The sequence below is a fragment of the Odocoileus virginianus genome, chromosome 26 (genome assembly GCF_023699985.2).
Source record: "Odocoileus virginianus isolate 20LAN1187 ecotype Illinois chromosome 26, Ovbor_1.2, whole genome shotgun sequence".
Lineage (NCBI taxonomy): Eukaryota > Metazoa > Chordata > Mammalia > Artiodactyla > Cervidae > Odocoileus > Odocoileus virginianus.
In genome coordinates this window covers 15,008,329-15,573,503 of record NC_069699.1, presented here as the reverse complement: position 1 = coordinate 15,573,503, position 565,175 = coordinate 15,008,329, and the positions used below count along the sequence as shown (strand labels likewise).

At 42.6% G+C, this 565,175-nt stretch overlaps 4 protein-coding genes and 2 long non-coding RNA genes across 28 annotated transcripts; 2 read left to right on the top strand and 4 right to left on the bottom strand.

Annotated features, from left to right (window-relative positions):
• Positions 1-7,933: 7,933 nt before the first annotated feature.
• On the bottom strand, positions 7,934-112,620 carry RAD18 (RAD18 E3 ubiquitin protein ligase). Of its 3 annotated transcripts, XM_070455606.1 has the most exons (13): positions 112,460-112,619; positions 108,655-108,736; positions 102,464-102,525; positions 101,179-101,249; positions 92,921-93,258; positions 87,537-87,636; positions 81,936-82,120; positions 73,193-73,269; positions 71,860-71,920; positions 52,532-52,669; positions 39,885-40,062; positions 16,361-16,423; positions 7,934-8,806 (listed from the first exon to the last, which is right to left on the bottom strand). In XM_070455606.1, the coding sequence occupies exons 1-13, from the start codon at positions 112,508-112,510 to the stop codon at positions 8,704-8,706; spliced, it is 1,509 nt and encodes a 502-aa protein (XP_070311707.1). In that variant the 5' UTR covers positions 112,511-112,619; the 3' UTR covers positions 7,934-8,703. The 3 variants fall into 3 exon arrangements, with proteins under 3 accessions (XP_070311707.1, XP_070311708.1, XP_070311709.1); XM_070455607.1 differs by lacking the exon at positions 52,532-52,669 and having other exon boundaries at positions 112,460-112,620; XM_070455608.1 differs by lacking the exons at positions 101,179-101,249; positions 102,464-102,525; positions 108,655-108,736; positions 112,460-112,619 and adding an exon at positions 99,520-99,611.
• Positions 112,621-121,361: 8,741 nt separating this feature from the next.
• Positions 121,362-371,700, bottom strand: SRGAP3 (SLIT-ROBO Rho GTPase activating protein 3). 6 transcript variants are annotated; one of them, XM_070455600.1, is made up of 23 exons: positions 370,878-371,700; positions 250,959-251,151; positions 229,569-229,731; positions 207,861-207,923; positions 191,431-191,616; positions 187,011-187,139; positions 185,308-185,529; positions 183,719-183,820; positions 180,983-181,180; positions 176,883-176,967; positions 168,115-168,142; positions 165,297-165,383; positions 158,928-158,973; positions 157,736-157,796; positions 155,956-156,033; positions 147,296-147,430; positions 144,098-144,203; positions 143,686-143,913; positions 140,524-140,603; positions 133,956-134,136; positions 132,574-132,723; positions 130,203-130,530; positions 121,362-126,320 (listed from the first exon to the last, which is right to left on the bottom strand). In XM_070455600.1, exons 1-23 carry the CDS (start codon positions 370,942-370,944, stop codon positions 125,907-125,909), a joined length of 3,330 nt encoding a protein of 1,109 aa, XP_070311701.1. In that variant the 5' UTR covers positions 370,945-371,700; the 3' UTR covers positions 121,362-125,906. The 6 variants fall into 6 exon arrangements, with proteins under 6 accessions (XP_070311701.1, XP_070311702.1, XP_070311703.1 ...); XM_070455601.1 differs by having other exon boundaries at positions 158,943-158,973; XM_070455602.1 differs by lacking the exons at positions 158,928-158,973; positions 165,297-165,383 and adding an exon at positions 162,842-162,944.
• A 45,781-nt stretch (positions 371,701-417,481) lies between these two features.
• On the bottom strand, positions 417,482-456,426 carry LOC139031226 (uncharacterized). Its single transcript, XR_011483645.1, has 3 exons — positions 456,342-456,426; positions 446,520-446,653; positions 417,482-419,173 (listed from the first exon to the last, which is right to left on the bottom strand). It is a non-coding gene; the product is annotated as an uncharacterized lncRNA (long non-coding RNA).
• A 12-nt stretch (positions 456,427-456,438) lies between these two features.
• Positions 456,439-479,890, top strand: THUMPD3 (THUMP domain containing 3). Of its 2 annotated transcripts, none has more exons than XM_020906179.2 (10): positions 456,439-456,546; positions 457,999-458,287; positions 459,502-459,579; positions 465,547-466,020; positions 468,277-468,407; positions 471,187-471,256; positions 473,682-473,797; positions 474,851-474,961; positions 475,708-475,831; positions 476,002-479,890. In XM_020906179.2, the coding sequence occupies exons 2-10, from the start codon at positions 458,033-458,035 to the stop codon at positions 476,149-476,151; spliced, it is 1,509 nt and encodes a 502-aa protein (XP_020761838.2). In that variant the 5' UTR covers positions 456,439-456,546; positions 457,999-458,032; the 3' UTR covers positions 476,152-479,890. The 2 variants fall into 2 exon arrangements, with proteins under 2 accessions (XP_020761838.2, XP_020761839.2); XM_020906180.2 differs by lacking the exon at positions 456,439-456,546 and adding an exon at positions 456,565-456,705.
• Positions 468,790-471,191, bottom strand: LOC139031227 (uncharacterized). Its single transcript, XR_011483646.1, has 2 exons — positions 469,051-471,191; positions 468,790-468,961 (listed from the first exon to the last, which is right to left on the bottom strand). It is a non-coding gene; the product is annotated as an uncharacterized lncRNA (long non-coding RNA).
• Positions 479,891-487,461: 7,571 nt separating the features above from the next.
• SETD5 (SET domain containing 5) lies at positions 487,462-564,948 on the top strand. 15 transcript variants are annotated; one of them, XM_070455587.1, is made up of 28 exons: positions 487,463-487,786; positions 520,532-520,591; positions 523,072-523,258; positions 523,821-523,918; positions 524,076-524,300; positions 527,647-527,839; positions 528,122-528,227; positions 528,554-528,762; positions 529,101-529,159; positions 529,668-529,846; positions 530,787-530,825; positions 534,199-534,441; positions 535,515-535,663; positions 536,032-536,149; positions 536,850-536,959; positions 537,897-538,149; positions 538,551-538,634; positions 539,265-539,522; positions 540,196-540,516; positions 540,897-541,139; positions 546,421-546,547; positions 553,280-553,524; positions 556,602-556,658; positions 558,594-559,064; positions 561,724-562,022; positions 562,921-563,054; positions 563,526-563,614; positions 563,962-564,948. In XM_070455587.1, exons 6-28 carry the CDS (start codon positions 527,748-527,750, stop codon positions 564,568-564,570), a joined length of 4,494 nt encoding a protein of 1,497 aa, XP_070311688.1. In that variant the 5' UTR covers positions 487,463-487,786; positions 520,532-520,591; positions 523,072-523,258; positions 523,821-523,918; positions 524,076-524,300; positions 527,647-527,747; the 3' UTR covers positions 564,571-564,948. The 15 variants fall into 15 exon arrangements, with proteins under 15 accessions (XP_070311691.1, XP_070311688.1, XP_070311687.1 ...); XM_070455586.1 differs by lacking the exon at positions 523,821-523,918 and adding an exon at positions 520,048-520,113; XM_070455593.1 differs by lacking the exon at positions 523,821-523,918 and having other exon boundaries at positions 528,611-528,762.
• The last annotated feature ends 227 nt before the right edge of the window (positions 564,949-565,175 follow it).

Sequence of the window (565,175 nt, the reverse complement as noted above, 5' to 3'; positions counted from 1 at the left end):
CAGAACCTGTGAAATTTTTAAAAAGAAAGTATGTTTAATATAGCACAGTACCTGGCATACAGAGTACTCAGTAAATGCTAGCTTTTATTATTCAAAGACACCGATGTTTTGAAGGATATTCTTTTCTAGGTTAAACATCCCTGATTCCTGCCATGGTTCTCAGTCCCCTCACTGTCCTGGACTGCAGATGCAGAACATGGTCGGGTGGCCATTGCCTCTCTAATGGGGCATCCCTTGCCAATTCCCGCTGTCATCCTTTACTTCTCAGGGCTAACACCCTGACTACTTAGAGACAGAAGCTGTAAGAACTGTGCAGCAGGAGCAAGCTGTGCTTTCACATCTGGCAGGGACAGGGAGGTGCCCCAGGGAAGCTGAGACCAGCTGTCCTGGAAGTGAGCAGTGAGGGCACCAGCTGGTGAGGGGCGGTGAGGGGTACGGGGTGGGCATGGCAGGCAGGATCGTACTTCCCCCCAGTTCCTACCACGGGTAATGCCTTGGCTGCTGACCAACCCAGGGCTCGCTGATCACTTCAGACTAGCAGGAAAGAGCCAAGAGAGATGCTTCTTCAAAAGTGTAAATTCCTTGCAGTTCCCTACTCCAGGCGTCCTTGGCCTAGAAAAACAGAACAGAGAGGACGGTGCCCCCATCTGGACTCACAGAGAGCACTTTATCTAGCTCTTCAGAATGCCATGAGAGAAGAAACGAAAAGGGCAGAACTAGCAAGGCCACATGCATTTTCACTCAGTCACTGGCTGCCAGAATGTTCTAATGCGAGGGGGGTAGGTCTGAAGATCATTTTACCACTGAGAAGACTGGAGGTCCAGTGAAGGAAAATGATTTGCCCTGAATCACGAGCTGTGGCAGAGCTTGGATTCTGGCCAAAGTGTCCTCTGCTTCCTGTAATCAAGCCTCTGCATTTCCTCCTTAACCCCCTGCCTGTGTGTGTGTACACATTCAAACATATATAGGTACATATAGACACATATATACATGTTAGGATTCTCAATGAATGAATTAGAGACAATTTAGAAAATGAAGAAACCAAAGAAGAAAATGAAAATTCATCCCAAATTGAGAAATTTTATGCTGGGGTATTTTACTTTCTCTGTGCATACACATAATACATGAAAAATACATATTTATACATGTTGAGGCATTGAAATTTACTATAGGTACGGATGTGTAATCTCTTTTATTTATACACTATAGAATTAAGTTATATTTACTAATATTCTTCCTAAACATTTAAGCTTTAAAATATGACATTGTATGCATGTGCCACATTTATTTAACTATTCCCCTATGGATGATCTTGAGATTACTTTTTTAAATTACTTTACAATTTAAATAACAAGGCAATTTAGACAATTTTCACTTCCAGCCAAAGTGGAGTAATAGGAATCAGAGAATTCTCTTATCCCCCCCCCCAAAAAGTTTTAAAAACATGCAAAACATTTTGAAAACATGCAGCACATACAAAAAAAAAGTTTTATAAAACAGCAATTTTCAAAAGCTGCCATCGGGCAATGAAGGGCGGCAATCCCTGAGAGATGGGAAAGCACCAGTAAGTGAGCCCTTTAGCTGCCCCAGGTAATTGCCTTGGGAGAGTTTCCAGGGCATGCAGGGAAGGGAGACCCCAGCAGAACTCAACAAGCTCCCTGAGTTGAGTAAGATGGAGCCAGAAGTCCAGAGAGACAACTAGACAGAGACACAGAGAGGAGATTTCTGCAGAGAACAAACCCTGCAGATCTACAGAGGGTCTATCTAATCAGGAGAATACTGATTAGCACTTGTAGGGAAACCACTAGAGGCTGGCACAGAACCATTTGGAAGGATCTGCCCTATCAGTGCCCGACATTCAGATACAGCTGGACACAGCCTATTCTCATCAGCCAGACTAGAAAACTCAAACTTCACAGGGCATTCAGCTGAGTAGTCAGGAAGGTCTTGCCTCATTGGTATGAAAAAATTAGCCTTGGACTGAGCTTTGTTCTGTGCTCACCAGAGATGTCTTAAAAGCAAGAGCCAAGGTGCACTGGGATGACCCAGAAGGATGGGATGGGAAGGGAGGTGGGAGGGGGGCTCAGGATGGGGAACACATGTAAATCCATGGCTGATTCATGTCAATGTATGGCAAAAACCACTACAATATTGTAAAGTAATTAGCAATAAAAATAATTGGGAAAAAAAACCACTTACAATGTAATTAAAAAAAAAAAAGCAAGAGCCAAAAGAATCAAATTGTTTCCACATAACTGTTCCCAGAACAATGATCAATATTATTTATAAGAAAAGAGAAATATACAGAACCCAACAAGGAAAAATTCACGTTTGGCATTCAATAAAAAATTACCAAGCAGGCAAAGAATCAGGAAAACACAACTCATAATATGGGAGTAAATTAATCTACTAAAATTGACCCAGATCTAGCACAGATGCTAGAATTATCAGACAAGGACATTAAAACAGTTATTCTACCTGCATTCTCTGTGTTCAGATAATTAAGTAGAGACACTGAAGATACAAAAGATCCAAACCAAACTTTGAGAGATGAAAACTACAATGTTTGATATAAAAAGCACAGTGGATGTGATTAAATGCAGAGTAGACATTTCAGAAAAAAAGATGAAATAACTTGAGGTATAGCAATAGAAGGTATACAAAATGAAAGACAGAAGGACAACATTTTAAAAAAATGAAAAGAGCATCAGTGAACTCTGTGATAACTTAATGGCCTAACATACATGCAAACAGAATAAACCCTCAAAGGAGAGGAGTTAAGAGGAGAGGACAGAAGAAAACAGTGGTCAAAATTTTCCAAATTTGCTGAAAATGATAAAGCCACAAATCCAAAGAGCTCAAGAAACCCCAAGCACAAGAAACATGAAGAAAATGACACCAATAATATTATTACTATTAAACTGTTCAACTCTAATAAAAAAAGATAAAACCATAAAAACAGCCAGAGAAAAAAGACATGTTATCAATAGAAGAATAAAGACAAGGATGACAGAAACCTTCTCACAAGCAAATCACAAAGAAAAAAAAAGGATCAAACATCAATTCTATATTTAAACACATTTCTTTCAAAATTGGAGGTTAAATGAAGACATACAAGAGCTGAACAAAATCATCACCAGCAGAAGAAATGTTAAAAAGCCTTCAAGTGGAAAGAAAATGATACCACATAGAAACGTGGATACAGTAAGTACAAAAAATGGTTAACTATGTAGACATGATTTTTTTTCTTATTATATAAATCCCTTTAAAAGATAATTTACTGTCTAAACCATAACAACATAGTATGATGTCTATAACATACATAAAAATAAAATGGATAAAAGCAATAATACAAAGATGGGGGGTGGCTAAATAGAAGCACCAGAAGATTCTTGAATTATGCATGATGCAGTATAGCAACATTTGAAAGTAGACTGTGATAACTTAAAAATGAGTACCATAATCCTAATTCAACCACTAAAATAGACAAAATAAGGAGCTATAGCTAATAAATCATCAAATAAATAAAAATGGAATAAAAATAACTAATCCAAATAAAGAAGAAAAGGGGAATAATAAAGAAGATGGGACAAGATAGAAAACAAACTGCACAACGATAGATTTAAATATAACCACACCAACATAAAATGTAAAACTTCTAAATATACCAGTTAAAAGGCAGAAAATATGATTGTCAGACTGGCTAATAAAACAAGACTCAACTATATATGCCGCCTACAAGAAACATACTCTAAATATAAAGTCACAAGCAGAAACTGACTCACAGATATACAGAATAAACTAGTGGTTACCACTAACGAGAGGGCGCAGAGGAGGGGCAAGATAAGGTCAGGGGATTAAGAGGTATAAACTACCATGTACAAAATAAATAAGCTACAAGGATATATTGTATAGTAAGGGGAATACAGCCAATATTTTATAATAACTTTAAATGGAATACAAAAAATATTGAATCACTATGTTGTATACCTGAAACTAATGTTGTAAATCAATTTACTTCAATTAAAAAAATGAAAATTAAAAAAATAGTAATTTTAAAAAGATGGAAAAATGCACTAGCCAAAAACAAGCTGGAAGGAGTATTCTAATGCCAAACTAGGTAGATTTAAGAGCAAAGAATATTAATATAGAAACAGAAGGTCTACTTTGTGGAAAAAAAGTGATGAATTCATCAAGAGGATATAACAATCCTAAATGTTTATGCCCCTAATAACAAAGCTTCAAAAGACATGAAGCAAAACTGAAGAACTATAAGGAGACACTGACAAATCCACAATTATATTCAAACATTTCAGTAACTCTCAAAAACTGATAGAATAAGCAGACAAAATTAGCAAGGCCAGAGTAGCCTTGAGTAACACTGTCAAGCAACCTGATGCAGCAGAGCATATATTCAAGTGCACACTGAACATTTACCAAAAAAGACCATTTTTAGGGCATTAAAAAAAAAAAGTCTCAATACATGCAAGAGGGTTCAAGTCATAAAAGTTATGGAATTAAATTAGAAATCAATAAAAAAAAACCCTCTGGAAAATTATCAAACATTTAGAAACTAACACAGCTATATAAAACTCAGTGTCATAGAAGAAATCAAAAGGGAAACTGGAAAGTATTTTGAACTGAACGAAATTAAAACGCAGCATACAAAAATTTGTGGAATGCTGCTAAAGCAGTACTTAGGGGAAATCTTATAGCATTAAATGACTATCTTAAAAAAGAAGGGCTCAAATCAATGACCTAAGCCTTAAGAAACTACAAAAAAAAACCAAAATGAAACAAATTAAATCCAAAGTAGGCAGCAGAAAGGAAATAATAAAGATCAGAGTGACAATCAATCAAATAGAAAAGAGCAAAATATTACAGAAATTCAACAAAACCAAGAGTGGTCCCCTGAGACCAATGAAAATAATAAACTTCTAAACTGTCTGATGAGGAAAAAGAAAGAAAACATTGACTATCAATAACAGAAATGAGAAAAGTGAGAGAGGTTCTCACAAAACGTACACAAAAGGGAAATTTATGAGCAACTTTTGCTTGTAAATCTGTCAATTTAAATGAAATGGATAGATTCCTCAAAAGACACAAACTACTATAGTTTACTTAAGAAACAGGTAACATGAATAGTTCTATATCTGTTAGTTAAGAAATCAAATGTATTGTTAAAAATCTATCCACAAAGAAAATGCATATGGCTTCACTGATGAATTCTACTGAACACTTTAGGAATAAATAATACTAGTTCTACACAAACTTCTCCAGAAAACTGAAAAGGAGAAATACTTCCCAGCTCCTTCCATGAGGCCAGCATTATCCTAATACCAAAACCAGATAAAGACATCACAAGAAAACTACAGATCAATATTCTTCTGAACATAAGTACAAAAAATTCTAAATGAAATCCAACAGAAATAAACAGATAACCAGGTAGGGTCTCTCCTACTACTGTTTTAACATTTATAATCAATCTGTATAATTCATAATATTAACAACCAAAAGAGAGAAAAACTATATGATCACCTCAATATACACAGAAAAAGCATCTGACAAAATTCAATAACCATTTCTGATTTTTTAAAAATTCTCAGCAAACTAGGGATAGAAGCAAATACTCCAACCTCATTCAAAGCATGCATCTGATAAGAGAATTTACACCCACAATAAAAGGAATCCAGATTGGAAAGAAAGAAATACAACTCTTTACACGATAACATGTTTAGATGATTCTCTATGTAGAAAATCTTATGGAATCTACCAAAAAGTTACCAAACTTCTACAAAGTTAGTTTAGCAAGGTTGGAGGATACATGATTAATATGCAAAACTCAATTTAATCTTTCTAACCTATCAATGCACAGAAACTGAAATTTTAAACACTATCTCTTACAATGCAATAATTTTCTAAAAACCCAATTTTAAAATGGGCAAAATAGCACATTATTCACAATAGTCAGAATGAATCAAGACAATCCAGATACCCATCAGCTGATGAGTGATAAACAAAACATGGTATATCCCACACAGTGAAATATTATTCAGCAATTAAAAGAAATGAGGGAATGATACATGCTACAACATGGATGAACCTTAAATACATTATGCTAAGTGAAAGAAACCACAGGGTATACGATTCCACTGATTTGAAATGTACAGAATAAGGAAATATAGGGGGAAAGTAGATATTGCCTAGGGCTGGGAAGGATGAGAGAGCTGGGGATAATGAATAAGGGACTAAAACCAACAAAAATGTTCTAAAATTAATTAACGGCAATGGTTGCAGGACTCAAAATATACCAGAAGCCATTGAATTGAAAGTTGTAAATGGGTGAATTGTATGTAAAGTGAGCTATATCTCAATGAAGCTGTTAAAGAAACAAGCAAATGAAGTCGCTGTGGTCTGCAAGGGGCAGGACTCCCAGGAACTGGTCCTGAGCTGGGAATCACCATGGAAGCCATGGATGAGCCCCAGGTGATGTCTCCTCCCCTTTCAACCTCCCCATCCCTCCTTCTCCCTCCATGACAAGCCTCAGAAGCCTAGGTGTTAATAACTCACCACCTGAGTCCTCAGGAAGGTGGGTGGCAGCTTCAGATCCTCCTCAGCACAGTGCGTCAAAGGAACTTGCTGGCAGATGCTCGCAGGGCAGGAACCAACCACTTCAGTCCAGTGATGTAGCGAGACTCTCTCAGGATAGGCAAGGAAATCGCATGCCTCTCCTTCCCCATGAGCCAGTCGTCTGGCTCGTAGTGCTGGCTGCCAAACCAAGATTACAGGGAAGGCCCCCTGCCCCCATTACATACAGTGGAGCACATCTGCCAGCCTGACCGTGGCTGCCTGGGAGAGGGTGGGGTGGAGAAACCTGAGAGGGAGGCAGGGATGGTGTGTTGCCCCCAACATGCCAAGAGCAGAGCAGGGAGCCCATGGTACCTCCAGGTACCTTATCTGGAATCCTTTCCAGACAAGAGCCCTGCCTCGTGGGTAAGCAGAGAAGAAATCGTGCAACACCAGGCCATCTGGGAGCTGATGGGAGAGCATTTTCCCCCGTAGTCCTTCCTGATATTAGGTGCTGCTGTTTTTTTTTTTTTTCATTTATTTTTATTAGTTGGAGGCTAATTACTTTACAATATTGTAGTGGTTTTTGCCATACATTGACATGAATTAGCCATGGATTTACATGTATTCCCCATCCCGATCCCCCCTCCCACCTCCCTCTCCACCCGATCCCTCTGGGTCTTCCCAGTGCACCAGGTCTGAGCACTTGTCTCATGCATCCAACCTAGGCTGGTGATCTGTTTCACCCTAGATAATATACATGTTTCGATGCTGTTCTCTTGAAACATCCCACCCTCGCCTTCTCCCACAGAGTCCAAAAGTCTGTTCTGTACATCTCTGTCTCTTTTTCTGTTTTGCATATAGGGCATCATTAGCATCTTTCGAAACTCCATATATATGTGTTAGTATGCTGTAATGTTCTTTATCTTTCTGGCTTACTTCACTCTGTATAATGGGCTCCAGTTTCATCCATCTCATTAGAACTGATTCAAATGAATTCTTTTTAACGGCTGAGTAATAATCCATGGTGTATATGTACCACAGCTTCCTTATCCATTTTAGGTGCTGTTTTATACAGCAGGGCTCTGGCACCTCCTCCGCCCTGAGATGATGGAGCACTGGCCTAGAGCAGGCCCTTCCCCCTGAACCAACACCAGGGTCTTCCTGGACTCTGGTGAAGTGACACTGCTGTCACCAGGACAGTGACAGCCCCAGAGCTGCTGGCACCCATGACAGGGGACTGGCTTGGAAATGCCAAAACAGGCGTTAGGAGTTCTGGAAGCAACTGGGAACTGTGGGACATTTTGCACAGAGAAAAAAATTTCTGATCAACCCATTCCAGTGATGTGTAGCTTATACTCAACTATTTACAGCAGACTGTTTCAAGGACTTTATTTTAAATTGATATAGAGTCTGTTCAGTTACAAAAGCCATTTATTGCATTCTCTCCATTTCATAGCTGGAATTCAAAGTGTTAAAGATTCAATTCACTCAAGTGAAAAGAAAGATCAAGAAATCATCCGTAAGAGCTATTTTACTGAAGAATATACCCAGTATTTTATTGTCCTGTGCCTTTAGATTACAGTACCAACGTCCTACTTCCAGTAAAGTGTGAGACATGGGTCTAACTAAGAACCACATGAAACTTGGGCAACAAACAATCCTGTAACAGCTGTGACATAGGTGCTGGCCTCCAGGCCTCATGAGTTAGGACACCCTGCTTGCCTTTCCAGAAACACAGTGGCTCTGGACACCTCAACTGGTCCCTGCGGTAGAGGGACTGAAGGATCCTTTTCTGAACTTGGCTTCTCCATGAAAGAGACAGGAGAATGGCTTAAATGTTAATACACCCTGAAACTTAGAAACAAAAACAAGTCTGTGTCTTCTGCAAAGCTGGTGAACATGTGGATGCCAGTGTTTTTAAAGTGAGATGTTTTAGGGGCAGTGGGGAACTGACTAAGTAAGGAAGCTGTGTAAGATTTTTGTTTTCCTGGAAAGGCAGAAAAGACTGAAAATCAGTTAAACATAACATTTAGAATGTAACATCTTCACTTGGGAAATTTTTGAATATGAAATCTACACAGCAACAAAACACCATCTTCTGATGATTGCACTGGCAAAGTCGGCAAACCCACACTAATTTCTGTTCCGCTTATTTCTTGGCTCAAGCTCAACACTTTCAGCTGACCTTGTGCGACGATTCTGTCTGGGACTTATTTCTGTGTCTTGAAGATCATTTCTGAAAATGGAAAAAAGAAAATGCCTGCTTAGAAAATGATGATCGTTATTATTCTACAGCAGTTTCTGGTTTATAAATGCTTTCCCATGTGTTTTTACTGTAATGGATTTGGATACTCCAAATATCCTTCTCCACTGACAAGTCTACTATGATAATTATTACTATTTTTATTATTATTCCCACTTTACAACTGAGAAAACAGCGACTTAGCAAAGATCACAGATCCTAAATGACAGAGTTAAGAACTGAATCTCCTTCTTCTCAATCAGAATCTAGCAGTTTTTTGCTTCTGCTTCACATGCAGAAAGCTGCAAAAAAAAAAAAAAAAGTTTCCATCACAACAAGACAAAGCCAGAGTCTAACAAAACCAAAATTTATCTCAATCCTGTCAGAGAGCTGAGGTTGTAAGGAGACCAAGAAAACAAAGCCCCCTCCCAAAAGAGATGGGCCATGCACATCCCCTCACTTTGGGCAGAGCGCTGGGGGAAAGAGATGGCTGCCATTCAAGTAAGTGGGAAGACAAAAGCAAACTTTCTCTGGATTCTGGAGCACATGCAGAGACCAAACTACATGGAGAAGAACAGGCTCCCAGACTACATGGGAAGAGAAGTCCAGACATCTCAGCAGAACACGGCTTCTATCTGCCCTGCGAGTGGGCTATATGCCACAAAAATGACTGAAGAATCAGAAGCAAATAAAATTGCTGTGGTTTAAGCTTCTAAGTTTCAGAGTGATTTGTTATATGGCAATTAAAAAACTAAACAGAAACTTTTTGTTCAATTCATTCTGCTTATCTACCATTACATAACAAACCATTCTCAGGAAACAGCACAATTGTTTATTTGGTCATGATTCCAGATCTGGGCAGGGCTCAGAACCGACAGCTGAACTGAGTTTGGAGGATTCACTTCAAGGAAGGCTCACTCATCCGGTGGCAAGGTGGTGCTGGCTGCTGACTAGAAGATTGGCTGGTGAGAGGGCTGACCCATTCTCCTCCAATTGTCTTCTCCCCATGCCCAGGGCGGGCTTCTCACAGCGGAAGGGCTGGGTCCAAGGGGAAGAATCCAAAAAGTGAGCATTCTGAAAGGACAAGCCCCACTGTGCAAACACTAACCAAGCTTCTTCTCATATCACATGACCAAGTGCAGAATCAACGTGGGCCTTGAGAGTGTGAGTACTGAGGGGGCATGATTCACTGCACCCACCAAACTAACCCTAACCCTGGGTGTATTCAGTTGGAAAAATCCATCACGCTGTACACTTAAGATGTGTTCACTTTAATAATATTTCTTAATAAATAACAATTAATAAAGTCCCCTCCTCCAAAAAGAGACAGCCAAATTATCAAGTCTCAACTAGAAAATATGTTGGGATCATTAGTGTACTGCAAATGAATTCTCATGGGGTTAGGATGAAATGCAGATTACCAATAGGGAAAATGATTCTTCCCTTTCTGATTTTATAACATTAGAAAAAGCTATTTCCTAAAAAATGATTTTTAAGGCACTAAAAGGTAAAGCACAAGAGATAAAGAGTTAAAAAAAGATTTGTAAGTGGCAATCCTTATCCACCCAGGAGTGTGTTCCGATCCAAAGAATGCTGACTGGCATATTCAATCTCATATGCCTACTGAGTGCCCACCCTGGGACTCCCCTCCCCCAGGCACCGTGCAAGGTGCAGGGTTTAAGTGCAGACAGAGTGTTGCAAGATCAAGGGAGCAGTCAGGAGATTCCGAGCAGAGCTGTCCAGGAAGGAACCACAACTCCTGTGTGGATGAAGAAAGGAGAAAAGGCAACTAAGGTGGAAGCAACAGCAGTATAAGGCAGTATGACTCTGAAGCAAAGATAAGAAGTTCAGCTTGGCTGTAACAAGGAAAGAGGGGTGGGGAAGGATGGTCCAGGAGCCAGCGGGCAGGCTGGGGCCGTAGCTCACGAGTCCCCACAGGACTTTACAGGGAACATGGTATCTTTCAGGTCTCACTGGCAAAATGAAGCATACTGACTAGAGGCAGAGAGACAGCCAGCCAGACGGACGGCTGTGGCAGGAAGCCAGAGAGAAAACAAGGTCTTATGCAGACTGTGGCACAGAGGGGCTGACAGAGATAGTTCAGGGGTCATCCACAGTCCCGCTCCTCAATGAGGGGGCCCCAGAAGCAGCATCAGCAACCCCAGGGAGTGTGTCAAAATGCAAACTCCTGTACCCCAGCCCAAATCTCCAAAATCTCAATCTCGGGGTTCAGTGGAGCCCAATAATCTATTTTAACAAGTCCTCCAAGTGATCTTGATGTACATTTAAATCTGAGGACAATTTATCCTTAGGGTTTTGCAATCAACTGCATCTGAGATGTAAGAGAGGGTGAGAAGTTGACAATGATTCTTAGGTTTCTGGCTGGAGCAGTGGGGAAGACTGTTGACACCACTGCCCACTGAGGGAGGAGAGAGTGGAGGGGGAGCAGGTCTGCAGAAGGGACTCAGACTCCTGGAGGCAGAAACATCTCCTCCACAATTTCATGTGGAAACTCAAAGCTGGAAACGTGAAATGATTTACCTGGACCATTTTTCTTCCTATTTTCATCCTATTCAATGTAAATATATCCTGTAGCTCAAATTGGTAAGATGAACCAATAATCATAGATATAAGAACCTGAGACCAACCTACAGAAAGTAGGGTTTTGTTTTAAGTGGGTTTTTTTTCTTTTTTGCTGCTTATGAAAATACTGCTTTATATGGGGCACTGTGTTACTAAAAGAACCTCTCAATCATTTATGGAATTAGGAGATGTAGTGGGACTGAAACAGCATGTTCTAGGACTAATATCTCAAACATGTCACTTGCGGTACCACAACATACCTTAAGCTTTGTTGTTATTGTTCAGTCACTGTCGTGTCCAACTCTTTGTGACCCCATGAACTGTAGCACGCCAGGCTTCCCTGTCCGTCATCATCTCCTGGAGCTTGCCCAAACTCATCTCCATTGAGTCAGTGAGGCCATCCAACCATCTCATATTCTGTTGCTGCCTTCTCCTCTTGCCCTCAGTCTTTCCCAGCATCAGGGTATTTTCCAATGACTTGGCTCTTTGCATCAGGTGGCCAAAGTACTGGAGTTTCAGCATCAGCCCTTCCAATGAGTTTCAGGGCTGATTTCCTTTAGGATTGACTGGTTTGATCTCCTTGCTGTCCAAGGGACTATTAAGAATCTTCTCCACCACCAGTTTCAAAGTGTCAGTTCTCCAGCACTAAGCCTTCTTTATGGTCCAACTCTCACATCCGTACATGACTACCAGAAAAACCATAACTTTGACTATATGGACCTTTCTCAGCAAAGTGATGTCTCTGCTTTGTGTTGATATTTCAACACTGTCTAGGTTGGTTATAGCTTTTCTTCCAAGGAGTAAGCGTCTTTTAATTTCATAGCTGCAGTCACCATCCGCAGTGATTTTGGATCCCGAGAAAATAAAATCTGTCACTGTTTCCACTTCTTCCCCATCTATTTCCCAGGAAGTGATGGAACCAGATGCCATGATCTTTGTTTTTTGACTGCTAAGTTTTAAGCCAGCTTTTTCACTCCTCTTTCACCCTCATCAAGAGGCTCTTTAGATCCTCTGCACTTTTTGCCATTAAAGTGGTATCATCTGTGTATCTGAGGATGTTGCTATTTCTCCCAGCAATCTTGACTCCAGCTTGTGAGTCATCCAGCCTGGCATTTCGCATGATGTACTCTGCATGTAAGTTAAATAAATAATATACAGCCTTGATGTACTTCTTTCCCAATTTGGAACCAGTCCATTGTTCCATGTCTGGTTCTAACTGTTGCTTCTTGTCCTGGATACGGCTTTCTCAGGAAGCAGGTCAGGTGGTCTGGTATTCCCATCTCTTGAAGAACTTTCCACAGTTTGTTGTGATCCACACAGTCAAAGGCTTTGGCATAGTCAATGAAGCAGAAGTAGATTTTTTTTTTTAATTCCCTTGCTTTCTCTAAGATCCAGCAGATGTTGGCAATTTGATCTCTGGTTTCCCTGCCTTTTCTAAATCCAGCTTGAACATCTGGAAGTTCTCGGTTTACATGCTGCAGAAGTCTAGCTTGAAGAATTTTGAGCATAATCTTGACAGCATGTGAAATGAACTCAACTGTACAGTAATTTGAACATTCTTTGTCACTGCCTTTGGGATTAGAATGAAAACTGAACTTCTCCAGTCCTGTGGCCACTGCTAAATTTTCCAAATTTGCTGGCATATGGAGTACAGCACTTTAACAGCATCCTCTTTTAGGATTTGAAATAGCTCAGCTGGAATTCCATCACCTCCACTAGCTTTGTTCATAGTGATGCTTCCTAAGGCCCCCTTGACTTCACACTCCAGGATGTCTGGCTCTAGGTGGGTGACCACACCACCATGGTTATCTGGGTCATTAAGATCTGTTTTGTACAGTTCATTGTATTCTTGCCACCTCTTCTTAATCTCTTCTGAATCTCATGAACAGTATGAAAAGGCCTATAAGCTTAAGATGCATATTTGCAGAGCTATTATTTTGTTGAGAAGTAAAGCTGTGTGGTCCTTTCCTGATTTTGTTTCTAAAGCTGTACTGTGGCATAAGCTGGTTCAAACTGCTCCACGTTCAGCTGAAACCAAGAAGCCTGGATTCTTACCCCAGCAGCGCCACTACCTAGCTGTGAACCTTAACCTTGTCAACTTACCTCTCTGGAGCTCAGTCTCTTTCCCTATAAAATGAAGGAACTGGACTAGACGAGCTCTCACATCCTTCCAGGTTTAACAGTGCCTATCTGTGAGGATCAGCGATGGGATTTGTTTTCTAAGTGATTTCTCATAGTAATGACTTTAAGAGGTTGGTCACCATTGCCAAAAATGGGCTTGGACTCAGGAATTCTGGGTTTAAGCTTGTCACAGCCACTGATGTGAGGGTTTAGTTTAGCATGAAAAGGGTAATTCATGGCACAAGAGGAAGTAGTTAGCTAATGAGTGGTCTCTTCTCCCAGAATTCAAAGTTCAGAAATGCTCAGGTGAAAATAAGGCAGCCACAATCTCAAACATTCATAAAACACTACTGTTTGAGCCATCAAATACCTTTTCCATTCTCCCAGTGATTCAGCGATAATACTACAAAATGTCAGCACAGTGAGCCTCATTCTTGGGATAGACAATTTAGCTTAATGGTCAAAAAAGCTGAATTTTGACATATTAGATTAAAATCTCTATTCTATCACTTATCACTTATTATTAACTGACTTTAGGGTAGAGATTTACCTCAGGGTAGAGATTTACCTCTTTCAGCCCCAGAGAGGCTTTCAGAAACATGAAGACATCAAGAGCATCAGATTCCACTCAAGGAATCTCAAAGGAGATACGGCCTAACACGTTGTTCTTTGGACTTGGCCACCTGGGTTTGATCCCTGGGTTGGGAAGATCCCCTGGAGGGGGGCATGGCAACCCACTCTAGTATTCTTGCTGGAGAATCCCAGGGACAGGAGAGCCTGGCGGGCTACAGTCCATGGGGTCACAAACAGCGGGACACAACTGAGTGACTAGGCACAGCACAGCACAACATGGTCTTCAGTGACTTCAGTAAAGGCTATTTCAGAAGAACTGAGAGGCCTGGCTGAGGATGTTGACAAGTAAGCCAGATGAGGAATGCAAAGGGCAAGTAGAGGCTGCCTACTGAGAAGGGCAGGAGAGATACAAGAGCAGCTGCAGGAGGAATCTGAGTGAGAGGGGAAGCTAAGTGTTTAGTTGGCTGGGTTCAGCTGGGAAAGATTCAGGCTCGCTGAAAACCCAATGAGAGGGCTTCCCTGGTGGAGCAGTGCGTAAGAACCCACCTGCCGTGCTGGTGGCCTGAGGGCTGAGTTTTCTCTCCTCTGATTTTGGCTGTGGCTACTCTGCAGCCACGGGATTTGTGGGCTGGACCAGTGGTGACAGGGTTAGAAAAGGAAATGTAGGAATCTGGCTCTCAGAGACAAGGTTTGCAAACCTGCGACAATGCCAAGATTTCTTAGAATAAAATAATCCCCAACTGATGTTGAAATTGGATTTTTGTTTAGGATCAAGATTAGGACAAGAAAAGGTGTGCCTCTTCGGATACATTTGTGTAACTTAAAGAGTGTCATCAAGCTTTTGGGCTCTCAGTAACATGTAATTACCTATAGGAGCAGTGTCCTTTCTGAAATAAATACATTTAAGATCTTTTAAATGTGTAAATAGTACAGAAGCATTGCTCTTACGTATCTTAAATACAAATTGTACTTTTTTTGCACATTGGATTAAAGTCATTTCCATCAGCAAAAAACAGTCTGTTTTTAACCAATATTAAAAGATTGTTAGAACAAATGTTTATATTCTTGAAGTGTATTTCATCATTGGTTACAGTTTTAAGTGGAAGATGACTGCCTTTTCATAGCCATAAAGTGAATTATAAGTGCTGTTCCAATTCCAACATTTCTTTAGGAATATATTGAAATACCAACAATAGTTTGAATTATGTTCTGTAATAAAGTATCAGTTCTTTTACAATGTAAAAAAAAAGAAAAGAAGAAAAAGAATTTGCCTGCCAGTGCAGGGGATGCAGGTCCAACCCCTGGTCTGGGAAGACTCCCATGTGCTGTGGAGGAATGAAGCCCGTGTGCCTAGAGACTGTGCCCTGCAACAAGAGAAGCCGTTACAATGAGAAGCCTGTGCGCCGCAGTGAAGAGGAGCCCCTGCTTGCTGCAACTAGAGAAAGCTCGCGCACAGCAACGAAGACCCAGTGCAGCCAAAACCAAATTAAAAAAAACAGTGAGAGAGAGAAAGAGGAGTGGAGGAGAGAAGCAGAAGTATCTCAACAAGGGCAGAGAGAAGAGGTAATGTTCCTGACAAGAGGGGAGGAATGAGGTAGGAAAAAGTGGACTCTATAATATAGGGACAACCCTTTGTCATAAAAGGAGGAATAAAATATGTACAAAAACAGGCAGATTTATACATTCGATGTTGGAAGGGTAAGGATTCCCACACAACAGCTTCTATTTCCTCTACCAAAGAAGAGACAAGGTCTTCAGTGAGGCTTGAGCCACTGAGACCTGAGAAGGGTGCGAATAATCTCTGTGAAGAGCAAGACAAAGAAATAATCACAGGAACAGTAAAAGCGCTAGGCATCTGTGAAGGCCCACTTGGGGCATGTGATCTTCCTGAAACTGCAGTGGAACAAATCTGCCTGGATGAACTACAATCTTATGACTAGTAACATTTACGGAAGGATTAGAAGTTTTCTAAAGACTCTAAGCCAGTGCTTAAGGACTGACTGTTAAGTCCAGACTATAAGTTGCCCACTGGAACAATTTACCTTTAGAACAACAACTTCTGACAAGTAACCAGAGTTATTAAGCTAGGATTCCATTTCTACGCAGAAATATACAGAAACAAGTAGTGAACCGGAAATCTTTATCTTGAGATGCATGAATTACTTTCTTAAGTCAGTAAGCACAAATATTCTTTGGTTTGCAAATCAATTGTATAGAACCATAATTTATCAGGTTAAAGTACATGAGTATTTAGTGATGACAAGAACTCACTTATGTGATGCTTCCCAGGCTTCTTCTTCTTCTAGAAGATCTCTTATGATGTCTGAACTGGAACTAAAAGGATATGTAAGTCAATATTTCCTGATAGAGAAATGCAAATCAAAACCACAATGAGGTACCATTACACACCAGTCAGGATGGCTGCTATCCAAAAGTCTACAAGCAAGAAACGCTGGAGAGGGTGTGGAGAAAAGGGAACCCTCTTACACTGTTGGTGGGAATGCAAATTAGTACAGCCGCTATGGAAAACAGTGTGGAGATTTCTTAAAAAACTGGAAATAGAACTGCCATATGACCCAGCAATCCCACTTCTGGGCATACACACTGAGGAAACCAGATCTGAAAGAGACACGTGCACCCCAATGTTCATCGCAGCACTGTTTATAATAGCCAGGACATGGAAGCAACCTAGATGCCCATCAGCAGATGAATGGATGAGGAAGCTGTGGTACATATACACAATGGAATATTACTCAGCCATTAAAAAGAATTCATTTGAATCAGTTCTAATGAGATGGATGAAACTGGAGCCGATTATACAGAGTGAAGTAAGCCAGAAAGATAAAGACCATTACAGTATACTAACACATATATATGGAATTTAGAAAGATGGTAATGATAACCCTATATGCAAAACAGAAAAAGAGACACAGATGTACAGAACAGACTTTTGGACTCTGTGGGAGAAGGCGAGGGTGGGATGTTTCAAGAGAACAGCATCGAAACATGTATATTATCTAGGGTGAAACAGATCACCAGCCCAGGTTGGATGCATGAGACAAGTGCTCGGGCCTGGTACACTGGGAAGACCCGGAGGGATCGGGTGGAGAGGGAGGTGGGAGGGGGGATCGGGATGGGGAATTCATGTAAATCCATGGCTAATTCATGTCAGTGTATGGCAAAAACCACTACAATATTGTAAAGTAATTAGCCTCCAACTAATAAAAAATAAAAAAAAATATATTGCCTGATAATAAAAAGACTGTGCTTCCATTTATATAAAATTATAAAAAAAGCAACCTAATCAAAGGCGACAGAAAGCAAATGAGCAGACCAGTGGTTACCTGCGGGGGGAGGGCAAGGAGGGACTACAAAATGGCACAAGAAAACTTTGAAAGTGATGGATAGTCATCATCATATTTCTTGAGTAGATGACATCACAGTACACATGTGACAAACTCATTAAATTGTGTGCTTTAAATATTTGCAGTTTAAAATGTCTATTGACAGAAGAATGTATAAAGAAGATGGGGTACATATATACAACCGAATATTACTCAGCTACTAAAAAGAATAAAACCATGCAATTTTTAGCAACATGGATAGACCTAGAGAGTGTCATACTGAGAAAAATAAGTCAGACAGAGAAGAAGAAATACCGTATGATGTCCCTTATATATGGAATCTAAAAAGAAATGATACAAATAAACTTACTTACAAAACAGAAACAGATTGAGAGACTTCAAGAAGGAGCTTATGGTTGCTGGGGGGAAGGATGGGAAAGGGATAATTATGGAGTTTGGGATGGGCATGTACACACTGCTATATTTAAAATGGATAACCAACAAGGACCTACTGTACAGCACATGGAACTCTGTTCAATGTTATAAGGCAGCCTGGATGAAAGGGGAGTTTGGGGTACATGTATTTGTATGGTTGAGCCCCTTGCCATTTACCTGAAACTATCACAACATTGCTCGTTAATAGGCTATATCCCAATACAAAATAAAAAGTTAACAAACAGATAAAATAAATATTTGCAGTTTATTATACATCAATTCAATGAAGCTGTGTTAAAAAAAAACTTAATTAGTAATAATAATGAAAAAAAATCACTAAAGCTTAAATCCCTTAATAAAAAACCTGAATTCAAATGGAATATAATCATGAGCCTTTTCAATTTCAATTTATGGTAACCAAAGATCAAAGTATGTCTTAAAAATTGCATTTTAATGATGAAATTCACAAGAGATATTAAGTTCCTTAGTGGATGTTAGTCCCTTTGTAACCAAATAAAGTAAAATGTAATTAATCTGAACTGTACTTATAATCAAATGTATAATGCAATTAATTTGAACTGTACTTATACTGTAATTTGTTATAATGCAACCTAAAGTGCTGTGTAATCTTTGGCCGATCTGTGCAAAGGGGCCGAATCAATAGAGTAGAGAGGGCATGTATTATTTCTTTAAAAGAAAAATGCTTTGAGGCTTTAGGCCTACCAAATATATATAAAATGTACATGAATATAAAAAAAGCATTTCTTTAGACATCCAAGACACAGAATGTCATGAGCATTGTATGAGACAAATTATAGTCATCACAATCCCCAGGGTAGAGAAGGTTCAAACAAAGGAATAACTCTCTCTCAGGCAAGACACAACAGGTGTGGAACTGTTAGTGCCAGTCTTATTTCTAGTGATATTCTCACAGACAACAAAAGTTTAAAAATTATGAAGATTTAAAGTACCAATTAATCATTCTCACCCACTTCTGACAAACTGCTTTGAAGCAGTGTTTGCCTACAACTCCTGAACAAAAAAATAAAAAGGGCAACAGTTAATAAACATAGCTCTGTACCAAATATTTTACTCAAGGGGTTTCCCCAATTCAGGACACTCAAGGAGCTACACACAGGGTGCCCCTGACTGTCATCTGTCATCCAGCACTATCCCCCAACCAATTCCCTCCCACTAGGTGGCAAAATTGCTCCTACTGAGAACTCACGAGCCTGGGGAAATGGGGGAAAGGGGTGGTCATCCGGCTGTGGGTCCTTGTAGGTATCACATCACTAGAAAAACAGTCAAGTCGGCTTCTTGCTGACATCCTCTCCCCAGTAGACACATACAATTTTTTTTAAACAGGAAGGTTACAGAGCATCCCCACTACTCCAGCTAAGCAAGCAGGATGGCCAAGCCTGTCAAATAACATACTAGTCTGTGATCAATTTACTTCTGCGCTTTCAAATCACTAGCACAAATAACTGATTTATTGAAGGAAAATATCTGCAGTGTATTAATGACACAAACCTAACAGGTTTCTGCTACACTACCTCAATGAGAACAGATGGTGGAGGAGGCATACAAAACACACATCTGAGAAGTGGTCTACAGTCTCTTCTTCCTCTGCTACTTCATGACCACCGACCAACATCATGCATGGCTCCTTGAATTCCTCAATTCTCATACCTTTCCTTCTATTCCAGCTTGTCACTAACCTGATGATAATCAAATCACTAAACTGAATGATACAAAGTTTGGGAGGTCTGACATTTACCTAAAACAAAGTTTCAGCATATTTTGCTGTATCTGCTGTTCCAATTCAAGTCACCATTACTAAGAAACTGCGAGCTGGTGCTGACTAATACACCTAAAATAGCAGACAGCAATGTCCATCCCTTTTGAGGATCATGTGCATGGACGCTCATTCATTCACTCCTGTCCAACTCTTTGCAACCCCATATACTACAGCCGGCCAGGCTCCTCTGTCCATGGAATTTTTCAGGCAAGAATACTGGAATGGGTTGCCATTTCCTACTCCAGGGGATGTTCCTGACCCAGGGATTGAACCCACATCTCCTGGCATTGGCAGGTGGATTCTTTACCATTGTGCCACCTGGGAAGCCTCTTAAGGTAATGTACTGACTATATTCTACTTAAAAGCCACATTCCTGAAATTAAACACCAAGTTTCACAAACAGGATTTTACAAAGAGACTACTGGGTAAAACAGGCAGTGTTACTAAAATGACCACTCTCAGATCTCCTCCTTGTGGACAGCAGTAATTAGTATCTTTAAAATCTTAGTCATTTTAATATGGCTTGGAGATCAAAAATTCCTTTCACACACTTTCAAGATATCTAAACAATCCTCCATAAGAGAAAATAACTACTCACTCTGGTACACCCAGAGTCAGGGCATGCACAAGCCTACATAGGCTATAGTTCCTAATTCTCAGACAAGAACTTTTTTCAGAGTAAATTTCAGATTCCCTACAATTTGAATTTTAAACAGTCCAACAGATCATGATTTAAGAGTGGAGTCTGGAATCTGAAAGTTACAGCTTGCTGTGGAAGGATATTCAAATCACGTTCTCTGATGTCACCATCCAGACAAGACTAGAGTGGATATGATTATACAAACTAATACACAAGACAAAGATTCACAGGCAAAAAATATGAATCCTGAATTTTATGGAATCCCACCCCCTATTCGGGAAGAGCCTAATAGATCTATTTGAAACACCCACACTTAATTTTTCATACCATTTAGACTTCATTTTCAGCTCAAACTTTACAAAGTGTAAGCTTAGCTATTTTTTGTTTGCTGGCTGGTGGTTGGTCTTTGTCCTAGTTGGTCTTCCTATAATTTATTCTTGTCATTTTCTGATCAAAAGAAGTGGCATAACATCTTACCAGGTGAAGGAAATAATTTCTTTGCTTATTTTTCTTGAAGCATCTTAAATTTCATTCTACTAATGAAGATTTTACACTAAAGCTGAAAAGTGACATACCAAATACCTCTGGCAATATTACGACTGGTCATACTACAAAGAAGAAGAAAATCACAGATTTAAGTATTAGACAAAGTTAAGGTTTCAGTCCTATTTCTATCACTTAGCATGTAATCCTGGGCAAGCTACTTAATCTTTCCTCAACATCCTCGTCTCTAAAGTCAGGATCAAAAACACATATAGTTTCAAGTCTTTGCGATCCCTTGAACTACAGCCCACCAGGCTCCTCTGTCCAAGGAACTCTCCAGGCAAGACTACTGGAGTGGATTGCCATTCCCTTCTTCAGGGGATCTTCCCAACCCAGGGACTGAACTCGAGTCTCCTTCGTTACAGGTAGATTCTTTACCAACTGAGCCACCAAGGAAGCCCATACACAGTTCACAGGAATACTGTAAAGATTAATCCATATAATACACAGAATGTTCAGTATACAGCTTGACACATAGTAAGTGTTCAATAAATACTGCGTCCATTTTCATAAACCAGATGTGGGTCTGAATTACCTAAATAACTGCCTCAGCACCATGCTTCAATTTGCCCCAGGAGACCAGATAACCGTGTGCTGTTTTAATCTTTGATTTCTACTGTTTCTATGACATCAGGGTGCAAATTCATCAAAACTTGATGTTTATCCACCATGGCAGGTACACAAGGGTATTGTGAGGTAGATAAAATGTAAACATCTGCTATAAAAGTCTTGTGGATTAAAAATTAATTACAAGTGGAATTTTTCTATTATCTAATAGCCACTCTCTCTCAATTCCCACCTCCCCCTCCAAGTCTCTGCTTATAATTGTGGCATTAATTTGAGCATGGTTGAGTACATCCAACAAAAACAAAAACAAAAACCTCTTTAAAGGCCAATCACTGGAGGACCATAAAAGCCTACCAGACAACAGAACTTAAATAAATGCTACCAGCTCCACGAATCCTTTCTCAAACTCCCTTTTCAAATAATCTGTTATGTAGGGTAAGCAACAGCTTATGTGCTGTATAATATTTGAGTAGTTGGCTGACAATATTAGAATAGTAAACATTCTAGGTAAAAAAAAAAAAATCACTGAGTGACAAAACCAAAAATTACTATTTTGTTAGCAACTATTCGGAGAAGGCAATGGCACCCCACTCCAGGACTCTTGCCTGGAAAATACCACGGACGCAGGAGCCTGATAGGCTGCAGTCCATGGGAGTCGGCCACAACTGAGCGACTTCACTTTCACTTTTCACTTTCATGCATTGGAGAAGGAAATGTAAACCCACTCCAGTGTTCTTGCCTGGAGAATCCCAGGGACGGGGGAGCCTGGAGGGCTGCCGTCTATGGGGTCACACAGAGTCAGACACGACTGAAGAGACTTAGCAACAGTAGCAGCAGCAGCATTATTACTTCTACAAATCACTGTGATGACTAGATTATATAATTAGCTTTAATTCATATTAGAACCATAGGTTTCATGTCCAGTTGACAGGTGGACAAAGCCTCAGAAAAATTAAAGAGAACAGAGGGATGTTTTCATGCTCTCCACTAGATCTAGACAAAATGAAGAAAGCTTCAAATTCAGATACAAGAAAAAGAGAATACCAGAAAGAATTTATTTATCACGAAATACATGGAAAATCCTCAATAAGAGATGAAACCAAACCATAACTAAATTTATGTTCAATTTACAAAGACTTTACAACCTTTAATCACCTCATTTGCTTTTCAGAATCACCTAGGGAGAATGGCAGGCACCAATACTATCATTCCATTTTATCAACAAAGAAACTGAACCCCAGGGACAATGATTCAATAATCTACTATGTGCCAGGCATCCTGCTAAAGGAACAAAGCCATGACTGAGCTGATGAACAAAGAAGATGCACACATGTAAATTTCAAGGACTTGATGTCATAGTATCTGAGGAGAAGATAGCACTGCCCCCAGAACAATGCCTGAAGGACTGTAGGTCTCATGTACCATTCAGTTTAAGTCCTTTTGAAAAAGCAAAAGGTACGGGAAAATGATTCCAGGTTCCCACATTTTCCCTAGAAATTTTCAACAATCAAAATTCACCACCTGGAACAAGATGAACCATTTAACTTTCTGGGGTATTCTGAAGTTCAGAAATGTGCCCAGGGTGGGGGCGGAGGGAGCCCCAGGGGGAACGCTGTAATAAAATATAAAACAGTAATGCATATTAGTGGAAAAAGTATATTTTGTAGCAATAAAAATGCATATTTTGTGGCAACATTAAATTCATTCTACAACACATTATTACAGTTAAAAACCAAATGTGTTAACCTTCCAAAGCAATTAAAAAGATCTTTTTTAATAGCAAAGCTATCACTGAGTTATAGTAAGATACTACTTAGGATCAGTTACTTTGACAATGTTTTCCTTAGATACTGTTTTCTCTTAATTTGAACAGAATCTATTCAACAGTTTTCCTAATAATCCCAATGCCTTCTAAATTACAAAATTCCATTACTATATTTGTCTTACCTTACTGCCTGCACAGTTTATAATAATGACACTAATAAAGACAATGATTTCCAAAACTTTAAAGTACTTACTCTTTCTTTTTTTTATTTACTAAAGTAGATTAATAATCTTTGCATGTTTCAAAATCAAAATGACATAAGAATATGTACACTGAGAGGTCTCACAGAGAGGTCTCTGTCCCTGCCAATCTGTTCCCCTCTATTTCCAACAAATAATCACTTAATAGTTTGTTTGTTTTTTCTTCGGATGTTTCTTTATGCAAAACCTAACAAACATAAGTATATCCAGTTTCTCTCCTTTTAGAAAAGAAACAGAATGCTATCTATGCCATTCTGAATTCTGGTCTTTTCACTTACAAACATACCCTGGAAATCTCTCCACGTCAGCATGCAGAGATTTTCCTTTTAGAACTATCACATAGGATCTTATTGTGTGGACGTACTGGAGTTAAATCAATCAGCCCCAATGATGAATACTCAAAGGGATTTCCAGCCTTCTGTTATGATAAACAATGACTAGTCATTTGTACGCTGCAAGTATACCCACAGGGCAAATTCATGAGAATGCTGTGCAGCAGGCCAAACAACAGGACCTCTGGTTGATCTCCCCCGCTTCCCCTCCTTAGGGACTGTATTGTGCAGCATTTCAGCCAGTAATAAGTGAGAATGTGCGTTTCCCCATAGCCTTACTGCAGTCTGTTATCAGCAAATGTTAACTTGTCTGCCAACCTTACAACACAATCCCAGAAAAACAAACAACCCAATCAAAAAGTGGGCAAAAGATACAAGCAGACATTTCTTGAAAGAAGACATACAGATGGCTATTAAACACAAGAAAAGATGTTCAACATCATTCATTATCAGAGAAGTGCAAATCAACCTACAATGAGATACCACCTCACACTGGTCAGAATGGCCATCATCAAAGAATCCATAATAACAACAAATGCTGGAAAGGGTGTGGAGAAAAGGGAAACCTAATGGCAACCCACTCCAGTATTCTTGCCTGGAGAATCCCATGGACGGAGGAGCCTGGTAGGCTTCAGTCCACGGGGTGGCAAAGAGTCGGACACGACTGAGCGACTTCACTTTCACTTTCACTATGGAAGACAGTATGGAGATTCCTTAAAAAACTAGGAATGAAACTACTATATGACCCAACAATCCCACTACTAGGCATATACTTTGAGGAAACCAAAATTGAAAAAGATACATGTACCCCAATGTTCAGTGCAGCACTATTTACAATAGCTAGGACATGGAAACAACTTAGATGCCCATCAACAGATGAATGGATAAAGAAGCTGTGGTATATATACATAGAATCTAGAAAGATGGTTCTGATGAACCTGTCTGCAGGGCAGCAATGGAGACGCAGACATGGAGAACAGACATACGGACACAAGCAGTGCGAGGAAGGAGCGTGGGACAAATGGAGAAAGCAGCATGGAGACACACACACCACCATATGTGAAACAGACAGCCAACGGGAATTTGCTGCATGACTCATGGAACTCTAACCAGGGCTCTGCAACAACCTAGAGGCGTGGGAAGGAGGGGGAGGTGGGAGGGAGGAGCCAGACGGAGGGGACATGTGTATACCTATGGCTGATTCATGTCAATGTATGGCAGAAACACGATTCTGTCAACTAATTATCCTTCAATTAAAAATAAATTTAAAAAAAGATGTTTGCCAACGTAACAGGTAAGAAATGAATATAATTTGCATTATTCTTTGGGGAAACTGTCTGTTCAAGACTGTTGCCCATTCTTCTTTTTTGAGTTTGTGGTCCTTTCCTTCTCAGTCTCTAGGTGCTCAAAAAGAATATAAAAATCTTGTATGTTTTTTAAAAGCTTCTACTAAACTTCTACACGAGAAGAAAATATATTAGCATGACTTCTTTCATTGTCAAAAACATTTCTAAGTTAATCTTTGAAAGTTACACATGTTTGACGTTTTTCTTAGTTAATGAATAAGAATTCCAGAGCAAGCATCTACTCTATGAGCAATCCTCACTATCAGGTGATGCCACAAAACTTAGGATCGAAATGTCCTGTTTCCCACTCTCAAAGACTCACACCTCAAACTGCCCACCTGCCAGCCCACCCGCACTCTCAGCTGGTGGAGGTGCCTCAACCATATTAAGACGATGAAAGCAGGGGAGTTCCCCGGCGGCCTAGTGGTTAGGACTCTGGGCTTTCACTGCCAAAGCTGGGGTTCAACACTTTGCTGAGGAACTGAGATAGAAGCCATGCAGTGCAGCCAAAAATGTAAAAAAGGGAAGGGGGACAGATAAAAGCAATCTGGCAGGAACTTGCTGCACCTGCATCTGAACCTATCCTGTCTTCCTTGCTGTTTCTATGGGTGAATCAACCCTGCTCCTAACAAAGGCCAACCCTTCCACTTGCTCACACCTCATGCACCCTCAGGACTTTACTCAGGCAACTGGCTCCCACTCCTCATCACTGTCCCCTTCTCAGCCACACATTCCCATTGACTCCTCTGTGGTTCCTCCACATCCAAGCTTAATCTCCACCAAGCTGCACAGCAGAAGTTCCTGAGAGCTGGCAGTAGTCATCCCCAAGATTCCCCTCAATGTACATGAGTCAGGCTTCCAGGGTACCTTTCACTCAAGGCCACTGCCAAGACCTTCATGCTGCCCAAGCCCACAGTCCCTGCTCCAGTTTTGTCTTATTTGACTTCTCATCTGTTTTCTTCAGTCAGCTTCCATGGCATCACCATGTCCTAGTTCTTTTCATCCCCCACTAGTCTTTTCTCCCTGAATCTCCTTTGCTCAGTCTTTTCTAAACATTTCTACTTTCTAAGTCAGAGTGAGAGAGGGTTCAGTCTGAAGTTCCTTTTTCTTTTTTTGCACACCCGCACTACTGGCTCTCAGCCAATACTACGCCTTTATGTGTATCTCGAACCCTGATTTTTCCCCTTACCTCCACCTCCTTGTTTATCTCTACTTGGTTATCTCACAGGCCCAAAACAAAACCCCTGATTACCAACACTCCCTCCACCCCAACCTCTGGACAAACTTTCTCCTACCCTTTCTCAAATTTCCCATCTTACTTAGTAAGTACCACCATCCACCCAGCTGCCAAAGCCAAAATATAGCATTCATTCTCAAGGCTGAGCTTTTCCTGTCTTAAACCACCTACACATTCTGTCCATCCAATCTCCAAAATATAGGCCCAATCCCATCTATTTCTAATTTGACTATGATTGTACCAACCCACTCTACCATGAACCTTGGAAAGGACTGGACAAAAGCCTAACTGGTCTCCCTGCTGCCACTTGTTTCACCTCTAATACCCGTCCGCTCTTCACAGCATCTAGAGTCATTCTTTTAAACCACAGAAACCAGACCACATTGTATCAGATCAATACTAATAAACCAAGTTGGTCCCCACAATAATTTTAGATTGAATTTAACCTCAATCAAAATTCCAGCAGAATTTTTCTTTCTTTTCTAGCAACTGCTAAGTTGATTTTAAAGTTTATAGAGAGATGCAAAAGGACCTGGAATAGCCAAAACAACTTTTAAGCCCATGGCAGCGCCTCTGGCCTCCAGCATCAATCATCTTGCTGATAAAAGTGTGTGACAACAGATAGCATCTTCTCTTATGTGGCAAGAAAAGGGTTAGGAAATGTAGTATTAAAGAGAGAATCATACCTTTTTAGGTCAATCACTTTAAATTCTCATAGAAAGTAAAGAAAAGTACCACATATTTTTTTTTCAAGGAACAGAAATTAGGTTAATTCTAAACATTGGAGTCCTCTTGGCCCTATGGAAAAAAATTCAATTTCAAAATATAATCAAACATGTGTGCCTGTGTTTAACTTAAGGGAAAAAAAGAAAAAGAAAAATGAAGACATCAACCGTGAGTCTAATGTAAGGAAAAACATTTTTTAATTAGCAAAATATCCACAGCTACAACTAGATACAGAGTCAAAATCTGAAGTTAAGGAGCACAGGGCCAAAATCATGATGCTTCATTTTGTTCTGACTCAACTATTAGCAGCATAAAGCACCAACATAAACAAAACCCCAGTACTAGAAGACAAAGAGATCATATAGTAACAGGTTACAATACTCAGTCTTGTAAGGAGAAACAAATTACAAGACAATATCTCAAAGACGAAAATTTCCTCTGCACTTAAGAAGCATTCATTTGATTACAAGTTTCTTTGCTAGTAAGAGGCGGAGTGTGAAGCTCATGATGGAAGCAGCATATCCTCCGCACGGCCAGGCCAACCTCTACATCATCTACCTGGCTGCCCATCCTGAAGACCCATGTTCAACTGTGCAAACATGGGGTGTCTGGTCAATACCAACCACCAAATCATAGAAATGCAGTACCAAGTCAAAGTTCAGGCCGTAAAACTCTAGTCTTACAATCTGCTCAGGGGGGAGGAGAACTTTATACCACAGGGTTTCAGGCAGTGGACACTGAATTGCCCTGTGTCTCAGTTCCCACAAAAATGAGATATCAGACCAAATGATATAGTGTATGAGAATTATCCCCGCAACTATATTTACTCCAAACTTTAATGTTGATACATACTTTTAATTTTTTTATTGTATTATTATCCATACTCCAATAACAAGATGTAAATAGCTCTAACAAAACGTGCTTACCAGGGCAAGGGAAGCATACTAAGAAGCACATATTAATGAAATCTTAAGGCTTCTACAACTGAATTCTGCAGAATTATCTAAAACAAATAACAAGCCTCTGTATTTGAGGCCCATCATATTTTAAGGCCTGACTCTTTCTGAGATACAAGAACAATGTGTACTACTTATGTGGTAAAATCAATAGGAGTAAGCAAAAGCAGCAATTTAATATGTACCCATGTTCTAGAATGTGACTATTTGTGTGGGAGTAAAGAGAACAGGGGAAGAAGTGCAAATTAACATTGCATGTCCTTCTAACGGGGCCACTATATAACCCACCATAACCCAGTCACCTGGGAGAGTGGTAGAGAATACTTCTAATAGATAGCAAGACAAGAAGTGGAAATCAGCTGCTCTCAGAGAAACCAGAACATATGGCCATTCTGTGTCTAACTCACATTTTAAATAATTCCCTTAAAGTGCTATTTTACTAACGAAGGAACCAACGGTGCCCAAGATAAAAATTCTGATGCAACTCATGCTGTAATGGGCAAAAACCTGGACTGAGAATTACTGACTTCACCTCTATTCAGTGAATGACTTGAGATAAGTCACATCACCTCTCCAGGCCTCCATTTCCTTACCTGTGATATGAAGCTACTATATTGAGTGATTTCTCAATGTACCTTTGAAATTGAAAATGTTTGTATTTTATCCTAACGTGCCTTTTTCCCAGGTTCCAAAGGTCTCCAGAGAGATCCCAAAACATCTGTTCTGCTGATTTAAAGGCATAGATGGTATAAAATAAGAAAGCAGGAAAAACACTCTGACTTTAACTTTCGACTATAACAAATTGTAAACTTGATCAATTCACTGAAAAACAAAATTCCAATAACTTGATGTGAACATTACACATCATTTCTAGTCCATCCAATTTCATTCACCACAACAAGGCCAAAGGACTCTGATTATGACATTTTGTTTTAAACTAGAGAAAGCTCCTAACTGGCTGCCTACATTTGGTGGGTCTTGGAATGCTGATCCAAAGTAATTACTGATTGCACATCTAACATTTAGAAGGAAATGGTAGTTCCTTGAAGGCCTCATACTAACTCTGCACCAAGCATTCTGAAAAATACATTCTTATCTACTCCTTTTTTTTTTTAAATGAAGAACTAAATTCTGAACAGGTCAAGATTATACTGGAGTTTTATGAATCAAGTCACACACAGAAGCATATGAGACAAGAATTCCTCTATACTTTAGAAAATGTCTAAAAAACTAAAAAGGGAAACATACTTTAAAAAACATCAACCTTAAGCAAACTGCAAGTATTACTGCATCATGCCAACTCAAACTCAGCATTACAGTCATCATACCAAACCCTGGGTGATAATCAGATACTGTATAAGCTATGACAATGGATGCATCATGTGGTAAGTGTGGAACCTGGAAGGAACTACCGATTCCTACAAGCAGTTTAGATACACAAGTTATCATCCATTGGGGAATTGCAGAACTCTCTCCTCAGACAGAAAACTGAAGGCACAAAGTCGTTTTACAGAGACCTTTATATCATGGCAGCTCATGAATCTGGTGAAAACAGAGAAGAATATTTGCCACCTAGGACTGACTCAGAATGCTGAAAACACATGAAATGTATTATAAAACAAAAATGTGAAAGGCTACTACAAAGAAGTCCATCAGATCATCCAATGAATATGCATGATTAAAAAAAAAAAAAACCCAAAGGTGTCAACATGAAGTGTCTGAGAGTAGAAGAAATCCTCATTATGTAACAGCAAATATCCTTTGCCAGTGAGAACTGGAGAAAAGATAAAAACTACCTGTACTTTCACATTGTTCTGGGAGGATCACTATTCAAATCACTTGTACAAGTATATATTCACTAATAAAAAATGGTAACTGAAGAAGATGAGGCCTATTGCAAATCATCCATGTTTTCTCTTCTGATGAAATGTAAAGGCTGGGTAGGCTACATCATCTGAGGTGAAATCACTCTATAAAGTAAAAATATTAGTACAAGAAAGCAAAGCTGGTAAAACAAGTAAGACAACAGGAAGGAAAACAGAAATCTTTCATGCTTCATTTTACTTCTTTAACCTCTCCTGTGCCAGGATTCCAATCAGGACACCGCGTTACATTTAGTGGTCATGTCTCCTTAGGCGCCTCCAGATGGTGACAATCTCTCAGACTTTCCTTGTTTGTGGTGACCTTGACAGTTTTGAGTTGTGCTGGTGGTCAGATTATTTTGCACAATGACTCTCAACTGGAGTTTATCTGATTTTTTTTCCTCACAATTTGACTGAGGTCATTGAATTTTGGGAGAAAAGAGCACCGAGGTAATGTGTCATTCCCAGGGCATTCCACTAAGAGAACACATGCCCTCATCATAACACTGCTGTAGATGTTGACGTTGATCTCCTGCTGAGGGATGTGTGTTAGATTCTTGTTTTCTCTTCTCCTCCCCTCCTTTTTCCTTTCATTCCTCTCCCCGCCCCACCCCACTTTTCTTCCTGCTTTCTGTCTCTCTCCTTCTAGCACTTCCTAGCTCCCTGCCCCAGCCCTGGTTCAACCATTTCTCCAAGAAGCATTGGTTCCTTCTACTGGAGAATGTTACTAGAAACCAAGATCAGGGCATGTGAAACTGTGCCACCTTGCTTCTGGGCTCTGGCAGCTCACAGAGAAAGGAAACATATATGTAAACTAGCTCCCTTAGCCACAGGGATCTGTAAGTATTTCTGTAAGTATCCATCTGAATCTATGTTAAGCCGAACAGGAATTTTAAGGCCTCTAATTTTAATCCAGTATCACATGAATAGTTTTAGCTTTGCCTGAAATCTCCCCTCCAATAGTGAGAAACCTGAATTCCATTTGTCACCCATTTTAAAACAAGGGCACATTATATATATATATATATATATATTTTTTTTTTTTTTTTTTTTACACTAAGCTACAGATGGTTAGGATTAGACAAAAGTCTTCTGAAATAAGTCAGGGAGAAATTTCCACAAAGATATATTAGAGAAACATCCGTGCAAATTAAGGTTAAGTTAAGGTTCACACATCCATGCAAATTAAGCAGTTCAGAGACATATACATGAAAATATTTTCTAATTCTTAAGTATGAAGAAGCAATTCTGTGTAAAAAACACTTAAAAATAATTACCATTAAGTGTGCCAAATAGAAGGCTGGCTTTTTCTCCCCTTCATGTCCACAAAGGGTTCAAAGGCACACAAGACTGTCACCTACTAACGAGGGTCTTCTAAAGACCTTCCCCAAAAAGACCAGTAGGCTCAGGCCACCACACCGGGGAGAGGACGCCCACATGTACCTCACAGCCCATTCACAGCATGCTCTAGTTGCTGCCAAGGAGAGACAAACCAGGACCATTAGGAAATATTCCTGACAAAGAATTCCAGGTTCTGGGCTTGTGATTTTTCTGCCTGAGACCCAGAGATTTTTATTTAACATGTTGGTGAATTTCAGTTTGATGAAAGATTACTTCATATTTCAGTTCATTATCTATTAACACAAGATGGAAAAGCAAACTGTTTCTCATCAATAAACACATTTTCTCCCATCAGTTTGAGGATCAATCCATTTGTCTCAGCGCTTTCTAGATAATCTGTCCCACCCTCCCCCGGCATCTGCTTGTCTACCACTTGTTCAGACATCCTTCCCACATCCCTTCTGGGAAGCAACAGGCAAGTGAGCTTGGCAAAATGGGCACAGAGAGGCAATGAGCTCTGGGTCTCCCCCACCAACTAACGCATCTCTCAGGCTAGAGATACAGGCAGACATCCACAGCATAACCTTTATTAGCAAAGCCAAAGGAACACCAGACCATCTCCAACTTCAGCTGGAGTCACTGTCTTGGCAGATCCCACTGGTACTCCGTCCCTTTCTGCTTGCCTTTGGCCCCTGATGTGCTTGACCTGACCCCCAACTGTCAGCTGTCAGCACCTCTGCCTGCCGTGCTAAAGCCTGCTCTGTCACCAGCATGAAAGGCTGGAAGCAGGAGTGAGCAGCCCCCCAATCAAATAACTAATATCCATGGCCCTTGCCTTGGGTGGGACAACTCAGGAGAGTGTTTTAAAGCAGTTCCCAGTTGCTCACAGCGACATGTGGTTTGATAACACGTCACTTAAATGCTGTCCTCCCTTTCCTGTCTCACTTTCCCACTTCTTACAGTTGTTCTTTCGCCTTCCAAATTAACCACTTCCACTCAGATCCTTGTCTGCTTTTCAGCCCAACCATTTCAAGAACTCCAAGTTTATACTCTTTCAAGAATGTGAAGATCTAGCTGGCTTGGCCATAATTATTGTCAATCAAGAGACTTTGGGCTCTGAGCTCATCTGGACCTAGGTTCAAATCCTGGTACTGCCATCCACCATGTATATAACCCTAAGCCACCTATGTGACTCCTTCAACCTTTCATTTCCACTTCTCCACAATGGGTTTCCCTGTGGACTGAGTGATGTGATGCTGAACTCTCCAAGCACTCACATAACATCTGTAGAAACCACAGTGCCCACAGGAACAAGATTTTACCATCTACTATTTCATTAACATAACCTGACTGTCCCAAGAGACTCTTGGATACGAAGATAAAAGTTATGAATAACTTTTTTGTTGAGTCCAAAAACTTCCTACCAAACCCACCAGCTTTTCAATAGAAAGTATCAAAGGACATACCCCCAAGAACTCTTTGAGCCTCTCTCCTCAAAACCCTCACCTGGCTCTCCTCACCAGTCCTGAACTGTGAGGTTTACCCAATCCTAACCGAGACCTGTGGGCCTCCCTGGTGCCCCAGTGGTACAGACTCCACCAGCCAACATGTGGGTCCTATCCCTGGTCTAGAAGATCTCCTGGAGAAGGAAACAGCAACCCACTGCAGTATTCTTGCCTGGGAAATCCCTTGAACAGAGAAGCCTGGCGGGCTACAGTGCATGGGGATGCAAAAGAGTCAGACACAAATTAGTGACTAAACAACAACAAGCAAGACCTGCCTTGAAAGAAAGGACTCAAACCAAAACGGTAATCTTAACACACAAATCAGCCAAGTCCCTCTGGCTGAGACTACTTTGCTGCTACAGGTCATGTTTCCGGTTCCTTTCAATAAGCAAAATAAGTTCGGCATGGTCTTCTCAACAGGCAGATGGTGCCAGCGTTCTACATTCCTTGGATGAGTGTCAACAGTGGCATTTTTCTCTTAGGACTTCCCCATCATTCTCCAATTTACATACAATTTAAGAAAGGATGAAACTGAACTACTCCTTAAAATTTCCAACAAATGGTAGTCAAGATTTCTTCACATATTTGTGGGTTTTGCTTTGGCTTTCTTCCTCTTAAGAAGTTTGGACAGATAGCTCTCCAGAAAATGTCTGAAAAGTGAGGAGAAGTTGTACCAAAATATATCAAATGCATGGTTGAAAATTAATAAGCCTTTTTGCCAAAGTTTTCACTGTTCTGTGCCTGTATGTGTGTTGGGCTTCTACATAAAGATGCTGCTTTGACTTAGCACTAGAGAAGTGATGGTTTTGGCCAGGAACTGTGAAAAGTTAAAACACATTCATCCACACCTTATCTGACCCAGGTTCTTTTATGACCAACACTTGGCATCTGCAAGAAGCTTCATGTAAGTTACCGATTGTGGCTGTTGTTAAACTGCTAAGTCGCGTCTGACTCTTTGTAACCCTGCAGCATGCCAGACCTCCCTGTCCCTGACTCTCTCCTGAAGTTTGCCCAAGGTCATGTCCATTGAATCAGTGAGGCCATCCAACCATCTCATCCTCTGTCGCCTTCTTCTCTGCTACTGTTATCAAGCAGTAAAATTAGCTGGTCTCTGTGATACTCTTTTATACTGAAATCACAATGCCTGTTTCATTAGTCCACACTCTCCTACACACCAAAGCTGAGATAACCATGTTGTGTGGGTCCTGAACAGACTGATTGAAATAAATATGGCCTCAGCAATGGAAAAACCATACTCGGCATCCCATGTAGACTCCTGGCTACCACTATCTTTAGTCAATAAATCATAACTATAAATCAAATTTCCTTTAGAAAATCTTCTGGTATAAATAAACTTTTTTGACTATGGGCAGCGAGCCTTTTCAATAATTTTTTTAATTTTAAAATCTCACACTTAACAAAAAAAAAAAAATGACTCAGACCAATCATCCAGATTTTCCAATTGCTAACATTTTGCCACACTTGCTTTCTCACTCTGTGTGTATGTGTGTCTGTGAGTGTGCGTGTGTACCCACATACATGTAAGTTATTTTTTTAAGCACTGAGAGTAAGTTTCAGCGATCATGTCCCTTTAACCCTTTAGTGTGCATCTCCTAAGAACAAATATATGCACTTACATGATCTTAATAAAATTATTAAAATCAGGAAACTGAATACTGATATAACAAATGACATTATTTATGACCTTATTCAAGTTTTTCCAGTTAAATAAAAGTCTCTTTTTAATTTACACTGCCTAGAATTCAAGTGCACAAATTTCTTTTTTTAATTTAAATAATGATCTAAAGGTTCTTCCAAAGAATAGCATGAACTATTCATCTCTATATGAAGATAAAGCTTCATCTCTAGGGTCACAATCAAAAGCATCTTTTAAGCTAGCACTCAATAAAAATGTAGTTTTCTCTGCTTGCTTGCCAAAACTCAGGGAATAAGGGCCCACTCTCTTTAAGAAGAACAACAAATTAATTTACAGAAATTTGGACAAGTCTCTTAAGCTCCTGGAAACTGTCTAAGAGGAGTACAAAAATCTAAAATTCTTATCAACTTATTTATCCTCTGTCTTCATATTGGCAAGAAAGAATCAATATAATATTAATTATTCAAACTCTAGGAGAAGTATTTATTTAAGAGCTAAGAGTCAAATTAGCAACAAACTACATCCTAATAGTTATGTGGAATGGATACATCTATTGGAACTTAAAATAAGATTATTCTCATCTGTCAGCCCAGCGTATTATATTAAGTTTAAATACTGCTCCAACAGAAAGAAAAGCGATAGTTTATTCAACAGTATAATAGTAAGATCTATAATCTGTATAACAGCTTTACTGTATGAATTAAAAAACAAATCACAATATATTTACACTCACATTAAACCTAACACAGTATTACTTGTCTCTTAAAAAGAGAAAAAAAGAAGCATAAAAAATTATAAAATACTAAGGTCCTCTGTTTTAAAAATGCTCCTCTATCTATATATGCATCTATACCACTATCTTAAGAAGGAAGTACATACAAAGGTGGTAATATGAAAAGTCATTTCTGGCTGAAAAATTATGGAATTTTACTTTTTATTTGCCTAAATTTTCTATTTTTCATGATAAATATGCGTAACATCTAAATGAAAAGTACTTTGGAAAACCTAGTACTTTACAACAAAAGCAATAAAACTTTCATAAAAAGAAAAAAATGAGAAAATTTTTGCAAAAAATCACAGAAATAAAGATAGGAACACTTCAATATACAAGGAATAAGTCTGATTCTAGAAGGTTGATTCATGGTCTGAAATGGACACGTGGTAAAAAAAAAAATACAGATATGTACCAATGATTATTATGCTTGTCAAAAATAACAGTATTACATAATTTCACAGTTGGAAAAGATCCAAACAAAGTCACTGAGTGTTGTGCCCCATCTTCCTTCCAACTGATGTCTGAATATTAAGGAAAGTAAAAATTGGACCAGACAAAGACCACTAATCTCTGAAATGCTTTGATTCCACTAAAGGCATCTGGGCGTAATGGAGGAAGTCGAAATTACTTTCTTCATTGTGGGAAGAATAAGAGAAGACAGAAATAAGAAGGGCTCAGAAAAAGGGAGACAGCTGAGAGCAAACTTAGGGAACAAGTGATGGAGGAATGTCTTAGAGGAAGTGGATGAATTTGTCTTAAGAAAGAATATGCCTTTAGAAATGTCTTAAGAACTATACCTTTCTCTTTAATTAACAGGAAAGAAGAGGTCAGAAAGAAAACCTAAAATGGAAAGGAAGATCTGGAGACAGGTCAGATGACCTCCTTGGTGAGCTGAGAGACAAGGTATTCACTCAAAGTGTGGAAACAGACATGGACAAATGGGTTGGAAATGCAACAAGGAGTAAAAAGAAGACTGTGGCTTGGTGGTGAGTGCCCAGTTGAGGCCAATTAAATGAATTTTCAAATGAACTAATTAGCCCAAGCTTATAGCTTTATATAAAGTTCAGAACAGAAGTAGGGGAAAAAACGATAAACTGTGGAATTTACTCTTACGATACAGCTTAAGAATTAGAATGAAGGAATTGGGGACTATGAAAGCATTTCTGAAATATTCAGTCCTAGAAGCTCAAGTTTTCCAGTATTACTGAAGGAAATTCAATTGATTTGATCTTTATAAAACTAGAAATAATAACCATGTATTTATCAAAGGCTCTTATTACGTCTACTATCTTATTTCATCTTCCCAGAAGATCTGAGATAGACGATATCTATATATGCTTTTTATAGCTATGGAAACAGACTTCAAAGATGGACTCCCAAATCAGCCAGCAGATCCTGACTTGAAGCCGGTCCTTTGCGGCTGCACCACCGGGGCTTCCCTTGCTCACTTCCTCCTTAACAATCTCCTCTGGACCCAGCTGCCCAGTGGCCTGCCCTGGTATCAAACCAAATACCACTTCACTCACACTTTTCCCCTTAACTTTAGTTTGTAGGTTATACATAAGGAACAGACTCAATCTTTCAAACTTAAAAATCTTAGACTGACAAACTAACAGGGCAAATGAAAAGAAAGACTTATTCATACTTGAGACAGGAGTAACAGACACTGACTGCTTTTTCAAGGTCAGCCAAGCAAATCCTTATATTCAGTCTCTAGAACTAAGCTTCCAACATTTGCAAGCAAAAGTCAGTAATTTTTTTCCTTGTTAGAGCTGCAATTAGAAACAACCCAAATGTCCATCAACTAATAAAAGAAATTAAATGCAAATCCATAAAATGGAATATTATGGAAATAAAAAGGAATACAGTACTGAAACACAATACAAAATGGGTGAACCTTGCAGCCAGTATGCTAAGTAAAAGAAGCCAAGTTACAGAAGACCACATATTATATGATCCCATATATATGAAACGTCCAGACAAGGCAAATCCACAAAGACAGAGAGTAGATCAGTGACTGCCAGGAGAGTTGGGAGGAAATGGAGAGTGATGGCTTAATGGGGATGAGGTTCCTCTTGGAGGGTGATGAAACTGCTCTAAAATTGTGGTGATGGTGGTATAATTCTGGAAACATACTAAAAACCACTGATTGTCACTTAAATGAGTGAATTGTATGGTACGTATATTTTATCTCAATAAAGTTGGTAAAAATTTGCAATTAGCAGGCAGTTTCACTGGTCATGGTGTATGGGTGAATGTGTAGACATACATACATGCATTAAAATATGGAAGAATATAAGAGCTTACTTAAAAAAAAATTAAATGGTTTAATAATCCTCTCACAGCTCAGACAAACATGAATAAGTTTGTCTGAGACCAAGACCGCCAACCAACTCATCCTGTTTCCCACACTCTCACCAATAGATAAAAATCCACCTGGCTGCCATGTCTCCCCTTTCACTCTCCTCCATTCGCCCCACTACAAATTTATAAAAATGTCCCATTTCATTCTGGCATTCCAGAACTTTCAGGGATCTCATGCTGCTGCTGCTAAGTCGCTTCAGTCGTGTCCAACTCTGTTCAACCCCATAGACACCAGCCCACCAGGCTCCCCCGTCCCTGGGATTCTCTAGGCAAGAACACTGGAGTGGGTTGCCATTTCCTTTTCCAATGCATGAAAGTGAAAATTGAAAGTGAAGTCGCTCAGTCATGTCCGACTCTCAGCGACCCCATGGACTGCAGCCTGCAGCTCCTCTGTCCATGGGATTTTCCAGGCAAGAATACTGGAGTGGGTTGCCATTGCCTTCTCCGAGTGATCTCATGACTATGCTCAAAAACTTACTCTTCTTTCCCTGGACTCCGTTACTCTTCCATTTTTACTTATATTCTGGTAAGTTTTGTGTTTAAAAACAAATAATACCCACTGAACTTACAGGAATGCCCTGACCCAGTGCCTGGTCAGTGCCTAACCTGGCACTGTCCATCAATGCCAGGTCTTGGAGAAACTCAGGCATTTTGCCCTTACCCAAATCAGGATACAATGTTTCTGACCTTGAAAATCCTCGGGGCAAAATGAGAAGATTCTCCATTCCTGATACTTGATTCTAAACAACCTGAAGCTGTTTCCCAAGAGCCCTAAGAAAATAGAGGATCTTAGGGTATAATCTTCTTATAAAAATTTTCTTCTTAATTTGGTATTTTAGATGAGACAGAATCTACCGTTCTAGAGTATTGTTAACAATTTTTAAATGAACAAACAGCAAAAATCGAATAATTTCCAAGATATGTTCACAGTGTCACATTGCTATTAGCATTTCAGATTGGTAGGATTCATTCAAAAGGCAACAACACCTATCACTGTCAAAACGATGCTGGAGATATTAGAAACAAAAGTTTTCTATAGGAAGAGCTCTACCACAGCTTCAGGTGTATAACAAACACTGAGGAAAATGTAGAAATCCAATAGAAACTGAAAAGTTTGATCAATCATGGCACAGAAACCCAAGAGAATGCTGCACGCACTTGAACACAAAATGGTAACAATACACAGATTAACACTATGTCATCTTTCAAAATCACATCATCATCTTAAATTGTCTTTTAAAAAACCACTTGGAAAAATGACTCACCTTCAAATCTCTCATTTTTAAAGGTTTCCCATCCATTTTATTTGCTCAATTAAATTCTTCTCTTTGTGTCTTTCTTGTTATCTCTACTTTCTAGTATAGTTGTCTTTATCGCCTTCACTCACTCTCTTGATAAAAATTTTACTGTCAATCATGCCTTCTTTTCCAACCCTAAGGAAAATATCTATATAAAGGCTACATTTACAGCAACATAGATGGACCTAGAGATTGTCATACTGGGTGAAGTAAGTCAAAGACAAATACCACATGATATCACTTATATGTGTAATCTAAAAAAGCATAAAAATGAACTTCTCTACAAAAGTGAGAGAAGGACTTCCCTGGTGGCTCAGACGGTAAAGCGTCTGCCTGCGATGTGGGAGACCTGGGTTCAATCACTGGGTTGGGAAGATCTCTTGGAGAAGGAAATGGTAACCCACTCCAGTATTCTTGCCTGGAAAATCCCATGGCTGGAGAAGCCTAGTAGACTACAGTCCACGGGATCGCAAAGAGTCGGACACGACTGAGTGACTTCATTTTCACAAGAGAGAAAGAGTTACAGATTTAGAAAATAAACATATGGTTACCAAGGGGTAAGGGAGGAGGGATAAATTAGGAAGACAGGGACTGACATATACATATCATAATATACAAAATAGATAACTAATAAAGACCTACTGTAAAGCACAGAGAAGTTTACTCAATACTCTGTAATGGCCTATGTGGAAAAAGAATCTAAAAAAGAGTGGATATATGTATATGTGTAACCAATTCACTTTGTTGTACAGCAGAAAATAACACAACATTGTAAATCAACTATATTCAATAAAAATTTTTAAAAAATTTTTTAATTAAAAAAGAAAAGGCTATAGAGCAGAAAACAAAGTCCCCTGTGACCACAATACATACCCTCCACATCCTGCCCTGCTCCCTTTGTGAACCTTACAAAGTGGCAGGAGACATGGGAGGAGAGTGGGAACGGCGTCAGGCCTCAGAGCTATTTTCTGGTTAATTCTGCCTGTCTCTCAGCATGCACAGGAAACAGAAATCTAAAATAATCAACTATAGCAAGTTTCTTACCTTTTGAATGAATCTGTTTCTGAGGAAAAAAGAACTTCCTCTTCAATATCAGTACACCTGGAAGAATGATCTTGTCTGTCAGACTCTAATTTCCCTGGGGAGTCCAGCTTTGATTGAGGGAGGTGATTTGTTACTACCGAGGGTGTATCTGAGAATTTCATTTTATTATCTTCCTTTCCTACAAAAGAAAAAAGAATGAAAGGAAAAAATGAAACATTTAAGAGCACCTTAAAATTTATAACCTGTATATTTATTATTTCCACCACATTTATTATTGCTATTTGTACTTGGTAAAATAGAATTTTATGTAACATTGACTCCAAAACTCTAGTTTTGGAGCCAGAGAATAAAGAACAAGCACTACAATTGTGCCATTTGCTTATATTGTCCACCCATGTATTTCCATATTCATTAATTCAAAAGTAAAATTTTCTCTGAAATCAGGAGTGGGGAGAAATTTATAATTCTAATGAGGTTTTTATTTACAGTATTACTAAAGAATTCCTGCTTATTTCATAGATAGAGAATAGTGATAAACATTTAAAAAATTACAAAAAAGGATAAAAGTTCAATTAATAAGAGAACCACAATCTCTGTCACTGATTGCTGTACGGTAGTGAATCTTTCCAGTCATTTTCCTAAATCTGTTACACAGAATCTACTATTCACTGGCGAAAAGAAAAACTAATCAGACATAACCAAGATATCTGTCTGATCCAACACACATCACACTTCTACTCATCCCTTGTCATATTCTCACTTCCTGAGGTCTCTTAAGCAGATCAAGGCCCAGGACAGCTGAGGGGATGCAGACAGTGTTTGCCAGAATGTGACCTGCAGGTGTGACGAAGGTCTGCAAACACGAGGGCAGAAAGTCATCTCCGCGCAGGAGATGTGTGCAGACCCTCCCTCGCCACGCAGGGCAGGGCTGTGCTGGGACTTCAGCTGTGCTGGCTTTAAGATCAGGGACTGAGTCAGCACCTGACCCCCTTGGCATGGGCCCGAGGACAGACTCTCCTTTCACGTGTTTGCTCACAGAGAAGCAGAGCTTTTACACACCACTCCTGCATTTGTGGAGACAAGTGACCTTTCACAAAGGACACCAACAAGAACTGTCAAGGTTTTGTTAATAAAGACAAAAATTACGGAAAAGCAGTAAGACAATTCTTCAGACAAACAAACCTTCCCAACTCCATATGATCAAGATTTTTCCAGAAATAATTGTAAGTTTTTGTCACACTGGAGAACAGCATACATCACACAAGAGTATAATTTCTAAAACTAAGCTCCTGAGGAGGAGCCAAGATGGCGGAGGAATAGGACGGGGAGACCACTTTCTCTCCTACAAATTCATCGAAAGAACATTTGAATGCTGAGCAAATTTCACAAAACAACTTCTGATCGCTAGCAGAGGACATCAGGCGCCCAGAAAAGCAGCCCATTGTCTTCGAAGGGAGGTAGGACAAAATATAAACGATAATAAGGGAGTCAAAAGAGCTACGGACGGAGACCCGTCCCGGGAAGGGAGTCTTAATAGAGGAAGTTTCCAATCACCAGGAAACCCTCTCACTGGCGGGACTGGGGGAAGTTTTTGGCAATCTAACTGGGAGGAAAAATTAAACAAGGCCCACAGATTACGTGCCTAAAAGCAACTCCCAGCAGAAAAGTACCCCAGACGCCCGTACCCGCCAGCAACAAGCGGGGTGGAACGGAGAGGAGCGGGCGGCATTGCTTAGGGTGAGGACCGGCCCGAAGACTCTGAGAGCAATCGGAGGGAGCTTTTTTAAACTGTGGGATAGCAAGGGACAAAATTAACTGGCCCGAACACACTGCTGGTGGTTCGCAAAACAAAGGGACTGAGAATCTCCAGAGAAGAGCTGGCCCATCCCCGCTGGAGGTAGGAGGCAGGGGGGAGGGGAAAAGGGCAAACTCAGCCCCTGAGAAGCCATCCCCTCCCACACTGCAAACAGGCCCCCGGTTCCTATCTAAAGACTTCCTGAGACCCGACTGGCGGCGCGCGCTGGGGCCGCGGCGGGGGGGTGGGGGTGGGGGAAGTGCGCCGTACCCGGGGAGAGTGCGCCCAAGCCTCTGGCTGCCTGAACCGCTCAGGCCGGGGAAGGCACAAAACGCAGGAGCAACCGAATCTGCGCTTTTGTGGAGTACCCGAAAACTGGAACCGCACTCAACGCAGGGCCCGCTCCATATAGAGCAGCCGGGAGCCTGAGCAGTGTAGACGGCGAAAGCACAGACACCCGTGAGCGGGGCAAACCCAGTGTGGCCGGAACACGGTGAGTGCTATCCACACAGAGCGGTATCTGTCTGCAGCGCCCCGCCCTCCCCGCAGCAGGACTGAACTGAACTAGAGAACCTAAATAAGAGATCACCTCCGCCCGCCTGTGTCAGGGCGGAAATTAGACACCAAAGAGACGGCAAACAGAAGCCAAATAAACGAAGGGAACCGCTTCAGAAAGGACCGGTGCAACAGATTAAAATCCCTGAAGGTAACACCGACTACACGGGAAGGGGCCTACAGATATCGAGAAGTGTAAGCTGGAAAGAGGAGCTATCTGAAATTGAACTGAACCTACGCTGACCGCAACAACCCCAGAGAAATTCCTAGATATATATGTACATTTTTTTTTTAATTTAAAAAAAAAAATTTTTTTTCTTTCCTTTTTTTAAATTTTTTATTTTTTCTCTTTTATTTTCTTTTATAATTCCCTATTACTCCCCCATTACTCCTCAACTTTCATTTTCATATATTTTTACGATTTTTTTTAATTAGGGAAAAAAATTTTTTTTTCTTTTTTTTTTTTTCTTTTTCTTGTTTTTCTCCTATTTCCTTTTAGAGTCCTCTAAAACTCCTCTATTATTCCTTAACTTTCATTTTCATTTCACTATAACCTTGCCAAAAAAAAAAAAAAAGAGAGAGAAAGCCTATTTTTAAACCGAACTTCATATACAGTTCTAAATTTTCTTTGTGTTTTTGTTTTTAAATACTGTATTTCAAAGAGTCTAACCTCTACACTAGATTTTCAATCTTTGTTTTTCAGTAGTATGTGATATAAATTTTGGTCATTTAAGAATCCAATATTCAGTTCCCATTTCTATTCAGGAGTGTGGTGATACTCTCCCACTTTTGACTCTCTGTTTTCTACCTCAGAACACCTCTATTTCCTCCATTCCCCTTCTCTTCCCAATCCAACTCTGTGAATCTTTGTGGGTGTCTGGGCTACGGAGAACACTTTGGGAACAGATAACTGCATAGACCTGTCTCTCTCCTCTTGAGTCCCCTTTTTCTCCTCCTGCTCACCTCTATCTCCTTCCTCCCTCTCCTATTCTTCATGTAACTCTGTGAACCTCTCTGGTTGTCTCTCACGGTGGAGAATCTTTTCACCATTAATCTAGAAGTTTTATTATCAGTGCTGTATAGTTGGAGAAGCCTTGAGACTATTGGAAGAATAAAACTGAAATCCAGAGGCAGGAGACTTGAGCCCAAATCCTGAGAAAACCAGAAAACTCCTGACTACACGGAACATTAAGGAATAAGAGACCATCCAAAAGCTTCCATACCTACACCAAAACCAACCACCACCCAAGAGCCAATAAGCTCCAGTACAAGACATACCACGCAAATTCTTTAGCAACGCAGGAACACAGACCTGAGTGTCAACATACAGGCTGTCCAAAGTCACACCTAACACAGAGACCCAGCGCAAAACTCATTACTGGACACTCCATTGCACTCCAGAGAGAAGAAATCCAATTCCACGCACCAGAACGCTGACACAAGCTTCCCTAACCAGGAAACTTGACAAACCAATCGTCCAACCCCACCCGCTGGGTGAAACCTCCACAATAAAAAGGAACCTCAGACCACAAGAATACAGAAAGCCCACTCCAGACACAGCAATCTAAACAAGATGAAAAGGCAGAGAAATACCCAACAGCTAAAGGAACATGAAAAAAGCCCACCAAGTCAAACAAAAGAGGAGGAAATAGGGAATCTACCTGAAAAAGAATTTAGAATAATGATAATAAAAATGATCCAAAATCTTGAAAACAAAATGGAGTTATAAATAAATAGCCTGGAGACAAACATTGAGAAGATGCAAGAAATGTTTAACAAGGACCTAGAAGAAATTTTAAAAAATCAATTAAAAATTAATAATGAAATAAATGAGATCAAAAACACTCTGGAGGGAACCATGAGTAGAATAACAGAGACAGAAGATAGGATAAGTGAGTTAGAAGATAAAATGGTGGAAATAAATGAAGCAGAGAGGAAAAAAGAAAAAAGAATAAAAAAAAATGAGGACAACCTCAGGGACCTCTGGGACAATGTGAAAAGCCCCAACATTCGAATCATAGGAGTCCCAGAAGAAGAAGACAAAAAGAAAGGCCATGAGAAGATACTCGAGGAGATAATAGCTGAAAACTTCCTTAAAATGGGGAAGGAAATAGCCAACCAAGTCCAAGAAACCCAGAGAGTCCCAAACAGGATAAACCCAAGGCGAAACACCCCAAGACACATATTAATCAAATTAACAAAGATCAAACACAAAGAACAAATATTAAAAGCAGCAAGGGAGAAACAACAAATAACACACAAAAGGATTCCCATAAGGATAACAGCTGATCTATCAATAGAAACCCTTCAGGCCAGAAGGGAATGGCAGGACATACTTAAAGTAATGAAAGAGAATAACCTACAACCTAGATTACTCTACCCAGCAAGGATCTCATTCAGATATGAAGGAGAACTCAAAAGCTTTACAGACAAGCAAAAGCTGAGAGAATTCACCACCACTAAACCAGCTCTTCAACAAATACTAAAGGATCTTCTCTAGACAGGAAACACAGAAAGGTGGTATAAACGTGAACCCCAAACAACAAAATAAATGGCAACGGGACCATACCTATCAATAATTACCTTAAATGTAAATGGGTTGAATGCCCCAACCAAAAGACAAAGGCTGGCTGAATGGATACAAAAGCAAGACCCCTATATATGCTGTCTACAAGAGACCCACCTCAGAGCAAGGGACACATACAGACTAAAAGTGAAGGGCTGGAAAAAAATATTCCACGCAAACGGAGACCAAAAGAAAGCAGGAGTCGCAATACTCATATCAGATAAAATAGACTTTCAAATTAAGTCTGTGAAAAGAGACAAAGATGGACACTACATAATGATCAAAGGATCAATCCAAGAAGAAGATATAACAATTATAAATATATATGCACCCAACATAGGAGCACCACAATATGTAAGGCAAACGCTAACGAGTATGAAAGAGGAAATTAATAGTAACACACTAATAGTAGGAGACTTTAATACCCCACTCACAACTATGGATAGATCAACTAAACAAAAAATGAACAAGGAAACACAAACTTTAACGGACACAATGGACCAGCTAGACCTAATTGACATCTATAGGACGTTTCACCCCAAAACAATCAACTTCACCTTTTTCTCAAGTGCACACGGAACCTTCTCCAGAATAGATCACATCCTGGGCCATAAATCTAGTCTTGGTAAATTCAAAAAGATTGAAATCATTCCAGTCATCTTTTCTGACCACAGTGCAGTAAGATTAGATCTCAATTACAGGAAAAAAATTATTAAAAATTCAAACATATGGAGGCTAAACAACAGGCTTCTGAATAACCAACAAATCATAGAAGAAATCAAAAAAGAAATCAAAATATGCATAGAAATGAATGAAAATGAAAACACAACAACCCAAAACCTATGGGACACTGTAAAAGCAGTGCTAAGGGGAAGATTCATAGCATTACAGGCCTACCTCAAGAAACAAGAAAAAAGTCAAATAAATAACCTAACTCTACACCTAAAGCAACTAGAGGAGGAAGAAATGAAGAACCCCAGGGTTAGTAGAAGGAAAGAAATCTTAAAAATTAGGGCAGAAATAAATGCAAAAGAAACTAAAGAGATCATAGCAAAAATTAACAAAGCTAAAAGCTGGTTTTTTGAAAAAATAAACAAAATTGACAAACCATTAGCAAGACTCATTAAGAAACAAAGGGAGAAGAACCAAATTAACAAAATTAGAAATGAAAATGGAGAGATCACAACAGACAACACTGAAATACAAAGGATCATAAGAGACTACTACCAGCAGCTCTATGCCAATAAAATGGACAAATTGGAAGAAATGGACAAGTTCTTAGAGAAGTGTAACTTTCCAAAACTGAACCAGGAAGAAATAGAAGATCTTAACAAAATGATCACAAGCAAGGAAATCGAAACTGTAATCAGAAATCTTCCAGCAAACAAAAGCCCAGGACCAGATGGCTTCACAGCTGAATTCTACCAAAAATTTAGAGAAGAGCTAACACCTATCTTACTCAAACTCTTCCAGAAAATTGCAGAAGAAGGTAAACTTCCAAACTCATTCTATGAGGCCACCATCACCCTAATTCCAAAACCAGACAAAGATGCCACAAAAAAAGAAAACTACAGGCCAATATCACTGATGAACATAGATGCAAAAATCCTTAAAATTCTAGCAAACAGAATACAACAACATATTAAAAAAATCATTCATCATGACCAAGTGGGCTTTATCCCAGGAATGCAAGGATTCTTTAAAATCCGCAAGTCAATCAATGTAATACACCACATTAACAAATTGAAAGATAAAAACCATATGATTATCTCAATAGATGCAGAAAAAGCCTTTGACAAAATTCAACATTCATTTATGATTAAAACTCTCCAGAAAGCAGGAATAGAAGGAACATACCTCAACATAATAAAAGCTATATATGACAAACCCACAGCAAGCATCACCCTCAATGGTGAAAAATTGAAAGCATTTCCCCTGAAATCAGGAACAAGACAAGGGTGCCCACTCTCACCACTACTATTCAACATAGTTTTGGAAGTTTTGGCCACAGCAATCAGGGCAGAAAAAGAAGTTAAAGGAATCCAGATAGGAAAAGAAGAAGTGAAACTCTCTCTGTTTGCAGATGACATGATCCTCTACATAGAAAACCCTAAAGACTCTACCAGAAAATTACTAGAGCTAATCAACAAATACAGTGAAGTTGCAGGATATAAAATTAACACACAGAAATCTCTTGCATTCCTATACACTAACAATGAGAAAACAGAAAGAGAAATTAAGGAAACAATACCATTCACCATTGCAACAAAAAGAATAAAATACTTAGGAGTATATCTACCTAAAGAAACAAAAGACCTATACATAGAAAACTATAAAACACTGATGAAAGAAATCAAAGAGGACACAAACAGATGGAGAAATATACCGTGTTCATGGATTGGAAGAATCAATATTGTCAAAATGGCTATACTACCCAAAGCAATCTATAGATTCAATGCAATCCCTATCGAACTACCAACGGTATTTTTCACAGAACTAGAACAAATAATTTCACAATTTGTATGGAAATACAAAAAACCTCAAATAGCCAAAGTAATCCTGAGAAAGAAGAATGGAACTGGAGGAATCAATCTGCCTGACTTCAGACTCTACTACAAAGCCACAGTCATCAAGACAGTATGGTACTGGCACAAAGACAGAAATATAGATCAATGGAACAGAATAGAAAGCCCAGAGATAAATCCACGAACCTATGGTCACCTTATCTTTGACAAAGGAGGCAAGGATGTACAATGGAAAAAAGATAACCTCTTTAACAAGTGGTGCTGGGAAAACTGGTCAACCACCTGTAAAAGAATGAAACTAGAACACTTTCTAACACCATACACAAAAATAAACTCAAAATGGATTAAAGATCTAAATGTAAGACCAGAAACTATCAAACTCCTAGAGGAGAACATAGGCAAAACACTCTCTGACATAAATCACAGCAGGATCCTCTATGACCCACATCCCAGAATTTTAGAAATAAAAGCAAAAATAAACAAATGGGACCTAATGAAACTTAAAAGCTTTTGCACAACAAAGGAAACTATAAGCAAGGTGAAAAGACAGCCCTCAGATTGGGAGAAAATAATAGCAAACGAAGCAACAAAGGATTAATCTCAAAAATATACAAGCAACTCCTCCAGCTCAACTCCAGAAAAATAAATGACCCAGTCAAAAAATGGGCCAAAGAACTCAACAGACATTTCTCCAAAGAAGACATACAGATGGCTAACAAACACATGAAAAGATGCTCAACATCACTCATTATCAGAGAAATGCAAATCAAAACCACAATGAGGTACCATTATACGCCAGTCAGGATGGCTGCTATCCAAAAGTCTACAAGCAATAAATGCTGGAGAGGGTGTGGAGAAAAGGGAACCCTCTTACACTGTTGGTGGGACTGCAAATTAGTACAGCCACTATGGAAAACAGTGTGGAGATTTCTTAAAAAGCTGGAAATAGAACTGCCATATGACCCAGCAATCCCACTTCTGGGCATACACACCAAGGAAACCAGATCTGAAAGAGACACGTGCACCCCAATGTTCATCGCAGCACTGTTTATAATAGCCAGGACATGGAAGCAACCCAGATGCCCATCAGCAGACGAATGGATGAGGAAGCTGTGGTACATATACACCATGGAATATTACTCAGCCATTAAAAAGAATTCATTTGAATCAGTTCTAATGAGATGGATGAAACTGGAGCCCATTATACAGAGCGAAGTAAGCCAGAAACATAAAGACCATTACAGTATACTAACACATATATATGGACTTTAGAAAGATGGTAACGATAACCCTATATGCAAAACAGAAAAAGAGACTCAGATGTATAGAACAGACTTGTGGACTCTGGGAGAAGGCGAGGGTGGGATGTTTCAAGAGAACAGCATTGAAACATGTATATTATCTAGGGTGAAACAGATCACCAGCCCAGGTTGGGTGCATGAGACAAGTGCTTGGGCCTGGTGGACTGGGAAGACCCAGAGGGATCGGGTGGAGAGGGAGGTGGGAGGGGGGACTGGGATGGGGAATACATGTAAATCCATGGCTAATTCATTTCAATGTATGACAAAAACTACTGTAATGATGTAAAGTAATTAGCCTCCAACTAATAAAAATAAATGGAAAAAAAAATAAAAATAAAAATAAAACTAAGCTCCTGATGTTGTCTGGCTTTCACTAAGCCTGCTCATTACCAGTACAAGCCATATCCTCTAACGTTTATCTTAGAAATGGAAATGAGCAGCTAACCAAGACAGGATCTCTAGGATCTTCTCTTGGAAACAGACACCTATGACCAGGTTAAGAGAACACAATGACCCACTGAACCCAGGTGACTATCACTCAACTTTCTGGGTGAATACAATCAAGTTGGTAATCCAGGGAGAAGGAATTTAACATAAGACTATCTTTTATTTTTACACCTGATTTATACTCTTCTCTTACTTCTTTCATTTAAAGAAAATCTTAATTAATTTATGTATTTTTGGCTATGCTGGGTCTTTGTTGCTCTGCGGGCTTTTCTCTAGTTGTAGCGCACACAGGCCTCTCTTTGCAGTGGGTTCTCTTGTTGCAGAGCATGGGCTCTAGAGAATGCAGGTTTCACTACTTGTGGCTCCTGGGCTCTAGGGCACAGGCTCAATAGTTATGGCACATGGTCTTCACTGCTCCTCAGCATGTGGGATCTTCCTGGACCAGGAATGGAATCCATATCTCTTGCACTGGCAGGCAGATTCTTTACCACTGAGCTACCAGGGAAGCCCCTTCCACTCTATGTAAGCTTCTATAGGATAAATTTCCTCTTGCAGGCAAGTATCATTCAACAAGCATGGGCAGTGAAAGTCAGTTATCCTACTTATCTGTCCATGGATCTCAGGAGAGAACTCCAAATAAAGCCAAATGCATGAGGCCCCCAACATCAAACTTCTCCAGAGACATGCATCAAAAACAGATGAAGGTTCTACTTAAGAGGACACATATCTCATGCACTTATGCTAGCACTCTGATAAGCCAGTTATTGTAAAGAGCAAATGTTACACTGGCTGTATGACACTGTACAAAGCCCAACCTTTCAGCCTGTTCCATTCTCTCTCTCTCTCTCTCACACTCCCCACCACTCCCAGACACATGCATTCACACACAGCAATCTACCAGCAGTGCTCATCTCTGAACCCTAGAGAGAGTAAAAGTCATGCGCACATACACAAAGAACACACAACTCCTGAGTGTAAGCAATCAATCATCTTCAAAAGAGAGTCAACCAATAAACAAAAATATTCTCTTTATCTGAGATAATAAGCTGGATTTTCTCAGGGATTAAACTGCTTCCTGGCAACATATTTTAACAACAGCATGAACTAAGTTGCTGACAAAGACCACAGAGAATATACCCAAAAAACCTTGTACTCAGTCAGCAACCTTCTACATAACACCAGGAGAACAGAGGACAAAAATAAAGAATGCAACAGCACCAAAAGGATAAAATATTTAGATGTCAACGAACCAAAGCAATCCAGCAATACAATGCAATCCCAACGGATTATTTTTTTGACAAATAGAAAAATCCATCTCAACATTCACATGGAATCGTAAAGGAATCAAATGGCCAAAACAACCCCGAAAAGGAAGAATAAAGCTGGAGAACTCATATCCTCTGACTTTGAAATTTATTACAGAGTTATGGCAATTAAAACAGGATAGCTGTTTTAATGGTGTAAGAACAGATATACAGACCAATTAAACAGAACATACAGTACAGAAATATACCCTCACATATACAGTCAACTGATTTTCAGAAAGGATGCCAAAAGCATTCAATGGAGAAAGTATAATCTTTAGACAAATGGTATTCAGAAAACTGGATTACTGACATGTGAAAGGATGAAGCCGGACCCTTACTTATACCATATACAAAAATTAACTCAAAGTGGACCACAGACCTAAACATGACCTAAAAGTATGAAACCCTTAGGAGAAAAAAAGAGGAAAACTTCATGACACTGATTTTGCAACAACTTCATGAATATAACAGCAAAAGCATAGGCAACAAGAGAAAAAACTGATAAACTGAACTTCATCAAAACAAAGCACTCTTGCATCAAAAGATACTATCATGGAAACAGAAAGACAACAGAGAAAAACTTTATATAAGGAATTAATATTCAGAGTATTTAAAGAATTCCTAAAACTCAACCACAACAACAACAAAAAAGCCAATTAAAAATTGAGCAAAGAGCTTAAACAGACATTTTTCCAAAGAAGAAAAACAAATGGCAAATAACCATATAAAACATTCTTAATCTAACTAGTCATTAGAAAAATATAAATCAATACCACAATGAGATACAAATTCATATCTACCAATACGGTTTCAGTAAGAAAGATGAAAATAACAAGTGATGAGCATACAGAGAAACTGAACTCCTCAAGCACTGCTGGTGGGAATGTAAACTGGCACAGCCACTACAGAAAATAGTCTGGTGGTTTCTAAAAATGGAAACAAAGAATTATTGTGACAACCAGAAATGCCACTGCTAGGTATTTACCCAAGAGAACGGAAAGCAGAGGCTTGAACAGATGCATGAACGCCAATGCACACAGCAGCATTGTTCACAATAGCCACAAGGTGGAAAAAGCCCATTACAAATGAATGGATAAACAAAATATGGTCTATAGAGGCAATGGAATATTATTCAGCCATAAGAAGTAACAGATTTTGATATATGCTATAAAATGAGGACCTTGGAAGACATTATGCTTAATGAAATAAGCTGATACAGAAGAAAAAATAATATGATTCCACTTTTATGAGGTACCCGAAGAAGCAGATTCATAGACACAGAAAGTAGACCAGGGAATACTAAGGTCCAGTGGGGAAAGAGGAAGAGCTATTATTTCACAGGTTCGTTTTGAATGGAATAGTGATGATGGTGACACAACATTGTGAACGTACTCATAGCCACTGACTTGTATATTTATGAATGGCTAAAATGATAAATGTTATGCATATTTTTACCACAGTAAAAAAAAAAAAAATAAAGAATTTTCTTGTGCACTTTCCTGTATTATGATTGTTTTGTTCACTGGCCTGGGCTTCCCTTGTGGCTCAACTGATAAAGAACCCGCCTGCAATGTGGGAGACCTGGGTTCGATCCCTGGGTTGGGAAGATCCCCTGGAGAAGGGAAAGGCTACCCACTCCAGTCTTCTGGCCTGGAGAATCCCATGGACTGTACAGTCCATGGATTTGCAAAGAGTCGGACACGAATGAGCGATTTTCACTTCACTTAAAGTCCTGGCAATATAAATATTAATCTCAAATTTTTAAATGGGCTAAAATTAAGGAATGTGCGATGTATTAGCTTTAGATATTTTAGCAAAACATTCCATCCAAAGTAAATACCAGTGAACTATAGTAAAAATAATTTATTCTCTTTGTAGGCTATCTGAGGATGGGCAGCAATAAATCCTATATCTCAAGCTTAAACAACTAAGAAACTTCTGATTTATCACTGAAAGGAAGAGAGATTTTTAGAAACTGTATCTTCAGGACACCTCCCCACTCATTTATTTCTGGAGTAATAAAGCTAGTTTACACCCAACAACTGCTACAGGTCTAAATATACTAGTAAGTCCAAAGTCCTTTGATTTTATTTTTCTATATTAAAAATAGTAAAATTCAATATACTTCTGTTTTTAATTAAAGTCTCTTACCCACAAATACAGAGGATAGTTTTTCTGTAGATTCATCTTCTCCTTTTGTTACTTTTCTTTTGGACATTCCAACAGTCTTTCTGTATCCTTTTTTGGCTTGATCCACCAGAAGCTGAAATTCATCCTTATGTTTTTTACCTGAAATTCAAGCCGTCAGTAAATCAGGACTATAAAAGCTACACATCTACAATGGACAAATCGTAAGAATAATCAAAGAATAATCAAGAAGAAAACTGGACAAAGTGAACACAAAGAATAATCAAGAAGAACACAAACGTGCTCAAGAACAGCACCCTGTGAACTCATTTACAATGAATTTAAAAGGCCCGGGGGTGAGGGGGGTATGCTGTGGCAACCTTCTTTTATATTAGTATCTTCTCCCTTTCTCAGATACAGACTTGAAACATAACGTTCCTAGTTTAAATCTGTAGGTTTCTCCCCATGTCCCATACTCTTTTAAAAAGGTTTTTTGTTAGAGCATAAAAGAGGATATTTTCTTAAATATTTCCGAAAGACACCAATCTAACTTCTAAGATATAACAGTACTAGGAGGAAGAATATTAACTCAGTTTAAAATAAAAGCTTCTAGGAAAGATGGATAAAAACAAAGAATACCCACTTTAATTCCCCCTTTCCTTCACATTTCTTACCTGTTTTCTAACAGGACCCCTTTGATAATCTAAGACCCTCACCACCATCAATCTATTTTGGTATATTCTAATTAATCAATCTTACTTTACTACTACTTCAAACACTTCTGAAGATAATTTAAGCCTGACCTCCAGGTCACCACTATTAATGTACATTAATTTACTCAATAGAGTAGCCACTCATTGTTAGAGCATGGATTTGAGGACATCTATTTTTGATTCTGAACCAAGGTTCAAACAGCTGAGGCTGCACTTAAACACTGCTGCTGCTGCTAAATCACTTCAGTCGTGCCAGACTCCGTGCAACCCCACAGATGGCAGCCTACCAGGCTCCCCTGTCCCTGGGATTCTCCAAGCAAGAATATTGGAGTGGGTTGCCATTTCCTTCTCCACGGCATGAGTGCATGCCAAGTCGCTTCAGTCACGTCTGACTCTGTGTGACCCCATGGACAGCAGCCCACCAGAATCCTCTGTCCAGAGGATTCTCCAGGCAAGAATACTGGAGTGGGTTGCTATTTCCTTCTCCACTTAAACAGAAGCAACCTTAAACACTTAAGTCATGGTCTAAAATGATGTTGTAAATTCTATACAATTTTAGAGTCATACTGCAAATGGTTAAAAGTTTTTAAACTGTTTTCATCCAATAACCACCATTTTCTCTATAGTGAAGTATCATGAATAACTGCATTTAGGGGTAAATTTGGGCTTCAGTTGAAAAATGATGCATTTTCTAAACCTACCCTTCTAGATTTCCAGTCATCCCCTGCCTATGAGCTATGTTACAGCTCTGTAAATTGTAAATAACTAATGGCAATGAAAAATAATTCTTGTCTATAGACAAGTAGAATCCTGTCTGGTGAAGGTTTGACTGACTTCCCTCCCCTACTGTGGAAGAAGCTAGTTTTGCCTCTATTTGCACACTCATTTCAGTATTCCCCAATCTATACATGTGACTGTTCCTTGGACATTAGGGAGAGACTGTTCCTAATTCCAACATATTTACGTGTATGGTATGTGTATGCAAACTCCCAGTAAAACTAATGTGTTGGGCTGTAAAGTGTCTGGTAGGTTTTAAATAAGAGACTGGCTAAAATTTCAGGAACATATAAGTTGCCCATAAAGATTATTAGGAAAACTGAGCTCTTTAGAAAGAGGTGAGATCCTGTGATTAGGCAAGGGTAACAGCACTATGGGGTCCACATAATCTATTCAGCTCTGTTAACAAGTCTCCCCCACTGTTTACTTACAGATTATGGATTTAAGAATTTCTCAAGAAACTTCCTAATGTAATCTCGTAACAGTTAAGAAGGCTTAACAACTTTGTCTTCTGAAGGAATAAAATCCCAGGTTTAAAAAAGAGATTTTCTTTTTAAATCTAATTACCCCTACAGCTAGACTAGAAACAAAAGTAAATGGCAACCACCACTCCAGCTTTGGCCCAAGAACTCCAACAACTCCTGCTCAAAAAATGAACAATGCCAAGAGATTATGACTGATAAAATTGTTCCTACTCATTTCTCCACCTCATTTTAGGAGTACTGCCATTTGGCAAGGAAAACTTCAGAGTTTAAATTCAATGCCCTGAATTTACCTCTTAGAAGTTTTAAGTGGATCAGATAGTGGTAGGAGTAGATGAATAAGCTCACATGCAACCAAGTCATATTCTTCAAGATTTTTAGTCCTTGAATCATACCTTTCTGCCATGCCAAGTGGAAATATAATATTCTCCAGTGCCAAGTCAAGTCCTTCATGCCCTGACCACCTTCACTGCTCTTTTTAGAGCATATTTTACAACCAGAATATCTCTGGGTCTGCCCATGAAGCCAGGCGTATACCAAAATCAGGATCCAAGAGTGGGACAGTCAAGCCAGTACAGTGACACCACTGAGATACATACTCATCTACTTTATATCACAGAGAGTTTGAAGTCAGGGTCTCCCAAAATAAAATCTCATGTCTTTTTTTCACCAACTAGCTATGACAGTCATGCAATGAAACATGGATTAAGAACAGAATAGTAAAAGCTAACACTCACTATGGGATTATTCATTCAACTGTGAACTGACTAGCCTCGCTTTAAATTTATGATCATAAGTCTCAAAATGAGCACTCAGCACTATCATACAACTTTTCTACCTTTCTCCAGTAAACTTTTACAATTCTCCAAAATGTCAACTTCACACTTTCGCCAAAACTGCAGCACTTCCTTCTCAGCTGGGCTCACATCACTCTGAAAATACAGATGAGTTCTAACAGGAACTCTGACATCTTACAACTACTACTGCTTCATCTGTGCACACGTGATCTATCTTCCCTCGCAGTGAGCATGCAAAGGCTGTCCTTGCTGCATTTAAGGACCAAGCTCTAATTTATGCTCTGAATTCCATTAAGGACTTCTCGAGGATATAATACATGCAATTATCCTTTCCTATATCACCAACTTCTCCTCTCTTTTGAATCTTTCCCAGTGCACACAAATAAGCTTGGGATGGGACTGTGCTTTTGAAAGTGAGAGTGTGGGTTGTGAATAAACTTAGTAGGTCCAGATCAGCAATTTTAAAGGAATAGGATGAAAAGTGCCAGAGTGCATTAAAATGGAAAGAAAAAACAACCATGATGTCCTTCAGTAGGTTAAAGGATAATCAAACTGTGGTCTATCCAGAAAGTGGAGTGCCAACCAGTTCTAAAAAGAAATGCGCTATCACAGCATGAAAAGACAGAAGAGCCTTAAACGAATAGAACTAAGTGACACAAGGGGCGTCCCAGGCGGCACCAGTGGTGAAGCATCTGCCAGCCAAAGCAGGAGATGTAAGAGACGTGGGTTGTACCCCTGGGTGTGAAAGGTCCCCTGGAGGAGGGCACAGCAGCCCACTCCAGTGTTCCTGCCTGGAGAGCCCCATGGTTAGAGACTGGCAGGCAACAGTCCTCGCAGCTGCAAAGAGCTGGACATGACTGAAAAGACTGACCAGGCATGCACATTAGCGAAAGACGGCAATCTGAAAAGGCTACACACTATATGATTCCAGCTGCATACAGGACATGCACAAAAAGGCAAAACTATGGAGACAGTGAAAAGATCAGTGCCTGGGGCTGGGGGTGGGGAAGCGAGATGAGCAGATGGAGCACAGAGGACTTCTGGGGCAGTGAAAACACTCTGCATGATATTGTATTGGTAGATACATAACACAAATTTGTCAAAACCCATAGGATGTACAACACCAAGAGAGAACCTGGAAGTAAACTAGACTGCGTGTGATTATGAGTGTCAATGTAGGTTCAACAGCTGTAACAAATGCACTACTCAAGTGTGGGAATGTTGGTATTTGCAGAGGTTATGCATGTGTGGAGGCAGGGAACACACAGGAATTCTGTAATTTGTCCCCATTTTAAAAAAAAAGTAAGATCAGTCATAGTTTGGATAAGCATAACCAATTGTCTTTGGAAGTCAATTATCTCACTACTTTTATTTTTTCAAAGTCACTAAAGAAATTCTGAGAAAAAATGACGGAAAACAATTTTTTCTAATGTTGGAGACAGTCAAGCTCAAGGAGGGTACACACGAACATCATTTAAAAATATCTGAATATAACTTTTAAAAAACATGGAAAGATTAAAAACTGTTTTGCAAAATTTATTTCAGTAATATGTGTGCATACAGTTAATAGTAATATAAAATAAATTTTTCACTGTGAGTTGCAGTAAAAACACATCAGATAACCATTGGGTTAAGTATCTTTCAACTTTAAAGTGAAAGTGAAAGTCGCTCAGCTGTGTCTGACTCTTTGAGACCCCATGGACTCTATAGTCCATGGAATTCTCCAGGCCAGAACACTGGAGTGGGTAGCCTATCCCTTCTCCAGGGGATCCTCCCAACCCAGGGATCGAACCAGGGTCTCCTGCATTGCAGGCGGATTCTTTACCAACTGAACCATCAACAAACAAAACCGTCCCTGGACCCAGCACCCACCTCCAGCTTTGACTTCATTTCCCTCTCTTACTGACACAGTGAAACTTGCCCTAAGAGTTGTCTGCCTTCATAGCTCCACTTCCTCACCTCAAATTTGGTCTCAATTAACTCTTAAGTGCTTCTGATGTCTCCTCTCCTATGAAACCACTCTTGCCACAGTGTGTTGTGAAACATGAGTCATGAAATCAATTACCTGTCTCACAAACTGGATACTTTTCATATATTTTAACTAAAACAACACATGACAACACTTTAAATGCAGAAATTAATGTAAGAGTCAAGATGTCTCTACTAAGCAAGACATTAAAGAAATTTGCAAAAATAGAAAGGAGTATTATTCTTCTCACTAAGTTTTTAAGATCAGCCTTACTAAGAAATATTTTATAAAAAAAAATTTTTAAGTGGACAATCTGATGCATTTTAAAAGAATGTATAGTTGTGTTATCTATCAACACAACCATGAAACCGAAGATTTAAATTATCCACAGACTTCCTTTGTAGTCAGTCCCCGCCTTTCTCCACCTGTAGCCCCGGGCAATACCAATCTGCTTTCTGTTACTATACTTTTGTCCTTTCTAGAAGGGTACACAAGTGGAATTATACAGGGTGCTACCTTTTCAGTTTGGCTTTTCTGTTAGTATAATGTTTCTGAGATTCATCCTGTTGTTTCAAATGTCAGGGGTTAATTCTTTTTTGAATGTATTGCAATGTGTTTATGGATATTGAGACTGTTTTCAGTTTATGATAATATGAATAACCTGCTGTAACATTTATTTGTAACACTCATCAATTATTTACTTATAACTAATGAACTTTATTTTTTGTAAACTACATCTTGATAAATCTGATTCTAAAAATCTAGGTGTGGCTATATGCTTTCACTTCTGTTGGGTAAATAGCTAGGAGTAAGTAGGTGCATGTGTCAATTTATAATAAACTACTAAACTGCTTACTTAAGCGACTGTATCTTTCTGCATTCTCACCAGAAATGTATAAGAGGTCCATGTGCTCTACATCCTGGTCAACACTTGGTATTGTTCTTTCTTTCATGTCATTAAAATAAGCATGTAGTATTATTTTACTGTTATTTTAATTTCTATTTTTCCAAAGATTCGTGACTAATGACTAACAAGACAAATGATATATTTCTACGTAGTTATTTGGTATATGAGTATTTTCTTCTCTGAGGAATCTGTTGAAATATTTGCCCTTTAAAAAAATACTGGGGATTCCCTGGCAATCCAGTGGCTAGGACTCTGTTCTCACTGCTGAAGATTTAGGTTTGACCCCTGGTCGGTGAACTAAGATACCAAAAGCCGTACAGTATGGCCAAATAAAAAGTAAAAAATACCACCTAGGACATATTATTGAATTGTAAGAGTTCTTGATAAAGTATAGATTCTAGCACTTTGTCAAATACAAATTTTACAATAGTTCCTCATAATCTGTTACTTGCTTTTTCATTTTCATATCTGTCTTCTGAAGAGTAAAAGTTTTTATTTTAATGAGAAAGAATTTATTACTTTTTTTATTTTCTTTTATAATTCATACCATTTGTGAAAGGTGATCATGTTTACTGTGAATAAAGTCTTATTTCTTCCTTTTAATCTGAGTATTCTGTTTCTTGCCTTATCACACTGGCAAGAATCCACAGTAACTATGCTGAATCCACAGTACAACGGTAAGAACAGACATCTCTACCTTGTTTCCAGTCAGAAAAGAAGCAGTCACTATTTCACCATTAAATATGACATTAGTTGTAGGTTTTTCAGATCTCCTAACCTGAATTGGTGCTTTCGAATTCTGGACTCTTCAGAGTCCCCTGGACTGCAAGGAGAGCAAACCAGTCAATCCTAAAGAAAATCAACCCTGAGTATTCACTGGAAGAACCGATGCTGAAGCTGAAGTTCCAATACTTTGGCCACCTGATGCCAAGAGCAGACTCACAAGAAAAGATCCTGATGCTGGGAAAGACTGAAGGGGCAGCAGAGGATGAGATGGTTAGATAACATCACTGACTCAAAGGACATGAATTCGTGCAAACTCCAGGAGTTAACCGAGGACAGAGGAACCTGGCGGGCTACAGTCCAGGGAGTCGCAGAGTCAGACACGACTTAGTGACTGAACAACGCACAGAGGATTAAAGAAATTCTTGTTTATTAAGAGTTCTTTTAATTACTGAGTGTTCAATTTTGCTAATGCTTATCTGCATCTACTTAACATTATACAGTGTTTTCTTGTTCAGTCTATTAATGCACTGAATTATGTTGATTAATTTCGTAACATTAAACTAGTCTTGCATTCTTAGAATAAATCCCTTGGTTTTATAACTTGGTTATGATGCATTATCTTTTTATGTAATGCTGGAATTGATTTACCAAACACTGTTAAGAATTTTTGCATCTATGTTCATGAAGAATACTGGTCAGAACTTTAAGGTAGGAAGTATTCCTTCCTTTTCAATTTTTTAGAAGAATTTTTGTAAAATTAGTATTATTTCCTTCCTTAAAATTCATAAAATTCACCACTGAAGCCATTTGGACCTGGAATTTTCTTCTTGGGGATGCAAATCCAATTTAGTTCCCAGATGAAGGAATATTCATGCTTATCTACTTTTCCTTGACTAAGGTTTAGTAATTTGTGTCATTCATGAAACTTGTCCATTTCATGTATATGTTCCCAAATGCACTGCCATAAAGTTACTTGTACTTCAGTAAGGGAACTGGTCATTGAACTTTGGTACATCCAGAAAATAGATTATTCAGCTCCCAAAAAACAATGAGCTATAAATCCATGAAAAAACTTAGAGGAAGCTTAAATGCATTACTAAGGAAAAGAATGAAAAGAAGATATACTATTTGAATCCAACTGTATGACATTCGGGAAAAGACAGAACTATGAAGACAGGAATAAGATAAGTGGTTGCCAGGGGTTAGGAATAAAGATGTGGAGCACACAGGATTTCTAGGGCAATGAAACTATTCCTGTGTACCACAACAGTAGAAATACAGCACTGGATGCTTGTCAAAACCCACAGAATATATAATACCAAGAGTGAACTCTGGGTAAACTGTGGATTCTGAGTGGGTGTCAATGTAGGTGCACCAGTTATAACAAATGTACCACTCTGGCCTGGAGTGGTCAGAGTAGGAGAGCCTGTGCATGTGTCAGATCAAGAGAAACACAGAACTATCAATATTTTCCACTCAATTTTGCTGTGAACCTAAAACTGGGCTAAAAAACAATCTATGAAAAAAAATCTTTTCACTAAGGAAAATCAAAGCAGCAAGTAGCCTGGAGCAGGGATCGGCAAATAAGAGTCCGAGGGTCAAATGCAACCCAAGGACAATTTTTGTATGGTCCTCAAGCTAAGACTGGTATTCATATTTTAGAAAGAATTATAAACAAACAAGAACATTTGACAGAGACCATATGTAGCCTGCAAAGCCTAAACTATGTATTGTCTGGCCTTAAGGTAGTTAAGCTTTACTAATAAAGCAGTAATACCTTTCTGAGGCTTCTGCCTAATGCCTTACATACTAAGAAGTTTTTTCAACTGTACCTGGTGGTGAATTCAAGCTGTTTCCTGTCCTGCATGAACTCCAGAAATTATTCTGGAGCTAACCTTTCCAAGTTTTTCTCTGGTCTTTGGGCAGTTTCCTCTCATTCAAGGCTAGAAGGCTAGGTAGCCAAAGACTTGCCTGGATTTTTCTATAGATCTTTAGAGCTCTGTTCTCTCTGTGGGTCCCTCCTTTCTGGGACTCTGTCCTGTCACCCTGGCCCCCACAACTTTGATTTCTGTTGCACGTATTCAGTGATACCACAAGATTATTTTGGGTTCCCTCTACCCGAGGCCATAAAACTGCCTGCCAGTTGCTGGAGCTGTAGAGCTCATCATTTTATTTGTTCTCTTTCTCTCGGGGATAACAGTCCTGTGCTACCTTTTTTTCCCATATCTGAAAATTCATTAGTTTATAGATTTCATCTGGTTTTCTAGCTTCTAAGGGGGGAAAGTAAGTACAGTCTGTTATTCCATCTGGGCTAGGAGTAGAAATCTCCATTTACTTTGATTTTTGTGTATTGGGAAAGTTGTTTTTTTTTTTTCTTACCAAAATATGTTATGACTTTTAAAAAAAATTTTTATTTGACTATAGTTGCTTTGCAATGTGTTAGGTTCTGCTGTACAGAAAAGTGAATCAGCTTTCGTTGCTAAGTTGTGTCTGACTCTTTGTGACCCCATGAACTGCAGCATGCCAGGCTTCTCTATCCATCACTATCCCCCTGAGTTTGTTCAAACTCAAATCCATTCAGTCAGTGATGCCATCCAACTATCTCATCCTCTGTCTTCCCCTTCTCCTCCTGCCTTCACTCTTTCCCAACATCAAGGTCTTTTCCAGTGAGTCAGCTGTTTGCACCAGGTGGCCAAAGTATTGGAGCTTCGGCTTCAGTCCTTACAAAGAATATTCAGGGTTGATTTCCTTTAGGATTTCCTGGTTTGATCTCCTTGCAGTCCAGGGGACTCTCAAGAGTCTTCTCCAAAACCACAGTTCAAAAGCGTCAATTCTTTGGTGCTCAGCCTTCTTCAGAGAGAGGAAGAGCTTCAGAGAGCCTTCCAGCTCTCACAACCATACAAGACTACTGGAAAAACCATAGTTTTGACTATAAGGACCTTTGTCTGCAAAGTGATGGTTCTGCTTTTTAATATGCTGTCTATGTTTGTTATCATGAGAAATGTTGGGCTGGATGAAGCACAAGCTGGAATCAAGACTGCTGGAAGAAATATCAATAACCTCAGATATGCAGATGATACCACTCTAATGGTAGGAAGTGAAGAACTAAAGAGCCTCTTGACGAAAGTGAAAGAGGAGAGTGAAAAAGTTGGCCTAAAGCTCAACATTCAGAAAACTAAGATCATGGCATCCAGTCCCATCACTTCCTGGCAAATAGATGGGGAAACAATGGAAACAGTGGCTGAAACTTTATTTTGGGGGGCTCCAAAATCACTGCAGATGGTGACTACAGCCATGAAATTAAAAGCCACTTGCTCCTCAGAAGGAAAGTTATGACTAACCTAGACAGCATATTAAAAAGCAGAGACATTACTTTGCTGACAAAGGTCCATCTAGTCAATGCTATGGTTTTTCCAGGAGTCATGTATGGATGTGAGAGTTGGACTATAAAGAAAGCTGAGCACCAAAGAATTGATGCTTTTGAACTGTGGTGTTGGAGAAGACTCTTGAGAGTCCCTTGGACAGCAAGGAGATCCAACCAATCCATCTTAAAGGAAATCAGTCCTGAATGTTCATTGGAAGGACTGATGCTGCAGCTGAAACTCCAATACTTTGGCCACCTGATGAGAAGAGCTGACTCATTTGAAAAGACCTTGATGCTGGAAAAGACTGAAGGCAGGAGGAGAGGGGGACGACAGAGAACAAGATGGTTAGATGGCATCACCGACTCAATAGACGTGAGTTTGAATAAGCTCCGGGAGTTGGCAATGGACAGGGAAGCCTGGCGTGCTGCAATTCATGGGGTCACAGTCGAACACGACTGAGTGACTGAACTGGTGTTTGTTATAGCTTTTCTCCAAGGAGCAAGCATCTTTTAATTTTATGGCTGTAGTCAGTGTCCGCATTGATTTTGGAGCCCAAGAAAATGAAATCTGACACTGTTTCCACATTTTCCCCATCTATTTGCCATGAAGTAATGGGACCAGATGCCATGATCTTAGTTTTCTGAATGTTGAGTTTTAAGCCAGCTTTTTCACTCTCAAGCTCTTTCCCTTTCATCAAGAGGCTCTTCAGTTCTTCTTCACTTTCTGCCATTAGAGTGGTATCATCTGCATATCTGAGGTTGTTGATATTTCTCCCAGCAATCTTGATTCTAGCTTGTGCTTCATCCAGCCTGGCATTTCACATGATGTATTCTGCATATAAGTTAAATAAACAAGGTGACGGTATACAGCCTGGATGTACTCCTTTCCCAGTTTTGAATCAGTCCATTGTTTCATGTCCAGTTCTAACTGTTGCTTCTTGACCTGTATACAGGTTTCTCAGGAGGCAGGTAAGGTGGTCTGGTATTCCCATCTCTTTAAGAATCTTCCAGTTTGTTGTGATCCACACAGTCAATCCACACATTGTCAGTTTGTCTATCCATACACTAAATCAGCTGTAAATACATATATATTCTCTCTTTTTCGGACTTGCTTCCCATTTAGGTCACCACAGGTCATTAAGTAGACTTCCCTGTGCTAAACAGCAGGTTCTCAATAGTTGCCTACTTAATACATAGTGTCAATAGCGATCCCAATCTCCCAATTCATCCCACCTCCCATCCCTCTTGGTATCCACATATTCAGTCTTTACAGTGGTGTCTCTTATTTCTGCTTTGCAAATAGATCATCTATTATCATTTTTCTAGATTCAACACAAATGCGTTAATATAGGATTAAAATACATTACTTATGATTGATGTTAACATATAGTGAATTTACTGTTGTTTATAAGTGAGTTAAATATTTTTGAAATTTCCTGGTTTTAATTTTTCTTAGACCCATGTGTTATTTGGAAGTATATTATTTAGCTTCCAATTTATCTGGTGACTTTACAGAGGGCTTTGTTACTGATTTCTAATTTGATTTCATCTTTGGTGGAGAACAGATTCTGTGCTGAACGCATTCACAAGGCTTCCGCACATCCCCAGGGCTCGCTCTCTGTGCTACTTTCCCCTCCCCACGCTCTATCTTGCAAACTTCAGCTCCTTCAGTTTTCCTGGTCTTTCTTTCCCCGTAACTCAAGAGCCCAGCAGGCTCTGCCTGGGAACCCCTGCTCTCAGCCTAGAAACTTACAGTGCTTGTTTCACTTTTTCATCTCTCAGAGATTCCGATCCTTTGTTATCATTGTTCCTAACATCTTGAAAACTATTTCATGTGTTTTGCCCATTTACCGGTGGTTGTTTTTTTGGGGAGGGTAGAGAGGGGTGTACACCAATTATTCTGTCCTGGCCAGTAGCAGAACTCCCCTAAACTCTCATCTGTAATATGATACACATTGACAACTATAACCCACATAAACAAGAGTTCTTTGGTGCGCTAGACAAATTTTAAAAGTGTACAAAGGCTTAGAGAACTGAGAGAACTGTTGCTCTAAACTGTGCGGTGTCCCAGGGCTTAGTTTTAGGCTTTATTCCCCACAGCACCCTCCTCCCAGGGAATTTTAGTATACAGTTTTAAATCACTCATCTTTTTAGTTAGGTAGATTCATCCATTCATACCTAATTTTCTTTCCCACTTGAATATCCACTAGAAAACCAAATTTAACATAGCAAAATAGGAATTCTCAATCTCTTTCCCTATCCACAATCCTTGCCCTGGTCTCCATCTCAGTAAATGGCATCATCATTTCTCCAGCTGCTTGAACCAAAAATGTAGGGGTCATTCTTGATTCCCTCTTTTAGTCATAGGGGTATGTTAAATTCATCAGCAAGTACTACTAGCTCTACTTCAAAAGTTTACCTTGAATTGTTGACTTTAGTTCTACAACCACTCTAGAAATGCCACATCTCTGGCCTGAACTAGGCCAGAAACAGGCCTACGCCTAAAACAGCCTCACTTCCTACAGGTCACTCACCTACTTAAAGGAGTCTTCCTGGACCAGCAGCTCCATCACTTTCTATCCCTACCTGAAGTCACTACATAGCACATATCACGAATCTGACACATCTTACTCAGTTGTTTACTGTCTGACTATTCCCAATATAATGTAAGATCCACTTGAGCTGAGACATTATCTGCTTTTTGAATGTTATATTCCCAATATCTAGATTATTGTCTGGGATACAGTAACTGGTAATCAATAAATATTACTTGAGTGAAGAGCCATCAGATTGGTTTTCTTACTATTTCTTGCCACCTTACAATTTATTCTCTATTCAGCAGACAACATCTTTTTAAATGTAGATAAAATCATATTACTTGTCTTTCTAAACTCTCCAATGACTTCCCATGGCAGTAAGAATAAAACCCAAAATACACTCCTAAAAGATCTTCTGGGGTCTGCCCCACCTCCCTATACACCACTCTTCCCTCCCCTTCACTCCTTACACTCTGCTCACACTCACCCTCCCTGTGTCTGCTTCAGGGCCTCCGCCTCTGATGGCCTCTCTGCCTCGAATACTATTCTGCCAGCTCCGTGAAGCATTACTTTTATTTTAAAGTAATGATTCGCCTTTTAATTCTAATTGTTACCTCATTTCAAAGGTCAACCCCTTAAGAAAAGCCTTTTCCTGATGACATTATCTAATGTCACCATAATTTCTATCAAATTATTCCATTTTATTTTTTTATAGCTTGCCAATGCAGGAGACGTGGGTTGGATCCCAGGGCTGGGAAGATCTCCTAAAGGAGGAAAAGGCAATCCACTCCAGTAGTCTTGCCTGGAAACTCCGTGGACAGAGGAGCTCGGTGGGTTACAGTCCAAGGGGTTGCAGAGTCAGACATGACCGAGTGACTAAGCATGCACACATACACACATCAAATGTCAACTCTTTAAGGAAAGCCTTTTCCTGATGAAATGGCCTCATAATTCCTATCAAATTAGTGTTTTATTTTCTTTATAGCATCTGCCATCTAAAATTGTGTTATTCGCTGATTTATTGTTTTTAATCTGTCTGCTATAAGAATATGACAAGACGTCTTATCTCTATGACAAGAGGTCTTGTCGCTGCTCTGTACTCAGTATATAGAACAGCAGCTGGCACATGGCAGATGCTCAATAAACATTTAGTGAATTAATGAACAACCTAATAAAAAAAATAAAGGAACAAATCAAGCTAACATGTCTTGCCTACTTAACAATATTAAGCTGGTACTCTCAGGAAGTTTCAGGAGATAATTCCAGAGTGTTCATTAGAGGTTAGTTTCTCTTTTCTTGGCAAAATATAAAACTATCTCTTATCAAGGTAAAGACCATGAAGATTCCCAAAATATGTCTGTCATGGCAGTTAGGCAGTTAGAGTAATTTTCTGTCGGGCTAAAATTCCACCTCTTACTGAAGCAATTCAATCTTAACTAAGAAGACTTATCTAAAGTATTTGCAATCTGAAATCCATAAGTAACTCAATAAACTCATTTCATTCAACCCCATGTCAAATATATTTTCTACAGATCTGCAACTAAGGCTCAAAATGATTTCAATTTCTCTCCTCTTCTAAAAGAGGAAGGCATGAATACAGATCTATTCCAAAGAGGGCTAAAGAAAATAAGACATACCATCACAAAACCACCAAAGTAACTCATTCATAAAATTAAGCTTTGTAAAAGCACTATAACCTGAAACTAAAGCTTAGTCCTTCAAAAAGAAGTCCCCAACACACAAATTATTTACTCAGATACAAAGCACAGCACAGGTAAAGGGCTTCAAGTGGAGTATCAGGAGAGTGTGGGTTTAATTTCCAGTCCTGCTTTTTACTAATAGTGATGTGGGCAATTTATCTAAGCCAAACAATAAATCAAGAGTAAAAGTAATATTTCCAATTATGTACAGATACAATACCCACTTTCCCGGGGAGTTTCCTGGAAAATGTATCCCACGGAAAGAAGAAAAAAGAAGCGGTGGATTTGGATCCCAAGATAAGTCAGCTGCCATAGGAGGGAGGCTAGGATACCCAGGAGACTGGTGACAGGCAGCTCCAGGGCAGCCATGTAGGAGGCCCAGAGACAGCAGCCACAGTGGACTGGAAAAGAACTCAGGTTGCTTCAGGCAAGAGGCTCCTGAGATAAAAGTGAGCTGATAAACTATCTATGAGGTTCACTGTAAAGTGATTCACATTTCTGATGGAAAGTTTAGAGATAAATTAATACCAGATAAATAGAAAACTAGGCACATGAAATGGTGAACTATAGGTAAAGCAGAACATTTTCCTGAAAAGAATTTCAAGTGTAAGGACGGAAAAAATAATTTTCCCTTTAATGTTCTCAGTAGTTAGCAGGGACGTTATAACAAAAGACAAACTTGTATAAGAAAAACAAAACAGATACCTATTAACATGCATACCTCATGTATTTATGGAAGACACCCAGAGAAAAACTCTTAAGCCACTCAGAGGTGATTTACAACACTGGCTTAAATATCATCTTCAGCTAGATTTGAAAAAAAAAGAAAAGAAAGGTATGGGGGAGGCCAGATATGGGGCGATGGCAAGGAAAAACACAGTAACCAAGAGTGAAATCTGTTATGCTGATTTAAGTCCAAGCCTTCTCCATCAACAGGAAACTAACTTACTTCTAGGGACAGAGAGGGGAGGAGGGACAGACACCTTTGTGCTGTGCTGTGCTAAGTCACTTCAGTTGTGTCTGACTCTGTGCAACCCCATGGACTGTAGTCCCCCCAGGCTCCTCCATCCATGGGGATTCTCCAGGCAAGAATACTGGAGTGGGTTGCCATGCTCTCCTCTAGGCGATCTTCCCAACCCTGGGATGGAACTCAGGTCTCCTGCACCGCAGGTGGATTTTTTACCATCTGAGCCAAACGGAGGGGAGGCAGAGAGGTTTTCTTTCTGCTGCTTCACAAATGCCTTCTCCTCAAAGAAAGATGCCACAGTGACACATTCTTGGGAAGTGGCATATTCTGCTACCCTTCATAACCACAGTATGTATGCTGCCTGATTCAAAATTAGGACAATATTCAGAGATTGAGAGGAAGGCGAAGAATCACAATGTAAAATGGAGCTAAACTTTCATTTTTCAAATTAGGACTTCAATCAATTGTTAACATGGAAAACTGAAAAGTTCTCCAAGAAATAGTAGAAAGAATAATCTTTTATAAAAATGAAGGTAATTATTAAAACAAAAGCCCAAAGGTTTGACAGTTGTTAATTCAAGGAAATGGAAATAGAGACAGGTTGGTGGTGGAGGAGGCATTTTTTTTTTATATAAGCCTTATAGAAATGTGATCTATCAAGAAGAGCTATCAATGGCATATTTAGATTCTGATACTAAATGAAACTGACTAAAACTATAATGATAATAAGCACTTTAGCTTTAGGAAGTGCCCCAAAGGTTTTTTAAATTTTTTTTTTAAGTATATACTGAGGTTTACTTTAGAGCTAAGTGAATTAATTTAACATGACCTATTTAGTAATATTAAACTTTTTAAAGATACTGAAATGGTGGGCAATAGATATTTGTATATTTTCTTGTTCGTATTTGACCCACATTTTCTTTAGTGTAGCATAAATTGCTAGATGCCATTCTTTAGTGACTTATTTTTGTACTGTACAAATTTTCTGATGCCCTTATTGTTACAGGCTTTAGTTTTGCTGCTTCAGTGATCATCTGATATTGTCTAGCTCCAGTATCAAGAAAAATTACTTTGCTTCCCAAAGGCTGATCAAAGAAGATTGATCACACCTGTTTATCATTAGAGCAACAGACCTGTGCCTCTTGGGGTTCACCCTCTGGCCTGTGACTCCTCCAGACAACTTTCCCCACTCTGGGAAGGCTCGAACCACCCAACTATTGTACCCGTGTACACAGGTACAGCTACCTAATTGACAAAACAGTAATGTGCTCATATCTGGTACCTGGGCACTTAATCCTCCCTTCCCACAGATGACAGTTGGATCTGTCCCTTCAAAGCTTAAAAAGTGAAAAAATAGAACAAAGTTCTCTCAGCACAACTAAGACATTCCATTTGTGGGACACTCAATCAGCAAATACTAACTCTCTACCATTGGCCGGGCACTTTAAATTAAATTTAAATTGGAAACCAACCCAACAACCAAAGAATAAACAGCTACCTAACTGACAAAACAGTAATGTGCTCGCACTGGGAAAGATACATAGAAACATCTTTAAGGAAAATGAAGTGATAAAGTTGGGAAGCTGGTAATAATGAATAAAATGAAAACTATTTTTGGCACAAATTTGCAAGCTACAAAGTACTGTAATTCTTTACAGAAACATTGTCACTGAGTGGCCTGAGGACAGGATGGCGAGTCAGGAATGTTTCCATTTGAATCCCATTTTTCTTCTCACAGAGATGCTTTGAGAGCAACTAATTAATATTTGCAAGATGCTTAGTGATGAGCTCAAAGTATAATGTGAGTCACAGATCAAAGAGCAGGCACATTTGACAAAATTTAGCACCCATTTATGACTAAAACTCTTCAAAAAATGGGCATAGAAGGAACCTACCTCAACATAGTAAAGGCCATATATGATAAGCCTACAGCAAAGTTATTCTCAATGGTGAGAAACTGAAAGCATTTCCTCTAATATCAGGAACAAGACAAGGGTGTCCACTTTCACCACTATTATTCAACATGGAAGTCCTAGCTACAGCAGTCAGAGAAGAAAGAGAAAGAAAAGGAATCCAGATAGGAAAAGAAGAAGTAAAGCTCTCATGTTTTGCAGATGACATGATACTCAACATAGAACACCCTAAAGATAGTATCAGAAAATTACTAGAGCTAATCAGTGAATTTAGCAAAGTTGCAGAATACAAAATCAATACACAGAAATAACTTGCATTTCTATGAACTAACAATGAAAAATCAGAAAGAGAAATTAAGGAATCAATCCCATTCACCATTGGAACAAAAAGAATTAAATATCTAAGAATAAACTCACCTAAGGAGACAAAAGAACTGCACAGAAAATTATAAGACACTAATTAAAAAAGAAATCAAAGAGGACATAAACAGATGGGGAGATATTCCATGTTCCTGAGTAGGAAGAATCAATATTATGAAAATGACTATACTACCAAACCCAATCTACAGATTCAATGTGATATCCCTATCAAATTACCAATGGCATTTTTCACAGAACTAGAACAAAAAATTCACAATTCATATGGAAACACAAAAGACCCAGAATAGCCAAAGCAGTCTTGAGAAAGAAGAGTGGAGCTGGAGGAATCAGCCTTCCTGACTCCAGACTACACTACAAAGCTACAGTCATCAGGACAGTATGGCACTGGCACAAAAACAGAAACACAGACCAATGGAACAAGACAGAAAGCCCAGAAATAAACCCATGCACCTATGGGGACCTTATCTTTGACAAAGGAGGCAAGAATATACAGTGGGGCAAAGACAGCCTCTTCAATAAATGGTGCTAGGAAAACTGGACAGCTGCATGTAAAAGAATGAAATTAGAACACTTCCTAACACCACACACAAAGATAAATTCAAAATGAATTAAAGACCTAAATGTAAGACCAGGAACTATAAAACTCTTAGAGGAAAACATAGGTAGAACACTCGATGACATAAATCAAAGCAAGGTCCTCTATGACCCACCTCCTAGATTAATGGAAATAAAAACAAAAGTAAACAAGTGGGACCTGATTAAACTTAAAAACATTTGCACAGCAAAGGAAACTATAAGCAAGGTGAAAAGATAAACCTCAGAATGGGAGAAAATAATGGCAAATGAAACAACTGACAAAGGATTAATTTCCAAAATATACAAGCAGCTCATACAACTCAATACCAGGAAAACAAACAATCCAATCAAAAAGTGGGAAAAAGGCCTAAACAGACACCTCTCCAAAGACATACAGATGGCTAACAAACACCTGAAAAGATGCTCAACACTGATCATTATTACAGAAATGCAAATCAAAACCACAATGAGATATCACCTCACACCGGTCAGAATGGCCATCATCAAAAAGTCTGCAAGCAACAAATGCTGCAGAGGGTGGAGAAAAGGGACTGCTCTTGCACTGTTGGTGGGAATGTAAATTGATACAGCCACTATGGAAGACGGTATGGAAATTCCTTTAAAAACTAGGAATAAAATCACCATACGATCCAGCAATCCCACTTGTAGGCATATACCCTGCGGAAACCAGGATTGCAAAAGACACATGTATCCCATTGTTCATTGCAGCACTATTTACAACAGCTAGAACATGGAAGCAACCTAGATGCCCACTGACAGATGAATGGATAAAGAAGTTGTGGTACATATACACACTGGAATATTACTCAGCCATAAAAAGGAATGCATTTGAGTCAGTTCTGATGAGGTGGATGAACCTAAAACCTATAATACAGAGTGAAGTGAGTCAGAAAGAGAAAGATAAATATCATATTCTAACACACATATATGGAATCAAGAAAAATGGTTCAGAAGAATTTATTTACAGGGCAGCAGTGGAGAAACAGACATAGAGAATAGATTTATGGACACAGGGAGAGGGGAGGAGAGGGTGAGATGTATGGAAAGAGTAACATGGAAACTTACATTACCACATGTAAAATAGATAGCCAATGGGAATTTGCTGTCTGGCTCAGGAAACTCACACAGGGGCTCTGTATCAACCTAGAGGGGTGGGGTGGGAGGGAGATGGGAGGGAGGTTCAGAAGGGAGGGGGTATATGTATACCTATGGCTGATTCATGTTCAGGTTTGACAGAAAACAGCAAAATTCTGCAAAGGAATTATCCTTCAATAAAAATATAAACTAAAAAAACAAAACAAAATTTGTAACTCATCAAAAAAAGAAAAGAGCAGGCACATACTTGCAAAAAAAAAAGTCACTGTCTGAGTAAACACTCAACCAAAAGTCAGTCTCTTACATAATATTAACAAGAAAGTTTGCACTGAACATTAATACGCAAAACATATTTTTAAAAAATTACTTAAGATGGAAAACTGCAAGTCAAGTCTTTTGCAAATAAAGAAAGTATCATATAACTTACGATATTTACTGTGAATTTCATCTATTTCCTTTTCTGTTTGGTCCTTTGTAAAAACCATTATCTAAAATAATAAAATATTCTTAATTAAAAATTTTTAAAAATGACAAAAAAAGAAATTAGTACAATAAACTTAAGTCTCTAATATGGATGTTTAAACTTGAGGAAAATAATCTCTCATCCCTGTTTTATATAGACCAAGAAGATTAACTCCTATTTACTTCTTTTAATACTGTAATTAAATATGTTTTACTTACATCAGTAGAAAATGCAACACTGATTCTATTAGAATATATAAAGTATTAACACAAAAATCAATTAAGCTTCCTATGTTCAATATTTAATTTTTCACATTCATTAGTACAACAGGTTACACAAGACTGAATAGACATTTAGCAGGTCATTAATAAGGCACATCTCTCTGTTTGTCTTCTATCTTTTCCCAATCTAACTCCCAAGTCTATCACAAAGGTAATATATAGAGAAAATGCAATACAAGACTTCATATGTTAAATTTCTAGTTCACTTTTTAAAATATTAAACTTCAAAGATCAGAAACGTACTGACACAATTCATTATAGTCTCCATCTTATAGTCAGCACATGGGTAATAACGAAATCAACAACAATCTCATTTTTTTCCTATCTGATTATAAACTTACCTGCCTCAAGTTGTTGCTTTCCTTACAAACATGCAACCAATGGCCTAGAAAATGTCTACATGGGAGAGCCCAAAACACTTCCCCCACAGTGACTATTTTCTTCTTTGGTACCCTTTCCTCAAGTTTTGGACCATCAAGCTAGAGGAAGGCAATAGCGAAGGAATTTAGGTCTCTGATTCCCTCAACAAGCTCAACAGATGCTCAATCCTCGTCAACTCTTGCAATTACTTAACTTCTCAACCAGTATAATCAAAGAATTGCAGAATGCCAGAGCTAAAAGGGGATCTCAGAAACCATACAGTTCAACCCCTGAGTCTTACAGATGAAGATACCAAGGGCCACACAGGCTAAATGGTAAACAGCTTATTAAATGCAACTGCCAGAGAAAGGGTCAATACCAAGGTTACCTGATGTACAGGCACATGACTTTCCCAAAAAACTATAATTCACTAATAAACTCTACTTTGGATTGATTTTGTGCCAGAAGACTGCTAGATACAATAGAATTTTGTACTAAAAATGAGCTGCAAGTAAATCATAATACATTAAATGGAAAAGTTTTCTAGTACATTTCCCACTGAACAGATTCAATACCAGTTTGCTTTAATTGTAGGGTATTCAACTTTTTTCTTTCCTTCATTTCTACCAAGACGCTTAAAAAGACCATCAACATACACTTTCATTGAGTTTACTAGCTTCAAAACGCATCCGAGTCTTCTCCATATTTTCAATTTCTTGAACTATTTCAGCAGCTGTTAAAACAAGGACATATAGCCAACATTAATTACATGACATTGCTCAATGTACTCTGGTTATACGAACTATTAACACTGAAGCTAGATGATGGGTATACGTGAATTCCCAGTTTGGTCTTTCTAAATATTTTTTTGTAAGTCTAAAGTTATTTCAAAATAAAAGGGGGAAAAAAAAAAGAACATAGTTAAAACATTTAACTCTTACACATGCAATTACAGTTTAAAAAATAACCAGAAGAGACAGCAAAGTCATTTTGCTCTTTCCTTTAAGTTACCAATGGAATATGAAAATTAATCTGTTAGTGTGAATTCTATTCTTAGGGGATATCCACTCTAATGCCAATGTACAAAACGTTAAAAGAAGCTACTTTTCAAAGAAAGTCAAAGGTCTATAAATAGCAGGAAGGGAAATGAACCAGACTCCAGAATTTTTATCAGTAGGTATAGTTACCAATCATATACATCAAAGAGATCTGGAATATGCTCCATCTCATATGTAAATACCTTTGACTGCAAATACCATGAAATTTACCAGTGATACTTTCTGCCTACTAGGCCAACATATTAAGGCTAACATACATATAGTGTAGGAGAAAAAACCACAAGCCCTGACACACACACATTTATACATAAAAGGATACTATGCCTAGAAAGGAGTGTAAATGACGGACAACACACCATTAGGCATGGTTGACACTGTTTAAGCTGGATAACTGGTAAACAGGGGAAATCATCACAGTCTTCACTGTAAGAATTTAAATTCTATATAAATTTATACAAAATCCCTATTTAAAAAGTTTCTTACAAAACTCACAGTCCTTGAGAGGATCATTTAAGAATGCAATTACCTCAATTCAAAGTTTATTTTTCAAGGACTGAGAGGTACCCCTTGCCTCCCTAATATCATTAAAACCAGTAGAAACAATGTAAACAATCTCTATGAGCTGAACAGCTAACATAAATTTACTGAATCATGGTATAACAGAAAAGCAAAGCTACCACTTGCATTCCGCCCAATCCACTCACCCAAGTATCACTCAAGATAGAGAACATCTGGCATATATTCTCTTCTAAGATATTAAGGAGACTGTATTAGGACTAGATGCAACTCAAGAGCTTAAATCTTTCAGGGGGACTTCTGATTCTGTTTATGATATAAAACCTGGATATAGTGTCACTCACACCCTAGTAACAAGAAAAGCCTGAATAACTTATAAAACTGTAACTCGTCTTGAATCCATCAGAGCTAAGTTCACAGAGAAACCAACTAGCCTGAAGTCTAAGGAAAGTCAGATGCCTTTGAGGGGAGGGTCATGAGTATTGGCTGACAGAATAAAAACAAAGATCATCCAACTGCTGGGTAAGCAGATTTCAGATAACCTCCCTGACGGATTGTAAAAGGCCAAGGGTGAACCATCGTAACTGTGTAAAATCCTGGGAAGCTGAGATGCAGGGCTCACACCAAATTCAAGGTTATTTTCTATAGACTTTACTGGGTATTCTCAAGAACTACTGAAGGAAGGGTGAGAATCAGAAAAAGTATCCCTCCATGTCCAGGCCTGGGAAAGGAGAACAGCCTCCACTGCAGGAAGGACATGAAGCCCCATTCCTCTAACCTTAGGAAACAAAACCGTTAAGCCACTGAGGGAAGGTCAACAAAACTGAAGACCCCAGAGCACAGGTAGATGGAGACAGGAAACAAAACCCTCTACTCGGGCGGAGAGGTCAGGAAACCGCGGCCCAGATCACTAGAGGGCCCTGGCCACCTGGGGAGGCACAGGGTCACTGAGCCCCACAGAGACCCAGGATCAAGGGCCTTAAGACACAGGCTAAGCTAGAACAACCTCATGCTCCCTACTATGAAGCCAGGGCACTCCATGCGACAAGCAGCTGTGATCAGCCACTGGGGGAGAAGTGAGCATGCAGAGACTTTTTCAGGTATGGGTACACAGGGAAAACCTAAGTGCAAGTGAGACAGGAGCATTTTAAAAACAAACTTCTAGTAACTCAGGCACCAACCTAAGCACAGGAGATATGAAACTGGTGGTCAACTATAGATAGCTACAGCAACAAAAAACCCAAACCAATCAACCACACACAGTAAAGTCCTAGCAGAAGAGGGGACAAGACCATTTTTCAGTCATTCACATTATTTACTTCAGTATTTAGCATCTCAAATACTGTCTGCTTTTAAGCAAAGTTTACAAGATCTATGAACAAGCAAGCAAATAACAATAACAAAATAAAACTCAGGTATCATCCAGATTTTAGAACTACCAGCCATGAAATTTAAAATAACTATGATAATATGCTAAAATATCTAGTGGAAAAGATGAACAACATGCATTAACAGATGGGTCATTTCAGGAGAGAGATGACACCATCAAGAAGAATAAAATAGAAATGTTAGAAATAAAAAAAAATTAACAGACATAACTTGACCCAGCTAAGGAAAGAATTGGTGAACTTGAAAATGAGATTGATGGTATTACCCAAACTGAAACAGAAAAAAGGGAGAGAGGGAAACACACACAAAAAAAACAGAATAGAGTATCTAAAAGCTGAGGGACAATATCAAATGGTCTAATAAACATGTAATAGAAATCCCATAATAAAAAAGGGAGAAGAAATATTTGAAGACCTAATGGCCAGAATCTGCTAAGTATAATGAAGACATCAAAACACAAATGCAACAAGCTCAAAGCATATAAAGCAAAATAAACAACAACAAAAAATAACAAAACAAAACACAACAATATAGACAGAGAAAATCCTGCAGCCAGTCAGAAAAAGGGATTTACTATACAAAAAAAAAAAAAAAAAGGGGGCCAAGTATTACATCATGTTTCTCATCAAAAACTATTCAAGCCAGAAGAAAATGGAATGAAAAATTTGAAGTGCTGGGAATGGATAAGAACCCAGCGACCCAGAATTCTATGTCAATGGAAATAATTTAGAAGTAAAAGAGAAATAAAAACTGAGACAAACAAAAACTAAGAGAATATATTATTAGCAGACCTGTACCACATTAAGAGTTAAAAGACGTTTTTCAAGCAGAAGAAATATAAAACCAGAAATTCATCTCTATAAGAAGAAACAAAGTGCTAGAAATGGTAAAAATGAAGGTAAATATGAAATATATTTTTCTTATTTTCAACTCCAATACTCTGGCCACTTGATGAGAAGAACTGACTCACTGGAAAAGACCCTAATGCTGGGAAAGACTGAAGGCAAGAGAAGAGGAGGACAAGAGAGGATGAGATGGTTGGACGGCATCACCAACTCGATGGACATGAGTTTGAGCAATCTCTAGGAGTTGGTGATAAGACAGGGAAGCCTGGCATGCTACATGTAGTCCAAGGGGTCACAAAGAGTTGGACACGACTGAATGACTGAACTGAAATGAACTGACTCTTAACTACTATAAAAGATAATGGTCTGTTTAGAGGAAAGTGTTCAGATTTCTTACTAGGAGTAAAGGAGGAAACTACACAATGAAGACACTGACAAGGTGATCAAAACTGCCATCACAAATGAAGGGCACAAAGATGTCAAATACCTCTAGATGAGATGTTCTGAGAAGGACAAAACATCACTTATATAGTATTCTGGCCACAAATGCCAACCTGAATGTAATTATAACAAAACACAGGGCAAAGCCAAAATGAGAAACATTCTATTTGGGAAAAAATCCAACAATAACAAAGACTGTATTCTTTTAAAATGCCAATGTCATAAAAGAACAAGCAAGGCTTAGGAATTGTTCCAGAACGAAAGAGATTGAAAGGACATTACAACTAAATTTAATATTGTGATTCAAAACTGGATCTTGTACTGGAGGGGGAAAACAATCTATAAAGGCCATCATTGGGTCGACTGCTGAAACTAGAATAGAGATGAAAAGTTGATACTTGTACTGCAGCAATAAAAGAGAACATCTCTTTTTCAAGGAAATACACAATGAAGCATTTAGCAGACAAGAGTATACGCCCTATTCTCAGATGGTTTAAGAGAAAAATATGTGTATATAAAGAAGCACACACACAAACACATGTGCATTAATACATAAAGTAAATGGGACAAAATAATACTAATAGGTGAATCTGTGTGCAGGGTATCTATGTGTTCTTCATGATAATGTTTCAAATTTCCCATAAATTCAAAATTATTTCAAAATAAAGTTTTTTTTTAAATGCTAAATTAAGACTTTCAGACAAATAACAGCTGAAGGAACTTGTCTCAACAACACGTGTGCATTACAAGAAAGATTAAATGAAGATTTTCAGCCAAAAGAAAATGACATAAGATAGAAATCTGGTTCTAAGCAAAGAAATGAAGAATAACACAAACAGTGAAAGTGTAGGCATATAGACTTTCCTTCTCAATTTTTAAAAATCTCTTTAAAGGAAAATTGACAGTTTAAAGCAAAAATGGTAAAGTATAATGAGACTTATAACATAGAAGAAATATCTATGACAATAAAACCAGGATGGATCAAGGTCAAGACGGTGGAACAGGAGGATCTGGAGTCCATTCTACCCGAGAAGTACAGGAAGAACACATCTACAAGTGGATCAGTTTGCGCAGAGCACCTGCTGAACACTAGTAGAGGACCTCAGACACCTAAAACCGAGGATGGAAGGAGTAAGGTCCTTCTGTAACACACGTAGCATAATGTTATTTGAATGTGGACTGTGATAAGTTGAAGATGTAAATGGTAAACTCTAGAATAATCACTAAAAGAACAGAGATACAGCTAATAAATCAATAGTGAAGATAAAATATAGAACTAAAAAATAATCTAGAAGCAAGAAAATAAAGGGAAAAAACCAAAGAATGGACAAAACAAATAGAAAAGAGCAAGTTGGTAGACTTAAACTCCACCAAACAGATTAAATGAAATGAAAAAGTTTTAAACTCCAGAATTTAATGGCATATCTTGTCAAATTAAATTTAAAAAGCAGATCCAAACCATATGCTGCTTACCAAAAACCATAGTTTAAACACAATATTAAAGAAAAAAGTGAAATAAGGTTATTACTCATGGAATATTACCAGAGATTAAAGCAGCTATTTCATTATAATAGATTAATTCATCAAAAACACATACCAATACTATGCACATGCATCTAATTGGTGACATTCAAAAATGTAAAGAAAACAGAATATACTAAAAGGAAAAATTAAAAATCTATAAATATCCTTTGAGAATTCAATAATGTTCTCAGTAACTGACAGAATCACTAAACACAGCATCAGTAATGATGTAGATGACTTGAGTATAATACCTTAGCAACTTTACGTAATTAACATTAGAGATCATTGAACAAATAAAGCAAAACTTTCAAGTGCCTAAGGAACACTCACCAAGGAAGACCTAATGCTGAGTTATAAAACAAGTCTCAATAAATGTAAAGGGCCCCAAATCATACAGAACTGCTTCAATGGAATCAAATTAGAACTGAATAAAAAAAGATACCTGAGAAATACTCAAGATATTTGGAAACTGAAAACACTTCCAAATAATCCATGGGTTAAAGAAGAGATCACAACAAAAATCATAAAATATTTTAACTGAATGAAAAGGAAAACGCAAGAGAAATAAAGCACATGGCTACATACAAATCTATTAGCCCATGTTCATAGCCGCTTTACCCAGAAGAGCCAAAAACTGGAGACAAGTTCAGTTGCCTATTAGTAGTCATTTATTCATCATTGCAAAGTCCAGAGCATTTCCTTTACCCTCAAAAGTTCTTTTGCCCAGTAAGTTCCCTCCTCCTTACCCTTAAGCCCTGGGACATACAGATCTCTTCTATGCCCCCAAAGTTTTGTCTTTTCTAAAATGCCAGATAAATGTTTTTAAAGTATACAGCATGTAGTCTTTTGTATGTCAATGCTTTTGAGATTTATCCACATTGCTGCATTTATCAGTAGTTCATTCATTTTTATTGCTAAGCAGTGTTTCATGGTATGGTTCCACCACAATTTGCATACAACCACTCATCTATTAATAGACAATCTCAATAAACAACAAAGCTGGAGGAACTACATTACCAGACACTCATTAAATAATTAAGACACTGCACTAGTGGCACAAGGATTAATAAATGACCCAATGGAACAACACAATGTTCAGATCCACATATAACACAGTTAGCTGATTTTGAAACAAGAGGTACTGACAATTCAACGTGTAAAGGATGCTTTTTCAATAAATGCTGCTACATCAATTAGTTGATCATATGGAAACAACAAAAGAATCTCACCTCTTACCATGCAACATATGCTTAAACCAATTTCAGATAAATTGTAGGCTGAAAGGTAGATGCAAAAAGAATAGTGCTTTTAGGGGGGAAAAAAATGATCATGTGGTAGGCAAAAGTAGTATCTGATGGAAAAATGCAACAAATTGGATACAAAATTTAAAATTTCTACCTCTCAAATGAAGCCATTAAGAGAGTGAAAAGATGAAAGGAGATTAAGCAAATATACACCCAGGAAGATCTGTTTCCAGAAAAATTCATGTAATCCCAGAAATAAATTAAGAAGCAATAGATCCACAATGTAGAAAAATTGGGTATAAGACTTAAATGGATATTTCACCCAGGAGAATATCCAGATGGCCAATAATTATATAAAAATATGGTGAACACTATAAGCCATTAGAGAAGCAAAAATTAAAACCATAATGAGATACTACCATGGACGCATTAGAATGGCCAAAAACGAAAACTTACAATACTGATGATGGTAATGATGTGGAAAAATTGGAATTCTCATACCTTCCTGATGAGAGCATACGCTGGCACCTGGGTTTCTGTCTATACCCAGGAAAGCTAAATGTATGCAAAAACAACAATTTCACACGTAGGTATACGTAATGCCTAACTATGTGTGCCTATGATTACCAAGAGACCTGCAAAAGATTACTCATAACAGCATTATTCTTTAAGAGCCAAAGAGTGGAAAAACCCAAGCATCCGTCAACCATGGACATTTGTGTAACATGTCCTATTTGTATAATGGAATACGCTATAGCAACAAAATTTTTTTAAAAATCACAACTGTACACAAAAACATGAACAAATCTTATAAACATAATGTCGTAGAAAAGCCAGACTCAAAAGAATGTATAAGCTACTTATTATTCCATATTTAAGATAAAATACAGGCAAAACGAATATATGGTTTTAGATGTCAGGAAGATTGTCAACTGTGAGGATAAAGGCAGCAACTATTGGGAGGGGTGGGCTGGCCTTCTAGGATTCTGGCAGGGCTCTGAGGAGTTGTTACAAAGGCACCTTCCCTGAACTTTGTGATGATTCACCAAACAATACATTTATAACTTGTGTAATTTTCTGTTTATATATTATAACTTAATTTTTTTTACATCAGGCAATTCTATCCATATGTTAATAACTGAAAGAACTCCAAAATTTGTGTGAGGTTAAGTGGAAAGAACAAACTATTAAGTAGTATGTCTGTAAAACAAAATTTTGACGAAATAATAATAATCACATATATTTCTGGGTATAACAATCTTAATAATCTAATGGTAACATCTATTCCATGCTAACTACCTGCTAAGGTACAATGCTAGCACTTTACATGCATTTTATCATTTAGTCTGGACAAAAACACTATGCACTAGGCAATATTACAACTCTTACTTAAGTAGGAGAGAAAGCTGAGGTCAGATATAAGTAACTTGCCCACAGTCACCCAGTCATAAAGCTGCAAAACTAGGATTATATTACAGGCCATGCTCTCTCAAGCAACCCTCATATATATGAGAAGCTGGTAGCAGTGGCTGCCTCTGAGAAGAGAAGGGGGACAGAGAGACGAGCTGAGAGAAAGGTTGGCTTATCACAGGACACTCTAGATATCTTCCGAAGGAGTGTATTTGAACGTCTTAGCTATTATCAAAAATGCATTATCTTGTTTAGATTGCTCTGTCTGGAGTGGGCTTTCTGTATTCTTGTGGTTTGAGGTTCCTTTTTATTGTGGAGGTTTCACCCAGTGGGTGGGGTTGGACGATTGGTTTGTCAAGGTTTCCTGGTTAGGGAAGCTTGTGTCAGCGTTCTGGTGCGTGGAATTGGATTTCTTCTCTCTGGAGTGCAATGGAGTGTCCAGTAATGAGCTTTGCGATGGGTCTCTGTGTTAGGTGTGACTTTGGAGAGCCTGTATGTTGACACTCAGGTCTATGTTCCTGCGTTGCTAAAGAATTTGCGTGGTATGTCTTGTACTGGAGCTTATTGGCTCTTGGGTGGTGGTTGGTTTTGGTGTAGGTATGGAAGCTTTTGGATGGTCTCTTATTCCTTAATGTTCCGTGTGGTCAGGAGTTTTCTGGTTTTCTCAGGATTTGGGCTCAATTCTCCTGCCTCTGGATTTCAGTTTTATTCTTCTAATAGTCTCAAGGCTCCTCCAACTATACAGTACTGATAATATGTAAATCCATGGCTAATTCATATCAATGTATAACAAAAATCTACTGTAATGATGTAAAGTAATTAGCCTCCAACTAATAAAAATTAAAAAAAAATAAATAAATAAATTAAAAAAAAAAAAAAGCATTAAAATTTTCTCTGTGGTTTATAACCCCTGAGTCATACAAAACTGCTTTATCCAGAGGGTAAATAAAATTCATTGTTTTATTACTTTACCTGATTTAGGATGCAAAGCATCACACTGGGCATTGTACATGTGTACAAATTCTTGGTGCCTTTTAATGAGCTGCTGTTTATTTCCTTGAACAGATAATCCATGCTGTTTTAGCTTTTTCTTTAAATCTCGATCTGAGAGCAAGTTATATACAGTTTTAGGCAGCGGCTTCCTTTTGTGAACAGAACTGAAAAGGAGAAAAAGAGAGATCACTGAGGGTTACTGTGAATTATCAAATGCTTTTCATGTAAAACAGTAATTTACCTTCTGCTCAATACCAAGGTGACTGGGAGAATTGTAGAAACATTAGGATAAAAATGGAAAAGAGAAGAAGGATCAAATTTGTGAATCAAGCTGACAGTATTCACATGACAGTGATGCATCTGAGGTGGTGGTGGGACATTCAGACAGAATGGTCTAGGTGGCAGCCAATACGTGAAGAGTCAGGTCTCAGACAGAGATCAGGCCTAAAGATGCAGACTTGGGACTCATGCAGAAGGCTATGGGCTAAATGCTATGAGAACGTAGGATCACACTTATATGAAATCATTCAATTCTTCACCTCTTTAAAACATGTTTTCCCTAAAATCTGCCCACGGTTTCCAGGGAAAATCTCCATAAAAAGCTAGCTATCTCAGGTAATTAAGAGTACAAATGCTATCAAGGGTCAGGCTATAGATTTTAGAATATTATCATACACAGCTTTCTTAGAAAAAATTTTGATGCATAGGCAAAACTGCCTTCTTAAGCCCAAGGCAATCAATCATTTTACAAAAGCACTAGATGAAATAAAAGAAGACCTGTTGGGATAGTTAGGTTTACTAAACTTATTATGCCGATGAAAGAAAGAATTCAGAGAGTTGATGTATGCATAGTATTCTTGTGGGATCATCTTCAAAAGAAGACAACTGAAAACAACAGCAAGAAACACAGCAGTGTTTTCTTTTTTTTCAACTTCAATTAGTTATATTAACAAACACACAGGCATTATAAAAAGTGTATTAGCAGAGGTAACACAGGGAGCCCAGGCTGATGCTCTGTGACAACCCAGAGCGGGGATGGGGGACAGGAGCGAGGCTCAAAAGGGAGGGGATGAATGTATAATTATGGCTGATTTGAGTTATATGGCAGAAACCACCACAACATTGTAAAGCAATTTTTCCTTCAATTAAAAAATAAAAAGAGAAAAGAATAAGTGTATTAGCAAAATCACCACCTGGGGACTTCCCTGGCAGTCCAGTGGCTAAGACTCTGCTCTCTCAATGCAGGGGGCCCAGGTTTGATTCCTGGTCAGGGAACTAGATCCTGCATGCTGCAACTAAGATCCAGCACAGCCAAATAAAAAATCCGTAAATATATATTTTTTTAAATTGCCACCTGGCTCTTCATTGTATTTTCATGATGAACACAATGATAAGCACTAAGCTGCAATTATAAATATAACAAAGCCCGATCAAATGACTTTCTTCTATGCCCTCCAAAAAACCAATTAATAAACATTACTTCTTTCAATGGAATATGCAGAAGTCAAACATATTAACAACTTGAGAAAATCTGATAGACAGGAACTCCCTGATGAATTTTAATCGATCTAATCTGATTATAACCTAGGTGAGTACGTCACCTGACTCAATGCTACGGGTGCTTAATAAATATATATTCAATATAGACACTACAACTGCAATCATTTTTAAATGAAATATCAAAATTTCAGGTAACAATTAAAAGAAACTTGAAAATAATATGCTTATCCAAAAAAACCACAAGATTTTACAAAGGACTTGCATATACGCAGTGGGCACAAGGCCATGCTGCTCAAACTTTCAAGCATCTCAGAACCATCTGGAGAGTTTATTAAAAATGCAATTTTCAATCACTTTGCCACAGCAACTACCAATTCTGACTCAGCTCAGCTCTTAAGTGGAGATCTAAAATCTCTATTAACAAGGTTCCACATGGAAATCTAATACAAATGGTCCAGTGACCATACAAGAGAAAACAGCTGAATACAGACTGAAGACAACCAAACATTTCTCCCTTAACCAATACCACCATTTCCTGGCAAGATTAGTTCTTTTATGCTCCATCAATGAAGACTAAAAGTCAGAAATAACTGTTTAACTGCAGAAAACCCTGAAAACCCTCAAGAGATTACATTTTTCTGAAGAGTGTTCTTCTTATAATGACAGCCTGCCTACTGGACTCTATAACACTGACTATAGTGATAGCGTAAGTCACACAGTCGTGTCCAACTCTTTGGGACCCCATGGACTATAGCGCCACCAGGCTCCTCTGGCAGGCAAAAATACTGGAGTTGGGTGTCATGCCCTTCTTCAGGAGATGTTCCCAACCCAGAGATCAAAGCCAGGTCTCCTGCACTGCAGGCATATTCTTTACCGTATTATAGCTGAATAAAAAAAATCACACGAGGTAGCAAGTCCTGAAAAACATTTTGAAGGAGTTTATACAAGAATATTGTAAAGGACAATTCATTAAGTCTGTACCTAAAACATGTATTTTATTAAGGATACATGATTAAACTTATGACTGTGAAATTCTAATGGAGAACAATTTGTTCACTGGCACTTACATTGAAAAGCACCAGCAGAGATCAACAATTTCTGTCAAGAATTTTAAAATATGATGTACACACTGCTATATTTAAAATGGATAACCAACCAGGACCTACTGTGCAGCACAGGGAACTCTGCTCAGTTGTTACGTAACAACCTAAATGGGAAAAGAACTTGAGAAAGAACAGATACATGTATATGCATAACTGAATCACTTTGCTATACACCAGAAACTATTACAACACTGTTAATCAACTATATGCCAATATAAAATAAAAAGTTTAAAAAATTGTTTTAAATATGAAGTCTGAAAAATGTTTCCTAAAACATGAAAATGCCACTGATCTTTCTTCTATGATTTGGTGAAATAGTAATGCATCTAAGGGTCCTCAAAATCTGAGGACAGCAAAAGGAAAAGTATTCCTTGATTACCTCTGATATGAATCTACAAAGGATGGGTTAAGGGCTGTCATCCACATTAAGAAACAGCCTGTTGGGATGTGGTGGAGAAATATTTTTAAATATCATATACTCTTTCATGTGACCACAGTCCAAGATCAGGATGTCACTAAAGAGAAAGGTGGTTCAATGTCTCCCTAAGTGTACCTTCACAAATGTGAACTTTGCGAAATGAGTTATGAGAACAAAAAGGTTTTCGGGTTAAAAAAATTTAGGAATTACTGGATTAAACAAAACCCAACACTTATGTTTGATGTAGGAATTCTCAAAGACTTCAACACACTAATTCATACAGTGAAGCTTCCTCTGAGAGAGAGAGAGAGAGAGAGAAAACAGTGCTCCTAAATTGCGCTAGTGTAACCGGCAGGATTATAGTAATTCCACAGAGCTCCTCAGAATCACAACTGGAACTTGAACTTAATTATACATGGATGGGTATACCTTTGGATAAACTGACGAGCTAAGTGCGTGAGAAGAAATATGATGGATGCATCTAGAAAAAGGGCAGTCCAAGCAAAATTATCAGTGCTGATTCCCTACTCTTCAAAGAGAAAATGCCCAGCTTCTATATTCCCATCTCATTCTTTAGGGGAAAAAAATTTTCTAAAGAAATTAGAAATTAAAAGGTTAATTAAATTAAATGAATTAGAATGGAAGATTCTTCATTAGACCATTAGATTCTCACTGCTTATGGGAAATAATCCTTGTAATAATCCAGTTTCTTTATCCCAAATCTCAACTAGGCAGCCTAAAAATCTATTCTCATCAACAAACTTACCCACTAGGGGTGAGTACTGTGCATGCAAGACCTCACATACATCTGTCGCAGGGAGCTGAGGACTACAGTGGCTATCAGACAGGGACGCAGGGAGAGATGGGGGATGGGGACAGCACAATCCTTCATCTCCACTTTAATGGACAGGGCCAATTTTATCTGTTTTATCTGTTACAGTTCACTGTGCATTTTCACTTGAAAAAAAGGTTCTACTCAGAGGAAAAAGGTTAACTATCATGCTAAAAACACTACAGTAAGAACTGTCAACTGACGCCCCTCACTGTAAATCAATAAAGCACTGCTGTGCGTTATATGTCAGCTTTTGTAAATCACAACAGCAAGAGTTTGTCCCGCAGAACCTGCATTCACTGCTGATTTACTCATAAAATCTAAGTGACACCATTTTATCTTTAATCACACACACACACACACACACACACACACACACACACACACAGACACACGCAAAACCCAACAAAACAGTCCTGCCTTATCAGCATGGTTTCTTGCAAATACTCTTCCAAGTTCTTCCAAACAAACTAGACGTGAGAACCAATCATTCTGTTCATTCCCACCTCCCATTAATTTCTTCCATTTCCTCCCTCTCCTTCCTAGATCTCTGAATTATCACCTATTCCCTCCTCTTTCCATCCTGTTTCAGAAGAAAAGCTCTTTCTGCATGTTAAAGACACTTTATTACTGGACTTTTGCCCTCTTGCTCCTTGTATCATCTGCCCTCTCCCCGGAGATAGTATAAAGAAGGAGGCTAAAGGCTTGTATAATTTCCATTCTAAAAAATAAAATCTTCCCTGATCTTGCTCCTTATTCCTTCCCCAAACTTCCATCTCATCTCATGTCTCCCTTCATCATCAGACTCATCTAATTTGTGGCTTCAGCTTCCTTATTATCTTCATTACCACAAATTCTATAACACCTTGCAATGTAACTGTGACTAAAATTTGATTCTTAACTTACATGTGTCAACAATATTGATCAAGTTTAATAACCTATTTTGATATATATATATTTGATATATATTTTGATATATAAGGGAGGCAAAGTAGCATGAAATTATCTCACTTGGGTAGTTGGCAGGGGACATACACATAGACATGGGCGCGCACACACACATACACACACAAACTATATTTCACACATTCCCTTTTGAATCTGCCCCAGAGACAAAGTATACAACTTCAAGTTTATACATATGCAATCACCAGAGAAAATCACTGCCTTCAAAATGCAAGCCTACCAGTTACATCGTTCCAAGAAAAAATGGATATTAAGGAAAGAGCATCTGATTTTCATTCACCAATCTTAACAGAGCCTGGTACATGTTTATGTGCTTAATAAGTATTTGTTGAATGAATAAATGATTCTGTATTTTCTAAAAAAAAAACCAAAAACCCTTCTGTACTATTTAATGTCATGTGTATACAGTATATCATGTGTATATAGTAATTATTCAGAATTTTTGAAAAAGCTAGATTTTACTAATTTAAACTTCTAAGATTCCTAAGAACCAAAAAAAGATTTGATGCTTTCTATATTCAGAGTCTAGCCTTGCTTTCTTGGGCCAAGGGCTTTATGGTAGTTCTAAAATTCTAAAAGAAGAAAATAAGCCTAAAAAGAACTGAATTCTAAAAAGAATTTCTTATTAAGTCAAATTTGATTAGCATATAGTAAAGTTAATTATATTTGGCAAGGAAAGAGAATGGACAGTCGGCTAACATTTTTAAAAGCACAAGCTAAAGTGGCTAAAGTGGCTCAACAATTATGCTTCACTTTCTTACCTTCTGAGGCTTTCTTTCTTCTCCTCACGTGATAAACAGCTGTCTAAGTGCTTATTAATGTGATTTTCTGGAATATTAACCCCACAAACAGGACAATCCACTGTATTTTTCAAAAAGAGAAAAAGATTTTATTATTTGTAGAAAGAGTAAAAATAATACAACCAGGTATCTTTCAACAACTAACATTAAAGAATGAAATCCAACCTTAACATGCACTTAGAAAAGCAGAAGAGAAAAAGGACATCTCAGGGCAGCAGGAGTGGAACAGACTGCTTACTGGGCAAGGGCCACACTGCGGAAAATCACATAATTAGAATCCTGGCCTCGAAGAAGAGATTTCAAAGTCGTCTGGAATTAGTTTTATTAGAAAGTGCTTTAGTTAAATCTTTTCTACCAAGGCATGACCAAGCTATAAAACTTATCTTGAGTTTATACCAAGTCTTAGGAACCACTCATGTGTAGCACTGAAGCAGTCATAACAACCTGAGTAAGATAAAAATATTTGCCAGGGGAACAGCGTGGGGGAGGGGTATGTAGAAACATGAATCGGTTGAACCAACTACGTTCAAATTATTAAAGACTACAAATTCATTCATTTAGCCCTCATTTGTAATGAAAGGCATACCTCATTTTATTGTACTTCACTTTATTGCCTTTGCAGATACTGCATTTTTAAAATTTTTTAACAAATTAAAGATCTGTGGCAACCCTGCATTGCCAGATGATGGTCAGCATTTTTTTTCAATTGAAGCACAGTTGGTTTGCAGTGTTGTCAGTTTCTGGTATACAGCACAGTGACTGAGGTGTATCAGTTGTGTTCAATATACACACACACATACTCTTTTTAATGTTACTTTCCATTATGGTTTGTTACAGGATATTGAATATAGTTCCCTGTGCAATATAGTAGGACTTCGCTGTTTATCTTTTTTATATTTAATAGTTTGTATCTACTAATCCAAAACTCCTAATTTATCCCTACCTCACTCCCTTCACCCTTTGGTAACCATGTTTGCTTTCTATATCTGTGAGACTTGGAAATAAGTTCACTTGTGTCATATTTTAGATTCTACATATAAACTATATTATAGGGCATTTGTCTTTCTCATTCTGATGTACTTCACTTAGTATGATAATCTCTAGGTCCAATCATGTTACTGCAAATGACATTATTTCATTCTTTTTTATGGCTGTGTAATATTCCATTGCATACATGTACTATATCTTCCTTATCCATTTATCTGTCAATGGACATTTAAGTTGCTTCCATGTCTTCCATGTTCATGGTTATTATGAATAGTGCTGATATGAACATAGGGGTGCATGTACATTTTTGAGTAAGAGTTTTCTCTAGATATATGTTCAGGAGTAGGATTCCTGGATCATATGACAACTCTTTATTTTTTAAGGAAACTCCAGACTGTTTTCCATAGCAGTTGTACCAAGTTACTTCCCACCAACGGTGTAGGAGGGTTCACTTTTCTACACATGCTTTCCACCATTTGTTATTTGTAGACTTTTTAATGATGCCCATTCTGAATGGTGTGAGGTGGTACCTCATCCTAGTTTTGATTTCTATTTCTCTAATAATCAGCCTAGAATCCTAAGTCCTAAAAGATGATGCTGTTAAAGTGCTGCACTCAATATGCCAGAAAATTTGGAAAACTCAGCAGTGGCCACAGGACTGGAAAAGGTTTGTTTTCATTCCAATCCCAAAGAAAGGCAATGCCAAAGAATGCTCAAACTACTGCACAATTGCACTCATCTTACACACTAGCAAAGTAATGCTGAAAATTCTCCAAGCCAGGCTTCATCAGTATGTGAACCGTGAACTTCCAGATGTTCAAGCTGGATTTAGAAAAGGCAGAGGAGCCAGAGATCACATTGCCAACAACCGCTGGATCATTGAAAAAGCAAGACAAGACCAGAAAAATGTCTACTTCTGCTTTATTAACTACACCAAAGCCTTTGACTGCATGGATCACAACAAACTGTGAAAAATTCTGAAAGAGATGGGAATACCAGACCAACTGATCTGCCTCCTGAAAGATCTGTATGCAGGTCAAGAAGCAACAGTTAGAACTGGACATGGAACAACAGACTGGTTCCAAATCAGGAAAGGAGCACATCAAGGCTGTATATTACCACCTTGCTTATTTAACTTATATGCAGAGTACATCATAAGAAACGCTGGACAGGATGAAGCACAAGCTGGAATCAAGACTGCCAGGAGAAATATCAATAACCTCAGATAAACAAATGACACCACACTTATAGCAGAAAGCAAAGAAAAGCTAAAGAGCCTTTTGATGAAACTGAAAAAGGAGAGTGAAAAAGTTGCCTTAAAATTCAACATTAAGAATACTAAGATCATGGCATCCCATCCCATCACTTCATGGCAAATAGATGGGGAAACAATGGAAACAGTGACAGACTTTATTTTCTTGAGCTCCAAAATCACTGCAGATGGTGACTGCAGGGATGAAATTAAAAGATGCTTGCTCCTTGGAAGAAAAATTATGACCAACTTGGACAGCATATTAAAAAGCAGAGACATTACTTTGTCAACAAAGGTCTGTAGAGTCAAAGCTATCGTTTTTCCAGTAGTCATATATGGATATAAGAGTTGGACCATAAAGAAAGCTGAGTGCCAAAGAATTGATGCTTTTGAACTATGGTGTTGGAGAAGACTCTTGAGAGCCCCTTGGACTCCAAGGAGATCCAACCAGTCCATCCTAAAGGAAATCAGTCTTAAATATGCATTGGAAGGACTGATGCTGCAGCTGAAACTCCAATACTCTGGCCACCTGATGTGAAGAACTGACTCATCTGAAAAGACCCTGATGCTGGGAAAGATTGAAGGCAGGAGGAGAAGGGGACGACAGAGGATGAGATGGTTGGATGGCATCACTAACTCAATGGACATGAATCTGAGCAAGCTCTGGGAGTTGGTGATAGAGAGGGAAGCCTGGCATGCTGCAGTCCATGGGGTCCCAAAGAGTTGGACATGACTGAGCGACTGAACTGAACTGAGTAATCAGCCATTTTGAACATCTTTTCATGTGCCTATTGGCCATCTGTATGTCTTCAGGGAAATGTCTATTTAGCTCTTCTGCCCATTTATTGCAGAGAAGGCAATGGCACCCCACTCCAGTACTCTTGCCTAGAAAATCCCATGGACAGAGGAGCCTGGTAGGCTGCAGTCCACGAGCTCGCTAAGAGTCGGACACGACTGAGCGGCTTCACTTTCACTTTTCACTTTCATGCGCTGGAGAAGGAAATAGCAGCCCACTCCAGTATTCTTGCCTGGAGAATCCCAGGGATGGGGGAGCCTGGTGGGCTGCCGCCTATGGGGTCACACAGAGTCGGACGCGACAGGAGTGAATTAGCAGCAGCAGCGGCCTATTTATTGATCCAGTTGTTTGTTTTTTGTTATTGAGTTTTATGAGCAGTTTGCAGATGTTGGAAATTAAGCTCTTATTGGTTGCATCACCCGGAAATATTTTCTCCTAGTCTGTAGGCTGTCTGTCTGCTTTGTTTATGGTTTCCCTTGCTGTGCAAAAGCTCATAAGTTTGATTAGTCCCATTTGTTTATCTTTGCTTTTATTTCTACTGCCTTGGGAGACTGACTTAAGAAAACTAGTACATTTTACCTACATTCTCTTCTAGGAGTTTTATGGTGTTGTGTTTCATATTTAAGCCTTCAAAACATTTTGAAATTACTCTTGTGTACAGTATGAGGGTGTGTTCTAATTTCACTGATTTACATGTGGCTGTCCAGCTGTCCCAACACTACTTGCTGAAGAGACTGTCTTTTCTCCTACTCTTGCCTTCTTTGGTGAAGAGTGAGACGGTCAGCATTTTTAAGCAATAAAGCATTTTTTAATTAGGGTGTGTACATTTTTTTTTTAGACATAATGCTACTGCATACATAACAAACTATAGTATAGCATAAAAATAACATTTATACACACTGGGAAACAAGAAAGTTCAAATGACTCACTTTATTATAGTATCTGTCCTACTGCAGAACCGAACCCACAATTTCTTCAAGGTGTGCTTATATAAGTGTAGCATTAAAAAGCAGAAACACAATCATTCTGAAACTGATAGAGTTCCAGGGACCTTTGGAGGTGACTCAGGGCCTAGAGACCACCATGGACGGGGGAGGTGAGGCCCTCCATCTCCACTTTAATGGAGCAACTTTTATCTACGTTACATGCTATGGGTTCACTGCAAAATTTCAGGTTCTGCTCAGGGAAAAACGTTATCCGCTTAAAAACAGTACAATAAAAACTGTCAATTGATCAAAAACTGACCAAAGATAAGATATGCTAGGAAATATAAGAGAAAAATTCACATATCTATATGAAATGCAAACATGCAAGTAATAACGAACTAATTCCAACCTAAGTTTAGTAACCACTAATGGCCCTGCACTACATGTGGTGTGGGGCATACCAAAGATGTCTAAGATAGAGTTTCTGCCTAAAAGGTGTTCTGAAATTCACTGGCAATAAGATATGGAAACAAGAGGTTGAACAAGTTGACCTAGTCATCAAAAAGCTAAGCAAACTGTCCAGAAAACAAGTCCTGCCACGCTTTAGTGATGTGAGAGACCGATACTATATAACATAACTGAAGACTGGTTCGACCTAGATAAGAGTCTGGAAAGGTGGAATGGGGTTAGCAGACATGTTCAGTTAAGGCTCAGGTAACAAAGATTTCAGGCCTTTGGGGGCCAGATGGCCTCTATCACAATCAACAAACTAAGTTATTAGCATGAAAGCAGCCGTAGATGACAGATAAACAAATGGGCATGGTTGTGTTCCAGTTAGGCCTTGTTTATAAAAACAGGTGACAGGCTATAGGTTTTTAATCCCTGAGTGTTTTCAAGGAATAAAGGGGAGATCAGCTTGGCTAGAGCAGAAGGATTTTTGAGAGGAAGAGATGAGAAACAAGGATGGACAGGTAGGGTAGCAGTCAAACTGTCCAAGGCTGTAAATGCCAGTCAAAACAGCTTGGAAGTATTCAAATGATGATATAATAAGACAGAAAGAGCTCTTCAATATGAAACTGGAGCTGATATGAAGGATGAGGGGGGGAAGAAAAGCTGAAAAACAGAAAAGCTATGCCATATGTGAACCATAAACTAACTAAAAATGCTTAGTTTTTCCTGCCATCAGCCTGAATTCCTATTTTATGAGGAGAAAGAGAATGTATATGGAAGCACTGTCTCCATCCACATGCAAGGCTGTTATGAGGTAAGAGCTGGACTACACTTTCCCATCCTTTCCCCGAAAAAAATCCTCCTTATTTATTATGTCATGTGGGATGAGAAGGTTTCCACTAAGAAAACAAAACATGTGAAGCTAATTTCCTACCTTTAGTAACTTGTTTCAAGGCTGATGTAGAGGGTGTCTCAGGAACACAATCCTCTGAGGAACCTGGAGCTGACTTTTCTGCAGAAGGTATCCCTCTGGTCTTCGCAGGAGAGCTCAGCTTTTTCTGAGGGCTGGATTTGCTTTCACTCTCTTTTATCAACAACTCTGACGCAGAACCACCAGTTTCTCTGATCAAGAAATTCTCCATTAACTTGCTTCCTTGTTTTAATGAATGTCTGAAGGCTACAGCGGTGTGTGTTTTGATAGCCAGATTCTTTGAAGAGGAGGAAGCAGCAGATGTGGGTGGTGACTCTAAGGCAAACTGCAACAGATGATTCCTTGAAGCACAGAAACACAACAGATAATAAAGATGTCAGCTTACATATACACAACTGACATAAGCTGTTTTCTCAATTAACATTTGTTTCTGTGAAATACAGAACTCACTGCACAATGGCGACCAGTGTTTCTTCTAGAATAAAATACAAAGCAATAAATCTGACTTTAAAAGCAGTTAATCTGTCTATAAAAGATAACAAAGGGACCTGAGATTCTGGCCATGGAGAATAGCTTATATGAGACTTACTCTCCAACCACAAATAACTTTAAAATCTCAACAAAACATACAAAACCATTTATAAGCATGATCTATAATCAACACAAGGCAACTATCCCTGAGACAGAAGGGAAACTTGAGGTGATCCAACATTTCCACAAGAATCTCCCATGGAAGCGTGCTCTGGGAGTGGGGTATTAAAGTCAAAACAGGGACCAGTGATCTCTCTGGGTAGAGAGAACAGATTAGAGCTCTGGGCAAAGGCTGCTAGGACTGGAGGCACAGGGTGCTGAGCAGAGAGTAGCCACAAACACCCTAAAAATCTGCTGAGAAATGCTCCTCAATTACTGGTCATCTCCGGGGCTGCAGAAGCGTAAGACAAAGTCACAGAACACCGGACAGGAAGATGTCGTGAAGCTGAGAGTCTAAAGCTCAGTGCAGGGAAACTGTTGGAATGTGAGCCTGGCCAAAGTTGAGAGACTCTGGTAAAGATTCTAGACACTCAGCTGAAACCCCACAAAGGCTACACCTTAAGAAGGATCCTCCTCTAGAAAAAGAAAAGTGAAGCAGAGCAAATCTAACAGAAATCAAACCAGGCCTTGATGGAATAAGTGAGGACCTAGGAATTTAACTGCCTGTCAGAACAAAATTCAACATCTTTCAAAGGAAGACAATTCACAGCCTCTATAACATTTCATTCATAATATTCAACACACATTTAAAAATCACTAGGCATGCAAAAAAGACATTAGCCACTAATCAAGAGACAAAAAAGTCATTAGAAGCAGATCCAGAAGTGATCTGAGTAGCATTAGAAGAATTTCAAAAGAACTATGACCAATATGTTAACGAAAAAAGAAAAAATAGACAAATAAATAAAATAACGTATACTTAAGAGGGAATTAAAATCCATCCCCAAAGGATAAACAAAGGAAATGAAATCTAGGCAAAACATAACCAAACTACTGAAAAAAATACAGAGAAAAAAAATTTTTTTCATTTATTTTTATTAGTTGGAGGCTAATTACTTCACAATATTGTAGTGGTTTTTGTCATACATTGACATGAATCAGCCATGGACAGAGAAAATCTTTTAAACGACCAGAGAAAAATAAGATATACTACCTCTAAGGCACAGTTCCTCAACCTTGGCATTACCAACACTGAGTCGAATAACATTTTGCTGTAGAGACTGTTCTGTGCCTTACAGAAATGTCAACAGCATAACACCCCTAACCTCAGACTAGGACAACCAAAACATGTTCAGACATTACCAAATGTTTCCTGGAGAAGGAGGTAAAGAAAGCAAAATCACTCCCACTTAAGAACAATGGCTCTAAGGAAATAACAGTAAGAAATATCACTGACTTGTCAGCAAAGACTATAGAAGAAAGAAGATAACAGAATGACATCTTAAAAGTACAGGTAAAAAAACAAACTGAATCCTATTCCTATTGAAAATATTCTTCCAGAATGAAAGCAAAATACACTCTCAAGCAAACAAAAACTATAAGAATTCCTTATCAGCAGACAAGAAATACTGTAACAACTGTTCTTGAGGGTAGAGAAAATGATTATAGATAGAAGCATATAAAGTGTCAACAAGAATCATCAACCCCAGAAAAAGAAAGTATGTGGCTAAATACAACAGTATTGACATCCCTAGCAATGTCTTAGGGAATTTATAACATATACGGAAGTAAAATAACTCAAAACAGTAAAAAAGAGGAATTAAATAATGCAAAAATATTATTCTAACCAATTAAATACAATGATACATACTCTAACTGAAGGACAAAACTTGTCAGACTAGATTAAAAAATAAAATAAAATGCAACTATTATACTATTTAAAAGAAACCATATTAAGATGCAGAAAGATTAGGGGAAAAAGGATGAGAAAAGACATACCACGTAAATAAATACAAACCAAAAGAAAGTCAATGTGACAACACTAACAACAGACAAAACAGATCTTAAGGCAAAAGCATTGAGAAAGAGGTGCATCTCACTTTGAAAAAATCATAAATTTAATTAGAAGCCATAAAATCATAAACTTTATTCATTTCATAGCATAGTTTCAAATGTATAAAGCAAAAATTGACAGAACTAAAAAGAGATATAGCCAGTTCACCAAAATTGGTTTAAATAAAAGTGAATATGCATTTAAACATACCACTCTAACAAAGCAGATAAGAATCAGTAAGAATACAGAAGATCTGAACCAATCCAATTAACCAAATTGATACAATTAACAAATTAAAAACACTGCATCTCACCAATGGAGAATATACAATATTTTCAAGTATACATGGCATATTCATTAGCACAGACCATGTTCTGGGCCAAAAGTAGGAAATGTCTCAAGAAATTGACAAGGAAGGAAATAATTCAGTATATCTTCTATGACCACTGTGAATTCACATGAAACTCAATAACGGAAAAATAACTACAAAATCTCCAAATGTTAAGAAATGAAGCACCACACTTCTAAATAATTCCCTAAGTCAAACAACAATGAAGATCAGAAAATATTCTGAATTGAACAACAGCTTTGGGGTTCACCAAAACAGTTCATTAGTGAACAATTTATAAGTTAATAGAAAAACTGAAAATCAATGTCCTAAATTTCCAATATAAAAGGTTAGGAAATTAACAGCAAATTACACCCAAAGAAGATAGTAATAACAGATACTAGTGAAAAAGTAAACATACAAAAGAAAATTAGTAAAGCCAAGAGCTGGTTCTGTGAAAAAATGAACAAAATCAGGAAAGCCCTACCAAGAACAAGCAAGAAAGATGAGTGAAAATACAAAACACAGAGTTAAAAGGAGATATCACTAAAATCCTCACAGAAATTCAAAGATAATAAGAGGATATTATAGATACTTTATACCAATAAAGTTATAATTTTAGATGAAATGGACAAATTCTTTCAAAAAGACTACTCATCAAAGCCAACAAAGGAAAAACAGAAACTTGAAGAGTAGTATTATATATTAAAGAGATTCAGATGTAATTAAAAACTTTCCTACAAAGAAAATACATCTTTGTGAGGAAACAGAAATAAAGTAAAAATAAAGAACTGCAATCGTTACAAGTCTTTCTCTTCTAGGATCTGGGTTTGGTTCAAAGAAGGTTCTCAGAAAAGCTTTCATCTCATTATAACAAAGTAAAAGGCACACTATTCAACTGCTGGATAAAACTGTCATTGATAAATCACTTCCAAGCTACTACAAGGGTACACCTTTCAGCAAAGTGTCTATCCTAGAGAGAACTCCTTTTTATTTTTATTCACAATCCAGATGCATCTTACTCTTCCAATTTGCTCTCTTACTTCAACACATGCCAAAAAAGAACGTGGCAGAGAGTTGCACCATGGCAATAATAATGTTACACCTCATGTTAAAATCAATATTCATTAATTTTTCCATGTTCCTGCTAATTTCAGCAGGGGAAATATCACAGAGAACAGAACAGTTTCTATCCTTATGAATCTTACACTATGGTAAAGGAACAGAGAAGAGACACTCTCAACATAGGTAAAAAGTACTGTGGGGGGGGGGGGGGGGGGGGGAAGCGAACAATGAGGAGGGGGCGAAACTCTACAGGATGGTCCCAGATCTCACTGAGAAGATGCCTATGAAAAACAGAGTCCAAAGAAAGTGGAGAATTAAAGGATGTGAACATCTAGGGAAACACTGTTTCACTTTGTAAGTACAAAGTCTCTAAGATCAGTGTGTGGTTAGCACTTTGAGAAGCAGAGAGAGGTCACTGTGACTGGAGCAGAATGACCCAAGGGGAAGCAGCGGTGAATAAGTCAGGGAGCCTGCCCAGGGCTGGGAGGACTCCCACAGAGACAAACGGGTTTCACTCCAGTGAGACAGGAAACCACCTCTGAACAACATGCAGTATGACCTACTTTTTATCTTCAAGGATCACTTAGGTTGCTGCCCTTGTCAGATTCCGCAGGGACAGCAAAGACAAAGCCAATGGGATTTACTGATGGAACAACAGAGTGAGTGTGAAAGAGGGGGGGCAAAAATGCCTTTAAGGGTTTTGGCCTGAGCAAAAGAAGGGAGCTGCCACTTACTAAGTGAAGGGAGACTGCAGAGCAGCAGATTGGGAGTGGGGTTTGGGGGTGCAGCAGAGGGAACCAGAGTTTAGTTTTGGTTTTAAGAGGTCCAAGCAGAGGTGAGTGAGACAAGCAGTTGGATACATGAGGCTGATATCTTGGAAACAAATCTAGCTGAGAAGCCATTCATTGCTTCCAGCCATAAATCTGGAAGCCATGAAGGTAATAATTGGTATTTATAACCATGAGACTGTTTATGGCAACTTACATAACTTAAAAATGAGCTGTGTGAAAATATTAATTGCAAAACTGACACTTAAAGTTGAATTGCTAATCTTTCCTTCAATTTCCATCACTCCTATATATTAAACTGAGTTGGCATTACAACACCTCACAGCATTCATCACAGACATTCAAACTGGATGAACTGGACTTTCAAAATAATTGTGACTCAATAAAATATAGGAAAATCTTGCCCATTAGTTAACTATACAATAACTTCACCTTTTCAAAATGTGGTTAAGAATCAAAAGTGAAAACAGGTCTCTGGGTAAACATGGGCAGTCATAAAACCCATGCAATCAAGTCCATGAACTTTGGTAACTAGTCAAAGTACCTGCAAATACTTGTTATAACCCAGGACATGCAACCTGGGACCATTTGGTTAAACAGGCAGAGGCCCACCAAGCATAAGTTCTCATCAGCTCCACAGGGCATGCACATACATGTATCAGAGCAATACAACATAAATACATAAAATATATAGGGTAGTAATGATAGGAACATTTTCTTAGGTTCCTCTGTTCCAGATACAGTACTATTCTGGGTATCTTTTAATATATCTCTTCATGTCTAATCCTTATCCATGTCCACAATATTATTCCCATCTTTCAATGTGGAAAAGAAGCTAAAAAGGATTAATATCTTGATCACACTCATATCAAAACTAGTAGGGTCTGAAGTCTGTGCTGATGTACAGCAGCAACCATCACAATATTGTAATTATCCTCCAGTTACAAATAAAATTAAATTTAAAAAAGAAATCAAGTAGGGTCAAGATGGAAACCTAGTTTTGCCTGAACCCAAACCCAGTCTGCTTTAAACTATGCTATAAGGGAAGGTGAAATTATATTCTACATCCTCTTTGTTTAAATTTTTTAAACTTGAAATAAGCACCTGGAGAAAAATTCATACCTCATCAATGTATAAACCAAAGCAATAAATGATGCTCTACATGCTGAAGTTGTAAAAATTATAATACACATGCAAACTGGCTGCTATGCAAAAATACAAAAACAACATTTTCTTACTTAGGTCAAGAATAAAGTTCCACTTAGACAACAACATTCTAAATAAATTTCCAAATAAATACATTCTAAATCTGTATTTAAAAATCTAATAAATATATCATAAATGTTATATATAAACACAATAGTTTCTTAAGAACATTATTTTAAATAAAACTGAGTGGGGGGGGGGGGGACAAACTTGTTCCTTGAAAATAAAAGTTGAAAGAAGAAAATATAAGATCTGCACGTCAGCCCTGTTCCCAAAAACCTCTGGAATTATTTCCAATACTCTTTTGGTATTTGGTTTAGAAGATTACATTTTAAAAAATCATAGTATCATAAAATGGCAATGACAGATGGGAAAGATAGGAAGAAATAAAATTAACAAACTATAAATATCTTATTTTATTCATAAAATTAAACTTCCTCCCTCACTGATCTTAACCCAGATTTCAAAAAAGTAATGAAACTGAATCGCTTGAATTTTATCTCTATTAATTTTGCAAATGAAGTACCACAGCACTTTAGATATGACAAATATCCAAGAAATGTTCACCATGAGGCAATTCCAAGGCAGACAGAGAAGCAAATTATAAAATCCATCCCAAATCTACAGACAAGGCTTCCTACCTCACCAAACCCACTATAATTCTTTATACTTATATATAATACTTAAATACCCTGTTTCTTCGAGGGGGAGAGAAGAGACTGCAATCATTCCAAGGCTTCCCTTTAAGTTACCAAAGGATCTATGAACCCAAAGATACCGATAACTTCTCTTCAACAGATGCTGTTCTGAGGAAAAAAAGCAGCCATGAGATACAGTTTTACCATATCAGAGAAAAGCAAAGAGTCCATCAGTTCCTTTTTTTTCTTAATCCCCAATCAGTTCCTTTCTAAATATACAGCTCCATCTTTTCTCATGGACTTCAAAATCTAACTGAGCCATCCAGGAAGTCCTGCTTTTCTTATTTCAAAGAATCTGACTGCCAACGCAGGAGACATGAGTTCAGTTCTTGGTCCAGGAATATCCCACATGCTGTGGAGCAACTAAGCCCATGCACCACACTAGTAAACCTGTGCTCGAGAGTCCCGGAACTGCAATTATTAAGCTCCTGTGCCACAAATGCTGAAGACTGTGCACCCAAGGAGCCAGTGCTCCACAATGAGAGAAGCCATCACAATGAGAAGCCCACGCACTGCACCCAGAGAGTAGCCCCCACTCATCACAAGTAGAGAAAGCCTGTGCAGCAACGAAGACCCAGCACAGCTTAAGATAAATAAATAAAAAGGAGAAAAGCTATCACTTTAATTATGAGCATCAGAGACTCTCAGAGTGTCTTAATCTAGGAAAGTATACCACCTTCTCATGACTTTGCTTAAGGTAATAACCAACCAATTTCTAGAATGCCACATTAGGCAAGTTCAAAGGAGTAAATCTGATCACCTTTAGCATGCAAACCAGTGAATAAACTTGCAATTCTATTGGAAGAAATTTCTTTACAATTTTGGGAGCAATGTAATGTACTTCTAAGAATATTCCAACAAGTTTGGAAGTCGCTGCACTTAAGTATGTAGCCACCTAGCCATTAACTAAACACAGTACATTCCTACTAAAAATTCTTGCTTGGCTTGCATGATTAAAACTAAAAATAAGTCAACATATTGTCTGATAGAACATATCTTTTTAAATCCCTCTGGGTGACTGCTCACTCACTTAATACCATCACACACTTGACAGTTAAGAAGTAAAACTACACGTCATAAAGCACCAGGAATTACATATTTCACGTTACATATCATTTTATACATGCTGAGCAAATCAGAGTAAGAATGAGTGGATTAATATATAACAGACACAGAAACCGTAATACATGTGTGTGTATACATGCACATGCGTGTGCAACACAGTTCTGTCCACTGAGAGGGTTTAGAAGCAATGACACCCCAATAATAATGAGCATACCCAGCTCCAGATCCTGATTTCTAAATACCATTCCCCAATGAAAGGAACCAGGGCTCCTTGGGAACATGGCTGATGCTAATGCTGGGCAGGAAAAACAAAAGATGAAGCTGAAGTATTTCTCAACTATTCAAAAGTAAGTTCCCAAATTTACATTCTAACTTGTTTTTCATACAGGAGATTTTCTGTTAAGTGAAGAAAAAGACTCTTATTACGATCAGATTGTTCACATGTGATTAACGCCTGTGGTCGCATCCTTTCTTTTACCCCAAATATGCAACACTGCATTCCCTAACTCTCAAAAGTTCAGAGTAAAGGGGGGAACACATATCAAAGGCAAAAACAGTTAGGGATTAGTCACAAAATTAAATCATACCGTGCAAAATTCAAGCTTTTTACCAGTTCATCTAAAACACGGTTATTTTTCAGGTCCGGCTCTGTGACTGTCTAGAAAAGAAAAACAACAGATGGGAAAAGGTCAGCAACAATAATTAACTTGTCATAATCTCATTTTTGAAAATGTGTGCCCCATCCTCCTGAGACTCCCCATCCCACTAAGTCTTCCAGGAAAGCCTCAAAATAAAGTTCATTTATCTCATACTAATATGGAATTTTAAAACAGTGAATCACTATCTGCTGACTGGAAGTCTGATTCAAAACTCTCCAAAGCATCTGGTAAAAACATATGCCCTTTGTACAGTCTAAAATAAAACCTAATATGAGCAAGAATCCTTCAAAATGGCAGCACAGTTTCCCTCAAAATTTCTCCTTCAAAGAACAGAGATGCTCTTTTACGCAGTAATGCGGGAGGAGCCTGAGATGCTCAAAGCAACTTTAAAAACAAGACCGGTGTTCAGGAATGCAAGAGGAAAACAATAAACCTGGTAGTTATTTAGCATGAAGAATGAATAGCATGAAGAATGAACAGCATGAACATTTTGCATACAGTTAATCTCTGTGATGATACCACCTTGAGGACAGCAGCGTCCCTAGTTGTTGTAGAGCTTAGACTTGAAAGCAGAGTGAATTCAATGACATCCTGACACCAACAACCTCCCAAACTAGAACCGAAACCCTTTAACTAGCCCCAGTGTCCTTTCCACCAGATCCTACCACTTCTTTTTCTTTCTTTACTTCCTCCATTTCCTTTCCCTTTTTACCTACCTTTTCACCTATTTCAACTACATGAAATATTTCGAAAACTTAAAACAAATTTTTTGGTGTTCTCCCTGAAGGTCTGATTTGGGCAAGAGGTAAAGGGCCAGTTAAACTGAATCTTTGCCTGCTGCACAAATACTAAAATATCAATCTTTTGCAAATAAATGATCTTTCCATCAGATTTTCTACCCAAGTTGAGAAATTTTAAAAAATGAGGAGTCATAAAAAACATAGTGCATAAGATTTAAAGTGTGCTATATCCTTGATCTTAACACTAGCTTTTCCTTTCTAAAAAACATTTAGGTAATCAGAAATCTTAACAAACAGTTGAACAAAGCCCAGTTCTCCATATATGTATTTTAGAAGTCTTTTCTGAAAATGTTTTTGAAATAGCTTAATTCAATAATCATGCATCTTCCCAAGGCGTATGTGTATACATAAAGCAGAAATATCTGCACCAATTAGTTAGCTTTAAAGGAAAAAAGGAAAAGAAAAAAACTCACCACACAACAAGTTGGACATTGTGTTTTATAGGACAGAAATTTTCTTATACAAAGAGAACAGTCTGCAAAAAAATCAAATGCAACATAGTCAAATAGTTAAGTTGTATAATAATATTGGAACCTAACTTCTAACAAGTTATTTTAAGCCCTAGAATATTTCCACCATCTAAGGTCTATCATTATAATCTTAAAATTCTAGTACATGGACTCTAACTATACAAAGTTGCAAATATGATTTAGTAGCATTCTTAAGAAAGCGATACATATCAAATAATAGTAATCCTGAGTCCCTAGCACATCACAACTCTATAAGCAATATGTATCTTTCTCTGTATCTTCCATCTGTAAAATGAAGGAAACATAAAGTAAGAACTAGGATAGTTTTATATAAACACGTCAGATATCTCCACTGCCAAGCATTCTAAAATATAAATTTTGAAACAAGATCTATACGTGTGTTAGGAAATAATATATACCAGATTAACAAATTAGGGATTTCTACATCCTAACTCTGTAAATAACGTCCTTCATCCTGCATTTAACAAATATTTTTGTAGCAAGCGCTGTTATAAGGAAAGGTTCTTGACCTCAAGGAAAGCAGTGAGGCAATTACATATAATTCAGTGCATTAAGGACAATGTACTAAGGTTTAACAATAAGTAGAAATTGGCATGAACTAAATTCTGCACACCCAAGGCAGTGTAAAATGGTCTCCCCAAATCTGACAAACAGAATGGTGCTGTACTAGTAGCTAATGTGCTATTAGCACAAATTCACTTTAGTGAAGGGGATCCACAGTGGCTCAGACAGTAAAGAATTTGCCTGCAATGCAGGACACCCAGGTTCAATCCCTGGGTCGGGAAGATCCCCTGGAGAAGGGAATGCAACCCACTCCAGTATTCTTGCCTCGAAAATCCCATGGACAGAGGAGCCTGGCGGGCTACAGTCCATGGAGTTGCAAAGAGTCAGGCATGACTGAGTGACTAACACACACACACCTTAGTGAAGTGGTCTAACAGACTCTACCCCCAGTCCTACTGAACCAATGAACTGTGACCAATAAATCATATCCATAATATGTGATTCTGATTGAATAACAATTATTTTTTTTAATTAATATGTTTTTGTTACTAAGTTAAACCATAAGAAACTTTATGGTAAGTCAAAAAAAAAGAGACAAATATTGGCAATTTCATTAACATAATATTGTGCACTTACTGCGTGCTCTGTTTTAAGCATGGTAGATGTATGAACACTTTCAATCCTTACAGCAGCTCTGAATCCCATTTTATGAGAAGGAAAACACAGCATAGAGTTTAGTCAACTTGCCTGTGATCATGGAGTTAATAGGTGGCAAAGGGAAGTACCAGAGTCCATGCTTTTAACACACTTCTGACTAATTATTTAAAATATTATAATCTGCTTATAACACATACTTATTATATATACCTATATAGTATCAATAAGTATCTAATCAGTACCTCCACACTACTAGGGTATGTAAAATGAGCCCACTGCTTCCTCTTCTGCATAACCTGATCTGTGTTTTCTTCTGAAATATGGAGACAAGACACTAGTCCAAAGCAGATCAAGCCCTTGGCTTACTTTCAATTTCCCAGTCAACTACCAAATATGTGCTGGTGAACTGCAGACCAGCATAATTTATTCTCCAGCGAGCAACCATATTTCAAAGTAGAGCAGCGAAGACCTTCGAACCATGTATTCCTACGTGGCTTTATTTAAATCACCTGTGAAGTCTGTTTTTCCACCCACAAAGCTCAACTATGAGCCATGTGTATAGGGTGGGGGAAGGAAGAGTAAAACAAAGAAATAAAGGGTAGCTTCATAGAAACAAGCAAGCCCAGGGAAGGAGGTATTTCTCATCTCCAACAGGATACAGCCATCTACCGGCTTTTATGTATCAGAAGAGCGTAGCATCCTGACAGTAAAAATCAAGTTGCTAAAACTTAAACCAAACCTTTTGGCATGTGATCTTAAGGATTTTATGAGAAAATAAACCATCTCAAAAATAATTCTGAAGTATCCAATTAAAAAAGAGAAAATCCAGTTCCAAGTTTGAAAGGAATTAGGAGATCCTTTCAAAGCTGAGGAAAGCTGGCCTCTGCCTCCAATTCCAGTGTTTAGTGACCAGTCAGCTAATAAGAGAATAACCTCCTTTCAACTATCGACCAGCACTCCAGCATTTCTGTAAGTGCGGTTCTGCATAACTGCATGTTCTTTCCATATATAATAACTCTCTCTTCTTCCCTGTCTTGTTTCACAATGCTGCCTCATAAGAATGAAAAAGAAGAATAACACTGATTATTTGTCTGATTATTTGTCTGAAAGAATATTACACTGCCTCTTAGTTGAGCAAATGTCAATAAATGGAACACTTCACATTTCTTTTTTTTTTAGTAAAATTAAATTACTTTTTATTCCAGTATAAGCCTCAATTAATTTAGTGGTCAAAATTCACAAAAGGAAAAGAAAAATGACTTCTGGTTCATCTCTAAAATAGTGGTAATTTAATAGTACCTAAAAACCAATAATTTCATCGAGCAGTAAATACTTGAGCATCTCCCACTATCTAGGCAGAAAAACTGCACAAATGCAAAGCAAACTGGCAGATCAATCTATTAGTGAGAACATTTCTCACTTAATGGTGTTTCATGGATGGGAGTAAGCTCAGGCCCTCTCCCCACAAAAGTAGTCTTTAACAACATGAATTTGGATCAATTTAATTGCCTCACATTCTGCCACTGCACCTCACTCAAACCTTAATAGCAGCAGATATGCAAATGTAGTGTTTGTTACCCATACTGAAAAATCTAAACATAGGAAAACAGAATAAAGGAATGTAAAAAGAAAAATCCTGACATGTTTAAGGACGAGCAAAGTGGCTAGGATTCTGGGTCACTAATTCCAGTCAATCCAGGATGACAGCAGAATATGACAGCTAATTCTCGCTCCTACTAAGCTCTGGGGGCTTTTGTGTCATTGACGCAATTATAGACCCAGAGCAACTTTTAGTCTTGAGGGAACCTGTGACAATGGGTGATTAGTAGAAAAGTGTACTGAATCATGACAGGTAGGATATGAAAAATAACTACTCGTAAAATAAATTATCATTACTGGAAGTACTCTCCACCGATTTCTTAGATGAACAATGACATCAGTGATAATTGTATGTGACAAAGAAACAAGAAAAAAAGAGAATGGAAGTAAAGACCAATTTTTCAGCTAAGTAGGGTTCACGAAATTAATTTAAAAAGTCATCTTTCTTCCCTAAAATGACATAATTAAAATCTACAGAGTAGACTTCCATGTTTGTCCAACAGAAAGTAACCAATATTCAAAGTTACTCTCCTACAAACAACTAAAACACTGAGGGGAAATATGAAAAAAGCTCTCTATTTTCAGACTTTGCACAACTATAGAAATGAGAGAAGTTCTACCACAGCCCAAGATACCTGCCCATGTGCAATTTCTTGACCATAGCACAGGAAGGAAAGCCAAAGGCCCATCAGTCTTGCTAGTTGAGAAAACAAAGATCAGAGTTCAGGGCAATCCACACAGCTATAATTCACACAGCAGAGTACCAAAAAGAAAGAAGCTCCACATATGTGAAGACCTCCAGAAACATGCATACGTATCTACTCAATTCTATGACTGAACTTAAATCTGCACATATACAGGGATCCATGAGGCCAGATAAAGATCAACTTCCAGGGAAAGAACCAAAACTGGAGTGGTAACAAAGGGCCAAGAGTTCATAAAATTTCCAGCATCCAGTTTGGAGAAACCTTACTAAACACTTGGGCATTGAGTAGACACCCCAGGGCACACCATACCTTAGTATGACAGTAGATTAGCCAGAGTGAGTGGGTGATGTCAGAAAGATGGCAGAACAGGAAGCCAGCCGGGGCTTTCCCCACGGTAACACAAATCAACAAGACACGAACCAACTTCCTTTGTGAGAAATACGGATACCAGTTCAGATGCTCACATACCCCAAGACAAGCACAAAATCAGCCACATCAAAGCTGGTAGGAAATATGTGGCCCTCACTTGCCAGAGTTCCTATCCCTGGCTCAGCACCACATAATCAGAGAGAGACTCATAACTCCCAGCTTTCCCCAGGGGAAGGAGAGACAGAAGACTCAATCACAGATGAAAAGTTCAGACTTCTCATGGGGCTGCCCCAGGAACTGAACATGCCTGGGGCAGCATGCCTGAATCAAAGCACTGATAAGAAAAGGAATCAGGTTGGAGTCACTGAGAACAAAGGTTTGGATGAGGACCCAATCATTCACCATTACTCCTCCCCTGGGAGTAAACAGGAGGAATGCCCACCTCTTAGCTTCTCTTTAGGGAAGAACATGCATCCAACATTCCCACTTTTCAGCAGGCTACCTAAGAGATTTGTTTCTATCTCACCCAACCCATAGCACTGAACAGACTTACTCTAGAAGCTGGGAGACTAATGAGAACAGAGAAGAGCAGGGCCACTGCTCCAGAGGACCCGCAGTACAGATGGAGGTACGTACAGCTCAGCAGCTTCCCCTTTGGCGAGCAAGAGAAGAGAGAAGGATGCGACCAGTATCTCAGCTTCTCCAGAAGCTGAGGGGCTGCTTCTACTTTGCCTGACTCAAGAGTGCTGATGGGTGCCTGGGGGCCATGAGGAACAAAAGACAGCTGGGCACAACAAAAGACAGAGGTTGTGCAGTACCACAGATATAAGAAGCAAAAGATTATATATTGAAGACAACACTGTTAAGATGTTAATTGTCCTCAAACTGATCTCTAGATTTAGTGCAATCCCAGTAAACATCCCAGCAGGCTTTTTTTTTGGAAAGAAACTGACAATCTGATTCTAAAATTTATATGAAAATACATACAAAATGCAAAGATCCTAAAAGAACCAAAACAATGTTGATAAAGAAAAACAAAGTTGGAGTAGCGACAAAACCTGACTTGAAGACTTACTAAAAAGGCTACAATAATTAAGACAGTGTGAAGGATATAGACATAAAGAACAACAGAACAGAGAATCTAGAAACAGACTCATATGTAAATTCCCTGGGGCCATATTGACTGACATGGAGAGAACTCTATCCAGTGATAGAAATGTTCAAGCTTAACCATAATTGTTATATGGTATAAACATTTGTTAAAACTTACTGACACTTGTACACTTTACTGCGCACTTGAAATGGATGCCTTTCGTTACATGTAAATTATATCTTAATCAAGAAGCTTTTAACACAGATTTAGAAACAATCCCCAAAACTTCTGTTGGTTCCTAATATGAATCTACCCTAAAAGGAAACTAAGACTTACTCAGGCCCTATAATGTGCCAGACCTTGAACTCACTACATCTGACTCTCGCAACCATCTCCTAAGGCAGAAACTACTCTCTAGAATTTCACATTTGAAGAAATGATGGGCCTTTGCAAACTCACCCACCTAGTAAGTGAAGAGCTATGTCAACCTTAGCTTATCTCTCATGCCCATGTTGCTACTATATGTCTTCTTTATGGAAACTTTTTCACCAAAGCTACTATTACCCACTAAAGCCTAAATTTTTTTTTAACTTTCCAACACAAATCAACTCAAAGATAGAGAATAAGAAAGATCATAAGCCTAGATAAGCCATAAACTGACAGCCAGATACTGAACAAGGACAGGTGCACCCCTGTGTACTAAATACGTCAAACTACAGTATAAAAATGTGTATGTACATACTGGACTCACAAAGTGAAGTACAGACACATTTCAATATGTGAGTCTTTCCACCATCACAAAGCAAGTTAAGTGATAAAACTGTCTGTAATAGTCTTCAGTGGGAGAACTCGTCCACGAGGATTTTTAAACTTTACAATTCTACACCAAGGACTAGTTGATTGAACCACCTATCTCTTACCCTGTCAAAAACAAAAATTATGAAACTTAAAATCTAAAAAGTGCTGGACAAATAACCATATATAGTGATCAAAATCTTCATTCCCATAAATGTTATAAAAGGCATAAAAGTATCCAAGAGGGATAGTGGAAAGACCTTCCAAAAACCTCAAGACAGAGGGGGTAAAGGTGTAAATAAATATGTGTACTTATCTTTGGTGTCAAATTAACACTACATTATGTAAAAATCACATCTTTCTAACTCAGAGAAACAATGCATACTTACAGTTATGTGAACACTGAGGAATCATCATTGCAATGTTGAAATATTCAAAGCAAATTCCACACCGCAGCAAATCATCTACTGTCTGAAATACAAAAATGCATATATACCTATCAGAAAGTCACCAAGATGGGAACATCTGCCAATTGGAGCATCTGCCACAGAATTCTTTCTCCATCCCCTAAAAAAAATAATTTAATACTACTTCTGTGTCATAGATATAAATTTAAAAGTCAAGTCCACGTAAACTGCAAGGTAGAGAAAAACCTCCCCCATATGACTTATTCAGATTTCCACTCCATATTGCCAGCCCTTCACAAAAAAGAGGCCTACTCTATTGTTCCACTTGCCACGTGTTTCCAGCTTCTATCCCAGCCTTCTCCTCTTCAGACCCCACTCCCTGGCCTACAGTCACTGCTGGGTGAAAGGTCCCCAAATCAAGGAATACTACAGACAAACATCAGACAGTATCCAACTAAGACACTTGTTTCACAAACGAGTAAACGTGTATCTAGAGCAGGCTACTGCAGAGTGCACGTCGGTCCACCAGGACTAAACTTCCGGCTTCCCTGCCGCCCGTCAGTCCAGGCCTTTCCGCAAGGCACTACATGGTGAAGTCTCAACTGCTCCACCACCAGGCAAGTTGCTATTTCACATACTTTTTGAAACATGTGAGTGTCTGACCTCAATTTAAAAGTTGTTGTTAGTTGCTAATTCATATCCATTTCTTTGTGACTCCATGAACTGTAGCCCGCCAGGCTCCTCTGTCCATGGGATTTCCCAGACAAGAATACTGGAGTTAAAAAAAAAAAAAAGAATACTGGAGTGGCTTGCCATTTCCTTCTCCAAGGGATCTTCCCGACCCAAGGATCGAACCCTCTTCTCCTGCTTAGCAGGTGGATTCTTTACCACCTGGAAAGCCCAAATTTAAAAGTACTGACAAAAAGATTAATCAGAGAACAAATCTACAACAATAACAACAGAACTATGTAGTTTAATTTTCTTAGGAGGTCTGTAGCATTCGTATGCCAATTTTACAGATGAAGCCTATAGAGATTACAAATGGAGTCAAATCCAAGAAGTCGACTCCATGGTGATTCCAAATTTTAAATACAGATACACACTGTGGGTATGTGTGTGCATAAGCAGACATGAGAAAAACTGAAGGACAATAAGAAAACATTAAACATCAGTTCTCTCTGGATAGTAGGATGCTACATAACTTTCATTTTCTCCTTTATCCTACTCTAAATCTTAATTTTTTCTATCTACAAACATCCACCTATAATCTGTCAAAAACAAATTTCTGGTACAGTAAAACCAGGGAAATAAACATTCAAATGCCCAAATCTACAATTATTTTGAGTGGTAACCTACCCCTGATGCAAAAAGCTAGAGGACTGTGCTGAAAATCAATGAAGAGCAGAGGCAGGATCAGAAGCCAAAGACCTGGCACCTGGTCTATTTGCTTCTTTCACGATTGCCATCCTCTCCTAGAGGACTGGTTCTGCCAGATGTGCTGAGCAAGATCCGTGGAAGGTGACACTGCATCTGATGAGCTGTAACATTCCTGTACAAACGTCCAGTTCAGTGGATGCCCTAAGATTTCCTCAACTTACAGAAAGTAGAAGGGGAAAGTACAGAACAGGTGAGAAGACTGAATCATTCAAGCAATGGTTCTTAAGTTTTATGGATCACAGATCCCTTTGAAAAATAAATGAAAATTACGAATTATCTTCTTAAAAAACATACATAACAATATATCAGTAATTCCAAACACCAAAACTTTTCCATGGATCCTCAGTTAGGCATTATGGATTTGGGGGTCTGAGTTCTATTCATTATAAGAAAGAACTCCAAATAGAGCTACTTCTGGAAAAGGCTAATTCTTTGTCCCTGGAGGAGTTCAAGCAAACACCAGAAGAGAAATGGGTGGACACACTGTAAAAGGAATTAGAATACTGGTGGGGGCTGCCTTTTCAACCTTCAGATTCCATGATTCTAATACGGGCTCAGTCCGTTACACCACTGAACACTCTGGTGTTGAATCCTACACTCAGGCTGTCATGCGACAGCCAACCCAGAGACATGGAACCCGCCACTAAAGGACATTGTGGAAGTTTGTGGGAATACATAAAATAGGCTTAAATCTACAAAGCAGGTAGCTTTACAAGTTACAGAGCTTTCACTTCCCTGATTCAATTTATAATCTTTATGACAACAAATAAAAAGCAGGGGGAGAAATAACACACTATGTGTTGATAGTAATAATAAACATATATTAATTTAATGCTTACTACCTTCCAGATGGTCTTTCCAGATGGCTCAGTGGTAAAAGAATCCGCCTGCCAGTGTAGGAGGCGCGGGCTCAATCCCTGGGTTGGGACAATCCCCTGGAGGAGGAAATAACAACCCACTCCAGTATTCTTGCCTGGGAAATCCCATGGACAGAGGAGCCTGACTGGCTACAGCTCATGGAGTCACAAAAGAGTCGGATACGAATTAGCAACTAAACAACAAAAAAACCTTTAATCGATAAGCAAATAATTTTTGAGCACCTGCTATGTGCCAGGCATTGTGTTAGGCACCATGAATAAACCAAACAGGATCCCCACCCACACACATCAACTCATTTAACCAACTATATGAACTATTTCTGTCTTCAGTTTATAGTTGAAGAAATCCAGGCTCAGCGAAGTTAAGTAACTGAATCAAGGTCACACAGTTAAATAGGAGGCAGAGACTAACACAGAACACTGGAACTCAATAAATGCTCTTCTCCACTTTACATTGGTGCCAAGGCCACCACAAATGCAGAACCACAGCTTTCCAAAATCCTTCCACGATGTCAGCTTTTCACTATGGGGAGATCTCAAGTCACCAAGCACTTCAGATGACACCGATGACAGCAGATATTAACCTCTTCCAAGTCCCTTCACTTAATCCTCAAAGTCATCTTATGAGTGAGTGGGGCAGACAGCGTAATTCCTAGTTAACAAAACGGGGCAACAGAAGGAGAACGTGATCCTACTCAGTCACACACTGAAATAATCACAGAACAAGGATAAAAACCAGGCAACTGATTCTTAGCTAGTACAGCACAGTGTATCCGCTCTTGATCAAACACTGTAGGAATCCAGGACTCACCACTACTGTCCATGGAGCAAAAATCAGTGTTATTTAATAGTAACAGACTTCAATAAAATGAAAGGCTAGTCTAAACGAGAACCCAGATTTGTCTGAGAGAGGTGCACAAGAGTTAAGAGTTAGAACACAGTTAGGGAGGACTTAATGCAAATTAGCACTAGGCTTCTTGAGCGTAATTAAAAGAAATGAAAGAAAATGTAAAGGAGACTACCTGCTTTGCTAGATGATTAAATAAATGTTTTTTGATGCAAAATCCACCCAAACTCTGTCCGGTGTCACTGTGGGAGATTCTCCACTAAAGTACTCGGAGAGTTTACATAATGCCTGACACGCAGTGAGCCCTAAGAAAAGATTAGGTGTCACTGTCATTTCCACTGTTTGGAGTAATGTTTCTCTCAAGATCATTGTTTGTTGTGGCTGAACCGCAGAATATCCCGTTCCATACGACGGCCAATCTCGGCTCACTATCAGTGACCGAGGCTTGTTCTCGGCACTTGCCAGAGGAGGAAACTGAGGCCCAGCGTCACGCGCCGGCAAGCAGCGGGGCAGAGCCGGGTACCCTGGCCCAGCTTGCCGCTGGCGCACGGTTCTTTCTCCTCCTCAAGGTGGGGCTGGCCTCCTGCGGTCGCCCAGACGGCCCTGAACTCCCCAAGGCACTCACCTTCATGACTGCCAAGGCCGGAGGCCACCGGGACTCGACCAGGGAATCCATGGTCTCCTCTAAAGAAACGAGGGGGGTCCACGACCCACTGGTCTCCCGCGATCCTCGGCCACTCGAAATTCCCCGCGCTACAGAGCTACGTCATCAGTCCGCGACGCGCCCGACGCGTTTGCAGAGCATGCTGGGAGTTGCAGTACGTGGGCGGAGCGCAGCCAAAGATACTCTTATTGCTCAAGCGCCAGGCTCAGGCGACACATCTGTGCGCACCTGTGTGGTTAAAAAGCTCACAGGCGGGTTTTGTACTGTACACTTACTAAATGAATGCCTGTTGAATTTTAGAAAAAGACAGCCTAGAATCAAACCGTATCCAGGCCTTGTCAAACCTTTCCAAATCTAGGCTCATGCCTCCTCCTTTCGGTCGCCCTCTCTGATTGCTGTAAAGATCTGTCCCTGCTCAGAGCCAGGGTTTTCACATCCATTTCTCCATCTCACTCCATCACAATATTGCAAGGTAAGTATTATCATTATTAGTTTACGCAGGAGAAAGCTTCGGCTCAGAAAAAGTGAATAGAGGTTCTTTGAGTTACACAGTCCTTGACCAAGCTACAAATAGAACCTCTCGACTTAAAATAGGAGTTCTTTCCTCGCATAGGATGGTTAACCTAATTTAACATCTTAACTTTGGAGCATAGCCTTCCAAATATTTCCTGTGCAGAAACGCAGATACAGGGTTTTTCCCCACAAATGTTATTATATTAAATGTATACCTCTGTCAACTTGAATTTTTCTGTTTGTTTATCTACAGACATCCTGAGACTTCTCCATGTTAATACATATAGATATATTTCATTCCTTTTAATAGCCATGTAGTCCGTAATGCAGATGTACAATTTATTTACCTGTGCCCATCTGACAACCATTTAGGTTGTTGCCAGTTTTTCATTATTGCAAACAGTTGCAATGAACACATTATCTATATAAATCTTGGCATACCTGAGCCAGAATATCTGTGGATAATTTCCTGTAAATGGAACTACTAAGTCAATTTTTGTGCTCTTTTGACACCACGATAGCAAGCACTGTATGACTTTCCAAAAAGGCTGAACCGATACATTTATACTCTCACTAAGCGAGTATGAGTGCTTGTTATCCAAACATGAAGCGCCGACCAGCACATCACCCAGACTGTGTGCTCAACTCAGCACTCATGGATAGGCTCTCTGATGTGGATCTCTCACACTAGGTCTCATGGGCAGCAAGTCAGCACAGTCATATTGCTCAGGAAGACCCCTGTGGCTTGCCACTACCACCACATGTGGTCCATTCATCCATTCCTGCAATCATTTTTTGAAGTGTTTACCATTGGCCAGTCACAGCTTCCCTCTGAAGTAGGCAGAAGTGAGGCTGCCATTGCCATTTTAAAGACAAAGACACTGAGGCTCAGAGAGGTTGAGGCTTCACTACTTTGGACCCTCTTCAAAAGAAACTCTGACCAGAGTTTGTACTTAATTGAGCCAGAGATGTACTTAATTGATTTTTCCCAGTCTATGCCCAAAGACTCACTGGGCAGTAATGATATTAACAGCATTTGGACAGAGGACTTTAATATCCTTTATAATAATAGCTGACACTTATAAGGCCCAAGACATTTATGAGGACAAAGACACTTATGAGGACAAAGACATTTATGAGGCCAAAGACACTTATGAGGACAAAGCACTGTCCTAGATTTTTTTACACATATTGACTTATTTCAGGCTCACTCCAATCAAATGAGGAAAGGGAAATATACAGATTAACTGACTTAGGGAATTCTGCTAGTAAGTGGAAGAGGAAGGACTTAACTTGGCCAGTCTAGCTTAAGAGTCCATATTAACCAGTACAGCATATTCTTGTAAGGCCCTCATCATGAGAATTATTGCCTTTTATAGATGTAGGAACTGAGGCTCAAAGAGGCAAAAGGACTCATTCAAGATCACACAGTTCATCAGTGGCAAAGTCCAGCCTTGAATCTAGATCTTTTAGCCCCAAACCAGAAGGGACCACCCATTGACGCTTTATGGAGGAATAACTGAGCAGACAAGGCCTCAGGGCAGAGATCTAAGATACCCAGGATGCTGGACTTGGTGGGGCTCCAAAAGGAAGGTGGAGAGTGGCAGGTTAGGGGATGCAGTGGGTTTGTGTCAGCCAATCAGAAAAGGGAATGTAAATGACCTCCAGGATGCACTGGATACATTGGATCCAGGCTTCTTTGGATGCACAGCCTAGTTCTAGATGCAGGGAGAGAGGATAGGCTTGGGAAGATAAGGAAAATGAGACCAAGAGCAGATCCCAAGTCTGAGTGCACCAGTAATTGTTCCTTTATGGGACTAGTTGGTTACACAGTTTAAGGTGGCAAAGTACTGAGGAGGTGAGAAAAGGATAGAGAGGAGATGAGAAAAGAGAAAAAGGAATGGGGAAGGAAGGGGAGAGAGAAGACAGAGAAAGAAATGCACACTTCCCATTCAACTGGGCTTCCCTGGTGGCTCAGATGGTAAAGAAACTGCCTGCCATGCAGGAGACCCAGCTTCAATCCCTGGATGGGGAAGATCCCCTGGAGAAGGGAATGGCTACCCACTCCAGTATTCTTGCCTGGAGAATCCCATGGACTGGCAGGCTACAGTCCATGGGGTCGAAAAGAGTCAAGACTCTTCATTCAACTATGAAGACAGATTTAAAAGCAGGCATCACATGTTGAACCTTGGGGTCCAAATCCACCTCTCGGGCTCTGAAGAGCCTCCAGGGCGGCACCCAATGCCATTCATCTCTGAATTCCTGCCACCAGCTGCTTGGTGAGACTGAATGACTGAGTGAATCACCGGAATAAGCCCACATTCCCATAAATCTCCTCCGTGGCTGAGCAGTTCCCTTCCCACCCTCTTCAACAGCACCAGATCAAACCCACCTCTGAACCCAGGGAAGGAAAGTTCACATGAGGGCACAAGCAGGTTCTGAAAGCCACTTTGAGCTCAGAAAAAAAAAAGCATCTGTCTTCCCTCCCCCCATAATATTTATCCACCCGTGGGAGTCAATCTCCTTTAACAAGCTGCTGGTTCCACAGACATTCTCCTTCTGTTAGATCAATAAAGAGATTGTACTTCCTTATTCAGAAGTAAAAACAAAATGTTCTGTACAAAAAACTCAAGTCAGTGCTCAGTAGACTCTCCTATTGTGAGGATCCAGGACAGGGCTGCCAGATTAAGTACAGAAAGTGAAAGTGGCCCTGTCGTGTCTGACTCTATGAGACCCCATGGACTATACAGTCCATGGAATTCTCCAGGCCAGAATACTGGAGTGGGTAGCCTTTCCCTTCTGTAGGAGATCTTCCCAACCCAGGGATAGAACCCAGGTCTCCCACATTGCAGGCAGATTCTTTACCAGCCGAGCCACAGGGAAGTCCAAGAATACTGGGGTGGGTAGCCTATCCCTTCTCCAGCGGATCTTCCCGACCCAGGAATTGAACTGGGGTCTCCTGCATTGCAGGCAGGTTCTTTACCAACTGAGCTATCAGGTCAGGGAAGCTTAAATATAAGTAGATCCTAAGCATGGCATGTGACATACTTAGACTAAAAAATTATTCCCTGTATCTGAAATTCAAATTTAACTGAGCATCTTGTAGTTTTATTTGCCAAATCTGACAACCTTAATCAAGGGACTTTCTTCCAGCTGAATGTAGGGCCTGGCCTGGTTATATCTTGAGAGGTCTTGGCCCTCCCCCCACCTTCCTTTTTGGGGTCTCTCTTCATCACACTCCTCTCTGTCCCCCGTTCGTCCTCCAGGATTCCTGCCAAGCCTCGAATGAGGATGTGTGGATCACCTGGCCTGGGGACTCTGGGACACAGACAGTGCCTGGGGCTAAGGGAGCAGAGCTAGGGACCCCTGGAAGGAGGCAGTGTGGAAATCACTCAGGACAGAATTCTCAGTTGACTAAAGGAACAAGATTCAGACTCACACAGACCTCAGTTTTCATCCACCTGCCACTGACCAGGTGATCTTGAATGAGTCATTTACCTTTCAGAGCTTCAGTTTCCTCTTTTTAAAGATAAGAATATAATGCCTGAGTCCGAGGGCTTTTAGAATAATTTTGTGTTTTTTAAATGTTGGGAGGCACCTACTAAGGTGACTGACACATAGTGAGTGGCTGGTTATGGCAGTAGGAGTAATAATAATAAATAGGACTGTTATTATCATTAATACCCATTGTTAACCAGAGGGCAGAGCAGTTAAGACTGGCTCTGGAGTCAGACTGCCTGAGTTCAAATCTCAGCCCCACCATTGACTAGTGCACATGTCCCTAAATACTGTCCCCAAGAAGAGGAATCAGGGCTCCTTGGAGATGTGGCTCATTTTAGACCTGGGGCAGAGTAGGTACAAGAGGAGCCTGGGAAATCTTATTGTGCCCAAATGAGGAAGTTGCCCAAAATGAATGGAGCCAGCTTAAAGCTGCCGCTGCTGACCTAAGCCACAGAAAGAATATTGACTGTAACTCACTGGAATGCACTGACTATTTTAAAACCCAGGAATTTATAATGGATCTCAGCAGAAGCAAAGAAAGTCCTCATTTTCAACCAATGGAGGTAGGGATTGTACTGGTTTCTTACTCTTAAAGTTGATAAATAAGGAGAAAGAATTAAGCATCTATTCTTCTCTTCCAGAATGAACTATATTTTAAGCAAATACTAGCCTTTGTGGATGAGAATTCTAGTTGATAAATACAGAAGAAATAAAATTATTAAATCATTGTAAGACCAGTAGGGTTCTTGGGGGTGGGATACTTAGGTTCCAAATGATGAGGCCGCAGTGGAGGGCTGAGGGTGAACCCACATGAACCTCCCGACCCACCTCAGCCATCCTGGAAGGGGAACCAAACAGCACAGAGCCCTTGATGTGACAGGATGTGGAGAACGCACCCTCCAGGAAGCGATGCTGCCCGGAAAGGCTGAAACTGACCCTAATCAAACACTGAAACCCAGCTCTCCAGCTACAGGACTGAATTAGACGAACTATTCAGGGAACATCCAACTGCTCCCTACTGCGTCTCTCTTCCCCTGCGTTTCCTTCACTAGCCCCACATGATACTTCACTTTGTAGACTTCTGGTCACCAAATGTGTGGATTTTCCTCACAACAAGCAGTCCTCTACAACTCCAGTAGAGTCTCCTACAAATCAACGCAGTTCCGGCACTGTCCACCCGGAGATGACGTCAGATCCCGCGGATTCGGTTCTCACGAGACTCCCTCCCTCCCCTTCAGATGCCAATCCGCGGCTCGAGTAATCATCCCCGCGGCTCGTGACCCACGGATCCCACCTGCTATTTTAAAAATGGCCACATGATGGCAGTAGGGATTTGGGCTGGATGTGGGCCCAAGCTTTGAGCAGGAAATGCAGAGGAGAAATCGCCCCATGCATTCCACATGTATTTATTTCATCTGATCCTTGCATTTAATCAAACGTTCGCTAAGGGGCCTGTGCTGGGCCTCTAAGCATCAAAGCGTCACATTCAGCCCTGATCCTGCCATCCTGCAGCCACCTGTCTAAGTAGTGTTGTGTATCTAGGGGCCACCAGGAATCTCGAAGGGTCCGTGCAGACATGGGTGTCTATGTGTTTGACATTGCTGAAATGGATACCTAGGCTGGGCATATTGGAAACAAGGTAGTTTATATGGGGGCAGGGATGGGGGCCCAGGGGGTAGCCAGCCACCTCTGTTGTTTTGAGTTGGCCTCTTCCACAGGCATTCAGGTTTACTGTTTATCAACTGTGTGCTCTGCGGAAACTACTTCTCTGAACCTGATGGGGCTCAATAATAGTTAATACCCTATAGTTTCTCTGTGGCAAGAGAATGAGATAGTCCATGTGAGTTGCTTAGAATGGTGCGTAGCACACAGCAAGTGCTCAATACAGATGCATTTATAAACATGTATGTTCTCATGTGGGCCTCTGCACCCGGAGCAGCCGGTCAGCTAGCTGACTTACACAAAGGCCCCAAGGCCCATTGTGGAAAAGGGACAACTTTGGCTTCAGGCCTGGGGCACTGGAATTGGGACTCTCCAGAAGGAAAGATCATCTTTATAGCCGTTACATGTATTGAGGGTTTTCTCTGTGCCAGGCACTGTCCCAAACACATCCTATGCACTAACTTACCTACATCTCACAGCATGCCTCCGCAGTGGGTGCCGGTACTGTCCCTGCTTTAGAGGTGATGAAACTGAGGGGCAGGACTGCGGAGAACTTTCCCGAGGCTTCTTGGCTGGTAAGGCGGGGAGGGCCAGGCGATCTGGCCTTAGAGTCCTCCTTCACATGCCTGGGGATGGCTGTACTCCTCCTAGGCCCTGGGTGCTGTGGGGAGGCAAAGCGTTTATGTGGAGATGGGGCGTCAGGGGAGCAGAGCAGATATGGAATCCTGGACTTAAAGCCCCTGCACCTCACCCTCCTCATGTGTCAAATAGGGATGCTAACAAAAATGACCCCTGGGTGGTCTTAAGTCTTCAGGGAGGTGGAGTATGGGAAGTACTCCGCACTGTGTTCTGGGAAGAATGTCCAGCATGTGATTGATGAATATTAGCTTTATTAAGTTAACCTGGAGTCCAGGCATAAACGCAAAGTTGAAATGTATCCACATGGGCATTTTTCTAGTGTACCAATTAGCTATTGCTGATCATCTGACAACTCAGTGACCATTTATTATTTACCACAGTCTAGAGTGTGAGTACAACCCCCAGGATCTCCTGATAGAAAGTGTGGGTGGGGTTAACACCGCCCTGGACATTGGGGCTTGCTGACCTCTGGCTGCTTCAGGGATGACCTGCAGGGCAATTCTGACTAAGGTGAATTAAACTTAAGCCTTTCCTTGTTTTGAAGACGAGAAGGTGCAGGCAGGGGGAGCTTCTGTAGCCATCAGGCAATCGAGAGATATCAGAGAGTCCCTGGGTCTGTTTCAGTTAACAGGCAGAGCTCAGCAAAGGCCGCCTGAGAGGAAGGGACTGTGGCCAGGACGTAGCACCATGCTCCAAACATCTGTGCCCGGACCTTGCCCTAGCCTGGAGTTCCCAGTTGTGTGGGCCAATAAATTCTCTTTCCTTAAGGCTGTTTGGGTTGGATAGTTTGTCATTCACAGAATCCTAAACAGATATGCCCTGAAGTAAGCAGTCCAGCAATGGGCTGCTTTGTGGCTGGCAAAGCCATCAGGCAGCTAAAGCGTGCCTTTTCTTGTGCTTCTGTGGGTCAGAGATGCCGTCATTTTGAACATAGTCATAAGGAGTCAAAGTTACTTTCGGAATTCTGGAGCGATCATCTTGTGCAATTAGACTGTGAGCTGCCTTAGGGTAGGAACTGGGTCTCATTCATCTATTTCCCCAGCAGCCAGCTTGGGGCAAGGCTCACACAAAGGTGCTTCCCACATCCTTGTTGAATGAACGAGAGGCTTCTACTTTGGGGTTCTTAAGTGAGCATGGCTGCTTTGAGCCAGTAAACAGATTACAGAATGAACCCCAAACGCAGCCCCTCAGCAGGTTTCACCCTGTCAGAGCCTGGAATTAGCTAGAGGCCACCAGGGAGTGTTGAGTAGCTATGGGGTTACTGATGGACTCCCTGAGGCTGGCAGAAGATCTTGTTCTCTTCAAAGTCAAGATCAATCAGAGGGCTCACGGGAAAGGCAAGGCCCTGGAGTCTTCCTGGACTTCTGCCCACAGAGAGCTACCTTAATACTGGGAGCCTGCTGCTAACCCTGCTGTGATGAACTTGCTCCAGGACAGGCAGGACAATGAACGTATAAGGCTGCAGGGTTAAATGGACTGGGCTTAGATGAGGGCTCTTTCACTTCCTAGCCTGACCTTGGACAAGTTGTTTAGTCTCTGAGCCTCCGTTTTCTCTTCTGCAGAATGGGGTTTAAGAAGGGTTTGTTGTTGTTTAGTCGCTAAATTGTGTCTGACTCTTGGCAACCCCATGGTCTGCAGCCCGCCAGGTTCGTCTGTCCAGAGGATTTCCCAAGCAAGAATACTAGAGTGGATTGCCGTTTCCTTCTCCAGAGTATATTTCTGAACCGAGGATCGAACCCTTGTCTCCTGCGTCTCCTGCATTGCAGGCAGATTCTTTACTGCTGAGCCACCAGGGAAGCCAGTTGCTTACCTTCAAGAGCGGTTTTGAGAATTTGATGAGAAAATGCACATAAAGGGCTTAATCTAGTGCCTGGGGCAGAAATAGCTTCCCAGGTGACCCTAGTGTTAAAAAAAAAAAAAAAAAAATCAGCCTGCCAATACAGGAGACTAAGAGATGCAGTTTCGATCCCTAGGTCAGGAAGATCCCCTGGAGGAGGGCATGGCAACCAACTCCAGTATTCTTGCCTAGAGAAACCCATGGACAGAGGAGCCTGGGGATCGACAGTCCATAGGGTTACCAAGAGTCAGACACGACTGAAGCAACTTAGCACACATGCACAGAGCAGATGTAAGTGATCAACAGACACTTCACACACACATAAAAAAGTCCAGGGGGCTGTATCACGTGTGTGTAGACAACAGATGCCAAAATGCTAATATGCTGTCACACTGGAAGCAGTATCCCGTGGCCTCTGGTGATTTGTCAAACTCTGGAAGGCCTCTCCGCAGATGACAGCTCCCCCTCCTGCTGGCCTCTGCTCTGACAGTTCCCAGCAGGCACCCCTCACTTACCTCTTCCAGTTAGCTCCGCAGCGGACGCAGCCTTCCTTGGACCTTGGCCTTCACCCTCTTGGGTCTGAGCTAAGGGACACTTCAGGGATGCTTCCTGGTTGGAAGCACGTGGACCACGAACTGAAAAGTAGGAACACCTGCCCCCTCCCCATCCCCGACGGGCCACCTCACCCTTCCAAAAAGCCACCGGAGCACATTTGGGAAAAGTTAAGCTGTTTTATTTCACAGGGTAGCTCCACGTCAAACCAGCAGGCACCATGAGAATACGCAACAGAGGATCCAGTCACACTCTACGGCACGGGCGCTGGGTTGTAAGGGAGAGAAACGATGTCCGGGAGAGGGCAACACTTATCACCACATGGGGACAGGCAACCAGCAATTTCCTAGGGTGGTTTCAGTTTGATTTTCCTGACAGTTTGGGGAGGAAGGAAACCAAAGGAAACTAAATAGACCAGCCACTCTGAAGCAATCAGAACCGAACCTATTGCCAAACCGTGTAAACAGTCACACTGCCGGGGACTAGAGCCTGAGCAGAAACCCTGGCCAGAAGCTACTTCCTTCCAAGGAAAGTAAAGTGCACCCTGGCCGTTCTGGTTCAAGGTCGTCGTTTGCCTCGGACAGTTCACACGGAAAGGAGGTATCAGCAAGGAGCAGTCCCAAAGGATGAGACGGCAGGACGCTGGCAGATCAACTTCCAAGAGAGGCGAGGAGGACCCCGACCTGGCAACAAAGTCCCTCCCCTCCCCCAGCTCCCCCAGCAGCTTTGGATATGTGGGGAATTCTCTACGCAGCTGCTCAGAGGAGCGGGGACCCCAGAGAACCAGGGAAGTTGACATGAGACATCAGCACTAGCTCTGCACAGCAGAAAATCATCTCAGCAACACCTCGGCTCACCCCTTCCTAGCTTTTCCTCCTGATCCCTCCTCCCTGAACCCAGCAGCTTTCCCTCCCCCACAGTCGTGAGCCAGCCGTGTCTTCTTTCTGGGTTTCTCGGGAGGATGAGGCATTTGCTCTAGTGTGAAAAGTCAGGGACAGAGAGGCTAAGAGGAAGAACCATCACGTTAGTCCTCGTGGTTGTCCAACAGCCACGTCCACGCACTGAGCGCCAGGTAATGACCAGGACCCAGGAAGTCCTCTGCATCCATGCCTGCTGACTGAGAAAGAAATAACCCCCCCGACAAGGCACTCTGAGGGCCTCCCAAAGGGAAGCAAGCCCCGCGCCAGGCCCTTCCCCGCACTGGCCCCACGTGGGTACCACCAACCAGCTGGGGAGTGTTTATAAGGCAGATCACCGAGCTGCTGGTTCCGGCCGGCAGCCGAGGGATGGCTCCACTTCCCTGCGTCTCTTCCCACTCGGATTTCTTCATGGGATAGGAACCTGGTGGGAATCCATTTCTCTCCTGCCCCTGAGGGCCCAGTGACCTCAGAGAAAAGATCCCCCCACACACAAGTCTAACTCACAAGCTGACAATTCCCTCCAGTTGTGCGCTCTGTCCGGGGTTCAAAAGGCGCTTCAAGGTGAGAAATCGTTAGCACTGAAAACAAGGAAAGGCAAGAATTTTTCACAGAATCCCACAGTTCAGAGCAGCTCTTTAAGAGGAAAGGGGACTAAAGGGAGAGAGGGGGTGTGGGGTAGGAAGCACGGCTCGTTCTCAATTTTATCCAAGAAAGGTCCTTAGCGGCCGGAGGCTGGGCCCCAGGCCCAGGAAACTAGACCAGGAATGAATTTGTTCTTTGGTCAGTTTTAAATGAACATCTTGCTGGTTCATTCCTAAAAGAGACTGAACACCGGTAACACAGAAAGACAAAAGGCTTGACCTCAGGGTAAGTTGAAGGTTAAGAAATCATTCTGTGAAGAGCAAAAAAAAAAAAAAAATTGCCCGTTATCAATGAACTGATCAGTACAGCTTCCAGTAATGGTGATGGACAAGTAGGTAGACACACCACTTCCCCTTGTACAATTGGTTATACTGAGGACTACTAACTAGGTTACTACATTTCCCCCACACTCACTGTACAGTTAGGTTTCTGGTATTTGTTTTTTTACATTGATCTATCTACTAGGTGCAAAGATTTGGTGAGTGGCATTGGCTATAATTTCATTGTAGCCTTTTTAAAAATTACAGTTTCACATTTTAACAGTTACTTTCCAGCATTTAAGCAAATACAGCAATATATAGTGGACTAACACAGGCAGGCGTCAGAAGAGAATGCCAATGCTCATGACGGTGGGAGGGCCTGGGTGCGTGTGGAGGGGGCCTGAGACATGCAGAGCGCCAGATTGGGGGGGGGGGGGGCGCAACATTTTTCCATTTGGTTCTGCATCAAGGCTCAGATTTGGAGCTGGATGAGTGGGGTGTGAGTTTGCCTAAATGTGAGCTCATCGGCCATTTCCCAATGGAAAAACAGGTGCTTAAAGAAAACAGAAAGGCCCTGTCCTTCAGGTAGGTCATTCAGTGAAAGGCAGGCCTATAATCAGTAAGGAAAGATGAAGTTAGTCAATTCAGAGGAAAATCCACATGACCTGACTGGTGTTACGTACATCAGGCAACAGATCTGTCAACTCACATCTTAATGTTTCATCTGGTAGTCATGGCAGAGAATGTGATACCTTGCAGAGGAGGTCACTGTGTTTAAGGTCTGGGAGTCTCTCTGGGTAGAAATGAGAAGTCTCTGTCCTGGCTGGACGTCACAGAATCCTTGCAAATAAATGGCTTTAGGAGCCAGACCCAGCCACACCCTCAGCCATCTATTAAATCTTGGACAAGTCACAGCCATCCTAAGGCCTTGTTTCCTTCCCTAAGCTGTAATATGGAAGGGGGGGGGGGGGGGTACTTTATATGCTAAGTGGCAGAGAGCTCCTAGCTTGCTCTGAGGCTCTTTCATTTCCAATTCTAGGCAAAACAAAGAAGGTCGAGTTTGTCACTAGCCTCTCCCTGGCATTCTCTTTTTGAGCCCTTCTTATTCTTCTCTCATGGTGTACTCTTGAGGCCAGTCCTTCAGGCAAGGCAGTGTGGCTCACCATCCCTACACACCCAGGTAAATGTGGCTTCATATGACTCCCTCTCTGGGGAACAGAGGAGAGGGCAGAACTTAATCCAGTGGGCTGACACGGCAATGATGGAATGTCAAGAGGTGACTTATCTGCAGGACTGTGCTTCATGACTCTTATGAAGCTGGTAGGAAAATTCCACTGCCCACTTCTCAAATGCCATTAGGAGGTTTCAAAAGGAAGGTGCTAGATGGTTTTCACCTTACTGATAACCATGAAAAGAGCAATTGTGTCGGTACAGTGCTTCCTAGGTTGCACAGTTTGCTTGCTCACATTTTATGGAACAGGAAACTGAGGCTCAATGAGGTGACACGCCCCCCCCCACCCAATTCTTTCCCCATATTTTCAATTGTGTTAAATGCACTGGAGGAGGTGGGTGAAAGGGAGAGAAAGGGGGAGGGGCAGCTATTTTACTGCATAAACTCCACCAAAGCATTCTCCTGGACGGCAGGTGACAAGGACTCCCTCCCCAGGCCTGGTCTGAGCTGCGTACCTACAGCCCTGTGTGCTTCATGCAAAAGGCCACCAGCCAGAGTGCGTCACGGCCTGATTTCAAATTAAAAAACGATGGGACTCAAACTCTCCTTGCCTGTTTAGTTCCAGAATCTGACACAGTATAATTAGTAGAAAGAGGAAAAGAAAAAATTAAATATTTTGAAAATGGTATAAGTTAAACCTCTATAGTTATCACAGAATTGTTCCTACAGCGTTTCTAGGTTTTGAAGTGTTCCACACCACTGTTTGGTTTTCTGTTTTTTTCCTTTTTCCCAACCACACATAATACTGTGCTACGACGGGGCTCAGGCTCTCACCATCCCCTCTTCTACTAACGAACACAGGCCGCTGAGGTCAGGGCTCTTCTCGCCAACGTCCTCCATGCTTTTGGGGGTGCAATTGGTCTTGACCTCCGGGTGGAAAGGCAGGGTCTCTGGGGTGGATGGGGAGGGGGCTCTGTGAAGTGGTCCCCACCTGTGGGAGCAGCCTGCCCAGGGTGCCGCCTGCCCCTCGCTTCCTTTAGGGGCAGACTGTTCTGGAAGGCCACGACTTCTGGAGACAGTGGGAGACTGGTTTTGTTTTTCTGCAGGTTAGTGGTATATTGCTTCATTCGCAGTTACTGTGGGCCTTTAAATTCTCCCAGAAAAGTCCCTGCAAATCCCACCAAATAACAGCGGGAGATGTTTGGTGGCATGGGTCTGAGGTAAATCTAAGTTTCATAAAAAGAAAAAGGAGATCCTATATACATTTTGTATGTGTGTCCAGATCTAGTATATGTATATAGATGCATAAATATATATATATACACACACCTACAGACACATACATTCATACATACGTGTACATACGCGCACGCATACATATACACGTATATATGCATGTAGAGAGAATGTCGAGAGAATAACTTTCCAGTGACGATACGCGGGCGAAGCCATTTAACACGGGCCGTGACGTCAGGAACTGCTCCAGCCGGGGTACCGCTCCTCACCGCTCCGGTGTCTGTGTGTGCGCGGGAGGGAGTTGGGGGTCCATGTGACTGAAGGCGCGCCGCGGCTGGGCCCTGGGACTCGGCTCCGCACAGACCCGCTCCCAGGCTGACCTTCTGGTCCCTGCCCGACAAAGCCAGGAGCCCTGGGAGGCCGCGGAAGTCACCGAGGCCGCCCTCGGCCAGGGCGCTGCCCGCCACCCCGCAGCTCACATGGTGCCCGACTTGTCGGCCGAGCTGTTGGGGAAGATCTTCTCGGTGGGCGTCACGGCCGGGCTGCCCACTCCCGAGCTGCTGCTGCTGCTGGACCGGTGCTGGACCACGGGCCGCGCCGGCCGCATGGGGGGCGGGCGCAGCTGGGCGCCGGCCAAGCGCGCGGACAGGGCTGGCTTGAAGGTGGTCATCATCTCGGTGGAGCTGCTGCTGCTGCGGCGCATGGCGGCGTCGGGGTCGCGGATAACGATGGTGTGCAGGGGGCTGGCCGGTTCCGAGCTGATGGGGCCTGGCGGGTTCTTCAGGGGCTCCAGGGTGTCCAGCACCACGTCCGGCGCCTGCTTGACCGTGTTCTGCCTCTCCAGCTCCCGAAGCTCGTGCAGAGCCGTACTCATGGTCTTCTCAATGTCCTGGGGACAAAGAGAGCTCTGGTTGGCGCAGAGCTGGAGGCCTGGGGACTAACCCTTCCAGGGCACTGACCAACTTGTGGGTTCCTTAGGGAGGCTTCCCCACAAATCTCACTGGCTGGGCAGGAGAATCAATCCCAGGGTGCCTCATAACCATAAAGGGAAATCAATATGAGCGTTGCAGATCTTGCAGAGGCAGGCTCCACAGTCAGACAGACTTGTGTTCAAATCCTGGCTCTGCGCTTCCTTGTTGTGTGACCCTGGGCAAGTTACCTTACCTCTCTATCTCAGAATTCTCATTTTGTAGGTTAAGTATAATACTGACCTCAGGGAGTTGATGAGTATGAAATGATATGGCCCCTTTGAAGAGCATGGCATGGCACCTGGTACACAGTGTTTAAAGTGTTAAGTCACTCAGTTGTGTCTGACTCTTTGTAGCCCGCTAGGCTCCTCTGTCGGAGAAGGCAATGGCACCCCACTCCAGTACTCTTGCCTGGAAAATTCCATGGATGGAGGAGCCTGGTGGGCTGCAGTCCATCGGGTCGCTAAGAGTCGGGAACCACTGAGCGACTTCACTTTCACTTTTCACTTTCATGCACTGGAGAAGGAAATGGCAACCCACTCCAGTGTTCTTGCCTGGAGAATCCCAGGGACGGGGGAGCCTGGTGGGCTGCCGTCTATGGGGTCGCACAGAGTTGGACACGACTGAAGTGACTTAGCAGCAGCAGCAGCAGGCTCCTCTGTCCATGGGATTCTCTAGGCAAGAATACTGGAGCAGTTAACCATTCCCTTCTCCAGGGCATCTTCCTGACCCAGGGATTGAACCACATCTCCAGTACTGCAGGTGGATTCTTTACCTTCTGAGCTACTAGGGAAGCTCCAAATGATATGGTCCCTTTGAAGAGCATGCCATGGCACCTGGTACACAGTACTTCCCAAATAATATGGAGGTAATACAGAGCACCAGTGTGAGCCTCCTTCCTAATAATTGATTTAATCCTCATACTTATTACTTATCTACCAGGAACTACCATTATGCTCACTTCACACACAAGGAATTGGAAGCTCAGACTGGTTATCTTGTCCAAGGTCACACAACTACTTAGCAGCATAGTAGTCTGACTCCAGAGTTCATGCACCTAAGCATTAATATTAACAAATCTATTAATATCTCTCCTTCGTCCATAGGAAAAGTGTTCAGAGGTTATATATTAGAACATTCACAATGCTCACCCCAGGGTGATGGGACTGTTACTTTCTTCTATTATAATGCTGTTTTAGGAAAAAAAAAAATGAAAAATTTGAAAGGTAACAAAAATCCTCATCTGCCTATGCAGTTCCTGGGGATACTGAGACATTTAAGAGCTCATCAGTATGAGAGCACTTTGAATGACACTCAAAGAGATTCTGGCAACTCAGAGGGTAGGCCTGGGGCTCAGCATTCCAGGAGGGGGCAGCATTTAACCCAGGAGCTGTGGGTCAGGATACAGAGCCCGGGTTTGGGAGGAGAAAGACTGCTTTACCACTGACACTGGGCAACCTCGGGCAAGGCTCAGTCACCCTGCACACACCTGGTCCCTGAGCTGAAAGCCCCCCACTGGCAGTGAAGACGGAGGAGACAGCGGACGCAGTGATGTGTGTGAACTGCCTGACAGTGACCTCTGCTCTCCCCCAGCCAGAGTCCTCGGCTCCCGTGGTGTTTCCCAGGGATGCCTCCACTCAGGCTGAGCTGGGCTACCAAGGGGACAATGGGGGACAGTGCTTAGAGCCGGTAATGGAAGATGCTGGCCCCACTTCAGGCTCCACATCACTACTGAGACACACTAACTGGCTTTTCCGCCCTGGGGCAACTCTGGGGAGAAAAAAGGAAAGTGTGGTTAGACTGATAGGGCTGGTGCCTGCAGGCGTCCCGGCCAGCCCCTTCCCCACCCAGGTCTCTCTTTCCCGTCTTCCTCCCCTGTCTTCAGGTGGCTGCTGCCTGCTGGGCCCCCATACCAGGCTCCAATCCGTCCCAGCCCATCATTTTGCTTTGTGAAGGGACACTGGAAATTCGCTAACAGCCAATATTAGCCTGTGGGCTGCCCAGGTGCCACTAGTGGTAACGAACTCCCCTGCCAATGCAGGAGATGTAAAGTGATACGGGTTCAATCCCTGGGTCGGGAAGATCCCCTGGAGGAGGAAATGGCAACCCACTCCAGTATTCTCGCCTGGAGAATCCCATGGACAGGGGAGCCTGGCGGGCTACAGTCCAGAGAGTCTCAAAGAGCGGGACACAACGGAAGCAACTTAACACGAAACACAATATTAGCATATATGCTTCGCCAAGATACTTCATCCTCTGCCCATAACACTGTCTACTTTAAGAAGACACTGTTTGTGCCTTTATCCACAAGGATTAGTGGTGGTGGGGGGGGGTCCTGCACGACAGCAGAGAAGGCAGTCCGGTCCCCACTTTTTGCGACCTCCCACCCCTGCAGAGATAAATGGCCACCTTCCACACCCCAGGCTGCTTAAATTACGTCCCCCCTGATATCACTACACAGTCTGCTCTACTCCGGCAGCGCCCCAGGGCAAAACTAATAAGTAAAATGTAATTATCGCCCCTCTACCACCATCCCTACCATCCCCACCACCCCACCCTTGCAGAGTGTGGGCCAGGAAGACAGCAAGCTCAGAAAAAGATCAGCTGAGGTGTTTAGGCACAAGCCTGGTGTTAGTCTGAGACGTGATGCCATGATCTCAAAGTGGAGCTGCAGAGAGGCGCCAGGAAGCGTGGACAGTGGTGGGACAGGGGGGCAGGGAATGATCACTTTTCACTTTGTCCTAAATGAGACCTTTCCACCTTGGATGGGTGTTTCAAGGTCCCCAACCCCCCTCTTCACAATAGAATCCTCACCGCCCCAAAGATTCTGATTGTCCCTCTTTTCTTAACAGGGAGAAAACATTGAGAAGGGGATACATAATGGGCTGCCAGCCAGATTCCAGGGAGAAAAGTGGAAACTTGAACTATGATAAAACCGTCAAAAGCACATGAAAGTTGTCGTGCCAATTATTAAACAATTCAAACAAACTGTTTGGTAACAATTTTTAAATGAATTTGTGTGCTTTCTTCGGCAAGTGTAAAAATCACGCAGGTTTCTCATCCAAATTTTTAAGAAGTTACCTAACAAAACAGAAAACTCGAAGCACTTTGGAAGAGCATGGAACATTTTCTGCTTCCAGCTTCAGCTATTTCGTCCTGCCTACCCTTTGGATCTTGGTGCTGTCCTCTGCAGAGACATCTCTCACTGCTTACGAGCAATCCGCACATTTTAGGCTCTCGGAACACAGAGTTCCACTCCTTGAAGACTCCTGACCCAGCTGCCATTTTCACAGCTGTGTGTGTTGGTGGTTGCCATCCCTCTCTTCTCTAAACCCTAAGCTCCATGTGGGCATGACCTGGGTCCACTTTATGCCATTATTATTTTCTCAGTGCCAGCCAGTGATTGAGCACAACAGATGCTCCATCAGTATTCATCAATAAATAAACGAACGAATGAATCAGGGAATGAATGAAAAGATGAACAAATGAAAACTTGAATAGCACAATCTTGCCATCTTATGGAGACACCTGCGACAACCACATCCCCTATCTGGGAATCCCACCTCCAGCCTGGACACTGGGGCCTTGAGCCTTTACAGGAGCCCTAGCCAGGAGCTACACCCATCCAGCTTCCCCTCCCAGGGGGAGGCCAGCAGGGGCACGGGAAGCCAGCTCACTGTCTAGCCTGTGTCCTGGCTTAGCCTGACCTGGCGTGAGGGGCGAAGTGCCTCCCCAGTCTGCAGGGGCCCACCCCTACCCCTCCGGGGGTGTCAGCGGGCGCGCCTGCCTCCTGCCGCCCTTACTTCGGCCAGGGCCTCGGCCTCCAGGGACTTGTGGTCCCCCAGGCTGCTGTGCCTGGTGGAACCGCATGTCGACCGCACGCTGTGCCCTTCGGAGAGCGCCTTCTTGTCGGGGTAGTTGATGCTGCCGGCGCTCCCGAACGTCGCCATCCTCCGCTTCTCGGGGCTCTCGATCCTTCCCCGAGTGAGGGGGATTTTGTGGGGGCTGCTGGGGCAGGCGGCGGCCCGGGGCGGTGTGTCTATGCTGGGGCCCAGGCCCCGGGGCGGGCTGTGAGTGTCGCCCCCGCTTCGGCGCCTGGGGATGGCTGCTCCGTCAGATCGTAACCGCACTCTGCAAAGGAGCCAGGGGGCAGGGGCATGGGGCAGAGGTCAACCCTGGCCGGTGTCACATGGGTCAGCCAATCCCCCAGAGTCCAGACATGCTACACACTAGTCTAGGGAGTGGGTATAGTAAAGCCTCATTCAGCCAGACTTGGCGATTCTGCAGTGAAGGACTGTCCAAACGCAGAATTCAGGCCAGCAGGTTTAACCTGCACACACGAAGAATCGGGCCTTCTGCTTCTAAGCTGCAGTCGGTGGTGCTAATTACATAGCGAATCTCATCTATATGTTAAGTCAGGGCCAGGAGGATTGCAACCTGGGAACACTTTGCTCATGGTTAGTTGGGTTCATGATATGTTTTTAAGCGGTTTAGATGTCTCCAGGATTCTAAAGGGCTTCTGATTGGTTTGAGGCATTGAGGCTTGACTGTACCACAAGTTACCAGCTCCCGGCAAGCACAGTAGGGCCCCCTGGGAACTCAACACAGCCCAGTGTTGTCACCCTCCCCAAATCTCCCCAAAGGGCTGTTTTCTATAAGGCTTTTCCAGACCTTGAACATTTCCAATCATTAAGAGAAAGACCTGTATCACTGGAATGCCTTTTATACATTTGGATACCTTTCACCCTTCAAGGAGGCTGTGGCAGAGAGAAAAGGGGCCTAAAGTATCTATCTGGAAGGCAGATTCTTGTCCTGTCTCTGTCACTGACTGCAGCAACTTCTTTCAGACCCACTTTATTCATCCGTTAAATGGGTCTAATATTCCTCACCCACCTTCAAGGGAGGTTCAGTGGGTGGGAGACCACTCTGAAGCGGTTCTACCCACCGGGGATTCTGCTCCAGCCTAGGGAGGTCAGCAAAGCCCTGAAGGCACTGGTGAGGAGAGGAAGGCTGGGAAGGGTGCGGGAGTGGGGAGGAGGGACCGGGTGTGGGGATGGATTGTGACGGGGACCAAGCTCAATGCAGTCAGCAGTGCTTTACACCCTGTGCCACCAGCCGAGCTAAGCATTGCCTGTGGTCACCCCAACAGGACCAAAGCATTGGTGCTGGAGTGGAAGAGTACTGGGAAAGAAAGGAGGAGAGGAAGGCAGACAAGGGAGGACAGAGGGAAAGGGAAACTGAGGCAAGAGAAGGTACGGCCCCCCTAGATGTCAAGGGACCTCAACTCTGTCACCCACCTACCCCAACCATACACTTCCCCTGATTCTATCTGCCGATTATCGACACCCTGAACTGAACAGAGTTCGCTGGAGAGAGGTACTGGGACTTCTGCTGAAATAAATCCATAAACCTAGGTTCCTACTGCAGCTAATTTCTCTGGCTCTGTCTGCAAGCACCCAGTGTGTGGGTTGATCCCATGACCTCTCCACCAAAAACAGAGAATATGACATTTTGAGGATCTGATTAAGAAAGCAGTGAGAAACTGCCAACTTTTCTTTTCTTTTCCTTATTGTTTTTGTTTTGTTTGAAATCACCAAGTGCTTTGGACTCTACCTGTAGACAGAGTGAGGAGCCTAGCTCCTTACCTGGCAGAAAGGTCATGTGACAGCCCCGCCCACACGGGAGTGAAGAAATTGGCAAACACACTCCCACCAAATACGTGGGTGGAGCCGAGTGTCAATTTCCCCCCACGCAGTGTGTATGAGACGTCTACTTACGTGGTGCGCTTCAGCGAGTAAAAGAACTTCACATTTTAAAATATAACAACTTAGGTTTTCAACACAAAGTGGGGAGGAGGTGTAAGAACTGGAGAGAGAGGAAAAGTACTTGCCAATCTGTAACTCTCCCTCCCCATGTTATTAGTATTTTAAGTAAAAAGGATTGGTTGCCTGTATGTCTCTCCTCTTTCTCCACCTCTGTCCCAAGCTGGATTGCTTTTCTACCTGTCATTCGAGGCCAGTTCCAGCCAGCCCAGCAGGCGTGCCCAACGTCACATCCTTTGGGGAACAAGGGGCCACGACAGCCTCCCTCTGTCCCTCCCTTGCCCTTCCTTCTCCCCAATCAGACACGAATGGGCACTGCACGAGCAGGATAGAATGAACCCGAGTTTCCTACCGGCCCATCACCCCCCCAAAGCCGTAATCCGAGATGTGCTCCGTGGGGGACTGCAGGTCGTTTTTGGAGGAGGCCTTGTCGTCCAGCAGCGGCCCACTGCTGGCCTCGCTGTCGGCCTTTTGGCTCAGGCTGTCAGAGAAGGCGTCGTCCCTGGGGAGAAGGACAGGTGTGAGCTGGGAGGGCTTCGCTCCCAACAACCCGGAAGTACTGAGACCTGAGGGGCCGGATCCACACCCACAGCTCATGGTTGCGCCGCTACCGCTTCCCCAGCAGGAGGCGCTCGGGGGCACCACTCTCCCCTACCTGCTCCTCCAGTAGGCTAAACTGGTCTCTCCAAGCTGCTCTGGGCTGGGACAAGCTGAACACGGGAGGGTGTGGAGGAAAAAAGGGGGAGTGGGCCTGCAAGCTAAGCTCTGGGCACTGAGTCTCATGTGACTCGGGGAGCAGCAGCTTGGGGTTCAGCCAGGGAAGAGGAAGGCATTCCCATCCCTCCCACACCCTTGGCTTTGGACAAATCGGAAGGGGCTGGAGTTTGTTGGGGTGCTCTGTCCACCACCCCCTACGCCCTCTCCCCTCCTCTATCCTTCTTCCTGTCCTTGTCCTCAGAGGCCTGGGGTCAGAAGACCGCCTAGGGTTCTTCTGTTGTTTGCCTGACCTGGACTTTTCTCTGGCTCCAGATGGTCTGCTCTGCCATCAAGATGTATGCCTCTGGCCCCCGCCCCTTGAGGCCCAGCCCGCAGCCTGGTAAATCGTTCAACCTGAGCCGGACTGGAACTCGGAGGGAGTGTATACAGGAACCCTCAAAGCTTTTCCAAGAATGGAATGTGTCGACTTTCTGGGCCTGATGCTGGGGCTAGGTGTTTGGGATGCAGAGCTTTTTTCTTTTTAAAGGCCTAAAGTTATTTTTATTTTTTTTAAATAGTACCCTCTTAGCTGGAAATGAGAGGATGATTGTTTCTGCCCCTCTCCTGGGAGAGCTATCTCAAGGTAGAGAACAGTAGGCAGTTAAGAGGGCAGTGGGGTGGCCAATGGGTTACAGTGGAGGCCCTGAAGGGCGGAGGTATACGGCAAGATCTAGTGGACGCTGAGAACCAGAGCGGGTGATAAATGCCCTGGAGGCTGTCAGGTGGGCCAGGACGGCGAGCCAAGAGCACCAAACACTGTCCCTGCGGACCGTGAAGGATGAGCAATTTGCTTATATGTTAAATGGAGCACCATTCAAAGGGAGCTGAGACATAATCCATTCTCACAGAAGACCAAGTGTGTCCCAGCAGGGAGAGCAAATCACTGGCATATAATCCAGCGCTAATGTTCCTGTGCCCCTTCCAGACATCACTAATCCATCATGACACTCTTCACAGACGGTCCCAAGGCCCACTCACATGTCCTGTACAACTATGTACTGATGTGGGATGAGCCCGTCCACGCCGTTGTGACGACCCTCCCACCAGTCCTCGGAGGCTCGGTGGTACAGCAGCAGTGAGGCTCCCTTCTTGAAGGACAGCTCCCGTGGGGACCGCCCCACGTAGTCAAACTTGGCGATGGCCTCGATCTGCTCCACTTCTGGAAGGAAAGCAAGGGCAAGAGCATCCATGAGGACAGCAGAAGGCAGCCCAGGAGCCTCAGTCAGAGGGCCCTGGCTCCGTGGGGCAGCGCAGACAGCATGCCTGGTGAGAACAGCATGAGCTGGGGCTCAGGATACTGGGCTCTAGTCTCAGATCCGCTCCCTGTGCTGTGACCTCAGGCAGGCCATCTCACTTCCCCAAATGGAAAGTGGGGTTGAAATACTACATCCTTACTTTCCACTGCTCCTTTTTAACATTATAAAAATAATATAAGAAATTTCTTTTTCTTCTGTCCCTTAAATACCAGCTCTGTTTCCATTTTTCACATATCACACTGTTGGTGGTTCTTACCTTGTAGGAAGTCAAACAGATGTTGTATGTGGATTCTCTTCCATGTAAAATGTTGTATACAATTTTTAAAGGTTCCCAGAAGCTTCTCTCCAGAGCTCATTGTTATAGACTGAACTCTGTCTTCCCCCAAATCCCTATGTTGCAGTCCTAACTCCCACTGTAATGGTATTTGGAGATGTGTTTAGGAAAGTAATTAAGCTTAAGTGAGGTCATAAGGGTGGGGACCTAAGATGATAGAACTGGGTTCCCTCTGAGAAGAGGAAGCGACATCGGAGAGCTCGCTCTCTGTCTCTGCATGGGCACAGTGGAAAGGCCATGTGAAGACACAGCGAGAAGGCAGCTGTCTACAAGCAAAGAAGAGAGGCTTCAGCAGAACCCAACCCTAATGGCACCCTGAGCTTGGACTTCTAGCCCCCCAAACTGCGAGGAAGCACATTTCTGTTGTCTAAGCCACTCAGTCTAAGGTATTCCATGATGACAGCCTGAACTAACATGCACATCTATGAACTTAATTTGGGGGGAGGGAGAATTCTTACTGGGGCTACAGGTCAAGCATATCTCTTTGCATACACACCTCTCCCCATCAGAGCTGTATTCTTCTCTGCTGAGTAACAGGCCCTGCCTGGGTTAACCAATGAGAACATAGTTCTTGTCCTTGAAATATTCCTACTGCCCAACTCTGTCACCTCTTGTTTGTGTAACCTCAGGCAGGTTACACAACTGATGCACACCTCAGTTGCCTTTAGAGGATTAAATGATAAAGCATGAAAGAAAACATACAGATAGGCAACAGGTATATGAAAAGATGTTCAACACCATTAATCATTAGGAAAATGCAAATCAAAACCACAGTGAAGATATCAACTCATACCTGTTAGAATGGCTGTTATGATAAAGACAACAAACAAGAGTTGGTGAGAATGCAGAGAAAAGGGAACTTGTGCACTGCTGGTGGAAATGTATATGGGTGCAGCTACTATAGAAAACACTACGAAGGTTCCTCAGAAAATTAAAACCAGAACTACCATGTGATCCAGCAATTCCACTTCTGGGTATTTACCCACAGGAAATGAACACATTTAACTTGAGAAGATATGGTGCAGACCCCCATGTTCCCTGCAGCACTATTTACAATAGCCAAGATACGAAAGTAACCTAAAGGTCCATAGACAGACAAACAGACAAAGAAGACTGGTGTATAGAAACAATGGGAAATTATTCAGCCATAAAAAGATGGAAATCGTGCCATTTGCAACAGCATAAATGGACCTTGAGGGCATTATGCTGAGTGAAATAACTCAGACAGAAGATGACAAGCACCGTATGATCTCACTTACATGTGGAATCTAAAATCAGAAACAAACAGAACTCACTGATACAGAGAATAGACAGGTGGTTGCCAGAGGTGAGAGGTGGATGAAATGGGTAAAGGAAATCAAAAGGTACAAGCCTCCAGTAGATAAATAAAGCATAGGATGTAATATTCAGCAGGATAAATAAGTCATAGGATATAATATTCAGCATGGTGCCTAAAGTTAACAATACTATGTTGTATATTTGAAACCTACTAAGACAGTAGATCTTAAAAGTTCTCATCACAAGGAAACAAAATATAACTGTGTGGTGATGGATGTTAAACCTGACTTATTGTGGTGATCATTTATATATATATATATGTCTCAAATCATTATCCCATATATCTTATATTAATAAACTGTTATATATCAATATATCTAGATAAGAAGAAAGACTTCAATATATTAAAAAAAAGAGAACATGTGAAAGTTCTCAGCATAGCACAGACATACATTAAGTATTCAGCTTATAGCGGCTCTTGTGATTTTGATTATAATTACTAATGGACATGAGTTTGAGCAAGCTCCAGGAGGTGATGAAGGACAGGGATGCCTGACGTGCTGCAGTCCATAGGGTCACAAAGAGTCGGACATGCCTGAGCGACTGGACAACAACAAAAAAACAATGGCTTTAGCTTATGGGGTGGGACTAGACAAAGAAATCTGCACTGCAGAGAATTTAAGTGTTTTGCTGAAGGCCATGCAGCTAGTGATCTTTGGGAAGGGGACTTTCGGGGGAGCAGGACAGTTATTTATGCCTACAATTTGTGTTAAAGCCTGTACCCTAAGAGATGCAAATGGGTAGAAATGCTACGGAGAAAATGGGTCATGTATAAATGTTAATGTGCTTGTATTTTAAAGCAAGCACAAAGATGTTTAATACTATAAAAAGAAGACACATGCATGTACCTATATAAATAGACAAATCTATTAAATTCTAATAAACAAAAGAGTAACAAAGGTGGTGCCTGCTCTCGCTAGCCTGCAGATATCTTCCCGGTGCTGAGCATCCATCAGGACTGTCTCTTCTCTTGTCCTCATGGATTATCTTGATCCTGTCCGTGCACCCATCCACCTGTCCATCATGGAGCTAAGCCAACAATACCTGGCTTTACCACCTTTTTGTTTTTACCTGGGTGACCTGAAAAATTTAGTTCTGTTTTCTAAGTCTCAGTTTTCTTATCTGTAAAATGGGAGTGATAAGAATAGTACCCACTTTATAGTGTTGTCATAGGACTAAACAAGTTATTACACATGAACAGCTTGTAACAGTGCCTGGGACACAATTAGCTTCATATGAGATGTAGTTGTTGCTGTTATTAATACCATAGTTAATGACTCCTAAGGGCCATGGACAGCATGGAAGTCATCTCTCCCTGTTATTCCCCACCCCACCCACACACATCACAGAGGTCTCTTCTCTGTGAGTAGCTGGCTCCAGAAGACTGGGCCGGTGCCCCCGTGAGATGCAGTGGTCTTTGGGTGGACCCAGTCCTCAGTGCCTGGGACAGCCCGCTGTAGACAGCAGGCGTCAGTTAAGCCAGCTTTCCCCTGCTGGTTCCCTGACAAGTGTCTTTGCAAGATATTCTGACAAAGTTGATGCAAAATGACAGACCAGCTATTTAGGATCAAATAAACTCAGATCTTGACTCATAGTCACCTTCTCAGTGAAATGGAGAGATCTCTGTACTGCTGCATCTTTGACTTCACACCATCCCTATGTGAGCAGCACCTAGTAACCTATGTATCTGCCTGGCTTTAGAGAGAGAAAGGCCAGAGGCTTTGCAAGGCCAAGAGCTGAACCCCAAGGGCTGGGTGCTCCTTGGAGTGACCCCAAGGGCTTCTTCTGAGCCCACCCTTTGCTCTGCTGAAGGAACTGCCCAGGGCGGAGACTTGCTCAACTCCACCAGCTCCAGCAGTCACTGGTGGTAGACTGGAGTGGGGGGCGGGGGAGCAAGGAGAAGTGGAAAATGTAAGGGGGAGAAAAGAAGAGATGAGGAGCAGAGCTGAGCTGCAAGCTGAGAGAAAGCTCGTGTGTTTGCAGATGTTGCTGTATAATGGTGTGGGGTAGAAACAGGGATAACAGCTACCATTTATTAGGAAGTCTGTCATTTGGGTTTATCACACCTAAAATAGAACAGCTTACCAACTCTCCCACACACCCCTCCCCAAACTTGCTTCATCCCCTCATCTTCCCCATCTTAGGAAACAGAACCACCATCTGCCCACTCCCTCAGGCCACAGAAGCTAACTCATCAGCATTTCCTTCGAAATTGTCCCCTGAATCTGACCAGCCTCACCACCTCCAATGCCACCCTCTCCCCGCTGGTCCAGACACTACCGTCCTTCTACCTGGCCACCTCGCCTCCATTCAAGCTTGGTAGAGTCGTCTCTCCCCACGGCAGCTGGAGGGATCTTTTAAAATCATAAATCACATCCTGAGACTCTCTTGTTCAAATTCCTCTGAAGGCTTCTCTCCGGTGGGGTGAAGCCTGCCGGGAGGTCCTGAGGCCACAAACCCCTGTGCCCTCTGTCCATCCCTCTCCTTGGTCCTGGTGCCCACAGCACCCACCACCTCACAGTGAGGAGACGGGGCGGCCACACAGCGGGTGCAGGCTGACTGACAGTGACCTGAGGCCCCAGGAATGCGGCAGGGTGGTGCCTGACCTGCCTTCCCACGGACACGTCTGCCTCCACCAGCAGCAGCCCCAACAGGTCTCAGTGCTGAGAAATCAAGCTATCTTGCTGGACAAGAGGTGTTTTCCCCCAGTGGAAGTGGAAGAAGAAAGCCTGAAAGCAAGATCTAGATCAAGAGTTGCACATGTGTGTATGCACACAGGCACATAACCAGCAGTCAAAAAGCAACAGATGGAGAGAACGAGAAGGGGGCTATTAAAAGTGATAGAGGGAAAGGGGGGACTAGAGCTGGTAGGAAAGAGAGGGCAAGAAGGAAAGAGAAGATCAAACCACCGCAAACAATCAGAAGGTGGCAGCCTTCATATCTCCTAAAGGAGGCTCTGCAGGACGTTCTTCTCAGCTCAGGGTGGCTTTAATCGCTAAGAATTCTAGCAGAGCTGAACATCACGCCCCGATTTACTTTCCTGCCCTACGACCCAGGCCCGACCCATCACCTCCCTCTCAGGCCACAGTGACTGATTCTTGCCTGGGTGCATGACTCGAGACAGTGCGGTGAGACTCCAACCAAGGGACTCTACTGGAATCATTTTGAAAAGGAAGCTCTTTGGGTAAAAGGACAATGAAAGCCTGGAACTGTCAGAGACCACCGCAAAAGGAAGATCCCCCCAGAGGATGAAGTCGACACAGGGAAGCAGAAGAGCAAGGTGGAGACACATCCCTGACAAGGCCAACTAAGCTCCTGGATCCAGCCGTGCCTGAAGCCACACCTACCCTGGATCCCTTTTATGCTTACGTCAGTTTCAGTTGAAGGCTCTGTGACTGGCAACAGAAATAGTCCTACTAGAATATGAAAACCCACCTATGTAAGAGTCTTGCCTCTTACACCAACTCCCAGGAAACTCACCAGAGTACAACCCAGCTCTCTTGACCAAAATGGGGGCTAACAGGGCCTGGGACTGCCCCCAAGAGAAACACAAAGGCCAGTAAGAAAACTGCTAAATAATGATTTTTAAACAGTGAAACTATCACAGGGAGAAAGAAGGGCTGTGTTCAGTCAACACAAGGCAGCACTGGGACATTCAGGCCTGAGGTACCCTTGCTTGCCCAGGCCCCTTCCTCCACTAAGAAAATATCAAAACTCTGTTTTATGACCACATTGATATAAAGATTAAAATAATCCAGGCTCATATTCTTTTTAAAATTCTTATATTGAAATGAATTAGAACATTCTCATGGGCCCTGAAAGCAGCACTGTGGGTCCTGGGCAGTGGGCCTGATCTGCCTAATGGAAACGCTGGCCTCAGGCCCAAATCATCCAGACTGCCTGGCTACACGGTTCACGCTCCTCCCCAGAGGTGAGTCTGATGCCATTTCCTTAACTAGAAGCGGTGAAAGGTCTGAGGTGTCGCTCAGAGCCCGGGTCAGCCTTTTCCCTCTACCTGCACACCCTCGCCTGGGTCACCACTGTCTGGCCTCGCCTTTGGGGAGCCCACTGCACTGCTCGCTCCTGCAGTCTGGAATGATCACCCTGCATGGTGGGGAGCGGCCCTCCTGCACACCCTCGCCTGGGTCACCACTGTCTGGCCTCGCCTTTGGGGAGCCCACTGCACTGCTCGCTCCTGCAGTCTGGAATGATCACCCTGCAGGGAATGAGCGGCCCTCCCGCTGCCAGGGGACACGGCCAGGAGCTGCTTGATGACCATGTCTGGTTCATCGTGGGCCCCGCGTCCCAGCACATGCTGGGTGCAGAGCAGAGCCCAGTACGGGAAGGGGCAGCGGACAGAGCCTGCTTTCTACTTAGGACACTCTGGTCACTTAGAATCTGCACTCAGGCCAGGCAGGACACAGAAGGGGAGCAGGCAAGCCAAGGGATGTGGTGAACTGGAGGTCTTTCTGGGTCTCTCTCTGCTGTACAGGATGATGTGCTGACTGGCAAAGCTGGGAAGGTGGGGGGTGGGGGTTGCACAGATCAGCGCAGCAGGTGGGCAGGCAGCATGGGAGACCCCCGGGTGAGTGCCTTGCCCTGACTCCCCCTCACTCACCTTCGTCACTGGTGTGAGGCTCCGTGCCGTTGTCATGGTCAACTTCGTCAATGGTCCCTGGCTCGCTGTGCGGGCTGTCACTGCAAGGAAACACGGGGAGGGGTCTCCTGGGGGACTGTGTACCCTCACACTGCCCTCAGCTTCTCGCAGGCGCTGGCCCAACCCACATCTGGGCCTTGACCCAGATCACATCGAGCCCACTTCATCCCATCTTTTCCATCTGACCACCCACAGACCTTTCTAACAGAAAACCACTCTGGCCCCCTCACCCATCAGGAAGCTTCCCTGAATAACCTCCTCCATTTGCCCCAGCTCTGGAGTTTGCTGGGCTGTCTTCTTGGTAATGGTTGCTAGTGCCTAAGTGTTCTGTAAGATCTAGAAGGCAGTAAAGCCCTGGTGTTTATCCTTGAAAAGATCCCAGGGCAGAAAAGAAAAGAACTTTGGAAGTGTACTGAGAGTCATTCAAGTGGCCTGGCTTTCTGTCTTAGAGCAGAGGTGGCATGCTCAGCGAGGTGGCTGACGCTCCCAAGGAGCAGGCTCCTCAGGGCTGCCTCTCAGAGTGGCCTGCAAAACCCACAGCAGCCCAGGCGGCCAGCAGGATGGGCATAGGGATAGAGTGACTCCACGCCTGAAAAATTCAGCATTAATGCATTGGGGTAATTTCATCAGCTGCTGCCCCTTCACTGGATTATAAACTTCTTGAGGTCAGGGATCATTTGCAGAGTCAGCCGATCAGTTTTTTTTAATCAAGCCAGTGACTGAGTTCTGATATATTAATATATGCCAGGCATGGCGCCAGGTAGGAGGCATGCATTGATGCATAGTTTGGACACAGACCCTGCTCTCATGGGCTGAGAAATAAAAGTGCCGCAAGTTGAAATGTGTTATACAGGCACGAATGAGGTGAGACAAGAGCTCTAAAGGGTCCTACACGGGGTGCCAAGGAAGGCTTCTTGGAGGACGTGACATTTACAATACCATTTAAAGGAATATGGGCTTTATTGTGAAAAATTCTCTTGGATAAGGCCCAGACTGCACAATGGTTTAAGACCTTTCATAACCTGGCTCCTTCTGGTTCCTCACAGTCCCCTTGTCACCTGCAACACTGCAGTCAAACAGAAATGCTTTTTATCTGACTGCATGCTCCAGGCCTAGCACAATCTTTGCCCAGTCTCACCTGGCTGAGCCCAGTTCATCCTACAGGTCTCAATCAAGTCACTGCTTCCTTCAGTCAGCCATTCTAACCGCCCCACGCTGGCTCCGGGGCCCCTACTCCTAGCACTGCCTGCCCCCTCCCCCGCCGTGTCAGGGGTTAATTCTGGCTGGGTTACCTCCCTGTTGCCCAGCCTAGGGCCTGGCGCAGGACAGATTCTCAGTAACCATACGGGGAATGAACATGTTGTTCCCTTTGATGAGACCCTCACAGCCAAATCCTCCTTTTGGGCTTTGAAAACTTGTCCAAAATTACCATGTAATTAATAGTTAATGGGGCACAAACGGGATTTAAAAAAGCATGGTTATTATATGTAGTGCTTTGGTAAGTATGCTACGATCTGTAGGTGTCTTCACAGAACACTAATTATATATATATATATATATTGCAGCAAGAAAAGAAAGCTGGTAATGGCTGCAAAAACTATAAAACTGAAAAGCTTTTCTCTGTCCTAAAAGTATGCTTGCTGGCTGTTGAATCTCTGTTACAGGGACAAACTTGCTCCCAGGGCCTCAAATGAGATTAGAGAGCAGCAGGCCTGGGTTTCTATGCAGGGAGGTGTTGCAGAGAAACGATGAGGCTGGAACGTTTCCCTTCTTTGAAGCAATTGCCCAAATGTGCCCACAGAACTAAGCGAGGCAAGAGTCCAGGAATCCTCTGATCATCAAAACGCAAACTCCCCTGTAGCACCTGGCTGAAAGCAGTGTGGGTAATACCTAAATAGACAGCTGAGTGTTGTCCTGGATTGGGAAGGAAGAAAGACTAGGAGCCCTTTGGCCTCTGTTGGTTGGTGTTCTGAATTTTCTACCTCTACCTCATCTATAAAAAATGTCCTATTTTCACCTCATTTTAAGGTTTTAGCCTGAGGAAGGTAGTCAGGCCTGAGTTTGATAAGATTCTAAAATGCTCCTCTCAAGGGACTTCCCTGCTGGTCCAGTAGTTAAGACTTTGCCTTCCAGTGCAGAGGGTGAGGGTTTGATCCCCAACCAGGGATCAAACCAGCTCCCCTGGTTGGGGAGCTAAGATTCCCACAAGCCTTATGGCCAAAAAATAAAAAACCATTAAAAAAAAAACCAGAAGCAATATTGTAACGAATTCAATAAAGACTTTAAAATACTAAAAACCATCCTTAAAAAAATACTGAAAAAAATAAAAGACACTATTTTCCCCAAGACCCAGCGTAGCACCAAGGCACACAGAGGTGCCCAACTAGCACCCGTCGACCTGGTGTGGAGCTCTCCAAGAATGTGAACTCTCTCTGCCAGAAAAAGAGGACTCTAGGTGGGAGAGGACAAGTGTGGGAAGTGGCGTTCTCAGTTCAAGAGGTTGAGATGGGGATTATCCACTGCCCTGCTGTCTGAGATGGGCTTGCAGCTCACCTAGCCAATGACAGCACTGCATCTCCTAACTGATGTGATTAGTTCACCAGACCCAAGCTTCAGGAAGAGACATAATACTTGAGTTTGTGTTGAGGCATTTGGAAAGGAAAAGCTTTTTTTCCACTGGGGATGCTGAGAGAACAGGCTCTAAAAACTGGAGTTATCAGGTGCCTTCTTGAAACTACCAAGGGAGAGGCTGCCTGGAAATGAAGCCAGCGTAGAAGAGAACAGAGCTGGGGCTGAGAACTGCAGGACTGAGTCCTGACGATAACAGTCGAACCCCCAGATCCAGCTACACCCGTAGCCATGATCCCAGACTTTTTATTTAAAAGTAAATTTCCATTTAGCTTAAGCCAGTTTGAGTTATATTTCTGTCCCATATAAACCAAGAGAGTCTTGGATGTCTCTATCCCTCATATAAGGCTACTGTGAAGCTCAGATGAGAAAACACATATAGGAGTATGCACTAAAAAGCAGTAAGAAAATCAAAGGATTTCCCACTATTCTGGCATAACAGCAACAATAACAAGAACGGTGATGATAATAATATTAAGAAGAATGGAATCTTACCAATATTCTTCCCCTCCAGCCATGCATTTCTCATACACAGGTCCCTCTAGCTCCCGGGGGCTGGGGAAGATGGCTTCATGATGGATGATGATGGTTTTGATGACTTCGTTGACGTGTGCCTGGCAGGACACAGGGTCTTGCCCATCGGGGATGTGCATGAGGGTGGGCCCAAAGCAGATGGCCAGGTTGTAGGGATCCATCATGTTCTCGTCGCTATACTGTGAGAGGCTATGAGAGAGGAGCACCCATGAGCCACCAGGGAAAGGTGAATCTTCCCCTGTACTTTCTTTCTTTGGGGTGCTCTACTCAAGTTCAGGAGGGTTCTATGTTCTGCAAAAGCCCCAGGACACTCCCCTCCCCTAGGAGGCCAGGGCTGAGTCAAAGAGGGGCCCTTGTTGTTCAGGCAACTCACTGGTTGAGGAAAGCAAAGAGGTATCTCATGACCACGATGACCACGCGGGGAAGGGTGATGAGGATCTGTTGGATCTGGTGCACCCTCTCAGCTGGGTTCTCGAGTTCTGTAACAAAAGGGGCTTTTCAGGGCACCTTTCATCCTCACAGACTCATGCAAACAACATTTGTGAGCCTACCTGTGAGATCTCTGTGGCTCAGATGGTAAAGAATCCGCCTGCAATGCGGGAGACCCAGGTTCAGTCCCTGCGTTGGGAAGATCCCCTGGAGAAGGGAATGGCAACCCACTCCAGTATTCTTGCCTGGAGAATCCCATGGACAGAGGAGTCTGGTGGGCTATAGTGCATGGTGTTGCAAAGAGTCAGACACCACTGAGTGACTGACACTTTCATTTTCGCCTGTGAGATCAGCCCATGTAGTTCGGGGGAGGCAATTTTACTTGGTTCGAGAGATGGAAATATGACCCTGGCATCATGATCCCCTGGACATGGGGCGGGGCCCAGAGAGGGGTCCATGGCCTAGTCAGAACCATCAGGGTTGATCCCTGGGACTTGGCTAGAGAAAACATAGAGAGAAGTTCCCTCTTGAAACCAGGTAGAAGAGCAGCTGGGGGCTCAGTGGGAAGAAGATGATTCCCAGGAGTGACGACATCACAGACACGGAAGGGACTGACTCCTGTAGATGTCATATGAGGTCTGGGTCCAGCTGGGCCTAAACTTTTCAGGTATATGAGCCAATATATTTTCTTTTACAGGTTACTTTAGTGTAAGTTGAGTTTCTGTCACCTACAAAGCTATGAGTCTCGACAAACACAAGCAGGGACCAGGTTTTATTAAACTCTTTAAAAAGATCAGCTGCAGCACAGGCCTGGCACAGAGTAGGTGCTCAGGAAATGAACACTGAATAAATAACCACCTCCTGAGCTGTATGTTGTTCAAAGAGCCTGGTGATGCTTGGGATCTCATCTCTGACTCCTGTTTTCAGGTCAGCCCTAGAGATACAGACATTTTATCAGTCAAGCCAGAGCTGGGGGCAGCAGATTTGACTTGGTAAAGAGAAAAAAGTGCTTTAAGGGCTTGTCTCTGTTGAGAGAGAGAGCTCGTGCTAACAGTGAGCTACAAAAGCTGCAAGGATTATCTGCAGGGCTGATGCATAAACCCAGGTCAATTTCCTTTTCAGACAAAAACATGGTTTTCCCTCCCAGTGTCCCCTCCTCTCTCCAGCCTCCACATTTTGTCAGCACGTTCCTTCAAAAACACAGTTCTCTGCCTTTCTCCTCTGTATCCAAGGCCCTTCATGATGGTGCTTCAACCACCCTTGCCTGCTTCATCTCTCAGCTGCCACCCCTTCTCAAAGTATTGGAGCCACGTTTCTCAGATGAAGTGGGAGGGGACCCCTGGGGCTCTTTCAAACATGCGGGACATTCTCTGGGGTTGTCACAGAGACGAGAGGATGCCACTGGTATCTGGGATCCAGGGGCCAAGGTGCTAAGTGTCCTGAGTGTGTGGGACACACAAAAGGCACTGCTCCACCCTAAATGCCAGGGGTGCCATGGAGAAGCTGCAGGCCACCTTATCTACTTTCCCCCTCCCGCCAAAGGCTCTCCTACCCCAGGCCTTTGCACACACTGGTTATCTCTCTTCTCTGCCCAGCACACTCCAGCCTACTTTCATTCACAGCCTGATGCCTCACCCAGGCCTCCACACAGGGGGAAGACTCTCACACATACAGAGACCACCTCCATCACCATTTCTTAATACTGTGTTCTTGAATATTTTCTTTTAAAAAGGAGACTTCACCCCACTCTTCAAATGAGAAACCAGGATCACTTGCCATAGTTAGACGGTAAGATAAAAATAGATACAACAAAAGCAAAACAGAGCTACCAAATGATAGGCAGACACTGATTTACATACAAGTTTCTGAGCCTGAGGCCCTGCCCTGTCTGATCTGCAGGGAGACTGACTTGTATGGGTCACTCCTTGATGTAATCAAGGCTTTGGGAAGGAACTGAGGAAGGACTTTCTCTCTCATCCTGTGATTCAAGGTACACAATGTCATGACCTTGTACCAGAGGCTGAACACTGTGTCTGCTGAGGGCCCTGCCCTGGAGCTGGACTAGTGGAGCTTCTGGAAACAGCAGCTGAGCAAGGGACACCAGGCTCAGACAGAGATGTGCCTTTGTGGCCTGGGATTTCTGAGAGGTGGTCTGGAGCCTGAAGTGGATCTGGAAAGATGAGCAGGAGGTATGAGGGCAGAAGGGCGGATGGAGGAAGCATCTTTCACTCAAGGCAAATTAGAGGGTTCAAGCCTCCCTTGGCGCTTATCACCTCCTGGGGCACCTTCTTGGCTGCAAATATCCCTCAGAACATTGTGAGAAGCATCCATATGTGAACCTGAGTGTGGGGAAACTTTTCTGCAACTCAAAGAGTTTATTTCAAAAAAGGGTTTATTCCAAAATACTAACATTCTAGTATGCTAAAATTAGAGGTTTATTTAAAAATATATATATTTCCAGAAGGTTGCCTTGGATTTCAGCATCTTACAGTCAAGGTGCCTTTACTTCAGCTCTGAGATTGGACTCTTGCCTTTATCCACAGAAAATACCAGCCAAGAAGGACTCTGATGGCTAGCAACATCAGAGGAAGCTGCCAGTCAATGTATTTTTTTTTTTCAGTCAATGTATTTTTTATCATTTCCCTTGTTTGTCATGTTGTTGACCTCACTCCCAAACCTTCCGTGGCTCCCTAACGCCCAAAGGGAAAAGCTCTGGAATCCTTGCAAGGCCTTCAATGTCTTCTCTTTCTTGCTGTATTTTACCCTCCCAGTCTCTTAATACCATGTACTGGGTGGGACAACCTCCTGCTGGTCCCATTGATCTGTGTGTCCCCAACCTTCCCAGGACCCCCGAGTCCAGCCCTCCTGAAAGACTCATCATTCCCCCTCGGGTGTGATCTGAGAATCCAAGGCTCCCTTGGCCTCTTCTCTTCTGAGCTCCTCCTATACCCAGAGGTGCACCGTGCCCATGAGCCCTTCTGTTATAAACCATCTTGTTATTTCCACAACTAGGTTTTAAGTTCCAGAAGGACAGGAGCCATATGGCGTCTTTCACAGCACCCCTCCTGCAGTGATAAGCCTGGAGTGCCGCTCCAATAAAGATTTGTCAAGGAACTGATTATTCCACTGAGGAAATACTTACTAATAGTAGATATCAAATCCTGAAACCTTTCCTTAGGAAAGAGTGGGTTTTCCAGTCCTCGGAAATACAGTTTTAGAACGCCAGCGACTGAATTGATATCTCGTTCATTTTGGTCATCCACAAGGGGGTCTTCACCTGAAAGGAAACAGGAGATGATGATTCAGTGTGGTTAGGAGGCAGCATGTGTGCAGATGGCAGGTGAGGGCACCTGGCCCAGCCTGAATTGGAGGACAGGCAGATGCAACAGCCCCCCCAGCACAGTATATTTAGAGGCCTCCCTATAACTGATTTTGAAACTGTTCAAATCTATTAAAATATTGAGGAATGAAAATAATGAACATCCATCACCATACACTTAAACTCATCTTGCCATATATGCTTTCTCTCCCTTTTCTCTCACTTATAATTATGATTGCTCAATTATTTGAGAGTATTCTATAGACATTATAACACATCACTGCTAAATACTTCAACTCATTTCTCCTAAGTATAAGGATCTTCCGCTGCATAACCACACAACACACAACACTATGGCACCTAGGAAAATTAACAAGAGTTCCAAACACCATCTCACGTACAGACTCTGCTCAAACGTCTCCCCTTTGTCCCATGTCTGTCATAGAATTTTTCTAAAGCTACGATCTAATCAGTGTTCACACCATTCATTCAGTTGTTACGTCTCTTTAGTCTTTTTAATGTAAAATAGACTCCAACATTTTTATTGTTAGTTTGCCTTTCATAATATTGGCTCTTTTGAAGAGTCCAGGCCAACTGCCTTGTACAATGTCTCACACTCTGGATTTGTCTGACTGCTTCCTCATGATCAGAGTCAGGTTAAACATTTTAGGCAAGAATGCTATGTAGACGATGTCTGATCATTGAGTTAAGGTGGTGGCCTCCAGATCTCTGCATTGTAAAGGTATAATTTCTCCTTTGTAATAATCAATATAAATAAAATATAAAATATTTTTATAAACAGTAGTGATCTATGTGCCTACCACCATACTCAACATATTTTACGCAGTGTTTTGGGCATCCGATGATCATTTTTGTCCAAATCAATTATTACCCTGGGGTTCCAACAAAATGGTGATTTTCTAATTCTATCATTCCATCTATAATTACTAGCTGACATTCTTCTACAAAGAAAACCTTTCTCCGTATTCCCTCCACCTTCCTCTTTTTTTTTTTTTAACATTTTATGGACTTGTTTTTATAATTTTTAATTCAATGTGTTTAACCCACTACCCACTATTCATTGGGATGCTCAGATTTGGCCGGGGGGAGTCCTTTCTTATGTTCTTTTGATGTGATCGCTACTGATTACTTCCTTGTTTTCTGGCATAAAAGATATCTCTGAATCCTTGTACTTTCCTTGACCCAGACCTGTAATAAAAAAAACTTCTTCAAGGAGTTCTGTTTGTTTTTTGTAGGGAATGGTATTTAGAAACCAAGATCTAGGTTTTAGGTGTGTTCATTACTATAGGACTGTTATAAAGAACTTTCAGGTTCTTTCAGTAAATACAGTGTGTGTGTGTGTGTGTGTGTGTACATATATACACACACATATATATTACTTTTCATGCATTCACACTGATGTTGATCTTTCTAATTTGTATTTAAGATACAAGGTTTTCTTTACCTTCATTTATTTTGTATTTGCATTTCATTTTTCTTACAGTGAAAACTTTTTCTGAATATTAGTGATATTTAATATTTTAATACATCTGCCTTATTCTACAATATACATAAAGTAGTTTCAGATTTTTATTATAATAATAATATTACCACTAACAATAAACCTACCACATAAAATTTAAGATTTATTTGCTGGGCTTTTGTTTTTATCTTTGGGGTTCTCAAAATGTATCTCACTAAACATGAATGATCAAAAGACAGAAAGTAGAGGGCTTCCTTGGTGGTCCAGGGGTTAAGAATCCACCTGCCAATGCAGGAGACACAGGTTCAATCCCTGGTCAGGGAAGATTCCACATGCCAAGGGGCAACTAGGCCTGTGAGCTACAACTACTGAGCCTGCACTCTACCACCTGCGAGTTGCGACTACTGAAGCCTGCATGCCTTGGAGCCCAGGCTCTACAGCAAGAGAAGCCAATGCAATGAGAAGCCCATGCACTGCAACTAGAGAGTAGCCCCCACTCACAGCAACTAGAGAAAGTCCTGGTGCAGTAACAGAGACCCAGCACAGCCAAAAATATAAAAGATGAATACATTTATTAAGAAAAAAGAACATAGAAAGTAGATTAGCAGTGGGGGGGCGGGGTATAAATGGTATAGGGAATAACTACAAATGGGTACAAGGTTCTTTTTAGGGAATGATGATAATTTTCTGAAATTAGATTTTGGAGATGATGCCATTGTTCAGTCGATAAGTACCGTTCAACTCTTTGCAACCCCATGGACTGCAGCATGCCAGGCTTCCCTGTCTTTCACTCTCTCTTGGAGTTTATTCAGATTCATGTCCATTGAGGTGATGATGCTATCTAACCATCTCATCCTCTGCCGCCTTCTTCTCCTTTTGCCTTCAATCTTTCCCAGCATCAGGGTCTTTTCCAGTGAGTCAGCTCTTCGCATCAGGTGGCCATAGAATTGGAGCTTCAACTTTAACATGAGTCCTTTCAATGAATATTCAGGCTTGATTTCCTTTAGGATTTACTGGTTGACTGGTTTGATCTCTGGATTGACTAGTGATGATGTACAACTCTATTGATATATTAGAAACTACCAAAATGTACACTTTAAAAATAGGTGAGCCTTAAGGTATGAAATTCAATAGAGCTGTTAAAAACTGTATGACCAAGCACATGTTGAAAAGTTACTCTCTGTATGGTTCTCAATCTGATATACAGCTCATTTGTTTCTGTTTATATTCAATTTGGGGGATTTTATTTTTTTATAAATCTTAAATGAAACTTCACAATTTTGAAAAACATTTATGTGGTCCAAGAGTCAAAACCAGATAGATTAAAAAGTTGCTTGCAGAGAAGCCCTATTCTTATCTTTCTCCCACCTACACCTTACATTTAACCATTTTCATTGGTCTCTGATTTGTCCTGCTATCTTTATTTCTGCAAAAGTAAGCAAATACAATACATATATACAACATTTTAACGTTCCCTCATTTCTAACACAATGGAAGTAGTATCTTCTATTACTACATATACTTGTTTGTTTTTTCTCTTAACAGTAAATCTTAGAAATCCTTCCATGTCAGTTCACAGGAAGTGTCTCATTTTTTAAAAAAATGTTTTTATACTAAGTATTTTACTGTATGCTGCCGCCAGTGTATATAAAATAATTTCTTGTGAAACAGAAATTCATGAATATTCAGCGAGGTCGACATTAAGGACTAACAGAAGTAGAAGTCTGTATAGTATGGCCTGTGTTACAGTGAGAGACTTTTGTACAGGATTCAAGTTTAGCTTTCCTTTGAATATTCACCGGTTTATGAAAAGTGGTTTTAGAAAAGCTTGTAAAGATTCCTTTTGCTGCAAAAAGGAACAGACTTTCTGGGGTCTGAAGGGGTCTGCTCAGAGTGCCTGAGCATTCAGCAGACAGAATTGTTTCAAATCTGCAGCTGCCTGGGAAAACCTTCACCCAGTCAAGTCCAGCCTCCAGCCGGAGCTGTTGAACCACTTTCTTCACAGTGGCAATGCTGGAGAAACCAGACATGGGGTGCGCGGTGCAGATCGGCGGTCCACTGGCCAGTGGGTTCACTGGGCCAGGCGCTGGGGCCGTCCCCGTTTTGTTTAACGGCTGCAAAGTACTCTGTTTCATGGATAGATCATAACTCAGTCAACCAGTCTCCCACGGATTGACATTACAATCTTCTGCTGTTACTAACACTGCCAGAACAAATAGCCTCCTAACTATGTTTCCTATTCCTACCACACGTCTCTGTGGTAGGTTCCTGGAAGTGGGATTGGTGGGTCAAAGGGTAAACTAATGTGTGGTTTCATCAGATAAAGCCAAATTCTCCTCCAGTAGGGCTGCACCATTTTTCTCCTCCTACCAGCAACACTGGAGAAGGCTGCTTCTCCACAGCCCTGCCCGTGGGATGTCTTTTAAAATTTTGCCAACTGCAGAGGGGAAAACATCTCAGGAGAGCAGCACTTCTTAGTTTCATGGGGGCTGCTGGAGCTGGCAGCAATCTGACACCTCCTTCAACCTCCTCCTCCTTCCAGAACAGCCCAGAGCAATCTGAGACTGGTAAGCAATGATGAGCAGGATGGGAAATTCATACTTGGATCTGAGTATACTCTGCCTCCGTGGGAAGAGAATGTGTGTGAGTGGCAGGCCTCGGTTAGCCCCAACATGCTTTAGTGCAAATTAGAGAAAGCACCCCACCCCTACCCCTTTCTGAACCAGGACATGCACCTTCCAGGGCCTGAGCCAGAGTTCAGCTCCCTCCTGCCCTCATGGATGAGTACCCTTGGGCAGTGCCCAGCTTGAGCGACCATCCATGTGTGGCAGCCCAGGCACTGCATTCTACCTCTCAGATGTTCCCACAGGAGGAGATGAGAATGCTTACCCCACAAGACTTTCTCATGGGGAAAGAAGAGAGAAAACATTGGGGAATATATTGCTTATACTGATATAGCACTTTTTAAGTGAGAAGCACACTGGCACACGTGCTGTCTCTTAATCCTCACAACAGCACCGCACAGCACCAAAGGAGGCGTGGTTCCAGCACCATCCCTCTCCTGAGAGAAAGCTGAGGCTGCAAAATGAAACAACTTGCCCATGGAGTCAAACACAGACACCAGCAGCTCCCAGGTCTCATGATGCCTGGGAGATATTCCTTCTTCTACGTGTGGTTTTCAGTTCTGTCTGCTGCCTGTCTGCACATGTGCCTATATACCTATTTATGTATGTATCTATTTATCTATCTATCTACCCATACATCTGTCATCTTCCTTCCTTTCCTCCTTCTCTCCCTCCTTCCTTTATAGTGGAAACCCAACTTTTTTTTTTCTTTCTCAAGAAAAAAGTTCCCACAGATGAGCAAAACCGCCTTGATTGAATTTAGAGAAAAGTCCAAGCCCCACCTCCTCTCTAACCCAGCAGTAACCCTGAGGCTCCTCTGAAGGATCAGAAGAATCTGAAAACTCTGTGCTATATTAAGCTGTTTCCTTGTTGTACCATGCATTACTATTGTGGTCTCATGATCCAAAAGCACATGAATTTTATTCCCTTCATATAAGCTCCCTTTGTCAAGCATGGTTAACATATTGACTACAGACTGACAGACACATACACCATTCATTCTTGCTCTTCCTTCCAGAAGGCACTTCATGAGCCACCAGGGAAGCCCCTCATTCATAAAAGTGAAAATGAAAGTCACACAGTCATGTCCTACTCTTTGCAACCCCATGGACTATACAGTTCATGGAATTCTCCCGGCCAGAATACTGGAGTGGGTAGCTTTTCCCTTCTCCAGGGGGTCTTCCCAACCCAGGGATCGAACCCAGGTCTCCCGCATTGCAGGCAGACTCTTTAACAGCTGAGCCACAAGGGAAGCCATCACTCATAAAAGGAGCCATCAAATATTCCTCCCTCCTAGTCCAGGCCTTTGGCTCTCTGCAAGACTAGCCAACTTGGCTCCAGAAGAGCTCAAGACGAGCAGAGTGGTGTGTGTGAATGACGGCTTCCTCTAGGGAGAATCAGAGCTAAAATTCCAGGCACATATGAGAGAAAATTGCTGTTCCAACTTTGCGAGCTAGTTTCCAGGGAGGGAGGTAGAATCGTTACCGAACAGCCCTGCCTGCACCCTGCTTTCAGCCAGGTCACCCAGGCACTGCTGAAAGGCTGCAGGCAGGGCTGTGCCCAGGGGAAAGTGAACACACAGCACGTGCTCAGGGCTCTAGGGGAAAGTGCTGCTGGATGGGGACGTGGCAGGAAGCCCACAGGTGGTCTCAAGGGTGGGTCTCTGCAGCCAGGACCCTCCCAGCCCCATCTTGAGGCTCCGCAATATGACAACCCCTCCCTGTGTTTCCTGCTCACACCCCTCTTCCTTGGGCAGGAAATAGATCTGAGAAAGACAGGTCCTGAGTCTCGAATGTGTCAGACCCTATGTGCAGTGATTTCAGCCCCAAATCCAAATTCTACCTTGATCAGTACAGGGTGAAAGGGCCATCAATTCCTGTTCCAGCCACCCTTCCACATAAGGAGAAATCACAGTCAGCTCTCTCATCTTTACATAGAAAGAGGACAGGAGAACTGGTTTGTGGGGAAAACAGAGACAGAAGACTAGCCTGGGAGACAACAGTGAACCACTGTTCCAAGGCTTGTTAGGACCAGAGAATTCTAATGTGCACATCACCCCTCCAAGGCACCCAAGCAAGTGACAGGAGGTACTGACCTTAGAAATCACGTTCAGGAAGGAAAGAAAGCAGGGCTGCTGGGGTTGGGCGTGGCTGCCTGATACAACAGGGTACTTACTAAGAAGACACTGGCAAGTAAGAAAATGCAAGGGGGTTGGGGGCAGTCAGCAGGCTGAGGCACCAGGCAGTGAGTTTACTCATGAGATACAAGGAGTTCTGTATAGTGGGATGCTCCCAAGAACTAGCAAAGCGTCCAGAGGGTCCAGCTCTGCTCACTTACAATGAACACAGGGCAGCAGGGGTGCTAAGGAGTCAAAGCAAACAAAGAAACCAAACCCTGGCTGGGCTGGCTGGCGATGCCGAGAGGAGGGCATGGAAATGAGGAACTTCCAGTCCTATCCGGGAGGATACCTCTTGCTTGGTGGGCTTTGCACATGCTGTTCCCTTGGTCCAGAATGCCCTTTCCACTCTTCCCCTGATTCTTACTCTTCAAGCCTCAGCTCAGGCATAGCCTCCTCCAGGAAGCCTTCTGAGGCGTTTCTATTCCTCCCCCTTCACCCAAGCTGAGCTCGTGGCTCCCACCCACCACTTACCCCATCCTTGCACTGATCATGCTGTTTACCTTCCCAGCTAGCAGTGACTTGTCTCTTGTTCCTATTGTACTTCCAGGACCCAGTCCATCACCGAGTGCAGCGCAGGGCTCAATGGAGGCTTGTTGAGTGGATGAATAAATGTTTCAGTAGGAGTATGGAGCAGGGCAGTTCTGGAGCTCTCTGGTTCTAAGCGCCCCAGATTCTGGAGTGGAATCTAAAACCTAAGCTTCCTGGGACCCTAGGAGGTCACTGAGAGCCACATCCAGCCCAACCCTGCTCTCCACCCGGTTCCACGCCAGAGTGCCCTGGGATGCCAGGCTCTGTGCTGAGGGCAATGGGGGCTGATGTTTCCTCCACCCTGAAGCTAGGTCTCGGGATAGAAGCAGGAGGACAGGGCGAGGGTGAATCAGGTCTGGCAATAAGTCAGGAGAATTCTACGGCTGGAACTTCAGGGGGAGGCCTGCTCAGAGCACAACCATCAGGGACAAAGTATATACCTTCCAAGGCTATTTGTAGGATTATATGGATGAATGGGTAAGAAAGTGCTTTGTAATTTGGGAAGTAGTGTCCTGTGAGGAAATGGGTGTGGGATTGGGGTCCTCAGACCAAACTTGGTATTTAACCACTCAGAAAAAAAGGCAGTAAATCAGAGTTGAGGAATAAACTATGGAGATATGATACTTCCAAATGCTGTGAGACCACAGCAGAGGTATTGCTCAGGATGCCCCAACACTGGCTTTTCTTTCCTCCCCAGGATGGACTTTGTTCAATAACCAGGGAACGTGATGATAGAAGCGGCTTCCCAGTTGGCACTAAAGTACCCTCCTGCCAGTGCAGGAGATATAAGAGGCATGGATTTGATCCCTGTATTGGGAAGATCTCCTGAAGGAGGGCATGGCAACCCACTCCAGTATTCCTGGAGAATCCCATGGACAGAGGAGCCTGGCAAGCTACAGTCAATAGGGTTGCAAAGGGACAGACACCACTGAAGCAACTTAGCACTCATTCATGATGTTGGAAAATATTTCTTTGAACAGAAATGCCCAGACTCCAAGATTCACTATAGCAGCAAGATATGCACTAGTATCAAAATGGCAGAGCTTTTCCTGACCCTATGAAGTCCTGACTTTGCACAAACACTGCCACTGGCCATCTGTCCCATCAGGGATCCTGAGGCCAAGGGAGGCTAAACCAAGTAAGCCACACTCTGGTGGACATTTGACTTCTGATAAGCTTTTATATCAAAGTGGGAACTAGGTAACCTCCCCAAGGGGAACGGGGAGTTTATGATCTCTTCCTCCCAATGCACAGCTTTGCCAAAAACACTGCAAAAAAAGTAAGAATTAAGACGTTCTAAGCCACACCATATTATCTATGTTCTTCCAACTTTTCTAAAACACAGAAGCCTTTACAGATTCGCATAATAATTCCAAAGCCCTCTTTCCCCAGCAACCACTGCAGAATCCATCAGAGAAAGTCACCCAAGTGTGCTGGTAATTATTCAACAGTGGGAAAAAGAAAAATTAAAAGGTTTTAGTGTTGCCCAATTTCTGTGGTGTAAACCCCGCCTTGGCTGATTTCAAGTTACCAAGGTAAAGTACCTCAAGGTGAAGCTGGAAAGAGATGTTGATAAAAGCTGCCCCAGCAACACTGGCTCCAATAAACGTGTTCATACCCACCCTGGCTTCCTCTGGACACAAGCTGGAGATGATCACTCCGTACTTACCTCTCTCAAAGGAATTTTTGATGTCATTGACTTCAACCTGAGATCCTGGCACTCTGAAGATGCCTTGCTGCTGGAGTCCTAAAAGAAATAAACAAAAAGAAGGAGAGGAAATGCCTTGAACTCATCAGACCACTGGGAACATGGATGAAATCTCCCCACTACTTGTCTCTTTCTCCCATCATCATTTGTAAGAGTCATTCCCAATAGCCGTCTCCCAACAGAAGCCCAAGAAGAGCCTTTACAATGAACTGTAGATGGTCCAAATTCTCAGCCGCATTCTGCTTTATATGTCTATGGCCTCTTGTTCAGGCTTGAAGGAAACAAGAAATTTGTATCAACACTGGACCAGGGAATAACTTCCACTTTAACTCCCAGGTTAGCTCAATCAAATAACTGGGTAGTGAAATGCTGCCTACCAAGTTCATTAGTTGCACTGTTCCAGGTAGCTTGACCTGAGTTAACAAATGCCACTGGGGTTTAACAGTCACAGAGATTTTGAACAACAATGATTAATACCACTCCCTCAACCATCCCCTCGCCCATCAGAGACTTTGTCTTTCTTCAAGAAAATCTAGAGTCTAGAGCGTATGCTGACTTGGGATCGAGGAGTTTGGGGAAGGTTAACTTACTAAAGAAAGACGAACTCATTTGTTATGTGTTTCTACAAGGCCATAAAGAAGAGCAGACCTTGCTATCTGACACAGCAGTAACAACAAAACAGTGACCTACAAGCCAAGATTAGAGGACCTCACTCATCTGAAAAGGAAATTAAGACTGGGATCCTTTCCCTGAGATTCAGTTTTCCATAGCAAACAACTCTCCACATTATAATTTATGGAAGTGTTTACCCTTAAAGGCAGGCTTTAAAGTTTGGTTTGTATATAAAGAATGTGCTCAATAAACGTCGTTCATTTCTTTTGTTAACCAATGCTGAATTTCTACCACCTGGGTCTCTTGCCCCATCCTCCTGGCTCAGTCCTGTCCAGGCATGCTGGTCTTGCTCCCCATATTAGGCCTTGACATTCAAAACACTCTCTCCACCTGGACTGCAAAGGTTGGCTTCTACTCAGATACCACTTCCTCGGAGACGGCTCTCCTTACAACCTTAGCCAAGTCAGCCCTGCCCTCCTCGAGCCATTCTCTATCCCCTTAGTCAGTTCTTAGGCATCATCAGTGGCTGAAATTTGACTACGTATCTCTCTGCTCACTCATTCCCTTGCCCTTCTAATTGGTCATGCAAGCTACGAGGGCTGGCAGCCTGCTTGTCTTGTCACGGCTGTGCTGCCATTGTCAGAAACAGTGCCTGCTCTGCACTCTGCAAATATATTTCTGGAGGAATGAATAAATAAATAGATGGAGGCACACATTAAGTGCTGGGAACACCACGTAGCAAATCCCAGACACTCTCATTTCCTTCATGGAATTGCTACCGTCTAGCAGTATTAGCCGGTTGGATGGCCAACCTCAGTCACCGCTAAAACTGCAGAGTTCTGGGCTTGGGTGGGAGTGAGGAAGGAACTAATATTGTTCTCCTGTGACCCCTCCCTGGCCCTCGGTGTTCCCAGTTCCCAGGTCTTCTCACCACCACCTGCAGTCCCCCCAACACAGAAGGCTCAACAGACAGCAGTCAGAATAGCAGCGGTTCTACGGAGCTTTCCCCTCCCTTAAGGAGAGCAGGAGCAGGAATCCACCAAGATGAAGACCTGAATTTCATCTCTTACGGAAAACAGCCTGGCACCCGTTGAAAGAACTGGAAACACTGCCCTGAGATGACGCTTACCGTATAAATTGATGTATCGGATACAGCTCTCGACGACCAGTGGTATAGCTTGTCCTGAATCCTTAAGAAAAAAAGTCGTGAGTTGTATTGGACTTGGCAACCACCACAGGATAGAAGACACTGCAAACACAGATTACGAACTCAAGCCAGAATATTAGTACCATCGGATTAGTAAGAAAACAAGCAAGGAACCACTAATTTAAAGTCTCCACAAACAGTTAAAACAGAAAGTTTTCTGTTATTGCAGAAAAGGCATAGTTATGATAATTTAAAAGAAATGCTCTGTCTCCTTACTCAGCTGGGAAGGAATCAGGGCTCGGGAGGCCTCACAGGCACATGGAGGGAGGGGAGGGAGCCCACTGTGTGGAGAGAGCTAGAGTCCGCTCTCCAGGGCTTCTCTGCCTCCCCCTCCCCTCCCAACTCAACTCCGTTCTCCCAGCACTCAGGGAAGGAGCAAGGAATTCTGCCTAGGACTGTAGGACCTGCTGTCAGGACCTGCTGCCGGCATGAAGAAGGGCACACTACGGGAGAAACAAGGCTGGCCCCAGGGGTCCTTCTGAGCTCTGAGAAGGGAAGACCAGCTCTACTCATGATGTAACAACCTAAACATCCAGACAGGTAACTTGGTTTAACAGTACATGTTACAAGGAAAACTTCTAGAAAAAATTATTGTCAGCCACTGACCACTGAGCGGCCACCTTATTCAGAAAGGTTGACTAAGAGGCAGCTCTAAACACATGTATCTGGGGTGTCAATGTCAAGTTCAATGACATTTCCCTAGGCTGGCCCAAGGCCACAGAGAGCTGGGCAAGGGATCATTTTCCTTTGGATTCCATCATTGGTTGACCCTTCTGCTATTTAAGGCAACTTACAGAGCACACAATCTTAAAAAATAAAATAAAACAAGAACAACAACTCTTTTTTAAAATGGGCCAAATTAAATACTAGCCTCCTCAGAACGTGAGGAAGCAGAAGGCATATGTACTAGTATGCTCACGTAAAAGGGACAGGGGAAAAAAACATGAAATTGGATGGTTTTGTGGCTCCTCCACACCCCATCTGGGAATTCTTTCCTTAACTAGAGTCACAGAGGGGATAATAAAGTGGACTCGTTGGCAACAGGCAAGGCGGGCCCTGTGCTACAAGTCAGGACTAAAGACAGTTTCCATCGAGTTGAATGGGGCTGACGGACCTTTCCAGTAAATACCTGGTTCCTGGATCGAGCATTTCTTCTTCCTCTGATAACAAAAAATAAACAGGCAGCAGAGCAGGAGAAAAAGAAAAGATTATGCAGGAGTAAGATCAGTTAGAGTAAGCAGATCCTTCAGAGTCCGGGAACGCCGAAATGCAATGGCAGCCAGTGAAGGGCCAGGGAGATGGCAGGCAGCCTACGAGGCCCAGGAGCTAGGGACCTGCCCGGCCAGCCTCCCAGGGTGGCCGCCTTGGACACCAGAGGGCAAAGAGGCCTCTTTCAGTCCTTGTCAAAGTGCAGGAACAGTGAGCACTAAGCCCTTCCCTAACCTCAAGTTTACCTTCTCCTCAACACAGGGGCTGTTTATTCACCAGCAATGAGAGCCCACCTGAGACCCCTCAAGGTGAGCCCAGCTGCCCACAGAAAGGACGGACACACCCTCAGGCGTCTACTGGGACAGTCCCTGCAGTCAGCTCAGAGAACCTCGCTCTTAGCTCTTAGGTAACCAAGACTATGTTTCTCAGGGGCCCTCTGGATAGGACCCAAGGGCAAGCTGCCCAGTTCCAGTTTCACATGGTGGCCGGTGCTTTCCCACCCAACAGCTGAGGCAGCAGGTCCCAGGTACCCACTCAACTTTGATCTCCTTCTGCCCAAGGACCCTCACTCTGGCACTGAAAAAAACCTCAGGGAACCCAAAACTGACAAAACCTGGAGTGAGGGAGGGCCATACAGTCAGAACGCCTTGGCAATCTTGCAGACAGAAGCAGAGCCTTTGCTTTCACTGAAGCCGCCCATTTGTAGGGGAGAACTACCTTCTTCTTTCTTCCCGTACAGGCAGCAGGTCAGGCTCTGGGGTGCGTGCTGTGTCTCACTCGGCTCCTGGGGAAGGCCACCCCCCTGCCTGAGAATCAGGAGGATGTGAACCTCCTCCCCGGTGTCACCCATCCAGCCCCTGGCGTCTCAGCTGCTAGGATTTTCCTACATTGGCTGAGCCCACCTGAACCTAGGACCACAGTGACAGATGGTCAGGTGGGGACCGTGGGCGCTCTCCGGAAAGCCAGGCAGCACTCGCAGCTGACACTTCCCTGGTGCTTACTCTGTGCCAGCCAGAGCTCTAGAACCTGGCATGAGCTACTTATCTGATCCTCGTCACACACTCACGTGTGTGCATGCTCAATTGCTTCAGTCGTGTTCAACTCTGTGTGACCCTCTATGGACTGCAGCCCACCAGGCTCCTCTGTCCATGGAATTCTCCAGGAAGAATAACTGGAGTGGGCTGCCATTCCCTTCTCCAGGGGATCTTCCCAACCCAGGGATTGAACCCGGGTCTCCTGCATTGCAGGCAGATTCTTTACTGTCTGAGACACCAGGGAAGTCCCCTTGTCCCTCTAAACCCTCATAATCATGGCATTTCCATGATGTTATTATACTGACAAGGCTTTCAGAGGTTTGGCATTTCAGAGATGGGGATTCTTAGTTCATGCTGAATCTTCAGATAGCACAGGAATCATAAGAGGAAATTAAATTCCGTTCACAAAGGTTGAAGGACTGAGTGCATCACACTGCCTTTTCAATTTCTGAGAGTTAACCATCCTTGAGATTGGGGCCCCGCTACTGCAGTCTGGCCCAAACTGAGTTCAGAGAGGGCGCACAGAAGAGCTGGTTGAACTGCACTGATAATATGTGGTACAAGCACATGTGACTACAAAGAAATGCAATCGCTTAACAAACAAACTTGTTTCAGTCAAACTATCCCCTGAGGAAGTTGTGCTCTTATTCCAGGGACGTGCCCTCTCGAGGGTGTCCGTCTCTGGGGGCTCTTTTCAGAGCCAGTCTCCTGGCGCCCAACGCATCCTATACCTCTTGCCATTCTGTGGCTCCAGTGGCTGCAAAGCTGGACTCTGAATGACACTTCTCATTCCAAAGACCGTCCATTCAAAGACAAGGTTTTGGCACCACTGACAAACACGTTTGTTGCAGGCTTGCGGGAGACTGACCAGGTGCAGCAAAGCCTATAGATTCAGAAGGACTGACTTCTTCCAAGGGGCAAACACGCCCGTCGGTGTTTTGTTTGTCAGGGGAGTAAAGTCAGATGACTTGATTGTCACACATTTTATGTAGGAGTTCTCCATTCAGAGACTGTTTCACTAAACAGAACACCTTTGCTTTCAAATGCCATCGGGTGAGAGCGCCTTGCAAGCGTTCTGACAGATAGCCTGTTTCCAAAGCGCTAAGCGTCTTCCAAAACAGGTCCGTGTCTCTGAGGTTTCGCTCATTCTCTTCCTTCTCTCAGCAGCTCCTCCATCCATTCTCCCCTCTGCCGTGTTCCGACACTTCCTTCAATGCTGCCCCTACCCCGATGCTCACAGCTCTTCCTGGTCTAGAGTGCTCACAGAACTTCTTTCTGTACCGATCAGTCACCAAGCACTCATCTTGAATCATCCTCCACATTCAGCTTTCTGCATCAAAAACCTCCTGCGTGACACAATAAGGTCGTTGAGGGCAGACAGCAGCAAGTGGGGCTCAGCCTCCCCTCAGCTCTGGAGTGCGATTTTTTTGAGAAGGAAGTCTTGTAGAAGCGAGGAGGGAGGATGAAGGAAGGGCCCTCGACACAGCCCTCCCCTCCCGTGACCTTCTGGGTGGCAAACTGCTCACTCGGGGTCACCTCCAAACAGCACCCCTTTCCTGCTGTGCCCAGCAGCAGCACCCTGCCTGTTGGGGTCCTCCAGGCCTCCCTCCTCTGAGGCATCTGAGAGCAGCCACTGCTGTTTCCCACCCCTCGGGCACCAACTGGGGCCCTCCCGTCCCCTTTTCCCTCTCCCAGAACTCAGTTCACAGGCAGAGACAGTCCTGGGACCCAGGCTGATCCTGCCCACACACCCACATCTGAGGCCGACCCTCCCTGCCCAGGAAGTCCTGTGAACGCCCTGTCTGGGGATGGAGGAGAGAGAGCTGGAGCAGAGGCAGCCTCCAACACTCCAAACGTGTCTCAGGCAGGGCCTGGGAGCCTTCAGGGCCTTTTCTCCTGGCTCACATGAGTTTTATTTTCTGCAGTCAGTGTCTTTGTTAGACGGTGGTGGGCTTCCAGTAACTGGCAGGGACCTTCCTCCTGCTCCTCTAAGTAACGTGTAGAGTGCATCTGCCCTGAGGATATTTCCCACCTGCTACCCTTCCCAACTCCATCACCATCTTAACTTGCCTTGAGCTGTTCTATCTGGGATGGCTTGATCCTGCACCCTTAGCAGCTGAGAAGCAAGAACAGAGAAACTCACTGAAGTGAAAACCTTCCTTTTCAGTTTAAGGTGTCAAGGGTTAACCTGGGGAATTCTAAAGGGACTACTTCATCTCTTTTCCCCTCTCCCAAACTGCCTCACAAGAAGCAAAACAAGGTGGAAGGGTTGTCTCTAACACAAATCATATGTGTTTCCTTTGTTGGTCTAGTCTCACCTTTAAAAAAAAAAAAAAACCACTTGTGTAAAAGTACACTGTTACACAGAGTAGGGTTTTCCTTTGTGTTGCTTCCAACCAGTCTGCTCCTGGGAGACGTGTGTGTGCAATGGGAGGTGAGGGGGTTTCCCTAACTGTCCCTCAGCCTGGTCAGGACTGCAGTTCCTCAAGCAGGGGAACAGGGCTGACAGCCCTCCCCACCGCCCACTCAGTCAGGGCTGAGAAGCAAGGGAAGGCACTCTTAGAAGCCACTGATCAGAGACATAAGTGCCTCTGAAGCTACAAGCAGGCCACCAGGAAGACCAGCCAGCTACATGGCCTGGCCCAGGGCCCAGATGGAAAGCTCTGGATGTCCGATGTCAGCCTGTCAGTAGGTCGGGGCAGGGCTGTTGGCCGGGGTAGGAGGTGGAGAAAGGCTGCCATCACATTGGGCACGTTCGCGGACTCCGCGGCTCCCCAGCAAGTACCTTAATGAACGCTTCCATACAGCCGTTAAATAGTTTATGGGTACACACTGAGAGAGGCCTAGGTCTCCTCATTTTCTGTGGTTTAGGGGGAAGACAGGGGGGCCTAGGGGAAAACGGAACAAAAGAAATCAAGAAAGCAACCAAGGTAAACATACAATGGGGGAAGACGCTATTGTAACCCACGACTGAAGGAGAACACAAAATGCAAATGGAAGGCCTGAACCCCCAGTGCATTGGTGCCCAATGCTCCATCTGAAGGCCTCTGGATGTTCAAGGGTGTCTTAACTGATCCACAGTGTCAGGCAGGACCAAGGCTCATGTAACACAAATGCATTCTACATTATGGGGGGGGGGGGGGGCGGGCATTGTCAGGGAAACCACTGAAACTCCAATCAGAGGCTGTCATCCCGCAAAGCTAACCAGATGGAGCGGGAGTCAGGGGTGAGATGTAACCTGTAGCCGAAGAAAGCAAGAGACTTTCAAAGATGATTGGAAGGGTTAATTTTCATTGTTTTGGCTTAAATGTATCACCGAGTCTCAGCTCCCAATGTACCAGGCCACTGATCTTCCTAATGCCACTAAGCATTTCAAATGCACTTGACTAATCTTTATTCCATTGATCTAAGAGCCGGGCAGTTATTATTCTCATTTTAGAGATGAAGAAACTGATGCCAGGAGGGCAGCTGCAGCTTCTTCGGGGGCCCCCGGGTGAGGACTATCTCCTGTCCTTTAGTCAAGTACACTTTCAGTTAGTGTTTTCAAATTCACTGTCATAATTAACATCAGCTTAACCCTGCATGTGAGGCCCCATTTTACAGAGGCCTAAACTGAGCCCTAGAGTGGGAAAGGGGCAGAGCTAGGCCCCAAACTCAGCCTCTTGGGCTCTAAGCCCAAGATTTTCCCATTGGGTCAGTCATGGAACCTTAGGGCACTTTCCCAAACCCTGCCCAAGCTCATCCATTCCATTAACCCTTGCCAGAAAAGGCCTGGGGGGTCAGGTTGAAAGTGTCTTGCTTGACTTTAAGATCTCCACTCCCTGTGCTCGCTCCACCTCGGCCACAGGGAGGGGCGACCACACCACAGTTCACCAACAACAGTGAGATGGCCACAAACACTGAACCGGTTTCCAGAGTTGCTCACATGCACAGGCCTGTGTTGGCTTATTTGCTCACTTTTCACCACCCAAGTTGGCCTGACTCAATGCTGCCAGCCTTCTAGGTCAAAGGACTTTCAAAGGTTAGGAGGAAGACCCCTAACCAAGAGACACAGTTCACTTTCAACTGGCTTAGCTCACAATTTGGGAGGTACCAAGGGGGGACCCAGCCTGACACAGATAACGTCCATGTGTGACGCAGAGACCTGGGCCCCCCACGTCTTGATTGAGTTCTGTGAATGGGCAATAAATCATACGTGCTGTGGAGCCCATCAAGGAGATGAGACTCACACTGCCTTGCTCACTGGCCTTGTTCGCCTGTCTGCTTCAGCAGCCCCACCATCAAGGGAACTCAGATCAGCTTCCTCTTGGTGTCTGAATACTGAGCAAATACTGCTAGCTCCAGGACATGCATGGGCAAAGACACAGTGGAATCCAAATCTCATGCCACCCAAACATTGGAACCAAAAATAACAGCACAGACCAAAACGTCGAAAAGAAACAACAGGCAAGGTTATTTTGAGCCCATCTTGGATCTATGTCAATTTGGTTAGCTAAGTCCATGTCATTTCTTTTTCACAAGTTACTTATTTTTTTGAGGATAAAGGCATGTGAGAGTATTTCTTATGATGGATCTGCTTTTGAATTTACATATGCCAAAGAGAGTGCCAGAAATGTGACAGGGGGCCATAGGTTTTATGTTTAATAACCGGAGGGTAGCAGCTGAGCCACCTCGTTCCCATGGTGATTTGGGTTTCTGCTTTTGAACGTGTCCGATCATTTCATTATCTCACACTGCATGATATCCTCACAGCAACCCTGAGAAGTAGGCAAGAACTATTAAACCTACTTTAAACATAAGGCAAATGAGCCACTGAGAGATTAAGAAACTTGCCCAAGGTCACAGGAATAGAATTCAGCTCTTCCTACTCCAGGTTCTTGTGTGAGTATGGACATGGGGAAATGGGTTTTACCACAGAACACCCAGCAATTGCATTAAATTATCTATTAAACTCTCATGGTCAAGAGTAGAGACTCAATGCAGGTGTTGGACACCAATACAAAAAAAAAAAAAAAAAGTATAAGGTGCCTTTAAAATTTATTTCATAAAGTTAAGTCCTAGGGAATTTTTTTGTCCTCGGAGTTATAAACTTTCTCCTGCTCAATGCAGAAAGCAAAGGACTGTTGGAATCACATCTGGATTTCTTCCTTTAGTGTGGTACTCTGTGCACAGAGCAGAATCTCTGACAAGGAAACGTAGCTATCCCAACTTCGCATGACATCAAATTGATAGCGACTTACTGAAGTGCTGGGTGGGGCACAAAGTGGGGAGCAGAGGGGCAGCCCAGCCAAGGGAAGTGGGGCAGCCTAAGCCTTCCATCTCTTCTGCTGCTCGGCAGAGCAAAAGGAAAGAAAGAAAGAGAGAGAGAGAGAGAGAGGCAGGGAAAACAGGAACAGAGAAAGCCACGGAGAGGAAGAAAGAGAAACCAGAGACCAATGTTCCCTTTCTGCCTTCCAACCAAGATGAAAATTCACACACATTAGCAACACAGAACGTGGCCTCAAAATTATTCTGTGACCAAAAGGATGGTGATTTTCCTAGACGACCTCACAGACATGGGAGTCAAAATTCAAAATGGCAGTAATATTATAGTTGGATGGTGGTCAGGCTCTCGGAGGCTGCGAATGGGTGTGCATGGGGTTGCATTTTTGTAGACAAGAAATCTCAAGTGATTCCACCACTAATTCAGATTTGCAGCAAGTTCTAAGTTAGTGAACCCAGTCAATGGTTTGAAAAACCGTAATCAAACTTTACGTTTGCATTTGACTTTGCCATTTACTATACATCTTTCAAGTGTATTATTGTATCTGGTCTGCCTAATTTTTTTTATTGTTTAGTCACTAAATAGTATCTGACTCTTTGAGACCCCATGGACCACAGTGCACCAGGCTTCCTTGTGTTTCACTGTCTCCCGGAGTTTGCTCAAATTCATGTTCATTAAGGCGGTGATGCTAATTACAGGGTTATTATGAACTGGGGCTATTCTAAGATAACATTCTAAAGTGTGAGAAAAAAATACAACGTGTTGCAGCCCATGTGCAAAACTGGTCTATCTCTACAAGGCCAGCGGCAGCTTGTTGAGAGGATCTTCTCAACCAATCATCCAAAATGACACTGACCTTTGACAGAAAACTATGGAGATAAAGAGGGCCACAGTGTAGAAATAGCTCACCCGGGGCATTTAAGATTAATTTTAAAAATACTTCCAAGCTAGCAATGCACTCTATGGTAAGTTAAAAATGATTTTTAGAAGAGGAAGCTTTTAGTTTACTAAGAGAGTTGCCTTTGACCTTGGCCAAGGGCCAAAGTGCAGATGGCTGGATTTACAGCTTAGTACAGTGCAGTGCAGTGTATCTAAGTGGGAGGTCTGTAATCCTAGCTTGGATTTCCCAGGCCCTAGGTCCATGAGGGTGTGGAAGACAACATCTCAGGGGACTTTATTTTTTAAAAAAGCAAAACCCCTCAACTTTTCTCTAAGGGTTTGATGACAGATCTCTCCTACAATCTGCTGGAACCACTATTCCCGCATGAGTTCTAGGAATTAGGAAAAAGTGAGGGATGGCTCAATTCATCCCCCATCTGTTGCACTATTTGCAGTCTTTGGTGTAAAATGTAGCTTCTGGTGTTTGGGCACTATGACAACACTCTCTTGCCACAGATAGATTTTTTTTAAAAAATTGTTTTTAAGGACAACACTCTCCTGCCATAAATAACTTTTTTAAAAAGGCAACATTTGCCATAAATAAATTTAATTAATTAATTCATTTTTTAAAAAGGAATTTGTTTCTAAAAGATTCTTAGAAAGTAAGCCTGCACATCTGCTGGCCCACGTGCTGGGAGGGCCTCCTCTGGCCTCACAAATCATCCCAATGTTCCCAGATTGCTGGGTCCCAGAGGAACAGCTGCACCGACTAAGCTTCTGGAGAGGCCCTGGTCTCCTCCGCCCTGGGCTCAGCAAACTCAAAACCCCAGAGCTTTCCAAGCCTCTTCCCAGCCAACTCCATTCCAGATGAGGAGGGAGTTGAGGGTTCATCCTTCTTGTTGCCAAATAGGACAGCTTTCCAGGATTCTGAGCCACTGGGAGGAACTTGTGGGGAAAGGATGTCACTGGGTCACTGGGCCCAGAATGAGGCAAAAACTAGACCTCCGTGGTCACATGATGGAAAAGTGCAGGCCTCGACGCCACCGCTAAATTCATGTTGGGCGGTGGGACAGGCATGGCTGGGGATGGGGAAACGGATGGGCTCTAAGGTACCCAGGCAGCGATGGGGCTGCTTAGGGACCTAAATCCTCTGCAGGTAAAGGAAAGGTCCAGTCCTGAAGTCAAACCCTCAGCTATCCGCTGCTCAGTGAAAGTGTTCACTGGCTCTGGTCTGCTCAGGGGAAAGCGCAGAGGGTAATGGTGAGCGAGCTGGAGAAAGCGAAGCTGTCCACTGTTACTTCTCGAGCAAGGGGCTCCGCCACCAGTCCACCCCAGGGCGGTGAAGTCGGAAGCCAGGGTGGGCAGCGGGGGCTGTGCGCGCTGGTGTGAATATGCGCATGCGTGTGCCCGTTGTGCTGGTGCGGGATTCCGGCCAAATCCAGAGCCATGGCAAACCGGGACCCCGGCCTACTCCGTCCCGTCCCGCACCCTCGCCCCCACCCTCCTCGGCAGTTTGCTCGGCAGCCATAGAACGGATGGGGACACAGGTGGACAGCAACCTGATAGCCTCCGGCTTCTGGTTGCCCTCAACCACTCTGCAATATATATGACGGTCCCTTCCTCCCACCTGATGGTTAGCGCCACCGAGGGACGACACCCACCTCCCAGAGCAGCTCTGAAAGGCTCCCTCCCTGTCACAGCCTAAAGCTGGAATGAGCAGAGCAGCCAAAGGCCTTTGCCTCCCCTCTCAGCACAGTCACGCCCCCGTGGGGACACTGGTGAGGCGCTGTTCCCTAAAACTTCTGCTCCAAGCTCCAGCACCGAGTCCCACCCTCCCCACCCTTCCTGCGCCTCCTGCCTCCTCCCACTCCCCACCTCAGGCGGCAGGTGCGGGAAACAGGATCCCCGGCTCTTACCTGGTTGTACCGCATTCCGCTCTCTCACCTGGAAAGAAAAGTGTACATTAATGTTTAATTGTTGGTTTTGTTTTCGTTTTTGCTTGTTTGTTTATTTTACTTTTGACCGGTGCACATTCATCTTTTTCTAAAAACATGAAACAACTCACACTTGAACTTAATTATTTATGTAATGGGAAATCTAATTATGCCTAAGGTATGGTCTACTGGGAAGAACTGAGTCTTATTAAATCCTCTGTGCCTCCTATTTGTAGGGCCATGTTCACATATATTTTATTTTTTATTGTTCACATAACAAGGCTTTTGAGGTTCATCCATAGCATGACTGAGTAATTCATTCTTTTTTGTGATGCAGTAGAGAACCTCTAAGTCAGTGCTGTCCCATGGAAATAAAATGCAAGCAACAATTTCTAGTAGCCACATTACAAAACTTAAAGAGAAATAGATGAGATTAACTTTAATATTATTTCAATATGTGTCAATATAAAAAATTAATACAATGTTATAGGTATATGCAGGTGTGTGTGCTAAGTCGATTCAGTTGTGTCCAACTCTGTGCTATCCTATGGACTGTAGCCCACTATACTCCTCTGTCCATGGGATTCTCCAGGCAAGAATACTGGAGTGTGTTGGCACGCCCTCCTCCAGGGGATCGTCCCAACCCAGGGATCGAACCTGGATCGAGTCTCTTATGTCTCCTGCATTGGCAGGCGGGTTACCACTAGTGGCACCTGCGAAGCCCGTTACAGTTATATATACACATATAAACATATGTGTATAACAATGAGAAAACAGAAAGAGAAATTAAGGAAACAATACCATTCACCATTGCAACAAAAAGAATAAAATACTTAGGAGTATATCTACCTAAAGAAACAAAAGACCTATACATAGAAAACTATAAAACACTGATGAAAGAAATCAAAGAAGACACAAACAGATGGAGAAATATACCGTGTTCATGGATTGGAAGAATCAATATTGTCAAAATGGCTATACTACCCAAAGCAATCTATAGATTCAATGCAATCCCTATCAAACTACCAACGGTATTTTTCACAGAACTAGAACAAATAATTTCACAATTTGTATGGAAATACAAAAAACCTCGAATAGCCAAAGTAATCCTGAGAAAGAAGAATGGAACTGGAGGAATCAATCTGCCTGACTTCAGACTCTACTACAAAGCCACAGTCATCAAGACAGTATGGTACTGGCACAAAGACAGAAATATAGATCAATGGAACAGAATAGAAAGCCCAGAGATAAATCCACGAACTTATGGACACCTTATCTTCGACAAAGGAGGCAAGGATATACAATGGAAAAAAGATAACCTCTTTAACAAGTGGTGCTGGGAAAACTGGTCAACCACCTGTAAAAGAATGAAACTAGAACACTTTCTAACACCATACACAAAAATAAACTCAAAATGGATTCAAGATCTAAATGTAAGACCAGAAACTATCAAACTCCTAGAGGAGAACATAGGCAAAACACTCTCCGACATAAATCACAGCAGGATCCTCTATGACCCACATCCCAGAATTTTAGAAACAAAAGCAAAAATAAACAAATGGGACCTAATGAAACTTAAAAGCTTTTGCACAACAAAGGAAACTATAAGCAAGGTGAAAAGACAGCCCTCAGATTGGGAGAAAATAATAGCAAATGAAGCAACAGACAAAGGATTAATCTCAAAAATATACAAGCAACTCCTCCAGCTCAACTCCAGAAAAATAAATGACCCAATCAAAAAATGGGCCAAAGAACTCAACAGACATTTCTCCAAGGAAGACATACAGATGGCTAACAAACACATGAAAAGATGCTCAACATCACTCATTATCAGAGAAATGCAAATCAAAACCACAATGAGGTACCATTATACGCCAGTCAGGATGGCTGCTATCCAAAAGTCTACAAGCAATAAATGCTGGAGAGGGTGTGGAGAAAAGGGAACCCTCTTACACTGTTGGTGGGAATGCAAATTAGTACAGCCACTATGGAAAACAGTGTGGAGATTTCTTAAAAAACTGGAAATAGAACTGCCATATGACCCAGCAATCCCACTTCTGGGCATACACACCAAGGAAACCAGATCTGAAAGAGACACGTGCACCCCAATGTTCATCGCAGCACTGTTTATAATAGCCAGGACATGGAAGCAACCCAGATGCCCATCAGCAGACGAATGGATGAGGAAGCTGTGGTACATATACACCATGGAATATTACTCAGCCATTAAAAAGAATTCATTTGAATCAGTTCTAATGAGATGGATGAAACTGGAGCCCATTATACAGAGTGAAGTAAGCCAGAAAGATAAAGACCATTACAGTATACTAACACATATATATGGACTTTAGAAAGATGGTAATGATAACCCTATATGCAAAACAGAAAAAGAGACTCAGATGTATAGAACAGACTTGTGGACTCTGGGAGAAGGCGAGGGTGGGATGTTTCAAGAGAACAGCATTGAAACATGTATATTATCTAGGGTGAAACAGATCACCAGCCCAGGTTGGGTACATGAGACAAGTGCTCGGGCCTGGTGCACTGGGAAGACCCAGAGGGATCGGGTGGAGAGGGAGGTGGGAGGGGGGACTGGGATGGGGAATACATGTAAACCCATAGCTAATTCATTTCAATGTATGACAAAAAATACTGTAATGATGTAAAGTAATTAGCCTCCAACTAATAAAAATAAATGGAAAAAATAAAAAATTAAAAAAATTTAAAAAAAACATGTGTATAGTACTAACTCTTTGAAATCTGATGCTCATTTTGCACATTTCAATTCAGGCTAGCCATGATTCAAGTGTTCAATAGTCACTTATGACTCGTGGCCACTGTATTGAACTGCATTGCTCTAGATTCTAGAATCGCATTCAGTATTCACATGAAGAGACTTTATAAAAGAAAGAACTGAGTATTTATGCTTCTCTATGGAAAACCATATGCTGGATGGAGCTGGAGAGGAAAATGAGGGGAGGAAGACAGTGAAAGAAGTCTGAAAATAAAACTTGGAGCAAATCAGCACACAATTCCTTCATTCCTGACCAAAGCCACAAGCAGTTACAAGAGTTACTGCAGCTGGTTGAACTGAAGCCAAAGCAGAAAAGGAGAAAAGTGAAGTAAAACAAGAAAATTTGCTCTACTCAATTTGACTGTGTGTCTGGGGTCTGAGGCAAATTCCTGCCAGACACCAATTTGAGTTACGTTTTCACATAGACCTAAGACCCCCAGTGAGAGCTGATGGCAACCCACCTAGGAAAGGGTCAGCCAGTGGCCTGGGTTGGCTATAAAACATGTCATTTCCCTTAGGGGTGTAGTTAACTGTGCAACTCTGACTGACAGAGGGGACCTAGGAAGAGGCTCCGGCTCCACCTCTTCTTGGACTGGCCCACTCCTCTGTGTACTCACTGTGGTCAAGGTACAGTGCTCTTCTCTTCGTTCCACCTCATCTCATCCCTTCCTGCCTTCCCATAGGCTGTTCCCTCTGGCTCATCACCCTTTCCCCAGTTTTTCATGTGGCAGACACGTTCCCACCCTTCAGAAGTCTCAGCTTAAATGTCCCTCCCTTTGGAGACCTCTCTGATCACCCACATTAAAGCAGGTGCCCCATGCTCCTCAACCCCATACACAACTATTCTCTATCTCAGTCCAAATTTCTACTCAAGGACACTTACCACAGTTATAATTCTTTACTTAATGGTTTGTTTCCTGTGTGAGGTCTCTCTTCCCCAAGAGGGCAGGAACCTTGTCTGTCTTATATATACTGTACCCCCAGTCCGAGCCAAGCACAGAGTCTGTGCTTTTGATGAATGGATGGACAGATGAATGGACAAATAGGGGCTAGGAGGGAAGAAAGGGATAGGCAGGAATCAAAGGGTCTGGGTCCTGGAAGTGGAATGTCAGAACACACTCAAGACAGACTTTGCTCTGGCAACAAATGGAATCGATTCTCCTTCAGCTTTGACTCACATTCCAGCTCTCAGGAAACCCTTTACTAACATCTTTTGAAATATGGTGTTTCAACTTCTAACAGAAATCAAAAATGCTCTGCCCTTTACCATCTGAGACCTCCTGGGATTGTGAAAATATTCTTTATTGTTGGTGGCTCAGTCATTTTCTAGAAGGTCAGACTGTCTGGTCCTGGTGGACATTTTGCTCTGTAATGGACATTAAATCTTGGCCTGAAAAGGTTATGTCTCACTCCTTTTTATAGACAACACACCATCTACACTTCAGTGGCTAGAGTAAATTGAAAAAACCAGTGTATCTTAGGTGTAAACCCTGGAGCTTACTGATTACCCAGAGCAATATAAAAGGTCAGAAATCTAAGGCTCAGAGATGATAAACTAAGAATTCTCTGGCCAATAAAATGACGTAGCAACAGCCAGAGGCACATAAGGGTGTGCGTTCTTGTTTCCAAGATGTGGCAGTGACATTTGTAACAAGGAATGCCAATTTGCAGGGCACCTAGAAGCATTCTGACTTATATTCCTGGGGTCAATTATGTTCAAAAATTCGCCTCCAAGTGAGGGTGACGCGAAAGACCTAGAGTTTCCTCCAGCTTGTGGTTTCTCTGAGGCGTGCTGTCAAAAGAGTACTTGAGAGAGACTGAGGCATTAGACAAGATATTTCATTTCCTTTTTTAAAAATAAAAACCTTGTATCTTTTTTAGCCAAGATATTTCACTTGGCCCCATATTTCTCACCTGTTTTCAAACAACCAGATTATTCCTTCCAACACGAGACAGCTCTCAGATGACAGAAAAAGGCCACTGGTGTGGGTGTCACTCTACTCTAGACCCACTCTCACAAGAACCTTCTACTGAACGGAGGAGTTAACACATCCAGGTAGGGAGGACTCGTCTGACGACTCTCAGAGCAGTACATTAGGAGGTTCTGAGCTTTATCAAACCAAGTCAGTGCAAATTCGTCCCTCTCCCTCAATGCCCTAAGAATCCACACATATCTTTATCGTGCAGGGGGAGATACCAAAAAGACTGAAGATTTGGTCTCAGCTTCATTTTTTTCAGTAATTCAGTAATTTATTAACTTTAGTTAATAATAATTTATCAGTATGTATTAATTGTGACAAATATACCATACTCGTGTTAAATGAAGATGTTAATAATAGGGGAAGTTGGATGTAGAATATATGGAAACTATACTGTCTTTGCAACTTTACATATAAAACTACTCTAAAATAAAAAGTTTATCAAGATAAGAAAAAACTTCCCCAGAACTGACCAGTCTAACAAGACCTGTGCCAGATATCAAAAGCATCACAATGGACTTCACTCACTGCTGGCTTGCAAGAACAGGACTATGGAAATTCTTCTGGATGGCTCTTTTTTAGCTGCCATTGTACTTCTGAAGTTGCATTTCCTGTTTTTTGTTGCTCTTCAGCTCAAAACTCAGGAGAAGGACTCATATATCATATCTCAGAGCAAGACGCAGCTGAAGGCTAAACACACTTGGAAGACCAAATGGGTCAAGAGTCACACCAACCAAAACCAATTATTATTATTATCTCATTAAAGCCACTCAGGCAGGAGCAGGAATAAAAGCTTGCATCTGATAGCACTCCGAGGGAAGCTCGAGAGAAGCACTTTCTTATCTGGGATCTCATTTTTTAAAAGAACATCTTGTTTTCTCAATCCAGGGTGTCTGATTTCGAAAACACAAGTATTCAGCAACTCACGTGGACCTGCCTTCTGTTAAATGGCTCATGAGAAACACCCCTCAGCGGCCAGTCCCATGATCAGAAAAACCGATCCTGCAAGCTGTGAAAGCTGCTCCATCATACACTCATCCAAGCTGCTCTCAGGACTTTGTGTCTCTTCCCTTTCCCTCCATTCTCACTGGTTTGGTTCCCTCTGTGTTATCCACAGTCCCCCATGGCCCCATTCTCCTGGTCCAATACTGAAATGTCAGGATGAAAAGAATATAAGGGTTGCGGGGGGTGGGGGGCAGGGAATGAAGAAAAAGCTCATTGCAACTCACTCTTCCCCACTCTTCCCCTCAATCAATGAGTTCTGTCAAATATAAACACCCATGTCTAATCTCCACCCAAATCAAGAAACAGAATGTTTCCATCATCCCCAAAAGATTCCCAGCTGTCACCAGCTATAGCACACAAATCTAGTCTATGGCGACAGAAATCAGATCAGTGGTGGCTTCAAGTGGAGGATGGGGGGTGGTGAGGGTCAACTGCAAAGAGGCACAAGAGAACTTTTGGGCTGTCTCTTTGGGGCTGGAGCTTTTGAGTGCTGGTTATACCTGGGTGTGTGTGTTTGTCAAAACTGATGTCTACACATAAAATGGGTGCATCTTATGGTATTTCCATTATATGTCAATAAAGTTGATTGAAAAAAAATTCCGCTGGTGTTAGTTTCAAAGTCCTGGCTATTCCTTTGATCCCTAGTTATTCATCTTCCTGGAAGCTTTTCCTGCTCTTCTGGGCCCACAGTAAAACCTCCCTCCTGGGATTCACAGTCCTCAGAGCCTGCATTGTTCACCTGGCAATTTATTCAGAATTTCTGTGTGATACTGTTATCACCGTTTAACTTTTTAACGAACTCAGGAGTTGTCTCCCAGCTAGACTGTAAATGCCTTGGCTGGAAATGGTTTCACTCCTCACCGGTCCCTCTCAGGCATGGGCTCACACATGCCAAGCGCCTGCAGGGCCTGGCAGCCCCCTGGAGAAATGCTGAGGGGACGAGACTCGCGTGGCCCAGGCCCAGCCACTACAACGTGCACCCAGAGGGAGAGGAGAGCAAGCCAGCGAAGGGCGAGGATGTAGTGTGGGTGGCCAACACCCGCAGCAGTGACCACCGGCCCCACAGCCCAGCACAGCTCTTGTCCTGTCGCGCTCATTCCCCAGAAGACTCCTGGGACATCTCTAAACTGCTCCAAGCTGTCATCCCAGGATCTAGTGGCACTGACCACCTTGGGAAGTCTTTTCGCCTCTCTGATACTGGCCCCGTATTTCCCAGACCCCGTGTTTTCTTTCCTGTCAGTCAAGCACATCCTTCAGCCAACAGACCTCTCCAAACAGAACATGAGGCTATTCCCAGTGTGGCCTCACAGCTTCAGAAGCCCCAGGTCAGCGCCTCTGCTCAAAGTTAAGCCTCATACCAAGCCCCAGGGCCACCAGGACTTGCTCTAAACCACCTGTGCACTAAAAATACCACCTACCACATCAGTGTGGATGTTGCACCCATCAGCCACTACAGCCAACCGTGATGGACAGCCCCAAGGGAACTCGTCAGGATGGAAACACTACGTCCACCCCTGAGTCCTCAGACACTGCAGCCGCCAGCCCTGGCTCCCTGCAATGGTGCACCCCGAGGAAACCAGGAGGAGAAAACAGGATGCTGGCCCCAGAGAGCTGAGGTACATATCAAAGGAACGATTTCAGGGAGCCCAGACTCTTGCACCTTCCCATATATAAAAGAGCCCCAATTCCTTAACTTGAGATGTCACGTTTTCTTCGATTAACAGCAATCCTTTGGTGTTCTGACTACCTCGTCTTTGTTGCAAAAACTCCTAAATGTCCTGGTTCCTCACTTTGTCTCTATGGAACAGTCTCTCAGAGTTATCTAAGATACTGCACCCTGGGCTTAAGGCCTCAGTTTTTTCCACCGAATAAAATATAATTTTCAATTCTTAGGGTGTGCCTTTTTTGTCAGTTGAAACATCCTTGATGATGGATGGTTTCTAGTTCATGTTCTGGTGATCTTTCCATTCAACATTCATTCAGTGACTGTTAATTGAGTGCCTACTATGAGCCAGGCACTGTCCTAGGCACTACAGACAAAGCAGTGGACAAAACAAGCAAGGAAGTTCCTACTCTGGCTGAAGGTATCATGCTATTGGGTGTGGAGGTGCGATCAATGACAAGAAGCAGGTGAATGGATGATAAAGAGGTTGAATTCACATGATGACTACCGAGATGAAGAAAATCAAACAGAGAGAGTGTTGGGACAGAGGTGGTGATTCCCTGAGGCTGGGACGGCAGAGTCTCACTGAGGAAGTGATATCTGGGCTGACAGCTGAAGGATAAGGAGCCATCCACACAAAGATATGGGGCAGGGGGGCATTTCAGACAGCAGGTGCAAAGGCCCTGAGGCAGGAATAAGTTGGATGAGCTCTGCAACGCAGGAGGGAGTTCAGTGCAGCTAGGGTACAGTAGGAGAGTGGAGGAGAACTAGATGAGGTTAGGGTAGCACGTGGAGGTCAAATGATTTCAGGTCTCATGTGCCACGGAAGCAGATGGGATTTTATTCCAACCATCGTTGGAAGCTTTTCGAGAGTTTTAACTCTAGTCCCCAGGTCCCTCAAGGACCAAACTGTGCCTTACATATGTGAATTCTTCTTGGACCTAGAATCCTGGCCAGGCATTCCACTAGTATTCCTGGCAAACAGAATCTGCTAAGAAAGCATCAGTGCAAAGCCCTATGCCCTGGATCCCACCCTTTACCTATTGGGGACCCATTATCGCTTTTTCTGGGACCCTTCCCCACAACTTAAACTCAGACTTGTGTTTGCCCCATAGTTTCTGCAGCCAAACTAGACCCCCTCTCAGCATCTGTACCAGGCTCTCCCCAGCCGGCTTGTTCCAGTAGGTGGCCCCAGTCCCAGACCTCATTCTACCAAGTGCCTGGGACCTCCATCTGTAACAGCTCAAGGGGTCACAACGAGACCCAGTGGGGAGGACCCTCCAGTGCCCGCCTCCAATGCTCAACTCACCTTCGCCCAAAGTCTGCTTGAGTAAGTCGTGCTTGGCTTGCAGCTTAGTGATGAGGTTACTGCCGTTCACATACTCTTTAAATTTCTGTAAGACACAGGCACAAGGACATTACAGATTGCAGGGCCAGGTCCTACCATCTCTGCCTCTGTAACAGACCTCGGGGTGGGAAGCCACCAGCAAGGCCTCAAGGTGGAGGGGGGAGGGTCTCTGCATCAGTTCCAGCAGGTCCCCACCTCTGCTTAGCGTGGCTGTCCAGTTCCAGGTCAGTTTCGGAACACAAAGAAAGCTGGAGGAGGTGGGAGATGGGCAAAGTAAAAGGGGCTACTGTCACGTGAGGACGGCAGGAGCTGGGGCAGAGGGCTTTCTCAGCGATCAAAGTTCCTCTGTGCTTCTGGGCCAAGGGCATGCAGCCGAGGCAAGAGCGTGTTATTGGATCTGTCAGAGAGGAGCCTCAGGACATGTCTTCTTTCATCTGGCTGAGAACTGAAGCAGGAAGGGCACTGCAGGCCTCTGGAGACGTTCCTATTAAAATAACCCAAACTGCACTTGGGGGATAAGGTTTTCTTCTTTTTACAGATGAGAAAGGTTAGAATCACACAAGAAGTGATCTGCCCAAAGTTCCTGGGATCCAGGCTGCCTCTGGTCCAGGGGCCTGGCCAAACACAGTGCACTCGGGTGCAGTCCAGGGAACAAGGCACCCAGAACAGAAAAACATTTACCTGCCCCCAGTTCAGCATGGCCTCAGCCACGCCTCCACACAGGTACCAGCTTCCCTTGGCCCCCCTTGCCCCATGTCACCCAATCACAGGCTGGGAGCCCTCTCTGCTGGGCCAAGAGGCACTGCACGCGTGGCCCACACCAGTTCCCTTCTGGATCCCTGGTGCTTATAGCTGTGCCTGACATGTAGTAGGTGCTGAGAAATTCAGCTGAACCCCTGACCTGGTGGCACTGACATAGCAGAATAGGAGAAAGACAATGAGCTAACAAAAATGTAATCTAGGGATGGAAACAAGGCAGGAATGAGGATCTGGAAGTAGGAACAGACCTCACTGCAAAGCTGCCATTTCAGCCCCGGCCTGAAGGAGGTGAGGAAGGGGCCACGTGGGGGCAGAGGAGGGGGTTCACAGCAGAGGGGAATGCAATTACCAAGGCCCTGAGGGGGAAGGCACGGGGATGGATGTGATTGCCCCAAATCTGCCAGCTAGTTTCTCACCAAAAATCCATTCTATGCCTCAGCCAGGAGGCTCAGATGGAGCACAGGGGAGCAGAGAGGTGAGCCTCGGCAGCTCAGGACATATGGAGCGTCACTCTGCCCGCAGAAGACAGGTGTGGGGTGAAGGCCCACATGTGCCCAGAGAAGACTGAGCTCGCTGAACCCTGCTGCCCCCACCCCCACCCCACGGCAGGTTTCTGGAGTTTGGGCCTTCTTTATTCTTGGCCTTGGTCTTTCTCAGCTCCTAGGGCCTTGTCTTGTGGTTGTTAAGTCATCCCTGTTGTATCTGTAGATGGTTTTCAAACAGGTATATTTGGTCCTCACTGCAATCTCAGATGATAAATGACAGAAGCATCACTGTTCTCATTCTACACAGAGGGAGAAACTGCTTAGAGTAGTGACCACACAGTGTGTGACCTTGATCAAATTTCTGAACATTTCTGGGCCTCATGCCTTCCTCAGGGTAAAATGAGGAGACTCATGGTGCTTCTCCCAGTGTGGTGCAGGCACCAGCTGAGGAGAGTGTCCACAGGCAGATTCCTGCTCTGGACTCCTGTGAGTCTAACCCTAGGAGGACTCCACAGAAGCCCAGGTGTCCTCACATTTCCAGGGCGCCACTTCAGACAGGGTGGCAGTCTGGAAACTTTTCAAGAAGTTTCTTACAAAATTCAAAAACACACTTCCGTTTGATAGTTACTCACCGAGAGGCTCTCTCTCTGGATGCTTCCAGTGATACCACCCTCTGATTTTATCCTGTGTTCAAGAATTCACCATGAAACCCAGAGCTGAGGTTAAGTAGGTGTTCTCTCCATCCTGCCTCAGTGCCCCAGGCAGGTGAAGCTCTAGTCCCAAACCTGTAACTCGTGCTTTGGCGGGTGACTCACTTGTTAGTGTAAATTACAACCTGGGGCTCTGGGCCCCTGGCTACTGCTTCTATGCTTCACCTAGGCTTCATGTGTGAAGAAAAAAATACCATCAATTCATATTGATATTTGCTTTAAAAGGAGTGTTACATCCTTAAAAATACCTAAATAATGTCACAACATCAAATCATGAGGTGCACTAGCCAGTCAGGTTGATAACTTGAATATCTAAATCAAAGTACAACATCCATGACCCCCATAAGGGATGCTGTCTTTTCATTTCAAGCAGGCTGAATTCCCATCTTTGATTCTGCTGCCAAAGTGACTTAATGCCCATCCATTTCCCCCCCTTATCTTTGTAACCCATAAATTCTCTACAAACACAGTATGCCCCCAGTGGAAGTGGTGAACCCCCGAAACTGGCATGGACTCATTCACTAAGTCTCCCTTTGCTTTCTTTTTTGAAAGCAACAAAATTGATCAATGAAATGGAGTATGCATCAACCACTGGCTTTCAACGGATATTTGATGAGTAAGAAATAGAGTTGGATGTTAAAACTGGGTGGGTTTGCCACTGGTTAAATGACCACAATCTAAAACTGCTAATTCATGGATCAATATCAGCCTAATGGCATGTTTTGAACAACTCTGTCTTTGGCCTTGGTCTTGACATAGCAATTCATTTCTTGTTTGTTTGTTTTAACTAATAAACTTTAAGGTACAGAAGCCACCCTTACTGAATCTCTAGACACAAGGTCTGAAGAGACAGCATCTATGATGAGCAACCAGATAAGGCTCATGACAGCTGGAGCCATGAGCTGAATCCATCAAGAGGAAATCAAACTGGTAATAAACATAAGATCCACCTAAGACATCACCTACACATCCCATAGGAGGATGGTTTAATGGCGGTATGCTGAGAATAGAGATTTAACTGATACTAGCTTTAAAAAAACCCAATAGAATGTAATCTTAGGATGTATGAAAAGAGAAGCATAGCCCCTAATGTGGAAGGAGGTGAAAGTTTAGCCCTGTTTTGTGCTGGTCACTCCATTGCTGGGAGTCTCTTTCTAGAAGTACTGACAGAACATGGTCAGGAAAGAGTCACTAGGATGCTGAGGCCACTCAAAACAAAAGCTTAAGAGGCCAGATTGAAACAAGTAGATGTGTTCAGCCTAGAGAAATAAAAGCCCAGCTCCTTGCAACCTTGCCAGACTGTCAAGTAGAATTAGCCTCTCTCTGGGCTGTCCCAGAGAACAGAATTAAGATCAATGACCAGAAATCCTCGTGAGGAAGCTTTTTGAAGATAACAGAGATACAGGAAAACATTATAATGTCCATAGACAGCCACAAGCCAAACAAAACAGTTGTTTGGGGAGGGAGGGAGCTTTTAATCTGGGGCTGTTCAAGCACAATCTGCATGACTCTGGGGCAGGAACTGGGTGGAATAGGATCCAGTGTCAGATGGAAGATCCTCTCCAACCCAACATTGCATATTCACTAAAAACCCATTGAACCAAAGCCCCGATGCCTCTCATCCCTGTTTCTCCCTGGCCAAATGGAATATAAGTAATCTGGGATTTTACATGAAGGGCTGGCAACTCACCAGCTATTTGCAAAGATCACCCAGGGCATTGTTTGCAGAGTCTAGGCCCAAATTTGACACAACTTGACATGACAACCATACACTTAACTTGGGGGTTGTTACTCGGGATGTGCCTCTGGCTCTGTCAGCCCTTTTCCTCTCACCCTACTGAGCACAACCCTCTCTGTGTTTTTTCTAGAACAGGAAAGTTGCAATAAGTGTCAATCCAAGATCAAGGCTGATGCTACCCACTGGTTAGCTCACTTTCTGCACGTCACAAAGCCAAGGCAGACAACTTATTCTGAAAAGCATGTTGGAGGAACTGTAGGTCTAAGTGACCCATGCGGTTCCTCTGGCTGCCACTAATTTGGGCTGTCCCCCAAAAGTCACTGCCAGCGGGGCTACAGACAGCAGGTTCTCAGTCAGGATGCCACTTACCATAAAATAGAACATTTCTGTCTCCTGCTGGTTGGCTCTCCTCTTGGCGATGTTGATCTTGCTCATGTAGGTCTCGGAGGCAGCCGACTTCACAGACTCCGTGGACCGGCTGTGTTGGAAGGCGTCGGAGACATCAAAGTCCTCCACGGTCAGCATGTCCTGCAACGTCTGCATGGTGGCATCCAGAGTTTTTCTGACCTAGAGAAACACCGCATGTCAACAAAAGTCCCGTAGCCTCAGAATGTCTTTGACACGTCAAAGTCTTTCCCAATCGTTCCTTTATTTCTTCCACGTAAAGCCCCCAGAGGTAGGTAGGACAAAGGTGCTCACTTCTGTTAACGGTGATGTGGAAAATAAGGCTGGCAGCTGGCTGGGAGGAGAAGCCGGGTCGCCTAAGCTCAGTCATGACATGGGTCTACTTCTGCCAGTGAGAACCTTGGAGAACACTGTGCCCAGCAAGGGACTTGGGTTTTGAGGTCTGTGTCTCTCTACGGTAACACAGCCCCAGAGACGCTCCTCCTGGGGGGGCAGGGCCCTGAGGAGGGACAACCCTAGAAGGACTCCCCGTTCTGCTCATCCCAAGCAGGGAGAAGACAGTCTGGATACAGGGGGCTCCGTTCTCCATGGACAAACTCTCACACTGTCGGCCACGGAGTCCACACAAGCCTGAGAAAAGAGGGCTGGAGGAAGACGGCCCGAGACACGCGCGGCGTGCCCGCTCCTCCACGCCCCGACTCCCCTCCCAGGACCAAGCTGGACCCCCGGAGGCTTCACGCACAGGCCCCAGCCTCCCCACAGCCCTTCAGTGGACTGTGCCTAAAGGGCGGACCCGAGCTTGAATGGAGGTGGTTTCAAACACAGTCCTGGGAGAGCCTGCATCCACACTCACTGGACAACGATTGCCGGCCACTCAGAGTCTCTCTTGGCACTCAGACCTCAACTTAAAAGTCGCCTCCTGGCCACAACCACATTCTTAACTTAGTGGCTGATATTTTATGTCCTCAGTTTGCTGTTTGTTTGCTTTTGTGCTTCCACTCTCAGCCGCCTCTTCTCACCAGGCTATAAACCCCATGAGAGAAAGTACTCTACACTGTCTGTTCACTCACTTAACTCGGCACTGAACACATTTAGAGGATAGTATGTGCTGAATAGGGCTTCCCAGGTGGCTCAGTGGGTAAAGAATCCATCCACCTGCAAAAGCAGGAGATGCAGGCAGGCATGAGTTCGATCCCCGGGTTGGGAAGATACCCTGGAGAAGGAAATGGCAACCTACTCCAGTATCCTTGCCTGGAGAATCCCATGGACAGAGGAATCTGGCAGGCTACAGTCCACGGGGTCGCATGACTGAAGCAACTGAGCGTGAGCACGAGCATGTGCTGAATAACAATTTGTTGAATGAAGAACTGAGTGACTCAGTTCTTTCCAACACAGCCTCATGGAAGCTCAGGCTCAAAATTAAGCATTTCCCCGGCTGTGAACAGCCTACCCAGAGGAACATGTGCTTCACCCTCCTTTCTGTGGTCCTGACTTTCAACCTAAATTCCATTAACATTATTATACACATACAGCACATGCTGTTCCATGTAGACAATTTAAAATGCTGTGGGGGAAGAGATGGCATAAAAAAAGGAAGAAAACACTCTGTCCATATCCTCTCTCTTCTCAGGTTTGATAAACAAATACATAGTTGGTCTGTAACCTCCCCACGGGGACTTCTTTGATTTGTTCATCCTGAGCTACACTCTGGTTCACGTTTGCCCTGGTTCCATCCTCTTTCAAGACACAAAGCAACCTGCCTTCTCTGCACAAGACAGCCCCCTCGAGGCCCGAAGACCGGGACCATGACTCCCCCTCTCCAGCTCTGACTGCACGTCTCACAGATGGACCTGCCCACAATCTTGGGTGACATCCTCCAACAGGAGGTCTCCATGTGGCCTCATCATTGCACATCAGAACGGAGCCTCCCAGCTGGTGGGAGCCCCAAGCCACGCGCTGCAGGGAGGTGTGCGGGCCACAGTAGGACAGAAGCTCCGTGGGGCTCAGAATCTGTGACACGCTTAGCGTGCCCTGGGTTGTTTCACTGTGTGATTCAAAATACCTACTCTTACTTCTGATGATAAAAATAACATAAACTCACCGCAGAAAAGAGAGGAAAGCACAAAGAAGAAAAGAGATATCACCTACATTCCTGTAACCCAGACAAAACCACTACCAGCATTTCAAAGTATTTCCTCCCAGCCTTTATCCTACTCCTGTGAATACACTCAGAAATATGCACACACACTTTGGTGTACCCTGGTTAGAATAGTACTGAAGGTAGAGTGCTACTGCCTCTTTGCTTTCCTTTAACATCTTGTAAGCATTTCCTGGGCTTCCCAGGTGGCTCAGTGGTAAAGAATTTGCCTGCAGACACAGGAGACGCAGGAGACAGGGGTTGGATGCCTGGGTCAGGAAGATCCCCTGGAGAAGAAAATGGCAACCCATTCCAGTATTCTTGCCTGGGAAATCCCATGGACAGAGGAGCCTGGAGGGCTACAGTCCAGGGGTTCGCAAGAGTCGGACATGACTGAGCGTACATGCACAAGCATTCCCCATGCCATGAAAGGTTCTTGGTGGGTATGGTTTTAATGGTTCTTCATCTTACAGACGAACCCTGACTTCACACATCTTCCAAGGGAAGCATGGGCTCCCCCCGAGCAACAGCCAAATCCCTCACGGGGCGGTGGGCTCACTCACCTCCTCGTTCTCAATCTTGAGAGTGGCCAGTCTGGACTGCAGCTGGTGGTACCGCACGAGCAGCTCCGTCTGGACGGGCTGCTGGGCGCTGACCTGGCACACCTGCAGAAACGACAGCCACCGCCTGCGCTGGCCCCGGGCCCTGACCTCAGCGGAACCGGGGCCGGCCGCCACCAACGTCCCCATCTGTAGCTGCGGAAACAGGCCTGGGAAGGTTACGCTACCTGCCCAAGACCACACAGCTCATCCTGGGCCACAGCAGGGCCAGCCAGGAGCCAGGGGCCGCCCTCTCACAACTCTTGGCTGTGGTCTATGTTTGGGCAGCGCACGACGGCTCACTACTGACATGATGTCGTTAAGTGAGACTAACTGGCGAACTTCCAGGCAGGAAGCTGTGCCTAAGAGCAGCCAGTGAAAAGAAGGAAGGATGGGAAACAGTGGAATGGACCCAGCAGGAAGGACAGGCAGCTGTGCAACAGCGATCCTCTCGCTGCCCTTCTCCCCACGTGGGCTGACTGAGAGAGGAGGGGGCAGGAGGGGAAGACGAGAGAGAGATACAGTTCTCCTACCCCGAGTCCAGCCAACGCTCTGACTACCGTGGGCTGGACTGCCCGGTGTCACCTGGATGAGCTCATAAGAGACAGCGGGTCTCTGTTTTTTAACCCAGCCTTCAGTCACCAGCCGATGAGTCAGAGGGCTGGACACGAGGGGCTGGGATGGTGCGGGAGCTGTGGGGAAGCCTGGCAGAAGGCATCTCTTGCAAACGAAGGAAGTGAGTAAGGCCGAGGGAGGGTCCAGCTAACGGCATCTTCAAAGGTGCCTCCGGGCCCCTCCCTGCTATGCAGGTGCAGTGACAGCCCAGCCGAGCCCCCACCCGGATCCAGAGGCTGGCTGGGTCCCTCTCTCACGTGACTGGGTGGGGTATCTTAGGTGGAGGGAATGGGGCCACTAGGAGAAAGTTCTGGGCACCTATCCCTGGAGGTAGAGACAGGGAGCCAGATATGACACCTGGTGGCTGTCCTCCTTTGTTCCAGGGACCAGGGCCTGAGCCCTGGAGAGAGGGAGGGATGACATGGAAAAGCTCAAGGAGAGATTTTCGTTAGGAAGTTTTGTGAAACTTGAGTAACTAGTGTGCTGCTTTGGGGCTAGTGACAAGTGTCTTTTCCAATTTTTTTTTCCCCATACCATCATAAGGATGTGAGCAGCACAAGCCCTGAAGGGAACTCAGCTGGCTGGTGTGCTGAGGGCTCAGGGTCCTGGAACCCAGGCCAGAGTGGCTCTGCTGAGACCCCACCTTCGGTGATGCAGGACCATCTGAGGGGAGAACGCAAGATGACGCTCTAAGTGTAGGTGTGGGGCTCCCTTGGGGTCTTCTAGACACAAGTGGGAGGGATTTTACGGGAAGCTAAGGTTCTGTGGTTCCGCAGGCAGCGGACTTGAGGCACCAAGATTAGGGGATTAGTGGTAAACTCCTCCGCTGGGGAAGCCCACGCGCCAAGAACTTGACCCCAGGCCTCTGAGCTGACATTCTTTCCTTCCCCCAGTCCTCTGGGAGCAGCCTCGAGCAGGGGCTCCTGGGAGAAGCCTACCTCGTCCCCCATGTGGGGCTGAAACTCGAACTTGAGCGGGGGGCAGAAGACCTGGTTACACATGTCCATGACCGTGTGCTTGTCGCTTCGGGAATCTAGGTTGTCCACGGCGTTCTCGATGACGTCCAGCCCCTCGTGGCGCGAGGTCTCCAGGTTGTACTCGGCTGAGAGGTAGGTCCGGAAGGTGCGGGCCAGGCTGGCATGAAAGCCCAAGTCACAGCACTTGGAGAGAGCACACACAGAATGTGCAGTTGAGGGTGGTGATGTGGAGGGAGGCCGTCACAGTGACTTAGGTCACCTCCTGCTCCACAGTCAACACTTCCACACTGGAAGGCCTCGTGCACTTCGGAATCTCACCATGCAAGTCATGCCAAACCCTCAGAGGGAGCAGTGGGATTATAATCTGGGCAATGGCAGTTCTTTTCTCAGCTCCCCAAACTCACCGTGTTCTTTCTAATCTCCATGCCTTCACACACTCATACCATCTGCCTGGAAGCCTCTTCCTTTCTCCTCCTGTCTAAATATTCTTCCTCTGGGTTCCAGTTTAGAGGTCACTTCTTCCAGGAAGCCTTCCTTGTTCTCCCCACTCAGAATTTACACCAAGTGTCCCATATCAGGGGTCCACATCTCCCTCCACTTCCTTCAGGTGTTCCCTCAGCGTTTAACACCTGCCACTTGGCGTTACATTCACCTTTAAAGCATCAGGGTGATGCAGATTGAGATTCATGAGGACAAACCCACTGGCTCTTGTCCCCTCTTGCACCTCAAGACCTAGAGCTAGTAGGTACTCAGTAAAAACTTGGTAAATAAACAAATGAAAGGGCTGTGAGAAAAAGAAAGCTGAAAGGGAGGGGAAAAGGAGGGCTCCAGCCTCGGAAGCAGGAATGGTGGGCACTTGACGGCAGGGCCAGGCAGCTGCCTCTCCTGGGGGTGGTGGTAATGACACTAATGCGTCCCTTTGCAGCGGAGGGAAGAGCGGTGACCCTGTGATTTCCTGATGGGGTGCACCGGGGCCAGAGGAAAAGGACCCCCTCACAGAAGCCTGACCAAGCACCTGCTGGGCCGGATACCCGTCTTCATGAAGACACACCACGCAGCTCCAGCTCCATCACAGCTGACACAGGAGCTGCCCCAAATCTGGTGCTCACAGCATTCCCGCCCAAATCTGGTTGTCCCGCCAGTGCATTCCGCACAGCTGGTGCTCAGGAGCCAGGGTTCCATTTTCCTTTTACTTCAACTGCCTGATTTCTCCCAACATAACATCCCCAAGTAAAGCTGATCTGTGTAATTCTGTCTCATTTATTATTTTCTTCCCTATGTCTGGAGGACTGGACCCCAGGGGTGCTGAACATACAACCATCTTTACAATCATGGGAAGTCCCCAGGGCATGAACTGTGCACAATCACCCCTCTATCCCCAAAACCAGTAAAGGGCCTGGTGTAGAGGAAGGTGGCTGGAAGTGCACGCTGAACTACAACTTCCCAGCCCAAATGTGCAAGGGCCGCCAGAGGCCCACTCCCACCTAGGGAAGTAGAAGCCACGGGGTGCTACTCCTCTCTTAAATGCTCCCTGCCTGTCTCCTCCATCAGGGCTCCCGGGGCCACCGTCCACCCCAGATGTCAGCAAAGAACAAGGGCCAGCCCTCCCGCAGCTGATGACTCTTGCCAGGCAGGTCATCAACGTAGACTCCCCAGGAGCTCACGTCGATGAGGTCGGAGACGTCGTGGATGTAGTATTTGCTTATAGCCGCGTTGGTAGCCGCCAGATTCAGCAAGTAGTCATTCCGGGCCTTGGTGCACTTCAGCTTGTTCTCGGAATACTTTGCCTGCCTCTGGAGAAAGGAAAGAGTGGATGTGAGAGCACAGCCACCGATGCAAAGGATTTGGGGTTTTCTATATGGCCAGTATCTGCGGTCAGCCCCTCATGTGGCCCTGGGATACCTTACTCCATGTGCTGGGTGAGAAAGATCTAGACACCATACTCAAAGAGCTCCACCTTATACGACATGTGTAGCTGACAACAGCACTGTCGGGGTAAACTGCAGGCTTCTCCTGGGTTTGTCAGAGTGGAGTGTAAGTCACACCTCCAGAGGCCCCTACTCAACATCCCCCAGAGGCTGCTCAAACCCTGACGATGGCCTGTGAAGCCCTCCTGACCTGGCTCTTCCTCCGTATTCCCATCCTTTATGAGGCCCTCCTCTGTCCATCCTTTAGAGTCCAGTTCATTTCTGCCTCCAGACTCAGACTCCTTCCCTCCACGTGGCAGGCCATCCTTGCAGGTCCCTGCATGGCCTTCTCCACGTCACTCAGGTCCTTAGCCATGGTCACATGCATCAGGGTCCCCGGCATCATGCCTGCCCCTTCCCATGCTCTATTCTGCCCTATTTTTCCCAGTTATTTAATCTTCATTCAAGTTTTAGTGATTATTTTTAGTTAATTTTTAAAAGACTTTTTTAGAGGAGTTTTAACTTCACAGCAAAACTGAGAGGAAGGTAAAAAGACTCTGGGCATGCCTCCTGGCCCCCCACACAGTGCCCTCCAACCCTCAGCACCCCCTACCAGGTTACAATTTGTTACATTGTACATTTGTTACAATTGGTGGACCTATACTGACACATTGCTATCACTCAGAGTCTACAATTTACCTGAGGGTTCAGTCTTGGTGTATATTCTGTGGATTTGAACAAATGTATAGTAACAAGTTTCCATCCTTATAGTATCAGAGCAGTTTCCCTGCTGGAAAAATCCTCTGTTCTCCACTGGTCAAAATCCTCTGTGCTCCACCAGTTCATGCCTTTCATCCCTCTCTCCCACATAATGGTTGTAACCACTGATTTTTTTTTTTTAACATCTCCATAGTTCTGCCTTTCCTAGAATGTCATACAGTTGGAATCATATAGTATGTAGCCTTTTCAGATTGGTTTCTGTCACATGCATTTAAGGTTCCTCTATGTCTTTTCATGACTTGATAGCTCATTTCTTTTTAGTGCTGAATAACATTCCATTGTCTGGCTATACCACAGTTACTTAGCCACTCAACTACTGAAGGACATTTTGGTTGCTCAATTTCTTTCATGAGTACTTTTCACCACCCTAAATTATATATATATTTTTTACCTCTTTGCTAACTTGCTGATTTTCAGTGTCCCCTGTGAAGTCAGGGACTTAATGGTCCCTGTTCATGTCTGGGTCTACAGCACCCAGAACAGTCCCTGCATACGGGCAGCATGAAGTAATTGGCACTGGTTGGATATGAGTGGTGGAGTGAGGTGGGGTGTGGCAGCCAGAGGTGCAGTCTTCACCCAGTCTGAGCTGGACCGCCTCCCTAGGAAGCTGCTTCCGTTCTGGGCCATCCTGGGCAGGAAGCAGGAATGAGTCCACAGGTTGGAGAGCTGTCTCTTTGCCCCCTTCAGACAGATGAGCCCCACTGCTGAGGAGGGAGACAGCCTCCTTTAAGAAACAAGGCTACATCCTACCGAGGCACTCTCAACCTTCCTCCCTACAGATCACGTTCTCCTGTTTAGTGGAGACCGCCACTGTCAGCCTTTTAATTTTCCGCAGACTTCTCTTCTGACCTTTATTCAGGGTCCACTTACTCTGGGAATTTCTAGCAACAAACTTCTGGCAGTCACACCCTGAACCAGCCACACACCCAATCTCCACAGAGAGTTTTGATATTCCTGGCCCATTTCCAGGGGATTACTATGACCCTGAGACCATTTTCAGCCCTTCATGTCTCATAAAAGTTTATACCTGGAAAGGATATTGAAGATATCTTAGCTTAATTCATTCATTTTATAGGTGAGGAAATGAACATCGAAGAGAAATAGGTTGTCTAAGAGCCAAATGGCCAATTAGCATACAATCCTTAACTCAAACTTAGTTTCCAGACCCCCCTAACCAGTACTGTCTGTATCTCTCTATAGATCCCCTTATGTTGTAGCTCTGTAATTCCCTGCTTGGTTATCTTATTTTTTTAAAGTCTATTTCTAGTGTATTCTCAGACATATTGTATCAAAGTATATTCCCAGAAATATTGTATCAATACAACCATCACCACTATCTAAATTTAGAATATTTTCACTACCCCAAAGGAAACCCTGTACATTAGCAGTCACTCTCCATTCTTTTCTGCCTCAGCTCCTGACAACCAATAATCTGCTTTCTGTCTCTATGGATTTGTCTATTCTGGACATTTCAAATAAATAGAATCATATAATATGTGGTCTTTTGTAACTGGCTTCTTTCACTTAGCACACTTGTTTTCAAGGTTCATCCATGCCGTACCTGTATTCATTCCTTTCCATGGCTGAATATTCCATTATAGGAATTTACCGTATTTTATTCATCAGTTGATTGTTTCTACCCTTTGGCTATTATGCATGAAACTGCTATGAAGTTCCAGGAGTGGAATTGCTGAGTTATATGGTAACTCTATGTTTAACATTTTGAGGAACTTTCAGACTATTTTCCAAAGTGGCTGCGCCAGTTGACATTCTCTCCAGCAATGTATGATGGTTCCAATTTCTCTACATCCTTACCAAAACTTATGGTTATCTGACTTTTTAATTTCAGCCACCATGGAGGGGGTGAAATGGTATATCACTGTGCTTTCAACTTGCATTTCCTTAGTAACTAATGATGCTGAGCATCTTTTCATGTACTTATTGGCCACTTATATATGTTGTTTAGAGAAGTGTCTATTCAAATCCTTTGCCCATTTCTTAACTGGGTCGCTGCCTGTTTATCTTTGAGCATATTTTTCTTTGGCTTTGGAAATGACTCTGATATTTTATTTGCCTCTGGTTACTTTTCCAGCTTACCAAGGTCCTGTTGGAATTTATTCCCACTCAATCTCCTATAATGAGAGCTGTAGGATCATTTAATCATCAGTCTTACAGAATTAGTCTCACAGAGTTAGTCTAATAGAAGCCCAAACAAACAAAAAAAAAGAAGCCCAAACAAATATCTGATGCAATGTTTGGCAAATAGAAAAAGTTCAGGAAATGTTTGCTGATTGTATGGAATGAATGAATGCAGAGAATTCAACAAGAAAATCATAGCCCTTTAAGAAGAAAGGAACCTAAGAAGTAACCTAGTCTAGGATGAAAAACAACAGGATGCACACTGCCCCTTTAAATTCCCTGGCCGTGGCAGACGTCATTAATTGATCACAGTACTATCTTTAACTAAAGCCTTGAGGGGGCTCACAATCCTCAACATAAGGCTCTGGGTGCACATATGTGTGCTAAGTCATTTGGTCTGACTCTGTGACACTATGGACCATAGCCCGCCAGGCTCCTCTGTCCACGGGATTCTCCAGACAAGAATACTGGAGTGGGTTGCCATGCCCTCCTCCAGGGGATCTTCCTGACCCAGGAATTGAACCAGTGCTTCTTAGTCTCCTGCATGGGCAGGCAGGTTCTTTACCACTAGCGCCACCTGGGAAGCCCAGGGCTCTGGGTAGCCACTACCAAATGATGACAGTTGATATGAGAAAAGAGATTTGTTTGCAATCATTGTCAGATTTTAAATCTAAAGTTCAGAGGGTTGTTATAAATGTGGCATCTTCAAAACTCAGCCTGTCTGACTCCAAAACTGGCACTTTGACCACGCCCCACAAAAGCACTTCTCCAGCACCAATATGCAAGGATTCCGTATGGCCTGGCTTTGGCCTGGCAATATCAATCTCTTCAGAATGGTTCCTTAGCTGGTTCCCAGGTGTTGGCTGGTACCCCAGGACTGTTGCCTCTTGCTGGGACAGATTAAGGCCCAGTCAGCATCCCCAGCCACTAAATCGACCTTCAGGGCAGGCTCCACCCACACTAATGCCTGGTGAGTCCTGCCAGAAGATGCTCCCTGCACGAGAGTCTCATCCCAGTTCAGTTCTCTAGCCAGCTGAGCATCTCTCCTTCTGCTGACCTTGGCCAGAGGCCTAACACGTGCTAGCAGAGGCATGGCCAGCTCTACCTCCACCACGGCACTGCCCCCCTCCCAGGGGAGTAGCTGTGGACAGCATTAATCCACCCCCAGACACGCAGGGTGCAGGGCGGGAGGCCCAGGCTGGAGGGAGCCTGACCCTCCCCTTCCTGCCCCGTCCCAAACCCCAGGGCCTCGGCTCGCCTTCTCCTTCATCTTCTCGATCTTCTTCACAGAGCTGCGGCGCTGGGGCCGGTCCTCATGCCGGAGCAGGTTCATGCTGAGGTCTCCCGACTTGTTGAACTGCTTCTCCTCCTGCTTCTCGGCCTCCTTCAGCTTGCTTTCTGCACTGATGCTCTCTGCGTGGTACATGTGGTAGGTTTTCATGACCTGGGGACACAGGAGTGCAGGCGATCAATAGGCTGTTACGCCCAGTACGGGTGGCCCTTGGTGCTGCCAGCTCCCTTCCAACCTCGGTGTTCTGGTCGGCTCTGACCCTGCCCTCCTCCCATGACACTCTCTGAAACCCCTAGGCTCTTCGTTTTTATACATACTGTCTGAGGACAGGAAATGATACCATCATCATTAAGGCCTTACTGAGTGCCAGGAATGAACCAGTAAAGAGGAAAGAGCCCCCAGAGCTTCTGGGGGCTCTGGGAAGTGATGTATTGAACGTGGCTTTCTTCAGCTGGCCCCCCACCCACCCAGCCCTGCCAGCTGTGTGGTTTGCCTTCCTCTCCCATCCCTTTCCCAGCGTCGTTGGAAAAGGCCCTCCTTAGGTACTCATGGGATTTCCATGGGAACATCCTTCTTACTTACACACAAATCATTTTCTCAGCTGTTTCCTTAAGTAAATTTGGCCTGAAAATGGCTCTGTTCCCAAAAGGAATATTATTGGGTAACCTAATAGATATTCTATGCTCTCAGAAATAAACTCATCCTTAGCTATAAAATTAATTCCTTTAAAGCAAATTGTACTGTGCTACCCTAATTACATATTAAGAATTAGATATTGCTATAACAAGGGAATTTTTGAGTCAGAAGAAATTCTACACATCATCTACTCCAACCACCAACTTCTACAAATAGGAAAACTAAGGTGCAGAAAAACAAAGTGGCTGTATCCAAACGGTACAGTATTATCAGTACCGTTTGCAGACTTTATATCCATGTGATCATCATCAGAATCAAGACACCAAACACTCCAATCACACCAACAAGATGCCTCATGCCCCTTTATGGCTCATCCCCACCACTTACCCCAGCCCCCTGCAGTCACTGATTTGCTTTCTGACACTGCAGGTTGGTTTTGTGTGTTCCAGAATTTCATATGTATGGACCCGTAGAGTATAAACTCTTTTACACCTACCCTTGTTCACTCAGCATAATTTTTCCAAGATTCTCCCATGTTGCTGCATGTATCAGCAATTCTTTTTTATTGCTGATTAGTATTCCCTTGTATGGCTATACCACAATTTGTTTATCTGTTCACATGTTGATCATTATTTGGATTGTGTATAGTTTCTGGCTATTATGAACGATGCTGCTGAGAATGTTCACATACAATTCTTGCTGTTGATGGATGTTTTCATTACTCCTAAGTAAATAGGAGTGGAATAGAGGGTCATAGAGTAAGTGTAAATGATATACGTTAACCACAGTAAAAATTTGGTCTCAGACTTTTAATACTGTTATATCATACTGTTGCCTTGATTCATTACCATTTGTTCAGCAGATGTATTTGGAGCAGCTTTACAGCAAGCGAGGCCAGTCCTATACCAATAGTATTCTATGTCCCAGTTCCCAAATAGGAGTGTACTTTCCCAGTGCAATATCAAGTTTATGATCATCTTTCTATGCTAAAAAACACAAGAAATTTCTGGAATCATGGCTCCTGAGCCTTGTTGGTCCTTTTCTCCTGCTGTTTGAACAATTAACAGCAGCTAATGGAGCAGAGGTGATGGGGTCCCCGGGGATGGGACATGCTTCTGCCTAACCAGGCCCTTTAAGTCAAAGAACTCTGAATGAATTACTGGCCAATGTTATTACCTCCTTCACTTCAAAGTCCTGTGAAATTAGACTATTAGAATAAGGAGGTTTCTTCTGTGATTCTTATCATGAAATCACAGCACTGATCTGTTGTTAAGGAAGTTTGTCATATGTCAGGAGTCAGCAGGGGCAACATCTATTGTAGAGCAAGTTAGGTAAGAATGTGGACTCTGGCCTAAATATCTGGGCTGAATCCTGATGCTGCCACTTACCAGCTGTGTGATCTTGGGCAAGTCACATAACTGCTCTGACCTCTGCTCCCTCATCTATAAGATAGGGATAATAAAAGCACCTATCTCATAGGTTTGTGGTGAGACTAAATAAATTAATTTTTTAAGATGCTGAAATAAATACCAACTACACAGTAAAAGCTATGTAAGCATAAGCCACGACCATTGCCACCCCCACCTACATCCCTGATTTGGTCTGAGTGTTTGAAAATGCTAAACTTACTTATTTTACTTCAGGAAAATACAAACTCTAGAAAACATTAGCTAATGTGGGAAAAAATTTATTCTACACCACATTTCTCCCTCCTTTCATCCTGAAAACCTCCCCAAATTTCAAAACAATAAATGAAAACTTGCAACTAACTTTGCAAATCTTGGTGGGAAGACTTCTCTGCATCCAGCCCATTTTTTTTTTTTTTTGCAGTTGCTCTAAAGCCTCTAGAGAGGCCCTTCTGGCTGGTTTCATCCCTTCCTTCATCCCCTCTGCCTTCTCTAAGCTTACTTCTATACAACTCAATGGGCCAGAAAATGTGCCAGATCAATGTGTTTTCGACATCTAGTGGCCAAAGGCGATGACTGCAGGTTTATGGATGACCAACGTAGTTGCCTACTTCGACAATCTTTAAGCCAGGGCTCCTGGAATGGTACGCGGCTCAGAGCTGGGAAGCCCGCTGAAGGCTGTCTCTGGGCCCCTTTCCCATTCTCGAACCATTCCTTGACCCCTGCACCTTCGCAGACACCACTAGTGTCTGCATTCCTCCCCGTGCTGCTGGTGCTGTTCGTTTCTGAACTCCATTTCCTTTCTGGGTTCAAGGATTCATGCAAAATCCATTTTTCCCCCATTTCAGCTGCTGAGGTCTGCTTATCTCAAGCACCGATTTATCATGTGTGTCGGGTAGTTCAGAAGAAGAGACAGCATTTCAATTTGCACCTACAGCTTCCCATCCAATCATCCATGCGTTCATTCATCCAAGTGATCAAGGTCAGCATCCCAGCTGGGCTTTCTCAGCCTCCCACATTTTCCTTTGGTTACTTTTCTACTCCTCTTGAATCACAGAGTACTCTTCCTGCCCTCCATCAAACCAGATTCCCAGAGTAGTCTCTGAACTGCGTTCCAAAAACCCGATTGGAAAACACAGCCCAATGACCCTGGGGTCAAACTCTACATGATTCAGTTGGCAATTCCTGATCCCAAGAATCATGGTGAACTGGACTGCCCAGGGTCACTTATGTCAGACAGCTGCCACAAGAAAGTTCACCTGGGGACATCTCTGAAGTGAGGTCTATTTATGCCCAGAACCCTCTAGATGCTTCCTTTATTTAATTACCTGAAACAGGGGCTTTGGCATGAAAGGCCCTTAGCTCAATGGTCCAGAACAGTCTGCTTAATATTGCCAGTCCAGGAGGTGCTGAATAATTTGTAAATTTACCTATTACTTCAGACTTTGCAAACCTCTCTTTTTATTACCCATAAGGAGCATTTCAATTAATCCTGGGAGGCAGCAGAATAATAATAATAGCAGCTCACATTTACTGAACACTTACAACATGCCAGGCCACCTCACAGACATTGATTCACTTATTTTTCACAAAACCCCTATGAGGTAGACTATATTCTGCCTGCTTTACCAATGAGGAAACCACGACACAGGGATGAAAGGGTGATCTGCACCATGGAGACCCAGGAGACCTGCTTCTGAGACGACCCTCCCACCACTTGCCGGGTAGCTGCGTCCAGAGGCTTAACCCCGCTGTGCTGCCTGACAAAGACCAGAGTGGGGGCTTGCAGAGACCCTGGGAAGCTGGGACTGCAGAGTGGCAGGCTGCCAGCAGTGTGGGGGTGGGGAAGGGAGCAGAGGAGGATGCAGTTCAGTCAAGTCACTGGGACACAGTCTTCAACCTGGGGTCTCTGGAGGGGCCTCAGAGATAACCAGAAGCTTACTGCCAGATGGGAGTTCAGTTTCCAGCCCTCAAGATCCTATCAGGAAAAGCCTTTCGGAAGAAGTCTAGCACAGGTTGAGAAGTACTAGGTAGGGACATGTTAAGTGGAGACCACTGTTCTTGGCTCCAAATCAGTTTCATAGGTTCTCAGAGATGCTCCAGAAACCTTGGTATATTATCCTGTCATTGAAGGAGACTGAGGCCCAGAAATGGCAAGTTTGGGGCCTAAGTCATACAGCAAGCCAGATGGCCAAGCTGTCAGTATTTCCTCTTCTGGTGATCATGCCGCCTTTGCTGTGCACGCTGTGCCTCTTGCATCTTCCCAAAGCCTCAGATCATGAAAATAGGAAAGTATTATCTGCACGGTTCTTCAAATCCAGATTTAGATGCAAAAGAAGGCAAAGGCGATCTGGAAGTTCACATCATTAATAAAAGGACAGGCTGGGGCAGGATAAGGATCCGTTTTTAGAAAAAAAAGGTTCTCAACAATGCAATTCTGTGTACGTGTCCTCCACCCAACAGGAAGGGCCATCCCTGGGCCACGCAAGAGTTGTGAACGAAGTGAGACCCTGGGCCAGAGCATAACAAAGTCATCCACAAGGAAAAGAGAAGTACCCAAACTTCAGTCCGACCACCCACATTCTGTGCTGCCTACGTTCTCTGTAGAACTTCTAATCACTGTCTTCTTCATTTTGCACATTTACAAACTGTCTCACCCAACTCAAGTGCAAAGTCCATAAGGACCAGGACATTGTCCATGATCATAATCCCTGTATTAGAGCAGAGATTGGTCCCAGCAAGTATCAGTGTATATTTGCATGAATAAATGAATGACAGCTAGATGGCTGGCTGGATAAAGTGGTGGCTGGATAGGTAGATAGGTGGGTGGGTAGAAGGATGCATGGAAAGATGGATAGATGGGTGGCAGGTGAATGAATGGATGGATGGATGGATGGCTAGATAGATGGGTGAGTAGGTGAAAGGATGGGATGGATGAGGATAAAATAGAGCTCTACTGCCTTTGCTCTAATGAATATATAATCTTTGGGGGTAGGGCAACAGCTACACCTTCAATTGTTAAATATTTATTGAACAGCTCATGATACACCCGGTACTGAACTTGGACCTATACGAGGAAACACTACAATGTAGAAGACAGAGACAGTCTTACTGAATACACACTCTAGTAGGGAGACAAACAATTATGCAAGTGAGTATCACAGCATATGAGAAGTGCTATGATGAGAGGAGTAAGGGCTGCTAAAGGAAGGCTTCTTAGAGGAGAAGTGATATCTAAACTAAACCTTGAAGGAAGAGCAGCTGTCAGATGGGTGAACAGGGTGTGGAGTGGGGAAGGATTGTTCCAGACAAAGGGAGCTATGTCAGTATTAAGCCCAGGAGAAACGTGAGCCAAACAGGCTTGAGGAACAGCTTACAGGTAGAAGAACGCCAGGTGCTTGTTTGAAAACCAGCCAATGGAGCCACTTTCTTCTCCTCCCCCAGCTTCTCTCCCTCAGCAGACATCTGCTGTTTCTCTCTGTCGAGGACCAGCCAGTCCTCCTCCTTCTGGAATGGCTTCCTGATTTTCTTTGAGGAAATCCCCCAAATTCCCTTCCACCGTTCTCAGCGCATGTGGTTCAAGGGAAACCGACACTGCCCTCCAATCCTTGCATGTGGGCAGGAGACCCAGGCCTGACCTGCCAGTAAACATGATGTTAATCTGGCTGCAGTGATGGGACTCCCAGCCTGGCCAGTTAGAAACAGCCCTGGGTCTCTGCTTGACAAGGGGAAGGCAGTGTTTGCTGTCCACTAGGGGGCGCCGAGCTGATAGGAAGCGAGCCTGTGGGGGGCGGGGATGGGGAGGGGGATGGACGTGGGCCAACTTGATCTCCGCAGGAGAGAAGCCTCCTGTAGAGAAAAACAGCATCAAATGAGGGAGGGGATGGGTGGAAGGAAGGAAAGAAGGAAGGGAGGGGGAAAGAGAGACAGAAAAGAAGAAAAAGTGAGGGGGGAATAAGATAAAATGGAGGAGATGTCGTTCTGCTGCCTTTGCTCTGGTGAGTATATGAGGGGCGGGCAGCTACACTTCCAATCATTAAGTATTTATTGAACAATTTGTTATGTGCAGACACGATATACCAGGCGCTGCAAATTTTACTGTGTGGAAGACAGATAGGGTCTCTGCCCTCATATGGCACACTCTGCTGGGGAGAAAGACAATGCAGCCTCCGAGACTCACTAAGTTGCCATTTCTACATATGTCACATTGTCCTGGCTTTCTGTCTCTTGCTTGTGAATGAATCCCAGAAGGCGGACTTCCCTCCCCACTAGGTTTCCCGCTACCCAGATCAACCCTGGTCCCTACTGGCTCACGCTGGCTGGCTGAGCAGGGCTACTCATGTCGTATCCTGGCTTCCTGCTTCTGTGCCTCCCTCTCCACCCAGGGAAGTCCACTGTCATTCAGCTCCAATCCAACACCATCTCTTCTCCGCTCACACTGTGTCCATATCCCCACTGACACCTGTCACATGGCGAAGCCATGACCTGTCCTCTGGACACACGGATCATCAGTAAATGTCAGCTGTGTGAAGGAATGTCTCCATGGGAGAACTGAGAGGGGTGGGGCGCCTGTCTAGAGGGAAACCTTATTGCCCCCATTCTTCTAAGGACCACTGCTGGCCCTAGATGACACTGGGCACACGCCTGGCCAGCAGGCTGTGACAGTCCAGCAGAGCCTGCCCTGCCCTGAATCGGAGCCGTGATCTGGTCTCCCTCCCAGGGCAGCATGAAGAGACAAGCCTGAGAGGAACCTCAGAGTTCCTCTAGCTTCCTGCCTTTATCCTGCAGATGTGGAATCGAGGACCAAGGCCCAACTAACTTACACTGTGTCAGGGTTTCCCAAAGTGTGCAATTCAGTTCAGCTCAGTTCAGTTCAGTCGCGCAGTTATGTCCGACTCTTTGTGACCCCATGGACTGCAGCATGCCAGGCTTCCCTGTCCATCACCAACTCCCAGAGTTTACTCAAACTCATGTCCATTGAGTCAGTGATGCCATCTAACCATCTCATCCTCTGTCAATCCCTTCTCCTCCTGCCTTTAATCTTTCCCAGCATCAGGGTCTTTTCAAATGAGTCAGCTCTTCATATCAGGTAGCCAAAGTACTGGAGTTTCAGCTGCAACATCAGTCCTTCCAATGAACACCCAGGACTGTTCTCCTTTAGGATGGACTTGTTGGATCTCCCTGCAGTCCAAGGGACCCTCAAGAGTCTTCTCCAACACCACAGTTCAAAAGCCTCAATTCTTCAGCACTCAGCTTTCTTTATAGTCCAACTCTCACATCCATACATGACTACTGGAAAAACCATAGCCTTGACTAGATGGACCTTTGTTGGCAAAGTAATGTCTCTGCTTTTTAACATGCTGTCTAGGTTGGTCATAACTTTCCTTCCAAAGAGTGTCTTTTTATTTCATGGATGCAGTCACCATCCGCAGTGATTTTGGAGCCCCCCAAAATGAAGTCTGACACTGTTTCCACTGTTTCTCCATCTATTTGCCATGAAGTGATGGGACCAGATGCCATGATCTTTGTTTTCTGAATGTTGAGCTTTAAGCCAACTTTTTCACTCTCCTCTTTCACTTTCATCAAGAGGCTTTTTAGTTCATCTTTACTTTCTGCCATAAGGGTGGTGTCATCTGCATATCTGAGGTTACTGATATTTCTCCCGGTAATCTTGATTCCAGCTTGTGCTTCATCCAGTCCAGCATTTCTCATGATGTACTTTGCATATAAGTTAAATTAGCAGGATGACAATATATAGCCTTGACGCACTCCTTTTCCTATTTGGAACCAGTCTGTTGTTCCATGTCCAGTTCTAACTGTTGCTTCCTGACCTGCATACAGGTGTCTCAAGAGGCAGGTCAGGTGATCTGGTATTCCCATCTCTTTCAGAATTTTCCACAGTTTATTGTGATCCACACAGTCAAAGGCTTTGGCATAATCAATAAAGCAGAAATAGGTGTTTTTCTGGAAATCTCTTGTTTTTTCAATGATCCAGCGGATGTTGGCAATTTGATCTCTGGTTCCCCTGCCTTTTCTAAAACCAGCTTGAACATCTGGAAGTTCATGGTTCACATATTGTTGAAGCCATTGAAGTGTGCAATAGGAACCACTTACTTGTGTTAGAGAAGTGATTTCAGGTGTTACAGACATGTTATTAACTCTTTTCAGTTCTCTTGGAATCCTCCTGATTATATTCAGGGGAAAAACTCAGCTCGGTGCTCTCATATTTAATGCCTGCCTCGAAGGCAGCAGCAAGAATTAATATTGGAAGGGATAGTTAGGGAGTTTGGGATGGACATGTACACACTGCTATATTTAAGATGTATAACCAACAAAGATCTACTAAATAGCACAGGGAACTCTGCTCACTGTTATGTGGCAGCCTGGATGGGAGGGGAGTTTGGGGAAGAATGGATACATGTTTAGGTATGGTTGAGTCCCTTTGTTGTTCATCTGAAACTATCTCAACATTACTGATCACTATACTACAATATAAAATAAAAAGTTTTTTTAAAAGAATTAACATTATTTTTTCTCCATTTAGCTAATGGAAACCTGTTATGCCAGTTTGTTTTCATATACTAATGTGAAGGGTCATTTCCTTCCAAAATAAATATATATGTGTGTGTGTGTGTGTGTGTGTGCACGTGTGCATGTGAAAGGCGCTCAGGCATGTCCAACTCTTTGCGGTCCCATTGACTATAGCCTGCCAGGTTTCTCTGTCCATGTAATTTTCCAGGCAAGAATACTGGAAACACTTTTTTTGTTTGTTTGTTTTTTGTTTTTTTTTTTTTTTTCTTTTTTTTTTTTTTTTTAATTTTTATTAGTTGGAGGCTAATTACTTTACATCATTACAGTAGTTTTTGTTATACATTGATATGAATTAGCCATGGATTTACATGTACTCCCCATCCCAGTCCCCCCTCCCACCTCCCTCTCCACCCGATCCCTCTGGGTCTTCCCAGTGCACCAGGCCCGAGCACTTGTCTCATGTACCCAACCTGAGCTGGTTATCCGTTTCACCCTATATAATATACATGTTTCAATGCTGTTCTCCTGAAACATCCCACCCTCGCCTTCTCCCAGAGTCCACAAGTCTGTTCCATACATCTGAGTCTCTTTTTCTGTTTTGCATATAGGGTTATCGTTACCATCTTTCTAAAGTCCATATATATGTGTTAGTATACTGTAATGGTCTTTATCTTTCTGGCTTACTTCGCTCTGTATAATGGGCTCCAGTTTCATCCATCTCATTAGAACTGATTCAAATGAATTCTTTTTAATGGCTGAGTAATATTCCATGGTGTATATGTACCACAGCTTCCTCATCCATTCGTCTGCTGATGGGCATCTGGGTTGCTTCCATGTCCTGGCTATTATAAACAGTGCTGCGATGAACATTGGGGTGCATGTGTCTCTTTCTGATCTGGTTTCCTTGGTGTGTATGCCCAGAAGTGGGATTGCTGGGTCATACGGCAGTTCTATTTCCAGCTTTTTAAGAAATCTCCACACTGTTTTCCATAGTGGCTGTACTAATTTGCATTCCCACCAACAGTGTAAGAGGGTTCCCTTTTCTCCACACCCTCTCCAGCAGTTATTGCTTGTAGACTTTTGGATAGCAGCCATCCTGACTGGCGTGTAATGGTACCTCATTGTGGTTTTGATTTGCATTTCTCTGATAATGAGTGATGTTGAGCATCTTTTCATGTGTTTGTTAGCCATCTGTATGTCTTCCTTGGAGAAATGTCTGTTGAGTTCTTTGGCCCATTTTTTGATTGGGTCATTTATTTTTCTGGAGTTGAGCTGGAGGAGTTGCTTGTATATTTTTGAGATTAATCCTTCGTCTGTTGCTTCGTTTGCTATTATTTTCTCCCAATCTGAGGGCTGTCTTTTCACCTTGCTTATAATTTCCTTTGTTGTGCAAAAGCTTTTAAGTTTCATTAGGTCCCATTTGTTTATTTTTGCTTTTATTTCTGAAATTCTGGGATGTGGGTCATAGAGGATCCTGCTGTGATTTATGTCGGAGAGTGTTTTGCCTATGTTCTCCTCTAGGAGTTTGATAGTTTCTGGTCTTACATTTAGATCTTTAATCCATTTTGAGTTTATTTTTGTGTATGGTGTTAGAAAGTGTTCTAGTTTCATTCTTTTACAGGTGGTTGACCAGTTTTCCCAGCACCACTTGTTAAAGAGATTATCTTTTTTCCATTGTATATCCTTGCCTCCTTTGTCGAAGATAAGGTGACCATAGGTTCGTGGACTTATCTCTGGGCTTTCTATTCTGTTCCATTGATCTATATTTCTGTCTTTGTGCCAGTACCATACTGTCTTGATGACTGTGGCTTTGTAGTAGAGTCTGAAGTCAGGCAGATTGATTCCTCCAGTTCCATTCTTCTTTCTCAAGATTACTTTGGCTATTCGAGGTTTTTTGTATTTCCATACAAATTGTGAAATTATTTGTTCTAGTTCTGTGAAAAATACTGTTGGTAGTTTGATAGGGATTGCATGGAAACACTTTTTAAAATATATGTGTGTTTATATAAATAGTTGAATGTATTTAGTAAGTAACTTCTGTGAGTAGACTTGGAGCAAGTGCTGCCACTCCCCCACTGGGCGACCTTGGGCTGGCTACCTGGCCTCTCTGTGCCTCACACCACTTGTCTCCAAAATGGGGTGATAACAGCACCGCCTACCTCAAAAGTGAACTGAGGATGAAAAGAATTAAGACGCTGGGCTTTGAGACCCACTTCTGGCATGTGATAAGCACCATGTAAAAGTGGAGGCTCTAATCACTAGTGAAATGAAACAATCTCCAAAACATAACTATAAAAGCAAGATGCAGAACAGCAGGCCCAGCTGGTGTCCCTTGTGCAGGATACATGTGTCCATGTATGTCGGTGATGAATTAAATATCTCTCCGAGGAGTCACCCGCTGAACTAGAAACTAATACCTGGCCATGTATGGGAGGAGGGGGAGAGGCAGTGAACAGGGGACACACTTGTCACATGGTACCTTTATGTACGGCTTAACTATCAGGGGTTTTTTCCATAGTGCATGCATTATCTATCTCTAAATATTCAACAATTCTTTACAAATGGCCTCTCTGGCTCAAGTATGGAAGAAGGGAGGATGGGAGATGGGAGAGCAATCAGGAGTTGGCTGAACTTTTTTAGGCAAAATATTCTCTGAGCTCGAGCTAGCCTAGTGGTGCTGTAGGCAGGAGAAGAGAGGGAAGAAAAAATGAAAAATATTTATGCTTCACTTTCATAAACACACAATGATTTAACACTGATATTTGCCAGGCACTGTGCTATGCTCTATGCCACTCACTCATGGAATCCAGAGGATGCAGTAGTGAATCCCCATATTCTAGGCGGCTGAGACTCAAAGGGTTTGGCAAGTGACAGGGCCTGTAACCCAGGTCCATTTGGTTCTAAAAACCTGTATTCTTTTCAGTACACACGGCTGCTTCTCCACAAATTAATTACAACAGGGAGAGGTTTGTTTTTTTTTTAAGAGTTGACTTAAAGAAAACTATTAAGTAAATGGCACAGGGCCCAATGGCATGATGAAAGCACAGTGGTTATACTTTAGTGATGACAGATGTCAGTCCAGAAAGACACACAGTGAGGCTGGCATGGAGCTGGGACCAGAACCCAGGTTGCAGGATCCCGTCTCAAGCTCTCTCTACTATTGCATCCCTGAGAATGGTCATCGATAGGGAGACAGGGAGTCGCCACTGCAAAAATTTATCTGAGTGCCCAGAGTTGATTTCACACGTCTAAGCCCAGTGTAAATCAAATCAAAGATGGAGTAAGTAAAAGGTAGAGCCCATCTGTGTTACTCCAATCAGTGTCCACCCGTCACCAGCAGTGGGCTCGTGTGGATGCTCCTCAGGCCCCCTCCACAGTGCCCTGAGACTTGGTTCAGTGCTGGGCTGGGAAAGCAGGCGCAGCAGCCCTGACTGGGGAAGCCTCAAACAGAGCTCCTGAGCCCAGAGGAGGGGCCAGGTGGCAGACGCTACAATGTGTGTTAGTGCAAAGCACAACAGGTGCATTTTGTGATGTAAAACTATTGAAAATCTGAACATATTTTTAGCTGAACAACAAAAACAGAATGTGTTGTTTCTGTTTTGTTTTGGTTTTGCTTCTTCCAGAAGGACTGGCACCCTGGCCCACATTCTGGACCTCTGCCCTTCTTTCCTCCCAGGCCAATACATGATGAGCAAGAGCTATATTGCATCAGGCTGATGGCAGTCTAGGGGAAAAGAGGTGAGGTGTGACGTGGGGTGTGCATGTGTGTGTATACGCGCCCTGGCATGTTTTAGAAAGAAGGGCGCCTCAAGGTGATGAGGACTAGGCAGAGGGAAGCCTTGGCAAGTGTGAATGAATGAATGAATGAACCAATGAACAAATGAACTAACAAAATGCCCAGGCCTGCAGTCTTCTCTGTGTCCTTCCTGATCCCAGACGGGGACAAGTCTTTTCCCTAAAGTGGGAGATAGGCAACCTTAAGCATTGATTTCTATCATCATTATGCTCTTACCACCTCTTCTATAAAACATTACAAGAAAAAACGTGGGACTTCCTGGACAATCCTTTCTCAACATCATTTCCTTTTTAGTCCCTGTGGTCATGACTCGGGCTGGGGGAGGAGGGAACATCTAAAGGCTTGCATAACCAGGCATGGTAACCAGGAAGAAATTCCCAATAACAAAGCATGGAACTGGGGTCCAGAGCGCCCTCAGTAGCGGGGTGCTTCAGTGGATTGTTTATGAAGATGGCCACAGCAGCGGCTCGATAGCCTCAGGAAGATCACTTTGCACTGGCACTTCAGAAGCAGCTTACCTCTCCATCCTACAACTGTGGACTGGCTGTGCGACTTGATTTGGGCAATGAACTGTCAGTGCAGGTGACACAAAGGCTTGAAATCCCACTGGTGTTTTCCCGTTTGGGGCTCTTTTTTTTTTTTTTTGCTTGGTCAGGAAATTGTAGCCATATCAGTGGCTCCAGTGGAACCCAGCCCAAATCACCAACCCACAGAATCATGAGCAAATAAAATAGTTGTCATTTTCAGACACTGAGTTTTGACATAACTTGTTACACAGTCATTGATAACTGATAAAGCCTTAAGCAAGGCTTTATTTCTTTGTGACTCAGTTTCTTTATCTGTAAAATGTGTGTTAATTAAATGATACATATAAAGTATCTAAAAGTGTGAAATACATCCTGGCCATGGTTGTTATTACTATCCTTGTTTTGACAATAAGGAAAATGAGGTCCAAAGACGATATTTGACTTGGCTGAGCTGGGAGGTGGTGCAGCAGAAATTCAAACCCACCTCCCCCTGTAATGTTTGCTCTGCTATGATCCTATGTCATCTCCCCTCCTGAGAATTCCTTTTCTCTTCCTCTCTCCCCCTCTGCTTTACTAATTCCTACCATCCAAAGGCACTGGGCTCAGAACTCACCCTGGATTTCGGTAACCCACCGGGAGCCAGCCCTTCACCTTTTGAATCTTCAGTGAGTCTCTCAGGAATGCCCACACTCCCCCTCATTACCTCACTCAGCCAGTCTGTACCGACTGCCTTCTAGGTGGCAGCACCACCCTCGGGGACAGCAGTGGGGCGACTGCAGAGAACCTGGTGCCACCCCCGGGGACCCACAGTCCAGGCGTCCTCCCTCCGAGTCCAGATATCCAGCACATGCTATATCACCAGTTCACAAGTTTACTCTCATCTTCCTGTGCAGCTTCTAAATGCCTTGCAGGCAAAACCAGCTTCTTTCATTTATTCATACATCCCTCCTTCCATCCCTCAATAAGTACCCCGGGAATAACAGGGATGTACAAGACACTTCAAAGACCAACTCTTGAAATATTCACAGCCTGCTGCTCTGCCTCCTGTGGTGCTGAGACCATAGAAGGTAGTCCCAAATATTTGAATTTAAGTGAATTTCTGGACAACTACTGAAAACTCAGTACAGACAACAAATTCCCTGATGGGGGAGGGGATGCTGTGGGCACTATGTTCTCACTTTTCTGCAGCAAGTGGCAAAAGGAGAGAGTGGGGAGGGGCTGACCCTTCCTTCCCTACCAGTTCTGAGGCCATCGAGAAGCAGCTGGGAGATGGAAAGAGGGACCAACCTGCCCACCTGGCCTGTTCGTCTAATACGAAGGGCATGCACTTCTGTCCAGCCACCCTGCCCCACGGCCAGCAGGGACACACGTGTGTAGGCACCAGCATCACCCTCTTGGTCCCTGACAACTGCCTGCCCTATCCAGCCCACAAACTGGAGAAAGCTTTCATTGCCAACCTGAGTTTCACTGAGAGCTGAAGTAACCTGCCCAAGACACAGCAGCCGGGCTCGATCTGAGTCTTTGGGCCTCATGTGTAGTGCTTCTCACCAAGATCTGACGCCAGGGAGTGTATATGCCAACTGAAGAGACAGGGCAGAGAACGTCAAGATAACACACGGAGTTTTTTTAAAACAGCCGCAGGAATTTGAGGCCCAGAGGTGACGGCTTTCTTAAGGTGGTGGAGCTTGGTCTGCGTTTGAAAACTGAGTATGACACAAGTAAGTATAAGAGGAAGGAGGGCAGCTGTAGGCAGGGGGAATAACAGGGGTGAAGCAGCCAAGGTCGGGGGGATTGGGGGTGAACATAGAGCACGCAGGAGGGGAGCCCAGCTGAAGCCCAGAGGAAAGCTTCGAGAGCCGAGTGTGACCAGCCAGGGTCCCAAACATAGACCCAGGTGCTGGAACACCGTGGACGTGAAGTGCCTGAGAAACAGGAAAAGGTCCTGGATGGAGAACAAACGCTCTGCAGAGAAACATCTCATCTGGTTTCCGGTCTCGCCCCTTCATCCCCATGCTTCCCCACTGCAGGAACGCACAGGCTGCCTCACCCTCACACCCTCCAGGGAGGTGGAGACAGAGTCTAAGAGGACCGTGGGCTCCGACACACTGCGGCCTGGGTTCTTTCTCCTGGGTGTTCTTCACTTATCTTCCCTTTCGTTCTCACAAGGGGCAGGCGTTATTATTTCTGTCTATCAGCTGGATTTGAAGCCAGGTGTCCGGCTCCAGAGTCTGTGCTATAAACCACGAGGTGATTCTTCCCCACAATCCCAGCTGCCTCAAAGTCAAGTTGTGTTTTCTCCATCAGCAGTGCCTCCTTTCACCCAAAGCAACGATCTAATTAAAAACTGTCGGGGCTCAAATTTTCCTCCTTAACTTGGAATCATAGAAATATGTGTTTCGACGTTGGTAGACCAACCACTAGGAAGTCTCACCCCCATTTTTATGATTGGGAGACTGAGGCCCAGAAGAGGAAATGCCTGGCCCAAAGTCTCATAGCTGGTTAGGGTCTAAGGCAGGACTTCCTACCTGAAGTCCAGGCTCTTGGGCAAAGGCTCTTAGCCCCTTTGAGGGGTCCACCAGCTACTGGTCACCCAGGATGTGGACTGAGGAATAACAATATCAATGAGAGGGGCCTTCTCACAGCCTGCTCTTGGTCCTCTCATACCAGGGATTTTCAAATATAATCTTAGCCTCAGAATCCTCCCCTTTCAATGAGACACTTGACAAGGAATCTCCACATCCTTTAAACCTAACAGTCTGATTCCAGCCTGGCGGGCTCAGGGGTGGAAGGCCTGTGGTTCTGTCTGCTGGGCCTCCCCACCCCCGGCGCTGTCTCACTGCTCCCCAAGGAAGCCCATGGCTCCTCAAAGCACACGCTGTAACTTCCAGCACCATTAACCAGTGTGTTTATGTTCCCCATTCCCTCACCTTCTTGGATTCTAACACCCATCCCAAAACCAGTTAGATCTCAAGCCCAAGCAGGCAGCAAGGTTTGTTCTGAGCCAAATTGTGCACATTCTTACATTATGACCCTGAGATGGCAAGGCATGCTTATCAACCCCACCCCGGCCTCATGTGAGCCTCTGAATAGTGCTTCATTTAGCAGATGAGAATACGGAGACCCAGATGAGCTCCACACCCCACAGCCAGTAAGGAGTGGGCCTTGGCTTCTGCCTGTCCTACCTGAGCCTGGCTCTCCCCACCTCAGCTTGGCATCTTCTGCTTTGAAATGTAACACGTTCTCATGGCTGGCAGGTAATCTGAATCTCTATGAACTTTTACAAACTAAATGTGCCCAGGGCCCCTCCCCAGACATTCTGAAACAGAAGCTGGGGCTATGAGCCATTATCTCCCACTCTGATAATCCTGCTGTCACTCGGTCAAAGGACAGAGCAAAAGGGCCCAGGGTTACCCAGACGGCTGGCCAGCCTCCCTCCAGTGCTGGGCATGGAAGCAAAGGGGGCTCGATCCCAAACAGTAGCGGAACCGGGGTGAGACTTACTGTGTAGAGCTCGTTGGTGACCTTCAGTAGCTCCTCATGCATCTGCAGGCCAATCTCCTTGCTCTGTAACATGGAAGAACAAATGTCAAAGGGGCAGAAGGGTGCTGGCTGCACTGACCAACTTCCTTTTCAACACAGAAAGCGCAGCAATGCTTGGGGTCACGTGAGAAGGGGTACAGAAATCCACATAAACCTCACTGACCCAGATCTGAATTCTTCAACTCATCTCCATGAAACAAATCCACAGAGAGAGACTCCTTACAACAGGAATTCCTGGACCATGTAAGCTGGGGAACTCTATATATCACCTCCTGACCTTGGTGATTCACAGGGACATCAAACTAAAAATTCTGAGGAGCCCCAGAGCCAATCAACCCGTTCATCTTTCTGTAATCCTGGGTATCCTAACCTGATGTAGTCAGAATGTGTGTCCCTAGCTCAGCATTCCTGAACATCTCATGAGACTGGGCTTCCAAAGAATCCAGTTTAATAAATAATCATCTAGCCTTTCAATTCAGTGAACAGCTCAAGTAAATAGAAAGTCCACTGGAGCATGAGGCAGGGCATATGGGTTCTAGCCTGGCTGCATCACTGTCTGGCCCCATGGCCTTGGAACTGAAGTTATTGAATCTATAAGATATATAGATAGATAGATAGATAGATAGATAGATAGATAGATAGATGGATGGATATATACATATAAACTTTAAAAAGTTGCTTGAACAAAATGAGACAGGTTTTCTTACTGTAGAACTTTTCAGAGGCTATCATCCCCTCATGTGCATGGACTTTCTAAGGCGTGGGGCATACAGGATGCACATGTAGTTGACCTCAACCCAAACCACAAGGTGACATATATATTTAATATATTGAGAGACGCAAGTCAAAGAACAATGAGCAAATAATTACCAGGTCCTCTTCAGCCTGAAGAGTCCAGGATTCTGTTATTTTGTGTATTATTATTATTATTATTATTATTATTATTATTATTACAGCCAGCCAAGTGTTCTGTATCCAAAGATTCAACCAACTGTGAATTAAAAATACTTGGGGAAAAAAAACCTAGAGAGTTCCAAAAAGCAAAGCTTCGATTTGCCTTGTACTGCCAGCTATTTACACATAATTCTATTCACATAGAATTTATAACTATTAACATGGTATTTACATTGTACTAGGTATTGTAAGTAATCTAGAGATGATTTAAAATATATGATTTAGAGAATGTACATCTTTATATGCAGATACTATGCCATTCTATACAAAGATCTAGAGCATCTTTGGGTTTTGGTATCCACCTGGTAGGGGGAGGGCGGGGCGCGGCGGTGTTGATGGTCCTGGAACCAAACTCCCCATATTGCTGGATGACTGCATTGTCGTTATGATTTGAGGGGAGAGAAAACGCTCTCCCTGTTTGCCCAGGCCATCATGTGAGACTTCCATACTGACAAAGGTAGCTCTGCCCCTTGACATCAGAGCCCTCCTGTCCTTTCTCTCGGCTCCCTCAGCCCCCAGCACGGTCAGCCTTCCTCTAGTTCCTGCACAGATCAGAGCCCTGGACTCTGGGGTCGCTAAGAAGGTTTAGCACCAGACATCCTTCCTGGGCTCTGCTTCAGACCCATCTCATTCCTCTCAACTTCTAGGCCTGGCAGGGCCAAGAATCACCTCTCTGAAGGTGATTCTTCAGGTGTCAGACCCTTACAGGTGTCAGATTTCCTAACAGACAACAAGAGCTCTGGGGCAATTCCAGAGATCTGTTTAGAGCTCCCTGCAGCTCTGCTGACTAAAGCAAGTGGACCCAGTGCAGAAGCTCAGGACTATCTCAGCAGAAATTTCTGTGCAGAGCTCCCAGGGAAACTTCTGTCACATCATGGGCATCTACAGAGGTACCCAACAAGCTGTTCCCATCTCCTTCCACTTTCCCTGAGTCTCAACAGCTGCCTCAGTTTCTCCTGCAGCCCCTCCCCCTGACGTTTGCTTCAGACCCTCTGACACCCCTCAGTGACCTCCTCTTGGTCTAGCCAACGTCTCAGACACTCAAGACTTTGTTTCTTATGTATTTATTTTTATGATATAACTTTTTTGCTAGGTAACAAGTGCACACGGTTAAAGAAACTCTTAACAGCAAGCAAAGTAAGAAGTGAAAAGTAGGTCTCCTGAGTTCCCAGAACCCCACTCAGAAGCACCTACTATTAAAGTTTTCTTCTGATGTCTTCTAGAAACAGAATATGAATATACACACACAGAGCTGGATAGCATGTTCTTTTTTTTAATATAAATGAAAGTAATCCACACAAGCCTTTGCATCTTGCTTTTTTTCCACCAAACAATCTATCTGACAGATTTTTTTTTCCTGGACAGGCCATGTAGCTCTTGCATTCTCCTTTTCTATTAATAATAGCTGCTTGGGGTTCCATACACCAGATATGTCATAACTAATTAACCAGCAGGTTGTTTTGAGTCTCTTAATATTCCAAACAAGGATGCAGTGAACATCTCTGTACTCTGTCACTGTGCACATGGGCAGGGACCCTTGCCAGATAAATTTCTAGAAGCAGCTCTATTGGGAAGAGTCTGGCCTTCTCAGCTCTGCCCCAGCCAGCTTCCCACGCACTGCTGACTTCAGCTCCCACTTCTTGGTGATTGGCAGCCATGTCATCACCTCCACGGCCCTCTCTTGGGCTCTGTCTGCTGTTGCAAAACAGTATCATTTGCATGATCCCCTCATCACATCAAATTCAAATTATCCAAAAGAAAATGTGTGACATTTCCTCCATCTCCTCAGGTTCAGTCAATGGGATAATATCTTCCTAGACACGGCGACTGGAAATTTGGAGCTATCTTTGACACTTTTAAAAAACTCCTCCATCCTCAATCCAACTTGTCACTGCATCCTACCATCAAACTGCCTGGTACTTTGTTCTCTGCAGCAGACAATGCCAGCTCCCTCCCCAGCATTCATTCTTGCCTTTCCTGCTTCCTAACAGAGCCATGAATTTGGCCCTGTGTTCATCTCTCCAACCAAGTTCTTTTAAGGACATAGCCAACCCCATCCCGACTCAAGATGGTGCATTCTGTATGTGTTGTTAGTCCAGGGGTGAGTATGTGACAATTGCATGGAAGAGGACTGAAAAGGTTGAGGGGAAGGTTTCAGCTCTTCTCCTGAGTGGTAGCAAAAATGCCTGGAGCCTCAGTGGCTATCAGCAGACCTTTTGGGGAGAGGAAGGACCAGGAGAGGAAGCAGCTTCGGGTGGCTGAATGAAAACCTAAATGCTAATGACCTCCCAAGAAACTAGTTAAACTGAACCCACAGGCTATCTCTGGCAGAACTTCTACTTTTGTGGCTTTACTAGTTAAGTTATTTAAAAGCTGGATTTTTTGTCACATGCAGCCCAAAGCAACCTACATTTTCCATCACCAGTCCCAGAGCAGACAATGGCATCACTTCAGGGCCCAGATTCCTAAAGCTGCCCCTCAACAAAGTCCTGACTCTAGTCCCCGATTCCTCATGGCCATCCCAGTGTCATTTCCTAGAAAAGTATCTTACTGTGTTCCTCCAAAGTTGCCTCAATGCCTACAGGATCAAGATGCAGCTCTTTAGCTTGACTTTAAAGGCTCTATGTGACTAGCACAGGGTGGTGTACTTGTATGCTAAGTCGCTTCAGTCGTGTCTGACTCTTTGCAACCCCATGGATCACAGCCCGCCAGGCTCCTCTGTTCATGGGATTTCCCAGACAAGAACACTGGATTGGGTTGCCATGACCTACTCCAAGGGATCTTCCCGACCCAGGGATCAAACTTGCATCTCCTGCACTGGCAGACAGGTCCTTTACCATTAACGCCACCTGGGAAGCCTAGTTACTAGGTGGAGAGGGCTCAAATTCAGAGCCAGAGTGACGGGGGTTGGAGACAGGACGTTAGAAACCATTTAACCTCTCAGCACCTCTGCTTCCTCGCCTGTAAAAGGAGTGCCTGTTACTGCCCTTTTTTGCGCTTATAATGGGAAGTATAATGATCTTGCTTGTCTACTTGTTTATGCATTTGTCACTTGTATTCCCCATTTGCAGGCAAACCCCATGGGGTCAAAGAGACTTCCTCTCTGATGGTAGATGCTCAGATCCCCTTGTCACTGGGACCGCTGGCAGCAGACAGCCCCCAGCTGAGAGCATGCTTTAGTGGTGGCATCAGAGGGCATGGTGACAAGCCCTCCAAAGACTGATGCCTCATCCAAAGATATGGGGCATAGAAACCAGTCTCTCCTGTCTCAACCTGGACAGCTTTAAAGGGTCGTTCTATCTTTAGAACTCTTTGTAGGGCCAGCTAAGACCTTGCGTAAGACTGCCTGCATCACAGCTTGACTTCACTCTGCTCCCTCCACCACCCTCCCTAGGGGTGGATCCCAAGTATCTCCCTAATCATTCTGCTGTTAAATTTAGGCCTCAGAGTCAGTTTCCCGGTACCCAGCTTGCAGTGTCTCACTTTCCCACTCTTCCCGCGATGCCACAGAGCCTGTCACCCAGTGAGGGCTCATTAAATATGCTTGCTGAATGAACCTATGAATGAATGTAGTGACAATTCCTCTAAGCCTCAGTCTCCTTATGCATAAACATGGAACGATGCCATGGGTGTCATGAAGTCCTTGTGAGGCTGGAAAGAGATGATGCATATGGCAGCACTGGTATCATACCAGACACAGGTGAAGAGCTCGGGAAACCACATTACAGACTGAATCAATACCCACTGGATGCGAGGGGCAATGTTGCCCAGGAAAGGGAATTCAAACTGAATTTTTTATCAACTCTTCCCAGTTTGGTGGAATCAAGGATCAAGAACCAAAATGGCATGATGTGGAAAAGGCTGCAAAAGAGTGAAAGAGGTGATATGGGATGAGGGGATAAAGAGCCTGGAGGGACCACCTCACCTTGCATGGGCGTCCAGAAATGGCATTCTAGGCAAGGGCTACAGCCTGAGCAAAGGCACGCTCCCCAGGAACAGGGGAAAGCATGGTTTGCAAAGACAGAAGCATAACAACAGAAGAACAGAAGACATGCTTGACATGGAGGCTGGGCCAGATCACAGAGGCTGACAAAGTGGATCTGGGAGCCTCTGAAGGTTTGAGAGCAGGAGGGTCTGATGAGCAGTCTGTGCTCTTTCAAGAAGATGAAGCTCTGGGTAGATGGAGGATGGGCTGGATGGAGGCAGTAAGTTTCCACAGGGAAACTGCCTGAGTCTCTGCTCTCTCCCCATCAGCACCAGCATGGGTGGGACTGGCCACAGTGAGTGCTCAGCCAACAGTTACTGAACTGTGAAGGACTAAAGGCATTTTATTTTTTATAGTTGGGTTTTGTTGGGAAAGGAAATAGTCTCAACTACTGTTCCAGAAACTACTGAATGAGGAACCCAAACCAAACATTCCATCATGAACAGGAGGCCAAAACCCTGATCATCCCCAGCAAACATCACACCCAGCCCTTGGGGACCCCAGGGGCAGTGTATTCACACTCTCTGTCCACATTTTTTGCATGACTTTCATGCCTATAGAGGCTGGGGTGGTGGGTTGCTTCCTTCATGCACAGGAAGTGTGCAGACTGTAAAATATGATTATATTGTGCCAAGGCGGGTTCAACCACAGCAGCCCTGGTTCCTTGGGGTTGGAAGGACAGAGCTCTGTCTCTTTGACCCCAACATCTGTAAAATCAGGTGGCAGGTGGCCCCGGCCTGCCTCTTTTTTTGCCCATGGCTAAGGTCAGTTAAACTTCCCTTAGGACCAGATAACTCTGAAGGGGGTTGGGGAGCTGTCCTGGGCTTAATTATAAGATGCTTAGCAGCTTTCCTGGCCTCTAATCTCTAGATGCCATAAGCACCCTCTACCCCAATCCCAAGATGCAGCAACAGAAATTATCTCCGGACATTGTCAAACGATCCCTGGGGGACAAAATCACCCTGGGTGGAACCCGCTGCCCAAGGGCTCCAAGTGGCAGCCTCTCTGGCCTACAGATGTGTTTTATTTGGCCATTCAGAGTGTTCAAAAAAATCTGACTCTTCCCAGCATTTAAAAATAAAAAATTCTCCTTACATGTCCAGATTTTCAGCTTCTCTTGCAAAACTAAAAGACCCAGAGAGGCTGAGCTCCCCAAATTGGAGAACGGGGGCCCCTCTGGAGGGGTCGCGCTCTCCGGCTGGCCACATTTGTCCATTTGAGTTGATGACCCAGAAACCAGTGGGGTCTCCCTGGAGTGGCTGTCTGTATCCTCCTGGTGCTCATCCAGACAGCCATCCCAGAGCTGCCGAAGCTGAACCTGTGAGAGGATCTCTACACAAGCGCCCTTCTTGTGGCCCCAACTCTGAGAGCTGCCGAAGAGTCTGCTTCCTGAGAATGAACCTCCTGACTCCCCTGTGGCCCCCGACACCACTGCCTTTGTAGAATCCCACACCCCTGAACCCATCTTCCTGCTTGCACTACTGTTTCCTGGAGCTCTGTGGCCAGGTCCTCACCTGGCTTCAGTTTGATTTACGCAAGCATTTGTTGAATGGCCTACTAGACACCAGCCTCTACGAGGCACAAAGACTGAAAGCTGAGTGAGACCTGGCTCCCATTCCATCAGCCACAGCCAGCATTTCTGGAGTACATTACATCGGTAAACACCGTCCAAAGTCACCTCCATACGTTATCTAATGGAAACCTTTAAGGCAGGTACTATTATACCTACGTGGCAGATGAGGGCTGGCGGCTCAAATGAGTTAAGCAACTTGCCCCAGGCTATACAGCTAGGAAGGGGCAGAGCCAGACTCAGGTTTTGATTGGTCTAACCCCAAAGCTGGCACTCGTAAGGACTTTCTGTGGCCTGTTTCCCCAGCACCTAGACAAGATGCGGGCACACAGGTGAAGAGAAACCACAGCAGTGCTGTCACAGAGATGAGTCCAGGCTGCCAAGGAAGGCACGCCCTCTGGACTCCACCTGCCCATCATGTGCACATTCTTACCACCTGTGCAAAAATCTGCATCCCTGGTCCTTGCCCTCAAGGCAGCTCAAGTTCTCCTTGGCTTGGTACTCCTTGGCCCACCTGCCCTGTTAGGGCTAAGTCAGCCATGCTGATCATCTCTGGCTTCTTCTTCCTCCTTGCTCTGATAACAAAAGATGAGAGATGGGTGGGACTGACTGCCGCTTGCCTTGTCATGCCAGATGGTCCATCCACATGGGACCCGGGCTGACCAGGTGCTCTGGCGCCTTGTGTCTGGTGACTGGGTCAAAGATGGAAACATATTTCAGGCTGAGCTGTTGAAAATCTTCCCTGAAGTTTTCTAAGAACCATATTCTCAGATCCTCTCTCCTCTGGGGTTGCTAAGCTAGGACATCAGGGGTCTTGGGCTGCCCACCACAAGGATAGTTGGGGTCTTGACAACAGTATTTGTGTCCTGATCTCGTGATGCTTAGATAAGATCTACTTGTGGACTTTTCCAGCTTATAGAATCTCGTGAATTTCCACCTTGGCTCATGTGAAAGAATACTGATGCATTCCGTGCTTATTTTAGCATAAAGACACTAAAATGACCATGGGGAGAGACAGTTTTCTGAAAACCCTCTACCAAACACCAGTTTTCAAACAGTTTCTGCAAAAGAACCATTTTCCAACCAAGTAGAGAGAGTGTAAGCCCCTTAGAGGCTGGGACTCTGGCTTCCCAGAGTGCCGATAACAAAGACTGGCATAGAAAAGGATTTCCATAACACCTGTGCATGAGCTAAGCAGAACACAGAGGCAGAAGTACACCGACACGAAAAGGAGGCCACCTTTCACTCTCACTTTTTTTGCAAAAAAAAACAAACCAAAACAAAACCACCTACATTCACATCAAGATGGCACCAGCTAACGAACATTTTTTGACACAATGGTTCTGGAGTGAAATCAATGTTCTCACCAAAAAAGTCCTGCCATGGATGACTGAATTTGGTTTTCAACACAGAGCTAATCTCACTTTTAAGAGGAAACCTTCAAAACTGTTACTACAGATCCTAAGATTCATGAATTCTATTTGAAAAGTCCTCTTCAAGGGTACGTCTCTGTCTCTCTCAAGCTAACTCAAATGTGGAGCTGGTCACTCTGAACATTTAGAAAACATTAAAATGCTGAGTTTTAATCCCAGGACTCCCTCTCACTTCTTCAGAGGACACCGTTCAAAAAAATGCTTTAGGAAACTGCAAGGCAGGGACTAAGGTGGAGCCGTCCTCAACTCCAGCCATCTCATCAGGAGCTGAGTCAGCAACATCTGTCTCCCTTTTGTCTTTGCTTGATGTTCTCATGTCCGGTTCTCCCCCTTGGGGAACATTCCACGGCTTCCCTAGTTCTGGGGTTCCAAACAAACAATGGGAAACCAATACACAAACAAAACAAAATAAAAACCAAAAACTCTGTCTCTTTTCATTCTAATCCACTGCTTTTCCACACTCCAGCTTGTTTTCTCATCAAATAACAAAACTGGAGACCCACAGATGTTCCCTATTTAAATAAATGATATATGTGAGCACTGGCCATCTCCCAGAGAGACTGTGTTTTTATTTCTAAAGCAAAGGCTTTAAGGGTGTGTCTCGGAGGGATGGAGAGTTTCCAAGTCTGTCCTGGAAGGTTGGCTCATCCCTGAACACGGCCGCTTGGACAGCTGACTGGCTGATTTCTCCGAGCAGTGTCCTGGCTTGCTGGTAACTCAGCAGCCAGCGCTCTGGCACGTCCCCACCCCTTGCCTCCCAACATCCTCCTCAGCCTACACTCTGCCCACCTTCCACCTGGACCTCTGTTATCTTTCCCCATCCCCCCACCTTCTTCTTTTCCCTGCTCCTCAACAGCTCTCTTCTTTCCTCCCTTTTCCAGACTGATTTCTGACTCCTGTGGCTGCAACTCCAAATGTTGTCACCGACTTGTTTTCACAAGGAGCTGGAACATCGGGCTGGGAGGTCGGGCTTCAAGGAAACAGGAAGGCCCTGCACCCATTCATCAAATGCCCTGGACAGAGGTGGGCCCCACTGGTACTTCCCCAGGAGCCCCGCGACGGGTCAAGGCAATAAGTCTGACGTTATGTCTGTCTAACCCCCTAATTACTCCCACCATCTCTCTGGGACCCTGTTTGTGCGAAAGCCTTCATTTTCAGAAATGCCTAAAATAACAGGTCTGGAGAAGCCCAAGGATACCTTGGAATGGCATGACCAAGTGACCTGATGTGGTCAAGACAGGAATTTCTGAATCGTTCCTAATAATACTAAATATTATTAATAATAAGTTATCATCGTTAGTAACAATGCTGAGTACTATTAGTACCAGAACTATAATACTTATCATTAAAGATAATAACAACAATAGTAGCTATTGTTTCTTTGATCTCTTAGCATGTACCAGGCCCAAAGATAACTGCGTTACAGACAATAGCTCACAGAAGCCTAATATCAGAAATGTGTGGGATATAACCCCTATTATAACCCCACTTTAAAGATTAGGACACAGAGCCTCAGGGAGGGTGAGGAATTTGCTCAAGATCACAGAGGTAGTGAACGTGATTCTCTCTCAACCATTCCACTCTGTTGCTTCCACTCTGCTGTTGAGAGAACTATGATTCTACATGCCTTTAGAATTTTTTCCCCAAATATTCCAAAATAATTATAAAACACACATATTCCTCTGCCTTACTGTAAAAAGCATGCTGCTATTTAAGAGGCTCTCCTTTAAGTCACTGTCAGTATGGACAGCACCGTTTAGTAGAATCTCCTGTTTTCCATGACCAAGGCCTGGCCCCAACCACTGGCTTCCCGGCCAAGGCAGGAGGACAGGGCATGGACCACTGGGCTGAGTCTCTGTGAAAACAGAACATACTCAGGAATAGTCTTTCCTGACTATGTCTCAGACTTTCTTTTTTTTTTTTGCAAGGGTGAAGGGACATGAATCTCTCTCAGATAAGCATCAAAAGGCTCAGGGGATGGTTGAGAGTCTCTAGTGTCTTAAGGAGTGTGACAAACCTCTCTTTCTGAAAAACCCATAGCTACAAAAACCGGAAACCCCTCAGCCTTGAGCTGTTTTTTCCCCCTCTACTTTCTCTTCAAGGCGGATATGGATGTTGTCAGGATTATCTGTCGGATTTAAAACATTACTGATCATTTATTCCTGCTGAATCACTGACCTGAGACATCTCTCCAACCTCCTTGTCATTTTTTAATCTGATCTTCTACTTTATTTGCATTGTTTGTGTAGAGGATGTAATAGAGGATTGCATTAGCATTTCAAAAATGTCTGTACCCATGTATCCACCCATCAATCCACCATATTCCCACCCATCCACTCATCCATCCATTCACCCATCCACCCATCCATGTCAACCTCCCTGATCCAAGCCCCTGTTACCTTCCACCACTAACTTGTGCATTAGTGTATATGAGTACCAACTGAGTCCAGCAGCTCTCTTTTCAAAGCCATCAAATACACCAAATCAGTCATCCTTAAACTTGGCTCTGACCACATCACCGCCTATTCAAGAACCTATCTTAGGTCCTACTTAGAAGTGGAACTGCTGGGATACGGGCTATGTACCTCTTCCTTCTCTATCACTGGACACTTCCACTCTTCTCCAAAGGGGCGAGTCCACCTTACACGCTTATTAGGAGGACACAAGTGGCTCTGCTGCTTCACATTCTTGCCAGCCCTTGGATTGCTTGACCAACCTAAGAGGAGTCAAACCGTGTTTCGTTTTGTTTTATTTTACCTTCTCCTGATTACCAGCAAGTATGAGCATCTTTTCTTATACTTTTAACTATTTAAATTTCCTTTTCTGTGACTCACTCATTTATATCTTTAACCCATGTTCTTACTGGGCTGTTTGCCCTTTTCTGATTTTTTTTTTTTTTTTGGTAGGAGCTGATTTTTATATTCTGGTTATTAACCTTTTATTAATTCTATGCATGCCAAATATCTTTTACTTTCCTGTATCTTCTCTGTATTTATTTGTTGCAGTTGTTATTGTATAGAACACTTAAATAAAATTTATATAATGAAAGCTATCTTTATTTTCCTTTATGGTGTATGCTTCTTTTGTGTGTTTTATGTTTAAGCAACTTTTTCCTACCTCTAAGTTTTAAATAGAACCTTCTACTACATCTTCTTCCAAAAATTTTTAGTTTTATGTTTTACCTTTAGCACTTTAACCCATCTAGAATATATTTTTGTGAACAAAGGTGGAGGTCTAATTTTTTTCCATATGGAAAAAAAAGTGTTTGTGTGTATGTGTGTGTGTGTGTGTTTAAACCAGTTCCTAAACAATAACAAGAAATGGACAAGAAACCAGTGGAATCAGCCCCATTTTCTAAACAGGCCATCCCTCCCCCCAGTCTGTAACGCACTACTGCCATGCTGTGCTCCCACGTGTGGGGGCTTTGTTTCTGAGCACTGGTCTGACCCTCCTGTTAGCTTACCTAGCCCTGCTCTAGCACCACCCGTTGTAATCTCACATAAGAGAAAGTCTTGATATCTGATAAGGCAAATGCGCCAACAAATACCAAAAAAATATAACCTACGGGCCTTATTTTCTTTTTATGGGGCAATCAAGTTAAAAATTTAAAGCAAGCAGAACGTTTCAAAGAAAACCTTTGAGAAAAATCGTTGGAACTAAAATATGAATAATTCTGAAAAATTCACGGGGCAAAGAAGAAATTGCAAAATGGAAATTATGAAATATTTATGCCTGAATGACAATGAAAATATCACATCAAAATTTCTATGATGCAGATAATTTATAGCACTAATGGCATTAATTTTTAATCATTCTTGTGTTCTAATATATGCATTTTTAAATTACATTTTCTAGTTGGCTATGACAGGCATACAGGAGCATTATTAATTTTTGTTTATTGATCTTGTAATCAGCCATCTTGCTGAATTCTTTAACAGGAAGTACAATATTTACTGGTGGTTTTTGGTAAATATTCTTTATCAGGCTAAGGAAGTTTCCACTTAGTCCTAATTTGCTAAGAATTAAGTGGTAAAAAGTTAGAAGCATGCTTTTTAAAAGTCAAGAATGTACTGAAGGGACTTTGAGGGTGGTCCAGTGGTTAAGAATCCGTCTTGCAATGCATGAGACTCAGGCTTGATCCCTGGTTGGGGATCTAAGATCTCATGTGCTGCAAAGCAACTAAGCCCTCATGCCACAACTAGAGAGTCTGTGTGCCACAACAAAAGATGCAACAAAGATGCTTGCTGCAACAAAGATCCTGCATGCCGCAACTAAGACCCGATGAGCGCTAGGTCGCTTCAGTCCACGGGATTCTCCAGGCTATTTGAATACTGGAGTGGGTTGACATTTCCTTCTCCAGGGGATCTTCCCACTAAGACCCGATACAGCCAAATAAGCAAATAAATATTTAAAAAGAAATGTATTCAATATCCTGTGATAAACCATAATGGAAAAGAATATGAAAAAGAATGCATATATATATAATATATATATATATAGTTAGTGTATGGCACAAACCAAGACAATATTGCAAAGCAATTATCCTTCAGTTAAACATAAATTTTTAAAAAAGAAGATTATATATATATGTATGTATAACTGACTTACTTTTCTGTATAGCAGTAATTAACACAACACTATATTAAAAAATAAATTAAAAAATTAAAATAAAAGTTAAGAAGGCCATTTCTCTCCCATTTTCCTCTATTGTACCTATCGAGGTCTAAAAGGCAAGAAAAGGAAATAAGAGGTTATTTAAGTTAAAAAAAAAAAAGACAATAATTTAGAAGTAATCAGTGAATGATTTCCTGAGCATATTTTATTTCTGACCCTTTATTTAATCTATGTGCCCTTCATGTTTCTTTATCCCATCTCTGAACTTAATTCTCACTGCGTTTTTTCTCAAAGGATTATTATTTCCCAATAATCATCCTAATAGTAGTTAATATTTAATGACTACTTACTGCATACCAGGTAGACATTTTTTTTCCAGGTAGACATTTGATATCATCACTTTTTAATCCTTACAATGACCCTAAGAAGGAAGTTTTTAATTAGCTCCATTTTGAAAATGTTGAAACTGTGAGGATTTAGGGATTAGGTTGAGTTCGAGCAGCTGGCAAGCGACAGAACAGGGACCCTGCAGTCTGTCTGCACCCCTAACCATTGCGCCACACTGCAAGGCTGGCCGACCTGCTCACGGTAGGGGACCAGACTTTTCTGCCAACGGACCTTTGCTTCGGTCTGGAATCCTCTGACTTTTCCCAAATCTCCGCAGGTCTGCTGGGGACACAGTGAGGCGCCCGTCAGGATGCCTTCAGGATGGGGGAACGCATTCCCTCAGCTGTGGGCAGTGCTGTCTGCAGACAGCCCACTGTCAGCCCTGTTTGGATCGGCCTCACAAACAGGCCTCTACCCAAGGCCACGTCTCCCAGGAGCAACATGAAGGTAGAAGGGCCCAGCTTCCTCCCCACAAACCGGGACAAACCGGAAGGGCCACCCCAGCCTCAGAGCTCCCCAAGGAGTCATTTGAGGCCTTTGTTGTGACTGTACATTCCCTGAATCCTGCCTCTCTCCCTTCCTTCTGCGAGGGGGTGGACTCCAAGAATACTGGCTAACATATCCCTGCAGTGTAATCCCTGTCTCAGAGTCAGCTTCCCAGGAACCCAAGCTGGCATAAATCCTAAACCTCGCTTTGAGATTCACTACAAATGCTGCATCCCCTACACAAAACCTTCCCCAAACTGCCCCCAGCTCAGATTAAAAGTCCTCCTTCTTCTGAATACTGATATCACTCATACACGTCTGTCTTCACTTCCACTGTTCACTCCTTGAGGGAAGGCACTATATCCGACTCATCCTTCTGTCTCCTTTAATGCCTGCCTTTTGCATTGAGCGTGGGCTCTGGGATCAGACAAAGCTGGATTCGAATCCCTTCTTCACCTTTACTGGCATCAGTTTCCTCATCTGTAAAATGGGAGCAATGGCAGCATCTTCCTCTAACACTTTAAGAAGTGAATGTTTAGCCCAGAGCCCAGCACACAGGAAGCACGGGTTGTTTGCTATCTATGATGATTGAGTATCTATTGTAATGAGAGCACTAATGCATGTTTTCTGAGTGAGCTGGGAACTCCTGACAGTGACCAGGTCAGCAGGCTGCACTAGCAGGGCGGTGCTCACAACTCATCTCCCCGGGAGACAGTGGAGACAGCTGAAGGCTCCGAGCCCCTGGCAGTCTGCCCACTTTGCTCTTGGTCCATGCAGGCCTCAGAGCTGGACCCTCCAGCATGCAAGCCCTCACTCTCTCCTGCAACCCAAAGATAAAAAAATAAAAATTAAATAAATAAACTTGGCTTTGAATCCAAGGCCATTGGTGCTTTTGATCTTGGTTACAAAGCAAGGCAATTATTAAATACAAAAGCCCTGATTTATTTATGAAATGCGACGGACATCTTCAAGGCGGGAACAAGAAAGCTCACTCTAGACCAAGCCCTTATTGCCACACCGTGAATGGCTGCTTTCAAACACAGGGCCCCCAAATGCCCTCTCTTCTCTGCTAAGAGTCTTTCCTCATTAGGGCTTGCTTCAGAACACCACAGCTTCCAACAATCAAACTCACTCCAGGGCTGGGACAAGTAATTAAATTCTGCAGGCATCGCAGCAGAGGATAATGGATGGCTATTGTTAAGGAAGCTGAGGCTGGAAATGAAATGGGCTCCAATGCTCAACCTTAGAAATGGTTGAGGCGGACAGAGAGAGCAAGAAGGACGCAGACGGACCCTCCCCACTGGTGCACCACAGAGGGTGGTGGGGTCAGGGCTGGACCCGGAGTAGGAAACCTGTATCAGGGGCCAAACTCTGCTCTTACTGGAAAACCAAGAGGTGGAACTAGGTCAATCATTCCCCATGTGTGATCCCCAGGTCAGCAGAAAAAGCAGCGCCTGGGAACTCATTAGAAATGCAGGTTCTCAGGCCTCACGCCTACCTGGTGCATCAGAAGCTGTGGGCTTAGGGCTCAGCAATCCGCATTTAACAAGCCCTCCAGCTGGTTCTGATGCTAGACTTGAAGAATCACTGGTAGACCCTGTTTTAGTATGAGGTCAGAAATTCAACTGCACAAAGGACCAAGGAGCTATTAAAATAAAGGGGTTGATGCTGTGCGCCAGACAGAGTGGGGACTCTGGGACAGTGGAGTGAGTGCGCCCTGCCTCAAGGGCCAGCAGCTTCTCGGCTCTGGATAGCCACATGTGGATCTGGGACTGTCAGAGCTGGTTTTTCAAGAGAAATACAAAATTCTGGTTTTTATGTGAAATTCCACAATTTTAAAATATTGGTTGAAGTTTTCTTAACAAAGTGAGGGCCAAGCAGATTACACTTGAGAACCACGTTCAGCTGGGGACCACCATTTTGCAGCCTCTGTTCCAAGCTGCCTTGGACCCCCATCGTTGACATTCTGTCCACTGTGCTCCTGCCCTTGTCCTAACACTGAACTCCTAACCTCCTTTCCCCACTTGGGAGACTCCTATTCATCCTTCAACACCCAATTCAAGCATCACCTCCACTGCTGAACTCATTCTCAATTCTCTGTTTCACTTTCTATCTTCTCCACTATGGAAGTGGAAAGGAATTAGATGGGGCCAAAGAACTGACATGAAGAAGAAGGTAACACGGAGGAGGAAAGCATGGAGAAGTTATAAAACAGCCTTTTCCCACAGAGAAGGAAAGAGGGAAACTCCTGCAAAAGTGATCGTTTTTGCTGTTTGAAAAATCACTTAAATAAGGACACTGATCCCATATGGCCAAAATCTAATAAAATGAAGTTTTAAAAGGGCAAATATAAAGAAACACAAGTGCAGAATTCATAGGATAGATTAAAAAACATTTGGTACAAAATCCCCAGGAGATTTGAGCTGAGAGTTCAGAGTGAGTCAACCATGTGATGAGACGATCATGAAAAAAGCAAGTGCCTTCATAGGTTTCATTATTAGAAATAAAGTGTCTAGACAGCCCTGCTCTCCTCCTAGCTGCTCAGAGCTTCCTGTAGAGTTCTGAGTGGTTCTGAGTCTTAATTTCTGAGGGTCAGAAAAGCCCTGAAGTCTAACCCAGGAAGAGAGAAAATGCAAAGCCAAGTCACAAGGGGTCAACTGAAGGAACCTGGTGTGTTCACCCAGAGGCAGGATGGACCTGGGTATGTGGTCATGATTTCTGTCTTCAACATAGATAGGTTTCCATGTGAGTTGATGTAGGTGGCCCACAGGACCTGTGAGTGAAAACTCTGGAAGATTTTATCTCAACATTGGGAAGAATTTTCTATTGATCTCAGTTGTCCCTGAATGGAATACAAGATAATGAATGCCCCCTTTGCAGGGGCTGAGTAGGGGGAGATCTGGCAGAGAGAGAACAGCTCAGGGAGGAGATAATAAAAGGACTGGAAGAGAAGACCTAAACATCCATTGCTTTATTTTTCATCCCTCTTGTAAGGAAAAGTTTTTCCTGGGGAACCACCCTCAGCCACTCTCTGTCCTCTGCATCTGGGGGAATTGAGTGTACACCCGATTTCAGGAATTTCAGGAATGTGTTTCCCAGGCCTGACGGGTCTGCACTGCATCTCGCCAGAACAGGTCCAGCTTCAGGAGCACTCACGTAACCCACACTGAGTCAGTCGGAACCTGGGAGACCCAATTCTGGGTCTCTCACTTTCTGCTGGACTTGAAGCAGGTGGGATGTAAGCCTGGGGCTGTGGGGGCCCTGCTGTCATCACAGAGAGAGACTGACTATACGTCAGCCTTTCTCCCACCCTTCTTAAAACAAAACAAACAAACAGAAGAACTGGAAAACAGAAAACACTGGAGCAGAGTTGCAGAGAGACTAAGTTCTGACAACATCCTTCGTGCCCTTGAAGCCCATGCCTGAAGCCAGCCTTGGCTCGGAAGAGCAGATAAGCTCCCTTTCCTCCCTCAAGTTAGTGGAGCTGGGTTTCTGTTGTTTGCAACCATAAGAGTCCTGATCACCGTGGGAACACTAAGACTTCATACAGTTGCACCCTGGTGGATCCACCTCTCACACTTAAAGCAATAGCCACCTGCGTGCACAAGTCCATTTGCCCAGAAGAAGCCGAGAATGGCTGTGGAATGGGAGCCGCTGCCTCCAGGCATAACACACTGCACTGCAGAAGGAGGAATGGAGAATCAGAAAAGGGTGAGTTATTGAGTCAAAGAGCATTCTGCACCGCTGAGAAGCTGGCAGGTGGGGCCGCTGCCCCAGGCCCAGGCCCAGGAGGGACGCCTGGCCTGGAAGCCACTCCGGCAGAGGCAATGCAGGAAGGTGACTCAGCAGATGGTAAAGGAATTCCATGCCCCATGTGGCACTGTCTCCATCTCTACTTCCCACGTGAGAAAACTGAGTCACTGAAAGACCTGCTCAGGGTCTCACCACCAGTGAGAGGCAGTTCTGAGACAGATCCCAAAGCCCAGGGGTGGTGCCTCCTGCAGATGATGGCAGCTGGCCCTTCTCGGGCTTTACCTTCTCATCTGTAAAATGGGCTGGGTGATGATCCTGTTCCCCAGTTTGACCAGGGACCAGCCTCTGCAGAGCTGTTCTCATGTAAAGATGCAGGCCTCGATGCTGAGATCATCCATAACTGATAGGATACACAGGGCCACACTGTGCTAAATCAGCCTGTCAGGCTCATCCCCAGTTCCCTCCTGGCCCGGAGGGGCCGGGTCATTTCCTTTGTTCTACAGGCACAGGCCTGGTAACAAGGCAGCCAGGAGCTCAGCTGTAGACATTTCTTCATTATTTTCCACCCTGTTAACCTCCATCACAAGTGAGGCTGCTGTCAGCCTAAATGAGAGCTGAAAAGATTTATCTCACTTGTCCAGGGCTCAGCTCAGGAAAAGACCCTCCATTTCCTAAAGGCCCTAATGAGCTTTCTCTGTGAGTGCCTCTCACCCAGGAAAAAAGATGTGGTGGTGGTGGCTGCAGGCGGGGGCCTGTGATGGGACCAAGTGGTCTGAATCACTTCTGTATGGCTTTGCAAAGCGCCATGTGAATGTTTATTATTATACTGTATTTACCTTCCTAATTATGTTTGCTTATGCAAATATTAAAGTTAGATTACACTTCAAAGAAATAGAACAGAAACAATAGGATGGGAAAGACTAGAGATCTCTTCAAGAAACTTGCAGGATAGCAAAGGAACATTTCACGCAAGGGTGGGCACAATAAAGGACAGAAACCGTAAGGACTTAACAGAAGCATACAAGATTAAGGAGATGTGAAGAATACACAGAAGAACTCTACAAAGAAGGTTTTGATGTCCCAGATAACCACAATGGTGTGGTCACTTAGGGAGAGCTAGACATCCCGGAGGATGAAGTCAAGTGGGTCTTAGGAAGCATCACTACAAACAAAACTAACGGAGCTGACAGAATTTCAGTAGAGCTATTTAAAATCCTAAAAGATGATGCTGTTAAGGTGCTGCACTCGATATGTCAGAAAATTGGGAAAACTCAGCAGTGGCCATAGGACTGGAAAAGGTCAGTTTTCATTCCAATCCCAAAGAAGGGCAGTGCCAAAGAATGTTCAAACTACTGAACAACTGAGCTCATTTCACCTGCTAGTAAGGTTTGCTCAAAATCCTTCAAGCTAGGCTTCAGCAGTACGTGAACCGAGAACATTTAGATGTACAAGTTGGTTTTAGAAAAGGCGGAAGAGCCAGAGATCAAATTGCCAACATTTGCTGGATGATGGAGAAAGCAAGAAAATTCCAGAAAAATATCTACTCCTGCTTCATTGACTACACTAAAGCCTTTGACTGTGTGGATCACAACAAACTGTGGAAAATTCTTAAACAGATGGGACTACCAGACCATCGTACCTGCCTCCTGAGAAACCTATGTGCACGTCAAGAAGCAACAGTTAGAACCAGACATGCAATAACGGACTGGTTCAAAATTGGGAAAGGAGTATGTCAAGACTGTATATTGTCACTTTGCTTATTTAACTTCTATGCAAAGTCCATCATGTGAAATGCCAGGCTGGATGAAGCTCAAGCTGGAATCAAGATTGCCAGGAGAAATATCAACAACCTCAGAGATGCAGATAACTCCACTCTAATGGCAGAAAGAGAAGAAGAACTAAAGAACCTCTTGATGAAGGTGAAAGAGAAGAGTGAAAAAGTTGGCTTAAAACTCAACATTCAAAAAACTAAGATCATGGAAACGAGTCCCATCCCTTCATGGCAAATAGAAGGGGAAAAAGTAGAAGTAATGGCAGACTTTATTTTCTCAGACTCCAAAATTGCTGCAGATGGTGACTGCAGCCATGAAATTAAAAGACCCTTGCTCCTTGGAAGGTAAACTATGACAAACCTAGAGAGCATATTAAAAAGCCAGAGACATTACTTTGCTGACAAAGGCCCATCTAGTCAAAGCTATGGTTTTTCCAGTAGTCATGTATGGATGTGAGAGCTGGACAATAAAAAAAGCTGAACGCCAAAGAATTGATGCTTCTGAACTGTGGTGTTGGAGAAGACTCTTGAGAATCCCTTGTACTACAAGGAGATCCAATCAGTCAATCCTAAAGGAAATCAATGCTGAATATTCACTGGAAGGACTGATGCTGATCCTGAAGCTCCAATACTTTGGCCACCTGATACGAAGAGCTGATTCATTGGAAAAGACCCTGTTGCTGGGAAAGATTGAAGGCAAAAGGAGAAGAGGGCGGCTGAGGATGAGATGGTTGGATAGCATCACTGACTTAATGGGCATTAATTTGAAAAACTCCAGGAGATAGTGAAGAACAGGGAAGACTGGCATGCTGCAGTCCATGGGATCGCAAAGAGTTGGACACAACAACAACACTTCATAAACACAGCCCCAGGAAGAAATCAGAGCATATTGTGCAGCAGGAGGGAATTCGCTTGCAGTTACAATTTTGCCATAGAAGACATCCTCAAAGCGGACAATCCAGATACAGACCAGGGAGAGATGACTGTATTTCAAACCAACTTGGCATCTTCCTCTGTGTGTCTGGCAATCCTTGGTCACCTCTTCCCTAAGACTGGCACCAGGCAAGAACGGATGAGCTGTATCATTTAAATAGTAATAGTCTCCTACACTAGCATAATAACAACCAGCTTCCTGAACATGTATTGAGTGCCAGGCTCTGCTTTCCATGTTTTACAGGGACTAACAACTCTCCTAACCCAAGCAGCTTGCCTTGTGGGTATTTCTATCCCCATTTCACAAATAAGGAAACTGAGGCTCAGAGAGTTTAAGTAACAAACCCAAAGACATACAGCTAATAAAAGATGCAGCCAGGAATATGAACCCTGAGATTTAAGCATTCTGGACCCAAGACAACACCCTGAACTTCTTCCCAATAACAGCCACCTCCTTCACATGCACCACTTCATTTAACCCTCACACTGCCCTTGGGAAGTAGATGATCTTAACCTCATTTGATAGACAAACAAATGAGCAATCTTTGACCTTAAAATTCCTGTTGCAGAATTGATCTTAAGAAAACAGCAGTAGCCCATCAAATGATGAATGAATAAGAAACTTGTGGTGTATATATATATATATATATTTATTTTATATATATAATATATATATATCCAGCCATAAAAATGATGAAATTCTGCTATTTGGAACAATATGGATTAACCTAGAGAATATTATGTTTAATGAAATAAATCAGAAAAGACAAATACTCTATTATATCATTTATATGTGGAATCCGAAAAAATAATACAAACGAATGTATATGCAAAAAAGAAACAGACTCACAGATACAGAAAACAAATATAACCAGTTGCCAAAGTGAAAAGGAGCAAATAAGAGGTATGAGGTTAAGAGATACAAACTACAGTGAATGAAATAAATAAAAAATAAGGACATACTGTATAGAGCAGGAAAATATAAACATTACCTTGTAATAACTTTTAATGGAGTACAATCTGTAAAAATAGTGAGTCACTATGCTATATACCTAAAACTAATATAATTTAAATAAACTATACCTACATCTTTAAAAAATAGCAGTGAATATGACAAAGGTGTATATAGAAGAAGCTCAGAGCAGCAATATTTAAAATAATATGGAAATCACTTAAGTATTCAACAATAAATGATCGGTTAAATAAACTAGGGTATATCTATATGATGAAATACTATGTAATCTTTCAAAATGTTGTGGAACTATATTCATTGATATGGAAAAATTTTATAATCCAGTGTTATCCAACTTGTTAGATAACATAGACAGAAAGTAAACTCATATGCAGTCTGACCTCGTTTGGGAAAAGTACACACATATTCTACAAAATGTGTAAATACAAGCACTCATAGAAAATGTATTTACATATGTACAACCACTTGGACAACCAAAGTGATTATTGCTGAGAGATAACATTTCAGATGATGTTATTTTCTATGTGTGAGCTCATCTCTATTTTTCCAGATTTCCTAGAAAGAATGTATACAACGCACTTAACCACACAAAGGTTTTTATTTTTGTGGTGGTGGTGGTTGCTGAAGTGGCTGAGACCCAGCCACATCCAGGACTCAAACTCGGAGCCTGGAGGCCCAAGTCCAATCCTCAGCCTCTGGTCCCCTTCAACACCCCTGCTCCTTGGTCCCATGTTCCCGGACCACACCGCACCGTTTGGCAGTCTCACCATGGCCAGCCTGGGGCAGAAACCAGGTGGCCCGAGTACCCACCTTTTTGAAGAGTCTGATGACATCCTCGCTGATCTGGGAGAGGCGGACAATGACATTGTTCATGAAGATGTCGTTGAGGGTGGCATGGTCTCTGCTCTCCCGCCTGGTCTGGTGCAGGACTAGATACCAACAGTTCACGGGCGAGAGGAGATACTGGTCTTTCCTATAGAAACCAAGACAGCTCATTGGAATTGCCATCCACAAATGTTCTACATTGTCACCCACCACAGCTCTTTTGACCTTGGTGGGGCCCTTTCAAATTCATTTTCCTATAACACATTTAACAGCGACAGAGACCATGAGGGCTGAAGCAGTCCTCCCAAGGTCACAGAGCAGTGCTGGGGCCACTTTGCATCAGTGTTTCCTTAGGAAATGAAATATTTCTGTCTTCTCTGTGCTTTACCCAAGACCCCCTGTTAGCCTCAGGAAAGTGTGTATATACCCTGGTGTCCAGGAAGAGTGAAGGACAAGTAGAAACCAGTGTCAGACCAATAACCCCATGTGGCCACACAGGGCAACAGGGCTGTGTTCTTGACCTATAACCCTTACTCCACTTTCCCAGGTGGGAAGGTGATGTTGAGGCAGAGGCTCATTCATCACCGTAGGGTGCCTGGCCCAAGGTCTGATCCCCCAGGCCTGCCTGGCTCCCCCTGGGGGCTGGCCAGGGTTCTCTCAGGAAACGCAGCCTCCTATCAGCACTTTTGAGGAGGGGAATTTGGCTGACTCCCAGAATAACCATACCATCCTCCCAAAGTCAAGTGGAATTTAGGGAGAGGGGAGCCCTGAGGGCCTCTGGGCAGCTGTGACTGCCCCCCCCCTTACTCCACCCGAACCCTGGGCTTGGGAAAGATAGGTGAGCAGAGGCCAGTTGACTTTTCTATCGCCAAATGGGCTAAAAATCTGTCCAGGAAACAGGAATCTGGGAGAAGGGAATTTGGTTTATTTTTTTGTTTGTTTGTTTCATTTATTTTTATTAGTTGGAGGCTAATTACTTTACAATATTATGGTGGTTTTTGCCATACATTGACATGAATCAGCCATGGATTTACATGTGTTCCCCATCCTGAACCCCCCTCCCACCTCCCTCCCCATCCCATCCCTCTGGGTCTTCCCAGTGCACCAGCCCTGAGCACTTGTCTCATGCATCCAACCTGGACTGGTGATCTGTTTCACACTTGATAATATACATGTTTCGATGCTGTTCTCTCAGATCATCCCACCCTTGCCTTCTCCCATAGAGTCCAAAACTCTGTTCTATACATCTGTGTCTTTTTTTCTGTCTTGCATATAGAGTTATCGTTACCATCTTTCTAAATTCCATATATATGCATTAGTATACTGTATTGGTCTTTATCTTTCTGGCTTACTTCGCTCTGTATAATGGGCTCCAGTTTCATCCATCTCATTAGAACTGATTCAAATGAATTCTTTTTAATGGCTGAGTAATATTCCATGGTATATATGTACCACAGCTCTCTTATCCATTCGTCTGCTGATGGGCATCTAGGTTGCTTCCATGTCCTGGCTATTATAGACAGTGCTGCGATGAACACTGGGGTGCACGTGTCTCTTTCAGATCTGGTTTCCTCGGTGTGTATGCCCATGAGTGGGATTGCTGGGTCATATGGCAGTTCTATTTTCAGTTTTTTAAGAAATCTCCACACTGTTTTCCATAGTGGCTGTACTAGTTTGCATTCCCACCAACAGTGTGAGAGGGCTCCCTTTTCTCCACACCCTCTCCAGCATTTATTGCTTGTAGACTTTTGGATAGCAGCCATCCTGACTGGCGTGTAATGGTACCTCATTGTGGTTTTGATTTGCATTTCTCTGATAATGAGTGATGTTGAGCATCTTTTTATGTGTTTGTTGGGGATTTGGTTTAGACAGAGAATGGATAGGTTAGAAACCTCTAAGAGAAAGAAAGGAGACATTATGCTCTAAGATAAACGAAGCGGCTTCTCCTTTGCTTTTAGCCTAGAGAAAAAGCCGGAACACTGAAATCCAACAGCCCAGCCTCCTATCCTCCCAATCTCTCTGCATTTGCTCTATGTCAGGTCTCAGGTCTCAGGTCTCAGGTCTCAGCTAAGGCAAAAGGATTACAGTGGAAGGTGCTGAACGTTATGATAGAGACGTGCAGAGCATCCATTCTGCGTGAGAAGTTGGAGAAGACGCGGAGTTCCGCCTACGTTCCCGTCACATCATCCCCTGTGCTTTCCTGCCAACTTCTCCCCACTGGGGACTTCCCGCACTCTGCGCATCTGGAGTGCATGAGCCCCACTTTTCTCCCTGTCTCTGGGTCTCAGCCTAAATGACACCCTTTGGAGAGCATGCCTCAGACCTCACTCTAGGGCAGGAATTCTCAGAGGTGGAGCCCAGCCCAGACGTATCAGCTCCACTTGGAAACTTGTTGTAAATGCAAATTATCGGGGCTACCCTATACCACTTAATAAGAAGTCTTGGCACTGAGCCCAGCATCTGTGTTTTGACCAGCCATCCAGGGGACTGTGAAGCGGACTCAGGTTTGAGGATTTCTGCCCTAAGAAGCTTCCACTCCCCACCCATTGCCCTACTTGGAGTCCTTTGAGAGCAGGAAGTGTTTCTCTCTTAGTTACGATAATCAGTGCCCAGCAACACGCCTGACACATAGCATATGCTGCGGAAGAAAAACCCAACAAGAAGGTGACATTTGTGCTGGGTCCTGAAGCATAGGTAGGAGCTTTCCAGAGAGGCAGAGAGAGATGGAATTGCAGGCAGAGGGACCTGTGGATATGAAACAGTAGCTCCGCAGAGCGAGGAGCAGAAGAGCAGAGCTAAATCCTGAGTGTGTTAGGGGAGGACATAAGGATGGGGAGACCAGTTAAAGGCTTGACTGTGGGGAGCTGAATGCTGGCCTAAAGAGCTGGGGTTTTATCATCTAGGCCATATGGTTCTCAACCCGGGTTGCACACTAAAATCGCCTGGGAAGCTTTTTAAAACACCAAGATCCAGGCCCCTTCCAAGAGCAATTAAGTCAGAATCTCTGGGGGATAGAGTCTTGGTATTGGTATTTTAAAAACATTCTCCAGAAGAGTCTAATGTGCACCCAGTGTTAAGGATGCCTGCTGTGGGCAGCGGGGAGTCATGGAAGTTACTTAAGCAGAGGTATGATCTAACCAATGTGTATCTTACAAAGATCACTGAGGGCAGACTGGAGGATGGTGGATGGATGGGTGGGTAGATGGATGGGTGGATGGGTGGGTAGACAGACGAGTGCTGGGGTGGATGGGTGTGGACAGAGGCATGGCGCTGGAAGCAGGAGGACCAATCAGGAGGTGACTCTAGTCCAGGAGAAGAGAGATGAGGGCCTGGGTGGTGGCCAGAGAAGGGCAGATTTAAGAGACTCCTCACCAGGAGAGATGAGAATCTTGAAGACTTCCTAGAAATAGAGAGGAGGTGGTGGCTCAGATGGTAAAGAATCTGCCTCCCAAGAAGGTAGGTCCAGGTTCAATCCCTGGGTTGGGAAGATTTCCTGGAGAAGGGAATGGCTACCCACTCCAGTATTCTTGGGCTTCCCTCATAGCTCAGTTGGTAGAGAATCTGCCTGCAATGCAGGAGACCCAGGTTCGATTCCTGCGTTGGGAAGATCCTCTGGAGAAAGAAATGGCAACCCACTCCAGTATTCTTGCCTGGGAAATCCCATGGACAGAGGAGCCTGGCAGGCCACAGCCCATGGGGTTGCAAGAGTTGGACATGACCTAGCGACCATTACCAAGAAGGGGGAAGTGAACGGTGATTCTGAGGTCTGGATCTCAGGCAACTGGGTGGATGCTGATGACATGAACCAAGATAAGAACTGCAAGGGGAGACGTGGATTTGGGAAGGAAATAGTTCACATCCTATTTCCACTGCTTCCTAGGTGGTGATGGGAATGGAAAGATTACAGGTGAGATGAGATAACTGAGTTGTTACCTACATTACTTTGGGGGCTGAACTCAGCCTGGGGATGCAATAATTGAACAGCATCAAGGAAACAAAAGTACAAAATTTACGGAAGTCACACCAGAAGGTGAGTTTCAGGGGGAAGGAAAAAGATCTTGAAAGGGCGCAGAAGTGCTGGGACAGCTTGGAGACCCTTAATTAGGTCACTTGGCCAGGAAGACTGGATAAGAGAGCAGAAAGGAGCTGCTTTCCTTGGTTGTGGGCAGGAGGCAACACAGCCTCACACAGGATTGCAGGGGTGGCAGAAGGAGCGGAGGCAAGGATAGAATCACCTGGAAGCAACCAGAGACTTGTCAAGCTAAGGTAAGAGGCTGCTGGGAAGATGAAGGCCATGGTTCTTTCAGGCTTTCATTCGCTCATTGTCTGTCTCTGTGTGGACGTACCAGACAGGCAGGCAAGGGGCTGGGCATGCACCAGTGACCGCAGCAAGCAAGACTCTGCTTGTACAAGCCTCCCACTCAGGTAAGGAAACAGAAAGTGATGATGCAGCTTCATAAATGTAGTGACAGGAAGGAGACAATGGGGCAGAGAAGGCCCCCTAGCCCAGATCTGGTGGAGGGGTGAGCATGGGTGGATCCCTAAGGAAGCACTTGCTAGACTGAGAACTCGAGGCTGGAATGGAGTTTGACAGGCAGAGTTTCTAGGTGGAGAAATGTAATGAACAAAGGCCTAGACAGAGCAGATTAGTGAGCTGAACCACAGTTAAGGGGGTTCGAGCATGGTGTCCTGGGGTGATGGGGGGAGAATGAAAAACGAGGCTGGAGAATCAGGCCGAGGCCACACAGGCCTTTAAGTCTCAGTAGAGTTTGATCTTCATCCTGATGTTGGCCAGGGGTCATTGAGTGGTTTAGAGCAAGGGGGTGAAAGGGTAGAATTTCACATTCAAACTCTCACTCTGGCTACTGTGTGAGGACGAACTCGAGGGGGCCGCAAGGGAAGCTGAGAGATTCCAGAAACATGTAGGTGGTAAACTGACTGCACCCTGAGACTGGCTGGTTGGAAGAGAAAAGAAGATGCTCAGAATGACTCCAAGTCTCCCAGGTTGGGCCCCTGAGAGCAGGGTTGGCATTTACTGAGATGAGGGCACTTATAGAAGCAGGGCAGGGAGGGAGGGTGATGGGTTCCTTCTAAAGGGCGTATGGAACACCCAGAGGATGGCATCTGGGCTAGAGAGACAAATGTGGATGCTGGCAACAACCCATTGGATGATATTTGAAACCACGGGGTGGCCTGGAACTCTTTACAAATGCTCGTGACCACATGGCAGAACAGGCCAATTCTCAGGAGGCTAAGGCTGGGCGGTGGGGCAGGGCCAGCCGCCTCCTGCCCTGGTGACCTGGGAGAAGCATAGGATGGGGAAGAGAGGCCAGCCCATCCTCTGCAGAGACACTGTCCCAGGCCTGCCCTCCAACCAGCAGGCCCACCCTCTGGGCCCACCCCACACAGGAGGCTGCTCTGGCTTACGCCGCCTCCTCCCAGCCCTGGCTCCCCTCCTACGGGGCAGCTCACCTGTAAGACTAAAAGACCGGAGTGAACAGGGCTGTCTGCAGCCAGGGTCCGGGAAGAGCTGACCACTCTGCGGACAGCTGCCATCTGTGACCCTGGCCACAATGGTAGCCGGCTCTCACCACGTCGGCAGGAAGAGGGAAGGGCCAAAGACTGGGGCCTAGCCAGTGAGACAGAAAGACACGGTAAAACAGAACTCACTGGACCCGGTCGGGGTGTGGGTGGGCCCGAGTCCACACTGCCTGTGTGAGTACACGTACGTCTTTTAACCTCTGTGGCCTGGCTACTCAGACCATATGTGTCAACCTTGGAGTTAAACACCAGAAAACGCCTCCACCACCATTCACTCATGGTCATTCAGCAGTTCATCCACTTGATCCATTCTGCTCGAATAGGTCACAGGGACCAGGCTCCAGGGGACATAATCTGGAGGATGAGAGCCACAGGTCCCGCCTCCACAGAGCTCACAGTCCGGCGGGGAGACAGGTAACCCTGAGACCGTTCAGCATGTGCGGATGAAGTCACAGTCACACAGCGGGTTAGAGAGGAGAGTGTGGGGCATGAGGGCCCACGACAAGGGGACCTGGCCTGATTTCGAGGGTCACTGAAGTGTCCCTAAGGGAGGGGACCTTTCGGCTGGGCTCTAAAGGAAGAGATGGGGGAGCCAAATGAAGGTGGGCTCAGGGGAGAGGCTTCCAGGCAGAGGGAACAGGACAGGCAGAGGCTCACCGAGGGGCAGGGAGCTCAGGGCGTTTAAGGAACTGAATAAAGGCCAGTGTGGCTGGAGCCCAGGAAGCAAGGTGGAGGAGGGGGAAGGAGCAGGGTCCCAAAAGTTCTGGCCGGTGCAGTGGCTACCAGCCCAGTGGCCATCTGCAGTGTACCTGGACTGCCGGAAGAAGCATGCAGGCCATGGATGGCAGAGCTGGACACTGACTTTCTCTTTTCAGGGAGTTCCTTGTCCCTTGTGAAAACAGGACCCCTTTGACCTGAGACCCAGCTCTCCACACTTGCAGCCATTTTGCCTGCTGCAGCCACACTTCTGGAAGATGCCAAAATTAATGTGGGCAGGCATTCTGTCCTTGACGGTACATCCTGAGGGCTTTTCTGCTTTCCCAATCCTGCATCCCTGTGTCTATGCCGCACGTGGAAGCTGCTGAGCTAAGGTAAAATTGAGAACTTTCACATATACGTGTATGTGTTTTCCTTTTTACAGCCAGAAAATAGCAATGACAATTTCTGGTGAGTCACAGCTTTCTTTCTCTCTTTGGCTAAGAGAGCTGGGTATGAGGCTCCAAGTGACTGCAGCTAGAGGAGCGAGGCCTTGCCAAGCTGGCGAGTTGGGAAAATGAAATCAGCAGTGAGCCAGCTTCTCCCACTTCCCGGCTGGGGGCTGGAAAATTCCGCTTAGCAAACAGAACCCACTTTCAGGCCTGCTGAGCCCCTCCTTTGCAGATGAATCTAAATCCACTGCCTTGGGATGGTGGACCCTCTAGGAGGAAGGGGAGCCCCTGAAGCTCATCCCATCCCCAAGATGCCGAGTCCCTGCCTCTGGCTTCCTGCTTCCTTCCAAGACATTCCTGGGTCTTGCACCAGGCTTGCTTGGGGGGCTGCCAGCAGTGCTCAGGAAAGCACTCTCGCAATCAGATCCAGGGCCCAAGAAGTACGCCTAACCTCTTGCTACGGAAGTTGCCCCTGAGCAGGACTTGGTATTCGTTGTCCTTGCTGGGAGCATGAACAATTAATTATGTAAATATCAATGGGGTGCCATCCTTTATGCCAGACAGTGGGAAGTAAAATGAGTCATGCTCCCTGACTGATGGAGCTTACTATCCAGTAGGGGCCTCAGATAACAATCAAATAAGCACATAACTGGATAGGAAAGGGCGTCGGTGACAAGAGCTATGAAGGAGAAATGCATGGCGTCTCCCCAGTCTATAACGGCAGAGGAGGGGGGTGTGCGCCTCAACCAGGGGAGGTGGAGGTGGTCCCTCCTGTCGCTGAGAACTCAGCTGAGATGTTTTCCTCATTGAGGCCTTCTCTGCCCCCCAGCGGCTCCCTGGTCTCTAGCACACCACCCTATTTTTATTGTTATTAAACCACTACCATTCCTGACATCCGCCCACTTCATTTACTTGTTGTTTCTGTCTTTGAGTCCTTTATAGCTTATGTCTGTATTTTTCTTTCTTTTTTTTTTTACAGCAATATCCTTGCTGTCTTCTGCCCTTCCTCAGATAAGGCTGATACAGCCAAACATGAAGTTTATGTCTACCTTGTTCACACTGTTTCTCCGGTGCCAGGAAGGTCTGGCAGATAGCTGAAAAGTGCCTAGAAGGATGAGCTGGGACCAGAAAAAATGGGTAGGGTGTATGGTGGTGGCCGAGGGATCAGGGAGAGAATCCCCAGAAGTTCCCTAGGGCAGAGCAGGTGGACGAGGGATGGAGGCCTGGCCAGGGGGGCAGACTGGACCAGGGCTTGAAGGGCAGGATGAGCGTCTGGGCGGTGTATTGCTGGACACCAGGGTGCTGGGACAGCACCACAGATGAGTCACTTCAACAGTAGAAGTGTACTGTCTCCCAGCTCTGGAGGCTGGACGTCTGGGATCGAAACGGTGGCAGGGGTGGTTCCTTCTGAGGGCTGTGGGGAAGCCCCCCTGTTCTGGGTTCTTCCCAGGTTCAGGGGGTGTGGGGGGCATCTTTTGTGTCCCTTGGCATTTGGCCTTCACCTTCACGTTCACACGATGTTTTCCCTGGATATGTGTCTATGTCCAAATTCCCCTCTCTTTATGTTATAGGGACACCAGTCATGTTGGATTAGGGCCCACTCTAATGCCCTCATCTTTACTTGATTACCTCTGATAGAAAGACCCTATCTTCAAACAAGGTCACACTCAGGTACTGGAGGGTTGTAAGACCTCAACTGTGAATTTTGGGAGGACTCCATTCAACCCATCATAGGCTGCTACCCCAGGTGGATCAGGAGTCTGAGGAGAGTTTGAGTGGTAACTTAGGTGTCTTCCCTGGGGTTCACGAGGGGAGCAAATGGACCTTTGACACGGAGGATAAAGTCTGACCTCCTCTGCTGGTATTTAAGGCCCAGCCAATCTGCTGCCAGTCCAGCTCTTTCCCTTAACCCTCTCTCTGAGGGGTTAAAGGGGTTAAAGGTTAAAGCTCAGTAAAGCTCTGAGCCAGAAATGGGTTTCCTGGTTTATTTATTTTTCACCCTCAAGGAATCTGAGGCCATTTTACTGGGAGTTGAGGAGCATGCTTCAGCTTGTGGCCCTACTTTGCTAACTGGCTGTGTGTTCTTGGGCTTGCAGCTCAAACTCTCTGAGGCTTTCCTTCCTCATCTATCGAAATGGGTGGGTGAGTGATGGAGTGGCCAGTGAGGGCCTTTCAGACCTCTGTGACAACAGCCAGTGTATGTTTCAAAACCAAATGTACACATGTGATCTCACAAAGGATTTTTCTCTCTAATCCCACAACTTATTTGAAAAGCCTAACAAGAAGCACAAAAATGAAAATGGTGAATGGCTCTTACCTCCCTATTTATGTACCTAGCCTCAAAGACAGGGAAGGGAGGCTGCTGAAGCCTGGGAAGAGGGGTAGCTCTTCCGGGGTCATGGACACTCCTGCCTTGCTTCTTTGCCTTCACTCACTTGGAATGCCTTCCCCTCCTTACTCCATGCAGCAAAAGTCTACTTCAAAGGCCTTTCCTCCAGGGGTCATCTGAGAGCCACTCAATGTTCTGTCTGAACTGCTCATGTCAAACGTCTTACATAATTACTTCTGGATGACATTTTATCTTCTTGCTTAACTCACTTGTCAGTTGTCCTCCACATGCGTGGGCTTGTATCATCACTCAGCCCCTTTGAGGGCAGGAACCATCTCTCGTATCTCGCTGTATCCCTCTAGAGCCATTCACTCATTCACTCACTCTTCTAATATCCTTTGAGTATCTGCCATGTGCTGGGAACTGTCCAATCCCAGGGCATTAAAAAGATGACTGGATAAGCCTTGAGAAGGCTCACAATCTAGCAGCCAAACTTAAGCCAAACCAAGAATTCTTATGGCCACTGTCAGAACTCCTTTAGTTGAAGTGACAGAAAAACGTACTCCAGGTTGACTTAAACAAAAACAGCAGTAATGGGAGGAAGAAAAATTTTAAGGATCAAAAATGGTAATAAAAAATTGTAAAGAGGCATAGCTGCATCCAGAGGCTGAAAGAATGTCAGCAGAACTGCTCTGTCTCTGGGCTCTGCCTTCGTCTCTCTGCGCTGGCTTCACTCGCAGGCAGACCCTCTCCAAACGCAAGTACCCTGACTGCTGCTGCTGCTAAGTCGCTTCAGTCGTGTCCGATTCTGTGCGACCCCGTAGACGGCAGCCCACCAGGCTCCCCCGTCCCTGGGATTCTCCAGGCAGGAACACTGGAGTGGGTCGCCATTTCCTTCTCCAGTGCATGAAAGTGAAAAGTGAAAGGGAAGTCACTCAGTCATGTCCAACTCTTAGCAACCCCATGGACTGCAGCCCACCAGGCTCCTCCATCCATGGGATTTTCCAGGCAAGAGTACTGGAGGGGGGTGCCATTGCCTTCTCCAACCCTGACTGCTAGTAATCCATAAAAGGAGAGCTTTCCCCCAGTTGTTCCACCAAAAGTCCTGGAATTTCATGTTGCTAGATTAAAGCACTGTGGCCAAGAGGATGCAATGCTGGTCACAGGCTCACCACTGTTGAAGGATGATTCCCCAGAGGAAAATTGAGGTCTTGTTTTCAAGAGAAGGGAGGGATGCTGATTAGGGGAGAGTACCAGACGCCTCCCTTGTTGTACTGTGTGAGAAAGGGGACCTCATAGGAGGTGCGGAGGGAGAGGCTTATTCTGCCTCAGGGTGGATGGGGAACCATGGAAACATATGCAGTGGGCTTGAAGGACATGTAAGAGTTTGCTGGGTGGAACATGCCAAGACAGGCACATCCTGCAGGTAGAGAGAAGGCTGAGTGTGAAGCTGTGAAGTCAGACAGAACATAAATGTTCCGGGGCTGAAGAGGTTCTGTCGGGCTTGGGCAGGGGTGACGTAGTGAAGAGGAGGCAGCTGTGGCAGGAAGGGAGGAGCCAGACCATGAAGGGCTTCGGAAGTCAAGGTCAAATGAAGGTTTTGAATGGACCAGTGGTATGGTCACTGGGCGGGAAGGCCAGGTGGAAGGCAGAGCAGCTGCCCAGGTGAAGGGGCAGAGTGTGACTGGGGCTTTGCCCAGGAGTCACCTGTCAGCAGACAACCAGTGTGAGGCTTCAGGGCTAGGGCGACCCCTTTACTCAGCTGCAGTCTGCTGACTTAGAAGCTGCCTTCAGCTGACGCCAGCCCTGAGACAGTCAGTCCAAAAGGGAAGAACTATATAAACTGAGTCACCTGGCCAAAGCGGGTTCCGCTTACCCATGCTGGGTGCTATGGCGTCAAAGGCTGGGGTCCAAATACCCAGTTCTGTCCCTCAATAACTGGGTGAACTTGGGAAGCTAGTTAAACCTTTTATTTTCCTTATCTGTAAAACAGGGTGTATAACACCTAACTAACTTCAGGTGCTTTAAGGATTAAATGAGGATATTCATGAGACACTCTCAGCATCAAACCCAGCATCTGATACTAATGATAATTATTATTGGCATCACTGTTATTACAACCAGCACATCACCAGGCCATTGGGAAAATTCACTGACTGATGTATGTGGATGTAGAGCCCACAGTAGGTTTGCTATAAATATTGGTTTTCCTCCTCCCATTACCACCTTCCTTCCCCAAGAAACCCTCATGAGTATTTCAAGGCCCGGGGCCAATGGCCTAGAGATGCCCCACCTGCCTCCTCCACCCTAGCGTAGAATTATTCACTTGCTCGCTGGCTCAGTCCTCACACCTCAAAGTGCGGGCACACTTACCCTGTGCCCAGCAGCACTGCTGAGCTCCCTTTGGACTTGCTGAGTGGATTCTTAGTACCAGGACAAAGTCCCTGCCTCACTAGGCAATGTCCAAGCAACCTCATCTTCTCCTTCCCTGTGAGACCTTTTGCTTTGGTTTACCCACCTGCAAAATGGGTGCATCACGTAGTGTGTGCGGCACTCGGCAGACAAAGGGTGCTGACCCACAGCTCCTCTGGTCAGTTCTTGCACTGATCAGTTTGGGATCCTAAGCGGGGCCCACTCTGGCTGGCCTTTGGGTCCTTTGCCTGTTCGATGGGGATGACAACACCGTCCCTGACTCCCCCAGCCCCACCAGGATTCTTGGGAGTATTTAAGCAGCCAAAGGCTGGGGAAGCCCTTTGCAAAGTGTAAAGTACTATATAATCTTGGAAGGTCATTATTATCCTCTTTGTTTAATGGAATGGAGTCAAAACTAAACTCCTGCATACTGCTGCTTGTTAATTATTAGTAACAATAGTTACTGCATACTACTTAATTACCACAATATTTATTTTACCTTTATTACAATATCTATTGCTCATTTTTAGAATAAAATTGAAATGATAGGAATGTATCTACGTCTATTAAGCATTCGTGCATGTGTACTAAGTCACTTCAGTCGTGTCAGACTCTTTGCGACCCCATGGACTGTAGCCCTCCAGGCTCCTCTGTCCATGGGATTCTCCAGGCAAGACTATAGGAATGGGTTGCCATGCCCTCCTCCAGGTATCCAAATATAAGTAAATCATGTCCTGGTTAATACTTTGGAAGTTGCTGATGGGTCTCTGAGGATTCCAGGACACTGGGTGTAGGATCTGGGAAGGGCCCAGAAGGAAAAACTAGAAGAAGGAAAAGGGGCTGAAACCACTACAAGGAACACTCAAGAGGCTGACCCTCCTGCCTTAAAATCCCTCCCAGCAACAAAGACAAAGGTGGAGGATGGAGAGAGCAGAGATGAAAGATGTTCACTTTCTTGGAGCCAGGGGCCCTCAGGGTGTCTCATGCTGGCTTCTGGATTTCTGCCACCTTGCACACACAGCATAGCTCCCTGCTCATTGCTTGTTTTTACTTAAATGGGTTTATTTACAAAGGGCTTTCCCTAGTCTTGGTTAAAATAAAAATTTCTAAAAAAACAGCATCACTTGCCCTAAATAGAAGGTAACTGAAAAAGTAAGTTCAAAACAGTATCATTCGATCCTAGGCAGATGCTGATGCCCAAGGTTTGCTGTCTATTAGTTAAAAGGGGGGTTAGACAGGTGTTAGCAACACCCTGGAAACAAACTATAACCACAAAGAGTAGAAGAGGATTGACTAGATCAGTCAGTATTTATGGCTCATGTGCTATGGACGATGCCTCCCTCATTTTGAGAAACACCAATCCATTTAACTAGCCTTCATGTTACAGAAATGTGTTCCCAAAACACCTGGCCTTTGTGCACACACCTTCATGGATTGGGAACTCACACCTCCCAAGGCAGCCCCTTTTCATGCTGGACAGTTCTGGCTACAGGAACATTCTCAAGGTTGAGTGAAAATCTGCTTTTCTGAAAATCTTATCCTTGGACCTCACGTCTCTCCTCTGCAGCTGCACAAGGTAAGTCTATTTCCTTCGGTTTCTGAAGGAAGTTTCCGGTAGTATCTTGGTCTTTTCAGTTATTCATCCAAAAACCTTTGATGGAGCTTCTATCTGTATGTCAGAGAGAGAGAGTGGGAGACTGCCTAGAAATGGTCCCTTGCCATCAAGCAGCTGGCAGTTTCAAGTGGGAGAACCAAACACATGAACTGGATCATTCCTTGATAATCTGACCCAAGCCTCAGGACAGCAACACACAGGTCACTGGGCGAGGCCAGGGGAGAAGCTGCTGACTATGAGGCTGTGCAGAGGAGGTGAGCCCTGAGCTGGCCCAGGGGTGACAAACATGAGCTGACCAGCAGAAGAAGAAGAGGCCCTGTGATACCCACACAAGGAGGATGTGGTCTGGACTGATGGGCGACTCTCAGGAAACATGAACCCAAACCAGAGAGGCGAGGGGCACACCCAGAGTCATGCAGCTAGCAGCATTTTTGCATTACGGAGCTAGTTAAACCAAGATTAGAATCTTAGCTCTGCCACTTACCCGCTCTGGCTGTGTCCCTCTGGACAAATGACTTAATTTCTCAAAACCTCAATATTTCCAACTAGAAAGACAGAGATAGTTCCTACCTCAAACGTCACAATGTCTACCATGAAGGTTAAATGAGATGATGCATGTAAAAACATCTAGTAGAGACCTCACATATGGTGATATGGATGTGGGGTGGTATCTGAAAGATTAAACAGCCTGCACAGCACAGACATGGAGCCCTCAGGAAGGACTCATCTGGCAAGCCACCCCAGGAGAATACCAGCTCTGGACAGCATTGCTGGAAAGCCATCACTGGTGTGACAGTAGCCATAGTAACAGCAGCAGCTAGGAGATGCGAGTCCCACCTGGAGGGACTCCTCCCCCATCATCCCCACCTCAGTCTGAGCAAACCTTTTCATTCTGAATCCTTTGCACATTGATAGCGTCAATTTACTCACTACAAAAGTGCTTCTGTCCCCAGGACTGAATTGGAAGGTTAAGTCTAAATTGTAGCATCTTTTTAGGGAAATGCTACATCTGTGGAAACAAAACATCCCATGATGTTTCATCCCCCCAAAGCAGCTTTTTCTTGGCAATCAAGTTGGTTCCTCACTGAATCCTCCTTCTCAGCTGCTCTGTGAAGCTGAGATGTTCCAAACCTACTTTGCAGAGAATATTAAACATCATTCACTGACTGGCCAAGTATCTTCCAGCTTTTTCCACACTCTGAATTTCCCCATCTTAAACATATTTGAATAGAATTCCCTGTTCCTTTTATCACAGCTGTCCAAATACTAGCAACCAACACTTAACTTTCAAAGAGAGCATTTTTATCAGGCATTTCCCCAGAAGGTCAGGGGTTTCCAAAACTGAGGGAGTCAGAAATAGAAGCGGGCTCTCTCACCTCCCACACTGTTTGCATGGAGCCCCAACATTCCAAAGGGGAATCCCGAGTTTGTCTCAACAGAGCTTTTCAAACTGGGTCCCAGAGAGTGCTAGTTTGGTTTAAAAAAGGTGGCGTAGTGGTAAAGAATCTGCCTGCCAACGCAGGAAACACAAAGAGACACAGGTTGCATCTCTGGGTTGGGAAGATGCCCTGGAGTAGGAAACAGCACTTAATTCCAGTATTCTTGCCTGGAAAATTCCATGGACAGAGAAGCCTGGTGACTATAGTTCATGGGGTCACAAAGAGTCAGACACGACTGACTGTGCACACACATGCACACAGTGGGGAGGGAGAATTCTGTGGTCAAACAGTCTTCAGGAAGAAGTCAACAGGCTTATTTACTATAGAATCTCTCAGAGTCTTCCGCGTGCTAAGGGCCATCAGGAATCTGTAAGGGGAGGTAAGGAGCAGGAGGTCTCTCACCTGTACTCATTTTTTCTCTCCTCACCTCCCCTCCCTCTGACCAGACATCTCAAACTGTGGGGGTTTCAGAAAACACTCCTCTGGAGGAAGAAGAAGTCGTAGTTCCAGGAACCCTCTAGTTTCCTAGAACTACCCGGGTTGTTTGGAGGATACCCACATATCCTCAGAGGAAGGATCTAAGCCCCCGTGTGCCACCTGCCATGCTCCTGCTCAGAAGGACTCCCAGCTCCAGGCCTCAAAATGCACAAGGCCAGTCTAGGTCAGGCCTGGCTGCAAAAGGGCACTGGATTATGGATTTTACCCTGGGGGAGCTGAGGGATGTGGAAGGCTGGCAAAGCTTGATGGTGAATTGTAAACAGTTTATCACCTAGAAAGTCATCATCTTGGGCAACTCTTCAATGTGAATGGCCATTGGAATCCCCCGGAAGACTTGTTAAAATACAGGCTGCTGGGCCCCACCCTCAGAGTTTCTCATTCAGCACATCTTGGGGGGCAGCTAAGGGCTTCACATTTCTGACAAGTCCCCAGGTGATGAGGATGCCAACGCTGCTGGTCAGGACCACACTTGGTAAACTAGAGTGCAGGGCCTGAATCCTTACTCAGAGAGCCCATTGTAAAGTCCACACTGTCCTCTCAGCAACTCCGTGCTGTGCCAGGTACCAGAGTGGGTGGCCCTTAACCCAAACAGCCTCCCCAAGCACCTAACGCAGCCAGAAGACAAATGTCCCCTTCCTTGACCCCCACCACCCTCAGCCCAGAGCCACTCTAATTACCATCTGACCTTCATTCATTCATACAATAAACATCCAGTGAGGGCCTGGTGCCAGGTGCTAGAGACCCCAGGTCAACAGCCACCCCTTCTGCCGTCTTGGACCTGGCAGCCCAACTGTCAAACGAGGGGCAGACAAGGAACAGATCATTACAACACAGGGTGGCAGCTGTTGCCACATCTCCTCCTGAAGTCCCTTCATCTCAGGTCAGGTATGGAGTCCTCTCAGTTCCGCCTCTGAGAGAGTTCCCAGCACCTGTCCACTTTCTGTCTGCTCTGTCACCCAGGCCACCACCATGCCTGCCTGGAGAGCGATACTCCTATCGGCCTACTGGTCTTCTCAGCGTCAGTCTTGCCCCCTCCAATCCAGGGTGACCTTTTAAAAATGGAAATCAGATCATGCTACTCCCTCCTGAGGATGCCTCAGTGACTATGGCTTCCCTCATCACAGCTCCAGCCCCACCGGCCTCTCTTCCCTTCACACTGTCCCCACGGCTGCTGCTTCTTATCCCTCAGCTTGCGTTTCTGCTTGAATGCCACTTCTTCCAGCAGCCTTCCCTGACTGCCGTTCTAGCTCAGTGTGGAGGATTCAAGGGGGCTGCAAATCCTCTGATGGTCCTCCAGTGAGAGCAAGGCTTTGTTTTCCCTCCTCTTGAAGCTGAGCTGGAGCTCAGACCACTCTGATCAACAGAATCTGGGTAGGGGATGGAGGTGGATATTCAAAGAGACTGCAGCTCCCCCACTGCCACCTTGGGACCCTGAGCTCCCATGACATAAGTGAGACTCTGACCCCATGTGGAGAGGGTAGCAGCCCAGCTGAGTCCAGCCTTATAGCTGTCTTCACCAAAGTGCCAGGAAAGGTGGGGGAAGCCGTCTTAGACCTCTCAACCTGGACTCTAGCAATCATTCCATCCTAGCAATCGCTTGATAACACGCTGTCTTTCATTTATTTGCATATGTCTGATGCCACATCTCACTCCTCCACGAGATGGTAAATTCCACCAAGGCAGGAATCAAGTCTGTCTTGTTTGCCATTGGAAGCCAGGACCGGGTATTGGTAGGTACTCAGTAAATACTGGCTGAATAAGCAAATCAACAAGTGCAGAGTACCATGGACACACAGGAGGGCACCAGGGTAGACTCATGGAAGCTTTTCAGAGGAAGTGATACCTAAACGCTAGGCCTGAAGACCAAGCAGATGTCAGGGTTCAAAGAGCAGGGCCACAGGGACTGGGCGTCACCCCAACCACATCACCTATGGACAGTGCCCAGGCTGTGTACTCATGAGAGAGAAAGAGGAGGGATTGTGTGTCTTCAGCAAGAAGCATGGTCTAGGAAAACAAGAGATGCTTTATATACACCCACGTGACTTCTTGGAGAGAGAAGCCTGAGCTGAAAGTCAGGAGCCCTGGGTGTTCTCACTTAGAAGCTCATGGTGTATCCTTTGTAACATCCCCCTTAGCTTGCCTGGTGCTCAGATGGTTTGAGATAAAACCAATGACTCCCTCACTACATCCCTGGGTTATCATGAGGATTATAAGAGAGCAAAGAAGTCAGAGTGCTTTGAGAAAGGTGTGTTAGAACAGAAATCTGTGATGGTGGAAGAAGACACACATGATGGCATTGTTTTCTGAAAGTTCAACCTGCCGCAGGTGAACCCTCAGGACCATAGGCTGAGCTTTCCTTGAACGGGGTTGCCACATGGAACTCAGCCTGGGTGAGTCGAGCCCAGACTCCTCTTGGGCACTCCCTGGGGAGCTGGAAATTTTTCAACTGCCCAGGCGGAGAGAAGCAGCTAAGGCCTTAGAAAGAGAACCCACGGAGCAAAGTAGGAGCACTAGACTTGGTGTCAAGAGACATGAGTTCCTTTTATGGACTGAGTGTCTGTATTCCCCCAGAAGTCATATGTTGAACTCTATCCTCAATGCGATGGTGTTAGGAGGTAGGGCCTTTAGCAGATAATAAGGATTAGTCCTCATGATGGGATCAGTGCCCTCGAAAGACTCTCTAGTGCTTGCTTCCTCTCTCTGTCCTCCACTCCATGAGGACACAAGAAGGATCAGCACCCACAAGCCACAGGAGGGAGCTCACCAGAGCCTCGCGAAGCCACCACTGGTGCCCTGATCTCCAGCTTCCGGCCTCCAAAACTGGGAGAGATCCATTGCTGTTTACAAGTCACCCAGTCCAGAGTGCTTTGTTACAGGAGCCCAAATGGACTGTGCAGTGGGAATAACATGACCAGACCTGGGCCTGGGCACTGCCTGCCTCACCCTGAGAGGCTACCTGGCAGATAGGTGGACCTTCTTAATAAAAGACCTACCAGATGCAGAGTACATCATGAGAAACGCTGGGCTGGAAGAGGCACAAGCTGGAATCAAGATTGTCGGGAGAAATATCAATCACCTCAGATATGCAGATGACACCACCCTTATGGTAGAAAGCGAAAAGGAACTAAAGAGCCTCTTGATGAAAGTGAAAGAGGAGAATGAAAAAGTTGGCTTAAAGCTCAACATTCAGAAAATTAAGATCATGGCACCTGGTCCCATCACTTATTGGGAAATAGATGGGGAGACAGTGGAAACAGTGGCTGACTTTATTTTGGGGGGTTCCAAAATCACTGCAGATGGTGACTGCAGCCATAAAATTAAAAGACACTTACTCCTTGGAAGGAAAGTTATGACCAACCTAGACAGCATATTAAAAAGCAGAGACATTACTTTGCCAACAAAGGTCCGTCTAGTCAGGGCTATGGTTTTTCCAGTGGTCATGTATGGGTGTGAGAGTTGGACTGTGAAAACTGAGTGCCAAAGAATTGATGCTTTTGAACTGTGGTGTTGGAGAAGACTCTTGAGAGTCCCTTGGACTGCAAGGAGATCCAGCCAGTCCATCCTAAAAGAGATCAGTCCTGGGTATTCATTGGAAGGACTGATGCTGAAGCTGAAACTCCAATCCTCTGGCCACCTCATGAGAAGAGTTGACTCACTGGAAAAGACCCTGATGCTAGGAGGGATTGGGGGCAGGAGGAGAAGGGGACGACAGAGGATGAGATGGCTGGATGGCATCACCGACTTGATTAGACATGAGTCTGAGTAAACTCCAGGAGTTGGTGATAGACAGGGAGGCCTGGCATGCTGCGATTCATGGGGTCGCAGAGCCGGACACGACTGAGCGACTGAACCAAACTGAATTGAACCAGATGGCAGGACAAGGCTTCTCTGGACAGCCAGGATGAGGGACCCAGAGCACAGCCCAGATCTTGTGCACTGAGCTCCAAAGAAGAGGCAGCCAGAGGTCAGGCTGGTTGGCCCTGGGGTCAGAGGGCAAATCCAGGCATCCCCTGGAGACTCTTGCTTCCAAAAGCTGTGGTGGGTTGCGGGGAGGCCCTGCTGACACATCGGCCTGGTGCCGAGGGCCCACAGCAGCTGCACTGGCCTGGCCACACCCTAATTAGACTTTCATGGTGTGTCCAGCAGCCTGCTGGGTCCGACTGCCAGCTGGGGCTCCCATTCTGTCTGGTGGCCTCAGTTAATGAAGCCATGAGGGGCTGACTGAGCTCATTACAGGCCATGTGAAGGAACAGGGTGCCCCTGCACATGCTCCCCCAGTGCCTCCCGCCCCCGTGTCCACACTGAGAACAGGAAGAGGGAGCTGAATCCAAATCAAGAGGAAGGAGAGGGGCGGAAGCTGAGCTCCAGCCCAACCACGCAGCCTGAATGGCTCCCGTGACAGCCCAGCCAGAGATGTGGGTTTCTGTACGCGTCTGAGTCTGTGGTTTTAGCAGAGTGTTCAGAGTCCATGGCTGCTCTCAGACCACACCCAGGCCTTTCTCATCTCAGGCCAAGGAGGAAGAATGAGAGTGAAGGTTCAAATTTGTCACTTCCCAATAACTGGCCCACAGACATGTTTGTACAAGCCTTTCTGTCATCTTTAAGAAGGGATACTGATCTGACCCAAAGCAAGTGCTCAGGTAATGTGTTCAATACATCATTACTGTTGTTGTTGTTACTAAAAGACAGTCATGAAAAGAAACCAAAACCTGAGCTTCTGAATTGCAGGTGAGTGATTTTTTTCTTCTACTTCTCTGCATTTGTAACAAAAAGTGTTTTAGTTTTATTTTTTTAAAAAGTACATGCTTTCTCCAAAATATCAGAAAAATGAGATTATGTATGAAAGGGCCCAGACAGTGCCTGGGAGTAAGTTATTAACAGAAGTATCCTCCTGCAGTGAAAGTTTGGAGAGATGTGATTGGGTGGGAAAACATGCATGGTATTTGCAAATGTGTAATGAATTTCTGCCCTTTAATAAGGCAATTTCTTCTCCCCAAATGTCAAGGGAAGAAGGCACAGAAGTTGAGTGCTCAAAATGCTGAGGCACCCAGGTAAGGAGATGTTGAGGGGAGTTTGAAGGAAGAGCACTCCCTGGCCAGAGTAGAATGCAAAACACAGAGAGAGAAAGGAGGACGCAACTAAACAAAGTGTAGTCTATACGCGCAACAGCATTATCACTCACTCTTAAAAAGGAAGGACACTGACACATGTGACAACTTGGGTGAGCCTTGAGGACATTATGCAAAGTGGAATAAGCCACAGTCACAAAAGGACAAATACTGTATGCTTCACATATCTGAGGTCCCTACAGCAGTCAGATTCATAGAGACAGAGAGTAGAAGGGTGAGTTCCAGGATGGGGGTGGGAAAGGGAAATGGGGCACTGTTCACAGCGTGCAGTTTCACATTACTAAGATGAGTTCTGGGGAAGGGTGCGGGTGATGATTACACAACAGCATGGATGGACTTGATGACACACACTTGTACATTTTAAAATATTTAAGGTGGTAAACTTTATGTATGTGTAGTTGACCACAATTTAAACCTGTGTAAAGAGAAAAAAAGAGACTGAACCCAGAGGAAAGAGGAACGGAACAGACAGGATGGAGCAAGTCTCTGGTCTCCCAGGGTTGAGGGCCATTCACTGGAGAGATGACTCACAGAGGAGGGGGACCTCCAGGGAGCATGACCGAGGGGGAAACAGATGGAGGGGGACGCAACCTGGTAAGGTCATGGCTTCTATCTGCACTTGGCCGCTGGCCCCTCAGGGTCCTGAGCTAGGGGGCATTTACAGCTTGAGGACTCAGCCAGGGATGTGCCCAAGAGGATCAAGCCTCCTTCTCTCCTCAAAATCCGAGCTTGGAGTATGAGAAATTAGGACCTGGAGGGTGTGTGTATATAAATAAGCAACTAAGCCTGGCACCATCCTCCAGGGGAGGAAGGAACAGGAATATTTTGAGCATCTATTCCAAAGAGAAGCAATTCCAAGGCCACTGTGCTGAAGGAATGCAGACATGGGCTGGCTGACCCCCAGATAAAAGAGAACTGGGTATAGTCAGGATGTCCTGAAAAGCGATGGGCTGGCACCTGGGCCCGGATGGTGGCAGAGCCTGGTGCTTGGTGGCATAATAACAACAGAACCATTTATTGAGCACTTCCTGTCTGTGACAAGTGCTTCTCTTGGTCCATCGTGTATTCCTTTCAGCATCTTTATGGGTAGCAACTATTTCTACCCTCACTTTACACCAAGGAAGACTGAGGGCTGGAGATGAAAGTCACCTGCAGACACTGGGCCTTAAAAGCCCACCATCTGCCCCCAGGGAATCCTGGTTTCCTTGCTGCTTCACCTCCCAGCATTGCCTCCCACCGCCCCAGACCCTGAGCCCCTTCTCACTTGAACTGGTGCTCCCGGGAGCTGCGGATCTTGGAGGAGAAGCGCTCAGCCAGCTTCTCCAGGCTGCGGGAATACTCGAGCTCGATCTCGGCTTTCCGGCGGAAAAACTCCTGGAGGTCCTGGAGCAGCTGCAGCCTCGACTCCGACTGCTGCTCCAAGCACTTGAACTGCTCCACCAGCTGCGTGCGGATCTCTGTAGGCAGAGGCAGGAGCAGGCTATGAGGTGGAGGGGACAGCAGGGCAATCTGCCCAGCCCACCCACCGCCAGTGGCCCAGGCACTGCAATGCCAGCCGCCCCCTCCCCACCACCCACCACCCAGAGCCTCTCCAGGCACTGGCAGGACGATTGAGCAAATGCCAGGTTTTCCCACAGTGTAACCCAATGTCTCCCAAAGTTGAATCACCGCATGTCACCACCACGATTTCTGCCATATCCACACATCACCTGCATTATTATTTTTTCCACATGATCTAGTAAATTCACTCACTTTTCTTACTGAAAACAACTTACTTAAAACATACAGTTTAATGTCATTATGGCAAGGGTAAAACTAGAACCACTTGCTGTCTTGGAACACAGAAACTTGATTCAACAAAAACAAAAATTTTGTTAAAATTCTCTCCAGAGACTATTGCTTACCAAAGGCCCGAATCCTAAGCTTCTGAGTCTCCATCAACAAGAGGAAAATTGGGAGCATGAGAGAAGTTAAAGACAGACTTCCTCCAGGTGTAGTCAGGACTGAGCGAGGGCAGAAGGGATGCCACTCACTCTCAGGTTTCAGGGTTATTTAAGGTTATTTAGGTTATTTATCTCTCAATCACCTTGAGATTCCATGCATCACCATCTCAGGTACCACCAGAGAATGTAGTCCAGGCTTCAGGAAATCCTGACAGAGCAAACCAGGTCTGTGCACCCAGGGCAAAAGTTCATAAGCAGGGGCTAGAGATAAAAATCACAGCCGGATCCCAGTGGTTTTGTCACTGCTGCCATCACCACACAGTAACCTCTTCCCCACCATCCCACAGGCTGCCCAGCAGATTAGTCTCTCCACACTGTGCTCACACCAGCTCCCTGCTCAAAACTCTCCAGGGCCCTCCTCTGACTGAGTATTAAGTCCAACTCCTTAGCACGGAATTCAAGGCCACCCACTATCTGACCCCAAACTTCTCTGTATCTCCCCCCAGTGAACTCACTATTCCTTCAAACTAGTCCCTGACATGTCCAATCCTATTGTAGAAACGGGCCTCCTGTCTGAAAAGGTGGCCAGTACATCTTAGCATCCTTTGGAAAAGTGGTCTTCAAAGCATGCAGCGCTACTCTGGGGCACTGGAAGCCTTGCCAGGGGGTGCACGGCAGGAACTGTTACAAAGGCATAGGTTTGAGATCCTACTTCCATTCCCACTCTTTCTTCCTTTGCCTGAGAATGTGCCTCAGCATCTCTCCTTTTCCATCTGCCTCTTCACAACCATCCTCTCTATTTGCAGAAGGCCATCTTCTCCCTTATTCAGAATCTGATTATGGTACAATTTCTCAAAGAGTCAAGGTAGAGAACAGTTAAAAACGTTGGTGCTAGCAAAACTTCTTTAATCTAGGGACCATAAACCCCGGCTACACAAAGTGTGGTCCATAGACCAGCAGCATCAGCATCTTCCATAGGCTTATTAGAAACACAGCCCTTGGTCAGTCCTGACTATACCTGGAGAAAGTCTGTCTTTAACTGCCCTCCCACTCCCGTTTTCCTCTTGTTGATACAGACAGAAGTCTTAGTCTTAGAAACAACACCCATAGACTTATTAGAAACCTTAGGTCCCAACCCAGACCTTCTGAATCACAATCTGCATTTTAACGAGATCCCTGGATGGTCCTTGTGAACCTTAACGCCATCCTATCCATCTCATGCTGAGAAGCACCCATTCTGTCTTACTTTTTATTTTTAGTAATTATTTATCAAATTATGAAACAGTGATATTATTTTGATGAACTGCATGATAAATCAATATGAAATAAAGATACTTAGGGTTTTATGGTCAAAGCAAATTTTTTAATGTCCGTTTCAATTTACATACATATTTTGGACAAAAAGAAAAATCAATAAAAAAGTTCAAGCATGAAAACATATTATGTAAAATTCTGTGAAGGAAGTAGAAGGGAATTATGAGTTCAAGAAGGTAAAGATAGGAACAATATAACTATAAATTTTCTGACTTGTACAGGTAATTTTTGATGAGTGGTGGTGGATACAAATGTTTTGTGGTATTTATCTTCAGTTCAGTTCAGTTCAGTTCAGCCGCTCAGTCGTGTCGGACTCTTTGCAACCCCATGAATCGCAGCACACCAGGCCTCCCTGTCCATCACCAACTCCCGGAGTTTACTCAAACCCATGTCCATCGAGTTGGTGATGCCATCCAGCCATCTCATCCTCTGTCTTCCCCTTCTCCTCCTGCCCCCAATCCATCCCAGCATCAGTGTCTTTTCCAATGAGTCAACTCTTCGCATGAGGTGGCCAATTACCACCATGCAATTCCACCCATAGATCATATCCAGAAGAAATCAGTGTTCATGTCTACACTCAAAATATGGAAAATATTCACAGAAACTTATAGAGCTAAATATTAGAAACAACCCAAAATGTCCATTAAGAGTACATAAGATTTTTTTTCAAAGGGACAATTTATTTCAAAATGCTTGTCAGTCTTAAAATATTAATGGTAAAGTGAATTTATGCAAGGAGTAGATAAGATTTTTTAAATGTGAGATGTTCATTCAATGGAATACCATATGATAAGGGAAAAAATGATCTACTGCTACCATGTTGATGGAAAGTAGCAAGGAAAAAAATAAGATCATGCAAAAAATAACTTATGGTGACTGAGTTCAGAGAAATGATCACCTTTGGGGGTAATGACTGAGAGAGGGTGCAAGGTTGCATTCTGGAATACTGGAGATAGACCATTACACCTTGATCTGGTAAAAATTAACTGAGCTGCACACTAAGATCTGAGCATTCTACTGTACATAAGTGACACATCAATAAAAAGGCAAACTAAAAATTGCTGTTATTTAGTTTGCATTTGATACAGTTAAGAGGGTAGAGTAATTTTATTCTACAAGGTCAATATTTACAATATGGCAGAAATGATATCCTTTGTAACTGTTTAAATTTCCGGTGAACATTTCAGATGTCAAGTTAAAATGTGTGAGGCAAAAGAGACTTTTTTTTTCCCCAAAGTTCATGTAGAGGGTAGGCAAGCAAAACAGTTTTAAAACCAGTGTTTTAGAGGCCAAGCACTGCTCCTCCCAGGAAGTCCCGGCTCGCTCAGCCCTCATGACCCCACTCTGAACTCCCATGGTACATGCAATTAGTCTCAGAGCGCCTTGTGCTGTTTTCTTTTAATTCTTTCATGGACGCATGTCATATTAGCTCCTCAAAAGAAATTTAAGATCTGACAGCGGATTCTCCTAGCACAAATACCAATATCTGTATAGCAAATCCCTATTTACCTTTACCAAAGTGCTTTTACCCAAGGACATCAAATGTTGTGATTATGGGAATCTCGCCCAACACACATACACATACACATACACACAAACATACACACCACACACACCCACATACAACACACACATCACATTCACATGCCACATGACTTCACATTCACACACATCACACACACGTCGTATCTATATACTACAAAAACTCACATACTGCACAAATACCACACATACCACACAATCACCACAACCACCACACACTTTCATACAAACATACCACATACCCACACCACTAACACACCACATCCCAAACACACCCCACACACATTCACACATGCTATGCATATACTATACCCATACCAGACATGGATGTTATTCTTATTATCCATTTTTACAGTTGAAGAAACCAAGACTCTGTGTAAACTCATCAGGAACGTGTCCAAGGTCACATTTTGCTCTATTGACTGTAACAATCTACACAGGCCCTCCTTGATATGGCTCACTTGTTAAACTGGACTGAGATGCTGTCAGTCCCACAAGTGCAAGCCCTGCCATATTAATACGTAGTTATAAAAATGTTTTCTAAATATTTAAAAAATTACTTTTAGACCATCTACTATGTGGGACTCAAAATAACCTTAATAATAATTATGAGTACTTACAGAGCACACCATGTGTTCCACGCCTGATGTTGAGTTCTCTGGATATTTATCTCACATAATCTGTATAATATCCCCTCTAAAGTGGGTGCTACTAGTATTCCCCCACCTTTTCTCCACAGATGAGGAAGTGGAGGTGCAGGAATAAGTAGCCTCTGGTCATAACAGCTGGTGTGTGGCAATTAAGCTAGGAATCAAGCCTAGGTCCTCAGTTTGAGAGCAATGACCCTCTAGACACCTCACTAAAATGAGGCCATATTATTTTCTTTCAAGACTTTAATCCATCTGTATTCAATTTCTTGTATCCTTTTTGTAACAAGATGGTGGGCTAAAGAGATAGTATTTACCAAGAATGCTGCAGCCACTCCCTTCCTCCATTACAGGGCATTATCAGGAGCCAATGTTCTCCTATTTTAGAGGGAAATCTCATAAATCACACTTCGCTGTCAGGAGACGACTTGGAAGCAGCGGAGAAACCTCCCTCAGTTCACACAACCAGCTGGAGCAGTTGGACAGCTCAGAGTCAAGCCCCTCTCACAGGAGCCGCCCTGGCAGGAGCCAGACTGCTGCCTGCCTGCCCGCGCTGCGGCACCTGCTGGGATCTGATTACCCATCTCCTTATCTCTACCTCCCTTCCAAGTTGCTCCTCCTCAGAGCCAGCACAGATTTGGCTTTTCTCGGGTCGGAGATTTCAAAGAGAGAGAAAAATAAATAAATAAAACAACTGTTTGCAAGGCATAGACTTCATTCAGAAGACGGTCCCCCAGGAATGGTTCCAATCTCGGCACAGCACTGAGGAGCAGAAAAATAAGAGGGGGTTGGGCAGGGAGGAGAAGGGGCTTAGAGAGCTGGGAAAGGCTTTGATATCAGAACATTAGAGCTGCAGGTGACCGCCCTGACTCCTGGCACAGCCTCCGGGTTTTACGGAGGCGTGAGGCCCAGCGAAGTTGTCCTGAAGCACAGCTCTCTCCCTGTGTCACTCTCCATGGAGCAATAGGACAGAACAAATCTGACTCCATACTGCATCTGTTTCTTTTATTTTAACCTTTGTCTTCTATTGCTTTTGCTACAAGTTAATCACAAGTTTATTAATTTAAAAATGCCAAGAGCCTGAATATACAGGACAGCCCATTCTCAAGGCTCGGCCCTAAAAATCCCCTGTGCTCCACCTACTTACCCTTTCCCCCCTCCTTGCTCCTCCAATGTCATAGAGTTGGAATCATTTTAAAACTGGCTTCTTTTACTTAGTAATATGCACTTATATTTCTTTCATGTCTTTTTTCATGGCTTGATAGCTCATTTCTTTTTATTGCTGAATAATATTCCATTTTCTGTAATAATATTCATGGTTTCTTTATCCATTCACCTTTTGACAATTATGAATATTTGGGGCAAGTTTTCATGTGAACATAAGTCATAAGACTTCCCTTGTGGCTCAGCCGGTAAAGAATCAGCCTGCAGTGCAGAAGACCTGGGTTTGATCCCTGAGTCGGGACGATCCCCTGGAGAAGGGAAAGGCTACTGACTCCAGTATTCTGGCCTGGAGAATTCCACAGACTGTATAGTACATGGGGTCTCAAAGAGTTGGACACAACTGAGTGACTTTCACAAGTCATCCTCACTCCATCTGGATAAATGCCTTTTTGTTAACTAATAAGCAGACGCTCCAATACTTTGGTGTGAAGAGCCAACTCACAGGAAAAGACTGATACTGGGAAAGGTTGAAGGCAAAAGGAGAAGGGGGCAGCAGAGAGATGTGATGGCTAGACAGCATCACTGACTCAATGGACATAAATCTGAGCAAACTCCAGGAGACAGTGAAGGACAGGGAAGCCCGGCATGCTGCCATCCATGGAGTTACAGAGTCGGACATGGCTTAGTGACTAAACAACAACAACAAAGCTAAATTTAACAGCAGTTTTAGGTTTAAAGAAAAAATGGGGAATTCTAGTTTTTAAAATTAGTACAAAATTCAAAAATTAGAAAGGGTATAAAGAGAAACTTCTCTCTTCTACCCTTGTTCACCAGCTACCTAGTCCCTCTCTAGCAAGGTAACCAAGTTTCCAAGTTCATGTTTCTATAAATAATGGCATATTTGAAAAATATTATCTCCCCTGTTTTTATGCATATTATAGCATGACATTCACAGTGTCCTGTACTTTTTTCTTTTAAAGAATACTTCAAAAAAAAAAAAAATACTTCAGGGCAGTGGGGGTTGGAGACTTCCCAGGTGATCCAGTGGCTAAGACCGTGCTCCCAATGCAGGGAGCACAGGTTCAGTCTCTGATTGGGGAACTAAGAGTCTGCTTGCTGCATGGAGCAGTCAAAAAAACCAAAAACAAAACATGCATGCACACACACGATACATTGAGGAAATCAACCCATGCAATTTTATAAAGAATTTTCACATTTCTTTTTAAAGCACTATAGAATTCTATATTCTATATTCCAAATGTTAATTTTTTTAGCCAGTCCCCTTTCCTGGACGTTTAGGTTGTTTGCAATCATTTACCACCATAAAAAGTGCTGGAATAAACAACCATATACAAGCCTCATTTTGTACACATGCAGGGATGTGATCTTTGTGATGAATTCTCCACCGAGCAGTACTAGATCCAAAGGCAGTGATTGGTCTTAGTATTCTGAGACTGCAAAAGTGCCCTTCCCTGAGACTTCATCAACTTGCACTCCCACCAGAAATTTATGAGAGGGTCTCCGGCACAATTAGAAAGCTGACATGCTGGGATTTACTTCAAAATAACCTTGATGGGGGACCAGGGAGTGGTCATACTATAGGTAAAAACAAACAAACAAAAAAACATGATTGGCTTTGAGTTGACTGAAGAAGTTTAGTTGTGGTGAAGAACATGGGGAAGAGGCTTCTTATACTATTCTCTCTACTTTTTGTAATGTTTGAAACTTTCCACAATAAAAAGGAGAGCAAAGAAAGTCAGACAAAGCCAGAAATGTGATACAGATCCTGCAGCTCTGGTTAACAGGTCTGACCAGTTAGAAATTAAGAATGCCAATAACGTGTCTCCAGAGGCCTCTGCCCCTAGCCGGCGGAGGGCTCTCCTGGGCTAGAGGGAGGGGCCAGAGAATGACCGTAAGAGCAGGCCCCACAGAATTCTCATCCTTGCACCCTGTCCTGAGAATGTGGTACGTTTTCTGACACTCCCTGGGAGAGCAAGTTCCACTTTCACAGTCTGTATCCATCCTAAAAATCAAGATCCAGTGAGTGTGTGTCCCTCTGCTCCACAGAGGCAGCTGGTGTACCTTCCTCAGGATGAAATTTCAGGAGCAAACAAGGAGAATGGTATGTTTCACAACTGCACGATCCTGCCTGAATCTGGCACTTGTTCTCATTCCTACTTTATGGATGAAGCAGTTGAGACTCAAGGAGGGGGTGGGAGTACCTAGGGTCACCCAGAAAGTGGCAGAGCCAGGGCTCAAATCCAGAGAAAGGGGTAGACAGGAACCAAGATGACCCAATCTCCAGTTTAGGGTGCTTTTCCTGGGGTTCTCCAGGCCTTCTCTTTCAAGGATCGAGTACCACTCCACCTCCAGTCTCCACTCCCACACTCCATCCATCATCTCAGTGCCATTCTCATTGGTTCTGGTTGTCACCATGTCCCCCACTGCAACCTGACCTTGACCTGAGGCCCTCCTACGGTGGAGGGAAACATCAATTCAAATCCTGGCCCTGCGACATACTTAGCTGGTGGACTTGAGAACATTTCCTCATTTCTCAGAGTTTATTTCCCCCTGTAAAATGGGGATGATAATAATCTATCTCATATTGTGGTCTTAAGGGTTGATAAGTGACCATGAAGAAAGTTTTTCGTGTAGTGCTTCATATACATCAGCACTGCACCCAGTGGCTACTAGCCACACGTGGCCCTTTAAATTTGATCAAAATAAAAAATTCACTCCTCAGTTGCACTTGCCACATTTCCAGTGCTCAAAAGCATGGCTACTATATTGGACACTACAGAATATTTTCATCACTGCAGAAAATTCAACTGGATAGTGCTGTATGCAAGGCTCAGTAATGGTTAGCTATGATTCTCATTTATTATTATTGCTTTCTGTGGCCATTTCTCATCTTCTCAGGTGGAATAAAGACCTAAGGCAAGAGTGACATCCATGTTTTATTACTCAGATTTTACGCTCAACCCCTCCAACTACAGCAGTGTAATGGGGCCCGCAGAACAGCAAGATGGAGATCCATTCTCATTGCTGCCAGCCCAGCGCATAGCATCCTGAGGGATCCACTGCCCTCCTCTTCCAGCCTTAGCAGAGGCAGAGAGGATGAACGCAGCAGAGCCTGGAGCCCAGCTGCTCTCGTGAGGTGGGCTGTTGTCTCTGCCAGAGGCCACTGTGAGGTCTTGGGCAGACAAGTCATTTTCTCTGAGCTGTTTTCCAGTCTGTAAAAGGCAGGTAACTACAGATATCCTGCAGAGCTGCTGCAAAGATCAGACTAGAAATAACGTGTGGGATGTGCCAGACGCCTAGAAGACCCTCTGCAAACAGCCTCACTGAGAGGCGGCAGGACACAGCAGGAAGGGAACAGCCTATGGGCTTTGGGGAGAGCCAGCCTGGGTTCCAAACCTGGTTTTCTCCACTTTGTAAAGTCTCTTTGGCTCTCTGAGTCTCTTTTCTAGTCTATAAAATTGGGAATAACAATACCTTCCTGGTGGGTTTGTCAAAAGAGCGAGAGGTGGTGTGCACATGAGGCTCCCGGCTCTGTGCCTGGTACCCAGCGGGCAGGCAATAAAAGGCAAGAAGGGGGCGTCCCTGCTGCAGCAGCCGCGCGGAGAGAGCAGAGCTGGCTGACTCGCAGGCCCAGGCCGCGCCCTCTGTCCGCAGGCCCTCAAGGACGGCGGATCGCCCCGCGACAAGCCGGTGAATCATCCTTCGGCCTCTTGGCGCTGGGTTCCCCCCGTCCTTCCCCACCTCCTCGCCAGCCTGGGCCCACGGTTCTTTCCTTCTCCAAGTCCTGCACCGAAAGCCCCACAGCCCCGGCGCGGGCCCTGCACCCCAGCCTGGTCTCCCAGCCTCGTGCACCTAAAAAGGTTCCTCGTCATGGGGCCCCGCAACCCGTAGGGCGTCGGGGTCCGCGCTCCGCGGGTAGGGGTCCAGCGCACCCGAGGCCAGGCGAGAAGCGGCGCCGCGCCGTTTCCCCGGCAACCACCGCCGGCCGCGCGCCCGGCCCAGCGGAGCCCGCCTCCCGTCTGGAAGCAAGCTCCTGTCCGCAGACTCCAGCAGGCTCACCGCACCTTGTATTAAATTACCTCTCTCGTTTTGCCTAGGACCCCTACCACTGGCATCAGTCCGTCCCTGATTAACTTTGACCAGGCCCTTTCGCATCCTTCATCACTTCTGACCACAGAAGTGGGCAGCAGGGAACGGGTGGCTATCACACCATTTTACAGGAAATTGAGGCCCACGAGAAGGTAAAGGACCTGTGAGAATAACAGGATTCAAACCCGGCTGGCCTGACCCTGCTAGGTGGTGCCGGCGGCTAACTCTGCTCCCCACCCACACAAGGGATCAGACCCAGAATGGGTTTGTTTCTCAAATCTTATCGCTGCCTCAGCCCTGATAAATGGGCCACTGGGTGATGCGGGGCCAAGAGCTGAGTCTGGGATCAGACTTGCTGAGTTCAGAGCCTGGTCTTGAAGCTTGCTAGCTGTGTGAACTTCAGCAAATCAGTTAGCCTCTCTGCGCCTTGGCTTTCCCATCTGCAAAATTCTGGAAGGAAAAAACAGCAGAAAATGACTGCTTAGTGCTTCCCACAAAATTGTCTCCTTGTTCAACCAAAGCAGTGAATATTATGCTACAGCCTTAGGAAGAGGTCCCTACTACTGTTATTCCCTTTTGCAAAGGAGGAGACTGAGGCACAGAGAGGTGAAGTAATTTGCCGAATTTCACCTAATCATTAAGCTCTGAATCATGTAGCACTTGCCTGAGATGTTTCCTGGGTGCCTGTGTGTGTTTATGTTAGTCGTTCAGTTGTGTCCAATTCTTTGCGACTCCATGAGCCGTGGTCCGCCAGGCTCCTCTGTCCATGGAATTCTCCAGGCAAGAATACTGGAGTGGGCTGCCGTTTCCTTCTCCAGGGGATCTTCCTGACCCAGGGATTGAACCCAGGTCTCCCGAATTGCAGGCAGATTCTTTACCGTCTGAGCTACAGTGGACTCCTGGGCGCTTACTATATGTACTATACCAAGTCAGCCAAGCTTTTACACTCTGTCTTTATCCATCTCACAGTTATTCAGGGTATTGAAGGCCAGGCTTAGAATAGATGATCAAATCACATTGACTCAAGGCCTCCTTGAAACAAATTATGTCCGCTCCCAGCTTACTGCGGGGTGAGAAAACACATATGCGGCAAAGGAGCTGGGTGAAGTGACTGGCATTTCCCTCTCTGCTTCTCATCACCAGACCCTCCCCCAGGAAGAAAGCACAGCACATGGGCTAATGTTTTGGAAAAAAAAAAATAAGAATTATTTAATGATGGTGATGACCATGCTATTTGTCAACCAGGAAAATCTTCCTCTAAGAGGAAATTATCCGGTTCCAAACAAACTAAGGAATTACATTCATGGTTGCCAAGATGAGAGATGCGACTACCACTTCCCACTGAGGTCCAAAGCACAGGCCCAGCTCTGCAGCATTGTAAGCATCCCTACCCCGATTGTTAAACCAGGTCTCTCAAGCAGAGTTCAAAGCCGAGTGGGTGGGAGAGGGGGTTTCCTTCCCTACAGCATCTGGGCAGTGTCCAAATAGCAGCCATTCCTTCTCAGGAAGAAGTCAAACAGAAGTTGCCTACCCGCCTTCCAGATGTTCGGTGAAAAGCAAAGAACGGTCAGAATAAGGCCATGGTTCCTCCTACCAGAAGCTGTGAGTTAAAATGGGACGTGATCAATTTTCAACGCAAAGTTAATATTCACAGCTTTGCTGCTCAATGGTCCTTGAAAGATCAGCTGCATTTAGATGGGAAAATATCAGGAATCATTAATTCCTGAATTTCCAGCTGGATCCTCTGACCAAGGGCATTTACCTTTATGTTTCTAATCCTACCCTGCTCCTAGAATTCAGAAGTCAGAGAACTAGGGACCCCTGGAAACGTCTAAGTACTTCCCAAAGTTCAGAGCCATTCCCACAGGTGTCTCCTCTAAAAACCCTCTATCCTGTATTTTTAAAAATATATTTCTCTACATCACCTCACTTTTTACACAGTATAAATGGAAACACCTGAGTCACTCTCCATTAATGGAAGGTAAATGTAAAAATAAATACAATGATCATAAAATAATGTTATTAAATTCTACCTAGAGTCTATAACTGAGACCAGTTTTTTTTTTGAGGGGGGAGTTTATAAAAAGAGTTTGGTAAGTATTAGAGGAAGTGTTGAAGACACACTAGAACTTAACAGCAATTTTCTCCTTAAGAGGGGTTGAAGGAGAATTAAAAAAAATAAGTATTTGTGTGAGTCAATGCTATTTAATTCTGTCTCTGTGAACCACCTAAAATTATCCTATATATACACAGCATCAGTGGTGCTTGTCCCTCACTTCAGGAAACAATAACTGGTCTAGCCCCTTAATTCACTAAAGGGAAACTGAGGAACGGAGACCCTTACCCCAGTGTGGTACCAAAATCTGTGTCTCCCAGCCTTTTGGCCATTGCTCTTTTGATTACAGTTCTTCATGCCCAAGTCCTTTCTTCTCTGCTGTGACGATAGGCACTAAGAGCAAGGTCGCTGTCAACCACCAAGTTGGCTCCTCACAAATATTTTAGGTGAATAAACAAGCCAGTCAAAAGAAACAATGTATTACAGAAGGCTGAATAATGCAGCCCCTCCAAGGACATTCAGTTCCTAATCCCCAGAACCTGTGACTATCACCCTAAATGGCAGAAAAGGACTGTGCAGATACAATTAGGTTAAGAACCTTGAGATGAGCAGATTATCCTGAATCATCCAAGCAGACTCTAAATGCAATCACAAGTGACCTCATAGGAAAGAGAAAGAAAGAGATCGGCACAGACAGAAGAGGAGGTGATGAGGTTAGAGAGGCAGAGGCTGGAGTGATGTGGCCACAAGCCAGGGAACGCCTGCAGCCCTGGAAGCTGGAAGGCTCCCCCAGCGTCTCTGGAAGGCGTAAGTGGGGCCCTCTGACACCATCCTAACTTTGGACTGGTGAAACTGACTTCAGACTTCTGGCTTCTAGAACTGTGAGAGAATTAATGTGTGTTGTTTTAAGTCACCAGATTAGCAGTAATTTGTTACAGCAGCCATGGGAAACTTATACAGTGTACACTACACCATTTTGAAAGCTCTAAAGAATGATAGAATATGGTCTAAGTAGTGAGTGATATAGAAATTCAGATGACCAGAAGAGGGAGGGACCTTGGTATGCTGAAGAGTCAGCTGAGACCTCATAAAGGAGAAGAGCTGAGGTGGAATTTGTAGGATCCAGAGAAGCAGAGAGAAGTAGCTGGGCATCTGTTACACAAACCCACAAGCATTTACTGAATGCCTACTATGTCTGTGTGAGAGAACAAGAGGAGCTGTGGTGGAAATATGTTTACAACAGGATCCCTGCCTTCAAGGAACTGCCAGTGTACGTGAAGATAAGGCATACCTGGGTGAAAAAATAATTTGAAACATGAGATGAAACAATCCTTTCTAGGATCAGAGGCATACACCAAAAAAAAAGTTTGTGCAGAAATTTACATCCCAACATTATTTATAAAAGTAAAAACTTGCACACAACATAACATAATCCAACAACAGGATATTGGTTAAATATCCTCACACATCCATGCAATAAACTTCTCTGCAATTTAAAAATCATGTTGTTTACTGTTTACAGTAGCCAAAAAGATACGGCAACCTAAATGTCCGTCGACAGAGGCATGGATAAAGAAGATGCGGTACATAAATACAATGGAATATTATTCAACCATTAAAAGATGAAATAATGCCATTTGTAGCAACATGGATGTACCTAGACACTGTCATACTGACTGAAGTAAGTCAGACAGAGAAGGAGAAATATATGATATCCCTTAATGTGGAATCTAAAAGGAAATGATACAAATGAACTTACAAAACAGAAATGCAGTCTTGGAGAATGAACTTATGGTTGCTGGGGGAAGGATGGTAGAAAGGGACACATAGGGAATTTGGGATGGACATGTACACACTGCAAGATTTAAAACTGATAACCAACAAAGACCTACTGTATAGCACATGGGACTCTGCTCGATGTTTTGTGGCAGCCGGGATGGGAGAAGAGTTTGGGGAAGAATGGATGCATGTATATGTATGGCTGAGTCCCCTTACTGCTCACCTGAGACTATCACAACATTGTTAGTCGGTTGTACCTCAATACAAAATAAAAAGTTTAATAAATAAATAAATAAATTGTGCTATATAATAGTTAATCATATAATGATCTAATAGCTATTATAGTTAATACAGTAGTTAACATGTAAGTTAATTGGAAAATGCCCATAATATATAAATAACAAAAGTGGGTTACAAAAATAGGAGGTATAGTTTAGTCTTCCTAAAATATAACTATAGCTATTTTTACACAGAGAAAAACTAAAGAATATACACCAAAGTGTGAATTGTGGTTATCTCTACATGGTGGGATTACAGACTGATTTGTTTCTTTGATAAATATGTCCTGAGCACCTAGGTGCTAAGCCATTACTTTCCAAACTTTTTCATAAGGGGCTAGAGAATAACTATTTTAGGCTTTGCAGGCCATACATTCTCTATTGCAACTACATAGTTCTACCTTTATAGCACAAGAAAGAAAAGACAGTATGGCAATGGATACAGATGGCTGTGTTTTAGTAAAACTTTATAAAGACAGGCAATGGGCCACATTTGACCCCTTGGACCTAAGTGCCAATACCTGTACTAATGACTGTGCTTTCCTATTTCTGTATTTTTCAAATCCTCTACATAATGGGCCTTATACCTCTAATATATGGAGGGGTAGTAAATTTTTTAAAATACTATCAATAGGCCCTGGAAAGGCCATGGTTGATTTTAGTAGGGTAGCATCTCCTCTCCTCTAGGGTGACAACCTCAAATATCTCCAGGGGTTAGGCAAATAACAAAAATGTGATTAGAGAACTGGTATAAACAATACAGAGAGCACAGATCTGACCAAATATATTAACATTCACTCTTTAATGTTAATGCTGTATCTGCTAAACAAAAAGGATCTATAAACCTCTAGTTTACGACTCTGGAAAGCCTTCCCAGCAAATGTCACTTTAGCTAGTGCCAGCCCTGATGGATTGAAACCCAGAGCATGGCAGATCCCACTCGGTCATGGTTGTCCCCACCTTGACCCCATTAACTCATGTTGAAATGACCAGTTGGGCCAGAGTGCTAATCTTCATTGAAAAGGTGCCTCCAGCCATGTGTGCATTCCCCTGACAGTAATAGAATGCAGGATGGATTTCCTTGACCTTCTAATGAGAATGCCACATGGAAGATCATCCAAGGCCTCAGTGAAGCCCAAATACTTGATGCACATTGCAGCTACTGCTCACCGAGGCTTGCATGGGATGGAAAGGCACTACATCAGGCTGAGTGATTTATGTTTCTGAGAGCCGCATGAATTATTGCCCATTACCTCATCCTGGCAACTTTGCAACTTTTTGCCAATTGATTTTTGGAAAGGAGAGAATGAGAAACAAGATGGATTGGGCCAGCATGCGTGTGTGTATGTGTGTGTGTGTGTGTGTGTAAAACTCTGCAAGTTTTCAAAGGGAATCTTTGTCCATTCCACAACAGAGGCAGAGGTTAAATTTTCAAGGAGGTCGGAGAGGGGGCCTGGTTAATTGAAGGAATTTTGTTTTTAAGGTGTACACCAAGTAAGTCTTTATAATCATCACTCTCGGTTCTTGCTGTCAATCAGGAACCTTTAAGGGAATCTCTTTGGGAGACTTTCCATGCCTCAGAGGACAGATGGAGTGCACAAGACATGAAAAAAGGAGTCCAGTTATATACCTTCTCAAATGCTGAGTCCAGAGAACTTTTAAGAAAAGGCCCAGAAAAAAAAGTACAGAATTATTATGGTTGCCAAATGGCTTAATAATGGGTTACCGCCTGAGCACAGATAATGTTAGCACATGTACATGCTGTGGTCTGGTAAGACTATTTCTTACTCAAACATGGACTTGAAAAAATAGGTTCTGAGTTAATTCAAGTTCTGTCTCAAGGTATTAACCTTATCCATGAACTGGGATTAATGAGACTTACCTACGAATTGTGGTAAAAATCAAATTAGAAAATACATACATACATGAAAGAGTTATGTAAACAGTAAAGTTAAACAGGTACGATTCTTCTTCATGGTATGATTATTACTACATTTTATAAGAGTCCATTACCTGCAAATTAGAACAAAATGTGGCTGCATATCCACCAACTGCAATAGTGACACAAGCTCAACCACAGAGGAGGAGGTTACAGTGTCCTTAGCAGACACGCCTCTCAATGGTACAGCGAATATCGTCAGGCTGGAATCCCATCATTCACACTTGGGCTCAAAGCAAGCACTTACTACCTCAGTATAAATCCATTTGTCCTTCTAATGCAATATGGAACTCTCTGCCAAGTACATATTTCATGTCTTGGGTCCTATTACCAAAGAGGAAAAACACCTCATGTTTATTTGCTTGCCACTTGGCAGCAGAATGTAGTGGGTTCTTTCTGTTCCCTGCTGGGGCCATAATTCTTCATGAGATGTTGGCCAAATAGCCTCACTCTTCTCGGTCAGTGGGTCAATGAATTGCTTTTTTGGTCCTACTCTTGAGAGTCCCTTGGACTGCAAGGAGATCCAACCAGTCCATCCTAAAGGAGATCAGTCCTGAGTGTTCACTGGAAGGACTGATGTTGAAGCTGAAACTCCAATACTTTGGCCACCTGATGCAAAGAGCTGACTCACTTGAAAAGACCCTGATGCTGGGAAAGATTTTGAAAGCAGGAGGAGAAGGGGATGACAGAGGATGAGATGGTTGGATGGCATCACTGACTCAGTGGAGATGAGTTTGAGTAAATTCCGGGAGTTGGTGATGGACAGGGAGGCCTGGCATGCTGTGGTCCATGGGGTCATGACGAGTCAGACACGACTGAGCAACTGAACTGAACTGATGGATCAAACTCTGGGCTTCAAATTCCACAGAAAGCCGAGTGGTTGTATCAAGGTCTATTTCAGCATTAAAAGCTTACTGAATGTTAACCAAGTGGGCAATTTCTTAGTATAATACCCCTCTGTGGCCCATTTGGGCATAATTCAGGTTATGTGCTCTATAGTTCCACGGGAATCACCTCCCAGCTAAAGTGCCCACTGCCTGCACCCTTTGCATGCAGACGAGCTCCAGCCCCTTGTCCTTCCCCTGCCTCTTCCCTTGGCTTCTAGTGATTTCTCCCAACAGTGAGGTGAATTGCTGGCAAGAGCACAACAATAGCATATTCTAACTTCCAAAGCACTGCCTGTTCCCTTCTGTTCAACCCCTATATCCTCCTTCTTGAATGAGGGTGGCTAGTGTGGGTCACCTTACGGGGGAAATGAACAGATAAAATGTCATCTTTGGATCCTGCACTTCCTGACAGGAAATATATGAAATGTCATCAAGGAATACAGCAAAAACACAAATGCCAGTGGTGCTGATTCCTTTTCAGTATCTGTCTTGGAAAGGCTGAGGAGTGTGAGGCAAAAACCAGTCTTTATGAGGCTCTGGGTCCACTGCTTCCCATAAGAAGGGGACATAGTGGATCTATAAGCATCTGAGAGGGAGGGGGATGGTCTGACCTGGGTCCTACTTTCTGAAATTCCAGGGACCTAAGTGATCATCAAAGCCAGCGTTTCCTCCCGGGGAGTTTCATGCTCCTGTGCCCATTAGCCGTCCCTCATTCCCACCCTGAACCTTCCCTCCCCACGTATCACCTAAGTGAGGACACAGCACACTGAATCCCCTACTCATTCAAGTTACAAACTGGCTATCACCTTACCTCTCCCTTATACCCACACTTTCATCCCAAGTCCTTCTGCTGCCCCAGGACTTCTAAATGCATCTGCTTCTCTCCATCTCTACCACAACCCTGGCGAGAGCCTCTATCATCTCCAACCTGGAGAACCACAACAGCCTCTTCAACCAGTGTCCATATCACACTTGTCCCATTTCCAATGTTTTCAAGTCAGTTCTTCTTTGGAAAGTAAAAATCTCACTCATGTCACCACCAGCAAGTCCCTCTCCTCCCCACTCTTCACCTCCAGCCTAAAACCCTTCAGTGGATTATCATCCCTTTTAGGATAACAGACCAAGCCCTGGAGTGGCTACAAGACTCTCTAGGCTGTGCTCTCTCCACCTAGCATGGCACCATCTGGTTTGTCTGCCCCTTGTTCACTGTCCTCCGGCTCCCCGGCTTTCTCTCTTGCTTGAGCACACCTGAGTATCCAATAGATGTTACATCTGCACTATCCATATTTATTTATTTATTTATTTTGAAGCTGAATTTTTACTCAGACTACAATTTAGAACACATTGCTGGAAGAAATACATAATCATTCAGATATAAGGAAATTATTGATATAAGGAAATTTATATATATATATATAAATTTATATATAAGGAAATTTATATCTTATGTATATTATATAAAGAAATTTATATATTGAATAAATTTATATATATTTATTTATAATTTTATATAAATATAAATTTATATATTAGGGCACAATCCATTTTTAAATCTGAAAATTCAACCTTATTCATGCCCATGTATTCTTCTTTTCTTTCTTCTTTAAGTTAATTGCTTTAGCTCCACCTCTAGCAAGTCTCTTCAGAATGCTCAGAAAGGAGATTAGAAAGATTTTGTTTCTACCTAGACCTGGAAATCTCATGGATACTTCCTTTTCTCTCAATCTTATATAAACTTTTATGTTTTACTTAAATCAAATCAAAATCCTCCCTTCCTCCTAAGATGTGGATGACCCAATTCATATCTAACTTCCTATTACTATATTCTATCACTCATATACACTTTCATTCAACATCAGTTAGCATCTGCCAGACTCCTTGTGAGGACAGGAAGATACAACAGACCTGCCCTTGAGAAATTCAGTGGAGAGCAACAAATACAAAAATTACAGCAATGAGCTAGGATGGAGATATGCACAAAAGAGCTTAGGAGCCCACCAAGAAGGAAGCAGGGCCTCTGCAGGGAAGATGGTTAATGGCCAAAGCAATCAGAGGCTTCACTTGGCATCTGAGCCTGGCCTTGAAAGGCGGATGGTGTTCACCGGGTGAGGCAAGAGCAGAGACAGTGGCAGAAGTAAAGTCAATGGGTGAGGCCCCAAGGTCTGGAAATGCCCAGCATGTTCAGAGACTGTCAAAAGGCTCAGCGAGCCCACAAAGTAAGGAGTTCACAGTGTGCAGAAGCTCAGCTGGGAAGGGTTCTTCGGAGCCAGATCGTGGATGACTTTGAAGGCCACATGTGGGGCCTCAGACTTTGCCCTACGGTCAGTGCAGTATGGGGAACAGGTGAGTTGAGATGGGAGAAGAGGAGACCAGTCAGGAGACTACTATGATCCTACACTCAAAGACAGGGAGGCTCAGCTGAGAGAGAGATTAAGTTCCTTCCACAAAGTAGGCATTGCATGTGATGACTGACAAATCCTTCTTTCTTAACTTTTACAGAGCCCCAGGCATGCAGTGGCACCAGGCCACTTTCAGATGCGGAGCTTCTGGCAGTAGCCACCACACATAGCCTTTCCTTTAGTGTGTCCAGCTCAGAGTTCCGCTCCAGCTTGGCTGGTGGTGACGAAGGCCAGGATGTGACATGCTGCCGCTGCCACATGAAGACAGTTCTGAGCCAAAACTGAGACCAAAGGTGTCAGGCAGGCAACCCCACATCTGCGTGTGTAGCTGAGTTCATAAACCTGTGAGAAGGAAGACAGTCTGGGAGAAGAGGTAACCTCTAAGTAAAATATGGGTACTACATTTACCCCTCATCCTGTGAACCCCTACTCATACCTCAAGGCCCAATTCAAATGTCTCATGGGAGACACTGTGAGATTTCATGGGAAAGCTTAGCAGAGTGAGAGAAAAGGGCTTCTTCCACTCACTGGCTTAGAACAGAGATGGCTCTGGGGCAACACAGAGCAGCAGCTCACAGGGGTGCCTAAGGGGGTGCAGCTCAGAGAGCGCTAGCACCACACTCTGGAACTGAGATGGTCATCCCACAAGGGCACCTCTGCTGGGGTAAGGGGTGACACTTCACTCTTGGTTCCTGGCAGGAAGCAGATGTCAACTACAGCATGAGCACACACTTGTTCATGGCACATGTGAGGTACCTTCTGGACATCCAGCACTGCTGGGCCCCTGCCCGGATTTCCCCTTCTGTAAAGAACTTGAACTTGCCATCACAGGAGTCACTGGAGATGTGAGATAAAGAATCCAAGGTTGATCCATCTTGAATCAAATTCAAAATCTATCTGCTGGAGGCAATCTCACACAACTGATCTCACTTAGTGTGACTGCACACCTAGAGGAGCTTGTGGATGAGGAAACTGAGGCTCATTGGACAACCTCCCCAAGGCCACGGTCTGCCACGTGCTGCAGCCAGAACCTGAGCCCAGGATGTGTGAGCCCAGGAAGGCTCATTCCCCTAGTCTCAGCGCCTCGGCTTCCCATTTACCAGAGCACCAGGGTCCCCAATTCCGGGTACAGAACCATAAGCCAAATGAACTGCTCCTGGCTAGATTCCGGGCACCATGATTCATGAGAGAGGGAAGAGAAAAATAACACTGTGCTGTCAGCAAGAAGTGTTCAAGTGCTTCCTCTTGCACTTCTGTGGGACCTGGACGTGCTCTGAGCCAGGTGCTTCCCCGTGACGAGCCAAAGGCAACGGCCTCCAGAGAGATGTGAAGCCTCTTTGAAGGACTGCAGCCTATGCTGGAGCCACAACAGCAGATGCCAGAGTGCAACCAGAGTTGCTGTGGGCTCAGAGGGGCACCCAGACCTCGCACCCAGACGTTGCATTACTTTCTCTGACCTCTTCCTCCCATCCTGCAAGGCCCATTTTTCAGAAGCCCCCTTTTCCAAGTTCAGGAATAAAGATCCGAAGCCCCACCTCCCACTCCCGGGACTGTATCCAGAGCCAGAGAGGGCTGCTGTTTTGATGGAGGTTTTCCTCCCAAGCCAGTGGGAGAAGTGCCCATGGATCCAGTTTAGCTCCAGTGTCCAAGAGTACCTCCCATTAGCATTTCAGAGATGCTAATTACCAAGAGCCATAAACTCAAGGCAGGGTAGGAGGAGAGATGAAGGAAATGTCTGCTTCTCCTCCAGACACATGGACTTTTATCTGAGGGGGTGACCATGTACGACTGAAAAAAAGAAAATGAGGGGGAGAAAGCACCAAACATAGCATGTCTCTACTCTGGGCAGATGGCAGGCAGGGGAACCTGGGGCACAATCACCAGCAATTTTGCAGGCAGAGCTGCACAGTGCTCATGCAGAAAAAGGACACCCAGCAAGAGTCACTTGTCATTTTCTTGGGCTATGGAAACATCTTTATAGAACCATTTACTCCCAACCATCTCATCTGGGGAGACAGAGGAAGTGCCATGGGATAAAGCCAGACTCATCAAATAGCTACTTTGGCAAAGGTGGCCCTGGGTCTAATAATACCTTACAACCACATAATGCTCAATGCTTTTCAAAACCCATTTACATCCATTATTTATTAAACCCCACGTGGCCTCCAGTTCACAATGGAGAACCTGAGATGTGGGAAACCGAGGATGTGGGGCCGGCAGGCAGGTTCCTGGTCTCGCCACCAACACCCTCCTCTGCCCCACCTTCCTCCCCAGTTCGGTTGGGCAAGTGCCCGGGGAGAACGATCCTGCTGCCCACATCACAGCACTGTGAAGATTAGCAACTGCTTCCCAAACTCTGAGAGTTGGCCAAGGAAAGAAAGAATGTTAGCCATCTGTATGTCTTCCTTGGAGAAATGTCTGTTGAGTTCTTTGGCCCATTTTTTGATTGGGTCATTTATTTTTCTGGAGTTGAGCTGGAGGAGTTGCTTGTATATTTTTGAGATTAATCCTTTGTCTGTTGCTTCATTTGCTATTATTTTCTCCCAATCTGAGGGCTGTCTTTTCACCTTGCTTATAGTTTCCTTTGTTGTGCAAAAGCTTTTAAGTTTCATTAGGTCCCATTTGTTTATTTTTGCTTTTATTTCTGAAATTCTGGGATGTGGGTCATAGAGGATCCTGCTGTGATTTATGTCGGAGAGTGTTTTGCCTATGTTCTCCTCTAGGAGTTTGATAGTTTCTGGTCTTACATTTAGATCTTTAATCCATTTTGAGTTTATTTTTGTGTATGGTGTTAGAAAGTGTTCTAGTTTCATTCTTTTACAGGTGGTTGACCAGTTTTCCCAGCACCACTTGTTAAAGAGGTTATCTTTTTTCCATTGTATATCCTTGCCTCCTTTGTCGAAGATAAGGTGACCATAGGTTCGTGAACTTATCTCTGGGCTTTCTATTCTGTTCCATTGATCTATATTTCTGTCTTTGTGCCAGTACCATACTGTCTTGATGACTGTGGCTTTGTAGTAGAGTCTGAAGTCAGGCAGATTGATTCCTCCAGTTCCATTCTTCTTTCTCAGGATTACTTTGGCTATTCGAGGTTTTTTGTATTTCCATACAAATTGTGAAATTATTTGTTCTAGTTCTGTGAAAAATACTGTTGGTAGTTTGATAGGGATTGCATTGAAACTATAGGTTACTTTGGGTAGTATAGCCATTTTGACAATATTGATTCTTCCAATCCATGAACATGGTATATTTCTCCATCTATTTGTGTCCTCTTTGATTTCTTTCATCAGTGTTTTATAGTTTTCTATGTATAGGTCTTTTGTTTCTTTAGGTAGATATACTCCTAAGTATTTTATTCTTTTTGTTGCAATGGTGAATGGTATTGTTTCCTTAATTTCTCTTTCTGTTTTCTCATTGTTAGTGTATAGGAATGCAAGAGATTTCTGTGTGTTAATTTTATATCCTGCAACTTGACTGTATTCATTGATTAGCTCTAGTAATTTTCTGGTAGAGTCTTTAGGGTTTTCTATGTAGAGGATCATGTCATCTGCAAACAGCGAGAGTTTCACTTCTTCTTTTCCTATCTGGATTCCTTTTACTTCTTTTTCTGCCCTGATTGCTGTGGCCAAAACTTCCAAAACTATGTTGAATAGTAGTGGTGAGAGTGGGCACCCTTGTCTTGTTCCTGATTTCAGGGGAAATGCTTTCAATTTTTCACCATTGAGGGTGATGCTTGCTGTGGGTTTGTCATATATAGCTTTTATTATGTTGAGGTATGTTCCTTCTATTCCTGCTTTCTGGAGAGTTTTAATCATAAATGGATGTTGAATTTTGTCAAAGGCTTTTTCTGCATCTATTGAGATAATCATATGGTTTTTATCTTTCAATTTGTTAATGTGGTGTATTACATTGATTGATTTGCGGATATTAAAGAATCCTTGCATTCCTGGGATAAAGCCCACTTGGTCAGAGAAATGCAAATCAAAACCACAATGAGGTACCATTATACGCCAGTCAGGATGGCTGCTATCCAAAAGTCTACAAGCAATAAATGCTGGAGAGGGTGTGGAGAAAAGGGAACCCTCTTACACTGTTGGTGGGAATGCAAATTAGTACAGCCACTATGGAAAACAGTGTGGAGATTTCTTAAAAAGCTGGAAATAGAACTTCCATATGACCCAGCAATCCCACTTCTGGGCATACACACCAAGGAAACCAGATCTGAAAGAGCCACATGCACCCCAATGTTCATCGCAGCACTGTTTATAATAGCCAGGACATGGAAGCAACCCAGATGCCCATCAGCAGACGAATGGATGAGGAAGCTGTGGTACATATACACCATGGAATATTACTCAGCCATTAAAAAGAATTCATTTGAATCACTTCTAATGAGATGGATGAAACTGGAGCCCATTATACAGAGCGAAGTAAGCCAGAAAGATAAAGACCATTACAGTATACTAACACATATATATGGACTTTAGAAAGATGGTAACGATAACCCTATATGCAAAACAGAAAAAGAGACTCAGATGTATGGAACAGACTTGTGGACTCTGGGAGAAGGCAAGGGTGGGATGTTTCAGGAGAACAGCATTGAAACATGTGTATTATCTAGGGTAAAACGGATAACCAGCTCAGGTTGGGTACATGAGACAAGTGCTCGGGCCTGGTGCACTGGGAAGACCCAGAGGGATCGGGTGGAGAGGGAGGTGGGAGGGGGGACTGGGAAGGGGAATACATGTAAATCCATGGCTAATTCATATCAATGTATAACAAAAACTACTGTAATGATGTAAAGTAATTAGCCTCCAACTAATAAAAATTTAAAAAAAAAAAAAAAAGAAAGAATGAACTCCTTATAATTATGAGATGGGCAGGGAGGACAGCATCATACCCATTTTCCCGGTGAGGAAACCCACCTGACAAGTGTGACCTCCCCGAGGCCCCAGCTAGTGGTGAACTATGCCCTAGGATTTATGATGCCCAGCATGCCAGGTTTCATTAAATGCCCTAAACGTCTATAGCCCCTCCCTGTACCCATTATCTTTGTCATGTGAATCTACAGTTCTTTTCTCACTAAGAGGTAAAGTCTATTTCCCCACCCCTTGGGTCTGGGCTGGCCTATGACTTGCTTTGGTCGAAAGAATGTGGTGTGTCAGGTCCAGCCTGGGCCCCAGAGGCCTTGGGTGTTTCCACTTGCTCTTAAGCCCCTGCCCTCGCCAGGAGCACATGCCCAGGCTAGCCTGCAGGATGACAGGAGACACGGGGGTGCAGCTGCACTGGCCTGGTTGCCCTAGTCCCAAAACACTGCCCCAGTTGTGCTCTTGGCCCATGTGAGTGGGCCCAGCCAAGATCAGCAGAGCTACCTAGATGACATCCAGCTCACGCCAGATGCACGGAGGCTATGAGTTGCGTAGGCGGTTCTCGTGCATAGTTCTGTGGCGGTGGCTAACAGGTACAGAGCATCTGCTCCATCTGCCCATCCTCCCATGCCTCTGTCCATTCACTCAGCATGATCTGTTGAGTGCCTACTATGTGTCTGGCTAACAGGTACAGAGCGCCTGTTCCATCTGCCCATCCTCCCATGCCTCTGTCCATTCACTCAGCATGATCTGTTGAGTGCCTACTATGTGTCTGGCTAACAGGTACAGAGCGCCTGTTCCATCTGCCCATCCTCCCATGCCTCTGTCCATTCACTCAGCATGATCTGTTGAGTGCCTACTATGTGTCCAGTGCTGTGCTCGGCACTGGGGACACAGTGGTGAGCAAGGCAGACCCTGCCCTGCCTTTATGGAGTGTGCAAACCAGGGAAGAAGACTGATAAGCAATTAGAATTCATGGAGAAGAAGGAGGCCCAGGAGGCTAGAGGGATTCCTGGAAGAAGTGACATCTCAACAGAAATCTAAAGGCTGAAGAGGAGCCCATGGGTCTGGGAGGGGTGTCGGGGAGAATGTTCCCAGTATCAGCCTGACAGAGGCCTGATTGGAGCCTAGAAGTAAGAAGGTCGGGGAAGAAAGGGGATTCCAGAGGGGCCAGCATCAAGAGAGACCCAGCCATCACCCCAGACACTTTTTCCATATTTATTTTCAAGGCCAAGTGCAACCTGGAAGAGGAAACAGGAGCATTCTCCATGCACAGATGGAGAAACAAACGCAAAGGCCACAGAACAGTTCCATTGCACACTCAGGGCAGTGGGGCCCACAGGCAGCCCTCTGAGGCAGCAGCCAGCAGCGGCGGTTCTTGAATTTTGACTCTAAGGGATATTTGCTACCTGCCTAAAGCTGTAGGTTTGTTGCTGTTTCTCTCACAAAACAGAGTCAGGAAATGAAAGCTTACTACTGAAATCTAGAGCACTCCTCCAAAACAACCAATCAGAGAGAGACAAAAGTGTGCTCATCTCCATGGAGAAAAAACAGCAAACAGAAAATCTCAGGGGAGGCTGTATGTTGTGGCATTCATTCATTCGTCCACATCACCATCATTCCTTCAGCCAGGTCCTCCCTAAGTGGCCACATTCTGCACCCTGAGGAGGACTGAAAGATGACTGGCTCTTGATCCTGTCTGCAAAGACCTCTAGTACAGAAAAAACTGGGGCAACTCCAGACTTTCTGTACAAACAGAGCCTCGAGGTGGCAATCTGCTGGAAGTGGACACATGGAAAATTGCTTTGAAGTTGGCTGAGAATAAGGAAAGCCTATTTTCATTTAGATATGTATTTATGTGGGGTGACTTGGGGAGGGGAGGCTGAACTACCCTTTGGCTCAGCCACTGGTAGGGGAGATCAAGTATGTGTGGAAGGGCCTGCAATACAATTAACAAGTGGGAAGGGGTGGCAGTGAGATTTAGATAGAATTTGAAGAGTTTAGAAGAAGGCAAGATGAACCATTACTGGCTGAGTGAATCAGGAAGAGCTAAAAAGAAAGACGAGTCAAGGACCGAGGAAAACAAGGGAAAAGTCTAGAAGAGGAAGGAACCACCCAAAGGTGTGCAGATAGGGAAGCCTGGAACTAACCTGGGGACTCTTTCCAGGTGCCTGGAGCATAGCCATCAACAATAGGGAAAGTAGAAGGTCAGCTAGACAGGCAAGCTGAAGCCAGATGAAGGAGGTTCTGAGATACCAAGAGAAGGAGGCTGAACTCTATCCAGAAAAGAACTGAATCAAAGAATGTGACATCAGTAGTGCATTTCAGGAATATTAATCTGACCAACTAATGGGTTGGAAAGGAGATACTGGAGCCAAGAGGAGCAGTTAAGAAGATCCTGCCAGAACTGGATGGAGGAGACAGATGTGGGAAACAGATGCCAAATGACTGTACAACTGGCTGGATGGAAAGAGCAGAGCTGAAGGTCATCCTAAGGTTTCCGTCTGTGAGGATGACTGTCAACTCCACTGCAGGAGGGAAGACAGGAAAGCTGCTCGTTTGCGGGCCAAGGTGATCAGACATGGCGGGGTTGTGCTGCCGCAAGGATGGCCAGCAGGGAGCTCAGGGGAGAGCAGAGGTAAGAAAGATGCTGCTACTGAAAGACAAGCCAGGTTTGGAAATGAGATGGTATTTAGCAATGGGGAGCCAGTCGGAAGGAAATATCTAAAAATGCAAGGGGGAGAGAAGATAGCAACAAAACAGAAGCTCATCTCCGTGCTCCCCAGGCACGTCATCGCCTGTGCCCCATGGGAGTGCTGTTCAAGGTCCCCAAGCCCTGCCTGGATTGGGTCTTATTTATTTCTTCAGTCATTCTCCCCTCAATAGAACATGTCTCCATGAGGCTGTTGTCAGCTGGATTTTCCGCAATAGCCCCTGAACCTCGAATACCACCTGGCATGTCAGAAGTGCCCCTAAGTGTGCCGTAGACATGTTTGATGGGGCCTAACTTGGCCACGACCCCTGGATAGAAGAAGTACAATATGCCAGCTCAGTGACTGTATTGGCAGTGGACGGTAATCCAAGCTAGAGGTGGCAAGAGGGTGTTCACTGACAGGCTGGTCGAAGCCAGCCAATCTCTCTCATACACTGAACTAAGACACAGGGGTTGAGGGCAGTCATGATGGGCACTGGAACCTTAAACTCATGCAGGCTCTGAGCTGGTGGCCACTGTGGACCTTAAGCAAAGTGCACATACAAGAAAGCATGTGGTCAAAAAAAAAAAGAAAGAAAGAAAGAAAGCCTATGGTCAGAGAGGCAAGAGAATGGGGCAGAGAGAAGCACACGGTTCCTGAGAAATAAGCAGCATGGCCTCCCTTCCTAACCTCCCTGCTCCAACCCTGGAAAGACTGGCTTAATTTAGCTCTCAGCCCTTGAGCACTGGTAGGGGCACAGAATCAGCCAACAGACTCTCCTGAAAGAAAGAAGGCTTCATCTCCCGCAGCAGTTGGGAATGCTTCCAGAAGACTATTCTTGGCTGCCAGCCCCTCTGAAGAATGAAGAGTATCACCTCGTTCCAGGTCACATTCCTTCCAGTGGCAACCCATGTCCACGACTAGTCAACATCCCATGTAAAGCTCTGGGCTCCTTGCTCCAACCTGCGACAACACTGAAGGGCCTCTCCAAGTTCCAGAACATCCCATGGAGTGGACTGAGGCCTTCACTGGGACTGCATCAGAGTTCAACTGCTCCCTCTAGCCAATCCCACTGTCTTGGCCTCATCTCCGCAGGGGATGAGCCCAATCAGACTACCCAGTAAATGCCTTGCATACCAATCTCCATCCCAGTTTCCCAGGGAACCTCACCCTCGACAGCCCTAATACCGCCTATTAAATCCTTATAATAAACTCTTTGTATACTAGCTAGAACAAGTAAATCTTGATTAGGCTAAGGGTACCAGTTCTTTTTTATTCGTAAGAGCACTTCCTATGGTGTTTTGCACATAATCAAAATGCCATAAGAAGAAGAAGAAAGAGAGGCAAGAAGGAGGAAGAAGAGGAAGAAGAAATCTTTATTGAGCAAAAACCATGTCCTGGGCATTCTTCTAAGCATGTACCAGAATCATTTAAGCTTCACAGCATCCTTATGAGGCAGATACTATTACCCCTACTTTACAGATTTTAAAAGAACAAAACCAAGGCATACTTTTCCAGAGCCACCCAATGAAGTAAGAGTAAAGTCAAAATGAGGACGCAGTCAGCCAGACACAGAACCTGTGTCCTTAACCACAATCGACCCTGCCGCCTGCATCAAGGACACTCAGTCACAATGTAAAAAACAAGTCAATGGTTTTGAGCTGAATGGGGGCCTGTAAATTATCTGGGCCACTCATTTTACTTTATTGAGGCCCAAGACAATGATTTTTTTTATACTCAAGGTTATACAATCCAATTCAAAATACACATGCAGCAAAAAAGGAGTGACAAAATGATAGTTTTAACAATGTAATTTTCTCCGTAATTAACGATTGTGTTATATGGACTCTACTCATGGTACTTTATACATTAAACATATAGGAACATTATTGTATAATGTTACACACACTAAACCATATACATTCTACTTTAAGGGCAATATCAGGGACTGACATGACCCAGCATGCTGACTTTGGGACCTAAACCCCTGTAAGATGGGTTTCTCCTTGAAAGGAGCTGATAATAAGAACCAGACTAGAACTGGGGTCTCCTAATTCATGATCCAGCTTCCATCCACCACTCCAACCCACATCCCCTCTATTTGTTTGGCTTGTTTTATTTCAAAGAAACCAACGAGTTCAGAGCATTGCAACAACTGCCATTTAGAAAAACTCAGAGCCAGAGACTCAAGCTATTGAGAAATCCACGTGAATTACCACACTGCAGCCATGCTTTCGAGATCACTGTTTCTAATTAAAGCACCGGCTGACACATTACGTAGCTCCTTGGGAAGCATCCCATCACACCACATAATCTCCCAGATGTCCCTGGATTTCTCCTTCTTGCCTTTTTCATTGGCGTTCTCACCCTCATTACAAAGTGGTGCTCATTTACTCACCACTGCCGTCCCTGGGGAATGATGTAAGACAGTGAACTATGTCACTCAAAATAGACCCAGCTTCCCAATCTGAAGGAGGACACAAGGATTCAGGACAATAGTCAAATATCTCTGGCCCCAACCAACCTCACCTCGTCCTCCCAAACCCCACTGCCACCGAATTATTGCCTGAGCCACTACAGATGCCCTCACACCTCAAGGTCCCAAGCAACCTTTCTGGGACTTCCCTGGTGGTCCAGTGGTTAAAACTCCATGCTTCCGATGCAGGGGAGTGCTCCCTTTGCAGGAATAATAACAATCCATGGTTGGGGAACTAAGCGCCCACATGTTGCACAGTGTGCCCAAAAAATAAAAAGGAAAGAAAAAATCAAGAGCCATTCCTGGCTCTTTTCCACTTAATTAACTCATATCCATCCTTCAATTTTCAGTCCAAGCACCAGCTCCTCTGAGAAGGCATGTCTGCTCATGTGATAGAGACAAGAGAGAGAGCCAAAGGGACATTTAAGTATTGCCTGTACCTGAGCTCACCAATTACAGACTGAATGGCTGTACAGTGTCATAGATTATACATGGCTGAGGTTTTCTTGAATCTTCAAAGTGTTAAAGAGCTTGGTGTGTTAAAAATTACTGAATTTGTTGCAAACCTTTAAAACTCAGGAAACTTCACATAGAAGTTCTGGCTTTGTGGCTTGTCTTAAAAGATCAGCGATCTGGAAACACTGGGCTTATTTCCTACATGGCAACAATCAGATGAAAGGGAGTAGAAACTGCCTTCTCTGCACCTTTTCTTTCTTTTTTTTGCACAAAACTTCTGATTTTGCACTTTGTAAAAACATAATCAATGGCTATGTGAACTTGCAATCAAAATATTTCACCAATTTCTAGGCTCAGGTTTTTTCTGCATGCCATTTTTTAACCTCAATATTTCATCTCACTTTTCTTCTCGATAAAGTCAGTATTTCTCTCAGCAAGAATCAGTGTGTACTAAACCTACTTCTTTCTGTATATCTGAAAATGCCTATCATCCTCACTCGAGTGCTGGTTTAGCTGAACAGAGGCTTCTGCGCTGACAGTTGTACTTGCTCAGCTTTTTCAAGGCGCTTCTTCACGGTCGTCTGGTAGCTGCTGCTGCCGCTGAGAAGTTTGCCGTCGGGTTAGTTGTTATTCCTTTACAGGTAATTTGTCTTTTCTCTGCAGAGCTTTTAAGAGTTTGTCTGTGTTCTTGAGGTTCTGAAGTTGTGCTACAGTATGTTTAGATGTGAGCTCATTTTTATTTGTCACTCATGGCTGCTTTTTTCAATGCTAGAACTCACGTCATTCTTTGGTTATGAGAAAACGTGCATTCACTATCTTACCAAATATTGCTTCTCATTCACCTCTTCTCTTCTTCTGAAACTCTGACATACATAGAGCCTTTTGATCTAGTCTCTGTGTCTCTCAACTGCTCTTTCATATTTTTAATTTCTCACCCTGGATTGGGTCACTGATGAACTCCTCAGTGCGCGAGCGCATGCTAAGTCACTGCAGTCACGTCTGACTCTCTGCGACCGTATGGACTGTAGCCCACTAGGCTCCTTTGTCCATGGGATTCCCTAGGCAAGAATACTGGAGTAGCTCGCTTTGCCCTCCTTGAACTCCTCGGTATTGACTTTTAATTCACCAGTCCTTTCTTCAGTTATGTCCAGTATTGAGGTCTGTCCAATTTAATGTGGTTTTATTAAGCAACTCAAAACTATTTATTTCCTGATGTCTAATTGGTTCATTTATATTCTTTATTCTTGTTCTGTTTCTGCTTACTTTTATTTCACTTATTCTCATTATTTTTATAGATTCTATTCCTTTATTCTGTCCTTGGAGGGTTCTCCTCACACAAATTTGCAAACATAATTAGCTTTAGCTCTTATTTCTTATAGTATGAAGTGAATTCATTTCCCTGTTGTTGACTGTGCTGCCTATATTCCTTTCTTTCTGCCTTTTCTTAGGAATAGCTTTCCCCCTTGGAATTTGGAACCGTAGGCTTACCTTGAGTGGGAGATTTGTTTTATGTCTATTGCATTCTCTAGTTATATATTTATCTGGCATTTTTCACTCGGCTTTTCCTGGACCACTAGAGTCCCCAGTGCAGACCAGATTCCAGTGGGAGCTTGGGCCTTAAATCCCATGGTGATACTGGGGACTTGATGGGTCCCCACTTAGCACTGAGTACTAGGGAACTTGATGGGTACTGCCTGCAAGGATGTATCAGTGCATCACTTTGTATTTGAAATAGTGTCAGCCAGCAATCAAGAGAAGGTGTTTTCCCTGTCTACTTTTCTAGGTGACGAAACCCCACTTCAATTCCAGACTTCAAACAATAAACCCTGCCTCTCATGGGGCACTTTGAATTTCCCATTTCCTCTCCATAATGTATTCCAGGGGAAGTTGCCACTGGTCTTATCACTGAAGCAATGAGGCTCTAGCCCAGGAGTGGGGAATAACTGTACTGGTCAGAGGAGCAAGATCTATTAACATATTTCCCAAGGTATTTCCCCTAGATCTGGGAAAGTGAGGGCAGCAGAAAAAATCCCAGGTATGTATTTCAATAGACAAGATGCAGCCAGGGAAAACAGCAGGGCCGAGCACCTCAAAGGGGTATCCTCTGTACCCTTCAGTCCCAAATAAAGAAAAACATTTATTAAGACTGTACTCTGTACCCCCAAGTATATTATTTTCTTTAGTATTCCAAGCATGGACCCATGGTTATCTGAACTTTCCAATCTGCTTATATTTCAGGGGTGCATATTTTTCTTGAGGGTAATGAATACCACATGTGCTACTTGAAAAAGAAACCTGACACTCATTGAGTGTTCACTGTGCACTAGGTACTATCTAAACACATTAGCAACTTTCAGCCTCAAAACAACACTGTGAGTCAGATATTACTGTACTCCTTATTTATTAAAGCAGGGAAGGGAGCTTGATCTAGACCCACAGCTGGCAACGGCAGAGTCTGTCCCCAGAGCTCCCACTCCTGGCCATTACATGACCAGCCTCCTCTAGTTTGCACTGGAGGACACCAGAAACTAAAGGAAGAGGACCCTGAAGAAAATGAAATCCAGACCAAAGGGTTGAGGACAACGTCTACATTTCTAACCCACACATATATAGACATTAAACAATTAAAACACAAATGACGGTAGGCCAGAGGGACAACTTCCTGTTTCTTGGGAGCACACAGGAAGTAATCCTACTGGAGTATCTTTAGGCTCAAGGGAAAATCCCTTAAGGGGAAACTCATACTCAGAAGTTGCTTGTGCATCATTTCATGAATAACAGCCATTGTCATTCTCACCTAATGCTTATGTCAAAGTCCTAATCTATGAAAGTCCAACTAAAATAACTCTTTCAGGTTTTATCAAGAAGTAGTGAACCTGGGTGGGCTGCCGTCTATGGGGTCACACAGAGTCGGACATGACTGAAGCGACTTAGCAGCAGCAGCAGTGAACCTGGGACTTCACTGGGGGATTCTTCCCAGTGGTAATGAGTCTGCCTGCCGGTACAAGAAACACGGGTTCAATCCCTGGTCCAGGAAGATCCCACATGCCATGAAGCAACTTAAGCCCCTGGGCCACAAGTTTTGAGCCTGTGCTCTAGAGCCCAGGAACCACAACTACAGAGCCCATGCGCCGCAAATACTGAAGCCTGGGAGCCCTAGAGACTGTGCTGTGCAACAAGAGAAGCCACGGCAATGAGAAGCCTGTGCACAGCAACTAGGGCAGCCCTGCTCGTCATAACCGGAGAAAAGTCCGTGAAGCAGCAAAGACCCAAAACAGCCACAAATAAAATAAATAATTAAAATTAATTAATTAAAAAAAAAAAAAGAAGCAGCAAGCCTGGCTGGACCTGCCAGGGCTACGCAAAAACAAAGCCCCTTCCGATCTGGGGTGAAACCATGGGGCCCAGCCAGGGATTCTATGTGGGTGTCTTGTCTGCTCAAACCTGGGGGAGTTCTGTAGGACATTCTCACAGAAAACACTGGTCCTTGACAAAGGGGTGGGGGTAGAGAGGGATTCTAGTCAAACTGGAGGTTGTACCAACCAGAATCATCTTGAGTTTTTGCTCCCTGAGCCAATACATCGTGTCATTAGCTCCCCTAGGACATCAGTTCATACGTATAGAGGTGCCTGGTGACAATATTAAGATCTTTCAGCTCTCACTGGTTTCAGCTTGTCTCACAGTAATACTCCCTTAGGTTCACATAGCACTTTGCTGTTTGAACAATTATATTCACATGTCTGACTGAACTGATTCTCCCCAGAATCCCAAGAGGCACATATTAACCATCCCCATGTCCCAGATGAGGCATCATCCCATATCACCTGCTGAAGGTCTCACAAGAAGGAAGTGGCAAAACTGGGGCTCAAATCACACTTAAATCTCCTCTGCAGGGAAATTTAAGAAGCTATTCCCTCTCTTTGCACAGAAGGAAAAGTACAGAATTGCAGATAAGATTCTATAGCAGTCATGTTCACTGGGTCTCTCATCTGCAGTGTCAGCCTGGGTGTCTCCTAAGGAATTCAACACTAAAAACTCCTGGAGAGCAGGTTCACCTTCACTCTAAACTACAGTTTGGACAAGTGAAGCCCTCAGAAACCTGCAGGACAAACTGCAGGGGGCTAGCCCAGGTGAAACCCTCTCCACTTTCCTCAGTCCTTGGACATAGCCCCTTGGCAGCCTAAACTCACTCCAGTCCTTTCCTATTCATATCCCTAAGAGTGAGCCCCTCAGACACTACTTCAGGCCTAAATGAGGTTAAAAGATATCAAAGGGCAAAGTGTACCTGCCTCAGAGTCCGACCCACATCTCTGCTCTGGTCCTGGGGTTATCACCCTCTCTGCCTGCCCATTAGATTCCAGGTTGTGATACCTGCTACCTGGATCCCCTTCTCCAGACCCCTCCTGGTTTCTGGTATTTCCCTGTCCTTGAGTCCTCAGCCCATCTCTCGATGCTTGTCAGTCTTCATAGATTCCTGATGATACATACCTGCTTGGCTGTTGACCTCTGCTAATTCTCCTACCTAATCCTGCCTATGGAAGCCAGATGCTTTGTAATAGTCACCTCCCCTGGCCAGCTTGCCTGGCCTCACCAGCCACCTCCATCCTTTCTCTGCCACCATGCCATGGTAGGGTAGCAACATTCATCCCCTTCATAAACAATCAGTAGGCAAAGCCAGGCACCCTGGTAGGCACTGTAGTGAAACATCAGGGCAACCAAGATATAAGCCTTGATTCTGCCATTTAAAATGCAATTGCATGTAACCCAGGTTTTAAATAATTTCATGTTTATGTTCTTGTCTTCCAAATGGACTCCTGAGGGTAAAGACCATGTTGCATATGATCCCATTTTTAGGTGCCCCACACCAAACTTTCCCCTAACGCTTTGCCAGGCAAAAGAGGCCAGTACCACCATCCTTCCCACTTTTAAAAATTATGATTTACACTGCTTTTCTCTGTCTACCTGCAAAATGAGCAGATGGAAAGCAGCAGGTGGAAAGCCAGGCCCCCTAGCCACAGAGGGAGAAAAAGGATCCACATGCAGGCCCCACCAGAGAAGGCAGCGGGGTTTCCCATTACCCTGCAACCTGCTGCATGCTGCCTTCCACAGCTAGGGCGGATGCACCATGTCTCTTACCCCTCGAACACCTTCAGGAATTCTCCATTTCCTTGCTTCATCTTAACAAAGCATCCAAGACCCTCCCAGACCAGGTATTGGCTGAGAATGTGGGCCCTGGAGCCAAACTGCCTGGGTTCGAATCCCAGCTTTACCCACTGGCTGCGTGTGTGACCTTGGCCAACTGGTTAGAGTAACATCTACCTGACAGGTTTATGTCGTATGGATGAAAAAGTCCACAGGAATTTATGCATTTTGTGGTACTTTTGCAATACGATCACAAATTCTTTGATTCTCCTCTCTTCAAAAGGGGCCTACAAATATCCTTTATTTTCCCTTAAGTGTGGGATATAGTCAGTGACTTGCATCTAAGGAAGGGACTGTGGCAGAAGTGATAGTGTATGGCTTTCGAGACGAGGTCACACAAGGCACTGTGGTTTCCTTCCTCACTCTCCCTGCAGGAACGCCCTCTCTGGAAGCAGCTGCCACATTGTGAGGACACTCACGCAGCCCTGTGGAGGGGTCCCTGTGAAGAGGACCTGAGTCCTGCAGCCCACAGCCAGGTGAGTGCAGTGCAGTTCAGCTCAGTCGCCCAGTCGTGTCCGACTCTTCACAGCCCCATGGACCACAGCACGCCAGGCTTCCCTGTCCATCACCAACTCCCAGAGCTTGCTCAAACTCATGTCCATCGAGTTGGTGATGCCGTCCAGCCATCTCATCCTCTGTCGTCCCCTTCCCCTCCCACGTTCAATCTTTCCCAGAATCAGGGTCTGAGTCAGTTCTTTGCATCAGGTGGCCAGAGTATCGGAGCTTTGGCTTCAGCATCCGTCCTTCCAATGAATATTCAGGACTGATTTCCTTTAGGATGGACTGGTTTGATCTCCTTGCAGTCCAAGGGACTCTCAAGAGTCTTCTCCAACACCACAGTTCAAAAAGCCATCAATTTTTCAGCACTCAGCTTTCTTTATGGTCCAACTCTCACATCCATACATGACTACTGGAAAAACCACAGCTTTGACTAGACGGACCTTTGTTGGCAAAGTAATGTCTCTGCTTTTGAATATGCTATCTAGGTTTGTCATAGCTTTTCTTTCAAGGAGCAAGGGTCTTTTAATTTCATGGCTGCAGTCACCATCTGCACTGATTTTGGAGCCCAAGAAAATAAAGTCTGTCACTGTTTCCATTGTTTCCCCATCTATTTGCCATGAAGTGATGGGACTGGATGCCATGATCTTCATTTTTTGAATGTTGAGTCTTAAGGCAGGTGAGATAGATATCTTCAAAGTGAATCCTCTAGCCCCAGTTAAGCCCTTACATGACTGCAGCTCCGGGATCTCAGCTGCAAGCTCATAAGAGAACCTCAGCCAGAACCACCCAGCTATGTGAGACTGTAAATGTTGGTTGTTTCTAAATGGATGTTTTGGGATAACTTGTTTCATGGCAATAAATAACTATTACATATGTGAAGAATTTATATATATAAAGAATTAATAAAGAAACATAGAACAGTGCCTGGCACATGGAAAGTGCTTAATATTATTATTATTTTATGTTACAACCACAGGAGTTTATGTATTATTCTCCAAGTGACATTTTAAAATTTATAGAAAAACAATTTGAGCATCAAATAATGACTATTGTGGATTATAGCCCACTGAATACAATAGAAATTCATGAGTTTGTGCTGATATAAATGAATGAATGGACAAACAAATAAATAAGGGGGGGGGGGCGGTGAAGGCCTGACCATGTAGTAAAATTCCGAATAATAAAAGGAGAAGGAATTATAGAATCATCATTTGGCAAAACATGATGCTAAAACTAAAGGGTCGAAATTTGATGAGGAACAGAATATGTACAAGGTCTCAAAGTAGTTTCCACAAAATGCTTTTTAAATACTAATTTATTAATGAGTACAAAATACTCATTAATCAACTTTGCAATGGAGAAATCTGGCAAACACCATCTTAATCAACTGATAAATGTCAATACCACCAGTAATGGGACCAATCAACATCATGTGCCTCTTGACAGGATGCACTGAGAACTCCCACAGGCCAGAGCCTATCTTGTCAATTTCTTCATCCCCGGGAGCACCTCATGAAGCAGCAGCACTCTGGGCACTGGGCGCCTGACGCTGCCCCGACGCACTGGACACATATCATCCCATCTAATCTTCACAACGACCCCAGGCTCTGAGAAGCAAGAAAAGGACCCAAGGCCACACAACCAGTGAGGCAGAGAGGCAGATACACACTCTGCTCTGCCCATCTCCACGCTGGACTGGCTCCCATGGGCACTCAATAATTGTTGAATACAGTCCTCTCTGCAGCTTCAGGGGGCTTCTGGACACAGGGCAGCTTCCCCCAGGCCATAGCTGCATTCTCCTCCCTTCCTCCTTCTAAATATCAGAGACAACAATCAGATGGAGAGAAAGTACTGGCCACAGAGCCTGAAGGCTATGATAGTTTCAACTCTGCCCCTCACCTTACTCATGCTTACGCATATCCATTTCCCTCCATTTTGGTCCAGGGCTGTGGTTTTCAAATTTCTCTTAGCCACCTCAATATATCATAGCAGTGTTGTTTGCAATAGTCAAAAGGTGGAAACAACACAGATGTCCATGGAGGGATGAAGGAATAACAAAATGTGCTCTATACATACAGTGGAATGTTATTCAATCTTAAAAAGGAAGGAAATTCTGACATATGCTACAACATGGATGAACATCAAAAACATACTACATGAAATAAGTCAGACAAATATTACATATTCTATGATTCCACTTATATATGAGGTCCCTGGAGACAGAAAGTAGAATGATGGTTGTGGGGGGAGGGGGAAATGAGGAGACAGTGTCTAAAGGGTCCAGAATTTCAGTTGGGGGAGATGAAAAGCTTCTAAAGACGGATGACGATGATGATGGCCGCACAATACTATGAATATAATTAATGCCACTGATGTGTATACTTGAAAACAATTAAAGTGCCCAATTTCATGTTATGTATTTTTTGCTACAATTCAATAAATAAATACCTCAGTGTATGCAACAGATGAAGCAAAAATAGAGAATGGAGTGTTAAGATGCTCCCTTAACACCAGCCCACCCCACCCGCTCCCGTGACTGCAAAGACTCTCCATCCCTGAGGAGCACACGGACTATTCCAATCCTAGTATTCAGGCTTCCTGGAGCAAGGTCTGTCCATGGAGCATGCTACCTACAATTTCAGCCCTGAGCTGCCCCTGCTCCCTCTGTTGCCTGTGCCAGCTGCTGCGATGAAGCCCAAGAGTTAAACCAAGTGAGGACAAGCGCCCCCCAACACAGGGGCAGAGGCTCCAGGAGGATCCAGCAGGTGGAAGCACTCCCAGGGAAGTTGGCTGTGGGTGAAGCACATGAGGGTGGGTGGGGTGAGGAGGCAGGAGCTTGATAACCTAGCAGCACAGCTATACTCTTTATTCCATGGTTTCCCATCCAGACCTGGAGTGATTTGATTAACTTCCCAGAGCCTCAGTTTCCACTTTTGTAAAAAGGGAACAGTAATAGCAGTAGCTGCCTCATAGGGTGTGTTAAGGATTCACTGAGATATACATAAAGGTGCCTGGCATAGTAAGTGACTCAAACAGGGTGATGTTACGTGATGGGGTGGTGCCTTGTGATGGTCAAGGGTTGTGCTTTGGAGGCAGGTTCTCACTTACCAGCTGTGTGATTTTGAAAGAGTTACTTACCCTATCTGTGTTCACTTTCTTCATCTATAAAAGTGTATCCACTTCTTAGGTTATTAGGAAGATTAAATGGTCTGATTGAAATAAGATTGTTAGGACAATGCCTGGTCCATAGCAAGTGCTCAATAGATGTGAACCATCTCCTCGGGACCGTCTGACCAGGCCTCCAAAGGCAGCAGGCCCGGCTGAACTGAGGAGGATGGAGCCCATGTAAAGAGGCTGGTGTGACTGAGCCAAACACAGACTAGACTGGCCAAACCAAACACAGGCCCTGGGTGCCTATTCCAAAGCCTGGGGCCCCCACTCCTGGGAGAGAGAATGGCTTCAAGCTGCGCAAAGTTGGGGCGGCAGGCAGGTCAGGGGTCGAGGGTGAGTCAGCTGGGAAAGCAGACGAGAAGGAGACAAGATTGTTCTCCAATCCTCCCTCAAAAACAAGCAGAGGGCATGGACCAAGCGCCTCAGGGCTCAGATTTGATGTTTCCTACCCAGAGGTATTTTGAAAACGTGGCTGCCTTTGTGTTTTCCCCTTGGCCTTCACCTGTGGCTCACCACTGAAGCCAGAGGGCTGAATTTAGGCTTCTCTGCTGCTCAGGCCCAGCGGGAAGGCTGCTGCTCTCGGAGTAAAGAGGGGAGGGGGAAGTGGGGGCTGAGGGGTGCACGGGAAGAAGGAGGCAGTCTCCACCAAAGGCTTCTGGATGCCGCTGGGCTCCAGGCCATCAGCCCGGCCTGAAGCATGGTGAGGATCTCGGTTCCCAGCCTCCAGCAAGCCACAGCCTGGGGCAGGTTGTGGACCTGGGGCCTGTGCACAGCGGGGCTGGGGTGAGTCAGAGACCCCGAGATCCCACCCATGGAAAACACTCAGAGGAAACTCTGAGACTCCCAGTGGAAACCCTTGTCCTTGTCACCACCGCGGTAGACTCATCTCAACTCTTTACGGACGAGGAAGATGGGGCCCACTGAATGTGCACCCACTATTCCAGCACTGCATGAAACACCTTAGGGGCAGCAGCCCCTGTAACTCCCAGCAGTAACTAGTATTTCTATATTATTATAAATCTAGAGCTGGTAAACCGCTCAGCTGATCTTTCTCATGACCTTGTGCCTTTAAACATCATCATCTACCATGTAAATTGGGGAACCGAACTGTTGAAACCTCCCAGCAAGTACTGCTGGTGCTGAGCTTGGATCCCAAATCCCCTGACAACCAGACCAATTTACATGCACTCATACACACAGATTTATTCTGAAAAATCTCCCTAACAGAGACATCGGGTGTGGCCACTGCTAGGCCTCTCTACCTGCTGAACTGTACCATCTTCTTCCCACACAATGGAGGCATTTCGGGTGGATGTCACAGCCACGCCCTACTCCATACAGTCTAGATGGTTATTCTCGGTATCCACAATATTTATACTGCACCTCGCTGTTAGCTGACTTTCCCTTTGATCCTATAAAAAACTCTTCTTTTATAGACAGGAAAACAGGTAAAGTCCCAGGCTTGCTAAATAACCCAGATGGAGATGCACAGTTTCACACCCAGTTCCAGATGGAAGCCTGGAGTTAATGAGCCCCCTTCCTGTCTTTCCATCTGCTCCCCACCCCTCCTGTCCCTGTGAGCGACCAATCCTGCCCAAGGCGTCCCTCTGTCCTTCCTGTTCTCTAGGCCTTCTGACCCCTTCCCAATCCTTGTCCTGCACCTTCTGTCTATCCTGCTGCAAAGACACTACATCATGGGCTTAGCTCTTCCCAGGGTTCTGATCATGTCACTCCTTCTGCTTCAAATTAATCTGTGGCTTCCCTTAGGATAAATATCAAAATCCTTAAGAACATTCAGGTCCCATGTGTGCTTTCCACTGCCCCTCCCCACCACCGCCTCCACCCTGCCTCAGCCACTTGGGCCATCTTTCAGTCCTCCATCCCAGGGCCATGCTGTTCCCTTGGTCTGGCTGCTCCTTATCTGGTTAACACCTACTCATGTTTCAAATCATCATTCCTCCTTCCCTGAACCCTCAGTCTGGGTCAGATCCCTTTGTTAAATGCTCTCACAGATCTGAATTCTGCTCCTTCAAAGTCTTATATCAGGTAATCATCCATCCGATGCATGTGATTACCTGAGAAATGTGGAATAAATCCTATTAGGAGGAAAATCCAGTGAGAGTGGGCACTGTACCTGTTTTCACTTATCACTGTATCCCCATCACCAAAAGACTGCTGGGTAAATCACGGATGAATGAATGAATGCATGAATCTCCCTCTACCAACTGCCTAAGCCCCAGTCTAGCCTTCCTTGACACCACTCTTCCCTCACAGCCCTCTCCTGGAAAGACCACCCACCTCCCTGCTCTCTCTTGGTTTGTCCACAGCTGTCACTCATCAGCTATCTTTTCCTCCTCTGAAGACCTCACCACCCAGGAGGCTGTGTGCTCCATCAGGGCAGGCATTGTGTTTGTATCCTTCTCCTCTGTAATTTCAGGACCCAGCACATAACAGATGCTGAGTAAATATTTGTGGAATGAATGACTGTCCATCCTTAAAACCCCCTGTGCCAGATTGCTAGATGGTCCCGCAAATTTTATTCCCTCCTTCGCCCAGCCTCCCTTGCAGTTAAAGGTGACCTGTGACTAAGTGTTTTCCAATGGAATGTGAGTGGTTATCATGGGGCCCAGAAACAACATGTAAGTAAATGCAACATCCTAGAAAATGGCAGAGCCATAGTATAGAAGTCCTGTGCAGACTTCATGGAGCAGAGCTTTGCTGACTGCCAAAGCCAGCAGGTTTGTGACATGAGAGAGAAAAGTACTTAAGCCTAGTATATTTAGGTATCTCTATCCTAACCAAAGGGATTCCCGTTCCATCCTTGGGTTGGGAATGTCCTTTCCACTCCAGTATTCTTGCCTGGGAAATCAATGGACAGAGGAGCCTGGTGGCTCCAGTCCATGGGGTCACAAAGAGTCAGACATGACTGAGCGACTGAACAGGCAGACATACCCTAACCAACACGTCATTATTTCCAGACCTCCAAGCCACACCCACAAGAGCAAACGACACTTGGCTGCTGGCACATAGCTTCCTCATGTCGTGCACCCTTGCCCTTGTCTGAAACCAGCTGAACATCCACACTGATGACCAATTATCACTCTGACTTCAGTTTTGCTCTCACTAATCTAATAGTCTGTACCACACCTTCTCAGAGCCCACTCACGCAGCCGCACCCCAGCCTTGTCAGCTCCCAGGAACTGCCCTGCCTCTAAAGTCCTGAACTGGAAAATTCCTCTTTCTAGCTGCAACTCGTTCATTATTTCTGCTACTACCTGACTGCCAACAACCCCTGTTCTCCAGCCTCCTGGAGACCTCCAGGCCCGGGTTCTCCTCTTGTGAACCACAGCCTTGAGAGACACAATGCACTGTCACTACCAGTGGGAGCTCACGGACAGCAGTGCTTCCCACAGGCCGAGAGAAGGGGGCCATTGGTCCTCACGGGGCTGGGTGTACCCCTCCACGGGCTCTTTCCAGCATCCATCTGCCAGCCCTCTCTGGGGCCCCTGCGAGGCCACCATTTTCTCCCACCACTCAAACCACAAGAGGCCACTGCTCATCTTGCTGCCTTTCTGTCTACACCCTCTCTCCTCTCCCCCTCATTCTCGGCAGCTAGCTCCCTTCTGAACTTGACACTTGTTTCCTTGGCATCACTTCTCTTGCTCTTCTCTACTCACATCTCAGGTTCTCCTTAAGCGACCTTGCCTGTGCCTGTGCCCCAGCTTCACACACTTGCTGAAAACACCCACATCTGCACCCCATCCTCTGACCTCGCACCTGAGTTCCAGGGGCTGAATTCCCTGCCTCCAAGATCCGGGCGACCAGATGCTCCTCACCCTTGGCGTGTCTGAACAACACTTAAGATCCTCTGCTCTTTCCCCAAATGTAAGCCTTCTTCTACTGTGTTCCCTGTCTTGAGGCATGGCACTCAGTCCATATTGTGGAATGAATGGAAGTGTGACTAGTTCTGCAGCACGGATTTTATTTGGACAGGCGTAGGAAGTATGTGCTGGATGGAAGGAACATCAGAGCTAGAGTGCGGAGGTGGGTGTGAGCATGAAGCAATCGGCAGACGGCAAAGAGACCAGCCTAGAAGGAGAAGTGAAGAAGGAGAGGGAAGCTGAGATCTGCATGCCAAGTCCCTGGCCTTGGGCTGGCTTCAGCCTTGAGATGTGCTAATTTTAAGGAACATCCCTGGACAACCAGGATGCAACATAAGGAAGAAGGAGAATCCAGCTTCCAAACTTGCATCTTCTGAAAACTATCAACTTTCCCACTTCAGACTGAAAAAAGCAAAACCTGTTCTCCCCACTTCTAAACAAAAGCCCCAGCCTAAAAATCTCCCGTCTTCTGCCTGCCTGCTGTTTTCTTCCCACCCTCCTCCTCTGTCAACACCACCTCTGAGTATATTCAGCAGATGCAGCTGGGAGAAAAATGCCCCCAGGGAATGGCAAGAAAAGCCACCTAATGACAAATAATGGTAGTTAGAGCATCTGCACAGCCCTTTCCAACTCACAAAGTGTGGTGTTTTTTTTTTTTTTTTTTTAATAAATATTAGCTCATTGACTCCCCACTACAATCCTCTGCAGGAAGTGACATTCACCCCCTCTGCTTGGGAGTAAACAGAAGCCCAGAGAGGTCAAGAGACCTGTCTAGGGATGCAAGGAGCAAGCGGCAGGCCTGTGTCAACAGGAGGTGTTACAAAGTCACAAAGCAGGAGCAGAATGCACAGCTCAACTTTTCAGCCCAAAAGTCCATCACAGAGAAGCTGGCCCCCAGGCCTCTCCAATCCCTTGCTTTCTCTGTACAAACTCAGATATATCTATAGGCATTTCATCCTAAAGACCCATTTTTGCCTGTCACAGAGGCCCAACCATCAGCTCTACTGTGAGCAGCTGCTCCAGGTTCACTCAGAGAGTCAGCAGGTTGGGCAGCAGCCAACCCACCCCAGTAAGGACCTGCCAAGGCCCCTGGAGAACCGAGTGCTTGGACATCAAGACTAGAATCAGGCCCACCATTCACGCACCAGCAGATGTGCAGCTGCTGCAGCTGGTTTCAAAACCAGCCTTTGTTTCAGTTCACCTGTGGCTTTTTAAAACCCACTTAATAACTGTCAAAGGTCCACGTTGGGAGAATGGACTTATTTAGGATAACTGTATAACACTTAAGAGGTCCAGATGGAGATTTCTTTTGGGGTTTGCAGCCATTTCTTTGTACCTGCTACAAGTTAAGTCAACTAAAAGATGTGCTTCTTAAACCAAGTAACCTGTTGCATGATGACTTCTTCCTGCAGTAAAAAGGAAAGGAAGAAAAAGGAAAAGCCTACTGGTCCATAATCTCCCCGTCATTTACATTCGGGTTCCTACTCTGTGCCAGAGACTAACAATATGAATATGTCTGTTTATATCCCCGGAATGTCTCAGTGGTTAAGAGCCCAAACTCTGGAACCACACCCCCACAGTGCCTGTGTGCCCCTTCCTCCCAAAATTTATAGCTCTGCATCAGGGAGACAGAAAGATTTCAGTCTCAACTGGGCCCTCCCCTGATGCCCCTGGGCAGTGCTCAGCCACAACTGTACATGACAGCACTGACTTGAATCCTGACTCAGCTGCCTACTGTGTAACCCTGGGCAAGTTTCCAAGCCTCTCTATGAATCTAGGAATTAGGACAAGTAGTGGCGTCTACCGGACAATGTCATGAAGGATGAAATGAGATAATGCAAGGAAAGTGTTAGCACAGAAGCTGACTGCAAGGAAGCACTTATACATTTAAATACTATTATTGTGTATATGCCAAGAAATTTGGAAAACTCAGCAGTGGCCACAGGACTGGAAAAAGTCAGTTTTCATTCCAATCCCAAAGAAAGGCAATGCCAAAGAATGTACAAACTACCACACAATTGCACTTATCTCACATGCTAGCAAAGTAATGCTCAAAACTCTCCAAGCTAGACTTCAACAGCATGTGAACCGAAAACTTCCAGAAGTACAAGCTGGATTTAGAAAAGGCAGAGGAATCAGAGATCAAATTGCCAACATCCATTGGATCATAGAAAAAAGCAAGAGAATTTCAAAACCTCTCCTTCTGCTTCATTGACTACACTAAAGCCTTTGACTGTGTGGATCACAACAAACTGTGGAAAATTCTTCAAGAGATGGGAATACCAGACCACCTGACCTGCCTTCTAAGAAATCTGTATGCAAGGTGGCAGCATGCTCTTTCTTGCTTCTGCTTGCGCTTAGTCTCCGGTACTGCCGTGTAGACTAAGTGAAGTAGAACCAAGAAAGAAGTTTTCCCTCACCAACCAATTTTTGGAGGTCTTGTGAGACCAAACAAGACCAATAAAGAGAAAAAAAAAAAAAGAAATCTGTATGCAGGTCAAGAAGCAACAGTTAGAACCAGACATGGAACAACAGACTGATTCCAAATTGGAAAAGGAGTACATCAAGGCTGTATATTGTCACCTTGCTTGTTTAACTTATATGCAGAGTAGATCATCCCAAATGCCAGGCTGGATGAAGCACAAGCTGGAATCAAGATTGCCGGGAGAAATATCAATAACCTCAGATATGCAGGTGACACCCCCTTATGGCAGAAAGTGAAGAGAAACTAAAGAGCCTCTTGATGAAAGTGAAAGAGGAGAGTGAAAAATCTGACTTAAAACTCAACATTCAAAAAATGAAGATTATGTCATCCAGTCCCATCACTTCATGGCAAATAGATGGGGAAACAGTGGAAACAATTACAGACTTTATTTTCTTTGGCTCCAAAATTACTGCAGATGGTGACTGAAGTCATGAAATTAAAAGACACTTGTTCCTTGGAAGAAAAGTTATGACCAACCTAGACAGCATATTAAAAAGCAGAGACATTACTTTGCCAACAAAGGTCTGTCTAGTCAAAGTTATGATTTTTCCAGTAGTCATGTATGGATGTGAGAGTTGGACTATAAAGAAAGCTAAGCACCGAGGAACTGATGCTTTTGAACTGTGGTGTTGGAGAAGACTCTTGAGAGTCCCTTGGACTGCAAGGAGATCCAACCAGTCCATCCTAAAGGAAATCAATCCTGAGTATTCATTGGAAGGATGCTAAAACCAAAGCTCTGATACTTTGGCCACCTGATGCGAAGAACTGACTCAATGGGAAAGAACCTGAGGCTGGGAAAGACTGAAGGCAGGAGGAGAAGGGGACAACAGAGGATGAGATGCTTGGGTAGCATCACTGACTCGATGGACATGAGTTTGAGCAAGTTCCAGAAGTTAATGATAGACAAGGAAGCCTGGTGTGCTGCAGTCCATGGGGTTGCAAAGAGCTGGACACGACTGAGCAACTGAACCGAACTGAACTGAACTGTGTATAAGACATTGTTCAGGCCCTCATGGAGCTTACAGTCTAGTGGGAGATTGTAGAAATATTACAACTATTTATGACCAGTGCTAGGGAGAAGAGCAGTAGGACACGAATCAAGAAGCTATTCTTGAAGGATGATTAGGAGTTCACCAGGCAGAGAATGAAAGGAGGCTGGGGTCAGCAGGGAGAACATGAAAGGCTTTGAGAACAATACGTACAAATGAAATGAGGTGTTACATGTCATTACATATTCAGCGAATGGTGAGACGTTTCCACACTATTAACTATGAATTAGGATTTTTTTGCTGAGCTCAGGTGCTTGGTAGCAGAGCAAATAACTCCCTCAGGGTGCCAAACTTATGAGTCCAGACACTTGATTTTGAAACTCAAAGTAGCTATGCTTTGGGCTAATTAAGCCAAAGCCTTTTGAAGCAGACAATGGCATGGATTAACCAATAGCATCTTTCTCGAGTTTAACCAACACCTGGGATGTAGCCGCAAGAGCATGACTCAATGAGGGCTCCTGCAGGTACTCACTGGGCTGCTCCCAGCAGGGGAGGAAGGGGCAGAGGAGATGCCCTAGAAGTCAGGGCACCTGGGTCCAGTTCATCCTTCCCGGAAGTTACCATCCCCCCTTGCCAAGCCTCAGTCTCTCCACCTGGAGGATGAAGGGCCTGGATGAGAGTTTCTTCAAACAGGCAGTTACACCAGAACTGCTTAGAACCTGGACTTTAAAGTCAGGCGTTTGATGTTCAAGAGAAATAAAAGAAGGATTTAATATATGTAAAGCACCCCACACAGTGACAGACCCATAGGAAGCCCTGAAGAAAGGACAGAGTGTTTTAATCACTGCACTGAAACAGTGCTGGCACGTGGGATGGACGTGTCAACAAAGGTTTTAGAACAAACAGCCCCTCAGTCTCACCCCTTGGAGAGTTCTGCAACCCGCAGAAGCCCCGTGCCAGGGCAGTACAACCAACTCCATCAACTTCAGACTCAGTGGTATCATCTTTCTGTTTGGCTTGAATGGGTTTTCCAGATTTTTTTCTTACATGGAAAACACTCACATGACAACCTCAGAGCTGTGTGGCGGTGGTGGGAGGGGGCGAGGAAGACGGAGTGGAAAGAAACTCTCTGGTGATAGAAACCAGAAGAGTTTTCTGAGGAGGCCAAAAAACTGCAGAAGAATGTGAGTCACACCCAGACACAACACGAGAGGCAGAAGGGGCAAAGCAGGACTGCTCTTTAGGAAGTAGCCAGTGGCCCCTCGCAGGAAGAAGGACTTACGGTCTCTGCCCCAAATACTCCAGGACGGTCTCTGTTCTCATTGCTGCGAACAACACTGAGGTCAACGTCAGGAAGAGCTTGTATCTGTCCTTGCTTCCTCAGCTCTGCCAATGGACGCTCTCCTCCGGCTGCTTCCCAAGTGTAGGCCCTACAGGGCAGCCAGGTCAATAAAAACTTGCCCGGGGTCACACTGTGCAGAGGCTTGAACGCAGGCCTCAGACCCACACATTATGGCCACTCCTCTCCCCCAGGCTCTTCACTTATTAGAAAGTAGTGGGCACTTTCAAAGTCCCGAGAGGGCTGCCAAGGATCCTGGGACCACACAGAGGCTTTGTGTCCCAGTTTGCTAGAAGAATGTGAGACATGGAAGAGGACCCCTCACCATGCGATGAGAGGCAATCCCACCCCTGGGCAGCCAGCTTCCACCAGGAGCCTCTCCTCACCTGCCCTGTGCTGTTAATGACCCAGCAGGGCCTACTCTCACAGTGGGACCTTTCTCCAGCAGAAGCCCAAGAACCCCCTGTGGTCACCACAAAGTCCGGTGATATCCCAGTAATGTCCTGGCAGGCTCATGTCCCCTATTTCTTGGTCTTGAAAGAGGATCAAAAGACTGCGTTGATCCTTGGGCCTCCAGGCAAGGGCTCAGCTGCCCTTGAACTGTCCCATCTGCTCCAAGTTCAGGGGCAGCTGTGAGGACATGGAAAGAACATGAGAGTCAAGTCAGAAGGCTGACATTTAAACCCCAGCGCTGCCACTTAAGACAGTGATGGACCATCTGCAAGCCTCAATTCTCTCTTCTCCAAAATGGTAATGCTCACAGTGCCAACCTCACAGGGTCACTCTGAGGGTCAAATGGGGTAATAAATAAGAAAGCTTTTCGTAGACTGGAAAGCCCTATAAAAGTATATGTGGGATTATGGGTTGTTTTATCCTTTGCCCAGCTCTACATCAGCTGGAAGGATACTAAAAAATTCCTTATTAGAATCTTATTAAGAATTCTCATTAGAGTCTTATTAAAAGCTTTTATTATTATTGTTATATATTGTTATATTTATTAACAATACTATATTATAATATAATTATATTATATTATTACACTCTGACCAGAAACTTCAGAGTAGCCCCCATATGTCCGAACTAAATAAGATGGAAACAAACTTGGTCACCAGAGCACATTGACCATAATCAGAGTTGAGAGGCTCGGAAGGTAATCAATATTCATTTCCTGGGGCTGCCATATGAAAATACCACAAGCTGCGTGGCTTAAACACTAGCAATGCCTTGCCCCTTTTCTGGAGGCTGGAAGTTCGAGATCATGGCATCAGCTCAGGGTTGGTTCCTTGTGAGGGCTGTGAGAGAGCCTGTCCCCCTGCTTGTGGAGATTTGCTGGTGACCTTTGGCACTCCTTGATTTGTACATGCATCACCCCTTCTCTGCCCTCGCCTTCACATGGCACCCTCCGTGTGTGTGTGTTTGTGTGTGTCCAAATTTCCCCTTTTTATAAGGATCTAGTCATACTGGATGCAGGCTACCGTAATGACCTCATCTTAACTTGATCTCTGCAAAGACCCTATTTCCAAATCAGGTCGCATTCGCAGTTCTTGAGGGCTCAGAACTTCAACGTCTTTTGGAAGGACATGATTCAACCCATAACAAACATCTTCCCCCAGCTCTCTGGGGTTCTCAGAGCCTGGATACCCAGCTCATGTCTGCCTCTACCTGTGTCTATCCACTCATCTGTTTTCAGTCAAGCTCTGGGCTAGGCCGCTATGGAATGTTCATCCCACGACTTCAAGATCAACACCACAGGAGTTGGTACCTTCCTGGGCACTTGATGGAGGAGCCACAAATACAACATCATAGGTTTCACATGAAAAAGTATCCTGATCCTCCTTCACAGCGGTAGAGAGCGCTGGGGGTGGGGTGGGGAGTGTGGGCTGGGAGGGCAAGCCAAAGACAGCACACGCTCTGGAATGAGGCCACCGGGAAGGGGCCAGCGCAGGGGCTACGTCTAGTGAAGCAGATTAGACTGGAGGTGGCACGGGGACGCTGCAGGCAGGGAGGCCAGAGACAAAAGTAAACAGAGACGGGAGTCATGTGAGAGGAAGCTGGGAAGCTACCAAGGCCAGCAGGAGAGGCGGCGGGGCCTGGTTCCCAGCCACCAACCCCTGGACGCTGTACACTGTGGCTGGGCCGAGTTGGCTAGGCTGGTGCAGTGAGGCTGGATGTCTGTGGGCTGGGGCAAATGCTGCTGGCGAGGTTTGGCCACATCTGGCCCAGCTCTGGCAGGATGCTTCACACACTCCCTGCTGAGGAGGCCACAGTGCAGGAAAGCTTCTGCCTGCCGACACAGGCAGCCCCACACACTGGTGCTGGAGGATGTGCAGCACATCGGGATGGGGGAGAACACAGAGGGAGAGCTTCCATGCTGAGTCAATGTGCTCACGCTTGTCCCCTGCCCAGTTCTGGCAGGCCCCAGATGGTGGGGTGGCGGGGGGGGGGCTCCTTGTTTAGATGGTCTGGGGGCACTGCCAGTGAAACAACTGACCCCTCCAGGGGAGTGTCTGTTGGAGAGTCGCTGACATCTACCAGGATATCCAAGGTAATGAACAACAGTTCCTGCATCTAGCAGCTTACTGACCAAGAGGAGAAACAGCTGAGCGAAAGGGCAGTTTGAGTGGACTGGAATAGTCCCAGGTGGAGAAAGTGATGGGGGAGAAGAAATAAACAAGGCCTGAAGGTTGGCAGGCTGCTCCCCAGAGGAAGGTACAACCAAGTGACATTCTAAGGACTGAACTTCTTTCAGCTCCTCCAACTTGCTGCCTGTCACTCTTCAGCAGCTTCACACATTCTGTGTGGACCTGCCCTGCTCCCCAACCCCAACTTCCTGAGGACGAATCTTTACTCCCATTTGATGGATGAGGAACTCCAGGGTCAGTGAAATGGGAAAAAAAAAAAAAAACCTATGCTTGTCCCTGAGGACTCAGGTGAGTCATCTGGGGAAATGGGAGTGATCTGGCAACTCTGGACACCAGTAAGGCTTCCTTCTGTGGGCTGGGGGACAGTGGGCAGGGGCAGTGGGAGATGGCGTTCTATGCACATGGACATCTGTTTGCCCAAGCATGGTTGGCGTCACAGCCCGAGGACGTATGTTAAGCCAGCAACTCATTCCCACGTCTCTCCCCACCCTGTGGGGCAGGTGGGCAGGAGTTCCCTGGGGTGCCTCGGAATACATGGCTGCTCACTGCTGTCAGCCAGATATCTGAACTTGCCCAGCATCCAGATGTTTCAACACCATTTAGGCATGAGCTTAAATCCCAAACCAAAATTAATTTTCGTCAATTTTTTTTTAAATTGCTTTTATCTCAGAACTTACACAGCACTTCTCAGTCTATCTTGTATATTTTACTATGATTTCCTATGCATTGATCTGTCTCCCCCACTAAATAATGGATGTCCTGGGAAAAGGCGTCAGTGCTTTTATTTGCCTGTGGATCCCCAATCCCCAACACAGGTCCTGGAGCACAGAAGGTCTTCACTAAACATTTACAGAATGAACGTGTGTTTAGCAATGAACTAACTCACAGACGTGACTCAGGACAGTACCTCACTGAGGGATGACACAGCTGAACAGTCCAATGAAGACCCAGAGCCAGGCTCCTGGGGGAGCAGCCCAGGAGCAGGCTCTGGGCAATTCAGATGTAGCTGTGTGCCCACATGCACCAACCCTGGCACAAGGAGTGCACTGGAAATATTTGTGGAATTGAGTCCATGCCAGGTACACTCTTCTGGTCTCAGTCCTACTCAGCATGAATTAAGACTTCACCAGCATGTCCCAAATTACAGGTGCAGTCCTTGAGGTCTTCTGAGTGTTTGCAGAGAAAAGGGGTTCCATTATCAACAAATACATATTACACAAAGGTAAAGTATTTCCCCCATAGGATTTCTCATGTCTTCAGTGATTAAGAAGACTGGACACCTATCAGATCACTGGGATTTGAGTTCCATATCTACCACTTCCTAGAAGATAATCTGGGGTTCTTAATCCATGCAAGCATTCTTTTCTCTTCCATAACATGGAGTGATGAGGGCATCCATTGCATAAGACTATGGTGGCTCAGCAGTAAAGAACCCACCTGCCAGTGCAGAGGACACAGGTTTGGTCCTCAGGTTGGGAAGATCACTTGGAGAAGGAAATGGCAACCCACTCCAGTATTCTTGCTTGAGGAATCCCATGGTCCACGGGGTCACAAAGAGTCGGACACAACTTACTAACTTAACAACAACATTATGAGATTACGTGTGAAAATACATATGAAGGACCTAGTAAGGGACCTAACACACAGTAAGTCCTTGATAAATGATACTTACACTAATGATAATTTTAAATATATTACTATTATTGATGCATGGTGTAACTTTCCAGGAGGAGGAGGATATATCAGATGAGACAGTCTTTCCCAAATTTATTAATATTTGACCACAGCTTCACCTGAACTAATCATCCACGGTACTCCACTTAGAAGACATCAACTTAAGTAAGTGGCACCTAGATTATCAGGAAATCTGGTCCGAGTAAGGGGGAGGTCCTCATTTGCAAGGCCCTGCTTTAAGTGAGCTGACTGTCCAATCCTTCATTTTTCCATTTTTTATCTTTAGGTTCTTTAATCTGAGGTTCAGAGACTGACTCTAGGAAGGTGTATGCCACTAAGACCACTCAGGGAAAATCACATCTTTAAAGGTAAATATTAGTCCGTCTACTAACAAGCATCAACTACATGCCAGACACTCTACTGGGTCCTATAGACGTAAAGGGAAACCCAATCAGCTCCCTCCTCCTCAGGGTCTCCATTCTGCTGGAATAGACAGATATTAGCCAAATAACCATACAACAAATTTTAAACTGCTCTTGAATTAGGTACCAAGGACAGGTTTATGATGCAGTGAGAACATACACAGGGGTGACATTAACGCAGAGGGAACAGCGAGTCCAAGGCCCTTTGGAGGGAAGTAGCGTGGTGAGAACAGCTAGAGGCCAGTGCAGCCAACTGCGGGTCTAGGGGAGGCAGGAGACCAAACCGGCAGCACCTATAGAGTTCTGTGTGTCTTTCTGGGGGTGGGAGGCACGTATCATGGCTTTCGTGGCAGTCTCAAAGGGCTCCATGACCCTAATATGGTTCAGAGGGCTCCCGTTGTCAGCGGCTTCATTCAGAGACAGGCAGGTCAGCCCTTGGATGCTGAGGAGGGCTTCTGCAGTTTTTGCCTGCCTGACATTCATCCCCCCATCTTCTGGGATCAGCCCTTCTATGTTGCTCTGGGGAAATCATCCCCTCCCATTCTCCCTCCATGTGGGACTAACCCGCTCTTCAACTCTAGGGGAGATCATGTGACCCCGTCTGGCGACTTAGAGGCAGGCATTCCCGGCCACAAGACCATGCAGACCAGTGAGTCTGCCCTAGGGCTTCTGTAGGAACTTCTGACAGGTGCTTTCCTATTGTGGGTTGCAAGGCCTGTAGAAGGTAAGCCTGGGGATTTTGGCAGTCACCTTGAGATCCTGAAGGGTGAGCCTGTCTGTGACCCAAGGCATCTCAGTGGAGAAGAGAGTAAAAGATGGAGAGAGGTAGGCAGCTGATGATACCATCTGAATCTCCAGATCCAACCATCCCTAGAATCAGAACTATTCCTGAACTTTCCAATCACATGAGTCAATAAATCCTTGTCTTCCACCATTTGAATAATGTTTCTGTCACTTGCAACCAGTGATTCTTACTGATACATCTGTTGAGTCACAGTTCAGAAAACTCAGGCCCAGAGAGGAATCCAAATTCCAACTTCACAATGCTACACAGGGTGCAGCATGTGAGTTTCTAGACTCACGGAATCAGTGCTGGCGTGCCCGGCTCTCCCGACCCCTCCCTAGGCCTGGGTCCCCTCCACTTTTCTTCTCCTCCCTGACTCTAGGAGAAAGCAGCTCTGTGCCTCTTTTTCTCTAGTTTCAAGGCCCAGATTGAGAAATAACAAAAAGGGTATGATCTTTGTTCCTTCCCAGACCCAGAAACATCTCTGGGTATTAATTTCCTTCGGTGGCTATGGCGTGGGCAGCCTGCAGCTGCTGGAACAAACTTCAGCTCCTTTGCTGCAGGTAAAGCCCATCTTATCTCTACTGCTCCCCTAAATGCACCCACCAGTCAGAATTCCCTCCTTGTCTTCCTTCCTTCCCCAAGTCCTCTATTCATACCAGCCTCTGTTCTTCTGAGCTTCCAATCCTGCCCATTGTTGAAGATGCACTTTCCCAATAAATCTCAGCTTCAGGAAGCCATCCCTCCTGATGCCCACAGTCTCCACTGAACGGGGCATACCTCTCGGGGGTGGTGAGAAAGGTTGTGATTACTGCCAGTCTACCCTCTTCCTACTCTCTCGCATAATTTCTGGTTATTTTGGGGCATGCCAGGTTGAAATGATCAGCTGGATAACCAATAGCACAGAGGTTACAAGTCCAGACTCTGGAGTCAGACACATCTGAGCCTTGACTCTGCCTCTTCATAGAAAAGTGACCTTGGGAAAATGACTTATCCTCACTGAGCCTCAATTTTCTTATCAGGAAAGTGGGACTAACAATAGGCATGTAAAGGATTTAGCTCAAAATTTGACAGATGGTAAGCAGTAGACGAATGTGAGGTTATGAATGCTGTGGCTGTTGAAAATGTCACTAAACACTATCACCGGTGAACTCCTGGGCAACAGTACACAGTAAAATAGAATCAAGCCACAGCTAAGTAGCTGAATATTTAGTTCCTCTTCCTGTTCCTGCTCTTAAACCTCTTAAATCAAAGGGAGGCTTTGATTTCTCACCTGTAAAATGGGTATAAGAACTGCTGCTGTGCCTACCTCATGAAGTAACTGAAAGAATGAAGTGAGGGGATAAGAATTAGCAGCACTCTCTCCACGGAGCTTACAGTTTACAACACGCCTACAAAGTGTTGTAGTCAGTCACTGCAAGATGAGACTGAGACAGAGAGGTGAGCGGCGAGCTCAGGGCCACGCCACCACCAGGGCTGGGACACGGCCTCTGCTGTCTTGTTCAGGGCTGTGCCCCTGAGTCCTCGCACAGGCCAGGCACACAGGAGGTGCTTAATAAATACCCAGCTTTGTCCACATCACCGGGCTGCCTCCTGGACTGAAGCCTGCGAGGCCATCGTTTGCAGCCATCCCTATGGTGCGTGGCACGGGGGCTAGAAAGACCTCTTAAACTGAAGGGCGCTCCAACGGGCGGGAGGAAGGACAAGAGCGAGGGAGCTTTCGAGATCCAGCGAGTTCAGGCTTGGGGAAGGTACACTCTATGTCACCTCAGCCATGCAGGGGACAAGACTGAGGAGGGGATGCCCCAGGTTCAAGAAGCACAAGTGGAAGATTGCTAAGGAGCCTTTAATAGGAGGGCAGCTGCCCTCAGAAGACAGGCTATTTGGTTCCCACCCACAGAAAGACAAAGAGAGTTAATAAGAGTTGCAGCGGGTTAGCAGGGAAGCCACAGGAAGCCAGACTGGGCAGGAAGTTGTTTCCCGCCTGTTTCCCTTACCCCTTTGCTCTCCCACCACTGTCCTTTCGGGTGCAACCGCAGGGTGTACCCTCAGCCGCCACGATGGGCTTGGGTGGGGAGGGCGGCCAGAGGCCATGAGGTCTGCTCACTTCAGGTCTGACCCAGTTCTTGCCTGAAAGTTTCATCAAAGGAACTGGAATCAGAAGGCGTGGGCAAGAGGCATGCCCTGCAATCACGACGGAAATCTAAACACAGCCATTCCCTCCAAGTCCTAGCGCAGATCAGCCTCCTCTGCAGATCTTCTCCAGGCCAAGGCAAGTTCCAGGGAGCTTTCTCTCGTCCGAACTGCGGTACCAGAAGCTTATCCCACCTGCCACTTTAGATCCTGAATTGAAAAGGGCATCAGGAGGCACCTGCCAGCATCCTTCCACAGATAGCAGGGATCCCTTCCTCAGCATCCCAAGTAAATTGTCCACCAGCTTCTGCTTGACCATTTCTTACCAAAAGGAAGTTTACACTCTCACACGGGGCCCAGGCCATCGGACAGCTGTAACTGGGTCCAGACATCAGGTGTTTGGGGAAACAGAGTCAGCCATGGGCTGTGGCAAAAAGCACCTATGATTTGGATGCAGGAAACCTGGCTTGCAATCCCAATTCTGTGAGGCCTTGAGCAAATCACTTCCTTTATTAAAGCGCATGGTTTCCTGCCTTGTAAAAGGGGAGAATAATATCCCTACATCTCACAGGGCTCCTGGGGGAAGCAAGTGAAATTTTGCAAGGAATGCACTGGGAAATATCACATTCTGAATGGGGTGACAGTATTATTCAAAGACCCAAGAAAGTAAACATGAGGTCCCAAGAATTTCTATCACCAAGTCTTTGGCTTAAGGCACTGAAGGGCCAGGGAAATGGGAAGGTAACTATTCCTTTTCTATTACTGCTAGAACAGATTCCTACTAACTCAGCAACTTAATAAGCACAGATTTATTATCTCACAGTTCTGAGGCTCAGAAGTCCAGGTTGACCTAGCTAGCTTTCTGCTTAGAGTCTCACAAGGCTAAAGTCAAGGTATTGGCTGGCTGGGCTCTTATGGGAAGATTCTGGGAAGAATCCATCTCCTGTTGAATTGTGATTGTGGCAGAATCGAGTTCTTTGTGGTTGTAGGATTGAGGTCACCATTTCCTGGCTGGCTGTCAACTGGGGAGCCTAGTCTTTGTCATCTAGTCTTTGCCCTTGGACAGGCCCTATGTCTCAGAGCCAGGGGTGGTGCAGTGGGTCATATCTTTCTAACTTCCCCTCTGGGCACCTCTCTTCTGCCCACAGCCAGAGATAGCTCTCAGCTTTTAAGGGCTCATGTGATTAGACTGGGCTCCCCAGATACTACATGATAACCTCCACTTTTTTATGGGTTGGACTGTGCCCCCCAAAAAGATATGTTGAAGTCCTAAGCCCCAAATGTGACTTTAAGTGGAAATAGGGTCTTACCGAAGTAAAGTTAAAATGAGGTATTTGGGTAGACCCTGATCCAAGTTGACTGGTGTCCTTATAAAAAGGTGAAATTTGGACACAGAGACAGACATACATGGGGGTAAGACAATGTAAAGACACATGGGGTGAAGACAGCCATGTGACTGGAGTGCTGTGTCTACAAGCCAAGGAATGCCATGGATTGCCAGCAAACACCAGAAGCCAAAAGAGGCAAGAAAGGATCTTCCCCTAAAGTTGGCAGGGAGAGCACGGCCCTGCCAACACTTTGATTTTCAACTTCTAGCCTCCAGAACTGTGAGCCAATAAATCTTTGTTCTTTTAAGCCATTCATTTTTTGGTGCTTTGTTAGGGTACCTCTGAGAAACTAATGCAAGGATCTTAACCATAATGACACGTGCAAAGTAATTTTGCCATGTGAGTAACATAGTCTCCTGGGGAACCAGGGCCCTTTCGCGGGGGGAGGCATTATACTGCCTACCAAACTCACCCAGTGATGATCAATCCTTATGCTAAAGCATGCCTTCTTACCGGAAGAAGTGGGAGAGGAGAAGATGGTAAAGGGGCCAAGAAACAGCGTGAACATGACCAGCAGGGAAGCATATGCACCTTGCAGTCATATTTCCACCCACCCACCCCCATTTGCCCCAGGGACCTCACAAAGTCTCATTTCCCCCACCTTGTGAATGGGCATCATGATACCTAAACTTCACAGAAATATAAGAATGAAATGAGGTCATAAAAATAAAGAACAACCTCATACTTACTATAAATCCTGGCACAAGGTAAGCATTCAACAAAACTTAGCCACTCCAGTTACATATCTAGTACACAAACATTTAATTATGTATCTCAAACACTGTACACACACACACACACACACACACACACACACACACACACAGCAGTCTGGGAGACTGCATTGACAATGTTAACAGTGAGGACGTATAGTGGGTGGCAAGAGCTTTCAGTGTTTTATTTAGAAGTTTATATATCTTGATATTTGAATTTTTACAATAAGCAGGTATTACTTTTATAGTTTAAAACTATTCTTCATTAAAAACATATATTTCCCTGGGAAACTAGTTTCGAATGCCTTTCCACATCCACAGAGCTGTGTTCTAGTACTGAAACAGATTCTCTCTCTCTCTCTCACACACACACACACACACACACACACACACAAGCTGTAATGTTCCCTAAAGACCTTCTCCCTCTCATGGGCCGTCACCCCCAGTCCCAGCCCTGGCCCCTCAGCCCCACAGCAGTACCCCAAGATGAAATTCAATCCTCTTTAGCAAGGCTTAGGCAGTGGCAACTCCAGGCCCTCCTGCTCTGCTCTTGGTCTGCGAGGCCCACACCCCTTCGAGCCCCTCACCTCAGGAGCTGCGCTCTGAAAGGCTCTTTGTTGCTCAGCAGACTGCTTTCGGAGGCTGTTTGAAAAACATCCTCTGCAGATGTTTCCATCCACTCCCGGGGCGAGGAAGAAAAGGACACTAGTCCCAGTACCCGGGTAGTGCAGCCCCTGAATCTCTAGCCCTGTCCTCAGTTCAGTCAATCAATTAATTCACATACAGAGATTATAAGCAAAGTGATGCTGTAGCCGAGGTGAGGAAGAAACGTGGTAATGCACTGCTGAACTATGGCTTTTAACAAAGACCAGTATTGATAAATTGGAATGATTTACTTCTCAGCATAGCACAGGAATTAAAAATACAGTCTTTGCACGAGACTTCACTTTAATTTGAACTGCAACAGTTACTAGCTGTATGACCTTCAACAATGAATCTTAAATTCTTCGAGCCTCAGTTTCTCCATGTATCAATGGGGATAACCTTGCCTCAAGGTCTTAACATGAGGACTGAATCAGTCAAACATATACATCTCCCAGTACCTGAAAGACCTGCTCAATAAATGGATGCTGTTGTTGCCATTGTTCTTCTTCTTAGACATGCAGGCACAGATTCTGCCCTGTTGGGGACCACCTGTGGTGGTCTAGGTGGAGCTAGGTAGAGCCCCTAAAAGGTCAGGGAGGACTTGGCTACAATGTAAAAGACATTTGGAGACCTAGGGTCTAACAAATAGAAATAAATAGTAAAGAGGGAGCTAGTTGCTATGGGAGAGATTAAAAGAGAGAGCTTATTCCTTCTGGCCTGGCTCTTTACCTTTGCCTCTCTCCTCCCAAGAGCCTTTACCCAACTGCAGAAAGACCCCTACCAGATAGAAGGTATGAATCAGCTCTGCCCCATCCCCTCCTTCCCAAAAGGCTCCCAGGAGGATTAGATGGAGGAGCAGGGAGCAGGCCAGCACACAGTGTTCAGAGCGGTAGGATGCTGAGAGCACTCCACTTTCCAACCACACCAGACAGCTCTCCTCATTCTCCAACCCCGTTGCCCCTCAAATGCTGCGGCTGGTACAAATAGTCACCAAGTCTGTTTCACTCATGCTGCACCATACCAGTGGATGCGTCCTCAAAGAGCACCAAGCTGTCTCCAACCTCACTGCCCTTGGACTTGCAGTGTCCTCTGCCAGGAATGTCTCTTCTCCGCTCTTCTGTTTTCAAGGTCTAACTTGAGAGACTCCTCCTCTAGGGAAGCCTTGTCTGTCTTTCCCAGAGAGAATCCATTGTCCCCGCCTCTGTGTTCTAACAGAATTCAGAGTGCCCCTCTATTACAATGTTTATCACACCGCCTTGTGATCATGTCCTGACTATTATTAATATGACTCTCTCTTTATTGCTGCATTGCCAGCTCCTTAAGAACAGGAGTCCTGTATTATTCATTCCGGAACAGCACCGGGACACTCAATAAATGCTTGCTTGTAGCATCATCAATACCACCTCTTATCGAATGCCTGCTACACGGCAGAGATGACACTAAGTTTGTGAGATAGAAAATCTCATTTAATCCTCATATAACTCTGCAAGCTTAAGTATCACTTATCCCATCTTATAGTTAAGGAAGCTGATCTTTGGACAACCTCAGCGAAATGTGTGGGGAAAGCAGGAACCTCAGCTAAATGTGTGCTGTGTCCTTAGGTAGCCCAAAGTAGATGTTTATTCCCAGTTATTGAAATCTACTCAATTTGAGTCATCCCAATCGATAAGCTGCTCTTGAATAAACATCGGGGGCATCTGTTATTCTACAGAGGAGCAGCTTGTCACATGGACAGCCCCAGAGCAAGGTTAATTAGATCTTTCTACAGGCAGTGGGTACTAATTTCTCCCTGTATCTTACTTTTTCTTCAATGAAAAGAGCTTTAATGGCAATCTCTCTAAAAGGCAACGTGCTTCTCAGATAAAATGTGGAAGCAAAGAGCCAGTTGGTAGATTAACTGAGGTAGGGGCTGGGCAGGATTTAATCATTGTCATCCAGTAACTGAGGGTAGATGAGAGGTAATTAGGGGGCGAACCACACCAGCACACACACAAACTCGATGCCAAGTGCTTCGCATCAACTTTTCTCTCCACACATCATCTCCCTTTCACCTCTTCAAAGAAGCATCATTTCACGACCCTCCTAATCACAAATCCAGTGGGCTGTCTCTGCCCTGGTCCTCCCCATCCTCTCTCTTCCCTGCAGAACACACCACCCTCCGTGACCCCCACCTCCACTCCATGGTTTATATGAATCTAGGCTCTGCTGCTTCTTTCTCTGCATTGCTCCTTCTGCCAGCATGTGCTCCATTCCACCTCACTCTCCTCCTCGGGTCTCCTTCTCCTTTGCCACCCTCTCCAACAGGGCCTCCGCCTCATTTCACTGGATGTCTGCTCCCTGGAAATCTCATCCATGCATGTGTGAGATGAGGCTTATACCAATCAGTGACGCCTTCAGAACACTTGCAAATCTTCGCATTAACCATAATGGAGATTAGCAAACAACTCCCTGCCAGATGCCTATGGAAGCAATCGATGTGGGACTCCTGTTCCAATCTCCTCCAGTGTCCATCCCAAACTAAAAGACGGTCAAGGGAGGGGAAAGAGGACATAATAAAATGATCATAAAAACAAGGGTCATACTGTATACTTATTAAACATGCTTATCTGTATGCATATTATACTTCACAAACACAGATTTTCAAAGACCTCCCAGATGAAAAAACAAACAGCTGAGAAATCCCTAGCCTATATCAAGGGCACTGAATAACTGAAGCAGGAGAGAGAGACAGAAATATTAATTCACTTTCCTTTTCCTATTAATGCCCAGGAAAACACTGAACAAGTAAAACCTTGCGGAGTAGGAGCAGGTAGTCTATATGTCCATCTGTAATGTCGCATAGCTATAAGTCTTCAAAAAAACTTTGGCAGAGAGTTGCAGACCTAGAGGGAGGAGCCTGAAAGATCACTAATCCACCTTTTCATTTTACAGATGAAAAAACTGAGGCTCAGAAAAGGAACGAGTCTTAGTCCAGTGACCATCTGTCTACAACTCTTGCCCCCTCTATAATCTGATCCATGGAGATACTGACCTAAAGTGTGACAAACGGGCCCACGGAGGTCCCAAGAGAGCTGAGATGCACCTGTCAGTATCCCCTGGGCTTAGAGGAAGGCTCACAGCAGCCTGACATGGCCAGTTACAGCGAAGCACATCCCATCTCTTTGGTGCCATGTCTTTTTTTTTTTTTTCTTTGATGTATGATCACTTAATTCCCTCCTTGATTGCTTTTCAAAAGCAATCTAAATTAATGTGAACCCACAAAGGGCAAGGCTCTCTGTGAATAATTAGTGCATAATAATAAATGCAAGCAGGGAAATTTGCAAAGTGGGGCTAAGAACTAGTGCTCCCAGCTCTCCCCACTCACTTTCTTCTCATTGGGAATTCTCTTTACACCATTAAAGAAAAGGTTTTGAGGAAACTTGAGAAAGGGTGGTGTTTTTAAATAGGTCACTGAAGGATGGCCAGAAGAGAAAAAAAAACAGAAGCTGAAAGAATCAGACCACTGACTGCTACCTTTTTCATAGCTTCTGTTGACAACAAAACACTTGTCCAAATTTCTGCTATTTAGAGAGGAAATGTCATCACATTCAAGGATCCACCGTCACTTGTTCCCATCCATGCAGGATTTCCTCCCACAAACCTTTAGTCCAGCCTATCTTGTCTCCTTTCTATCTCAGCCTATAAGGCCAACTGGTTCCCACTTTATTCCTGCTTTTAACCCTGTCTGAAAGACCTTCCCTACTGTTTTGGACAAATTTAAATCATATACATCTTTTCAGAGCCCTTCTTAGAGCCCTCTCTGACAACTCCACACTTTTGGAAGGGAGTTCCTGTGATTCCAGGGTACAAGACAGAAATTGCTAGAGCACACCAATATCTGCATCTCTCCCCTCCCTCCTGGGCACACGGTTGTCTTTCCCAGCCTTCCCTGAAGTCAGGTGTGGCCATGTGCCTGAGTTCTAGCCAATAAAATGTAAGCACAGTAGTGGATGCCTTTCCCAGGCCTAACCTATACAGAATTCTCAGACATGGTCCTCACTCACTCTTTCCCCATCTATGGCTGAATGGGAAGGCTCGATAGGCCTCAAGGAGTGGCCAAGTCACAAAGATGCAGGAAGCCTGGGTCCCTGACTGACTGTATGGAACAGACTTCCCTACCAATTCAACCTGAGTTTGAAGTAAACTTTTATTGTGCTTACATTGTTACTTACAAAAACATTCTAAGATAGAATACCATATGTACAAATGTGTCTGATAATTTGTTATGTAAGAGGGTATCATGCAAATGGGAACTTTTTGGTTTGATCTGTTTTTCTCAAAAAAAAAAAAAGAAATAACTAGTAACATTTTGTATCAAGTTTATAAAATCTGAATTTTTCCTCCATAAATGCAATTGATTTTTAGAAGTAAATACTGGGTTTTATGGGCTTCACCAGTGGCTCAGTGCTAAAGAACTCACGTGAGGTGCAGGAGACACAAGACCCGGGTACAATCCCTGCATCAGGAAGATCCCCTGGAGAAGGAAATGGCAACCCACTCCATTATTCTTCCCCGGAAAATCTCATGGACAGAGGAGCCTGGTGGGTTACAGTACATGGGATCGCAAAGAGTCGGACACAACTGAGCAACTAAAAAACAAAAAGTCACTGAGACATTGAGATTTATCCATTACAGAAGCTAGCTTTACAGATTTTAACCAACTCAAAGCACACATAGATTTTACTACACATGCCAACTCTGACCTATGGTAGTGGCTGCCTGGAACTCCATATGGAAAAGGATTATTGAGCTTACTAGGAAAGACTACAGTGACTGATTAGTTATGTCTGCCATGCTGTGTTCTCTATCTTTGATTCACAATGTATGTTTTTGTACTAAACTTAGCAACTGATTGCATACAACTTGGTACTGTTTCTTCAGCCTCAATGCTACCTATAAAGTTATAAACTCCTTCAGGTCAGAGGCTAATCCCTGTCCACATTTGCCTAAAAGGGGACATATAGATGCAAATATTTATAAACGTGACTTAAAAATCAAGTTCAAAGTGTGTTCAGAATTTCAGCTAGACTACTTTGAATATTATGCAGAGAATACTGAGGTTTAGGAAATACTGCATCCAGTAAGGCAAGCACCTGCTCATCCCCAGCTAAATGGGATACAGTGAGTCCCTTTTGGAGGTTAGTTTTTATCTAATGCCATACTTAATAAGCAGAGTTACATGGGGAAGGGGATGGACTATTTGTAGAACCTGAAAATTAGGCTCCATGCACCCCTTTATTTAAGATTTTAGATGATCAGAGCTGGAACATCATCTAATTCAGGGACAGAAAACAGATTTCAAATCAGGTACCATCTAATCAATTCACAATGACTGCCTTGAGAGCTGTATGAATGAGAAAATCTGGAAGCTCTATGCCCTTCCTATATCTGTTATTCCTGATCTAATCCACCCTCATCATTTTACCAGGACCAAATCAAGTCCCAGGAGGAAGAAATGACTTACCCAATGTCACAGAATAAGTTGGTGGAAGAACCAGGACTCAAACCCAGGTCTTCCTGCATCCCCTATTTTCCTAGTATTCCAGGGTTTAAGATAGGATAGATGTGAGAGTGTAACTTAGAGCTACAGGTAATCATAATACTCATAATCACTTATTAGCACTTAACTATGTGCCAAGTACTGTTCTAAGTGCTTTTCACATATAATCTCATTCAGTCCTGCCGGAACAATGAGAAAGGGGCTCTAATCACCTCCACTTTACAGATGAAATCGAGGTGCAATAGAGGTTGGGTATCGGCTCAAAATCCCAGGATTTAAACACAGAGGGAAGGAAAAACTCAGAAAAGAACATAACTAGATATAGAAATATCCTCACAAAATCCATGGGTGAGTCAGTAATTTCACCAACATTTACAAACTCAACTGACACTGTGCTCCCAGCATGAACACACAGGTCTCACTAGGATCTCAAGCATGACAGGCTGCCCCCTCCCCCCAGGTCTCATTTTGCTCAGAAGACCCCTTGAAGTGAAAAATGTGGTGCATGGAATAGCACTGACTGGCCTGGTCTCCAGGGCTGTTTCAGAACAGAAAGAGGTGCCCGCCAATACATTTAAAGGCTTAAAGCTGGCATGTAGCTAAGCTACCTGGGGCTGCTCGACATCTGTTTCAGTGCACACTTCCCCCTATTTTTTTTTTTTGTTGTTGTTTGTTTCACTAGGTTTTAATCAGCCAGTTATTTTGAGACTGAATTGCAGATTTCACACATATCCAGGGCCAAATGACAAAAAAAAAAAAAAAGAAAGAAAGACAGAAACCCCATGACCAAAACAGAACCCGGGGCCAGCAGCTCAGCAAGGGCAGTCCCCTAGGAATAACCCCTGCCTAAGATCAAAGGAAAGTCAAGTGGTGTGTCATATCTGACAACTGGGGTCTCTGGGGGAAGGGGGGGCCCCTCAGTCTTGAACTCAGCCAGCACAGGCCACGCATAGCTGGTCACCGCCTTGTTCCATGACCTTGGCCTGGAAACCTTTTTCCTCCCCTCCTTGAGAAAAACCCTCCAGTTGCTTTAAGGCCTAGCCCAAACGTCAACTTCTTTAGGAAGTTTTCCCTCACTCCATCCCAACCTCCTCCTCCCCCCACCTTGTTGCCAGTGACCTCCTCACAACATGGTGAGCTGTCCAGGGCCTGTCTCCCCCACCACACTGGTCTCCCCCACCACACTGAGCTCCCCAGGACAGGGCCTGCATTTTCCTCAACTCTATGTCCTCAGCCCATTCCCCATGTTTCTGCACAAAGGAGAAAGGACGAGAGAGAGAACAGCTGAGAAGCCCCCTCACTCACATCCTTATAGAGATTGAGGCAACACCAGGCAGCAACTTGGGGGGCCGAGGCAGGTCCAGACCCTATGGTCACTAGGATTATCATGTGGAAGGCACTGGAGAGAAAATGTTGAGAAGCAACGTGTGTGCACACTTAGCCGCTCAGTCGTGTCCAACTTTCTGTGACCCCCATGGACTGTAGTGCACCAGGCTCCTCTGTCCATGGGATTCTCCAGGCTAGAATACTGGGGCGGGTTGCCATTTCCTCCTCCAGGGGATCTTCTTGAACCAGGGATCAAACCGAGTTCTCCTGAGTCTCCTGCATTCCAGGCGGATTTTTTTTTTTACCACTGAGCTATCAGGGAAGCCCTGAGAAGCAACATACTGCCCCAGTTTTTCTTCCCTGAGCAAGTATTACTTTTATCAACAGAAAAACACAAAGTAAACATTATTTTTAAGGGACTATGTGTTCTCCACCCTAAAAGAACATACAGTGTTTCCTACTGTGTGGGAAGTAGGCACGGAATGACCCATGATGACAAGAGACATTCACAGAGCGCTTTGCGTGCAGAGGGAGGGAGAAGCTCGACCTGCCTGGGGGCATCAGGGAAGACTTCCCGTGGGAGGGGATGCTTCCCTGGAAGTTTGAGGATGAGTGAGAGCGTGGCAGGTAAGCTACGAAAGGAGAGGTGCAGCAGAATGCCGGGCAAAAGGAACAGTGCCTACAAAGGCACAGAGGCATGAGAGTGCAGGCTAAGTGATACAGCTGGAGGGCTGGCTGCATGGGAAAGAATGGTGGATGTGCGTCTAAAGGAAGTGCAATAAAGGGTTCACTCAGCAAGCCTGGGGTGCTCCAACCCTGCACATTCCAGAAAACAGACTCATTCTTGACCAGCTCTTAGGCGCTAACCTCTGAGCTCTTGGGATATCCTACCTTCTCTGCATAACAGGGGCTTTGGGCCACACCAGATAGTCTATGCTAACGATGCAATTTACAGTGAAGGCCTGGGTTTGCTTCCTAAGTCCAGCCATATGGGTGACCCATGCCTGTGTGATGGACCCCCCAGTGCAAACTCTGGACCCCGAGACTTGGGTGAGCATCCCTGCTTGGCAGCACTTCATATGTGTGGTCACACATCATTGCTGGGAGAATGAAGGGCTGCCGCAGGCTCTCCAGTGAGAGAGAATCACTGGAAGCTTCTGCCTGGTGTCCCCCCGGGGTGCCCTGCACACAACCTTTCCTTAGCTGACTTATCCTTCCGCTGTAATAAGCTATAACACAGGAGGAACAGCTTTTCTGAGTGTTGGGAACTCTTCTAGAAAATTGTCTGGCTGAAGGGCGGTCTTGGAGACACTCAGCACTCAGGATCAAGCAGGAACAGAGCAAGAAGAGCTGTGCCCAGAAGGCTAACGACCCTGAACCTCAGCCTGGGGCCGGCCATGAAGGAACTGAAGGGCTCTAACTTGGGGCTGGCACGACAAGGTCAAGAGCGCACTGCAGAAACACTCTGCGCAAGGTGGGGGAGGATGGGAGTAGGGGACATGGCTGGAAGCAGGGTAGCCACCACCAGTGAGGAGACGGCTAAACCAGCCCAGGCAAGAGCTAGCAAGCCCTTGGTAGTGGGCAGTGGCCATGGAGAAGGACTGACATCAAGACAGATTCAGAGAACAGATGCCACAACCAGACTCCTAGGTGAGGGAGAAAAGTCGAGGCTGACTCCCAGGTTTCTGACCTGAGCAGTGGGATGAATGATGGTAATACTGTCTAAAATGGAGGATCCTGGAGAGAAAAGTTTAGGGGTGTCTCAACTGCCTGCATGGCTTCTCTCACTACTCGTTTCTACCATCCAGGGCAGACAGACTGCCTTGTCCATTCTTTTTTCTCTTCCTGAAGCCATCTCTTCAGCCCTTTGCCTTCAGTGATCACTTACAGATTGTTCCTCCTGAAAAACCAACAAAAGGTATACTTGGCAGATCTCCCTGACCTCGATTTCTCTGCTGGCAGAGTCACAAGACAGGCATTAGTGTCTGCTGTAAAATGGGGAGCCAGGCAGAGGAGACACCCAGGTTGGGTGGCAGAGGCCTAGGGAAATGAGGGACACGTGAAGAGACTTCAATGAGATGGGATCTTAGGTCAGACCCCTGAGAGGTGAGACTCAGATTTCTGTCATGTGGAGTGGGGGTGTGGGACTGAGGGAAACAGTGAGAAGGAAAAGCTTGTCGGTCTGCACAGAAAATCTCCCCTTGCCTGGGGCTAAGTTGCGCTTTATAGGTTTCCAGGTGGCAAGGAGTAAGTGTGAGTTGTGGCCCCTCCACACTTGGTCCAGGACCAGACTTCACAGAGAGGCCGGGCCTTCTGGGTGCAGGTGATCCAAGCCATTCCTAAGTTAAGGGTGAATCGCACATCTCCTGGTTGCACTGTGCCGGCCCAGTAACCCCCATCACAGCACAGAGCCTGCAGCGCCCCTGGGCAGGCATCACTAGGAAATGCTCAAAACCAGCCTTCTTTGCTCCTCTGCCCATCACTGTTGTCCCAGACAAATGGTGGAGTGCACAGCTGGCTTCCAGCCTCCTGGCCTTTCTCCTTCATTTGCTTATTTAACAGTTACAAAGGCCCAAGCTGCAAAGGGCTTACAGTTCATTCTACCCAGAAGAGGGTCCAGGGAGAGAAAGGCAGAGAGTAAGTGGAAAGGAGTGGAACCAACCAGTCTCTAGGTTCCAGATGGGGACACTGATACAGCAAGAGTCACATAGAAATACTTTCCCAATAAGTGCATGCAGGAAACGATTGAAAGCACATGCACCAGAATCCAGTAGACTGGGCCTGGAATCCCAAAGAGGCCATTTACTAGCTATGTGGCTGGACAAATCACTTAATATTTCTGAACCTCAGTTTTCTCATCAGTGAAATAGAAAGAACAAATAAATCCTTTGTCACAGGGCTGATACATGGATTAGATGAGCTAAGATCTAAAATACCTCGTATACAGTAAATGTTCAATAAATGCTGTCTATTTTTACTATCTAAGCCTGGGGATCAGAGAGGAGACTTTGGAGTGTTGGGTCCTACAGTACTAGAATGAGACATGGTTCCTGTAATGCTCCCAATGCAGGCCAGATGGGTAAGGGGATCACACCTTTTGAGGCTGTGCAAAGCAGGAAGCCTCCTGAGAGACCATATGATTCCTCGTTCCATGGGTGAGGGAGCAGTGATGTTGAAGAGCTTTTCCAAGGTCATACAACAAAGTAGAAGCAAAGCCAAGACCAGAAGCCAGGGCTCCAGGTTTCTATTCCATTGCTTTCCCCTTCATGAAAACTTTTATAAACAAAAGAGAGGCTGTCACAGGTCAGATCATGGAAAAAAACATCAAATGACTTGCTGTTAGCACCTGTCCAGATCAACTTGTCCAGGTCATGCTCCATCTCTCTGCTGCTATGAGTACTGACTGCCAGTGGCTCACTCCTGCCCCCTCCTCTGGACAATCACTCCTGCCTCGAAACCCCTGTCCCTGCCCCGTTGGTGGGAGCTGCCTCACCCAGATTATACCCAGTGCTATGCTGACAGTCATCTTTTTGGTGGCAGGGGAGAGAGGGGTCCCAGTTTGTGCGTTTGCCACTTTCTGTGGTGTAAATACTCACACCATGGCTGATTTCACTCCCACCAACATGACATCATTGAATGCAGAGTTTTGAGGAGATGCACAGAGGCTCTCCATGATATGGTATTTCCACCATAAAGATAAAATAGATAAAAATAACCAAAAAAGCAAAGGTAAAAAAAAACTGTAGAAAAAATAAGTAGGAAGTGATGAGGTTTGAACATTGATTACCATTGTTTTTATTACTGGTTATTTAGTTACATTTATATAACTTTAATAGTGGCTCATACAATTCCTAAAACTTTGACAACTGGCTCCTCTGAGGCCAGTTATATAACATTCTACCCCATTCCTAACAGCTCAAGGCCAGTGACTGACATGAGGATGTAAAAGGCTGGCCCCGCAATCTCATCTAGGGAACAATTCTGTAGTGTGATTCATTCCAGAGCCGCCAGTGGATCAGGCTAAGACTAGACTTTACATGCTGCCACTTTCCCCACTGGTTCCTCCTCCTCTATCTGGGTCTCCTCATCCCTTACACATTTCTCCTGATGGGTACTCCTTCAAGAAATCACTTGCACCCAAGTCTCACCTCAGGCTCCACATCTAAGGAACTCAATCTAAAATGCTACAGAACAAAAATTTAGGGAGAAAGTAGAAAGGATCATTCGACTTTGCCGGAATTCCAGGAGACTCCCTGAAGGAGGTGGGATTCAAAGGGTGGGTGGGATTTAGGTTTGGAAAAGAAAAGTAAGAAGATACTCCAAATGGAGGAAGTGATTTAATCCAGGTTACACCAACTACCATACAGATGGCAGACTCCCTCTACCAGGCTGGGCAAAGTTCTCACAGGCATGGATCCTGGGACCACCCATTAGGAACTGCCTGAGCTGGAGGAGATAGTGTTTACATGGCTACAGTTTGATGGAGGAAGTTAAACTGTTCCTCTGTTAAAATGGTGTGGCTCTCCAGAAAGGACATTATGGCATCCTGGTTGGCACTAAAACATGAAGCTAAAGGTCATTTTCAGACCATCTAGTCATTGATGAAGGAACAATTTGAAGTGGTACAGGGAAAATATTACTTACTTTAACAGTGACATGGTCTTTGCACTGGATTTTTAAAAATCTTAATGGTGGTAAAAGAGACATTAACGTAAAATTTACCACCTTAATTAACCATGTTTTGTTTTTGTTTTTAGTTACCTTCACTATCTAGCAACAATGCTCACTTTTCCTTTGCAGAAATGTGTAATGTGGCCCTTTAAAATAATTTCCACAGAATGGATCTGTTTAAAGAAAAACACGCAGAAAATAAAAAGGTGATCCTGATATGGAAAATTCACAAAGGCAAAACACAAAAACCATACATTTCTCCAACTAGTCCAATGCTCTCATTTTAAAATAGGAAAAGTGCACCCAGAAAGGGCAAAGGAGCTGCTAAAAGGATCGCACAACTAGTTAGGCGAAGAAAGACGCCAAGAATCAGGTCTTCTAATCCCTGCTTCTGTGTTTTTCACTCTGCACTGCGTCTCCTTTAAAGAAGGAAGACAAAACGATGTGTTCTCTAAAACACACCTTTCCAAAGCTTCTGCCCTCCCTCCAAAAGGTACATTTCAGAGAACCCACCAGGTCTTTGTCATTCATGAAAGAAAAAAGCCACCTTCCCTTGACAATGGACCTCACTGATGGTTTTCTGAGTAGAGAGGTGATCGGGTGTGCTGACCCGGAAAGGATACAAATCCTCTTGAAATCTGCCACCTCTGAATTCATCATTCTGCTAACATCAGATGTCAAAGCTGGAAAGGAAAGTTGGCATTTTGATGCCAGCATCTGCCTCCAGCTGTTCCATGGGGCATGCCTGTCAAAGAGGTAGCCTATTTCTTTTCTAAACTAAAATGTACAAGCAGAGTTGGTTTAAAATACTTCTTGATAAGAACTGTGAAGCAGAAAACTGACTACCATTTCCATTAAATATGTCTCGAACTTCAGGCTCCCTCCTTAGTTTCTCCGGGACTCAGTTTAGCCAGTTTCAAATACAGAAAACCATTCTTATTTATCTCAATATTGTTTCAATAGCCACTAAGTGCTTTTCAGGATGACTTAAGAGTTAACATAAGGTTTCCTCAGACATAGTGTCTCATTTAATCTGTATCAGTTCAACTCAGTCACTCAGTCCAGTCCAACTCTTTGCAACCCTATGGACTGCAGCACGCCAGGCTTTCCTGTCCATCACCAATTCCCAGAGCTTACTCAAACTCATGTCCATCGAGTCGGTGATGCCATCCAACCATCTCATCCTCTGTCATCCCCTTCCCCTTCTGCCTTCAGTCTTTCCCAGCATCAGGGTCATTCCCAGTGAGTCAGTTCTACGCATGAAGTGGCCAAAGTATTGGAGTTTCAGCTTCAGCATCAGTCCTTCCAATGAATATTCAGGACTGATTTCCTTTAGGATGGACTGGTTGGATCTCCTTGCAGTCCAAGGGACTCTCAAGAGTCTTCTCCAACACTACAGTTCAAATTAATCTGTATAATTGTTATTATTTAATGGATGGGAAGACAATGTCCAAAGTGGCCATGTAACTTGTTCATGATTGTGAGTCAAATCCAGATCCTGTGTCCCTAGACCACCCATTTTAAAAGTTTAGGAGTATATCACCAATGTTTCCCAAAGCATGTTTTTCTGAATCCCTGCTGATCAACAGATAGAGTTACTAGTTATTATTTTCTAAAAGAGTTATTTTTTATTTTAATAACTAGTTTTTTAAAAAATAATATTGTACTAAAAGTGTTAAGGGTTTCTTTGCTGTCATGGGACTTTCATATGAATAGTAAATCTCCAAGAGGGAGCAAAGTATGAAGCATTTCTAAAAGTGATTTGTCAAATTACCAATTCTGTCAAATTTCTCTCTCTAAAAACTAATGTTCTAGAGGACACTTTGGGAAATGTGATGCCATCCTATTGTATTCTTAATTCTATCATTATTTTCATTAGGTTATCTGTTGCTTTATGGAAACTGCTAACCTCTCTACTCCATGTTAACATACAGAAAACAGGCTTTCTATAAGACCTTTCAGTCCAATAATAACTAGATTGATCAAAGCCTATCCATTGACTCCACAAGGCAAAACCTAGAATGACAAAGCTTTCTATCATCATATTTGATTACATCCAGATATTTTCAGAGAAACTGAGCATTCTGTATATGTCTGTGCAGTCTAACTGCTTGTCCCAAGCAACCAATATTTATTTACTATTTATCATGCCTTTAATCTGCATTCAATTGTCTTTCTGTAGGCCCACTGAGTCAAGGAAGACATCTTCCTCTTCTGAGGCTGCTCAATTTCCACACATAGTGATAAGAGGATTGGGGTAATAAGGAAGGAATACATTTTTAATAATTTTTGAATAAGGGGCCCCATATTTTTATTTTGTAACAGGCCCTGTAAATTATGCAGCCAGTTCTGAACATCCTGTGTTTAAATGTAAGCTCCGTGAAGGGAAAGACCATATCTGTCTACTCCCTAGCATCTAGCATTGTGCCCAGCACAAGGAAGGGGCAGAATATGTACGTACTGAATGAACAGGGGCAGGAAAAGGGCTGCAGAGAGGAGAGACCTGGTCCTCCTTCTTCCCAACCAGGCACAGGACCCCCTCCTCTTGAATTTTGAAGGGCACTGTATAACAGGATCAGTCATTGAGTGAGAATGAAAATTCATACACAGACAAGCTGAAGGAATAGGCCAGCACATGAAATTAAAACCCAGCCTGTACGAAAGCAAGCTAGCAAAAGACAGGAAGCAGGCAGACACACTGTCCTCTCCCCAGATAATGGGACATTTTCCACTGCTTTTCCAGGTGACAGACACTATCAGAAAAGAACGCTAACCTGAATGTGATGCATTTTCCTTCCAGTCCCCATCCAATATCTGTCCCCCCTTCCCTTCCTTTCTAAGCCAGCTATCTCCGATCCCCAGCACCTCTCAGCTGCTAAAAGCCTGAAAGGTTTAATCTCCAAGAAGGATGCTCCAGGGCTCTGTTATCAGAGTTACTTAATTCTGCATTTGCCATGGGCTTAATCATCTGCATCAGACCACATTCTCGTGACTCATGCACACATACCCGCTTTCTGGGAGCTGAGAGCTGTTCTCACTTCATCAGCACCTCAGAAGCATTAATAAAGTGCAAATGTGCAGTGGCAAAGGCAGGGGACGGGAGGGGTTCAGTTTTGTGTTTTTATTTCCCAATAGTACTGATGTTCTAGCTAGCAAGAGTCACTGAAATTAAAAAAAAAAAAAAAAGAAAGAAAGAAAATTCATGGCATTTCACCCCAACCACCAACTGAAAGATATTCATCTTCTCAAGTTTCCTTCCTTATTTATCCTATATCACTGCCATGACAATAAAATCTTTTACATGTTGCTACAATATTGCATAGGCCCATAGAATGTTAGGTCCATGCATGAATCAAGGTAAATTTGAAGTGGTCAAACAGGAGATGGCAAGAATGAACATAGACATTTCAGGAATCAGTGAACTAAAACGGACTGGAATAGGTGAGTTTAATTCAGATAACCATTATATCTATTACTGTGGGCAAGAATCCCTTAGAAGAAATGGAGTAGCCCTCATAGTCAACAAAAGAGTTCAAAATGCAGTACTTGGTTCAATATCAAAAATGAAAGAATAGGCAAACCATTCAATATCACAGTAATCAAAGTCTATGCCCCAACCATTAATGCCAAAGAAGGTGAAATTGAATGGCTCTATGATGACCTACAAGACCTTCTAGAACTAACACCAAAAAAAGATGTCCTTTTCATCATAGGGGACTGAAATGCAAAAGAAGGAAGTCAAGAGATAACTGAAGTAACTGAAAAACACCCTCTTCCAACAACACAAGAGATGACTCTACACATGGACATCACCAGATGGTCAATACCAAAATCAGATTGATTATATTCTTTGCCACCAAAGATGGAGAAGCTTATACAGTCAGCAAAAACAAGAGTGGGAGCTGACTGTGGATTCAGATCATGAATTCTTTATTGCAAAATTCAGACTCATATTGAAGAAAATAGAGAAAACCACTAGACCATTCAGGTATGACCTGAATCAAATCCCTTACGATTATACAGGGGAAGTGACAAACAGATTCAAGGAATTAGATCTGATAGAGTGCCTGAAGAACTATGGACAGAGGTTTGTGACATTGTACAGGAGGCAGTGATCAAGACCATTCCCAAGAAAAAGAAATGCAAAAAGGCAAAATGGTTGTCTGATGAGGCCTTACAAATAGCTGAGAAAAGAAGAGAAGCAAAAGGCAAAGGAGAAAAGGAAAGATTTGCCCATCTGAAGGTAGAGTTCCAAAGAACAGCAAGGAGAGATAAGACTTTCTCAGTGATCAATGCAAAGAAATAGATGAAAACAATAGAATTGGAAAGACTAGAGACCTCTTCAAGAAAATTAGAGATACCCAGGGAACACTTCATGCAAAGACAGGCACATAAAAGGACAGAAACGGTATGGACCTAACAGAGGCAGAAGATACTAAGAAGAGGTGGCAAGAATACATAGAAGAACTATACAAAAAAGATCTTCATGACCCAGATAACCATGATGGTGTGATCACTCACCTAGAACCAGTCATCCAGGAGTCTGAAGTCAACTGGGCCTTAGGAAGCATCACTACGAACAAAGCTCGTGGAGGTGATGGGATTCCAGCTGAGCTATTTTAAGTCCAAAACAATGATGCTGTTTAAGTGCTGCACTCAATATACCTGCAAATTTGGAAAACTCAGCAGTGGCCACAAGACTGGAAAAGGTCAGTTTTCATTCCATTCCAAAAGAAGGGCAATGCCAAAGAATGTTCAAACTACCACACAATTGCACTTATCTCACACACTAGCAAACTAATGCTCAAGATTCTCCAAGCAAGGTTTCAACAGTCCATGAATTGAGAACTTCCAGACGTACAAGTTGGATTTAGAAAAGTCAGAGGAATCAGAGATCAAACTGACAACATCCATTGGATCATAGAAAAAGCAAGATAGTTCCAGAAAAACATCTACTTCTGCTTTATTGACTATGCTAAAGCCTTTGACTGTGTGGATCACAACAAACTGTGGAAAATTCTTCAGGAGATGGGAATATCAGACCACCTGACCTGCCTCCTGAGAAACCTGTATGCAGGTCAAGAAGCAACAATTAGAATCAGACATGGAACAATGGACTGGTTCCAAATTGGGAAAGGAGTATATCAAGGCTGTATATTGTCACCCTGCTTATTTAACTTGTATGCAGAGTACATCATGTGAAATGCCAGACTGGATGAAGCACAAGCTGGAATCAAGAGTGCCAGGAGAAATATCAATAACCATAGATATGCAGGTGACACCACCCTTAAGGCAAAAAGTGAAGAACTGAAGAGCCACTTGATGAAAGTGAAAGAGCAGAGTGAAAAAGCTGGCTTAAAACTCAACATTCAAAAAATGAGGATCATGGTATCTGGTCCCATCACTGCATGGCAAGTAGATGGAGAAACAATGGAAACAGTGACAGACTTTATTTCCTTGGACTCCAAAATCGCTGCAGATGGTGACTGTAGCCACAGAATTAAAAGATGCCTGCTCCTTGGAAGAAAAGCTATGACCAACCTAGATAGCATATTAAAAAGCAGAGATATCACTTTGCCGATAAAGGTCCATTTAGTCAAAGCTTTAGTTTTTCTAGTAGTCATGTATGTATGGATGTGAGAGTTGGACTATAAAGAAGGTTGAACATTGAATAATTGATGCTTTTGAACTGTTGGAGAAGACTCTCGAGAGTCCAGGGGACTGCAAGGAGATCCAACCAGCCCATCCTAAAGGAAATCAGTCCTGAATATTCATTGGAAGGGCTGATGCTGAAGTTCCGATACTTTGGCCACCTGATGCGAAGAATGACTCACTGGGAAAGACCCTGACGCTGGGAAAGATTGAAGGAAGGAGGAATAGGGGACGACAGAAGATGAGATGGTTAGATGGTATTGACTTGATGGACATGAGTTTGAGTAGGCTGCAGGAGCTGGCGATGGACAGGGAGGCCTGCAGTGCTACAGTCTGTGGGGTCACCAAGAGTCAAACATGACTGAGCAACTGAACTGAACTGAAACTTCTCCAATCCCTCTGACACATACTAACCTTTAAAACCAGTCGTACCAATGACACAATCATACTTACTAAGCACAAATCAATTCACAACTGCCCTTTGAGGTAATCAGCTGCCAATGGTCTAGAAGTGCATCAACAGAGGCCATGAAGCAGGAGAGGGATGAACATGCAGGTACCTCCTTCAAATCACTTCCAAAGACTGGACCACCCCTCCCCTTGACAGCCAGCCAAGGCTGGCCCAGATAGATATATTCCCTAAACAGGCAGACGCCATCTTGTTAACTTAAATTTGGTTTTCCAACAGGAAGACTCAGTAACAGCAGACCAGACATGAAGGACAGTGGCAGGAGACAGCCATGCCCCACTCTTCTCAACCACCAATTCTAACTCTCACAGATCAGACTGGAAGGCCTCCAAGACCCTGAGTGAGGAAAAGGGAGAGAGGTCCTCTGATGTGCAATGGTGGTTGAACCATTATTGAAGCTCAGGTGATGGAAAAGCCCGGAAGCCAAGGCAGATGTTCGGCCAAATCAAGTGGCTCCAGGAGAAAATGAAAGCTTGCCTGCCGAGACATCTGGTGTCCATTAACCTCCTAAGCAGAGCCGCAGCAGAGTCATCTGCTGGAATAGACTCTCTGGAGGCAAGGAGCCTCCCCTACCTCCGTGTGCCTCAGCATTCTCCCAGCAGAGGCCTGGCCTTAAGAAGACAGAGAAGAACTCTGGTCCATTTGATTCCTTCAAAACTTGGGGGCCAGCAAAGACAATGGTCAAGAGACACCCTATGAGGCTGCAGTCATAGGATGTGATGCTTGCCATCAGGCAAAGTAAACTGACATCAAGGAGAGCTTATTCACTATCAAGTGTCTGTGATTCTCAAGGAGACACTGTACAAAGGCTGAGTTCTACTGGAGAAATGTAATTTCTAAGTGGTGCAATTGATCAATACAGAGAGAGGAAAGAAACTAACATTAATGAGGACCCACCATGGGCCAGGCAATGGGCTAGGCATCTCCACATACATTTATCTCATTTAATCCTTACAGCTCTACACCCTAGATGTTATGATTTGCATTTTACAAATGACAAGACTGGTATTCAAACTCACCTCTCCTAAACTTTGAGGAAAACTTCAATACTTCTTTTACTAGATGACTGTGCCACAATTAAGCCAGTTTCATTGGTTGGGAGGATGGGTGGGAGGGATGGGGGAAGGGCTATAACAAAAGCTATTTGTGGGACTATAACAAAAGATTATGCATGGATGAGGTTTGCTGCCTTTGATGCTTTTGAAGATGACCAGACTGAGGCTTGAAATGTATCCATGGAAACAGCTACGGTAGGAGCCGAGGCCAAATGAGTTCACCCTTGAGGCAGTTGGGCTGGGGACTCTGGAGACTTTTCCTTGATGCAGAGAGAGAGCAGTGTGAGCTCCCACTTCATCTTCCAGGCTCTGCCTCCCCTGTCCCCACAGCTGGACCACTGGAAGCCACAGTCTCCTCGCAAGACACCAGCCAATCCAGATACCAGGCTTTCTGTGAAGCCAAGCCTTAATCACCTCAGAGCCCCCAGTTCCAGGGGGCCAAAATCCCTCGCAGGGAGGCCTGAGAACAAGCTGCCACTCTGGCTTGCACTAGTCTGCCCTGCTCCTCTAGCAAAGACCTGGGCCCCACCCACAAACTCTTGTCTGGAACAGAGGATTTTACCACACCGACTCAGACCTCCATATACCTGCCTCACCTTGAGTCCCCTTCTATATTCCTGCCTCAGTTCTGTCCAGCCCCCTGGAACCCTTCTTTCTCTCTGTGGGAACCCAAACTGACACTTGACCTGATTCTCACTGAGTACACAGGCCATGGGCTTTGCCTTCGCTACCCAGACCTCTATTGTTTCTTCTGTATCCACTTCCCACACCAGGATGGTGCTACCATCCCCCGCTGCCCGCAGGGTTGGCGGCCCGAAGTCCTCAGCTGAGCCCATCTCCAGATGTGCTCTAGGCCTCTCCAAAGGTCACGGCCTCTTTTGGGAGAAAACCAACCCCAGCAACAGGTCGCTGTAAGGGTATAAGTTCGGCTACCTCCGCAATTCACAACTCTGCTGGCCATTCCAATGTCCGTGCTCGCTGTGAGATCAACTGAGGCTTTTGATGTGACTGCATAGCAGGTCATGTTCTCTCTCTGCTCAATCCTGCTTCCTTCCCTCCTGTACAGACGTGTATCCTAAGAGCAAGCCTCAGCAAGGCTACTGCACAGAAGTCTCTGACTCAAAGTCTGTTTCCCAGAGAACCCAGCCTCATAAAGACATTTTTGCCCTCTTTAAACTAGAGAGCACCATGCCCCATGCCTTTCCCAGCTTGTCTCTGCGGCTGTAGTCTGTCGCTATACTCCAACAATCACCCACTCTCCCATCAAAATCACCTCAGGTACTGAACCTGGATTCTGGTCATAATTCTGCCATGTACTTGCTGGGCCCCTTAGGGAATTACTTAACCTCTCTGGTCCAGTTTCCTATCGATAAATCAATAAATGAACATAGAGGCAGTTATTCTTACAGCTCATAGCAATTTTTAATTATTCATTTAATTATTCATTCAGGTATTGAAAACTGACCACACCTTTTCACCCCTCAGATGCCAGGCTGGATGTCACTTCCTATAGGAAGCCCTCTCAAACCCCAAAGCTGAAATTTATAGTTCTTCTGTGTTCTCACAACCCCTGATCTTATCTTTCCTGTACTTTTTTACCCCTTAAATTGTAATTACCTACTTTATGATTTTCCCTCCATTGGACCATGAGTTCCATGAGGGCAGGAAAGATATTTATTCACTTTTATATCTTCCATGCCTAGTTCAGGGCCTGGCCCACAATAAGAATATAAAGATATTTATAAATTAACTAATTCAGTCATTAAGCTAGGGGCTGCCGGAAAAGCAAAGACCATATCCTGTGTCCACATGGCCCTTAACGGTGTGCAAATTGCTTTCATACCCAGGTCTCATTTGGTCCTGGTAACAACCCTGTGGGTTAGGCAGGGCTGGAAGAGTATTCCCAATCCGTAGATGAAAATGCAGAGGCCAGCATGTCCTAGCTGACTTACACCCTGCTGGAGCTGCGCCTCCTGACTGCTCGGCAGCGTCTCCCTTCTATCCCTCCCCCCCACAAAAGCACAACACGGTGGATTTCCCTCATCTGGAGACCACCATCCTAACAATGAGTGAAGGAAGCCATGAAGCATCCCAGACCTTTGGAAACTATGAATAGTTAGGCCTCAAGGCAGAAGAGCACATGTGACAAAAATCCATGTGATACTCAGGAAAGCTGGTGCAGGCAGACCGCCTGCAACAGGAGTGGAGCCTGGATGCCTGGCCTCTCAACTCTGGACTAAGCATTAGTAGGAGCAGCGCCCCAGGGATGCTGGTGTGGGGGTTCTCACCCCATTCCCCCATCCCCCAGGCCTGAGCTAGCTGTGCTTTTTCTCCCACTGGCTTCACCTCTGAACTTATCTCTCTCTCTGTGGAACACGCACTGTCTCAGCTGCCTCAATATCCTATCAGCCCAGAGATAAAATGAGGAAAGAGGGAGGGGCGTGCACATAAAAGCTCTCTTGCAGCTGCAAAATAGATTCTTTTCTCCTTTGCCCCATAGGGGAAAAGAATTCTACACCCAAACATGGTACCAAATGAATCTTAACTCTCCCTGCAGTCTTTTTATTTTTTAAGTCCTAAATAAATGCATGATTTTTCCCTAAAGAAACTGTGATAATACAATTAGCGATACACAGAGGCTTTAGCTGGGAAATCACTGGCCCTCCCCACACCCCAACCCCGGCCTCTGTAGGAGTCAGGCTTTGAAAAGAAGAAATCTATTGTCGCTGGGGAACACGGAGCTGAATCACCAATCCCAGCAGAGTGGCGACGCTGAAACCTCCCTTTGTGGGGGGAACCGGGAGGCTGCACGTTAATGGCTGGATGTTATTTGCAGCAACGCAGGGCCAATTCTTCTCTCAGCCTGTTTAAGCTTCCCTGGGCCATAAACATTGATCACCATTTAGAGTGCAGCACTTTTGTGATGTAAATCACTTGTCTGCCTGGGGCTCTGGGAGAGAAGCTCCTTTCAGATCTCAACCAACTATGGGAGGAACATACAGGGAAATGCTGTTTGACATCTGAAAATAGGTGGCAAACTAGACCAGAGCTATCCAATCAAAAAATTTGAAGGAAGCCACAGTGTCATTTTAAGTTTTCTAGTAGCCACATGAAAAAATAAAGAGGTGGGAGGAGGACAAGATAGGTGAGGGGATTGAGAGGTAAAAACTACTAAGTATAAAATAAATTACATGGATATAAGTATAGCTCAGGGTATATAGTCAATATTCTAAAACTTTTTAAGGATAACTATCCATAAATATAGTGATTACCATGTTATATACTTGAAACTAACATAATACTGTAAGTCAACTACATTTTTACTTTAAAAATAATTTTTAAAAGGTAAAATTACAAATATACTTTGTTTAATGAAAAAGGAAAAGGCAATATATCCAAAATGTTATGTTAATACATAATCAATATCAAAAGTTATTACTGAGATATTTCACACTCTCCTTATCCTATACTAAGTATTTTGCCTTCACAGCATGTCACAATTCGGACTAACGGCATTTCAAAACTCAGTAGTCACATGTGGCTGGTGGCTACCGGATTGGACAGTACAGGTCTGAAGTTTGCAGAATATATCTAATTTGATCTTTACAACAAGCCCCCTGAAGTAGGTATTAGCATCCTCATTTCACAGATGAGAGAATTGGAGCTCAGACAGAATGAAAGAGTTGGCCTTTGGTATATGCACGCAACGGAATATTACTCAACCTTAAAAAAAAGAAGGAAATTCTGACAAACGCTATAATATGGCAGAAAAGGCAATGGTGACCCACTCCAGTACTCTTGCCTGGGAAATTCCAGGGCCAGAGGAGCCTGGTAGGCTGCAGTCCATGGGGTCGCACAGAGTCGGGCATGACTGAAGTGACTTAGCAGCAGCAGCAGCAGCATTTGTTTGGGGTTTATTGTTTTAATGCAACCTGATGGGAAGATGAAAAAAAGTTCTGGAAGTGGACAGTGATGATAGTTGTACAATAATATGGATGTATTTAATGCTAACAAACTGTACACTTGGTCGACTAAGACTCCAAAAGCCAAGTGGCCCCTCCCCTCAAAAAAAAAAAAAAACAGTTTAAATGATCAATTTCCTGTTATATTTTACTACAATTTTAAAAATCAGCTATAAAAAGAAAGGCAGGTGCTGTGCTAAACTATGAGCATATCACATCTCTCCATCATAACAAACCCCCTCATAAAGTAGATGGGTTATTATCACCAAATTACTGATGGGGAAGTCGAGACTTAAATACACTAAGCAAATAGTTCAAGGTGCTGTGGCTAGTGAGTGGTGGAACCAGGATTTGAACTCAGGGAGTCTGATTCTCAAGCCTGTGGTTTTAAATATGACATCCTCCACAACATCCTCTCTGATGGTACCCAAATAGAAACAGAAATATAAATAATCCAGGAAGGAAATGGAAATGACATTTGTCATGATCTATTCTCAGCATATAATAGTCACAAATCCTCCTTTGAAACATAAACTTGATTGTGCCACTTGCCTTCTCCAAACCGACTTGCAATAAAACCCAAGTTCTTTATTCCCAGGCCCCAGGCCCTGCAGGATTATGGTCCCTGTTGCCTCTCCAATCCCCTCTCCCCCTTGGCTCACCGTGTGCCTGCCACTCTCCTCCTTCATCTTTCTTAAACCTGCCAACGCCCAGGGCCTTGGCACATGCTATTCTGCCCTCCCAGAAGGCACTTCCTCTGGCCTGTATGGCCAGTTCCTCTTTACATTCAGGTCTTTGGCCCTTCGGTTTCTTTGTCCCCTGACCCTAAACTAGGATGCTTACCCACCCGGGACCCAGCACCTCCACCCCCCCCCCCCATTCTCTTCATTTTCCTTCATATCATCTACCATTGTTTGACACTAGAGTGTGTGTCTAAATAAAAGAACAAATGTGTTTCCTTGCTGTCTGCCCCAACCCTGCTGAAAGGCAGCTGCAAGAGGGCAAGAGCTTGGCTCTGTTTACTGCCATATCCCCGGTCCCTAAAGTGGTCCCTGGCACAGAGCAGACACTAAATGAACATGTGCTAAATGAATGAATGGATTCACTGAGTGCTTGGTCAATCCTCACATGCAGTGACCTACCACCCTGGTCCGCCAGGGAGTAAAGGGCTTCCCAGGACAGGAGACTTTCAGTCTTGGATCTCAGAAACTCAGATCCAGAGGTTTCGGCATGGGAGCTCTAACCAAATGGCCTTTGAGTTCCCTTCCAGCAACCTGATTTTATAACCCCACGGTTTCCGTTGCTTAAAGGCCCATGCCTACAGGGTAGCAACACAGAAAGATTACACATTGTGCATAGACTCAGTTTGAGCCTCAAACTTGGTTTGAGATGTGCCACATACCACTCCTGGACAAGCCATCCAACCTCCCTACAACTGAATTATTTCATCTTTAAAACAGAGTATGTAATCCAGCCCAGGGGTCTCTCGTGAAAATAGATCATCTACGTGTAGTGGATTGGGCTCCCTGGGAAGCAAACTGTGAGGTTGAGATCATCATGCAGGAGTTTTTTAGGATATGTTCTTCTTTTCAAAACCTGTGACAGGAAGGGAAAGGAAGCAGAATTGGGCAGAGTGAGAAGCTGGGCCACAGTGCAGTCTCAGTGAAGACACTGAAGTGAGTAGGCTCTTCAGGTTGTCCCAGAAAGAAACCTAGGGCTGGGAACAGGCCACATGCAGCTTCCTTCATCAGAGGCAATTCTCCAAGAGGGCTGACAGCCAACTGTCCTGGAGGGACCAGGAGATCAGTCCTTCAGTTCTGAAGGGGACTTCCTTGTCCAACACTCCTTGCAACACATATGACACGTGCTCAATAAATGACACTGTTGTTGTCATTATCATAGGACATAATTCAAGGTCAGGTCTATCTCACTGTGAAGTCGACGTTCCTTCTGCTCTGCCTCCCAGGCTCTTTATCTGCAGCTCTCGTTTCGCTGCCTCTGCCTGAATTTGAGTAATGTCTGAATAGATTCCACTTTCCCTATCCAGGTGGTGAGTCTCCCTGAGAGCAGGCCCCACATTGAATCATCTTCATACCCTCTCCCACAGCTGCCCTCGGCACCCTAGACTTCCTCGGTAACTAATACATGAGCAAGAGCATATCCACACTTTCTTGGATCCCCAAGATTTTTAGGGCCTTTAGTATCCCCACTGCCTATCCAGGTTAGGCAACAATATCATCCAGGGCCAAATGTCCCAGGCAGAGCCATTCTCATCTAGACACCATCTGACTTTAAAGCTTGAGTGCAAAGCACCTCTCTTCTCCCACAGCCCCCATCTCCCTCCATTAGGCCTAGATTTTTTTTTTTTTCATTTATTTTTATTAGTTGGAGGCTAATTACTTTACAATATTGTAGTGGTTTTTGCCATACATTGACATGAATCAGCCATGGGGGCCTAGATTTAATCACCAGTAGGCAGCTCACTCCTACCATGGAGCAAATAGAAAACCCAGAAGGGTCTTAGGTTTCACTCTTCCTGCCCACACCTCCCCAGACTCTGCTGCAAACACAAGCCTTCTCTCCTTACAAGAAAAGAGTTTTGAAGAGTTAAGACTAAAACCCATAGATCTTGCAGCTCAAGTCGGTGGCCCTCTCTCTATACCATTTCACTTTCCTGAGGATCTGCATCCTTTTAATAAAGGCCTCCTCAAATATCTCCTTACTGGTCACAGTTAGGTCAACTCACTGAATGCTTTAGATGGAAGGATGAGGGAGTCCTGGTTACGCACAAGCTCTAGGGTCAGGCAAACCTGAGCCTGAATCCCAGCCACAGCATTTGCCAGCTGTATGACTGAGCAAGTCATCTGAAGATCCTTGTGTCTTTATCCCTGAGGAAATAACTACCTATATCATAGAGTAACTGCAAACATGAGCAGGAACAAATGGCACACAATAAGAACTCTATTTATGTCAGCTGTCATAATTATTACTAGCAAGGGGCTGGGAGCAAAAAATATCCCTGATTTAGTTCTCAGGTTTTACACTAACATGTGGAGGCTGTGCTTATATGACACCAAAACAACTATACGGAGTCGAAAAAAGTCTCACCCATTTAGTTCTTTGGTAGATGAAGCACATATTATATTCCTCAGCTTTCTCCCCTATCTCCTTCTGGGAATAGTACAAATATCTAAGTGATACTTTAAAAATGTTCACAGATCCTTTTTTCCATGACAGATACAGGGTACTTAAAAATGTAAAATCTCTGTACAGCACCATTATCATGAGCAAAGTTTTTGAGAGAAAAAAAAAAGGATAAGCTGAAGAATGAAAAATTTGCAGTTCATTTTACAAGCTAAGAGCCAATTTCCTAAAATACAAAGGGTTATTTCAAAGTTAAAAGAAAAGATAAACAACCCAGTGAAAAATAAAGAAACTGACATATAAATGGTCAACAATTTCCCCAATAACGAAATACCAATTTAAATGACAATGAGACATTTTTCATTTATGAGATTACAAAAAAATGAAAATACTCATTCTTATACATGACAAATACATGGGAAAATAGTTACTCTCATATGCTGCTGGGGGTGGGAGGTATAAATTGGTACAGCTTCTCGTGGAAGACAACTTGACACCAGCTATTGAAATGTCAAATGTTTGCATCTGTTGACTCAGAACTTCCCCTTCTAAATATATATCCTTCCAAAACATCCACCCATATGCACAAAGATATATGAATAAGGATCTCCAATAGAGCATTATTTATTCATCAAGAAAATAAAAATCCAAGTAAATGGCCATCAGTGGGGTTTGGCTAAACACATTATGGCACAGACATAAAACGAAACTCTATACACACACTCAAGAAGAAAGAAATATACCCACACAGAGATTTGTATACAAATGTTTGCAGAAGCATTATTCATAGTAGCCCCAAACTGGAAATAACTCATAATTCACCAACTGATAAACAAAATGTGGTATATCCTAAAATGGAATAGTATTGAGAAGGAACAATGGTTTGCTACATGCTACCACAGGACAGAACCTCAAAATATTATGCTACCTAAAAAAAGCTTAGGGGACTTCTCTGGTGGTCCAGCAGTTAAGATTCTGCGCTTCCAATGCAGGTAACTTGGGTTCAGTCCCTTGGGTTGGGGAAGTAAGATCCCACATGCCTTGCAATGAGGCAAAATAAATAAATAAATAAATAAAAAATCAGACACACAGACACTATGCTGCTGCTGCGGCTAAGTCGCTTCAGTCGTGTCCAATTCTGTGCGACCCCATAGACGGCAGCCCACCAGGCTCCTCCGTCCCTGGGATTCTCCAGGCAAGAATACTGGAGTGGGTTGCCATTTCCTTCTCCTACACAGACATTATATATATGTCTAGCTTTTTTATTCTATATTATATATATATGTATATATATACACTGTGTTTACAATTCCATTTATATGCAAACCCATAAAAAGGCAGAAAATATATTACCTTGTAATAAAGACGAGGATGGCAGTAACAGCAGACTGACAAAAGGAATCTTTTAGGGGCAATGAAAACGTTTTAAAACTGGGCTGTGGTGTTAGTTGCACAATTCTGAGATTTTACTAAAAATTTAATGACTGTACACTTAGTTAAATTTGATGGCATATAATTTATACCTCAGTAAACTACTTTAAAAATAAAATGAAACAGAACAATAAATGATCACATGCAAAGATGTCCAAGATACATTGTTAATTCTTTTAAAGAAGAAAAATAGTATGAATGATATTATATGATTCTTAAGTGAGTGAAAGTTGTTCAGTCATGTCCAACTCTTTGTGACCCCATGGACTGTAGCCTGCCAGGTTCCTCTGTCCAGGGAATTCTCCAGGCCAGAATACTGGAGTGGGTAGCCATTCCCTTCTCCAGGGGATCTTCCCAACCCAGGGATCAAATCCAGGTCTCCCGCATTGCAGGCGGATTCTTTACCATCTGAGCCATGAGGAAAGCCAATATTATTGTTAAAGCAATCATAATAATATATCTTCATGTATGCATGCTTGGTCACTTCAGTCATGTCTAACTCTTTGTGACCCTGTAGACTATAGACTGCCAGGTTCCTCTGCCCATGGGATTCTCCAGGCAAGAATACTGGAGTAGGCTGCCATGCCCTCCTCCAGGGGATCTTCCCAACCCAGGGATCAAACCAGCCTTTCTTATATCTTCTGCATTTGCAAGAGGATTCTTTACCACTAGTACTGGCAGGAAAGCCCAATATATCTCCATATATATAGAGAGAGTGAGAAAAATCTGAAGGAATATATATGAAACAGATAATGGGAATGTTCTCTCTAAGAGGCAGGATTATGAGAACCTTTCACTCTCTTTACGGGACGTATCTGATATATGATTTCTTTTTTAATTAGATATTTTTGATATATGTTTGAGTATTTTCTCAATAAAATGTTTGGGGGGGAACAGGCATTTCTTTTATAATCTTAAAAAACATAATATAAATATGAAAATAAACAAGTAAATGAAAGAGCATTGTTTAAAACTGTTTTGCTGATACTGCCAAGTCCCAGTTTAAGATGCCACATCTGGTCACAAGATGTATGGAATCTCTCATTCTTTTGGCTCTACCACTGCCTGGAAAAAAAAATCTGAAAACCACCCAGCTCTCTTTCATTCCAAGCTCCCCAAACAAACTATGACTAATTCTGTTTCCCAGCCACCTTGAAGCTGGGGAGAATGAATGCCCAAGAGAGGTGATCCCCCCGTGTTAACCCATCAATGGACGCCAGGGCTTATAAAGCAATTTTTGTGAGTTTGGCTGGCAAAAAAACGATTCCTCAAAGGCAGACAAAATCATCAGATTATTCATTAAGCTGAAGAATTGAGCCAAGGACCTGAGGACTCTCTCAAGACACAGAGACCCCTGGGAGGCCTGACTTACATGACTGACCCACCTCCCTGTCTTGATTTCTCAAAACCCAGGTCCTGGAAGCTCAACAAACTTAAGTAGCTTTTCCATAACTTTTTATTAAAGTTTCATAGACATACAGAAAAGTGTACATATTTTATGTGGAATATTTATGAAGACTCTAAGGCTCAAGAGTAAATCTTATCCTTTTTCCAATGATGTTTTTCCTTTTGGCTTCTCCTAATAAGAGGTAAATGAACTAGCACAGCCATGCTGGACCCATCTCCTTAGAAGTCTGGATGCAAGTGCATGTGTGTTGTGGGTGGTGGTCATTGTTTCCCAACCCTAAGAGGTGCTTCCAAGTCAGATGCCAACATTTCAAGTCTCTGAGAACAAGGGATGAGATCAGCTCAGGCTTCCCCAAAAGAAGCTCTCCACGGATGCCATGAAAAAAGATGGAATGACCTCCACCAGCCTATAAACTCTGGGAGGGCAAGAAGCATATCTGTCTCTTCATTGATAAACCCAATGCCCAGTACTTAGTAGGTACTCAATAAATATTTGTTAAAACAAATGGTGATTGAGTGGAACAGAAAAGGCGAAGACAGACCTTGAAAACTGGGCCACAAAAGCAGAAACTCCAAGGGCTGGGAAAGGGCTACAGCTAACCCAGGTGAGCCCTGGTGTCAATTAGAAAAGGGCAGCCCTTTCTCCCAGCTGATATACCTCCATGCCAGGGCAAATGCTCAGTGAGTGGAGTTTAAACTGGGTTTCAGGCCACGCCTCTCAGCCAAGTACCCTTGTGCAGGGGACAACCTGCACTGCTATACAAGTGGCCTTGCGTTGATGTCTCTACTGCTTCTTGTGCCCATTGAAAATACAAATCATGTAGACTATTCCTCGGGGGCTTCCCTGGTGGCTCAGATGGTAAGGTATCTTGCCTGCAATACGAAAGACCTAGGTTCGATCCCTGGGTCAGAAAGATCCCCTGAAGGAGGGAATGACTAGGCTTCTAGGCAGATGCCCAGTTCTGTCCACAGGAAAAGCTGACCTGAAGCAAAAATCAAAGGCCTAGAAAAACCTTCCTCTAGTCAATAAATGCTTGTTGATTAATTATAGGAACATGTAGCCCCAGACCCTGCATCATTTGAAAAGGAAATGCAGAATTTCCCTGTGCCCGCTTCAAAGCAGAAGGGAAAAGGAAGAGAGAGAACACCCCACTTCGCACCAGAGACTGTCCTTTTCCTGTGGAAACAGTTGTGTGAGCTTCACACCCAAAGCCTCAAGGATGACTTCAGCTGTGCCTCTTCTGCTGTGCAGGTGATCCTCTCTTGCCTGGATAATGCCAACAGCCCCTAACTGGTCTCACTGCTTCCTCTCACCTAACCACAATCTATTCTCCACATTCTAGGAGGAAGGATCTTTCTAAAGGAGAAAACTGATCATGTCATCTCCCTGCTTAAAATTTCTAATTGCACACAGAATAAAATACAGGCTCTTAACAAGGTTCACGAGGCCCTCTATGACCCTGTTCTGGACAGTCTCTCCCAGTTCTTGTCTCATTCTTTATCTTGTTCACTTTATTCTTGCCATAATTGCTTTGTTACAGTTCCTTCCCCCGCCCCCTTTTCTTTTTTAATTCTCCAGATTTGTTGTTCCTGCCCCAGGGCCTCTGCATTTGTTGCTTCCAAGCCCTGGATTCTCTTCTCCAGCTTTTCACATGACATCCAGGTATCAACTTAGGCTTTTCCTGATCATTTATCAGAAATTCCAACAATCCCCCTGCATTCTCTATTCTATTACTGTTTTATTTTTTTAATGGTTACTACTACCTGAATTTACCTTGTTTACTAAGTTAACCTTTTTATTGCCAGTCTCCCTGCCTTCCCTTCTCCCCCTACAGCACCCCCACCAATACACATAAGAATATAAGCTCACTTCCCACTCTATCTCTGCATCCAGAACAGATAGAAGTCTACTCTTTAAAAGCATTACAATAATTATAATTGCAAGGCTCTTAACAGGCTTCCCAGGTGGCTCAGTGGGTAAAGAATCCACCTGCAATGCAGGAGCCACGGGTTCATTCCCTAGGTTGGGAAGATCTCCTGGAGAAGGGCATGGCAACCCACTCCAGTATTCTTGTGGAAAATCCCAAGGACAGAAGAACCTGGTGGGCTACAGTCCATAGGGTCGCAGAGAGTTGGACACGACTGAAGCAACTAAGCACGCATGCAAGGCTCTTAACAGTTTGCAAAGTATACTCACACTCGTTGCCTTATTTAACCTTAAAAACAGCCCTACAGGGCAGGTAGCGCTCATTTTACAGACGAGGAAACATAGGTTCAGAGAGCCCAAGCAGCTTGCCAAAGATCACACAGCTACAAAGCAGCTTATTCTGTACTCAAACCCAGGTTTTCTCCCTCCCAAGTCCAGAGTTCTTCCCTCAATATATGTTTAACATCCAACAGGGCTTCCTACTCCATGAGCAAACTTGGAAACACCCGAAGAGGAAAAAAGCAGTTACTTGCTGGATTGAGTTAAGCTCCAAGACAAAAGAGAACATAAGGATATGAAACCATTTTGGAAATCATCAAAATAGACAATTATGTAAAATAAGCCCCCTCTGAAATCCATGGAGGGAGAAGCTGCAAGGCGTCCAGATGTCATATCTTAAGTTTGATCTGTGCTTATGGAATTCCATGATTCAAATGAAGGATGGGGAACTTAGGAGTGGGGGAATATGGAGAGAGATGAAAAGGGTTGTATCTCTACCCAAGAGTGGCAGAAAGAAACTATGACTAATAGGGAAAATTCATTGTAGGAAACTAACCACATGCTGTAGGAGGATCAAATTTCTCACCCTTCAGACCAGAAAGTTAAAGGCATAACAACCAAAACATGTTCAAAACTATCTTCACAGTCCCAGCTCATAAAGAATGAGAGTAAAAATCTCTGGGAGGATAAGCTGAAGTGGCCTTCGGGGAAGGGGAGCTGGGTGGATGGGACTACTTTCCACTGTATTTACAGCACTTTATATGTGTCTCTATTACAAACTCAAAAATGACCTAAATTTAAACAGTTAAAATGAATAGAATGAGAGAGTTCAGGAAGCAATGTCAGCAGGTCAGCTCTTCCCATCCATCCTTCCTATCAGATTTCATCTTTTCCAACCCAAACAAAAGTATGCAGCCAGGTCTATCCTTCCCTCTTCAGAGCGTGACATGTAGGAAGTTCTTCCTTTGGTCTCAGTCAAATCTAAGCCAGCTCCCCTTAGAATCCCGGAGCCACAGATCTGAAAAGGACCGTCTTCTCCATACTCTCTTTTACAGAGATAGTCTCACAGTCCTCCAACTAGTTAGCAGCAAAATGGGAGCTTTAGTGCAGACCCTCTGCCTCCCAATGCTGTGTTCCTTCTGGGACACCAAGGCTCCCTCCCTGTGCGACACCCAGAAGATGTAACACCAACTAATATGCACAGTTTAAGGCCGTTCTCTACAGACCCCTCTTTTCCATACTGTGCCTACTTCCACCTCTGACCATTCCAAATCACTCAGCTGGTGACTCTCGCCTGGAGGCAGCATCATCCCCGCCAAAGGCAATGCAAACTCTGTGGGGGCAATGTCTGGGGAGCGCTAACAGCATTCAGTGGGCAGGGGCCAGGGGACATCTGTGATGTAGGGGACAGTCCACGTAGAGACCTGTCCCCCAGAATGCCTCATGGGGCACCCCTGCCCCATCATCTCTGCATCTTCCCCCACCCTTCAGAAGCTGAATGTCCACAGGGTAGCAAAAGCCCCACACAATGATTGGGCTGGCCGAAAAGTTTGTTCCGATTTTTCTGTAAGGAACTTTCTAGCCAACCTGATACAATCATGGGCAGTGTTTGATGGATCTCATAGCTAAACATGGTCAAAGACAAACATTTCGTACAACCTCGGAAAAAAGGGTGCAACTGTTCCAACTCAACACACAAGGAAACTGAGGAACTGAGGGGCTAAATCAATTGCCAGAACCACACTGAAAACTGACTGACATGGCTGGCACTCATCAACTGAGTCTCCTAAGTTCATGATTCCAAACACCGTCACCTTTAAATAACCTGGGCTGTGGGAAATCTAAACTACTGATACGAGTCACCCATGCCCAATCCTCAGGGGCCTCAGGGGCCTCGCTGGGATGACAGACTGGATCTTCCAGACTCTCCAGAAGGCATGCTGAGTCCTAATGGGCCTCACCTCAGACAAGCCTCTAGTTTTCAGATCAGATTTCACAGTTCAGTAAAATCCACCCCTCCACCGCCCAAAATGGGAAGAGGGTCTACGAAGGGTGGCCAACTCTGCAAAGCAAATTAAGGAGAAAAACTATCCCAATTGTTTAAGAAAGGATAATTTCACACACACACACACACATACACACACACACACCCTAGGAAAGAACATAATTTAAAATAAAGGATAAAGGACAGGTCATCAATTACACACAGTGAGCTTTACAAGGAAATCCCTGAATCATCCTTAGGTTTTCCGTGATGCTGCAGAATGGAAGACACTTTAAGGACTCACAGTGGTCCAGGGACCTTTCAGGCACACAACCTCACAAGGAGACCTGTGGCTTTGGACCTAACCGTACTGGCTGCAGGCGCTAGTCCAGTTGAGGCCAAACCACTGAGAGATTCACAGAGGCAGCAGAGAACTGTGACAGCAGAAAGAGGCAGTGGGACCCTCCCGCAGCCTCAGCTGAAGCTCCCCGCTCCCACCCCGGCAAGGAGCCAGGTACCAGTGGTCTTACCCACGAGACGAAGGGAGGAGAGCAGAAGGGGCTGGCTGGTGCGGCAGGGGCAGAAAGAGATGTTGCCCCAACTGGGTCTGGCTCTCCTACCCTTTCCCCTCTGCCCTCCCCCCTCTCCTCCCACCACCCGCAGAATCAGGAGTAGAGTCTCTGAACTTCAGGTTTATAAACACAGAGAAAAAGCTAATGCACTCTTTCAGCTGCATTACCAGGATCTACAGATGTGTTATGAGTCTTGCTGGCCTCCATTTTGTTCCAAGTACTTCTGAAAGACAGTGCTTAGCTTGGGCTACATATTTTAAGGGATATTAATAATCTGGAAGGTTTATCAGTGGGCTGTAGACTCAGACATGGTCCTCCTCTATTTAGAAAGAGTCTCCAAAATATACTGCTCTAGTAAAAATCCCAGTCCGCCAGCCCAATTGGTTAAATCCACACTGGAAATGAAATAGGTGGAAGATCTGGCAGCCAGATGGCTTTCAAATCATTGGTAAGTTGAAGTGTGGCAGGAAAAAGAGAACAGAAGGCGAAAGAACAAGTCACCTCAAGCACAAAGGAAGAACTTAGCCTGATAACGCTTCAGAGAAAACAAACACCTTGCACATAACCCACCTCTGCTCACTGGCCCATAGCAGATGTGATCTTCTCCTATCGACCCCGGAATACAGCTCAACACAGCCCTCCAGCAGCCACCGCCAACCCATCATCATTGGCACTTGGTTGGGCATCATTCTATTCCCAAAAGAGAGTTCTCCCCACAAAGGGGCACAGATGGCACGTAAGATATGAACTAGTCCCCACCCCTGACTTAGGAATACATGAAAGCGGTCCTCACATCATGGAACTGTTACCATGGGAATAAGCTTAGACTTATTTTGGTTGTTCCAAAGGAGGTGTCTTACAATTCTATTCAAGGAAGATCTTTCTAGCAAATTTTTCTTAAAAAGGGGATAGTATGATATTGAGGTGGTCAGTGCCTTGCTACAGGAAGTTCCAATCAGATGCTTCACAGTTATTAAGAGGTTCCTGCATAGAGTGGGCATTCGGGCAAATTCTTGGATTCTAAGTAGGAATTGAGGTTTAGACATAACATGTATGTACTGAGCATCTAACGTGTGGCAGGGCTGTCATGGTGGATACTGTGACGCCATTTACAGAGGAGGGCACTGCGGCTCAGGGGGACTGAGAACTTCACCTAGTGAGGGAGGGGTGGATCAAGAATCCAATTCCCTGTCTCTCAACCCCAAATCCTGCATGCGTGCGCACACACACACTCCCATCTTTCCTGCCCCCCCCCCCACCTCTTTTAGCTGCAAATGAACACCAAGACAAGGCCTCCTCTGAAGCTAACTGATCCTCAGATAGGACCTATACTGGCTGCTTTCTCCTCCTAAAGATGTTGCCCAGTTGTTATGTGATGGCCCCACATGTGCTGATCTAAAAATGCTCAGTCCAGGGTCAAAGCACCCAGACAGCTGGCATCTTCTTTGCTCGTTTTATCCCCAAAGGGGCACCAATGGAACCTTTGATGTTGCACCTAGTACAATATCTCTGTCCTAAAATCCCAGGCACTTTCTGCCTCTTGGTTTGAGGCATTTGTGGCTTCTATTCCAATGCAAAATTCTCTAAAATGGGTGACACTGCTTCGATCACTGACTCCCCCACATGAGTAGCTAATCATCAGCTGTTGAGGTCCTGAACAATGGGAGGGAGAACAGAGAACTTTCAATGAGGGAAAGGGAAGAGGAGAGTTTGAACTCTGTTCTCATTGCTGGCCCTGTTGTGACATCATGACCCGATTCAGATTCCCTGGGGTTCTGTCTGGTACCTCAATCTCCGCTTTCTCAGGTCCTGCCTTGTCCCACCCTCTGGCAACAGTATCTGCCTTATTCCCCAGTGCCGGGGTGCTGTCTCTGAATTATCCAATCCCTTGGTCAGGTCTTGCCTTTCACACTGTCTTGCTAGTAGCATACAGAACCCCATTGCAGACACCCAGGACTCCCACCTAGGTAGACCCACACCTGCTTGGACTCCCCTTGCCCTGTAGAGCCGGGGCCCCTCCCCTCAGTGTGGGGACTTCTAGCTTCTAGGCCCTCCTGTTACAACCCCACATGCTCCCTCCTGCTACAGTGAACCAGACCAACGTGGACCATGCCTCCAGCCACGTTTCCCACTTTCCTAACTGTACTTTGCACTGCACTAAAGCCACCTCTCCAATCTTGTTAAGGAACCGGACCACACTCATGTCTATAATTCTTTGTCTTTATGTATGCCCATCTCCCTAGTCAGAATTTTTTTGCTTCCCACCTGCCCTCAGAGAACATATATTTGCCGCCTAAAACCCTTCCTGGTGATGCCAGCCGATAACAGCTCTTTTCTGTCTTTTTGCACTCAACATCTGTACAGCAAAATCAGTCCCTTATTTATCCTGTTACCTTCTTCACTGTCTAATGAAACAATTTAGCACATCTGACATCTTCATTGCCACTAATTGTTTTACTTTCCAACTAGTTTATAAATGTCAGTGAATAAAAATAGTCTATTTCACCTTGAACCTACTTAGCCAGGGCGGGACTGTATCGACTTTCAATTTGGGAAAGTGCCTGCCTCATCAACAGGAATAGCATCCTGACTGGAGCTATACTGTTAGCCCCACATTCCTGGTGACAGTGACTGGCTCAAGGACCACCTGAGCTGGGTCAGTCACGTCTCTTCCCAGCAACACTGAAGTGCGGGAGGAGGAAAATAAGGCAAATGAGCGAGAGACAGTCTCTGCCCATGTCCACTCCAGCTAAAACATGAACTTTGGAGCTGTCTACCTGTCATGTACAAGTATCAGAAATTGCCAGTTTGCTAAGAAGGGAGAGTGAAGCTGATGCACAGAGAGACGTACACCAATTGAAAGGCTTCCCTGGTGGCTCAGCGGTAAAGGATCCATCTGCAATGCAGGAGATGTGGGTTCAATCCCTGGGTCAGGAAGGTCCCCTGGAGAAGAAAATGGCAACCCACTCCAGTATTCTTGCCTGAGAAATCCCATGGAGAGAGAAGCCTGGTGGGCTACAGTTCATGGGGTCTCAAAAGAGTCAGACCCAACTGAGTGACTAAACACCACCACCACAATTTAATTTCTAGAACAAACCAGGGCTCCCTAGTACCCTGTTTCTGGTCCCAGGTCAGCCCAGGGCCAACTGCATGTCCTCACCTGGCTTCCACAGAACATCCTGCATCTTCATAACAGACTACATTTTCACTGCCACCAGCTCCATCTGGCTTTAGTTGTGCAACCAAAAGTTCTACTTAAAGTGAGAGCACATGTTAGGTGTTTAGTCTATTCTTATACATTAACTGGTCATATTCCTGATTTCTCACCAGAAACATCTCTGACAGCAGTTGGAAGTTATATACTGCGTAAAGTGTCCAACCTCTATGCCACCTTCAATGAGACACTGCCACCATGCCACCTGTTCTGGGCGTTGGGAGGGAAGTTCCTACCCAGGACTGTCTGGACACTTCAAGCAGCTGTTCCAAGGATGTCTGTTCTAGAATAGGGATCAGCAAACTACAGTCCATGAGTCAAATCGAGCTCACAGCTTATTTTTGTAAATAAAGTTTTGCTGGAGCAGAGCCATGCCCACTCATCTCTCTATTGTCCACGGCTGCTACTGCACTCAAGAGCAGAGCTGAGTAGTTGAGACAGAGATAATATGGCCCACAAAGCCTGAAATGTTTACCATCTGGCCCTTTACAGAAAAAATCTGAACATCTACAGAATGACAGTATACTGTAAAAAAAAAAAAAAAAAGTGTGTGTTGGGGGGGAAGTACCTCAGTTAATGAGGTTAGGAAACAATGCACTAAATATTATCTTTTTTTTTAACAGGACTTATCAGAGCCTTTAATATGTAGCCATGTGCTATAACTCTCTTAAGGAGGGAACACACTAGAATGCTTCCCATGATTATTTGAATACACAGTCCTTTTTAGAGCAGACATCTTGAGGGACTGGTGTTCCAGGGTGCAGAGAGTTCCTCGCCTGGAAAACAGAGATAATAATAACCCAGCTCCACCTGCTCCACAGGCTAGGGAAGATCAGATGCAACAATGATGTGAGTGGGTCGAGCAAACCACAAGCAAAAGAGAATTACAACTTCATCCCAATAACTTGGAGGCATTTTCTCTTCATTTCCCACCAGCCACTCTGAGAACAGACACGAATGTCTTTAAGGAGTCAACTGTTTCCAAGAACTTGGAGATTCTATAAAAACTCTCCTGGCCTCCATAGAAAAGTGAACTACTAGAAGCCCAATGGGAAGGGTTGCTGAGAGATTTGACTTGTTTCCATTAACCAATATCAATTAATCTTGATTCTGGGTGGAAGACAGCCACCTCTTCTCATGAAGTGTTGATTAGCTCCCCACACCACAGGAACGACATGGGCTCCAGACAGGTTGTTTCTTCATGCAAAGCCGTTCCACAAGCCACAGTGTTCTGATGGGGACAGATGCTCCTCCGGAAGGAACATCTGATCTCCTAACCACAACAGACTCCTCCTCATGCTCCACACATACACGCTTTGTGCCCCGAGCTTGTCCGTGTGAGGCCTATAGTACCAACTGAATTTTGTCACCAAATATCACCCAGGGTGCCCAGTCCAAGGAACAACTCTTTGAGACACAGGACCTCCCTGCTGCTGACTCAGATGAAAGGAAGTACCCAGGGAAGGCTGAGCAGGTCAGGAAGGGAATGGCCAGGGCTCCAGATTAGGAAACAATGATGATGTTATACTGAGATGTCATGCTATTTACAAATGGATGTAGCTATTTCTCTTTACAAAACAAGAAGTGAGAAATGTGGGGAAGCAGATAGAAGGAAGACAGCAGGAAGAGAGATAGACCTTATGGAAAACCCTACCCACTCACTCACCACCCTGCACTGCTAACCCTCTCCAGGCAGTTCAGATGGCATCTTCTCCTCTATCATAGAGATCCAGCATCTTTCAGATGCCAAGCAGTCACAGACAGTCCCTGGCATTCCTGAGAGATAACTCTTCCTGGAATTCCCACAATTCACAGATATCACTTCTATCTGTGGACGAAAGATCCCAAGAAACGGCAAGTCTTAAAAAAAAAAAAATAGGGAAAGGTGAAAGGAAAATAAAAGGCGAAGATGACTCAATAAAGGATATATGGAGGCAACTACAGTTAAAACAGAAAACTGGAGCCAGATGATTTGTACCATAGAGAGCCAGACAAGACCCTTTGTCTACACTAAAAATATTCAGACCAGAAGGGCATTTCCTAAGTGATAAGCCCAAGGTTCCATATAGGGAGTGGCTCCTTCTGCAACGAAGTGGTGTTGGAGGGAGTTCCTAAGGATTTTGAAGTCCCGGGTTGGACAATTTTGGTCTGAGTTCTTAACAGCAGAGAGACAGGCTCAAGCAGGATGAGGATCTAGCAGATTCCACCTCGGGGTGGGGCAGCCAAGCAATAAGCCCTCAGTGGACCTCACTCCCCTGATTCCTAGCTGCCACTGGGCACTGAGCTAACAGCCCTTGACCATCCTCTGCTTCTGGTGAAGATCCTGCAATTTCTACCACCAAATACCAAAGTTTCCTATGAAGATTCAGTTATTCTCAGTCTCCCTCAGACCCCACCAGCTGGCAGAGAGTTTCTGAGGCACCTTTGGAGAGGAAGGTGCTTCATATGAAACTCAGGGTTCCAAGCAGAAGCAGCCCAGCTTGAGAGCCATGTGTGCACATTGCTTCTTCCGCCTCCACCTGTCTGTCTGCGCCCCCACCCCTAACCCATCTGCTCTGAGCAGGGAAGGTCAGCCAGCTCAAGAAAGAGAGGAGACAACTAGGCAGACATCTGCAGGGCTGTGCCATGGAAGGGAAAACTATCATTCTCCATGGCTCCAGACTAGGCCCGTGGTGTGGAAGATAAGAGGATGAAGATTTGGGTCAATAGAAGGAAAACTATCAGAAGCCTTGCATACATTCACACTCAGTCGCTTCAGTCATGTCCAACTCTTTGTGACCCCATGGACTGTAGCCCACTAGGCTCCTCTGTCTAAGGGATTCTCCAGACAAGTATACTGGAGTCGGTTGCCATGCCCTCCTCCAGGGGACCTTCCCAACCCAGGGATCAAACCCATGTCTCCTGCATCTCCTACATTGCAGGAGGACTCTTTGCCCACAGAGTCACGTGGGAAGCCCTCAAAGGCCTTGGAGCAGTTCAAAAGAAGAGAGAGGGCTGATTGCTGAGATGCAAGAAACTGGGGCCAAGGCTATATGAGCCACAGTTATTCATCAGGAGCAGCTGCAAAGGCCTCTCAGCTGCCTCCACCCAACTCCTAACCCTCCCCCGTGACCCCCAGCTGCTCACCACACCTTTAGGGAGATGACCAAGAGGCATCTGGGACTGCACCTAAAGGACGCCTCTGACCATGCAGGGCATTTTGATGTGGCCTTGAAAACAAACTGCTGCCTAATGTGCTGGTCATGCTTATATAAACAAATAAACCACTTCTGCTTCTCAGAGTAAGGCATCCTCCGCAGAGTTAGGAAAATTTCAGTTTGACACTGACGGTGGTGCTTTTTTGCATTCTTGGTCCGCACTGTCTTAGAATCTAGAGCAAGCCTTTCCTGAGATTCAGATTTTATTTTATCTTGGTTCCAGCTGCTCTGAAGATGTCTATTCCTCTTTGAGGTGCCCTTCCCAACCCACATCCTAGAAAGTGGAATCCAGGTAAACCACAAAGGCTGTATTTTAAGTTGGACCATCCCAAACAGGATACTCCCTTCAAAGTTGGAGAAAATCAGTGGCTTTTACCTAATGAAAATAAAGTTTAATGACATTTTGATTAAAATAAACAACCACCACAACACTATACCAGGAGTTACTAACACCAGTACCTACAGGGGCCTAGGAGTGGGGCAGTCAGGTGAACTAGTAGAGCAGGCAAGTTTAGGGGGATAAGGACAGTGCCCAAGTGCAAGCCCAAATGCTGTCCAGAAAGGGCTCTGGTGCTCAGCACCATCGCGTGCTGCCACGTGGGGATACAGGCCCAGAGCTGCCAGACCTTCTGACTTTTTAAAAAGGTGCTGGAAGTCCAGATTTTATGTGAAATCTCATTTTTACTTGTTGGCATCTAATTCACATTTTTCAAAGACACAGTCCAGGCCAAATCAAACACATCTGAGGACTGGATCTGGCCTGTGTGCCGTCAGTTTGCAAGCTCTGCGTAAAAGTTCAGCTTAAACAAATTAGCAGAATGTGCAAAACAGATCCTTCCCCACCACCCCCTCCTTCCCTGAGAAATGAAGAGGGTGCAGGATGGTGCTGCAGGTGAGACGAGCTTCAGGGATGAGGCGGGGCCAGGGACACGTGTTGCCCAGATTGCTAGGTGAAAACCAGGAGTTTATATTTCCATTTGGACAGAACCTGAGCAAAATGGCTGCCTCTTCAGTACGTTCTGCTTTTCTCTATCAGAAAGCAAGGTTTTTACTTTTGTTATGGAAATTATCTTCTTCCACTGGGCTGCAGGAAGCAGAATCACAGGGTTGGCAGAGACCTTATATGTCACACAGAACGAACCTCCCTCTGATGCCTAAATCCCCACTCTGACAATCTTTTCCAGGGGCATGTCACCCAGCTTCAAACACCTCCTACACCAGGGAGCTCCAGGCTTCCTGAGGCTGTCTGCCTGTCCTTTCAAGACAGCTCTAATTGTTAGAAAGGTCTTCCAGACACTAGACTTTCATAAACCCAGCCCCAAATCAGATTAGGTTTTTTGGCAGCTGCCTCCCTATGACTCACACCAAACTTAATGTCAACGAGAACCTTGAGTCTTTTTCACCAGTGCTCTGCTAAACATACCTCTCCCCAGTCTATACTCGACCAGCTGGGTTCTTAGAGAGAAGGACAAACTCTACACTTTCCTCCTTCTTAACTTTCAGCTCACCTATGTGTCGCAATAAGGTGGCCATCCAGTCACAGGTACAAATCTTTGTCAGTGACCTAGATTCTTTTAAGTTGTTTTTTTTTTTTCCCCCTGACTCATTGGTTTCTGCTTTTATCTCAATTTCTGTTGCAGTCCCTCAGTTTTTATTTTTATTTATTGCATTTTTTTGCCACACTGCACTCTATAGCTTGTGGGATCTTAGTTCCCCGACAAGGTATCAAACCCATTAGAAGCAAGGAGTCCTAACCACTGGACTGCCAGGGAAGTTCCCCAGATTATTTTAAAAGAATCTTGACCCTACCTGTGCCCCACACATTTTTGGAGCTGAGGGCCCTATGCATAATAGATACCACAGAAGGGACTGGGGCATTTGCCAGAAAATATGACCTGCTGTCTCCTTCTCCAAAGCCTGGTTGCTAGAAATACTTATGGAAGATTTAAATGAAGGTCAATCCATTCCTCTAGATCAAAAAACTCTAATGCCCAAGCAAGTAACAAAAAATGAGTGAGGTGGACCAAGAACAAAGTGGAGGCCATGCCCCAGTTGAGGGGGGGCAGCCAAATCTCGTCTCTGTCTGAAAATAGGGGCCCAGTGTTTCTAGATCTTCCCATTCATAACAAATGTCAGAAATCTGGATTCGTATGTAAACTCCTCTGATTTCTTAAAGACTTTCTTAATTTTTAAATGGGAATTCATTCACCTTTGTAAATGTTCCAAAGGCCAAACAAAACACACTAGTGGGTCTAAGTTTGCCTCCAACTTGCCAGTTCTGCCATAAATGTTCTAATCTCACTCCTGGATCAGATCAAGCCTCAAGATCTGGGGAAGCATAATAACAGAGTTTTGCCCACATTACAGACACTGAGCTAAACTACTGAATGAGAATTATGTCATTTAATCCTCACAAGAGGTACCCATTTTAAGAAGGTGGAAGTTGAAGCAGAGGGGGGGTGAGATGACTTGCCCAAGGTCAAGTGATTAGTGATGAGGCTGAAATTCCATTCTAGGTCTGTCTGACTTCAGAGTTCAATGTACAGTTTCTGGACCAGATTGTTTGAGCAGAATTTTGCTTTTAGTGAATTGTGCTTTGGTGTGTAAACTATCAACTTACATTGAGGGATTTTTTTAACTACTAAAAACGTGTTGTGGTGACAACTACAGGGGTAATTAAGGCCACCATCCATCACATCACCGGGTCCTTAACAGCCTCCAGCAGCTGAAGGACCCTCCAGCCCACCTGTCCCCAGTTCCCCTCAGGGATGGATCAGAGGCAAACCCCACAGCACTTCTCCTTGGAGGACAGTGTCTTGCCCTTGATTCTAACCTTGAACTCATCCTTGAGAAGTGAAGACGGACTTACTTAAAGTAATGGCAGAGAGTCTCGAATGTGAAATTTGAAAGGATGGTAGCAAGTCAGGCATTTTTATTTCAGAGATATTGAATCATTTGTTTCATAGATACTGAATCATTTGATTCTTATTGTACAACCCTATCCGATGAGCATAATTTGAAAGACAAGATAGAATATATCTTCTTGGCCTTATTAAGAAGTGGCAAACCCAACTGTACATAGAAACCAGGGAGCTTGGGGAAATGAGTGAAGCAGTGGGTGTGAGACAAGGGGGTGTGGGGACCCTAGAGCTCCTGTCCCAGGAAGTGATGGAGACTTAAGAATGCAGGCCTCGCCTAACAATGGCAGCTGCCAATCAGCTCTGGCTAACTGGCTGCCATGAAGGAACGGAGGCCCAGTGCACCAGATCATCCAGGTTGTCTCATAAGAGTCAGAAATACAGATTTTTCTATGAGGTTGCTCAACTTTGTTGAGCATCTCAATAAAATTCATCACTGGTCTGCAGACCACCTCTTGCTTGTAAGGTGATCAGTGACAGTCTGGAAGAAAATAAATTGACTTTTTAAAATTTAGCTTTGAGCTAATTTGAACATCTGCAGAAAGAGAAGGATATCAAAAAGGCAATCTTAAATCCCTGAGGGCTAAACACTCAGCTCCTGGCTGCACAGCAGGCATGCTAGGGAGCAGCACTGAGGATGCAGGCAGGGTGTCACTGATTCTCCACTGATTTCTTTTACAGAAGAAGATAGGAAGGAAATTATATTATGGACTTTCCAGGTTCTAGACACTTTCATGGACCAAAGTTCCAAGAGGTTGTTTCCAAGGAGGTCAAAGATGAAGTCTGGGTGGGTCTAGGCTTTTGACTGTCTCTGCTCCCTTGGGTCTGGTTAGGCCTGTTGGCATCTCAGAGAAAAGTCAGGGTGGTTGTTCAGACTGGTCCCTACAGGGAAGAGGCAGAGGTTCAAGCTCCAGATCACCTTTGATTACCCTGGAGCAACAGAAACAAGATTCACATATGGGCTTGGAGGGGAAGGCCTAGATGCCCAAGCCACCTGGGCCAAACGAGTCCACATACAGCACAGCTCGCCAGACTTCTGCATTAGGGCACTGAGTCACAGCTTCGAGACAGGTGTTCAATTCCTAGCCCATGGCCTCTATCATCTATTTTCCTGGAACCTTCTGGAGACAGGCCAAGAACCACTTGAATAAAGGACGAGGCTGGAACCAGGGTCCGAGGTCTGGCATCCTAACCAAAGGTCAATTTGTTACTGCCTCACTCACACTGCTATCTATTCAAAGGAGAAATTTCTTTCAGGGCTCAATATTCAAAAAGTTTCCTTCTTTTGAAGAGCTGGTGGCATTCCCTTAAGGATACTATTAAACTTACATTTTTAGAGTTGGTACCCCATCCCAGTCTTTGAAGACTGCTCAGCTTCCTGGTTCTGTCTGCCACACAGTGTGCTGTTTCTCTTCATGACAACCACTGTTTATGGAGCATCTACTGTGTGTCTGGTCTGGCCTGAATTCTTTACAGAAATGCCCAAGGTAGGTATTATTGTTCCTATTTTACAATGGTACAGACAGCTAAGCCTCACAGAGGTTCAACAATTTGTTCACAACTAATAAGTGGTACAGCTAGAATCTGAGCCCAGATCTACTGGACTCCCAAGCTGGACCTACTACTCTTATAGTTATGATTACTAACAATAATAGCTAACACTGAGTCCTCACTGTGTGCCAGGCACTGTGCGGAGGGCTTTACTTCCTTTATCTCACTTAACCCCCCAGATAACTCTTTGAGGTTGGATAATTATCTCCACTTTACAGATGGGGAACCTGAAGCTCAAAGAGATGAAAAGACTTGCCCAAAGTCACACAGTTAGAAAGTACAGAAGCAGGGCTGCAAACCTTAGACAGGTCAGTATCAACAACCATAGATAGGTATGCTCATGTCCTCAACCAAACACTCAGTTAAAACAATGAACAGGACAGAGCCTTTTGGCAAGCCACTGGAGACTTCACCTAGGCTGATGATGGTCCATGCAACAATCTGTACTTGTTTGGACAATTATGAGCCTATGTAATGGTGCTCTCCAGCTGTTCTGGCTTAGGCAACTGGTACGGGAAAGGCAGAAGACAGTGCAGATATTGGAGGATGGTCCAGATTACCAGAGCTGAGACTGGTCCCTTGGGTCCTCACTACAGATCTAGACCAGGGCTCTGTTTCCAGTCTTGGCCCCAGTCCTCCCCTCAGCCTATTCAGATGATAATTATCTGGGTCTTAGAGGTACTGAAGCCCCCCAAATTGGGCCTCAGATAATCCTTCCAATTTTGTCAAGCAATTTATTTTCCAGGGGAAATAAGGGACTTTGTGGTTCACCAGCCAAGGTCTGGGGTAGAGGTCGAAGAGGCCCTTTGTCTGAGTCCAGAGAAGGCTTATTCTAGGGCTCTGACAGACAATAAAGGAAACTGGTAATCCGGGGGCATTTCTGTTTCTTGGGAGACTTTTCTCAAGGAGTATCAGGATTTTCCTTTTCACAATCTTTTTTCATTCATGTTGCCCTCCCTGGAAACAGCCATCCTGCACTTGACAGTAATGAGGATGGAGAGTTGTGAACGTCTCTTTAGAAATCGGGCAATTAAATTTCCCCTAATAAAATTCTTTACCTTCTGTGAGCAGTATCACTGTTGTTGTGGACTTGAGTGAATTTTTTTTGATCCCTTTAAATAGAAGTAGAAGATGGCACTTCCTGGAAGAACATCTTAATATTTTCATAAGCTGAAACCTAACTGTGCATGTATTTTTCTATCCTTGATAGCTATTCCAGAACTTGCTTTGAATGCCTCTTGTGTGGCAGGCACTAGGCATAAGAATTCGGGGAATGAATAAAACAAGGCCCCTGCACTCAATGAGCTCACAGGGAGACAGACACATAAACAACCCTGCGGTAACAGCAGCATGAGGGGGAGGGCACTAAGCAAAAATAGAAATAATTAACATATCTGCAGCACTCTAGGGTTCACTCTCTCATACAGCACCTCATTTGATCCTCACAGTGACTCGCCTTTAAGGTAAGTAACACCCTCATTGTACGGATGAGGAAACAAGGATGCAGAATAGAGATGTGCCTTATTCAAAAGACAGATCACAGACGGAAAACCAGGTCTATGCCTCTGAATCCCTGAATCTGGACATAGCACCACAAAGGCTTCTGATTTAAATCCAATAAATTAAATGGTTGGGCTTGACTATTCCCCCTCCATGCCTATCTCTTAAAATTCTGAAAGAGAAGGGAAAAACACCTGCCTTGCTACAGGGGGGAATAAACCAGTAAGATAATAATTTCATTTCAACAATCATTCTTACACTACTTAATGAGCACCATAAGAAGTAAAGCATAACTTAAATCTCTTACAGGTGTCTTTCTTTCTACCATTCTTTCTTTTCTTTTGATAAGAAAGATGTTTGAACAACTTTCATAGCAGGAAAATTTGTCAAATGCCTTACTTATTGTCAAGTTGGTGGGTTTTTTTAATTAGAAAAGTAATCATGCTCATTACTTTAGAAGTGAATCAATACTGACCAATATAAGGGGAAAAGGTCTCCTCTTCAGAGTTCCCTGCCACTGCTATCCTGCCCCTATCCCTGACCTCACCGCAGTCCTAGTTCCCAACAGTAAACATCATTACCAGTCAGTAAGAACTATGGGACTGTTTGCACACACATAAATATATCAAGACACATTTTTTTTTTATTTTAAAAAGACACAGGATTTTAATACACACACACACACACACACACACACACGGTGCTCAGGTTTGGTTCTTTTTCTCATTCATCAGTAGTCTACATGACAATTAAATGTTCTTTTGCCTTCAAAAAAAAAAGATATACAAACAGTCAAGTTGGTGAGCTCACTACAGACCAGATTCAAATACTCCAAGTTCATGAAAACTGGGACACTTGTAAAATGCAGGTTCCTGGGTATCACCCCACAGAGATTCTGATGTGGGTGGCCCAGGAGCCACACTGGGGGGAAAAATGCAATAGGGCAAGAAAAAGCATCATGCCTACTTAAGGCATGATGCCTAAGACTTACTGGAGCCTTCCTCTTCTAGCTGCCCATATTTGTAACCCATCATCTACTGATGGTTTTCCAGTACTGCCTCACTCTCTTCTCCCTCTAATCTGGTGCATACACTAAGGGTTTCACCTGTAAGCTCAGGTTCACTGTCCAGGACTCAATGCTGGTGAGCTAACATTTCTACCATTCAGTGAATGGTCCTATGTGCCAAGAAGCATGCTAAAATTCTGATTTGTCTTGTTTCAACTAATTCTCTCTCCGCCCCCTCTGTCACACACACACACACACACACAAATGAAGGATTACTATCCCCATTTTTCAAATAGGGAAACTGGCAGGATATTATCCGTGTTTTCTTCTCTTTCTTGGATATAGAAAGACTTATCACTCTGCTAATAAGCCACAAGCCAAGACTCAAACCCAGGTCTGTGCAATTCCGTCCAGAGAATGATTCCCGCCCCATCACAGCTGCCTCCTTTCACAGTCCGTATTCTTGTCTCAGCCACGTTCTTTTACTCTAGCATAACTCTATCCAGCCAAGATGGATTTCAATCCTCTTCAGTTGATCCCTGGGTTTAATTTCACCTTAAAAGCACTTATCCAATGATTATATTTACCAACTTGAGTATAACTATTATGAAATTCCCTTTCTGGAAACGTTTTTATCTTTTACACAAAGAATTGTGTGTTTCTCTTAGAAGTACCCATCTTCCTGACCCCTTAAGTATTTTGATGGCTTCTGACCCTCTCCAATGGAGAGATGGCTCAGTCTAAATATTACATAACTTAGAAAATAATGGTGAGAAGGTAAGCTTAGCCAATTGATTCAGTTTTATAGACCAATATCAGAAATCACAACATTTGCAACCATTTAGATCCATTTGCTATATGTTCCCCAAAGACTCTAAATCACTCTTTCATAATACTCAGTATTTTTATAATTACAAGTTAAAATTTGTTTTTCTTGCAGCACTATAAAGTCTATGAGGCCAGGGAACATAGTATGAACTAATAAATACTTGTTAAACTAAATCAAAGTAAACTGGGTCACTACATTCTCAACATTTCTTTCCCACTATTCCCAATGATCTAACAATACTGTGTTTCTGGCATAAAACAATAGGGCCTCCACCATTTTTGATGGAGAGTTTCGATGGCAGTATTATGCCAAGGAGGAGATCCAGCAAGACAGAGATACTCAGAGTAAGGCCTGAGACAGAAGGATCAGGCCAAAACAAAAGCCCTAGATTAGCTTTGTCAAGGGACAAATAAACACAATCAGGCAAAAGGTCAGAAGTCCAAATGACCAGGCTTGGAAGTCAAGGAGTAATGGATTACCAGGTGTCAGAAGCGAAGAGTGGCTGCTGTCCTGCCTCAGTTTCTCCAAGATGATGTATCTTCGGGAGATCCAAAACACACTGGAGAGACCACTGATCAAAATAAAGATTCTGTAAACTAAAAAGTAACATGCCGGTAACTCTGCTTAGAAATGTCCTGCTGAGATGACAGCTGGGAAGCAGCCACGTTGTGTTCAGCCAGTTTGTATTCTTTAGTTCAAGAACACAGAAATCAGAGAAGAGACACCCACCGTTTTGTATCCCTGAAGGTGGCTAAGGTGTTTTACTGGGAAGGTCCTCTCATGGCATCTCTCTCTGGTTCCGTGTAAGGCACTTTAAGCCATGGAAGATTCCCCTGTGGAGCTGTCCCCTCCCACTGAGCCCAACTCCTCCACGGAAACTCTACCCACCGACAGGGATCCAGGACTTCCTATCTGGCAAAGGGTTGGAAAACTTACTGATCAACAGTAAACTATACTCTGAAAATAACCTCACTAGCCATCCATCAGAAGCAAGGGGAATAGCAAGTTCCCACTGCTGGGAGCAGACCAGCAATCAAGAATCCCAAAAGCACCACTGATGACCAGGGATGCAGGCAGAGGAACAACAATGAGGGAAAGTACCAGCGGGGAGGAGGAACCTGCTGTGGAGCCTTAATTCTTTGCCTTTGACAGGATTCTCCTTTTAATACTTCCTGCCACAGGCAGGAACAGCTGCCTGGGTACCAACAGGGAAGTGAGACTATGGGGGACCAAGAAGGGGAGATTTTTTAGCTGAAAGAAGTAGGAACAGATGTGGAGGGAAGTTCTTGATGAGCTTTATATAAATCTGGTGGGACAGAAATGGCCACACAAGTCTATCACCACAAGAAAATGGTTTCCAACAAAAAAATCCCCAGCACTCCCTCGTGGACCATCAAAACATGTGGGAGGTCATGCATATAGATTGATGTTCTTACTTAGCAAAGTCTCTTTATTGGTTTTTTTTTTTTTAAGTCTCTTTATTGTAAGGCCTTACTCTATTTCAAGCCTAGTCCTACAGGCCTAGGATGATGTGCCTCTCGGCTTTATTTTTATAAATTTTCATGAAACACCTACGATCATATTTTCTGTTACATGAAAGTGAAAGTGTTAGTTGCTCAGTTGTGTCTAACTGTTTGCGACCCCATGGACTGTAGCCCACCAGGCTCCTCTGTCCATGGGATTCTCCAGGCAAGAATACTGGAGTGGGTTGCCATTTCCTCCTCCAGGGGATCTTCCTGACCCAGGGATTGAACCTGGGTCTCCTGCATTGCAGGCGGATTCTTTATTATCTGAGCCACCAGGGAAGCTCATTTTTTATTATATGTAGAAATAAAACATATTTGATAGAGGTATGAAGTCTGAAAGGTAATACATTGAATTTTTACAGTGATTATCTCAAGTAGTAGCTTCTAGATTCTTTTTTCCCCTGTAGTTTCAAAACTTTTTAAAGAATGAGCATGTATTTCATCCAAAATCAGAACAAAATATTATCAAAAAATAAGTTTCATCCAGTATCTCCAAGATCAAAGGCTCACAGAGCCAATGGCTAGAAATGAACTTTAAACTCCTGTCACTTCTGGTCTCATCTCCTAACCCCACTCCATTCAACTTACTCTGGATTTTAGCGACATCAGACTTCTCACCATTGTCCAAGTGCCCAGGTCCTTTCACGACCGCCATGCCTTTGCACAAGCTGTTCTCTCTTCGTGAAACGCCCTTCAACACTTGGAGAGCTTCTACCCATCCTTCAACTGCTACTGCTGCTAAGTCACTTCAGTCGTGTCTGACTCTGTGAGACCCCATCCCTGGGATTCTCCAGGCAAGAACACTGGAGTGGGTTGCCATTTCCTTCTCCAATGCATAAAAGTGAAAGTGAAGTCACTCAGTCATGTCCGACTCTTCGCGACCCCATGGACTGCAGCCTACCAGGCTCCTCCATCCATGGGATTTTCCAGGCAAGAGTACTGGAGTGGGGTGCCATTGCCTTCTCCACCCATCCTTCAAAGCCCTACCTAAAAGTCATTTCCTCTAGAAGAACCTCTCCAGCTCTCCCCAACAAAGTTGTCATTTTCACTTTGTTTTCAGTGTGATTCCAGCACTGTCCCAATACTCACCACACTTTATCATAATCGATTAATCTATTTTTGTTCAACTACCTTTCCTAGAAAACTGTGAGTCCATCAAAGACAGGGACAGAGATCATATTTTATCCCCTTTTGTGTCCCCCTTTCAGCTACCTACATGCTCAATTAATGGAAAATATTAAATTTCCTGTAGTATCCTTGCAAGTGGTCCCCTCGTCTCTCTACTTCATTCCCTTCTAAGCCAAAGGTTGGATAGTTTTACAGAGATACAACTGCCCCTTCTTTGATTCTTCATCTTCTTGAAGTACCTCTTGATCAGGGTTTCAGAAAGCCTGAGTCTGCTCCATTTTGTGCCTCTAAACTGTAATTTCTGGTACAAACTCATGCACCCCAAAACAGAATATATACATGTGCTTATGTACAAAGTCCGGAACAATGACATCTATTCTCACCATTCACTCACCAAATCCCACAGTCACCTATTACACACCAAATGTTGTTCTAGGTGCTAATTAAACACAAATCAACATGAGAAACAAAAGTCTTGTTCTTATAGACTTTCAATTCTGGTAAAAAAGAAAAATAAATTTAAAGAGGGAAAACATCATAGAGCTGTAAGTGCTCTCCTGAGTCTTCAAGTCAGCTGATCCATTAGTTACTCCATAACTACTTAATATTGGGTGATCAGAAAATAACAGGCAAGGCAAGAGTCGAATACCTAGAAGGAGCCAGCCATGTGACAATACAGGGTTAATAGGGTTACAGAAAGAAGGTAAAGTTACGTGCAAAGTCTCAAAGTGGGTACAAGTTTAGAGAATTCAAGGCACCTGGAGAGTGGAGAGGTGAGGTGGTCAGGATGGACACAGCACGGCTTCATAAGCCCAGCTAGGCATTTGGATTCAATTCTTGAGCAGTGAAATTCTACTGGAGGGTTTGAAACTAGGAAGTGACATGATTAAATTAAGTTGTGTAAGGATTACTTCTGGCTGCTGTGGGGAGAACAGACTCTGAAGACAAGAGAAGAAGCAGGAAGATCAATTAGGATAGTGGCATTCACTTCAGTTCAGTCACTCAGTCATGTCCAACTCTTTGCAACCCCATGGCCTGCAGCACGCCAGGCTTCCCTGTCCATCACCATCTCCTACTCAAACTCACGTCCTACTCAACTCACGTCCATTGCATTGGTGATGATATCCAACTATCTCATCCTCTGTCATCCCCTTCTCCTCCTTCTTCAATCTTTCCAAGCATCAGGGTCTTTTCTAGTGAGCTGGTTCTTCGCATCAGGTGGGCAAAGTATTGGAGTTTCAACTTCAGGACCGGTCCTTCCAGTGAATATTCAGGACTGATTTCCTTTAGGATAGACTGGCTGGATCTCCCTGCAGTCCAATTCTCAAGAGTCCAACTCTCAAGAGTCTTCTTTAACACCACAGTTCAAAAGCATCAATTCTTCAGCGCTCAGCTTTCTTTTTAGTCCAACTCTCACATCCATACATGACTACTGGAAAAACCATAGTTTTGACTAGACGAACCTTTGTTGGTAAAGTAATGTCTCTGCTTTTTAGTATGCTGTCTCGGTTGGTCATAGCTTTTCTTCCAAGGAGCAAGCATCTCTTAATTTCATAGCTGCAGTCACCATCTGCAGTGATTTTGGAGCCCAAAAAATAAAGTCTCTCACTGATTCCATTGTTTCCCATCTATTTGCCAAGAACTGATGGGACTGGATGCCATGATCTTCATTTTCTGAATGTTGAGTTTTAAGCCAACTTTTTCAATCTCTTCTTTCAGTTTTATCAAGAGGCTCTTTAGTTCTTATTCACTTTCTGCCATAAGGGTGGTATCATCTGCATATCTGAGGTTATTGATATTTCTCCCAGAATTTTGATTCCAGCTTATGCTTTATCCAGTCCTGCATTTCACGTGATGTACTCTGCATATAAGTTAAATAAGCAGGGTGACAATATACAGCCTTGATGTACTCCTTTCCTGATTTGGAACCAGTCTGTTTCATGTCCAGTTCTAACTGTTGCTTCTTGATTTCTCAGGAGGCACGTCAGGTGGCCTGGTATTCTCATCTCTTTAGAATTTTCCACAGTTTGTTGTGATCCACTCAGTCAAAGGATTTGGCCTAGACAATGAAGCAAAAGTAAACGTTTTTCTGGAACTCTCTTGCTTTTTCAATGATCCAGCAGATGTTGGCAATTTGATCTCTGGTTCCTCTGCCTTTTCTAAATCCAGCTTGAACATCTGGAAGTTCAGGGTTCACATACTATTGAAGCCTGGCTTGGAGAATTTTGAGTATTACTTAGGTAGTGCGTGGGATGAGTGCCATTGTGCAGTAGTTTGAGCATTCTTTGGCATTGCCTTTCTTTGGGATTGGAATGAAAACTGACCTTTTCCAGTCCTGTGGCCACTGCTGAGTTTTCCAAATCTGCTGGCATATTGAGTGCAGCACTTTCACAGCATCATCTTTTAGAATTTGAAATAGCTCAGCTGGAATTCCATCACCTCCACTATTTTTGTTCATAATGATGATTCCTAAGGCCCACTTGACTTCACATTCCAGGATGTCTGGCTCTAGGTGAGTAATCACACCATCGTGGTTATCTGAGTCATGAAGATCTTTTCTGTACAGTTCTTCTGTGTATTCTTGCCACCTCTTCTTAATATCTCCTGCTTCTTTTAGGTCCATACCAATTCTGTCCTTTACTGTGCTCATCTTTGCATGAAATGTTCCCTTGGTATCTCTAATTTTCTTGAAGAGGTCTCTAGTCTTTCCCATTCTATTGTTTTCCTCTATTTCTTTGCGTTGATCACTGAGGAAGGCTTTCTTCTCTCTCCTGCTATTCTTTGGAACTCTGCATTCGAATGGGTATATCTTTCCTTTTCTCCTTCACCTTTCACTTCTCTTCTTTTCTCAGCTATTTGTAAAGACTCATCAGACAACCATTTTGCCTTTTTGCATTTCTTTTTCTTGGGGATGGTCTTGATCACTGCCTCTTGTACAATGTCACGAACCTCTGTTCATAGTTCTTCAAGCACTGTTTAGCAGATCTAATCCCTTGAATCTATTTGTCACTTTTTAGTGGCATTAACTGGGACTTATTCCCCCTAGGGGACATTTGCCAAAGTCTGGAGACATTTTTGGTTGTGACAACTGGTTGGGGGGGGGGGGGCGGCGGGGGCTGCTGCTGACATCAAGTGGGTTAGGTCAGGGATGCAGCTCAACATCCCACATGGTGCAGGACAGCCCCCACAACAAATGATGCAGACCCAAACATCAGTAGTGTGGAGGCAGAAAAACTCTGAGATAGGGGGATATTGCCATGATCCCAGCAAGAGGTGGTGATGGCCTGGGCCAGGATAGTGTAGATAGGGATGGAGTATTGAAGGTTTTTCTCTCATATTTCCTTAGATTTCCTGAACATTACTCAGGCAGGGAGGGCATTCTGTGTTCAGTGCCTCAGGGATAATACAGGGAAAGAGTCAATTCTTAGCTTTTGACTTTTGAAACCCTAGTTCTCAGGGAGAAGAGAAAGAATGTGGATTATGGACAAAAGATGTGAAAGAAAGCCGGATGACAAAGAGCAAGGGGACCACCCCTCTTAACCCCCCCCCCCACCTCCTCCACACACAGATACAGATTTCAGGAGACTGTAAGGCACGGTGTATGTAGCTTTTATGGATCTGTAAGAAAATAATCCCCACCCTATCTTACCTTAGACAAGCCCAGGGAGAGTGGGTGATGACAGAATACCCACATATATTTGCAGAATCTGAGACTGGAGGAGCTGGGCCACTTCCCCAGGCGGCACCCTAAGGAGGCCTTGGAGGAGAAGTAAGTGGCAACATGAGCCTGAGACAAATGTCCAGAGTCTCTCATGACCCCGCACGGTGTGGGAGCCTCAGTATGTCTCCTGGTGCCTGCATATGTCAGAGAAGGAGCTGAGGAGGGGAACGCGCAAAGCGGCCTCAGGTTTGGAACAGAGAAATATCAGTGCAGGACTGACCACTGCAGACCCAGCAGGAAGGAGGATATCTCAGTAGTTGCCAAAGTAGGTTGATGATAAACCACAACAGATGTCCCCTTGGCACTATCCCAGCCCCCCTGGACCTTGGGCCACAACGCTGGAGAAAACAAGAGGAAACCCCCAAATCACTTAGATTTATTTCTGTCACTTCCAGCAGAATAGAGATGTGAAATTTAAGTCAAGTTACAGAAAAATAAAGAAAATCATATTTTTATTGCACCTGGATTTGGGGCTGAGACTGCTTCCTCTGAGGCTCCACAGGCTGCAGGCATCTGCATGTCCATCTGCACCATTATCACCTGGCATCAACTGCACAATCCCAGGGGTGGCACCCAGGTCCATTCAAAGCCCTTTGAATGCTGCCTGCAGCTGAGGGCACCCCCTAAACTGTCACACACAGCCGGGCACACATGCACATGCCACACATATTGATCAGAAAGAGCTGTCACCAAACTACCATTTAAATCAATGGTTGAGCGCTCAGTAATTGGAAATGTCAAAAGCCACATTTTCTAAGTGACCTCAAAACACCACATTGAAATCATTTATCTGAGCTGGATACACATTTGTTTTACCTCTTCCCTTCTTCACACTGTCCTGTTAGAAAACTATAAAAATTAAGGAACTGGGTAAAAGGCAAAAAGAGAAAGAAACTGAATAACCCACAAACTGTAGCCAGACATTGTCGACCTTCAGAACACAGTCTTGTGGATATTCCATGAAGGTTTACAAGACTGAATAAAGTTTGAGGAACATCTGCGGCCCCTTCTTGGCAGTTCACACTTAACACATTCACGGTTCCCATAAGTCCTATGGGAAACAAGCCTATTTAACTCACTTCATGCTAGAACTTCCAAAACCTATTTGACCACAGAACTATTTTTTTCCACCCAATGCCTCTTTACATCCAATTTCATGCAATACACCTCAGGGAACACTACTCCAAACATAAATTGGCCTAATGATTAAACAAATTAAGAGAACAGAGCCAAAACCCCACTCCTGGGCCAGCCAAGAAATTTTATAAACACCAACAAGCCATCAGGAACAAATCATTTACAAGGGAAATAGAGCCCAGAATACAGCCTGCTGTGGCCTGTATTAGGCCAGAGGTTCTGAATTGAAACTCAGCACCTTTAAGAGTCAGCCCCTACCCCCCACCCCCAACTTCCTGGCCGCTACAAGGACAGGACCCAGTTTCTGAACCAGCCTAACCTCATGTCCTCCTGACCTCTCCAATCCTTACCCTCTTCTATCCTCACCTCATCATGTTTTCCAAGGCACTGCTCTGCTCTGCCTCCCGGGCAACCACCACCACCCAGGCTTGCCCCACCCACTGGAGCAATTCAATGCAATACCATTACTGACCACCAGTGAGATGCCAGGCACAAGGCTATAGCAATGAACCAAGCAAAAAAGCTTTTGCGTTCATGGAAATATGGTCGAGAAATGCCTACAAGCCAGAACTCTTCTCTGAACATCAGTCTCCATATCTGGAGGGAAATACAAAAGTGGGAGCATTGGACTAGCAGACATCTAAGATTTCTGGTTCTGTGTTTCCAGGATGGTGGAGCCTCTTTCAATTCTCCAGTAGGCACTTTTTCAAAGATGACTTCCTGTGGTGGGAGATAGGGATCTCACACAGCTAAGTGACCTCAAGTTGGGAGATAGGCAGGTTTCATCAGAAGGATTGTGGAAGGGCTAGGAAAGGCAGGAAGTCAAAGACTAAGACCCATCCCATACTGGCCTCCCAGTGAAGAAACCTCTGGGTTTCAAAGCAGAACTGCTCTGGTGTATTTCTTGCCTCCCTGCACAGCTGGAAGTCAGAACCCCTCCAATTTAAACCTTAGTTCGGCCACTATTCACTGTGTAATCTAATACAACGTATTTCTATAAATTTTAGGTTTTATCTATAAGATAGGAATAATAATGACTATTTCACAGAATTTGGGGGATCACAAAATGAGACACCATATGCATGACTGAGACTTAGAGATAAATAAAAATTAATTACATCCCATCGCTAAACAAAGCTGTAGAGCCTGAAGCATGGCTTGTAACAGTCACTGAATGAATGGGTGAGTGAATGAATGAATGAACAAATAATAGAGGTTTCTGGAAAGGAAAAGTAGCCCCTAACATATAAACTCTGGTGGTGAGAACTCCAACACACACCCCAGATCCACTGACTTCCTGACTGGGAGGCACCTGATGTGCCATGCTCCCCAATCAACTTCCCAGCACTAGTATGACAGACATCACCTTATCAAACATCACCTTGGCTTTAAACACATCAGCCTTCATCCCATCTCCATAGATAAATATCTCCCCTCTCCCCTATCAGGGACAAACAAGGAAATTCATCAAATCATGAAGAAGATTCCCTTAACAAATAAAACCCCTACTTTCAATGGAACAGAAAATGTGATGTTGTTAGGGGTTGAATGCTTGGTGTTTCCCCCTAAAAGTCACACACTGAAGCCCTAACCTCCCATGCGATGGTGTTTGGAGATGGGTGGGGCCTCTGGGAGGTGATTAGGTTCACATGAGATAATGAGAGTGGTGCCCTCATAATGGGATTAGTACCCTTCTAAGAGGAGGAGGACAGAGAGCTCTCTCTCCACACACAGAGGAAAGACCGTGTGAGCACAGCAAGAAGGCTACAAGCAGGAAAGCGTGCTCTCAACAGGAGCCAAATCTGCGGGCACCTTGATCTTGGACTTCCCAGCCTCCAGAATTGTAAGAAATAAATGTCTGTTGTTTAAGCTTCCCAGCTGCCTGTAGTATTTTGTTATAGTGACCCAAGCTAAGACAAATGTCAAAGAAAAATATAACTCCAGCTTGAGCTTGGCTGTGAGTTAGAAAAGTAAAACTTCTTATTAGTAACTTATTAGCCACTGCTTCAACTGATTGTACACCAATCACATGGGGGAAATGAAAATGACCATAAGCATTTCTCAAGAGTTCATGGCCAAAAGACTGAACACAAAATTGTAATGAAGGATAATGAAGTCCAGAAGAGAAAGGCAGACATGATTCTGCCTGGAAGAGTTATTAGGAAGGCATCATGGAAGAGGGATCATTTGACCAGGCAGTGAAGGATGGTCAGGAGTTGGCCAAACCAAAAACATTTGGGGGGTGGGGGGGGGTGGGAAGGAAGACATTTTAAGCAGAATAAAGGCACAAATAGGGAAATATTTGGAGGTGGGAAAAGGTATGGAGGAGTCAGAGACAAGGAATTGTTCTAATGTGGTTATGACAGCACAGGCCTTTTATAGAGAAAACAATTGAAGATGAAACAGGTAAACTGGATGAGGGCTCATTAGCAAGACCCTTTATGGGCTTCAACTTATAGGCCAGAAGTTGAAGACTGGTGGGCATGGGCATTTCCTACTGACAGATTCATTCAGAAAGCAAAGTATTTCTTATAAACTGGCGCTACGTCTTAAAAATTTGGAGATTTTCATCACAGCCTTGGATTTAGCAAAGAATCCTTAGATATGACACCAAATGCATGAAAAAAGAAAGAAAAAAATAGATAAAGCTTCAGAAAAATTAAAAACTTTTATGCTTCAAAGGACTCCATCAAAAAAGAGAAAAGATAACCAACAGAATGGAATACAGTATTTGCAAATCTTGTATCTCATAAGGAACTCGTATCCAAAATGTAGAAAGAACTCTTACAGCTCAATAATGGAAAAGACAACCCCATTTTAAAAATGTTTTAAAAGTTAAATTTCTAAATATTTCAAATAAAAATTAGGAGATTTTGTCTTGAAATCCAGATGCTCTGGAAACACTGAAAGAGCTGACCACTCTGGGCTTACATCCCTTCACGGCAATGACAGGAGAGATGAGCAGGGGCTGCCTCCTCTAAATGAGCTCCCTAGTCAGCCCAGTCCCCACTACTCCCCACTGTTCCCCAGCCCAGCCTACTTTCCTCACTGAAGCCACTGAAGGTGATGATGGCTCTGAAGGTCATTATCCAGTCACTCCAAGGCATAATCTCTCTAACATTAAATTCATTCTCATGCTAAGTTGGAAGTTTTTTAGATTTTAGATTTTTCTTTCTTTTCCTTCACTTTTCCTTCAATATTGCCATATTCCGAGAAAACTCTTCAAAGTCAAGGATATATCATATATTTTGCATCTCTCACAACACTCAGGACAAGACTAAGAACAAAGTCGATGCTCAGTGTTCACTGAGTGAATGTGTAAATGAGTGAGTAAATAAATGCTTCTCTGTGATTGTCTTCACTACCTGCTCTTCTTCCCCTCAATTCTAGACCTATGCCATTAAAAAGATGGCCTAAAATGAATATGGATGTGTAATTAAAAAATCAAACACTGAAGTCAATCACTGAATTTCTATTTTCATTTTCTATTAGGATGAAATCAAAATTTGAACTCTGAATAAACGCAGAACAGACCATTACATCTGACATCAAGATGAATTAGAACCCAGGGTACTGGAAAATGCTTGTGAATAAGATTAACAAACACAATCAGTGATCTTTGAGGACACTGTGAAAGATAGGATAAGTGCCAAAAAGCTGGAGATGGGAAAATGTTCTGATTTTCAAAGGGGGAAAGAAGTTTGAGTTTGCCAGTTCCAGATTGGAGAATATGGTGTCACTCTTAGGCAGGGTTCCTGAACAGGTTCACAGAGGAGCACTTGTGAACACCTCAGACAAGAAGCAATATCCATTTGGAGCCAGCACAGGGTCACCAAGAACAAGTCATATTAAATTCATTCATTTTCTTCTCTCTGATAAGGCTCCTAGCCCAGTGGGTTGGAGAAACATAGCAGATACAATATATATGGTGCAATGAGAGAGTGGGCAGTGAAAAGGGCTAATTCAACCCTTGAGCTATATTAATAGAAGTATTACATACACCATAAATTAGGAAGTGATGTTGTTTCCTTTCTCTGATCACATTTAAAGAGTCTCATTTAGAACTTAGTATCACTCTTGAAGAATATTTTTGACAGTACAGTCTTCTGCAGGTCCATTTGGCAAAATCTCTTTAAAAGCATAAAGCTCTAATCCAGATTAATGGCATCTGTTGAAAAACTGAAATATCTGGCTGGGCCTACATTCTAAATGGTAACAACTGGTTGAACGCAAGTAGTGACTGTCCATTTGGACAGGACATGTGTTCTCAGGCCAACCATAATCACCACCCCCCTTCTTATATTGTGCTGGCTGAGGTGGTGGGCCAACTGCCACAAATAATCTTACTTGGCCAGCTTCACTCACTTATTCTCTCTGCCAAACACTCAAAGGCCTGGAGTTTGCAACCCCAGATGCAGAAGATCCAAAGGAGAGTTAAGATGATAAAGCACTAGTGAACCACCTTGTATGAGCAAATGAGAATCACAGTTCAGGGCTGGTGATCAGAGTCTGCAAATATCCAATGGGCAGTCATGGGGAAAAAGCATCTGTCTCGTTCTATGAAATCCCAAGGTATAGAACCAAAAGGTGGATGAGAAACATACTTAACCCAACATTAAAAAACTCCTTACAACAGCCAGAGTGGTCTAAAAATGGAATATGTGGGCTTGGGAAGTGGTGAGTTCCCCATCACTGGAAATGTGCAAGCATATGGTGTCTCCTGTGTCACAGGTATATAATCAAAGGGATTCGAGGGTCTGATTAGGCAAGAGAAGGCATGAGTCTGAAATTTTTCACAATAGGAAAAAGAACTTTGAAAACAGTCCCCTTTGTTCCAGTCAGTAAATTCTTCAAAAAGAAAAAAAAGGGACTAAGCCAAGAAAGAACTCAGTATCACTTTTAAAAATCAAAAGCCGTCTCACAAAACGCACAGAGGACAAAATCCGTCAGACTAGGTGGAGTGTTTGTGCCAGACTGGCCAAATGATATCCAAGGTAATTGGCGTCAGGCATTATTTTTGATGACTGGTCAAACGCTCTTCAGAGGCCAGCAACAAAGGCAAGGGAGGAAAGTAAGAGGGTAAACAATGGACTGTGATCGGGAGGCAGCCGGTCCCCACCACAAAACTGCCATCTGCTACTGACATCAATCCTTCAAGGGGCAGCTTCAGGCAAACAATGTATCGGGGACACTGGGCCTGGAAGGAAACCAACTGCCTTCACATTTCCCACCTTGTGACCTTGGGCAAGTCATTTAACATTACAAGGCCTCAGTTTCCTCATCTCTAAAACTGAGCTCCTACAAACTCTGTCTGTACTTTGTGCAAGCTAAGAGGGGCGAGGTCTGGGAGTGAGCCATGGAAACTATCGAGCCCTGAACACACATCAATAAATGATGATGATGATGAACAAATAGAATTTTGACAGAAAAGATTCCAGTTTCAGGCACAGTAGCATCCTGACCTAAATGGTGTGGATGTCAACCCTAGAGGAATAAAATGAAACTCTTTTAACCAGAATGCAAAGACATTTAGAGTTTAGAAGAGATAAGATCATTTGGACAAATTTCCTGCTGAAATGCATTACCCTGCCCTTGCTATTTAATTGTTAAAATAAAGGCAAAAGGTAAAAAGTAAAAGAATCACTCAGAGCTACAAATGCTTAGTTGATCCTCAAGCAGAGTTCACAGTCCCAGTGGTAGCAATCCTTCAAAAATTAGGTAAGTACATTTCCTACCAAGCCAATGCTTATAAAAGCCCCAAACTGTCCCAAACTTGGCCTAACCTTCTCTCTGATGGCATTTTCCATGGGAAACTCAGTTTTTAAGGAAAAAAAATAAAAATCAGCCAGATTAGTCTTACAGAACATAAACTCCCTAAAAAGTGTGCAGGCTTTTGTGCTGAGCAGTCAGAGAATTCAGATCCCTGACCAATAAAAGGGTGGATTTCTAAATTTTCAGCAAGGCTGAAACACTGTAAGTCACCGTTTTCCACACTGAACTGAAAACTGCAGAGGAGGCACCCAGGGAAGAGCTGGGTTTTCTGCTCATTTCTCACTGGGGTCTACAGAGAGGTGATTTGCATGCTGGGTTTGACCAGAACTAAAAGGCACAAGACGGTTGGCGAGGCTGGAAAAAAACAAAGCTCTCCCCTGATGGCTGCTCCCCTCCCAAAGTTTCCCAAGCATCTGAAGCGTGGACAGCAGCTGTGATGCGCGACCTCCCAACGCTCCTGGGGGGGCCACCCGACTTCCTGGGTCACTGAGCCTTGAGCAGTAGCGGCACCTAGAAGCAGGTGTGGAACCTCAGGTCACCAGAGCATCAGATAACCAACTTGCTCAAGAGTCCTGGCGGGGGGCAGGCATCAGCACCCCCCTGAAGATGTACTCTGTCCTTACTCTTTCTACAAGCGACCACAACACACCCTATGTCACAGCAAGGAGAACCACGACCAGAAAGAAATCAGACGCCAAGAGGCCCAGGCTTCCCTTAGGGTATTACCCTAAAGGAAAGGGTGAGCATGGTGGATGGTGCTTTCATGTTTTCCTTGCCAAAGCTGAGCCTAGGACTCACAAGGGTGTGAGAAGCCCCAATCTGGCCTGAATAAGGAATCTACCTGAATTTGTCTATGCAATTGTGTCTGGTTTCCGCTTTCCCCTTGCTAGTGTGGATTTAGGGAGCGGCTTCTGAGAGGAGTGTGCACCCCATGAGTGGCACTAAAGCTGGAACGAGCAGCCAGAGGTCACCTCAGCTTCCTGGCAGGTTTTCCCTGACACTACGGAAGCCAGGCAGCACCTACCAGCCAGCACACTGAACCGCTGGCTTTCAATGAAGGCTGATGACCCTAAACACTAGTGCATGGACGGTGACGGGGGCTGCACACTGTGAGACAATACATTTTCTGCACTGAGCTCCCTCTTTATGCCTAAATGCCTGCATTAGTTTGGATCAATATGCTCCATAACAGTTAATCCATGGCAACCCAGGCCAGCTGAGTCACCGACAAAGAAGTGCAGCCCAGGGATGCTGCTTCCCACAGTATATGCATGTGAATTCCAGACCAGAGAAAGGGGCAGAGGCAAAGCAACGACAAAAAACAGAAAGGAGAAAGAGAGGGGGAAAAAAAGCAGATCATAAAAAAACATACATCATATCATGGGGCTTTTTGCATGGCGGGGGGAGGAGGTAGTGACTGTCTTTGGCAGTGACTGTCAAAATGGCCTGAGAGTAACATGTCACGGCCGAGATGACGGAGTATCTGAGACACTCCTAAAGCCGGGAGTAGGATCCTCCTCACACACCTGCAATGCAGTGATCGCCGCCCGTTCTACAATCCGTACTCCCAGCACCAGCGCTCTCTGCAGTCGAAACCAGTCCGGACTTGTGCAGCTGCCACTGTTCCTCCTCACAATAAGATTATTGATGCATAACAACATTTCATGATGGCAGGGAGGGAAAGGGGAAAAAAGCAAGAGAGAAAGAAAGGGGAGGGGAGGCATGACTCCCCAGCCGGAATCTCACCTTTTATTTGGGCTTCATATTCGGCAATGATCTCTTTGTCTTTCTTGAACTTAGTTTGAGATGACATCTTCCAATGTGGCCAAAGGCACTGACAGGCTGTTGGATTTATTGCTCCTTTTCTTCCCAAATCCTTGCTCCAACCCTAGTAATCACACGGCTCTGGTCGATTTCACAGGTGTAGGGGGCTAATCTCTTTCACTCAGCTGCAGAGCCAGCGGAAAAATCCCTCTCGTTCTCAAAGGAAATTTCTCTTTACTTGGCGAGAAAAATGTCTCAAGTAGCTCGGTCTGGTCAACTCCTCTTGCAGAAGAACCACCACCCTAGGGGCACGGTAACCTGCCCAAGATTTTCAAGATTTTTCTTCCAAAAAAAATAATAACCAAGAGCACTCACTCACACACTCTCACACACACGCAGACACACACATACAGACACACACTCACGCGTGCACTGGCACACTCATCCAGCCATGCACACACACAGTCGTGATGCACACTCACACACCCTCACACCCGCTCACCCTCTCACACACACTCACACACACACACACACACATCCACAAGAGGCGCGGCGCCTCCTTGGTCCTGCAGTCAGCCGCCGGCTGTTTTTCCAAGGTTCTGTTAAAGAGATGGTCAGGTTGCCAAAGGGCCGGTCATCTCGCATCCTCCCTCCCTTCGGCGCCTCTGGTCCGATATACAGTGAGGCTCAAAGCCAGGAGGGCGAGGTGGAAGTTCTCCTGCTGCAAGGCTTAAGCTCCGGTGAACCGGAGGCTGGACTGCACGCCCTGCAGGGCTGGCCGAGCGCTCCCCCACCGCTCTCGTCACAAGCTCCACCTCCCGGATTTTATAACAACTGACACATTGTAGCCTACAGGGGAGCAGAACTCACTGCAAGCAAAAAGAGGAAGAACGGCTCACAAAAGGGAAGGAGGCAGGAAAAAGAACTGGGCTGGGGAGGCCTGAGAGGCCCCTGCAGACTCCTACCATTGGCAGTTAGGTTAGGAATTCTTTCTCCAAAAACTCCAAAAGGTCCACCTTTTCTTTGCAACATGCAATTTAATTCAATTTCTCAAGCAACGGCTATGTGACAGTTTGTCACTCTGCTGGATTGTCTAGCGGAGGAGAGGGGCTGATCCATGTAGGCAAGCTCATTAATATTTGTGGAGCATTATGGGGCGGCAGGGACAATGCCAAGTGTCTCAGATATGGAGTTTCGCAAAGCCGTTGGGAGCAGGCTTGCTGGAAACTCAGCCACCTCAGGACGCGGGTTTAGCAGGACGCAGGGCAAATCAATAACTCACTGAGCCTCAGTTTCCTCACCAGTAAAATGGTTCTCTTTGGAGGATTTTTTTCATTCTTTCTTTCAACATATATTTCAGTTTAGTATAGGTCAAGCATCGTTTTGGGTATGGGGACATGGCAACGATCAAACTAAGCAAAAAAAAAAGACTCCCCACCTCTGGAGTGCCACAGTCTCCACATCACCCAATTCTGGGAAGTCAACACTAGTCATGGTAATAATCTCAGTAAAATCAGCCCCAAGCAGAACTCAGAATGCATCATGAATGGTGCCTTCTGGAATTGTGCAAGGCAAGAGGCCCTAAGAGGGGAAGATGAAAGATAAAAAAATGAGAAATTTATATATGATAGAAGATGATAAGTGCTGTGAGGAAAAAATATTGCAGGGTAGGGGCCTTCAGGAATGAGGGAGCTCTTGGGGGCTCAAGTAAGAATGTGAAGCTAAACTTAGCACGGGGCATGGTAATAAGCACTCAGTAAACCCCTCAACAAATCCACAACATAGTGCACGTGAAGGAACAGGCACAGATATGGGAGGTGACTTGCCCAAAGTCACCAGCATTCACTCCTCTGATGTATGACCCCAGATTCTGCCCATACAGATATGCAAAATTTGCTGCATTCTACTGGAGATTAAACCCGTTTCACATGCACTCAAGGCAGAATAAGATCTGTTCCGTAAAAATGAAATCAAGCACTACAGGGTTGCTGCCCCTGGAATTTCACATGTTAAGATAGTCATTAATATGTTCAGTTCAGTCGCTCAGTCGTGTCCGACTCTTTGCGACCCCATGGACTGCATGCAGGATGCCAGGCTTCCCTGTCCATCACCAACTCCCGGAGCTTGCTCAAACTCATGTCCAAGAGTCGGTAATGCCATCCAACCATCTCATTTTCTGTCGTCCCCTTCTCTTCCCGCCTTCAATCTTTCCCAGCATCACAGTCTTTTCCAGTGAGTAGATTTTTCCCTTCAGGTGGCCAAAGTACTGGAGCTTCAGCTTTAGCATTAGTCCTTCCAATGAATATTCAGGATGATTTCCTTTAGGATTGACTGGTTTGATCTTGCAGACCAAGGGACTCTCAACAGTCTTCTCCAACATCACAGTTCAAAAGCATCAATTATTCAGCGCTCAGCTTTCTTTATGGTCCAGCTCTTACATCCATACATGACTACTGGAAAAACCATAGTTCTGACTAGACAGACCTTTTTCAGCAAAGTAATGTCTCTGCTTTTTAATAACATGCATTGTCCCCCAAATTTGGTATTTTCACAAATTTGGTATTTTCACAAATTTCTCAAAATAATCTTCAATTTGCCTTTTTCTGAGTGCATAATGAATAATTTGATTTGGGTGCAGAAATGCATAGGTTATCCATGCAAGTCTATTGAGGCTTCCTAGACAAAGTGGTGGTTATAGTGAGTCTCCCCAGGTCAGCATGGGGAGGGGAAGGGCATTCCTACGGTGCAAACAGTATGAGCATGGTTGGGAACACACGGAATCTGCTTGGAAAAAGCAAGAGAGAAGTCCAGCTAGTGAATCACGGGGTTTACTATAGCTTCGTGCCCAGAGACAAGAGATTACAGGTTTCACGAGTAGATGCACTGGCCCACAGTCATTGCATCACCCCCTGCCTTTCCCTGCCCATAGCACATTCAGGTCCTCTACAGTGACCCCCGCTTTAAAACGTGAAAGCCACACTTGTTACCTGAGACAGATGTGCTCTGAGATTAGCACCCCTGCCTCAAGCCTAGACTCTCAAAGGAAAATGGGAGCTATTAACATGCATTTAGGGATGTGACAAACTGGATTCCCTACCTGCCTCCGTGGTTCCAGCTGACGGGGGCCTTAAGTAGCTTCTGTGTCTTCACTGAGTCTCAGTTTCCTCATTTGTAAAATGGTGGGGATCTCACTCTTTGCACAGGATCCAACAGGAAATTTCAAGTGCCTGGAACATAGCAGAGGTCCATGGAGTATAACTTTTTAACATCCAACCATTCTGGGTCTAGGACCAGAGGTGGGGCTCCATAGAAGCCTGGGATGGGTGCAGAAAGAGAGGAAGAAGAGAAAGGTTGTGCCCCCTGTGAATACATCAACACATACCATGAATCCACAGTACCCAGAATCTTTCTTTCCCAAGAAGAGGTGGTGTGACCTGGGCAGGCCCCTTACAGTGCCCTTGCTCTTCTCCTTCCAGTCCTCTGCAGTTCACCCCAGTCTCCCAGCTGGCCTCTGTGACCAAAAGAAGGGACCATTCCCTTCCATGTGACCTCTTCTTCCTCGCTTATGAGAACCAACTGCCATTCCTGGTGATTATCCTTCACATGGTATTAACGGAAACCAGACCGCTGCAAAAATAAATGTAGTAGGTGGCAGGGTCAGGGGCTCTGCCACGTGATTTGATCTGTGCCACCCCTCCTCCAAGGATGGGAATACCCCTTGGAGGGTATATTTTACTTTCCTCAGGCTCATTTCCTGGATTCTTTTAGATATTCCTGAATTATACTAATGTTTAATATTTATTGAGCCCTCATTCCATACAGTCACTGGGCCAAGTATTCTACAGAAATGTTATCAATGACACAGATTTTATCAGTGGGTCAGGAGCTATAATCATCCTTGTTTCACAGATGGGCAAACAGAGGGGACAGAGCAGTGCAGCAATTTGTCCAAGATCACACAACTAGCTAATAACTGAATCACTTGCAAGCCCACATCTGGCCACATCAGAGCCCAAGGATTCAACCAGTAGACTATCATATCCCAGAACAATAAGCGCAGGAATAACTGCTGTCAAGTAGTGACATTTTTCTTCAATCAACACTGTGTTCAACCTGAAGTTTGCCACTAAAAAAAAAAAAAAAAAAAATGTAGAGTTTAAAATATAAGGAAACCATGTCATAAACGGCCATTGATGAGGCTTAAATTACAATTACAGTTGAATAACACAAAACCCACTAAACTGGTTTCTTTTCCTGGTAGGGGAAAAAAAAGACTCTACTTGGAGGAAGAATGACCAGAATAACTTTTGGTTTAAGGCATTTTTATTTTTCTGGTCGAATATGAAACACTCACTCCCAAAATGACTAATAAGAGTTGATATCTTTTGTGACATTCTCCAAAGCTACCAACTAATGCATCCTTGGCTGACTTGGTGAATAATTGAATAATTCTGCCCTTCAATCTCTGCTCTGGAAAATGAAAGCAACCACAGAACTCAGCTAGTTAGTGCCAGAATTGGATACAATTAATAGTGATGATGACAACATGTCTTGTGTGTATATACTGCTTTATATTTTAGAAAGCCTTTTCATATCGTTTCTCTTATTTGGTCCTCACAATAACCCCAGGGTAGGGTGGTGGTGGGGGGGCAAGTGCGGCTGTTTTTAATCCTTGTTTCACTGATATGAGTAGATAAGTGGCAGTTTTAATGGAAGAATTATTTTATAACCTCAAGTATAATAACATTCCTGTGTCACAAGACCCATAGCCATAAAAGCCTGACAGATTCAACTACAAAGCAACTTTTTCAAAATTCTGCCTGGCCAAAACCATCATAAACAAAGTCAAAGACAAACTGCAAACTGAGAAACAATAATTCCAATACCTATCATAGACCAAGGACTCATTTTCCTAATATACAATTCAAGCAAATATTTGCACATGAATGTTCCAGCAGCACTTTTCACAACAGCCAAAAGGTGGAAATAATCCAAATGTCCACCAAGAGATGAATAGATAAATAAAATATGTTTTTTCCATATAATGGAATATCATTCAGCTATAAAAAGGAATGAAACACTGATGATGCTACAATATGGATGGCTCTTTGACACATTATGCTAAGTGAAAGAAGGCAGACACAAAAGGTCATATATTGTATTAGTCCATTTATATGAGATATCCAGAATAAATAAACCCATAGAGATAGAAGACAGATTAATGGTTTCCAAGGACTGAGGGAAATGGGGAATGGGGAGGAACTGCTTAACAGATCCAATTTGGTGGTGATGAAAATTCTTTGGAACTAGATATAAATGATGGTTGCACAACACTGTAAATGTACTAAATGCCACCGAATTGCACACTTGAAAATGGTTAATTTTATATTCTATATATTTCAGTTCAGTAAAAAAAAACAAAAACAAAAAAAGATACCAAAAGAAGCTCCTTCAAATCTATGAGAAAAACACCAACAGTCTGTTAGAAAAATCAAAATGAAATGCTAATCCACCTCATTCACAATGAAATCAGGTATGGCTGGGTCCAGGTGCTCTAGCAATTTTAAGAGGACATATCTTACTCCAAGCTCTCCATTCTGCTTTCCTGTATGGTGGGAGGCTCTCCCCATAAGATGGCAAAGGTGGCCCCCACCAACCTTATTTCTGGCAAGGAAGGCAAAGTCCTTCCCAGGAATTCCAGCAAAAGCCCTGGGAACGGTCAATTGGGCCCAGCTGGGGTACATGGCAATCCTTGCAACTGACTGTATGGCCAGAGGGATAAAATATTCTACTTGGTCAGGACTGGATTGTGGGCCTGCCCTTGGAGTTATAGGACAGGTCAGATTTGAACAATCCACATGGCCCAAGAGATTCCCCCAAAAGGATCAGGGTGCTGTTCCAGAAAAAGGAAGAGAGGATATTGGTTGAGCAATCAACATGTGTCTACCATGAAAAGGATATGGGAAAGAAGAAAGGGGGATTCACAGAAAAGATTCATGGAAATGTGATAAAGCTGCTTGGAATTATCCCGCTTTGTTGTTTATAAAGCATGACTTGTCCATAATCTTGATCCTCACACAGCCCTTTGAGATAAGTAATTTCACTGCCATTTTACAGAGGAGGGAGTGATGGGGGAGGGAGACTGAATGACTTCCCCAACCTCCCATGGCTAATAAATGAGAGCCAAGCAAGAAACCAGGACACCTGACCCCACATCTGATGTTCTTTCCCCATCCATGTAGGTGCCACACTCTGCTGAGGGACCATGAGATACATGCCGGAAACCTCAGGCCTTGGACACATGCCCACTTGGCTATGTTAAGAAAAGGACACAAATCAGTCTCTCAGCAATCAGGACCTGTCACTAAGCCTGAGGTGGGCCTCTAGGTGATGCTACAGAAGTCCTCTGGATATTTAAGAAAAGCAGTTCCTGATAGGCAGTCCAGATGTTCTCTTGTCCATCCAAGGGCAAGGCAGTCTTAGGGAGAGTGATTCAGAGCTAGGTCTCTGAATCCTAACTCTGGAAGAACAGAAAGAAGGACTTGAAAACCCCTGAACCCTTGCCCCCACTGCCAGCAGAGTTTGCTCACTTCCAAGGATGATAATACATTTGGTCCACGCCCTCCATGGGTTTCAGGGAAACATTTATTCCACCTAGAGACACCTTAGTTCAATGAACACTTTGGCCATTCTCCCCATCTCTCACACACTCTTCCCTGGAGGATGAAAAAGTAACTTAGCAGATTGGTGAATCTGGAAGGCGAGAGAGACTGAGCTCACCCCCTTAATCTTCTCTTTTCAGGTCGGCCTGTTTATAGGGAGGACCAGTCTTAGAGAAGGAGCAGGGCTAGCTCTGCCCCTGTAATATGCCTATTAGGGTTGAGACCAGCTAGAAAAGTCAATTCAGGAATAGAGAGTTAATTCATCATTTTGAACATGCACCTAATCCATGTCCTCCACTGTAGTTTTATAATGAACAAAGCTTACAATTCAAGAATCAGAACAACAAGAAGTTTCTGGAGCTGGGTTGGAAGCCTGCTTCTGCCACCTACTAGCTGTGTGACCATGGGCAAGCTGATGGCTGGCACCTAGGGAATCACGTATGTGCTTGTTTTGTTTTTTTTTTCTAGTGAAAATTCAATTTTTTTTTCATTTTTTTTTCATTTTTTTTATTAGTTGGAAACTAATTACTTTACAATATTGTAGTGGTTTTTGCCAAACATTGACATGAATTAGCCATGGATTTACCTGTGTTCCCCATCCCAATCTCCCCTCCCACCTCCTTCCCCATCCCATCCCTCTGGGTCTTCCCAGTGCACCAGCCCTGAGCACTTGTCTCATGTATCCAACCTGGGCTGGTGATCTGTTTCACCCTTGATAGTATACTTGTTTCAATGCTATTCTCTCATAACATCCCACCCTTGCCTTCTCCCATAGAGTCCCAAAGTCTGTTCTGTACATCTGTGTCTCTTTTTCTGTTTTGCATATAGGGTTATCGTTACCATCTTTTTAAATTCCATATATATGTGTTAGTATACTGTATTGGTCTTTATCTTTCTGGCTTACTTCACTCTGTATAATGGGCTCCAGTTTCATCCATCTCATTAGAACTGACTCAAATGAATTCTTTTTAATGGCTGAGTGATATTCCATTGTGTATATGTACCATAGCTTCCTTATCCATTCGTCTACTGATGGGCATCTAGGTTGCTTCCATGTCCTGGCTATTATAAACAGTGCTGCGATGAACATTGGGGTGCACGTGTCTCTTTCAGATCTGGTTTCCTCGGTGTGTATGCCCAGGAGTGGGATTGCTGGGTCATATAGCAGTTCTATTTCCAGTTTTTTAAGAAATCTCCACACTGTTCTCCATAGTGGCTGTACTAGTTTGCATTTCCACCAACAGTGTAAGAGGGTTCCCTTTTCTCCACACCCTCTCCAGCATTTCTTGCTTGTAGACTTTTGGATAGCAGCCATCCTGACTGGCGTGTAATGGTACCTCACTGTGGTTTTGATTTGCATTTCTCTGATAATGAGTGATGTTAAGCATCTTTTCATGTGTTGGTTAGCCATCTGTATGTCTTCTTTGTGCTTGTTATACAAGTAATAAGATCTCCCTCTGTGTTTCTCCTTTATCTACTGATACTTCTCAGTGGGTTCCAAACTTGAAAGGGGAAGAATAGGGCTTGACATACTGACCCTATGAAAGTCCAACAGCAGAGTACTTAAACCTTTTACTGGTTTTTAATTCTAAGGTATGGGGCAAATCACAGCAATGCATAGTCACCGGTGCTTGGTAAGGTAATCCAGAGTCTCAATCTGTTCAGGCTGCTATAAAAAAACACCACAGACTGGGTGGCTGATAAACAACAAACACTTCTCATAGTTCTGCAGACTTGAACTTTGAGACAGGGGCGCTAGTATGATCAAGTGAGGGCCTCCTTCCAACTCAGACTTCTTGTGTATCCTCACTAGGTAGCAGGAACTAGAGAGCTGTCTCAGGTCTCTAATACAAGGGTACTAAACCCATTCCCAAGGGCCCCACCCTCATGACCTAATCACCTCCCAAAGCCCCATCTTCTAATAGCATCACATTTGGTGTTAGGATTCCAACATGTGAATTTTCAGGAGACACAAACATTCAGACCATAGTACCAATCTTCAAGGACTTGGGCCAGAGGCAATGATCCGTGCAGGTTGGAGACTGAGCTCAAAGTGGAGCCTGAATGAGATGATCCCTGAAAGAGACAAGGGCCACAGTGTGAAGAGCCTCCTAAGCCATGTTAACAAGTTAAGAGTTTAGCTGAGGCCCAGTCGGAGCCTCTGAAGGGAACTGACCTCTTCAGATTTACCTTTCAGAAAAGGTGATTCCAGTGACAGTGTAGAAACTGGGCTAGACGAGGCAAGACAAGAGACTAGAAAGCAGAGAGGCTGTTACCATCATCCAGGAGAGCTATAAAGGGGGTTAGACAAGATAATGACACATACTATGGTTCTGTGAAGACTAGGTTCATCACAAATGTTGCCTCACTCTATCCTTGTATCAGTAACAGCATACAGTGGGTACTATTATTGTCCCCATAGAAGGAAATTACCTCTCACAGAGTTAGCTTTCTGGGGCAGCTGCTGACCTTAGCCCCTCATGCCAAGACCCAGCTTCTTTCACCTGAACAGCTTTAATAGCCTCCTTCCTGCTCCCTTTGCCTCCAGCTTTGCCTTCTTACATCCATGATCAACCCAAAAGCCAGAGTAAGCTTTTAAAAAATAAATCAGATTCTGATGCTTCCCTTTAAAGAAGTCTCCCACCACACTCTTCCCCATGACCCAGGCAACTGGGCCTCAGCCTTTCCCCTGACCCCATTTCACACTGCTATCCCTCTGGTTCCCTACTCCAAGCCACAGCAGCTTTCCTACACTTCTAGAATGCTCCAAGGACTTGCTGTTCACCCCAGCTCCCTCCAGGATCTTGGCCCATGTGTCGAAGCAAACAGGGGCTCAATGAGCACTTCAGTAATTCTCAGAGAAGCCCACCCAGACCACCCTACTCGAAAGGCAACTCTAGCCCATTCCCCTGTTTTATTTTCTTCATAGTACCACTACGTCCAACATTACCTTATTTACCTATATGACTGTTCACTTAATGACCCTCCATACCCCATCCACTTTATTGTGGTTGGACATGAGTTTGAGTAAGCTCCAGGAGTTGGTGATAGACAGGGAAGCCTGGCATGTTGCAGTCCATGGGGTCACAAAGAGTCAAGACACGGCTGAGCGACTGAACTGAACTGATGGAGCTTTCTGCCATGACAGACATGTTCTTTACCTGCACTGTCCAATACAATGACCATTAGCCTGTGAGCACTTCAAATGCACATCTCTGGCTACATAACTGAATTTTCAATTTGTTTTAATGAGTTTACGTTTAAATTTTGTGGTTATTGTATATAGTTCTAAAATATAGGCTCTAAGAAAGCAGGGACCATGTCTGTCACTATATCCCCTGTGCCTAAACAGTACCAAACCTCTAGTAGATCAGGTCAGTTCAGTTCAGTCGCTCAGTCATGTCCGACTCTTTGTGACCCCATGAATCGCAGCATGCCAGGCCTCCCTATGCATCACCAACTCCCGGAGTTTACTCAAACTCATGCCTATCGAATCGGTGAGGCCATCCAGCCATCTCATCTTCTGTCATCCCCTTCTCCTCCGGCGCACAAACCCTCCCAGCATCAGGGTCTTTTCCAACGAGTCAACTCTTCCCATGAGGTGGCTAAAGTATTGGAGTTTCAGCTTCAGCATCAGTCCTTCCAATGAACACCCAGGACTCATCTCCTTCAGGATGGACTGGTTGGATCTCCTTGCAGTCCAAGGGACTCTCAAGAGTCTTCTCCAACACCATAGTTCACAAGCATCAATTTTTCAGCATGCAGCTTTCTTCACAGTCCAACTCTCACATCCATACATGACCCCTGGAAAAACCATAGCCTTGACTAGACGGACCTTTGTTGGCAAAGTAATGTCTCTGCTTTTTAATATGCTATCTAGGTTGGTCAGAACTTTCCTTCCAAGGAGTAAGCATTTTTTAATTTCATGGCTGCAGTCACCATTTGCAGTGATTTTGGAGCCCCCAAAAATAAAGTCTGACACTGCTTCCACTGTCTCCCCATCTATTTCCCATGAGGTAATGGGACCAGATGCCATGATTTTAGTTTTCTGAATGTTAAGCTTTAAGCCAACTTTTTCACTCTCCTCTTTCACTTTCATCAAGAGGCTTTTTAGTTCCTCTTCACTTTCTGCCATAAGGGTGGTGTCATCTGCATATCTGAGGTTACTGCTGTTTCTCCCGGCAATCTTGATTCGAGCTTGTGCTTCTTCCAGCCCAGCGTTTCTCATGATGTACTCTACATATAAGTTAAATAAGCAGGGTGACAACACACAGCCTTGATATACTCCTTTTCCTATTTGGAACCAGTCTGTTGTTCCATGTCCAGTTCTAACTGTTGCTTCCTGACCTGCATATAGGTTTCTCAAGAGGTGGGTCAGGTGGTCTGGTATTCCCATCTCTTTCAGAATTTTCCACAGTTTATTGTGATCCACACAGTCGAAGGATTTGGCCTAGTAAATAGAGCAGAAATAGATGTTTTTCTGGAACTCTCTTGCTTTTTCGATGATCCAGCGGATATTGGCAATTTGATCTCTGGTTCCTCTACCTTTTCTAAAACCAGCTTGAACATCTGAAAGTTCTAGGTTCACGTATTGCTGAAGCCTGGCTTGGAGAATTTTGAGCATTACTTTACTAGTGTGTGAGATGAGTGCAATTGTGTGGTAGTTTGAGCATTCTTTGGGATTGGAATGAAAACTGACCTTTTCCAGACCTGTGGCCACTGCTGAGTTTTCCAAATTTGCTGGCATATTGTGTGCAGCACTTTCACAGCATTATTTTTCAGGAGTTGAAATAGCTCAACTGGAATTCCATCACCTCCACTAGCTTTGTTCATAGTGATGCTTTCTAAGGCCCACTTGACTTCACATTCCAGGATGTCTGGCTCTAGGTGAGTGATCACACCATCTTGATTATCTGGGTCATGAAGATCTTTTTTGTACAGTTCTTCTGTGTATTCTTGCCACCTCTTCTTAATATCTTCTGCTTCTGTTAGGTTCATACTATTTCTGTCCTTTATCGAATCCATCTTTGCATGAAATGTTCCCTTGGTATCTCTAATTTTCTTGAAGAGATCTCTAGTCTTTCCCATTCTGTTGTTTTCCTCTATTTCTTTGCATTGATCGCTGAGGAAGATTTCTGATCTCTCCTGGCTATTCTTTGGAACTCTGCATTTAAATGGAAATATCTCTCCTTTGCTTTTCGCTTCTCTTTGTTTCACAGATATTTGTAAGGCCTCCTCAGACAACCATTTTGCCTTTTTGCATTTCTTTTCCATGGGGATGGTCTTGATCCCTGTCTCCTGTACAATGTCACGAACCTCCATCCATAATTCATCAGGCACTCTATCAGATCTAGTCCCTTAAATCTATTTCTCACTTCCACTGTATAGTCATAAGGGATTTGATTTAGGTCATACCTGAATGGTCTAGTGGTTATCCCTACTTTCTTCAGTTTAAGTCTGAATTTGGCAATAAAGAGTTCATGATCTGAGCCACAGTCAGCTCCTGGTCTTGTTTTTGCTGACTGTATAGAGCTTCTCCATCTTTGGCTGCAAAGAATATAATCAGTCTGATTTCGGTGTTGACCATCTGGTGATGTCCATGTGTAGAGTCTTCTCTTGTGTTGTTTGAAGAGGGTGTTTGCTATGACCAGTGTGTTCTCTTGGCAAAACTCTATTAGCCTTTGCCCTGCTTCATTCCGTACTCCAAGACCAAATTTGCCTGTTACTCCAGGTGTTTCTTGACTTCCTACTTTTGCATTCCAGTCCCCTATAATCAAAAGGACATCTTTTTTGGGTGTTAGTTCTAAAAGGTCTTGTAGGTCTTCATAGAACTATTCAACTTCAGCTTCTTTATCATTACTGGTTGGGGCATAGGCTTGGATTACTGTTATATTGAATGGTTTGCCTTGGGAATGAACAGAGATCATTCTGTTGTTTTTGAGATTGCATCCAAGTACTGCACTTCAGATTCTTTTGTTGACCATGATGGCTACTCCATTCCTGCCCACAGTAGTAGATATAATGGTCATCTGAGTTAAATTCACCCATTCCAGTCCATTTTAGTTTGCTGATTCCTAGAATGTCAACATTCACTCTTGCCATTTCCTGTTTGACCACTTCCAATTTGCCTTGATTCATGGACCTAACATTCCAGGTTCTTATGCAATATTGCTCTTTACAGCATCAGACCTTGCTTCTATCACCAGTCCCATCCACAACTGGGTATTGTTTTTGCTTTGTCTCCATCCCTTCATTCTTTCTGGAGTTATTTCTCCACTGATCTCCAGTAGCACATTGGGCACCTACTGACCTGGGGAGTTCCTCTTTCAGTATCCTATCATTTTGCCTTCTCATACTGTTCATGAGATGATGCTAGTAGATACATCATCTACCTCTAGTAGATGCTCAATTAAAAAAGAAAGATATGAACAAGTGAACAATGGAATCCCTTCTGACCTCCTCTTGTCTCTGCTCTCCCCCTCCAACTAGAGGCCCTGAGGCCTCCCTCCACCCAGCCCAGGAGGGGGCTTCTCTGCTGCAGTGACCTCAGGGAATTGGCAGAAACACCAGGTGCCAGGGCAGCAGAGTCAATTACTCCCTCCACTGCACTCCTTTTGGAGCTGAACTCCCCCTGTGAGGAGGTGGGATGGTAATGATGCTTAACCAAGCCCCAGTAAATACTGCAGCTGTTTCCTATACAGCCATTTGGGCTTTACGGAATGTGGAAGTGGCTCGGCCTATAAATTCATGTAAATCGCTTTATTTGTCTATTTCTCCTCCTCCTCCCTTGTCTAATGTTGGAAGGCACTGGGAGGGAGAACCAAGTCAGTGTCAGGTCAAGAGGCTGAATTTAATTAAAGTCTTATTCAGACTCAATCTCTTTTAGGAAATGAAATCAGCATTGGGCTGAATAATATATTTTTTGCAAGTTAGGATCCCTCCTGGGCTCCATTTAGGCAGAAAGATAATTCAGAACAGACATTCAGTCTGATCCTATTTCTGCAGAGCGAGGATTGGGACATCTACATGATCCCGTGACAATAAGACAAAGTTATACTTCCCCCTGTAATAGCCCCAAATGATGACTGAGAAAGATAGGGCTTCACGGTCTCTGGAAAGCACCACTTCACCTTGTTAACTATGCCCAGGGTCGGATGGGAAAGGAGCAGACACAGATGCCTTGAGATAGTACCGAGCATGAGTCAGGGAACAGACAATGACTTAAGAGACAAGATAACTGAGATGAACTGAGCAAACATGGCACAAGTTGAACTTCCCAGAGACTCCATGTCATTTACAGTCAGTATATGCTTTCAAGCATCTGGTTATTAGGGGTGTGAAAAAAAAAAAAAGAAAAAAAAACAATCTTGGGCCTGCTCTAAAAAGCTGACAAGGAGGGACAACAGAACGTGTGACTACAGTATACTTCAAGGCACACCTCTGAAAACTGCCAGTCCCATGGTCTGAGATGCTTCAGGAAATAAGCTGTATTTTCTCTGAGGTTTATGAACTGTCCTTAACCTGGAGAAGACTCTGTGTTATAGTAGGGGACAGGGGACATAGCCTTATATGCAATCTGGACAATAACCAGGCCCTAGAGTATCAGATGTCTAAGAAATTATAATAGTAAAATAGTTACCATTTAGGAAGTCCCAACAAGGCTCCAGCCTCTGTGCAAAGCTATTAAGCTGGTGCAAACATAATCGCTGTTTTGGACCATGAATTTTAAATCATAATAACTGAGCTCAAACACATCTTTATTAATCAAAATGGGAACCATTACAAACAACAGATTTTTGCTAACAAGAAATAAGTTTGTTTGTTCCTGTAGCATAAAAACCCATGCTTCAAAAAAAAAAGAACACCCATGCTTCCAGATTCAATGAACTCTTGGAAAGCTTTTCTATATCCTGCTGGTTGTGGAAGCGTTTCCCCTTCAAAAAGTTGTTGAGATGCTTAAAGAATTGGTAGTTGGTTGGCGAGAGGTCAGATGAATATGGCGGGTGAGGCAAAACTTCACAGCCAATTTGTTTCACTTTTAAAGTGTTGGTTGTGCGACATGTGGTCAGGTGTTGTGGAGAACACTTGGGCCCATTCTGTTGAACAATTCAGTGCATCAAATTTCTGAGCATACTTTTCAGATATAATGGTTTTGCCAGGATTCAGAAAGCTGTAGTGGGTCAGAGGAGCAACAGATCACCAGTGACCATGACCTTTTTCGGTACAAGTTTGGCTTTGGGAAGTGCTTTGGAGCTTCTTCTCGGTCCAACTACTGAGCTGGTTGTCACTGGTCAGCACTTAAAATCCATTTTTTGTCACGTGACACAATCCAATTGAGAAATGGTTTGCTGTTTTTTATGAAGAATAAGAAAGACATCACTTTGAAATGACGACTTTTTTGATTTTCAGGCAGCTCATGAGGCACCTACTTACTGAGCTTTTTCACCTTTCCAATTTGCTTCAAATGCTGAATGACCATTCATCAATGTTGAGTTCTTCAGAGACCTCTCACATAGTTCTAAGAGGATCAGCTTCAATGATCCTCTCAACTGGTCATTGTCACCCTCCAATGGCCAGCCACTGTGCTCCTCATCTTCAGGGCTCTCGTTTCCCTTGCAAAACTTCTTTAACCACCACAGTACTGTACGTTTGTTAGCAGATCCTGGGCCAAATGCATTACTGAAATTGCAAGTTGTCTCTGCTGCTTTACGACCCATTTTAAATTCAAATAAGAAAATCGCTCGAATTTGCTTTTTGTCTAACATCATTTCTATAGCCTAAAATAAATATAAAATACACAGCATGAGATAAACCATTAGCGAAAAAACACAAAAAAAGAAATGCACATTAAAATTATGTATACTATAACCACATTTATTTAAGACTGTATTCTAATATAAAACAGCAAAGTTCAACAATGCAAAACCTCAACTATTTTGCACCAACCTAATATTTTCTACATTATGTCAGTGAATTATCATAGTAACTCTCGGGGACCTATAGCTATTCCCATTTTATAGTGGAGAAAGGAGGATGATTCAGAGAAGTCAAGTCATCCAACTTATTGGAGAGGCTCATGTGGAAGGGAAAGAGGGTGATGTCTGACTGACAGGCAGCAAGGAACTGAGGCCCTCAGTCCAAGAACCTGTAAGGAACTGAATCCTACCAACAAGCACATAAGCTTAGAAGCAGATCTGCTCTGAACTGAGCTGTGTTCCCTGAAAATCCACATGCTGAAGCCCTAACCCCTAAAGAGATGGGACCTTTGAGAAGTAATTACTCAGGTTTAGATGAGCTCAATTGTGTAGGGTCCTCATGAAGGGACTAGTGTCCTTATAAGAATAGACCAGAGATCTTGCTCTATCCCCCTCCACTACAGGAAGACAAAGCAAGAATGTGGCTGTCTGCAAGACAGGAAGAGAGCTCTCAGCAGAGCCCACCATGCCGGCACCCTGATCTCAGACTTCCAGCCTCTGGAACTGTGAAGACATAAATGTCTGTTGTTTAAGCCACCTAGTCTGTGGTTCTTTGTTATGGCAGCCCAGGTTGACTTGTAAAAGTCCCTTCCCCAGTTAAGTCTGAGACCTCACTACCAACTGACACCTTAATTGTAGCCTCATGACAGACCCTGAAGCAAAGGACCCAGGGAAACCAGACCTCAATTCTTGACCCACAGAAACTGTGAGATAAGAAATGTGTGTATTTATGCCACATTTTGGGAGGTAATTTGTTACTCACCTAGAGAAAGCTCATACAGTCACACAACCCGTAAGTGCCTTATCTCTGACTCGAAATCAAACCAACCCATTCCCAAAACCCCCCCACACTGCCTTCCATGTTTTTGTCCATCAGTTTTCCCCAGAAGTGTCAACATAGGCAACTATCATTCTGAAACAGTCTGACACTGACCCCTTTCCTAATGCCCTGTCCACCAGGCATAAGAATAGGACCATATGCACTCCAGGAAGCAATACCAATAGTAGAAAGCAAGCTGAATCTGGAGTTAGGTGATTTCAACTCGAATTACAACATTGCTAACACATGTCAACTCTGTGACCTAAGTTACCGCCCCAGTCTGAGTCCTGACAAGCCATTTCCTGAAAGATGTTTTCTTGTGAGATGACTATAAAGCCTTTATATGGAAGGATATTCTCAGGACAACTGTAGATAAGGTCTCTTGCCCTTTCAGCCTAACAAATAACATCTCAAGACAAAAAGACATAATGGGCATTTTGCCAGGTAGACCAAAGTCAGGACTGCCAGTCTGGAGTCTCTCAGTAGACACAGTGTTCATTAGCAGAACTGGTTCATGAGGCAAGATGGAGGGTTATTGTTCAACCAAAAGCAAGGGCCCAGACAGTGTCCCAAACAGAGCCACATAGCTACTTTTCCTTCAAGATGTCTCTCTCCTCTTCTATTGGCATGTCTGTGTCTGATCACCAAGACTTCTGAAGACCAACTCTTCTTTAGGAACCACAAGTGCCAGCCCCCTGTATCATTCGCCTGGATAGCATTGTTTATTCACCAGTTCTGTACCAGATGAGGTTTTTTTGTAAATCTTCCCAGTTACAACTGGAATCATTCCACCCAAATACATTTCCAGCATCATCATTGCTAAAGGGTGATGAGAGCCAGTAAAGGAAGCTGCCCACAAATGTGGTCAAGTTGGGAAGTAGTTATCCCAAGAGATGGCAAAACCCAAAACAGGCCACACTTAGCTTCTTTACTGCACTGACAGACCATACTGATTTTTTTTAGTCTAGATAAGTTAACTCATTACCCATCATGACAGAGTAATGCTTCTGATAAACTGTTGCATGAAAAGGTAGACTGTAAAAATGAGAGCACAACTAAGAAAGAAAGGAAAGAAAAACATTCTGAGGAAATGACTCTCAAATACTCATGTATCAGAGATACCTGGAAGGCTTCTTTAAACACACTCCTGCGCTCCAACTATAAAGTTCCCAACTCTAAAGGTCTGGGATGAAGCTGGTAATTTTGCATTTCTAACAAGTTTCCTAATATTGTTAGTCTGGAGACCAGACTTTGAAAACAACTGTTGTAAGAAAATATGCTAATATTCAGCAGTTATCTATGAGGAATGGATCTAAGAACAATAATTTTTAATGCTGCCTAATATTATTCTATATTTTCAAATGTTGATAATAAAAGGATATACTTTTCACATCCAGAAAGATACATTAGCATCAAAGAAAGGGGAAAAGTTTATTTTTAAAATATGTGTGTATTAAAAGAGTCAATCCTCTATGCTTCCTTTCATATAAAATTCAAAAACAGACAAAACTAATCCATGATGATAAAAATCATTGTCCTGGCAATGATTTTCTGGATATGACATCAAAAGCACAATCAACAAAGTAAAAAATAAAGGAGAGGCCTAAAACGGCTTCTGCACAACAAAGGAAACCATCGACAAAATGCAAAGGCAACCAAGAGAGTGGGAAAAAATATTTACAAATCATCTCTCTGATAGGGGTTAATATCCACAATATATGAAGCACTCATACAACTCAATAGCAAAGCAACAAATAGCCAATTAATAATGAGCAAAGGACGTGAACAAAGGTTTCTCCAAAGAAGACATACGGATGACCAACATGAAAAGTGCTCCAACATCTTTAATCATTACAGAAACACAAATCACAACCACAGTGAGGACTTTCCTGGTGGTCCAGCAGTTAAGAATCTGCCTGTCAACACAGGGGACACAGCTCACTGGTCTGGGAAGATTCCACGTACCACAGGGCAACTAAGCCTGTGGGCCACACTACTGAGTCCAGCACCTGGAACCCATGTTCCGCAACAAGAGAAGCCACCACAGTGAGAAGCCCTTCAACTCAAGGAAGAACAGCCCCCTCACACAACTAGAGAAAGCCCGCATGAAGCAATAAAGACCTGGTGCAGTCAAAAAAACAAATGCAAAAAATAAAAATTAGAAACAAAAAAAGCCACAGTGAGATACTACCTCATGCCTGTTAGAAGGGCTATTATAAAAAAGATAAAAGATAACAAATTTTTGGCCAGGGTATAGGGGAAAGGAAACCCTTGTGCAATGTTGGTGGGAATGTAAATTGGGGTAGCCACTATGGAAGAGAGTATGGAGTTTCCTCAAAATTTAAAAATAGAACTACCACATGACCCAGCAATTCCACTTCTGGGAATGTATCTGAAGAAAACAAAAAAACACTATGCCAAAAAGAAATCTGCTCCCATCCCACCCCACCATGTTCCATAGCCAAGATCTGGAAACATCTTAAGTGTCCATCCACAGATGAATGGATAAAGAAGTTGTGGTATTTACATAAAATGAAATATTATTTGGCCATAAAAGAGAAAGAAATCTTGGGGAAACTAAAAACAACAACAACAAAACCAAACTCAGAAAAAGATCAGATTTGTGGTTACCAGAGACACAATGGCTAAGATGGAGGAATTAGTCTAGGTCAGGAAGCAACAGTTAGAACTGGACATGGACCAACAGACTGGTTCCAAATAGGAAAAGGAGTACATCAAGGCTGTATATTGTCACCCTGCTTATTTAACTTATATGCAGAGTACATCATGAGAAATGCTGGGCTGGTTGAAGCACAAGCTGGAATCAAGATTACTGGGAGAAATATCAATAACCTCAGATATGCAGATGACACCACCTTATGGCAGAGAGTGAAGAGGAACTAAAAAGCCTCTTGATGAAAGTGAAAGAGGAGAGTGAAAAAGTTGGCTTAAAGCTTAACATTCAGAAAACTAAGATCATGGCATCTGGTCCCATCACCTCATGGGAAATAGGTGGGGAGACAGTGGAAACAGTGTCAGACTTTATTTTTGGGGGGCTCCAAAATCACTGCAGATGGTGACTGCAGCCATGAAATTAAAAGATGCTTACTCCTTGGAAGGAAAGTTCTGACCAACCTAGATAGCATATTAAAAAGCAGAGACATTACTTTGCCAACAAAGGTCCATCTGGTCAAGGCTATGGTTTTTCCAGGGGTCATGTATGGATGTGAGAGTTGGACTGTGAAGAAAGCTGAACACTGAAAAATTGATGCTTGTGAACTATGGTGTTGGAGAAGACTCTTGAGAGTCCCTTGGACTGCAAAGAGATCCAATCGGTCCATCCTAAAGGAGATAAGTCCTGGGTATTCATTGGAAGGACTGATGCTGAAGCTGAAACTCCAATACTTTGGCCACCTCATGGGAAGAGTTGACTTATTGGAAAAGACCCTGATGCTGGGAGGGATTAGGGGCAGGAGGAGAAGGGGATGACAGAGGATGAGACGGCTGGATGGCATCACCAACTCGATGGGCATGGGTTTGGGTAGACTCTAGGAGTTGGTGATGGACAGGGAGGCCTGGTGTGCTGCAATTCAGGGGGTCGCAAAGAGTCAGACACGACTGAGCGAATGAACTGAACTGAACTGAACTGAACAGACTTCCAATAAGATAAATAAGTACTGGGGATGTAAAGTACAACATGATTACTATAGATAACAGTGCTGCAGAGTATATATGAAAGTTAGAGTAAATCCTAAAAGTTCTCGTTATAAGGGAAAAATTTTTTTCCTTTTTTTTGTGTGTCTGTATGAGATAACTGATAACTAAACTTACTGTGGTAATCATTTCACAGTATACATAAGTCAAGCCATTATGCTATATCAGTTCAGTTCAGTCACTCAGTTGTGTCCGATTCTTTGTGACCCCATGGACTACAGCACACCAGGCCTCCCTGTCCATCACCAACTCCTGGAGTTTACTCAAACTCATGTCCATTGAGTTGTTGAGGCCATCCAACTGTCTCATCCTCTGTCATCCCCTTCTCCTCCCGCCTTTGATCTTTCCCAGCATCAGGGTCTTTTCAAATGAGTCAGTTCTTCCCATCAGGTGGCAGAAGTATTGGAGTTTCAGCTTCAGCATCAGTCCTTCCAATGAATATTCAGGACTGATTTCCCTCAGGATGGACTGGTTCGATCTCCTTGACGTCCAAGAGACTCTCAAGAGTCTTCTCCTAGTTTTTTAAGGAATCTCCATACCGTCTTCCATAGTGGCTGTATCAATTTACATTCCTACCAACAGTGCAAGAGTGTTCCCTTTTCTCCACACCCTTTCCAGCATTTATTGTTTGTAGACTTTTTGATGAGGGCCATTCTGACCCGTGTGAGGTGATATCTCATTGTAGTTTTGATTTGCATTTCTCTAATAATGAGCGATGTTGAGCATCTTTTCATTTGTTTGTTAGCCATCTGTATGTCTTCTTTGGAGAAATGTCTGCTTAGGTCTTTTTCCCACTTTGATTGGGTTGTTTGTTTTTCTGGCATTGAGTTGTATGAGCTGCTTGTATATTTTGGAAATTGTCCTTTGTCAGTTGTTTCATTTGCTATTATTTTCTCCCATTCTGAGGGGTTGTCTTTTCACCTTGCTTATAGTTTCCTTTGCATGCTGAAGTTTGAGAAAACAGCAAAATTCTATAAAGCAATTATCCTTCAAGAAAAAATAAATTAATTTTTAAAAAAGAGTCTTCTCTAACAGCACAGTTCAAAAACATCAATTCTTCAGCACTCAACTGTCTTTATAGTCCAACTCTCACATCCATACATGACTACTGGAAAAACCATACCTTTGACTAGACAGACCTTTGTTGGCAAAGTAATGTCTCTGCTTTTTAATATGCTGTCTAGGTTGGTGATAACTTTTCTTTCAAGGAGCAAGCAACTTGTAATTTCATAGCTGCAGTCACTATCTGCAGTGATTTTGGAGCCCCCCCAAAAATTATGCTATATACCTTAAAGTTATACAGGGATGTATGTCAATGATATCACAACAGAACTGAAAAGAAATGTTTGATAAACCAGAATAGGAGTTGCCTATGAGGGTAGGAGGGCTTCCCAGGTGGCACTAGTGGTAAAGAACCTGACTGCCAGTGCAGGAGAAATAAAAGATGAGGGTTCGATCCCTGTGTGGGGAAGATTCCCTGGAGGAAGGCATGGCAACCCACTCCAGTATTCTTGCCTGGAGAATTCCATGGGCAGAGGAGCCTGGAGGGCTATGGTTCATAGGATTGCGGTCCATAGGGTTGCAAAGAGTCAGACACAACTGAAGCAACTTGGCACATGGAGGTAGAAACTAATCAGGTGGGGTCACCAGGAACTTCTCAGAGTGATGGAAATGTTGTCTCAGCTAGGGTGGTAGTTACTCAGGTATATACATTTATCAAAACAAATTAAATAGTATAATTAAGATCTTTACATTTCTCTAGATGAAATTTTACTCATTAAAAAAATAACCACTGTGACTAGGAAAAATTATCTTGCTTATATACACATAATACAAACATCACATATACACACATATACACAATATCTGTAATCTTAATTATATAAAACTGGTATGTGCATAAGGATAATCTGACCAGATAACAGCACAGTAAGTGAAAACAAGTAATGCAGAAGGAAGACAGGGGTTTAAATTTTTATTTCTATTTTTGCTGTATATTGGTTGAGCAAGAGATTTTTTAAAAGTTAACAAATAATTCAACTCTTGTTTTGTATGACTCCTGGTATTTTGTGCCACCTTTCCAAGAAATGGCCTAAATCTTGCACCAAGAATTCCTGAGGACCAAAGCAGAGTATCCATACAGAGCCTGTGAGTCTGCTGTGCTGGCCAATCCCCAGCAGGACTACTCGGACTGATTGGAGTGGGTGGCTGTTGAGGTCTCCCAGCTACAACTCCCCTCGGGTCTTGATCTCACCCAAAGAGATCATTCCAGATTGTGCCCTCTCCTCAGGGACTTGCATCAGTGAGTGTGGCACAGGTGGTCTCATCACACTTTGAACAGCTCTGAAGGACCATTCCAGCTTCAGAGCTTCCCAAGGATTGATTCTGCTGGACTCACTCCTTCAGAGGTGTTGCTGCTGAGAGCAGTCCCACAAGCCTCCAAAAAGCTTAGGACAGCTGGTTTCCCCACTGAATAAAAGGTACCGTTTTCCAGGGTCAATTTCCACCACATCAGTCTTGCTAACAAAGCAAAATGAACGCTACAGCCAAAGCATGATGCCCGAAGAAGCAAGCACAGAATGTCAGAGGATGGAGAGAAGAATTAGGAACATACATGTCTGTCCTATCTCCTGGAATACATGAAGTCCACAGAAACTGTCTCAAGACTGAGTGAACAAATAGGTACTATACACCTATCTCTTTCATGGCACTTCTCATATTGTAATCATAGTGAAAGATCATTTGCATAGAAGGATTCAGACCTGCTTCATTCTGACCTGCTCCATTCTGCTCACAATAGCTCTGGAGTTTGGATATCTCAATGCAAAAATCTGTTTAGTTTGACAATGATCAACCTAAAGTCGCTTTTGCCTGCCACAACAGATAAATGTTTAAAAACGATCACAATTTCAGTAGCCACAAGTCCATTGCATTGCCATGGCCATTGTCTCCAACAATTTACCTCTGGGCAGCCATCATCAGTCATTCACAGTTCACTGGATCACACCATCTCTTCATAGTACAAAGTGTTTTCAATCTTTACAATGGTGTGATTTTTGAATGAGTGATAACTTTTTTATAAAAAAAATTTTAACTGCAGTAAAATATACTTAAGGTTTATCATCATAGCCATACATTTTCAAGTATACTGTTCAGTGACATTAAGTATATTCACATTTCTATGCAATCACCACCATCTATCTCAGGAATATTTTCATCAACCCAAACTGAAACCTTGTACCTATTTCCCCAGCTCCTGGAAAACTCCATCTTACTTTCTTTTCTCTGATTTTGACTGCTCTAGGTCTCTCATGTATGTGGAATCATGGAGTATTTGCCCTTTTGTGACTAGAAGATTTCACTTAGAATACTGTCCTCAAGGTTCATCCATGTGGTAGCATGTGTCAGAATTTCATTCTCTTGTTAAGCCTAAATAATATTCCATTGTTTATATAGACCACAATTTGTTTATCCATTACTCCATCAATGAACACTTGAGTTGTTTTCACATTCTGGCTATTGTGATGAATGCTGCTATGAACATTGTTTTATAAATACTTGTTCACTCCCTGTTTTCAATCCTTGTGTATATATATCCAAAAGTAGAATTGCTGGGTTATATGGTAATTCTATTTTTACTCTTTTAAGAAATTGCCATACTATTTTCCACAGTGGCTGTACAATTCTACATTTCCACTAACAGTTTACAAGGGTTCAAATTTCTCCACATTCTCAGCAAAACTTGTTATTGTCTGTTTTTATAGTAGCCATCTTAATGGATGTTAAGTGGTACCTTATCATGATTTTGATTTGCATTTCTCTAGTGATTTTGTGGTGTTGAGCATCTGTTCATGAACTGACCAGTCATTTATTTTTCTTTTTTGGAGAAATGTCCTATGTACACTTTTTAATCAAGTTGTTTTTAATGCTGTTTTTCAGTTGTAAGAGTTCTCTGTGTATTCTAGATATCAACTCCCTATCAGATAGATGATCTGCAAAATATTTTCCCATTCTCTTCATTGCCTTTTCACTCTGGCTCTTTGTTTCACAAAAGTTTTAAATTATGATGTAGTCCAATTTATCTATTTCTTGCTGTTGCCTGTGTTTTTGATGTCACATTCAAGAAATCACTGCTAAATTCAATGTCATGAAAAATTTCCCCTATGCTTTCTTCTAAGAGTTTTATAGCTTTAGCTCTTATATTTAGGTCTTAAATCCATTTTGAGGTATCTTTTTCATGTGTAAAATAAAGGTCTACTTTCATTTTCATCTGCATGTCAATATCCAGTTTTCCCAAAACTCTTTGTTGAAAAAACTGTCCTTTCCCCCTTGGATGGTACTGGCACCCTGGCTGAAAATCATCTGACCATATATGTGAGGGTTTATATTTGGGCTCTTTATTCCATTGGCCTACATGTCTGCCTGTAAGTGAATGATCACATTTAATATCCTTTTAGAACAACTCATGTTCAGTCTCCCAGATGAAAATCTCCCACTGAAACTGTTTCCATACATTCTCTGCCAAAAGACTGTTCACTTCTTAGGAGCCAAGACCACTGTAGTTTTTGTAACTTCAGTGCCTGAAACTATACCTGGCACACAGTAGGTGCTCCAAAAACATGTCCCAGATGTGGCAAGATCCTGGTGGGCAAGTTTTACTGATCATATGCCCACCTTGACCTGGGACTCATGTTTCAATGCATTCTCAAAAGAGGTTAAACTCCATAACACATTAATTTGTGGGAGGCAGAAAGGAACATTTACACTGCATATAATATGATGGGATTTCATAAAACGGCCTTCAAATATTTTTCTTCTTTTCCCTCAAAATCTTCTCCCCTGCTGGTTAGTTCATTTTTGCTCCTTCTCACCCTCTTCCATCTTCTCAGGCTCTAAAAACATGCTCCATTTTTCCAAAGCTCTCAGTTCTTAGCCAGAGAGTGCCAACCCACTCAACCTAATATAAGCCTGAGGTTAGGCAATACAGCAGACCAGTCTACACATTGTTCTTCAAGCTTAATACACGGGAACTCATCTTTACCTCCCACCCCAAGCAGCTGATGAAAGTGTTCACCCATCTACATGGGTCTCCTGAAATAAGGAAGGATGGGCAGTGCTAAGAGACGAAAGAACATACTGCTTAGAAAATAAGACTCTTCTCCATTGGGTTATAAAGACTGAGTGAATGAGGCAAGATTATCACTATCAAGCCTCAGTCAGTGTTAAGATACAGCTGCCTGCCAGAAGCTGCCGTTTCCCCTAGTCCTAACCCCTTCTTCTGCAGGGCCCTGCTCAACTACTCTTAACAGAAACCACAGCAAAGCTCTCGGCTTGAGATAAAGAGCCTTCTAGGTCACTAAGGTGTCTCCTAGGGTGCTTTCTCTGGCCCTGTGGGTCTCTAGTTCCTGAGCCCACTTGTGTTGCTAGACCCTCCTTTATTGGCAGTCAGGCCCCACCTGTCTTTCTGGTCTCAGATCCACGTAAATGCTCTGACCATCATTACCTCTCTGGCACGGCCTCCAGCCCACTATGATCTGTCCACCCAGATATGGCCTTATTCTACCCTAGATTTACTGCTTCAGTTCTGTCCTGAATGCTGAGCTTTTCAGAGAAATGGAAGTAAGGTAGAAAATAATTCTGTTATCTAGACACTTACACTATGATTAAAAGTTCTTAACCAGCATGTTTGGGTTGAATATCGCTCTGCCACTCATGAGATATGTGACCTTGGGCAAGTCAGTTAAACTTCCTATGCCTTGGTTTTCTCATTTGGAATACAGTGATACGAATATTAAAGAAGATAGTAAATGCTCAATTCATGTTCACTGTTTATATTATTATTACTATTGTTCACATGCACTGACTTCATTTATTCCTCACAATAATACTTACAAAGTAGGTTTTACAAAAGAGAAAACTAGAGTTTGGATACAGTGAGTAAATTTGCATATGGCTACAGGGTCAGTAAGTGGTAGAGGCAAGATCTAAACATGGATCTGTTTGACCCCCAGACCCTATGCCCTTGCAATTGTGTCAGACCTCCTCCAAAGGCAACTGTCTCCAAGGTATAGAGTGGTGAAGGCTTCTTGGGGAAAAGTAAGAGACAAGAGGCCAGCATCTGGGGCAATTCAGAAGTAATGGAGAGAAATGGAATGAATATTAAACCAGACTTCAAATAAGCAGCTCCACTTAGTCATTCACATGCAACCAGTCTTCAATACTCTCATCTAGAAAGTGGGAATGACAGTATTGTGTTTATGACAATAAAAATAAATAGCCCTGTGGTGGGAGCAGTAAATTGGTCTGTGGTACAAGTGCTATGAAAGGGCTCTGCATATTGTGAAATGTGTCAAAAATTTAAGACTACTATTCCAAATCAATACGGAACAGCAGAAAAGACAGTCTTTAGAGACAAGAAAAATGGGGTCACATTGCAGTAGCTGGGTATCCTGCTCAGGTTATTTCACTTCTCTGAGCCTCAATGTCCTCTTGAATCTTTAATAATATATCAGACTCTGTCACTTATGACAGAAAACCCAACTCCAACAGACATTTGCATAAAAAGGGAGTTTATCCTGACTCAAGTATTTGGATTACAGTTGAGGCACACAAAAAAACATCGCCTTGCTTTTTGGTGGAATGGATGCTGGGCCAGCAGCAACAGATGTCCATGACAGAGGATGCTGTGGCCACCTGGTGGAGTTGCCTCTGGGTTTAAATGAACTGTGTGTGTAAGTAGCAGATTGTGATGATTATAGTGGAGGACAGGTCTCTACAAAGTAACATCCAAGCTACTGAGAAGTCAGTTCTGATGAAAACAAAATGAGTGCCCTGATGAGGCTAGTGGGAAAGTCCCAGGACAGGCAGTAAGGTAGCGAACCCCACACTGGACTGGCACTGGAACAGAAGTCAAGGTCATCCCACAATGGACAAGGTTTAGGGCTCAGAATGGGCAGGTGATGAGATGTGGTTGGGATTGTGGCCAAAAGGCCAATGCTGGCAGAGCTGTGCCCCTGGCTTTCAGTTGAGTGGACAGCTTGTCCCCCTAAAAAGGCCAGGCCCAGCAGGCGAAGGAAACCATAGCAACCACAAGTTAAGGAAGATGGATGAAAAGCTTGTAAACACAGCTTCCAGCCATGTGGCATAGTTTTGGGCTCCTAGGAGACAGCCACATAAAGACCAGTCTGGCTCATGAAGACTAGGCATAGGCTATTTCTGGACTCAAACGCGGGCCGACACAGTCTGCAAACCAGACAAGCAAACAGGCAGCACAAACAGACGCCACTATACAGAAGCAGAGTTTCTGTGTACCGCGCTTCCAGCTGCTAACAGGTGCCTAGCGGCAGGCAGCTCTCTTCACCCTCCTCTCCTTCCTGTCTCCATGCAAACTCCTGACCGAGCCTCAGCGCTGGGTGGAAAGTCACTGTTTATAGAGTGGAGGCAACTAGGAAACCTACTAAGAAGCTCTGTGTTTCTCTGTCATAAATAACAAGCTGTCTTGTGCAATTTCCTGAGCTGCAAAACCGGCAATGACAACCTGCCTTTCCATCCATCATCAGGCAGTATTGTGGGTCCTCAGCAGGATGCTGACAAGTCCATTCTTCAAGGCTGTGGCCAAGCCCGCTTTTCACCACTGGAGGGTTAACTATAACTCTGCAATGCTGGGTATGACAGTACCCACCCAGAATGGATATATAGTAGGAAAAAACCTGTTTTTTTCTCCCATGTGATGTTCCAAAGAAAAAAATCAGCAAACTCTTTTTTCCTGATAAATCCTTGAAATTTTAGGTGCACAGAACCTAAACAGTAACTATGGCAACGCAAGCCACTCCAATAAGACTAACACAGATTATTTCCAGCACAATACCTTGGCTTGTGCTCAGAAAGCAGAGGTAATGTTGGCTGAAAGCAATTCCTGAATTGAGGCGGGCGGGGGGGGGAGGCGGTGTGTGTGTATGAACGCAGTGGGGGGATAAAATCCTCTGGCGGTGGAAGCGTCATGCCTAGGTTTCTAGTTTCAGGCCTCTAGGATTCAGTGGCAAGATGAATTAACTACTGGATTAACATCTTGCCACTCCACAGTAATGAACTGGCAGTCTCTTCATCGTCTGCTTCAGTTTCTTCACTTCCAACCACAAAGTCATTCAAACCCCAGGACTCCTAAGAACAGTAAAAAAGAACACACGCTGTGAAAATTACAGAATTGAGCAGTTTGAACAGACATTAGGGATCACCTGGACTGGGAGCCTCTTGAAGACAGGAGAACAAGCTACATATTTTGCACAGAGCTGAGGACCTGATCCAAGGAGGGTGAAGCTCTCTCTAACCTCATTTGTTTTACACAGAGAGAAACTGAGACCCAGGAAAATGAGGAAACTTGGTCTTGCTCACTCAGAATCAGGAGACAAAAGGGACTTCCTGGTTAAGACCACTGGATGTGGAACAGGACAGAGTGAGGTTTGCATCATGGCTGTTAAATTCCAGGCAAGTCACTTAACTTCTCTAAACCTGGGTTTCTTTAAGATCAACAATATTTAAAGTGATAAAAATAAGAATTAAACCTACTGTTTAAGGATGTTGTAGGAATAAATGAAGCATTTCATGTAGATTCATGTAGTATATTTAGCTTACAATTTATGAATGTGTGCTCAGTTGCCCAGTTGTGTCTGACTGTGCAATACCATGGACTGTAGCCTGCTAGGCTCCTCTGTCCATGAAATTCCCCAGGCAAGAAAACTGGAGTGGGTTGCTATATCCGACTTCAGGGGACCTTCCCAACCCAGGGATTGAACCCAAGTCTCTGGTGTCTCCTGCATTGGCAGGTGAATTCTTTACCACTGCACCACCTGGGAAGCCCATGTAGCATAAAATATAGGTGCCAAAAAATAACTAATTCTATTACCTTTAATGGCAAAGCCAGAACTAGACCAATTTCTCCCCAGAAGACTTGTGCATAATGCAGGAGGAAATCCAACTTCATCTTAATCTACAGGACCACCTCTTTCCACATCCTGTCAACCCATTCACATTTAACAATCTTTCTTTAAGGCAGTGGTTCTCAAACATTTCGGGCTCAGGATCCTTTTCCATGCTTAAAAACTATCAAAGATTCCCAAAGAACTTGTTTATATGGGTTTTCAAAACTATATATTAGTCTATTTTAAAGTAATAATAATATAACCTCATTAAACTTGAACATTAATACATATTTTCACGAAATATCACTATTTTCTAAAACAAAAAACAGTTTAATGAGAAAAGTGGCATTGTTTTACATTTATGCGAATTTCTTTAATGTCTGGCTTGATAGCAGCTGGGTTCTCATATCTGCTTCTGCATTCAATCTACTGTAATAAGTTGTTTGGGCTGAAGTACATGAAGAAAATATGGTCTCACAGAGATATATAGTTGGAATAGGAATATTCAATAGACTTGAGAAAATTGTGAGTTTTCTTCTTTAATAATCAACTACATCAAAACTCTGCAAGTGTCAATTTCTTAAAGATTAGTTGTATGTACTATTTAAAACTGTATCAGTGAACTCTGCTATATTAAAATTTATCAGCTATCCCTTTTTACCTATGCGTGATTTTTTGACATCATGCATTGGTCATTTGGAAAATACTGGCCCACTGAGTTATGCAGACCTTCCAAATGTTGTCACATTTCACTATACAAGATCACATTCATTAACATCACTGCCAATCTCAAGAGATGAGTCTTGAAGTATTAGGAAGCTGTCAAGTTCATAGTGGCAGATATTCTAATTTTCACTTGAAAGCTTGAATTTGATCTTTGGTAACAAATACTGTCAGTGTTTTCCTTGACAGGCTCATTTCAATTATTTTTGAGAAATTTTCTACTACATATCTAAGCTGGAGTAACTATGGTTTTTTGTTAAAAGATAATTTTTAAAAAAGGTCAATCATAACTCTCACACAGATATAAAACAACCACATTAGAGATTTTCTTTAAGTCCTAATGAGGGAACCAGGCAGACGTTTGAACCTGTTCAAAGGAGAAGCCAAAGAAGCACAAATTTGTAATGAACAGAAGAATGTTGAAGTGAATGTGCACATGGCACAGAACTGGCCTTTTCATAGAGGGGGATGGGGTGTCCCTCCACCAGACACAAGTCATTTGCATATCTATAGAGAAGAATTATTTTGCATTGCTATCAGTCATCTACAACTTACAGAGTTGTAAAATAGCTCCATAGAATCCTAAGCAGCAAAGCGTGTGGAATAGACAACACACAGTTTTCATTTGAAGCACTAACCTTCCCTGCAGTCCTCTGTCACTCATTCTTTTGAGTTTAAAAGAAAAAAAAAAGGTGTTTTGTGAAAAAAGCAGCTTGTTCAACTCACAGCTTAACAGTTGCAGGAGTGCTCTTCCTAAGACAATCATTCCACTTTGGCATGCAACACAAGAAACACTAGGAAAGACTGGTGTCACCACTGTGATTCCTCCTAAGGTGCCAACAGCTTTAGTCACCAGTGTTTTTGCACCACTGGGGCTTCCGTAATGGCTCAGACAGTAAAGAATCCACCTGCAACACAGGAGACCAGGGTTCGATTCTTGGGTCAGGAAAGAGCCCTGGAGAAGGGAACAGCTACCCACTCTGGTATTCTTGCCTAGAGAATTCCATAGACAGACGGGCCTGGTGGGTTACCGTCCACGAGGTCACAAAGAGTTGGGCACAACTAACTGAGCGAGTAACACTTTCAATACAGTGAAACGGCAAATGAGTCTTAATATTAATCGAAGGATAGTTTAGATCTTGAAGATCCCCTGACAGGTTCATGAGAGCCTGTGAATGTTCTAGAATCACTGCCCTAAACTGTGGTGCTGATCACGGTAATAGCCTAAAGAAGAATATGCAAAAAGAAGCAGAGATGGATACCTGCAAACTGAAAAATCAGACCTCCCATGGGTCACTGCTTGAGGAGGGGAAAGTAATCGATGAGAATCTGGGAACAGTGGCATGGAGTTGGGGGAATAGAGAATGTAAATGATAAAACCCACCAAAAGTTGGGGGACTTTGTTGTTACTGTGTACTGGCAACTCCAAACAATACCATTGATGAAATACTCCTCTCCACATAGGCTGACCATTTGCACTGCCCCCCTCTTGTTCCTTGTTCATCACTAACCAGAAGTATAGCCCTGAGTGAGATACAGGAGTCCACTCGCACTAGAGCTGCAGACTGTATAGCGGAGAGATGGCAACCATTCTGTTCCTACTCTTCCAGTAACTGACAAGAAATCTGGCAAGCACGGATACTTGTCAAAATCCAAATCGATCAGTATTGTGATCCTCCTCTCCTTCAAAATATAAGTATTATAACTCTTCAACTTTAGTCACATCCTCCCCAAATTTTGAACATTATATACTTCAGTTTTCTCTTGGTTTTTTTCAACCTTGTAAGACCTTCTTTTTGTCTTACAGAGTTGATTTTTTTCTGTTCATCCATATATATATTTTGTTTGCTCTTCATTTTTTCTTGCATCTCAGACCAGTCTTCTGCCTGAAGTATATTCTTGAGAATTTCCTTTGGTGAAAGTCTGCTGGCAATGACTTCTCACAAATTTTGTCTGCAAATCCTTCTTTAAAAATATTTTTTGCTGCAGATATAATCCTAGATTAAGTTATTTTTCTCTCAGCATATTTCAATGAGAGAGATATTTCGATGATGTCTTTTATTGCTGTTGAGAGGACAACTGTCAAGATAATTACCATTCTTTAAAGATAATCTTTCTGATTGCTTTAATATCTTCTCTTTGTTTTGGTGTTCTGCAATTTCATGTATGCTATTTGCAGGTGTGGTGGATTTCTTTTATCTTATGTGAGATTCACGAGGTTTCCTGAATGTGTAAATGGGGGTCTTTCACCAGTACTGAAAAATTCTCAACTATCACCTGTCCAGATATTGTCTCTGCAACATTCTTTCTCTCCCCTTCTTCTGGAACACCAATTATATGTGTATAAAATTATTTCATTTTACCTTCCAGATCGCTTAACCTCTCTTTCATGTTTTCCACTATTTTGTCTCTTTATGCTACATTCTGGACATATTTTTTAGAACTCTCCCCTAGGTTACTGATTTTCTCCTCAGTTGTGTCTAACTAACTGTTGAATCCATAATTTTTTATTTCCAGAAATTCTGTTTTAAATATACTTTGTCAGTTTTACAGTCCCATTTTTATTCATAATTTTATTTATTTCTTTAAACATATTAAAATACTTCTTTTATATGTGATAATTTCACTATCTACAGTCTTTATGGGTCTGATTCTGCTGTCTGATGTTTCTGTTGTCTGAGTACTCACATTACCTCACTTTCTTAGGTATTTTTATCATTTTTGAGCATGAGCTAAAATTTCTTAAAAACTTTATCGTGAGAATTCCTTAACTCCTTGAGGGTTGGGGAAGACAAGTTCTTCTAAGGGATGTACATTTGGTTCTGCTAAGCAACTCGAGGACACTGCCAGTGTAAGTCACTTTGATTGTGTGAATTCATGTTATAGATCCTCATAAGAGTTAACTTGTGATCACAAATTTTCATGGAAGATTTGTTTTTTACTTTCTACCCAGTCCCAATGTTTAAGACAAGCAACTACTTTTATTCTTCAGGTGACGGGTTTATTTTTAAATTACCCATGCATTAATTAGTACAGCCACTATGAAAAACAGTGTGGAGATTTCTTAAAAAGCTGGAAATAGAACTGCCATATGACCCAGCAATCACACTTCTGGGCATACACACCAAGGAAACCAGATCTGAAAGAGACACGTGCACCCCAATGTTCATCGCAGCACTGTTTATAATAGCCAGGACATGGAAGCAACCTAGATGCCCATCAGCAGACGAATGGATGAGGAAGCTGTGGTACATATACACCATGGAATATTACTCAGCCATTAAAAAGAATTCATTTGAATCAGTTCTAATGAGATGGATGAAACTGGAGCCCATTATACAGAGCGAAGTAAGCCAGAAAGATAAAGACCATTACAGTATACTAATACATATATATAGAATTTAGAAAGATGGTAACGATAACCCTATATGCAAAACAGAAAAAGAGACTCAGATGTATAGAACAGACTTGTGGACTCTGTGGGAGAAGGCGAGGGTGGGATGTTTCAAGAGAACAGCATTGAAACATATATATTATCTAGGGTGAAACAGATCACCAGCCCAGGTTGGATGCATGAGACAAGTGCTCGGGCCTGGTGCACTGGGAAGACCCAGAGCAATCGGGTGGAGAGGGAGGTGGGAGGGGGGACCGGGATGGGGAATACATGTAAATCCATGGCTAATTCATTTCAATGTATGACAAAAACTACTGTAATGATGTAAAGTAATTAGCCTCCAACTAATAAAAATAAATGGAAAAAAAAATAGATAAGCAACAAGAATTTACTATATAGCAAAGGGAATTTTTTTATCTTTAGTGGGACTTGTATAATAATAAAAAATAAAAGAAGCTTCAAAAAAAAAAATTACCCATGCATTAAATTGCCTATGCATTGAACTGGCCTTTGGCCATCTGAAGTCCTCACTTTATAAAAGTGGTTCTCTTAGACTCCTATCTTAGGAAGAGTATAGGCTTCACCTTCTGTTTCCCCATGAAAAACCAAAATTAAGTCAGTTCAAAAATTAAGTCAGTTCAGGACTTCTCTGGTGGCACAGTGGATAGGAATCTGCCTGCTAATGCACAGGATACGGGTTTGATACCTGGTGCAGAAAGATTCCACATGCTGCAAAGCAACTAAGCCTGCACTCTAGAGCCTGTGAGTCACAACTAGTGAGCCCACGAGCTGAAACTACTAAAGTCTGTGCACCTAGAGTCTATGCTTTGCAACAAGAGAAGCCACCACAATGACAAGCCCACACACTGCAAGGAAGAGAAGCCCCTGCTCAGCGCAACTAGATAAAGCCCACTGTCAGCGCAGTTCAGTTCAGTTCAGTTGCTCAGTCGTGTCCGACTTTGCAACCCCATGGACTGCAGCATGCCAGGGCTCCCTGTGCATCACAATCTCCCAGAGCTTACTCAAACTCATGTCCATCGGGTCGGTGATGCCATCCAACCATCTCATCCTCTGTCGTCCCCTTCTCCTCCTGCCCCCAATCCCTCCCAGCATCAGGGTCTTTTCCAAGGAGTCAGTTCTTTGCATCAGGTGGCCGAAGTATTGGAGTTTCAGCTTCAGCATCAGTCTTTCCAATGAATATTCAGGACTGATTTCCTTTAGGATGGACTGGTTAGATCTCCTTGCAGTCCAAGGGACTCTCAAGAGTCTTCTCCAACACCACAGCTCAAATGTACCAATTCTTCAGCACTGAGCTTTCTTTGTAGTCCAACTCTCACATCCATACATGACTACTGGAAAAATCATACCTTTGGCTAGATGGACTTTTGTTGGCAAAGTAATGTCTCTACTTTTTAATATGCTGTCTAGGTTGGTCATAGCTCTTCTTCCAAGGAGTAAGCGTCTTTTAATTTCATGGCTGCAGTCACTATCTGCAGTGATTTTGGAGCCCCAAAAATAAAGTCTCTCACTGTTTCCATTGTTTCCCCATCAATTTGCCATGAAGTGATGGGATCGGATGCCATGATCTTCATTTTCTGAATGCTGAGTTTTAGGCCAGCTTTTTCATTCTCTTCTTCCACTTTCATTAAGTGGCTCTTCAGTTCTTCACTTTCTGCCATAAGGGTGGTATCATCTGCATATCTGAGGTTATTGGTATTTCTCCCAGCAATCTTCATTCCAACTTGTGCTTCATCCAACCCAGCATTTACCAAAAATCAAAAAAATAAAAAAATAAATCAGCCAGTTCAACAAGTATCTTTGAGGCAAAAGCCACATTTCAGGCTCTGCTTACTTTAATTACTCCATTTTTGGTCTTTGAGGATTCTTTAATAACTCGCTGACTCATGAACACATTTTTAATGGCTTTTTATGTCATCAAGCACATTTAGTTGTTTTCAGCAGGAGGATCAGTTAAGATAAGCCATTCCACTCTACTGCAAGAAACGAAAGCCCCCATACAAGCATCTGGTGCATAAATGATGATTTATCTGATGCAGTTTGGTTGTGTGGAATAGGATGAGGGACAGCAGCAAGGTTGCAGCTGGAGATAGACGGAAATCTCATCAGGAACTAGTCAAGGAAGGGCAGTAACTGACATTCCATAACTGATATTTATCCAGCAGGTAACAGAGGTTCTTCCAACTTTGGACTACAAGATCCATGAAGCTTTTCCCACACTAATGTCTTAGGCTTCTATTATTTTTTAATATTTACTTTTATTTTTTTATTTGGCTGTGTCAGGCCAGGCCTTAATTGTGGCACACGGGATCTTTAGTTGCAGCATGCAAATTTTAGTTGTGACATGTGGTGGTTCTCAAAATGTGGCCAAGTTCCACCTGCAACAGTTCATTTATCAAAACTTGCCCTCCTCTATACCAAACCTACTGAATCAGTATCTCCAGAAAATGAAGGTGGGGAAGAGACTACCAAGGGGTTAGAAAATCATTTTTAATGAGATAAAAGTGAGGGAGAGCATATCTTGCAGAGCATGTCTCTTGCTATACAGATAAATGTTACTTCAATAAAATTTTGTTTAGGTATTAAAAAGTGTGTGTGTGTGTACCTGTGTGTGCACACACACTGGGACAAGCTGTAAAATGTGTTTTACGTGTTGAAGTCAAAAAAGTTAAGAGAATGATCGTCTTAAAGGATGTCCTTTATATGGTTTTTCATCAGGCTTCACCTATAATTAAAATGTTGTGAGAAAAGGAATGCAGTATAATCTCCCCATGAATAACCCTACCCGTAGCATGCTGGAACACATTTCTGTTTGTACATAAATCAATTAACCTGAGCACTTCTTGAATCAAAATGAAGTGATGAAAAAGCATCTCTATGAATCTGGTATGGGTAGAAACGCGATGTTAATTGTCACCTATTCAAGAACTGTTTTCTTCTTTTCCTCAGGAGATTACAAAGCCTGTGTTACAGCTCTCATCATCTCAGCAACCCTATACTTCAGGAGATGACGTATCACAAAATCCTGGCACAACTGACTCCAAAGAACTAAGTGGGTCTTTTTGCTGAGCAATACTGAGTACTGCTCCCACAGGTAGTCATAGCTAGTTGTCTGAATGCCTTTTGCTATTAGGATACTTTTCATTGCACTTGTGCTTGCTTCAGTCTGTGGCTTATTCTTCCAAAAAAAAAAATAAATAAATAAACAAGAACTATAAAGTCATCCATTCAAACAGCACCAAACACAGATACACACACGAACTGCTGTCTTAAATATACTTTTCAATGTCATTCACCAAATGCCTTTAGTATGTTTTCCATTTCCCATACCTCTAGTACTTTTTTCTCTAATTTCAATCACATTTTTACATAAAAAAGCTTTCAAAAGGAATGCTTTATACTTCTTTTGCAAAAGGAAAACCAGCACTTGCCAAAAGGGAAGATGAATATAAAAATAAATGTGAGGGAAGGAAAACCAAGTTATTAGAGGCATTAGAGTTATCTAGAGGACAAGTTATTAGAGTCAAGTTAGATTCCATTACCTGCCGGGCCTCTGAACCTGAATACAGCCTATTATCTTTGTTTAAATAAAAAATGCAAATGTTTATTTTTCAAGGCCTATAAGGCAATGACCCTCCAATTAAAAATAAATAAAAGCAACTTCATGAAGCCATGAAAATAATTAATTAATTATTTTTTAAAAGACCTCTCAGGACCAGACCTTTTTTACCTATGATGCTATCAAATGTCATGAGCAACGGGAAAAGGAAGTAACTTTCTTGATAGTGGTTCATTTTGTTTCAAGGCTGAACAGGTATCTTTTAGAACTGTCTCCCGTTTCCTTAGTATTTCAGACTTTAGGAAAGGATGGTAGAGACTTGGTTCTCAAGCTGCATGTGCATTGGTATCACCTAAGGGCCATTAGAATGCAGATGACTGGGCCTCATTCCCCGTTTCCGATTCAGCAGATAAGGCCCAAGAATTTGTATTTCTAACAAGTTTCCAGGTGGTGCTGATGCTGTGGGTGCAGACCACACCTTGGGAAATACAAATCCTGCACATCTTTCACAATCCTGTTTAACAGGGTCCGTCCTTCTCTGCAGTCTCTGTCCTAATCGCTTCCTGTCCATCTTCCTTATTCCCAGTCTTTTCACCCAAATCACTTTATTATCCTCCCTTCACAAATCCCAAGCTTTGAAATACTTTTTGTCTATCAACCAACACATACTTATCAAGTAATAATTCATTTTCTCATGTTTCATTAACCAAAGACAAGGGTAACCGCCAATCAGAGCTCCCAGTCAGCATGGGGTAACTGGTGTTTCTATACTGACTTGCTATAATTCTAGCCCAGAAAAAAGAAACCTGATGTTTTAGTTTAAATAGCCTGTGCATCTAATCTCTGATATATATGAGCATTTTTGGTCAGTCTTTTTGAAGTACTGGAAATAGCTCACAAACACCCCCCCACAACTTCCCCCCAAACCCCCATGAGGCTGGGAAGCTCAGGTTGGGACCACCTGGTATCTATCATTCATCTGGTAAACAATCACTGATTGTCTTCTGTCACTTGTCCTATTGTTATCCCTTAACAGCATGAAGGGACTGCATCTGGCCCTTCTTTGTAAGCTGCGCGGTACCTTGCTTAGGGCTTTAGAATATTAGCAACCGCCCCTCAAAAAATGGAAGGAAAAAAAAACTGTTTATTTAATGTTTGACTATACTACAAAAATATCACGGGAGAGCAACATAATGAAAGAATATTTGTAGTAAAACAGACAGTATAAAAGACAAACTCAAAAGTTACCCTTTGGGGAAGGAAAAAGAGTCAACAAAACAATTAATTTCCAGGGTTGGTAAAGAGACTTGAAAATAACTGCTTGCCTGATTAAGTTCACCAGGATATGATTCCATCGGATTGCTCTGCCTGGGGCCTCCTGGAAGGCTGTTAGGAGGAAATGCTGGAAATGAGTCTGATTTAATCACAAGCAGACAAACTAGGGATTTGGAGTGATGGTAAAGTCTTAATGAATCAGCCATAATTGAGCCTTCCTCAAGAGTATGTGACTCTTCCTTTTTCCAGAATTCCACTTAAAACTCTCCTCCTCTTAGATGCCATCCCTGGTGATGATTACTACCATCCCACCCTGACCTGATTTTGATCACATTTCATTCTGAACTCCCTGAGCAATATGGACTCCCTGCATGTTGCATTGAAACTGCTACTGAAGCTTTTTCATGTGTGTGTGTGTGTGTGTGGGGGTCGGTGGGTGTGTGTGTGTGGGGGGGTATGTGTGTGTGTGTGTGTGTTTGGGAAAGTGCCCTTCTTCCCTACAAAAAATAGCCCCCACCCATCTGTGACAAAGACCTAAAGCTTGCCTGTGATAATTTCTTTATTGGATGACCTTATTTATGCCAAGCATCTTCCTTCAAAATGCCAGCTACAGTAAGCTGTTATCCGTCATTAATCTGTTTGTGCCCCCTTCCTGCCCTTGCGGATGATGCTCAAATAGTACTGTTAGCACTGCTTTGGATAGTTCCAGCAAGGAAATTGCAAGGAAATCTTCTGACTGCTGACAACTCCAGAAAAGATGCAAAAAGCAAGGTTTTAGGTTGTTGTTTTACGTATCGCAAAGACTTATTAGATATAGCTAATTATAGAGCTTATCAAAGTAAAAGATCAGGGTGCTATGTGATGGTCTACCCCCTCATTCATGCTTGATTGAATAATATGGTTCAAATTCAAGGAGCTCCTCCTCTAATGAAGTTCCTGCTTTCGTCCGTTGCTACAGCAACTTAGGGCCATAGTCCAAGATGACAGCAAATGTATTAAATACTGCAGCAAATCCATTTTCTCCCTGCTTTAGTGACCTGAGCCAAAACTGTATTTGATAGCATACAAGTTTAGAAGAAGTATTGTGCCTATAATTTGTTTTTTCCTTTTTCAACAAGGAAATCAATCATATTTATATTCCTAAGCACAGTGCCATCCATGTAATAGGCATTGAAAAAATACTTGAGGGAAATTAGTTATACACGATGCATTGACTACACAGATGTACTATCTCTTTTTCCTGAGACTCCATCAAAAATGACAGTGAAAGAATTAAAAAGGAACATATTCACATAAATGAAGAAAATGGGAAATTATGCCACAGTAAGCAAGTGTTATCCACTCTTTTTTTTCCAGCTTTTCAAAAAATTGTGGTAAAATATATACCACACAAAACTTACTATTTTATCCACATTTAAGTGTACAGTTCAGTGGTATTAAGTACATTCACATTATTGTGCACCATCCCAAAGTAAAACCCTGGAGCCATTAACAATGCTCCAACTAAACCAAGGCAAAACCCTATTCCCCTTCCCTCCACCCATGGTAACCACTATTCTTTTTTTGTCTCTACATATTTGACTACCCTAGTTGTTCACTGGAGGGATTGATGCTGAGGCTGAAACTCCAATACTTCGGCCACCTCATGCGAAGAGTTGACTCATTGGAAAAGACCCTGATGCTAGGAGGGATTGGGGGCAGGAGGAAAGGGGACGACAGAGGAAGAGAGGGCTGGATGGCATCACCAACTCAATGGACATGAGTTTGAGCAAACTCCGGGAGTTGGTGATGGACAGGGAGGCCTGGCATGCTGCGATTCACCGGGTTGCAAAGAGTTGGACATGACTGAGCGACTGAACTGAACTGGCTGAACTGAACTGAGGTACCTCATATAAGTGGAATCAGATAATATTTGCCCTGGTATGACTGGCTTAGTTCACTTAACATAATGTCTTTAAGCTTATCTATGTTATATTAACAGCATGTGTCAGAATTTCATTCCTTTTTCCCCCCTACTAAATCAGACATATTTCATTTTTAGTTTTATTGAGGAATAATTGATTGAATTTTTCCTTTTCAAGGCTGAATAATATTCCACTGAATGGATATTACCACCCTTTATTTATCCATTCATCCATCAAAGAACATCTTGGCAATTTCTACCTTTTGGCTATTGTGACTAATGCTGCCATGAACATTGGTGTGCAAATAATTATTCAAGTCCCTGCCTTCAAAACTTTTGTGTATATACCCAGAAGTGGAAATGCTGAATCAAATGGTAATTCTATGCTTAACTTTTTGAGGAAACATAATTTTCCACAGCAGCTATACCGTTTCACATTCCCACCAACAACGTGCAAGAGTTCCAGTTTCTCCACATCCACCTCAGCACTGTTGTTTTTTATTTGGGGGACTTTTTATGACGTCAGCCTAATGGGTATGAAGAAGCATCTCATTATGGTTTTGATCTGCATTTCCCTGATGGTTGGTGACGTGGAGAAGCTTTTTATGTACTAATCAGCACCTTTTCTGTTCCTTTTTTAAAAGATGGAAAGCAGATGGAGGAATAGGAATGTAGCAGAGCAAAGGAGGGTGAGCAGGGAAGGGGGTTCCAGGTGAGAAGCAAACTGATAGCCTTACAAAACCTTTGAAAGATTCAGGCCATGATAAAAGGGTGGACCAAGGTAAGGATCAGAGCTGAAGACACATCCTCTGCCCTTGAAGCCAAGGAGTTTCTCTTTACCTAGGAAGGAAGATGGAACCTTTATCCCTGGCAAATCTGAAGTGGGGAGACCCTAGATTCCAGTACAGTTGGCACAGGAGCCAGCAGGAGTGAGATAAGGTCTGGAAACGGGGAGACTGAGCGCGAATGCATCCTGAGCAGTGGGATCCCCAGCCTTCTTCCTCAACTCTGCTCCCCAAATGTAGGCAACATGTGTTACCCCTAGACAGCAGATGAAAGGATTCTTCTCCTAAGAAATTGAACTGCCCCATAGGAAGAAAATCATGGATAATAACATTTGGGGTTCCTGTAACAAAAGAGCAAGATCCCCACAAAAACCCAACAGGAAAGGCTCCCACTTGACAAGCTCTGTATACACACATAGAGAACTTCCAATGAGTCTTTTTTTGCCTCTTTTCTTAATTGAAATATAGTTGATTTACAATTTTGTGTCAGTTTCAGGTATACGGCAACTTGACTCAGTTTTATATATCTATACATAAGTATATAAATATATATATGGAAAATAATTTTATATATGTATATATATGTGTATATTTATATTCTTTTAAAAATTATTTTCCATTACAGGTTATTATAAGATACTGAGTACAGTTCCCTGCGCTATAAGTAGGTCAATAGATAACAAGGCTGGTGATTTATGTATTGTAGTACGTATATTTTAACCCCAAACTCCTAATTTATCCCTTCTCCCTCCAAGTAGGTCTTGCGCCTTACTCTAAAATATGAAGTGACAAGTAAGGGTCACCAGACACAAGATAAGAGCCCCCATCAAGAAAAACAAAGACTAAAACAAAGTCTCCAGAAAACTGGATCAGGAAGAAACAGGTGATGCCAGAAACAGAGATACCTTCAAATAAAAATTACAATTAAAACTCCTAAAGAGTTAAAAGAAGACACTGCATCCATCAATTTTTTAAAAGTAGTATACTATGAAAAACAAAAAGAACCCTTGGAAACCAAAAGCTATCATCAATGTTAAAAAGTTAATAGGGTTGGAATTAATAAAAAGGAAAAATTATGGAAAATAATAAGGATAGTGTAAGGATAAAATATTTTGTGAATCAATTGAATTCAACATCAAAATAAGAAAACAGAGAAGGAAAACATTATCAAAGAAATAATTTAAGAAAAATTTCCTGGAACTGAAGGACACGAGTCACCAATTGACAATCTAATGAATGAAGAAAGATGAATGCCAACTTTCAGTATACCCAGGATATGGAAAAGAACTTGAAGTGTCCAGATAGATAAGTCACTTACAAAGAAACAGGATTAAAAATGGTCTTAGACTTCTCAAAAATGACCCTAAAAGCTAAGAAGACAATGGAACAATGTCTTTAAAGGAAAACAATTTGCGACCTGAATTCCATAGGGCCAAACTGAAAATACAGAGTGAGGGTAGAAAAGAAGACATTTTCAGATAAGAACTCAAAAAAAAAAAAAAAAAGCCAACCGTATCTCCCATGTATCATTTCTAAGAAAGCAATAAAAGGAAAGTGTCATCAAAACTAGGAAGGAAAGCAAGACATGGGACCCAGGAAACAGGGGTTCTAACATAAAAGAAAAGAAAATGTCCAGTATAATAACTAGGTGAAAGGCCCAATGTAAAACCTGTCTATCCTGAAGCAGAAGGACTTTAAAGAGGAAAGTTCCAGATACAGTGGTGTACACACTTGGGCATGAAAAACGACTGATATACCATAAAAGTTCTAAATAGAAAGAAAAGGCAACCCACTCCAGTATTCTTTCCTAGGAAATCCCATGGACAGAGGAGCCTGGCAGACTACAGTCCATGGGGTCGCAAGAGTCGGACACAACTTAGTGACTAAACCACTGGAGAAAGACTACCCTCAATTTGGCAGCAAGTGACAACTGTCCTTAAGATTTCTTTTTTCCCTGATAGAAAAAGAAAACACGTGGAAAATGAAAATAATACATTTTCTATTCAAACATTAAAAAAAAAGAAAGAAAGAAAAGGACATGTACATAGTAAACAACCAGTTCAGTTCGGCCGCTCAGTCCTGTCCGACTCTTTGCGATCCCATGAATTGCAGCACGCCAGGCCTCCCTGTCCATCACCAACTCCCTGAGTTTATTCAAACTTATGTCCATAGAGTCGGTGATGCCATCCAGCCCTCTCATCCTCGGTCATCCCCTTCTCCTCCTTCCCCCAATCCCTCCTAGCATCAGGGTCTTTTCCAATGAGTCAACTCTTCGCATGAGGTGGCCAAAGTACTGGAGTTTCAGCTTCAGCATCAGTCCTTCTAATGAACACCCAGGACTCATCTCCTTTAGGATGGACTGGTTGGATCTCCTTGCAGTCCAAGGGACTCTCAAGAGTCTTCTCCAACACCACAGTTCAAAAGCATTAATTCTTCAGCATGCAGCTTTCTTCACAGTCCAACTCTCACATCCATAATGACCACTGGAAAAACCATAGCCTTGACTAGACAGACCTTTGCTGGCAAAGTAATGTCTCTGCTTTTTAATATGCTATCTAGGTTGGTCAGAACTTTCCTTCCAAGGAGTAAGTGTCTTTTAATTTCATGGCTGCAGTCACCATCTGCAGTGATTTTGGAGCCCCCCAAAATAAAGTCTGACACTGTTTCCCCATCTATTTCCCATGAAGTGATGGGACCAGATGCCATGATCTTAGTTTTCTGAATGTTGAGCTTTAAGCCAACTTTTTCACTCTCCTCTTTCACTTTCATCAAGAGGCTTTTTAGTTCCTCTTCACTTTCTGCCATAAGGGTGGTGTCATCTGCATATCTGAGGTTATTGCTGTTTCTCCCGTCAATCTTGATTCCAGTTTGTGCTTCTTACAGCCCAGCATTTTTCATGATGTACTCTGCATATAAGTTAAATAAGCAGGGTGACAATATACAGTCTTGATGTACTCCTTTTCCTATTTGGAACCAGTCTGTTGTTCCATGTCCAGTTCTAACTGTTGCTTCCTGACCTGTATACAGGTTTCTCAAGAGGCAGGTTAGGTGGACTGGTATTCCCATCTCTTCAGAATTTTCCACAGTTTATTGTGCTCCACACAGTCAAAGACTTTGGCATAGTCAATAAGGCAGAAAGACATGTTTTTCCAGAACTCTCTTGCTTTTCCCATGATCCAGCAGATGTTGGCAATTTGATCTTTGGTTCCTCTGCCTTTTCTAAATTCAGCTTGAACATCTGAAAGTTCTCAGTTCACATATTGCTGAAGCCTGGCTTGGAGAATTTAGAGCATTACTTTACTAGTGTGTAAGATGAGTGCAATTGTGCAGTAGTTTGAGCATTCTTTGGGATTGCCTTTCTTTGGGATTGGAATGAAAACTGACATTTTCCAGTCCTGTGGCCACTGCTGAGTTTTCCAAATTTGCTGGCATATTGTGTGCAGCACTTTCACAGCATCATCTTTCAGGATTTGAAACAGCTCAACTGGAATTCCATCACCTCCACTAGCTTTGTTCATAGTGATGCTTTCTAAGGCCCACTTGACTTCACATTCCAGGAGGTCTGGCTCTAGGTGAGTGATCACACCATCGTGAATATCTGGGTCATGAAGATCTTTTTTGTACAGTTCTTCTGTGTATTCTTGCCACCTCTTCTTAATATCTTCTGCTTCTGTTAGGTTCATACAATTTCAGTCTTTTATCGAATCCATCTTTGCATGAAATGTTCCCTTGGTACCTCTAATTTTCTTGAAGAGATCTCTAGTCTTTCCCATTCTGTTGTTTTCCTCTATTTCTTTGCATTGATCGCTGAGGAAGGCTTTCTTATCTCTCCTGGCTATTCTTTGGAACTCTGCATTCAAGTGGGAATATCTTTCCTTTTCTCCTTTGCTTTTCGCTTCTCTTTGTTTCACAGATATTTGTAAGGCCTCCTCAGACAACCATTTTGCCTTTTTGCATTTCTTTTCCATGGGGATGGTCTTGATCCCTGTCTCCTGTACAATGTCACGAACCTCCGTCCATAGTTCATCAGGCACTCTGTCTATCATATCTAGTCCCTTAAATCTATTTCTCACTTCCACTGTATAGTCATAAGGGATTTAATTTAGGTCATACCTGAATGGTCTAGTGGTTATCCCTACTTTCTTCAGTTTAAGTCTGAATTTGGCAATAAAGAGTTCATGATCTGAGCCACAGTCAGCTCCCGGTCTTGTTTTTGCTGACTGTATAGAGCTTCTCCATCTTTGGCTGCAGAGAGTATAATCAATCTGATTTCAGTGTTGACCATCTGGTGATGTCCATGTGTAGAGTCTTCTCTTGTGTTGTTTGAAGAGGGTGTTTTCTATGACTAGTGTGTTCTCTTGGCAAAACTCTATTAGCCTTTGCCCTGCTTCATTCCGTACTCCAAGGCCGAGAGGAGCTACCCCACCTCCAAGGAGGGGCGGCTGCGCAGGTGCAGAAGGGCCAAGAGGAGCTACTCCACGTTCAAGGTCAGGAGGGGCAGCCATGAGGAGATACTCCTTATCCAAGGTAAGGAACAGCGGCTGCGCTTTGCTGGAGCAGACGTGAAGAGATACCCCACATCCACGGTAAAAGAAACCCAAGTAAGACGGTAGGTGTTGTGAGAGGGCATCAGAGGGCAGGCACACTGAAATCATAATCACAGGAAACCAGCCAATTTAATCACATGGACCACAGTCTTGTTTAACTCAATGAAACTTAGCCATGTTGGGTATGGCCACCCAAGACGGACGGGTCATGGTGGAGAGGTCTGACAGAACGTGGGCCACTGGAGAAGGGAATGGCAAACCACTTCAGTATTCTTGCCTTCAGAACCCCATGAACAGTGTGAAAAGGCAAAATGACAGGATACTGAAAGAGGAACGCCCCACGTCGGTAGGTGCCCAATGTGCTACTGGAGATCAGTAGAGAAATAACTCCAGAAAGAATGAAGGGATGGAGACAAAGCAAAAAACAATACCCACTTGTGGATGGGACTGGTGATAGAAACAAGGTTCGATGCTGTAAAGAGCAATATTGCATAGGAACCTGGAATGTTAGGTCCATGAATCAAGACAAATTGGAAGTGGTCAAACAGGAGATGGCAAGAGTGAATGTCGACATTCTAGGAATCAGCAAACTAAAATGGACTGGAATGGGTGAATTTAACTCAGATGACCATTATATCTACTACTGTGGGCAGGAAATCCCTTAGAAGAAACGGAGTGCCATCATGGTCAACAAAAGAGCCTGAAATGCAGTACTTGGATGCAATCTCAAAAACAACAGAATGATCTCTGTTTGTTTCCAAGGCAAAATATTCAATATCATGGTAATCCAAGCCTATGCCCCAACCAGTAACGCTGAAGAAGCTGAAGTTGAACGGTTCTATGAATACCTACAAGACCTTTTAGAACTAATACCCAAAAAAGATGTCCTTTTCATTATAGGGGACTGGAATGCAAAAGTAGGAAGTCAAGAAACACCTGGAGTAATAGGAAACAATGCAAGTGGGAAAAAAAAAAACAAGCAAGCATTATCACCTCCAGAAAAAAAAGATATACAAGGACAGCTTTTTGGCTTCGCAATAGACAATAATTATATAAACATAACATGATATCAATCAATACTGATTATAATGGCTTGCAGAAAAGGGTAGAAGGCAAGTAATTGACACTTTTCTCTCAGATAACAGCAAGTCCATCAGTTCAGTTCAGTCGCTCCGTTGTGTTCACGACCCCATAGATTGCAGCACACCAGGCTTTCCTGTCCATCACCAACTCCCGGAGCTTGCTCAAACTCATGTCCATCAAGTCAGTGATGCCATCAAACCATCTCATCCTCTGTCATCCCCTCCTCCTCCTGCCTTCAATCTTTCCTAGCATCAGAATCTTTTCCAAGGAGTCAGTTCTTCGCATCAGGTGGTCAAGTATTGGAGCTTCAGCTTCAGCATCAGTCCTTCCAACGCATATTCAGGATAGGGCAGGGCCTCTGGGTGCACCAGACCTGGGTATGGCATAAGCCCTCTTTGAGGAGGTAGCCATTAGCCCTACCATAGAGCTGCCAGAACTTACACAGGATTGGGGAAACAGACTCTAAGGGGGCACAAACAAAACCTTGAGTGCACCAGGACACAGGAGAAAAGAGCAGTGACCCCACAAGAAACTGCCCAAGTCAACAGGAGGCTTCTATAAATGGATAAATGATAAATCAAGAAAGTGTTTTATTTTGAATGTAGCAACAAATATCTTGATGGTTGAAACTGAAAACTTTCGGGTAAATGATAGCATAATGTATCTTTATTGACTTAAGAATCTTTCTATGGAAACTGTAGATTCATTCTTTTTTTTAATTGAAGTGTAGTTGATGTACAATATTATATAAGATACACATGGACAATATAGTGTCAAAATGGCCATACTACCCAAGGCAACCTACAGATTCAGTGCAGTCCCTATCAAAATACCAATGGCATTTTTCACAATATTTTTTGGATCTGTCTCCTAAAGCAAAAGAAATAAAACCAAAAATAAACAAATGAGACCTAACTGAATTTAAAAGCTTTTGCATAGCAAAGGAGACCACTGATAAAAGATCTATTGAATGAGACAAAATATTTGCAAATAATATGACCAACAAGGGATTAATATCCAAAGTATATAAATAGCTCATACAGTTCAGCTCAGTTCAGTCGCTCAGTCGTGTCCGACTCCTTTTGACCCCATGGATTGCAGCATGCCAGGTTTCGCTGGCCATCACCATCTCCCAAAGCTTGCTCAAACTCATGTCCATCCAACCATCCATTCAAAGGCATCAATGCTTTTAAACTGTGGTGTTGGAAAAGACTCTTGAGAGCCCCTTGGACTGCAAGGAGATCCAACCAGTCCATCCTAAGGGAGATCAGTCCTGAATATTCATTGGAAGGACTGATGCTGAAGCTGAAACTCCAATACTTTGGCTACCTGACGCGAAGAACTGACTCATTGGAAAAGACCCTGATGCTGGGGAAGATCGAAGGTGGGAGGAGAGGTTGAGGTAGCTGGTGGCATCACTGACTCAATGGACATGAGTTTGTGCAGACTCTGGGAGTTGGTGATGGACAGGGAGGCCTGGTATGCTGCAGTCCATGGGGTCCCAAAGAGTTGGACATGACTGAGTGTCTGAACTGAACTGAACTGAGGTTGGTCATAGCTTTTCTTCCAAGGAGCAAGCGTCTTTTAACTTCATGGCTGCAGTCACCATCTACAGTGATTTTGGAGCCCCCAAAAATAAAGTCTCTCACCATTTCCATTGTTTCCTCATCTATCTGCCATGAAGTGATGGGACCAAATGCTATGATCTTAGTTTTCTGAATGTTGAATTTTAAGCCAACTTTTCCAGTCTCCTCTTTCACTTTCATCAAGAGGCTCTTTAGTTCTTCTTTGCTTTCTGCCATAAGGGTGGTGTCATCTGCGTATCTGAGGTTACTGATATTCTCCCAGAAATCTTGATTCCAGCTCGTGCTTCATCCAGTCTGGCATTTTGCATGATGTACTCTGCATTTAAATTAAATAAACAGGGTGACAATATACAGCCTTGATGTACTCCTTTCTCGATTTGGAACCAGTCTATCATTCCGTGTCCAGTTCTAACTGTTGCTTCTTGACCTGATCATACAACTCAACATCAAATAAAACAAGGAATTACAGCATAAATTCATTCTTTATCAGGTTCCCAGAAGTGCTATGGAAGAATCATAGTTATAAGTACATATTCTTACTCTTGCTCAGTTGTGTCTGACTCTTTGCAACCCCATGGACTATACAGTCCCTGGAATTCTCCAGGCCAGAATACTGGAGTGGGTAGCTGTTCCCTTCTCCAGGGGATCAAAACCCAGGGACTGAACCCAGGTCTCCCATATTGCAGGCAGATTCTTTACCAGCTGAGCCATCAGAGAAGCCCAAGAATACTGCAGTGGGTAGCCTATCCCTTCTCTAGTGGATCTTCCCAACCCAGGAATTGAACCACGGTCTCCTGCATTGCAGGCGGATTCTTTACCAGCTGAACTACCAGGGAAACCCCATTCTGGACTCAGATGGCCTGAATACTCAGCTTGACTCTGCCACTTCTTATTAACAAGGTGAATTTAGGCAGGTTAATGCACTACTCTACCTCAGCTTCCCCATATGTAAAAGAGGAAACATAATAATACCCACCCAATGGAATTACTGTGAGAATTAAATAATGCATGTAAAGCACTTAGCATTCTGCCTAGCACACTGGACACATTCATAAAGTATTAGCAATCATTACCACCATTCCCTAGGATGGTTCTATCTGGATATGCCACCCTTGCCACCTTTCAGTACCCTTACAAAAAGATCACTATGATAGAATGACAGGTGAAGGACACAAAAAAGGTAACTGGAATTCAAGCCCTGCTACTCAGTCAGAAATAACTAAGTTCTAAATGCAAAGCTCTACAGGATTGGTATCTTCCTCCACCTTATTCTTTTCTGCTTGGTAATGGAAATGAAAACAAATTTGGGTGATACTATAAGGAGTAGTTAAAACAGGAGACTGAAGTCAGAGAGACCAGGTCAAATTCTGGCCTCCCACCTATTAATTACATGAGCAGAGGCTAATTACCTGACTCTATGGGCTGAATTGTAGCCTCTCACAAACCGTTTGTTGCAGCCCTAACTCTCAGTTACCTCAGAATGTGACTGCATTTGGAGGACAGAGTCTTTAAAAATGTGATATAGGTAAAATGACATCAGGTGGAGGCCCCAATCCAATAGGACTAGTGTCCTTATAAAAAGAGATTAGGACAGATACAAACAGAAGACCATGAGGATACAGGCAGAAGATAGCTATCTACAAGCCAAGGAGGGAGGCTTCAGAAGAAGCCAACACTGCCAAGACCTTATCTTGAATGTCTAGTTTCCAGAACTGTGAGAAAATGTTGTGTTGTTTAAGCTATTCAGTCTGTGGTACCTTTTTATGGTACCTTTTAAGGCAGCCCAAGGTGACTAACACACTTGATCTCAGTTTCAGAAAGGTAAAATAGGACTGTATCTCATGGGCTAATTGTGAGGATTAAATTGTATAGAAAAGTACTTACCACAGTGCTTGGCATATAATATGTGCTCAGTAAATGTAGGATAGTATGATTACTGGCATATTGTTACTAACAAAATAATTACTCCAGTCTTTTCCATTCGCTGAGTGACCAATTCAACAAAAATTGTTGAAGGTATTACAGTGACTTCATAATTCACCTTTGTGTCTTTAGTCTTGCCCTCTTCTATCCATCTCCACCATGCTGCCAGAATATGCTTTTTGGAATGAAAATCTGGCTGTGATATTCAGTATCCCAAAGTGGCCCCAAACAATCTACTCCTCCCTCCCTGCATGGCCCATGTGTGCCCCTTCTCCTTCCAGAGGTAGACCCTGTATCCTCTCCCTGTGAGTCTGGGCTGTGCCTGTGACCACTTTGACTAGAATAATACAACAGAGGAAATGACATCCTGGGACTTACAAGTCCTCATATTAAAAAGCCCTGGCAGCTACTGAGCCACCAAGAACTAAAGAGCCTCTTGATAAGGGTGAAAGAGGAGAGTGAAAAGCTGGCTTGAAACTCAACACTCAAAAAACTAAGAACATGGCATCTGATCTCATCACTTTATGGCAAATAGATGGGGAAAAAATGGAAACAGTGACAGATTTTCTTTCTTTGGGTTCCAAAATCACTGTGGACAATGACTGCCACCATGAAATTAAAAGATGCTTGCTCCTTGGAATAAAAGTTATGACAAACTTAGACAGCATATTCAAAAGCAGACACATCACTTTGCCAACAAAGGTCTGTATGGTTTTTCCAATAGTCACATACAAATGTGCTTGGATCATAAAGAAGGCTGAGCATCAAAGAATTGATGCTTTCAAATTGTGGTGTTGGAGAAGTCTTGAGAGTCCCTTGGACTTCAAAGAGATCAAACTAGTCAATACTAAAGGAAATCAACCCTGAATATTCACTGGAAGGACTGAAGCTGAAGCTGAAGCTCCAACACTTTGGACACCTGATGAGAAGAGCAGACTCACTGGAAAGACCCTGATGCTGGGAAAGATTGAAGGCGGGAGGAGAAGGGGGCAGCAGAGGATGAGATGGTTATATAGCATCACTGATTCAAGTGACGTGAGTTTGAGCAAACTCTAAGAGACAGTGAAGGACAAGGGAGCCTGGTGTGCTGCAGTCCATGGGGTTGCAAAGAGTTGGACACGACTGAGCAACTGAACAACAACGATGAGACATTTTTGGTTGTCACAGGACTGAGGGAGCGCTCCTGGCAGCTACTGGGTATAAGCCCAAGATGCTGCTAAACACAGGACAGCCAAATGCTGTAAGACAAAAAGGAATTATCCAACCCCAAAGGCCACCAGTGCTGAGACTGAGAAAGCCTCATCACATACGACAGAGAGAGAGAGAGCACTGAACGCACATACACTTAGGGCTTAGAAGCATATTCCCACCCCTGCCTCAGCTCAGCCCTCTTCTCAGCACCCCTGAGAGCTGGAGGTACCAGGAAGGGTACCAAGGATAAGTAAGGGCTTAAATCCAGGCAACTTCTTTCCTGCTCAATGTGATCCTGACCAAGAGACTTCCTCAATCAGGGTCCTTTTCTCTGCCTCCTGTGGTCACTTCTAGGCCTGACTGACATTCTGTAATTCTGCTGTTGTAGGGTGGTGCCTGCTGTCTCTTTCTCGGCTAAAAGATGTCAATGCTGCAAGCTCTCTCACATGCCAAGAGAGGAAAAGTCCCAGATAGGCTGGTCTGAGTCACTGAGAGCTCACATTACACCCTGGACCACCCAGAACTCAGTGAACTCAGCAGGCACACAGCCTGCCCAGGTAAGTGGCCTTCAGGCTGCAGAAGAAACGGAAGGCTGGGAAGGTGGCCACTGAAGGCTGGGTGGCTAACTCAGCTCTAATCTGAAGAGGCCTCCTTGCCAGTCAAAGCACGCTGTGTCTTTGCCAGGAAGCAGGGAGACCTCGGTGAAATCTGCTTCTTTGTCTCCCGGGGTAAGAGTGGTAGGAAACGTCACTCTGCAGAAGGATTGCTTCTGAGAGAGAGGTCCTGCAGAGACACAGTGAGCAGAGCTGATGCCTGGGGCCACTCTGGGGGCCTGACTTTAGTTTCTAATTGGCTTCAAGAGGAGGTCAGACGGTGTAGTTGTAAAAAGCCTCAGTTTCACATCACACAGGCCTGAGTCTAGTCCATCCCTTTCTGTGTGATCCTGGTAAAGTGACCCTGCCTTAGTCTTGACTAATCCTCAATCTTGAGTTGGGAACAATAATAGTCTCCACGGGTTGTTCTGTGGATTAACTGAGATAGTGAAACCACAGGTTTATCATACTGCACAGCCTAACTGCAAGTAGATGGTTATTATGAAAGGATACTACAGACAAGTGAATAGCTGAGGAGTATGATGAAATTCTCACATTGACTCCTGTGTCCAGGTAGGATGCCAGATGATACTGAGAACTAACACTTTGATGGCAATTACGTACTTACAACTATTTCAAGTTCTGCAATCCTCAATCCTCACAAAGACCCCATGTGACAGGTATTTTATAACCCCATCTTACAGATGGGACAATGAGATGCAGAACTGGTAAGGGGAGGACAAGGGTGTGGACAAAGGCAGCTTAGTTCCTGGATCCCCGCCCTTAGCAGTGCACACACCACCCAGAAAGACTCCAGAAAACGGTAAGAAATGCAAGGGGAGGCCTCCCCAGCCTGCCTCAACCCCTGTCCCGCTACCAAATACTTTCTTCACCCCTAGGCAGCAGAGTCCTGCAAATGCCCAGCAGAGAGGCACCCAGCTCTGCAGGGAAGAGTCAGTAAGTGTCTGCTGGGGTGTGGGCAAGGGATGACACAGGAAGGCAGGAAGCGAATGAGATTCGGAAATGCGCAAACTGGGACGCCATCCCAGCACCACTTGGTGGCTGTGGGTAACTCTGGGCCCTGAGACATGCTTTCCCAGAGCTTTATTTCTCTCCCTCTAAATCAAGGGCTTACAGTTGATCAAACTCCCTACTAGCTCTAGAACACTAGGTTCGCCCAGTTGAGAAAAAGCCGCCGCGGGAGTCTAGGCGGGATCCTATCTCGGGTGAAGAACGCCCCCTGGCGGATACTTCCAAGAATGTCCCAGAGCACCGGGCTGGGACTCAGAAGACTTGGTTGGGCTGCTCTGCCCACATGTAGCTGTGTGGTCCCTGGCACGGTGCTTCGGCTCGCTGACTCTCAGAATTCTGATCGGGAAATGACATAAAAAACTACCAGTAATGGTCATATTTATAATATCTACTACCAGTAATGGTAATATTTATAATATCTAACACTTTTTCCCCACACACACATTTTTTCACCACTTTACTCTGAAATAGTAATGGGTTCTAAACCAATGTGAATGATCAATTTTAGGAGCTACGTATTTGTTCTTGGCACACTATTATAAGGTTATAACACTGCCTCTGTTTTTCCTATACACATTTTTGTCTTTCATGGGGTTTTTGTTTTGTTTTGATTTCAGTTTGGGGGGACTGTATTTAATTGCAATAAGGACAATTTCTTAAAAGAAGAATGTAATTGTGGTGAGATCTATTCTCTTAACAGGTTTTTAAATACACAACACACTGTTAACTATAGTCACTATGTTATCTAGAACTAACTCATCTTACATAACTGAAATTTTATATCCCTTGATTTACCTGACTTTTTGAGTGTTTATGACATGATAGGTAGGCCTTGTTCTAATAATATAGATATTTACTTAATCTTCCACATAACCATGTAAGAAAGTTCAGAAAGATTGCACAGTTCACTACAATAATCCACAGAAACTAGGCCAATTAGAAAAGTCTACAATAATGACATTTATAAGGTGATGTACATTTGATAAACATGACCCCATTGACTCCGCACAACCACGTTTCATAGTCGTTTACAGCAAGGAGACAGAGAGCACTGTACCACGCCCTGGAAGCAGACAGGAGAAGGGCATTCAGGGGTCACATCCTCACAGAGTCCCATCTGGCAGGGAAGGGAGACACCTTTTAAGCGCCCATGGGGTAACAGCGCACTATGGAAAAATCGAGAAGCTACAGAAGCTTCACTCAGTCTGGGAGGGGAGCAGTGGCAAGAACCATTCCACCCAGGGTCATAGGCTCCCAAGCTTTGTCTGTTGCCATCATGGGACTCAGTACACTATTTACAGAACAGACCTGTTTGTCTACCCCTGGCTTCCGAGTCAGTATCTGAGCCCCTGAGGAACAGAGCCTGTGTCCTGATCACCTTCATAAACTCAGCACCCAGCAGAGGGGCTGGCATATGGTGGCTGCTCAATAAACATTTGCCCAGTGAAAGCCCTACTCCTCTTCCAAGCCCACACACCCTCCTTCCTTTCACACCTTGGACATTCTTCTCCTTCACAATAACCCACAGAGATCAGGACAGTGCCTCCTTAGTCCAGGCCCTGACCATAATTCTCCAACTCAGAGAAGTTACACTGATGTTAACTATTCCAAGTACAATAGAATAAAAGTGTTGGGGAGGGAGCAGGAGATGGCCAACAGTTTTCAGACACTGACTCTGTGCTGAGCATTCCATCTTTATTGCTGTAAAACTCAAAGCAAGCCTCGGAGGTAGGCAGGAAGTGACAGGGCTAAGGTTTGCACGGAGGAGCCTGGCTCCACACTCGTGTACCCATGTTGACCACATTCCACTGCCCTGTGGCTCTTTCCTCCAAGCTTCAGTGAGTGAACAGTGCTACTCTCAGACAAGGACAGACTTCAGAGACAGTCATTCAGGCTTTTTGCCCTCCACATTTGGACCTTCCTAGAGTCATAAGATTCTTCTGGAAGGTCCAGCCTCACTTTCTGAAGGCCATAAAGTATCTTCCCAGTATTTCCCATTTTTATTTTCTAGCCTTTTGTTCCTGAAGAAACCCTGAAGGACACGGGATATAGGTGCAGTCCACTGGGTTGAAACAACCAAGGAATCTGATACCTGAAAGATAGCATTCTCCATCTGCTCACCTGGGGAAAAAAGTCAATGAAGATAATAATAGAAACAACAATTTGTATCCTTGACTGAGTCTTACTGGATACTGGCCTTTAGCTAAGCCATTCTCAAATATCATCTCATTTTAATCCTCACCACAACCTTCTAAGGTATGTCCTACTTGACTTCCATCAGGTAAACTTCTTGAGAACAGAGCTTTATTTGTCTGGGCCTTCCAGGGAGCTGAGAGCAAGACAGAATTAGACATACAAGAGACTTATTGGGAGACCCATCTCTGAAAGACAAAGGAGAAGGAGCAGGAGTAGGTAGGAAAGCTATCAACCCTGATACACATCTGACATGTATGGAGACAGAAAGGGAAGGAAGGATTGAACAAGAAGAGCCCAGGCTGCAGTGGCCCACACCCTCACTGAAGCCTTGGGATGAACGTGGTGGTGCAGAGGAGGCATGCTAAAGTTGGCTGCTTCATGGCTCTCGAGAGCTCCTCTCTTAAAGGTGCCCTGAACAGCATGAGCCCGTGGCTGCCACAAATAACACTGTTCCCGGCTGATTCCTCAGCACCCAGAACAGTGTCTGGCACATTGCATTCAATAAATACTTACTGAATCGATCTGTCACTTCAATTAATCCCCTTTTATGTATAAGGAGGCTTGACTGCAGAAAAATTGAGTGACTTGCCCTTGGTCATGCAGCTGGTAGGCTGTCTGACACAGACCTGAATCTTGGTTTTCCCATTCCAAAGCCCATACACCTGAGGCTGTGTGTCTCTGTAACCTGGCCTTCCCCACCTCCTTCCTCATCCCCTGCACTTAGCACCAAAACATTGCTTGACTAGAATATCAGGGTTTTTTCCTTGCCTTTACTCACTCAGCCATTCATTTAGCAAATATTTCTCAGGTACTGCACAGGATACTGGGTGGGCTCCTCCTTTGAGATGGTCACAGCCCAGGGCAGAGAGGTAGTCACACAACAAAGGAGTAGTGTGCAATGGGACAGGGTTACAATAACAGGGCACTGCCCAGAGTTACATCTCAGGATGAGGGGGTGAAGAAGTGGAGCAGAAGCCCATCTAGGCCCATCTACCCTCTGTCACTGCCCACCTCACACCCCACCCACAGTGCCAGCCAAGGCACAGAACTTCTGGAGGGAATTTAACCCCTGAACACCCAGGCCAGCCAAGGTTCATTGGGGCTGGAAATGCTGATGGTATGAAATCACTTTAAGGAGGGAATGGTAGCAAGCCTGGTAACCATGGTTACACACAATTCAACTCAACAATACAAAGGGAACTGGCCAGCCTAGGAACCTACCACATAGCTATTCAGGTGATGGTTTAGTCAATCATTTAGGCTACATTTAAGGAAAAGACTGAATGAGGCCTTTAAAAGTCTATCACACATTACTTGAAAACCACTTAGAAACTCCTATCACAGGTCTAAATAAAACAGATATCAATGATCAAAACTGACAAGACAAAAAAAAGCCAACAAAGATAGTATCTTCAGCTAGCTAGAAAAACATGTTCCAGAGAAAATAGAAAACCCCTGGGCGGGGAGGGGGGGGCAGTTAAAATCAGAGAATAAAAAATTATCTAATCCTAGTTAAAAAATTAGAAACAAAATTGTGGGACTGCACAAATTTGAACATTCACAAAATGGGATTCTTTAAAACCAGGTTATAGCCCAACACCAGCTATTGTATCATGTACATATACCCACTGAGGGAAGTCTGAAGACTGGTTATGAAAATGTTAAGAGTGATGCCCTCAGGATGATGGAATTTTGAGAGACTTTTATGTTCTTCTTTCCACTCATCTGTGTGTTCAGGTATTTCTAAACAAGCATAGATCATTTTCAAAAAGAAGAATGTATAAAGTTATTTTACTTTGGAAAAGCAAATAATCAGAAAAGCAATGAACTGATTCCAAATGCCATGGACAACAGGGAGATAAAAAGGAAGATGGCAGTCTAGGAAAGACTATCTAAAAGATCTTTTTATGAACATTTTTAAAAGGAAGCAATTATCACAGACAATTGTTAAATAAGACTCAGTGAGCAGATTTCACGGTCCTCTCCAGAATGTCACTGATGCCTGTGACACCACATGGCCAGCACGTGACAGGTACTCAGCAAATATCTGTTGCATGAATCAATGAACAATCATTTTGGCAGCTATCTGTTCCCTGCAATTTATCTCTATTCCTTTCAAATTTGGGTAATCCACTGGTCTGCCTAATGGATTCACTAGATCTTATTTCCTTTTATTTACAATGTCTGTAGTAATTCCAAAATTTTTACCTAGGTGCAGCTTAAAAGGAAGCAGTCTAGCTGGAGATTCAGCCTGGAGGCTTATCTTGAAACTGTGTTTGCACAGTACCTTAAGTATGACTGAGAAGATGCCAACTGTTCACATCCAAGGAAATAGGCTGATGGAAGTGAGGGAAAACTACAGTCGTCCCAAGTGACCCCTTGGCTCTACCAGAGGACAAAGTTAATCAACTCGATCACAGGAATGTGGTCAACATTCTTGACCTGACCCCTCTCCTCTACTCCAGCCCGACCCACATCCCATCAGTCATGTACACCTCTTGCCTCACTCTCTCAATGAGTTTAGAAACCAGGATCCCTGAGCCTCTGCAGTGGCCTCCAGTGACTCCTGCCTCCTGACAGTCACGTTCTTGGATGGGGTCACTCCCATACTGACTCTGGGGTTGGCCACAAGGCTTGCTTTGGTTTTGGCCAATGGAACATTGGCAAACGCGATGCAGGCAGAGGCTGGATGAGCACTCGCACTTTGGGGCTGGTCCCCTTGGAATGCTCCCTTCGGGGACCCATGTGTCATATAAGAAGGCTGGGCAAAACAACCAAATGGTGAGAAGCCACATGGGAGAGAAGCCCGGCCCAGTCATCCTAGTGTCCGCTTCACCAGCCACCTTAGCGACCGCAGGGTGAGACCAGCCTAATAACTGCCTGGTCAGACCACAGAATAGTGAGAAACAGTTACCTGTGTTGTGCATTAAGCTGTGCAGTGGCTCCTTATGCAGCAGTAAATACTTGAACAGCCTCTGGCCCCTATTTCCCTGTAAACCCTGTGATGACCTCAGTGGCTCCCCCTCTCCCTGGAGTTCACTCCACTCTACTGACACTGGTAGCCTTGCTGTTTCTCAAGCATTCCAAGCTCCCACCCCAGGGCCTTTGCACTTGCTGTTCCATTCCCCTGAAGAGTATTTCCCCTAGATACTCATACGGCTTGTTCATTCATCTCCTTCAAATCTACCCAAATGCCACCTTCCAAATGAAGTCTTCTCTTACCAGTCTGTTAAAAATTATCACCTTTCCCTGTCAGTCCTTATTCTATTCTCTTTCCCTGTTTTTTCCCCTTTGCACATATCTGCATTTTAAAAGTTTATAATTTACTTATTTCATTGCCTATCTCCACCTGTTAGAATATACTGTTAATAAGGCAGGTATTTTTGTCTTGTCCATTGCTGTACCTTCAGTGCCTAGAACAACACTTGTACATGGCAGTTACTCAGGCTGTTGAATAACTGAGTGAAAATATAATATGAAAAATGTGGTGTTCTGTACATAAAAGAGCTTACAGGAATACTGAGGAGAGATGTCTAACCCAGTTGTGGGAGTTAGGCAGAGCACAAGAGGGTGGAAAGGTGTTCAGGGCAGAAACCCAAAGTAAAGAGACACTCTCTGCTCTTGTGGGCACACAGAGGCAGGGAGAAAAAAGCCCATGCAATGGAAGAGATGTAACAGAGCATTAAGTTTCTGTCCTGCCCGAGCCCCTCACAACATGAGTCTAGCCTGCTCCTCCACTCCCCACAGCTGAAAGGATGTGATCCCCTACCTCCAAGTCTGGTCCTACTCCTAATTCCCAGGACAAACCTGACCTGACATGGTAAGGACATAACCCTCTGTGGAAACCAGCATTGAGTCACCCCCTGCCCCGCCCCACCCCACTCAGGCAGTAGCCAGGCGAAAGGGGGGTCAGGATGGCATTAGGCCACCAGACTCCAAGCTCATTCCCAGCACCTGGAGCCTTGTCTTAGTAAATTCCCAATATCCTTGGACTCCACATCTGCCATGGGAAGACCACTTTTAAAAATAGAAAACCCAAACCCAATTAGATTAAGCACTAAGGAGATTTGTTGAGTAGAACAACTAAATATTCTAGTGGTAGGGCTGGCTTCAGGTACATGGCTTAATGATGTTATCGAGACTGGGTTTCTCTCCATTTCGTAGCTTCAGTGGAGTTCACTTCATTCATCCTCAGGCTCTTTAAAAGGCCTCCAGCCTCTACCATAGCTTCAGGCTCTCACTTCCGGGTGTCAAATTGGCTGCTGTGTCTCCCGCTTCACCTTCTCCCAGACGTAGCATCATCAGTGGGAGGAGGGCACCTCTCACCCACCAATCCCAGAAAAGTTCCCACTGCATTTCATTGGCTATGGCTATGTCATGTGACCCATTCCTAAACCAATCTCTGGGCCTTTCCCCAATTCTGGGAGGGAGAAAGGATCATGTGCTCCCCACTGGGTGACAGTGGAACCTCACAGAGATCCACTGGTTGGAACTGGAAGGAAGGGGAATGCTGCTGAAGGGGCAGATAATAATCTCTCACTCCAAGTTTAGTTCCATAGCCTGGCCTCCAGCAACCTAGCCAAAGAGATAAGTCCTTGACTGAAGAATGTTTTATACCTTTTGCCACATTCTACACAATTCAAAATAGTGAAATCATATCTTTTATGATGAAATGAAAATCAAAGATGCTCAAATATACATAAACCACTGAAATATGTGGGCACCTAAATGATGATAATGATTTTTCAATATAATTTGTTCCCAGGAATTTTAAAAAAGAACGTGATGCTATTAACATTCATCTTTGAAAAAGTAGGATAAAAATCAGAAAGGGAAAACAGAGATGACCTAAATCATGTCTATTATCAAAAACTCATTTCAACAGATTCCAAAGGCTGTCTGGATTCCTCTCTGGCAATGTAATTTTGCTCTGTCAAATATTTTATGAAAGTGGGTCACTGGCTAAAGCCAAACACAGGTTTTTTTTTTTTTTTTCTTTTTTAGTGCACCAATTTGTCCCATGTGATTTGTTTTAAAGCTGGATTTTTTAATTGAGTCAATATTTTTGTCCATCTGGAAGAATGCATCAAATGTATTTGTCTAGAAATCAGCTGTCCTAACAACTTGTAAAATTGTTAAAGAAACATTTGATTTAATAACTGTTCTTCCTCTTAACTACTTTCTGCTAAGCATCTGAAGGCAGGAGAAGTAGAAGGTTTTATTTTTTTAAGCCTGAGAAACTGGGACTTCCCTACATTTCAAAGCACAAAGGCCTATTATTCAAGGAAAGGGGCCAGGAAGGCAGAGCAATTCAATTTTGTAGGCCGCTGTGTACTTCTTCCTTTCTCCTGCCAAATCAAGGCTCACCCCGATCCCAAGTGGACTACATGCAGTGCAGCCCTCTGTGAAAAAGTGAAAGCAGTCGAGGAAAAAGAAAAAGCAGCCAGCCAGGACAGCCTGGGGAGCACTCATTATATTTGAATAGAGCCAGTGAAAGGGGCTTTTTGCTGAGCTGCCTGGGTGGGGCCACTCCATTCAGGCTCCCATTGTAAATTCCATCTGTGTGCTATCATTTCCTGACCCAGAAACAGGAAAATGTTTAGGCCATAAATTTCCCCCAGGACCTTGCTTACTTGGCCACAAAAATCATTCCCTCTGAAGTTCATCAGCTCCAAAGGTTTAAGACCATGTCTGTCTGATTCCCTCTGCCCATTTACTGAAGGGCCTTCTCCCCATCTCTCTATTTTCCTTCTAGAAACTGAATCCTCCAAGAAGGGAAATGAAACTGGAATGTTTATGAGGAAAACTCAGGCAAATCAGAAACTCTCTGGTCCTCATGTGAGAAGTTTGAAATGTCTAGCTGGACCAAAGTTGAAGCTAGTCAAGTGTCAAACTATAACTTGACTGAGAAACTGAGGGTGTTAAGAGCAGTTGTTCTCAAACTTTAGCATGCATCAAAAATGACCTGGAAGAGTTTCTGATTCAGGAGTTCTGGTTTAGGGCCTGAGAAAGTGTGTTTCTCACAAGTGCCCAGGGACCACACTCTGAGAACCCTTAATGTAGGGGGTGGCTGTACCAGGCCTCAGACATCAAGCAGAACATTATATTCAAAGGCTCAATAACATCTGGATTCGGATTCAGTAAACTTAGTCAGGTACCTACCTACAGACACAGGTTAAATGCTTTCTACGGTAATGCGGTTATGGCTCTCAATCTAACACAGTTATACACAAAATATAAAAATATTTTTATAGCTCAACTTCATTCTTAGCCTCTATTCAACCAGAGTGGTAAAAATGTGACCTCAACTAATTTAACTTCTTCCTTCCACCTGCAGAGAATGTCTCTAGGCTCTGGGTGTTTATGGACAATCATTGGGGTTGGGGGAGGATCAGGGCTTGCATTCTGGTCCTTGCTGTCATCTATCCACACAGCTGTCAAATGAAATCACCATCACCTTGCTTGGCCTATAGGTTTCAATCCTCTCTGATCGTCACTGACAAGCCCCTCACCCCACGATGCATGACCCCTTCTGGCCCAGCACTATTTCTGAGCCACACTGGGAACCTGGAGACAGCCAGCCATGTCCTTTCTGCTCCCCAGGGTTCTGCCCAGAAGGCAGGGCAAAGGGTCCCGCTCTGGGGGTTGCTGCATCTTATTTTTATCAGACTCGCTATGTCTCTCCTCCTTCCAACGTTTACCTCCCCTGCCTCTGCCAAGAACAGCGGACTCTGCTCATCTGGGGTAGAATCTCTCTTCAAACCTCTTGCCCCCACTCACTCTGGCCACATCCAGTGTTCTCAGTGTTCCCCTGAGGGCTTTAGGCTTCTGGAAACCAAAGCAAGAAAGATTCTTATTTGTTTTTTCTGCCCTGACATTTCCTTCCCTCAGTTAATGAGCACAGAATGGCCTAGCTGCTTAAAAATAGGGAAGACTGCATAAACAAAACAGCCATAAAGGGGTGAAAAAAATTTAAATACACATACACATTAGCATTTTAGAATTCATATTATTATTTTATAATAACGGGGGGGGGGGGGGGCGCTCCAAAATCACTGTAGATGGTAACAGCAGCCATGAAATTGAAAGATGCTTGCTCCTTAAAAGAAAAGTTATGACCAAACTAGACAGCATATTAAATAGAGACACTACTTTACCAACAAAGGTCCATCTAGTCAAAGCTATGGTTTTTCCAGTAGTCATGTATGGATGTGAGAGTTGGACAATAAAGAAAGCTGAGCACCGAAGAATTGATGCTTTTCAACTGTGGTGTTGGAGAAGACTCTTGAGAGCCTCTTGACTGCAAGGAGATCCAACCAGTCCATCCTAAAGGAAATCAGTCTTAAATATGCATTGGAAGGACTGATGCTGCAGCTGAAACTCCAATACTCTGGCCACTATCCTTCTTACAAGAGGTAGATTACCCATTCCTCAAATCTAAGCTGATCTTAAGACTTGCACTGACAGAATACAGTAGAAGTGATGGCATGTAAGTTCCAGAAGACTTTCAGCTTCCACCTTCATCCTCTTGGAACCCCAAGACCATGGTGGTAGGAAGAAGCCTAAAATGAATTATCACATTCAAGGAGAGGCCCAGACATTTCTGCTAGCCCAAATGAGCCCATCTCCCAGGTGACCTTCCAAATGAATGTAGTCATGTGAGTCAGCCCAGGCAAAATCAGCTCAAAACCACCCAGCAAACCCCCAAAATAGTGAAAAGTAATATACTGCTGTTGGATTAAGCCACTAAGTTGTAGGGTGATTTGTTATGCAACACTAGCTAACTGATACAACTTGAATGTACAAGCTGAGAACCACTCTCAAGTCATTGAGGTGCCTATGCTGGATTAATGCTGCAAAATATTACTACAGTAACACAGTGAGGTAAAAGCCCTTTTGGTGAGGCTCCCTTGCACTTCTTTTCCTGATACACAGATCAAGTCTACACTCCACGCCCAGAGCATGATTATAGATTTCATGCTCCCTTCTACACAGACCAAAGATTTCTTCTGAAAACAGAACTACATACAACTAAACAGAAACTAGCAAGAATGTGTAGAAAATCATTCAAAAAAAGAATGTTAAGAGAGCTCTTTCTACATGAAAGCAAGGAATTGTTTACATAGGAAAATGTGTGCTAAAACCAATTTTTTTTTTTTTTTTTTTGCTTTTATAGCACATTAGGTTCTGCTTCCAAGATTTATTGAGTCATGAAACATGTTAACTGTGGCAGGCTGAGTTCCAATTAAACACAGAAGCCAAGGGTCATTTACCTACACCTAAATGCTTCTTTAATAATAACAGACTCATGAACAAAAGGAACTTGCTCCAAAGAGAATATGACAATTTGTGAATATAGCTGTCATTTTCATTCAGACACAAATGGCTCTAGACCAGAAAATCGCATTAGCTCAAAACATGATATGGAACCCACTGCTAACAGGAAATGTTTCTTGCATGTGGGTAATTCCCTATCAAAATCAGCAACCATGATGATAAAAAAATACTCCAGCTTCTTGATTTATCATCTCTCTTGACAGGATGCCTTAGCATATTTTAGTTTTACAAAATACCAGAATGTTTTCACAGAGTAATCAAATTCCTAAAATAAAATTATATATACTTTAGAAGCAATATTATCACAACATACTGCAGTGGTGTTTGGGGTTTGATGATGACAATCCTTTTCAGGAAAAAGAAAAGTATCTCACGGTTGGGGCTGGGCAGAGAATACAGATGGTATCTAGCGGCTCCTTCACAGCGGGTCACTTTGCACGCCTTAGTCTCTTTTAAATGCTATCTACAGAGCACCCTCTCAGTCTTTTCCTTCCTCTCCCTTTCTCGTATTTCTTGGCCTATTCCCTTTGTTGATTTCAATCACTTGGCCTTTTCTAACCCCTCCTTTCCTTGAACCTTAGTCCGCTCTTTACTCCCTTACCTGATACAGAGAGTACAACTGCTCCTCACAGGACAGCCCCGCACTCTGGTATTAGCACAAAGAAGGAATTCTCTCTCAGACAGGGCATGGTTACCCTGCAATTTCCCACGTCCTTTTCTCAAAGATACAGTCAGTCCCAGCTCCCGCCCCACTCTGTCTCTCCATCCAGTCTCTGATAAAACAATGAGTATATTTGGTTGGTTATATTCAGATGGAGTCAAAGTAGACTTAATCATAAGCAACTTCTAAGTGGTACTTTCAAACATTTCCCTAAACTGGTAACAGACACAGCTTCTCACATATAGAAGAGGAAAAATATCTTCAAATCAAGAATTACTGAGTGTCTGGCACTTGCCACATTCCATGCTGGGGATAACGATCTATGTAAGGCCTATGCTCTGCTGTTAGGGAGAAACCCTTGCATAAATTATATATACTTTTTATATTATATACAATATAAATATATTATAAATATAATATAAATAGTTTTATTTATAAAATAATATAAAAAGAATAGCAATCAACTGTTTGATGGAAAACCTGACAAACATCACCTAGTAACACCAATTTGAGAGAATTCAAGACACTGAGCTTCATTTCTATTCTGAATATGGGTATAATGATATCAAAAATAACACTTGCTTTGCAGGATGATTATTACAGGGAGTAAAATTAGAATATGATTGAATGTATCTTGCAACTGTGCAATTGAATTTCAATTCCATTCAATGAAATTCCATTCCATTCAACATTTATGTAGCGCCTACTTTGGACCAGGTCCTGTGCTAGAGAGACTGGAAATAAAAATAATCCCTGAAACTAAAGCAGCCAAGGACTAAGGGGGTAAGTGGAGAGACACATTAAATAATATAGTATGATTATGTGCCATAATAGAAATACAGAAAATTACTAGATCTTAGATGAGAGATGAAAAGTATCCAGCCAGGGGTACAGAGAATAGGGAAAGGAGGAAAAGGGCATCATGGGATGCTATAGAAACTGAAAACAGTGAAAGTCGCTCAGTCAAGCCCAGCTCTTTGCAATCCCATGGACTATACAGTACGTGGAATTCTCCAGATCAGAGTACTGGAGTGGGTAGCCGTTCCCTTCTCCAGGGGCTTCTTCTCATACCAGGGATAAAACCCAGGTCTCCCACATTAAAGGCTGATTCTTTACCAGGAAGCTACCAGTAGATAATAATAAGAGTAACTATCTCTCATTAAGACCCTTCTATACACTAGGGGTTTCTTTTTGCCTTTTTTTTTTTTTTTTTTTTTTTGCCTTTCCTTACTGTTACAGAGTTCTCAAGGCAAGAATACTACAGTGGTTTGCTATTCCCTCCTCCAGTGGACCATGTTTGGTTAGAGCTTTTCACTATGACCCATCCATCTTTGGTGGCCCTGCATAGCGTAGCTCATAGCTTCATTGAGTTACGCATGCCACGACAAAACTGTGATCCATGAAGGGGTCAAAGCTATGGTTTCTCCAGTAGTCATATATAGAAGTGAAAGCTGGACCATAAAGAAGGTTGAGCACCAAAGAATTGATGTTTTCCAATTGCGGTGCTGGAGAAGACTCTTGAGAGTCCCTTGGACTGCAAGGAGATACAACCAGTTAATACTAAAGGAAATCAACCCTGAATATTTATTGAAGGACTGATGCTGAAGCTGAAGCTCCAATAGTTTGGCCACCTGATGCAAAGGGCAGACTCATCGGAAAAGATCCCAATGCTGGCAAAGATTGAAAGCAACAGGAGAAGGGGCCAGCAGAGGATGAGACAGTTTGATAGCATCATCGACTCAATGGACATGAATCTGAGCAAACTCTGGGAGATAGTAAAGGACAGGGAAGCCTGGCGTGCGGCAGTCCATGGGGTCACAAAGAGTCAGACACAACTTAATGACAGAACAACATATGCTGGTTAGTAAATTAAGCACTTGACAGGCAATATTCATGATAAATAAAAACAAGATAGAGGACTCCCCTTCTTGAAAACATAGTACCCTATTAACTTACAGAGTCTGGCTTTGGTGGCAGCCAGGGCTATTGGCCTGGAGAGAATAGCAGTCAGTTGCCCCGATGGAAGGGAGAAAACATTAAAAGCATAAGTGAAAAGTGATATTTTCTCATCCTGCTCTGTCACTGTGTGGCTCTAGGGATGTCCTTTAGCTCACTAGTCCTCAGTTTCCTCATCTGCAAAATGAAGACATAATACCAGCTGACCTTGTGGGGTTGGTTGCTGGGATAATGGATGTATAAAAGACTTTCAAGTTTGTTGAATGCTCTTCAGGGTAAAGCTCAGGCTAGAAACTCACTTGCCTATAGGCCCAGGGAATTAACATAAATGAGTAACATAACTGAAGCAGGCCTATGGGGACTGTGCGAATTGTATCAGTATTGCATCTGTCAACTATACTGCATAACAAATCACCCCACAAGGTAGTTGCTTAAACCAACAACAGTATATTACTTTTCGCTATTTTATGGGTTTGTTGGGTAGTTTTTCTGCTGGTTTTGCCCGGGCTCACTCATATGGCTACATTTTTCTAGAATGCTGGCTGGGGGGTAGGCTCCTTTGGAATAGCAACACAGCTACTCTTTGTTGGTTAATGACAAAGATTGCTAGGGAGGAAACTGGGCGCCTTGCTGCCAACCTATTTTTCTTGAAACATTCAAAGATTTGGCTGTGTGTATATCTGTAAGTGTGTGTGTGTGTGTGTGTGTGTGTGTGTGTGTGTGTGTATAAATCTCTGATTTTTAAACCTTAACTAATTTCTTTTAATGGAAAACACTGTGTGACCCTACAAAACATATCTGTGGACTAGATTTGGGGTTTGGGCCACCAATTGGGTAACCTCCACATAAACTAATGCTTTCAGCCTTGGAGAAGAAAACATGAGTGTATTAGTCTTAATTCCTCCTCCAGGGATATATGTAACAATCTGATGGATATCTTTGAATTCTGCAGAAACTAAGACTCCACTCAGATGGAGGATGGTAAGTACATGCTGACCATAAACACATAGAGCCCAGACTGGGTGAAACCAGAAGGTTAAAGATTAAGATTCCTGAGACATCACCCCATTACCTCACCACCAACCAATCCAAAGACAGTTATGCACCTTGAAGCCCTCACCCCAAATGCTGCCTTTAAAAATCCTTCTCTGAAAGCTATTGGGGAGTTTGGGTCTTTTGAGCATGAGTCACCTGTACTCCCTGCTGGGCCCTGCAATAAATACTATACTTCCTTCACCACCCAGTGAAGTAAACTGTCTTTACTGCATCATGGGCGAGCTGACCCAAGTTTTATCTGATAACAGTAGAAAACTCAGGGGCTTCCCTGGTGGCTCAGTGGTAAAGAATTCACCTGCCAATGCAGGAGACCCAGGTTTGATCCCTGATCCGGGAAGATCCCACATGCTGCAGGGTAACTAAACCCAAGCACCACAACTACTGAGCCTATGCTCTAGCATCCATGCTTTGTAACAAGAGAAGCCACCACAATGAGAAGCCAATGCACTGAAACTATAGAGAAAGTAACCCCCGCTCGACGTAACTAGAGAAAAGCCCATGCAGCAACAAAGACCCAGCACAGTCAAAAATTAATATGAATAAATGAATAAAATTAAAAAAAATAAAACTCAAAAGTTTAAGCCTTGATAAGTGAAAGAATACATAACCACTAATGTAAAACACTGAAAGACTAGTTGATGGACAAAAATACAATATGCTCATTTTCCATATGCTGGTTTCAGAGTCATGGTACACAAAGGTCTGTAAGAAATATCTAACAGTTCTTAGAATTATGAGACTTGTTTGAGAGCTATAGATCAATAGCTCTATAAAATTATAGATTAATTATAGATCAATATAGGAATTATAGATCAATATAGGAATAATCAACAAAGAATTGGAAACTTAGCCACAAAGATACCGTCTTCCCCCACTCCTCCATTTCCCTCAGCCAGGCCAATCCCTTCTCCCTGAAAGGGACTTCATTTTGAGGGGCATGTTTCTTGTGCCTGCTTCAAGTCCTCTTCATAAGCCTCACTAAAAGCACTGAATTACATTTATCCCTGAGCATAGCTCTGGGCTCCAGGGTAGTAACCAAGCACCATCAGGACATAGTTAAAGCTCTGGAGGAAGTTCCTTAGATGTGCAAAGAGAATTAACTTTGGGGTTTTTACCACATTTATGGGACACAAGTCAATTGCAGACAGAAACACCATGGCCTCCCTGTCACATGCAGTGGTTGCCCTCTACTACAGAGACTCTTTACCCCAAAGTCCAAGGCACCCACTCAGACACCAGGATGTTTTAAATAAATTTCAGAAGCTAAGAACCATGCTTGCAATCTTCTTTTTGTACTCATGAAAATATTTCTGCACGTCTTCAACCAGTTCGGTAAGTATTTACAAAGTACCTACCATGCACATAGCCCTGAGTGACCCATAGGCTTTTCCTTCACAGTGGACATCTGGAGTCACACAGCCTCATCTTTAAATTCCAACTGCAACCTCTATTGGTCCTGAGTCTGATTAAGTTGTTTAACTGTTTAGGGCCTTGATTTTCTCATCTACAAAAACAGAATTAAAATACTACATTCATATATTTATGTGTTCATGGGTACATTCATCCATTCAAAACTCCTACCATGTAGCTTTACTTATACTGAGTGCAGGGTACTCTCACAGTGTTGAGGAAAAAAATGTTCTTGACCCCCTTAGGGTGCCTAGCTGGGTCTAAAGTTAAACTGATATAGACAGATTAACGGGAGAAAAGCATACAAATTAATGAAAGATAAGTTTTATGTTGGGGCTTCTCAGGTGGAGTTAGTGGTAAAGAACCCACCTGCCAATGCAGGTAGACACAGGAGATGCAGGTTCGATCCCTAGATCAGGAAGATTCCCTGGAGGAGGGCATGGCTACCCATTCCAGTATTTTTGCCTGGAGAATCCCATGGACAGAGGAGCCTGGCAGGGTGCAGTCCATAGGGTCACACAGAGTCGGACATGACTGAAGCAACTGAGAACGCACACACAAGTTTTATGTTACATGGGTGGCTTCATAAGGAAATGAAGACCCAAAGAAACAGTCAGACCTGAGATGTTAATGCTAGGTTTGATGGAGAGGGGACAGTCAAGGAGGAATAGGGAATGTTAAGGAGTAGGAGTGAAATTAAACAAGATCTGCTTGTTAGAATTCTTCTCAGAATACCTTTGTCTTCAGAAATAAGGATGTACATTTCCTTCAGTACAAATATGCCCTGCTTTTCGAAAGCTCGCTTTATGCCACTTCAGTTTTACAGAAGACCCACATTTTCCTGTTTCTGATAACTGAAAAAAATCTGAAAAGGATCTTTGTGTTTTTTTTTTAAAAAAAAGGAAAGAAAGAAAAAGACCAAAAAGAAAATAGCACTTAGCATTTGTTTTGAAGCAAATGCTTCACACCCAGAGCACCCAGAGCAGAGTGGCTACGCCAGGCTTCTTCCCTGGGAACATACACTCAGCATCTCAGAATCTGAGTACCCTAGCTTTGAACAATGTCTGTGAGTATCTGTGCTTTATCTTGATTGACTTCATGCATCCAATAGCAAGATGTGTCCTGAGGTTAATTGCTTCTTCACCTTATGCCACTTCGGCTTACAAAAGATTTCACAGGAATATGCTACTTTCGGTAGCAGGGGAAATCTTTACAGGGAGGACACTTCTCTTATGAAGGTTTTATGACCTGTTTGAAGGGAAAAGGGCGGGGAGAAGGGCAGAGTGACCTTCCTGTTTCTGCTGTGTTCTCAAATTCCTTCAGCTTAAAATATCCAATATGCCAAGGTGCCAAATTTTGAGGTAGCAGATCCTGAACCCATCACAGGCATGGTTCCTGTTGCACTGGAGCTCAGATCTTACTGGCTTGTTAGGAAATCAAGTGAGATCATATGTGCAAGTCACAAGACACAGTGGTTCATGCATAGAATTCAATTAATGCTAGTTTCTTTCTGAAGAGTACCATAATATGCCATTCAAAAACATGCCTTTTTGGCATGCTGATTATTTTAAGTTAAAGGCAACTGGAAAACCATCAAAAGCAAGAAAAGCTCTTCATCTTCTCAACTGTTTAAAGCTAGAGTATAAATTTCCCCTTTTGTAAAGGAAATTTCCACTTATGAAGGAACTTTCCATTTATAAAGGTGTCTCTGTACCAGGAAGAAAGACAACTTTTATTACCTAAGAAACTCTTATCTACGTAACGAGACAATTATATTTCCTCCTCTCACTTTGTCATAACCTTCATCTCCTATCCAGAAGCCCAAAACCCTTTTCCTTTGTCTAGCCTCAGTCATCTGGCCACTTTCTTGAGTTTTATTTCTTTGCAAAACTTCCATGTGTACCTGTGTAATTAAAACTGGTTTTGTTCTCTTGTTAATCTATGTCTTATCACCTTGATTCTTGCACAAAGTCATGAACCTAGGAGGGGATAGGAGAAAAGATTTTCCTCCCCTACACGTCCTTCCTATAGATCACGGCACACGAACTCAGGGTCATTGGTGGCCAACATAAATGAGCACAGCGGCCAAGACTGCGGCCACCTGGAGAACACACGTCCCCCCAAATGACAGTGACCCAGTCTGCATCAGCCGGTCACTTCTGGGAGCGGTTGTCGGCCCAAAGTTCCAGGTCTTCCAGTTTTAAAAAGAAACAGGAAAATTGGATGTGGAATATCCCTATTTTTAAATGTTGGCAACTAACATCCAGACCATAGGTAGACCAAATAAAAGACATCAGACCCAGTGCTGCCTGTTTACACCTTCCCAAAGAAAGCCAGGCATTCAGGGTAACTCCCAGTTTTAAGCACCATCTGAGGTACTATTATGCAGCAAGACCAAGGGACTCTCTAGTGAAATCCTTATTTCACTCCAGCTTGGTCTCAATCAATCAGCCTAACTCTCTTCACACTCCAGTGAAACAGGAACCTGGTGTGACAGGATCATTATCAGCAGAGGAAAGGACAATCTCATCATGGGTCATCAGCCTGCATTATATAAATGAATCTAAGGGCTCAATATGAGGAAACAATGGAAATGCACTCAACAGGGCAATGAGGCGCAAGGAGTACAGGAACCTAGTTGTGCTGATCAGATGTACAGGGCCAGTCACAAATAGAGCAGGAGCATTCAGTCAGCACTTCAAGGTGATATTTTCCCAGTTTGACACTCCCTGCTTTCATGCTTCATTCGTCTCTGACTCATTCTTTCTGGTTCAATCTATTTTGTTTATGGATTTAATATTTGGCACTATTCCTCTGAAGAGTTCACTAGTTCCCTCTGTGTTCTCTTCCTCCTCTTGGTCCAGAGCAGGGCAGATGGAAAACCAAATAATAAACAATGACAGATGAAAAAAGATATGGATATTTATACTGCTTCAGTTTGGGGCCCCAAATGAAGCTGAGCCAACAAATCTAAGAGTGGAGTTGGCTCATCCCTTGCAGGAGAGTCTAAGCATTATAGCCTCTGACAAATGCCCTGCTTTATAAAATCCAGTACTTTTAATTTATTGCTGTAGATTCACACTTTCTATCTGAATGTGTTTCTTTTACTCTGCCACTTGAGGGCAAGAGCGTTCCATGAGTCAGGGATGCCCTGATAGATGTGAGTCACCTGGAAGTCCACTGTACACTCCGAGAAGACCAACATCCTGTAGTCGTCTCACCTGTTAGGAAGGTTTAGGGACTATGAAATTGGTACCCAGCTGCATTCCTGGATGTGCATGGGACACAACAGCCCCATGGAAAAGATGTTGAATACAGCCCACAAATGGAATATGCTACCATCTGCATAATGGACCTTTTAGTTCCTTTAAAAAGGCCCAACTGTTAGAAGGGACAATAGGGCACTAAGAGAAAATCATCATAAAGGAGGGAATCTGGCAGGGTGGATGTCTTAGTCATCTCAGGCTGCCATAACAAAATACTATATCTAAAATAAATATTTGGATTGTATTTCATGAGACTGAAAATTATTTTCATGGGAAACTGAGCTTGGCAGTACCCTATGTATACGGTCACAAACAGCCCTAAATTGCCAAATGTAGTATATTACTCAGAGAAGGCAATGGCACCCCACTCCAGTACTCTTGCCTGGAAAATCCCATGGATGGAGGAGCCTGGTAGGCTGCAGTCCATGGGGTCGCTAGAAGTCGGACACGACTGAGCGACTTCATTTTCACTTTTTACTTTCATGCATTGGAAAAGAAAATGGCAACCCACTCCAGTGTTCCTGCCTGGAGAATCCCAGGGACTGTGGAGTCTGGTGGGCTGACGTCTATGGGATCACACAGACTCAGACACGACTGAAGTGACTTAGCAGCAGCAGCAGCAGTATATTACTTCACCTCGCTGACGTCTGATATTGTTGACAATTCCTTTCCTGAAATTCTCCCCTCCCTTAACTGCCTTTTCCCTCCGAACTCCTCTGGCCACTTTTGGAATGCCACAGCCAAGCCTGCATGGCAGTAAGGAGAGGCTAAGAGGCAGTGAGAAGGCAGAACACACGAGGAAGTGCCTGTCAACAGCGGGCAATTACCTTAAGTAGTAATACCTGGATCCTTGAGGGCTGTCGGCCCCCTCCCCAGCCTGAAGAGCAGTGAGGGGCAGATCAGAGTTCAGAGAGACAGCACTGACCCCTGAACTCTGGTCATAAAACTCCATGAGGAGCAGAAGAAACCCCAGCATCTATTCATTCAGTGTTTGCTTGCACATTAGGGAGTAAGCTAAAATGAAAGCAATCTTGAACCTGTCCAAATGGTCATTCTTGCCAGGCTTTGAACCTGTAATAGGCTTTGAACCACTCTACTATAGGCTGGCCTAGTTCACCACTCCTCAGTCTTCTCAGGGATCTCCTCTTCCTCCTCCTGCCCTGAACTGTTATGGTTCCACAAGGTTCCCTGCTCAGCCCTTCTCTCACTGTTCACTCTACAGGTAACCTTAGTAGCCATCTGGTTTCAACAAGCATTCATTTACTGATGATCCCTAATTCTGTTATCTCCTAACCAGAAATGAGCTTTAGATTCGTGTACCACATCTTAGTACATGTCCCCCAAATCCCTCAAACTCCACATGTCCAAAACTCAATTGATTTTCTCCTTCCACAATCCAGTCCTCCTCTTAATTCTCTTTCTTAGTCAACTGGTTCTCCATCAACCCAGCTGAACAAGTCAGAAAACCAAAACCTTATCATCAGAGATAAGAGTTTCTTTAAACTCAACATCATAAGAGTTTCTTTAAATACATATTAGAAGGTATATAAGGACACAGGGAAGATCCCTTGGAGAACAAAATGCAACCCATTCCAGTATTTCTGCTGGGAAAATCCCATGAACAGAGGAACCTGGTGGGCTATGGTCCATTGGGTCGCAAAGAGTCAGACACGACTGAAGTGACTGAGCACACAGCACATACAGATGAATCATGTTGGCTCTTTTATTTTATTTTATTTTCATGTTGGCTCTTTTAAAAGATCAGTGATATTACTGACTGGGAGGTGTGGTGTGTTTATAGTTCTCAGAGGACTACTGAATATGTCTTCAGTAAATTTTTCCTTCTCTATCTGCACTGCCATATTCTTTACATTGTCTTTTGCCTGATTCACTGCAATAAGCTCTCATGCAGTTTCCTTCATTCATATTCTTACACTACTGCTGCCAAAGGGATGTTCTTTAATTTTACATATGTTTAAATAGCTTTTTCTTATTACAGAATTAATACACGTTTATTGTGTACATTTGAAAAGAGTCTGTAATAACACAAAAAAGATAATCACTGTTAACATCACATTATATATACCTCTGTCCATTTTCTATAAATATAAATCTTTAGATAAAAATGATTATACAATACATACTTTATAATGCCCTACTTTTTAAAACTGGTGTTATAAAAATAAATAAATAAATAAAATTAGAGTTGTGAAAGTTTCTAGTATAAAATTATCTAATACAAAAATATTTTTAAAAGATGCTATAATAAGCATCTTTGTACACACGTCTTTGTTCATATCATAAGTATCTCTTTTGGAGTAGAATTGTCAGGTCAGTGGGGATGCATATTTTTAAGACTTTGAATTTCTGCCAAATACTCCCTGGAAAGGTTATATTCATTTATTATATTTCCACCATAGAGCTGTCATTTTAATGTAGACATCAGATCATTACAAAAAGACATGAAAGAAAGTTACAGGTTCAAAAATACAGACCAGAGAAGGCTCAGAAATAAAGCTGTTGTGGTCATTTGTGCCAGCAAGTTTCTTAGCTGTAGCCCACTAGAGTCTTCCTGATGAAACATAAAGAGGTCAAAATATGAATGTTCTTTCTTCAACTCTTAGAGCAAATGCCATGCAAGACCAGGGACTTTCATTTCCATGTATGACTAAGTACTTAATAGCTTCCTTTGTTAATTATTAAGAGTGATTAAAATTTTATAGTCTTCAAAAAAAATAAAGTGCACATCTGCCCATCATCAAAAACTTTGACTGCCACACAAAGTTTGGCAATGACACAAATTTCCTGCCATGCATGTGACAATATAGATTACTGAAATTTCCATAGTTTTCAAGAAGAATGATTTTGAGGGGGGCTAACCCATGGATGGAGGAGCCTGGTAGGCTACAGTCCATAGGGTCGCAAAGAGTCGGACATTACTGACAGACTTCACTAAGGAGACTTAACAGCGTCTTAAGTTTCAAATACAGCCCTTCTTGTATGTGTTATTTCATGGGTCAAATGTAGCTGTTTTTCTGGTTTCACCATGTAGTTCATGCATAAACGTTATGATGTTGCCATTTGGTGTAGCTATCTTGTTCCTCCCTAGTTCTTTGCTATTATCAAACTCTCTTCCCACAAGAAGTGGAATGGAAGAGTTAGGTGTATTATGGGTCTTTTGCGCCAATTAACGTGTTTGCAAATCATTGGTCTGAATGCCTCAAAATCTCACTACCCTGAGTCTAGGTTAATTTATTGGGTTGGTTAACCTAGTAAAGAGGCCTGGTAAATTACTACCTATAAGACGAACAGATGTTTGAGGTAGGAAAGAAAACAGAGTGGCTAAAAGCTATTTTGAGAAAAAAATGATAGGAGTTTCACACAGTCACCCTTTCTCCTTTCAACTCCCGATTTTTAAAACAGTGGTGTTATGTAACAAAATATATGCAGGAAATATATTATATGAATATACATACACACACACATATATATATACGTACTGTTGTCATTTAGTCGCTAAGTCATCTTCAGCTCTTTGTGACCCCAAGGACTGTACCCGGCCATGTTCCTCTGTCCACGGGATTTCCCAGGCAATACTGGAGTGGATTACCATTTCCTTCTCCAGGGGATCTTCCCAATCCAGGGATCAAACCCATGTCTCCATTATTAGCAGGGAGATCCTTTACTGTTGAGCCACAAGCGAAGCCCATTTATAAGTATATACCTATATTAATATCTATATATACAAGGCTCTATTAAGCATTAGCAGGATTAAGAGGTCTGAACCACCTATTAGCCTAACAGAAACAAAAACGAGGTTGTGTTGAGAACTGCACCAATACTGTTTTGTACTCAGCTCAAGCTATCCAGCCGCTGGCCTACAGATTCATGAAACTTCTGCTTTGAATTTGGAAGACTAGCAGGAAAGAGGAGAGAGATCTTCTACACGAGTGATTATTGGAGGAGACAGAGACATTTGTATAACTGGCTCTGATGATCGGTTCAAAGCTTCCCTATGATTTTAAAATATATAGGATTTACCTTGACAAACAGCTCATGAGAGGATTTGAAAATCTGGTATCCACCAGTCCAGCTTGCATTTCAACAGGAATTCTGTAATGTTACCAGCCTCAGAAAGAACTGCTCCACAACACATGGCAGTACATTTCCACTCCCTTATGGAGAAAGAGGGGGAGAGAAAATTAGCTAACTCAATTCTGCTTGATTCTGCTCACATCTCTACTGCCAAGAGTAGCAGTTACTCACCAAAAGGCACTAGAAACACCCACACACCCAGAAACGTGTACAGTCAGGCATTTGTTAGACTATAACTTAATAAGCAGGTTGTTTTCCATTATCTAGGCCTATAGTTAAAATATCCAGTAATACCAGAATTTAACTCACCTCAACAGCAGAATTTTATGCGTGCTCCTAAGTCAGTTACTTATCATCCAAGACAAAGTTCCAAAACTTTTCTCTGCCCATCCTCTAAGGTAGGGTGAAACATCACCAGTGAGAGTCACTGACAGGCTACAAGTAAGGGCAGGAGGATAAATGCAATGAAAGAAAAAGAAAAGAAGGGATAAAGTGGAAAGAAAAGTGAGGAAAGAACAAAAATAACAGAACATTTAAAAGACAAATGTGAATGATTTCATGTGTTACACTACTGAATTGTCATAGGTTGTATTTATTCAGCATCATCTACCCTATGCTGGACACTATTCTAAGTGCTTTTACATGCCTTATTTAATTCATTCAACACACATTTGTGGCACACCTTTTGTGTGCGAGGCATTGTTCTAAGTAAAGAATGTTCTGTAGAGAACAAAATAGGTAAAAATTTCCTTCTTGGAACTTACATTTCAGTAGGGAAGATCTTACGTAATCAGTAAATAAAGAAAAGAGATAAGAAAGGCATGTAAGAAGGGACAGAAAAGGAGGGTTTAGACAGAAAGACACAAAGGGACAGAAAAAAAAGAATTCAGGGAAAGAGATATAAAGAGGACAAGGGTCAGAGTGCAGTATCATTCTCAAGGCTTTCAGATGCTAGATTAAGAGGATAGGTCTCTTCATGCCTCAACTCCTCCAGTATTAAGGTTTTAGAAGGTCCCACCATAACTAGTGAAAAGTCCTAATTGTAAATGTTTGAAGATATATGCTTCTACATTATTTCAAATATACATAGCAATCTGAAACGCTAACAAAGTCTTCCTGAGTAGATATCCAGCAATATTGTTTTAATAAAAATACAAGGTATACCTGTAATAAGCAACATTCACCTGCACATAAAACTCATGATTTCTCAGCCTGTTCCAGTGAAAGGAGGAAAAAAAACAAAGAGTGACCCAAGAAAAGATAAACCAGACATCTGGTTGAATCCCTCATAGATGTCATTTATTGAGGACTTTCTATTTGCTGCATAACAAACTATCCCAAAACTTGGTAGTTTCACAGTGAATTATCTTCTCATGATTGTATAGGTTGGCAGGTTAGTTAAGGTCCCAGTGGCTCACTTGCGTGGCTGGGACACTTGCTATTCAGCTGGGACACTGGCTCCCTGGTGCCTCTTTCTCCATGTGGTCTCTTAGCAGCTTCCCTAAAGAGTGACATGAGTGGTCCAAGAAAGCAAAAGTGGAAGCTGCCAGGCCTCGTAAGACCTAGGCTTGGAACTGGCCACATTCAAAGACACATCTGCCACATTCTACTGGTCAAAGCAAGTCAGAAGCCCAACAAGATTCTAGGGGAAGGGAAACAGATTCCATCTCTTGTTGGGAGGAGTAGTGATCCTTACAACGATTAGAACTGCTAGGCAGGCAAGCCATCTCATTTGCCACATGTCAAAAATTGTCTATTATCTCAATGAATCTTCAACAGCAACTTATGAAACAGTCACCATTTGATCTCTCCCCTAGTTTACAATGAAGGAAAATTAGTTCCTGAAAGGTTAAGTGTCTTCCTACAAGTAGGTGGCAGATCTAAAACCAGATCTTAACCACCTTTAGAGCTCGAATGCACAACTATCCCTCAATACAATAGTCAGTAGCATTAGAGGAGTTGAATCCCATGTTTTCTCTCCCTTAGGGAAGCAGGAGAGCATGGTAATGAAGAGAGTAAACTCAGATCAAACTGCCTTGGCTCTAAATTTCACTAGTTCTGTGACTTTGGGCTAGTTAATTAGGTCTTACGAGGCCTGGCAGCTTCCACTTTAGCTTTCTTGGGCCACTCATGTCACTCTTTAGGGAAGCTGCTAAGAGACCACATGGAGAAAGAGGCACCAGGGAGCCAGTGTCCCAGCTGAATGAGCTCATGGACTCCTAGTCTATCATATTTTTTCATTAATATATAGGATTGTAGACACACCAGTCTCTTTCCAGTGGGGTCCCAAAGTGTTTTCTTGGGAAAGATCGAATTTCAGTAGTTTCTTGAGTGAGAAGCAGGAGTAGGGGCATCCTTTCTTTCAATCACATCCCCACAGAAATCCAACCTGCCAAGTGGAATCCTAACAAAATAGGTTTGGAACTATAAAGAAGAAAGAGAAATGTACAAAATGAGTAGAGGAAAGAAGTAGACTAGAAGTATGAGTGGCTGAGAGAAGAGCAGAACAGGGCAACAAAATCTACTCCACAGTACTAGTATGAGATAACGCATGTAAAGCACTGCCTGGATAGAGTATGTGCTTAATAAAAACGATTTTTGTGATTTTCTGAGTTTATCCTGAATCAGGCAGTTCCACAGTCCCAAGACCATGGTCTCCAGGGCTGTTGCTGATCCTGAGTCTATGTGACTTCATCATCATTGTCCCCACCGGCCTTGCTTCTAATTCTGCTCTGCCCGTGGACCCGTGTTGCTGCTGCAGTGACCACCGTGGAGGGTCCTGCATCACTGCAGTCCCTCTCTGCTCACTTGTTGCACTTCCAGCTTCCTTCTGGAGCTGCTACTTCATACTAGAGATTTGGTGATAGTCCATGTTTACCTAACAACATTTGCCGTTTGTCAGTGCTCTGCTAATTCTTCTGAACACACGAAGGAAGAACAGCTCTCAGGGACTAATCCCAGGGACTAATTCTGTTAACACCTTGTTTTATCGGTGACTATTTTAAAAAGACTCATGAACATCCCTTTCTAACAAGGGAGGAGGGGATGGAAGTTTCCCCAGTTCAGACCATTCGCCGGATGTTTCCTTTACCAACTCAGTTCCTTTCCAGCTGTCCGCGCTTTGAAAGAACTGACATGTTTCAGAATGACCACTAGGTGGCAGGGGTGTCCCACTCCCCAGCTCGTTTCCTTCTTTCTGCTTGCAATCTCAAATTACAGCCAAGATACAGTTCCTTTCAAAATGAATGAGTTGCTTTTAAATAAAGGTAACTTATCCATATGAAGTTCAAGATGAACAACAAATTTCAAGTACATTCTTTTGAAAATTCACTGTGATATCGCTAATTCTATTGGAGAGTTCTCACAGGAGTTGTATTACTAAAGCAGTTTTATAGTCTTTGGCTTGAGAGGGCATGGGAAAAGTAAATAAATCTCATCTTGTTTAGGGCACGGCCAAAGCTTATTGTTCTCCTCTCTAGTTGTTATCACCTGACAGACCAAAGGTCTGTTGGGTTAGGAGTTCATGGACTCCAAGTCTCTCGTATTTTTTCGTTAATATATAGGATTGTAGACACATCATTCACTTTCCAGTGAGGTACCAAAAGATTTTCTTGGCAAAGACGGAATTTCAGTAGCTTCTTGAGTGAGAAGCAGGAGTAGGGGCATCCTTTCTTTCAATCACACCCCCACAGAAATCCAACCTGCCAAGTGGAATCCTAACAAAATAGGTTGGGAACTAGAAGAAAGGTAGAGAAATGTACAAAATGAGTACAGGAGAGGCCAGGAATGCTGATAAAAACCCTTGCCTGTAGTATGGGGAATCGAGAGATACTGTCTATAGCTGATAAAACAAAAAGATGTCTTATGCATCATTTATCACTTATATGACCCATTAAATAACACAGAGAAACAAACTATATTGGGTTGTAACTTTAATGGGAGGAGTAAGGAGGGGAGAATAATGTGGTGGGACATTAATAAGCTAAACCTCAAGTACCATAACAGACTTCACAGATAATGTCTAAAATTGAAAAAGCAAGATATAGCATACAAGCATGTTATTCTGGAACATGTAGGAAATCACTTTGTGAACAAAAGGCAGACATGCTTAACAGCCCTTGCTTCTATACAAGAGCAGAGGAAGGGACCCGGCTGAAGATTGGTTGCATTATTTCTGACTTTCTAACCTGGACACTGTTTTACCTTTAAGAATTGGCAAGGATTAAAAAAAAAAAAAGAATTGGCAAGGATAGACATTTATTAGAGTAAAACAGATGTCTATGTTTATGGGAGCAACTACCATGCAGTTTGTAATCTGCATCACTATATCTGATAGGAATCATTAAATTTAACCATGTGCTTATTTACTTAGGAGTCACTTTAGTTTCCTATAAAACAACTATCAATTGGAAGGAAATTAGAGGTTTCAATTTCCACAAGTAAATGTTATTTATTCAAAACTGGCATTTTTAGGACTTCCCTGGTGGTCCAGTGGCTAAGGTTCTGTGTTCCCAACGCAGGGGGCCGAGGTTCAATCCCTGGTCGGAGAACTAGATCCCACACGCTACAACTAAGACTTGGAGCAGTCAAATAAACACATATTTTTTTTTTTTAATTGGACTTTCCAAGAAAGGACACACTTAGTATTTTCACAGCAATTCATTTGTTGTCAGGGCACTTCATCAGCATTTTTCTGATATAAACTAAAATACTATTACTCTTTGCAATAAATGGAGTAAGAACTCTAAAGAGCAAATGTGTCCATTTTTATCTCCTCTGTAGCATTTTAGCCGGAACTCTTGAGCATTCATCCCCCAGCAGAATATGGGCACTTCAGATCAGCAAAATCTGCTCAACCTCACCCTTAAACTTCCTGCTTTTTACCTTGTTTTCAAACCCACAGTCAATTCATAACCAATGACAAGTCATCCCGCAAAATACACCAGAATCTAATTCTCACCACACTCACCCCTAACACCACTAATATCCTAGTTTGAGTCATCATTCTCTCTCACTTAGACCACTGAAATGGCCCGAGGACTGCTTCCATTCCTGCCCTCCACCATTCTCCATACAGATATACAGAAATCAGACTGATTATATACTTTGCAGTCAAAGATGAAGAAACTCTATACATCAGCAAAAACAAGACCAGGAGCTGACTGTGGCTCAGATCAAGAACCCCTTATTGCCAAATTTGGACTTATATTGAAGAAAGTAGGGAAAACCACTAGACCATTCAGGTATGATCTAAATCAAATCCCTTACGATTACACAGTGAAAAAGACAAATAGATGCAAGGGATTAGATCTGATAGACAGAGTGCCTGAAGAACTATGGACAGAGGTTTGTGTAACTGTACAGGAGACAAGGATCAAGACCATCCCCAAGAAAACGAAATGCAAAAAGGCAGAATGGTTGTCTGAGGAGGCCTTACAAATAGCTGTGAAAAAAAGAGAAGGGAAAGGCAAAGGAGAAAAGAAAAGCTATACCCATTTGAATGCAGTGTTCCAAAGAATAGCAAGGACAGACAGAAGCCTTCCTCAGTGATCAAGGTAAAGAAATAGAGGAAAACAATAGAATGGGAAAGACTAGAAATCTCCTTAAGAAAATTAGAGATACCAAGGGAACATTTCATGCAAAGATGTTCACAATAAAGTACAGAAATTGTATGTACCTAAGAGAAACAGAAGATATTAAGAAAGATGGCAAGAATATACAGAAGAACTATACAAAAAAGATCTTCATGACCCAGATAACCACACTGGTGTGATCACTCGCCTAGCGCCAAACATCCTGGAATGTGAAGTCAAGTGGGCCTTAGAAACCATCACTACAAACAAAGCTAGTGGAGGTGATGGAATTCCAGTTGAGCTATTTCAAATCCTATATGTGATGCTGTGAAAGTACTGCACTCAATATGCCAGCAAATTTGGAAAACTCAGCAGTAGCCACAGGACTGGAAAAGGTCAGTTTTCATTCCAATCCCAAAGAAAGGCAATCGCAAAGAATGCTCAAACTACCACACAATTGCACTCATCTCACACGCTAGCAAAGTAATGTTCAAAATTCTCCACGCCAGGCTTCAACAGTACATGAACCATGAACTTCCAGAAGTTCAAGCTGGATTTAGAAAAGGCAGAGGAACCAGAGATCAATTGCCAACATGCACTGGATCATCAAAAAAGCAAGAGAGTTCCAGAAAAACATCTGCTTTATTGACTATGCCAAAGCCTTTGACTGCGTGGATCACAACAAACTGGAAAATTCTGAAAGAGATGGGAATACCTAGAGGGAAGGGATGGGGAGGGAGGTTGGAGGGGGGTTCAGGATGGGGAACACATATAAATCCATGGCTGATTCATGTCAATGTATGGCAAAAACCACTACAATATTGTAAGAGAAATCTGTATGCAGGTCAAGAAGCAACAGTTAGAACTGGACATGGAACAACAGACTGGTTCCAAATTGGGAAAGGAGTACATCAAGGCTGAATATTGTCACCCTGCTTATTTAACTTATATGCAGAGTACATCATGTGAAATGCCAGACTGGATGAAGCACAAGCTGGAATCAAGATTTCTGGGAGAAATATCAATAACCTTAGATATGCAGATGACACCACACTTAAGGGAGAAAGCGAAGAAGAACTAAAGAGCCTCTTGATGAAAGTGAAAGAGGAGAGTGAAAAGCCTGGCTTAAAACTCAACATTCGGAAAACTAAGATCATGGCATCCAGTCCCATCACTTCATGGGAAATAGATGGGGAAACAATGGAAACAGTGAGAGACTTTACTTTGGGGGGCTCCAAAATCACCACAGATGGTGATTGCAGCCATGAAATTAAAAGACACTTGCTCCTTGGAAGAAAAGTTATGAGCAATCTAGACAGCATATTAAAAAGCAGAGACATTACTTTGCCAACAAAGGTCCATCTAGTCAAAGCTATGGTTTTTCCAGTAGTCATGTATGAATGTGAGAGTTGGACTATAAAGAAAGCTGAGCACTGAGGAATTGATGCTTTTGAACTGCGGTGTTGGAGAAGACTCTTGAGAGTCCTTGGACTGCAAGGAGATCCAGCCAGTCCATCCTAAAGGAAATCAGTCCTGAAGTCATGTGAAGGGCTGATGTTGAAGCTGGAACTCCAATACTTTGGCCCCCTGAGTCAAAGAACTGACTCATTTGAACAGACCCTGACGCTGGGAAAGATTGAAGGTGGGAGAAGGGGACGATAGAAGATGAGGTGGTTGGATGGCATCACTGACTCAGTGAGTTTGAGTAAGCTCCAGGAATTGGTGATGGACAGGGAAGCCTGGTGTGCTGCAGTCCATGGTATTGCAAAGAGTCGGACATGACTGGGCGACTGAACTGAACTGAACCATTCTCCATGTAGTAGCTAGAGTGATTCTCTTAAAATCTACATCATGATGATAATGTGTAAAACACTGGCCTGTACAACGTACCCACCCTATCTCATCTTCTCCTTCATCCCCTCCTCCCTGGCCATGCTGGCTGGCCTCTTGGCTAGATAGTCCTAAACCTTGTTGAACATGTTTCTGCCCTCAGCCTGGAATGCTCTTCACCTAGATACTCAAATGGCTTGCTTTCCTTCAGGCTCTGCTTTGTCACCTTATCAAAGAGGTTTTCCTGATCGCCTGATATTAAATAGGGTTTCCCCTCCATCCGTCTAGCACTCTTCATCTCCCATGTTGTTCAGTTTTTCTCCATAATACTTATCATCATAGGAATGTAATATGTATTTTTGTCTTTTTCATAGACTAGAAGCTCAAAAAAAAAAAAAAAATCATTGCTGTATCCTTAGTTCCTGAGAGTACACGACATGTAATGTTCAAAACAGTCTGTTGTTTAAACCACAGACCTAACAAAACACTATGAGTAGCTATTGTCTTAGGGTAATTTTCCCCATGTATGTGACTTTCATGAGAGATGATTTTTTAAAGGTATGCATTAAGTAACACTGAATCAAGAGGAAAGAATCTTTTCAATAATTTAATCCCTCTCATTAAGTCAAAAAGGTCTCACTTTGTGCAATTTTGTCTCTAACACTTGATAATTTACGCTTCTAAAAAGAGAATGGGCCTTAACATTTACAGCCTTTTGTAGGGAACACTATCTGGCCAGAACTTAATAACCTTGCTTTGTTTCCACTGTATTTAAGGGCACCATCTATTTTAATTGTTTGGTAACATGTTAATCTCATTTAAATCTTCTAAGAACTCTTATGAGAGAAGTATCATTTTTGCACATGATGAGGTTCCCATGAGACGAAAGTTTCATTTAAGATAAAACTCACCAATTTAAACTGCACAATGCAGTGTCTCTTTGTATCGTCAGTGTTTTGCAACCATCACTAATTCTAGAACATTCTCAACACCCCCAAAGAAACCCTACACCCTTTAGCTATCACTTCCTAACCTCATTTCCCCTAGCCCTAAACAACCACTAACCTTTCTGTCTCCATATATTTGCCTATTATAGACATATCATACAAATGAACTTGTGGTCTTTGGGGACAGGTTTTTTTTTTTGGGTGGCTTGTTCCTGGTTTTCATTTAGCATGTTGTCAAGGTTCATCCATACTGTAGCATGTTTCAGTACTTCATTCCGTTTTTCATGACTGAATAATACGTACTGGGTGGATATATCACATTTATCTATTTATCAGCTGATGGGTATTCCAGTTGTTTTCTCTTTGGGGTTATTCTAAACAAAGCTGCTGGCACATTCATGTGCAAGTTTTTGTTTTAATATGTTTTCACTTTTCTTGAATACACATACCAGTTAGAAATGCTGGACCATATGGTAATTCTGCTTAACTTTTTGAGGAAAGGGCAAACTGTTTTCTAAAGTGGTTGTACCATTTTGCATTCCCACCAGCAACACCCAACTGTTCCATTACTTCACACCCTTACTGAAAAGTGGAACTGTACTCTTTTTAAAAACTTTAGCCACTCAAATCAGTATTTCATTGTGGCTTTAATTTGCATTTCCCTAATGACTAGAGACCTTGATCATCCTTCCATGTGATTATAGACTATCTGTGTGTCTTCTCCGGAAATATTTGATTTTTTGCCATTTTTAAAGTGAACTATTTTTTTGTTGCTGAATTGTAAAAAATTTTTTTCTAAAGTATCTTGTTAAAACTATATATTTAGGAACTTCCCTTGTGGTCTAACAGTTAAGATTCCTCACTGCTAATGCAAGGGGCCAGGGCACAAACCCTGGTCAGGGAGCTAAGATCCCACAAGTCCTGAGGTGCAGACAAAAACTTTAAAAAGAAAGAAAGCCACTTAAAAAAACCGACAGAAATTTAAAAATTATATATTTATAAAGAAAAATGTTAAGTAAACAACAGTATAGTTGGATAAAAATAATGAAGGCAAAGTACAACTCAGGGCCTAGTTTTAGCAATACTGGCTCACACGCTAAAGGCAAGGTTTCTGGCCTCACAGAAGCCAGGTTCAAATCCCAGTTCTGCCTCTAAAAAGCTGTGCGCGGGCTTTTAGGCAAGACAGTGAACCTTTGTGAGATTCAGCTCCCCCGGCTTTAAAAAGCATGGCACCTGCCACTTGACAGCTATTGAACAAATGACGGGTGTGAAGCGCTTACTCAGTAACAGTGCCGCTAAGCGCTCTCAAAAATTAGTTACAACGATGAGACGATTGTCTCATCGGTTCAGTTTCCTGAGAACTCAGTCCTCAACCGCAGGGGCGGGCCACCAGAGATTCGGCGCCACCGCGTACAGACCTTTATACGCACGCTCTTCCCTCAGCGACCTCTCACGGGCACCTGCCCCCTGCTCGGAGCCGTTATGGCAGCGCCACCAGACTTCCGTTTCCGGGTCACCGAGGCGACTTCCGGTAGCGTGACCGGGGCGCGCTAGGCCGGCGGGGTCCCGGAGCCGGAAGGGTCTACGCTGACAGCCGGTTAACCGGACGCTGGGAGTGGTCAGGTGGGGCGCCTCTGACCCTCGGCAGAGAGTAGTGACCTTCGTCTTCCGACCCGGACGGGCCACGGGCTGCATTTTAGCCCGATCTAGAGCGGATTCCTTCTCATTCCCTCTCCCTGGACTTCACGTGCTCCCCGGGATTCCTGTGATTAGGGCCCTTCGGTGGGAGTCGGGAGACGTGGGTTTCATTCCCGCCTGCGCCACTGGTTGGCACTCTGACCTTGGCTGCAAACGTCCTTTCGTGGGCTTCCGCTCCCTTATTTAGTGATTGTAAGCTCCTTAATGGCAGGATCAATAGGCCTCCCTGTTGACTCAGCTGGGAAAGAATCCGCCTGCAATGCGGGAGACCCGGCTTTGATCCCTGGGTTGGGAAGACCCTCTGGAGAAGGGATCGGCTACCCACTCCAGGATTCCGGCCTGGAGAGTTCCATGGACTATAGTCCATGGGGTTGCAAAGAGTCGGAAACGACTGAGCGACTTTCACTAATGGCCGGAACGGACTTTTATTTGTGTTAGGCACTGTCGCCTGTCCCGGGTACAGAATCGGGACAGTGTAGGAACTCTGTCTGCTTAAGTTGTTTTGGGTCACGAAACTGAAAATCTGGCGAGAACTTTTGATCTCCACCTCCCAGCTCTCTAGTTCTTCCTAGTCCACCCTGCCTCCCACTGTGCCAAATGCTCAGATAAAGGAAATTTCGCTTACAGTTAGTTTCAGATAGTTCACAGATCTCTATTGATGCCCATTCATGTATCCCAGAGCCTGTCCTGCCCTAGGCATTCAAATATTGTAATCACAAGACAGTAGATATTCAGTTAATTATTTTTTTAAATGCATGAATCACTGTCCATTTCAAAGAGGAAGATAGACATCCTTAATTAGCAAGTAGGAACTGGCAGTAATATGCCATTCTTGCATAAGTCTTTTAATAACTCTAGGAGAGAGCCATTATTCATTTCCCATTTGGCAGGTGGGGAAATAGAGGCAATGGAAAATAAACTTATTTTAGGTCATTCAACTTTTGAATGTCCAGGGCAAGAATTCAAACCCAGGTCTGAAATTCCAAAGCCCCCTGTTCTTAACTACTAGCAGAAGAAGGATTAAATGCGGAAATATTTCTAAATGTGGTCTAGCAGTTTCTGTTTTGAGCTTAACTTCTGTAGTTATGTGATGACTATCATCAAGACGGGTGATCTCAAATCAAACATTGCATGCTGTGCAAAGACTTGTCTGTCTACAATTCTTCCATAGTATCTGTTGCTTGTTTAATAATACTGTATTTTAAATCTTCCACTTTGACCCATGTTATTCAGTCCTTATAACTTTGATGAATACTGATTTGGTTATGTTGCATTGTTCTGCTAGACATCCAAATTAGATGTTTTTAATTATAGTTGAAGTAAGAGGTGATTGTATTTGGGCATTATTTCTTTTTATTTTCTGTACTACTTTTAAAGGGACTACATTCAGGATCTTGGAAGCACTGCCAATATGTCTGATGTTCAAGAAGCTACTAACCAGCTCCTGGATGTGAATCTTTGTGAGAACCAGATGTCTATACAAGTGACTGAAAGTGGCCCCAGAAGTGAGTCTGAGCATCTCCAAGTCACTATTGGTGCCACTGTGCCTACTGGTTTTGAGCAAACAGCTGCAGATGAAGTGAGAGAGAAATTGGGGTCATCATGCAAAATCAGCAAAGACCGGGGAAAGATATATTTTGACATTTCAGTGGACAGTCTGGCTCAGGTTTGAATGAAGCAATATTTAAAATGGCTTTCTAAATAGATGATTTTATGTTATGTTTACTTTCTTAATTTACAGACCTCTCTGGAATCTTTATTGCTTTTCTTTGCTCTGCCCTATTTATTTATTTATTTTTATTTTATTTATTTATTTGGCTATGCAGGTCTTAGTTGTGGGAACTCTTAGTTGCAGCATATGGGATCTAGTTCCCTGACCGGGAATAAACTCAGGTCCCCCACACTGGGAGTGTAGAGTCTTAGCCACTAGACCACAGGGAAGTCTGTATCAGGTGATTTTAAAGTATTACTGCATTTTACATTGGGTACTGATTTGTAAGTTTGCTTTATTTATTTTTCTTTTAGAATTGACCCTAATATTTCCTGAGGATCAATTCACCAGAAAAAATCCTGTGAGACTCAGGAAGAAATTCTTAGTATCTGCTATTCCTCTTAGAATTTATTTACTTTGGCATGTAGCTGAAATTTAGACTTCAATGGTGAAGCATAAAGGGAGAGATTTTTCGCTTTATCTGTGTCAAATTTATTCTTGCTCAAAAGTAATTAGGAATCACTGAAGGTGAGAAGTGAAGGTCAGCAAACTGCCATCCCTCTGGAGTAAACACTAAGCTTATCTCATTATCACATAAGCAACACGAGGGCAGGTATCGTTGCCTGTGTTTGGGGGTTTTTTTTGGTCAGCATTTCCCAAGCTCTTAGTGTCTGGCATATAGTAGACCCTGTATTTTTCATCCAGTGTTTAGTTAATAACCTCAGCAGCTTTGTAAAGAAAGGCACTATCATTATCCTCATTAATCATTAAGCTTAATAATAGGTAATTTGCACAAGGTTGCTTAGCTAATAATCACCGACTGGAGATCAGACCCTATACAGTGTACCCCAGAGAGCTGTGAAGGCAGAATAAAACCCCATTTCACTGCTCCATCTTTTCCTTCTCCCCTAACTCATGTTGCCCACAGAACACTTCTAGCTTCTAGTCTTCCATCTGTCTTTTTTCCTTTTCTATAGGGGAATAGAACCTGATGGGTAACCAAAAAGATGGGAGGATGGGGAAGTGGGAAAATTTTTAAATACAAATTATAGGTATTAGCTGCTTTAAAATCTTTGTACCTAATTTTTATATTTAAATGTTGATAGTTTATACACTTCAAAACTTGCCCAGAATTTGTCTCTTAACATTTTTTCTTTTTCCCTACCCAGGTTCATTGTCTGAGATCAGTTGATAATTTATTTGTGGTTGTTCAGGAGTTTAAGGATTACCAGTTCAAAGAAACAAAGGTAAGCTTTCCTAAACATGGAAGCTAATTTTCAGCCATCTTCCCAAAAAGATTATTTCCACTTTTCATATTCTGTGTATCATTTAGCATTACTGCTTCTTTTATAATAATAGAATACTGGGAGGCTTTTATAGTAAAATCCAGAGATTTGTTGATAATCCATCTCCAGAAGTTGCTTTTAAAAATTATTATTGCAGGGTGTGGGGAATGAGTGAGGAAGTCAACAGATACAAATTTCCAGTTAAGATAACTGAACATGGTGACTGTAGTTAATAATACTGTACTGCACATTTTCCAATTGCTCAGATAGTAGATCTTAAGAGTTGTCATCACCAGAAAACTGTTTGGTGACAGATGTTAACTAGACTTGTTGTGGTGATCATTTTCCAGGGTAAACAACTACTGAATCATTTTGTATATACCTGAAACTAAAATTATATGTTAATTATATCCCATTTTCTTTTAAAGGGGAAAGAATAATGGAACAAAGAAATAAAAATCGATATTGAAAAACAAAAAAAAATTAATATTGAAAAACAAAATCTTAACAAGAAATAGAACAAATGATTTGACTTTCTCACAAAAGAAAGGCACCTTAGATGAGCTTTGCTGATTTATATGGTTTCAAAATAGAATTGCTTCCAAGCTGTGAAGCAAGGAGCAGGCATCAGTTTGTGTCATCTACCAATAACGCTTTGTCTCACCATTCTGTTTTTGCCCTGCTTTCTTCTCTAACTTGTTTTTAGAAATAAAGCCAAAGTAATATCTAAATACTCCTTCAGTTGTTAGGACAACAGCTTTGTTCCTAACTTGTGTTTAGCATCAGATTCCTAAATATTGAGATGCTGCCTAAGCTGAAGGCTGAAAATAGATCACAGTCCAGCTTTAGTATTTTTCCACATTGCTTTTTAAAGGTCTCATTTCCAGAGTCAAATGCTTGAAAACCCTTTTCTTTCAGTTTTATTGCCTATATTAGAAATAATCTTTTTAAAACTATAATGTGCTGCCTGATTGTCTAATTTTTATTTATTGGTAACAGGTTGATTTCCAAAACATCATTCAGAAACCAGTCAAACGGATATGAACCCACAGGCTAGAAAAAAACAGACCTAAAAGAATTCAGACTGAAAATAGATGATAATTTTATTAACTAAAAATGTAACTTTTAATACTAGTTTTATAACCCTTCAGCCTTCTGATGGGCATTGCCAACCAAATCATATCTACAAAATTAGTAAATAATAGGCAGGCTGCTGACAATCTTTGCTTTTAAGTATTTCAAAATTTTACTAGCTGATTCTATACATGAATAAATGTTGACATATTTTTAAAATATGTGTCGATCTTAAATTATTGCCTCTAACCTACTAGGTATTATTAATAGTATTTTCCTCAATTACCATGTTTTTGCCATCCTGGAATTTGTATTATTTTGGGTATTCTTAATCTCTCTAATTGGAGGTGAATTTGATATTATGGAGCCAGGTTTCCAGAGCTGCCTTCTAAGTAACTGCAAAGGAGGTTACTGGTAGAAGTCCCAGAAGAAAACAGTAAGGATTAAGGTAGATTTTCAGGGACTTCCGTGGCAGTCCAGTGGTTAAGACTTCACCTTCCAATGCAAGGGGTGCAGGTTCGATCCCTGGCCAGGGTGCTAGGATCCCATGTGCCTTGCGGCCGAAAAACCAAAACATAAAAAAAACAGAAACAATATTCTAACAAAGTCAATAAAGACTTTAAAAATGGTCCACATAAAAAAAATATTTAAGAAAAATAAATAAAGTAGATTTTCAGATCTCTGCAAGAGCAACTTCTGTTGCATATGACAGTGAAAAATTGTTAAGCGCTTTGTGGACTTGAGTTGCAACATGCCCCCAGTAGAACCTTGTTTTGTTTGGCTTCTAGTTTTCATTCTGTTGACCATCAGTTTTTTCCTTTGTTGCATTATGCTTTTGCATGTCTATAAAAGCCTGTTAGTTTAGGCATCCTAATGGGTTCTCTATTTTTAAATACTCAGATGATAACATAAATTTTATTAGCTTTTTTATTAACTTTTTTTTAAAGGGTAACAACTGTGATTTAAATTGTTTAGCCAGTTTATATATGTATTTAGAACAAAATTGTAAAGATTGAAAAGATATACAGTGAAACATGTTCCTCTGTCTTCATACTATCCATTTCCCTTCTTGAAGGCAACAGTTATTACCGATTTCTTAGATATCATTCAAGAGATATTTTGTTAATATGTGTATTTTTTTTACATATTGACACAAATGGTTCAAGAGATATTTTGTTAATATGTGTATTTTTTTTTTACATATTGACACAAATGGAAGTATACTCTGCATACTGTTCTGTGTTTTTACTTGTCATGTTGGAGATCACGGCACTATCATTGTTGGATTTGACTGCATCAGTTTAATCAGTCCCATTTTAGGACATTAGGATTTTCCACACTCTTGTCATTACATCAGTGCAATGAACATCCTACATACATCCATGTACTTATTTCAGTCTGAGGGTCATTTTTCTGTTTGATAAGTTTATCCCATTGATGTTTATTGATACGACAGAAATGTTTGGTCTTGGTTCTGTCATGTTTATGTTACACACATTCAGCTTTTTAAAAATTTATGTGTTTGCTTTTTCCACGTGCGTGTGGTTTAAAATATTTGGAAAGTTTGTGTTCTTTCTCTAGCTGTTAACTTTTATAAATATAACTTCATCTACTGTTTACACAGTATTTCTTGAATTTCTACTAAGAGCAGTGATGAAGTTGGCATATTTTCTACATCTCTCCTCCCTCCCTTTCATCCTCCAGTTTTATAATTTTTCTTGGTGTTGACCCATATGCCTTTGAATCCTTTAAGTATAGTTTAAAAAACATTAGCTTTAATTTCTATCCCTTGACTTCAGGTTATAAGAGAAGAAGATACAAGTGTGCTTAAATTACCTCCCATGTTCTGTTACCTTTCCCTCCAAGGATACATCCCTTTGTAACAGTTACATTCTGTTTTGTTGTCATAATCCCTATGTTTGTTTTCATTTTAGTCTTTTTTGTTAAATTGATTATAGGCACGCTACTTGTCTTTTTGTTACAGGTTTATCTCTTGGATGGCACTGAGTTCAGAAATGTTTGTGTTTCACCTCTATACTTGATTAATCATTTGGGTTTAAAATTGGGAGTCATGCTCTCCTTCCTTAAGAGTATCATAGTGTTCATTCTCTTCTAACATGAAATGTTGTCATGGAACAGTCTGAAGCCACCCTGTTATTCCACCCCCCCCCCCCCATTTGTTGCCAGATTCTTATTATTTCCGCTTGATGCCCAGATGATTTTTTTCTTTCTTCAACCTTTAGAAGTCACCAGAATATGTCTCCTTGTTGATAATTCCTAGTTAGGACATGTCAACCTATAGAGCAATTCATATCCATTTATATTTAAGTTTTCTTGAATTACTTTTTTAATATGTTTTATTTTAAACCCCTTCATCAGGGATAAACCAGTTATACATGTGTAGGATCTCTTTTGACTGTCTTTGATGTTTTCCACTGTTCTCTAATCCTTTTAAAAATCTTTGCTCATTTTTACTGTATTTGCTTTGCTTTCCTTCACATCCCTTACTGTATTTTCAGCAGTGGCTTTTATAAGAGGTGCTCTCAATATGGTCTTCATTTTTGCAGTGGTTTTGTTTTCTCATTCCACTTTTTCTTTGAACTCGACAAGCTCCTGTTTCATCTTCTTCTGCCAGCTCCCCTCATCTTTTTCCTGCTTTTATATCTCTTCTTTGAGCTCTTATGTTGCAGAAGTATTTCCTTATTACATTTTTTTTATTTCATGTCAACATATCTCATCATGGATTCCAGTTGCTTTGTGTCAGTATCTTTTTGGTCACTGGTTGTTTTCTGCTGTTTGTTTTTCTGTCCCTTTCCTCCTTTTTTCCATTTATGTAAGTCTGGTGCTAATAAGTTTTGATAATTGCTGGTCCTTGAATGAGGGAGTTCCTTCTTGATGGAAGATTCAGGAACTGTTCCAGGCCAGCAAGAAATCCCCCTGGTTCACTGTGAAGTTCCTTCTGGCAAAAGGTTGTGGGTAAATGAGTTCTCTTCCTTCTTTTTTTAAATAGCTTTATTGAAGTATAATTTCCATACCATTTACTGAGTTCTTTTAACCATTCCTGCTCCCTAGCTGGAAGAGTTCAGGAACTTTAAGGTTATTTACTGGAGTATTTCTGCGCATCTCTATCCTTTCTCTCCAGCAAATAGAGCCTATTGCTGAGATTCCTTATTCAGCCTCCATTTCCCTCCTTTGCTGCTTTTGGAAACAAGATCCAGGGAAGCTCCCTCTTGGTGCACGCTCTTCTTCCCTGCTCTTCCAGAGAAGAATTAATTTGTTCCTCCTTTGCAGACTTCTCCCCCCTTTGCCTGAGATGTGTAGGTATTCTTCCTCAGGTGTCTTCCTACACCTCTGCTTGACCTTCCCTGCACTCAGGAATTCTTATGTTAGAACTCTTATGTTCTGATTCTAGGTTTAACAGATACCATGTAGATTCTGTTACTATAGAGTTGGCATTTCTGTTGTTCCTTTTCTTGTTGTTTTGGTTTGGGTTTTTTTTCTTTTCTTTTTGGCCATGCCATGTGGCATATGGGATCTTAGTTTCCTAACCAAGGATTGAACCTGCATCTCCTATATTGGAAGCTCAAAGTCTTAACCACTGGACCACCAGGGAAGTCCCTGCATTTACCTTCTGAGAGGAGCCTTGGTAATGAACCTAATAACTTTAGATGATGCTTAGTTATGTAAAAAAAATAAAATGAGACGAAGAGTGACTTGAGAGCAGAGTAGGTCTCTCAGAGGATGTGCTTTGAAATTGCTGTTGAATAATGAAAAGGGTACCAGCAGAGCAGAGAGGCCATGTGAAGCACATACCTTCTCATCTGAAGCAGAGGTGGGAAGCTTGGGAGATGATCCTTACATGGTGTAAGAAAAGAAACATAGACAGGAGTTGGGTCATTTGGGCTTTTTAAGGAATTTAAATTTTGGATGTAATAAGCTGTTAAGGTACTTTACACATGATCAGATTTACTTTTTTAACAAATAACTATAGATACTATTTAGATACTGGATAGATACCTTTTTTTTTTCCACTTATTTTTATTAGTTGGAGGCTAATTACTTTACAGTATTGTAGTGGTTTTTGCCGTACATTGACATGAATCAGCCATGGATTTACATGTGTTCCCCATCCCGATACCCCCCTCCCGCCTCCCTCCCCATCCCAATCCCCCCCTCCCGCCTCCCTCCCCATCCCATCCCTCTGGGTCTTCCCAGTGTACCAGCCCCAAGCACTTGTCTCATGCATCCAACCTGGGCTGGTGATATGTTTCACCCTTGATAGTATACTTGTTTCAATGCTGTTCTCTCAGAACATCCCACCCTCACCTTCTCCCACAGAGTCCAAAAGTCTGTTCTGTACATCTGTGTCTCTGTGACCAATACAGTATACTAACTCATATATATGGATAGATTCCTTTTTAATTTTTAAAGTTTGGGTTTTTTTCTTTTCAAAAATAGTATGTATACACAGCACACAATTAAATAGGAAGTCAGTCATTGAAAGGTCTGCTGACCTCCCCTGTGTTTCATCCACCCACTTCCCCTCCCTGGAGGTAACCACTGTTAATAGTTCCTTATTTGTTTACATTTTAATCTGGAAGCCCAGCTTCTGATCTACCATTCTGTCTTGTATTATTCTGTAGTGGCCTTAATTTGTATAAATCTTAATACTCTCAATTAAGACTCTAATTTCCTCAGTTACAGGCATTATATTATTTATTCTTTTGTCCTGTTCTCCTACCACCCCCAACATAGCAATTAATGTAGTCCATAGGCAAAGTAGGAGTTTATTTGTTCAATTAAAGTGGTGAGAAATGAATGAAATTAATGGATTTCATTCTCTGTCTTTTATAGGAAGAAGTTCTAAAGGATTTTGAGGACCTGGCTGGGAAGCTTCCATGGTCAGACCCCTTAAAAATATGGAAAATTAACACAAGTTTCAAGAAAAAAAAAACAAAGCGCAGAAAGATAAATCCGAATTTAAGTAAACAGAAGATTGATAATGGACGAGGAGACACAACAGTTGAGAAGGATGTTAAAGAATTCACTAACAGTGTCTCAGATTCACAGATCTTAGACTGTTATGAAAATCCAGCCGTCAAAGAAGAGGTATCAACATTAATAGGTGATGATTTGACATCTTGCAAAGATGAGACTGAGGAAAACTCAAAAGAAGAAGCTGATCCTGAAGTGCTGAAGTTTAGAGTCACATGCAACAGGGCAGGAGAGAAACACTGCTTTTCCTCAAATGAGGCAGCAAGAGATTTTGGGGGTGCTGTTCAAGATTATTTTAAGTGGAAGGCTGATATGACCAACTTTGATGTGGAGGTAAGTGCATGTTCTTACTGTGATGATTCAAGAAGGTTGTCATAACAAATGTGTAGAACTTTCAAGACTAACTTAGTCTTATGGACAATTAAACTGAGGTGACAAAGTTAATGGGGTATCATAATAAAAGTATGGGCAATGGAGACAGAGCTAAACCCAGATTTCTACTCCATAATTGTGTAGCTTTGGACAAGATATTCTGTCTGAGCCTCTATTTCAAATTGGAGCCAAAAACACTTTATACCTATGTGTCCTAAAGGTTAAATGAGATTATACTTTTGAAGTATCTGGAATGATACCTGGTCTGTAGTACATGCTCAATATGTGGGAGAGCTATCGAGACTTGAGTTTTCTTATTTCTAACCTAGTGCTTTTTCTAACATGGTGTGGATGTTCAGATTATGAAATTCAAAAGAATTAAAGCAACTGTTTTGTTGTGTGTCTTGGTTGCAGACTTTGCTACTGAAGTGGAGTATATTTTTAAAACAAACCTTGACCTTCTAAAATGAGGACATCATTGCTAATACTCCTCCTGGAGCCGGCTCTCCTCTTTCTTAAATTGTGCTATATTCCCAAGCTCAGATCCTCCGTTTTAACATGCTCACTCTCCTTGGTCTCAATCTTCTGCTGTATGGGTGATTCACACGTGGGCCATACTGACTAATCTTTCCATCTCCAACAGTTTAAAGGCCTCTAGCAGCTGATGTTTTTACCAAGGGGTCGTTTACTGTTGCTTTAGGGACACTTGAATCTGGGCAAGTCGTTATTCTCTCTTTTATTTTTGCATATCAAGTTGGAAGAACAATTCCTACTCCTTTTTCTTTGTAACAGCTGTTATGATGATGAACAGACTAACTAGAACAGTGATGTCCAGAAGTTAGCAGAAGGGCTCAGAGGACAGATTCAGGAGCTGTACTGCCTCGGTTTATTTATTTATATTATTTGGCTGTCCTGGGTCTTAGTTGCAGCATGTGGGACCTTTGGTTGTGACATGTGAACTCTTAGTTGCAGCATGCCCGATCTAGTTCCCTGACCAGTAATGGAGCCTGGGCTCCCTGCTGTGGGAGCTCAGAGTCTTAGCCTCTGGGCCACCAAGAAAGTCCCACTGCTGCTGCCGCCAAGTCGCTTCAGTCGTGTCCGACTCTGTGCGACCCCATAGACAAAAGCCCACCAGGCCCCCCCCCTCCCTGGGATTCTCCAGGCAAAAACACTGGAGTGGGTTGCCATTTCCTTCTCCAATGCAAGAAAGTGAAAAGTGAAAGTGAAGTTGCTCAGTCGTGTCCAACTCCTAGCGACCCCATGGACCACACTACCTGGGTTTAAATCCCAGTTTATGAGCTGTATGACTTTCGGCAAGTAAAAGTGACCTCTTTGTGTCTTAATTTCCTTATCTATAAGAGGAGGAGGATAATATCTAGCTCAGAGGGGGTGGATATGAAATGAGGTAACAAATACAAAGTGTGTAGAACAGTGGTTTGCATAGAGCTAGGTAAGTGTTAACTGCTGCTGTTGAGATCATGATGAGGAAATTTGAGGTGGAAGATGGGAGAACACATTCTTGTTTTATTTGAATAGTTTATATTTAACTGTGTGTTAGAAAAACTATAACGAGGACCAAAAAAATTCTTTCACAGGCATTACTTGTAAGTCAAGTTTTTTAAAAGTACTAAGAAAATAATAGGTGTTAAAGCATATGTGGCCTGGCATTAACACTTGGTTAATCTAAATGAAGGTTATACTTAAGAGTTCATTGTGCCAGTATTCTTGTAAGCATTTCTATATGTTTGGAATTTTTTCTCCCAACGTTAAAAATGTTTTAAATGCATTTTAGAAGCCTGGAAACCTTCAAAATATGTTTCTCTTATAAAAATCGAAGGAAATCTGGTTATACCTAACTTGGGAAAACAGTGAATCAAAAGGAGAATAAAATAATTCTAAAATAGCATGTACTTAAATGATTTCCTTTATATGAAGCTCAAAAAAAGACAAAATAATTTATCATGATAGTGGTCAGATTAATGACAGTTTGGGCTTGGTACCGACTGAGAGGGCAGGAAAAACTGTCTTTTTCTGGGTGGTGGTTACACAGCATGTGTATGCCGAAACTCACTGCACTACATACTTAGGATTTGTGCATTTTACTGTATGCAAGGTATACCTCAGTAATAAAGTAACAGAAATTAATGAAGCCTCAAATTTTAAAATCTTATTTGAACTCTCTTAAAGCTATTTTATTCTGTCTTATTTTATTTGTAGGTTCTTTTGAATATCCATGATAATGAAATTGTTGTGGGCATTGCATTGACAGAAGAGAGTCTCCACCGAAGAAATATCACACATTTTGGACCCACAACTCTTAGATCTACTCTTGCCTATGGGATGCTCAGGTAAGAGAATGCATTAGCCTTGTAGGTTCAGGTGACACTTTGCTTTGAATTTTCCCTTCAAAATTTTTTGTGAGGTACAGTGTTAGAATCTTGTGGATAAAGAACAAGATAAAATGTTAAAGATCTTTTTCTTTGTATCCAGTGTTGATTCCTTGAGATTCTGAGAAGATCACTTAATTAATATCTCAATTTTCTTGATTTAAAATGAGAATGATAGTTTTCATCTGCCTTTTGCATGTAGTTGTCACATCTCTGTTTAGAAAGGATATATGCCATGTTGGGAAATAGAACAAATTTTGTTCTGTTTCATTTCTGTGCAATGAAGCAGATGGATAGCAGAGATTTCATAAATGTGTACAATGTATAAATGAACACAGAGAGCTTTTACTTATATGTTAAAATTTTATACTCACAGAAACCCAGGAATCATCCTGAAATTTTCTACTTTTCAAAGAACAAAACAGCTTGCTTTCTTCTTTGCCTGTTTCCCTTTGACTGGGTGTTTCTTTCCACCACTAGGACAAGATGTCTTCTCTAGGTTTCTGTTCGCCAGACTGCAAAATAGGTTTGATGTGAGACTTAAAGGATTATGAGTGAGGAATAAATGCAGAAACAGATGCAAAATACCTGTTACATACAGTACCTGGCATGCCTGGTAGTTAATTCTATTTCCTTGTCTTCCAGTCTTTGCTTCCTCTTTTCCCCTGCTCATCCTTGGAATCCTAGTTCAACACAACTGGAGCCTGTCAATTCAGTGACAACAGTAGGAAAACTGGGCCCATTTGATTAAGGAAGAGCTCCTAGTCATCATTTACTTAACAAACATTTATTATCTCCTGAAGGTATTATGGTAGGAGCCAGGAATATAGAGAGTTATTACGGGTACAACTGTTAGAAACCTAAATAAGCTAGTTTAAGATTTAAAAAAGTGATGATTGTGTGGGAGTGGGAATTAATGGCAAAATACCGAGATGTCTTGGGGAATCCACAGAAAAACTGATAGCCATGTCTTAAGAAAAGTAGGATCCTGGTCTTAGAGAAAACCACCAGAAACCTAGATAGTCACTTTTATCTCCCCTGGGAGCCCATGGGCTCTTGCCTCTACTTCTCTCTATAAATGGCTCCCCCTCATCTAAATTTATATGTTTCCGATTTTAAATAATCAGTTTCTAGCTGTTTGTTCCCAACTATTAGAAGGAGAATCTGATTGACATAGTTTCGGTCATGTGTTTGCTCAGACCCAGCAACAGTGGCTGGGAGTACAGAGTTGCTTACGCCCAAGAGGGTTGCCAAGGATTCTGTTGCTCTGTGTTTTGAGGGGCAGGAACGGGGAAGTAGAGCTGGACAGTTCAGTTCAGTTCAGTTCAGTCACTCAGTGGTGTCAGATTCTGCAACCCCATGGACTGCAGCACATCAGGCTTCCCTGTCCATCACCAACTCCCAGAGCCTACTCAAACTCCTGACCATTGAGTCAGTGATGCCATCCAACCATCTCATCCTCTGTTGTCCTCTTCTCCTCCCGCCTTCAATCTTTCCCAGCATCAGGGTCTTTTCAAATGAGTCGGTTCTTTGCATCAGGTGGCCAAAGTATTGGAGTTTCAGCTAAAGCATCCGTCCTTCCAATGAATATTCAGAACTGATTTCCTTTAGGATTGTCTGGTTGAATCTCCTTGCAGTCCAGAACTGTGGTGTTGGAGAAGACTCTTGAAAGCTCGACAGGTGTTACAATAAGAATCCAGTATTAAAGCAACTATGGTGATTTAGTCACTAAGTTGTGTCCAACTCTTGCGACCCCATGGACTGTAATCTGCCAGGCTCCTCTGTCCATGGGATTCTCCAGGCAAGAATACTGGAGTGGGTAGCCTTTCCCTTCTCCAGGGAATCTTCCCAACCCAGGGATCAAACCCAAGTGTCCTACATTGCAGGCAGATTCTTTACCAACTATAAAGCAACTATACTCCAATACAAATTAATTTAAAAAAGGAGTCCAGTGTTAGTCCCCAGGAATATCAGTTTTGTGAGGAAGAACCATAATAGAATGTGGAAAGAATAGCAGGACAAAAGAAGGAAAGAAGAACCTTGTCACCTGTCTGAGGAGGAGATATTACATAGAGGCGGTAACATTTAAGCCACTGACTGTAATGCCTCTAATTCTGACTCTGTCACCTATTAGCTTTGCATCCACAGATGGATGGGTCAGCTTATCTGTAACTGAGAATAATAATAGTAACCTATCTCACAAGGCTGTTAAAAGGATTAAAAGAGATAATGCATGCAAAGAACTTAAATCCATGCCTGGCAAATACTAAGAGCTGAAAGCTAAAGTAGTTATTTTAATAGCAACCTTTATTGTCTTTAAAAGTAATCAGGGAAGGAATACTGAATGAGTAATTGCCAGTAAACTTGTATTCATACATGTTGTACTTGATATGTTTGAGTTTTCAATGTAACAACACAAGTTTATATACAAAATAACACCTCTCTTCTAAAAGTATATGAGCGCGCATGCGCGCGCGCACACACATGAAAAGATATACAAGCCAAATTCCATTCAAAGTGAAAGAGATTTTGGTTGATAGAGGACTTTTAGTTAGGTGTAATTTTTTTAAGTGCAAGGATATAGACTCAACATATAGTTACAAATTTATCTTTAAAATAAATTCTGATTGTTGTTTCTTCAGGCTGGCATAACAGATCTGTGATCTGACATCATCAGGAATAGTCATTGTGGGTGTCTTGGCTGTTGACGTCTGTTCACATAGGCTGTTTTCTTCTCTAGGCTCTGTGCACCTCAGCCCACTGATATAATAGTTGATCCGATGTGTGGAACAGGGGCAATACCAATTGAGGTAATAACTCTTCTTTAGCTTTTAGATAAGAAAGTGATGCATCCACAATGTTCTAGAACTGATGGGTAATGACCAAGGTTAAGTCCATGGACCCAAGATTTGAGTGAATTATACTAGTAAAGCTGGAACTTTTGTGATAAGGATGTAGCCACTTAATACAAATAGCCAAGGACTAGGCTTTAGCTTTGGAGAAGGAAATGGCAACCCACTCCAGTGTTCTGGTCTGGAGAATCCCAGGGACACGGGATCCTGGTGGGTTCCCGTCTATGGGGTCGCACAGTCGGACACGACTGAAGCAACTTAGCAGCAGCAGCAGCAGCAGGCTTTAGATTAGAAATCATGTTTATTCACTGGATTACAGAGGAGGCTGAGAATTACAAACTGATGAGTCCCATTTCTTTAGACAAACAGGTAGACTTGAACAGAAAAGATAATTGAAAGCACAAGCATAAACTGGAAGAGGGCATTTAATCTCTATAAAGTGAGATTATGTTTCTTAATCCACTTAGGTTCTTGAGGGAGTAAGTATAGTGGTATGATGGGGAAACCTAGGAACATTATTTAGGTTTTTTAGGATGTTTAGTAAGGTTACAAAGTTTAAAAAAAAAAAAAATAGCATCACATTGAGAGGACTCAAAAACTACCTAAAGCAAAGCAAGAAATGGAAAGACATTTTCTAAGTGGAGAACATTTAACAGGAGAGTTTGCTTGAATCATTGTTACTGATTCAATATTATCTAAATAATAATTGAGAAGAGGGCACGCCCAGTAAAATTGCTTAAACTTGTGAAACATAGCAAGTTCTTAAATATAGTATATGTAAAGCCAGTGGGAAGAAACTTTAGGGAGATACCACAGATTCTGAGTGAGCAGAAACTGGACACATAAACAAGTCCAGAGCAACCTACAAAGGGAAAAATAATCCAGAGTGCAGTTAGGAAAGGACATCTGCCATCTGGGAATTAGGAAGGAATTCACAGTAGTCCAGATGATTGCTGTTTTCTGCTAGTATCAACTAGAGAAATTTACTCTGGCTCAGGAGCCACACAGAGGAAAACCAGTTGTTGTCGCAAAGAATTCTGGAAACAAAGCAGTGTTCTTCAGCTTTAAACCATGATGTGTCTGTTGCCTGGAATAGCAGTGAAGGTCAATACATGTCAAGAAATACACAACAGGGCTAGAAAGAGACAGTCCAGAAGAGCCCCCGGCACCGCTGATAAAAAGAAAATGTTTGAGGCCTTTCCATGTAGGGGTAGACATGAGAATGTCAATGTAGAAAAACCTAGGCTGATATGAGATCAAAATGAATGAAATTATGAAAGGAATTGACAGGTTATATAGACAGTTTGTTCACCAAAGTCTAAAATATTTAATTTAGAATACTCCCTCAAAACTTGGAAGTACTACAAAACCCTTGTCTTTCAGGAGCTGAAAATCTATATAAATAGGTTTAGAAGAAAAAATGAATATTGGGCAATCAGAAATCACCTGAGGCTTTCATCAAACTCTTCATCAATCTCCCAACATCACCCTTCTCCATTACCCTCAAGGGTCTGGGGAAAAGAAATAGCTGTGAAGCACTGTGTCCATGGATGAGGGGGTATTACTCCTTACCAAGGAAGAGGTGCTGTTGTTCGTCCCTAAACCGAGGGCAGAACTGTTTGTGCTTTCATGTCAGAAACCTGTTAATCTGCACAGAACATTGTTCGTGCGTAGGGCAGTGTCTCACCTCACTGCACAAATAATACGAAAAGCTCAGGGTTTATGTTCCGTTGACATATTTTTAATTAAACTTACAAAATCCTTTCAAGAATATAGTGGTTATCATTCAAAAGCCCATATAATGAAGATTACAGTTCATTTAAATTCTTAAGTATTCGTTTCTCAGATTATATAAAAATCCCATAATCACAGAAGGGTATAGGTTGGTCAGTTTGATTTGGTTAGCTTTTTCAAAGTACATTTACAGTCTGCAAGGCCTCCCGTGTGCTGGGAGTGCTGGGTGGAGGATACCAGACCTGCCCTTAAGGAGTTCCCAGACTTGCTGAGCAGCGGATCGGTACAGAGGTGTGAAAAAGGGAGCAAGTGCAGTGGCAGATAGATGTACAAAGTGCTTTTGGAGAGGCAAATGAGAGGCAGCTTGGAGAGCTGGGGTTGAGTCAGAGGGCATGATGTTGGAGCTGGGACTTCAAAGATGAGTAACAGTTGAGCAAACAGAACAGCAGGGAGGGTGTTTCAAGCAAGGGAAGTAGAATGTTGACAGCACGCAGTGTTTCGCCACTTTAGAAAAGCATTGGACTATTGACTGGCATTGTCTTGAATATTGACAAATGGTTGAACTGATTTTACTTTTAATCATTTTGGGGTTATTTTCTTTTTTTTTTGCAGTTTGCTAGTTGTTTTAATATATACTCTTGTATTTTAGGGGGCTACAGAATGGTCTAACTGTTACCATATTGCTGGTGATAATAATCCATTGGCTGTGAATAGAGCTGCAAATAACATCTCATCTTTATTGACCAAGATCCAAGTTAAAGAAGGGTAAAAATTCAAGATTTTGTAGCATCACTTAAACTTAGATAATCAAGTTTCATATTGGCTTATGAATTAATATAACCACTGCATTGTGACATTATAACCAAATATACTGTGAGATTCCATTTAAATTTTAAGTTGATTGAAACTAATCTATATTTTTAAAATATTTTAACTATAATTTCCCTTACCCTAATGCAACTATTTAAATTTCTAGCTTCCTTCTTATTTCTATATCTTCTTTTCCCCATAAAAGAATTACATAGATTCATTTTAATTTTCTAAGTTTTCCATTATGCGTGCAGGCATCCAGCTGGGGACTTAACAGAGGCACAAGCGATCTTTTCTCTGGAAATGTTTTATTAAGTAGGTTATGTAGTATGGAGAAGGCACCCCATGCAGGGGTGAGAGAAAGGGCCTTAGCTGTCCTCCTAGGTCTCAGGGAAGAGGAAGGAGATGGCAGTGGTGCCCTTTTGTCTGAAACTTAATTGAATACAAACAAGGAACTCAATCTTGAGCTAAATGTTACAGGAATTAGAGAAATCCAGGGGGAAAAGTCACCTAATACCAAATATTTGTCTATCCCACCCATATAATCTTCAGTGTCTTCTTATTAGTATGCTTCAGGACCACTTTTGATGATTATAGTCTTACAGGACCACGTGTATCCCAAGATTTGATTCATTCATAACTCAGACTTTATAATCATTTTCTCATTTCAAAATCTGTTCTTATAAAACAAGTTTATAAATATGAATTTATATTTAATATGAATTTATAAAAATCATATTAAATACTAATATTTTCTTATGCAATTAAAGCTGAAAATCAGTCAACTAATTTCTTAGTTTATTTGTTCTTACATATTGTCATTATAACTGTTTTAGCTTATGATCTGTGCTTGCCACATACATACTACCTTAAAAATTTTTACTAAGTTGCAGATGTTGTCACTGATATCGTTTTAATTCTTGGATACTATAACAGTCTCTTGACAAAGTCTTTTTTTAATTTCGTTCTTCAGGATATGTTGAAGCACCTTTTCTTTTGTCCCCACAGCAAACTGTCCTTGGGCTTGCCCATAGATACTATTCAGTGGGATATCTGCAACCTGCCACTAAGAACTGGCTCTGTAGACATAATTGTAACAGACATGCCATTTGGAAAAAGGTGAGACGTAAAAAATGAGTTTTATTTTCATTTGTTATTACCCACATGTCTTCTAAATCTGTTGTATTTTCTTTGAGCTTATTCTGTCAGAAATCTTCAGTTTCTTTTAGGAGACTCAGAATAGGTTTTTACTTCCTTTAACAATATGTTCACCCGTTTCTTCTGAGAAGTCAGAAGTGTATTAACTACACTTTGATCCTGACCATCACAGGTTCATCCACTTTGTAGCCCATTACTGAATTACATTAATACTTCAGAGAAAGGTTGAGAAAATCTCAGGATGTTTTTTAATCAGTAGTTTATGTGGCTACCCGTTTCAGCTAGTAAAGAACCTGCCTGCCAATGAGGGAGATGCAGGTGTTGGGTAATCTTCCCTGGGTTGGGAAGATCCCCTGGAAAAGGAAATGGCAACCCGCTCCAGTAGTCCATCATGTTGTAGACTCAGACACCACTGAGCATACATGCAGTTTGGTTTATAACTGCTTATACTAAGACAACCTGTATAACTATTATAGTTGTTTCTTTTTCCCTTAACCAGTTCACCCCATTCAAGATTCTAAGCAATTTACTAGTCTGATCATTTATTTCATTGACACATAATGGCAAAGGTGTGGTTTTAAAAGGCAATTTTTTTCATACTTCAGGATTTTCTTATTGCAATGAATTTTTAATAACTTCTCATTTCATACAGTCCTAGCCACTTACCTTTTGCAAAAGCAAGTGACTTATTCGACCTCCTCTTATAGGATGGGCTCCAAGAAGAGAAACTGGAACCTTTATCCAGCTTGCCTGCGGGAGATGAGCCGTGTCTGTAGGCCAGGGACAGGCCGAGCTGTACTACTGACTCAGGACAAGAAATGCTTTGCCAAGGTGCTGTATGTTATCACAAAACCTCAGCCTGTGACAAATTTAGGACCTTTTTAACTAGACTTGGGGGTATTTGAGGATATATTTTCTCTTCTCCCAGTGTTTCTTACTAAGACCTCTGGCTGGTAGAGAAGCAGTTATCCGCTAATTACTTTCTTTTTGTGTATACACAGGCATTATCTGGAATGGGACACCTATGGCGGAAGGTGCATACCGTTTGGGTCAACATAGGGGGTCTTCATGCTGCAGTTTATCTCCTGAAACGTACACCTCAAAGTTTTGTTCATCCTTCAGAACAAGATGGAGAAAGATGTCCTTGGTAATACAAAGATCAAAAATGATTAATAATATCTGTGCTTCCTGACACTGAAAATATCAGGACAAAGAACTTGCTTTGAGAGAAAAAATAGTATTAATCAAAGATTTGGTATAAATCTCTTCACCATAGTTAGGAAAAGGTATACATGGAATGTCTTATAAGAAAGAAGAGCTTTTCTTTGGTGCTGTTTGAAAGGGGTAGTTGAGCAATTAGTACTTTTCTTAAAAGGCTTTAAAGATGCTAAGCCTACTAAAATGCCCCAGGATTTGGGTTTAGAACATTTTCAGGCTTTGTAACAGTTCCTGTTTTCCACTGTAGGTGGAAGGCTACTCTGGCCTCATGGAAGGGCAGAGAGCCTAAACAGAGCATGAGGTTACATTTCATTGTCTGTGCAGCTTTGCTGTTTAGTTGCTCAAGTTTTTTACCTAGGTTTCTAAAAATGAAGCATTATGCTTTGTAAAATAGTGTTTGTTCCATGACAAGCTAGATCTTATATAAGTCTTATATAAGACTTATAGTTTACTATCTGCCTTAAAAGTTATAACATCAGTGAATAAGATTAACACATTTAATCTGAAGATATTAGATAGTCCTATTTGTAAATAGCAGCAAATACAATGGTAGATCAAAGAAGGGACCAACAAGCCATATTTAAAGAAATTTTATTTTTTTTTTTCAATACATAAAGGTGAAGCTTTTCAAAATCAGACATAAGTCTGTCAAAGTGTTTTTGTTGGCTTCTCTGAAGGACTAGAGAACTGATGAATTAAAGACTTCACGCCAGTCCTTCTGTTTTCCTCAGTCACTGTGCGCCGTGCTGAGTCGCTCAGTCATGTCCGACTCTGTGACCCCATCGACTGTAGCCCTTCCAGGCTCCTAGCCCATGGGGATTCTCCAGGCAAGAATAAGAATACTAGAGTGGGTTGCCACACCCTCCTCCAGGGGATCTTCACGACCCAGGAATTGAACCAGTCTCTCCTGCATTGCAGGTGGACTCTTTACCAGCTGAGCTACTGTATTTGCTTTTCTAGTTGCAAAAAGTCCTTCCCAAAACAGTAGAAAATGAAATAACCTAAAAATTAAGTCTTGTGAAACCAGTGCTTCCCTGGGACAGATTAGATGTGGAGTTTTATGTGGGACTCTGTATTCAGTTTATTTTGGAGTTTCTGGCTACATTCAGCTTAGATTTTTCAGTACCATGTTAGTTACATAAACAGTGCTATTCATAATTAACTTCTGATGTCTCATCTAGAATAAAAGGACAGTATTTATTTCCTTTGAAAGAAAAGTTCAGATTAGCGGCATAATCCACAGTCCTTATATGGTTTCTCTCTGATATACCTCCCATTTGAGTTTGAATTGGAAATGAGACATTTATAAGGGTCTTATATCCTAGACTGGAGTTTCTACCATCATCAGAATGCACAGCTGCACTATTATAGGTTCAACAAAAAAATCTTTCACCTCTGACAAAATAACTGTTCAAACCTCTTAAAACTGTTGGTCCACAGGACTAATTAAAAACACGCCTGTTTTCTTTGCTGCTTACCAAGTGCCTGACGCACTTACCTACCAGCATGTACATTTAATATTTGTTGAACATACGGACATTTTTGCATATTGGCTGTTTTTGAGTATATCAAATTTGTGCTGGATCTATCATAGCTTTAGTTCTATTAAATACCATTATAAAAACATGAACAGATTGGTTTAAGATGATATAAGTATGTAGTGAACACGGTAATAGTTTGTCATCTTCCTCCCTAGTATTGTTTTGTAATCTGGTGACAGGAACAGGAAATGTGCTACGTGAGGGATTCAGAAAAGCTGATAATGAGTTATATATGACACTGTCACCTACTAGTTGTGTAATCTTGGTTTTTAACTTGAAGTGGGCCTCCTGCACCAAGGTAATGTAAAAAGATGGGGAAGGTAATCTTAATAATCTGAACAAAAACTGACTTGAGATAATGGACCAGACATTCAATATATTTTAGAGGGGGGAGAGAAAAAACAGACATTGAGACAAATTTTTTAGGTTTAATGAAAGGAAAGGAAGATGGTTATCTCTCAGAGACTGACCATATACTAGTGGCTAGAGAGGGAAACATTTGTTTAAACATTTCTTTTCAAATTGTAGTAAGAGTTTTAGAAAATTTTAGATTCTTAACATACCAATGTCAGACTTGGTTCAAGTCTGCACTACAAGGACTGCAGACTGAAAAAAAGGGAAGTATTTTAAAAGGTCTGTAAAATACCTAAAGTACATTAATGCCCACAAGTGCATATTATTAGTGAGTCAGGCAGAGAAAAGCCTTTTCCAAGTTCAGGTGAGGTGTTATGCAAGAATATAAAGTTTGAAAATTCTAGGACAAAAAATCAAATTATTGTACCTTGGTTACATTTTTAAGTTCAAGAGAAACTCTCCTGTACCAAATTTTAAATGTGCACAATGTGGAAAAAAACTGTTAAGAAGCTTGCTGTATCAACCCTCATACCTTTAAGGCTAACACATATACCAATCAGTTATGAAGTAACAACTGTTTAATTATATATTTCATGATGAAAGGAATTTTTACTGGAAAGGAGAATGGTGTTTTTGTTTTTCTCAAGCCCAAATTTTGAATTTCCAACTGTCTACTGTTACTTGCCCTTTTTCTGTATGTTCTACTAAAAACTCAACATGAACCTCTTTCCCCACTAAAACCTGCTCCCTGTCCTAACATGCCCATCCTCCTAGTAATCTACATTTAACTCTGGGAGCCACTGTAAACTACATTGACATATTTGACAGGTCTGAATGTTTATATATATACTATGCTATAGCAGGTTTCTTCTCAGGAACCCTTTACATTCTTAAAAATTCAGGGCCCCAAGTAGCTTTGTTTACCAGTATCTTACCATATTAGATTAAAACAAGAAAAAAGATTTCGGTAACAAATATGTAACATTAACATATTCATGGAAGAAACTCTTTTCCACAAAGACTGGCATGGTTGTGTATTTTTGCAATTCAGTTCTCTTAAATCTCTGCCTTAATATAAGAAGGCAGTACTAGAAGCTGGATTTTTATTTTCTGCATTCAGTTGGTTGAAATGTTACTTATCTGCAATTTTGTTATTTTATGTATTGCCTATGTGGAAATTACTGGCTCACCTTAGTTACAGAAATATTCCAAGTGTTGGCCCAGCTTATTACATAGTAGCTAAAATCATTAACATTAAAAAAACACTAAGTACTGAAAAGATGTCAAGCTCCTTAAGTTTTCCAAAAGTTCTACTTTTCACTTCCAAATTTGAAATTTTATCACTGACAAATACTGTCAGTTGTTTTCCCTGAAAAGCTCACCTCCATCATACTCAGAAAAATGTCTGCAAAACAGCCAACTCTGACAACAGAAATTTGACAGTCAAAAATTGGTGTTCTAAGAAAACAGGAGCTAATTCAGCCTGCAACCAGGGTACTTTAGCATGCAGCAGAAGCACCATATATAAACTTTCCATTTCATCACTTACGTTTTTGGCCCAGATTTAAATAATTTTACTATTTTCACAAGGACATCATTAAATGAAACTATGACCACTACACTGCAAATGGGTATCAGTAAAGAATGACTGCTAAAAAAAAAAAGAATGCTAGTTTGGTGCCACTGTATTATGCCAAATGCTGGCAGATTTAGCCACCTTTTGCTTTTCAACATTAGTGAAAATATCGGAATAAACTGAGATTTTAAAGTTATTCAACACTTTGTCTAAGGAAATGTGTTTATTCTGCGTCACGTGGGACAGTCTGATGCTGTTACTGATAACTAAAAGCAAAATAACAAGCTCAGCCATGTTTGTAGATTCATCCACTGTAAGGTGTTAAGTGTATTTCTATGGATGAGATTATTCACACACAACACACTTCATTCATGTCTGACCACAAATCTTACACTGCACTGTTAGAGTAGCACTACCATGATTTTTTATTTTTCATCCCACATATACTCAGGAGCATTAACTATCTGTAAAGTTTCTCTACTACCATGTATGTATGTTCCTTCAGCCAATGCCATATAGTAACTTGTCCTTTAATATACTTCAGTAGATTTTTATTATAACCAGTCTTTTAAGCCAATAATTCATTCTTAAATAAGAAAATTATAAATTGCTTTGAGTAAATTTGTATTCTAAAATTGTAATTCAATATAACAGTTTCTAAGTTGTGAGAAAATATTTAAAACCTTATTTCACAACAAGACAACAGAATGTATTCATGTTCATGCTTAGGCACAAAGACTACAGGATTTTATAACAATTGATAATCCTGAGGTTTGCTGGACGTTTGAAGGTAGAACCTAAAGAGTGAGTTAACGTCTATAGATGCAGACATTCATACTTAAACCTACCACCTTAGGAAATCATAGAAACTTGAAGAATATACAGCACCATTCAATTAACATCAGGGATGACATCATCACATATCATGTAGGCTCTATGCCCTTGTGAGAGAATAAGTTTAAAAGGTTAATGAGTTGAAAAGGTTAAGTTTCATTTTAGTATAGTTTGTCCCCTATATACAAATGAGTTTTGTTCTGAGAGCACATTGGTGAGTCTAATTTGTTCGTAAGTATAACAAAGTTAGCCTAGGTACCTAACTAACACAGTTGACTATATCGTACTATACTGTAACAGGTTTATACTTTTCACAGAAACATTAATACATAAATGTTTTTAATCATAATACAGGACCCTTTAAAGTACAGTAACACAGTACAACAGCTGGCATAAAGGGCTGGCATCGAGGGAACAGGCAAGAGTTACTGACTGGAGGCGGGAGAGGAAGTGGGATAGTAAAGCGGAAGGTTATCAGCAATAGGAGATGGAAAGCAAGCTGTAATTTCCCTCGTACCTGACCTGGATGGCACAAGTTCTGTTTCCTTGCTGGATTCAATTCTATCTGAATAGCACAGATTCTGGTTCTTTGCTGGATTCAATTCTATCTACCCTCTTGAATACCTGATCCAGTGATGTCTGGGTAGTAGCTATTTTTTTCTCATCAGAGATGACACAGTAGCATTGGATTGCATTAAGCATTGCTGCAACCTCTATGTACTGTTGTTTGGATCCTGTGTCTCAAAAAGTAACAGTGCCTCCTCAAAGAAAACCCCTACATTGTGACAATGTACACGAGACATGTGAACTAACTTACATGATTGGAGAGAAAGTTTGCAACTTGAAGGTTCATATGTAAGGGACTTAACTGTATTACAAAAACAGTTTTGACCCTGCAGACCTTCATATACTTAGGCAACAGGGATCCAGCCATAAACAAGCAAAGTCATGCCCTGAAGGAGCAAGCTGAAGAAGTATGGGGAAAGCACCCCAATTAATAATTGTGAGAAATGCTATGACAGCATTCAGTTGGGGAACCCCCAATATACTGGAGTTAAGGCATCACGGAAAGCCTCCTTGAGAAAGGAATGTGTCGAGACTATTCTTTTCAGTGACTGACATTTAGCTTGTCCCAAGTCTTTGTCTTCCCATCTTGACTGCTACCACTGTATATAAGACCTCATCATTTCCTGTTTGGACTACTGTAAAAGAACCTCCTAAGTGGTCCCTCTGCCTTCAACCCTATCCTGTATGTGCACCTAGATTAAATTTTCTAAAAGACTGTTTCCATCAGAAAAGACAGCACCCTAAATTGGTAATAAGAGCTCAGCAAGTCAGACCAGAGTTTGAACCCCTGGCCCTTAATAAATTGCTGTGTCTGTAGGAAAGTCGTTCAGTCTCACAGCTCTAGTTCCCTACTCAGTTAGGTGAGGTTTTATGTATCAGAACCACACTAAATACACTGGCAGAATTCGGCATACTATCCCGTACACAACTGGAACTCAATGAATATTATTAGTTCATTTCTTCTATCCTGTGTTTCCATTAGCTTTGCCTATAGTATGCACTAGAGTAAGCTGCCACTGCTTATTATATAGTAAAATGTCTGGGATGAGATTCTGACCAAAGGTCAGTAAAAAGAAAAAAGTCTGTAAAGAGTGTTGACTGAACTGACCAGAATCCATTCACTAGACATGCTTAGTTAGCTGGTAAAATAACTAGTTCTATAATGTATCTGAAAATGTGTTACTGTTGTCAGCAGCAAGAGCCCGGTGTAAACAACTTTTTCAAAAAACTAAAAAACAAAGAGTGATCAAGTACTACTACAAACCAAAGGTCCAGGAAAAAAGCTGGAAAGTAGGATTATTAAATGTAACCATGACTTTCGATATAATCAGAGAGGCAGAAATAGTCTCTCTAGTCACTAGTAAGGTATACCCCATGATATCATGTATAAGTAAGTTCAACTCTGGCCTACAAAAAATAAATCTAAATATTCTATTCCATGCATTAACAGTTCTCTAATATTCCAGATTCTCACTCATTCCATCAAGACTCCATGGCGGGTCATGGATAAGAAAAAGCCTTCTGGAGTAATACATCCTCCAATATAAAGTAGTACACTATGAGGTAACTAAATCAACAATCCTCAGTCTGCAATCTAAAGTACCAGACTTCTGGGTACATGACCTAACAATGTGTTCTATAATTAAGGCTGGCCTATGAACTTCCCTGGTGGTCTGGTGTTAAGACTCTGTGCTCCCAATATTTGGTGAATTAAAATCTCACATGCTGCTTAAAACAAACTAGTCTTACCCTCCTGATGCTGTTCCCTATCACATTTTGGATTAACAGTTGCAAACCTTAATTTACCATACCTCTTCTGTGCACAAAAAAAATGATAGAAACATTTATGTTCAAATTTTATAAATCTTTTAAAAAAATTAAGAGCATTTACAAAACCTTCAATTCTCTCATGCAAGTATGTTTTCATTCTACTCAATTTTTGTCCTAGGAGTATAATAATATGGCTTTACTTCAAAAGGAGCTAAGTAGTGGGTTTGTTTAAAAAATTATAATAAAAGTCTAAGGAAGTCAAGCACAGGAAGAGGCTAAGTGCAAGGGTTTGTACAGGAAACCCAAGGAAGAGCTAAATGGCCGACAAATGTATTCAGAGACCATGAGGCATCAGTTTCCTTTATGAATAGAATATTAGGTAATTTGGGTTAAGTATAATCCTAAAGTTTCTCTGTAAAAGGAGCATTGTTTCTATGGATTTAAAACTCTTATCTGAAAGTCAATTTCATATATAAGTCAATAAAAACATTTATTGAGTACTCAGCTCTAGGTTCAGGCATCGGGGAATCAAAAACAAATCCATATCCTTGAGGAATGCATGTAGTGGGAAAATAGACAAAAAAGGAAACTTCTAAAAAAAAAATTTACTTGGAATAGTTTAACATTCCTTCTAAAATAAAAACAAAACAATCTGACCTATAAGCTTCTAAAACTATTAAAGACAGGCATACTGTAGCCCCACAGGACCGTATTTATAGTGTGATTTCCGGCCTACCAACATCGGAAGGATATAAAAGACACAGGATCCTAATGCCCCCCACCAATCTTAACTGAATTCAGAATCTCTGGGTGTGAGACTGGGAGTCTGCATTAAATAGCAAGCCAATTATGTGCACTTCTCATATTTTAGGGAAAAATTTTAAGTTAAAAAACTTGCCTTTTAAAGTCCTATTCCTCACTAAACTTCTGTCGTCATTATGGTTTAATGTAATCCCACTTTCCTAAAATTCATTATGTATTATTTTTTGAAACTCAAAACACATCAACACTTGCTTTCTCAATATTGTTCAAGGCAGGTTTATCTTTAGAAATGGTTTTCTGGATTTAGCTGTCAGGAAATGGCAACCTGCTCCAGTATCCTTGCCTGAAAAATCCCATGGACAGGGAAGCCTGGTGGGCTACAGTCCACCGGGTTGCGAAGTCAGACATGACTGAGCAACTGAGCACAAGAATACAAATAGGTATTGGGTTGGCCAAAAAGTTCATTTGGGTTTTTCCGTATCATATGAAAAGCCCAGATCAACTTTTTGGCCAATCTAGTATTAAAACCTGCCAAACCACCAACCAACCTGGCAGGAGCTCGGGGTGGTGTGGGGGGAACCTAAACGTGCCAGAGGCTCCTTCCTGCTCTGTATGAAGAGAAAATTATCCATCTCCATCTAAAGAACAAGGCAGGAGAAGGGGATGACAGAGGACGACATGGTTGGATGGCATCACCGACTCAATGGACAAGAGTTTGAGCAAGCTCCCAGAGATGGCGAAGGGCAGGGAAGCCTGGTGTGGAGCAGTCCATGGGGTCGCAAAGAGTCGGACACAACTGAGTGAATGAACAACATTAAGTATTCTGCAATTCACAAATCTATAGCTAGAGCCTCACTGTCCACAGCAGTAATTTAAAATTCAGTTCCTTAGTCACAACTGCCACATGTCCAGGGCTCAAGAATATGGTTAGTGGCCATCGTATCAGATAGCACAATATATTAGAACATTTCCATCACTGCAGAATCTTCTACTGGACAGTGCTAATCTAGAACACTAGCAAGCACACAAAGAAGTGTTAACAGAGGACAATCCATCAAACCTTATAAAGACATCTACAAGTCACTCCGTTTTATTTAAGGTTGGCTAGCCATCAAGGAATATACTAGGAACTTAGGTACAACACTCAACAAGCAGTTCAGAATAGTTAAGAGAATTTAAACAAGCAGTGACAACCATCTGAGAAGTGCTATGATTCAACTTGCTGTGGGATCAAGAGAAAGGGGATTCCGGCTTAAAGCACAGATCACAGGAGGCAAGATCACAGGGGAGATGGTATTTGAGTTTTAAGAGTCTTTATTGGAAGGCTAAGGACTATCAAGGGTAGCATTCCAGGAGGAACCAAAGAGGTCTGATAAGGTTGTTTGGGTGTGTATGTGGAAAACTGTCACAAACAAAACGGCTGTTAAGATGAGGTTAGTCCACTGAAGGACCTTGTACATCACATATGTGATGATGGAATTCATCCTGTCGGTAGTTACCAGTCAGGAAAGGAGTTGGATCAGTTACTTCCATGCTGTATCTTTGTATGAGAACAACTGTCCTGGACACGGGAAAGTTGTATCAGCAGATACCAGAGACAAGAGATACTAGTTCGGAGGATCCTAGCCTTATGGCAACTGAGCTCGATTACTGATGAGCATATCAATGAAAATGGATTCAAAGGTATTCTAAGGATATAAAAGACATGTTGCTGAACCTCACGTCCAATTCTCAGCAAAGCAGTAGTGAAGATCATCTGGACTATGAAGAGGGTCAGCAGAATCCCAGCTGAGGTTAAAAAATTAAATGAACATCAAGGTAAGGATTCAAGAATATCCATAAAAGAGGAATAAACGCATTGCTGGGCAAGAGTGAAGCCTATGCTCGAGCTGGGTAGCCTAAATTGGTGGTGAAACCTGTCTGGTTTCATGACTCACCGGGACACCAAAAACAGGAGAGGAGAAAGCCAATGGTATGACTGGGACAGGAAGAGCAAGTATAGCAAACAGAAAATGGGCTGAAAGTATGAGTGAGAGTTGCTGAAAGGCCTAACTCTGAGAATGCAAGGGTGGGGAATTAAATTTTTAAGATCTAATCTAAGATGCTCTGTTTTGGCGGTGTAGCAACGGTCTCAAATAGGGAACTCAAGAGATCATGCCTTTAACCTATTTCTCAACTGTCTCAAATGGGGAGAGTATAAAACTCAGGAGATCAAGCTTTTAACCTATCTCCTGGGGAAAAAAAAAATGCAACAAAAGGATGTTAATAAGTAGTAACACGCAGTCTCGCTGCATAGAATCAGTCCCAGATGTTGCATGGAGTTCATTTCACTCCACCACCCCATTATAATTTTGTGACACAAACTCAAGTCTGTGGGAAGATAATGAAATTGGGTTCGTCCTCTAAATCTAGTACCTGCTCGATCCCCTGCAGGACAACGCCCAGGAACAAGGTTAAGCCTGGGCAAAAAAACCCGCCCATAATCGAGGAGAGACTCGACATGGAGGCGGCGATGACGAGATCGCGGGGGAGGGAGGGATTCTTCTAGGCCCAGGGCGGTCCTTAGGAGACAGGAGGCAGTAGAGAACTCCCATAAAGGTATTGCGGCACTCCCCTCCCCCTGCTGAGAAGGGTGCGGCCTTCTCTCCGCCTCCTCCACTGCAGGCGCCTCAGGATTGCAGCTCGCGCCGATTTTTGGAGAACAAGCACCTCCCACCCACAAACCAACGGCACCGACCCCCACTCCTCCCTTCAGCCCCACGGGTCCAGGAGCAGGTCGGGCTAGTGTTGTCCTTCAGGCAGCGGGCGCCCAGGGCGGAGCCGCAATCGCCACCACCCAGAATCCTCGGCCCAGCAGCCCGCCCCCACCTCCAGCGCGCGCTTCCTGCCACGTTGCGCAGGGGCGCGGGGCCAGACACTGCGGCGCTGAGCCTCGGGGAGGACCGTACCAACGACCGCCTCCCCGCCGACCCGCGCAGTGGTTTCGCTCAGTTGGGACCCGAACCAATAACAAGGGGCCGTTCCCTGGGCTTCAGCAGCCAATCAGCTGCCGAAGCCAAGCAGGCGGCGGGTAAACCGACTCCCCCGAAGGAAGGGGAGGGTGGTAGGACGCCCGCGCGAAGCCACTTTCACTGACCCCCCCTTCCCACCCCCACCCCTACCTCCCCGTGGGAGGCCGACCGCGCCTGCCCGTCCAAGTCTCTCTCCACCCTACCTACCTAAGCACCCACCCAGGGGGCAATGCGAGTCCCTAGGCGGCTGCGCACTCCCGAGGCTGTAACTGACAGGCGCTTTACTCCAACCAAAACACGCCATTTGTGTTTTCACACACGGCGGGAGGAGCAGCAACCAATCAGTGACAAGATAACGGCCGGAAGCGCTCCGCCCTCTGTAGGCGCAATGGCTCCGTCCAGATTCGAGCCTTTTCCGCTCCCTTCTCCCTCCCCCTTCGGTTGCCGCAAGGCGGGCCGCATTCCCGCCTGCCTCTGACCACCTCTTTCCCTTTCAGCGTAACAAGCGCTATGCTCCCGTCTTCCCGCCGGGGAAGGCGACCCCCAACTACCAGCCAGACGACCTCAGCCACCCATCCCCCCACCAATCCGCCGGACCCCCTCCCACCAGAGTTCCGCTCCCCTACCTAGCCGAGGCTCTCTGAGGAGCCGGAGCCCCAGAGCACAGCCTCTTCTCTAGGTGGCCCCGGCGGCTTCCGCTGATTGGCAGCGAGTTGGCCAATGGGTGCGGGGCGGTGGGCGGAGGGGCCAATGGCGCGGCGGGAGGGGGCGTGTCCCGGGTGCCCCTGGCGCCGGCGCTGGGAATCCCCGTGCGGTCAGTGGCGTTTCCGCTCGGGCAGCGGGCTGAGTGAGCTGCTACCGCCGCCGCCGCCGCCGCCGGGGGAGGGGCGGCCGCCGCCCGCCTGCGCTCAGAGACTCACGCAGCCCCAGTCCCGCCAGTCCGCCAACACTGTAGTGCCGGCCCCCCCTCCTTCCCTGGCCCTTCCCCCTCCCCGCCTTTGGCTCGCTCCGCCTTTCTGCCCCCCACCCCCACCTCACGGGCACGGGCCATTCCCGGCCAGGAAACGCCGTGGCGCCGCGTTGGGCCTAACTCGAGTCCTGCTGCCTCTCGGGAGTGCCGTGCGCCGCAGCCCGGGCCCAGGCCTGGGACAAGGTAAGGGTCCAACAGAAAAGAGAGACTTACCCTCACGACCGGCCCCGGGGGAGGGAAGGGTCACCTCCTCCGTCTCCCCGCGCTTGCTCTCGGGACGTGGGCCTGACCCTCCCCAGGCTCTCAGTAGGAGGATGCTGCCCCTTCTCATCCCCCTCGCCGCCCCCCACACACCGTTGCACCCCTTTCCCAGGCCGAGAGGCCCCATCCGTAATCTCGTCGACCCCACTACCCTTTTCACGTCTTTCCTGGGTCAGGACGCTTCCCCTCCCCCCAGGCCTCTTCACCCCTTTTCCTGGGAACTGCCTACTCCACGTTTACCTTTTACTTAAGGATAGGCCTCTCGCTGCTCTCCTCTCAAAATACACAGGCACACTTTTTTTCCCCTCCCCAAACCCCACCCCCACTCCCGTTCGCGCGGCCTTGTGACAAATCTGATCCCTGGGGGGGGGGGGGGGTCTTCGATCTCCCCACCCCACCCCCGAATGTTCCTGGACGCCTTCCCCCTCATCCTGGGGTCCCCATCGCAGATGATTGCTTCGTTTCCCACACTAAAGACATTACCTTCGCCACCCCCACCTCACATTCTTGGGCTCTCAGTGGCGTAAGCCCCAGTATATCTGAGATGGCCTCACTGAATTTGTAGGGTTCTAGCTTGGAGTTGAGCCAGATTGTGTCGTTTTCCCTGCCTTGGGCGTGCAGAGCGATCATTTGCGAACGTCTTTAAAGGCAGAAAAATGTAGCCTTTATGAATTCTCTTCCCCTTTGCGTGGAAGCCAGGGATGCGAAGTGAATGGTGGTGAGAAAAAAACCCTGGTTTTTAAGTAGGTGAATCGCGTGAGAGGGAAAGTTTCTGTTGGGAAAGCCCCTTCTATGCTAATTTATTCTACAGAGCTCCTTTGCTCGTCTCACTTCTTGGGAATAACTGGTCTTTCCCTTGGATACTGATGCTGCAGCCACCTCTGCTGGTCTGGGTCAGGGGTGCGTGTATGACCTGCATTTTCTGCTTTCTCATGTTACTTGTGCAGTGTGTTCACCACTAACTCTTTTCTTGCCCAGACCTCTGGGTTGCATTGGGCTTTGTCTATACTTAGTTTATTTTTCCAGTTTTCCCCATTCTCATAGTACTAAAAGAATCCCCAGATCCTCTGCAAATTTCCTTTATCACTTGATGAAACGAGTTGCATTTAAATGACATATTTATGACCAAGGTCATATTAACATTTTTGTTGGGCAGATGTTACATATTACATAGCAATACTGTGATTAGGGTGGATCCGGCTGAGTTGAGTGTTCTGGGCTTTTCAAGAGAATGTGTACCCCCTATTTGGGAAATTTTCTTGATTAGTTTTATATCAATGTTTGTAGGTCACTCTGAGAGGAAAATTATAAGTGGTAACTTGAGGTGTGTGCAATCTGAGCTAGTAAACCTCACATTTTCAGAGGTTTCTGGGCCTCTTGGTGGACAGGAAATTTTTTTATTAGATTTCTACCGGTTTTTTTCAGGAGGATCGTTAGTTTTCTTCTATAGCCAAAAATTCTGGTTCGTATGGGATTAGAATCTTAAAGGTTTACTCAGGATGTCACTACGTAGAAAAATGATTATGTCCTTTGGTAGGACACAACACAAGCTTCTGTCTTTTAACTGCAAATTTAAATTTGTGTAAAGAGAATGTTTAGCAAATTGGCCTTTTAAAGACTAAAGGTTAATCTTCACTCCTAAATTGCTGCCTTAATAAGTGTATATTTGGAATTTGGTAAATGTTGATTTTTCTAATAAAAAGCCACAGTTAAAACTAAAAGGGTGACCTTAGGATTGTTGCTTTCTAAAGGCATAATTCCAGCCCTTCTGGCATGGAGCACTGGTCCAAAAAAAAAAAAAAATGTGTAAGGAGTGGGGGTGGGGTAAGAAGCAGGTTGCTCCTTTGGGTTGGATCACAGGGGTGAGTATACACGGCAGCAGCAGCTGCTGGCTCTGGAGCTCTGGTTGCTACGTGAGAAGCTTGAGCAGCGCTGGCTGCCGTCTCCAGGGAAGGACAGCAGTGCAGCCTCCATTAACGCTGTGGGCTGCAGGGAGCTGCACTTGGGCAATGGCTGCTTCAGGGCTAAGGCGGAAGCCTTGCTTTCCTCGGAATTTTCACTGCTGGTTCGCATTTTATTGGTGGGGAAATGAGAATTAGCAATTCACAACCTTCTACCCACTTAGGGTTATCAGCATTTGGAAAGTGGATCGTAGTTAAAGACTTTTGTTTGGTTTTTGTGGCAGGTTTTTGGTTTTAATCTGGGGATTTTGCTTGGATAGGACCAGAAGTTCCATTTGAGTTTTAATTTTTCAATCCTTTTAAAACCAAGGTAATAAGCATTTAAGGATCTTCCTGAGAACCAGAATAGGGAAGATATCAGTTGATTTTTCTGCAGCTGGCATGTTTTCCTCCATCTTTTTTATCATTAAATCAATTTTAATACTTCATTTGTATGTCTTCTTCCAGTTATTAGACCATATTTACCTTATTGAACAGATGTTTTGCTAAACATTTTACCATATTTGGGGTCTTAAACTCTAAAAACAACTGTCCTTTGGAGAATGATTTCTATATATAAATATCAAGTGTTTTCTTGTTTTCTGTGTTAGTAATAGATTTCTCCAAATTAGATTATTTCTTTTACCTGTAATATTGATTAATTATAATATGTGTTGAGTATAGTTGTCTTAAGATCACAAGGATGTATATGTTTGACAGTGATCCATTTGAAATATGACAGACTAGAAGGAATACTCAGAAATTGAATAAATCTAGTATACAGGATACTTGAGATGATAGCCTCTAGGCCCCTAATGTAGTCTTTCTTCTTCCACAGTTCCACAGTTTAGGAAGATCTCTGATTAAGCTGAACAGTTTGTTGAGTATGGAAGTACTTGAAGGAGAATCAGCAGCCCGATACACCATCAGTTATAGCCGATACTTAACAGATGCCCGTTATTGTCTCCCCCTAAGACTCAGGCGTCCTATATATATCTTTTTTCCTTCAGAATTTTTGTATGTTCACTTTTGTGTAAATGAACCCAGTCATCTATAAAGTGTAGTATGACTCTGGCGTTTGTGGCGGGAACCAGAAAGAATGGAAATGAGTTTTGTCATTCATAAATGTTGCGTGCATTGTCTTTCAATGTTGCAAGTGGACTAATGAAACAGAACCTTTAATGGATAACGTTTTAGGTGGTTTTAATTCTTATTACTATCACATATAAAAGATGTCGTATCAGATAAGTATGATGTCACTCATACTGGCTGTTTAACATAGATGCAAATGTCTAAGTTATTATATGAAAGCTACCTTATGAAATAATAGCTTTTAACTTGTATTTCCTGTTTGGAACCCCTTTGAGATCTAAATGTAAGATCATTTCCTTAAGAGCGTAGAGGACCTTTTCATAGAATTTATTTAACCAGCATGCTTGAAATTTTTACTGTCTACTGACAGTGTTTTGTGTCCAGAAATGTACATACTTTTGGGATTTATTTTGGCCTTCCTGGAGGAGGATGGCCACTTCTTTTTTTCCCTTTGGACAGGAAAATAACACTGTTCAAAATGCAGATGTGCATACAACCACTTTTACTTTATCCTCTTCATATTCAAGTAATTTATGAAATATTGGGCAAAAGCTAAGGACAGTCAGTGATTGTTGGATACCTCTTACCAGTGAAAAAGTGGCTCATGAATAAATAAAGTTTTCCTTTTTTGTTATTTAGGACAAACGAAACTTTGGCTCTGCAAAACTGTAAGATTATATATTTAGTAATACTGGTGGTTATTTGTTAAAAAAAAATTCAGTCACTCCTCAAAGTATGATGTACCTATGATAAATAGCGATTGACACCATTCCTTGCTCCCAAAATTCCAAAGTATATGGTGAAATGGCATTTTTAACCTTGATGCAGTGACTTCTCTTGTGGTGAAGACTCAGGGTAGTTCATGAGAGGTTGATAGAATATCATTTCTGTAATTTCTCAGTATATTTTGTTTAACCAGTTAGTCTTATGAAAAATATTCTGTTATATATTCATTCTGAATTGAGTAGATACCCCATAACATGGGGGGGGGGCAGTGTGTTGGAAAGCATTGCTTTAGAGAATTCTTATTCTGACAATATATTAAACTCCTAACACTTATGAGAGATAAAAGGAACAATGAAGCAGAATCTCTGTCTACTTTATATCCACTCTCACCAAGCAAGGAATTTGTAATCCCATCCTGCCTCACTCAGTTTTTCCATCATATTGATTTTGTTTGCTGAATACCTCAGGGAGAGCTGTAAGGGCCACTTTAAATATCTTTGACATAAAGACAGGGATAAGGAATTTTCTGCTTATTGGAATAATGGCTTAGTATTTTTAAAAGAACACTAAGGTTATTGGATGTCTTTATCTAATATATATGACTTGATTTGATCTGACCGATAGCTGTGCTCTTCTGTCTTCCCTTGAAGTATGAACATTCTCAAGAGTTTTGGTGGCAGATTGAAGTCATAATCATTTCCTCAGCCGTGTTAGTCATGTATATACACCTGAGCCTGAGGATACTCCTTGGCCTGTAAAAAAACAGTAGATGTAGGACTTCACTCAGAATGTTTCTGTCTGGGTAGTCAAGTTTCTGATGTGCTACCTAGTTGAGGGAAAATGCAGAATTCCTTGCTGTGCTGTTTGAAAAATAGATGGAAGCATGGGAGGAGCCAGAGACGCCTGCAGCAGGACTTGGTCTGAGTAGAAAAGGAAGATTTTTGTTTCAAATTGCCAGCTGCTTATGGCAAACTGGCTCGCTTATTCTGCCTTTAGTTGGCCTGTCAATATGGCCAAACAGCTAGATAAGTGCAGGGCAGGACAAAGGGCTCTTTGCGCAGCGGGGAGGCAGTGTTGGTGGGGGAGGGGCAGGAGGTGGGAAAGGCAGGAGGGGGAGGAGGTTCTTTTCCCTGGGAGATTATTCAGTTTGGCTTACAGTTAAAGAAAACATTTATAGTTCCTACTCGAGCGTTGACTTTGTGCCAACCATATAATGGTAACCCCAGATTTAGTATATCCCTGAATATCTGGTAGGAACCCATCCCCTCCTCCAAAAAAATGAAATGTTAAAGCTTTGTATAGATTAAAAAAATAAATCCCTGTGCTCCACCCCCTAAATACAAATCTCCTCCCCAGTAGACCAGTTCTAGAGCTTCTGACAGTTGAATTCTCATTTAAAAATGGAAAAGAATACTTTATCTGAATAAAACCTTTATATTTCAGTATATACATTGTCCATATTTGATTATTGGATTAGACTAGAATAGTAGAATAATTTGTGTCACTTTGTAAAATAGTTACATGTTGTTAGCTGCAATTTTATATCAGTATTATGAAGAGCACCCTTCAGGATTCAAGTGTTGGGTTGCCATCATGTAAAATGTTAACTAAAGACAGGCTGCTTATTATTTCAGTCTCATCTCTACTTCCTGGACAACCTGATATTCCCTGGAGATTACCCAACCTCCCTTATAGGTTAGGCACAACCTTGTTTGATACGTAAGTGCTCAGCTCCCAGCTGCAAGTGGGGTGGTTGCATCTAGCTTATTAGAATGAATATGAATCACAGAGTTGGAAGAGATCTGACATTATTCCTTTATGCAGAATTACAATGAAATACTTCAAAGTTGGTGTAAATTTGCATTAAGATGTTAAAAGGATCAATGTCCTGAACAGTATTTATAGTTACTTTTAAAGTGTTGAACAGTGCATGTGTGCATGTTCTTTTTGTTTGGTTGGGTTTTTTGTTCCAGTTGTTTTTAAAAAACCAAAATATTGAAGAACTGCATTTACAGACAAGTTAGATAGCAGTTATTTTGATTGCAAGAGGATTCCTACATTTTAAAAAATATATGCTGAGATTCTTTTAAATGCTTTTTATATTTTCTGAGAATTTGATTTTTAGACATAATTGATTTGAACTCAGTTTTCTAAGAGTACATCTGTTGCTTGAATTGAGATACCACCTGCATTGCTATGTTATTAAACCAGCCTTAGAGTTTTCTCTTATATTCAGACTGCAGGAGATAACAAAGAAAACTGGAGTGTTAATTTTGTTCCTTATGGATTCAGAGCTTGTGGCTGTTAGCAAAGAAGAGGTGTTTTAACTCAATAGAATAATTAAAATTACCTTTAATGCACATTGTAATAGTAAGCAAACCTGACCAAGTTTTGTGTCTTCTCCCTTAGTAAAAGAAATATAAATGTGTTACCCACTTAACGTTATATTTTTATGCACAGTGGTCTTGGCAGTAATGATATATTTTGACCCGAAAAAGGAAATTTGAGTGACTAATTATTGCAATTAGACTATTTTTCATGAAATAGTAACAACATTAACATGAGATTTAGTGGGCTGTATTTTATATTATTATAGAAATTCAAGGTAGTCATTTATTCTCTTTAAAGTTCATTCACATGGATTATTTCCATAGATTTGTGTGACTAAAATAGAAGCCGTCTAGTTCAAACCCTGGCCTCCATTTCAGACAGTTTTCTCCGTGTGTCCTAAGACTAATATTGCTAGCACTAGGGTAAACATCCTTTGTGCATATACATGTGCATGCACACACACACACGGGCATGTGCACACCACTTTCCAAGTGATTAGAAATCTTGTCATCCTGGCTTCTAGTACTCCTGTTACCTGAGTCTTATCAGGGTCCCTAAAAAGTTCCTGGCAAAAGAGGGGAGGGGGCACGATTTGATCCCACAGGTTTTGATAACTGTTTGGCTCCCCAAACAGCTCGTCTCATTTGCAATAAGACCTAGCCAGCAGTAAGCTAGAATGGAGGTAAAACGCAGCGCTGTACCTCATCTTGTCTGTGCAGCTGCTCCACCTTATTTCCTGCTATTATCCCACAACGCCTCTCCCTAGCAAAAAAAAATAAAATAGGACAAAGGGGAAAAATTCGGTTGGCAAATATGATTTTTATTATGATTAGATTGTGGGCTTGTTTTTTATGTACTTAAATACAAAGCTTATTTTTCCTATTCTCCAACAATTCTCAAAAGTCTATAGCAAAAGACATTTTACAACTAAAATATCTTCTATTCTCTTTCTTGATAAACCATTTCAATTCTCAGCCTTCCAGGAAAAAAAAATGTTTTTAAGCATACTTGTTTTTCATTGGTTGGTAACACAGTCACTATTAGCACCAGATGCCACCATATTAGCTTGAAGAAAGAAAAGAATTTGTTCTGTAGATAATATTTGCAATTTGAATTGGGAATTACTAACTTGTATAACTCACCTTTATGATACAAATAAGGTTAAAAAAATTAAACCTTGATGAATCTTTACCCCTTTACCTTAGTGGAAGTGGAATTGTTTGAATATAGATTTTTTTCATCCTTCAGAGCTCTTTCTTCAAGCTGCTAGTTTATGTTCTTCAAGCCTTATTTTTTTCATACCATCCCCCTAATAAGAAATTTTATTGTTTTCTGATGGTGAAATTTTCTCATCCCCAGTCCTGAAATGTGAAGACTCAAAACCTAGTAATCTAATAAGGCATGTGCACTGCTGAATATAGTAAGAGGATTATTTCATAATTCTTAGAAATTATGATCTAGTTAGAATGTTCCAGTATCGTGTTAGCATACTTAATAATGTTGACTTGTTAATTTTGGTATATGTCCATATGGATTTGTTTTATATTCGCACCCATTGTTTGTCATTTTGTTTAAGGTTGTTTTCTTTTTTTTTTGTCCCCCTGCCTTTGTGGGTTTTTTTTTTTTTTTTAATTTCTCTCCTGTTATGATCTTTGGCCTGTGTTGAAAAATTCCATTTCCTTCCACCAGCCTCTGTGTATTCCTCAACACATACAATTTGTTTTCTGTCACAGCTCTGAGAAGGAGGATGATCTGCAGTTAATAATCAACTGTTCGGGCATTCTTGATATCAAAGGAAGATTTTTTTTTAATGAAGAATAACCTGGAAGAACCTGTTGGCAATTACTCTGCCTTTATGTTACATTTTCCTTCATTGATGTAGGCTGTTGAGAATTGACTTATTTTATAAGAAAAACAGAAACGGAAGAGCCACAGTTACATAAGGTTATTTAAAAAATAAATGTTTAACATGATAACATCCATGGGATCGAATCTAAAAGGCACTTTTTTAAAAAACCTGTTTAAAAAAAAACAAAAACCCTGTGTTTTAGTTCTAAAAACAAAGGCGTTTAATCACTTAAAGTAAAGAGAAAGACTTTTGAGGTACTGTGATTGACTGCATGCTGTAGCATTAGACTGTTAGATGACATAAACTTTTATTTTCTTGATTTCTGTGGTGCAGTCTGCTGTAGCCATGCAAGTTAAATGTCTTTATGTCCACAGTCTGGAAAATACAAGGTGAAATGACTTTAAGAAAACAATAACAGAAAACAGGTTTGAGGAAATTGTAGAAGTCTAAATTTTTGAAATCGATTTTTAATTAATTTTATTCTTACCAGACAGATTTGTTTTATTTATGGCAATTGAAACTTTAATGTTATAACTTAATAATAGAACAGAATAAAAGGTTGAAATGTCAGTGCACATTTTAGGATGGGCTAAATTATAGGGCTCAGTGATAATTTGCCTTTCAAGCAGAAGATGCAGGTTCAATCCCTGGAGAAAGAAACGGCATCCCATTCCAGTATTGCCTGGGAAACCCTGTGGACAGAGGAGCTTGGCAGGCTAAGCATGGCATAGGGTCGCAGAGAGTCAGACTACTTAGCAACTAAACAACAGCAATAAATTGTGCCAGATTGTTGAATATTTTCATATTTAAACTACTTTCATTAGAAAAATTTACCAAATATTTAAAAAACTGATTAAATGGGATAAAGTATTTAGAGCTTAACAGGTACTCGTTTCTTGGTGTCATGTATTATACAATATTAAAATCAGACATTTGCTAAAGATTCTTTTTTAAAAAATTATGCCTACATCCTGTATGAAACTCTGCAGTTACTATAGCCATACCGCTTTAGATTAAGTAGGTGATAATAATGCCAATGCTCTTTGGAGTCTAGGCCGGATGAAACGTTTTTGCTTTTTCTTCCTTACTTTACCCTTAGGCCATTAAGATTTGAAGTGTTGCTACGAATAAGGTATCTATTCATAAATTGAGTAGGAGCCTGATTAGGTCTTGTGTGGAGGTCCATGGGAAGACATGTCTGAGTAAGTGTAGCTTCCCTCTCATAGTTTATCATGCACAGTTGGTATGAAAAGGAATGGCTGGACGTTTGTAGAATATACTGAGCAACAAGAGGAGAAGTAAACATATCTCACTTTATGATCAAACTTTGCCAGGCAAGAAGGATGAAACATAATTTTTTTGTGTGGAATACCTTAGCTTTTCTGAACTCTGTAATACTAGGAATATGGTTCTTTGGGAATAGTTAACCCAGAGGATTGAGTTGAATATCTACTGTGAAAAATGATTTTTTGATTTAATCTTTTATGGATAGAGTGACCATATGTCTTGGTTTCCCTGGGATACTCCTGATTTATGTCTCCCAAGTAATTCGTAATGGCACCCTTTTCACTCTCAAAAATGTCCCGGTTTGGGCCATCAATTATATCCTCACCCTAGTTATAGAGGATCGTGGGAACTTTTTGTCACTCTATAGCAATGCAGTTTTTTTTAATGCTCTTCTGATTGTCTTCTTTGCTAGGATTTTTCTCTTTGCTTCTCTGAACCCTCATATTAGGGTCTTCCCTGACAGTTCAGTTGGTAAAGAATCCGCCTGCAATGCAGGAGATCCCAGTTTGATTGCTAAGTTGGGAAGATCCACTGGAGAAGGGATAGGCTACCCACTCCAGTATTCTTAGGCTTCCCTTGTGGGTCAGCTGGTAAAGAATCTGCCTGCGATGCCGGAGACCTGGGTTTCATCCCTGGGTTGGGAAGATCCCTTGGAGAAGGGAAAGGCTACCCACCCCAGTATTCTGGCCTGGAGAATTCCACGGACTGTGCAGTCCATGGGATCGCAAAGAGTTGGACAGGACTGAGCGACTTTCATTTTCTTTGAACCCCCATTTTCATATGGACAGTTTTAGAATAGAGAAGGAAATGGCAACCCACTCCAGTATTCTTGCCTGGAGAATCCCATGGACAGAGGAGCCTGGCAGGCTCCATGGGGTCGCAAGAGTCAGACATGACTTAGCAACCAAAGAGAGAGTTTTAGAATGCCCTTTTTCTTTTTAGTGGCAGTGAGGAAGGGAATAGATACAGATTTAATTTTTTGTTATGAAAAATTCCAAATACAACAAAATAGAGGGGAAATAGAAAAAAATGGACTCCCTTTGAATTTTAATGAAACCATTCCCTTTGATCAAGATAAGGTCTGTACACTGCACTTGGTTGATAAGTTTGTCTTTCTAATTTATAGATTCTCTTTTCCTCATATTATACGCTTAATGAAATTTATCATTGTGTTGAGTTCTTATTCTTAGTGTTGGATTTTGGAAATTGTGTCCCCATGTTCTATTAGATGACCCTCCCCCCCATATTCTGTGTAAATTAGCGGTTAGATCCATTTCAAGTACACTGTATAATAAAGTACTAGGTACTTTCCTTAAGAGTTACATAATGTCTGCTTGTCTGTGTGATGTTAGGCAGCTGTTCAAGGCCCCAGAGAGTGAGTTTGTATAGTTTCTATTGAGATTTACCATACTAGACATTAAAACCGTGTTTTTTAATGTTATTAGCTAATTTTAGAATAGCAATAACAAATCCTGCTGATCTATGTAACATGACGATGAAAAATAACTTGGCAGTTTTTCTAAATGGTGTTAACATTTAACAAACCTCTTTGGTGATAGAAGACAACTGCTTTCTTATAGTTACTTCTGCCTTTAATTTGTTGTGATAAATTGTTTTGGTTGAAGACTGAAGAAAATCTGGCCTCCCACAGATACATAGTTGAAAAGAAAAAGCCTTTACTTGCTCCTTGAAAGAATCTAAGAACTTCAGAAGTTCTCAGACCACACTTTGAGAACAGACTTAGATTCTATCACTGCTTTATTTTCTGTAATATTCACCCTTGTTAACTATGTGGGTTCCCTAAGATAACAATTTGAATAGGAAAGGCAAAATCAGTGCTTGCTTTTTTCCCCCTGACTAGTTTTCAAGATAATGGGTTGGTAACTTAGCAACCTCTAGAGTTGAGCCATGAAGAATCATTATTATTGTGTATTTAGGGTTTTATACCTGTTTGATATGTTTCAGTCTCTTTCGGTCATTAATGTTGACATTTAAAAATTATCCTACATTTGGCTGTTAGCTCCAAAGCCTTTTCACTCCTTATCAGTCGTTTCCTGACTTGCATTGATTGATTCGTTGCCTTCTAGTGTGACAAGATGTTCCCAGATCATTTTGTGTATTTCTTGCTCCAAACCTGGACTTAACTCATTTCTTCAAAACTGATTTCTTTTAGTGGGAAATGGTATTTAGAGACCACGGTTTGGGTGTTAGAAGTGTTTGGTGCTCTTGGGTTGGACCTTCTTTCTAGACCATTTCCGTGGATAGAACTAAAAAATGGTTTCATCCTTTCCTCTTTTTTTCCTTTTCGAAATACCAGTTGTTGATATTATGTGGCAGCCTGGATGAGAAGGGATTTTGGGGGAGAATGGATACATGCATATGTATGGCTGAGTCCTTTCCCTGTTCACCTGAAACTGTTGCAACATTGTTAATTGGCTTTACCCCAAAACAAAATAAAAAGTCTATAAAAAATAAAATATCAGTTGTTGATATTTGATAATTTTTATTTTGAATTTAGTGCTCCATGATATTTTTATAAATGTAATCTTTCCCCATGCTCCAAATCTCAGTTTTCACTAATACCCAATGTAATTATCATGCTTTGTCCCACATACACACACAGCAGTTTTAAAATGGCAGAACAATGTGATTACTGGAAAGTGAGTTTGTTTGTTTTTGCCCTTAGGATATATCTTTCCAGGGATATACAGTCCAGTCAAATTACAGTGGTTTAAAATCACTTGGGATAGATCTTTCTGTGGTTATGTCACCAACTTGATAAACAGGTTAATTTGTTGTATTTCACTTTCAGACTTTTCAGGGATTACTTTCTGTGTTTTTTGTTGTTGTTGTTGTTGTTGTTTTTATTTTCTGTTTTATAATTATATAAAATATGGTTTCTAAGTGAAATTTAAAAATCTGAATATAGTCAGAGATCTAGCTTCTAGATTTTTCCCATTGTCTTCTTTTCCCATTCCTATTATGTGAGACTTAACAGATAAATTATGAATGCTATTTAAAGTGAGATTTTGTCATGGTACTTCTATTATAACACAAGAAGCATTTAAGTTTATTTACTAAAATTATCTGCTTTTAGATTTTTCAGTAAATGGTAACTTTTAGGCCATAGAAGAGGAATATATAGACTTTTTTCTTCTTCTGTTGTCCATAATTTCTTGACTTAATATAGACAGTTCAAGATAAAAGACTTCCTTTCTCTGGGAAGAAAGGAAAAACTTTCTTTCCCCATTTGGGGCCTGGAAAAAGATTACATTTGTAAAAATATCATGGAACACTATATTCAGAATAAAAGTTATCAAATGCCAACAACTGATATTTTATTTTTTATAAACTTGTTATTTTGTATTGGGGTAAAAATTCTCTCTCTTGAAATGCTCAATCATTCTCAGTTGGTCTCTGATGACTTCAGATACTTGAAACCTGACTAGCACTCGGGCCATTGGTGCCACTTTGTGTAATACAGAGGTCATCAATAACATTTTTTGAGTGATTCCACCCTTAGACCTCAAATTTAGATATTTTCTTAGAAAGTATGTCATCTGATTTTTAACTTTGTCATTTAAAAGCCAAATTACTTGATTTTATAAGTTTTAAGTTAAAAATCAAATTGTTGAAAATCTGAAACCTGCTAAATATTAAAACTGTTTTATCCTTTCTAATTATAATACATAAAAGAAGTTACCACATCATTTCAGCAATCTATCTTACATTCTAGTATATTTATTTTTATTGCTAAAAAATGTTAAATCAAGATATGCCAAATGGTGACATGATAGTAGTTAAAGGTATAAGTGTTCTGCAGTTGGGTAGACCTTGGTTCAGGTTCTAGTTTGTGGGTTTTCTTGCTCTGGCCTTGGACAAGGTTCTTCTCAACTTGGTGAGTTTAATTTTTTGGATACATAGGAATAGTGCATTTCTCATAAATTTATTGTGGGCATTACATGAGCTGGTGCATATAAATTGGTTTAGGGCACAATGGCATTTAGAAAAGGAACATCCTATCAATGTTAGCTTTTATTTTGGAAGTTATTGTTGTTAGGAATATTTGCTCAATTCTCTAAACTCTTATCTGCATCTTAGATTAAGTAATGTAAATATAGCACCTAATATTCAGGACTCCACTGGTTATATGAAAAGAAAGAACTGTTAAAGGAATAATTGGTGTCTAGCTAAAATTTGAGGCTTCTGACTACAAGTATACCAGTGGTTGCCATATGAATATAATTACATTAAAAATGTTAATAGAGAAGGGAGCTTTAAGGAAGCAAAGCTTCTTTTCAGGATCCAAGGTCCCTTTCAGATGTTAGAAGTTGTTTTATATAAACAACTTGTATAGTGACTAAAGTTAAAGGGATTTTTTTAACTCTGAAGTTTTAAGGTATATCATGAGGCCTTTTAAGTGCCTTCAGATAAAGCTATAATTCCAGTTTACTCATCTGGTCAGATGTTTGGGAGGTTTTTGTTTTTAAGCTTTATTGAGGTATAATTGAGAGGTAAAATTGTCATAAATTTATAGCATACAACTTGATGATTTGTTATATGCATAAGTTGTGAAAGGATTCCAGCAACTGAGTTAACACTTTCCATTCATCACGTTTACCTTTGTGTGTGTGAGAGAGAGCCTATAAATTCTAATCTCAGCAAGTTTCAGTTTTATAGTGTATGTTATATTTTAGATCCTTAGCTTTTTCATTGAAAGTTTGACCCTTTTAGTGGCTTCCCGTTTCTCTTACACTCGCGGCAGCCACCATTCTACACTCTGTTTCTGTGAGGTTTTGTTTCTTTTTCCATAATTCCATGTATAAGCAATGATTTCTCCGTCTTCACTTAGCATAACACACTCCCGGTTCCGATGCTGTCAAAAGTGGCAAGATGCCCTTCTTTTTTATGAATAGTGTTCCATCGTAGGTAGGTAAGGAGGTAGAGATCATGTTTTTTAATACGTTCATCCCTCAGCAGACACTAAGGTTATTTCCATGACTTGGCTATTGTAAGTAATGCCGCGGTGAACAGGAGAGTACAGATAGCTCTTCAAGATAGTGATTTTGTTTCCTTTAGACATAATTCTCGGAAGTGGGATTGCTAAATAAAACGGTAGTTCTACTTTTAATTTCTTGAAGGACTACCACGTGGTTTCTGTAGTGGTTGCACCAGTTTACATTCCCACCAACAGTGCATGGGGGTTCCCCCCCTTTTTTTCCGCATGTTCATCAGCGTTTGTTCTCTCTTGTCTTTTTGATAATAGTCATACTTAACAGGTGTGAAATGGTGTCTTACTGAGGTTTTGGTTTGCATTTCCCTGATGGTTGGTGATATTGAGGACCTTTTCAAGGATCTGTTGGTCATTATTCTGATGACAGAGGATGAGATGGTTGGATGGCATCACAGACTGGATGAACATGAGTTTGAGCAAGTTCCAGGAAAGTACCTATTCAGGTCCCTTGCTTTTTTAATTTTTTTGATTTACTTGTCCGTGCTGGGTCTTAGTTGCGGCACTCGGGATCCTCGATCTTTGGCATGCAAGATCCTTAGTTGCAGCATGTGGGAGCCAGTTCCCTGACCTGAATTGAACTCAGGACTCCTGCAGTGGAAATGTGGAGTCTTAGCCACTGGATCACCAAGGAAGCCGCTGCCTATTTTTTTAACTGGAATTGTTTTTGTTCTTTTTTGGCTGTTGAGCTGTATGTGTTCCTTAGATGTTTTTTTATGTTAACCCCTTACCAGCTGTGTGGTTTGCAAATATTTTCTCCCATTCCAGAATACCTTCTTGTTGCATTGTTGGTTTCTTTTGCTCTGGAGAAGCTTGTAGTTTTAGTCTCACTTGTTTATTTTTGCTTTTGTTGTCTTGGCCTTTGGTGTCAAATTTAAAAAAAATTTTGGCAATAAAGAAGATATGGTACACACATACAATGTATTTATTCAGCCATAAAAAGGAACAAAATAATGCCATTTACAGCAGCATGGATGGACCTGGAGATTGTTATAAAGTAAGTCAGAAAGAGACATATCAAATAATACCACTTATATGTGGAACCTAGAAAAATGGTACAGATGAACTGATTTGCAAAGCAGAAATAGTCACAGATGTAGAAAAACAGACTTACAGTTACCGAGGGGGAAAGGTGGATGAATGGGTGGAATGAATTAGGAGATTGGAATTAACATGTATGTACTGTGCTGTGCCTAGTCGCTCAGTCGTGTCCAACTCTTTGTGATGCTATGGACTGTGGCCCGCCAGGCTCCTCTGTCCATGGGGTTCTCCAGGCAAAAATACTGGAGTGGGTTGCCATCCTCCTCCAGGGGATCTGCCCAACCCAGGGAGCAAACCCAGGTCTCAGGCATTGCAGGCAGATTCTTTACAATCTGAGCCAGCAGGGAAGCCAACAAGTATGCACTGCTGTATATAAAATAGAAATTAACGAGAGCCTGCTGTGTGGCACAGAGGACTCTGCTCAGTGTTCTGTGGTGACCCATGTGGGAAGAACATCGAAAGAAGAGTGGATATATGTGTAACTGATTTACCTTGTGCAGCAGAAACCACCCCAGCGTTGTAAAGCAACTCTAGTCCAATAAGAATTCATTTTAAAAACTACTGGCAAGGTCACTGTCAAGAAACGTATCCCCTCGTTTCTTCCAGGAGTTGTATGGTTTCAGGGTCTCACATTCATGTCTTTAATGCATTTTCAGTGGATTTTTCTGTGTGATAGAAGATAAGGGTCTAGTTGCATCCTTTTGCATGTGGATATTCTCTTTTCCACACACCATTTATGGTGAGGAGAAATTATCTTTTCCTCATTGTGTATTTTTTTAATGAATGAAATTTTAATTACTTGCATTTTTATTTTATATTTTAGTTATATGCAAATCAAAAAGCCACTTTTAGTTTCTTTTACAACTACCATAATTTACAGAAAATGTAACACCAAAATGCCATTGTATAAATTTACATTTAAAGTTAAATTCAGACTTAAGCAGATTTGTATAAACTTTTTAAGAAAAATTATTCCATCAGAATCATCAGCTTTAGAAGTACTGGTTTATATTTTGAAATGATTTACTAGAAATTTATTCCTTGTATCCCTTTTCTCTTTGGTAACCATAAGTTTGTTTTATAAGTCTTTTTTTGTTTTGTAAATAAGTTTATTTGTGCTATTTTTAAAATTCCACATGTAAGTGATACCATACAATTCTGTCTTTGTCTGACTTAGTATGATAATCTCTAGGTCCATCCGTTTTGCTGCAAATGGCAATATTTCATTATTTTTCATAGCTGAGTTATATTCCGTTATATATTCTATATCTTTATTCATTTACCGGTTTATGGACACGTAAGTTGCTTATGTGTTGTCATAGCCTATAAAATATTCTTAACAGCCCTGGTAACAGAGATACTTCTTAAAATTAAAGAATATCCAAAAAAGTCCTGATTCATAACTTTTGCTGAGTTTCTCCCCATTATAAATTCTTGATATCTTTGCTGAAAATTAGTTTGCCATGTATGTATACATTTATTTCTGGGCTCTCTAGTCTGTTCCACTAATATATATATCTTTTTATGACAACACTGTACTGTAGTTTTGTAATATAGTTTGAAATCAGGAAATATGATGCTTCAAATTTCTTTTTCTTTCTCAAGATTGCTTTGACTGTTCAATAAAAAATGCCTTTGGAATTTTGATCACTTTGAAGAGTATGTACACTTTTAGCATTATTTCAGTTAATGAGCATGAACTATCCTTTTGTTTGTGTCTTCAGTTTCTTTCATCAGTGTTGTATGGTTTTTATTGCACAGATCTTTACGTGGTTGAATTCATTCCTAATTTTTTTTATTCTTTTTGATGTTGTTGTAAATGGGATAGTTTCTTAATTTCTCTTGCCTGTAGTTCGTTGTTAGTGTGTAAAGTATTGATGTTTTAAATGTTGATTTTGTATCATATGACTTTGCTGAATTTGTTTATTCTAAACAATTTAGGTGGAATTTCTAGGGTTTTCTAGATATGACACCATCATCTGCAAAGAGATGGTTTTATTTCTTTTCTGATTTGGATGGCTTTTTTTTTTTTTTTTCTTGCCCAGTTGCTCTGGTTAGTACTTACACTAATCTATTCAATAAAAGTGGTAAGAATGGAAATTTTTGTCTTGTTCCTGATCTTAAATAAAAAGCTTTTAGCTTTAGCTTTCCTCTATTGAGTATGATGTTAGCTGTGGGTTTGTCATACATGGCCTTTATTATGTTGAGGTACTTTCCATTTGTACCGTATCTGTTGAGAGGTTTGGGTTTATTTATTTATTTTTTTTTCCTACTCTTTCTTCATCTATTGAGATGATCATACAGTTTTTATTCTTCATTTTATTAATGTGTATCACATTGATTTGGGTAGTGTCTGGCTTTGGTATCAGGGCAAAATGAGTTTTGAAGTTTCCCTCTTTAATTTTTTGGAAGTTTTTTTCTTTGTTTTGCTTTAATGCTTTGGCATTAGAGTGAGATTGAGAAGTGCTATGATAAATTCAGATTGGATGACACAGATACAGGAATTGGGAGTTATAGGAAGGGACAAAATAATGGCTAAAATTATCTCCCCCCACCCCCAGAAGGGGTGAGGGATAAATCAGGGGATTGGGATTACTATATACACACTATTACATATAAAATAGTTAACTAATAAGGACCTACTGTATAGTAAGGGAACTCTGCTTGGTGCTCTGTAATAACCTGTATGAGAAAAGAATCTTAAAAAGAGTGGCTATGTGTATATGAATAACTGATTAACTTTGCTGTACACCTGAAATTAACATTGTAAATCAGCTCTATTCCAGTTAAAATTTTAGAAAGCAATGATCTTTTCCCCAAAAACAGGACAGGAGCTGCAATCCACATACATTTTTTAAAAAGACTACCTTTTAGCAGTGCATGCTGAAATATTTGTGAACAAAATGATGTTACTGGTGTTTCCTTTAGAATGAAGGAGAGGGGTAAAGATGAAACAAGATTGACTGTGAGTTGGTTCTTGTTGAAATGATATATAAGTGAAGTTCCTTGTAAAGTTTTACTTTTTATTACTTGTCTGAAACTTTTCACAATAAAAAAGTTTAAAGGTTAAAGTAAAGGTACCAACTTGGCTGTCTTGAGTCTTGTTACAGCAAGGTTAGTAACAGACTCAATGTTTCAGTTTCTCCGGTTGGTGCCCAGTTCCTCTTGTGACTGTTACATGATGTTTCCAGTCAGTGGGAAAACAGTGACTACACAGATATGTAATGACTTTGTACTAAAAACAAACTTTAATATTTTTTAAAAGTCTTTATAGAATTCAGGAAACTTCCTGACAGGAATTGCACAGGATTGGGGAAACAAGTGAGTGAATTAATAGTATATTCAGTATACAGTAGATTTCATTTTATGAGATGGTTGAATTTCTGAAAGGGTATGTTACAAATATCACATCAATGCCAAACAGTTAAGATTTCTCTAAGAAAATTAATAGAATATTTGACTAAGAGTGCAAATTATTCTGTGACTGTTAGCAAGTCTTAATGTTAGTAGACTTGGTGAGTTACTAACAAAACTCAAACTGTAGATTTCTCTCTTCCACTAAATACTATTGCCTTGGAAGCAGGAAAGTGGCTCCTATTTGACTTCCTTTTGACCTCTATTTGCTTCTTTAATATTGTAACCCTGCATACCAATGTGCTAAGTATTGGGTAGTTCGAGTTTTTCTGTAGGATGTAGTAGAAAAACTTGATCTATCTTTTTGGCCCAATTTCTTGCTAAGTTCTATTAGTGTTATTTTACTTCATTCTCAAAGTAGTGTTATAGGGCGGTCTCAAATAAACAAACAATCAGAGTGATTGCACTAGTAATGAGGTGAGTCAACTCTGTATGGTTCCAGGACTTTTTTCATTATACTACATTACTTAGATTATTTAAGGAAGGCTCCACCAATATTCTGCCCTTTCCTCTCCTCCTGAGTTTCCATATTGCCGTCCATCTGTAATTTTCCTCTTTTTTCCTCTAGGATTCTTTGCCCAAAATTGGATACGGCTCCAGGATCTAGATAGAGGAAATGGATGAGGTTTTATTGGACTTTGTCCCCTACTAGACAGATTGTAAATTCTGACTTCCTTGATATTTACCAGGGTATTTACCATTCAGTGAATTACAGGCTTCCTTTATCCCAGACTGCCTGTGGTTCAGGATAGAGTGTAGATCAGAGGCCTATGAATCCCTGGAATTTTTACCTTGAGTTTTGTCTCTGCATTTTTCTGAGGGAAAGGCTCATAAGCTTGATAAGGTTCTCACAGAAGTCTGTGATTACTCTTCAAAAAGGTTAATAACCATAAACATCCTAGGATTTATTCCTGAGAGGAAAATTTGACTCGGTTGATTTCTTCTTCAGCCTGAAAAAAGGCCCCCCTTAGACCTGTTGGGCCAAGTAGCAAACTGTCACAAAGCCTAGCTGTGAACATACTAAGTACTTGTTTTCTTATAAAGAATCTGGAAATTCTTGTATTTTTGAAAATTCAAATAATTTTGCTACTAGAGATCAAAACCTGCTTGTATCAGATTGCCGTAGATGCACACGCAGTTGTGCTTGGTAAACCAGTTTTTCCCAAAGAAAATACCTTTTGCAAAGGAAGTAAAAAAAGGAAATCATTCATAATAAGGCTAGAAGTCAGATAAGACTTCTTAAAGGAATTGAATTTCTGTAGACTAAGGAATGGTGTCAAACAGCTTCCAAACATCTTTAAAACTTACTTCAATTTGTAAAGTAGGATTTGTTTTTCATTGTAATAGACTGATAGCCAAATAAACATTCATTGTAGGTCCTCCTCAAAGAAAACAACTATTGTTTCCTTTTAACAGTTCAGTAATGCAAAGTTGGTAGGAATTTAATGAATATGTATGCTCAAATAATAGCCAAGAAGTATTAAATTCTGCTAGAAAAACAGTAACAAGGTAGTTATACCTCAGGTAAATTTTTAAATATTACTGCTAAGGCAGATGGAGATCCTGCCTCATGGGTTTGCTTCTTGCTTTCATATACTCATAGGGGAAGAGATGGACTTTAAAACGTGAAACACAAACTTGAGTCTTAGTGGATTCTTGGGAAACTAAATTCATCGAAGAGCCATGGATTGTGTGATTTTTTTTCTCCTGCTTTAACCAGGGGCTTTATGGTGGTTGGCCCAAGAGGTCAAAGGACAGCACCTTCTTAGGTAGGGAGCTGCTTTGTTTCCTTTTTTTTTTTTTTTGGTCACACTTAGTAAATATCATCTGATATATTTATCAGAGTATAAATTGTTTAGTCCTGTTGTTGCTAAATAGATAATGGTCCTTAAGGACATAAATGAAAAGCTCTTGTGCTGAAATACTGTCATTTCTCTGTAATTATTATTCTTGGACACTGGTAGCTTGTGGGCCAGGAGCCTCAATTGCAAAATTGTATTAATAAATTCACAGTGGTTTTTTTTTTTTTTGTGGCTTTGGGGGTTATTTGTTTGCTGTTTGTTTTCTATATTTTCCTAATTGGCAAATAAAACTTTTGCACTTTTTTTTAGGCTGAAACTCTGAGATCAAGGTGTTGGCAGGAGTTGTTTCTCCTGAGGCCTCTCTCCTTGGTTTGCAGTGGGTCACTCTCTTGCCTCTTCATGTGGTTATTCATCTATGTGTGCACGTTCCTGGTGTGTCTCTGTGTGTCAAAATTTTCTCTTATAGGACACCAGTCATATTGAATTAGGGCGCATCCTAATGGCCTCATTTTTTAGGCTATTTTTTAATTGAGACTAAGTTGACATATTTCAGGTGTACAACTTGATGCAGCCTAATACGCTGCAGTCCATGGAGTCACGAAGAATCAGACACGACTTGGCGACTGAACAACAAAAAAGCATAATGATTTCATAATGATTTGAATACATTGTGAAGTGGTCACAATAAGTATAACACATTTCACCTTAAATAGTTAAAAAAAATTTTCCTTTGATGAGAATGTTTAAGATCTCTTAGCAACTTTCAAACTTGCAGTACAGTATTAACTAGTCACCATATTATAGATTATACCCCCATGACTCATTTATTTTATAAATGCATGTTTCTACTTTTGATGCCCCATAGCCATTTCTTCCACCCCCAAAATTTTTGCAGTTTTAAAAAACTGGCCGGAAAGTTTGGGAACCACTACTCTTTAAGTTATTAGGGGTGGTCTACAAGAGATTTATCGAAGTCTGGGGCATAGGATTTCTTCTTATTTAATACTTGTCTTAGTTTTCATATTTATCAAGCACTAGAAAAGGATATGTACAGTATTCAAAAACAGTAGTATTGAATATTTAGGAATATTTTACTTAGGAAAAAATAAGTTTATAAATAGAAGATGTTTTAACAAAAAGGAAAAGTGGAAGGTAAAACCTAAGATGCTTCATGTTCTCCACTTGATTCAGTGCTGGAATTCTGGCCTTTGCTTAGGGTCAGACAGATGCTGATAGGACCGAAAAACCAGCAGAGGCAATTGAAAGAGATGGTAAAATACTTCGGAAATTTCAACAAGGCATATGGTTGTGATTATATTTTGCATAAGAATTTGAAGCAATTTACTAAACTCTTTGTATTCTTTTAAAAGTACTGCTTTGACTGTGCCCTGGGGCTAATTTAAGTATTCCTTAATGAAGGGCCTTCCTGGTGGCTCAGTCGTAAAGAATCTGCTTGCCATGTGGGAGACCCCAGTTCAATCCCCAGGTCCAGAACATCCCCTGGAGAAGGAAATGGCAACCCACTCCTCTATTCTTTCCTGGGAAATCCCATGGACAGAGGAGCCTGGTGGGCTGCAGTCTGTGGAACTGGAAGAGTCAGCCATGACTTAGGGACTGAACCATCACCATCAGTCAGTAAAGAATCTGCCTGCAATGCAGGAGACTTGGGAAGGTCCCCTGGAGAAGGAAAGGGTAACCCACTCCAGTATTCTCTCCTGGAGAATCCCGTGGACACAGGATCCTGGTGGGCGACAGTCATGCTGTCACAAGAGTCAGACGCGGCTCAGCTTCTGAACCTCCACCACTCATTAATGGGTGAGAATTTGGACCCAGTATAGCTGAAATGTTTATTGAGACTGGATTGTCAAGGTTTTAATTTTTATTTCTTTATATTTTGGCCGCACCACACGGCTTGCAGGATCTTAGTTCCCCAGCCAGGAATTGAACCCAGGCTCTCAGCAGTGAAGGCACGGGAGTCCTACCCATTGGACCACCAGGGAACTCCCTGTATCAAGGTTTTAAATTATTTTTCATGTTAAGATTTCCAGAGAATAGTTTTACAGTCCATAAGTTAAATATTCTTGATGTTTTGCAGATACTTAAAGTTCTGAGCCTCATAAAAAATTACTAGCTAGTTGGTCCAGAAATGCTCATCTTCTTCTAGGGAAATAATGTACTTACTTTTCCAGAGCTTTCATTCTACACAGTAACCTACTATATAAGTAAATATAGGCTAATTTTTTGCTTAGACAAAAAAAAAAAAAAACCCGTTGGGTACGTCACTGTTTAACTTTACTGTTACAAATACAGTTTATGGAGGGTAGTTTGGTAATAGAATGTTTAAGGTATATATTTGCATTGACAGTGATTTGGGCCTCTTTTCCACTAACTGGATCATCAGATATCTGCTTTGTGGTTCATGTAGGAATCAGCTATCTACATCCCACATGTTTCTCTTCTGTGACACTCACCATTGTTAGTACTGTGACCCTTACCATTACTGGTGAGTTATTTTTTGACTGTAAAGTATGCCTTCATTTAGTCGGTGAGCTTTTTGAACCCTAAGTTTGTCATTGTTCTAAGGCTCTCATACTCTTAAGAAACTACTCATCAAGAACAGCTGGCTAACACCTCAGATATGAGCCATTGCTACTGTGATGATAAAGAGAAGGATAATCAGGCCTTCTGTTCTTAATGTTCTGGTTTCACTTATTTTGCTTATTGGTGCATAACATGTACATACAGAAATAGTATGTCACAGACTGCCTTGTGTGTGTGCTTGTGCTTAACTCTGCTGTAAGGAGAGATTTGCATTCCCAGGAACACAAGAAATCTTACTATCAACAGACTCAAATCAAAAAACAATTGCATACAGGGACTTAACTTCCCTGGCAGTCCAGTGGTTATGACTGTGGGCTTCTGCTGTAGGGGACTTGGTCACGGAGGTTGGGAGGTCGGGGGGACACCCAAGATCCCACATGCCCTGTGGTGCAGCCAAAAAAGTTTTTATAAAATGAATCATAAGTGCTAAAAGCTTTTTTGAAAAATTGCTTTCAGTCCTTTTTTTTCTTTTTGGCCACATGGTTTGTGGGATCCAAGTTCCCCAACCAGTGTGTGCCCTCCAGTGGAAGCAGAATCCTATAACCACTGGACCACCAGGGAATTCCCAGTAATTTTTTTCTTAAGAAAAAAAAATAATAAGACATTTTTTCATAGCCATGTATGTATAAACATTACTCAGCAAATCAGTTGATGGGTTACACATTAAGCTTTCTATCCATTTTCACTTTTGCAATGAAATGATGGTCTTTCCATATCACTGCCACCTGTCATTATATGCTAACCACTCACAATATTTAAAATAAACAAGGGACAACTTTACTCAGCAGATGTAATACATACGACTTGTATTTCTGGGATTTGCTTTAAAATAATAGTGTAGAAGAGGAAAGGTTATAAATAAGATTGGCTATGAGTTGAATGTTCATTAAAGCTTGGGAGGGTCTGTATCAGTTCAGTAAAGGGTTTTCTGTGGTTTTATATTTGTTTGAAATTTCTCATAATAAAGTTTTTTTAAGGTGCAAAGAAAAAAAAGTTTATCAGACAAGTAGTGTGAACAAAATTTTGAAGGAAAAGGAAAAAACACAGGTTAATATCTAATTAACAAAGGCAATCTTTTATTCAGGCAAAGGAGTTTGAACTAACCCAGTAGGTATTAGGTAGCCATTTTAGGTTTTAATAGTAGAATGATAATGATCATAATTAGACCTTAAAGGATTAGCATTATGGGGAAATGAAGAGTTGAGAACCCAGAGGCCATGAGAGTGGCTCATTGCAACCTTGAATCCTGTTGCTGAATGGATAAAAGACAATTCGTGAGATATTTCAAAGGAGAAAGAATAGCTATTCATTTAGGCTCTCAGTTGGGTGCTAGTGCGAGCACAGTGAAAGGGAGGGATGTTTTGCCTCATTTGCCCAGAACTTGGTTTGAACCATGTCTAGTGTGATAGGGGAACATATACCAAATGATTTATAGAAATTTGTTATAAATTTAGTCAGTATTTTGGCCCTCTGTCTTAGAATAAACCATGTTTATGAGCTTCTTATAGTTTCAAAATTTCTTCTCTTTCCACGGGTAATTAAAACTGAAGGTATCATATTTTATCCTACTGAGGTAGAACTGCTTCAACAAAGTTTTGATAACCTATTTGAAGAGCTCAGATCTACAGATGCCATCTAGATGGTTAGCATAATTTGTTTTCTGGTAACTGGGAAAAGAAATTTAGAGCTTGGTGCTGCCTTCTGTTAAATAAAGTTACCTCATGAGACAACTGTAGGAAAGTACTTTGGTTCTGTAATAGTAATCTTATCTAAGTTTTACTTTGTATATCCCAGCCCAAATTTAGTGAAAAAGTAACTGAGATCTCCTCAGTATAAAAGAATTTTAGAGGTCATCCAGTGCACTCAACAGTATGTGAACTGTGAACTTTCAGAGGTTCAAGCTGGATTTAGAAAAGGCAGAGGAACCAGAGATCAAATTGCCAACATTCGTTGGATCATCAGAAAAGCAAGGGAGTTCCAGAAAGACATCTACTTCTGCTTTATTGACTGTGCCAAAGCCTTTGACAGTGTGCATCACAACAAAGTGTGGAAAATTCTAAGAGAGATGGGAATACCAGACCACCTGACCTGCCTCCTGAGGAATCTGTATGCAGGTCAAGAAGCAACAGTTAGAATTGGACATGGAACAATAGACTGGTTCCAAATTGGAAAAGGAGTACATCAAGGCTGTATATTGTCACCCTGCTTATTTAACTTATGTGTAGAGTACATCATGAGAAATGCCAGACTGGATGAAGCACAAGCTGGAATCAAGATTTCTGGGAAAAATATCAATAACCTCAGATATGCAGATGACACCACCCTAATGGCAGAAAGTGAAGAAGAACTAAAGAGCCTGTTGATGAAAGTGAAAGAGGAGAGCGAAAAAGCTGGCTTAAAACTCAACACTCAGAAAACTAAGATCATGGCATCCGGTCCCATCACTTCATGGCAAATAAATGGGGAAACAGTGGAAACAGTGAGAGGGTTTTATTTTGGGGGGCTCCAAAACTCACTGCAGATGGTGATTGCAGCCTTGAAATTAAAAGACACTTGCTCCTTGGAAGAAAAGTTATGACCAACCTAGACAGCATATTAAAAAGCAGAGACATTACTTTGCCAACAAGGGTCCATCTAGTCAAAGCTATGGTTTTTCGATAGTCGTGTATGGATGTGAGAGTTGGACTATAAAGAAACCTGAGTGTGGAAGAATTGATGTTTTTGAACTGTGGTGTTGGAGAAGACTCTTGAGAGTCCCTTGGACTGCAAGGAGATCCACCCAGTCTATCCTAAAGGAGATCAGTCCTGGGTGTTCATTGGTAGGACTGATTTTGAAGCTGAAACTCCAATACTTTGGCCACCTGATGCAAAGAGCTGACTCATTTGAAAAGACCCTGATGCTGGGAAGGATTGAGGGCAGGAGAGGAAGGGGACGACAGAGAATGAGATGGTTGGATGACATCACCAACTCATTGGACATGAGTTTGAGTAAACTCTGGAAGTTGGTAATGGACAGGGAGCCCTCGCGTGCTGCAGTCCATGGGGTCGCGCAGAGTCGGACTGAACTGAGAGACTGAACTGAACCGAGTGCACTCAATCAATAATCTTAATCACTGAATTATTGGGAATTCGTAGTTAACTGTCATTTTAGGATTTTCTTTTAGTCAGTAGAGAGTCTCTTCTAAGGAAAAGACTGTATGAAGACTGTTAGAGTTGAAATTATTTTGAAGCTTATGAGAAAATATAACTTTCCCACTGTGTTTATGGGTGTGTAAAATGGCTTTAACTTTCTGCAGGGTGGTTCAGCATCACTAGTAAATATGCTTGTGCCCTTCTAGTAGTTCCACTTCTAAGAATGTGTCCAAAGGAAATGTTTATACACGTGTATAAAGAAAAGCATATGTACATGCATTCAGTGCAGCATTGTATATATTGTGGAAAATTAGAAACAGTCTAAACATCCACCTGCAGAGGATTGATTTGAATTATAGTAGATCCACAGAATAGAATACAGTGTTGTCATTTAAGAGAAATAAATTTGTAGTTATGCATATAAATGTCCAAAACTAAATGAGCCAAGTAGATTAAAGAACAATAGGGTTATCACTTTCGTCTTTGGGAACTAGACTGGTGTGAGAATTTCACTTCTACTTTTTATGCTTTTGTAATGTTTGTATATTTTTATAATATATTTTATATAATTTGTAAGTTTATATAAAATAAATTTTTTTAAATCTATGTTGTTATATTTTTATTTATAAGTTAATTAAGATACAGCTGTTGGTCAGGGAGGATCCCTATTGTGCATATCAGAATTACTAAGCTTTAAATTCCTTTACTGCTATATATTTTGGCACCTCGTCAGCCAGATAATCACAGGACATGTATGGTCAGGTTCTGTTTGTGTTTTGAAGTTCTTGCTGCCCATTGTTCATCATTTTTCTTCATTCTTAATAGAATTTTTCATGAGACCAGTCAATGATAAGTTTTGTCTAAACAGTTTAAAAGATTTATTACAGAAGAATCTGTTTCTGTACTCCTCCGTGTCACTGCTAAACTATGGAGTAGCTTGGGTTTTCTTTCTTTGGGAGTAGGGTGTTGTTTTCACTTCAAGATGACTCATTAATTGTAAAGGCACACTTTAGGATTTTCTATTCCCTTCATGGTTGTGAAAATTAAATACTTGGCACACAGGCAAACCAAAAGAGTTTTTACCGAGTACCTGCCCTTTTCTAGTTAGATAAGAGCAACATTTGTAAATAGCTCTTAACTTCATTTTTATACATAGTATAATTATATGAGTAGTTACTTCATGGTTATTGAATGAATGGATGAAGAAAACCCTGACAAATCTAGAACCAGGAACCAGGAATGTTGACCTGGGCTTGTTTGTCTAACATAGAACCAGTCAGTAACAACTGATACTTAATTTTTTTTTTTTTTTTTAATTAGGAAATTCCCTGGCAATCCAGTGATTTGGACTCCATGCTCTCACTGCAGAGGGCCTGGGTTCATTCTCTGATTGGGGAACTAAAATTCCACAAGCCGCTTAGCAGCCTACAGGGAAAAAAAATTTTTCTTTATTCCCATGTTGGTATCTAATTTTCTTTCTTTACTCCACTACTGAGTATGTGGCTTCTTCTAAGTTAATATTTTTAAAGCTCTGTTTCTTCGTCTATTTAGAATAATGAATTGGACTCTAAACTTAAAACTCTGAATTTTTTATCAAGTAGAGAAATTTTGCCTAAACTATTGAAAGTATAAAATTAATGCCTTATTAATGTCTGTAACCTTCTTTGTCTGGAGTAAATAAACATTGTTCCCATTTCAGGATTTGGAAATGAAAAGGTGTGATTGAGAGGAGGAGGCAAACATAGATGTAGGAGAGTTTTCCAGTCTAGTGTAGAAACGGCTCTAAAGCACCATCAGAGGCTGCAGAGTAGAACAAAACCTTTAGGAAGTCTTTAGAATAAAGCTCTTTAACGAGAGAAATCAAAGTTCATTGAGGGCATCATCTGTACTTGATACTTAGAAACCTAAAATTTTCCTAATTGATTATTTCTAAGGATAGAAAGAGTCTGAATCCTTGGTTAGTTTCACAGTAAATATCTGTTTACCATTGTTAAATGTGTTATAAATAAAATACTTTTTTCCTTAATGTAATCTTAAAATTTAAGATCGCAGTAGTTCCATTATTCACAGCATGCGCTCTTATCCTGTCCCCCTCCTCTCCCTCCCAAGTCCAATGAAGTATGTCTTTGTTTCTACACTATTACCATTAATGAAGTTTTTCATGGGGAAAGAAATTTTTACTATGGACCGAAATAGGGTTTTTGTTTTTTGGTTTTTTTTTTAAACTGGGTTTTAATTACCTCCTATTCTAATAAATTTAGAGCTTTTATATAGACATCAGTTTATTGTGCCAAGCCCAGTTGCCCCTAGAGGGAGTATAAATTTAGTTAAAGGAGCCAGGGGATAAACAAGTGTTGAAGGAGAAGGGGTGAGAGAAAAGGAAAACTTTATCTTGGCTCTACATTACTAAATCATGGTCTTTGATTAGTCTCTCTAGTTTATCACTACACGTCTGTCTTTTCTTCTTTCAGCCCTGCACTTCTAGATCCTTTGCCTGTATTAACTTGCTTCAGATTGTAAGCCTAACTTATACTTACACTACCCCAAGTATGTGAACTTTCCCCCAGAACTCTGAGCTCTCTTTCTTATAGTTTGTGTCTTATTTTCCAGTAATTCTTATTTATTTATTATAATGCTTGTTACTTATCTCTCCTAGATTTTTTGGTTTTTTGCATGTTTCCCACATATCCTTTGCTCACATTTTTGCTGTAGGAAAGTTGAAATGAGTGAAAATAATTTTCAGCCATCTTCACATTATTAATAGCAGTTCCTCTCTGTTTACATATATTTAAAAGTTACAGAGAGCCATTTAAATTCTTGTTTGCTGCAAACACCAATCCATGTGCACCTTTGAATCAGCAGAGTAGATATTCTTTCTGTTGTACAATGGGAAGACAGACTTTTAAGACCTTGCCTTAATTGTAGTGCCAGGCTTCACAGAAATTTAGAGCATGAGGAAACCCAGTGAAGATTTTAGAGGAAATTAAGGTTCATTTATAAAAAGTTATTTTTCTGAGATCACCAAATTAAATAAGTTGTAGGTTAGAACTCAAATTTTCTAACTCCTAATATACTATTTTTTCATACTTTTTCTTCTCCCAAGATAAAAAGCTTTTATGCTGCTGTAAAACGGCAGTGTTTTTCCTCAATATCTCACTTTGGGTTGGAAGTAGAAGGTAAGCATATAATGTAGCTGCCACATTAGTTCTCAAACAAGTTGGTCATTTATATACAACAAGTTGTATATTTATTGTATTCTTAACTATTCTGTGATTTAAAAATAAGTTGAAGGTAATAATCACCAAAAGTCTTCTCATACTTTCCCCATCTTCTCTTTTTACTGTTTAGTCATTCAAAGTAGGAAATTTAAGTAAAGAATATTAAAGAATAAATTCAGCTTATATGTATAACAAAATTTTGAATAATCAGTAGATTCAGAAATTAAATCTTAAAATTAATGGTTATTTCCTTTTAAGTAACCCTTACTGAAAATTTTTCTGACATGTTTTCTTCTTAAATGAGTTGGGTTTTTTGGCCTCTTAAAAGTCTTTTGCTGCTTCAGAGTTATTCTGTTCATCTGTTGATTTTTAATTTAATATTATTTAATAGTTTAAATATTAGGATAGTAGATTTGACTGAATATATTGGTTTCAGAATGTATTTTAGAAGCTTGTGTTTTTAGTGAACCCCAGTTTAAAGGTTATTGCTTTCAGAAAGAAAAAAATTGGTTAATTGTGGCTTCTGGCTACTTAAAGAGTTTAGAGAATAGAGTTGTCTTGTATACAGTCTTTTATTTAGTATTCTGGTGGAGGAGAATCCTAATAATTTTATAGTTAACAGTTAGCAGCCTGATAACCAAAACTCTGTCAAAGAAATCAGACCTAGGAGGTGAAGGATCTAGGGAGTATTTTTTAAGTTGAGGCTATTTTTTTTAAGTTGATTCTAGAACAGTAAGTTGTGGCTAGTAGGGTGAAAATAATCATTACCCTCTCTTAAAAGATTACTATCACTGCCCTTGAGAAAAGTGGGCATTGCAAGCTGTAACTCAGCCTGCCTCTTATGTCAGCCTCAGCGGAAAGAGATTCTCTTTTTCTGTAATATGTGCCTACTTTTAACATACTGAGTTTAACACAATTTCAAAAATACCTATAAAATACACCTTTCTGGCGCTTAGTTAGTCATTGTGCATAATTTATCTTTACTCTGAAATCTCATAATTGGGCCCTAGATTTCAGAGTGATTTTAAAACTTAGGAAAGCCACTATAGCTCAGAAAATATATTTATGAAAATGAAGGGAAAAGGTGTAAAATTTCAATGTAAGTAAGTACCTTGCTGGTAACATGAGAATTCATAAAATAAAAGCAGTCTCAATGTTTTATTTCACATCGAATGACAGAGGATAGATACTATAAAGCCAGAGGAATTAAAAAGGGACACTGAGAAAATGGCGTGCTTGTATATGTCTAAATATATATTCATTTACGTGCTTTGTCAGAGGCCAAAATTTAGGAAGAAATTTGACTTTCTGGTGGTTTGTGGAGAGAGCTGATCAGAGGCTGCTTCTTGGCTAAGTTTCTGTCTGCATAGGCTGTTAACAATTGTTTCTCTGGCAGCAGATCTTGTTCATCAGGATTGCATCATTTCTGGGAGAATGGCCAAGGTCCACAGCCACAGTACAAAGACTGTCTGAAGCATATGAGGCCTGTTCTTTTTCTGAAGCGGCACTCCTCTTCCTGCCAGTGCTCTTCACAGGATTACTGAAGCAGACTTGTTCTGAATTTCTTTCATCGGATTGGCTGTTTATTGGACTCTTGTCTCCCAGCTGCTTCCGGCTCACCTGGCTGATGCAATTTCTTTTTCTGAAATCTCTGTTGGAGTTGTTCTTAAAACACTTATTGTCTGTCTTCTCTGAGAGTGACCTGACAGATCACACGGGTCTTGTGCTTTCAGCAAGTCATGTAGAGAAGAGACTGTCAGAATGACAAATACAGAGACTATTGACCATTTCTGAACCCAATTAAAAAGACAGGAGTAATTATAAACCATTTCTGGCATGTTCTTAATAGCCTTTTCCTTAGAAACTGTATGTATTAATAAATGGTGACTTCTCAAAGAGTACTCAGGACTGGGAGACAAGCTGGTTGTGTTTGAGTCTAAGAATTTATTACTGTTCCTGGGGGTTCTGGTGGAGTGTTCTGATTGTAGTTAAATTGAAATTCCAAAGCATTCATTTTCCCCCTGCTGTATACTCATGTATTTATTTCTGTTTTTACTCCTGTCATTTTTTTTCTTTTTTATTTGTTGTTGCTAAAGGAGTGTTTTTCTTCCTTGATGTAATTTCTTCCTTTTGTTTACTATTACCCTTATGCCTTTCATTTTTATGACTTCCCTGGTGGCTTAGATGGTAAAGCGTCTGCCTACAATGTGGGAGACCTGGGTTCAATCCCTGGGTCAGGAAGATCCTCTGGAGAAGGAAATGGTAACCCACTCCAGTACTCTTGCCTAGAAAATCCCATGGACGGAGGAGCGTGACAGACTACAGTCCATGGGATTGCAAAGAGTCGGACATGACTGAGCGACTTCACTTCACCCTCATGCCTTTCATTTGTATAGTTCTGAGTATGGTCTTCTTAAATGGTTTCTAAAGAAATAGTTTATTTTCCAGTTTTTAATAAAGTTAGAAATCCATAAGATATCAGCATAAAGAACTTTTACTCTACTGCTTGGTACTGGAATCCCTCAAACAACTATTTTCACATATATGATATATTAACACTTCAGATATTGATACCCTTTTCAGGCTACTGTTAAATTGACTTTGTCCCCCTCCCCAAAATCATGGGTCATCACCCGTTTTCCTTTTCCTTTTAGAATGTAGAAAGCAAATTAAAGCTCTATTTTCTACATGTCTTCCATTGTGTAGTTGAGAAATTGACTCTTGTCATTCTTTCTGTAGTAGGATAAGAGGATGGAGAGATGTGTTGGGGGAAGAAAAGAGTAATAGGAGCATTAATAGATGATGGTGAGTCCTTGCCTAACTGGAGAATTACATGAACTTGATTAAAGAAAAGCCTCTGAATTTAGGAATGGGTCGGGAGAGAAGCACCTTCTCAGAGAAAAAGAATGAATCCTTTGGGAAATGGAAGGGAATTCTAATTGGATGGGAAGAAAAGGATCACCCAGAGACAGTGCTTACCACTTCTTAACTCAAAGACAATTGCCTTTTCTACCTTTTATGTAGGTTCTAGGTTTACCAAAAAATAATGTAAGAAGGTTAAAGGACAAAGATAAAGTACTAAATGGAACATAGTATGGTAAACAAGGCAGAATACAGAAGTGAAACAAAATTGCCGTTAAAATATTATTTATCTAGAATTCCATGCTGTGTGTCCATCTTTGTTATTTCTATCTATACTAATTCGTTTCTCAACTTTTTCTAGGTCTTCACAGCTACTGGCAGATAATTTTGGGGGACTTCATATTCAGAGGTCTATAAAAAGGTGATTGAGCCAAGTAAATTCCTTTGTTTTAACTTTTGCACTTTAATGAATACTAAAACTTTAATTTTTATATAATGGTGATCATAATTTATTCAGCAAATACTCAAAAATCTTTGTGCCAGGAAATATTCTCAGATACTGTTCTAGACTTTGGAACTATAGCAGAGGATAAATCACAGAAATCCTTGTCCTAATTGAGTTTATATTTTGGTAGGAATAGAGACAAATTAACAAGTAAAAGAAATCTTAAAACTGTCCCACCAAGAGATGTTAATTCTTATCACTCTTTCTAGGACATATCTCCAAACTGTGTGATAAGTTAGTAACTGCTACAACTACTAAGCTTTGTAAACGTAGTAGGAGCCTGTTGTCTTATGTCGTAAAACTAGAGTAATTATAATTACATATTGCATATAGATAATGTTAAAAGTTATTCAGTTAACATTTTAATAGCTACATTTTACATGTTATTTAGAAGAGGAACTAGGCTCAGGGTTATATGAGAAATTTGGTTTTGCCATCTTTTTTGTTATTAAAAAGGCCCAATACTATAAAAGTATTACTTGAAGCAAGATAACCATGCTAATCTAAAATGCCTTCATCAAAAGAGTGGAAGTGATCATGTAAAATTACAAAAAAGTTTTCTTTTATCTAGACACCTGCATTTTTTTATGGTTATGTAACAGTAATGGCCATCACAGGATTTTTTAGTGGTGTTGAGTAACTGGGGGTTGGGTTCTTTACTGAAGTGTAACTTGTGATTTGGATTCCAGTATTGGTCAAGGGTAGTATGATTATTATTAGATTGTGTTCTGGTTATTAACTTAAGTAGCCTTTAGATTTTTTTATTTTTGTTTAATTTGAGAATTATACCATGATATCAAATAGAGAAAGAGTTGTAACCAACAGCTCCCAAAGTTCAAAAATGGCCTTTTGGGCTTATTTGATAAGTATTCTCTCTTCTGTTTTTTGTAGATTTTATTTCAGTTTCCCAGAGGCTCAGAGGGTATACAGATCTACTCTGTTTGAATATATTGTTAGGGAAAAGAAACATTTATGTGTAGGATGGGCCCAAAAGCAGAAAGTTATGCTAGTGACTTTTTTTTTTTTTACAAGCTATACGGACAATAGATAGGAAGATCTTCCTTTTTCATTTCAGTCTCAAGTCGAATATGTCACCCCAAGTTGAGTAGGAGCAAGTGTATTGCCACACCCAGATTTTGGAGAGTCCTAGGTCCATTGGTGAGATCAGCTCTTCCAAGTGTCAGTGCCAGGGAGGACTACTTAGTTACAGCTGTTCTAGCACTTTAAAATAATGATGTAAAAGAGGGGTATTATTTTTATGTGTTCTTAAAAATCTTGGCCTGATTGGTTTTCTTTTACACATTAATTTGCTTCATATTTCAAAATAAGAGTCAAGCAACTCAGATAATATCATTTTAAAATTTGTATTAATCTCCTGGATTGACTCAATTAATATGCTGTTACTTTTCATTTGATTTAATTTTTTAGTGTAAATAATCATTTTCTACTGTGTTATTTGTCTTATCATGAATCAGTATATCAATCATGACTTCTTACTGTAGTTTTTTTTTCTTTTTTGCAAAAACCTTTGTTAATCTGAACCTTAACAGTCACATTGAGTTTCTTTCCTCACACTTAAAATACTTCTTGTTCCATTCTTTTAATGATTTATTTTTTTAACAAAGCTCTAAAATCAGTAATTAAAAATCAGAGTACACTTTTTTCCCTTTGCACCATACTTCCAAGTCTCTTAATCTACTTTTGTTTATGTTACTGAGTTTGTCTTTCTGTTCCCAAATTCCACTGGCTGTGGTCACCAACTCAAGGTATCCTCACTGCTTTTCCATGCAGTGTTTTCTAATTTTTATCATGAAACTGTACACTTCATGTTTTATGTTTTTATTCATACATAAGCAGTGGATATCACCTTACAAATATGATTAATCATTACATCTTCTCCCCAAATTACAGTTATTAAAAAAGTTTAAAAGTAGTAAAAGGGTATTCTATGTTAAAAGAAGGCAATAAAAAGCAGCTATTTTCAGTCAAATAGATCAATCACTTTTATCCTATTTAATTTGGAAGGAATAACATTAAACTGTGTTAATTCTTTTGACCATTATCTGACTTAAAACTCATTAGTTAGGTCCTAGAACATCTTGTTTGATAAGCAGTTGTGGAATGGGAGAAATGTGCTCATTGATGAGCAGACTATAACTTTTTCCTTTATCTGAAAATAAAAAAATGAAAATAGAAATGAAGAGAGCATAATTTTTGTTACCTCAGTTTGTGGAACATTAGTGCAGAGCATAGTAAACACGGACAATGCTGATTCCTTGCACTTTATATCTATCCCTTAAAAACTTCATTCAGAAAAAATAGAAAAATATTCATTAGCATTTGCATTAAATTTAAAGAACTATCTGGTTACTAGATATTTTCGTTTTCTGTGCTAGGATTCCTCATGTCCATAACATGTTGGTTGAGGCTCTGCAGCTCACCCCCACTCTCAGAGTGGCCAGTCTCCAATAATTGGACCCCGTGATTTCCACTCTCTGCTGTGTTGGACGTCATGAGCATTGCAATCCCTCTGGGAGTCACCACACCAGATACATCCTACTCAGATATGGCTGCTGGATCAGAGTAAGTGCTGCTTCCTAGGTAGTAGGTACATTACCAGTTTGTATCGAGACAAATTTCTTATGGGCATCTAATAGTAAATATGTAGTATTTTCTACACCCAAGCCTAGCCCATTATAAATGACATTAGACTGTTCCCTTTCCCCTGTAGAAGCTGGAGGCAAAAAAGAATTAGAAGGGGGAGGAAAAGAATTTGGGAGGGGGTAGGTATTTCTAAGTAAATAATTAATAGAATTAAATTTTCAAGATAGTGATTATTTTCATTTGTTCTGATGGGTAAGGAAGATTGAAATAAGTAGGTGTCACTACCTGCTTCTGTAGAGTTAATGATTATCTGATGAATGGAGGATAAGGAGGAGTTTTTTCCTACTGATTTCCTTGAAGGCCTCTTCCTATGTACTTCTCATTGTTCTAGAGTAAAGGGGCTGCTACTGTATGGGCAGGTTACTTAGACCTTCTGATATTTGGGATAGAAAATGTGGAAAGTAGTGTCACCTGCTTTTTATAATATTCATTGCCTAGAAAGAGGACCTTCAAAATCAGTGGTACCAAACTTTTTTTTCAGCTAAGAGCAGCTTTAGGAATTCAGAATTTGTCGAAAAGTCCAATCCCTAAAATAGACTCTCAATTCTTGAAGAATTTAAATGCCAAATGGCAATGAAGGTAGGCCTTCATTATAAAACTTTATATATTATTCACAGTTTTAAAATTTTTAGCCTTTTGTATCCCTTCTCTTTTAAGTTGTCCGAGATTCCCCCTGCTCACAGATTCCCCCTCTTGTCCTTTTACCTCCCTTGTACCCAATCTTCCTTGCTTACAGAAAGGAAGTGGAAGCCCCCTACCTTTCAAGACGAAGTGGCACTACACCAGGATGTGAAAGTCCAGCGAAAGAGACCCAAGGGGCCTAGGGGGCAGCACACCCCCAGAAGCCAAGTCTATTCCAGGCAGTACCAGGGATTAGGGTCTGGGCTGGAAAAATCCTGGTGTTTTGAATATGTTCAGGTCCAGTTCAGACTCTTGATCCCACAGCCACTTCTTGAGTGAGGTGGGTGTTGCTCTAATTCCCCTGTTTCTCTTGCCATTTTCACAGTCCCTGGGGATTCTTTCCCCTTCAGCAAAGTAAAGAAACTGTTCCAAAACTCTGGGTAACTGCATCCCTGATAATAGTGGTTTTCTTCCTAAAAACTGAGAATATTAGTAAAGAGCATGTGTATTTCTTCACAAAGCCACCTAGAATAACTGTTTGATGACTTCCTTAAAGAGGAAGACTTAAAATGAAACTACCCTAAGAGGCAATCTGTTATATTCTGGGGTAGTCTGTAATTGAAAGCAGTTTTTGGCCTTATTCCCATATAAAAAAGAAGATGGAGGGTGGGGGGTGGAAAAGGGTGGATTGTGTTACTTCCAGAGCCCTTTTTCCTGTTTTGTTTTTATTTTTTTGCATGCCAAAGAGATTTAGTTACACCAATAGCTGAAGCTTCCAATTTTATAACTGTTTCCCAGACAAAGTACTTAAAAACTTAACTGCATCCGTAGGTAATTGTATAATGTTAATGGATTTGTGTAAAGTCAACCACTAGTCTCCTATATGGAATGACTAACAAACTGTATAGGTAGACAGCTCTAACATTTGTGAGAAATTTCAACAACAAAAAATTCAGTGTTGATTAACTCAACAAGATTGGGATTAGTAGCTAAGAAAAAGACCTAAAACAATTATTCTTAAAACATGTGTTTTTCCCAGGGTACAGAGGTGACTACCCATAACTGTTGCTTAGGAAGTCCAGAAATAATTACAGAATCAAAAAATATTTCTGGCCTAAAAATTTGACTGCAGTGTTTCTATCTCGTGAAACATTTTCATCTATGATTTCCAGACAGATTTCCACTACTGTAGTCATAGCTAATTTTTCAGTTTTTCATTTTGTATCCCTACAAGGCAAGAGAATGTCAACAATTAGCTTACATACCATTCTGTTAAATTGTTGATGATATTTGTTAATGCTTCATTATGCGTATGTCACTGTCACGCATATTCCACTGTTTTGGGCACTCTGAGATTAAACCTGGTATTAAGGGCAATATACTCAACTAGGTAAAAAGACCTAGACCTTACTTTATGGGATTTTAAATCTGATGGCAATGGTGTACATTATGGTTTGTTTTTGTTTTTTTCTTTTTTCTTTGTATATTTGTAGGAAAACCTCTAGATGTAACAATAGAAGGAAAGACTTTTCAGTTTACTGTCCTGCCATAAATGAATTTCAGAGGTAGTGTTGCAACAGCAGGTTGCACATTGTACTTAAAACACAATTGATGGAGTATATCTGTTGTGAGCATGGCTTCTGTGTATGTGCCCAGCTGTCATAGAAGGTTAAACATAGGGGAAGAAAGGCTACAGTTACATTTGCATAAAATAATTGGCTAATAAAGAGATGCAAACCTAATACTCCAAATTCTTTATCAGTATTTTAAAAGAGACGATCTGGTATATGTGTATATGTCAAGGAATAGCCTAGGAAATCCTGTAGTTACCTATCAACATGTAATTATGCATTTAATCTGGAACTAGTATGGAAATTGCAAAGTTTCCTCATCAAAAGATATGAGCTTAAATTTTAGTATTTGTCACACATAAATAATATATTAAATGCTATGCTTAACTACAAAGTATTATGACAGTGGGATGGCCTTTTAACCTACACAATATACATTTTATTTTTATTCCCTAGACTTGCACATGAAGTGCATATGTTCATATTTACCCAGTTTGGAGATGGGTAAGATACAACCAGCATAGCTCCATCTCCATGGCCATCTTTTATCTCATGCCACTTTCTTTTTTCCCGTCCAAAAAAAAAAAAATCCATTTCTAATAAACAGCTGTCATATTTCACCCCATGTGTTCAGTGGTACAGAATCTCTTACATAAAATATGTACAGCTCTTTGAAATACTTTTATCTAGTAATTAACAATGCTGTATAAAGTTATTACTTTCTCTTAACTGTCCATCATAGAAACTAAATTCTACCTTCATTTTATTAATGCTTGTTTGCCTTTGGTTTCATTTAGGAAACCCCACCTGTTTCCTAATAATCAGAGCTGATTGCCTCTCAGTGAGCCATATTCAGATCATCTATTTCTCAAGAATACTGACCTGCATTCTTGATGTATTCCCCCCACCCCTGCCCAGTTCCCATCTTGCAGACACTCTTTAAGTAATAAAATGCATGCACTTCATTAACAGAGAATACTTTCCTATGTCTAAAGTTCTTCTTCACCTAGAAATTACCTTTGCTGTTACTTATAAGATCCCTTCTCACAGTTTTGGAGCATATAACTGGGTGAGTTGGATACATACCTCAGAATTTTCTTTTATCCCTCACTTCTCAGCTGACATTGCACCACATTGAATTGCACACTTTATTCCCACCAAGTCCTATATTATGTATATTTCCAAGCAGGAAAAATGTTTATTAGGTGAAACAAACAGTATTCATTATTCAATTCCCTAAAAGACCCTTTGATCCACCACTAAGACTGAGTTATGTGTGTCTTTGGAGTTTCTAATTTGTGAATCTTAGTGCTAGTTTGCTAGTTAAATGACAGATAATCCATTATTCAGTTTTGCAAAGTCAAACAGTTGCATTCCTTAATTATCTTTCAGAGTTCTCCAAAACCTAACCAGTTACTTAAGCAATCAGTTAAAGATCTTTTTGCCCCAGAACTTGGAATTTTGTCCTTAGCCACCTCTATCTTTATTATCAAATAAGGGCTTACATTAAATTTCTTAACTTAAAACACATTTATAATTATTTTATGTTAATAAATTATGCTTAAACAGTTTATTTTCCACTCAGTGTCGGTACAGAAAAATACTCAACCAAGCTTCTCAGTAAGCCTGGTTACTTAAGATCTTACATGATTTTCTTCAAAGGAAGAAAGTTACCCTGGTTTCCAAACTAGTAAGGTGTAGTGGAAAGAGCACAGACTTTGGAGTCACATATTGACTGTGTGACCTTGGTAAAGTTATATAATCTTACCACCTCAATTTCACATTCTGTTAAAATGGGGTGCTCTTTACCATGTTTAGTAGTTGCAGAGTAAACAAATTAATACTATAAATCTTCTAGGAAATTAGACAATTCAGAATGGTAGTTAGTACTACTGTTATTGTCACTAGAATAAACTTCTGAGTGCAGTTTTGATTAGTTTGAAGTTCTGTGGTATTACCATGCAGCTATTAAATAATTGTGTCCTTGATATGCTTGCATGTCATTGGTGGATGAGAAATTATTATTCTTAATATGTGGAAGGTGTTTGGGGGTTCATCAAGATGAGAGGTATGATAAATATAAGATGCCATTGTTTTTACCTGTACTTTCTTCAGGGTATCCTGTCTTGGTAGTGAATGGAAGAGGGCCTGGTCCCTGGGGCAGTGCAGAAGGCACTTTCATCATCTCACTCACTGCAAATGTCATGTGAGGTTTCATGGAAGTATTAAGAGATCCAATTAAGAAGAATAGTTCTGAGTCTAAACCAGCCCAGAGTGGCTTCTCTAGGGGAAACTCCCTGCTCAGCTGGTACGTTTGTGTTTGTCATTAGGGACACCTTGTATCCCAGGTGCCTGCTTTGAGACATCTGCCTATACTGGCTTCATGTTACACACAAGTCCACATTTAATAACACTCCTACTGTTATTTATAGGCTTAGTTATGTTGATCAGATTGTTCCACTGAGTTCTTTCTCTTGCTCTAGTGGCTGGTGGTTGTGGAAAGAGGAGGGGTTAGAATGGGAAGTTAAGTCTTAGTTTAAGGAAAGATTAGGTGTTATGCTATCATGCGTTGCTTTTCGCCTTTGTGCAGCCCTGAATCTGTGGAGGCTAGTCCAGCAGTTAATGAGAAGAGCGTGTATTCCACTCATAATTATGGGACCACTCAGAGGCATGGGTGTCGAGGACTGCCTTATGCTGTGAGTATGCATTTATTTCTCTCCAGAGCAGTGATCTTCCTGGAGTGTAATCCATTCTTATACATTGTGACTTTCTTGAAATGTTTATATGCAGCATGACGAAGTTGCCCCTTTTGCACTTCCCTGCCTCCAGCGGACGTCTAGCCCTGCATCATTGTTCTTGTTTTTATGTCCCAGTTGACCTTGGCATTTTGTTTTATCACTTTCCTGGTTGAAGCCAAAAAACGAAGGGTACTACTTTCTTCTTTCTTTCCATATGTACCATACTTTAGGGGAGAGAGGGGCCAGTGTTTGGACACTGTTGATTTAAAAAATCTTATTTTCAGGATCATAATTACGGAGCCCCTCCTCCTCCGACACCTCCTGCTTCTCCCCCTGTCCAGACGATCATCCCTCGTTCTGACCTGAATGGCCTGCCGTCGCCCGTAGAGGAACGCTGTGGAGACAGCCCGAACTCTGAAGGAGAGACTGTTCCTTCCTGGTGTCCTTGTGGTCTTTCTCAGGATGGCTTCCTTCTCAACTGTGACAAGTGCAGGTAAGATCGTGTTCCATCTAAATCCAACCCTGGGTTACTGGGATTAGGGTTTCTTATTAGTAGGGAAAAGCTCAAAGTATTCTTTCTTGTGTTTGTTAATGTAGATGATTCCTTAGTGCTCCTTGGCTCGAATTCTCTGCACTAGGTGAGAATTGCTGACAACAAGGAATGAGAGATTGATCTTAAAGCTATTGAATTTGATATGAAATTTAATGTCCTGGAAACATTTGGTAGGTGGGAGGAAGGGGGTAGTATATGCAGAGACACTTCTCCCTTGTGTGCGATGATGTGCTGCGTGCTGTTGGAAGGACTACTTTAAGTTTGTTTTCCCTCTTTAGGGGAATGAGCAGGGGGAAGGTTATTAGACTTCATCGGCGGAAGCAGGACAACATATCAGGTGAGCCGAAGATGGGTTAGGCCCATGTTTTGACACATATTATTTTTTGGTTTTAATATTCATCCTAAGAACCCCTCTTGAAAGTTCCCATGGTCCCCAGCTCTTTTCATGGAAAGTCATTGAAGTCTTCTCAAAAACTGTTGTAATTCTGTTGTTATGAATTAATTGTATCCAGAATCAACAGTTTAGGCCTATACTAATCAAAATATTCCCTGTGAGTGCACACACACACACACCTAAGAACAGATCCTTTTCTGTGTTACGTACACATCAAGGCAAGGGAGCTTGGGGACCGAGTTCAAGGGGGGAAGTACATATAGAGTTTGTATGCTTAGTGAGAAAGATACAGATAGAATTTTGTTTTCATATGTATTGTGATATTTATGTTCTAATAGAGTTAATAGAAGTAATGACTTCCTGAGTATGGGCTAGATCTAAAGGAATGAGCTGTTTTTTAATGTACTTAGGATTCTTATGCACTGTGAACTGTGAACTGACCTTTTTTCAGGTGGGGATAGCAGTGCAACAGAAAGCTGGGATGAGGAGCTTTCTCCTTCCACTGTGTTGTATACAGCAACACAGCACACACCTACAAGCATCACCTTAACTGTTAGAAGAACCAAACCCAAGAAGCGGAAAAAGAGTCCAGAAAAGGGTCGTGCAGCACCAAAGACGAAGAAAATCAAGGTATGGAGGGTAAAAGTATCTTAAATAGAAATATGTCTGAAATAGCCCAAATGTTGGATGAAGAATACACCAAAATTCTTTTAAGAAATTTGATCCAGATGTTTGATGGGCCACTTCTGCTCTGTTTGCGAAAATCAGCTAATCTGTGTTACAAATATGCAGATCAACCTCTTTCTGCCACTCCATACCATCACAACTGACACATAGTTTCTTTTACTCCAACCCCACATCCCAGGTATGAAATCCCAGCCCCACCTGGCACACATCTGTGTGTACAGCTGCCTCCAGTCTAGACTTCCACCGTCCTTAAAGTATCTCCTGCCTCCTCAATCCCAAAACCCAGTCTGAAATTCTTGTGCTGGTACATGCCCACTTCATGTTGTTGGTTGATTGTTTTTTTCCTTGTTTCAAAAAATTCAGGAAACGTCTCTTGAACGGTCTAGGCTTACTCAGTGTTGTGGTCACTTTCCTGTATTCTCAACTAAAAAGTCTCCAGAAGAAACCTCTTCTGTTTTGTGTTCTTTCTTCCCCATCACAGCAACTTTGTTGCTTCTAGGTGACTTGCCCACCCCTTGTTAAGGGGATTGGTCTTTATTTCCTTCTTAATTTCAAACTGGTAAATCTGTAGCCTTACTTAATATTTTTATATACTTTTTCTTTTAGTGTCAGGGGTGCATATAGGATTTAAGTGATGCATGCTCTTCCCTGATAATTACCTAATTTCACAGTGGAAAGTATTGGTATTAGCCTCAGAGTTCACTGGCCTTATGCCACCCCTATTCTTGATAATAGTGTGGGGAATTCCATTGTATTTGTTACCTAGAATAAAGGGGACAGACTAGGACACTAGTTCTTGCCTTAGTTAAGTCTCAGATAGGTATAACTGTCATTCTTGGTACCAAGTTTTGTTTTGTTCTACTTGTTTTCCTCTTTGGGATAGGCATTTCGAGAGGGATCCCGGAAGTCCTTGCGGATGAAGGTAAGGGGTCTTCTTCTCTGATGCTGTGTTTTACTTCACTGTGATCTTGCATTTTGGTCAGCTTCTTTCCTGACATTGATGGTCTGGGAATCTTGGACTCTGCTTTTTGTTAGTTTTTAATTGTTGCCATTCAGATTTCATAGAGCCTTTCTCCAAAGTGGATTTTCTTGGCCATTTTCTAAAATATTTTTTCCTTTCTGTAATCAGGCTTCATTTACTAGTTTTTCATTAGCTGCTTTTCTTGGGGTGTGGGGTAAGTGACATTTTGCCAAACAAAATGAGGTTGATGTTTTCCATCATTCTGATTGGCCTCCATCTCAGGAGTGAGGTTTTTCTGGTGATAGGGGATCTCTTGTGCACTCACTCTAGCATCATGTACACTTTAATCACCAGTTGGAAGGATAAATTTCATCAGTAGGAAAGTAGTGTTGATAAGAATTATTCTTACTGGAATTACTTACTTTTGAACTATTTTCTCCTGGCCTATCTACTTGGTATAGAGGACTCAGGTGATGTTAGCGCACTTCTTTTCTTTAGTTATCAAGTAAAAGTTTATGAGACATTATTTCAGATAATGGTTGGATAATAGAGAAATTATGTGCAGTATTTAAAGGAACTTTCAGCTGATGAAGAATTTGCCCAAAGGAAATTTGAATATACTGTCTGATATCTTCCCTTACCTATTTGTTGATGTAGAAGGACAGCGTACCTCCCAGACCATTACTTACGGCTTCAAAGTATTTAATTAGAATTAAGGTCTAGTTTAGTTCTGTAAGTATTCTTATGTCTGGATGTGTAAATGATATAAAAGCAGAATCTTTTTTATTGACCATTATAGGGTAAACATTAAACTCTTATAGTGAGGATAAGCTTTCTTAGGAAATATAGATATAATACACATTTATATGTGGAACACCAAATTGACTCGTTTAAAAAGATCACAGATAGCACTTTGTATAAAATTAGAAGGCCTCACCTTGCATATACCCATAAACAGACTTCTAAATATCTATATAAAAGATGGGAGAGGACTTGGAGCCCAAGACCACCAGAATCCTGGGATGTCTTGGAACACAGTTACTGTTTCTTTGCTGGATCTTTCTCCTGTAAGGAGACCTTTGCTTAGAGGGGACCTTAAATAGATTTATGGGGCAGACATAACCCTGATCCCAGGTGTTAAACCCTTTTCTCTTTTATCAGCTATTGTAACTTGCCTCTAGAAGTTTGAACTTTCTGAAAGCTATTGATTGGCTCTCCCAGAAAACTACATATTAACCCCAAATATTGCTTGCAGTTTTTGAGATGTTGACAGATAGCTCCATAAGCATGTTAAAATTTAAATAATTAAAAATTACTGGTTTATTTTGATTCTCATTTCATAATTCTGAGTTATAAATTCTGTACTCAGAATTAATTGTTAGTAAGAACCTTACCAAAGATCTGAGTGGGAACCATAGCATAAGAATGAGATGAATCTTATCATTTGGCTTTTTAACCCCAAAGTTGAATTTCCCTACTGGAAACTAGTCTAAACCAGGGCTTTATAACCTCGACACTGTTTGAGCCAACAACTTTTGAACTAAATAATTCCTTGTAGGGATCAGAGCTGTCTTTTTCATTACAGTAGGCTGTGTAGCATCATCCCTAGCATTTACTAAGTGCCAACAAAGCCACATGTTAATCAAAAATAACTTCAGGTATTACCAAAAGTCTTCTTGGTGGCAAAATCCCCACTGGTTGAGAACTGTTGCTCTAAACCCACTGAGATGGCGTCTCCAGTACTCAGAAGAACAGGATAGCAGACTAGACAAGAGTTGTGTTAGTGAACAATAGCTAAAACTATGGCACAGGCTTCCAGGATACATTGTTGAACAAGTCAGAAGTTTAGTGATCAATACTGGATGCTTAAACCTGGGAATTCTATTGGGGCACCCCTAACCCCCAGTCTTACGCTGCTGCTGCTAAGTAGCTTCAGTTGTATCCAACTCTTAGCAGACCATGGACTGTAGCCTACCAGGCTCCTCCATCCATGGGATTTTCCAGGCAAGAGTACTGGAGAGGGGTGCCATTGCCTTCTCCCCCAGTCTTATAAGCTCCCTTAAAGTCTTCAGTTTTGTACTTTTTCTTTTGCTCAGCTGCTGCTGTCCACCTCAAGCAGGCAGTATTCTATTCTCAGCGTGTTGACCTTAGGTGTTCGTTAGATCCTTTTGTTTATTGTTCATCCTTTTGGAATCTAGTGAGTAATGTGGAAAACAGGGGTATTAAATTTTTCCTTCCATTTTCCTGTTCCTTGGAGGAAGGATGGTAGACAATAGTCGATCAAAACTAGTGCCATAGAAATGAAAGAAAGCAATTGTTACAATGGGTGTAAGTGTTTTCTCTCTCATCCATGGAAGCCATGTTTAATTTTTGTATGCCTGTTTTTGCAAGTTTAAAGTCGACATGGATTTATAAGTAGCTTTGGTGTTAGTGTCTTCCTTCTAGTCATCACTGGTGTGAAATCATCACTATTAGTGTTTGTGTTGTTTTCTGAGAACACCTTACGTCCTGAACACCATAGAGAAGAACATATATCAGACTTTTGTATAGCAAAAGCACAAATAAAAGTATTTAGGAAGATGTTGCCAAGATGTGAAAATGTTTCCTCAGTACTGTACTGTCATAGAGGGCAGTGGTTTTCTGGTTTTCTGAGTGAAGTGTAGCAGATTATAAGCATTTCCTACACTGCATCTACCCATGCCACTGCCCCACCGTACCTCTTTGTTGTGTGGCTGTTTTGCAGTGTCATAAATAGCATGCTAGAAAGATATACTGAATGATAGCTTTTTCTGTGGGAGGCAAGATTATGAGTTAAATATTTATTGGGGTCACATGTAGCTTTTAAGTGAACATATATTAATTGTATAATCCATGCAAAAACATACTCCTGGATAGTAGTAAAACTACCAATTTGAAATGGCACACTGATGTGTGATAAGTGTTGAAAACTTTAGCAATGTGGGTATTTTGAAGTATCGCTGTTGTTCATTTTTATGAAGATTTTCTTACAAACTTGATGTCATTCTTCTGATAAATTTGATTTTTATGATTTAAAGATGGTCATAAAATCATAGTGATGGGATGTAATTGCAATCCAGATTGATTTGTCACTTCATAAATGAGGAAACTGAACCTTCCAGCTTACTGGTAATAAAACCATGATAGAAGCCAGATCCTGACTTCCCAGGCCATTGGTCTTATGCCACACCAACTGCCAAGTGAAAACTAATTTTCTCTGAATGTTTAGCTTGGCAGTCCCCCACCCCACCCCTTCCCGTCCCATCCTGTCCCTTTTATGGACTCTCCTAATCTACTTGACCTTTGTTCTCTACAGAATTCTCCTTCTGAGGCACAGAATTTAGATGAGAATACAACTGAGGGATGGGAAAATCGGATAAGACTATGGACTGATCAGTATGAAGAAGCCTTCACTAATCAGTACAGTGCAGATGTACAGAACGCCCTTGAACAACATCTACACTCTAACAAGGAATTTGTGGGCAAACCTGCTATTTTAGACACTATTAATAAGACTGAATTGGCCTGTAATAATACAGTTATTGGGTCCCAAATGCAGGTAAGGATCAAAGGGTTAAAGACTCCTAATTAGTTGAGATTTTAAGAACTCAGGAAAAGGACGTATTTTGAAATTATCCTATCTTTCAAATGTATAAGGCTTTAGGGTAACAAATTAGCCATCTGTTGAGGAGCATCTTTAACCAAAAGCAAGTTTTGATCACTTGAAAACTGTTCAGATACATACTTTAAGATATATATGGAATATTACTCAGCCATTAAAAAGAATTCATTTGAATCAGTTCTAATGAGATGGATGAAACTGGAGCCCATTATACAGAGCGAAGTAAGCCCGAAAGATAAAGACCATTACAGTATACTAACACATATATATGGTCTTTAGAAAGATGGTAACGATAACTCTATATGCAAAACAGAAAAAGAGACTCAGATGTATGGAACAGACTTGTGGACTCTGGGAGAAGGCAAGGGTGGGATGTTTCAGGAGAACAGCATTGAAACATGTGTATTATCTAGGGTGAAACGGATAACCAGCTCAGGTTGGGTACATGAGACAAGTGCTCGGGCCTGGTGCACTGGGAAGACCCAGAGGGATCGGGTGGAGAGGGAGGTGGGAGGGGGGACTGGGATGGGGAATACATGTAAATCCATGGCTAATTCATATCAATGTATAACAAAAACTACTGTAATGATGTAAAGTAATTAGCCTCCAACTAATAAAAATTAAAAAAAAAAAAATATATCTTTATTAATTAAAAATAGGTAAATTAGGATATGGGAAATTTATGTAGCCTCCGTAAGAATTATTAAGAATAATGGAAAGCTAAGCTCTTATATTATACATAGAGCCACTAAAATTTTAGTCGTATTTTTCTGAGATTTTTTTTTTTCTTTTCTTTGGAGTTAAGGGGGTGGCAAGTTCACTATACAGAACCTATTTCCTAGAAATACTAAGATTTTATCAAATTTAAAAATGTCTCATCATTGAGCTAAATAACAGACACGTAAAACCTAAAAGTATTAGTAGTGCCTTTCCTGCAATTAAGAAATAATTTAAATGTCTACTTAGCTCCTGTTGATATCATCTAATGTTAATACTCTGATTTTATTCAGCTACAACTGGGAAGAGTCACTCGTGTTCAGAAGCACCGGAAGATCCTGAGGGCTGCAAGAGATTTGGCTTTGGACACTCTTATAATAGAGTATCGAGGCAAAGTCATGTTACGGCAACAATTTGAAGTCAATGGGCATTTCTTCAAAAAGTAAGACATCACTCATTAAGTATTAAGGGCTAAAGTGGGTCTCACTGAGCAGGATAGCTGTAAAAGCCATGCTTGTGGGTAGGATGCTCTTGCAGAAAAACTCACGCCTCTCTGCTATTTGTAGAGAAGTGCAAATAAATCTGCAAGTTGTTTAATCTATGAAGTGGTGATGACTCCTTTCTTAGCAAAACATTCCTTGCTTTGTGCTTATTCTTTAATCAGAAGCAGACAAGCATGTGATGTTTTCTAAGTTTAGGCGTTGCAGAGGAATGCTAACCTCTTCTGTCATCATGTGCTTCATATTTGAAATCACGGGGTAGCCTTTTTATTTCTATTGAGAATTACAGGAATTTTAATTATATTCCTAGACCATACCCCTTTGTGCTCTTCTACTCAAAATTCAATGGTGTAGAGATGTGTGTGGATGCACGTACTTTCGGTAATGATGCTCGATTCATCAGAAGATCATGTACACCAAATGCAGAGGTAAGATTTCTGTAGCAACTTCTCTTTGAATGGAACCACCAAAAGGATAAGTCAACTGAAGAAATAGTCTGGAAACTTCATCCAGATTAAGGTCTGTAGATAGTGGTTATAATCTTTGATTGTAAGAGATGAAAATCAAAAGTAATGGTTTATTTATTCTGACAGGATGAGGTCAAGGAGTGGATTTTCTTTAGAGAAGGCAAAAATGTGAAAAAGCAAGTTGGCATTTGCTAAAGAGAAAGAGCTAGGCTGGATAGGAAGTCAGTGAGGTTATATTAAAGAATAGCCATACAAAAGATGTATCATTGGGCCAAGACTAAGGTGTGTGGTTTCATTTTTTATATTTTAGGTAATCAGGTTGAAGGAGTGATTCTAAACATTTCTAAAGTTGATTATTTGGTGCATAATGAACGCAGCCACATCAAATGTAGCAAGAATGTTAATTTTCTGGTACAGCTGAAAACAGCTTTAAGATGTAGGTCAGTGTTCTTATTCTGAGTGCTAACATCTGAAAATTTCTTCGTTTATTTCAAGAAATATCATAAAATTTCAAGCAATTACTGTATGATAGTATCAAATGGAATAACAGACTACCATAACTAAGTGAGGAAATATTATTTGAGTAAAAGAATTTTTTTTCCTCTTACAGAAAGTTTCTGTTATTTTTGATAAATCATAATCATTAGCCTTGTTCACACAGGTGCGACACATGATTGCAGATGGGATGATTCATCTCTGTATCTATGCTGTGTCTGCTATCACCAAGGATGCTGAGGTCACCATAGCATTTGATTATGAGTACAGTAACTGGTAAGATCTCCACAGTCTTTCCTAACATGAGTGGCCTTGTCTTAAACTTTAAGCTGTTCTTTCTGTTCAGTCTGATTTTGTACCTTGCCATTTCCTTTTTCTTTTTTTAACCTTTTGTTTTCATGAGTAATGCATTTTCTGCCTAAAAATGGTGGAGGGAAAGACAGAATGAGGGTGTTTTGTTTTGTTTTTAGAGAGACAGGTAGATAGTGTGATACTGCTTACCAGTCTTCTAACCAAGAGTGTTTTGGCCTTTGCCTCTATGTAGCAAGAATAACAAAAAGAGTATGTATGTAACACTCTTAGAAATTACAGTAGTTATCTACTGTTAAACACACAGCTGTTGTACCAACTATCATACAGAATAAGAATCTAAACATTCACCTCATCCACTCACATCATCCACTCAGATCATCCACTATACTCCAACTATATATGACAATGAAGAAAAACAGATAGCAAGTCATAGATGATTATGTAATGGGTTTTGTAAAATGACTGCTTCTTTTTCCTTGGTCCTTTTAGGCAGTAAGGGTCTATGTAGCAAATTGATGTCCGGCACAGGTACATGAAGAAAAGGTATTAATAATAAATAGGGAATCAGTAGGTAAGAGTGAGGACACGGTGAAGGTAGACACAAGATAAATATGACTACTTTAGACCCTTTCTTGGATTCACTGCCTTTAAATAGCATAAAGACAATTGGGAGAATTGAATTTAGTGGGGACTTGGTTTCCTGTCCACTGAGTGAGTTTGGGTCATATAGAGAAACACAGAATATTGAAAATATTTATAGGACTCTCTCAATGACTCTATTTAACTTGTTCAAAGATAATACCAAAGGAAATTACTAAACTAAGATTTCAAGATAATGAATAGATAATATAACTGATTTTCAAGGGTACTGAGACAGGCACTTTTGGTTGTTTCTTTGGAGCAGTAATTATAAAGTGGACTGTGCATGTCACAAGGGGAACCGGAATTGCCCTATCCAAAAAAGGAATCCCAATGCTGCAGAACCACCGCTCCCGCCTCCTCCAAGCCTACCTACCATCGGAGCAGAGACAAGACGTAGAAAAGCACGCCGGAAAGAGCTAGAGATGGAGCAGCAGAATGAGGCCCCTGAAGAGGATAACAGCCAGCAACCAGAGCAAGTTCCTGAGAAAGTAACTGTATCCAGTGACCATGAGGTAATCTTCCCTGGTCAGAAGATGTTGCTATGGTGTTGATCCTCTTCATATGAAGAAGATCCCAGGTTGCCACATGTTGTTTTATGTAGGGAATCTATGTTAACACTTAATGCCCTTCATATCAAGGTGGGTATGCATTCATTCATTCATTCATTCTAGTTTTGTCTTTTTTTTTTTTTTTTTTTTTTAAACAATGTCAGGAGCATCCTTTTGGATACTTAGCAGGTTTCAGTGCAGTGAATTGTGTTTATCATCTGTGTTTACCATGTGACCCCCATATAAGTAACACTGAAGCACTGGAAATTGTTTCTAGAGAGTTTTAAGCTCCCAGGGGAAAACCAGGGGTTGATTTTTTTCCTGGAGTTTAAGAATACATCTGAATATTGCCTCTTGTCTTAAAGGAAATAGACAATCCAGAAGAAAAAGCAGAAGAGGAGAAAGAAGAGATTGCAGATGATCAGGAGAACTCAGCTCATAGCAGGAGGGTGGGTACCTTCTAACATCTTTTTGTTCCTGCTGATTCCTGCTACCTATGGCATGTGAGCCCCTTCAGAACTTATATCATTTCATTTCTTCAATAAGTTACTATACCATCACCTTTAGGTCACAATTTGGGCTTTTTCTATAAAGTAGTTTGTTGTTGTTTTTTTTTTTACACAGACACATATAGTTCTCTAGTGACTATTATCTGTTGATGGTTTTAGGAGGTTTCTTATTGACAGTCTGGTTTCAAAAAAACTGCCTGTGGTAACAAATTATCTTTGTCTGGGTTAACTTAGTAATTTCCTACATTTGTGTGACTTGACATTTAAAAACCCAACAAAACCTGCAGTCATAATGGATTCAGAAGTTCTACTTTATGGCTGCAGTCAGTCATGTTTATTTTTGTCCTTGAGAAGCTGTTGAAGAAAATCTGCTTGATTTTTTTTTTTAAACTATGAAAATGCAGGGAAAAATAAGTTTTGATGGCTATTTTTCTTTTGTATTAAAAAGTTTCAAAATAGCTGACCTCTTTTGAAATAAATGTCTATCAGTTTGCATTAATAATACTTGTGAAAAGCTGTTGTCTTCTCCTGGTAGAGGCTTCCTTCTATGCTAATGTCATTGCTTTCTAGACCCGGGAAGATAGAAAGGTTGAAGCCATCATGCATGCTTTTGAAAACTTAGAGAAAAGAAAGAAGCGGCGGGATCAGCCTTTGGAACAAAGCAGTTCTGACATAGAGATTGCTGCCACCACCTCAGAGACTCCTTTGGGAGAGGAAACAAAAACTGAAGCCCCTGAACCTGAAGTTAGCAACCCTGCTTCAAATATTGCCATCACAAGCAACCCACAGAGTGTTGGAGTGAACACCCGGCGGTCTTCCCAAGCAGGAGTAAGATGAAAAGACTCCAGGCCTTAGATAACACTTGCTAATATCAATTACCTATCTTTTGGAATGGCTAGAATCAGCATTTTCAGCTTTGCCTTATTTTGCAATAAATAAGCTGATTTGCTTATCACTAAGCTGATTTGTGGAATTCAGGGAAACAGAATTTGAACAAATAGATACTCTCAGACTAGAATGGAACTGTCTACAATTTCTGCCAGATATTGTTGGTGGTGAATTCATAAAGAACTTGTGGTTTCCCTTTGGCCTTCTCTGTAGTATAGTTATGTACCTGACCTTTCACAGGATCTTCAGTTCACTCTTCCTTTTCCTATCTCAGCCACAAATTGTAAGCCTTAAGCTGAAACCTCAGTATCTGAGGGAAAAACAGAGGAGGATTTACCTTCCTTGCTAAGAACCTAAAATTTGATGGCTACTTCCAGCTGACTTTTGACCAATTTTATAAATACTTTTTGGAAAAAGAAGTAAGCGGACATCTTCCTGTAGCTTTTCTGGCTGGTTTAAATGTATACATTTTATAAGGATTACATTTGAAATTAATGTTTGTTAATGCTCACTTTTTTCACCATGAACATTCAGAGTGCTTAAAGTGAATAGAAAGCTGGATAAAATATTTGCTGACATTTCTAGTAAGCAGTTAACTTTGCTGTTGTTATAGGATGTTGCTGCAGAAAAACCAGTCCCCAAACCACCTCCAGCAAAGCCTTCTAGGCCCCGACCGAAGAGTCGAATTTCTCGGTACCGGACCAGTTCAGCCCAAAGACTAAAGCGTCAAAAGCAGGCCATTGCACAGCAGGCAGAGTTGTCACAAGCTGCCTTGGAAGAAGGGGGAAATAACAGCTCAGTAACTCCTACTGAAGCTGGAAATGTAGACAGTTCAGGAGAAAACAGGCAATTAACAGGGTCTGACCCAACGGTGGTATCAGTTACTGGATCCCATGTCAACCGTGCTGCATCTAAATACCCCAAAACCAAAAAGGTAAGTTACAAATCCATCTTCCTAAGTGTAGTCTGGCAAAAGTTGTTCCTTTGTAAAGTAAAAGGGTCTGTAATCCTCAGGGGACAAAAAGCGGTCTATGAATTATTAGATTTGAGATAAAATGCTGCGTCCATGATGCTACTTTACTTTTGTTTCCATGGTTTTTAGACAGAGGTTAAATTACTGATAGCTGTAATGATCATGGAGAGGGTGAGCTAAGATGCCCTTGTGCTCTGATTATGCGAATCATATCTTTGCAGCTGTTTTATCTACCTCTGTCCTAGTTTCTAGATGAGGATTGTCTTTGTGAATTAACACTGCTGCCTCTGGCCTTTACATCTGCAACATCATCAACTGACAGTCTCTTTTTTTTAACTTAGTATCTAGTTACAGAATGGTTGAATGACAAAGCTGAGAAGCAAGAATGTCCTGTTGAGTGCCCTTTACGTATCACCACGGACCCAACTGTACTGGCAACGACCCTGAACATGTTACCTGGTCTTATCCATTCCCCGTTAATTTGCACCACCCCCAAACACTACATTCGCTTTGGCTCACCCTTTATCCCTGAGAGGCGTCGAAGGCCACTTCTGCCTGATGGCACATTCAGCTCCTGTAAAAAGGTATGTCTTTGTTTACGTGATGATTTCTTTTACTTTTAACCTAGGATGCCTGTAATGGTGACATATCAAACACATTCTGTAGATAAGCACACTCTGCCCAAATGAGTTTATAATGAGTTAGTTGTTAAGCCACAAATACTGATGCATCAGGAGTCAGTGAGGCTAAGGTGGGATGTATACTACATTTTGGTGCTCAGTTTGTCTTAGCAAATTGTCTTTGTGTTCACTGTTATCTTAGCAGTTGGTGACTGGGTAGAGAGGGGTGTTTTGTGTGTGCTCTTGTGATACTGGTTAACATGTCCATTTGTGACTATTTTGTAAGATTGGGCCCCAGGTACTCTAGAGCACTGTTGCACAAGTTAAAGAATGATCAGATTTTGTTTTGGATTAACTCAGTCACTGTTACCGTTTGACTGGGAGTAGAGGAAGGTCCTGTCACAACTGACAGAATTCCTGTTCCTTGATCAAAGGTGTGTTTATTCCTGAGTGACTGTGGAACCTACCATAAAGTTTTCTCTCTCTTTCTGGTTTCTCTTCTGTAGTTATGTATTGTTTTTGGATCTAGTGGCGGTCGTATTTGATGGTTGTTTATTTTTGGAATGCTTTCTTAATTCCCAGAAGCCCTGCCTGTTTTCCAAAGGCGTCTCTCAAGAATAGATCACGCCCTCAGATCTGTAATGTCATTTTCATGTTTCTAGAAGTTATAGGACACCCTTTCGTTTGGTACCTTTGAGGTAGAGTCTGTTCCCTGGAACACCCTTTTCTCTTATCCTCAGATCTGGATTCAGGCTGCCTTCCTCAATGTCTGCCATTGCCCTCCTCCACTGGCATCACGTACATGAGGATGCTGCATATAGATTATTTGATGTGATGAAGTCTCCAACTCCAGGCAGGTCTTCCCTGACTCCTCAAACTTAAAGCTTTTCTCTTTTCCCAAAGAGCAGATGCTGTTTCTTGGGGGGAGGGGCGTAAAAGATGAACCCAAGTGTTGGGGGATATGGAGGGGAGGAGGGCAGCAGGGATCTGCACACAAAGCAAAGGCACCACCACTGAGCGAGCAACATACGCTGAAGGAAGTCTTTTCCTAATCTTAATCTGAGTGTTTGAGTCACTTACTGATTTGTTTAGGGGAAATTCCCAAGTAGAACAACTCCTAAAGAGAAATTTGATCATGAGATCTTTGCCAAAAGGGTTTGTGTGTAATGGAGTAACATAACTTCCCGGTGTCAGAAAAGAAAACAGTGACAACATCTTTAAAAAGAGAACAAGGCAAGAAATTTACTAAAGGAAGTGAAGGTTAGGTCTCTGGGAATCCTTTATTCTATACCAAGTTATTTATCTTGGATCTTATAAATTATCTGAGAAGGAAAAAAAAATATTTGCCATTTAATGACCATTATTGATTAACCTTGGCTTCTCTGGTGACTTGGTGGTAAAGAATCTGCCTGCTTTTGCAGGACACTTGAGTCAGGAAGATCCCCTGGAGAAGGAAATGGCAACCCACTCCAAATATTCTTGCCTAGGAAATCCCATGAGCAGAGGAGTCTGGCAGGCTTCAGTCCATGAGGTCGCAAAAGAGTCAGACACGACTTAGTGACTAAACAACAATAACAATGATTAACCTTATTCTGTAATAATTGGCGGATTTCATTAACTCTTGTATGGCATGTAAAACTAATCTTACCATTACTTTTAGCTCAGTCCCTCATTAAAGGTAATAGCCCAAAATCTACATTTTCAGAGTAGTATTGAACAGTTAGAGAAGCTGTCTTTAGTTCAGAGGAACAAGTCAAAATATGGCTTAATATATATATGAAATAAACTTCTTCCATTTGTTCTGTCTTTGGATGGACATAGTACTAGGCTTCCTAGGATGTTAACTTTTGAAGTATCTTATCAAGTGAGATAATAGATTTTCTTTCTTTGATCCTTTAAGAAGGGTTAATAATTATTAATACAGAATAATGAAGTCTGAATTGTAAATAGTATGGGCTGCCTTCTTGAAATGCTGCCTTTATTATTCTGATGCTAGGTTGTAATCCTTCTATTCCCATCTTACTTTTTCCCAAGTAGCAGAGTTCTGTGAAAATCCAAAATGTGTAGAAATATGACTTCAAATCTGATAGAAAATATATTTCTTAGAGCCCTTTTTACCTGGTTATGGTTTCAGATTTGTATGTATATTTCATCTTTGTGTCTCTCCACTGGCAACAGTTAGAAATCCCATTTAATTCATATTCATGTTATAGTCTCTACATGTATCTGACCATCTTTAGTCTTGTTTTATACAGGCTCTGCTCAGACACTTTTATCTATTTGTGTCATATTAGTCTTTAAGAAGAGTTCAGGCTATGTATGTTGACACGTAGCAAAGTATCTTACTTGAGTCTTTGAAAATTGTTTAAATCACAAATTTAATATTTGCTGTTAATGTATCAAGATTATATTGCAAAACAAGAACAACCTTTTATGGGACAAAATTAATGAAATTGGGTCCTATGTAGAATTGAACTCAGGTTTATCCTAGATGGAGATGGAGATTTTTTTTAGACTGGTTAGAAAAGACTCACATGGTGCAGAACCTAAGAAGATTTCCATGATAAAATTGTAATACATTTCTAAAAATCACTCAGAGAAGAATATAGTTAAACAGATAGATAAGAACAGCCGTCCCCCCATGGGATTAGTTAAAACAGCATGTATTCCTAGTAGGCCTTTACTCTGTCATATCTGATTAAAGGAGGTATAAAACCTTCATAAGTTTGAGTGTAAAGTTGCATGTGTATATTTGCACCCAGATTTTTAGAGTATTTGGCAAAATGTTTTATGATGTCACTGTAGTTTCTAAATTAAATCAATTCACAGCTCTTAACTAGCATGTTATAGTATGTCTTGTTGAATTTTACTTAACTTGTTATTTTGAAATGGAAGCATTTATGAATGGCTAACATGCCTTTCAGTAATATCTCTCCTTGTTTTCTCTAAATCTCTGAACTCACCTTGTAGGCATAATATGTGTGGGGCATTCAGTCTCCCATTTAGACTGAAAATGAAACACTATGCTTTTGCGTTGATATTTTATTGTGTGCACTGGAGTGATATTAATTTGTATACTCTGTACATAGCCTGAAATTCATTTGAACTAGTTCTCACTGAGCAATGTTTGCCCAGTACTGTGCTACAAGCTTTCTTCACATGCACTGTCTCACTTAGAATTCATGATAACCCTGTGAGCTTGGGATCATTGGGTTCAATCTACAGATCCAAAAGCTTTGGCTCAGAAGTGAAAGTAACTTGCCCAAAGTTTAAACATCTAGGAAGACGTGCAGCCAAGTTTCAATCCAGGTCTTTGGACTCTAAAACCCAAATTAATTTCTTTCTCTTTCCCCATCATAATGATACCCTTTAAAACATTTCTATTGCCCATCTCTGAGCTTCCTAGAAATCTTCAGTAGAGTTCAGGAGTTCCAGAGAAGGAAGAAATGTTCTTTTGACCTTAATAACTGTAGCTAGAACTTGGGGGAAAGGATCTAAAGTTAATTTATTATCCATAGGAGTGATTCGAACTTGTTAGATACAAATAACTGTTGGTGTTCCATCGTTATGGGCCCTAAAATACTGTGTAGACACACAGTAGAGCCAGGAGGAAGGAGTTGGTCGAGTCGCTGTGTTCGACCATAAGCTAACCAGAGCAGCATCTTACTACTTAGAATGCCCCGTCCTGGTTTTAATTTCCCTTTTTGTAGTCATCAGATGCAGAGAATTCTTTCATGTGCACCTATTTGACACTGGAAGTACATGAAATTAACTTACCTTGGAGAAAAGCACAGTGACCCCAAATGAGTCCTGTCATCTGCTCTGATAAGAAAAACTTGTAGTAAGGTATCTATATAACAAAGAGTTTTCACTCATTTTTGGTCTCCTGAGCCTAATTTTTTCCTATATATACAAGAAATGCTTTGGACAAGGTGACCTCTGAGGTCTCTTTTATGTAGGGAGTTATGGTTCTGACAGTTCATCTTCACGTCAATATTCTGTATGTAGGAGAGTAAGTTCATTCTTGGTCTTATTTTGGCTTCAGAGACTTGATCAAATCCTAATGTGATTCAGTTGATGTTACCTCTCTTTTTTAGATATTCACTCTCTATCTCTTCATGTCTATACTTTTGCTTTCATTTGGCAGACCACAGTGCCATATACATGATGTAAATGTTTTCTTGGCTTCCTCACATTATTTCCTAAGTTCCTATTAGAATTGCTGTCTTTGGTAAAGAGAATATTTACTTACCTGTAATATTGGTTCTCTAAAGGTGTAAGTTACAATCACCTTTACTCTTCCTATTTGGGATATGGTCTGACTCAGAAATTGATGTTTATCAAAATTCGATCTGTCTTGTGTCAGGGCAGGAGAGCCACAGAGTGGTGAGCAACCTACAACTGTGTGAGTGTATCTTAAGAGAACATAATTACAGGTAAGAAATTTTCTCTCTTCCACAGGTTGCATAATCTTACTATCCTTATCTCTGTAGGCTTCCTTTCTGAACAAAGTTTGTTTCCATCATTTTAGGTTCCAATATTCATTACCAAAAAAATGTGACTGATTAGAGAGCTCTTTTTGACTTTTTTCCCTTTTTCATTTCTGCAGAAGGATTCTGGTAATGATTTGCATTATTCATGCATAATTTAACCAAACTACTTAACAAGGAGGGAAAACTCACAGGATATTGAGAGTAGTCTTTTTGGAAGCATTTTGGCACTTGTAGTAAAGAGCTATTTATTCTCATCCAGAGTTTTCCTGTGAAACTTTTCTATTACGTCTTCAGATATCCCCAGCACAGGACAGACAACTCTTAAGAGATCTATCTTCTTTTTACACACTTACTTTATGTGTCAGCTTTATTCTGTGTCATCGGAGTCTCTTATATAAACGCTAAGATTTCTTCCTTCTCTTTTTCCCATTTATTCCATTCTAAGCAGTATGAAGAGTTAAAGAGTAATCATTTTTATTGTGTGTTTTTTTTTTTTAAGTGGGACTTCATTATGTGTAAACCAGGCTTTCTCAGTTATGCTTCATAGAAGGAATTGATGGGGCAATATCCTAAAATGCTGAAACACAAGACAAAAAATACTTTGGCTGTGGACCTGAATGAATGTGTTGTATTAATATAATATCTATCACCAGTTTATACATAGTGACCCAGTTGATGCATTTAAAATAAATAGGTGAGCCAAATAGTTTTAAATGATTGTTGATAATTCCCTGGTTCTTTTCCCATTTTAGCGCTGGATAAAGCAAGCCTTGGAAGAAGGGATGACCCAAACATCATCTGTACCCCAAGAGACTAGAACTCAGCACCTATACCAAAGTAATGAGAACAGTAATTCTAGTATCTGCAAAGACAATGCAGGTACGTATCACAAACCTTTCTGAATACATGAGCAATGATTGCTTTGGGTCTGCATTAAAAATTTCACTGAATACTTTAAAAAGTATGATATAAAAAAAAATAGCATTGTTCTCTAAATAGTTACTTTACATCTGTCTTTACAGAGGAAGAGAGAGATCTCAAGTCAGGGATCAGTATTCCCAGGACGGCAAAGAAGGAACTAGACAGTGTACAGATAACAGCAGAAATGGTTTTTTAAAAGGTTAGATACATTTAAAGTAGTAAGTTTAGGAGCTCTATATCCATATTTATAAGAGGGGAAATAAGAAAAGATGTGGGGCACTATTCAGGAAAGAATCAAAATTGTAGGTGATTGAGTGGGGTGGGACTTGTTGAAGGGGCACGGGGTGAGTAAAGTAAATGAGAAATTACTATGAATTGGTTGTTTTCAAAAGAGCTTGCACAATTAGTGTCAGTTTTTTAAAAGACATGACCTTGAATCCAATTTAAAGTCCTCATATGAATTTTTAAACTGGAGGGTCATGAAAAGTCATCTGGTCCATTGGTTTTGCTGTAACTCTTGCAGGGGTCTTGATTGCAATTGAAAGCACAGGTGCATGGACTTGATACCAACTTATTTGGGGTCGTTTTATTACCAAGTTTCTCTTGGCCAGTATTATTTTAATTGAAAAGTTCTGTGTGATTTCTGTTTCTTTATCTCTAAATCAGTTTTGTGAATATTATGCAATCAAAACAAAATACCAAAATAAATACACTGCTAAAAGTCATGCAAGTCTGTACCTAACATAGTAATATTTCAAATTTTCATAGAAACCTCTTGTTCATTGCCTAAGTACATATGAACTTGAATTAAATAAAGAGATATGTACTAATAATATCTAGTTTTTACTAAAACTTTGTGTAAGATTGTATTTGGAAAAAATAATGCTGCTAAAAATAGGTTTTTTTCAAGTTATTGATTTAGTTTATTTTTCTATCCTTAGACTGGATTATACCTTGTAAGTTATCACGTATATAACCTCAATATAATAAAATCCCTGTGTAGAACATCTGGAAGATAAATGATACCATATATTTAAAATACTTTATTCTCTTCACCAGTGATTAGGAAGATTTACTTGAACCAGGTTCACATAAAGAAATGCTGGTAACAGATTTTTGTCAATTTTATCAGTTTATTGGCAGCTTTTACGGTACAGTGAGACTATAACAATTGGAATCTTCTACACATGCATGTGTAGTCTGTGTGTTCTGTATGTATGTATTTGAGGTTGGGAAAGGGAGGCTGTATTAGCAATTCATGTCTTGACTGGCAAAGATTCATAAGGAAAGTGCCTAGTTGGAATGGAGTTAAGACTGTCAGTCACCAACCTATATTAAAGTTCTCTCTTCTCTAGCATTGAGAAAGATTCAAAGGATACACCTTGCCCTTAAGCAACAACATAAACTGGAAAACATTTAATTGAAACCAAGCAGTACTCAAATGAGCATCTTGGTATATTGCTACTAGTATAAATCCTGAGGAGTTATTTTTATTTGTTGCTTTGCTTTCTTTGGTTTTGGGAGTTTTTTAATTTTGTTTTTCTTATCTCAGAAAGACCAAGGAGATATTAATCAAGAAAGCGAGACAGATTGATACAGTAGAAAGAATCCAACGGACCTGAATTTAATGATCATCTCTACCCTTTAGTAGTGCTGACTTCCCTGTAGCTCAGATAGTAAAGAACTGCCTGCAGTGCAGGAGACCAGGGTTTGATCCCTGGGTCGGAAAGATCCTCTGGAAAAGGGAACAGCGATCCACTCCAGTATTCTTGCCTGGAGAATCCCATGGACAGAGAAGCCTAGTGGGCTACAGTCCGTGGGGTTGTAGAGTTGGACATGACTGAGCCACTAACACACACACACCCTTTACTAACTCAGGCAAGTTATAAAATATCTCTGAGGCTCATCCTGTGAAAACGGGTATAGTAATACCTGCCTTGTAGAGCTAATATGAGAGTAATGTACATAAAGTACAGTATCAGACCCTCAGTAGGAATTATTATTGTCATTATTATACACAGATTTCTTGTTGAACATTTATGGAAAATTTAGAGAAATTAATCATATACTAGGATACATGAAGTTTCTTAAAGCTAAAGTTGTGTAGAAATAGTATTAACTCTGCAGGCAAGGGCGAGTGTAATGTTCATTATTTGTAAATGATGTGGCTATATACCTAGGAGTCTAAATAATTGAAAAAAATAAACGGCTGGATATATAAAAATTAATAGCATTTATGTACCCAGAAAATAAATGAAGGAAAATTTTCATTGCTGAGCTCAACAAAATGAAGAAACTGCCTAGGAATAATGGTGGAGACATGTAGAACAAAGCATTACTGAGGAATATTTTTTTGTCTTGAGGAAATAAAGGGAACTTCCATATTCCTTAATGGAAAGAGGAAATATAATGAGTGTTTTTTTTTTTTTTTTTGTCTTCATACAGTTTCCATCAAGCTAGTTTGTTTGGGGGTTTGATTTAATTATCTTGGAAGTTTATCATAAACAAACATGAAGGTAACTAAGAACAATTGAAAAAGTAATGACGCAGAAGTGCCTACCTAGCAGTATAAAGCGCGCTTCTCGCGTGAGGCTGCGAGTCGGTGACTAGGTCAGTGCAGGTTCAGCAGCACGCGTGCGTGTGTGTGTGTGTGTGGAGCAGAATAGCCAGAAACAGGCTTTATGTAAGCGAAAGATTCTGTAAACTATTCTATAAGTTTTACTTACGTGGGAGATGGGAAAGAATTAGATCTTTGCCAAAGTAAATTCTGTGTACATTCATTGTTTGGCTTTGATTTCTTTTTTTAATTAAAGTTTCTATGTCTTTAGCTCTCTGAACTGATAGAGGACAAAAGTACTGGGAGAAAGGATTTGCAAAAATGACAGGGAAATAATATCTCTACTAGAAATTTGAGAGGATTTATCATATGCATTTTTAAAAACCTAGGAGTAATTTTTCTAGCTACTTACTGTACAGATTGTAGAGAAGTAGGTATGGACTTAAAAACAGAAGTAGACGATGGGCTTTTGCACAGTCTTAGTCATGAAATTATTAATAATTGCCAGTAATACTGAATCAAAGTGACCTGGGTGTCAGTGAATAAAGAAATGGTAGAATTTGTGGTTTACCTTCTATTGCCTATATTTTTGATGAAATACTATACAGTAGCATTAAAATTTTTACTGTTGATTTATTTTATCAAATTAATCTCCTAAAAACAGTACAGTACTACTTTTGAATTAAATTTCAGTCATCTGAATGTTGACTCTGTAAGAATACTATTGTTATGACCAAATAAAAATTTTCCATGGAATGTAAAGGAGGTTCAATACTTGAAATTTTATTCATATAATAATTTATTAGCAAACCAAATGGAAGAGGAGGGAGTAATAGCATAGTAAATGTGATTTTAATGATAAATCTAATAAAATAACATACTGAATGATTTTCTTATTTTACATCTATCTGAAAACAGTTGCCAGGTATACTTCATGTTGAAAAATAGAGTAAACCTTCTAAATGGGTTATCAGATTATCCCAGTATTACCATTCTTATTTAACAACATTTAGAATTGTTGTCCAAACTGATTATCAAAAAAAAAAAAAAAACCCTAAAAAACAATGAGCTAAAAGTTTTGGTAAAGAGGATGTATAGATTATCATTGTATACAAATAATATGCTTCTCTACTTAGAAAAGCCAACAGAATTAACTGAAAAGCTAGTAGAGGTCAATAGGGTAGCTAGATATAAAAATGTGTACCATACTGAATGATTTCCTTACCTGTTAGCAGTGACATCTAACTGACATAGGGAGAAGTGCATCTACTTAACAGTAGTAACGGAAAATAGAGAACACTGGAGAATAGACCTAATTTAGAAATGCGGCAAATCTGTAATGAAGCAGTATAATGGATTCTCTGGCGGTCCAGTTGTTAGGACCCCACGTTCTTACTGTCGAGGGCCTGGGTTCAACCCCATAAGCTGTCAAAATATTAATAATAATGATGAGCAATATGAATGAAGGCATAAGTAGGTGAAAGATCATGCCACAGTGCTCAGTGAGAATTCTCCACAGATTACTCATGAATTTAATACAGCCCCAATCAGCCTTGGGAAGGGGAAGTATCAGCATAGTTGACCAACGATTTCTACAATTCATTGACATGAACAAGTATGCTAGAATAGGCAAAATAATTTGGAGAGCTAGAATAGAATAACTGGAATTGTCCAAACAATTTTACTAAAAGTGTACAGAATAACATTCAGAACTAAACTTAGTATCTAGTAGGATAAATGTCATATTTCAAATCAGTATAGAAATATGATTATTCTATAATTACAAAATAATTTGGAAGAATATGCTAGCCATTTGCCCTTTCAAAAGGTTAGAACATTCTGAGTTAAATTTGAAAATTAAATATGGAGATAATGGAAAAATAGTTCATTTTTATAGTCTTGGGGTGGGGTGACAAAGACATGTCTGAGGCAGAAAATAAAGGAAATAGTTGATACATTTGACTAAATACAAATATAAACTTTGTATAGCTAAAAAAGACTTAATAAAATCAAAATATAATTATAACATTTTTGTCACTGTAATGGAAAGATTTTTACTATGAGTGAAGATAGCAGTTATTTATTCAGTGTAATTTAGACAAGGAATCAGTAAGGCCATGTTAAGAAAGAGATTGAAAAAAAAAGAAAAGAAACAGATTGAGATGAAAATACCCCAGGACATTAGCAGTGCATTAATTTGTGAATATGATTTCAAGTTAAATATGTGTTTCAATATGTGGATGTTTGTTTATATATCTTGGGAATTACTTAAGTTAAAGGTACAAAACCATAAAAGATAGATTTAACCAGGAAATTTGATAGCTGTGTATGACAAAAAGAAGAAAAATGAAACTTTAAAAGAAAATTTTGTAAATATAGTATTGTTCCTATAAAAAAGTAGGCACATTACCACTGGCCTGTAAACTTGATAAAGGATGAGTGCTAGGTCTCTTTCATTAAATATGATAAATACTCAATAAATATATTTTTAACAAGTAAACCTATAAGTTGATTTGGAGATAGGAGAGTTCAGCTGAACTTTATAACTTTTCTACAATGAACTTTATAACTTACATAATTGCTTTTAGTAGTTACAGTGTTGGACCTAGCAGTATAGTGGTCTTTTAAAAGATTCGCTGTTGAAGACTCTTGAACTATATAAACCTAAATGTAAGTTATGAATCACATGTTTGTTTTCTTTATACCTAGGCACTTATCAGAAGGAGAAAAGAAAAACATAGTTATCTGGAACAGAAGGAAAATACAAACATACTTCTACTCTAGGAAAATTTTTTTAATTTTTTAGATACTTGAAAGGAAAAATACGTTTCTCCAGTATTTTTTGCTTTTTTTTCTTCTCTGTTTCACCCTCTATTGCCCTAGTTTAGTGCTTCATAACTCTTTCTGTATAACTCCTCCATTAACTCCAAATAGTTCCCCAGTGTTAATTCTCATGCTAACCATTGCTACCAGGGGAATTGTTCTGAAGCATAGCTGTGCTGCTGTCCCAAAACATTTCCTCAACAGCTTGGGAGGAAACCTAATCATTTAACCTAATGATTAAGAATGTAGATGGGAACCAGATTGCCTACTCCTTCTTTAAAATAGGAATGCTAATACTAGTACTGGATTTATAGAGTTACTCAGGTTAAACCTGCTAATTCACATGAAGCACATAGAATAGTGCCTGGTATGTAATAAGCCCTTAAAAGCATAATTTTTTTTTCCCCCTATGCATAGCAGTATGACCACCTCTGTTGAGGTTCTTAAATTTATATTAAACATGTTTTATGTATGTTTTCTTTTTCTTATGCTTTCATAAACCCTTTTAAAATAGAATATATTTTTAAAAGTAGAGTATATGATAACCATTATCCCCCACATACCTAGTTCAGTGGTTTCCACATAAGAAGTACTAAACAAATAAATAGCTTGAAACTGTGAACGAATAAAAATAGATTTTTCCTTTAAGAAAGTGAGATGGGTGCATTGCCCTGAGTAGTAACTAAAACTTAAAGCATGTTAACTTTCTTTCAAAGTGGAACTAAGAAGTCTACCGTAGAAAGTAGGATATTCCAATCAGAAAAAGAGTACCAGCCTAATTTTTGAAAATGAGGTTTATATAAAAATGATTTCACACTTCGACGCACTCTAAAACTAAGTACTCAGTAAGGATCAGGTAATCATGTGTAACTCTCTCCTGCTGAAGCAGAATATTATGTAAAGAGCTGCTAAAGAATGGAAAAATATATAAAAGCTTGAAACTGAGTTGGTGAACCAACAATTCGACAGGGAGTGATTTTAACAGAGACAGATTTGAGGGTTTTTTTTAGAATGTGAAAAATATAAATTTATGTTTTCCACTACAGGAGATTAAATTAGCTCCAGGGATTAGTTATTTAAAGTGTCAGATTCATCCGATGAGTTTTTGGGAGGTTGGAGAGTTTTGAGAATCATTTTTAAGTGTGGCACTTAAAGAACCTTTGGGCTTTTGGTTTGATTGCAGGAGATAACAGTGGGGTGAGGCAAAAGTGGAGTTTTGAGCCATTGTGGGCTAGAGATTAATGGCTTCACTGCAAGTATCCCTTTAGGCTGTAATTTCAAACCTCTCATCCAAGCTTTGTATTTCACAGACTTGTTGAGCCCATTAAAGAAATGGAAGTCTCGCTATCTGATGGAGCAGAATGTCACCAAGTTACTGCGGCCTCTTTCTCCAGTCACACCACCCCCTCCCAATCCAGGCTCAAAGAGCCCCCAGCTGACCACACCTGGCCCATCTCACCCTGAAGAGGAGTGTCGAAATGGATACAGCCTCATGTTCTCACCAGTCACATCTCTTACTACTGCTAGTCGCTGCAATACTCCTCTGCAATTTGAGGTGATTTGGGTTTGGTTGTTGGGAGTTCTGAATATGAAAATCATCATTGGCACCTCCTCATTTCAAATATAATACCATTCCAAATGTTTCTTTACCATGTCCTTTGCCCACCTTAGCAAGAGAATGGGAAACCTCAGGGTCATTGTGACCTATTACCTGGTAGCCTCTCATCTTGGCAGTCTCTATACTTACCAAAATAGGAAGAGTACTCCCACAGGTGACACTCATCTATCTTTTGCATGCAGTTCATCAACCTCCATACCTTTAGGTGGTAGTCATGCTAGACCTTCATCTTTACCTTTACTGTATGCCTTGGTTAAAATTGGCCTCTAGCTTCCTAGTAACCATTAAAATGACACCAACCTGAGAGTGCAGATTATAGTGATTGGTTGTGCCTCCGTTTCTTGGCCTTTAAATCAGTGAAGTGTCTTTGTTATTTTGCATTCTCTTTGTGGCCTCAGTAAACAGATTCAGAAAGCATTGAGGTATGGTTTATGGCAAATTAGGATTTTCATTTCCAGGTTACTTTCCCTTCTTGTAATAATGTGTTAGAGATGAGAAGTAGAGGCTAGCAACATGCATTTATTTATAAGAACCAGATTTATTGCTTACTCTGGTCACGTGTTTCAAAAAGTCAATTCTGAATTGCGTTAGTGTTCAAGTTTGAGTAATAGTAGGTTTATTGAATAGAATTCATGTGAGTGCATTAAAAAAAAACTACTGCATGTTGCTTTGACTTCTAATTAAACAGACACTGTTCCCTCTCAGAAAAATTTGTATTGATGACTAAACACAGCTTGGACTTCTCCAGATGTCTTGTTTGATAAAGGTGAATGTTCTAATCAGTGTCATCCTACCTATTCAGTTTTTAAAAGAGGACGGGAGTTAAAAAGACCTGAACGATTAAACAGCTAACTCAGAAAGGTAGCTAGCAACCTTGAAAATAAGAGGAAGCTATATTCTGTGCCTAAACTATGTTAACTTACTTTTGAAGCAAACCTTTTTCTGAGAGCGGGGATAAAAAACCTTCCTGGTCACATATGATTTCTAGGGATTCTCCAGGCAAGAATACTAGAGTGGGTTGCCATTTCCTTCTCCAGGGGATCTTCCCAACCCAGGGATCGAACCCAGGTCTCCTGCGTTGCAGGCAGACGCTTTAACCTCTGAGCCACCAGGGACGCCCAGGGGAAGCTATCCTTTACCAAATTCCCGATGACATTCTTTCAAGCCAGATGGTAAAACATCTGATATGGGCCTTACTAAGTGTACTTGGATCTGATTGCAGCTGACTTTTCATTTGGCAGCTGAAGTTTGATGGTAAAATTTCATGAGAGGACATTCTCCCTGTTGGGCAGTAGATTATAAGAATAGAATTTCATAGTTTATTATAATTAAAGGTAAAATTAGAAGAGGAGTTGCCTTCTAGAACAGACAGGTTTAGCACTCAGTGTATATCCTACCCCTTGTAGCGTTTTGGATAACTATGAAACACTATGCAAATGTAAGGGTTTTATTTTGTTTTGTTCTTTTTCAAAGATCATTTTAGTGATGCATAGTCTAAGCATGATGTTAGAACACGAGGAAAGAAAGAAAATATTATAGTATATTAAATAACTCATCCCTTCAAAAAGTTCAGTGTATATTTTCACTATTTTAGTCTCATGATTTAACTAAGAAAATTTGGCCTGTTTCATCGATTCAAAAAAAACCCAGATTTCGTCATCCTGGCTGTCTTTATCACCATTTTAATGGCCATACACTTTCCTGTATTCTAGTATAGGGAAGTAGGGAGCCTTATTTTCACCTAAGACTGTGACACACAAATAGCAGAGAGATGGCGCAAGTAAGATCAGTTTATTGGGGAAAGAATATTTTTAAAAGGAAAAATAAGGAACCTTCCAGAAGAAAAGTGAGAAATGCTAAGGGGATGAGTTGAAAAGACATGTAATAAAAAAATAAGATCATGAGAGGGAAGCATCAAAAAAAGAGTAAGCCGCATTGGGAGGGCAAGCTTAACGAACCCCTTCTTTCCACCGAAATAACCTTTCCCTTCCTGCCTTGAGAGCCGTACCCCATTATCCAGTCCACACATACAACACCCCACCAAATGAAATTATTAACAGCCAGTAGCCCTGCTGAAGCAGCCTCATTTCCTCTGCCACAGAACTGTTCAGCCACCCAGGCCACAGCTATCCAGAGGCTGCGTTAGAAACCCTCCTCTTTCCTTGTCACAGCTACCACCATCATTCCCTGCTTTCCCTGCTTTTTCCCTCCACATCTTCCTATCCGAACCCACTGCCCAGTTACTGTTTCACTCAGGAGTGCTGCTTCAGGCAACAGTCCTAAGGATAAGCCCTTGTTCAGGACCAGAGGCTTGAAGTGTACACATCTGCTGCTGTTGTTTTTTTTTTTTTTTTAATCCTTTTCTCTCTGTTCCTCAAAGTACAGTGGATTATGTTACGAACCATCTAGCCTGTGAGCTGGAGAATCCATCAGTCATAACTCCTGCAACTGTCGTTCAGGAGGAACTGGCCATCTCCCTAGCCCTGACAGCCCCCTGCATGCTAAGCAGTTCCCCTGGGTAAATACGGCAGGCCTGAGTCCCACAAGAGAAAGAGAAAATGTGGCGTTCAGAGGAGGGTGTGGGGTGAAGAGGAGAGGTGCCCTGAAGCATGAGGGATGAGTCATAGGGTGCCTGTCAGTAACAGTTACTACAGGTTACTAAAATCTGTCTAACACAGAAAGACATAATGTAACAGTATAAAACCTCACCAATTTAATAACTCTTGTTGTCCGCTTGAGATGTTTACTTATAGCATGAAACATAACCAGTTTATCCTTAAATGCTTTCAGAGACTCCAGGAAGCATTTTAACAAGTCATTCTGTCCATTGAGATGATTCTGCATTTAAGCATTTCCCTTGTGCATTCTTATCCCTCTCCCTGCCCCACCCCCACCTCACCCCCCCCCCCCCAAATTTGTGGCTAACCATCTATGCTTGCTTTTGCTTTATTTTTTGTTTGTTTTGTTTTGCTTCTTTGAGTAGATGAATAACAAGATGCTTTTCCCTCCTCTAGAACATATCCTCCCCTGAGAGTTCCCCTGCGAATAGGCCCGAGTCCCTGTCACCCGAGGTAGTTATCACACCATCTCAATCACACTTGGAGGCTCTGAGTGAGTGGGCATGAGTGTGTTCCTGCGTGTGTGGGGAGGGCTTGGGGGATCCGAGTGAATGGGGTGATGGGCTGGAGGGTGGCCGATTGGTCACACTGTAAGGTGAATGAATCTTCCCATGTGTGACTGTGGTTACTCAGAATTCTCAATGTAGATGGAGGAAAATGAAGTAGAGGTGTGTGGGTGTGTGTGTGTGTGTGTGTGTGTGTGTGTATGGTGGGGTTCGTTTTTGTTGTTTTTGAGGGGAGGGCGGTGGGTATGGCTGAAGAGTTCTTTTAAAGTAGGATAGAATCTAGAAGTCAAGTTTAAAGGAGCTGAAAATGCGGGAACCTTGTTAAAGTCTAACAAAGTGTGTTTGTTAAGTAAGGAAGGTTAAATCAACAGTTGGTAGGAGCTGTCTTTTGATATTTATTATCTTGGACTTGATGAAGGAGCAGCTTATATTTTAAAAGTTAGGCAGTGATTTATGCTTTATTCCAGAGTTAATCTGACAGCTCTTTTTAACTGGATGTTTTGAGCTTTGGTTGATAGATTAAGCATCTTCTTTAGAAAGGCAGAGTCATACCTCTCAGCTTAAATCAGCCCATGGGTTCTGTGACTCAGGCATCCATTCTACAGTGGTTGGGGAAATGGTTGCTGTACAGATGGTATCTCTTAGAATAGCAAATCTTACTGCTATGGAGATGTTAAATTCACATGTTAGTGCTAGAGTTTCTTAACTTGTTACAAGATTTCAACAAAGGTAGCAGTGATAACTCCATGAATCCACATGGAGCCTTACTCCTCGTGAAAAGAAAGTTACAGTCTCTCATAAACTTTCAGAAATTAAGAACTTTTATTCCCATACCCTTCCAGTAAAACGTTAGTGCTAAACTCAGTGACAGGTGACCAAATTCTGACTCGGTAGGATTTTATAGATCAGTGTGAAACTAAAGATTGTATTCTAGTGTACTAGAGGTTTTCTGACTGGTATTTTTTAGTCTTATTTTGTAAGGAACATAAAGCTCTCTCTCCTCAGTTGCTAAAGATTCTAAGTTAGAATAATTTGGAGGCTGACAATGTTGTATTATCTGGGTTTCTGATTCTGTTCTTTCTAGAGAGTTAGCTATAGTGGACATAGTGACAGGAAATCTTTGATGTTAGGAGGTAATGATGACCAAGTAGATGGGTTTATTTTTGGTATGTTTCAGCATTTCAGATGCTCTGCAGTGATGAACATTAGTCAGGTCTTGTGGTATGTTGACATACATTAGAGGATGCAGAAAGAATTGAGTGACCAGAAAGTTTATGAAAAACACACATACTTAATAGTGAAAGTGAGTGAAGAACTGGTTGGTTGATGTCTTCAACTAATACCATTCTCCTTCCCTGAACCAATAACTTAAATACTTGACTTTTCGTCTACTTTCTACTTTTTTTCACCTTTTCCCCTCCTCCCACCTTCCATCAATATTAGTTTAGAAATGAATAACACCAGAAGCCAGTTATCTTAAGACACCATTCTCATCTCTGTGGCTCCATGGGGCTCAGGTAAATCCCTGATTATACTGCCAGTCCCTGATTGTAGTGCAAGGTGACTCAGCAAACCTGATGAAAGGCTAAGCAGGCAAAATAGTCACATTTGGCCAATTATCTAATTCTGATTTTCCCAGTATTCTCATCCAAAGACTTTAAATCAGATTTACTTTGGGAAAGGCCAGGATTCTTTGGTAATCTGGCATGTGTACACTGGTGCTACATGGGACCTTTACAGGTGTTAATGGCTTTCTCTATTCTACTTTCGTCCCTCTTACCTCTCCCTGTTCACCTGTGCCCCCTCATTTCCCTTCTTTTCTGCCCTTTGACTTTTTCCTTTCTCCCCTACCCCATGTCTCCGTTGATTTTTATTCTTTCAGCTTTGTCACCGAAAAGACCTGGACTTGACAAAAGTAGGCTACCTTGACTCCAACACTAACAGCTGTGCTGACAGACCTTCCCTCATCAACTCGGGTCATTCTGACCTGGCTCCTCATCCCTCTGTTGGACCCACCTCTGAGACTGGTTTTACAAGCAGGAGTGGAGATGGACATCAGACTCTTGTGAGAAACTCGGACCAGACATTTCGGACAGAGTTTAACTTGATGTATGCCTACTCCCCATTGAACGCTATGCCTCGAGCAGATGGACTGTATCGAGGGTCTCCCCTGGTAGGGGATAGAAAACCTTTACATTTGGATGGGGGCTATTGTTCCCCTGCAGAAGGGTTTCCCAGCAGATATGAACATGGTTTTCTGAAAGACCTCTCTCGTGGATCAATGTCACCTGGTGGTGAAAGGACTTGTGAAGGAGTCCCATCTGCCCCCCAGAACCCACCACAGAGGAAAAAGGTAAGTGTTTCACATTTTGTAGACGTTTTTGAAGAACATTAACTGAATAAGTAAGTACTCACTGCATTACCACTGTGTTTTCAGCACTGTTCTCAGTGTGAGGAAAATGAAGATCAGTAAAACACAGTCTCTTGGCATGTTCAGTGAAAGACTATATTAATACAATTTGATGAGTGTTGTAAATATTAAGCAAATTTAAATGCTTCTCATGTATGTGTCATGCAGTTGGCTAGGCAATTCAAAGGATAAAGCAATGAAAAAGAATAATGCTACTTTACATGTCTTATGCTACTTTTCATGTCTGGGCACCATTAGGCTCTTCTATGCATTTAGCCTCAAAATAGTCCTATAAGATGGGTAATTTCCCATTTTACAAATGATGGAAATTAAGACCAGTTGCATAACTTGCCCATGGTCACACAGATAGTATATGGATGAGCTCAGACACTCCCCAGGTCTGCCTGATTCCAGATTGTATGCTCTTACTGCCGCCATGCTGTATCGCCACTTTGATGTTGCCCTAATGGAGCTTATAGCAAGTGAGACTGAGCTTAGCAGATGATGATATTAATGATGAGAAAAAAGAACAACTTAATAGAGGAAACCTGGCCAATCAGTCAACATATTGAGGGATGAAGATGCTACAGAACAGAGCAGACCAAGTAGCTGTGACACTCCATTGAGTGGGCAGCAGGGATGTGATATGATTGCAGTTTAATGTTGCTGTGGTAGCAGGTGAGAAGTAAGGAGAATAGAGGTGGGCAGGGCCCACCTGCAGGGCCAGGTCCCAGAAATCTGGTTTGGGGCTTGACTTGTAGGTGATGCCTGTTCTAGAAATTATGAAGCCAAAAATCTGCATTTTATGTCAGTGATTGTCAACTAGGTTTATTTGGAAATGCACGGGAGTATTTTGAGCTATCCAGTCAACTTCCATTACTGGTCAATCTAGAGATGCTTAAATGTCCTCTGTGCATGACAGTCTCACATAATTGCAAAGTATCTATGGTACTCTTGTTCACATGTAGGCTGGTGGTGGCTTTTTATCTTTTCATTGCAAAGAAATACATTACCAGAATTCTTACACTAACTCGTTTCCATGATTATGTATATAAATTGCATACACAAAATTGTCTTACTTTGTATTTTTGCTATATTTTATATTTGAACAGAAAATTGAGAGCCCTAAGTGATTAAAAGGAGGAAACACTGGCAGATAATTTGTAATAAAATAGAATTAGGGGGACTTCCTTGGCAGTCTAGTGGTTAAGATACTGAGCTTCCACTGCAGGGGGCTTGGGTTGGGTCCCCAGTCGGGAAACTAAGATCCTGCATGCCAGGAGGCAGGGCCACCCTGCCCCCACCCCCCACCAAAAAAAAATTAGCATTAGGTTTAGAATACTGTTGCATGAGACTCACAGATTTAGAAAACAAACTTAACGGTTGCTGGAGGGGAAGGGGGACAGTTAGAGAGGTTGGGATCGACATGTCCACACTGCTGTATTTAACATGGATAACCAACAAGGTCCGACTATATAACACAGGGAACACTGCTCAATGTAATGTGGCAGCCTGGGTGGGAGGGGGATTTCAGGGGAGAATGGATACATGTATATGTATGGCTGAGTCACTCTTTTGTGCACCTGAAACTGTCACAGCATTGTTAATCAGCTATACTCCAATATAAAATAAAACATTTTTTTAAAAAAGGATTACTCTTGCACGAACAGTATTGACTAGCAGGAACAAAAATGGTAACAAGTCTTTGGATTTCTGGTTTCATTTATTATGTACAAAAATGATTGAAATCATGATCTGTTATTTCAGAAATATTGTTGAGCACCTGCTATCAGGCAAGTTCTGTGCTGTACACTAAAGACAAAAAGCCAAATAAATTTGATCTCTGCCCTTGCAGAACATGACAGTTTATAAGTATACAAAACACTGTGTTGGGTCGAAAGCCAGTGTTAGCACAGTGTGCTGTGACAGCCAAAAGGGGATATCCTAGGTGGGGCAGGGAAGAGGGCTTTCGGTGTGCAGTCAGGAAAGAATAAGGCAGAGAAATGGCAAGTTGGGGAGAAGTTTCCAGCTGCAGGTTTTCTAGAGCTGGCACAACGATACTGATTTCTGGGGACTGAGGAAGAGACTTTCTCACACTGCACAAACTCCCAGCTCTTACCCTTCCCTTTTCATGTATTCTTGTTTATTTCTGGCCATGCCACGCAGCATTTGGTATCTTAGTTCCCCAACCAGGAGCTGAACCTGTGCCCCTGCCTTGGAAGCGCAGCATCTTTCCCACTGGACCACCAGGGGTACCCCACCTTTCCCGGTGCTACCTTTGTTGCAAATAACTGTGATAGCACACTTCTGTTACATGGAACTGTGATCTCACAGGTTTTTCTGAAGGCAGAATAAAGATTGAGGTCTATTGGTAAATGCCATTTTTCAGAAATGTCATCTCCTGGTGTATTCTCTTTTTCTTACCAGTGTCCCACTGAGGTAAATATGTAGCTGTGCTCAGGTCGCTCTCTCACCTGGAAAAAGTCACCTGCTTTGTTTGCCTGGCCTGCTGGCAGTTTCCTGGGGTTCCATGTTCTTTCCCCGTTGCTAGTGATCCACAAATGATGTCTATCTGGAGTCCTGTTTCTTTTTTCCTTCCTAGGTATCCCTGCTGGAGTACCGCAAACGGAAACAAGAAGCCAAGGAAAATTCTGCTGGTGGGGGAGGTGACTCCACACAGAGCAAAAGCAAGTCTGCAGGAGCTGGGCAAGGCGGCAGTAACTCACTTTCTGACACTGGTGCCCATGGTGTGCAGGGATCCTCAGCCCGAACCCCATCTTCCCCTCACAAAAAATTCTCCCCATCTCATTCCTCTATGTCTCATCTGGAGGCAGTAAGCCCATCAGATTCCAGAGGCACTTCGTCTCACTGCAGACCTCAAGAGAGTATCAGCAGTAGGTGGTAAGTTTAAGTTTGATGCTCTGATGATTAAATTCAGGAGGGAAATAAATCTCTAGACTCTTTACCTAAGATGTATGGAAACACTTGAGAAAGCCAGCCAGCAGTACCATGTACCATATTCGGCTGATTTAATAGTATCAGTCACAATCCCCGAGCTTGACAGAAGCAAACGATTTGCACCGAGCCTGCAGAACAATATGGTGGACGGCATATAGTTGTGGAAACAGAGGAGCTATTTTATTCACTGGGCACTAACACTGCCGCTTCTCTTTTCTCATTTCATGTGCAAGGTAAGTCAGGAGATGAGCTCAGTTCCACTGAAATTAACATCAGGTGTCTCAGCTCCACACGGCTAGCATATATAGAGAGTTGGGACACACTCCTGAAAGGATTTGTCTAGTTTAAGAGAGACAACAAAAAAAGAGAGAGACAGACAACAAATAAATAGATAATACTAATGTCAGGTACTAAGTATCAGATGAGTGAAATAAAGAATGAGATATTCTAGGGAAATTGAACTGAAGAAATGAGTTCTGGGAAAGAAGAGACATGGCTCAAACGAGTAATGTTCATTCATCTGTGAAACATTGCTACTACCTGCCAGTCACATGACTTCACAGAAGAGAAAAACAGCATTTAAAGATGGAGGTTAAAAGCAGTAGACACCTCTAAATCCCCCTTCTCCTTGGTTGTTTTTTCTTAAAGTGTTTATTCTTAGGTGCCTGACATAGTCTGAGGCAGAGAAAATACTTTGTTTTAAATTGGTTCTGAAGAAAATAATGTTTTAAAAGAGGATGTTTTAAGAAACATTGTATAGCTATTTGTCAGAGCCTTGTCTGTTCCATACTCTTAACTCTCAAGGCCTGTGGCATAAGTGTACACCCTGTTGCCTTCACAGGATGGTTCCCACATCGGTAGAACGACTCCGAGAAGGAGGGAGCATCCCCAAGGTCCTCCGAAGCAGTGTGAGGGTGGCCCAAAAAGGAGAGCCTTCTCCCACGTGGGAGAGTAACATCACAGAGAAAGACTCAGGTGAGCCGATGGCCTTCTTCTGCCAGCCAGGTTCAGGGACACATGAGCCAGGTTCCACACAGTTCACATCAAATGCTGGGCTGAGGTGAGTCCATTTCTTAATGAGGTTGGGCTCCCTTACATGCAAAGGTCCAGCTCAGTCTTGCTTTCATTTTCTTGGCCTATAGCATTCTTAAGGTCTAGCGTTGCTTGCTCTCTGTCTGCTCTTTTTTCCCAAAGGATACCTTTCTGTAACTCATCTCTCCAAAGCCCTGGGAATCACCTTGATGAAGGATGAAGAGAAAGAAGGAGACAAATCAGATCAGGCATTTAAAACAGCCCATAATTAACCACTCATTTTGCCCTTCTGGCATGTTGCACTCACCTGATTTATCAGAGAGCATCATGGGTTGGTGCTGGCATTGGTGACTTGAATGAACAATGGCTCTCTCTCATCCATTCTTAGTGAGTTGATTTTGTATTACCTTCCAGACCCTGCAGATGGTGAAGGCCCAGAGACATTGAGCTCAGCACTCTCTAAAGGAGCGGCCGTTTACAGCCCTTCCAGATACAGCTACCAGGTGAGGCAAGAAAGTGCTCATCTCTGGGCATAGGAGTGTGTTCTGGGTTCCAAATGTTTTGTGATCCTGGCCGTCCTTTGCAGTTGAGATGTTGTCTTTGCATATAGTTTCAGCAGCCTTGGAAATAAGTCATCATCGGCTCACCTTCAGGTAATAAATCATGCCAGAAAATTGAAGTGACCAAAGACAGCCATTTTACTGTCTCTGGTATCCTAAAAAGAACAAATGTTTAAGAAGATAAAGAAGAAGAAGAAGAAAAAGTAGGGTCTTTTAAATATTCACAAGCCTCGAAGGCTTAAACAGGGACTTGTTCACCTCCTTATGCTTTTCCTCCCAACTCTTTCTAGCTCCTGCAGTGTGATAGTCCACGGACAGAATCACAAAGCCTCCTTCAACAGAGTTCCTCCCCCTTTAGAGGACATCCCACCCAGTCTCCGGGATACAGTTATCGAACTACTGCACTGAGACCTGGGAATCCCCCTTCTCATGGTTCTTCAGAATCCTCCCTCTCTTCCACGTCCTACTCCAGCCCCGCCCACCCTGTGTCCACAGACTCGTTGGCCCCATTTACGGGGACACCAGGGTATTATAGCAGCCAGCCACATTCTGGAAACAGCACCGGCAGCAGTCTTCCTCGGAGGAGCTGCCCTTCTAGTGCTGCTAGCCCTACCCCACAGGGCCCCTCAGACTCGCCGACCTCAGACTCGGTTGCCCAGTCCAGCACAGGAACTCTGAGTTCCACCTCCTTTCCTCAGAACTCTAGGTCGTCACTGTCATCAGACTTCCGGACTATCAGTCTGCCCAGTGCTGGGCAGTCAGCTGCCTACCAGGCCTCCAGGGTATCTGCGGTTTCCAATTCACAGCACTACCCACATCGAGGGAGTGGGGGTGTGCACCAGTACCGACTCCAGCCACTGCAGGGGTCGGGGGTCAAGACTCAGACAGGACTTTCCTAGGGCTTCTGGATTTGGGCAAACAGAACTTGAATGAGCCCATAGCTGCTTCCTTCCAGCTGCCTCTGGAACCTAGGCCGAGCATATTGCTGGGGAAGGGGGTACAAGGTGCCAGAGGATTGGGTCTGGTCGACAAGAAACAAGACTTGTGGTCACGACTGGCTCTGGCCTTGGAGAAAGATGTAAATCTTGTCTGAAGCAGAGACTATAAAGAAGTTTCTCCCTGCTGTTAAGGGTACATTGTTGACAAGCAAATGGTGTTTCGGTTAGTAACGATTCTAAGTGCAATGAGTTGTGTTGAAGCCTCCATCTCCCATCCTTGCCTGTAGCCTGTAGTCACTTGTGCAGTGAGGACATCTTTTTAAATCCAAAAAAGAAAAAGGTTTTCAAAGGAAAAAAAAGGTGAAAAGAGCCAATCTCAAAGCCCCAAGCCATCTGAGTAGTGTTAGGGTTTTATGCACTTAAGAAAAAAAGGTGGGTATATAAAACAACCATTCCAAAAGCAGGTATCTGGCCAAGGTGTGTTCATTGAGAATATTCCTTACCTTTGTCTTAAAAACACCAAGAGGCAGGGATAGTGAAGCTTGGTGTGTGCTCTGAGGGGTTCC

Excerpts from the sequence above, each read along its gene's own strand:
- THUMPD3 (XM_020906179.2), top strand. The coding sequence starts at position 458,033 with ATGTCTGATGTTCAAGAAGCTACTAACCAGCTCCTGGATGTGAATCTT. Across the intron at positions 466,021-468,276 it reads TGACCAACTTTGATGTGGAG|GTTCTTTTGAATATCCATGA; the intron begins GTAAGTGCATGT and ends TTTTATTTGTAG. Across the intron at positions 473,798-474,850 it reads AAGATCCAAGTTAAAGAAGG|CAAACTGTCCTTGGGCTTGC; the intron begins GTAAAAATTCAA and ends TTGTCCCCACAG.
- SRGAP3 (XM_070455600.1), bottom strand. The coding sequence starts at position 370,944 with ATGTCATCTCAAACTAAGTTCAAGAAAGACAAAGAGATCATTGCCGAA. Across the intron at positions 176,968-180,982 it reads CAGAAATGTTCTATTTTATG|AAATTTAAAGAGTATGTGAA; the intron begins GTAAGTGGCATC and ends TGTGTCTTACAG. Across the intron at positions 147,431-155,955 it reads CAAAAATTCCTTTGAGAGAG|GTGAAGACCCCCTTGTGGAT; the intron begins GTAAGTACGGAG and ends GTTTCCTTTCAG.
- SETD5 (XM_070455585.1), top strand. The coding sequence starts at position 527,748 with ATGGAAGTATTAAGAGATCCAATTAAGAAGAATAGTTCTGAGTCTAAA. Across the intron at positions 538,150-538,550 it reads CTGTATCCAGTGACCATGAG|GAAATAGACAATCCAGAAGA; the intron begins GTAATCTTCCCT and ends CTTGTCTTAAAG. Across the intron at positions 563,055-563,525 it reads CATCACAGAGAAAGACTCAG|ACCCTGCAGATGGTGAAGGC; the intron begins GTGAGCCGATGG and ends ATTACCTTCCAG.
- RAD18 (XM_070455606.1), bottom strand. The coding sequence starts at position 112,510 with ATGGATTCCCTGGTCGAGTCCCGGTGGCCTCCGGCCTTGGCAGTCATG. Across the intron at positions 87,637-92,920 it reads CTTGAAACAAGTTACTAAAG|TGGATTGTCCTGTTTGTGGG; the intron begins GTAGGAAATTAG and ends TGAAAAATACAG. Across the intron at positions 16,424-39,884 it reads GAAACAGATTCATTCAAAAG|TTCCAGTTCAGACATCATAA; the intron begins GTAAGAAACTTG and ends ATATCCTTTTAG.